General features: G+C 46.5%; 7 protein-coding genes and 1 non-coding gene across 15 annotated transcripts; 1 reads left to right on the forward strand and 7 right to left on the reverse strand.

Moving 5' to 3' along the window:
- On the reverse strand, positions 667-30,330 carry CAMKK1 (calcium/calmodulin dependent protein kinase kinase 1). 2 transcript variants are annotated; one of them, XM_018064433.1, is made up of 16 exons: positions 30,195-30,330; positions 22,078-22,479; positions 21,143-21,190; positions 20,329-20,382; positions 19,879-19,930; positions 19,494-19,627; positions 19,011-19,047; positions 18,156-18,177; positions 16,291-16,379; positions 12,227-12,426; positions 10,329-10,382; positions 9,543-9,616; positions 7,611-7,698; positions 7,280-7,408; positions 4,950-5,053; positions 667-2,714 (listed from the first exon to the last, which is right to left on the reverse strand). In XM_018064433.1, the coding sequence occupies exons 2-16, from the start codon at positions 22,435-22,437 to the stop codon at positions 2,642-2,644; spliced, it is 1,518 nt and encodes a 505-aa protein (XP_017919922.1). In that variant the 5' UTR covers positions 22,438-22,479; positions 30,195-30,330; the 3' UTR covers positions 667-2,641. The 2 variants fall into 2 exon arrangements, with proteins under 2 accessions (XP_017919922.1, XP_017919921.1); XM_018064432.1 differs by lacking the exon at positions 30,195-30,330 and adding an exon at positions 27,880-28,001.
- On the reverse strand, positions 34,691-53,459 carry P2RX1 (purinergic receptor P2X 1). Its single transcript, XM_018064431.1, has 12 exons — positions 53,038-53,459; positions 42,076-42,223; positions 41,731-41,802; positions 41,179-41,248; positions 40,855-40,951; positions 40,467-40,547; positions 40,071-40,212; positions 37,535-37,662; positions 37,007-37,097; positions 36,535-36,600; positions 36,129-36,230; positions 34,691-36,009 (listed from the first exon to the last, which is right to left on the reverse strand). Exons 1-12 carry the CDS (start codon positions 53,172-53,174, stop codon positions 35,944-35,946), a joined length of 1,200 nt encoding a protein of 399 aa, XP_017919920.1. The 5' UTR covers positions 53,175-53,459; the 3' UTR covers positions 34,691-35,943.
- On the reverse strand, positions 59,051-93,360 carry ATP2A3 (ATPase sarcoplasmic/endoplasmic reticulum Ca2+ transporting 3). Of its 4 annotated transcripts, none has more exons than XM_018064437.1 (22): positions 93,078-93,360; positions 83,291-83,308; positions 82,958-83,040; positions 81,043-81,147; positions 80,721-80,859; positions 80,383-80,463; positions 80,043-80,128; positions 77,813-78,277; positions 76,905-76,993; positions 76,630-76,732; positions 75,425-75,556; positions 74,899-75,024; positions 73,234-73,452; positions 72,732-73,067; positions 70,945-71,165; positions 69,813-70,015; positions 69,150-69,235; positions 64,458-64,591; positions 63,947-64,064; positions 63,308-63,425; positions 62,963-63,053; positions 59,051-60,438 (listed from the first exon to the last, which is right to left on the reverse strand). In XM_018064437.1, exons 1-22 carry the CDS (start codon positions 93,193-93,195, stop codon positions 60,375-60,377), a joined length of 3,135 nt encoding a protein of 1,044 aa, XP_017919926.1. In that variant the 5' UTR covers positions 93,196-93,360; the 3' UTR covers positions 59,051-60,374. The 4 variants fall into 4 exon arrangements, with proteins under 4 accessions (XP_017919926.1, XP_017919924.1, XP_017919923.1 ...); XM_018064436.1 differs by lacking the exon at positions 59,051-60,438 and adding an exon at positions 62,545-62,762 and having other exon boundaries at positions 62,950-63,053; XM_018064435.1 differs by lacking the exon at positions 62,963-63,053 and having other exon boundaries at positions 59,051-60,435.
- ZZEF1 (zinc finger ZZ-type and EF-hand domain containing 1) lies at positions 122,919-217,381 on the reverse strand. The gene is made up of 55 exons (XM_013972156.2): positions 216,889-217,381; positions 208,960-209,104; positions 205,505-205,699; positions 203,208-203,379; positions 201,686-201,885; positions 200,062-200,272; positions 198,010-198,126; positions 196,915-197,093; positions 194,816-194,914; positions 193,523-193,614; positions 192,999-193,147; positions 188,807-188,918; positions 187,102-187,317; positions 185,369-185,469; positions 184,633-184,802; positions 183,695-183,828; positions 179,244-179,314; positions 178,187-178,301; positions 175,521-175,680; positions 174,233-174,354; positions 174,003-174,125; positions 172,942-173,108; positions 172,776-172,857; positions 171,770-171,971; positions 169,953-170,101; positions 168,031-168,271; positions 165,068-165,147; positions 162,508-162,601; positions 161,057-161,525; positions 160,263-160,427; positions 159,734-159,853; positions 158,874-159,035; positions 156,934-157,063; positions 155,125-155,263; positions 153,090-153,255; positions 152,243-152,505; positions 150,955-151,124; positions 148,819-148,969; positions 147,279-147,418; positions 146,653-146,930; positions 145,685-145,859; positions 145,044-145,176; positions 142,893-143,092; positions 140,797-140,916; positions 138,940-139,131; positions 137,812-137,912; positions 136,425-136,560; positions 135,948-136,307; positions 134,930-135,073; positions 133,226-133,394; positions 132,965-133,063; positions 132,379-132,544; positions 127,800-127,953; positions 127,189-127,260; positions 122,919-125,460 (listed from the first exon to the last, which is right to left on the reverse strand). Exons 1-55 carry the CDS (start codon positions 217,240-217,242, stop codon positions 125,380-125,382), a joined length of 8,907 nt encoding a protein of 2,968 aa, XP_013827610.2. The 5' UTR covers positions 217,243-217,381; the 3' UTR covers positions 122,919-125,379.
- TRNAK-CUU lies at positions 142,259-142,331 on the reverse strand. Its single transcript has one exon. It is a non-coding gene; the product is annotated as a tRNA-Lys (tRNA).
- Positions 217,449-224,234, forward strand: LOC102188529 (neuferricin). Of its 3 annotated transcripts, XM_013972157.2 has the most exons (5): positions 217,457-217,799; positions 219,099-219,252; positions 221,421-221,561; positions 222,620-222,806; positions 223,319-224,234. In XM_013972157.2, the coding sequence occupies exons 2-5, from the start codon at positions 219,150-219,152 to the stop codon at positions 223,530-223,532; spliced, it is 645 nt and encodes a 214-aa protein (XP_013827611.1). In that variant the 5' UTR covers positions 217,457-217,799; positions 219,099-219,149; the 3' UTR covers positions 223,533-224,234. The 3 variants fall into 3 exon arrangements, with proteins under 3 accessions (XP_017919927.1, XP_013827611.1, XP_005693473.1); XM_018064438.1 differs by lacking the exon at positions 219,099-219,252 and having other exon boundaries at positions 217,449-218,069; XM_005693416.3 differs by lacking the exon at positions 219,099-219,252.
- Positions 227,940-297,956, reverse strand: ANKFY1 (ankyrin repeat and FYVE domain containing 1). Of its 2 annotated transcripts, none has more exons than XM_005693418.3 (25): positions 297,880-297,956; positions 281,948-282,140; positions 277,740-277,858; positions 268,003-268,138; positions 262,725-262,848; positions 261,474-261,623; positions 259,811-259,976; positions 254,576-254,780; positions 253,084-253,152; positions 252,677-252,876; positions 250,519-250,616; positions 246,901-247,132; positions 245,610-245,708; positions 245,219-245,372; positions 244,193-244,361; positions 243,217-243,335; positions 242,421-242,577; positions 241,306-241,506; positions 238,451-238,627; positions 236,459-236,606; positions 235,927-236,017; positions 235,498-235,622; positions 233,704-233,850; positions 232,626-232,716; positions 227,940-232,100 (listed from the first exon to the last, which is right to left on the reverse strand). In XM_005693418.3, the coding sequence occupies exons 1-25, from the start codon at positions 297,887-297,889 to the stop codon at positions 231,968-231,970; spliced, it is 3,513 nt and encodes a 1,170-aa protein (XP_005693475.1). In that variant the 5' UTR covers positions 297,890-297,956; the 3' UTR covers positions 227,940-231,967. The 2 variants fall into 2 exon arrangements, with proteins under 2 accessions (XP_005693475.1, XP_005693474.1); XM_005693417.3 differs by having other exon boundaries at positions 244,193-244,364.
- UBE2G1 (ubiquitin conjugating enzyme E2 G1) lies at positions 301,678-389,684 on the reverse strand. The gene is made up of 6 exons (XM_018064440.1): positions 389,302-389,684; positions 328,572-328,674; positions 321,309-321,406; positions 318,151-318,329; positions 315,312-315,434; positions 301,678-304,712 (listed from the first exon to the last, which is right to left on the reverse strand). The coding sequence occupies exons 1-5, from the start codon at positions 389,345-389,347 to the stop codon at positions 315,348-315,350; spliced, it is 513 nt and encodes a 170-aa protein (XP_017919929.1). The 5' UTR covers positions 389,348-389,684; the 3' UTR covers positions 301,678-304,712; positions 315,312-315,347.

The raw sequence follows: 429,507 nt of genomic DNA on the forward strand, positions 1-429,507 counted from the left end.
TGTCCTACTCTTTTCGACCCCATGGACTGTAGAGTCCATGGAATTCTCCAGGCCAGAATACTGGAGTGGGTAGCCTTTCCCTTCTCCAGGTGATCTTCCTAACCCAGGGATCGAACCCACGTCACCTGCATTGCAGATGGATTCTTTACCACCTGAGCTACAAAGGAAGCCAAAAAGCTGGTACCAGGGCCCGAGGCTAAGGGGCACCAGGAGGACACTGGCCTGTGTCACAGGGGCTCCTGTGAGAGCCCACCTGGGACTTGAGCCCCATAAGGAGTAGCACTGGCTCCCCAGGAGCAGACTTTGGCCTCCCCGGGCCTCTGTGAAACAGGCAGGATGTCCTTAGGGGCTGCCAACGGGCTCCCAAACACCCTGTTCTTTCCAAGCAGGAGCCATAGGACCCACCAAGGAGACTGAGCCACATCCTGAACTGTAACCCCTCACTCTTCAAATCAATGCTCTCGGTGCGGCATTGGCGATATCGTGGTGGGAAGGAGCTGCCTTCCCAATCACCCCTCCCTCCAGCCCTCCAGCCTCCTCCACACTCAAGAGTTCCTCCCCGTTTTCCTACTCAGACCCCTGCAGAAAAGTTAGCAAAGCCAGCTGGTGAGAAAGAGCACATCCAGATGCAGAAAATGTACATACAAGTCTGTTTTTTTTTTTTTTAACTCAAGAAAGGGCTTTTATTGATTTTAACTCACTTCCTGGGAAGTTAATTTTTAAAACACTCTTATGGAGTTTATCCATCCCTTGTGCTACATTCAGAAACAATGATGCCAACCAAAACCCTCGGCAATGGGGTGAATATGGGCCCACTAGGAAGAAGTTGGGTCAACCCCAATGAAGCTGGGCCTACCCCCAATGAAGCTGGACCCACCCCAATGAAGCTGGGCCCACCTCCAATGAAGCTGGGCCCACCCCAAAGAAGCTGGGCCCCAGTGAAGCTAAGCCCACTGTGAGCCTGCAAGGTGGTGGTGGGGTGCCCTTGAAACCCCTACCCTCCAGGTCCCAGCACACAGATGCTGAAGGAAAACATGCTGCTCTGTGAATGGTCTCTCATGAACTCCATAAAAGTGTTCTGAAGAACAGTACCAAATCATCGTTTCAGCCCTGGGTTGCAATGACTTAGTGCAAAGGAGCAGGGAGAGACATGGACCCAGTGACAACGGGCCGCATTCTGCTCAGAGCCTTAAATAAACATAGAAAGTATATTACAGATGCATGTGCCAGTGCAAGACATGCTGTGTGCAGCAGATGGGCACACACGGGCGCGTGTGCGGAGAGCGACGCACACCCACAGGCACAGAGAACACGCGGGAGGCACCGTTCCTCCAGCCCCGCCTTCTTTCCTCTCAACAGAGCACTCCTGCCACACGAACCCAGTGCAGGCGACTGAAATCCCTTGTTTGGCTCATGTATTCAGGGCAGGCATCCGAGTCCTGCTTTATTTTCCTTCAGGGGGTCAGTCTCTTGAGCATTTGGTCAGTCCAAGGCCGAGCCGCCAGCCAGGCACTGATCCCAGAGAGAAGTCAGCTCCAGCTCTGAGCAGGTAGGATGATGACTGTCGGGGTGAGGCAGTAACGAAAGGCCCACCTCTCCGTGGGCAACTGCCTGCGTGCACACCCCACCAGGGTTAGGTCTCTAGCGCAGCCTCCAACCTGGGCAGTTGGTCCTTTGGGCGCTGGAATGTGAGGGCAGCTTCTGGGGCCAGATGGGGAGGCCCTCGCGGGACTGATGATCTGATTTCTGTGACTTTACCATCTGCAAGGCCACAGGCCTGTGAGCCCAGGGCCCTCGGTCAATGTCAGCCCTGGTGTCTTTCTGCAGCCGCAGCTCTAGGGAGCCACCGCGGGACAGAGGGAGAGGCAGGGAAGAGTGACGCTCTTGGTTCAGGCCTCTCTGCTCAAAGCCTCAACTTGGCCCCTTCTGCGGAGAGGGCTGAAACACGATCCAGGACGGTCAGTCCAATCCACTTGGTGGCCAAGCAATGGTGGGCACACTGGGGACCACCCACAGCTCATTAGGCGTTCCCAAGCAGGGCTGTGCACCTGGCTCCCCACCAGATGACAAACAAAAGATAACGAAAACGGAATCTGGATTCTCCAACATTGGCCCCAGCCCCAGCGAAGCCCAGGACTACCCACCAAGGACTCAGAGCCTCCACGCCAGTGTTCTCCGCAGACACGGGCTCCGACAGCGCCCCCCTGAGGTGGGCAGCGTGAGCCCCTCCTTGAGCGTGCGGCCGCTGAGCCACGCCCACCTGGCCTCTGCAGGCTTCCGGCTCGCCTTCTTGGTTTCCTGCCTCCTGCCCCTGGGCCTTGCCAACCGGCCGGGCTGGGTTTCTAAGGCACCACGGGCACCGAGCTTCCCCAAAGGATGAGTCCCGCCAGGGAGAGCCAGGACGAAGAGAAAGGCGTTGTGGGAGCCCTTACCCACCCCCTACACCCCAGGTGACACACATTCCGATCCTGTCCCTGGACACGTGCGCGCGGAGGTCATGCAGACGGGGGAGGAGGGCCGGGAGAGGGGCCACAGTCCTCAGCCCCCTGCCGGCAGGGGCGGCTGTTGGCATGAGGGCGGTGGGCCTTTGGAGGCGCGGGATGAGCGTGCTGCCGGGCGGCCCTGGGCGCATGCGGGGGGCTCAGGACGCAGCCTCGTCTTCTTGGACGCCGGGCAGCTCTGGGCTTTTGCCTCCTTCGCCAAACCCGTCTTTCCTGTTCAGGGGACACCAGGGGCAGAGGGACCTCAGAGGTCAGAACATACATGCAGGAGGACACGCTCATACACACTCATAGGCCTTTTTATCCACATCTCTCAAATCCCCCAAGCTCATCTCAGTCTCGCCACCCTGCATTGTGGTCCCTTGCTGGTTCCCCCACCCATAGTCTCAGCCCACAACCCTCCATGGCTCCCTATTGCTTGGAAAGGAAGTCTAGACTTCCCACCCTGACTTCTGGAGCCTTGCCAGATATGGCCTGGCTCAGGCCCCATGGTCCAGAGTAGAAGGGCTTTGGTTTTGCTTTTTGTTTTTTCACAGGATAGATTCTACCCATCAGCCTTGGGATTCTGTCCCATATTCAGTAGATTCTTGTTATCATCCTGATATCACCAACCCCCCCCCGCCAACAACCCCGTGCCAGGGCCTTAAAAAAAAAAAGATTAATAAATGAGTTTTGATATCTTTAAAAAGGATCCATCCCATTTAATTCTACTATAGAGTTATCCCAAAGCATAAAGAACACAGTCAATCAAGGATAAATGTTGGGACTCTGATGGGGTAAAACCTGCTTTTCAAAACTAAACCTGTGACATGTGTACATGCTGAGCTGTTTCAGTCTTGTCCAACTCTTTGAGACCCCATGCACCATAGCCCACCAGGCTCCTCTATCCATGGGCTTATCCAGGCAAGAATACTGGAATAGGTTGCCATGTCCTTCTCCAGGGGATCTTCCCAGCCCAGGGACTGAACCTGTGTCTCCTGCAGCTCCTGCATTGCAGGCCAGATTCCTTACCACTAAGCCACTGGGGAAGCCTGTGTCACAGAGTTAGAATTTTATAGCTAGGAAGTGTTAAGCCCCATCCTCTCACAGTCCAATGAAGGAACTGACCTGTCTCCCTACTAACGTGTCCATAAAAGAACAACGGCTGCCTTGCTCGGTTGTACCCTTGGCGTTCAGCCCTGTGCCAGTCACTGACCTGGGCTGGATGCATCCTTAGCCTGTGACTGGCCTGTCCCACCACCAGGGGGCGCTGAGTCATAGGCACTTAGCTAGAGACCAGATGTCCAGGTTTGCTTCTCTGGTCTTAGTTCTGTTGGCTGTCCAGGCATAATTAGCAATAGCTTGCTCTTTCACTCTCAAAGGTGGCTCCATTTGGATGGTAGACATATGGTCCCCTACACGAAACCCAATTCCAGCATTGTGGCCTGCAGATCCAGAGGAGGCCAAGGACTCCATCTCCCAGGCCTGGCCACTTCATGGGAACAAGCAATAAGCTCAGGACAGTCAAGGCCTCTCCCAGGCACCCCACGCAACCCTCCTTTGTCAAGAGGAGGGCACAAGGTTGGTACAGGAACCTCCCTGAGGGTTAGCAACCTTTGTCAGGGAGCAGACACCAGCTCGTCCACAATGATGGGACTCAATAGTCTGAAGAGCCCACTTATAAGAGGGCGGTCTTACACAAACAAAACCAACATCTGGGCCGCTGGATGGCACAGGCGAAACTGCCCCTTCCTGGGAGGCTGAGGTACGTGGACGGTGGCTGCTGCTCACCTCCCCAGGGAGCACGCCTCCCTGCAGCCTGTGAAGGGGCTGCGGGGAGGAGGGGCTGTGCCTCCCCACATGTTCTTCAGAGAAGGCGTGCTCCCCAAGGCCCAGGACCCCTCACTGCCTTCTCCCTGAGGGTCTCTGCACTCCAGCAGGGCTCGCTGGCACCCCAAATGGACTTATTTCAGTGGAAGAAGGCGGAAGTGCTGAGGACAGGGCTCACGGAGGTTTGGGGAACTGCTTTTCAGTCCTCTCCCAGGAGGTGGTGAATGCACAGGCCTGGCTCTCAGGAGGGAGCCTGCAGCCATGGGGGCTCCTCTTTCCTGGCCCGTCGTTGTCATTGGCCAGCCTGTCCTTACTTGCTGGATAAGCGTTTACAAAGTGCTGACTGGGCGCACAGCCTCAGCAATGACCAGAGATTGCACAGGCCACTCAGAAAAGCAAGCGAACACTTGCCCCGCCTCCAAGACAAGCCAGGCTTCTACAAAGAGCCAACCTGAGGCCTGTCTGGAAACCTCAACTAGGCTGCCAGGGGCTGAGAACGCAGGTGCAGGCGGGGCCCTGCTGTGAGGCCTGGCTGAATCCCCAGGCTCGGGGCTCAGCCTGGTGATGCTCAGAGTGACAGCCACAGCCCCCACCCCACCCCAGGGAGCTCCTGGCAGGCCTCAGCCCACCAGTACTTACGACAGTAAGCTTCCTGGGGCGGACATGGATCGCTCTTCCCTCCGTGCCTGGGGCTCGAATGGGTTGCCAAAGGAACGCTTTCTCAGCATGGACTTAACCAGGATCTGGGGAGGACGCGTCAGCATGAGGAACACAGGCCCCCAGGTTCGCAGACACACAGGCAGCCTCCACTCCCCTCCTCCAGACGGGGAGGTGGCTGGGTGGCTCTGCTGAGGTTCCCTTTCCTGGGGCAGGACCAGGAGAAGCATCCCAAGCAGAGGAAAGGGCAAGAGCATGGAGGGAAGGTGGTTGAAGGTGGATTCTGGAAACGGTGAGGAGCCTGGTGCGTGGGGGACACCAAGGCCAGTAGCAGACCAGGAAGGGTCTGGAACACCAGGCGGAGGGCACAGGAAGTGCAATAAGGAAATGCCTTCTGGCTGCGCAGGAAGGATGGAGTGGAAGAGAGGCTGTCCTGGGCTGCGCAGTGGTGTGGGGGGATATCGACAGGGGACAGGCCCCTATCCCTGGCTCTGTGACTTTGTCCCTCCTCCCGCTATAAGGACAGCTCCATCTCCCCTGCCCACGTGCACACAAACTCTCACACATGTGCATAGACCCAAGGCTGCCTTCATCTCTTCCTTCCTTCTTTCTATCAGCAAGTATTATACTGAGCGCCTACATATGCCAGACACTGTTCTAGGCCCAGGGGGCACACTGAGTCAAATATTCTTGCCCTCATGGAGCTTATTGCAGAAGGCAATGGCAACCCACTCCAGTGTTCTTGCCTGGAAAATCCCAGGGACGGAGGAGCCTGGTGGGCTGCCGTCTATGGGGTCGCACAGAGTTGGACACAACTGATGCGACTTAGCAGCAGCAGCAGCAGCATGGAGCTTATATTCTAGTTGCAGAGACAGGCAATAAATAAGACAGATAAGTAGAACATACGTTCATTAGTGGCAAGGGCTCAGGTGGAAAAAATAAAACAAGGAAGGGGGATAAAGTATGACAAAGAGGATGGAATTTTTGATAAGGGGGCCGGGAAGGGTCTCGTCTCACGACAAGATGACTCTGGAATGATGACCTGGAGGGAGTGAGGAAGCGGCTCTGTGGACACTGGGGCTGGAGTGTCCCAGTCAGAGGGAAAGGATGTTCAAAGGCACTGGGGCAGCAGCTTCCATGGTGCATGTTTGGAACCAAGAGAATGAAGGGAAGAGAGGAGGTTGGCAGGGAAAGGAGGGACAGGCAGGCCATGCAGGGTCTGAGCTGAGAAGTGACCTGACCCGGTCACCAGACCACCCTGGCTGCTGAGCTGAGCATTTACTGTAGGGGGCGGGGCAAGGGTGGAATCAGGGGTACAAGCCGGGAGGCAATTCCACTGGTTCAAGAGAGAGATGATGGTAGCTAAGACCAGGGATGTGGCAGTATGGACACTATGCTGCTGCTGCTGCTAAGTCACTTCAGTCGTGTCCGGCTCTATGCGACCCCATAGACGGCAGCCCACCAGGCTCCCCCATCCCTGGGATTCTCCAGGCAAGAACACTATGGGAGCTGCTAATTCCAGGGACTCCATACAGCCCCGGAGCTCTGTGGAGTGCAGGGACCTTTAGCCTGCTGGCCCTAGCTGGGCCTGGACCCAATAGGGAGGCATGAAGTGCACAGACCAGACCCCACCCCCGGCACAGGCCCCAGCTCGCTCTCCTGACATTGTGCTCACCCTGAATCACCACGAAACCTCAGCACAGGGCAGGCCATGACTCTCAGTGTCCTCTGCACGCGCCCCCCCACCACCGAAAAAAAAAAAAACAACAGACGGCCATCAGGGACTATGTTAATAACTTCCAACTGTTAAGGTGGAAGATGTCCAGAGGAGGATGAGAAAATCTAAAACTTGACAGGAGAGCGGGGGGAGCACACAGGTGGTGTCTGCCTGACGTGCGGGGGTCCCAGGGTCACTTCTCCAAATCAAAGGCATCCGAGGCCTTTCCCCTGTCATGTCCTTGGCACCTAGTCCAGTGCCTGGAAAATAGCAGAAGTTCAATAAACCTTAGGAAGGAAGGAAGGAAATGCTTCTCCAGTCGTGGTGAATGTTGACACTCAGCAAGGGCCAGTATATTTAAATCATTCACTCTCCTCACCACGCCTCCTGGTCTCTCTGCCATGAGACTGAATAGCGTGACCTTGTCCCCGTGGGTCTGCAGTGAAGCAGTGGCCTCGGGCCCAGCAACGAGGCTGGCCAACCAGGAAGCCGTCGGTCCCGTCATAGGGCCCAGCAAGGAGCAAGTCTCAGGTGGTGCCCACACCCGCCGCCAGGCCCTCCCAGGAGTTGGCGCCTTCTGCCCCCATCCACTTACCACTGTGGTCCAGCTGGGTATGAGCCTGACCGAGTTCTTCACCTCCTCCTCCGTCACCTCCACCACGCTGCAGTGCTCCTCCTCCGAGGGAAGGGGCTCCTCCCCATTCTTGGTCACCCAGGGGTGCAACTGTGGAGGAGAGGATAGGGAGGGTCAGGGCCACCGGTGATAGACACTGGCCAGCAAAGGACCCGGGCATTCCACCAGCAGTCCCCTTGAGGGTCCAAAGGCCACAAGCCCCAAGCCAGCACATACATGCCTCCAGTGTAAGTTTCCCCAAATAGGGGAGTCAAGGCCTGCATTCTGCGGCCCAGCCCCTCTGGTTCCCAACCTTGATGTCTGGCACCCCAATTCTCGTTTCAGGGTTCTTGTCTAGCATCTTCAGGATTAAGTCCTTGAGCTCTTCGCTGACCTTTGGCCTAAAGAAGAGGAAGGAAGGAGACGAGGGAGAGACAGCTGAAGGTCCTTTCCTTCCCACCTCTCCACCCTACCCTGCTCCGGGCTTCCCTGAATTGACACATGGCTCAGTGGTAAAGAACCCGCCTGCCAATGCAGGAGATGCCAGAGACGCGGGTTCGATTCCTGAGTCAGGAAGATCCCCCGCAGTAAGAAATGGCAACCCACTCCAGTATTCCTGGAAGATTCCATGGACAGAGGAGCCCGGCGGGCTACAGTCCATGGGGTCACAAAGAGTCAGACATGACTGAGCGCCCACACACAGGGCAGAAACGCTGCTGACCCTCAGGTCTCAGAGAGCAGGACAGGAGGGACGCCCCCAAGGCACCAAGGTGGAAGGAGTTTCAGAACAAGGGTACGGATAGCCTTCTGCCCTGAGTACGACGTAAAACAGTCACCCTCGGGGCAGAGGTCACAGGCACATAAACAGGCTCCCATGGGTGTTGGACAGCCGCCCGCAGAGGGCAGAGATGATGAGGATAATGTGAGAAGAGTTGCTTTATGAGACTCCAGGGGGCCTCAGCCGCACTCACCCAACCCCCATCTTCTCCTTTCCTCCACCAGGGAGGCAGCCAGGGAGGATACTCACTGGACAGAGAAGGAAACCAAGGCCCGCATCACCCCACCTCACCCCTACCACCCCGACCTCCGCACCAAGAGTGCAGGCAGGGCTGAGGCTCGTGGGGACGGGCGCAGGGCTCTGCCCAGGCTGCAGGCTTCACTGCTACTTAAACTCTTGGCAGAAGGAACCTACTCTTAGGACTATGACCTTGGCTCCCTCTGCTGGCCTAGATTCCTAATCCCTTTTAAAACTCCTGGGCTGGGGAGGATACACAGCAGGAGGAAGGGCGAGAAGACCAGCAGTCAGAGGAAAGGGACCGAAGCCAGTGCTGTGGGGGGTGCAGCTGGCGGGTGGGGAGCCATGTGGTGGGTGAACAGGGGGTGGGACCCGGGGGTCCTTGAATGCCCGGGTCAGGGCGCGCCTATTCTTGAAGCAGGAGATAGGGTGAGATGTGCTGCGCATTATAGGGTCACTCTGCCTGACCGTGGTGGTTGGACGAGGCGGAGGACTGAACCAGGTAGGAGGTGTACTTGGCAACAGAGCCAAAAGAAATGCAAGTGGTGGACTCACCAAGGCTTGGCGCCAGACAGGAAGTTTTGGGTGAGAGAGGGTAGGAGCACAGAGGACAGCTCCCAGGTTGGTTTCTGACCTGCCTGGGGCACTCTGAGCAAAAGGGCCCTAAAATGTGAATTACTAGGGTCCACAGGCCAGCTGCCATGGTAACCAGCATCTCTATCAGAACCATGAATGAGCACAGGGGCCTCTCCAAACAGTCCCTTTGGGCTCAGAGACCTCAGTTGCAAAGGGGGAAGGCGGAAGGAGTGGCTTCAAGTCCAAGGCCCACTGAGACTCCACTTTTCCATCTGTGAAATGGGGGAGTGCACTGGCGTCATGAAGCCCCCCCCACCCTGTGTGGAGAAGGTGGAAGTTCCCCGTGGGTGCAGGGTCTACGTGGGGGTGATGTCACTGATCTCATGGAGTCCTTCAGTGAAGGAGCAGATGAACATGTAGCCTGGGGTCATCCCTGCCCCACTCCTGACTCAGAGTTCCTGTCTGTACAAGGAGATCCGACCCAGGTGTCTGCGACCCTCTCACATCTCCCCCTATCTGCTCCCAGGGAGCAGCACCCCCACCTCCAGGTCAGCAGGCTGGGGCGGGGCCCTGGAAGGACAAAAGCTCTGCTAAGACTCAGACACGCCTCCCTGGGGGTGGGCGGGGCCTGTGGTGAACAACTGGACAACTCACTCCTCAGGGAACACGACGGCCTCGGTCTTGATCTTGCGGTGCAGGGCCAGGATGTAATCGTCGATGAACGGGCACTGCGGGGGGAGAGACAAAGGATGCAGGCCCAGCACCTCAGCCTACTGGGGGCAGCTCTGGGCTCCTCCCGAGATGGGGGTTGGGGGGCCTCATCAGGGCCTGGCCCACAGGAGATGCCCAACAAACGTGGACTGAATGAACGTGTCATGGAGGGAACCTGCCAGGGTAACAGCCACTCGCAGCAAGGCCTGCACAGCCGGGGCCTAAGGTTTGGGAACGTGCTCCCTGAGATTCCGTCCTGTGGCTCAGCATGGTCCCTGCTGTGGGAACACCTCTGGACAGGGATCTCAGCCATGTCAAGGTCGGGTGTCTGGCCTAACTCGGAGCAGGTGTCAAGGACAATTTGTTAAAAGAATGAAGGACTGAGTGAATTTGCGAATGAATGAATGAATGGCACCGACGGATAGAAGGACAGGGAGCACTCAGGCCGGAGTGGTGGTGAGACCACCGTCCAGCCTCCACGGGAGGTCTGCTGACCCAGGACTCCCGCACATGAATCCATCCCCTCAAGGGGACAAAGGGACATGAGAAAAATAGAAACGCCCCTTCTCCTTCCATCATTTCTGAGCTGAGTGGGCTCTTTCAAAGTCCCTTTACTTCAGGACACAAAGGCACAGCCTACATCTATCATGCATTCTGGCTCAGCTCGCCCAACCCATGGTACCAGGGGTGTGGGCCGGCCCCAGCTCTGCCAGCCCACCCAGCACTCACCTTCCCATAGACGAAGCAGTACAGCGTGACCCCTGTGGCCCACACGTCCAAGGCCTAGAAAGAAACAGTGCACATCAGGCCCCTAAGAGGAACAGACACACCCCTTGCTCATCCAGATCCAGTGGGCCATGGGAGAGGGCAAGCTGGAGGCCTCCTTCCCCAGTCATGTATCCACTCAACAAACACCCCCAGGCCCTTGTTCTTTGCCAGGCCCTGTGCCGAGCACTGGGGACATGGGAACGGCCAGAGCAGGGCCCCTGCTCTCCAGGGTTTCCAAGTCTCCTTGGAATGGGCCCAAACCAGACGTGTTTCCAACAGAACAGTGCAAAACCCACTTCGCCTACAAGGTCACATTTGCAGTACTTATAACACTGATGCACCCCAGAATATTGAATTTATACTTGCTAAACCAGCTCTGGCTTTGAGAAGTCATCCCTCTCGCGATGATCCACCGGAGAAGCCACCATCCACCTTTCTGACACCAGAACAGCCTCTGGTCCTCAGTCACCTCCACAACCCCTCGGGGCTCCCCTGCACCCTGGATTCGAATGTGCCCTGTCTCTACAAGTTCCCGCTTCTGGAGCCCCACTTCCTCTTCTCATATCCACTTTCTCTCTTATGTAAGTGATCCTCAAATCTCTACCTACACATTCCTGCCACCGATGCCTCATCTGAATCCAATCAGGCAACACCGGACAAACGCAAACTGATGTCATTCTGCAAAATAACAGGCCTGTTCCTTCACAAATGCCAAGGCCAAGCCACTCTTCCAGATTAAAGGGCCCCAAAGAGGCAGGACAAGTGAATGCAGTAACTGACCCAGGATTGGATCCTGAACCAGAAAACGAAAAGGCATTAAAGGACGCAGGATGGGGGTAACTGATGAAATCTGAGTAAGGTCGCTTAGGTAACAGTCTTTTATTGATCATAAATGTCCTGACTTTCATAACTGTACTGAGGTTATGTAACAGAATGTCCTTGTTCTCAGAAAACATCCCTGGCAGTATTTAGCCATAAAGGGGGGATAATGTCTACATCTTCCACAAATACAGGGAGAAACAGTGAAAAGGAAATGGGATAAAATGACCTATATGGGAATGACCTAGTACGTGTATATGTATAATTGATTCACTTTGCTGCACACTTGAAACTAACACAACATTGTAAATAAATTCTACTCCGATAAAAATTAATAAAAATTTAAAAAATCTCTATTTACAGCCCTCTCTTGACCTCCATATCGACACACATGTCCAAACTCCTTTTCCATTTCCTCCATGGCAGAACCACAGGGGGGCCAGCCAGCACTCCACAGGGGGCAGCAGGATGTGTGCCCGGGGACACGCAGAATCACAGCCTCTGCTCAGAAAGCTTTGCCACTGCCTCTGTCATTTAGGACCAAGCCCAAACTCCAGACCGTCTAAACTCTGCCCAAATGCCACTGCAGCCCTCAGTTCTCTGGTATGTTCTCTGGACCCCACCTCCTGTAAATTCTTCCCATTCTTTAAGGCCTAGTTCAAATACTGCCATAGCCCAAGAAGTCAGGGGAGCCTCCGACATCCCCCTAGACAGGAGCTCTCCTGTCCTTTCACCATGACCAGAGGGCAGGGAGCTGGCCATCTGAGCTCTAACTGCTCCACATCCTAGCCCAGAACTCAGCACAGAGCAGCTAGTGGGAAATTTCTGCAGGGGGCGATTGTGCCGGAGAATGAGAAGAGACCCAAGCTGGGGTTCTTGTTGGACTCCAGGAAAAGGCAAACCTGGGGGAGAGGGCCATGTTTGGTGCTCACTCCTGAGACACGAGGACCCTGGCTCCCCCAGATTGGACATGGGATGGCATGACATGCTCTCCCACCCCTCCATCTAGACCCCAACCCAGACCAGACCCTGGGGGCCACCTTTCCACTGAAGCTCTGGCCGGAGTCAGAAATGGCCTCGGGGGCCATGAACGCTGGGGTCCCAGCCGTGCTGGACAGCCGAGCGTCGTTCCCCTCGAACTGGTTGCTGACGCCGAAGTCAGCAATCTTCACGTGCCCGTCATCACCCAGCAGCAGGTTGGACGGCTTGATGTCCCTGTGGATGATCTTCTGGTAGTGCACTGCAGAGAGAGGCAGCTCGAGCGTCGGACTGGGGCCCCTTCACCCAAAACTGCCCCCTCGGCCCTCGCCTGGCCCTGGAGGCGGCCTCAAACCCCAGGAGAGAAGCAGCTGGGACTTCCTGGCCCCTGCACACACTCGTCTCATGAGGACCTCGGAAGAGGATGTCAGGGCCCCCTGCTCAGCTGTGCAGTGAAGACACTAACTCAGGCTATTGGTAATAGAGCCAAGCCTGGACTCCTAGGAATCTTGGGACTCCAAGCCCGGTGCTCTCTCCATGGCAGTCAAGGCCCCTGCCATTGAGTGGACATCAAAGGAAACTGGGGGAAGAGGGTCTCCATAGGCCTTGCCTGGGGCCGCCCCCACCCCATGTGAGTGCTGTCTGCAGGCTCAAAGCCCATCAGAATTTTTCCATACTTTGGGACTTCCCTGGTGGCCTAGTGGCTAAGACCCTATGTTCGCAATGCAAGGAGCCCAGGTTCGATCCCTGGTCAGGGAACTAGATCCCACATGCCACGACTAAGAGTTTGTATGCTGCAACTAAAAGGTCCTGCATGCCACACGAAGACTGAGGATGCTGTGTGTCACAACTAAGACCTCGCGCAGCTAAACAAATCAATTAAACAAACAAACCTGCCTCCAGTTCCATCCCCTACCCAGCCTGTCACAGCTGCCACTGCTTCTTGGACTGAGAGTAGGCTTGTGGGATGTCCTGCAGAGCCCTCAGCCCTGGGACTCTGGGCCAATGGGGTTTTGGAGAGGGAGGGCATGCCAGGCCTTGGGACCTCCAGGATGAACATGGCTGGGATAATGGCACCTTCTCTAGTAGGCTGAGTGCCCACCCTGCTTCCTGGGTCCAGCACTGCTGGGAAAAGACAAGCAGCTCAGACTGAGATGACCAGAGATGTCCCAGCAGAGAAAAGGCACTGACTTCACCCACAGCCATGCACTTATGAGCTCGCCACTCAGCAGATACCTTCCCCTGGACCAACACATCCCGGGATGATGGAGACAAGGGAAGATGGAACAGGAAGGAGGGCAGGGGAGGGGAGAGGAGAAGGAGAGGGTGGCTGGGGGCGGGGGGCAGAAGGAGTCAGGGTCATATAATACTAACACCAGAGGGGCTTCCCTGGTGGCTCAGCGGTAAAGAATCTGACTGTCAGTGCAGGAGACACAGGTTCGATTCCTAATCCAGGAAGATCCCACATGCCGCAGTGCAACTAAGCCCGTGTGCTGCAAATATCGAGCCTGGTGCTCTAGAGCCTGGGGGCCACAGCCACTGAAGCCCACGCACCTGGAGGCCCTCGACCCACAAGAGAAGCCACCGCAATGAGAAGCCCGCACACCGCAACTACAGAGCAGCCTGCGCTCATGGCAACTAGAGAAAACCCCAGGCAGCAACCAAGACCCAGCACAGCCAGAAACAAATACATAAATAAAAGTGATTTTAGAAAAAGAATTAAAAAGAGTGTAACAACAGAACCCACGACACTACAGCACTCTCCTCCTTTGTGTCAGGTCCACATGAAGCATTTGACACACAGCCATTCGAGCATGGGGCTCAGGAGGCTCTGTATTTGACCATGGAAAGTGGGCTCAAATTCTAGCCTCTCCCAAATTGTAGCCTCTCCCTTGAATTCTCAGCTCTTTATCCAAATGGGCATCCTGAAGACATCGCAATATATATCCCAATATTTCTCGGTCACATTTTTGTTTTATGGCTGTACTATGCAGCGTGCAGGATCTTAGTCCCCGGACCAGGGATCAAATCCATGCCCCCTGCATTGGGAGCATGGAGTCTTAGCCACTGGAGCATTAGGGAAGTCCCTCAAACACATATTTAATTCAGAACTTGACCTTTCTATCTGCAATCACCATCCAACAAACAACCCTGTTCCTTGTCTAGTCCTTCCCATTTGGTTAATGGCCATACTACCAGTTGCTCAACCAAAAACCCCTCTTTCCTTCAACTCTCACATCCAGTTCATCAGCAAGTCCTACAAGGTGGACCTCTCAGGTATATTCCAGACCCGACTGCTTCTCCCACCTGCACAGCTGCGCTGGCCCCGTCTGCGAGAGTCAGGCCTGAGCCTCCCAGAGCACAAGGAGCCTCAACTCCCCCTTCTCAGGCATGGAATCACAAGGTGGGCCTTCAGCACCCCGTGTCTCCATTTGTCTGCCTGTCCAGCCCCTGGTGCTGTCCTATCCACTCCAGAAAGCCCTTCGTCGACCGTGATTAGCTAGGTCTTGATGAGGCTTTACCCAAGAGTCAGATGGGATCAGCTTGGCTTTTTTTTTTTGCAGAGAGAGGATGAGAGACAACAGGCCGAGGACAGGAAGTGGGTGGAAGCCAAGCTGGTGTAGAGTTGTGTCTGCCGCAACCACACCAGGCTGAAATGCCCTCCTCTCACACTTCAGAGCCCTTGTAGGGACTTTCTGCAAAGCTCTCTTTCTCTGTGCCTCAGTTTCTCCATATGTACAAAGACAGCATTAACATGAAGGCACTGGAGTGGCTCAAATGAGATAGACATTTGCTGCAGGTCAAACCTCAGCTGGCCCTCACCTGATCCCCTAGGGAGAGAAGATGCTTCTGATAAAGCAAGCTGAGGTTTCAGAGGGGGGATGTATCCCACTCCCCAAACCAGGCCAGGACTCTAGGTGCGTGCAGGCCCCCTTCTCCCTATGACCAGAGAGTCACCCAGTGCTGGCCACCCCAGCTCCTTCACATCTGCTCCCCACTGCCGCAGCCCTAATCCAGGACTCACCATCTGTCACTTGGGCTGCAAAACCAGCCTCCTCCCTAACCAGTTGGCCGCCTCTTGCCCTCCATCCAGCCGCCACACAGCTGCCAGACAGAGCTTTCTAAGACACAAATCCGATCACTCCTCTCCCCTGCTCAAAGCCCTCTAGGTCTCACAAGGCTGACAGGATGAAATCATGAAAGTCCTTTGCAGAGACATTCCCAGCCCTCGAGGTGTGGCTTGGTCAGTTGCTTCCAGCATCATCTTTCCCCGTCCCTGGCTCCCTGGTTAGACTCAACCAAACTGAACTCCCCCTTCTCAGATAGTACATGCCTACTCCCCTCTATGCTGCTGCCACGTGGTACACCCTCCCACCATGCCTCAAACTGGCCAGTGAACTCCTATTCATCTTTCAGAACCCTGCTCATAAGTGGTCTCCTCTAGGAAGCCTCCCTTGGTCCCTTAGTGCTCTGACAGCTGCTGTGTTTCCCCAGCCTTGGCAAGCACTGCTTAGGTTCCTGTCTCTCCCACTAGGCTGCGAGATCCTTGAGATCTCTTCTGGGTCTTTGACATCTACATGCCCCCAACTGGCATTTACTAGGTACCCATAAATGGACAAATGAATGAATAAATGAATTCCAGACAGAGGCCAAGCTAACATCACCTGAAGAGGAGGTGATGCTGAGCCTGAAGGTAATGCTCAACCTGGAGGCTGAGCTCTCCATCACCTTAGGGCGCCTTACAATAAACCTACTCTGCTACCACCCACTGGTTCCATGCCAGGACTGACTCTTCCTTGAGCAGCTGGACACAAACTCCTTCCCACAGCTCTTGATGCCCTGTGAAAGGCTAAGCGTGAGATACAGGACGAACATCCACCTATGCGGTAATAAGCAGGCTCCCAGAAGGACCTGGCGCATGCCCAGTGAAATCTGCCGCTACCCTACCTGTTCAGGACGTTTCGGCCCCGCCCACCGGCCCATTGACCCGCCCCCAGCTGAAGATGATTGGCAGACCGACACTGACTGACAGGAACGGCTCAGAGCCGCTCAGCCTGGGCTCCAGCCTTTCACGTGTGCCCCTCTCGGGTCCCCAGCCCAGGGGGGCAGGCAGCCCCTCACTCACAGTACTCAAGGCCCAGGATGATGTCCCTCAGGTAGAGGCGAGCTTGCTCCTCGGGGAAGGGCTTGTCGCAGGGTACTTCCATGACTGGCCTGTCGGGAGGGCGGGGCAGGGGAGGGGGGCTGTTTAGCTGGAATTAGGATGAGCAAAGGCAGATGGCAGGTTCCCCTTCACTGGGCCCTACAAACTCCCTGGGACCTTTCAGGAGCCCTCTAAGCTCGATGGGTCCCTGGAACACAAGATAGTAGCTTTTTCTCTCATATAAATAAAATTTGAAAATACACATAGATGCAAATATCCCTTTTCAATCATTACAATTTCAAATTATCTTTACCTTACTTCTGATTGGCTCAGTATGTCTTCTTCTAAGTGCTTAATTATCAACAATCAGACAGTTGCAAAGATTCCATTTACAGCTGTGTTTTTCAAACTATAGGTCCAGGATCAAGAAGGTCATGAACTCAATTTAGTGGGTGGCTACCGCTTTTTCTTTTTTTTCTAATAAAGTCCTATATACTAAGTATATCACATGTAATAAGGATATATACTGTTTTAGAAAACTTTGGTTTCAGTCCTGGAGAAGGTAAATGGCAACCCACTCCAGTATTCTTGCCTGGAAAATCCCACGGACGGAAGGCTACAGTCCATGGGGGTCGCAAAGAGTCGGACACGACTGAGTGACATTTACTTTTACAGATATGAATGGCAATGTAAAACCTTATTTCTTACTTGGAACAGAGTTCAAAAATGCTGAAAGCCCCTGAGTCTTAAAGGACACATTCCCTGCCTCTTCCCAGAACTGGTCTTTAGAGCCTCCCAGACAGAGAGACAAGTCACAGCCTGTATTCAAGACCTTAGTGGTTAAGGAGCCCAGTCCACCGAGCCCTGCACCCACTACTCCCTGTCTGGGGCTCTGCACATACCCTGAGAAGGGCAGACAAGGCAGACATGAGTTCAGTTCAGTTCAGTTCAGTCGCTCAGTTGTGTCCGACTCTGCAACCCCATGAATCGCAGCACGCCAGGCCTCCATGTCCATCACCATCTCCTGGAGCTCACCCAGACTCACGTCCATCAAGTCGGTGATGCCATCCAGCCATCTCATCCTGGGTCATCCCCTTCTCCTCCTGCCCCCAATCCCTCCCAGCATCAGAGTCTTTTCCAATGAGTCAACTCTTCACATGAGGTGTTCAAAGTACTGGAGCTTCAGCTTTAGCATCATTCCTTCCAAAGAAATCCCAGGGTTGATCTCCTTCAGAATGGACTGGTTGGATCTCCTTGCAGTCCAAGGGACTCTCAAGAGTCTTCTCCAACACCACAGTTCAAAAGCATCAATTCTTCGGCGCTCAGCCTTCTTCACAGTCCAAGTTAGAACCCTAGATTTCATTAGTGACTCGCTGTGTGACTTTGAGCAAGCCATTTACCCTCTCTGAACCTCAGCTTCCCTTCTTGCAAAAGGGAGTGAATGGAGTCCCAGCTACCTAGCTCACAAAACGTGTAAAGCGGAAAGAGCTCTTCTGTGATCTGAGTACAGGTGGGAGTTGAGCTTCATCTCTATACTTCTCCTTTCTTCTCTCGCACTGTCATCAAAATCCTCTTCCAGTTCTTCAAGGCCTGGCTGGAAGTCCACCCCCTCTTCCTGAGGCCTCCCTGACTATTCCAGCCTCACTGACCCCACCAGCCTTCAAAGAATCACCGTCTTCATCTCTCATTTCCCACCCATTTCCCCCACACCACCCCCTGAACCCAGACCACAGCTCCCTAAGGACAGAGCCTGGGCCTCTTTCTTTCACTAGAGTAGCTGACCCTGGATTAGGGATATGGGGAGGGAAAGGAAAACCTATCCTGCCTGAACGCGATGGGGAACTTACCCCTTTCTCAGGAGGTCAAACACTGAAAGAAAAGAGAAGAAAAGAAGAGTAGGTAAGTTGCAGCCAGGCTGAAAACACAGCTGATGCCAAGATCCCTGCCCCTTCTGGAGGGTGGGAGAGGGGGCAGGCATCCAGGCATACTTGAGGGAGAGACAGGAGAGGGGTCCCAGGGTATCAGAGAAGATAAATGGCTGAGAACGGGTCTACTATGAACTTGCCTCACTGGAACCTTAGGTGCCGAGTGAGGAGCATCATCACGAACCCCTTTAACAGGGGAAACTGAGTCTCAGAGAAGGGGCAGGTAGGAGAGGGAGTGGAGGCTAAAGCCTTGGCCTCTAACTCCTAAGCCTGTGTTTCTTCTGGCCCATTCCCTGAAAGCCTCTAAGCCCAACCCTGAATCAAGCACCAGGAACTTAAATAACAGCATCAGTATTACTATTACTAACAACAATAGCTAATGTGTCTTGCATGTAATAACTCATTTACTTCTCACATCAACCCTATTATGTAGATACCATTACTACCCCCATTTTACAGGTGAGGAAACTGAGGCATGGAGTTATCAGATAGGGCCTGGGAACACACATCACATAGCCTGCTTCTTGTATCTGCCTGATCCACTGTCTCTCCGATCAGTGGCGTGGGGGTTTGGGAACACTGGTTGACTCTACTTGGATATCCTGAGTCTGGCTCAGCAGGGCTGGGGAGAGAATCTGGGGCTTGAAAACATGTCTTTCCTCCCTGTCCCCAGGAGGTCAGTGCATTTCACAAGGCCCATCTGAAGGTCAAGTGTGTCCCTGGGGAGCCTTTGGACCCACCCGGGTAAGCTACTTTGGGATGAGCTGGGTCACTCACCCAAATAGAGATTGTCCTCAGCTGGGTCATCCAAGACCTGGTGAGAAGGAGCAGACATGAGGGTGGGACTTGGGGAGGCTTGGGATAGGGGTGCTTGCCAGCCCCAGGACCCACCGTGTGCTCTGCAACCAGCCCAGATGATGGAGCAGGGACTGTGCCAGCACAAAGCTAATGAGGCATCAGAAACCACTGGCCCTTGCCCCTGGTCCACCACACAGCACCCTGTCCCACCACATGGCACCCTGTCCCTCTCCCCTTCTGCCATGGGGCTTACTTCTTACCTCTGGAGCAGCTTGTCCCCCTCCATGAGAACCTGAGAACATTCCAGAGCAGCCTCACCTGACCCCAGAAACCTCCTGGCCAACCCTATCCCAGTTCTGGCCCTGCCCTTGGCACACCCCCCCTTGGCAAAATCCCTGGGTCTATGCCAGGTGTCCCCTGCACCAAGGGCTACTCCACAGGCCTCACCGGCTCACTACCTACCTCGATCAGCTTGACCACATTCACGTGGTCCAGCTTCTTCAGAATGGCAATCTCCTGGTACACCCGCTCCAGGGGCAGCAGCTGCTTGGCTGGGCCTCCCTGGGCAGCCTGGGACCCTCTGGGGGGAGGCCGACCTGTGACCCAGAACAGGAGTCCAGCCTGTCACAGGAGGCTGGGCCTCACCACAGCCCTGCAACCAGCCTCAAGCAAGAATCTTACAAGACCTTGGCCTTGGCCTCAACCCACCAAGCACAGTCCCACCACCAGGCCTTTGCTCACTCTCTGCCTGTCCACCCCCAGTCCTAACGAAACTAGCCTCCGAGGCCTCCTCCTCCTCCGCCCCCAGGCCAGGAGCTCCCATGCACAGGACCAGACAGATACGCACGTGGGAAGCCGTACTGCTTCAGTAACTTCTTCTTGGAAAGAACTTTCATGGCCTGAGGAGGGAGGGGCAGAGATGTCACTTACGTGGAGCCACCAGGAACTAGAACAGGCTGGTTACATGTGAACTGAGGTCCAGAAAGGCTCATGGGCACGTGGCACTGAGCGTGTGGACTGGCTGCAGTTACACTGAGTTGGGAGATGGCCATGACTGAACCTTAGGCCTTACCCCTGTTTCCCATAACAACTTTCTGGAGCTCTCCCCTCAGAGGCATCCAGCCTCTGCTTGCATATTCCCAGGGTCAAGAAGCTCATTCCCTTTGCATTCCGCTAGGGACAGGGAGATTACTCCCTTCACAGGCAGCCTTGTCCACCGTCTTGGCACAGCTTCTGCCCACCTCCAAGTCTTCCAGAGCCCAGTGTAGGCGACACCTCCCTCCTTCCCCAGACTTACATAGTGCCTGTCTTCACTTTCGTTGTAGGCCAGCCTCACCACGCCGTAGGCACCCTGCAAAGAGGCATAGGTCAGCCCCTGCTGGACAGGGCAGCCTACCCCAGGACTAGGGGGAGAGGAGAAGGGGAGCCTGAACTGCCCCTGCCCCCCATCTCCTCCCACATCCCATCTCCACCCTGGCCTCCAGTGGGCATAAATTTCAGGTAGGCAAGGAGAGGGCTCCATGCCCTGGTCACTGCCCTTGCTGGGCTCAGCACAGCTCTATGCCTTCCCCAGTCCCCTCCATCAGACTCTGGGGAGAACTTCCCCAGTGGTTCAGTGGTTAAGAATCTACCTGCCAATGCAAGGGACAAGGGTTCGATCCTTGGTCCAGGAAGATTTCACATGCCATGGGGCCACTAAGCCCATGCACCGCAACTACTGCGCCCACACTCTGGCGCCTGTGAGCCCCAGCTACTGAAGCCCGTGAGCCTAGATCCATGATCAATATCAAGAAAAGCTGCCGCAATGAGAAACCCATGCCCTGCGACAAAGAGTAGCCCCTGCTCACCGCGACTAGAGAAAGCCCATGCAGCAAGGAAGACCCAGGACAGTCAATAAATATATAAACGTATGAAACTCCAGGGAGTCAGGAATCAAGAATTATCTCCCATCCCCTGTAGAGGACAAAACTTCCCTCACATCTAGGGCAGGACCTTCTTGGCTCAGCCTCACATTCCCAGAGGAGGAGAGGGGATTGTGGAGGATCCAGACAGGCTGGCTCCGCAAACCCCCAAGACAAGCTCCCCCTGCTCTTGGCTGCCCCCAGGCCTACCTTGCCAATCTCACTCTGCAGCTTGTACTGGTTCAGCTGTACGCAGTCCTGGTGGGGAAAGGAGAGGGGCCATCAGGCAGAGCCGGATCCAGAAGCAGCACCCCACGTGCACTTCCAGGGCCCAGTCCTGGCCCAGGCCTCTCCCCGCCAGCCCTGGGCCTGGTCAACATTTCAAGTTTAGATGGGGAAGTGAGGTGGTGCCAACACCAAAAGTAATACTGAAAGCGACAAGAAGACTTGGATAACGTTTGAAAATGTGAATGGTGAACCCTGCCTATGCTTTGCTCCCTGACAAGTGGTGGAAAAATGCCCTAATTTCCACCTGGATACTGGGGGCTGGGAGACCCTGATGTAAGAAACCCACGAGCAAGTATTTCTAGAAGAAGGTGAATGAGGAGACTATGTAGATGAGAAAAATGAGGACAGGAGACCAGAGCCCTGGCTCAGGCATAGAAACCTCAGCCTCTAAAATCTGTAGATTGCTTGGTCCTTAGGTTCACTTTAGATCTAAGAGGCTAAGACAGAGCCAGTGGGAGCCCAGAGGCTGGCAGCATGCTGGCAGTTTCTGAGTCACAGCAGACTCTGTGAGGTAGGATTAAAAGTGGGGGACTCAAGCTGGGGAAGACTTGGGGGACAGGAGAACACATTGTCTATCTTCAAATCTCTAAACGGACTTCTTGGGGAATAAGGGAGGGATCTGTTTCCTAGGCTTAGACTGGGAGTGGCAATGGTGGGACTTATAGGAGGCAGCAACTGGCTCAGATGGAGCTCCCCTGGGTGGGAAGAGGCCACATAGAGAGGTAGTGAGTTCCTCAGCTCCGGGGGTATGCAAACCAACGTCTGGACAGCTGTGTGGCAGGGGTAGGAACAGCAAAGGGTCTTCACTGAGGACTGCTGAGAAGCTCATGGGCACACCCTAGCTCTGCTCCACCAACCTCTGCGTCCGAGATGGCCACGCGGTGGGACTCAATGGTGGGCCTGCGCCAGGCCCGCGGGGAGATGTGACTGGCAGGCCCTGTGGCGTAAGGCCCAGCCTGGGCCTGCAGGCAGCTCCCCACTGGCCGTTCCTGCAGGGAGAACTTCCTTGTCGAGAGGCTGGGCCGGACTGCAGGGTGTCTTGAAGGACCGCTGGGGATCACGGAGGCTGCTCTGGTCCGTGATGGAGGGTCCACACAGTTCCTGGGAGGCTCCGGGCTGCCATCCGTCTCCTCCAAGTGGGTCACATCAATGGCTGCCACTCGCTCCACCAACTCAGCCCGAGGGTCCTGGCAGCAGACCGCCGGGCCCCCCTCCATTGCCACAGTCAAGGGGGTCCTCAGTGCAGCCTTATGGGGAACCTGAGAAAAGAGGGCAGAGAAGGTTCCAGTCCTGGCCACCGAGCAAGGAGGTCAGATTCCCAGGCCCTATCCCCACCGTAGCCACAAATTGTGAGTCCCACCTCCATGCCTTTGCCCTGCTTGTTCCCTCTGCCTGGGTCGCCAGCATCCAAATGGAGGTCTCCCTCCTCACTAAAGGAATGCCAGGGGGCTTCCCTGATGGCTCAGTGGAAAAGAATCTGCCTGCCAATGCAGGAGACACGGGTTCGATTCCTGATCTGGGAGGATCCCACATACCGTGGAGCAGCTAAGCCCATGCGCCATAACTACTGAAGTTGAGCCTGAGTTCCAGAACCCAGGAACAGCAACTATTGAGCCCACATGCCGCAACTACTGAAGCTCAGGGCCCTGGAGCCCGTGCTCTACAACAAGAAAAGCCACCACAATGAGAAGCCTGCGCGCTGCCACTGGACAATAGCCGGCGCAGCAACGAAGACCCAGCACAGCCAAAAATACATACAGATTTTTTAAAAATAGGAATTCCAGGAACTCATCTGGCTCTGCTGCACACCAGCCCTCTAGACCTCAGTATTCCCATCTGTAAAACAGGCACATCAGCCTTGCTGGCTTCACAGGGAAGCAGGGAGAATTTGATATTCTGGAGTCAGAACAGACAGACATGGGCAGAACTGGAGGCCTCACGGCACTGGCAGAAACAGAACCCAGGGTCAGCTCGGGCCCCCATCCAGCAGACAGCCCAGTGACTCACAGCTCCACCCCTTGACAGCAGAGCATTCCAAGGCTGCCGACGCCGCCGCTGCGCTGCCTGAAGCCGAGCTGAGCTCCTGATGCTTCAGGTCCCCCCCTCCACCCCTGTCGCTGCTTCCAAGAAGACTTCCCTGGGGCTCCAGCCTCTCCCACCCTGGCACCTTCTCCAGGGAGGCCTCTCTAGGGCCACAGGGCAAGTCTGCCATCACTCCCTTCCCTGCCCCAGCAGAGCCTGCAGCCCAGGACAGGCTCCGTTAGAGGAGGGGGCTACTGCTCTGATGACGGTGAACAGAGACTTCACTGCACTTATTTCTCCTGGTTTTCCCTTCCAGTTTATTCATGTGGCCAAAATGTTCACCTCATCTTTTCAGGTTGAGATGCTCCCCTGGTCTTGCACCCTAGTCCTACTGCAGTCTGAGCCCCCAGCAAGGCCCCAGACCTCTCCAGCTTGAACCCCAAACCAACCTCCAGTGTCCAGTCCCAGCCCTCACATTCAACCACATCCCTGGGCTGAACTCTGACCCCAGGCTGAACCCGGATAAGCAGGCTGGGACTCCATTTCTGCCTAGGGCTGAGCACAGGCCCCACCCCACTCAGTGCCCCTCCCCCTTCCTGAGACTCAGTATCTTCTCCGGAAAAGGAAGTGAGTGGACTCCTGACCCTCTGCCCTTCCTGTCTGGTGGTAACTTGCACTGTCACCACAAAACAATTTCGAGAACATGGTCTTTATCTCACTCCTTATTCCCCCATCACCTTACTTTGACAGATGTCAAGGAGGCTGGGCTCGCTGGAGTCCACTGGCTACAGAGGAGCCTGGGCTGGGTTCCAGTCCTGCCTGCCAACCTACCCAGGGCAGCTCCTTCCCAGCTCTGAGCCTCAGTCTTCCCATCTGTACTACAGACATAGGACCTTCCCAGATTCTCAAGCCTACAACAAGACTTGGAAATGGATTGTGGGTAAGGGCATGATCCAGACCCCCTGTGTCTGACACCCAAAGTATTGAATGAGTGGTAGCCTGGTGGAGCTGATGTTGGCATGCAGAAAGGAACGGGGAAGGGAATCTAGACTGGCAACAGGAAAAGATATGGACGCTGGACCTAAAGGAGTGAGGGGAATGTGAGCATTGGGGAGGCCTCCCTGGAGGAGGTTAGAGTGGCAAAGAGACTAAAACATTGGGAAGGCTTCTCTGAAGTAGGTGAGGAAGTAAGTAGGGCTGGAGCATGATGGAGGCCTTCCTGGAGGAGATAGAATGGGATTAGAGCATCAGAAAGGCTTTAGGAACCAGATGGTTGCAAGAAGGAAGAAGCCAGGGCTAAAAGGAACCCTCCAAGCCTGGCCCACCCTGCCACCCTTCCCCCTCACTCTGTAGGTTCTTTTTCTCCAACATAAACTCCACAGATTAGGGTTCTTGTCTGCCTCGACTCCGTAAGACCACTAGCCTCTGCAGCAGTACCTGAGGCATCGTAGGAGTTCAATAAATATTTGCCATAGTGATCATTACAGTCCTGGCCTCGTTACACAGATGGGAAAGCAGAGAGGAGAGAGGGAACCCCAAGGAGCTTAAGACCCCAGCCCACAGCAGGGAAGGGATGGCAGTGCCTGGAACTCTTGTCCTCTGGTCCCCAGCAGGAACCCAGGGGCCTGAGAACAGGCAGAGGCCACAGGCTACCGAGCCCAACAAATTTGCATATGATTTTCCCTGAGACTGTCACCTTTTTTTCTCAGATGAGGAAAGTAGGGCCTCGCAAGGGACAGGGGTGGGTCTGGGGTCAAACCTCAGGTCAGGGCAGACCCTTCCTGCTCCACTTTGGGGCCCTGTTCCCTGGTTTAGGACCCAGGCTCTGAAGCCAGGCTGCCAGGCCAACGCCCCTTCCTGGCGGCGTGCCCATCCACGGGCAGGTGACTGACCGCTGTGCTGGGTTTTCCCCATCTTGCAGAATGGGATTAGCAGCAGTATCACTGCCCAGGTGGCTGGGCGGAGTAAAGGAAGGAACGCCCTTACCAGGCTCAGAACCGGACCTGCCCCTAACGGAGCCCCGTAAAACTGAGTTGTTGCACTGCTGTTGTTGTGATTGCCTGGGACACGCGGTGGCCCAGATGGAGGCGCGGGCGGCAGAGGCAGCTGTGAGGGCTGACGTCAGGCCCTCCACACTCCCTCTCGCCTGGATCAGATTCAGGTGACTAAGCACGGCTATGCAGGAGGTGCCCCGGGGAGGCCCCAGGTTCCTGCCTGTGTTCAGGCGACAGGGCCTGGCACCCTGTGTGTGAGGGTGTGTGTCAAGTGAGAGAATATGGGCGAGCAGGGCTGTCAGCTCTGGGTGACAGTGTGTGTAGGGGAGAGGGGGTTCTGCACACAGGAGCCCATCTTCCCGACAAAAATCTATGGCTGTGGTCTACATTCGGTGGTTAAGCATGTTCATGCGCATCGTGTGTCTTGAGGTCTTTGTGTGCCCGTGCCCCAGGATTGGGGGAGGGGGGTGGGCCCTGCACCCGCTGGGCGCCATGGGAACCTGATCTCAGAAAGTCAAGTTGGAACTTCCCACGTTCCCACCCAGTCACCTGTCCACCAGCCTGGGGCTGCCTGCTGGGCTGCGCTGTATGTCTTGGGCAGGACCCACCCGTCTCTGGAAGCTCACCCAGGGCGTTTCTCAAGGCCCTCCCCAAGCTGAAGCCTCTGTAGACACTGTATAGAAACTGACTCGGCGGCTAGCTAGGAGCCACATGGGCAAAAAGAAGGACAGACAGGCTGGCAGCCAGGCCCAGGGCAGAGCAAGGACTTCTACAGGCATGGGGAGCCTCCAAGGGACCAGCTTGGTCCTGTAGCTGAGAATGGCCGGGGTCAGGCCCTTCCTCATTGAGAAGCGCGACCCCCAGCTGTCCTCCCAGACTGGGGCTATGTTTCCCTGGACACATTGAAATTTTGGAGCTTCAGTATGCTCACATGTGAATAGGATGGATAGCCCCCATCCTGCCACCTCCCAGGGCTATGGGAGGAAGTGAATGAGACTATGGACATTGAAGCAGATTGTGCCTGAGTGATGTGGGGCTAGGATACGTCTGTCACCACCGAGAGAGAGAGCCTTGTTGTGCATACAAAGTGCAGCCTCAAGGACTTCCCTGGTGGTCGAGTGGTTGAGAATCCGCCTGCCAATGCAGGGACACAGGTTCAATCCCTGATCCAGGAAGATGCCACATGCCTCAAGGCAACTAAGCCTGTGACCACAACTACTGAAGCCCGCACGCCTGTGCTCTGCAACAAGAGAAGCCCATGCACACAGCTAGGGAGAGGCCGCTGCTCGCTGCAACTAGAGAAAGCTCACATGCAGCAGCCATGACTCAGTGCAGACAAAACAGAAAAAAAAAGCTACTCTTAAAAAAACAAAAAAAAACCAAGCCCACAAAGTATAGTCCCATATCTACCCCTGGCTCCAGGATGGCCTGGCACATTACCCAGCTCAGACTTCTCCTTCCAGGCTGTGTCCTTCATCCCCACCTCATTCCCAGATATCTGGCTGCTCCTAAGGGATGCAGGGGGCTTCCCAGGGGGCCCTCCTGCCTGCCAGTGCAGGAGACACAAGAGCCTTGGGTTCCATCCCTGGGTCAGGAAGATCCCTGGAGGAGGGAATGGCAATGCCCTCCAGTATTCTTCCCTGGGAAATGCCATGGACAGAGGACCCTGGCGGACTACAGTCCATGGAGTCGCAAAGAGTCGGACATGACTTAAGGGACTTAGCCCACAGCACACAGGGGATGCAAACCCTGGCTCCAGACCCCACAGGACCAGGTCTCCTCTTCAAGATCGAACCTCATCACCTTGGTCCCTCAGAGGAGGCCCAGAAGAGGACAGAGCAGGCATATCTTGCTCTCATCCACACTGGTTCAAGCAGCCCCGCCTGGGATGAATGTCTTCAGACCTCGCCCTGAATTCTGGAAGGCCGCTGGGAATCTCAGGGCCAGGCTGAGCAGGGGCCCAGCTACCATCTAGGCAAGACAAGACATGGCCCTGGTTGCCAGGGGACAAGCGAGAAGGGAAAGCTGTAAGGAGGTGGTCTGGTCCCCTGGGACCAGACATAGAAGGTGGCCTTGGTATCCCTGGGCTGCCTCACAGGAGCTGTGTTTATGCTCCTGACAAGTGTCTGGATGGCCCTGGCAACGGGTGGCCTCCTCGGCTCCCGCCTCCGCCTGGGATGACTCAGTCCCCTCGGGGGAGGCCCAGGCGTCTGCTGCCAAGTCATGCTGGAGGATGCCTGCTGTGACAACGCCCCCTCCCACCATCCCCAGGGAGGCCCCAGCCACTGAGGTGGGTTCTGTGCCTAATTCAGCCCAGCAGCCCTCAGCACATCCTCAGCGCCTCCTGCTGATGTCCTCCAGGTCCTCCCTCCTCTCTCTGCCCCTCCTCATCCTCCAAACCAGGTCCACGCCTCCAGCCCAACTCCTTCCAGCCAGCTGCCTCCTCCCCTTGGTGCTCCCCGGCAGCTCAGTTCCAATTCAGCTCAGCATTTCCCTCGAGTCTGCTCTTCCTCCTCTGTCCCCATCACAGAGATGAGTGCCACCGTCCTCCCAGTTCTCCCAGGCCAGAAGCCCGGCAGCCCTCCTTAGCACCCATTGTTTCCCTTTTGCCCATCCTTAACCCCCGAACCTTACCCCACTTACTCTCCATTCTGGCCGCAAGTCCCAAACTGCAGACTCTCGTGTGCTGCCAGCCCTTCGGACAGGCTGTGCCTTCTGCCAGGAACACACCTCCCTCTCCTTGGCTGCTGGAGGACAATTCAGACATCTCCTCCCTGATCTCCCCACAGCTGGGTGAGGTCACCAAACTTAACTCCTTAAAAAGTCCAGATCCTTCCCCACTATTTCCTCCATACCTGCCACCCACCCCCAGGCTCACACCTCAATCCCACCCCACCCCATGCTCCATACCACTTCCTAGAGGGAATATTGCTAACATACAAGTTAGTTTGGTCTCAGTTCTTCCAGACCTGGCCTCCAGAATCTTCGAATCTGAAGGGCAGAAGAGCAGGAGAACTCACTCTGAGCAGCGAGGAGACTGGGGCTCAGAGGCTGGGAAGCAGCCAGGGAGAGCAGAGCCATTCATTCACGTGAAAAAAACCTCAATTGCGCACTTGCTGTATGTGCCCGGGCACGGTGCTAGGTGCCAGGAGATAAAGCAGCAAACCAAAAAGACAAAGTCCCTGCTTCAATGAAGTTTAATTTCTAGTGGGATAAGAAGCAACAAACAAGAAAGCTGGGAATTAATAGATGGCATGTCAAGTGGTACATGCTGTGGAGAAAAAAATTACAGTTGTCTGCGGGGAATCAAGAGTGAGGCCCAGGGACTTCCCTGGTGGTCCAGTGGTTAAGAATGCACCTTGCAATGCAGGGGACATGGGTTCCATCCCTGGTCAGGGAACCAAGATCCCACATGCCGCTGAGCAACTAAGACCATGTACCACAGAGTCCATGAGCCGAAGATCCTGCAACGAAATATCCCACATGACTCAAAGATTCCATGTGTCAGAACTAAGACCCAATTCGGCTAGATAAGACGGTGATCATGCTATCTGAGGAACAGCAAGGAGGCTGATGTCCTTGGAGTGTGGTGTCCGTGTGTGAGAGGTACCTGATGGCAAGCTGAGTTCCACCTTGATGAGAAGGCGCAGTCATTCACTGTGCCTGGTCTCAGGGATGGCTTCCTGGAGGAGGCGGCATTTAAGCTCCTGATCGCTGAGTAAGAGTTTCAGAGGAGGCGATGGAAGGTCACACTGTGCATGACAGAGAGCCACTTCCTGGCTGGGACTCAGGGCTTGGCCTTGGGGGTCTTTTTGGACAGAGACCAGGAAATCTCGAAAGCCAGAGGAAGGGTCTGAGTAGGGGAGTGACTGCGTTGGATGCAATTTAAAAAAAAAGATCCCTCTGCCCTCTGTGGGGATTAGGGGTAACAGGCCAAGGAAGAGGCAGGGGTCCCCAAAGTCTGTGGGCCTAGGATACAGTCTGGCACTTGGTGGGTGCTCCATCTGTGTGCTCTAGAGGGAAAAGTGAGGGATGTGGGGGCGACCAGTGCATCCTCAAGGACACAAGCTGTTTGCTCCTGCAGACTCCCCGCCCCCATGGCGGATAGAAACCCCATATGTGCCCACCGAGACATAGTCCTGTGACCTGGGACAGAACCTTCTCTACACACTCCTGTACCCCGAAGACACAGATACACACACCACTCCCGGAGCAGGCGCACGCCCATGTCCGCGTGACCCGCCCTCACACACCACTCCATCCAGTAAATGCACCCCCCTCACACACACAGGCACACTCCTATGCCCACGTGACACACGCACACCCGCCTCCAAACACCACACACAGGTCCCCGAGCACGTGTGCACCCTCCGAGCTACCAGTTCTGCGCCTGTCAGGCCGCAGCCACCGCAGCCTCCACCTCCGCCGCCCCCCTCCGCCCCCGCCCCAGCCAGGAGGACTGCGCAGCGCAGCCGAAGCCACGAGAGCGTTGCATCTGTCCCATTCATCCTCCAGCCCCAGCTCCTGCAGGAAGACTCGGGGGAGGGCCGTGTGGGCGGAGCGCTCCGCGCAGATCCACACGTGGGTGCCCCGGTCTGGGCCCACTCCGCATAGGCACGGCCTCCCACCAAGAGCAGGGGAGGGGGTAGTGCGCTGGGTGTGGACGCGGTCCCGCAGATCAGAGCTAGGCAAGGGACGCAGACGGCGGAGCGCCCTCGGAGATGCGGTCCCGGGTCCCGGGTGCCAGCGCAGACAGATACAGGCTGCGGGAGGCACCCCAAAGACTGGGCCCCGCAGACGGAAGGGGGAGGATCCCCGCATGGACTAGGTCTGGGCTGTCTTCGCAACCTCCCAGACCATCCCTTTCCCCTACAGGCTCCGGGCAGACGATCAGGCGTTCGTCCCCCGCCTCCCGCTCCCCCGCCCTTGACGCCCCCACCCCTCAAGCCGACCCCTACCTCAGCGCCCAACGACAGTCTCCGAGGCCCTGCAGGCTGCCAGGCTCGCTCCCGCGGCGCGCACCCCGCCCCGCCCGCCTTCCCAGGGCCGAGATCACCGAGCTCAGACCCGCGGCGCCGCGGCTCCAAGGCTGCGCTCGCTCCTCCGCCAGCTGCCGCGCCCGGCGCGCGGTCATTGGTGGAACCACGCGGCCCCCCTCCGGCGTCGCCCAATCAGAGCCCAGGACTCTCGCCCGGCTCCCGAAGGGGAGGGGCCGCGGCTGGTGGTGGCTCCAGAGCGGCACCTCCCCCTGCGGCGGGACCAGCCTCGTCACGCCCCCATCGCCCGGCTCCAGGGTACCTGGAGTCGCCCGAAATCCTTCCAGGACGCGCCCCGCGCCCCTTAGCGGGGCCTGGAGGGTACGGGTGCTTCCCTACCCTTTGTCCCCCAGCCATCTCGGCCTGGCAGGGGCAAGTGCGCACCCCCCGCCCTCGGGGGCGGGGATGAGGCGCAGTGTGTATTAGGGGAGGGGCGAAGCGAGATCAGCCACTGGATGGGGCCCAGGCCTAGAGCCAGGGAGAAAGGCCTTGAATGATAGATTCTGGAGTTTAACCTTCTGCCGCGTGGGGTGTAGAGGAAAAGGGAAGCGGTTCTAACAGAATGCTGGGGTCAGAATCGAGTTCTCACTTGGGGAAGGGACCTATGAGCAGGCAACAGGAATAGCCTAGCTGGGGCAGGAGGTCTTGACCTTCGAGGTAGCCCACCTCATCCCTGGCGAGTTCATCAATTATTGGTTCAGTTACGTTCTGTACTTGTATACCCTCTGGCACCTCACTCCACCACTTGTCCAAGACGGAGCCCCATATCACACCTGCAAACCTAGCCTCTTGCGTCCCTGTCTCAATCTGGAGCCAGAAACCTGGGAGTCTGGATAGCCAACCCCTTTCCTGTTCCAACCAGTAGATCACCAAGCCCTGCCCAACTTACTTCTCAAATATTCCTGGAATCCAGCCACTTGTTTCTACCTCTCTGTCCCTCCATTATCTCAGATCACTGTCTTCTTGCACCTGAATTGCTACAGCCGCCTCCTCTTGGGACTCCCAGCCCCAAGCAACCTCATCGCCCTCCCCCACCACCCTCACCCACTTGGCTTTTCTCCACCTGGTGTGCAGAACAATATTTCAGAAACACAAGTCTAACTGGTCAGCTCCTGCTTAGGAATCTCCCATGGCTCAGCAGTACCCTGGGAATAGATCTAATCAGGCTCTCCATGACATCAGTCCTAACCACTGGCTCTACTCCTTTCAGGGCTTGATTCAATGCTCCTTCTACCAGAAACCCTTTCCTATGATCTCACTGCACAACATGGGTTAGCAACCCTCCTTAGGGACTTCCTTGGAAGTTTACCCCATCTGTTTACTTGCCTGTTCCCTTCTCTGAACTGTGATCTCCTTGAGGGCAGGACTGTGCCTGATTCATCCAGCACACAGCTTGACACATTGCATGAAAGATGTTGGCTGAATGAATAATTAATTTTATATGGCAATCAAGGGATAGGGTGTGTGGGGTTGGAGTTCAGGGAAGAGAGCTGGGCCAGTGAGACGTTTTGAGGAGTTATCAGGAAGATCCCACAGTAGAGCCATGGGAAAGGGTGAGATAACTCAGAGAAAATACACAGGGGCTGAGGACAGACAGTTTTGGGGGAAAAAAATCTCTGTAGTAGTATAGTGTTAGATGCTCAGTCATGTCCGATTCTTTGTGACCCCATGGACTGTAGCCCACAAGGTTTCTCTGTCCATGGAATTCTCCAGGCAAGAATACTGGAGTGGGTTGCCATTTCCTTCTCCAGGGGATCTTCCCAACCCAGAGATCGAACCCAGGTCTCCTGCACTGCAGGCAGATTCTTTACCATTTGAGCCACCAGGGAAGCCCAAAAATCTTTGTAGTAGGCAGAATCAGTTCTGACTTACATAACAGAAATTCCACATAAGAGCCTCAGGGTAAACAGTCCTGAGTTGGTATTGTAAGCAGATAAAGTAAGGAGTTCCAGAGAAAAAGAACCAAATGTAGCATTTTGGCATAAGAGAAGTCATTTGTGCCCTAAGCCGCTTTTGTGATCCAAGCCTGGCCACAATGCTTGTCTTTGAACAGGTCTCCGTAATGAATGAACAGGTCCCAGTAATTAATGATTGTAAAGGAACAAAAGAATGCAGGATCAAACAACTGTTGTCAGGCAAAGAAGTAGCAGCAGCAAAGATGATACATCAGTTGTAAAGACTCCCCAGTTCCGTTTCAATGGTAAAGATTAGCCTGAAGCACTTTCTTGAGCTGTTTTGCAGAATTGAAACCCCCTTCAACCACTAGATCAACCTGAGATGACCTTGAGCTTTTCTGACCCTCCTGTCAACCTCTGCCCCAGTTCTATGATGCTAAACTCCCCAAGCCTCTTCATGAATAATAAGCATGTGCCCTAAGCTTGAAACTTCCCCAGTTTTGCTGTTCCAAGAGACACTGTTACAGAGAAAGATCCCCAGTGTTCTCCCTACTGGCTACAAGTAATAAATCCTTCCTTCTCCCACTCTTGGGCTTGGTTGTGTCTTTTCAATGGACACCCACTACAAGGTGAACCTAGTTTGGGGGCAACAGTTCTGCTCCAGCTCTGCTCCACAAAGACCTCCCAGATGAGACTCTTTCTACTCACTGCTCCAGCAACCTCTGGATTTGACTCTTGTCCTCATGATTCAAGGTGATGGCTAGAGTTCCAACCATCACATCCGTATTCCAGGCAGTGAGATGGACACAAAGATAAAGAAGAGGGCAAAGGATCTACCAGCTTTCTTTTAATGAAAGTTCCCAGAAGGTGTCACATGACACTTCTACAAACATCCAATTAGCTATAACTTAGTCCCATGACCAGAGCCAGTTGCAAGAGGTGGCTGAGAAATGCAGCTTCTAGGCAGCCTCATACCCAACCAAGAACCAAAGGCTGTATCACTGTAGAAACTACATATCTGGGCACAGCTTGCTGACTCCACCATTGACAGAGAGGATAGATGGAGGGGCAGAGCACTGCTGTGTACCAGGCTCCATGCTAGGTACTTTACATATCTTAGCCCAACCTGAGTAGAGGCTATTATTATCCCTGACTCACAGAGGCGGCTTGGAGAGTTAAGCAACTTGCCCAAGGACATATAGTGGCAGAACTGCAATTCAAAACTATCTTTTCCCTATATACCAGGCTGGCTAGGAAAATCAGGGGAGGGTGGGATCTAGGAGTTGCTGAAAGGAAATCTTTCAACAAAGCAGGGCTTGGCCAACAGCGTCAGAGACTGACAGGCCAAGCAGGATATGGGCTGAAGCGTCCACTTGGATGTGGCAACAAGGGCACTGCTAGTAACCTTGGCAAGGGCATCTAGAAAGGTTGTAGGGGCTGGAGGCCAATTGTAGAGGGGGTGATGCAGAGGGAATACGTGTAGACTGGTCTTTCCAGAATGGTGTTGGCAGAGAAGGGAGGGCGGGCTGAGCAGCAGGGAAACAGAAGGGTGAGAAGGTAGCAGGGTGGAGAAGCAGGGCGAGAAGGAGGTGGAAGAGGGGAGCAGACACAGGAGTGGGAGAGAGAGGAGAGACAGCCTCTAGTGGGAGGTCTCCAGGCTGGGTGAGGTTTGGAAATCAAGAAGGAATCCTCTGCTCGCTCAGGAGGGAAGCAGACAGGAGGTGCAAAACCCGGCAGATCCAGAGAAGGAAGGGAGGGAAAAAGAGGGAAAGTTCCTGTTTTGTAAAATCCGAGACACAGCTCTTTGCTAGGGAAGAGGGCAGAAGGCCAAGGGCCTGAGGGCAAGGGGTGGGGCTAGCCTATGCCATCCAATATGGTAGCCAGTAGCCACATGTGGCAATTTAAATTAACACAAATGCAACTAAACATCCAGTTCCTTGGTTGCGTGAGCCACATTTTAAATACTGGCCACACGTGAATACTACATTGGGCAGCACAGATAGAGAACGTTCTGTCACTGGTGCTGGACAATGCTGGTCTAGACAGAGCATGGTGACGGGGGTGCCCAGAGACCCCATGTGGCCGGAAGGTCATGCCCACAGCAGGGTCCCTGGAGACCCCTTGCACACTGTCTCCATTCAAGACCTGTCTCTCCTCTTTGGGACTCCAGCACAATTCTCTCCTAGGACAGCCAGCCCCTTCCTCAGCCCAGCTTTCATGAGGCCATGCTTGGGGTCTCTGCTTGTCCCAGTGCTAGGCCTTTCGAAACCAGGGGAGGGGCATGTGGAAGACTGGGAAGAGCGCCAATGTTCAGGCTGCGACAGTGGCCCGTGGATAAAGGTGAACCAATCCCCAGTACTGCCTCTGCGGGGCTCAGGGCTTAAGGGTCAGGTCACCACCTCCACGGAGAGATCCAGGAGGACCTCAACGATCACTCAGCTCAGGCCTGAGTTTCACAGCTGGGAACGCTGAGTTTCAGAGAAGGCGGGAAAGAAAAGGCAGAGGGCAGAGGTTTGAACTCATTCACCATTCCTTTTATTATCCTCCACCCCTTGATTTCTCAGACCTTGTGTTAACAGAGCTGGGCAGGCCATGGGAGCTGGGGCTGGGTCACAGGCAGAGAGCCCAGGATTTGGCTGAGGCTCCCACCCTGACCAGAGGTAGCTGAGTAAGGATCCATCACTAAGAAGGGCCGTCCTGGCCTCACACACTTCAGGATAACACATCCCCATGGAGGTGACAAGGCGTGGACCATGAGTCTGTGCCTGGGGGTGTAGGTGTGTTCAGATGGCTGTGTTTGCAGGGCCCAAGCTGTTCAAACACACAGTGTGGATGGGAGGAGGGTGTGCATATGGGTGAGTGCACGTGTGTGTGTGTGCATGAGATACTGTGTGGCTTGTGAGCACACTACACACCTGCTCAAGGCCTGCACCTGCCGGGCAATGCTGGCTGCAGTGAAGTCTGATACCCCATCAGGAGCAGTTCTAAAACTTAGGTCCTGAAGGGTTATGCTATCCTCGGAGACTGTGACCAGCCCTGGCAGTTCTGGTTCGGGAGATCTGGGGTGTGCCCAGGAGCCGGCGCTGTTTTTGGATTTCTTTGTTTGTTTGTTTTTGGCTCGTGGCTTGTGGGATCCTAGCTCCCTAACCAGGGAATCGTGCCCTGGCCATTGGCGGTGAAAATCCTAACCACAGGACCACCAGGGAATTCCCAAGTGCCAGCACTGTTGACCAGCATCCCAGGGAGATCTGGGGCCAGTAGGAAGCAGGGCTCAAGGTTAGCCATCCAATAGAACTCTCTGCGATGCTGCAAACATCTCTTGTGGTTCAGTAGGGCAACTGCTAGCCACATGTATATTTACCAATTGTAATGTGGCTAGCTGGAGGAATTGAAGTTTTAATTTTATTCAATCCTAATTAATTTAAATTTAAATAATCCCCCGCAGTTAGTGGCGGCCACTGGGGAGAGCAGAGGTCTGGAGACAAGAGGGAGCAGGATGGATGGATGAGGGCCCAGAGGGACAGGCACAAAGCTTGGGGCCAGGAGTGGCTGAGGCTGGGGAAGGCTTCCTTGGGAGGGTTGCAGAGCTGGAGCTGGAGCCCAGAATTGTGAGCTTCCGGCAACTTGGTGTCTGCCTGGCTGAGAAGGTGGGAGAGCTCCTGGGGAGATCCTTCCACCCTGGCGGGGGGACCCCTCTGCCCTGGCTGGGACCCCACCAGCTTCCCAGGGAGCAGGGCTCCCCTCCTGCTGTGTCCAGTAGGAGCCGGGGATGGAGGTCAGGATGTCTTCATGTTCTCCTGCAGAACCAGGGTGGAGCCGGTGGCCGCGGGGTCACGCTCTCCCTGTGTGGGCATCGGGGCGGGGGTGGGGGGAGCGGTCAGCCCCCTGGAAGCCGCTGGGTCCCCGGCACAGACATGCGGGCCTGAAGCCTCTGAGGGGCCGAGCGGGGGAGTTCTCTTACCGCCCCTGGGCCCATGTCCTCCGCGTACTTGAACTTCTTCTGCTTGTAGTAGTGCCTCTTGGGCAGGATGTGGAGCAGAAGGAGGTCACAGAGAACCGTGGCCTGAGGGGGCGGGTGGAGGACAGAGCACAGGGGCCTGGGGACAGGACCCTGCACACCCCACCTCCGTCCCTGCTGACCTCGGGGCCCAGGCTGAGTCCTGTCTGGACTCAGGTCCCCTCCCACCTCTGTCCTGCCCCAGCTCTGGGCCTCGGTTTCCTCAGACAGGCTGTGGGTCTACGGAGGTGGGGTGGGCTCAGAAAGAGTGAACAATTTCGGTCAGGTTTTGGGGTGGGAGACTTGTTGCTGAGGTGTGGGAGGAGAGGGACTGACCCCAACACAACGACCGCATGGCCTCAGCACTTACCACCCCGAAGATGCCAATCCCAGAGCCGATGGTGGTCATTGTGGGAATGATGTCAAACTTCCCAGCCTAGTGGCAGGGCCCAGGGGAAAGAAGCGTTAACGGTCAGAAAGGTCTGGTGGACAAGGCCTTCCTCAGAAGCCCTAAGATCAGGCCGGGGGCAGGGAGACCTCCCCACCCTCCAGTGTTTCCTGACCCCATAGCCCACTGCCCACGGTCCTGGCTTTGCATGGGGTCGCAGCCACTGGTCAGGAGCCCTGGGTTTTGATCTTGGCTCTGCCTCCCTGGACATGCAGAGATAGAGGGGCAGTGTATTCACAGGCTGGAAAGTCCTGCCCGCAACAGCACATTATCAGATATGGAAGTGCTAAATGAGGCCCATCCAGTTTCCCATCACCTAAAACCATAGACACCCCAGAGACACCAGCAGGAACCAAGAATGTGTCTCAGGCCACCCTTCACACCAGACACTCACCTTGCCGTCCACCAGGATGTCAAAGCGAATCCCAAACACCTTGAAGAGGTGCCGGTAGTTGGTCCCATTCTCCACAAAGTGCCTGGCAAACCTTGGGGAAGGGGAGAGGTGGCAGGAATGATGGAGAAACATCTTGGGTCGGAAGTTCCCAGAGCATCAGGAATGCTGGAGCCCTTATAGGTCCATGAGGAAGCCCCATGCCCCCGAGTATTACACAGAAGGGGACTTGTTGGCAGGAGTCCAAGCCTCATTCCAGGAATGCTGTATTCAACAATCACCCTAACTCCTGAGGCTGGCAATTTCCCCAGCCAGTCCTGGCCAGGTGGGCTTCAAGGGAATGGACAGCCAGGGGTGGGGCTCAGGCCTCTAAGCTTGTGCTCCCTGCTTGGCCAACCCCAGGAGGATGGGAGTTTCCCAGGCTCCTCTGCTCCCCTCCTGGGGGTACCTGCTTGATCTCAAGGGATGAAGGGAGTAGAAAAACCCATGGGGCCCCAAGGAAGGATGCACTGGTGGGGGCCTGGCAGGTACCTGAAGTTGAAGCCTTGAGACAGTTTTTTCTCCTCATACAGCCCATGGAACTCGTAGACGGGTTTGCAGTGCCGCACATGCCAGTCCAGGTCACAGTGCCAGTCGATGGTGATGCCCACCACCCCACCCTGCCAGGGATACAGGAGCTCAAGATCCAGGGTATAGGATCAAGAAGTCCTGCCTGGTAACCGGTGCCAGCAGTCTCTTGGAGAGGGAACATTTTTGTTTAGCTGTTTGTTTGAGAAGAGACCCTGAGAAGCTGCTTGAGGGTTGAGGTCCTGTCACGCTCTCTGGCCCTAGCTCCCGCCCATCACACTCCAGTTTCTAGAATACACCAAATTCTTCCTACCTCAGGGCCTTTGCACATGCAGTCACCCCTCCCCCACCTCCCATTCCCACAAGGTTGCCTCTTTCTCATCCTTTGGTCACTTCTGAGAGGCCTCCCCTAACCACCACCCTCAGTCTCAAATACGCCCCTGTGATTCCTTCTGAAGTGTTTTCTTCTAAAACATGTTTTACTTTATAGCCATATATTTATTCTCTGTGATTATTCACCCACGACCATAAACTCCACAAGGGGTGGGACCGTCTCATTTGCACTGATTCCTGAGTCCTAGTGTGGGAGGCGAGGAAATCGCTATTGAATTAAAGAGTGAGTTTGTAGGGACTTCCCTGGTGGCTAAGAGTCTGTGCTCCCAATGCAGGGGGCCCAGGTTCGATCCCTGATCAGGGAACATGCCAGAAGTGAGAGTTCGCACGCTGCAACTAAAGAACCTGCTCGCCGCAAGGAAGATCGAAGGTCCCGTGTGACACAGTAAGACCTGGCATAGTCGGATAAATAAATAAGACATACTTTTAAAAGTAAGTTTGTAAAGACATGGGCTGGGAAGAAAGAACCTGAGAAAGGGAAGCTCCTCTGGGCAAGGCAAGAATCAGGGACAGGTGGGGCTGGGCTGAGCAAGAGGAGAGTTGTGTCAGGTCAGAGCAGGTGTGGAGCTAGGCAGGTAAGCCGGAGGCTAGATGCTTGCAGACAATGGTGATGGGTGAGAAGTTCCCAGTGAGGGTGGCAGGGAGATTTTTAGGAAAGGGGAAAACTATAACATTCAGCTTTCTGGTCCTGTGTGTTGCTAGAGTAAAACCCCTCCAGGGGTTGGCAAACTGAGGACTGAGGGTCAATTTTGTTTACCTATTGTCTGTGGTTGCCTTTGCCCTGGGTCGTCGGAATGGAGACCATGTGATCTGTGGCTCATACTTATTCTCTGGCCCTTTAAAGAAAGTTTGTCGACCCCCATACTAGTTAAAGGTATAGTGAATGAGGGCTTGCCAGGTGGCTCAGTGGTAAAGAATCTGTCTGCCAAGCAGGAGACGTGGGTTCGATCCCTGGGTCGGCAAGATCCCCTGGAGAAGGAAATGGCAACCCACTCCAGTATTCTTGCCTGGGAAATCCCATGGACAGAAGAGCCTGGCGGGCTACAGTCCATGGAGTTGCAGAAGAGTCGGACCAGACTGAGCGGCTAAACAACCACAAATGGTGAGTGAGTTGTTTTGGGCGGTGATGTCACAGAAAGGGACTGATTTCCATCTCGGAGTCCTGCAGGAGCCTGATGATGTGAATCACGGGCAAACATGTCCCTTGGATGCCTCGGGCCAGGCAGCACTGAAGTGCCATCCTGTGTGTGAACTCACTTGACCTCAGGACAACCCCGCAAGACTTGTACTTATTATCTTTCCCACTTCACAGGAGTACAAGCTCAGAAAACGCTGAAGGGAGGGAACTTGTCTGAGGTCATGTGGCTCGTTCAGGCCAGAGCCAGGATCTGAACCCAGACAGGCTGGTCTGTGCTCCTTATAAAGTTCCCCTCCTGTCGGAACCCCACGTGACTGCACATCTGAGAATTCCTCCAGAATTCCCAGTAACCCCAGGCAGGCACAGGACTTCTCAAGGGCATGGACCATGGGATTTAAGTTGCTTTTATCTAATATTTAAAAGGCAGAACTTCCCTGGTGGTTCAGTGGTTAAGAATCCCCCTGCCAATGCAGGGGACATGGGTTTGAACCCCAGTCTGGGAAGATCCCACTTGCTGTGGGACAGCTACGCCTCTGTGCTGCAACTTCTGAAGCCTTTACACCCTAGAGCCCGTGCTCTCCAACAAGAGAAGCCACCGCAGGGAGAAGTCTGCTCACTGCAACTAGAGAGTAGCCTAAGCTCGCATGCAGCAATGAAGACTCAACGCATCCAAAAATTAACTAATGAACGAAAAAGAAAAACAGCGGGCCCTCAGAAGACATCCAGGTCTCATCTGCCTACGGCCATTCATTCGGGGCACCTCCTCAGTGCCAGGTCCATGCCAGCGCCTGCCGAGGACACAGGCCTGCATCTCAGAGGCCCCAGTATTAAGGGATAGGTCTGTATATATGGTCAGCCAGAACAAGGGGCTTGGGGGGATGGGGTGGTCAACTGGGCCTGTTAACCCAGGTCAAAAAATAAGGCCCAGTGATATGGGGTCCAGGCCTCCCCACACACCAGGCACTATACCTTCTCGGCCAAGGTGCTGAAATTCTGGCCTGACTCCTGTACCACATAGCCGAGCTTGAAGACTGGACACAGAGGGTGCAAGGTCTTGTGAAAGAGGCAGGTCTTCATGTAGCGAGCATCCACCTCCTCCACCAGGTTGCGCCTGCGTAGGCAAGAAGGCAGAGCATGCCAGCTGGAAGGGCACCCACCCTGCCCAGGAGCTCAGGGGGCCCCTCCCTCCCAGGCCCCAGAGACGCTCCTCCCACAGCCCTTGGAGCTGAAGGCAGCCGCCCCACATGCAGGGGCCCAGCCGAGCTTCTGCCCCCAGAAGGAAATCAACATGAGTGCAGGGTGACAGAGGTGACAAGCGGTGGCCTCCAAGGGCCTCCTGCGTCTCTGCCCGCTTTTCCCACGAACCTGGTGACCTTGAAGCGTGGAAAGCTGATGCTGTTCTTGATGAAGAGAGTGAAGTTCTCGGCCTCTCGGAGAAGGGCAGGGCTGGAGGAGACAGCACTCACTCACCAGCCCCTCCCCAGGAATCCCTCCCCACGGGAGCTGGCCTGGGGGGCTGGGACTGTGAGAACCCACGGGATCTTCCTGGGTCACTGAGGGGTGCACGTGCTGTAATGTGGACTCCCAGGCCCCTCGATCAGGGGCCGGGGCATCTTTGGCCTGGGCGGCACAGTTGGGGTGTGGGTAGGGTTGGAAGCAGTGGGGATAGACCCTTCCCAGAGCACAGATCCAGATGCCCCTCTATCTGGGCTGGGGACCCTGCTCCCCGCTCCCGGGAAGGACAGGGCGTTACCATGGGATGTTGTCGTCCACCTCCACGGGGCACCAGCCAAAGATCTCGCAGGTCTGCACGGTGTCGTTGAAGGCCACACACTTGCCTGTGCGGATGCCTGCAGCGAGGGTGGAACCCCTGGGTGCCCACCCCAAGCTGGGGCTGCAGAGGAGACTCCCCAGGCCCCACTCCTGGGAGCCCCCAGTGATGGGGCACCCAAGAGCAGAAGCATGAAGACAGACCTTCTGGGATGGGGGAGGCCAAGGTCGGGGTGGCCGGAGGGGAAGGGGCAGGAAGGACTTCCTGGTGGAGGAAGCCTGGAGCTGCAGAAGGGAACGGCCTTACCTTGGGCCTTTCTTTCTGCCTTTCCCGGGGTGCAGCCGCTATTATTTGTGCACGTGCCCCCTTCTGGGTTCTGGGGGAGGAGAGAGCTGCTGGCCACAGGCCCCCTGGGTTGGGTCCTGAGTAGATACACAGACATCCTACCCACCCCCGCCCCCAGGGCCCTTGGGATGGTGTGGGGCAGGATCTGAGATCCCTTCAGGGTGACCCTTGCTCACAGCCTCCTTTCCCCAGTCCCCCCACCACCTGGACCCCTCTGGGCTTGTGCCCAGCTGTCTCAGGGCTGATGTCAGCCGGCAGGGATTGGGGGGGAAGGTGTTGGGGACTGGGCAGGCACTGAGGCTCAGCATCCTGCTTGACACACAGCTGGGAGGGAAGCCTCAGCTCTGCCAATGGTGGGCCATCACTCTGTGTGAATCTATGCCTGAAATTCCATCATTATGGCCCCGCAGGGAGGCTTAATCAAGCTTTCCCTCCAATACTCAAGGGGACCTCCTCTTCCACATCACTTTTTCCTGAAGGTTCAAGAAACAGGGAATGGGTAACAGTCCTCACCTCTGCACAGTGACCTTGAGCCTGCCGGGGGGTGGCGATAAAATTGGTCATGACCACGAAGGAGCTGTCCCCCTGGAAGTGAGAGGCAAGGGGAGGGCAAGACAGGGTTCCGAGCTGGGAGAAGAGCCCGGAGAACACCAGTATGGTCCCAGCCAGCCCCCAGAACCCACAGGACCCCCAGCAGCCTCTACACTCATGACATCAGAGTGGGGTGACGGCACTGGGCTGCATCTGTGCCTCATTCACAGGGAAACTGAGGCCCACAGGGAGGCAGGACAGAGCCTAACCCAGCTCTGAGACTGCACACCATGTGGGTAGGAGGTGCCCCCCGAACAGTCAGCTCACCTGTGCTGGGAAGACGTAGTCGGCCACATCCCAGACCTGGGGGCCCAGGCTTGGAAGCTGTGTCACAGCCAGACCTTTGAGTTTAACAGACACACTGCTGATGAGGCTGCTCGAGGTCTGGTAGCCCTTCTCGTAGACAAACACCCACCTGGAGGGAGATGAGGAGGGCAGAGGGGCCAGAGCTGGGCAGGGCCACTCCAGGATGGCACGAGGCTGTGGGCCACTGCCACTTCCTCCCTCCTCCAGGGAGGGGAAGTCCTTTCCCTTCCCATCCCCAAGGGCATCTCTGAGGCCACTCTACTCCTAAAGCTTGGTGTGGGGCTGGAGGCGGGTAACCTTCACCTGCCTCCCTGTGCTGGAGCTCCATCCTTCCTTTCACTAGGAAAATGCTAATTCCCAGGGAGAAGAGGCCCTGCATGTCTCTTTTGGCTTCTCTTCCAAGAGTAGGGTTTGTTGGAGGCCAAGCTTCTTGGGAGTTCATGTGGTAAAGAATCTGCCTGCAGTGCAGGAGACCTGGGTTTAATCCCTGGGTCAGGAAGATCTCCTGGAGAAGGAAATGGCAACCCACTCCAGTATTCTTGCCTGGAGAATCCCCATGGCCAGAGGAGCCTGGCGGGCCATAGTCCGCGGAGTCGCAGAGTCAGACACGACTGAGCAACTAACACTTTCACTTTTCAAGCTTCTTGGACCCGTCTTCATCCCTATCTCCTTCCTTCCTGAGTCGCTCCCACTGAGAAGCAGCAGAGCATGGTGATGGCTGAGAGCCTGACCTTTGGTGTCCAAGTCTGGGCTTGCATTTCACAGGCTCTATGATTTGGGGAAGCTATTCAATTCCTCTCTGTTTCAGTTTCCTTGTAAAATGTAAACAACAAGAGTACCAACAGTACTTGTGCTGTGAGTCAATGCCTGGAAAAGCACTTAGAATGGAAACTGACATGGGGTAAGCGCTATATGGACAGACATTGCTGCTGCTGCTAAGTCACCTCAGTCCTGTCCAACTCTGTGCGACCCCTTAGACGGCAGCCCACCAGGCTCTCCTGTTCCTGGGATTCTCCTGGCAAGAACACTGGAGTGGGTTGCCATTTCCTTCTCCAGTGCATGAAAGTGAAAAGTGAAAGTGAAGTCGCTCAGTTGTGTCCCACTCTTAGCAACCCCATGGACTGCAGCCTTCCAGGCTCCTCTGTCCATGGGATTTTCCAGGCAAGAGCACTGGAGTGGGGTGCCATTGCCTTCTCCAGACAGATAGTAGCTACTATTATCTCAGCCATGCTGGGAGCTCCTGGGGAGGGGGACTGAGTGGAAGGGAAGCCAGAGAGGGCAAATGGCCCTTTGAGGGACTTATAGCATCTGGCCCCAGGTGAGGCCCTGGTGGGAGTGGCTCAGGTTGGAGGCCTCCCAGCTTTCCTGGGAAATTCTGGCCTTCCCCTCCCAGCATCAAGAACCCCTGCTCTTGGGACTTCCCTGGTGGTCCAGTGGCTAAGACTCCACGCTCCCAATGCTAGGTGCCTGGGTTCCCTCTCTGGCCAGGGAACTAGATCCCACAAGCCGCAACTAAGACTTCTCACGCTGCAACTAAAGATCCTGCATGCTGCAGCGAACACCCAACTCAGCCACATAAATGAATATTTTCAGAAAAGAACCCCTGTTACTTTAGGTTCTTCATTTTTAATCTGGGAGGTTTTGTGGGGCCAACCTCCTTCCTGGCCCCATGGTGGGGGCACATGACCACAGCTTGCTAAGCAATGTTCCACTGCCCTTGCAATGGCAACGGGTCTAAGCATGGGCACAGAATCCCGAGGAGTTTCAGCAAGGAGGCCAGAATTTTTCTGGGAATTACTGGGAAAGAGACATCATCTCGGCTGGGTGGCTAAGCCAGGTGGTTACAAGACCAAAACTATGGTGAGTCATCTTTGTTATCTCACGGAGAGAGCAAGCCTGAGAATGAAGCCAACTTAAGAGAAAAGCCAGGCCAGGAGACGGAGAGGACTGGACTGCTGACAGTGCCGTTTGAGCACCTGGATCCTGCCATACCTGAAGCATGTTGAAAAATCTACTTCTGGACTTTCCAGTTACACGAGCTCATAAATTCTTTTCCTTTATTTAAGCCAGTTTGGGTTTGGTTTCCGCTGCTTGCAAATGAAGGTTCTGGAGAATACTCCTCTCCAGGGTGTGGTCCCCTTCCTTCAGGAAAGAATCTTGGCGATTCACTGTAAGAATGTGTGTGTGTGTGTGTGTGTGTGTGTCCATGGTACCCATCAGAGTGTGTAGTCATGTATCTCCAGGGCAAATCTGTGAGCACAACTGTGGCTGCGACTGAGTGTCGGGAGGTGTGTTTCTGCCTCTGTCACTGCTCACACTACCTTTAACCCACCTGTCCAAAGCAGAGCTCAAAATCCCTCTTCTGTCCCCCAGAACTCAGGCTCCAAGACAGGATTCTCCCGGCCTCTTATTCTCAGAGCCACTGCTGGCTCTCTGGGGGTGTCTCCCTGCTCCAGGCCCCAGGAGGGCAGCCCACCATGTCCTCCTCTCCCCTCCTAGAGTCCACTCCTCTCCTCTAAGCCCCTTCCTGGCCATCCCCCTTCCGGACCACAGCCTGGTGCTGGCCCCCAGGAACTTAAGCATGGTCACTGCTGCCCCCTGCAGGCCTCAGATGGTAACAGGCGAGGTCCAACAGAGGCTCCTACTGCTCAGCGTCCTGAGCCTGCCTCTCTGTCTCCAGCCTCACCAGGGAAGGTGGGCCGTCTGAAGTCGCTGTTGTCAGAGAAGATGGGGAGCTGCCCCATATTCTGAACTCACTGCAGGAGAGGTCACAGACCCGCCTCTTGGCAGCTCCCATTCCTGACATCTTAGCCTCATTTCTCTCTTTGCCCAAAACCAACTCCTCATGTAGAGATGGAAAAAGAGGCCAAAGGGAGTGTAAAATCAGTCCTGAATATTCATCGGAAGGACTGAGGCTGAAGCTGAAGCTCCAATACTTTGGCCACCTGATGCGAAGAACCGACTCATTGGAGAAAACCCTGATACTGGGAAAGATTGAAGGCGGGAGAAGAAGGGGACGACAGAGGATGAGATGGTTGGATGGCATCACTGACTTGATGGACATGAGTTTGAGCAAGCTCTGGGAGATGGACAGGAAAGCCTGGCATGCTGCAGTCCATGGGGTTGCAAAGAGTTGGACACGGTTGAACAACTGAACTGAACTGAAGGGAATGTCCCTTCTGTGTCTGAGACAGACCCCAGGCGTGAAGCCCCCAGCCCAGGATTCTGCCCCTTTTTCTGCAGGGCAGCCTGGCATCAACATGTCTACCGGGAGCCACACCGAGGCTGTGCCCTGGAGCCAATGTTGCCATTCCCGGCTGTGTCTGCCCCCAGGGGCTGTCAGTCCCGGGAGGCCCAAATCTGGCCTCAGTGACCTTAGTTCTGATACTAACAGAATGACAATGGTGCCGTTTGGCCCGCCCCTCCAAAGCAGTGCTCATCTGGACTGGGTCTCGTAGTCACCACCCGAGGAAGGCCACCGGGGGGGCCTGATGCCAAAGAGACCAGCATCTTCAGAAGCCCCTCTTCTTCCAGAAATTCTCTTTCCCATTCTTTCCTCCTCACCCTCTGCAACACCCTGACCTGGTCTCTCTTCTCTAACAGCCCCTTGTGGGAGAGGTCACATGGTGGAGTGGCTGAGGGTGCAGCCTCTGGAGCCGCAGAGGTCAAGGTTCAAGTACCAGCAGCGCCACTCACCAGCTGTGTGGCTTCAGGCTAAAGACTAAACCTCTTGAGCCCTGGATTTCTCAGTTAAAAAGCAAGTGAAGGCACCTGCCTCAAAGATGCTGCTGATGCAACAAATGCAGCCACTCACTGAGCCTGGGCCTCAAGAAGAGAAAGCATCTAGGTGATTGGAGGATGCCCCCGTGAGTTCTCTTTAAGGAAATCAGCACAGTGCTTGGCATGCAGTTAGCCCATAAAAAACCAATCCTATTTATTTACGGTTTCTGGTCCTCCTTCACTAATTCCTCCTTAAATGTCAATCTGCCCCCGTCCCCTGGCTTCTATTCTGGGCCCAGGCGGAACCCTGTGTGCACTGCTGCAGGCACACTTTGTCCCTGATTTTCTCTCTCCGCTTCTGCACTCTCCTCTGAGAGTCAATCCCACACATTCATTTAGTCAGTCAACAAGTATCTCTTCATCAGGCCCTGTTATGTGCCAAGGACCGCTCTAGGCATGAAAAATACAGAAGAGAACCCAACAAACCCCAATTCTGCTCTCAAAGAGCTTATCCAAATGCTGAAGCTCCAGCTGCGAGTATTCGGTGACACACACTCCTTCCCCTTGCCCTGGGCCCACCCTGCCTCCAAACCGCACAGTTGCCTCCAACTTAACTCGACCCTTTGGAAAACAGTCTGGAATTTCCTCGAAAAGTTAAATGCGGAGGAACTTCCCTGGTGGACCAGCGGTTAAGAATCTGCCTTGCAACGCAGGGAACACAGGTTCGATCCCTGGTCTGGGACTGAGATCTCACATGCCGCAGAGCAGCTAAGCCCGTGTGCCGCAACAGCTGAGTCCAGGCACCACAACCAGAGAGTCTACAAGGAAGATCTCGTGTGTGGCAACCAACACCTGAGGCAGCCCCATAAATAAACAGATAAATATTAAAAAAAGAAGTCAAACATGAAATTGCCATTGACTCAGCAACTCCACTGCTAGTGAGAGAGTCAATTTCTAGGCAGTTTGATAAGTCCGGGGTCCCTGAGAAGGAGGGAGGGGGCTGGGGTTCTTGAAGAGGAGATGGGGATCTGGAATTCTCAAGGAGGAGGAAAGGACAAACATCTTTTTTTTCTCTCTATTCCTTAGTCTTAGTCACATAAATCATTTTTTTCCTTTAAGCCTGGAACTGATGATTACACAACAAACAGCTCAGTTTCAACTCTGTACTAAAGATTATAGCTTCTCCTTCCTGAAAACCTTCTGGCTAATCCTGTTATCTTAAAATGTAAAATATGGGAGTGGGTCTAGTAAGATATTTACAGTCTTGAGACATTCTTTTGATTTATTGTAATAACTAATTTAAAAAGTATATAACTCCCTTGCTTAGAATAGCGAGGGGGACACTCTCCGTCCCCCTTCTGATGCCTATGTCAGAAGCTCTCTCTGTCCGTTTTCATACTTTAATAAAACTCTGCTACACAAAAGCTCTTGAGTGAGTAAGCCTGGTCCCTGGTCCCAAAGCTAAATCTTCTTTGGAGATCAAGAACCTGACACCGTTCACCATAAGCTACTACCGGGAACTGAATACCCAAGAAAACTGAAAACATATCCTCATAGAAACTCATACACAAATGTTCACAACATTATCCACAAGCAGAAAGTGGAAACAACTCAGATGTCCAGCAAAGTGTGGAATTTCCGTATAATGGCATATTATCCAGCCCTGAAAAGGACTGAAGAACTGACACGTTATAACCAACATGGATGAACCTTGCAAACATGATGCTAAGCAAAAGAAGCCAGACACAAAAAGGCCACACGTTGTATGATTTTATCTACATGAAATATCCCGAATAGGCAAAGTAAGGGGTAAGGAGGTGCCATGGGGAATGATTGTTAATGGTGTGAAGTTCATTTTCAGTTTAGTTCAGTCGCTCAGTCGTGTCCAACTCTTAACCCCATGAACCGCAGTACACCAGGCCTCCCTGTCCATCACCAACTCCCAGAGTCCACCCAAACCCATGTCCATCGAGTTGGTGATGCCATCCAACCATCTCATCCTCTGCCGTCCCCTTCTCCTCCTGCCCTCAATCCTTCCCAGCATCAGGGTCTTTTCAAATGAGTCAGCTCTCTGCATCAGGTGGCCAAAGTATTGGAGTTTCAGCTTAAACATCAGTCCTTCCAATGAAGTTCATTTGGGGGTAGTGCAAATATTCTGGAATTAGATAGTGCTGATGGTGGCTCAGTGGTAAAGAATCTGCCTGCCAATACAGGAGACGCAGGAGACACGGATTCGATCCCTGAGTTGGGAAGATCCTCTGGAGGAGGGCATGGCAATGCACTCCAGTATTTTTGCCTGGAAAATTCCATGGACAGAGGAGCCTGGCAGGCTACAGTCCATGGAGTCACAAAGAGTTGGACACGATTGAGCACAATGGTTACACAACTTTGTGATTATACTAAAAATCACTAACTTGCATATTTTGAAAGGATGAATGTTATGACATGGGAAATCCATCTCAAAACAAAAGTTCAACTGGGCCAAACTGAACACCTCAACTCCCCACAGAACTTGCTTCTCCCCACAGAATTTGCCATCTCAAAACAAAAGTTCAACTGGGCCAAACTGAACACCTCAACTCCCCACAGAACTTGCAGGTGTCTTCATCCTGCAGGAAAGCGCTATACCTATCCCAGCCCCCAGGCTCACAGCCTGGACGTGCAATGCTCACACCCCTCACTCTGCCTCTTGCTCATATTCTTTCATGGCATCCCTCCATCCTTCCTGTCTCCCCTTGGCTTTCACCAAAAGACCCAGAGAACTTTTTGTAGGGGGAGGGGCTGAGACACAAGAGGAGCTGGATCAGACTCCAGGGCAGCTCTGACATGGGACAGGGGGGGACAGGTCATGAGCTTGGTTGTACAGGGTGTAACCTTGGTCCACGCACTATCAAGCAGGCAGACCATCCTTGGGGAGAGCCCAGACCAGACTCCAAGCCCAGGAAGGACTGTGTTCAGAGCGGCAGCCCACACTGGGGGCTCAGGGGTTAATCAACATGCAGACAAGTCAAGCCGATGATTTGTCTTTAAATGTTTTGAATGAGTCGCCAGCCTCTAAAAACGAAGAAATGTTCCTTTCACCCATAAATTCCAGTTTCCTACCGCTCTCGAGAAGCCGGGAACTCTGGCCATGCCGGTCACGTTGGTCAGTGCCACAATGGTGGGCAGAAGAGGCTGGGGGTGGCCACCCCCAGAGCGGGGCCCGCGGGATGACGACTTGTTTGCCTTGCTCACCGCTTCTTCCTTGGCCTCACCTTCTCCTGTCATCACGGCTGCTGCATCTCAGCTGTCCTGCCTCTGACGGCCCCGCTCTACCCCAGCACCTGCCTGTCCTGGGCCTTCCCCTGTTAGACACCCTCCCATGGCCCCCCACCACATACAGAAAGAAGCCCACGCTCCTCAGCTCAGCGTTGAGAGGTCTGAGCCAGTGGCCGTGCTCGCTCCTCCCTCCCCTCTCCCTTGGCTCCCTTCATGATTCCCCAGCCTAGTCCTAGCGACTCTTTCGCTGTTCCCTCCCTGACCCAGGACCTTTGATCACACGCCCGCTCTCCTGCAGAAGCTCCTGGACTGAGGTGGGTACTCAACCAGGCTCCACCAATCAGGATACTCCCTATCCTTGGCCACAATGATTGGTTCTGAGATGAGCACATGACCCAATCCCAGCCAATAAGAGTTGGACCTGGGACTTTACTGGAACTCTGGAGGAGGAGATCAGAGTTGTGCGGCAGGGCTGCTGGTGGCCTTTTTTCTACTCTGCGGACAGAGAGTCGTCTTGAGAATGAGACCTCCGTGGAGGAAAGCAGAGCCAAGAAGAAGAGAGCCTGGCTTGTTTTTTTGGAGAACCCAATGAGACCAACCTGAATTCCTGAATTCCGTCCCATAGAATGTGCTGCTTCTGCACCCTCATCGTGGAGGATCCAGGCAGGCCTGAAGCCTGCACTGATTTTTCAGTTACACAAACCAGTCAATACCCCCAACTCTTCATTTTGATTGGGTTTCTGTCAATAGGAACCGAGAAGTTCCAGCTAATCCATCCCCAGCCTCTCTCTCTCTCCTGTCCACCCTGTACCCCACCTCTATCCCAGGGAACCTGACACAGCCCTAGATACAGAGAAGATGCTGTAGAAGTATCCTCAGATACCTCTTTCCCTGTGATAATTTGTATCTCTCCTTATCTCTGATAGGTGCACTCCAGGATCAGAGGCATGTGACTTCAAGTGCTCCATATAGGGGCACACAGAAGGCCCATGGGAAAGCCAAGAGCAAGACTGCCTGGACTATAGCCTCCTGGCCTTTGCTCAAGCCTGGTTCTATCACTATGTCACCTCCTCCAGGAAGCCTTCCCAGACTCCCCTTCCCAGATGACATTCACAAATCCCCTTGAGACCCACCTGTGTGTGCAGCCAGACCTCTCTCCTTCCCTGACCAGAGCAGGCCAGACAGGGACATGTCCCAGCATACCCCATGTATGGACCTGGGAGGTCATGAATGACAGCCCACTGCCAGCACACCTCCAGTATGGAGCGCTCATCACCTCCCAGGAGACAGCTCTAACTGCAAATTAACTCTGAATTTTAAATATTATTCCTTTATTCATTTATTTTTGTCTGCACTAGGTCTTTGTTGCTGCGTGCAGGCTTTCTCTAGTTGCAGTGAGCAGGGGCTACTCTCTAGTTGCGGTGCTGAGCTTCTCATTGCTGTGGCTTCTCTCATTGTGAAGCACAGCCTCTAGGGTGCACAGACTTCCGTAGTGGCAGATCACAGGCTCTAGAGTGCAGGCCCAGTGATTGCGGCACATGAGCTTAGTCGCCCCGAGGCATCTTCCCAGACTAGGGACTGATCCTGTGTCCCCTGCACTGGCGGGTGAATTCTTAACCACCGGCCCAACAGAGAACTCCTAACCGTCTTACCATGCTCAATCGCTCAGTCATGTCTGACTCTCCTACCTACTGTGGACTGCAGCCCCCCAGGCTCCTCTGTCCATGGAATTCTCCAGGCAAGGATACTGGGGTGGGTTGTCACGTTCTCCTCCAGGGGATCTTCCTAACACAGAGATTGAACCCGTGTCCCCTGCATTACAGGCAGGTTCTTTACTGTCTTAACCACCAGGGGAGCCTTGGGAGGTGGGAGTAATGAAAGAAAGGCCATTCCTCTTCAGGAAAGAGCAAATTATTCAGCCTTCAGGCAACATCTTTAGAGGGTTTCCCAACCCCCTGCTCCACGAAACAGTTGAGAAATCGAGACCTCAATGGCTGTGGATGCCTGGCTGAGCCGTCTGTGCAGTGATGGGAAGTGGCCAGATGAGGGAGTCAGAGACAGCAGGAGTCGCAGCCCCAGCGGGAGTTTGAGGGTCAGGTTAGGGGGTGTTTCAAAGGGACCCTGCCTTCCTCCCTCTGCTTTGTGGCTTGGGCAGGTCAGTGCCCTTCTGTGAGCATGTTTCCTTTCCAAGATATCAAGGCTGACTTTGGAGCCACACAACGGATTATGATCCTGATCCTGCCACTTTGTAGCTGTGAAAACCTGGCTAAGTCAGTGTCTGAGTCTTAGCAACCCTAAGGAGCGCACTGACTGGGGAGGGAGGGAGAGAGGTCCCCATCCCTGGAGGCATGTGTTCAGCACCGGGTGGTGCCCTGGGGCATATGCTGTAGCTGGGGGTGGGGTGGGAGGACTGTCCCCTTTCCCTCTGACAGTTTGTGACCAACACACAGAAGGAGGCATGGCGTTGCTCCCAGTGCTGACCCGGAAGCAGAAACAGGGAACCACAGGGGCCGCAAGGAGGACGTTTTCCCAGTCTCTAGGGGCGAGGGGTCGACTGGGCCCGGCTGGGCAACCCCTCTCCCAGAAGGGTCAGGAGTGTGGCTAAAGGTGAACCCATTAGAGGGGTTCGCCCTAGTGAGGTGGGAGAGGAGGAAGCTGGGGATTAGGAGGCCCTGGTTCAAACTGGGACTGGAGGCTGACTTGCTGCGTGACCTAGAAATTCCACTGCTCCCCTCTGGGTCCGTTTCCCTCACAAGTTCAGTGACACTGCAGATATCAAATTGGTTTGTGGACAGAAGGCTGAAGCTGAAAGGTCTCGGAGAGCTGGTCTGTGGCCGTGCTCTACCTGCTCGGTTCTGAGGCTTCGGGGACCGGATGGAGCTGAAGTGAGGCTGTTTTGGATGATAAGGCCTGGGGGGACCAGGACTATGTGGTCGCCATTTGGCTCCTGGTCAGCCTGCCCTGGTTTGGTCTCACGGCAAAAATGGGGATGTGGAGACCAGAAAGGCAGGGTTACTGGTGCCCCAGATCCCCCAGCAGGGGCTGAACCCCCTTCAGTGGCCCTGAGGCCTCCGGGAGCCCTCTGTGGGGTCACTATAAGTGCACCTGCCCCCTACCCTGCTCACCGCCCCCCTACCCACACACCAGGGCACTCAGGCCCAGAGACACATCCCACAGCCACACCCGATAAGCAGATGCCCAGACACATGAAGGCACATTCACCCCACGCAGAACTCTGGGTATGCCACACACGCATCCACACACACGCATGTGATCACACAAGCACCTGCTAAGACAGCCAGGAAGATGGCCTTTGTGTGGACCCCGGAACAGCAGCCCATAGGTGAGTCCCACCTACTTCTGCCCCTGCAGCCTGGGAGGGTGGGATAGGTCCCATGATGCCCAGAAAGGGGCTGTCCTCCCCAGGGCCAGAACCGACTTCCGACCTTCGTGTGACATGGCGCCTTTAAGGAACCAAGTGTTCTGAACCTGCAGGTGTCTCTGCTCAGTCTCGAGCAACCCAGGACGCCTCTAGTTCAGGCAGGCAGATGGGAGCAGGGTCTATCCCACGCTGGCTTGTAAGGTGGGGCACTGCCTCCATCCCTCAGCAGTGCATTGGGAGGTCAGAGGTGGAAGGGCTCTGTGGGAAGCCACTCGAGGGAACCGTTAGCTGTGAGTCAGTTCCTCAGAGCCCAATGGCTTAACCTCTTGTCCCCATATGACTGGGAGCAGGGCTGCCCCTCATCCCTGCGTCCCTGTCTCAGCAGCAGGTTAGCAGGTTCCCATTCCTTCTGAAGGTCACCAGAATGGTTTGTCAGGAGGGATGACAGCCACGAGAGAAAGAAGGGCTCTCTGGGGCTCATGGGAGGCATCGCAGAGCCTGGAGGACAAGCCCTGGCTGGGGGCTGGTGACGGGGGACAGCAGGGAGGGGGGTCCACACTCACCCAACGACGTAGACCAGGACCACGAGCTGGATCAGGCGGAAGACGACGCCCACCTTCTTGTTGCGCACAAGCACCATCCGGGGGGTGTCATACTCGAAGAAGAAGGCAGCCAGCTCATCCTGGATCCGCTGCGCCATGGTGGCCAGGCTGGGGGCTGAGAACCGAGCCCCTTGCAAAGCCCTGGCTCCCCAGGGGTGAGCCAGGCGTCAATACTCACAGCGTCTACGGAGGTGAAGCTTCTAGGGCTTCCCCAGCCCCTCACAAAGAGCAGGGCGGAACAGGTGGGCCCAGAGGTCAGGAGTCAGAGGTCAGTTGGCAACACTTGAGTTGGATGGGAGCGTCCTTGGGTGGTCAGAGCTGCTCTTGGCCCCTGGCAGGCGATGGACTGTGGGCCAGCCGTGCCTGTGGACAAATAAATTCCCAAAGATAGATGGGGGCGGGGCTGGAGGGGGGCCACCCAGGCCCAGCCCAATTGCCCCTCCTGACTCGGCCTGGGCGGCCCGGCTGGGCCTCCGGAAACAGAAGTTGTTGGCAGGAAACCATGGGCCACACGTCATAAGGCAAAGATAAAGCCATCAGCCCCCCATAAACCTGGCAGAAGAGAGCTGGGGGCTCAGGCCAGGGCCTGGCTGGAGTGGCCTCTGGCAGAAGACCTCCCCACACCAGGGACTCCTCCCATGTCCAAACATCCTCCCTGCCCTCCCTTGGCCCCCAGGTGGAGCATGCAGGCCCTGGGGCTCTGCAGCCAGGAGGGCAGAGAGGAAAGAGGGCTGCTTCCTGGCCGGCTCCCTGACACTTGCTGAGCCCGAGGCAGGACCCCCAACCCGACCTCCCAGACCCCCTTCCATCCATCTGCCCCTCTGGATCTGAGCCTGGCCTGTGCCTAGTCAACTTCAGCGCTGGGCTGGCATCTCCGACCTCCCACTGCTCCTGTCCTGGATTCACCTCCACTACCCTGAAACCAGCATTTATGGGTACCTGGGTGCAGGTACCCAGACAGGATAAGGGCCACATCTATTATATGTCATGGACAGGCTCCCCGAGCCGAGCTCGGAAAGCCTGATGTGAGACTGTCTCAGTGCCCACTCCCAGCTCTGCTGCCTGCTAAAGGGCCTGGCACCTTGCTTCACCTCCCTTCTTCCTCCTCTGTGAAACCGGGAGTTAGTGAGCTTTCTTCATAAGTCGAAATCCCGGGGATGGGTCCTGACAACACTGAGGACCAAGAAACTGAGGTGGCTCTTGAGCTTGGGGTGCAGCCCCTCTGCAGTCCCTGCACACACCCGCAGCCCAGGCTCTGAACACAGGGGTCCCTGGGGGCTGGGGTGGGTTGGGGCAAGTCCTGTGTGAGCTCTCAGAACACCAGAGCTGGAAGCTTCCCCGCAGCTCCGCCTCATTCTGCAGGTGAGGAAACCGGAGCTCAGAGAGGAGAAGTGAATTGCCCAAGCTCACCCTGCATGGTACAGAAAGCCCCCGCTTGAAGCAGGAAGGTCTCCCTGGCCCTCCCTCAGCCCAGGCAGGGTGTTCTCAGGGTTCCGTCAGCCCTTCCCCCTACCCTGTCCAAGCTGCCCCACCCTGAAGTCTGATAGGAGTCTTCTTCCTGGCGGGGCTGTAACTGGGAAATCACTCTGGGCCCGGAGCCAGGTCCCAGGGCTGGGAATCCCAGCCTCTTGTCTGGGTAGAGCGGCCTTCTGGACAGCAAGGGACCCCCCACCCAGAGGGTAGGCCTGCAGCTCCTTCCAGCTGGCCCCCCAACCAGGCCAATCACCCCCATTAAACAGACTTATCTTGCACAGAGCACCCACCAGTCTCAGGCTCAACTCTTGTCCAATGATGCTACCTGCAAGAGGGCCTGGCGAGTCCACTTCCTGGGCTTTTCTAGGAAAATCCAGAGATGCTGGGAGGCAGAGCTGTGGTAGCCACATCCCTTTGGCTTGATCTTGACCCCAGACAAAAGGATCTGTCCTCTTCCCAGCTGACCTCATGGCCCTTGGACTAGCAGGCCCTGGACATGAATTGCTTGCGATGGGAGGTGGGGTGCTGGATGCTGACACTGAGTCTGAACCATTTCAGGAGGGTTGCTGGGACTGGATGAGGGGGTGTGGTGGGGGAAAGGAAGGGAGCAGAGAGGAGATGAGAAAAGAAGGAGGAAAGGATGAGGGATGGAGGAAGGGAGGGAGGAAGGGAAGGAAGTCAGGCAGAAGTTCTCCCATCTGCGTCTGTGCTTTTCACACCCTCACATGTCTGCCCCCTCCTCCTCCATCTCTTTCTCCCAGAAGGAGCCAGGCTTGCTGACAGACAGATGGACCCAGGGACAAACCGGCTTGCCTGGAGCACACACATGAGCTCCTGTTACAGTCTTGGTTCTGACCCTGACCCTCAGAAAACAGGACACCCTGGAGAACGGTCTCATTTGGGGATGTTATCATAACCCCCCAAACAAAAAGAAATAAAAGAAGTTCTATTTCTTTCCCCAAATTCCTGTCCTTGCAAATAACCCTGCAGAGTAAGACAGGCAGCTGATAGAGTCAACATCCCTTCACCGGTTCTAAAATGCATCTTTCCATGGGCTGTGCTTTCCTAACCTTAGCCCCAGCTTCAGCATCCCCAGGGACAGATATCTGTGTTTGTTCTAGACATCTTGGGGCGTGAGGGAAGCCTGGAATGCTGCGGGCTTTTCTTTATAGCAGCCTTAGCTGGAGAATCACCGTTTTACAGGTAAGGCCACAGAGGCTCTGGAAGTTGAGTGCCACTGTCACACAGCGACTAGCTCCCATGTCTGCTGGTGGCCAGGAAGGAGGTTCCCCAAAGTCTGAGATCTTGGCCCAGAGCCCACCCCAAGACTCCAGCCCTTGAGAGCCGCCAGACCTGCCTTATAAGCCCAAAGGCCGAATGGCCGGCTCGGGCACTGGGCCGGGCCTTGTAGGGAGAGAAGGCATTGCTGCCAAGCGCTCGGCCCCATGACGGCCTCCCCTGCCTGGCTAAATTTAGCGGCTCTGTGAGCATGGAGGGGGCCTGTGTGCCTGTCCTGGAGGCCAGCCCAGGCCCTCAAGGGGGTCGCAAAGTCTCCAAAGAGTCTTCTTGGCCATTCAGCGTCCCAAGGTTGCAGAGGCCACACCACCGCCCGAAGAGGAGTTCAGCCGAAGCTCCCCAGACCATCTGGGCCAGCCTCAGTGTCCCAGGGACTTACCTGGTACCTCAGCCTCTCAGATACCGGCTGGAACAGGGCCCTGGGCTGGTCTGTCTGGACTGTCTGGGGGACGTGAGGGGAGAATGGGCATCCATGCGGAGGCCACAGCAGGGGTCCCCAGGCTGGCATCTCCCCACTGCCCGGACCTTGCATGGCTTCTCTGGCCTCTTCTGTCCCCAACTATGGGCCATGATCTGGCTGGAGCCCCCCTGCCTGAGTGTCCGGGGCATCACAGCCCCCTGGTTCTCCTCCATGCTTGGGGGTCATTCCCCCTTGGCCCTCAGCCTCTTCCTGCCGCTGGAACGTGGGGCGATTTGGGGCTGGCCTGGGCCCTTGCACTGCACACTTAGCAGGCACACACCCAGAGGTCCACCTCCTGCTGATGCTGAAGATGCTACACCCACAGCAGCCACATACCCACCGCCCCCTCTGGCCCCCACTCTTTCTTCTAAATCAAACTGCATTAGGGTGTAAATTTGTTGTTGTCGTTCAGTAGCTGGGTCGTGTCCGGCTCTTTGTGATCCCATGGACTGCAGCCAGACACTCCTCTGTCCATGGGATTTTCCAGGCAAGAATACTGGAGGGGATTGCCATGCCCTCCTCCAGGGAATCTTGATGGAACCCAGGTCTCCTACATTGCAGGTGGATTCTTTACCATCTGAGCTACCTTACATGCAATCACACATACCCATTTTAGTCACACAGTTTGATGAGTCTTGATAAATGCCTGCAATGCCCCCCCACCCCCACCCCAATCCATCACTCATGAACCTTCCTCCTGCCCCTTTGCTGTCAATCTTCTCCGGCTCCCAGCCGGGCTCTGTTGCTCTGTTACTAGATTTGTTTTGCCTTTTCTGGAATTTCACAGAGCTAGAATCGCTCAGTATGGGCTCCTTTTTCGTTCCGATTTCTTTTCCTCAGCACCAGGGTTTTCAGCATCATGCATTCTGTTGCATAGATGGATGCGCTGATTTTTATTGCCGGTGGGGGGGTGGTGTTGCCGTTCGACTGTATGGACACACCACAGTTTGTTTATCCTTCCCCCGTCGATGGACGTCTGGGTTGTTTTAGTTTGGGGCCACAGAGAATACAGCTGCTGTGGACCCTTGGGTTCAGGTCTTTGTGTGGACACATCTTCATTTTCTGTGTTTGCTCTTCCACTTCTCCCAACGTAGCCCGTGGGCCTCCCTCCCAGATGTGGGGTGTAGTGGAGGGGCACAGAAGCACAAAATCCTGGCCTCTGGAGGGAGCAGCAGGAAGGCCATGGCATTTTGGTGGCTGCCATCCCTGATCCAGAATGAAATAAGCCGGGGCTTTCCCCGGAATTCCCTCCCGGGCCCGCGCCCGTGAGGTAGGAAACCTCTGTTTACCTTGGCCGCCCTGTCTTGGCCCATCAGGCTCCATGCCGTGTGCTGGACAAGGCTGGACTTGGGCAGGCCTGAGGGGCAGGGGCGGAGGCAAAGCAGGCTTGGGCACGAGCCCCAGAGGCTGCCAGGAGCCCTGGAGCCCGCCTGTGTCCTGAGCAGACCCCCAGGCCCATCACAGGGCCACTCACTGCCTGTCTGTCAAGATGAAGGCCAGTTAGATGATCAAGCCAGAGTGAGCCATGCCTGGCCCATCTCGTGGAGCTGGTTGAGGACGCCCGAGATAAGGTGTGTGTAAAGGCTGTGTTCTGAGATGGACCTTGTACAAGGGGGAAACCTCCTTTTCATTCCCAGGTCCTGCGGTAAGCTGTATGCCAAACCCTGTCCCCCAAATTAAACCTGGCAGCTCCTAAGGGCAGCTACAGCCTGCTTTGGTCATGGCCAGCTTCCTGGATGCCCCATCTGTGCCTTCACAGGGTCCTCTTGCTCAGAGACCTGCATGTGTGGCTTATTGCTCTGCAGCCACTGCTAAGAAATTCTTTGAGACTTCCCTGGCGGTCCAGTGGTTAAGACTTCACCTTCCAATGAGCAAGGTGTGAGTTTGATCCCTGGTCAGGGAGCTAAGATCCACATGCCTCAGGGCCAGAAAACCAAAACATGCAAAACAGAAGCAATGATGGGGCAAACTCAACAAAGACTTTAGATACGCTCCACATCAAAAAAAGGAAGAAGAGAAATTCCTTATCTTTGAACAAGAGGCTCCACATTTCCACTCTGCACTGAGGCCCACTGGTTACGGAGCTGGTCCCACCTCTGGCCCTGCGGGCAGGGCCCGAGGCCCCTTCCCAGGGCAGTGAGTCCTCCTTTCAGAGGAGAAAACGAGGGAGGCAGGGGACCTTGGCTCTTCCCTTCCCAGAGACCCCGGTCCCAGAGGGCAGGGCCGTCTGGGCGAGTCAGGAGTTCATGACAAGCAGCCTCATGAGGCCCCTGGACAGTGTGCACCTCAGGAAGCCCTTGGGGGGATGCATTCGAGTGGGGCTGGTAAGGACCAGAGATGGATGGCACCTGAGGGAGAGACAGGACCCATGGAACAGCCGGGGCTGGGGTCCCCTCTGCAGGGAACACGGGACCCCTGATATTCAGGCTCCAGGCCCAGCCCTGCTTCCCATGGACTCCTCCCAGCCTTGTTTCCCCATGAATCACATGTAAAGGCCTTTGATCACGTGCACAAACTGTCAACCGTGGTGCACCTGCGGAGAAGGCAGTCATGTCAGAGACTTGACTCCTGAAGTCAGGGTCTCCCCTGCCTCGTCTGACGAGATCTCTGGCTGGGGGCATGAGAGCCCCAGATCTTGCTCACGGATCCTGGGGGAGGGGGACGAAGGGGTGGGAGCCCCCAAAGGAAGCATGGAGTGGGCAGAGGGGGGCCCGCTCCCCAGCAAACACAATAATGACTCTCACGGCCCCAGACACTCGACCTTTATTTTTCTACCAGACTGAAGGTCAGCAGGTGGGTACAGGCCCCTGCCCCTCCTCTCAGCCTTCCTCCCCTACAAAGACATGGAGACTCCGGGTTCTCTCACTTTCAAGAGAAGGGAGGGCAAAGGCTAGGGGGAGGGGCCGCTGAATGTTGAGCCCATCTGTCTGCAAGGCAGGCCGAAGGGGCTTCTGATTCTGGGGACCAGGATGGGACGTGGGTCTTGATTTACATGTAAAAGAATCACTCTGTACTCTCTCGAGGAGGGGCAGGGACGCAGTCATTGCTCACTGCTTCTGTGCCGAGCTAGTCTTTGCCGGAGGGGCAGGAGATGAGTGCAGAGAAACATGTGTCCCTCGAACGCTCTCTTCCCTCCACGGAGGTGATCCAGGTGCTCATGGGTCCCTCCAGCAAGGACGGAGGGAGGGAATGTGCCCTTGATAACTCGCCATTCTTAGTGACAGACACCCTTCTGGCTCATGGGGGTGCGGGGGGCAGGGGCAGAGACTAAGGCCAAGGGTCACCCGGCCATGCAGAGGTGGGGATGGCTGAGCCCTGGGCTGGGTGGCAGGGCAGTGTTCAACGACCCCAAGGAGGTCTCAGGTCTCAGGCGGCACGAGCACAGAAGGCAACTCCATCCTCTGCTTGGCAGGGCAGGCAACGCAGAGATGGCGTGTTTCGTTTGCTTGGAACAGAGAACCCTGAGTCTGCAGCTGAGGCGGGTAGGCTGGCCGTTTCCCAGGAAAGGGGGATCCCTGCTCAGCCCCCCTCCCCCACTCCTGTGTCCCTCTCTGTGAGTCTTCAACTCCCTGCATGGATAAACAACAGGCTCAAGCCCTCGTGAGTCGATTCCAAGGAAGCGGAGTGGAATGGAGGGGGCTGTCTGTCCTCGCTGTGCACGGCTGGGTCCGGATGTCACCTCTTCACCCCGGGGCTGACCAGGCCCCAGACCAGGCACTCACTAAGAGTGAGATCAGAGTGGTTCCCAGAACTCCATCAGTGTACACACGCCCGTGGGTTGCTAAGGGCATGCCCCGCCTCAAAGCAGGGGAAGCCTCAGAGTGTGAGTGTGCGTGCTTGTGGATCCGGGGAGGAGGGCTCTGGGCCAGCTCTGGCCTCTGGGCAGGCCCCTCGCGGGCTGCAGATCCTGGACTAGAGCCCGGAGACCTGAATCACAGAGCCCCCAGGCAGGCGGGAGTGGGGACGGAGACCCCAGGCCAGGCCTGGTGGTGAGCCCAGTGAGCAAGCAGGCGAGTGTGCAGGCGGGTGGGGGGTGGGGGCGGCGGAGGCGAACAAGGCTTGGGCACTGTCACTCTGAGGTACATGCTGGAGACTCCACTCTGCTCCCCGCACTCACTTCTGGCCCTTGTCTTCTGGAAGAAAACCAGAGAGCGTGTGAAGACGTAAGTGCGGGACACACATCCAGGCTGGCTCCCTCAGGCCCCTTCCGGCCTCCTTTTCTCTGGGGAGAGCCCCACTCTTCCACAGCATCTCTCAGTCGGCCCCCAGCCCTGCTCCATCCCTCTAGACATCCTCGGGGCTTCCGTCACCCGACGTATTCCATCAACACCCCCAGAGCATCCGATGTACCTTCTCTTGGTTTCTAGTTTGGTGAACCACCACCCACCAGGAGGAGGTCCGGGAACCAAGGCCACCCTGACGCCTCACCCATCTCTTGTCCTCTGCCGCCTCAAGGCTTCTCACCAACACCCTCCTGCCCCTAGCATCATGCCGCAGACTCAGCCCACCACTCCCTTCTATGGCTCCCTAACTGCCATCAGAATAAACCCCAGGCCCACCTCGCATCTTGAGCCCTCCCAGATCAGTCCATACTCAATCTCTCCAGGCCTCCTGCCCCCCTCAGCAAGGCCCACAGGCCTCCGCCTGACAGATACTCAGCCACACCTGGGCACAGCCAGGAGATGGGGCAAGGGGACACCCCTCAACCCCCCGGGGCTGACCCAGCACCCACAGTCCTCTGCAGGGCACACTCCTCATAAATCGTGGGGAAGTCACGAGCATCAGTCCTCTGCAAAACTTCCCTAAAAGGCCATCAGGCTGGCTTGGGAACATAACAGGGTCTCCCGTCTCACCCCTGCCCTGGATGCCTTTAGGAGACCCAAGGGACTGCGGCCCTTGGGACAGAGCTGTCTGGGCTGCCAGCAGGCACACTCCACCCCATCTCTTTGATGTGGGCATAGATGCCCAGCCTGCAGGCCCCACACCACTCCTGACAGCTGAGCATCACACTCACAAGCCAAGCCTCACCAGGACCACAGTCAACATCTCAGGTTATTGGTGGAGGTGGAGGCACTGCCTGGGACCAGCTCACCCTGGGCCTCAGTGTCTCCCCTCCCAGACCAGCTCTACAGGCCCCAGCAGCCTCCCTACCTCTAGCCTCGCACGCCATCTGCCCTCCATGGTGATCCCAGTTCTTCCTATGCCTCCGCCCTTCTGTGGCTTCCACTTCCCTGAGGACAATGTCCAGGGTCCTTACCTTGGTAACCGAGGCCCCTGCCCCATTCTGGCCTCACCCCTGTACCCTGCACTCTGAGCCCCAGCCCCACTAAAGAGCCCAGCTCCTTCTCTGCCAAGTTCAATCCTCCCCTTTCAAACCTCTGCTCAAACCCTACCTTATCCCCAGCCTGGCAAGGATGCTCCCTCCCCTGTCCCATCCTGCTAGGGGCCCGCTCCTTTCCCCAACCCGGCCAAATCCTCCATCATCCAGCAACCAGCACTAGAACAGTGCTTCCGGAAACAGGCTTCTCCCCTTGGCTGAGAAATATCCTCACTTGGGAGTTTTCTCAAGAAAATGTGCGGAATCTCTTGGCCAAAGAAAGTCTTGAAGACATGAAGCTGTCTAAGCTGCCCACACCCCCAGGAGGCATGACTGTGGAGGTGAGCAAGTGTGGCCAAGGTCAAGCCTTCTGGGTGGACCACCCCCCGACTCTGCGCTCCAGCCAGAGTTGGGGGTCCCGAAGATAGAATTTCAGATGACAGAGCCGGCTCCTCCTTCACCTCCCCTGGAGTGTCCAGCATGCTCAGTCGTGCCCGACTCTTTGCGACCCTATGGACTATAGCCCGCCAGGCCCCTTGGTCAATGGGACTCTCAAGTGTCTGGGGGGGCGGGCAGAAAGAACCCCGCAGCAGGCACAATGCTGTGTCCGGCTCCCCTCCCCGCACCCGTGGGCTGGAGCCTTGCTTTGGCTCCCACTCGCACCAGCTCCACTTTCCGCCTCTGGCTGAGCCCTCCTTTTCCTCCACCATGTCTGGTCACCCTGTGGACAGACCTGGGGTGGGCCAGCTTCTCCGGAGAGTGGAGGCTGACTTGTTTTGGCCTTTTGAATAAGACAAAATATTTGCAGTACCCAGGAGGGCTGGCCAGCATGGGAGATGGGGGCTGATTGATTACCTTGGCCCCTGTGGAATGCCAGACACGTGATCTATTTATAGTCCCCCACCCCCACCCCAGGCATCCCCCCCTTGGCCTGGGATACATTCCTGCCAGAGGTGGCCCTTAAGGACCCACTCAGCTGCTCCAGCACAGGCCTGGGTCATCTCTGGGCCTAATGTGGGCCAGCAGCCTGGCCACAGACCCAAGGCCTTGGCTCAAAGTCCCAGGAAGAGGGAGTTTCTCACCCCTGCTTCCTCCCTCTCTGGGCAGCTCAGAGAGTGAGAACGATCCCACCTCCCTGCCCTGGGAGGTTCAGAGCTGCCTGCTCTTTGAGCCCCTGGCAGAGGCGGGTAGAGACGGACAGCATGCCCCAGCCCACCCCTCCGCACACCGCCCCCCACCCTGCCCTTTTGCCCTCCATTCCCAAGGTAAGGCAGACCCAGAGATGGGAACTCAGAAAATGCCCCTTTCACCCACCACAAGGTGGTGCCAATGAGGCCGACCCTGTGTGGTCTGGGGTCCCAGAGGAGGCAGTCAGCGGCTGCCCAGTCTGTGTCTGGGAGGCTGTCCTGAGAGTGCCTACGTTGCGACAGGCTCAGCTCAGAGAAGTCAGAGGGGAAGACCCAGAGGAGGGCACAGCAGGCCGGGCTGGGCAGGGCTGGCAGCGAGCGAGGAGAGCGAGGTGGCCCAGCCCTGAGCGGTGCTCCCGTCAGCCGCCCAGTGAGCCCAGTGGCCCGGCCCCTGCAGTGCAAGACCCTGCCGACACCCACTGCAGACTGGGGGCAGAGGCAGGCAGGGAGGCGGGCTGGAGGCGAGCAGGTAGGGGGTGGTCTGGGGCCTCCACTCACCATCCACGTGCTTCCGGGACAGGTACTTGAGAGCCTCGTCAAGCAGGATGACAGGCAGAGATATCTGGAGCACCGCCACCCACTGGCGCCCATTCAGTGGGGTCACTTGGAAGATGAGCTGAGATGGGGGCATCTTAGTTAAAGGAAGGAGTGCCCAGAGCCCCCCACACCCACTGCTTCACACACCCCTGGCTACCGTGGACACCTCACAAGCACGTCTAAGACGTGCCCCCCATCCCGCCTCCAGATCTGTGTCCCCTCAGTCCCCTCTGCCCCTGGCGTCCTCCCCTGCGCTCCCCGCAGGACCAAGTCCTGTCCCGGTGGGAAGTGGAGGGATGCTGCACTGGCAAAGGGCATCGTCTTTCCTCCTGCCCCAGCCTTGGGGGACCTCTTTTTTCTTCTATTTTTTTCTCCTGTTCTGTTCCCCAAGTCTGGGGGGGGATGTCCTTAAGTGGGGAACACATCTGGCTGACCAGGGTCCAGCTCCGTCAGGTCATGGAGCACCATCAGACCTCTCCCCCATCACAGCCACCAGGCAGTTTCACAAAGAGGCCCCAGAAAGGCCCAGCCTCAGAGGGGAATTAGGGCCCTGTGACCCCAGGAGCCACAGGAGGGGAGCAGCGCTGGGCAGCAACTCACAGGCAGGGGCGGCACAAGCAGAATGAGGAAGTGCAGGGCCATAGACATGGCCACGGCCGCCAGCAGCCAGGGGTTCAGCCAGGGCGGCATCCGCAGCAGTGACTGGTTCTCCGACACGCTGTGGAGGGCACAGGGGGCACTCACCTCAAGCCAGGATGCGGGCAGGGCCCACTCTGGTTCCCCACCCATCACCCAAGTGAGGTGCAGGGAGGAGCTGGTCTGAGTTTGAGCATCGTCCTTTAAGATCTGGATCACTTCTGGGAATGCAGCCAGGAGGGGTGTGTGGCTATTGCCCACTCAGCCCCCAGGGGCCAGTCCTGGGGCTCGGACCCCCTTTCTCTGACCCTCAGACCTAATCCTGGTGCTTCTACTTCCTCAGACCTCAACCATGTCTCCCTTGATTGCCTGGATCCCAATTCTAGCCCCCATTGGATCTCAGAACCCTCCTCTGGACCCTTCTGACCCTCAGCCCCCGTCCCAGCCCCCGCTTCAGGCCCCCCTACCAGCCCACCTGTTCAGGGCATTGCACATCTCAATGGTCACCAGCACAGACAAGGCCATGGTCGTGGGGAAGCGTGATTCAAAGACCTCGCAGTCAATGCCAGCAAAGAGCGGGTTGTCCTCGGAGCACTTCAGGAAGTTCCTCTGGGGGCACCCAGGTGAGATGGGGTGCAGGCAGAAAGAAGAGTGGCGGGACCAGGGCATGGGAAGCCTCACCGCCCCCCTCACCCTCAGCTTACACCTGAGGATACCGTACAGCCAGTGCTGCTGTGGAGAGGACCCAGGGAGGGGTGCTCGCTCACCCAGGATGGGGACAGAGGGGCTGCACTGTGCCAGGGGGGAGGGCAAGATGTTCTGCGGTGGGGTTGTGCTGAGCAAAGGGAAGAGCAGCTGGTATGAGGCTGGGGAGGACGGCAGGGGGCCCTGGAATCAGGGGGTGAGGGCCTGAGTATCAGAGGTGCAGGGGTTGGGGGAGGCAGTGATTAAATGAAGCCACCAAATGAGCTGGGCTTCCCGGGTGGCTCAGAGAGTAAAGAATCTGCCTGCAATGCAGGAGACCCGGGTTCCATTCCTGGGTTGGGAAGATCCCCTGGAGAAGGAAATGACAACCTACTCCAGTATTCTTGCCTGGAAAATCCCATGGACAGAGGAGCCTGGCGGGCTACAGTCCATGGGGTCGCAAAGAGCCAGACACGACGGAGCGACTAACGCCAAACAAGTAAATGCATATGAAAATCGATCAGCAAAATTATACTTGAATAGAATTCACCTTCGGCTGGTAGAAGATGAGGCTGTGAGCGTGCGTGCTAAGTCGATTCAGTCATGTCCAACTCTTTGCAACGCGACCCTATGGACTGTAGGAGCCAGGCTCCTCTGTCCTTGGGATTCTCCAGGCAAGGATACTGGAGTGGGTTGCCATGCCCTCCTCCAGGGGATCTTCCTGACCCAGGGATCAAACGCAAGTCTCAGGTCTCCTGCATTGGCAGGCAGGTTCTTGACCACAAGTGCCGCCTTGAAAGCCCAGAAGATGAGGCTACTGGGGCCCCAGTCATGATTATTAAATAAGATTCCATTCACACCTCTCTTCATTTCTGCCACTGAAATTGAGCTCTACCGACCTGCCCTTCGCTCATGACAAGGCCTAACACATGCATGGTCAGGTGCAGGCTTGCTACACAGCTTCTCCACAGTGAACAAGGAGCTCTCAGGACTCAATAAGGGAGGTGGCGCTTGCCCCTGTGGCCCCAGGGGAGTTTTCTTCCTGCCCCTGAACCTTGCTCTCAGAAGCCGCTGTAACAAGATGCTGCTGAACTGAGGCCACTCGTGAGAACTTCCGTCTCATTCTCTTCCGCACCACGGGGATCGACATGGACATTCACAACCATTACACAGCTCTGTTCTCCAACATCTGGCCCCTGGAATCTCCTCTGAAACAGTGATCCTTTTAAGATTACAGTTTAGAAATGAGGGCCACGTGCTGCGAAAATAAGCCTCAAAGAGAAATCTGTAAAAGGATCGGCGGCCTGACCTCCTGCCCAGGAAATCCATCCCTCATTCCCCACATGGCATAAACGTGGGTAGAGCAACTCCGTCAGCCTGAAAGAACTGCTGGTTCTTTCCTCTCTCATGCACGATACAAAATGATAAAAGACTATGGCTTGGCTAGACTTCTCTCTTGACAAAGAGATGGAGAGGAAATTTCTCCGAAAAAAACTGAGCTCCAGTATTTGGGACAAGTGCAGTTTTATTTGGCACTGATCACAGGGCAGAGAAAATGCCCTAAACTTTGAAACCACCCAGCTGGCCAAGAGGACAAATGTTCTTTCGGGTTGCGTCGCCACCGTCAGGCCTCACCTCCAGATCTTAGCAGTAAGGACCTTCCTCAAACGTGCACGCGCAAATGCCAGGCACACACCTCCCATTCGGGCACACGTGGGGCTGCATCCCTATGCCCGTGCACAGGGGAGACGAGAATAGGATGACGTGGAGGCGTTCCAACAGATCCACATCCCGGGACTTCCCTGCTGGCACAGTGGCTAGGAGTCTGCCTGCCAGTGCAGGGGTCACAGGTTCGATCCCTGGGAGATTCCAACTGCCACAGAGCAACTAAGCCCTGCACGACTGAATTCCACGTGCCCTAGAGCCTGTGCTCTGCAAAGGAGAAGCCAAGACAATGAGAAGCCCATGCATCGCAACGAAGAGCAACGCCTGCTCCCCGCAACGAGAGAAAGCCCACGCACACCAACGAAGCCCCATCACAGCCATACAAAAACAGAAACACCCTGCCCGGCTCCGGCCTTCTGGGTTTCAGCAGAGAGCACCTGCACCGCGCCTGGGTCGTGGGCCGCAGTGTGGCCTACTGCACCGTTTGCTAGAAGGGGCTCAGGGGCTGGAACTCCTGCCTCCCAGCTTCATCGTGAGCACCCCTCCCCGGGGGGTGGCAGGCCTGTCCCTGCCTCCCAGCTTCATCGTGAGCACCCCTCCCCGGGGGGTGGCAGGCCTGTCCCTGCCTCCCAGCTTCATCGTGAGCACCCCTCCCCGGGGGGTGGCAGGCCTGTCCCTGCCTCCCAGCTTCATCGTGAGCACCCCTCCCCGGGGGGTGGCAGGCCTGTCCCTGCCTCCCAGCTTCATCATGAGCACCCCTCCCCGGGGGGTGGCAGGCCTGTTTCTTTGGGTGAGGCTACTGCTCTCCCTACTCCTTCTCTTGGCCTCCCTGGCTATTTCCCATTCGCCTTCACCTGTGAGCCTCCCTCTGGGTTTCATTAACATTTACATAGCTCTTGCCACGGGCCAAGTGTTGGTTTAGGCACTTTATACGGGGTAATCGGGTAATCGTCTGGATAGCCCCATGAGGCAGGGTCTATTACCCGGTTTATATGGGTGGAGAAGTGAACAGAGAGGTTAAGTAGCCTGTTCCAAATCACACAGCTCGTGTGTGACAGAACCAGGGTGTGAACCTGGGCACCCGGGATCCAGGATCTACTCTCCTGACTTTATTCAGCATTCCTCCGGGAATGCTAGCGGGGCTCCGGGCACCTCTCCTGAAATTCCAACACCTGCAGCTGAGAGTTCTACTTTAGGTCTAAGTCTTGACCACCTCCGAGTTCCACAGCCTCCTGCCTTTTCTCTGCGGAAGCATGGCTCACTGTACAGTGTGACCGCCCATGTCCCTGGCTCTCTCCCCCACCAGACGGGACACTCTCTGCAGATACTCTGCCATTTCAGTCACCGCCGTTGCTCTAGCAGTTTGCGCCTGGCACAGTCAGTGCCTAACAGCCGCTTCTCGCCCAAGTGGATAAATGAGAAATGGAATGACCCGAGGACAGTTGGGAAGGCGGCGCCAGGGGGACTGAGGATGGACTGGTGGTGGGTGTGGGATGTGTGTCTAGCAGGACTCCAGGGGTCTGGCGTGGTGGCCAGGGAGAAGGTGGAACTGAGATGCACATGGAAGAAGAGGGAACTGTTTGCAAAAAGGCAACTGATTTTGACTTCGGACTTGGTGAGTGCACTGGGACCATGGGATATCCCATAGGAGGTATGCAGCTGGCTGTATGGGACTGCTCAGAAGATTGACATGGGGGGAGGTCCCTGGGGATTTGGGGTTCATAGCCCAAAGGATGGTGATAGTGATGGGACAGGAGGAAGGCTGTAGCAGGACGGTCAGCACGCCCCCACTCTCCACCTGCTGCCCCCACAGGAGCTGCAGGGGCAGGTGTCTGATCCATCCGCCGAGGGCTGGGGGCCACCAGCCTTTGGGATAGGGGTCTGGGCCCAGGCTCTGCACTGCTGCCAGGAGGGGAGGCCCATGTGCTTGAGGGCTCGTGGGAGAAAGAAAGCACCCCCAGCTGCCTCCACCTAGCTGTGAACCCAGGAAAGAGCCCTCACACTGCCCCTGGTGGCGGGGAAGACTGCGTTTCCCTGACACACCCAAGACGGGGGCAGGAAGTCGGGGTCCCTCTCTTGAGCTCTTCTGTCTACCGGAAAATAGAAAGGCAAGCACACCAGAGGAAGGAAAGTCTACATCCAGGCAGCTCTCTCCTTTAAACTAGAAACCCACCTCTGGCTTGGCCAGAATTGCTGCAACGGTTCTTTCAAGCAAAGGAGATGCGTTAGCTGCTCAGACAGAGGGACAGATGGACAGACAGCAGTTGAGGTCAGGATGGAGGTGGCGTCTCCTTGCTTGCTTCCAGAGCTGGGTGAACTAAGCCAGGCCTGTGGTGTGCATCTGCCAGCCAGGGGACTTCAAGAGGTCAATGGTTTCTTTCCCCAAGAGACAGGTTGGCTATAGAAGCCTGGCAGATTCCTTCCCTCCACTATTGATCACTTCAGTCTGACCCTCTGCCAAAAGTTCCACCATTTAGGTGCTCCGATCACTGAGCCCTCAATGTTTGGGAAGTTTCCCAATAAAGGTAAGGATTCCAGGCAGTGAAGCCCTGAGGCCCTCTGTAACTGAATGACAGGGGGAGCGAGCAGCATCTTCTCTGGCTCAGGGGCTGTGCTCCTGTCTCTGGGCTTCTGGAGGCTTCTGAGCTTGTTTCCTTAAGTGGTGGGTGTCTACAGGTGTGCAGGGGTGGGGAGGGACAGCCACTGGCCTCCCGTGGGGTTCTGGATGCCCTCTATTCTGGAACTCCAACAACAACATGGGCTGTGAGTTCTACCTCTCAGATGACCCCAATGGGCTTCCTGGCCATCCCTTGCTTACCAGCTGGTAGAAGGTGACCTGCGGTCCCTCGGCATCATATAGGAACCACCAGGTGGCAGCAGCCACTGTGGCCAGGCCGACGTACACTGCGGGGAGGGCAGGAAGAAACTGGCTATAGGGGACGCCTGTGGTTTTCTGGCATCTGTTTCCCTTTCCCCATAATTTGCTCAATCTCTCTCCCTTTAGTATGCAGCACCTCCCTCAGGGTCAGCAGTGGCCCTGATGGGCAGTCAGCATCTGCTCCATCCCTGGCCACAGTGATTGGCAAGGAGATAAGCAGTGACACAACATGGGTGGAGAACAGGCCCGAGAATTTCATCCTGTTTCTACAGGAGTCCTAGGATAAGACTCTTTCTTCTGCTTTATTTGGGATTGTAATGCGGCAAGTCTGAGGGCTGGAGCTTTGGCAACCATCCTGCCATCCCAAGGGGCACCTGCTTAAGAATGAAGCTCAGGCCGAGCTAAAATATGACAATGACAGTCTGAGGGCTGGATCCAAACATGCCTGAAGCACACCTCGTCTTTTTAGTTATAAGAGTCCACATATAGTTTCTCTAGACATAAGCCCGGCTGAGTCATATTGGTCAGGAGTTTGTAAGTATAACTGATACAAGGGTCTTAGGAAACTCCAGGAACCCCTATGAAAGCTGGGGCCCCACTCACCTCCAATAGCCAGATATCGGAAGAAGAGCCAGCCACTGATGAGGGCCTCTCGAGGGTTTCGGGGTCGCTTCTCCATAATGTCCAGGTCTGGTGGGTTGAAGCCCAGGGCTGTGGCAGGCAGGCCATCTGTCACCAGGTTCACCCAGAGCAGCTGCACAGGGATCAGGGCTTCCGGCAAGCCCAGAATTGCTGTGAGGAAGATGCTGGAACCAGAGTCATGGGCTTGAGCCCTCAGCAAATGGAAGGTTCAGGGGCTACTCACACCCAGGCCCGGAAGCGCCCCCACTGTCTCTGCAGCAGCCCCGCCCCATTTTGCTAGTTCTGATGTGTGCACGAGTGAGAAGTGGGTGCATACACTCTGGTCACACTGGGATACCCCTGAACCCCCAGTCCCAGCTCTGGGGCCTGGATAGACCCGCCCTTTAGGCCTCTCCAATTGAGGACAGGAAACAAGTTCTCTTTAGGACACACACAGACACACACATGTGGACAGTGCACACCTGAGCAGATACACATTTGTTCACAGGTGTGTGCAAAAAACCTAGTGCAGGACACACAATCCCACAAAACACAAGCAAACATCTACACGCTTGCCCTGACGTGCACAGATGCAGAATTCTTACATGGCCAGGCAAACGTGCACTTGCCATTTGCCACAGGCGTCACTCACACGTGAACCTAAGTGTGTACGCGATTACATGCGAGCACAAATCCTCGGTGCTTGTACTCATGCCCAAAGATGAACAGGAAGTCACATGCACACGTGTACACACGCCTCTCACTCAGGCACACACCCTATGTGCACACACATGAACATATTACTGCCCAAAGGTGAGGTGAGTTCTCCCATCTCGCAGGACTCTGAAAGTGGGAAGAAGGTCATGGCTGGAGGGATGCCAAGGGATTTCTCCAGCACCACCCTGGGGACTAAGGTACATCAGGGGTTCTGGAGAATGATGGGGTGTCCCCATTCCTGCCCACCCTGAGGTGAGACTCTGGAAGGTCCCAGTCTTCCAGGGAAGGACATGGGTCCCATCATCCCTGCAGCCCCATCCCAGAACCAGGCATTCTCCCTGTCCTGGGGATCCACAGCTGGTCCAAAGGGCTGGGAGGACGGAACACAGGGCCTCACCAGACAACCTCGCCGACGTTGGAGGAGATGAGGTAGCGGATGAATTGCTTCATGTTGCTGTAGATGGCCCGGCCCTCCTCTACCGCAGCCACGATGGAGGCAAAGTTGTCGTCTGAGAGTACCATCTCCGCTGCTGACTTGGCCACGGCCGTGCCAGAGCCCATGGCAATGCCGATCTCTGCTTTCTTCAGGGCTGGGGCATCGTTCACCCCGTCTCCTGTCTGAGGGCCAGGTTAGGGGGTTTCACACCCGAGGAACTTCCCTGACACCTGCCTGACTCCCCTCCCTCAGCCTGTCACCAAGGTTAGGGCTTGTCCCCGAGGAAGCAGACAGCTGAATGGAACCAACGGTGAGGTCATGAGCCTAGAAATTGATCTGGGGCTGAGGCTAAGGACAGGGCAGGGAATGAAGACAAGGACAAAATTGAGAAAAAGGTCAAGTTGAAGGTCAGAGAAGATGGTGAGGTGAGGACGGGAAGGTGAGTCAACACTGAGGGCAAGGATGAAATCAAGGTGGGATGTGGGGTAGAAAATGAGACTTGGGTTAAGGACAAAGTTAAGGTCAAGTCAGGAATGAGGTGAAGGTCATGGCCCAGGTCAAGGGTCAGTTAGGGGTTGTAGTTAAGGTGAAGGTTGGAGCCCAAGGTAAAAGACAGGGTCAAGAATGGACTCATGTTCATGATAAAAAAATTAGATTAAGGGAGAGATCAAGTCCAGGCTATGGACCCTATCAGGAATGATGTCATGGTAGAAGTTAGAGTTGATGTCAAGGTCAAGATTGAAGGCCAGATCAAAGTTGAGGTCAGCATAAAGCAATAGACTGTTGGGGGGCAGTCAATGTCAGGGATCAGATCAGGGTCCAGGTGAAGACTGGAACCCATATCAAGGTTGAATTGAGTAAAGGATCAGTTTAAGGTGTTTAAGGTTGAGGTCAGGGACCAAATCAGTGTGAAGGTCAAAAATAAGGGCCAAGAACAAGTTTATAGTTGTGGTCAAGTCAAGGTTGGTGCCCAGCTCACTATCAGGTCAATGTAAAGGACTGGGATAGGCTGGAGGTCAAGATTATAAACTGAGGTCAAGAGCGGGGAGTAAGATCGAGGTTAAGAATAAGATCAGTGCTGATGAAGAGGTCAGCAATCAAGAATGAGACAGAGCAAAAACTGAGACCAAACCAAGTGTTCATCCAGAGGAGAAGGGATGAAGAGACTGGTATTACGCAGTGCAGTGCCACTGAACAATACGCGAAAAATCATGGCGCTGAATCCCTCAACAATACGGATAAACCTCAAAGAAAAAAGCCAGACACAAACAGCAAATGCTGTATGATCCCACTCATGTGAAAATCCATGAGAGGCAAAATAATCCATGATGCCAAAAAAAGAAAAAAATCAGAGCAGAGATTGCGAGCTGTGGCCTGATGAAGAAGGTGCGTAAGGGAACCTCATGGGTTGACGGTAAAGTTCCCTCTCCTGTGTGAGGGCAAAGTGCACTGATGTCTACAACTGAGTCTGAAATGCATTAAGAAAGATGGGTTAAAAGTGGGTAGATGGACAGGTATGTGATAAAGCAAATATACCTATGCTATTTATAGACTCTAGATTGCATTCACTATAAACATCATTTCAATTTCTCTTTGTGCTTGAAATTTTTTGAAATAAGATGTTGGGAAAAATACGGATGAAGCAGAGGCAGGGGTTGGCCAGTTGCTCTTTCTAAGCCCTGTGGTTAGTGCTTCCCACCATACCCCAGGCCGCCACCTCCCCCCAGGCTCCCAGCTTGTGGCCTCACCATGGCAGTGATCTCATTAAAGGACTGCAGGTTTTCCACAATGCGGGACTTGTGGGCGGGCTCCACCCGGGCAAAGCAGCGGGCCGTGCGGCAGGCATGGCGCTGCTGCTCGGGGCTGAGGTCATCAAATTCGCGGCCTGTGTAGGCCTTGCCCGCCACGTCCTCCGTGTCCTCGAAGATGCCAAGCCGGCGGCAGATGGCCACGGCCGTGCCTTTGTTGTCCCCTGTGATCATGACCACACGGATGCCTGCCTGGTGGCAGCGTGCGATGCAGGCAGCCACCTCGGGCCTCGGAGGGTCCAGCATGCCCACGCAGCCCACAAAGGTCAGGTCCGTCTGTAGGGAGGGGGCAGATGCCAGCGGGGCCTGGACCCATCCTCAACCTGCCACCTGCCCAGCGCTGCAGGCAGACACACGGGCCCGGGGCCCCAACACCCACCTCCTACTGCACACCCACCTCATATTACAGGTGGACACACAGCCTTGGGGTCCCAGCACCCACCTCGTACTGCACAAACTTGCTGCAGTCATCCAGCTGCATGTCCTCCTTCCTCGGGGGCTTGTCTCGGGTGGCCAGTGCCAAGCAGCGCAGCGTGTCCAAACCTGAGCCCCAATCCTTAACCTTGGCCAGGATCTGCTCCCTGGAGGTGGTGTCCAGGGGTACCGTGCGGCTCCCCACACGGACTGAGCTGCAGCGCTCAATCACACTCTCAGGAGCCCCCTGCAGGAGTGGGACAGGGGAGGAGACAACTCGGTCAGTCGGGACCCCTCCCCTCCCTCCTGCTTAGCTGTGAGTTGAGGCCTAGATCTCGGGCAAGTTAGGTCACCCAAGGGGACACACAATAAGGGTCGCAACAGAATCCATCTTTAAGAAGGTTGGTGCAGGAACCAAGTGGGCCCCACTGTGAGAGAGCCCAGAGGGTACGGGGGGCTGACATAGTGTGATGCAGTGTGAAGCCCCCAGCAGGACATCCCCCCACCCCGGCAATTAGCCTGCAGCTGAGAAGGCCTGACGCAGCATTTTGCGGGACAGGGTGGGAATGGCACCCTCCTGCAGACTCCCCTGCCCTGCCAGGCTGGTGCTTCCACGATTCCAATTCTGTAGGGTACTCTGCATCGGGAAGTGGGCTGAGCCCTGCTGGGGGACCAGAAACAGGGCCCAGCTGAGGGTGTAGGGGATGTGGCTCTGGAGGGTGGTCGTGGGATGCCAGGCTTCTCACTGGCCTTGGGGTGGCACCCTGGACCTCGTCCCAGGCCTGGAAAGAACCTCTGAATCCTCCACCAGTGCCTCCTCCCTCTCCCCAAAAGGTACCCCAAACACTAGGGGGGGGTTTTGTTTGTTTTTTGTGGCCGAGCCACAGGGCATGCGGGATCCTAGCTCCTCGACCAGGGATGGAACCTGGACCTCCTACAGTGAAAATGCGGCGTCTCAACCACTGGAATGTCAAGGAAGTCCCTTGATACGTATACATACATACATACATACGATATATATACACACACACATGTGTGAATATACATATATATGTGTACACATATGGTCAAACACTAGGTATCTTAAGAAGCCCAAACTCCCAATACAGAAGCTTTTTGGTTTAAAACAGGTTAAAACCCCCCACTGCAGGTTTTAAAGCAGATTTTAAAGATTTTGCTTTAATCTGACTCCTACTTCAGATTCAAAATCAGTGACAGGAAGGACTATGGACGAGAGTCTGGATGGAGCTGTTTCCTTTGCTCCTTAGGACTGTTTCCAAGACACAAAGCACCAAGTGTGGACACCAACCACTTCAACAGTCCCCATCAGAAGCAAAAGGGCTCCTGAGACAGTCTAGCCTGACCCGCTATTCAGACGGGGACCCAAGGCCCACGTGGGAGCATGGTCGCCCCGAGGTCATACGGCAAGGCTGTGCCTCTCAGATCAGACCTGGGGCCACAGGGAGGGGCAGGCCTCAGCATCTGGCCCGGGTTTTACCTGCCCAACACCGCGTCCCCCTCCCAGTTCCCCGTGGCAGGCTGACCACCCTCACTCTGGAAGCATCCCTTTGCCAAGGGTCTCCCACCTCCCCCAGTGTCCCACGGCTGCAGGCTCTGGCTGGTCAGAGGACTGGAGAGCGGGCCCCCGGGGACTCCAGGTGTGCAGAGCCCCAGGCCGGTCGGGCAGGCCCACCTTCACAAACATTTTGCTGCCCTGGGATGCCGGGCCAGGGCGGGTGGGCGTGCAGTACACTGACATGGACTTCCGGTCTCGGGAGAACTCCAGAGTGAATTCCTTCTGCATCAGCTGCTTGATGACCTGCGGGGCCCAGGCAGGTCAAGGCGTGAGGGGCAGGGCCAGCGATCCTGGCTGCTTCCTCGCCAGCTGCTCAACTCTGTGAAGAGCCTCTTGCTCCCTACACGGTGGTGAATATATTCTCCTCTAACCCCGACATTCAAGGCCTCCATCTCCCTCTCCAGCCCCAGAAATGCCCCAAAGTTGCCATTTCCTGACGAGGCTGGGTAATTTCTGACTCCAAGTCCTTGCCCACACTCAGCTGTTCCTCTCTTTTCTCCCTAGACCAGTCTTACTAGGTAGGCATCTGAGGTCCTTCCTCCTCCCAGAAGGCTCCCAGGACTTCCTTCCCCTCTCTCCCTTCTCCCGATGCCCCAGAAGCCCCAGCCACACAAACTGTGGTCAAGCCCCCCATGCTGCTCACCGCGTTGCAGGCGCCAGCTCGCTCCACCCGGGAGAGAGCCTGCAGGTCCGTGTCAAAAACATTCATCTTCTCCACCAGGCACGTCAGGGCCGTCTCCGTGGCCTCTCCCACCTTCTCATACACACCCTTGGTCTAGGGGGGCCCAGGTACAGGGAGTGAGGGTCGGGGTGGCGCCCGGTCCCACCTCCCACTCACTCCCTGACCCCTGGAGCTCCCAGGCGCTGCTGCTTTCCTCCCTCTTCTCTCCCTGAGGCCTCCTATGCCCCTGCCCCCACCACTCTTCATGGGCTCACAACAGCCAGTGCCCCCCCAGGTCACTGCCACCTCCTTCTTGAGCTCCAGGCCCATTCATGCAGTTGCTGCCTGTTGGACTTGATCCCCTCCAGACCCTCAGTCTACCTCCATCTCTCTGTATGTGCCACTCCAGTGACTGTTCCAGCCAGAATGGCAGCTAGAGGCTACCTGAGCTCCTCCCTCTTTCACCTAACCGGTCACCAAGTCCCAGGATTTTGGCTCCAAACCATCTCCAGCCCATGCCTACTCCCCTCTTCCTGAAGCCCCAGCCAGGACTCAGCGGACACTTCTCGGGCCCAGATGACCACACAGGGCTCCCTGGCCCTGGTCTTACCCAGTCTGTTCTGCCCTCCACACTGAGACCTAGGTGATCTTCTGTGAATGCAGATCTGACCAGATCACTCCCCTGCTCGAAACCCTTTGCTGTCTGTCTGCTGCCCTCAGCTGGGCATCAGACTGACTTGGTCTGGCCAAGTGCCCCCACTCAGGGACAAAGAGCCTCCCATGTGCACCATCCTCCTGCTCCAGCCACAAGGAACAGCCACAAGGAAGAGTTCACTGCCTAGATCACATTAGGTTATAGTGGCCTGTGGGCTGTTTCTGGGCTGTGCCTTTTGCTTTAAACACTTCCTAGTGATTGTCCCCTAAACCTCTTCTCCCAGGCATCCCTGGCCTTTCTACCTTTTACATTACAGTCCCCCACAGCCCAAGAGCCCCAGAGCAAGGTTCTAAAGCCAAACTGAGGAAGAAGGAGGAGCAGTGTGGAGTGGACGGGGATGGCAGTGCTCCTGGAGTGTGGCACTCCCAAGGGGCAGGGATTTCCAATCCTGGGAGCTTGGATACTCTGGGAGAAAGGTCTGTTCTGAGCGCCTGGATACTAGGGAAGTCACTGAAAGTGGGTAGGGGCCCACCTCGTTGTAGTCCAGTGCTGAATCATTGCACAGGGCACAGATGGTCGCCAGCTCCACCAGCCCATCAAACTGCCCGCAGCGCACTCGCCGCTCTCCCTGACGCCTGTGGAGCCAGAGCGGTCAGAACTGGGTTCTTGGCCCCGGCCTTGGGCGATGCCCAGTATCTTGGCTGCGCCCCCAGGAGGCCTCGCCAATGACAACTCTCAACAGTTGTCCTACGTAGCCCCGCCCACCCGTAAACCCGCCCACCTGTGCCCCTTCGCCCGAGCACTCACACTTCGCCCTCCGGGGCATACGTGGTGCCCGAGATGGTGAACTCGTGCAAACGGCAGGTACCCGCTCCGGCCTCGGCTACCACGAACATCTGGGGGGCACAGGGTGTGCTCATGTGTTTTTCAAACCCTTGTTTCAGAATCCCTAGTAGGACTGTTCAAATGAAGTCCTACTAGGGATTCTAGCAGGTCACGCAAGCTGGTGCCCACACCCCTGTGGCAGCCTGTGGTGCACTTCTGTCGGGGAATAAGGTCTCAGACACAGGGCGTGGGTTTCCAGGGTTTTTCGGGAGCAGGGGTGGGAGAGGGGGCCTGGGAGAATGGGAAACCCATAGCCTTCAGCATCACCCCACCCACTCCTCTACCCCAGAGACCTGCTGGAGTCTCAGCCAGACTCCCTGGAGCACGTGGGCAGCAGCCCAGGATCTGGGATCGAGTGCCAAGGAATGAATAATTCCTGCCTGGGCCCTTCCCAGGTCACTGGAGCTGGTGTATCGGGTGACAGGCACTGACCACAGAGTGTCACAGTGGAGCAGGATTAAAACCTGGGTCCAGGCCTGGCTTGGCTCAGATGCTCAGGCTGTACTTGACCCTCCCCTATTTCCTTTATGGTCACCTTGGCAGGGTTTGCACACCCAAACTTCAGATGAGGAAACTGAGGTTCACAGATGGCCTGCGAGGCCTGCCAGGACCCCACGTGTCCAAATGATGCATGTCCAGCCAGGCTTTGCTGCTCTGCCCCAGGAAAACCATGGGACTGGTTTTCTCCATGTCACTTAGCGCTCTGCTTCCCACCATGGGACAGCGCACATATTCTCTCCTCCATCTCTGGAGTCGGGCAGTGGCCCAGAGAGGTAGCCCAGCCTGCTGAGCAGCACACAGCAACACCCAAGCTGGCTGCAGCCACTCACCCGGCAGACCGACATCTGATTGGTGGTGAGCGTGCCCGTCTTGTCCGAGCAGATGACCGAGGTGCAGCCTAGGGTCTCCACAGAGGGCAGACTCCGCACAATGGCGTTCTTGCGGGCCATGCGCCGCGTGCCCAGTGCTAGGCAAGTAGTGATGACAGCCGGGAGGCCCTCGGGGATGGCAGCCACAGCCAGGGCCACAGCTATCTTGAAGTAGTAGACAGCACCTCGAAGCCAGGAGCCGCCATGGGCGGGATCGGCAAAGTGACCGATGTTAATGACCCACACGGCCATGCAGATCACGGAGATGGCGCGAGACAGCTGCTGCCCAAACTCATCCAGCTTCTGCTGCAAGGGCGTCCGCTCTGGCTCCACGGCAGCCATCTGACTGCGGATCTTACCCAGCTCGGTGTGCAGGCCTGTTGCCACTACCACACCCACTGCCTTGCCCGATGCAATGTTGGTGCCCTGGCCGAGGGAGGGATAAGCAAAGGGGCTGGTTGGCACCTCAGCAGGGGACCAGGACCCCTGACCCCTTCAGGCTGGGATCAGGGCTCGCTTCCCGCTCCTTGGCTTTCTCTTTCTCCCTGTCACTTAGCGCTCCCAGACAGACGCAGCTATGTAGTCTCGAGTTATGACTGTCATTGCCTGGACAGTGTCAGCTCTATGAAGGCAGGGACTTGGTTTGGTGCCACATTCCCAGTGCCAGCATGGGGTCTGGCACAGAGGCAGCAACAGCTGATATTGACAGCACAGCACAGCACCAACCCATTAAAATGAGGATCATACGCAACCAAAACAGCCACAGAGGGGTGCTGCTGTGATCTCAGGTAAACAGTTTTAAACAGCATTTACTGAAGAATTGAGAAAATCCTAGCTTAAGTATATCCATTCCCAAGGCCCCAGTAAGATCCCCAAGCCCTGATGCAAGGGCTGGCCAGCATGAGCCTCCGTGTCCTCTCCTGTAAAATGGTCCAGCAGAGGCGAGAGAAACAGCTGTTAAGGGGAGGCTCGTAACTCATCCCCTTCAGATGGGTGCCCCGTGCCAAGGCTGGAGAGGTGGGTGCTGGCAGCTTCAGTATCTCTTCTGCCCTGAGCCATGCAGCTCCTGCCCCCACATACAGGCCCCTCTGCTAAGGAAGGGCTTCCCACGTGGGACTAGTAGTAAAGAATCTGCTTGCAATGCAGAAGACCCAGGTTTGACTCCTGGATGAGACAGATCCCCTGGAAGAGGAAATGGCACCCCACTTCAGTATTCTTGCCTGGGAAATCCCATGGACAGAAGAGCCTGGCGGGCTACAGTCCAGGGGGTCGCAAAGAGTCGGACATGACTGAGTGACTAAATATGCGTGCACTGCCAGGGAAATGACCTGCAGTTATCCAGAGCGCCCTCCTTAGAAATTTCTTGTGACGGCTGCTGACGCCTGAGCATGCCCCTTGGTGTCCCCTCCCCACCCAAAGCAGCTTATCCAAGACTTCTGGTCACCTTGGCGAGGCGCTCCCCTCAAGCAGAGCTGCAGGTGAATATCACTTTCTCCCTTGCTGTTCACTTCTGGGGACACTTTATAACTTAGCACCCAGGGCCACTGCCAATTGGCTTGACTGCTCTTTGTGGCCTCTGTGCTTGGCTTCAGGCTGTTACTAGGCAGACCATGAGCATCACTGTTTAGGTCTCTCTGGGGCCACAGGGGCTGATCCCTTCCCCCAGAGCTGAACCCCATCACTCTCCCTGAGCAGACACTCTCCCTGGTGTCTTGTCTTAGGGATCAGTTTTCTTATCTGAGAAACAAATGGTTCCTGACATCCTCCACCATTCTGGCAATGCTCGTCTCTCTAGAGGATTCTGTTGAATGACTATACACAAGCTCTGCTCCTCTCCAGCTTCAAGCAGGATAAGCCTAGCAGGTAGGAGAAAACCTCTGGGGTCAGATGGCCAAGTCCACATCCCAGCTCTGCCGCTCACTGGCTATGTGACCTTGGGAAATTTACTTAACTTCTCGGTGCCTATTTCCTTGCTGGAAAATGCACACAAGTATACTTATTTCAAAGGCGATCCAAGCATAAAATAAATTAATACAGGTAAAGGTCTTAGAACAGGGCCAAGCACAGCCTCCACTAAACACAACTATTATTACTAGAAATTTTCACGTATTCTCAATGATTGTGAGGTTCTTTCCCATAGGGCTTTAACTGATTCATCTAAATGCTATTATTTTTATTATAATGCACTTACAGAAAACAGCATGTTCTTCTTGTCCTGGTTGACAGCTCTGGGGTCTGGGATGGCATCTGTGTGCTTGGTCACAGACACAGATTCACCTGGATGTAGAATCAGAAATGAGAAGCCCGGAACTTCCCTGGTGGTCCAGTGACTGAGACTCCGCACTCCCCTTTGCAGGGTGCCTGGGTTCAGTCCCTGGTCGGGGTACTAGATTCCACGTGCCACAAGCAAAGATCAAAATCACAACTAAGACCCACTGTAGACAAACACATACATACATACATACATATTTTTAAAAAGAAACAAGAAGCCCCGTGTGAAGTCCTCCCATCCCCTGGCCTCTGGGCCTCACCGGTCAGGATGGACTGGTCCACTCTCAGCGTGGTTGACTTGATGTCAATGAGACGGAGGTCAGCGGGCACTTTGTCTCCCACTGTGGAGGGAGAACGGCTTGGCTGAGTGTGGCTCTGGGCACCCCTTCCCAGGAAAGCCAGCAGGGCTCCCAGAAGCCAAGGCCAGGGCTGGCAGGCAGGGCTGAGCTGTCCCCTGGCTTACAGTCCCCTTATTCATCCGATGGGGTTCTGGCTAAAGAGCTGTAGAGGGATCCAACAGCCCCCCTCTACAACGTACAGCCAGAAAAAGAAGCGTGGGCTCATTAGCGTCTCATGATGCAAGAATACCCCGAAGCACCTGCCACTTCCACGATGTCTCCAGGGACGATGTCCCGGGCACGGATGCGTTGCACACCCTTTCGGTCCGCGCGGATCACCTTGCCCATCTCTGGCTCGTACTCCTTGAGGGCCTCGATGGCACTCTCTGCGTTGCGTTCCTGCAGAGGAAGGAAGGCTATCTATCTCCGCTGGCCCTAGCAGGCCACCCCCTTGGAAGGACACCCCTTGGGGCCTGGGATGGGTCTGCAAGCAGAAGGACCTGCAGGGTTCCAGGACCAGGTGAAGGTGACACCTAGCAGCTGGGAGGCCCCAGGATGCAGCCGCAGCCCCGAGTCTCCCACCTGCCACACGCCCACGATCGCATTGGCCACAAGGATCAGCATGATGACCAGGGGCTCCACGAAGGCTGTCGTGGTCTCCTCGCCCTCCTCAAACCAGGCCAGGACCTGTCGGGGTCAGAGCTGGTGAGCGGCAGCCACGGGCCAGGGTCCACCTGCCACTTCGGGTGTACTCTGGGTCCATCTACTCCCGACTGGGAGGAAGTACCTCTGGGGAGCCCTGGATTTGGAGAGGTCTGCTCTCAGAAGGCCTTGGCTTGGTGACTACTCCCTGCAGGTAGTGACCGCCACAGCCCACGTCCCACCCCACCCACTCTCAGGGTTGTGGGGCCACTGGTGGCTTGACTGTGGTTCTCCAAGTGTGGGGCCCAGAACAGCAGCAGCAGCTCCTGGGAACCTGTTAGAAATGCAAATTCCTGGGGTCCATCCCAGACCTGCTGAGTCAGAAACTGGGGGGGACCCCAGCAGTCTGTGTTTGAAGCCACCCAGGTGATCCTGTTACAATCTCAGGTTCATGGCCCTCTGCTCAGAGAACCATGGTCAGAGGACCAGCCAGAGCCCAGGCCTGGAGGCGGGAGACCTGGTTCGTCTGCTCCCACCTCCTGGCCCAAGTGGGTACTTGTCATCCTCTCCAGGCCTCTGTGTGTCCATCTGTTCTGAGGAGGGGGTAACAGAACCCTTTTGGCTTGGCTGTATTGGGCACCGGCCTGGATAGACTTTTCTAGGAGTCCTCAATTTCCAAAGGACAGTGAGCGGCCAGGATGGTCAGACTTAGCTGGGTGGGCCCCTGCCGGCTGGAGGGCAGGGCTGGGAGCAGGAGTCACAACCACCCTCTGGATTCCATTCCCTGCATGAGCCTTGGTCTCTGCTGCTCAGCCCCCAGTGGCCCCCTCCCCACCGCTCCACCCTGGGCCCACGGCCCTGTGGGTCCAGAAGGAGTCTAGGCTGAGGACATGGCGGGCAGCAATGGGGAGCCGCAGCCAGGAGGCAGCCGCGGGAGGCTGAGGGCTGAAGTCTCTCTGAGGAGCCATGGAAGGTATTGCATGCGCTCTCAGCCCGGGGATTCGCCCCCCCAGGGACATTCGGCAATATCCGTAGACTCGACTGTCACAACCATGGGGTGCTAATGGCATCTGGTGGGCAGAGGCCAGGGATGCTGCTGAACACTCTACAGTACACAGGATGGTCCCTGCCTCAGAGAATCGTCTGGTCCAAGAAGGCAACGGTGCTGATGCTGAGAAACCCTGCACTAAGGCAGGGAGGGGTGGGGTCAGATGTGCTTTTGTAAGCGCACAGAAAATCAGGGTGGAAGAGGGGCTGGAGGGGACAGATGAGAGCCGGGAGTTCACTGTGGGGGCTGCAAGGGTTTGGGCAAGTGCATGGGGTGGGCGAAGAATTGATGCTTTCAAACTGTGGTGCTACAGAAGACTCTTGAGAGTCGCTTGGACTGCAAGGAGGTCAAACCAGTCAATCCTAAAGGGAATCAACCCTGAATATTCACTGGAAGCTGAAGCTGAAGTAGCTTCAGCTACTATTCACAACCTCCAATATTTTGGCCACCTGATGCGAAGAGCTGACTCATTGGAAAAGACTCTGATGCTGGGAAAGATTGAGGGCAGGAGGAGAACGGGGTGACAGAGGATGAGATGGTTGGATGGCGTCACCAACTCAATGGACATGAATTTGAGCAAACTGGGAGATATTATCGAAGGACAGTGGAGCCTGGCATGCTGCAGTTCATGGGATCACGAAGAGTCAGACACAACTGAGAGACTGAACAACAAAGGGGGTGGAGAGGGGCCCAGGGATGCCCACAGCTGAGAGGACAGCCCTGTGGCTCATAGGCTGGGCCCCTGAGCACTGCCTGGACCCGCTTCCAGGCCCAGGCTGCTTGATGCCGTGGGAAAGGGCTACTTACGAAAGAGACCAGGGCGGCCAGCAGCAGGATTCGAACCAGGAGGTCCTCGAACTGTTCCAGCACGAGCTCCCACAGGGACTTCCCTGGGAACAGGAGTGCTGCATGAGGGCTGGGCTCCTGACCGACTGACCGATCGCGTCCATGCGGAGCTGCGGTGGCTTACTCCCTCCCTCCCATTTGAAGGTGAAGAACACGAGGCCCTGAGAGGCACAGATGGGCAACGCTGGGGGCTCAGCCAGGCCCCACTGCCTGGGAGGGGAGGACACCGCCTGACGGTGACTGGCCCGGCGTGTCATCTGGTGCCCTTGCAGGCTGCCCTGGCCCCAGCCTCACCTTCCTCGGTTGGGAGTTCTGCAGGATCCAGGCAGCCACAGGAGCCATGAGGAGACAAGAAATGACTGGGTTACCGAGAGGAGTCTGAGCAGTCCCCTCCCCACGGTGCCCATCAGAACCCCCACGATGGGCAGGACACACTCCCCCCAGGTCTCTGAGGTCACAGCACACGTGGTTTGTGCCCGGGTACTTTCACATCCCTCCCCCACCTGACTCTAGTGGAGAATGGCCTGCTGTGACCTGACTCACCCTGGGACAAAAACCAAGCCAGGGCCCTCCAGACCCTCCAGGCCAGTTCCACCTCCGTTGCACAGAGGGGAAACTGAGACCTGGAGGAGATGGAAACCCTGAGGTCACACAGGGAGTCGGTAGTTCTCAGGGCTCCCTGCACTGCCCTTTCTCAGATGCCCACCCGGTCCCATTCAATGTCCCCCTACCCACAATATCTCGTTCTAATTGAGATAACTGGCTCAGGCCACCTCTGACACAGGACCTTGGGGACAAGGCCCGAAGCACTGCCCACCCCACCTGGGGCTCCCTGGGCACGACCTCAGCAGGCAGCGCCCCGGGCTTCAGTTCCTGGAGGCTGCATGTCAGCTTGTCCCCTCCCAGGCGCCCCGCTCCAGCAAGCTGAGAGAGGACCCAGCCAGCCTGCCGAGGCCCAGACACACAGAACATTTTGAAGAACCATGTCTCCAAACACCACAAGGACCTGCTGTGCCTTTACAGGCTCCACTTTCACCTCCTTCAGGTCCTGAAGCACCCACGTTACAGGTGGAGCTGGCTGCCCCAGTAGCTGAGTCCGGGAATCTTCCCAGCAGCCTAAAAGGGAGGTAGGTAGGGATGCCGACCCCGTCTTGCAGGTTCAAGAACTGAGGTCCAAAGTGGATGCGTGGCTTGAACCAAGGTCACACAGCAAGCCGGGCTGTTTGTGGGTCTGTGGAAAGGGGCCCTGGAAGGGCTTCTCCCTCCTTCTGCCGATTTCAGGACCTGCCCAGGGCTGTCTGAGGGGTCTCTCAGACGGAGCCTAACTGACCCTTGTCTCCTTTTCTCCTGTGCTGTGCCCAGGACAATCCCTGGGCCAGCAACATCGGGGTCACCCGGGAGCTTGTTAGCAATGCAGAACCCAAGGCCCCACCCCAGGCTGGCTCTTCCTCCCTCCTCCTCGCTGACATGGGTCCTTGCCTCTGCCCACCTGCTTGCAGCTCAAGTACCAGCCAGCAGTTTTGCTCACGGGCACCCCTACCCTGACCACCTGTTTGGAAGGTCTGGGGTCTGCACCGGGCAGCTGTACCATGGGGAGTACTGAGCAGCCCACTGGGCTTCAGGAATCCAGGAGGAAAACATATAACCTAAAAATACACTTTCTAGCATTTTTCTCCACAGTCCTATTTTAGGCAACAGCTGACATTTGCCGTGGAAAATGTAATCTCCAGTGTCCTGCGTTGAGATTAAAATCAAACAGACTTTTTCCTTCTGATCTATTTAGCTAAAGTGAACAGGAAAGGCAGGAGGGAGGGCCAGCCCTGGTTTCTGGGCCAATTCTCCAATGGAGCAGGGTCCTTTAGAGGTCATCTCAGCTATGCCCCAGCCTCAGAGCACACGTCAGCCTGTTTCTGCCATGCTCAACCCAGGAGTTTCTTCAACCCCTCAACCTCTGCAGGTGTCTTCAGGATTCCTGACCTAAGGAAGAGTATATCTGGAAGTCTCACCCGAATCACTCCCTGTCTACCTAGCCCCTCCCTCTGCTGGTGTGTAGCCTCGAGGCCACAATATTCCTCACAGCATTTTTTCTGGATAGGGGCGAGGCCTGGGGTTGGGAAACTTGTTCCAGAACATACCAGCTCTAGTGAGTGAAGTTGCTCAGTCGTGTCCAACTCTTGTGACCCCATGCACTCTAGCCTACCAGGTTCCTCCATCCATGGAATTTTCCAGGCAAGAGTACTGGAGTGGGTTGCCATTTCCTTCTCCAGGGGATCTTCCTGACCCAGGGATCGAACCTGGGTCTCCTGCATTGCAGGCAGATGCTGTACCATCTGAGCCACCTGCGAAGCAACCACCAGCTCCAGTCCCCAGTCCCCACTGCAGACTCCCTCTACCTGCTGGTCTCACCGGGTCTCCTCCTTCTCCCCTTCCACCTGACTGTCCCCTTCTGCTGACCCACAGCCCGATCGAAGGTCCACTCTTGGTGGTCATTATCATGCTATTCCTCCAGGGCTTCTCATTCTCCCCCACTTGTGGACACACAATAGGACTGTACGTCCCATCTTCCTGTGCAAGTTGCAAAAAGAAGGATGTGTGTTAGTTTGGGCTGGAATGTAGAACTGTTGGAGAATGGCACTGTCCAGTGGAACTTCCTGCGGTGATGGAAGAGTCCTATAGCCATGCTGTCTGATACGGTAGCCACCAGCCACATGGAGCTACTGAGCACTGGGAATGTAGCTAGTGTGACTAAGAAGCTACATTTTATTTATTATTATTTTAAAATATTTAATTATTTGGCTGTGCCAGATCTTGGTTGCAGCATGTGGGATCTTCCATCTTCACTGTGGCATGTGGAATCCAGTTCCTTGACGAGGGATCAAACTTGGGCCCCCTGCGTTGGCAGCCGAGTCTTGAGCCACTGGACCGCCAGGCAAGTGCCAGTAGGTATATGTTAAATTAATTTTCATTCATTGAAACTCAAACAGCCACACAAGGCTGGCGGCTGCCCCACTGGACAGCACACTCTGGAGCTCTCTGACCCTCTGCTATAGCAACCAGGACCTGTGTGACGGTATCTGCTTTGTGAACCTGAGTCAAAGAGTCGGGAGACACGGAGCTGCATGGAGGTGTGTACATACAGTGTGAGCAAGAGATGACCTGAACTGTTTCAAGCCACTGAAATCAGGGGGTTGTAATGCAGGATAACCCGGCTGATCTTGACCAATGCCCTCTTCTCGCCAGACCTGGCCTCTACCAGGGTAGAGCAAGGCATCCCTTCCACTCCCACCCCCTGCTCCTAGGGCAGGCTCAATAAGCCACGAGGTCACTGCAGATGCCCCGCCCATCCATGCAGGAGGGCCCGTCCCTGCTCCTGGAATGCAAGTGCTTCCAGTCCTGCCTGAGCAGCTGGCTCTCGGGGGGCCTGAGCCTCATTTGGAAGATGGAGGACCACCCCCACCCTGCAGGGCTGCTGTGTGAATGAGCATTATCATCATTACTGAGTCACAGTTATTAAGCTCCGGCTGCTGCTGCTGCTGCTAAGTCACTTCAGTCGTGTCTGACTCTGTGCGACCCCACAGACGGCAGCCCACCAGGCTCCCCAGTCCCTGGGATTCTCCAGGCAAGAACACTGGAATGGGTTGCCATTTCCTTCTCCAATGCATGAGAGTGAAAAGTGAAAGTGAAGTCGCTCAGTCGTGTCCGACTCCTAGTGACCCCGTGGACTGCAGCCTATCAGGCTCCTCCGCCCATGGGATTTGCCAGGCAAGAGTAGGAGTGAGTTACCATTGCCTTCTCCATATTAAGCACCTACTATATACCAAAGAACTTCCCAGGTGGCGCTAGTGATAAAGAATCCACCTGCTAATGCCCGGGAGGCGGTGGGTTCGATCTCTGGATCAGGAAGATCCCCTGAAGAGGGAAATGGCACCCCACTCCAGTATTCCCGCCTGGGAAATTCCATGGGCAGAGGAGTCTGGCGGGCTGCAGTCCATGGGGCCACAAAGAATCGGACACGACTGAGCGACTGAACACTTTTATACCAAGCAGCATGCCACATGCCTACTTCATCTCCGGAGGTGAACGGTGGCGCGTTGTGCGCCTAACACATGAGGAGGTGCTCCGCAGGCAGGATAATCACCTCCTTGTGTGCACTACTCTCGTGATTCTCAGACAAGCCAGGAAAGAGGATATGATTATTATTCCCATTTTTCAGAGTAGAAGCGCAGAGAGGTTGAGCGCCTACCTAGTTCACGGTCACACAGCTGGGAAGTGGCAAGGAAAGGTTTTGAGCTCGGGCAGTTTGGCTCTCGAACCGGTACTCTGGGCCTCTTGCACTCACTCCTAGACTCTCCTGCCTTCCCACCGCAGCGGTCCCTGAGCCTCCCCCAGTCAAGATCACCTGAAGGATCATAATCTCCCATGTCCTGACTGTTGGGCTGGGAGTCATTGTCGGCTGGCCCTTCCAAGAAGAATGCCCCATCTGTTGATGCCATCCACCAAGCTAATGGGCCAAGACAGAAACAAGAGGTGCCGCCCCTCCCAGACCCCCGCTGGGCAAATCCGGGGGCATATGACTCCCTCCAATATTGCCTGAATTGTTCATATGGTGGCCTCTCCTGACCAAACACTGCGCTGGGTAACTGTTGCCAGACTGAATCAGCCCCTGTCCACAGATACCCGATGCAGGGCTGGCCTGTAGGGTCCTGGGATGTGATCAAAGAAACTGCAGCTTAGAGCAGAGAGTCTGGTCCAAGGACTGGAGTTCAAATCCTATTATCTCGGGAGTTCTGTGACCATGGGCAAGTCACTTTAAGGCTGGATGTGCCTCAGTTTCCCCATCTGGAAAATGAGGATAATAACAGCAACCACCTCATGAGGCTGTACAACGTGTATGAAGCCCAGTGCATGGTGAATGTTCAGTAGACCTTAGCCATGACAACAGCGAACAGAAGTTCCCGTGTCCCTAGCACCTGGGACAGCACCTGGCACACAGTAGGCACTCAATAAAACAGAATGAATGAATGACCCTACCCTGCTCACCGACCTTCCATGGGCCTACAAGATAAAGACCAACCTTCAAGACCTTCCTGGACTCACCTGTCCAGAATCACTCTCATATCTTAGATGGCCGGCCCTCCCTCCACCCGCCAAGCAAGATGCCTCCTGGTTGCCCCTAGTTTTGCCCCGCTCCAAGATTTTGCTTTCACAGTCCCTTCTGTGCAGGGTACCTCCCCATCTCATCGGAACTTCCAGGAGGGCTTCCTGGAAGAGTCCTTCTCTCGCTGGTCGTCAGTGTTACCTCCTGCTCCAGCATCCGTGTACCTCTAGGGCGGACAGGGGCTGAGTCATCCCTAGGTCCACCCAGAGCCTCACAGAATTGTTTATTCACTTGCCCCACGGTTCAGCCCTAGGGCCACAACCCAGAGCCCAGGAGGAGGGAGGTGCAAGGCCAAGACTGCCCCCAGGCTCCACTCACCACCTGCTCCCTTAATTCCCCCCTTGACTCCTTCCTCCATTGGAAACTGGTATTTCGGCTTCTGAATGTTGGTTTCAGCCAGGTTCCAGCCGGTGAGGCGTGAGGTGAGTGCTCACCAAGGTCTTCCTCAAAGGTAAATTTGCAGAGCAATTAGACTCTCATTTGCAAAGTCGGGGAGAGGCCTTGGCTGGGCAGACCCCGCCCCACGCGCCTGGCCTGACCCTGGTCTCCAGGCCCCACCTGGAGTGGTCAGTCCTGCCTGGCTGACCAGGCCCCAGAGGCGAAGTGTTGGCAAGGCAACTGTGTACCTGAGGTGCTGTGGGCAGATCCGGCCATGCCTCAGAGAACTGCTGGTACGCGGGCTTGGGGTTCTACAGGGGCAGGGCTGGTGGAGAGGGGCAGGGGGTGGGGTGCCAAGGCTGCCCAACAAAGGTGTGAGAACTAGGGTGAGCCTGAAGGCTCTTCGCACCTGTGAAGCCCCTACAGGGGATCTCAGAGCTGTGTCTCTGCCCTACAGACAACAACAGGGTCCAGGAAGTGGTTGCCTCAGCTGAGGGCAGGAGATAAGGTCACAGCCAAGTCAGCACCCGCAGGAATCTAAATCAAGACCATCCCTCCCACATGGTGGCCCTGGAGCTCCAGTACCCACTGCACAGATGGACAGGCTGAGGCCCAGGAAGCCAGGCACCTGCCCCCGTCACAGCCCCTCTCCCAGGCCCCTTAAACCGAAACACTGCCCCTTCCCCGCAGAGACCTCCTGGGACCTCGACCCCTACATCCCTGGGCTCTGGGGTAAAGGCACTTTGGGGGGTGATGGCCCAACCCAGTCCTGTCTCCTGCCAAGGCTCACGTCCAGCAGGAATGACAGGCAGCCCATCCATGGACATAAGGAGAGCCAAGGGCTCCTAAATATATATAATAAAATGCCCAATAGGATTTGCAAACAGAAAAATGGAAAGAAAGACTGTGAGAGGCCACCTTCTATCAGATTGGCATCTGATAAGGTACTATGTTGGCGAGGTGGTGGGGAAACAGGTAGGCCAACTGGTGCAACTTTATGAAGAACAGGGTAGCAATAGCTGTCAATACTGAAAACACACACTTCCTTCCACTTCTAGGAATCTGTCCTTTGGTGATTTTCACAGTGTGTGAAATGACATGAGGACAAGGATACGCCTTACATGTGTGATAAGAAAGGCTTCCCACAAACCCCAAATCCATGAGAAGCCGGAGGGAAGAAACTCTGGGATGGCCATGTGAAGAAACTCTGGAAAGCCACTAGAAAGCCCAAGATGCTCCACGTGGAGCCATCCACAAGAGTGACTGTCACAAGGAGAGGAGGCGCAAAAGGCCCTCAAAATTCACTCCCTTTCACGTAAAAAAGACCATCGGTCACAGACCCAGAGGTGTGTGCGCACTGGATATCTTGAGAAGGAGACACTAGGGCTGCCGGGAGGCGTCTGTGGGGACAGGGCTGGGGATCATTCACCCTACACCTTAGGGACTTTTTGCATGTGGTGCTGGGTGCCCATTTTTATTCAAAAAGCAAGTTGAGGGAATTCCCTGGCGGTCCAGTGGTTAGAACTCCACACTCTCACTGCCCAGGGCCTGGGTTCAATCCTTGGTCAGGGAATTAAGATGCCACAAGCCATGGTCAAAAACAAACAGAACAAAACAAAATCAGTTGAAAGTTTGTAGAAATCCCCCCACACACCCCGCCCTGGGCACCTCTGGGACCTGCCGAGAAAGGCGGGCTCACAAGAGGCCAGGAGCCTCCCACTTACTGCCCTGTTGGGGCCTCAGAGGGCACGGCTACATGCCGAGGTGCAGACAGATGGGGGGACAACTCCAGGCACACTCACTGACTGACGCCCTCCCCCTCTCTGCTCAGAGGGCGGGGAGAAGGACCCCACCCCCTCCTCTGCAGGAGAACTTGTGAATTTTAGGACTTAAGCAAATGACTTCCTGGTGGTTTCTAGCACTAACGACTTTGCAGGTGCAGAGACTCCTGGGGTGGGGGGGACACTAGTCCCTGGGGTGTCCCCCCACCCCCGCCGCCAGCTTCTGGCCCAGAGCCACACCAGGCTCCTCTCCTGCCACAATAAGGGAGGGCTCAGTGTAGGCAAACACAGATAACTCTATGGCACGGGTCCTATCACAACCTCACTGACAATGAGCAAACAGAGGCACAGAGAGGCAACCAGTTGGTCCAGGATTGCACAGCTATGACGGGGCAGAGCTAGGGCCTGAAAGCCTGACAGCCTCACTCCATAGGCCGTGTGGGGCGCCCAGGCCTCCTCCCCGGGCAGGGGCTGGGCGGGGAGGAGAGCCTGAGGCAGGAAGGGGCAACTGGCTCCCTTCTCCTCACCTCAGGACTTCCAGAGCCCTGGAATGCTTCCTGAGGAAAAAGCCCTCTAGGAGGAGCCAGGGCCGGGGCAGGGAGGGAGGGGAGAGGGGGGCAAGGGGGGGAGCTGCGGGGGAGCAGGGGGGCAGGGGGTGGAGAGCAGAAGGTTCCACTAGCTCCTGTTGAGCTGACCCAGCTCCTAGCACAGGCTCACACTCCAGGGGCCCAGAGTCTGCAGAAACTGTGACCCCCTCGAACAGGAAAAGTGAGACCCAGAGAGGGGCAGGCACCCAGGATTAGCTCCATTTACTGGGTGACCTTAGGTAAGCTGTCTAACCTCCTGGTGCCTCAGTTACTCCCTCTGTAACATGGGGATAACAGCAGTTGTTTTTAGGAAGAAAAGAAGACAAGGGGTGAAAAGTGCCAAGACCAGTGCCTGGCACATAGTAAATATTCAGTGAACATTAGCTTTTATTTTTACTACCATCAAACCACAGAGGAACTGGAGGAGCCCAAGAATAGCCGCTCCCCAACTTTTCCTACCGCCCTCCCCAAAACTCACATCCACCTCTCCGGACCTACACTCTACACCGATATCCTTATTCATCACCAGCCAGGGCACCCTAAAATCCTCTCACCTAAACCAGACAACATGGGAAAGAACTAAAGGCTCCCTCGTTCTCAGTCAGCTTCCCCCTTCAGGGAGATATGGGGGCCAGAAAGGAGAGGGTGTTGGCCAGGGTGAGGTAGGGCAACCTCTGTATGGTTCTGGAGAAGGGCTGGGCTCCAGCTTCCTTTGCAAATGAGGACTCGCAAGCGGGAGGCCACACAGAGGAGGCGGTGGAACCCTAGCTCTGCTGCCCTGACCCCCACCCCCATCCCTGAGCTGGGGGATCGGCCGGGCTTGCCCTGCACTCCTCCGGCAAGGACACCCTGTCTGCCAAGTCACTAATGGGGGATACTAAATAATATTTATCTCCCTAGTTCCTCCCACAGCTCAACTAAATATAGCAGCTAATTTTTTTGAAAAAGGACTTCTGCTCCAGAAAGATAATATTTATATAAGAGGTGGTTGTCATAAACCAATACAAAACCCAAAGCTCCCTTTCTGACAGCTCTTTGCAATTTTCAAGCCAGTCCTGGGCAGTGAGACACACGGGCCAGAGAACCTCCCCTCTGGCTGGCGGGGAGCCCTGCCAGGGTGAGTCCCCAAGATCTGAAAGGACATGGGTCCAGGCTGCACCCTGGGAATGGAGATGACATTTCTCTCCGGAGCCCTAGGGACTCCGAGCCCTAGGGGTGGACGAAGGGGGCAAAATGCTGACTGGAAGTGACCGGGGGGTGGGGGGGTAACCTCTGCATCTTCTGCCTTCCCAGGGCCACGTCTGGACAGTACAGGCACTGACCAGTGCCTCTGGGCCGGGGAAGAATCCCACACGCCACTGAACAGGAGAAAGGATGACACCTTTCCCTCCCAAACAGCAACAGCGCCCAAGGCTGCCTCCAAGACCAGAGGTGGGGCAGGCGTGGCTCCAGGTCACCCAGGAAGGAAAGGCCTCCCCAGGCAACTCCCAGTGCGAGGCCTTGAACCTGCCACCCTGCAGGGAGGTGGGTCTCCCGCCTCAGCATTTCAAAGCCCCCACCATCAACTCCCGCCAGCCACATCCGTCCGGGGTGGCAGAAAGAGGAAGACCTGGGGATGAGGGTGGGGGCACCGAAGCTGCCAGCTGACAAGCTGCACCTTCCGGGCGTTTTATTGAGCCCTCGAGGGAGACCCTCGGGGTGAGCTGGGAGGCGGGACCTCAGGGTCTCCGGCTGGTCCCCCTCCAGCTGACCTCTGTGCGCACCTGCTGGACTCCAGCGGGCTGCAGCGGCGCGGGGATTCAGCGCGGAGCGGCGATGGGGGTGGGCGAGGACCTGCGGGAGTGGACCGCGACCGGGATGGAGGTGGGAAGCCCGGAAGGGCTGCACAGGTCCCTGGGCCCGGAGGGAGATCGGGGCGGGGGAGCCAGGCGTCCGGTCTCCGAACCCGGAACCTGCACCTCCTTCCCCGGCGAAGGTGCAGCGCGGCCCCGCCGGGAGCCCCAAAAGCGTCTGCAGAGGTTTCCGGAGCCCTCGCTTCCTGCCCGCCCGCCCGCGGGGGCCGATGGCTGGGAGGGGCGAGGACCGCTCCGCGGCCGCCTTGCCGGGGTGGGTTGTGGGGAGGGCTGAGACCGCGGCGCGCGAGGTCCCCGCTGCCCCCGCCTGGCCCGCGCTCTCACCGTTAGGGCCGTAGCGCTCCCGCGCGCCTGTCACCTGCTCCGCGCTCAGGCCGCGCTCGGCCGTCACCGAGAAGCGGCGCAGCACGTCGGCGGCCGGGAGCAGGTGCGCCTCCTCCATGCCGCCCGCCCGGACGTCTGCGCCGTCGGCACAGTGGGGGCCGCCTCTCTGAGGGGCTACTGCGCGGGGCGCGGGGGACTCGGACCCCGACGCGCGCCGCGCGAGGCCATGACCGCGCTGGGACCTTCCCCGACGGCAGTGGCGGCGGCGGCCGGGGCCCCCGCCAGGATGCTGCGCCCCGGGCGCCCTCCCCGGGGCGGGGCGGCGCGGGGCCCGCCCCCGCACTCACACCCCTTCCGGCCGCCCTCGGAGCCCTCCGCCCCGCCCCCGCAGCGCCCCGGGGCGCGGAGGCTGGGCCACCCGCCCATTCTGCAGAAGGGGGAACTGAGGCCGCCCACGCGGAACGCTCAGAGCTTGGGGGAGCCGAGGGCTCGAGGTCCGGAAGGGCCTCGGCCACCGGCCACAGAGCTCCGGGGGGTGGGGGTGGGGCACAGGGCAGCGAACTGGGGAGGGCTGCTGAGCTGAGCGGTCTCTGAGCTGCCTTCTCTTGAGCCCTCTTAGGTCCTGGGGGTTGCAACATGGGAGACATCCATAGAGGAGTTTCCTACTGCCTTGCTCGAACTCTGCCAAGTGTGACCGTGGGTCCAGAGGAAACCTAAAAGCCTATGAATAAGCAAGTCTCCTCCGGAGCTGACAATGTTTTCTTCTTTTGATGTTGCAGTTCAGTTCAGTTCAGTCGCTGTCAGTCGTGCCCGACTCTTTGCGACCCCATGGACTGCAGCACGCCCGGCTTCCCTGCCCGGCTTCACCAACTCCCAGAGCTTACTCAGACTTCTGATGCTTATGCTTGCTTTATTGTTGTTCTAAAGTCCAGCGATGAGGTTATTCCTCAGACAACCTGAACCTCTAACAATGACCCAGGATAGATAAAGTAAACCAGCCTTGTTTCCTTTGACTCACACTCTCACCCCAGTAGGAAATGTAACTGCCGGAGGCCTCCCTGCAGAAGTCTGACGGTGTGGGGGGTGAAGGCCTCTGACCAAAACCCCTAGGGAGAGTGACTCTGGCCCAGGGCAGGGGAGGGTCTGGGAAACCCCCATTCCAGTGCTCCCTGAGCTCCAATCTGTCCAGGGGTACCAGGAGGAGGGGCTGTAGGTCAGGAAAGCAAACGGGGTGGGGGTGGGGTAGGAAGGCAGAAATCCCCTCACAGCGCCAAAAGGAGGAGCAGAAGAGAGCAGTCTGCTCCCACCCGTCCAGCTTGAGAGACCCAGTCCCCACCACCACCACAGCCCCCCATCATCACCACCAGATACCCCCACCATGCTGGCCTGTGCTGCCCAGATCTCTGGGATCCACCTTGGCTGTACAAGGTCAGAGATTTCAGGACTGAGCCCACTTGGTCGGTTGTTCAGACTCCAGACCCTACCTGTCTCTGCAGCCGGAAACCCTTCTGGGCTTCTGCAGCTGTCCACGCTTTCCCGAACACACAATCCGCAGCTTCCAGCCTGCCCAACCCCCTTGTTGCTGCCACCTACTCAGTGTCCCCCCTGTTCCTGATCTCTTTTTCCCAGAATGGGGCCAGGGTCCTCCTCCTCTCTCTCCCCTTTGCCTCGCCTCCTCGAATATAGAGACAATCAGTGAGGACTAGCTGGCAGCAAGGTCCAGCCCTTGGCTGCTTTTGACGGGTCACCCAGACTGTCTCCAGGGGCACCTGCTGGGGCTCAGCCTGCTGCCATTAAGGTAGGGCGATGCTGGTTTTCTGGCTGTGGCTCCGTGCAGCCTGACATTTTATTTATTTATTTGTAATATTTTAATTTACTTTTTTGGCTGTGCTGCGTCTTAGTTGTGGCTCATGGGATCTTTAGTTGCAACATTTGAATTCTTAGTTTCAGCGTATGGGATCTAGTTCCTCAACCAGTGATGGAACTCCTCTACGTTGGGAGCGTAGAATCTTAGCCCCTGGACTGCCAGGAAAGTCCCACACCTTGACATTTTACATCCCAAGTCTAATATTCCCTGTGTTTCTCCCTTTCTTCCTCCACCTCTGTGGTCCACAGAGACAGCCCTACCTGTATCTCTGAGTTGTCAGGGAAAATGTTAGCCAGGGCTCCGTGGGGACAGAGAGCCCTTCACTAAAGACCTCTCTCCCAGGGACATGAAGCCCTAGTCACAAAAGCAGCTGGAAATCCCTCCCCTCTCCCACTTACACATCCTAGGGTCTGACTCCCCTTTGTCAACTCCAGGGACCTTAACACAGGCCTCTCCCACTCCACCCCGCCCTCAGCTGTCAGTTGGTGTTTGCTGGAAGGAAGCGCCAGAAGGCTTGTCTGTTTGCTCTGGCAGCCTGGCCCATGTTCCCTTTCTCCAGCCCACCCAACCCGACCCTGCCTCTGAATCCACCCCAGGCGAGGCCAGCAGTTGCCAGCAACTCTGGCCCCCCACCTGGCAGGTTCACACACCTGTCAGCATGCCCACCCGCTCTGCTGCCCCCATGACAACTTCTGAGTACCCCTCCACAGAATCTGCCACAGACTCACACACAGTCATCTCACACCTCAGCTTCTTGCCCAGTTGCTGTGTGCCCCATTATACCCTCTGTTTTCACCTAGACAACCAGCTGGTGGCCAGGGGGACATGGGCACAGCTACACTGTCCAAAGGGCTGGTCTGTCCTCCCCACCTCCCAGCTGCCAGGTGCTGAGAGCTCCAAGCCTGGCACGCAGTCCGAGTGCTGTCTAAATCCCCCGCAGGACAGAAGAGGGCAGAGCTTACCACCTCTGTGGCAGGAGGCATGCCTGCCAAGCTCATCTGAAGCAGGGGAAGGTGGAGCATGGGGGAAAGGTAAGCCTTTGCCGCTGGATCTGGACACAGGAAGAGGCTGTTGCAGACAGAAAAAAACACCCTACGTAGAAGGTGGGAAACCTCAGTCTTATGCTAGAGACTGGCTCAGTCCCTCTGCCTGGAGGGATCATAAGGAGCTCGAGGAGGAGGATCAGGGGAGTAGATCAGAGAGGCAGGGCTAGGATGCTGAGAACCTTGATGGATCATTTAATGGCCTGACTTTTTAAGCAGTGAGGGTTCCAGGTCACATTTGCCTTTAAGAATAGTGTCCCTCCCAGAAGCTGTTAAGACGGCAGGACTAAAGGGGAGAACAGAGGCTGAAAGGACCCCACATATGTTCTGAAGAAAAAGGGGGAGGTATGGGCTTCCCAGGTGGCTCAGCGGTAACGAATCTGCCTGCCATGCTGGAGACATGGGTTCGATCCCTGAGTCGGGAAGATCTCCTGGAGAAGAGAATGGCAACTCACTTCAGGGTTCTTGCCCGGACAGAGGAGCCTGGCGGGCTACAGTCCATGGGGTCGAAAAGAGTCAGACACGACTGAGCGACTGACACTCCAAACGTCAAAAGTCAGAGTGGGCTGCGATGGATGACAGCCAGCTCCTGGTGGGTGAGAGGGTTAGCCCTGAGGTCGGGGAGGAGCAGCTGGGGGGAGGAGGCTCGGAGGGCATCTGGGGCCGCAGGAGTGTGAGGGTCCTGCGGGCCTGCCGGTGAGATGGAGTGGGCTTTCTTCTCCGGCAGCTTCCCCCTCCCTGCCGCTTCATCTGTCTCTGCCCCTGCTCAGAGAAGGCCCCACTTTCTCTCTCAAGCCTTGCAACAGCCTCCTCCCCGGCCTCCCTGCCTCCACACTTCTCTCTGTTTATCAGGATTACCTGCCTGAGCTGGTGATTTCTTGACTTCATCCCTCTGCTCAAGAACCTTCCTTTGCTCCCCATGACCCATGACTAGCAGGATAAAACCCAGACCCTTCAACTCAGAAGCCACAGCCCTTTCTTTCCCATCTGGCTCCTACACATATCCCATCAGACTGGTCTCCCCACAACTCTGCAAACCGGCCTTTCACATTCTAGCTTTAGCCCTTTGTGCAGGCTGTTCTCTGGCCTCGCGTGCTCTCCAGCTCCATTCCCTAAAGTGTTTCCCCGCTTTGGAAACTCAGTTCCTTGGCTGCCCCACCCCTGGGTATTCATGCTCTTCCCTGCATGCTTCTGGCTCTGAAGGAGGCCCCGTAGATCAAGGCTTATCTCACCATTGTGTACAAGGGGAAACTGAGGCCCAGGCAGAGGATGGGACTCAAGCAGGCACGTGAGCCACGGAATCGGAGATTTGGCTGAAACTCGCAGGCTGTGAGTCTTGTTCCTCCTGTGCGGATGGCTTTTCTCAGCTGCATTCAGCTGCTGAGCTGGGAAGAGCTCCTCCGAGGCCTAGGAGTGAGCATGGGACAGCCTGGTCAATGGGGGCTCCACTTCGAAGCTGGGAGGGTCTCGAGCTCTAGTTCAGGGGACAGGTGCCGGGCCAGAGCTTGGGAGGGTTGGAGGCAGGAGGACTGGATTCCCATTCTGTTGTTGGCCCAGCTTCTCCTCCTCACTCTCATTCTCTCCCTCCCTCCCTTCTTTTTTTTTTTTCTTCTTCCCTTCTTTCCTTCCCAAATATTTATCAAGGACCCAACATGCACCAGGAATGGTGCCAGACCCTGGGGAGAGGGTCCCTGTTCCCCTGAGTTCACCTGGAGAAGGGAGCAAGTCATTCATCCCAAATAACCACACACAGACATGCGGTGGGTTGCAGGGATGCCTTGAAGATATGGTGGGGAGGACAGGGAGATCAGAGGAGGTCTCCCAGGGGGGAGGCACGCTTCTGCTGAAATCTGAAGGAACAGGGGAGGGAAAGGTGTTTCAGGCCAAGGGAAAAAGTGAAAGCGTCTGACTCTGGGACTGTAGCCCTCCAGGCTCCTCTGTCCATGGAATTCTCCAGGCAAGAATAGTGGAATGGGCTGCCATTTCCTCCTGCAGGGGATCTTCCTGATCAGGGATCACACTCAGGTCTCCTGCATTGCAGGCAGGTTCTTTACCATCTGAGCCACCAGAGAAGCCCAAGGAAATACCATGCAAAGCTGACTTGGCCACAAGGCCTTGGAGGTGTGTGGCCATCTCGGGGCCTGAGTCCTCCTGTCTGGCACATTAGTGCCAGCAATGGAGCGGCTAGGGCAAGGGCAGAGGTCTTTAGAGAAGACAGAGGGGCTGAGGTTGCCCTGTAGCTGCCCCACTTTGGTTTGTAAATAGGTTTGACTTGAATGCAAACAGCCCTAAAGACCTGGGAACCTCACTTCCTCTTCCGGGGTTACCAGGGTCCAGCGGGCAGGTGTCCCAGGCTCCCTAAGATGCTGCTGCTGAGCACGGATTTCAGGTCCACTGTCTCAGCCCCATCCCGCCCACTTGGAGAGACCCCTTGCAGGTGGGCCAGGAAGACTGACCCCCAGCTGTACAGAGTGGGAGACCCTCTTGTCGGCTCCCTTCCCTAACCCCAAGTTCTGTTATTTTGGTCTTTGGGGCTTGGGGACCCCTGTGCAACTTCCAGATCCCCTCCCCCTCCACACCCTGAGTCCTCCTGGGCCCAGGGCCCCACCTGACCTGGAACCACCTTTCCACCCTGCACCTCCAGCCTCTCCTGTGCCCTGGGACAGGCACCCCACCCTGTCCCCTCCCCTCGGCCCTGCCCCTCAGGGGTGTCCAGCTTCCTCAGCCCCAACTCACCATCACTTCTAGCCGCCCGTGTTGTCCCACTGGGGCCACAGCTAGTTCCCTGTACCCAGTAGGAAGTGTCTTGTCTCTGGATCTTTTGCTCACTCTGTTCCCTCTGCTGGGAACACCCTGCAGTCCTCTGGGGCGCATTCCTATTAGACCTTAAGGCCAGGAAGCCACGGGGCATCCCTGAGGTCAATAAGACTCTCAGCCCTGCATGATCCCATCAGGCTCCCAGCACCTGGGCATTCACTGTCCACCCTGTGCCCCCGTGAGCCCAGACTCACCTCAGTTCCCACAGGTGTCAGAGAGGGTGTTTGAATGACCAAGTTAAGGCAGGAAAACTCTGAAGCCTCTTCCTGGGAAGGGGCCACACCTGGCCTTCAGGGACCTGGGGTGGGGGGCTTTGTCAACAGTGGGACAGAACGGGCACCCAGGGGTCTGCCACGCTGGACACCTAGGCCGTGGTATTTTGGCCTGAGGAGCCTGGCCTCCTTTTCCCGCATCTACCTCTCTGGGACCGCCCTGCACAGCGTAGGGGCTGGGGCCTTGGGTTGGGCTGCTCACAACTCAGCTTCTTGAGGCAACTTCCTGTCTTTGCCCCCTTATCTCCCCAGCCAGGCTGAGGAGAGGAAGTTGTCATCTCCCTCCCGATGGTGGACAGAGACACCCTCTGGACCTCAGGAGGGGGAGGGGACCATATCACGTGAGGGTGTGCCTGCTTCTTCCCAGCCTGCCTCCTCTTGCTGCTGCTGCTAGATTCCTCTTCCTGCACAGCCATGCAGCTGCGCTCCTGCTCAAGTACCTTGCATGGCTCCCCATGGTCTCCCCACTTAACATCGACTCCTCAGCACCTTAAACTTCCGTCGCCTTGACCTGTCTTCTCCCTGCCTGCCTCTGCTCGTGCTGCTACGTATAATAGGAAACTAGTTCTTCTTATCTTTACCTGTCTAAATCCTCCTCACTCTTTAAAGCCAGGCTCAAACGCTGCCTTCTCCAAGAAGTCCTCCTTGACCCCCCCAGGAGCTAGTGACTTGTGCTTCCTGAGTGGTCCAGTATCTGTGTGCTCCTCCCTGTTTGCCTGTATTTTTGTCTGCAGCATCCAGGTGGGGCATCCCTCCAGAACAGGAAGGAGCTGCGTCCGAATCATCACAAGGTCCTTGCAGGGAGGTACAGTGCTTGAAGGTCATTATAAAGACCTCCAGGCTGGGAATCTCCCGAGGCTGAAACTGTTTATACTCTTCATTGTATACTCATCATTGAGATAATCTCAGTGCCTGGCACCTGGTCTGGCACTTACTAGACTCTTGAAGACACTGGTTGAGTGAACAAGTTTTTAGCCAGTGGTGTAAGAGAAGAAAAGGAAATGGGGCACAAATACTGGAAAGTGACAGACTGAGTGAGTACAATCACATCCAGGAGCTGTGACATTCTCACTATGGATACATGAGAGTCAGCGCTCCCATTATATGGAAAGGGATTTAAGGCCCAGAGAGAGGCTGAAATTTGCTGACGGTTACACAGCAGGTTGGGTTCCCTCCTAGCTCTGTGTTACTTTTGCGGCTACAATGTCTGGAACAAGCACATATTGTCTCAACTAGTCTTGGGCTATGCCTAACAGCATCTTAACCTGTGAGGTAAGAAGTCCTGCATGGCAGGCCGGAGGCTTCATTCCAGTTTCCAGGCCATGCCTGACCAGTCTGCCTATGGAGCATCAGCTGGTAGTGGGTTGTAAGATGATAAAACACAAAACTCATATTTGCCTTGTAAATAGTTACACCTGACTAGGCTTCTAAGACGGAGGCACAGCTTGGAAAGGAATTTGAGACCTGGGACTCGCTCCCTGGTATAAAGAAGGGCCTTTGGCCTGGGGGTACCTGAGGGCAAGGCTTGTCTTGGTCAGCCCCTCAACCTGGAGAACCACCCTCCCTGCCTCTTGTGTGCTGAGAGCAGGGACTACTGGTTCAGCCTTGCCCAGAGGCTACCCACAGGCCTGAGGCTGGACTAGTGGGGCTGGTCAAGTCCTCAAGCAAGGCTGGGTCCTTCCAGGCTCAACCCAGGCCATGGTGGTCTGAAAAAGCACCCTCCCCTCTGGACCCAGGGTTTCTGTGCAATGCGGGTAGGACAGAACAGTGTCTGAAGTTCACAGGCTCTGTGATCAGAACTTGTTCATGTGGCCCAGCCAGGAGCAAAATCAGGACAGAGTGGCAGGAGCCCCAGGTCTGCCCTTGGCTCCCAGGCTGCAGGCAGAGGAAAAGCTCAAGTCTCAGTTTGTGGGTCCCTCACCCTACAGTCACAGGCCCCAGGTCACCCCGGGCTGCTCTCTGCCCCCTCGGGGCCTAGCTGTCCTGACTTGCCCTCCTCGGTGCTCTCTTGGGCCTCTCTTTGGCGGTGCCAGGTCTCCACCCCGGTGTTCCCTGCGTGGCGGCCAGCCCAGCTCCCTGGGGATATCCTGTCACCATGGCCCAGAGCCCAAGCACTGCCTCTTGCCAGGTCAGCCCCCGCAGTCTGGGTCCCTTCCAGGTCCCCAGGTGGGGCCCAGGAGCCCAGAGAGTTCAGGGAAGTTGGCAAAGACACCCAGATCCTCAGTGCGGCCGACCGGGAATGCTGCCCAAGACACCTGACGCCTGGGCTGTGGCCAGCCTCCGGACAGACGCACAGGCGGGGCTCCCTGCGCCACCGCTGGCCCTGTGGGTGACCTTGGCATGTCCTCTACTTCTCCGGACTCCCTCCCTGAGGCCATGACTTACAGAAGAGCCAGCCCAGGCCCCCACCTCCAACAACCGCACTCCATGGAAAATGCCCAATTTGCAAGTTGGGTTCCATTTGCCTTTAATTCCCTGGAGTCACACCCACCTTATTTGCATACTCAAATAAGCCTTGGCCCTCCTGGGTGGGTCATTCACAACCAGCTGCTGGGGTGGAGGGAAGGATGGGACCTGGGTGTGGGATCTGCCTTGGGCACCTCACAGCACCATCTGCTCTGAGGGTATGAAGTAACAAAGCCAGCCACAGGGCTGGTGTATTATTTAATCTTTAGCATCAGCTTCTTCTACCCCTTCCTTACACTTTAGAGCAGGTTCTTACCTCCTAGCGTCACAGAGCTGCACAATGAGGTAAGGGCCACATACCTGGTAGCTAGGAGAGCAGAGCTTTGAACCCAGGCCATCTGGTCTCAGAGCCCAGGCTTCTAACCACTGTGCTATTCTGCTTGTGCTGGGTCCCTAGGCAGTGCAGGGCTAGCTTCCTAACCTGGTTCTGGCTCAAAGCCCCTGCTCATGACCGCTGAGTTGTACAGCCTGGTGATGGCTCTGGGAAGGGGCCAACATGCTGTCAGCATCCTCTTCAAGGTCCCTGCAATGGCAGTCACTCTTGACTGGGGAAAGAACCCCACCCGAGAAGCCCACAGGCTTTAGTTTTTAATCTTAGCTCTGCTGTGTTACCTAGGACAAGTGACTTCACCTCTGTGAGCCGCAGTTTTCTCAGCTATTGAATGGGTAACATTGCAGTTCTCATCCCACAGGCTTTCTGAGTGCGGCACGAGCTGGTGTATGTACAGTGGCCAGCAGGGGTCTACCGGGCTGTAGATGCTCAGGGCCCGTCTTTTTCTCGTGTCCACTTCCAAGGACCCAGCCTGGTTCTACCCTCTGTTCCCCAGGACAGTCCCCCAGTTTTGATCAAACTGCCTGTGACCTGACCAGGAAGCTGGCCAAGGGCAATACCCACCCAGATCCTGGAGGCAAGACGCCAACAGGCGGTAACAAAGAATTTTCCATGGCTCCTTAGTTAATGAGGAACTGACACTCTTCGGGGCCTCAGTTAGTCTTTCATCCTCCTCTCCTTCCCTCCGATTTCCATCACTGGTGATATTTACATTGGAATGCCTCCCAGGACTTCAGGAACCCAGCATAGGCAAGTGGAAAACAATAAAAAAAAAAAAAGAGAGAGAGGTTTTTTTTTTTAAATGTAGTGTTGGCAGGTTTGCACTCTTGGTTATAAAACATATTACAAAGCAGCAAGTATCAAAACCAAATGATTTTGTGTTTAAATCAATTCAGTTGGGTTTCTGTCAATTTTCAGACACTGCTAAAATACAAAGATGGGAAAGACGTGATCCCTTCCTTTAGGAGGGTCACTGCCTGGCTGGCACATTCTTAAGTAGCAGGTACCGAAGCATATGTGGTAGTTAAGAGTACTCTCGCAGGAGGTGGACCTGGGATGAAACTGCTACTAATTACCAGTCAAGTTACTAAATGAGTCTCAATTTCATCATTTGTAAAATGTGAATAACAAGACCCACTTCAGTGGACTGTTGTGAGTTTAACTGATAAAATTTATGGCATTATTAGCTAACCCAACAAAGGTGCTTTCTTTTTGCAAACAGAGCCCTGGATAATTTCACTCCCGGTAGCACAGATTTTGCTCCAACCTGGTGCATGAATCATGAGTGATTTAAGCCAATTGCAAGCTTAAATCCTCTTTGCCAGGTAATGGCTTTCTCAAGTCCCTGACTGCTGAGGGCAGCCATATGACCCACTTATGGCCAGAGAAGTCTCAGCAGACGCCTGCAGAGGGCTTCCTGGATAAAATGCAGATGATGAAACCATTGCTTTCCCTGCTTCCTCCCTATGAAGAGTTTGGATGCCTGGAGCTGCAGCAGCTATTTTGTGGCCGTGAGGCATCCTGGTTAAGGATGAGAAACCCACTTTGAGCGTGGCCATGTGAAAGGAGTTTGGGGTTGGGAGGCATTGCTGAGCTGCACAACAGCCTGAGGTTGCCCACACCCAGATTTCTTGTTCTGAGAGGTGATTTTAAAGGCCTTTATTCGGAGCAAGTGGGAGATGAGTTATGTAAATGGTAAATGGTATAGGTCACCCCACTTGCTTTGCCACTCAGTGGGTCAGTGGGAGAGATCTGTGAATCTTCTCGGCCGAGCATCTCTCAGGACCTCAGGGTGCAGATAGCTTTGCGTTTGGGCTTCACCGGAGAAACCAAGACTGCCCCATGCCTGGCAGGAAAGCCAGCTAGCTGAAACCACCGACAAGCACCGGGATCTGGCTCCCCACCCCTTCCTGGAGGGTTTCCAGGGTAATTTCACTCAGCCTCAGGTTTGGCCTTATACACGTGAGCCGTCTGTGCATCTGAATCAGAACTGCTGCAGGAGCCTAGTACCCACCTGGATGGAACAGCTGAGGTGAAGCCAGCAAACGAGGGGCTGACCCTCTGCTAGAGGTTTCCCAGGGAGAACAAAGGGAGTGAAAGGGAGAAACACAGTTCATTTAGAACCTAAGGGGTTAAGTACAGTCTGAATTCATGAACCAAGGCTGTTCCTTACCACAGTCTGCCTGTGACCTCATGCAGGTCCTAGCCTGGACTTAGCTCAGGCTCTGGGGTGAACAGCTTGACATCTCAAAAGCTGACCCCATTTTACATTGTGTCAGTGAAGACAGTGAGGGTCTTGAGCTTGTGACTACAAGGGGCGCCCAGCCAAGGTGAATCCCATGTCTCAGTCACCAAGGCTTTCAAGCGTTTAGCTACCTGGATTGTAAATATTCTGAATTGGGTTTTGGGGGCTGCATTTTTTTTTTAAACAGGAAGCAGTGTGGTGCAGAGGTTAAAAGCGCAGACCTGCTCTCTGTGTCCGCCTGAGAAACGCGAATAATGCTAGAAGCCGCCTCGTGGGCAGGCGGCAGCACTGAGCGTGGGGCCGGCCCCGCAGCGCTGTCTTTGCAGTGCAGCTCCACCGGCGGGCAGAGGGAGGTGTTGGGCGCATAGACCAAGAAGGGGTTGATGGACCCAGTGCTCAGCCTTGGGGAGTTGTGGGCAAGGAGGCTGTGGCTCCGTCCCTCACCCTGAAAATGACAAAACAGTAGAACCTGGGACATCTGACTTGGAAAGACCTCTGAGTCCTCTTCTCACATCTTCTCTCCTCGTACAGGTCAGACTTGAAGCCCAGAGAGGCCAGGGAGTGTCCCAAGGAGAAACAGCAAGGCCACATAGAGGGAAAAGGGGTCAGAGTCCTGAAGAAACAGGGCCTGCTGTCCGCAAGAAGATTCATGGGGGCTGATGAGAATGATACATGTTTGTGTGATGACATTTGCTATCATAAATGTCAAGAGAACAGCCACAGAATGGGAACCACGGCCGAGCCACAGAACAGGAACCCTGCGGGATGGCGATGCTGGTGGCAGTGACCTCACATTCTTACTCATGGATGGCAATGCTGGGAGCTGGCACCAGCTGGACCTGTCCCACAGTGGAGGGAAAACCCGTCCCCCCAGGTGCACCCACGGCAGGCTGTGTCTGGGGAGGGCATAGACTCTCCCTTCTAGTGAAAGAACTGTAAATTATGCAGCCCGAGGTAACTCATATGCCTACTCGACTAACATAAATTAGATGGAAGACTAAAGCCCAGTCCTGTCAGGGGCCAGAGAAAACACAGGCTCTGGCAGGCTCTAGGATGTGCTCATTAAAACAGGGTCTTGGACTTCCCAGGTGGTCAAGTGGTTAAGAATCCACCTGCCAATGCAGGGGACACGGGTTCCATCCCTGGTCCGGGAAGATTCCACGTGCTGCCTGGCGATTAAGCCTGAACACCACAGCTACTGAAGCCTGGGCACCCTAGAACCCATGCTCCGTAAGAGAAGCCACTGCAATGAGAAGCCCGCGCATCGCAACAGAGAGTAGCCCCTGCTCGCCGCAGCTAGAGAAAACGCACATGCAGCAACGAAGACCCAGTGCTGCCGAAAGTAACATTAATAAATTAACTAAAAACAACAACATGATCTTCTCTTTCTGGGAAGCAAGCTAGCCCCATGCAGCCTGGACTGTACCCTTTGATCTGGTCTTTCTAACCTGAGAGTGTACGCTCTCCCTGCCTCCCCTCTCCGCCCACCACTCCCCTGTCCGCTGCCCAGGACGATGTTGAAACCGTTTCACAGCCCCAGTGCCAGGTTGTGTGTGTGTGTGTGTGCGTGTGCACACGTAAGCGTGCGTCATGCGCCCTCCTGTGTCTTCCTGAGCTGAGTCGGCTCTGGATCTTTTCCTCTGACCCAGGGCTCAGCCCAGATCTCAGGAGATTCTCATTGTGATGCCCTGATGGCAGGCCCAGGGTTGACCAGTAAGATGCCGACCCGACACCATGGGCCATGCCAGCCAGCTCAGCCCATGGGCCCAGCCTGAGGAACCAGGCCTGGACACAGGGTCCCTGGGGATGGGGGGCACTCCAGGTGCCTGGAACACCACCAGGTGCTTCAGCTGCCTCTTTGGTGAACTAGATCATCACAGAGCATCCCTGCCTGGGAACTTGCACTGCCCACCCCTCCTGGGAGAGAAGGGCCGGTCTGCCCTCTGGAAGGGAGCCCCCTGCAGGCTGCAGGGCAGGTATGTGGCTTCTCCAGAACTCAGCAGGGCTTGGACCAGCAGGTAAGTGGTTGCAGAAGCTTCTCCCAGCTGCTGGAGAAGACACCTGGCCTTCTCAGGAGCAAATTCTACTATGGTTCTGAACAGGGACAGCGGTGACCTTGCCCCAAGCTGAAAGTATGCAGCCTGCCAGTGACCGTGAATCAACCTCCGGGGCTTCCTCTATAAGAGTGCACCCCATGGGAGGGGAGGTTAAACAAGGTCCCTCCCGCCCCCAACAGAGATCAGATGAGAGGAGGAGATGTGGGGGAAGGAGGAGGGTGGAAGGGGAAGCGGAAGCTGGGGCTCCCTGAGCACAGCTGCAGGCCATCAGGCTCAAGTCTCAGCTAGCTTCCCATTTGTTGGGGGACCTTTGGCAAATCTTGCCTGTCTTCAGCCTTCCGGACTGTTTTGAGGCCTTCCCTTCTCCAAGGGAACTAGGGGCACTGGGCATGTTCACACCTCCACCCGGTCCCAGGGACAGAAATGCAGACAGGAGATCCAGCAGCTCCCCAGCCTGCCCTCAGGCCCCTCCTCTTCACTTCCCCCATTGCCTGCTCCCTCCTGAGACTTAGAGAGTGAATATGCCTGGATGCACCTGGCCTGGATGCATCTGGCCTGGGAGCTGGGAGAGCCTCATTCCACTCCGCACCTGCCATGCAAATTCTGGCAGATCCCAGCCCCTCTCTGGACCCAGTTCCCCCCTTGCACAGTGGCTGGGGTTGGGGATGTATAGGAGGGATCGGGTGTCTCTAAGGCTCTCCCCCTTCAGTTCCAGGCTGTGATGTTTCACACTGTCTGGGGCAGACATGCGTGCTCAAAGGAAACCTTGCACAGAGAATCGGTAGGAGGAATAGGGGTGGGGGCGGAGATGGGGCCGGGTGGCCTTGGAGCCTCAGTTGCCCCGCTACGGTCCCGGAGTGGACAGAGCCCTGCCCAGAGACTGGGTCCTGGGCAGTCCCTGCCCCTCTAGCTGCAGTCACCTTGCTGGCCTGGACACAATGGGGTCTGGACAGGATGGATTCCCCAGTCTTTTGTTTTTTTCTAATTTTTAAAAAATTTTTGGTCATTTATTCATTTATTTTTGGCGGTGCCATGTGGCATATGGAATCTTCATTTTCTGACCAGAGATCAAACCAGCATTGGAAGGTGGATTCTTAACCACTGGATCTCCAGGGAAGCCCCTCACCAGCCCTTTGAGTCTCACTTACTTCATGGCCTGGAGAAGCCTCTCCAGCTGCACCTTGGACCTACTCATGCCTTGGGACCAGGCACCTGCCCTGCCCTGGCCCCCCGACACCTGCACCAACTATCGCCCAGCAGGGTCTCTCCTGGTTCGCCTCTTACCCCTCTAGCCCAGCCTTCTGGATCGCCTCAGCCCTCTTAGTCTAAGTAAAGAGTGAGTGATGTAGGCCACCAGGAAGCCAGTCACATGCCTAGGATCTTCCAGAGGAAAGGAAGGGGCATCGGGAGGCTCCCAAGTCCAGCAGTCTGCACTGGACGTGGTGGACAAGTCCTGTCCCTTTCAATTTCAAGGGACACCAGCCTGACTTAAATGGGCCAAAGCACAAGTGGGAAATTTATTGGCTCGTTTCTCTGAATAGCTTAGTGGATGAGATGGCTTCAGAAATGGCTGCATTGAGGGTTCTCAAATTAATCACAGAATTTGTCTCTCTCTTCCTCTGGGTTTTCTCTGTGGTGGCTCCATTTTCAAGGGGGTTCTCTCCTCTTGGTGGTAAAATGGCTGCCAGGAGCTCACAACATCTCACTTGTGTTGTCACCCCAGAGGAAGGAGATTCTCTCTGCCAACAGTTTCACCAAAAGCCCTGATCTGAGTCTCCTATCCTGTGCTCCCATGGGACAGGGGTCCTGTGTCCATTCCTGAACCAGTGCTTGTCATGCTCCAGTTGGCTATACGGAGTCATATGCTCTGAATCAGGGAGATGGGGGGGGAGTGGGAAGGGTGGCAAGGTCCACACAAGAGCTGAAGGGGGATCCCTAAAGGACAGTCGAGATACTGAGGCTGGAGGAAGAGATGCTGAGCAGGCAGGAACATGAAAGGCCACCATGGCTGTGGGAGAATGCCAGGTCAGGGACCTCCTCCATGGACACCAGAGGGGCCGGCTCTGTGTGAGCCACTGTGATGGTCCCAGAGAGAAGGGGAGGGGGCTCCTGGCCGGCCCCAGGCTCTGCAGAGCCTCAGCAGCTGCACATTCCTTGGAGAGGAAGCATAAGGACACAGAGTGAGTGCTGAGCACAGAGCAGCCCAGAGACAAAGCCTCGTGGGTGACAGAGGTCCGAGCAGGGCTGGTGGCCTCGGCGGACAAGTCTCTCTCCTGCGAGACTCTTGAGGGACATGCTGTTTGATCCTTATTTTTTGAAACAGGATAGCTTCCTAGGAGCAAACCAACCTTATCCCGAGGTCCCAAGATGGCTCAGGGGTCCAGCCACTTCCAAAGACATGTGTTACAAGTCACACGAGGAAGCCTGATTAATAGAGCTGCTTCTAGCCTCCAGCTGATTCATCATCCACTTAAATAAAGGGATCCCTGATCAGGCCCCGAGTAAGGGAGCACAGGCGGTGTGCCATGAGTTTGACCCATCCCACCGAATCCTTCTGTTTCTAATACCGTCCGAGTGGGACTGTCTCCCAAGTGCTAATACCGCCATGTGCTAATACCTCCACATGCTAATTATCTCTCATGGGCTCACACATTCTGTGTGCCAGTCTCTTCCGGGTAGTTAGCATCTTTCTGGGGGTTGCGAAGGGCTTTATTTATTTTTTTATATTGATTTTTTAAATTTAAATTTTATCTTTTTACTTTACAATACTGTATTGGTTTTGCCATACATTGACATGCATCCACCACAGGTGTACATGAGTTCCCAGCCCTGAACCCCCCTCCCACCACCCTCCCCATATGATCTCTCTGGGTCATCCCAGTGTACCAGCCCCAGGCATCCTGTATCCTGTATCGAACTGCAAAGGGCTTTAATGAAAGTATAGAAAGCAGTACTTGGAACTACACTCAGTGTCACCTGGGTATTGACGACTCCTTGCTCTGAGCAGCCGTCAAGGTCAAAGTCTAGAAGACCAAGGATGAGGGCTGTCCCCGAAGTGTCCTCAACATCATAGCTCAGGAAGAAATTCCTGCTGTCCCTCTGCCAGCCTTTCTGGCTGGGAGAGCAGGGAGCAGAAGGGCTAGAGCCTGGGTGCTGCGCGTGCCCTGGCTCACGGGTGACCTTGGGGAATTCCTTGCGTCAGACCCCCTCGAGCCCCCTTCAGGCCCTCTGGATCTGTGCTGGCAGACTCCTGGCTCCAAGGTGAGCCTGGGCCAAGCCGCAGCCTCCCTCCTCTGGCCTCCAGCTGCCACCTCCGCCCGGCGGTTCCCATGGCGGCGGCTCCGGCGCTGTGTTTACTCTGCTCCGTGTGTGCGATTTTTCCACAACCGGCCATTGAGAACACAATGCCAGCTTCCTCCCAAGGAGGTGCTGAGAGCCCACGCCCGCAGCCAAACAGTGGATGTGAGTCCCCGCAGGGAGATGCTCTCAGACTCCCACGGCCCCCAGGCCTGGACCTCAGCTTTCTGAGAGGGGTGCAGAGAGCCCGGTTAGGTTGGGGCTCCATCCCCAGAAACCTGTGTGAAATCTGCAGCAGGTCGCCCACCCTCTGAGATGACTCCCAAGCTGTAGTGTGGGTCATGTGCTAGCCTGGTGGCCTCTGTAAGTCCCCATGAACCCACCCCCTGCACCCCCCGCATCCCCCCTGTGGAAGGTCTGCCTCGGCTCCTCCCAGAGGGGCAGCCCATGCTGGGCATCCCCAGGCACGGGGATTCCTGGCAGCAAATGCTTCCTGCCACAGCTGGCTCCCAGCCAAGTGCAGCCTGGCCATGCTCAGGTCAAAGCAATAGGCTGACCTTCGCCCTCGGCCTCCAATCCCCAACCGGGAGCAGCCCCAGGTTAAAATGCCAAGACACAGATCCTAAGTGTCACTGGGTTTGGTGCTCATAAGTGTATATACCATAATCGTAAAAAACCTAAATATGGAAATAATCAGAAAACAAGTATCCTTAAACATCTTGGGTTTCTGGCATAAGAAAGTTACACTTGGCCGGCAGCCTGTGCTGGTGTAATCTGAGCACTTTTTGCCTGACTTGACTCCCTTTATCTCCACTGAAGTTTTCCTCCTTCCACTGTTTATCCGGGCTCACAGAGGCTAAGTGACTTGCCCAAGGGCACATACTTGTTTATGGTAGGCTCAGGAGTTGAACCCTGATGATGGTCCCAGAGCCCAACTGGCGCGGCTGCCTGGAAACGATGACATCTATTGTTTTGAGGTGTGCGGGGGTGGGACCAGTTTTTTCCAGGAGCTGAGAACAGTCTGCCAGGCAGTCTTAGTGTAGCATCTTCTAAGGGTCCTTATCCTCAGGGCCGGCCAGGCTGGGTGAGTGAGGGACCTCAACCTCACCCCAACTCCAGACTCTCGGTCATTGTTGGGCTCCCCATCCTTCCCAGCCAGCCTGCCTCTGGTCCCCACACTTCAATGCCCACCCGCCTCCCCCAGCTCATTTCCTTGCCAGCTTTGTCTTCTTGTCCTATCTTTACTCATCATATTCATTTCTCCTAGTCCATCTTTCTTCATCTTCCCAGACGCAGACTATCTTGGCCTGAACTGAGTCTGGCATTTAGCAGATCTGTCCTTTCCGAAATGGTGCGACTCTGCCCTTTCTTCAAGGTTCTCAGGCAGCTTGAGAGACACCCAGCCCAGGGGTCTGTGTGGCTGGGACAACTGGATATTCACATGCAATAGACTGAAATTGGACCCTTATGTCACACCATATACAAAAATTCACTCAAAATGAATCAAACAGCTAAAAATATAAATTCCTAAAAGAAGCTGTGCACACGTGTTCAGTCGTGTCCAACTCTTGAGACCCCGCGGACTGTAGCCCGCCAGGCTCCTCTGGCCATGGGATTCTCCAGGCAAGTATATTGGAGTGGGTTGCCATAGCCTGCTCCAGGGGATCTTCCCGATGCCAGGATCGAATGCAAACGTAGGAGTAAATCTTCATAACCTTGAAATTTGTAATGATTTCTTAGAGGTGACTCTAAAAGCACGAGCAACAAAAGGCAAATAGATAAATTCTATTTCATCAAAATTAAAAGCTTTTACACAGGAGGCAGGAATATGTAATGGAGAAAAGACGGCGTCTTCAGCAAGTGGTGCTGGGAGAGCAGGACAGCCGCAGGGGAAATGATGGAGTTAGACCATGCCCTCACACCACACACAGAAGAAAACGCAGAATGGCTTAAAGACTTTGAGACGTGACACCACAGAACGCCTAGAAGAGAACATAGGCGAAATATCCTCTGACATAAATCGCAGCAATGTTTTAGGCTCCCAGGCAAAAGAAATATAAGCACAAGTAAGCAAATAGGACCCAAGCAAACCTATCAGCTTTCGCACAGCAAAGGAAACCATAAACAAAACAAAAAAGACAACCTATGGGATGGGAGAAAATATTTGCAAATGACGTGACTGACAAAGGTTTAATTTCCAAAATATTCAAAAGTTCATACAACCGGAGGTAAACAACAACAACAGAACAACCCACTCAAAGAAAAAAAGGGCAGAAGACCTAAGTAGGCATTTCTCCAAAGACATACAGATGACCAGCAGACACACGAAAAGACGCTCAACATCGCTAATTAGTAGAGGAATGAAAATCAAAATTACAGTGGGGTGTCATCTCATGCAAGTCAGAATGGACATCAGAAAGTCTACAAATGGGAATTTCCTGGTCGTCCAGCGGTTAGGACTTGGTGCTTTCACTGCTGAGGGCCTGAGGTCAGCCCCTGGTCGAGAAACGAAGATAACGCAAGCCGTGCGACGAGGCCGAAAAATAATCTACAAATAACAAATGCTGGAGAGCATGTGGAGAGATGGAACACTTACACACTGTTGGTGGGGATGTCAGTTGGTGCAATCACTATGGAAAATAGCATGGAGTGTCCTTAAAATAACTCAATATAGAGTTGTCGTATGATCCAGCAATCCCACGTCCAGAAAAGATGAAAACTCTAATTCAAAAAGATACATGCACCACAATGTTTACAGAAGCGCTATTTTTAATAGCCAAGGTATAGAGACAGCCTAAGTGTCCATCAGCAGATGAGTGGATAAAGAAGATGTCCATATATGCATACATAAGTGGAATATTACTCAACCATAAAAAGGAATGAAACAATGCCATTTGGCGCCGCATGGTGGATGGACCTAGAGATTATCATACGAAGTGAAGTGAGTCACTTTTATTGCATACAATCGCTTACACGTGAAATCTAAAAAAATAATACACATGAACTTATTTATGAAACCGAAACAGACTCACAGACATAGAAAACAAACATATTAATAGTTACCAAAGGGGAAAGGAGAGGGGATGGATAAATCAGGAGTTTGGGATTAACGGATACACACTACTATATACAAAACGGATAAATAACAAGGACCTACTATATATATATAGGGATTGAACCCAGGTCTCCTGCATTGTAGACAGACGCTTTACCGTTTGAGCCACCATGGAAGTCTCACTATATAGCACAGAGAACTATATTCAGTATCTTGTAGTAACCTATAATGGAAAAGAATCTGAAAAAGAATATATATATATATATATATATATATATAAATATATATATATAAATCGCTTTGGTATAACCTGAAACTAACACATTGTAAATTAACCATACTTCAGTATTAAAAATTAAAGACTTTAATGCATCAAAGAAACTATTAGAGTAAAAGGACAACCCATTGAATGGGAGAAAATATTTACAAATCATATATCTGATAAGAGTCTAGTTTCCAAAAGACACAGGAGAAGCAGGAAGTATCTTAATTTTACTCCAAGATTTTTTGGAGACCACATTCTTTAAATGTTAAGACATATTAGTAGAGAATGCAGAACTTACACAAAGTTCTAGCTACTGTGGGAGACCTTAAGAAATTTGGAACGTGATGTCAAGCGTATAGGGGGAATGTGAGTTCAGCTTCTTGCTCTCCTGCCGACAAGGGGCTCATGTAGGAGAGTTCACAAGATCTGCAGGGCTCTGTGGATGGAAGGATGCAGAGGACAGCCTTAGTGGGCAGACTGGGTGGGAATGCCACGGGTATGGTCAGCCACCGGGAGGAAGCCTGGACCTTACTGGACCTGTCACACCGTCGCTGGGCCTGGCACAGAACCTGGCTCACTGGAATGATGTGGGTCACATACCCAGCCCTGGATGAATCGTGGTAGCAGGGGAACAGAAGGCTCTGATTGGCCAGGTCTGGGTCCAGGCCAGGAGCAGGCATTCTGCTGGCTGAGTCACAGGGAAAGAAAAACTTTTGCGAGGACTTCCCTGGAGGTTCAGAGGTAAAGAATCCACCTGCCAATGCAGGGGACACAGGTTCGATTCCTGGCCTGGAAAGACCCCACATGCCACTGAGCAACTAGGCCCGTGTGCAGCCACTACTGAGCCTGCCCGCCTAGAGCCTGTGCCCCACAAGAGGAGCCACCGCGATGAGAAGCCCGTGCGCCGTAACAGAGTAGCCCCCGGTCTCACAGCTAGAGAAAGCCTGCGCACAGCAGCAAAGATCCAGCACAGCCATAAATAAATAGTGTTTTTTAAAAAAGTAATGCTTAAAAAAACTGCAAGAGGAGGAAAAATAGCAAGAACAAGTGTTTTACATAGTATTATATCGATGCATGTATACTTACTGGCATAAAAACGTTTACAACGTATTACTCAATGAGAAAACAAATCAGAGTGTCAACAGTGTTTTTGCCTATAGGGAAAATATCACATTTGCAGTAGAAAACATTGGTCATCTCTGGTGGTGAGATTATGGGAAATTTTATCTTTTTGCTTATCTGTATTTTGAAAAAATTTTTTTACAAAAAATGTGTAGCACTTATTAATAAAAAAGGAAAATAAAGGTTTTTTTTTTTTTTTTAAACAAACATAAAAAAACTCTGTCTATTGTGAGAGCTTGCTTTTTCAAGTTTTGTTTTTAAATTTGTCACAGGGTTTGGCTTTCTGGGCTCCAAGCTGGAATATGCGGCGGGTTTCCTGCTTGGGGAATTGTGTTTTTCCAGGTTGCCTGAGAGGCACTGGGAGTTTGGAATAAACAGGAGTTGCCCATTTCTCATGGAGCCCTGACCCTGGGCAGCGCCTACACCTGGGTCACCATGCCACCCTGGATGCTGAATCCCACCCACCAGGCCTCAAGCTTCTATATTTAATTTTACCCTTATCTGCATGAGCTGTTACTCACACAGTTAATGTTGTGAGACTTTTCCTTAAGGGTAAAAAATATTTTTCTTATATAAATGGGATTGTTGACATTATTTATAACTCATTTTTTTCATTCAGTAATATGTCTGTCTTTATGCCAGTATCCCATTATCTTGAAATTCTGTTGCTTTGCAGTAAATTTTGAAATTGAGAGTGTGATTAACATATATATATAATTGATTATATTAAATATATAAAATCAATTACATATTCAATCTATAATTAATATAATTGATTATTTACATATAATCTATTATATGTATATAATAAATTATATTACTATATATTTGTCATGAAAAATCTGAAAATGAAATTAAGAAACCAATAAAAAATCTACAGAATCAAGAATAATATAATACTTAGTAAATTTAATAAAAGGAGTGCAAAATTTATCATGTGAAAACCATGAAATGTTGAAAGAAATTAAAGATCTAAACAGACTTTAAAACATTGCATATTCATAGATCAGAAGACATTGCTATTAAGATGGCAATAGTCCCTAAACTGACTTACTTTCATGTAAGTATTATTTAATTAAATCAATTAATTTAATTGAATTTCTATGTTGATCTTATATTCTGCAACCCTCCTGAAGTCATTTGTTAGTGTTAGCAGTTTTTCAGTGAACTGTATTGGATTTTCCGTATAGAAGCCCACGTCATCTGCAGATAGGGAGAGTTTCACCTCTCTTTTCCCGTCTGCAGTCCTTTACTTTCTTGCCCTGGTTGCCTCGTCTAGAACCTCCAGGCCAGTGTTGAGCAGAAGTGGTAAGAGTGGACATCCTTGTGTTCCTCCTGATACCGAGTTGAACCCATCCAGTCTTCCACCAGGAAGTGTGATGTTAGTGGGTTTTTCATACATGCCCCTAGAAGACTTCTTCTATTCCCAGTTTGTTGAGTGTTTTAATGAAAGTGTTCAGTTCAGTTCAGTCGCTCAGTCGTGTCTGACTCTTTTCGACCCCATGGACTGCAGCACACCAGGCTTCTCTGTCCATCACAAACTCCCAGAGCTTTCTCAAACTCATGTCCATTGAGTTGGGTGATGCCATCCAACCACCTCAACCTCTGTCGTCCCCTTCTCCTCCTGCCTTCAATCTTTCCCAGCATCAGGGTCTTTTCCAAGGAGTCAGTTCTTTGTATCAGGTGGCCAAAGTATTGAACTTTCAGCTTTAGCATCAATCCTTCCAATTAATATTCAGGACTGATTTCCTTTAGGATTGACTGGTTTGATCTCCTTGCAGTCCAACGGACTCTCAAAAGTTTTCTCCAACACCACAGTTCAAAAGAAAGAGTGTTGGATTTTGTCAAATACTTTTTCTGTGTCTTTTAATGATCCTGTGTTTGTTTTTTTTTTTATTCTATTGATATGTGCTATGCTAAGTCCCTTCAGTCGTGTCCGACTCTGTGACCTCATGGACTGAAGGCTGCTAGGCTCCTCTGTCCATGGGACTGTCCAGGCAAGGATACTGGAGTGGATTGCCATGCCCTCCTCCAAGGGATCTTCCCAACTGAGGGATCAAACCTACGTCTCTTGTGTCTCCCGCCTTGGCAGGCCGGGTATTCACCACTCGCACAGCTGATATGATGTACAGCATTAACTGATCTTCAGATGTTTTCAGATGTTAAAACAGCCTTGTGTTCCTGTGATGGTTTCACTTGCTCATAGTGTATAATTCTTTTATATGGTATGGATTTGGTCTGCTAGTATTTTGTGGAGGGCTTCTGAATCTGTGTTCATCAGTGATATTAGCCTATAGTTTTGTCTTTTTTTTTTTAGCCTATAGTTTTCTTCTCTGGTGCTATCGTCACAATTTTGGTGCTGGTGATACCGGCCTCATAGAATGAGTTGGGAAGTATTCCTTCCTCTTCCATTTTTGGAATAGTTTGTGAAGAATTATTTGGTTTTAATTCTTCTTTAAATTTTGGTAGAATTCCGCAGTGAAGCCATCTGGCCCTGTGCTTTTCTTTGTAAGTAGTGTTTTGATTACTAATTCAATGTTTTGTTAAAGACTTTCTATTTCTGGAAACACCCTGGCGGTCCAGTGGTTAAGACTTGGCACTCTCATTGCCATGGGCCCAAGTTCAATCCTTGTTTGGGGAACTAAGATCCTGTAAGCCACAGCAGTACCAAAAATTTTTGTTTTTCTATTTCTTCCTAAAGGTAGTCTATATCTTTATAGGAATTTATTTGTTTCTTCCAAGTTATCTAATTGATTGGTCTACAATTGTTCAGTCTTCCTTTATAATCCATTTTACTTCTGTAAAGTTGGCAATATTGTTCTTTCTTTCATTTCTGATTCTAGTAATTTGAGGGTTCTTTTTTATTTCCATGGTCAGTTCAGCTAAAGTTTATCAATACTGTTGATCTTTTCAAAGACCTAGGGTTTGATTTTTTTTTTCTCTCTGCTTTTCTGTCTCTATTTCATTTATTTCCACTCCAGTCTTTATTCTGCTTTCTTTAGGCTTAGTTTGCGCTTATTTGACCATTGTCTTAAGGGAGAAGTTAGGTTGCAGATTTGAAATCATTCTTCTTTTAATTCAAGCTCAGAATTTCTTGTAAGTATGCTCTTTGGTGTTCTATTACCTTCATTTTTATTCAATTCATTTTCTAATTTTCCTTTTGATTTCTTCTTTGACCCATTGCTTATTTAGGACTATTTTCATATATTTATGAGTTTCCCAAATTTCTTTCAACAGAATAACTAAGAGACACATTTGTGGGATTTCCTTGATGGTCCAGTGGTTAAGACTCGTGATTCTACTGCAAAGGGTGCAGGTTTGATCCTTGATCTGGGAACTAAGATCCTGCATCCCACTTGGTGCAGAAAAAAAGAGAGAGAAATTTGTGTTCATGTTCTAAGGATACATTACCGGGTGTGAAAGTGCTGGGCTAAGGGTAAATATATTCAGCATTTGCTTAGATCTCACAGAAATGTTGCATCAGTTTGCACACCCACCAGCAATGTGGGAGAGATCAGTATAAGGTAGAATTTTCTAGTTTTCGTGAACCTCCGGGATAAAACAATTGTTTTGAATTACATTCCAATTATAAATGAGCCTGCACATTTTTCCAAGTGTTTTTGGCCAATTGTATTTCTTTCTCTGGAATTTATGTTGATGTGAAGTAGGAATCAAACTTTACTATGCAGGAGGCATGGGTTCGATCACTGGTCGGAGAACTGGGATTCCATAGGCCATGTGGAATGGCCAAAAAAAAAAAAACAAAAACCACAGGCTTTTCAGATCCGCCATCTGTGCTGGAATCGCGGCCCAGAAGACTCAGCACCATCCGCCAGACACCAGTTCCTCCCACCTGGAAGTCTACACAAGCCCCTGGATCAAATTAATCCACTAGGGGGCAGACACCAGAAGCAAGAGGAAGACCCCTGAAGCCTGCGAAAAGGAGACCACTGACACAGAAAGATTCTAGGGGAAGAGATGCAAAGTCCGGCCTAGCTAATACAGTGGCCTGAAAGAGGGCTCATTTTTAGGAATCATCCATGAGCCCCGGAAAAGAAGGCCTTCTCTTGGGCACGATCTGCATATGAACCCGGGGGCACACCTGCACTCACTGAATAACAGACCTGGGCTATTAACTGCTGTAAGGCCCTCCTGGGCGCAGAGATGTGGCTGACTGTGCTGTGGCCTAGCCAGCCTGTAAGTGCCATCTAGTGAGGTTGGCTGGCAGGGCCCCTGCAGGAACTGGACACCACCTCTGCCTATCAGTGTGGGAAGAACTGGACCTGGGAGAGACAGTGAGGACTTGGAGCAGGGGCTGGTGCAAGGTGCTTTATTTAAAACTTACTGTATTGAAGTACAGTTGATTTAAAATATTGTGTTTATTTCTACTGTATGGCAGATATATATAAATTACATATATTATATGTATTATAAGCCTATATATGTGTGTGTGTGTGTGTGTGTGTATAGGCTTCCCAGGTAGCTCAGTGATAAAGAATCCGCCTGCCAATATAGGAGACGCAGGAGACGTGGGTTCAATCCCTGGGTTGGGAAGATCCCCTGGAGGAGAAGAGGGCAACCCACTCCAGTATTCTTGCCTGGAAAATCTCATGGACAGAGGAGTCTGGTGGTCTGCTGTCCATGGGGTCACAAAGAGTCGGATGTGACTGAGCGCACACACACACACATATACACTCTTTTTCGCATTTTTCCATCATGGTTTATCAATGAACAGGATATTGAATATAGTTCCCCATGCTCTGCAGCAGGAGCTTGCTGCGGATCCATTCTATGTACAATAGTTTGCATCTGCTAACTCCAAACCCCCATCCCTCCTGGTGAAAGGTTTTTTAGACTGGGAAAGGTAGTTCCTGCCCCTTCTGAATCCCAAAGGGCACCTCCTCCCAGTGGAGATCCCCTCTGGCTGGTGACAAGAGCTAATCAGCCATCTGTGGGAGGCTTGGCTGTGCTCTGGCTTCTGCTGGTTCCGCCTTGATGAGCTGGCCAGCCCGGCCCTGGCTGTCATGGGGAGGACGGGGAGGGCCCATGTCCACACGCAGCCTGCCGGGCAAAGGGAGCACAACGCCCCCAGGCCAGCATGACAGGGTCCACCCGGAAGGGGACTCTCAGGGTCAGGAGGCAGGCTTGGGAAGGTCAACTGGCCACCCTCTCGGGAGGATCTCTCTCCATGGCCTGTCTCAGCGAGGGAGAATTTTGTCATGAAAGCTTCCTTACAAGTAACTTTTTCAAGTAACTTGCTGGTAAATTAGAAACATGTCACCCACCTCCTATTACAACTGAGTTTGCTCCACACATTTCTATCCATGTTTGCCTTGTGTAATTTCTGGTGGGATTTGGTACAGAAACCTGTTTTAATTGCAGATTACACTCTTTATCCACAGAAAATATTGATCCATAAAGTGGCATTTGGTCCAGTTTACTTTTTTTTTGTCTTGAGTTGCGCTGCCTGGAACTAAGTGACCCTGATTTGCTGTCTGCATCTGCTTCATACACTTGTGCCCATTCTTTTCCGTGTAACCTTTTTGTTTTCAGATCGGTTGTTTGGGGGTGTTTCTCTTCACTTCTGCGTGGGGGGTGTCTACACTCGCTAATGGAGGAGGGGCACACTGCCTGACCAGGCAGCTGAGCAGTCGAGCACGTGCTGGTGCGGCCCCTGGAGCGCCTGTGGGGGGTTCTCCCGGCACGTCTCCTGCCCAGGAGTCATGGACACGGTGCTGGGCCCACAGCTGCGAATTCAGGGTCTCCCAGGTAGCTTTGTAAACATGAAGTCAGATCATGGCTAGAAAACACCAGTTAACAACACAGGGAAGAGTCCCATGATGAGACAGTGACAGGCTCTCAGCACTGGGCAGGCTGGAAAGGAGAGGAGAATCTTCACTTGGTTCTTCACCTTTATCTTCGTGAAAGCCCAAGAGGGAAGCAGAACAGGGGAGGGAGAGGGAGGGTAGGGAGAGACAGACAGACTGACCTGGAATCTAGCTTTGCCCAGAGCCAGGTGCAACTCTTGGACTTTTTCAGGTTTGTTAAGTCAATAAATTCTCTTTTTAAAATTAAGTTAGTTTGGAGAGGGTTTAACTTGCAACTGAAGAAATCCCAGTAAATCCAGGGCAGTGCCTCCAAACTGAGTTTGGAACCTCACTGAGCAGGAGCAAGGCTCCGTTCAGTACCAAGAATCCCTAGAAAAGAAAAGAGTAACTTGTCAATGTTTGCAGCTTAATGCCATCCGTGGCTTGACTGGACACTGTCAGGGGTCTCTCCAATTTTATGTCAGGAATTTTTATGTATTTGCTTTTCCATATATCGTATATGATGAGACAGAATGACATTTTTTCCAACTATTGGAGCCAAATTGTTGCCTAAATTTGGGTCAGAATTTTTCAGCTCCAAAACAAACATTTTCTCTCTCTCATTCTCTCTCTCACACATACACACATGGCTGGAGGCTAGTGATTCTAGGGCTCATGCCCAGTGTAACTAAGAGGTCAGGTTTTTCCTTCTGCCCCTTGTTTTTGTCCATGGTAGCAGGGCTGCTGCCTGAGTGCCAAGCATGGTGCCCTCTCTCCACAAAGGGAACAAATAGGGGCCAGGGCAAAATCCCTTCCCCTCCCTGCAGGCTTCAGCTGAATTCTCTTCAGCCTGACTGGGTCACACAGCCACCCTGGCTGCAGGAGGGGCTGGGAAAGTGAACATTCAGCAAATAGAAATGACTTTCCTCAGGAGCCAGTGGAAGGTCCTACCTTTCTTGAGATTAAAGCATCACCAGTCATCACCTGCAACAAAATTGGATTCTGTTAGCAGGGAAGGGAAGTGGGTGAGACAAGGTCGTTGAGTGGCAGACAAGGCATCACCAGAAGGGGTGCTCAGGGCCATGTTTACGTATGGCCTCAATCTGGAGGCTGGGTTATTTATTTTTAATAGAAATTTACCATTTTAAATAAAACATAGTCTGGAGAATCTAGTATATGAAAACAAAACACTGGGGACTTAAAATTCTTGAAAATAACAGAATTTAAAGCAGGAGCTTGGGTTTTTCACCAGTGGTTTATTTAAAGCACTGATACCTAGCATGCTTCTGACTGGTTGAGTGATCTTATTCATTGAATGAATGAGCGAGCGCCTGCCGTGGTGACAGCTTGGGGGCTGGGCATTAGGAGAACTAGGCTGGTCTGGCTCTGCCACTACTTCCTGTGCAATTTCAAGATGACCTCTCAGAGCTTCTCGTTCTTTCTCAAATGAAAAGGCTCGGCTGGTTGAACTGTTTCTTTTCCGTTCTGAAAGGCTTGAGTTTGAATGGCTTTTGACCTCTGTGACCTTCTATTGTTCGTGCTTTGTCACTCTTAGTCATGTCCGACTCTTTACAACCCCATGGATTGTAGCCCGCCAGGCTCCTTTGTCCATGGGATTCTCCAGGCAAGAATACTGGAGTGGATTGCCATGCCCGCCTCCAGGGAATCTTTCCAACCCAGGGATTGAACCCAGCCAGGTCTCCCTCACTGCAGGCAGATTCTTTACCATCTGAGCCACCGGGGAAGCCCAAGAATACTGGAGAGGGCAGCCTATACCTTCTCCAGGGGGACTTCCCGCCCAGGAATTGAACCGGGGTCTCATGCATTGCAGGCGGAATATTTACCAGCTGAGCTCCCCGGGGAAGCCCTGTTGTGTGCTCATAAGCTAATCTCCTCTGCAGCCTCTCTAGCCTAGCTGAGGCTCGGACAGATTGAGCACAACACAGGCTCTCGGGGCCAACTTTAAAGACTCAACGAATAAATGTTGCTCAGGCAACACTGCCTGAGTATCAGGCCTGAATATTCACTGGAAGGACTGACGCTGAAGCTGAAACTCCAGTACTTTGGCCACCTGGTGCGAAGAACTGACTCCTTGAAAAGACCCTGATGCTGGGAAAGACTGAAGGCAGTGAAGGAGAAGGGGATGACAGGATGAGACGGTTGGATGGCATCACCAGCTCAATGGACATGAGTTTGAACAAGCTCCGGGAGTTGGTGATGGACAGGGAAGCCTGGCCTGCTGCAGTCCATGGGGTTGCAGAGTCGGACACAACTGAGCAACTGAACTGAGGCAACACTGCAGGATGTGAGAGGGCCAAGGCGTCACCAACAGGCCCTAGAGGGGGGGCTCGGGGGCTGCGAAGACCTTGGGAGCACCAGTTCTGCTGAGCCTCACGCTGATCCAGTTCTCTCTGGCCTCAGGGTTGATGAGCGTGAAGGTTGGGTCTTGGGTCCTGTCCCTGGATTCCTCAGAAGGCAGGCTGGGGGCTTTCAGGGGACGTGTCAGGTGCTTTCAGACCAAAACAGATGGGCCTGGAAGGTCGGTTAAGTCCATCCCCCACCAGTTTCTCCTCTCTAATTCACGAGACAGCCCTCAACACTAGGAAAGTGGCTGAGGAGGGGGCAGACCAGTGACCTGAAGGAGGAAGAAGCTCGAGACCCCAGGACAGACAGACCTTGGCCTGGTGTGGAGTCAGAAGCAGGTCCAGAATCAGGCAAGGAGGAAGCCAGGCCCCGGAAAGGTAGCAGCCCTGTGATCAGACCACCTCTGCCATCCTCCCCTTGGCCGGCAGCACACACGCCCTGTGAGCTGTTAAGAGGTGAAGGAAGCCCAGGATGGGTTTGGGGTGTGTGTCTGGAGAGGAGGTGACTGGGGTGAGTGTGAGTGTGTGTGTGTGTGTGTGTGTGTGTGTGTATGCACACGTGCTCAAACCTCTGAGTGACTGTGCATAGGAGGGACAGGCCCAGGGAGCAAGGTCTGAGGATAAGATCCCAGAGCACAGACCCAGGGAGGGGCAGGAGGAGCTACTGGAAGAGGGGGTGGGAGCTAAGAAACTTTCTGATTCCTTCCCACCCCAAGGCCTTGGGATTCTAGAATTCCATCAGTACGGACTTGGTAGAAACTCCAAGCATCATATTCATAAGCAAGGCAGAAGGAGGAGAAGAAAGGGAAAAGAAGAAAAGCCCACACACAAGTGTACCTTTTTATATAGAATTTGTACAATATATTTCTCTTCATTTGCATATTTTACCCACAACTTAACATCCTTTTTACAGGCTGAACTTACTCAGCTGATATAATCAAAATTCTTTCTTTCAACCAAATAAGAAAAATTCAAAATCGTAAACCCGTAAGAAAACAAATTAAAAACGATGATGAAAATAAGTCACTCCCTGTAAAGAACAGCGTCTGTCTGTACAATATACATGGTTTGGAACAGATTTCTTTATAGATTAGGCACATGTTTCCACAACATCTTCATTCCTGCCAGTCCCACCTCCCTCCAGGCAGTCCCACCTCCTAAGAAGGATCAGAGGGATGTCAGTCTAGATGGAAATCACTTTCAGAGGCTGAGGGCCCGGCTGGGGACCAGGGGCATGGGCCTGGCTCAGCAGCGCCACCCAGTGGCTGGTAGCAGAGGCGATGGGAGGCAGGGCGCTGGGCTGAGCAGGGCGCTGGCAGGAGAGCAGCAGTTGTGGGTGAAGGGAAAACCAAGGCTTACTCTATGCAAACTGAATACAGAGAGACCAGGGGCGGTGTACAGAGAGAAGCTCTGAGGAGTCTAGCGTTTTATTTACACTTTTATCTCCCTAGTGGGAGGATGGAGGGCAAAGCCAATGGCTCCTGCCATGAGGGGTATGACCCCTGCAGCTGCTGCCAGTCTGGGGGTTTAGGGGGGGCATGGTGAGGGCAAGCAGCGAGTACACCATCTCTGCATCAGTGAGCCCAAGCCTCTGGCAGAGACCTCTCCTCGCAAGCACAATGATTTCTGTGATTTTCCTCGTCACTGGGAGACAACCACCTGGGCTGGGCGATATGGAGCCTGGGGCCTTCTTTGGGGATGCCAGCAGAGCAAAAGGTGAGAATGGGTCTCTACCAAGCCAGCAGCGCTCATCTACTCAGACCCCAACTCCACGGGAGACTGGGCCAGGCCCGGGCTGTGCCCACGTCAGGGCCTTGGGCTTTAGGTTGCTAAGCCTCGGGTCCTGTTCTGTTTCTGTCTTGTGAATTCTCCCTTCCATCACAGCTCCATGTGCTTGGGGCTGGGCTGAGAATCCAATCTAGGGCTGCAGAAGGTTGCAGCACCTCCGCTTCCTGGCCCAGAAGGAAGAAGTGCCCCAGCAATAAGGAGATTCCAGGACCCGCAGCCTTGGGTTCTGCAGAGGGGGGGCTTCCGGGGCTGTGGCATGTGGATCTGCTCAACCCCACCTGGCTGTGATGAGCCTTCTGTGGGTCTGGCCCTGTATGGGGGGCGACATGCTTGGGCCCAGATCCCCGCCCTTAAGTGGCAGCTGGCTCTAAGCTTCTTCAAGTGATGAGTCCCACTGAGGCTTTGTCCATGGCCCACTTGCCAACCCAGCCTCACACTCCAAAGCATGGCTTTGGAAAGAGGACAATCATCAGCACTTCAGGGCAAGACTACCACCACAGAAAGGAAAGTGGAAAACAGCATTCATTGGAACTGATGTAGTTATTGCTAGAGACAGGTGACAGCCAGATAACCATGGAAAGTCCCAGAGGTGGACGTGATGGATTACCACGACCGTGGAGCAGAAATACAACCATGTGGTTTTTTGTTTGTTTGCCTTCTAAAATAAGATCTCCTCTGATAACACTTTTGAGTCTTTGGGTACAGACGCTGGAGAGTATTCTTCAAGATCTGCTCCTTTCACACAAACCAGTGTGTCCCTCTGAATGACCAATCTGCCGGTCTTGCCCCCCGAGGCCTCTCAAGGGAGTCAGTGTGGTTCTCTCTAAAAACATGAGGTGGAAACTGAAATATGTGTTAAAACAACAACTAAAACAACGCGGCTGAGCTGGGAGCCGTGCACAGTGGACGTGCGTGGCGGCCTGCTGGCTGTTCCCAAGGGCACTTGTTCTCACCAAGGAGTTCTCTGGGATGGCCAAGGCTACGCAGAGGCCAGCATGGCAGCAGGTCCTGTATTGAATGGTTGGGACTGGGTGGCGGCCGGGCTCTCACTGGTTTTGGTTTAGACGACCCGGTCTCAAGAAGCAAAAGCGAAAGAAGAGCTCCCGGCCAGGCTGCTGCTGAAGGTCCTGCTGAGAAATGTGAGTCCGGGCAGACTCTGTCATCCCCTGAAGGGCAAGTGCAGGCAGTTCCAGTTCAACGGAGACAGAGCCCTTCCCAGAGAGGCTGCAGCCTCTGAACAACATTCCTAAAGGCCTGCAGCTGGCGCTTTATGAATGACTTTGCATCACTCTGCTTATTCTTACATGCTATGGGACGTGCAGGTGCCTCGCTGTGACACAGGACGTTCTCGGAGACGTGGCTGCTTGGCATTCTAGTCGGGGTGGAAGAGGGGAGCTCAAGGAGAGCCGGGCACCGATGCCATGGGAATCTTCCCGAATGAGTGTAGGCATCTGCTCTAGGATCCTCGTGGACAGATTAGCGAGTTCCATGCACGCCACATCAAGGGCTAACACTCAACGTTCCAGAGGCGGGTGGCCTTGTTCGGGTAGTTGATGGCCAGGCTGATAGCAGCAATGTTCTGCAGAGCCTGTGGAGGGAGAGAGTCATTACCATGGTCAGGAACTCGTCACCTTCTGGTTCATTAAATGCTGATAGAACAAGACTGGCAGCTGAGCACTGGAGGGGTGCAGGGGAGAGGCAGATGCAGGCCAGGTGGTACCCCTCACCCGGGGGGCCACAGTCTAGAGGGAAAGAAGCAGCGATCAAGATACATGGAAACTCCACGGGCAGGCAGAGTCCTCACTGCCCTGAGAGGGGAGCAGGGGCAGCGCTGGGGCTCAGAGGACACCTCGGGGGTGGGGGAGCTGGGAAAGCTCCAGGGAGGGGGACAGCTGCCCAAAAGTGTGGACAGGGAGAAACAGCCAGTGGTGGGGCCCCAGAAGCAGCGCTGGGAGGGCAGCCGCCCTGGAGCCAGGCCAAGGTTGGTCTCCAAGCCAAGGCAGCAGGAAGAGGAGGGCGCGGATGGGGAAGAAGGGGTGGAGGCCAGGAGAAGCAGCAGAGCACTGGTCCACAGTGGACTGGCTGGGGGAAGTTAGGAGAGAATGAGGGTTAGAGACGGAACACCAGGAAAGGCAAGGGGGAGGAGTGCAAGCGATGTTAAGCTTTCGGAGTCACGACTGTCAGACATCAGGACTGTGTGCTGGGACCCCACGGGTTGCAGTGGCAGCAGCGGCAGGCAACTGACGGGAGCTGGGGCAGGGAGAGTCTTCACTTGGCCTACAGGTCTCAAGACAATTCACACAAACCCCTCTGTAGTGGACGAGGGGGTGCCCACTTTTCTAAGCTGCACACTGACCCTTTTGTGTAGGAGGATGAACCTACGGTTTGAGAAAACCTGCCAGAAAGGGAGTGCAGGGCTCTGGCTGGGAGTCCCAGCTGGATGGAGGCCTCCTCGAGACCGCGGGCACACCTCTCCCCTCCTGGAGCCTCAGCATCCCCATCTGTCCACTGTGGATGCAGACGGCATGCTCTACCATATCCAAGGACTCTGAGCCTGAGGGTCTCACCATGGAGTCTGGGGCCTAGGAGCTCCCGAGACCCTTCCAGAGGCTCTGCACTGTGAAAACCCTTCTCACAACAATACCACTGCTTTTCTCACTTTCATACTCTCGCGAGCATCGGCGGCGTGCTCCGCAGGTTACTGTGTGACGTCACAACAACCGGAAGCAGAAGCAGCTCCGCGAAGCCCGCTGTCTCCCATGAAGGCAGACAGGAAAGGGAGCTGCAGAAACGGAACCCAGCGCCGCCCTTCTCAAAAACTGTTTTGTTTTGAAACACAGTCGGTTTTCACAACTGTGGTGCTAAATATAATGAGATGATTATTTTTAAAAATAAATCGACAAATAAGTGTTTAATATTTCAACTTCTAACTTAATGTCTAAATTTATAATATACTCTCTAACAGTATATATCAATCTCTATAATGCACATAAACACAAGCTCTTGGGGATCCTCAGGAATGCAAAAGTGGAAAGGGGCCCTGAGGCCCAACAGCTGTCAGAGGAGTCTAACTCTATGGAAACTTTAGGGATTAGCCAAACTATAAATTTAAGGCACTGGTTGTTTTGGTTTCAAAGACACAAATTCTTGCTGGTGTCTCCTGACCCTAAGGTTTACCATGAACGACACTGATAAATGGGGCTCGCTGCTGTCTGTGACACCGGCAGGAAGTGGCTGACTGGGAACAGAGCTCCGTGTAAACCCGGGGTGGAGCCTGCACCGGGGCGCAGGGAGCGGGGCAGGGAGGAGGCGGTACCTGCGCGGCGCAGCGGAGAAGGTGGTCATCAGTGGTTAAGGCCAGCAGGTAGTCCTGCAGCAGGCCGAGCTCCTGCGGAGACAGCAGGGCGCAGCGGTCAGAGGCCACCTCCCGGGGATGACGCCCACCTCCCAGGGATGACGCCCACCCACGACCCAGGACCACAGGAGCCTTGGTGGGACATGGCTGCTCGCTCTGTGGGGAACTTCACCGCCCACCTTCCTTGGGTGCCTCTGAAGGAGTGGGATGGGCGGAGCCACGTGTCCGGACTCACCCGCAGCCTCCTCACTATAAACCTAGGGGATAGGCTAGCGAGCTCTGAAAGGCCCTTTCAGCTCTCCTGGTCAATGAGTCTATTGTGCTGAGGCGGGGAAGAAAGGAGGAAGAAACAGCCTGTCGGTTTGTTTTCCCAAACTCATTGCTGTCAAGGGCTGTTTCCCTCTTTGGCATCAGGCCTGAGCAAACAGACAATCTCAGGGCGGACCGGCTCCCTGAGGTGGGGCAGAAGGGAACCCGGGGCCCCAGGCCAGGCCCATCTCCCTGCGCAGTTCTGCTGGGACCCCAGTGACACCCCAGGGCTCCTGGTGGGGGGCAGAAGCACAGACCCTCACCTGGGCGCGGTTCTCGGTGACAAAGAAGAGCTCGGTGAGCGCGCGATGCAGGGGCAGTAGGATGCCGGCCTGGGTCACGTCCTCAAACAGGCTGTACTCCATCTGGGTGAAGAGCTGCCACAGGGGCTTCAACAGCGTGAGGTCACAGAGGTCGCTGTGGGAGGAGGGGTGCAGCTTCCTGGGGTCATGCCCGCAGACAGAACTGCAGCTCTGAGGCTCCTTGCCACCCTGACATCTAGTAAAGTCAGGCCAAGCCAGTCCCAATCACCACCCCCCAACACCCCCTAAACAGCCCCAAATAGTTGCCAATGGCAAATAAGAAAAGGGGCAGAATCTCAACTTCAAAGCAGAACTCTGGGGACAAGGAGACCCTCCAGCACATTCACACCAATCAACTTTGTGGATCTTTAAATATGGCTGTTAAGAACTTCCAATGACAGCAGGAAAAAACCTCCAGATAAACATTAAGTAGAAAAGGCCAAGATACGCAACATAAAATTGCAAAAAAATTTTAAAATGCATGTGTAGTATTGTGTGACCGTATTAAAAAAATCATAAATAAACACACCAAAAATCTAATCAGTGGCTGTCCCTGTCAGTTTTCTAGATTTTCTATAACGCTCATCGTTTTAAATAATCAGAAAGGAAAAAAATATCTGATTTAAAAGATAATGGCAACCATTGTTATGATCTTAAGCTCATAAAACAAGAAATATGCCTATAAAGTTGCTCAGGACAGAAATCTTTCTATATAAAGCAGAGTCCTCCTCACTAGACAGAAGCCTCTTGAGATTGCACTGATGTTTTTTACTCAGAGGAAGGTTGTACTTTAACTCCAGTTCAAAGTCCTTCCGAGGAGACACATTATGATTTCTTGGACACCATTTTATACATTTATAATCTACAATGTTGCCTTTTCTTTTTAATATATGATTTTTAAAAGACTCCTGATTATACATTTAAGTGTGATCCTGGAGCGAATCACTTTCTCCCAGAGGAATAAGACTTCATAAAGTAAACCAATAAGAAAACATGGGTTGATTTAAAGAGACGGCGTCATGGTTGAGTTTTCAGGACAGCACTGGAGCAGGAAGGAAAAGGCGCCTGCAAACTCATGCCTGCGGCAGGACTCAGGCCGTCATTCTGTAGCCACCTGGCCCCTCGGGCTGCCTTTCCCCTCTGCCCGCTCCAGTCTCGGCCCCTGGGATCAAGGGGCTGAGGGAGTGTCCTTACGGGGAGGAGGGTTGGCGATGGCCAGCACTGCAGAAATGCACCCATGATGCAGCCGGGAAGGGCCCTCCCGTCTGATGACAGGAGAGATGGGACACATGCTTCATACACATCACACCATACTCAAAAATCAACTCAAAAATGCATTAAAACCTTGGAGGTAAGACCTGAAACTGTAAAACTCCTAGAAGAAATCATAGGCTGTGGGTAAGCTCCTTGACATTGGTTTTGGCAATGATTTTTTTTTTTTGGATTTGACATCAAAATCAAAAATAAACAAGTGGGACTACATCAAACTAAAAGGGCTTCTTCACAGCAAGGAAAACAATCAACAGAGTGAAAAGGCATCCTGTGGGCCAGGAGAAAGTATTTGCAAGTCATATATCTGACAAGAAGTTAATATCCAAAATACACAAGGAACTCATTCAACTCAATAGCAAAAGAGAAAAAAGAAAAAAACAGGCAAAGGACCTAAAGAGACGTCTTTCCAAAGAAAGCATACAGATGGCCAGCAGGAGCATGACAAGGTGCTCGATATCACTAACCATCAGGGAAAATGCAAATCAAAACCACAGTGCGGAGTCACCTCCCCTGTGTTAGGATGGCTTCCATGCAAAACATGAGAGAGAACCAAAGCCAGCGAGGAGACGGAGCAAAAGGAGAGCCCTGTACACTGGTGGTGGGGATGCAAACCGGCACAGTTAGAAAAACAGCATGGAGCTCCCTCAAGAAACTCAAGGACTACCAGATGATCCAGCAATACCACCTCTGAGTATCTCCAAAATAAATGAAATCACTGTCTCAGAGAGATTATCGGTACGCCAGCGTCACTGCAGCATTATTCCTAACAGCCCCATGTCTGGAAATAATGTCTCCTGATGGATGAATGGGTAAAGAAGATGTGGTGTGTATGCACACAATGAAATATAATTGAGCTATGAGAAAGAAGGAAATCCTGTCCTCTCCAGCAACAGAGATGACCCTGGAGGGCGTTACGCCAAGTGAAGTAAGCGAGATAAAGGGAGACAAATACCGCACTGGATCGCTCTTATGTGGAATCCAAAAACAGGCAAACCTGTAGAAACAGAGTTAGAGTGGTGGTTGCCAGGGGCTGGGAACTGTGGGAAACGGGGAAAGGCTGGTAGATGCCGGGAGCCAGTGTGAGGAATCCCGCCCGTGACAAGGTCATGAGGAAGGAAGCTGACATACGCAAGGCGTGCTCAGACTTCAGGAACCCCTCTGGAAATTCCTAAGCATGTACCCCAACAAAAATCTGCCGGCTTTTGTGCTCTGCTTTTCCACTCTTCTGACATTTTCTGGAAAAAGTCAATTCAGGGCTTTAGTCTTCTGCATTTGAAAGAGTGTTTCAATCCAAAAAACCCTCTGATGGCTTTCTAGCCTGCCTGCAGGACTCTGCGAGTGTGATTGTTTGAGGCCTCCTGACCGCAGGAGGCACAGGAAGCTTAAAACATCCTAGGAATGTAGGAGCTTCCAAGGAGTCAAAATCTTTAGAATAGGACTGATTAAAAGTTTCATTTTTTGGGTCAATGCTTGCTGCCAAATTTTCATATCCTTTATTTTTAGATATAGTTGGTATATAGAAAAACAAGTAGTAGACCTGGTATTAGCAACATTAGATCTTTGAGTTAAGTACCTTTGTTATAACCCACTGCACCTTTGTTCTATAGAGATGTAACTTTAATGCTTTAAGGAGATGCAAATTAAAGAAAAACACTTCAGGGGAAACAAAATTAACATTCATTAAGGAAGAGAGCCAAAAAGTGTTAACAAGCCTCTTGGCCAGAAGATAATGTAAATCACCTGAGACCTTTTGTATACAAAATGATGTATAGAAAGAGTCTGGGCTGCGAACGCTACATAATTCTGTGTTACCCATTGATCTCCATATTTTATCAAAAGTATAAAAGGCCTTCTGAACAATAAAGGATGGGGGCCAGTTTCTCGGGCCAGCTTCTCGAACTAGTCTCTCGGCCTGGTTTCTTGGGACTCTGGCTCCCCCCGTGTCTTTCTCTCTTTCTTCTCTCCCTTTTCCTCTCTCTGCTCTTTACTTTAACTTCAGGCTGAATCTCCACCTGGGGCGCGGAGGCTCGCCAGGTCTACTTACTTGCCCCGGCTGTTAAGACCCGCACGAAAGGGAGCTTAAGGCGAGGCACCCTTAGATATTCAAGCGGGCGCCGGTGGCCCAACGTAGATGGTGCAAATTCCTTGTCTGGAATTTTATTGGCCTTCCGCGTAAACTAAGCTATTCAGCCCTCTTCCTCCACTTAATCTTCTTACTACACTATAGTTTCGTAATCTAATCTTATATTAATAAATAAACAAGTCTTTCCACGCCAACGCCTTCCACCCTTCGAATTCCCTGGATCCACTGGGGCTGGACCCCGGCAGGTAGAAACTTTTAGTTGTGAGCCGAATAAAGTCTGGGGATCTATTATACAACCTGGTGACTACAGTTGAGAATAGTGTATAACACCATAACACAGGAGAGAAAGTGGCTGAAAAGCACATTGCAGACAGAGGGTAAAATTTAAGTGTTCTCACATACCACAAAGAAGGTAAACATACGAGGTGATGGGTGTTAGCTAACTTGACTGTGGAAATCCTTTCATAATGTATTGATATATTCTATACTTTTAATACACTACAATTTAATTTATCAATTACACTTCAGTAAAGCTGGGGGGTGGGAGGAAAAACTAAACTCAGTCTAAAATTTACATGGACATACAGGGTCAAGTAGCATCTTCAAGACAATCTTGATGATAAAGAACCAGGTTGAAGGCTTTATACTGCCAAATATGTCAATTTGCTGTAAAACTATAATATATAAGACAGTGTGGTACTGGCACAAAGATAACCAAAAAGACCACTGGAACACAAGCAATCAGGGATGGATCCGTGTATACAAGGACACTTTTCTGTGACAAAGATGGCACTGGAGTGTGCGAGGGGAAAGATGGGCTTTAGAGTCAAATGGAGATCCATAAGAGAAAAAAAAACCAGTAAAAAAATGTGTGTAAGAGAAGCTTAACTCTATCCTTCAAATCATGCACTAAAATTCATTCCATGTGGATTGTTGATCTCAATATAGAAGAAAAAATAATTAAGCTTCACCTTCATGACCCCAAGGTCAAGTGAGGCAAAAATTTCCTAAACAGGACAATGAAAGCTCTGTCATAAAGGAAACAGGTGAACTGGAAGACACTAAAACCAGAAACTTCTTTTCATTAAAGACACCACTAACAGAGTGAATGGCAAGCCTCGAAGTGGGGGAGATATTTGCAATACAAATACCCAGCCAAGGAATCGAAGCCGGAGGGCAGCTTACCTGTGGGTACAGCATCGCACGATCCTTAGGAGCAGGTGGATGGCTTTCAACCGTTGATGACCAGTCTGGCGACAGGCCACACCCACCAGCCATTCCCAAATTTTGGCCAACGGGAGGTGTGGCACAACTCTTTCTTCTGACAGCATCTGCTTCAAGATCTCGAATCCTGGCAACCCCCACAAAACAGATATTTTAAAAAAGACATAAACTGCTCAAGTTTTAATAAATAGGATGAAACCACTATGATCATTTAAATTTTGCCTAAAATTATGCCTTATGGAAAAGCAACATGGGAACATTTTCAGTTCTTCCTTTTTTGCAAAATATCCTGGTGAATTCTAAGAGAACCAGCATCTTTCCTTGGTCCTGACAGGTAGCTCCTCTTTCTGGCCGTAGAGAAGTTACCACCTCCCAATTCTAGTACATTCACAAGTGATGCGTGTGGCGCTTGTGAGAAAAATTCTTTGAAGTCTCACAGAAAGGTATCTGCTTTGATTTTAGCAAAGACCAGTGACTTAACAGTACTGACACCCACAGAGTGTCCTGTGTAGGGAGAGCATGAGAATGGAGGGACCAGTGCACACACCTGTCTGGAATCGCCCCAGGTGTCCGGCCGTCACGGTGAATCTGTAGCCCCACTCGGTGTTGCTCATGTCAGAGGTGAAGCGGTAATACAGAGTGTCTCCTGGGCACACAAGAAGCACAGACAGGTCAGGACACTGCAGACAGGGAAAGGCCCGTGAGGACTTCCCCCTGAACAGATAAAGCCCAGTTCCAAATCCTTCAACAATGTCCCTTCTCAGTACTTAGCATTAAGAGTCTGTATTATCTGGTACTTCTTTACTACCTGGAAGCTCAAAATCTTTCCACTTCTGTTGAGACCCACTGAAATTGTGTCGGTCCTGCTGGAAGTCACTGCTGCTGGACATGGCTAGCTCGTCACAGCCTTCCTCTGTGTTGCACTGAGGGTCGAATTTGATTGAGAGGTAGATGGCACCAGGAATGTGAACTTTGTCCTAGGAGGGGAAACAAGGACAGGCCGTCGTCATTGGTCGCTGGACAGTTCCTGAGGGCTTCCTCATGCCATGTCCTGCAGGCAGAACTGTGCCTGAAGAAGCACTGAGTCAGGTCCTCTGCCTCCAGGAGCTCTCGGCCCGGCTGGGAGGGGAGGATGCACGCGGGCTGCCAACACGGCAGGAAGGACACTGTGCAGCCTGGGCACAGCTCGAAGGAGGGGAGGCAAGGGAGGCAAGGGCAGAAAGATGCCCCAGGGAAGGGATGCCCCGGTTGCTGGGCAGACTGAGGAGGACGGGAGAGGACTGTCAGGGAGGAAGGAATGGAGGCCGCGGCGAGACGTGAGCACGTGGGGCTGTGTTTCAGGCAAAGGAAACAGCACCGGAAAGCCTACTGTGTCTAGGGGACAGCAATGAGCTTGGGGTGTCCGAGGTAATGGGTGAGCTTTGCATGCACACATGCTAAGGAGATGGGGAGGGGTGGCGTGGCCCTGCAGAGGCTGGGAGGAACAGATGGAAAAGGAAGGCCGTGTGTGCTAAAGTGAAGTGCCGAGACTTGTTTGGACAGCAAGGGGCGCCCGGGAAGGCAGTAAGCAGGAGAAAGCCTGGATTAGGTTTGTGCTGTACCAGGATCACTGCCAGCTAGGGTGCGGCAAGGCCAGGACTTCGGCAGGCCAGCACTGGGGGAGGAGACAGGAGCAGCCAGAGGGACCCAGAGAAGGGGAGGGGTTGGGGCGGCGGAGAAGGTAAGGCGATCCCTCTGAGGTAGAATGCAGTGGCTCACTAGGTGTGTTTACAGGGCGGGGGTGGGGGAGGTGAGGGTGAGGACAGAGTCCAGGAACTGGGGGAGAAGAGGCTAAGAAGGTAGAGAGTGAGGAGGTTTATATTCTGTAAAACAAACTCTCAGCTGTCAACAAGCACATTCTAGATGAGTCTCTCTGTCACCCAACTACTCAGAACGACAGCTCCCATATTTTGAAAGGGGCTGAAGAGACACAAGCAGCACCAAGCCTATGAGGACCACTAGGCCACCCCCACTTCTGCCTCCAAAGGGGGCAAAGCCCTACCTCTCTCTGTCCAGGTACAGAGTTAAGGATAAAACAGATGAGGCCTTTCAGTTCTGGGTAATCAAACAAAGGGGAGGGAGTCCCCTAGGTGTGGCTGGGTCATCAGGGGAAGGATAGAGTGAGGATGGAACCCAGACCCACACTCAAAGTCTCTGCCAGAGACACGGAGGTCTCACTCCAACGAGCTCACTGCAGGACAGGTAATCTCTCCTCCAGCGTTGGGGGCTCTCAGGTTTTCTATCACAACAAGGTCAGGAGAAAAGAGGACTTGTTTGTACAGAATCCTGGGATTGGCTTCAGGGAGGTAGATGGCTGCTGAGACTAAGAGAGCACTTTCTAGGCCACGTCTGTCGGGTGGGGGGAAAGAACCGCAGGGGGCAGTGATGAGATTCGTGCCACTCGGCAACCCTTGTGGGTCCTGCCAGTCTCATGCCCTGACACTGGGCGAGGCTGGCTGACCCTGGCTCATACCTCAAAGTTGGTGTTGTTGTTATATGGGTGTTTCGACTCCCGCACTTGCACCTCCATTCCTGGTTCCTCCATGAACTGGCAGGCAGCCAGGGCCATGGTTCCCAGCATGTTCTCCCGGCAGCCCTGAAGCACCTTCTGCAGGATCTGGTGGGAAATAGGCAGAGAACAGGGCAAGATGATGGAGTTCAGCTGGAGACCGTGCCCAGGGCTCCTGAGCTCTGCCCTGGGTCCCCCCGATTCTAGACAGCAGGAGGTAGAAGAGATGCTTCTAGCCCTGTGAAAGTCTGCTAAGCCAGCACCACTTTGAAAGGCTCAGCTGAAGATTTGATTTTACAAACAAAAGATGGTCACCACCTGGAAACTTGAAGTATAAATTAGAGCACTGGACTGAAGAGAATGCAAAGGCTCTGTAAGATCCCATGTCTGTTGCCCAGAAGCTGGGAGCCTGGGCAAGCCTCCTGGGTTTGATTTCTTCACCAATAAAATTCTCCCTGGGTCATGATGTAACACAGGTGTAAGTGCTGGCAGAGTGTCTGACCTGGAGCAGATACACTAGAAATGATGGTTTAAAACAGAAGACATAAACCTTCCTGGAAGGTTTCCTGTATTATGGGAATAGGCTGTCACAGTCGTAACTAACCCTGTCCCCTGGACTTCATGCTGTGTGAGACCCCAGGGGACATGAGAAGAGACAGGCCAGCAAGGAGAGTTGGACTTCGAAGTCTAAAAACAAAAAAGGAGACTGCAAGGGCGAGATTCGTGAGATTGTTATTTCAAATACTCTCCGAGCATCCAGTCTGCCTGGGCCGTGAGTTTGGCTCTAGGCCAAGACTTGGGAGACTTCAACTGTGACCTGAGTCAGCTTTTGTGGGGTTCACACCTATCGAGGGGCTGAACAGCCACACAGATAACCTCACTCCAGGAAGCCTGTTCAAACCCCGCCCCCCCAGGGGTCTTGGGGAGGGGGACAGAGAGGAAGAGGGAGCGGGGTGAGTGCCCAGCCCAGGTGCCTGGTCACCTTCTCCCACTGGTGCTTGTCCTCCAGCTGCATGAACATGTCCAGAATGTAGGTCATGTGGGCTGGGCCGCTCAGCTCCAGGATGTCCTCGCTCACCGGCACGCGCCCAGGCCACTCAGCAAGCAAGGACGCCAGCACATGGCGGGCATACAGGACGGCCGTGGCCTCGTTCACGCGGAAGAGGTAGTCCCGGACGGCCCTCTTGCTCCTGCAGCTGAGCTCCTTGTGCAGCAGGGCGGCGCTCTTGCTGCGCCGCTGCTTGGCGTAGCTCTGCTGCAGCTCGCTTTCTGTGCTGGAGATGAGCTTCTGGGTCACAGGGTTCGACTCGACGGTGGCCTGCTCGCAGCGGACAGGCCTGGACTGCAAGCCCAGAGACCACTGTCACTGGGCCTGGTCATCCCACGACCGGGGTGGGGGGCGGGGGCAAGTAGACACCCTCCTTCCCAGGGGTAGGGGTCGGTGGTGGGGCCCACGTACCAGGCAGGGCAGGATGATCATGTCTGTATCTACAGCCTTGGCACTCTGCTCGTCCAGTCTCAGACTCCGGCTCGGCTGCCAACGCTGAGCCAGGGTCCGGATCCTTTCGTCTGTGGTGAGCTCGTCCCCGTCAAACCTGAAGAGAAGGAAGGAGCACAAAGCTGGGCATCTGTGTTCCAGAGAGGTGAGAGTTTAACCTTCAGTGAAACTTGCAGAAATGCTGATCAGAGTTATTTTCCTGTTACTAAGGAATTAGGTAGTATGGTCCACACTTCTGACACCAGACTCACAGTGCTAATCTACCTGAGCAGGCATGCCCGGACGCCTGCAATGGAGATGGAAACTGTCCTTTAGGATCCATTCTCCCTTTCAGAAACAAAGTCTCCTGAAGTTTTAGCAAGAAACACAATCACCCGGGTGGAGACATGGTTCCCAGTCCTCCCAACAGCTGGATACAGCAATGCAACCGGGGTCATGCCAATGGGAGGCCAGGGAGGTGATGTGTGCCACATTCAGGGCCTGCCCTCAAGCGGCTGGGTTAAGGAGGCGCTCCATTCCCTGCCTTCCCCCTTTCCTCTGGGCTGGAACTAAGAGCGGGTGTGGAGAGCCTGCCCTGATGACACAGAGGAGGACAGTGCCATGGGGACACAGGGTCACCTGCGAAGCAAACTACCCACCCACCCTGGGCTGCTGTCTACCTCTGGACTGTGGTGGGACAGGACAACAAATTTCTGAGCCCTAACTGAGGTAATCCTGCTTCATTTCACAAAGGATTTGACGTTGTAGATAAGAAATACATATGGGAAAGAAGAAATACGAAACAACAAAAGAAAATTAAATTGGAATTGGAACTAAATTAGAATAAGAAGTCAAAACCAGGATGTGGGGGAATGGAAGAGAAGATTAGATGCAGAAACATAAAATTCTCCATAAATTTAAGAGCTAGGCTCAAGAACTAGCTCTGAACTTCCTGGCCAAGATGAAGGGTATATTGTTTTAAGATACCTTTCATTGATATACCTTGAGGAAAAAACAAGAAAGTAATACATACAAGTGAAAAAAAAAAAGAATACTTTGATCAGAATGTACCAGAAGTTCCTATTCTACACTGCTTGCTCCCTGGATTGATACAGGAGAGAAACCTTGGTGTCTGTGTCAATCTCTGCATTCATAACTAGTTTACTTTAAGAGGCAGACTGCAAATATGAAGTTCTTCCTAAAGGAACACACAGTACAACTCAAAGACGAGCCATGCCACGTGGCACTTTATGAAGACCTGAAAACCAGTTCTCCAGCTGCTCCTGGCCTCTCAGATCTTGTCAGCAGGAGGTAGACAGTCCCACCCTCACTTGTTTCCTTGCTCCTTACACTCTGGCTGCATCCTTACCTCTTCTGAACCTCCAGGAAGAAAGAGTCGGTCCTCTTCATCTGCAGTTCGTATATGGCCCGGAGTATGTGCAGGGGGGCATTGAGGGCATCATGAGCCATCTGGAGGCCACGAAGAAGAAGCAGAAGAGAGAAAATTTGAAGTGTTTCAACATATTACTGATAACCTGAACTCAAAAGTGATAAAACAATCATTTTCTACAGTTACTACAAGTTATAATCTAAGAACATCACATCACTTAATTTAACAACATCACACTTCATGCATATAAGATTATAAGCTCCAAAATATGGATTATAAAATCTGCATTACTATTATAAATCCAAAGGAAAATCTCCTAGTTCTGAAGCCCATGTTTTTGGTAGTTTCCTTTTATTTGTGCCATAGTTATCTGTGATTGTGCACTGCATTTGTTAAAGATTATATAGATGAGGGGGTACAGCATGATATTTTAAAAAAGGAAGAACAAAGAAGCAAATAAAGATGATACTTAGAAAAAAGTTATACCAACAAAATGTAATGCTAGTAGTCAATAATTACTCTCCAAATGGTATTTATTCATTGCTAGCTTTCCTGCAGTAGCTGCCTTGCCCTCAAGTATGACAACTGGCACATAAATCTAAGTACTAGACTTTCTTTTGATGTTTTTGAAAAGCTGTATTTGCTTTTCTTACATCCGCCCCATAGTCTCTGTTTACTCTTAACATAGTTAGAGCCTTTGAAGTCCAAGCCTCTGCCCATTTTCACATCATTTTGAGGAAGAGTGGATTATCTAGGGAAAGTAAGGATGCACTTGAGAAATTATGAGGACAGATTGTCACTGGAGGCTTATGGATGGGCCTGACATTACATGCCAAACTTTACATATAAGTATTTGCACACGTAGTTTATGGGAGAAATGATCTAAAGTTTTTGGGTCCACAACTCCCAAACATTAAGAACTACTGTTGAAAGGGCTTTTCCCTCCTTCCAGGTCAGTTCCGTACAATATAGACTGAGTTTCCCAGAAGTGCATTCACAGGACATCGGCCTGAAGCATTTCCATGTGGAGGCTAAAACTCAGTCCAAGCCAAAGAGAATCCATTCCTGAGTCCCTTCTTCCTGCCACACCATGACCTAGGAACATACCAAGAAACATATCCTGGTGGGCTCATCCAGGCTCTCAAGAGGGTCTAGCTTTTTCTGCTCTTGGTCACCAGGGCTGCTGGCCGACCGTTCCACCTCCTCCTCCTGGTCCCCTCGCTCGTCCAGCTCCAGCTCTCCATGCTCAGCCAAAGTGTTGATCTCCTTTTTTGAGGAGTACAGCATGATGGACAAAATCTAGATAGAACAAAAATCAGGCAGGGCAGGAACCTGAGTGTTTAGTGTGTGAGAAGACCTTTAACCCTCAAAGGGTAGAAAATGTTTGACTTGACTCTTTAGGACTTCCTGGTGGTACAGTGGATAGGAATCTGCCTGCCAATGCAGGAGAGAAAGGCTCAATTCCTGGTCCGGGAAGATCCCACATGCTGCAGAGCAACTAAGCCTGTGCACCACCACTACAGAGCCCGTGCACCTCCGGCCCGTGCTCCGCAAAAAGAGAAGCCAGTGCAATGAGAAGCCTGCGCACTCAACACAGAGTAGCCCCCCTCCCACCACAACTAGAAAAGCCCGAACACAGCCACAAAGGCCCTCCACATCCGAAAAAAGTAATTTAAAAAATGTATTAATTAGTGGATATGGAAGCATGTTCAACTGCACTTATAACCAAAGACATGCTAACTAAAACTGCAAGGGACCTTTGCGTTTATTAACTTTGCCACTGACAGCGTAAATTGCTATCATCCTTTTAGAATGCATTTTGGTGAAATGTAAAGACCTATACAAATGTTCATAACCTTTGATTTTGCAACTCATCTTTTAGGAATAATGTAAAATGTGTAAAAAGTTATACTCATGATATAGTCAGTGAAGCATTTACTAACGGCAAAAACTGAAATCCAACTTTATGGATCATATGCAGCCGTTAAAAATGGCGGTTATGAAAACCACCCAACAACTTAGAAAACTGGCCATCACAAGACTTCAATTTATTTCAGTAACGTGCTCCCCTATACAATCCAAATCTATGTATGCAATAGAGATAAAGAAGGAAAAAAATCAGAAAAGGGAAATACATGAAATACTACTAGCAGGTGTGTCGGGGAGGGCGGGAATTTGGAGTTTTTCTTTCTTTTCTACTTTTCAAATTTTCTGCACACAAAAAAATGTAAATTTTTGAATGTAAAAAATTTTAATTACAAATTTTTTCTATTTTAATTTAGAATTTTTTCTATTTTTGCTCTATTTCCTAAACAGCAAGAGCGGAAATGCTCATCAGGTTATCCTTGAATATGTTTCAGCATATTTTCCCAAAACCTAATTAAATCCTCTTGTGACAACTGAGAGCTGTTTCCTGGACTTCAGGCCTCTGTGTGACTGAGAATGGTCAGCTGAGCACCTCCCATGCAGCAGCAGCCTTCCCTGCCCTGAGGCTGGCACTTGGCACAGAAATACCCCAGGGAACCACAGTAATTCCACTAAGAAAAATCTAAGGCTTATGGGGAAAAGCAATAAAATGAGTATTATCAACTGAAGTCCTACATAAAATAAACATAAGTGGAGGACAAATTTAGAAACTGATTTTAGCTCAAAGGAACTTTAAGGGGAAATAATAATTCAAGGGCAGATTTATTACCATGATATAATGGTCAACCGTGTGTTTCCACAAATTACTTCTCTTCCAATATTCTTTGGACAAACATCAAATTCATTTTCCCTGACAGGGGAGGACAGGTGTCATAATCTCGATTTCCAAAAGGGAAGACAAATGTAAGACACTGTTTTAACAACTGCACCGGATGAGAGTGCACAGGGCAGAACCAGCTGTGACTGCCTGGCTGCTCTGACTCCCAGGCCTGTAAATCTGCAGCAGGAAGCGGTAGTGGGAGTCCCCTCGTCCCTTACTTCCAGGTCCCGGAGGAGCCACGTTTTACTGAAGCCAGTCCCTTTGCTGCACTTTTTCACCAGCAGCTTCAGCAAATCCGTCTGTAGGAAGGTAGCGTGCGTCTCTTCAAAACCATGAACCTGCCAAACAGGAAAAGAATGATTCGCAATTGCCTCAGGGTGAAGAGAGTCAAGGGTCACTCAGGGAGAAGCAGGCCCCTATCGGAGCCCAGTCTCAGCTCTTGGCCCAAGCCCACCTTCTGGTGAAGATTCCAGAGTCAGCAGGAAAGATGAAACTCTGAACCTGAGTCGTAACCTAAGTCTGTCCACTTTCTAATTCATTCACTTGACAAGTATTTCTGAAGCCTCGTACATTGTACGTGCTGAGTCCTGTGCTAAGAACAGAGGTTTTATGTCCCTCTCTTGCTCTCTGCCTCCCCAAAGCTTCCCACTGTCCTGCAGACTGAAGTCTGAGTCCCTGTTCACGGCTGACAAGGCCCCTGCAGGCTCCCTGCCTGCCTCTGTGTCTCCTCTCCTCCTTAGCACTGTCCCGAAGCCCTGAAGTGCTCCTTCTGCACCTGGAGTTTGCTCTCTCCCAGCATGCAATACTCTGCCCAGACTCCTTATCTACCACCTCAGATTTCAGCTCTTCAGGAAGGCTCTTTCTGACTCCTGTGGTTTTCCTTGCAGGCTCCTTGGTGTCTCCCTCACAGTTAAGGCTGAAAGCTCCATGACAGCAGGGACCTTCTTTCTAGTTCAGCACTACGTAATCAGTTCCAACTGGCACCTGGTGCTCAACAAATATTTACGGAATCAAGGATCCAAAGGCATAAATGGTCTCTGCCCTCAGGGAGTTTACTTTCCCAAACCTTCTATAATGCAAAACCACTAATACAACAGATTGTGATAAATGCCATGAAGTCAACAAACAGCAGATGTGTGGCCTCAAGCCTAAAACTATAAATTCTCAGGGATGGGCCAGAGCCGAAATGCCACCTAGACCAGCCTCCCTGTGGTGCTTGGGTCCTTTCATGTCCTCCTTGCCAGTGCTGCCCAACTCAGAGAGCTCATAAGCCTTCCAGAGGAAATCCTTCTTCTTTGGCTAGTTCTGTTGGGAAGGTCATCCTAAAAGTGATCCCTTCCTCGCTCCCGATGCCCCTCAAGTAGTAGAAGAATCATGTTCCCCATAAGTCAAGGCTTCCCATCTCCATGTTAGTTACTGCCCAGCTCTTCAACTTGTCTGCCTTCTCTCACCCCAAATGCCAAAGTGAAGTGAAGTCTCTCAGTCGTGTCCAACTCTTTGCGACCCCATGTACTGTAGCCTACCAGGCTTCTCCATCCATGGGATCCTCCAGGCAAGAATACTGGAGTGGGTTGCCATTTCCTTCTCCAGGAGATCCCAACCCAGGGATTGAACCCGGGTCTCCCGCATTGTAGGCAGACGCGTTACCATCTGAGCCACCAGGGAAGTCAAACTAATCATCGCCCAACGTGGGGCTTGAACCCACGACCCTGAGATTAAGAGTCTCGCACTCTACCGACTGAGCTAGCCAGGCTATAGATAAATGCAAGTGAAAGTCCCTCAGTTGTGTCCAGCTCTCTGTGACCCCATGGGCTATCCAGTCCATAGAATTCTCCAAGCCAGAATACTGGAGTGGGTAGCCTTTTCCTTCTCCAGGGGATCTTCCCAACCCAGGGATCGAACCAAGGCCTCTCTCATTGCAGGCGGATTCTTTACTAGCTGAGCTACTGCTTAAAGATCCCATAAGATGTTACTCTCCTTTTTTCTCCCTATAATGAACCAGAGGGAGCTGTGGTTCAGAGGGAAGCGAGAAACTGTTGTCAATTCTTCTTCTCATCTTCCAAGGTTATGTGCCCATAAGGTAGTAGTACCTGGTTCCATGAGGCAGGACTGAAAAATTACAGAGAACCAACTACTGGGAAAATTCTGTTTCTTCCTTAATGATATCCTTGTGCAAGGCCCCAATCATTTCTAAAAATAATCAAGATCCTATGATCCTATTCATTGAAATCGATGATACTTCCTTCTAGTTAATACCCTGCAGGTGTTAGATCACAGCCAGACTGATTAGCAAATGGAAGAAACTCAACATTACCTTTAGCGTTTTATATAATCCTTTGAGGGCCAGGGACAGGACCCAAGTTGCTTCCACTGCCTCGGGACAATGGCTGTCCATGCTGGTTTGCAGAAGGTGACTGGCAATAAAGGCAAAGTGCTGAGAGTATTGGCTTAGCTGGGCCTGGGAGTCACTGCCTTCCTGTCCTCCTCCTTTCTGGACCAGTTGGTAGTCCTTCACTGAAGGATTAAGAGAAAAATCTTAAATGTAGCCAGAGAAAAGAGACACATTTTGTTTATTAATATTTTGGCTATACCGTTTATAGGATCCTAGTTCTCTGACCAGGGATTGAACCCAAGTCCACAGTAGGGAAAGCCCCAAGTCCCAACCACTGGATCGCCAGGGAATTCCCCAAGAGACACATTTTGAAGAGTAACAGAGAATTATGGCTGACTTCACAGCAAAAACTATGAAAGCCAGAAGAAAATGGATCAATATCTTTAAAATATGCTAAGAAAAAACTCTCAGCCCACAATTTTCTACCCAGAAAAATTGTCTCTCAAAGACGAAGTCAAATCACTGATTTAGACTTCCACCTTAAGAAACCAGAAAAAGAAAAAAAGAGCAAATTAAACTCAAAGCAGAAAGAAAGAAAGAAATTAATAATAGAAAGATAGAAATTAATGGAACAGCAATCAGAAATAACAGAGAAACATCAAAGAAACCAAAAGCCAGTCCTTGGAAAATATCAAATAAATTGATAAATCTCTGGCTAGGCAGTCTATGCAATGAAAAAGAAAAGACATGCTATACCCCATGCTAGGTTCAGAGAAACTAAAGATGTACATTTTATAAGACCTAAATTTGTTTCATAAGTGAATGGAGAGATGTACCATGCTCCTGAATCAAAAGACTCAGTATTGTTAAGACATCATTTCTCCCCAAATGAATCTACAGATTCAATGTTATGTCAATCAAAACCCTAGCAAGTTCTTTAATAGAAACTGATAAGCTGATCCCAAAATTTAAACAAAAAGACAAAGGAACTAGACTAGCCAAACAATTCTGAAGAATAACAACAAAGTTGGAGGACCTGATTTCTCTCTCAACACTCAGGAGAAAACTATAACACTCAAGGGCTTTCTTCTGGTGGCTCAGTGGTAAAGAACCCGCCTGCCAATGCAGGAGACTCAGATTTGATCCCTGGGTCAGGAAGATCTCCTGGAGAAGAAAATGACAACCTGCTCTAGTATTCTTGCCTGGGAAATCCTGTGGACAGAAGGAGCCTGGTGGGCTACAGTCCATGGGGGTCACAAAAGAATCAGACTAAACAACAACAGTCAAGACAATATGGCATTCAAGTAAGGAGAAATATACAATATATAGATTAATGGAACATAATAAAATCCATAAATAAACACCAAGATATATGGGTCAATTAATTTTCACAAAGTTACCAAGATGATTCAATGGAGAAAGAATAGTCTGTTCAACAAATGGTCCTAGAACAGTGAGATTCACATGTAAAAAAATAAAATAAACCTTGACTTTTACATCAAACTGTATACAAAAATAGCATAGACAGTGCCTAATACTGAAGCTAAATGATAAAGCAGATTATTTCAAGAGCAGAAGAGGGCTCATAATAATAAGACACTCCAGATCATTTGGGATTTGGCGAATTAAATCAAAAGGGCACTTTATGATATACTTTCACTGTCCTATTGATGAAGTTACTTTACATTCCTGTAGCCACCATATGTTTAAATTACCCACTAGAAAACAAATGATACTGGCAAATGGAAAAAGTAGATATTCAGAATCTAAACATCTGGCCAATCCCGAAACAAAGAGTCATAACAACATAGAAAGAGCCTTTAAAGCGATCCCAACTCAACCACATCATTTCACAGATGAGGAAAAAGAAGTTACATGTCACTTCAGTTGTGTCCAACTCTTTGCAACCCTACATGGACTGTAGCCCACAAGGCTCCTCTGTCCAAGGGTTTCTCCAGGTAAGAATACTGGAGTGGGTTGTCATGCCCTCCTCCAGGAAAAAGAAATTCAGAGAGCTATAATTTGTTTTTTTTTTAATCCATGTGCAGGGGCAAGAACAGAGATATTTTAACTGCTTATAGCGTATACAGAAAATGTGCTCTGATTCTTAGATAAAATAATTACGCTTGGGACCTGTTTTCCTCTTCCGGGTTTTGACATCGACGATCACAGCTCTGTTCTTCTCAGTAAAGTGCTTCAAGATGATCACATTATGTGGTTCATTGGCATTATCCATATACACACAGCGGGTCCCCACACAGAGGACCTAAGCACGACAGAGAAAGAAGAGGAAACTCAGCAGCACATAGAACACAGTCTCTTTTGCTCATGCCGCTGACTTCAGCAGGCAGTCAGGGTCAGGATTCTTCCCTTCTACAAGTCCAGGGTTGGCACAGGCCTGGCACGGAACTGGTTTAAGTGCTTGCTGAATGAAGCCATGTTTTCACAGTCTCCATTGTTCCAACTAGTTGAAAATTAGAAATGAGATCAAGCTGAAGGCCAAAGTGAAGAACAATCATACTTTGAAGTTCTCTGTAACTTATTAATAGGGTATTAGTTACCTATTATTCAAAGCCAACTACCGGCTAATAAAATGAGTCAAATGACTAAACTTAAAATGCAAGTTGAACAAACCATCCCAAAATCTTGAGAATATACCAGTACTGTAAAAGCAAATTATGTAAGGGAAGGAAAAACTCCGCAGGATATATGCTATAGGGACTTTGGTATGTCTGATGAAGACAGGAAGAGACCAGGCCTTCAGAGAGGTGTACCTGGGGGAAGCCAACCAGCACCAGCAGTGTGAAGATGTTGGTGTGCTTCAGCTGGAAAGGCAGCTGCTTGATGCAGTGGTCTGTGAAGGTGGCAACGACGTCTCGCCACAGAGGGGCGCTGTTGAGCGACCGCAGGATCTCCGCCATAGAACACGCCCAGTCCAAGCCCACGCGGCTGGAAGGCAAGAGCGCCCTCAGGTGGTGGTGCACAGGCTCCAAATGCAACGCACCAGCTCACCGCACTCCAAGGCAGACCCATAAACATGCCAACGAGCCATTCACTGATTAGTTTAAAAACTACCACAATGATGCTTTTCAGAAATGATGAGCGGGGGGAAAATAATCAAGATTTGTACTTATATACTCAGTCTATCGTTAAGGTTTTAAAAATCTCTATAAATGGTCACACATGTGCACTTATGCACACTCATATGCATCCACAGAAAAGAAGCTTGGAAGGAAATATATTTTAAAAAGCACCAGGGAGTTCCCTGGTGGCCTAGTGGTTAGAAGTCTGGGCTTTCACTACTGTGGCCTGGGTTCAATCCCTGGTCAGGGAACAGATCTGCAAGGGGTGGTGAGGGGCAGGGCTGGGTAGGGGGAATAAAATAGCACCAGACACACTGACAAGCTGCACGGCATTGCTTTTATAATGAAAACAGATCTATTTTGTTCAGTCTCAAAGCCTGCACCTATTACTCTCAGGAAAAAACAAACCAGAATATATATCACTAGAGAGCTGAATCAGCAGACAGAACTCAGGTGGCAACAGCTGTTCTAACGTGGGTTTTAAGCACAGCTTTAATATCAGTTGATAATGTTGCTAATAAAACTAATTCTAGTCTCACAGAAGAGCCCTAGACAATACAGGGGCAAAGACAGCACCGAAGCACACTGAAATTAATCAACAGCCAGTTCAATGACCCAAAGAAATGAACACCAAGGAGGGATAGAGTGGGGGTGGCTACCTGTCTAGACACACAGCCCCCAGGCTAAAGAGCAGGTGGGTGGTCTTCCAGCCGTCTGGCACGACTGAACTGTCCCCAGCTGCAAACAAGTTGTGTTTGGCTGAGAGGACCTTGGTCACGGCAGCATCTACCTCCGCTGGTAAAAGGCGGATGATTAACTGGCCGAGGAGACCCAGGGTGAGGTGGTAGGTTTCATTCAGGTGGCCTGCGTTTGAGATGACGACCTGGAACATGAGCGGGAGCACGTGCTCCAGGTCTATCAGGGGGACTGTGGGATCCTGTTAAGAGAGGAGAAAAATCTGTTCAATAAGACATCTAGGTAACCACACCAACCAAACACTCCATTGTCTTCATGTATTATTTATAACTGGCCTGGTGCCAGGAGAATTATGCAGTGTCTTTCACAAATGGCTTAGATACAATTGACTGTAAAATAAACATTCTCAGGCATCATCTTACAATCTTACTTCCAATTCATATTCTTATCCCAGGGATATACAGATGACCGCAATTAATATTTCAGTATATGGCTTTCTAAAAATTTTTTTTATGCATAATACTACCCTCTCATGCACTCTTTCTCCTTTTATTTTTCCTTTCTCTCTCTCTCTCGTTTTGTCTCTTACCGAGTTTAAGGGAGGTAGCATGGCTGCTAGTAATCCCAAAATCCTCTTCTGGGAGCACTCCGCAAACACCTGCTCAGGGCTTGGAATAACTGCCTTTTCCTCAATGGGCTTCTGGGAGGATGCTTCTGAATTTTCAGCATCTGAGTTGTAAAATAGCAAGCTATCAGATTTTGCCAGGTTCCATGCATGTATGAAGAGGCAGGTAAATCACTGTACCGCCCTGTGCCACTACAGCATCAAGTCGAGACTTTAAAAACCTATTACTGAACAAGTCTTACTCAAGGAAGCCTGTCCCGATCACCCTGTTTTAATGTCGAGCCTGCCCTCCCATCTCCCCAAACTCCTCTGCCCTCTCCATTCCCTGCTCTTTTGTGCTCATGGCATCTAATTACCTTTTAAAACACCATATCCTTTTTTTACTGGTTGGTTATTGTTTGACTTCCCTTCTAGATTCCCCCTCTCCGCAGTAATGTATCACAAACACCTAGAAATGTTTCCAAAGCACAGCAGCAACTCAATAAATCCCTGATGGCTAAAGCAACTGTACATGACCAGGATGCTGATTCTCAGATGGGATCAGACAAGAGTGGGTTTTGATGATCTGGACTGACATGGAGTGTCAGACCGCTTCCTGAACTTAAGTCATGATCTGCAGAGATGAGCATCAGCCCCTTCTGGGACAGGGCAGGACGCTGGGTGCTCAGCCCTGCCTCTGTCACAGAACGGGCACCAGGGAAGGACCCTGCCTCCCCAAGGAGGAGGCTGACGTTTGCTGCCAGTCTCCTCGGTCCACAGCACCTCCATCTCCTGGCTCTTCAATCGCCCTGCAACACAGCTCTGACCTCGCTGCCATTCCCAGCAGGCAGCCCAGGGCCTCCACTGCAGGGTGCAAGCACCCCTCCACTTCCCTATTTCAGGGCTCCCACTCCCTCCCTGTCCTCCCTACACACCTGCCCCACAGGCTTCTCCCTGGATTCCTTTGGGGGTTTCCTCTCTGGGGCTTTGCTCCTCTTGTCCTTTCTGCCCTGGGTGCCCCTCCCCCCAACAGATCCCAGCACTTCTGAGGTCACATGCAGGCCTTCTTTACAAGGGCTTTACGTGGACACAACCTGTTCAAGCTGGATCCCCATCACTGCTACCACCCACTCAGGCCTCTCTTCTGGACAGAAGCACATCCCACCTCAAATTACAGTTACATGTACCCCTGTCTTAAACCCTCCCAGGCTGCAGGCCTCATGAAGGCAGGAGCTATGCGTCCATTTGTCTGACCTGGTCCCTGCTTCATCCCCAGAGTCTAGCACAGTGCTTGGCACACAGAAGGCACTCAGTGAATCAGGAAATAAACAAGATAGGAAATTAGATAAACAAGATGAAGCAAAGATGACTTTCAAAGTGGTATCAGTACTATCTGAGGCAGAACTGAGAAACCATGCACCCTTGGGTGCTAATCAGTTACCAACTGTGTGTAAGAGAGAACTCAGAGATGGGTATGTATACATTTTAAGATGAAAGAGATCAAGGTAATTGTCAGAGTTTTTACCTGGAAGTCCTGTAGGTGTGCAGGCATCTGCAGGTGAGTCTGAAATTTGAGTCAGGCAGGAAGGATCCTTCCTTAATGATATACCTTCACTGGCCTTACTTCTCTGTTTGCAATCTAAAGGTCTGAATTCCTTAGGAGCATCTCTCTTCCCCTAAAAACAAATTAGAGAGTGAGTAAACTTTTATGTGAAAGAAATTTTTTTACATTCAGACAATTTAAAAAATCACTAGCCAAGGACTTCCTTGGTAGTCCAGTGGTTAAGAATCTGCCTTCCAGCGGCTTCCCTGGCAGTGCAGTGGTTAAGACTCCACACTCCCACATTCCCAGGGCAGGAGGCGTGGGTTTGATCCTTGGTCAGAGAAGCAGGATTCCACTCCCACGCAGGACAGCAAAAAAAAAAAAAAAAAAAAAGAATCTACCTTCCAAGGCAGGAGATACAGAAACTGCAATTTGCCACACAGAAGACTTAGAGAGCGAGCCAGGGGCAGGGTACCCTGCGGGCACACAGCTACTGATTGTAAGAAGACTCAAAAGGTATGGATACCTCAGGAATAAAAAGAATGCCCTGGGGGTTCCCTAGAAAAAGGCTGATTCCAATCCCTAGGCAGGGAAAGCCTAAGATAAGCCTGAAACCTCTTTTTGTATCAAAAATTAAAGAAGTGCTCAAAGAATAATCAAGACATAGCAAAAGACAAAAAAGCCAGCTGGAAGGAGCTTCCACTGGCCAAACATGGGACAACTTGAGCATCAAAATCCATTGTAAAAACTAGGATTTTAATTCACTAAATTAAAAAATTAAAGTCTATTTTGATAAAAATAAGTGAGTAAGTAGATACATAAGGAGTGCCGTGCTGATTGGTGGCACATTATAAGATGCTGGGGGCTCACAAGAAGATATGATTATTCTCAGGCTCAAAGGCGAAGGGAAGACTGCTGATTTACCCTGACCCTGCTGATGTTTTCCCTGTCCCACCACAATCTGTGGATGGGAACAATGTTGCCTGGAGAAGGGGTTTTGTGGTCAAAACAGGCTTGAGGGTTATTACGTCGCCTGTCCTTGTGCTGGCTTTCTGGCTGAATGAAGCTAATGGAATTTTCAAGCTTTTGCCATCTCTGCTTTTGTCCTCCTCTTAAAGACGACAGGATCCCAGGGAAAGATAAGCACCAACGGGGATCCTTCATGACAGAGACAGGGGACAGAAACAGCAGCAGCTCCTGAGGCAACGCCGGGGCGCTGACGGCACCGACTCAGGCTCTGAAGGCAGCGTCATGGAGGCTCTGCTCTTGCACAAAACGATCTTCAGTGTCACTGTCGCAGGTTCCATCTGGACCCAGGAAGGCTTTCCTTCCACTTCAACAAGCACAGGTAAACTCTCATAAACTACCTATGTAAACTACTTGGTAAGTACTAAGCACTTAGGATCACCTATTTGTTAACTGAATATAAAAGTGGTTTCACGTATACAGTGTTCACCACGGGCCAGGAAGGAACCAACCTCTTTAGGTGTGTAATCTTACTCAGTCCTTATAAAAACCACAGGAGGCGGGGAACAGGAGTAGTGTACACCGACAGAGCTTACCATGAATGCTGCTTTAAGCACTCTGTGCATTCACTTGCTTTTGGCTGCGCTGGGTCTCAGCTGCGGTACTGGGGGTCTCTGTTTTGGCATGTGGGCTTCTCTCGAGCTGTGGCACCGGGGCTCCAGAGCCCATGGATTCTACAGTTGTGGCGTGAGGGCTTCTCTCTAGTTGTGGTGCACAGGCTCAGCTGTCCCATGGCATGTGGGATCCTAGTTCCCCAGCCGGGGACTGAATCCGTGTCCCCTGCATTGGCGGGTGGATTCTAAACCACTGGACCACCAAAAACTCCCCTGAGGACTTAAGACATTAATTTGGTGTGTGTAATGCATGTAAATCCTCACAACAACCCTAAGGGATAGCTATTATTATTCTCCCTTCATTTTACTGATGAGAAAACTGAAGAGATGTGGTGATGTGCCCAAAGTCAGACAGAACAGGGACCCACACCCCGGCAAACTGGGTCACAAACCGGACCCTTCACGTCGCTGCTCCGCTCCCTCACGTGACATCTCTGGGATCACCTGTGACTGTGCACAAGAAAGGCCTCTTACTTACACTGCGGTGCCCAGCAGGGCCTGCGTGGGCCGGCTCCGCAGCAGCCTGCACAGCTTTCTTCTCTGGCTGCTCCTCTGACGTCTGGGTGGGCACGGTGACTGGCAGGGCCTGGTTTTCTGGAGGAGAGCCACCATCTGGCAATACACCAAGCAGAGCTAGAGCTTTAAGACCTAAACGTGGGAAGCAAAAAAGAGGATGGTTGAAAGTTTTATAAGAGGGTTATTCCCTGCAAATGCCATAAATCACTTTACTACCATATGCAAAGAGACGGCTGAGCTCTTCCACAAGCTGAACCAGAGTACTCAGTCCAGTCCTCTCCCCCCATCCCACACATCTACTCAGCTCCTGACTTCAGACACTAGAAGTTTCGATAGCAGGGGACACCTGTGCTTTATTAACAACACGGGACAAAAGATACAAGAGGACTGCCTGTTTAGAAAATCATAAACATGAAAATTTTATAGAGCCCCATACAACTAGATTTTTAAGTTCTCGCTGGCAGTTAACAAGACAGATCTGAAGGACCAGTGTCACCCACCGCTACGTCAGCCGAGTCTGACTCCCTCACGTTTACTAGAATGAGGAGTTGGTCTGTTATTCTGGAAGGAATTTAAATGTCTCAGGAATTTAACATTCACATTATTCTTCTCCTCGGCACCCCTCAGTAAAATCAAGTCATCTAGACATTTTATTAGTCAAACTAATTTCATTATAAATAGCTCTCATTTAGAACACAGTTGTGTGGAAGTGGTTCTGCACTCCAGGTTTTTTTGGTTTTTGTTTTTTTTTAAAAGGCTGAATTGCTTTGGCAAAGTTAAGTCTGGTGTATTCAAATAATTTATCCCCAGACATTAAGAGTTTTAATTATTCGTTTTTTTTCTCACCTTCACGAAATATTTTAGAGAAACTAAATGCTCCTTTAATGCCAATGTTTCTCTCAAATGCACATGCAGATTTAAAATTAAGTTCCGGGGGGACCTCCTTGTTGGTCGAGTGGTTAAGACTCTGAGTTGCCAACGAAGGGGGTGCAGGCTCAATCCCTGGTCAGGGAACTAGATCCCACATGCAGTGGGCCATTGCCAAAAGATTAAAAAAAAATCAGTGACAATATAAAAAAATTTTTTTTAATTAAATAAATAAAATTAAGTTCCACTTCATGGTGAGCATCTCTTGTGGAAAACTGGATTTTGACATCTCCACACTGAGCACTGCGTTTCACTTCTGCTGCGGCTGTTCCTCCATGAGCAGTTTAGGGCTGGTTTGGTTTCCAAGCCTAAGGAATACCTACCTTTTCCCTGGTGAGCCTTCATCAGACAGTCCCCGACGAGCTGTAGGCACCGGCTCCGCAGGGTGGCGGCGCTGCTGCGGACCTCTGGGTCCAGCTTTTCGCCGTCCACGTCCTCGGCGCTGGCCAGGTGGGCGCTATAGAGAGCCAGGGCAGCGAAGAGCAGCCAGGAGTAGTTGTGGATGTAGGGCTGGATGAGCCTCTGCCGGTCGCTGATCCGGATGGTCACCATTGGATGGGCAGTGATGCTGTGGGTAGGCAAGTGGCTGCAAAGGCAAGATATTTTTAAGGCCTGAAGGCCCTTGTGAGCATCCGAAAAGGAGAATGGGGCCTCAGGGGACCACATGCACGGTCACAGGTGGCATCAGTTACCTCTAAGGCTGTTACTGAAAATTTAAAGATAGGTATTAGCCCTCTCTTCAGAAAAATTAATGAACACAAACACTGCACAATCCACTTCAGTATTTCACAACCCCTAGAAGACTGTCCATGGAAACCAAGTGAAGTAAGACTTCCTTTTTGTGAAGCTTTCACAGGGTACGCTTATAGCATTTTGGTAATGTGAGGAAATGCCCATAATTTTTTGAGATGGATATGAAGTATGTAGGAAGGAAATGACTGAAGGTCTGGAATTTGCTTTAAAATGCTTTTTAACAAAGCAGGAGAAAAAAAGAAAACTGAAGCACACGCAGCAAAATCTTCCTAATTGCTGAGTCTGGGTAAAGGGGACATGAAGATTCATTGCACTACTCTTTTTACTTGTGGGTATGTTTTAAATTTTTTATAGGATTGTTTTTTTAAAAAGCAAGTGAGTACCAGTTTGCGGGGCTGGAGGTCACGTGAGACATACCCATAGGAGTATTTCTTGGCCGCGTAGCATCCATAGCACAGGTCAAAGTCATCACATACATTGCAGTGCATCCTCCGGCCTATGATCAAACCCTGGCAGTGGTCACACGTGAACTCCATGTTGACCATTTCGTGGTCATCTCCATGGCCCTCAGGCTTCACTCCACCTGGGGGAAGCACAGCAGCGTGAGGTGGACTCGGGGAAGGGCTCTGAGAAGGGCTGGTTTCCAAACCCAAACCAAACCCAGAAGCAGAGTTGCTCCCAACAGATCGCTCAGGATGTCAGGGACCACAGGCATCTTTCAGAGACTGGTGCATTCTGCCCAGTGTTTCTCAGCATACAAATGATACTCTTGGCACAGAAACTTCTTAGCAGTGGTACCATGGGCTGACTTCCCTTTTTCAGTGCAATGTAGAGCCTGATCAAATAGATCACCAATTCCCATTATAACCTCCATTTGGCAGCACAAGTCCTCATGACAATTTGTAAGGCATCTTCCACGAACCCTCCCCAGACATATCTAAGCATCTATTGGTGTATTCTTGTTAACAAGCACTGAGAACTTATCAGGTATTTGCTTTTACTTTTTCATTCCCAAATCATAGGTGAAAAGAGACTCCATAACCCCAGACCCACTGAGTGAGAAAGAATGTGAGTCATGAAAGAGACTGACAGCTCTGGTCTCCTTCTCACTTTGAGTCCGGTGGGTCTCCAAGCCCCATCACACACTCTGCTGAATGTTCCTCACCTCTGACCCACTTCTGACCCACGGCCAGAAACCTAGTCCAGGCACGAATCCCCTTGTCACTACTGTGATTTCCTAAAGGAAGCTCTTACATGGACAGCTTCCTCTAGCATAGCTCTGGTCATGTTGATATCCTGCTGGCAAAACCTCCCCTTCTGTTTGTAGACTCATTCAAATTCCTGAGACTGGCATCTCTGGATCCCATAACCTGGGCCCAACTTGTCTTAATCCATCACTCAGCTGTGGACATTGGTAAGTCCATCAAAACACACTGCAGAAGCTCACTCCTCTGGCCCTGGACTCGCTCAGTCTTAGGATGACACACTCTCCACTGTTAACTTTCTTTAAAGCCCGATTCACATTCTTAGGGGCTTCCCTCATAGCTCAGTTGGTAAAGAATTCGCCTGCAATACAGGAGACCCCGGTTCGATTCCTGGATGGGGAAGATTCACTGGAGACGTGATAGGCTACCCACTCCAGTATTCTTGGGCTTCCTTGTAGCTCAGCTGGTAAAGAATCCACCTACAACGTCGGAGACCTGGGTTCGATCCTTGGGTTGGGAAGATGCCCTGGAGAAGGAAAGGCTACCCACTCCAGTATTCTGGCCTGGAGAATTCCATCAACTGTATGGTCCATGCGGTTGCAAAGAGTCAGACATGACTGAGTGATTCCACTCTCACATCCCACCTCCTCCACCGGCTTTCCTTCAACAGCAGCCTTCCCTCCTTCTGAACTCTCCCAGAATAACGTGCACTGCCCGTCTGTAACTTGGCAGACACTCCTACCCTGCAATACACCTTGCATGAGCAGGTCCCTTCTCCTGCCACAGCTGCGAATGCTTCTGGGACAGGCGCTGTATTTTATGCAGCCAGGCGGTATGTACACTAACAGCACTCAGCCGCTCACTACTGTCAACCTGCTTTGTCTCAGCACCTGTGAAGTGAGAGGATTCAAGAATTTCTGAAGTTTGCTTGTGTGTATTTTACTTCTATAAACAGCCTGATTCAGAGGGCAAAATCATTTCCTGAAAACTCAACTGGATGGACATTCACTGGTGCTGAGAGTTTATCAAGTGTCTACACACAGTGAGGTGGAAGGTGGAAGCTTGTCAGGTAACAGAGCTCTGGAGTTTGTCACTCAGCTGGGGAAGTGAGGTCATATTTGCCGACAAGACAGAGAACACTGGGCAGTGTTGTCACTGTACAGTGGAAGGTTAAAAAATAACAAGATCACAGAAGATAGAAATGCTTCTTCCTCGTGGGGATGGCACACTCAGGCCGTGAAGTTTACCTAGGAAGCAAGTCTTGCAGAGATCCATGTCGCTGCACTGCAGACAACGGTAGCGATGCCAGGGGGCGATCTCATCACACCCATCACAGGAGATGTCCACATTTAACAGGTCACAATAGCGAGCAATAAACATGTGCATCTATAAGGTGAAATAAAACACAATCAACCAACAGACTTTTAATGTGGCCACTATTCATTCATCAATCCATCCTTCAACAGCTACTTAAAACACTCCAGGCATTGTACTAGGTGCTCAGATTGGGAGACTAAGGAGCTCAGTGTCTAGCTGGAAATTCCCTCAAACAGATGACAGCATACAGTATGATGTATGGACAGCCAAATTCAGAAGGCTGAGAGAGCACGTGGAGGTTTCTCAAAAAGAATTAATTACTCAGGTGAGACCTGAGGGGCAAACAGGCATCGGCTGGGTGGAGATGAAGGCGATGAGCATGTGGGATGAGAGTAATAGGAAGTTCTATGGGAGACCACAAAAGGATCAAGCCGGGGGCTTGTGCACTTGGAAATAATTCCGAATGTAGAGCACACTATGGAGCCAGGCTAACCGGATACAGTTAGAAAGGTTAAACTGCAAGAGGCTGGGATGGACGAGTAGCATGATCAGATCTGAGCATTCTGAAAGCTCCTCCGGTCACTGAGTGAGAATGGATCAGAGTGGGCAAGACTGGAGCCACAGAGACTGACCCTGACAGAGGCTGTTAGAGCAACCCCCTGACTGCTGATAAGGGCAGGACTGGGCAGAAAGTGAGACAGTGAAAGGGGGGCAGATCTGAGCAGTATTAGGAGGCACAGGTGAGGAACCTTGGGGGCTGGCTGGTTATGGGGGCCAGCGAAAGCCAAGGGTCAAGAACAACATCCAGATTTCTGGCTTGGGTACTTGGCTGGACAAGAGTCGGGTTCAGATACAGCAAACCCTGCAAGAGAAGCACTGTTTGCTGGCACTTTAGGAGAAAACTTTTCTGGGGAAAGACTAAGGGCCCCGTGTCATGAGCAAACAGTGTTATTGCAAGGTCCCTACAGGACGGTTTATCTTTACGGCCTGGAAATAAGGGACATAAATCACCGAGTCAGCATATAGCAGCAGAATACAGCAGATATGCCAAGCCACCTTAGGACTAGAGAATGGCTCCCAATAAGGTGTTAACATACAAGAGAGAAAAATCACAAAGGCCAAGGTGGTGTGTTCGATCCGAGCACCACAGAGAAGCTACATGAGCTAGGTAACTGGCACACAGTAGGCATATAAGCTAAGAAAATGCATGCATCTGAGGCAGCAGACACCTGGCGTAGTGTGGTAGTGACAGATAAAACCCCAATGTGGAGATAGACGCGGCAGGCTGGCTGAGCCTGATGACGTGTGGGAATCAGGTAGCTGATTCTGCGCACATATGCGGCTTCCATGCTCACCAGGCGACCTTCTGACTGAAACATGCCTTCCTGTGTTGCTTGCCTACAGGAAAAGTATGTACCAAGGACACCAGAGTCCAGGGCCTTCAGCAATTCTGTTTCTCACTGTAAATTATAAACTGGCACCTAATTATTTTACTTCAGCCTCATGAGCCAATTTCCTGTGAATCTAGTTCTAGGCGAGGGAGCCACTGCCTGATGTGGCCAAGCCAGGATTTAGGACCTTCGGGTTAAAAGACCAGGCTCAGCGACAGCCACTCACTAGGGTACTGACTGCCCCATGCAGCCCTCTCAGGAGAGAGCCTGCTGGCATGCCCCAATGCAGACTTTCATCTCCAAACTCCCAGCAAATCACTTCAGATTACCCTCGTTGAGAGATCTTACTTTCCTCTGCTTCTCTGGATCTTCCTGGGCTATTTTTTCATACCAGGCCTCAAACATGCCATCCTGACACTCATCCATCCATTCTGAATTCTGCTTTGCATCAGCAAGCTCATCTTCTTCACTCCATTGGCTGAAAAAAGGACATAAACAGAGAAAAGCATGCCTCTGCCAAAAATCAAGGTAAGTGCAGGTTAGCAGACTCTGTCCTACTGGTCTAGTACCCAAGACTCTTAGAGACTTCTGAGGGCAAGAGGGCAATCTGGTTTTCAAAGCTCCAGGGTTTGCCAAATGTTTGATAGATACATACCAATAAAAAAGGGAGGAGGCCTTTCCAGAGCCTACTACAATGGGTGAGGAATTGGAGCTTGAAAGGTTGTATCTCCATGGCAAAAACCCACTCAACAACAATTTGTGGTGAACCTACGATGTGCCAGGCACCAAAAAACTGGTCTGAACTGGACATGCTCAGCACACCTGAGTGGCAGCAGCATGAGAAGGGAGTCAGGAGACCCCAGGGTCTCGGCTCTCTCGCGGGCTGCTATAAGACCTGGACATGGCACTCGGCCCTGGTCCTCAGTTTCCTCATGTTTAACAAATAATCTCAGGGATTCCTCTTAGATGCAAAAGTATAGATTTTCATAATTTCAGTCAATAGCTTGTTTAGGCAACTGGAATTTTAAATACAAAAGCATATGCTCGACAGCAAATGCAAAGCATCTACCAACTGACAGAGACACATCCATTTGTTGACATATTCCAACTAACTGATTCCAGGGCTACTCACACTGAGCTTTGGGCCAGGGGCCGTGGGAACTGGTGGGGAAGGTGCAGTCCCTGCTCTCAAGACTGGCTCATGGAGCGGCAGGTGGAGCTTGAAACAAGGAGCAGACTGATAGCTTAAAGCTGACCACCCACCCCTTCCTCCTATTGCGGGTCCCCTCCCTCTGCCAAGAGTGCCCTCTGGCAGCAGGGCAATGGCTGAGGTTTGGTAAATGAGGAGATCACATATTCTATCTCCTTTTTCCTACTTCTGAGAGGGAAAATAGGTGTTGACTCAGATCTTTCATTTCCTCCTAATTCTCTCCTCTTGCTCTTCTTTCCCCTTTCTCCTCTTTCTACAGACATGTGTGATTAATGTGTAAGTGGACTTCAGTAAGGTGGAAAGACGTTCATTAGATGTGGAAAGGAGGAACTTCCCTGGCGGTCCAGTGGTTAAGAATTCGCCTTCCAAAGCAGGGGATGCAGGTTCGATCCCTGGTTGCAAAACTGAGATCCCACAACCCACAGGGCAACTAAGCCTAAGGTGAAACTAGAGAAGCCTGTACGCCACAATGACAGATCCTGCCTGCTTCAAAGGAGATCCCGTGTGCTGCAACTAAGACCTGATACAGCCAAAAAACAATTTTTTTTAAATAATAATAATATAAAAGAATAAGTGGAAAGGAAAAAAAAAACAAAAAACCTTTGTTACTATTTTTTCCCCTTATACCTTAAGTTCTTACAGTGTACAAGAGGTTATAGTGGCTGGAAATCACACACACAGAACAAAAAACTACAGCAAAGGATTCTTCAATTCAACAAGCTCTGAGGATCCACAAACAAGGAGGTTCCTCATGCTGAGTTCACAGCACCACTGCTACCAACTTATACACACCACCATGCCCCAGACACCATGCTGAACACTGAGGAGAACTCTTTCATTCTTCACAGCAATCCTATAAGGTAGATACTGTGATTACCTCCAGTTCTAAAGATGAGGAAACTGAAGTACAAAGGAGTTTAAACAGTTGTCCGAGGCCATCCAGTGAGGGCGTGGCAATGCCAGGATACCCCTCAGAGAGCCTAGCTCCAGGCCTGAGCTCTAACCCCTGTGCTACTGCTACGACCCCTGACCTCCAGGAGCGCCTGAAGAGACGGCAGACTGCAGATTGTGTCCTTACCTGATCACACTGTCATGGGCACTTATGTTTTCCTGTGACATTTTCATGAGGAGATCTGGTAACTGAATGTCAACAAAGAAGGTGAGATCACTGGGTTCCCAGCCCATGTCCAAAAGGTGCAGCAGGGCCGTCTGGATGCAGGACAGGGCAGGCAGCAAGGACCTGAAGAGGCCGTGAAGCTGAGAGTTACCAAAGCTGCCCCTCACCCATGGGGATGACAGAGACAGTGGGGTCAGAGACGGGGTATGTCCGTCAATGGAGAGCCGAAGGGAACCCCAGACTGCTGGTTTGGGTTCCTTACGATATCTTTCCAAATTTCTCAGACTCCATACAAACCCTCTTCAAAGAACACCTGAAGCAAAAGAGTTCTGAAAGCATCAAGTAGCAAGGTTTCCACCCTGCCAGGACTACCACGGGAGACATTTTACAGGAAAAGCCTGAGTAACACAACTCAGCTCTGATCAACAGCAAGATCAGGGCCAGCCACAACGAGCCCGGGTCATGCCGCTCAGGCGTAGAGAAGAGCCATTTGATTTAAGGTTTATGCCTACACCACTTACTATGGAGGAGACTCGGGGGTGGCTTTCAAGTTTTTAAAACTGAGATAATGGGTTACAGATTCTTAGATGAACCCAGACCCATCTGCTTTAAAAACCTGTATATACCATAGAGAAAAAAGGCTAGGAGAAAATATACTGATAAGTTAACATTAGCAACTAGCTCTAGATGGCAAGATTAGGGGTTATTTTTATTTTACTCTTTGTGCTTTTCTGTATTTTTAACATTAGACATGCATTTCTTTAAAAGTCAGAAAAAACGGGAATGATTTTTCTCTAGAAATCATATTAAACTCTCTATACCTGTCATTTTTGCTATTGAATCCTTTGACTGCTTTGACCAAAAACAGAACAAACTGATAGTAAGTGTCTCGAATTTCTTTGTGTAGATCTGCGCCACAGCCTTCCAGGTGTCCAAAATAACTAGAAACAGAAGACATGACCAGTCACTTAATGGCCAAAACATTTACTTAATAATCATTATTCCTTACACGAAAAGAGCGAAGAAGCAAGCTAACGAAATGGTGGAGAAACTTAAGTAAATATAACAAGTGCAGAAAGTGAGCAGACAAAACAGCAATGACTCATCTGCTTGTGTCAAGAAGGCCACCCACTAGGAGTAAAAAAACCACCCTTCCCACCACTACCAGAGTGCCTGGTACTATGTGAAGTATTCTTTACAAATGTAATCCTCTCCTCTTATCTCCATTTTCTTGACATATTTACTTGGGTGTGAAAGAAGCAGTTCAGGGCTTTCCAGGTGACTCAGTGGTAAAGAACCTGCCTGCCGAAGCAGGAGACATGGGTTCGGTCCCTCGTACTTTGGACTTACTTGGTAAACTCTTTCTGGCAGGTGAGGAGTTCCAACAGGAAAAGGATGTAAGGTGGGTGGAAGCAGTGAGGCTGCCCAAGGGACTCCGTACAACACTGGATGATCCTCAGCACCTCGAGGATGCTCCAGGCTTGGGCCTTCCTCAAGGAGAGAACCTTTACAACACTGGAGACAGAACTCAAGTCAGGAACACCCAGAACACTCGCAAGCTGGGGCAGAAAGAAAACAGACCCCCGCCCAGAGTTCTGAGGCCATATTAGTAAAAAGGAAATACTACTGTGAGGTATCTTGTTTGCTACTTTTAGTCATTACTCAGCAACATTACATATCACCTCACTGTTTGGAAGCCCAATGACTCACGTTAAACAATTAATTAATTAAAAAGGAACTCTGCCTCTGTGCTAAACAGGACTAACTTCAGACAGGAAATTAAAACATGCAACACTTCCAGAGGTGTAGGCTCACTGACAAGTAATGTTGTCAGAAAACATCAAATCCAAAATTTCTCCCAGGGTTAAAATAAGATAGATTTATTTTGGCAGCTACCAAATGTTTCTTTTTTTTAATCCAAATAGTACCTTACTGAGATATAATTTACATATAGCATAATGTACAAATCTCAAGTGAAAAAAATACCTCTTTTTTTTGTTTTAAAAAGCTTTTTTCTTGAAGATTCTAAGACAAATCTTGGTCTGTCCTCCAAGTAGTTAGTATTTGCTCATTTTTATGAATAACATGAACTTCAAGTCTTTGATGAAACTGGACACCTGCAGGTGAAAAGAGAAGGTGCTCACCTCTTGTGGGAGAGTGACTGATCTTTAATGAAGTCCATGAGGTCCTTCAGCACCGGGTACTTCTCTTTCACAGTAGGCGCCGGTCTGGCTTCCTCCATCGAGCGGAAGGAGAGCAGCCGGAGTCGCCCCCGGGTGAAGGGAGGCCGCCGGGTGGGAGTGGAAGGTGAGGAGGGCTCCTCTGCTGGGACGGAGGACACTTCCAAGGCAGGAGGGCCACTGCTGGGGGCCAGCGTGGGCTGCACGTCCGGGCCGGGGCTCCGGTCTCCCGCAGTAGGGGGAGCTGCTTCGGTGGGTGATGCTGAGGCTTGGAAATGCTCTTCCACCACAGAGCTTGTTCTCTGGCGCTTGTCCAGTGGCTGCAGGTGATCTGTGTCATCCATGGCCACCGACTTGTCACAGCTTTCTTTTGACCCTCCACCCATGGGCAAAAATGTCAATAGCAGAAGACTCTTCTGATAACACTCTTTCGCTGAATGTGAAAAAAGCAATAAGGAGAATGAAAAAAAAAAAGTCCAAATGAAACTTGTTGCCTACTTTGGAACTGAAAATAATCTACTTAAAGTCTACAATTTAGGACAGGAAATACCTCCAATAATACAGGGATGTACATGTCTACCGAGAGAAGAGAATCATATTTTCTCTCATTATACACGTCAAAATCTAACACTATCAGCACACTTAAAGTTTTACTGTGTATATTTTCACACATATTAATATAATATAGAGAGAATAGTATAAGGAATCCTCCATGTACCCCTCACCCAGATTTAACAGCTATCAATTCAAGGACAGTCTTTCCTAATACCACCACCCCTACCCCCCTGACCTGCCACAACCCCCTGGGTTATTTCCACGCAGATCCCAGGCATCACATTATTTCCTCTGCAAAATCTTCAATGTATTTCACTAAAAAGAGTTTTAAGCAACAACATTACCAAGAAATGCACACTTTTTGAAAAACATAATGAGCTGTAGCTCATAAAGTACTTGGTGCCTCCTAAGAGAGGTATTTTTAAAAAAGGCTGCATGTGGATCATACTAATGAACAACTGGGCTTCCGTGGTGGCTCAGATGGTAAGGAATCTGCCTGCAATGAAGGAGCGCCCAGTTCGATCCCTGGGTTGGGAAAAACCCCTGGAGAAGAGAATGGCGACCCATTCCAGTATTCTCACCTGGAGAATGCCATGGACAGAGGAGTCTGGTGGGCTACAGTCCATGGGGTCTCAAAGAGTTGGACACAACTGAGCAACTGATGGACACACACACTCAACAATTAACAACTGGCACTTCCCTATTTGTGACATGTTCTTGGAAAAGACCTTTAGTGCCTGTGTTACCTTCTCTAGGTAAACACAGCTTCAACTAAACTAACCCAGAAGATGGGTTGCTGGTTTCCTATGAAATGGGAACGGAAGGCCCAGAGATAGACGACAGCTGGAGCTGGCACTCACCCAGGCTCTCGGGGTTCGCCTCAGCAGCTTCTGGCCCGCGCTGATCTTCTGCCTCACTCCCCAGGTTCATCAGGGACTTCTGCTTCATCTCTAACTGGGGGAGGGTTTGAGCCACATTGTTACGTTGTCCAGACAGGGCAGGAAGAGCAGCCACAGCAAACTATTAACACTTCAAAAGCACACAGTGTTGAGATCCCAGAGAACTTTATAGCCCTATGGTGAGGACACAGGACCGAACTGCTTTCATTTGTCCTAGAAATAATCCAGAATTTGAAGCTGCTTAAAGGTCTATCTGCAAAACTACCTCCTTTTCAACTATGTGTTATATGGGAGGGATTTGTAACCACGATCCTATTCTTTAAAAAAAATTCTGGAGATGGAGGGGCCCTTACCTAAAGCTAACCTACTAATAAAGAAGTGAGGTCTTGGTTAGGACTAGCCTTTAGGACACTGTGTTTCCACTGTAAGTGGCATGGGTTTGATCCCTGGTTGGGGAACTAAGACCCCAACAAGCTGTGTGGTGTGGCCAAAAATCACACATCCAGTTTGCAACAGAGGTTGAACTAAAGCTTGATCTCTATCCTGCTCTGAAGGTGAGGCTGCCTCTAAGTGATGCTAAGACTGCTGGGCAAAGAATGGTGCTTCTGGTGCCAGCACAGGCGACGGTCACAGTGTGGGCCACAGTGCTGACAGCCCAGGAAGAAGACCAATGATGCACGGAGACCAGGGTCTTAAGAGAGAAGGCTGGCATCTTGTCCAGTCACCGGCAGTCTGTCCTGTGCTGAACCAGGAGCATAGTCTACGATATGCTTTGTCCCAGCTCCCAAACCCTTTTCACTTCGGCTGTCTGTGGGAGGGAGTTGACTTTATCAGACACAGTTTCTTTAACTGCGGGAGGAGAAGGGGGCGACAGAGGATGAGATGGTTGGATGACATCACTGACTCAATGGACATGAGTCTGAGCAAAATCCGTGAGAGAGTTAAGGACAGGGAAGCCTAGCGGGCTGCAGTCCATGGGATCGCAAAGAGTTGGACATGACTGAACGATTGAACAATTGCCTTGGTTTCTCTGTCAATACACTGTCAGTACGCTGATTCTCTTCCCACCATTCTGATGATGCTATCTTTAAGTTTCTCTTGAGAGATCCTGTTCATCCGGGTCTCCACCTATCTATCTAGTCTACACTGAGCACCAACTATGTTCTCATCATCGGGGACTTTGTCCAAGGCTGTCTGTTCCTAGAAAAATGCAAATATATATTTTAAAAACTATTACCAATGATTTGAAGTCATTCTTACCTCTGCCTTGAGATGTATATTCTTTCATATTTATTAAATTCTCCAGCTAGATATCTTAGATAACCTAGGTGTCCTCAGACTTAACATGTCCCAAACTGAACTTAGCTCCCCACTCCCAGATCCAAGACCATTCTTCCTACTCTGGTTAATACTTTTCCCACTCACCAAGTCACCCCACCAGGAAACGAGAACAGTCCTAAATTCTATCTGCCTTTTCACCATACCCATCAATCACATAGTCTAATTATCTTACCTCCCAAGTAGCAGAAGCCATCCTCATTTAATTATCACAACAAGTCTCCTGCATTCAAGCTTTTTCTTTTCTTTTTTTATTTCTTGGCCTCACAGCATGTGAGACTCTAGTCCCCCAACCAGGGATTGAACCCATGCCCCTTGCAATGGAAGCACAGAGTCTAACCCGCTGGACCACCAGGGAAGTCCCCTCCTGCTTTCAATCTTATTATTCACCCTCTACTCATTTTAAGATTGCTTTCTCAATTATTACACAATATTTAAGATGGTTGTAAATATATATAAATAATACTACCTACTCATCTCCACACCTAAGAAATAAAAAGAATTCTCCTTTACTTGTTATCATTTCCAGGCATTTGTGTAATTTTACTATGTATTTATTTACATGACAGAGAGATCTGCCTTATGTTTAAGTTTTATTTGAGGAATACCCTACCTATGCCTTCTACAGCTTGCTGTGTTTTGCTCATCATCACACTTGTGAGCGCCATCCCTGTTAATAAAGGCAGCTCTGCTTCATTTACTTTCACTGTAATATAGTACAGTATGGTAATATAATATCCCCTACGAATGGCTGTCTTGCTCTCCCAAGTTTATTGCTGTCACAAAGAATGCTGCAGAATCACTCTTCCAAAATGCAGAAGGCCCTCTCCTTTGAGAAAGCCCTCCTCTCTGCCTAAAACCATCATTGGTTGCCCAGAATCCAACGCAATGCTTTTTCTCCTCATCTACCAGGTTAGGTTCCACCAAGCAGCCTTTGGGTTACAGAAGAAGGCAAGTAAGGGGGGCTCAACTGACTCCTGTGTACTGTGACAATCTAACTTTACCAAATTATGATTTCAAGGGTCCTAAATTATTTTTTATCATTTATCCATTTGCATCACTGAACTTTAAGTTCTGAAAAACATTCCTAAAGTTATATTCTCGAGAAGAGAGCTACTTACCTTAATTCAAAGATGTGGTAGAAAAACTCAAAATATATAATAATCACAAAAGAACATCTTACCATCCATATTCGAATTCCGTCAGCCAAGGAATACACCTGTGCAAACTCCTCACTCAAGGCTGTCTTGCCCCCGCTGTTTACTGGGGAAAGGAGAGGTTACATTCAGTTAACACAACTCACCACTGCAACATTAAGCCCAAAGTCACTTCCCCATCTCTGCACAGGAAACCTCTTCCCCTGACACTTGCACATTGTCTGTGATAAGAGAGGACTCGGGGGAAAACCATCAGCAAACTACAAACACCTGTAATGGGTTCTCTATGTTACTTCAAACTAACTTTTTTTTCAAATGAGCAGCATCTGAAATGGATATACTATTAAGGTAAAATATAAAATATAGTAAAAGCAAAATAAAAATAATTAAAAGTAAGAAATAATTTTTAACATGAAAAAAAATTCAGGGTATATATTAAGTGAAAAAGGTCGGTTATGAAACAGTATATACAAAATTATATTATTTAAAAAGAGTATACAGGACTTCCCTGGTGGTGTGGTGGATAAGAATCTGTCTGCCAACTTAGGAGACATGCATTTGATCCCTGGTCTGGGAAGATTCCACATGGTGTAGAGCGACTAAGCTGGAGCCCATGCTCCAGAGCCAGTAAGCCACAACTACTGAGCCCATGTGCTGCAGCTACTGAAGACCATGAGCCCTAGAGCCTATGGCTCCACAGAAAGAAAAGCCACTGCAATGAGAAACCCTTGCACCACAACTAAGAGTAGCCCCTGACTGCCACAATTAGAGAAAGCGTGCATGAAGCAATGAAGATCCAGCACAGACAGAATAAAATAAACAAACAATTTCAAAAATAAAAGTAAGATATACAGAGCATATATAAAAACATGGTATGTACATACACGTATATATACATATAACTAAAAAGCCAGGTAGATACAAAGAAAAATGTTCTCGAAGTGGTGAAATTACAGTCGATAATTACTTTAAGCTTTTCTATACTTTGTAAGTTTCTACATGAATAGGTATAATTTTTACAATTAGAAAAAAATTTTTTAAGTTTTTTTTTTTCTGTAATAAATCCTATGAAGCCTGTCCCTTCTCTTCATCTTAAAAGCAAAGGAGGGACTTCCCTGGTGGTCCAGTGGCTAAGACTCCACGCTCCCAATGCAGGGAGCCCAGGTTTGAGCCCTGGTTGGGGAACTAGATTCCACATGCCACAACTAAGAGTTCACACGTTGCAACTGAAGATCCTGCATGCTGCAACTAAGGCCTGGCGCAGCCAAATAAATAAATATTAAAACAAATAAATAGCAAAGGATACTATATGAGAACAGGGTGACACTCTCTGTTGACCCAATGTTGATGCAATGAATTTTCTGAACACCTAGAATGCGCCAGGCTCTACATCAGGTACTGGGAATGCGATGCTGAGAAAAACAAACATGGCCCCTGCCCTCAAACAGCTTACAGTCTAGTTGAAAAATTCCCATACATTTCTAACTCAAAAAGGTGACAATTTTTTAGACAAAGATAAGCAAGTTAGCGAGACAAGGACCACTCTCAAAGCAGATCAGTCTTGAAGAATCCACAAACAGTCCCTTAGAGGCAGGGACAGAAAGGACAGGGACCAATTGTGCCTCCTTCAAAGCAACAGCGGCAGGTATTCTAGAAACAACTTGTACACGGTGAAACAGTTCTTGTTCCCACACTTGACTGTGTGTATCTCAAGAGCAGATAGGTATGAACACGATTGGAAAAAGAGCTGGGGGACCTCTCCCCCAGCCGGAAACCTTCTGTATCTCAGCTTTTTACTCACAAGGCTTTTATCCTTCCACTGACAGCTTGCACAGGTAACCAAGATTGTCAAGTTCTCTTACTACAATTTGACTATGAGAACATATACTGAATTATTTTTTCCCAAAACCATGATGATGTCAGTTCACCCCCATCCCGTAGCAGAGATAACACTCTTCTGTGTAACAGCTGTTTTCTTAAGTCACTCATGCTTCAGCATAATTTTATTTGAGCAGCTTCTTAAAGGAAATATTAAGGTTTGAGCGAGTAATTGAGATATTTTAGACCTCAGGAAATAAACTCTGCAATGTGAGACACAAAGAACTAAGCAATAAAGGTAGCAGTGCTAATAATATCCTTAGTAGTAATAATAATAATTAGAACAATAATCAATTAACTACTTACTCTAAGGAAGGAAGCATTTGTTTCTGCTAATTTCATTGGCACCATGGAAAGAACAGACATCCTGCCAAAATGCTTGGGACAGCCATACCCTGTCTTTACACTGGGTTTGAAATGTTTTTCCCCTGAAAGATTATGAGTAGGGAGAGACCCTCCCTCTTTGTGGTTCCTGTTAAGGCTCTAGTCTATACTTACTGTAAATACACAGAGATGGTATGCCTCGGGGACGTGAGGGAAAGCAATGGCAAGGAGTGTGCTACTGACAAAGGAAGCTGAGCAGGGAACATGCTACCAAGAAGCCGCAAGTCTAAAGATAAGAGTTAATACCTGCATTTTTCCTCCTTGGTTAGTATACATTCAATAATCAAAACTTCTTTGGTTTTGACTGGAATTTCTTAACATGTTAGAGCTTATCAACTCTAAACTTTACAGATAAGGATACTCGGGTGCAGAAAGGTTATCTGATTAATCTGAAGCCGCACAACTTCTAGTTTGTTAGCTGGAACTACAACCCAAGTTAAGTTTTCTTTCCATTAAACTTCTCAGCAGTCTTCCATGAGAATTCCGGATAAAGACAAATTACCTGTTGATGAGGAAACCCAAGGCTACTTGCTATATATTGCAATCTGCTGACTATAAATTGGTCACGAATCTCTTGATTGGCACAGTAGGAGTGACAAGATGAAGTCTATAGTTGTAGAAGGATGTTTATGTTCCAAAGTATTTTAAAACTTTCACTTAAGAAACGCTTTCTTAAAACTTAGCAATTGGCCTTCAGATCAAAAATATTCCCTGTAGTATAAGTTACCATATTTTTGCAGCTTCTCATATAAGTCTGGAGTGCGATACACCAGAGCAGCAAAGGTGGCGTTCACAGCTTGATCAATAGTGGAACCAGCAACTATATCTGTCTTTGGGGCCTGTTTTCTACATGCCTGTATGAATCCTTTGAAAAGTTCTGAATATGGCCCACAGAAGTTCTGGGCAGGATCTGACTGTGCAAAGTCAAGAAGAAATTGATGGCAGGGATCATCAGGGATGTTCTTAACCTGGGAACAATAAAACAAGAAAAACCATCATGTTTAACATATTCATTAAAAAAAAAAAGTTTACTGAACAACTACTAGGCCAAAGCAAAAGTATAAAACACAGTGCATACTCTCAGGAAGTTTCAGTCTATTTGGGGGAGATCAGACAGACACACGGGTTATTAAAAAAAAAAGTAAACATAAATAAAACGTTAAAAGCATTTAAACTACCACTACCATAAAGCATAGAGATTATCGAGTGCCAAATGCCTAGAAGGGACACCAATGCTGAGAATTCACAGGAGAGAGCTCCTGGCAGGTTAAAGTAATTAAGAAAAGCCTTCTGGAGGGGATGGGCTTTGGTCTGGACCCTGAAGACTGGGCAGGTTTGGCCCTGAGGAACACAACCGTTAGCAGAAGTTAAGAGCCAGTGGGGAGACTGACCTGGCCTGAAGTCTCAGCTGGGGAGTGGTGGGAACTAGAGTCAGATAGGTAAGGTGAAAGGAGACTGTAGAGAGCCTTGACTGTCACACTGAGGAGTTTAGACTTCACCCTGTGGGCAATGGGGAGCCATTAATGGTGCTTGGCAGTGGAATGACAAGATAATGCAGTGATTTAAAAAAAACAAACAAACTTGGTAGGTACCAATGTAACAATGCAAGTGCGAGATGAGGGCCTGGATAAAGATGGAGACAGAGGAGACGGAAAGAGATCTCAAGGAAGAATCCACAGGGCTTGCAGCTGACTGGAAGGAAAGGGGAGAACAAGGTGGGGATAAAGGTGATGCTAGGTCGCAGCGGCTTATGCCTGGGAGAACAATAATGCCAGTAACAGGAGCAAACAGTCTGGGGAGACAGCCTGGTTTTACACCTCTGAGTTAAAGGGAGTCAGAAAACTGAAATGGAAATACCTAACGGGAAGACAGGCATATGTGACTGGAGCCTGGGAGAACCAGGGCTGGAAACTCATTCTTTAGGTTTTTCCCACACATATGTGGTGACAGAAGAGAGGAGACAGGATAACATCTTGGTGGGTTGCAGGAAAGCAAAGAAGCCTGAATGAAGCCCATTTTTTATAGAAGAAGGAAAAAGAGAGGTCAATAAAGGAGGCCGGGGGAGTAGAGACATGTAAGAGAAGACAGTGGACTGCCATGGAACACAAGAAGAAAGGGTCTGAAGGAGCAGAGAAGTTAAGAAGAGTCCCTGGATCCAGCCACTAATTACTGAAGAACTGGGGTGGGGGAGAGTGGGAAGAAGGGAGAAAAGTAGTAGAACTGAGAGAGGGGGACAGAGAGATGAAAAAGACACAGTGGGCAAGCTTGTTTAGTTTATATTATTAAAAGCCTAAATAATGTGCTACTGTCCCATGGAGAACAAATAAGCATAGCATGCACCATCTGTTCTTAAGTGTGACTCAGCAGGCACAGGAAATAAACTCAACTCATTTAAACAAGGCCTTCAAGAGAGATTTACTGAGCACCTACTATATGACCACAGCAGAGTCTGCCAGTTGATAGTTCTGAACACCCGTTACCCTGGCCCCTGTGAGGACCCCAAATGAACAGAGGATAGTTTCTGCCCTCGAGGAGCTAATAGCTTCGTGGGGGGTGATAAGATACATACACAGATGTTTATAATTTAAAGTAACAAACATTAGTAAACATTTATCATTCCAAATACAAAGATAAGTGAAAAGTAAATACCTCCTTAATATCCTGGGGTGGGTGAGTGGGCCAGCTTGCTTCTAATCCCAACTCTGGATGTATTTGGTGCCTGAAGACAGGTTTCCACAAGGGGGAGTTTAGGACTAATGCCATTTTTGCCTGAGGTACGGCCATGTTACTGCCTAACTCTGCAAAGAGAAGAAGGCGGCTTATGAGAGTTCTATTTTTCCCTTAATATACTGAGAATCTTTGAACTGATGAAGGAAAGGCTTAAAAAAAAACAAAAAACCTGGCTATTAAGACTTGCAAGGAATTACCCACATGTAGCAGAACCTAACTGTGATCCTTCATAAACACATACCCTGGTGAACTGAAAGCATCAGGCAGTCCCAAAATGCTGCCATTCTGTATGACAGGTTCAGGTACAGATCCCTCTGAAATAACTAAGCCAGGAAGCAAACCGAAAACAGAATGAGAACCATCCCTTGGGTACAACAGGAGACCTCTTAGAAATACCATGTTCATAATTTGTAAACTTTAACTTGTAAAAGGGCTTCCCTATAGCTCAGTTGGTAAAGAATCCGCCTGCAATGCAGGAGATCCCAGTCCAATTCCTGGGTTGGGAAGATCCGCTGGAGAAGGGATAGGCTACCCATGCCACTATTCTTGGGCTTCCCCTGTGGCTCAGCTGGTAAAGATTCCATCTGCAATGCAGGAGACCGGGGTTCGGAAGATTTCCCGGGAGAAGGCAAAGGCTCCCCACTCTAGTATTCTGGCCTGGAGCATTCCATGGACTGCATAGTCCAGGGGGTTGCAAAGAGCATGACTGAGCAACTTCACTTTCACTTTCAAGCTTCTAAAAAGAATAACAGTAATAGAAAAATACCCACCATATATGTGTTTATGAATAAACAAAGAAAAAAAGACTAGGTAGAAATAGATTAAAATGTTAATAATAGCTATGTCTGGGTATTAGGATTAAAAATGCCTTTTCCCCTTAGCCTTTTTCCATTATGCAATTTTTTCCATGACATTTTACTTTAAAAAGGAGAAAAATTCAAGAAATGATACAGGAAAAAGATTACACTAGAAAGCTTCATTCTATTTGTTTCATTCATTCTTGGATGAATTTAACACATAAGTTGAAGAAATCACTTTAAAGTAAAATCCATGTTCACATATTTACACATATTCACATAAATAGTCACATAATCAGAGAATATACAATTAACTTATTCTGAATTTCTACCTTCTTGTGGGAGGGTATCAGAACTTAACAAAAAAAAATGAGGACAGTGTTGCCAAAACCAGCCCCCTCCCTGACTTGTTCTCCATAGACAGGGAAACCACTGTGGCCCTGGTGATGTGCCCCAGTGTCTGAGTCAAGCAACTAGATGAAACTGGTGTCAAGGGGACATTTTACTTTGGTTGGCTTTCAAGGAAACTGACGGAGAAGGCAATGGTATCCCACTCCAGTACTCTTGCCTGGAAAATCCCACGGACAGAGGAGCCTGGTAGGCTGCGGTCCGTGGGTTCACGATGAGTCGGAACACGACTGAGCGACTTCACTTTCACTTTTCACTTTCATGCACCGGGGAAGGAAATGGCAACCCACTCCAGTGTTCTTGCCTGGAGAATCCCAGGGACGGGGGAGCCTGGTGGGCTGCCGTCTATGGGGTCGCACAGAGTCGGGCACGACTGAAGTGGCTTAGCAGCGGCAGCAGCAAGGAAACTGAAAGGGAATTTGATCAGTCCCTTTGCTCTGCCACCACGTGGAGACATCTTACGGGACGGGGTACCACTTTGCTCTTCAGTGTGGCTGTAGCAAGGAGAGAAGGGACAGTTCGAGGACTTACGGTGCACAGACTTGAGTGCCATGCACTGGGAAGCAAGGCGTCCCATCAGCCGGGACACCAGGAGCTGTAAGTCCAGCCCCCAAGACACAGCGACATCAGGCAGGCCGTAGGCAGTGACGGTGAATTTGTAGCCCCACTCATTGTTGCTGCTGTCGGAGTGGAAGAGAAACTGCAGCCGGGGACCAGCCTTAAAGGTCACTTTCTAGAGACAAACAAAGTCATGTGGTCAAACCAATTAGAGAAGGCAGCATTTCAGTAAGAAGTGTGTTCTTCTTGACTCAAAAAAGCCTAAATTTAAAACTGGCTTATATTCTCACCATTATGTCTTATCACCCCCTCTGAAAGTACTAAAGGAGAAATGAACAACGGAGTAATGAAACAGAAAATTCACCACTGCACCTTATGAAGAAGCAAAGTTGAAAACTGCTGGTCGGTTTCCTAAATCTCAGATGCCCATCTGCCCACCACCTACTCAGCCAGAGACCATCCTGCCTGCTCCTCTGCTGCCAACCAAGACCGCTGACAGTGACGCAACACTTAACTTCCCAGCCCCAGAGACCACGTGGCCCTAACTATGAGGGGATCCTGGCTTTCACCACCATGGTTGGGGCCTTGCTGGACCGATCGGCCCTTCTTACTAAGGATAACAATTCGCCATGTACTCTGGACTATGTGATACAGACCAGGGGCAGCAAATTGTTCCTATGAAGAACCAGAGAGCAAGTTATTAGACTTTCTGGGTCATAAGTCTCTGTCTGGTGACTCAACCACTCCCCCACCATACCAATGCAGCTACAGACGAAACATAAACAAATTGCCATGGCTGTACCCCCCAAAAACATTAATCACAAAACAGGTGCTGAACTCTGATACGAACACTTCCTTTCACAAAAGTGTAATATAAGTGCTTCCCGTCAAGGACTATTATCTCTGTTACCCCTGAGGCTGGTAACAGGGGAACTGCTGCAGGAGCAGGCCCCTGTGAGTCTCTGCAAACACCGCTCACCTTGGGCCACTTGTCAGTGCCAACTTTCGTGTCATAGCGTGTCTTCCCACCTCTGGCGTCGGTAAATTCCAGATAATCATACCTGTGAAAGCACAACCTCTATCACTTTCCTTCTCTCATTTTTGATCCACTATTGCTTGGGGAGAAAAGAGCAGACGAGCTGTACCTTTTTTCAGTTTCACATCTCTCATCAAATTCCACCTCGAAATAGGTTGCCCCTGGGCTGACAAAGACAGACACTTCATGGCAGTTGTTTTCATAGTTGTGGGCAGACTCCTTGGTCCACGTATGTAACACCACAGGGCGTTCCTGCTGCCAAGTCTCGACATCCAGCTAGGCAGACAAACGAGTCAAGAGAGGAGGGTTTTTGTCACTCTACATCCATCCACACCCAGGAAGCTGGGTCCTGCATCAGCGGCTCCGATGGCAGCCTTTGACACGCCCACACAAATCACCACATGGGCTAAAACTACACCTGACGTTCTCATCTATACATATCGACCAAGATACACTATACGTTTATTCAGCAGAGTAGACATGGGGTTTCTGTTGCACTATAGTAACTCTGATTAGCTTTTATTTTTTTAATTATGACTATCTGTGAGAACTATTTCTTACAAACCAGTACTAGTGTGAATTTCCAGTGGTTTAAAGAGTTGACCTCCCTATTTGGGATGTTGGCAAACCTGAGCCTATCCTGTCTTCTCCCTCCTTTTTTCAGTCTTTGCTTTTTTTTCTTAAAAATGGGCTTTTAAATATATGCCCTTTGAATTCCCCAGAGTTGTGAGATCCAAATAAGATATTGAAAAAACTTTTGAGTCCTGTCAGGTTGAGAAAGGAAGAAAATGCTTTTAAATAACAAACCCTCTAGTTTGCCTTTCAACAACAGATTTTCCCTTCTGGATTTCAATCTGATTAATCATTTATAAGGTTTTTATATAACATCATGTGCTACACAATGATGAAAGTAATCTATGTACAGCTTCCTCGGGGTCTCCTGTCTAATGCTGACCATGCCAAATCAACTCAGACTGGCAATTATCCTTGTTGGCAAAACCAACACTGATAAAGTTGATAAACACTGAAAAAATACTGGTAAGACAGATGGAGCCCTTCTAGAGGCAACTTATTTGTGTAGACCTGTACTGAGTGGTATGTCTCATGACGCATGGGCATGGTGCTCTTGAGAGGCGCTACAAGGCATGTTCAAATGCCAGCTCGAGGTACCTTGTTCACTCCTCCATCAGGGTCACTGCAGAGCTCCTTCAGCAGCTCTGTCAGGGCACTGAACTCTCTCAAGAGCGTGCAGTGTGAAACGTCCAGTGTGCAAAAGTCCAGCAGAAAGATTACCTGAAGGAAGATGAATGACGCAGTCAGCGTCCGCCTCAGAGTCAGCCAGGGATGCAGATGACCAACCCCTCTCCCGCCTCTTACAAACAGCTGCCGTTCTGTCTTACCAGCTGGCGAGCTGCCATCGACAACACCGAGTTACATAATTTTTCTACTATGGTTTTCCCGCTATACTGTGACAAAAGGGATTCCAAAATCACTCTCATGCGTGCCAGAAACTGCCCCACATCTGCCAAAACATAAGGAGAAGAGTTAATAGTTTCTATGGTAGAAACATCACTTGCTTGGTTACCATCAAGCACAAAGCTGGAGAGGGTCACAGGAGCTGTGGAGGGACTCCATCAGGAAGACCATGAGGTCATCAGTGAAAGTGAAAGTCACTCAGTCGTGTCTGTCTCTTTGCAATCCCATGGACTATACAGTCTATGGAATTCTCTAGGCCAGAATACTGGAGTGGGTAGCCTTTTCCTACTCCAGGGGATTTTACCAAGCCAGGGATCGAACCCAGATCTCCTGCATTCCAAGCGGATTCTTTACCAGCTGAGCCACAAGGGAAGTCCATGAGACCATCAAGTGTCCTACAAGTGTTTTCCGCTGGGAGGGAAAACCACTGCAAACCTCAGTCGAAGTTTACTCTTAAAAGTGAGGGATTTTTTTTTTTTTTTTGGCCTTTGCTACTTTTCAATGGGGTGGAGGTATGATTTTTATATGAAAGTACATGGCTGACCAAGCCAGTTGTTGGTCTGCCTTTCCCTTTGTTTACAAAGGGCCTGTCTCCAGGTATACCATTCGACAGGCCAAACTTGAAGAGTTAGGACTCAATACTGCAAGCTTTTTTGACACAGCTCTGAGATTAGGTTTGATGGAACTGCTTTTTCCACATACAAATTCAAAGAACTTGTTGGGTTTCCTATAATTTTCTGGGGATTTAGGGGACATGAATCTGAAAAATTTCAGTATCAGCAAGGATCACAGAAGTGCTCACATATACCATAGATTTTGAAAGTTCAAGACTTCCTTTTTTAGATAACTTGATTAAAAGAGGGAAGACAGACTGTACTGAAGAGGATGGTACAGCACTCATCTCAGAGTGTTGTGTGACTGCAGAAGCAATGTTTGGGCTGTGAAATGACTCAGCCCTTCAATAAACACACTTGGGCACACTACCACATTCAGAAAGGAAACTCAGAGCAAAAAGACATGCTACAGAATTCTATTTTAGGGGGAAAAAAAAAAAAAAAAAAAAAAAACAACCTGAAGACAGACCTGATTTGTAATAATGAAATGAAAACCACATACACTCTACAATATGCATGAAGTACTAAGATGAGAGCACACACACAGAGCCAAACCCAAACACCTATCTGTTTTCAAGGATTCTGTACTGACACTTACATCTGTCAGTGAGGTCGCGGGCAAGATCCTTGGCTCCAGAGTCCGTGCTCTTCAGCTGCAGGTAGCACCAGGAGAGCAGGCTGCCTTGGACAGACCAGAACAGGGAGGACAGCACAGAGCCCACCTCCCTTTGAGCTCCATCAACCATCAGCAGCTCACACTGCACAAGAGGAGACAAATGGAGAGTGTTTACAAGGTCACTTGCAGAACACAGCTGGGGCGGGGCGTTCTCTAAGAGAGCAGCTGTCAGAATGAAGAGATTTAGGCAAGTGGGGAATAGTTATGAGAGAGCTTTCAACCCCAAAGTGACTGAGAAAGATGGTAGTATGAAAACTCCTCTCTTGCCCTCTGGCTTTTCAGAACCTTTACAGATGGTTTTGACTTTGTGGACCATCCCGTTCTGCCCCTTAGAAACCCTACACCCTAGTTATCTCAGCTTTCTCTCTCTCTCTCTCTTTCTCTGTTTCTCTGTCTCTCCTCCTCTCTCTCATCTTCAAAAATTCCTTTTTTCTCTGGCTCCTTCCTCTGAGCCTTCAATCAAATCTCTTACATTTTAGATGGTCATGGACACGTTGCTATATTTAAAACAGATAACCAACAAGGACCTACTATATAGCATATGGAACTTTGCTCCATGTTATATGGCAACCTGGATGAGAGGAGAGTTTAGGGGAGAATGGATGCATGCATATGTATGGCTGAGTCCTTTTGCTGTTCATGTGAAACTATTCCCACATGGTGCTAGTGGTAAAGAACCTGCCTGCCAATGCAGGACACGTATGAGACATGGGTTCGATCTCTGAGTCAGGAAGATCCCCTGCAGGAGAAAATGGCAACCCACTCCAGTATTCTTGCCTGGAGAATCCCATGGACAGAGGAGCCTGGTGGGCTCCGGTCCATATGGTCACAAAGAGTCGGACACAACTAAAGTGACTTAGCACACACGAAACTATTACAACACTGTCAATCGGCTATACACCAATCCAAACTAAAAAATAAAAAAATAAAAAAACACCCATTTTACAAAACAATTCTTTATCCCTCTATGGCTCTCTAACCATCATCTCTATTCTCCAGTTTCTCTGGAGAATCACCTAACCTCTAGAGATAAATTATTCTATCTATAAAGCACAAAATACGTTATTTTCATGTAAATGCCCCAAACTGGAAACAACCCAACTATCCCTCCAAAATAAAGTGGATAAATAAATTATAGCAGATGCATAAGGGGAATATTGTGAACCAGTGAAGGGTGGGGGAGGAGGGCGAACTATAGCACACACATCAACATGGATGAATCTCAAAAATGCTGAGTGAAAAAAAAACTTGTCCCAGAAGACTGTACACCATATGATTCCATTAAAGCCCAAACCAGGCAGAACGAGCCTGCTACGTAGGGATAACTAGAAACGAAAACAAGGGCATGATGACTATAAACTTCAAAATGGTGGTTCCCTCTGGTCAGGAAGAAAGAAGGGGAGCCACGGAAGGGCACAGCGGGTGAGAACGGACTTCAAAAATACTGGGAACATTCTGGTTCTTAAAATAGCCATTCTTTAAATTGTCCATCAACATACATTTTTTTGGTACATGTATTCCATTTGAAAGGGTTGCTCACACCTGCTGCCCTCGCCTTTCCCCTCCCTGTCATTCTACCCTTTCGGGCCCTACCACTCCCTGATACCGTTCCTCAAAGGCATTGGTCACTGCCCAGAGAAAGCCTCCCCATTCGACCTAAGTCCTGAGGGCTCTGCTGACTACTGTCCTGAAACTCTCTCCTCGCTCTGCTTCTGTCTCTCCTGAATTTCTTCCTGCCAGGCCTTCTTACTCTCCCGGCCACCCTATCTACGTAGATGCCTACAGGTGAAGAGAGGTCACCGACATTTACGGCTTCAACCAGCACTAGCTGGTTAATGACGGCAAATCTCCATTCCCAGCACTGACTCAGCTTGAGTGTTCAACGAGACTTTGTCACGTGAAGTCCTGCCAGACCAGAAACCCAATGTGCTCAAAGTCTAGCCATTATCATTCTCCTCTTCAAATTCCGGCTCCTCCCCATCTTGTCACTGGTTACACATGCTGTTCTAGCAGGAACACCCCTCCCTCTCTGCCTGGTCAGACGCTACTGGTGGGCTCATGAGGAGCTCCAGTATCACCTCCTCCAAAAAGCCTTTCTCAAGCTTTTCCCCTTCATGTTAAAAGAGAAGAAAAAAGAAAAAAGTATTTTAAAAATCATTAGCACAGAAAAGAGATCATCCTTTCAGATTTGATCAGCCTGCAGATGTGCAAAGTAATCATAAATTTTAAAAAAAGTTATAAGTGATTTCCCAGAGAATTCACACCACAAACACATGACTCTGTGCTGGGTTCACTGACTGACACCAGGGCACTGGTGGGTAAGTACCCATTCTTCTTCTTCAAAGGGAGTCTTTATGGGCACGTTTGGGTATTTATTGCTGGCCGACGGCCAAGAGGCAGGGAAGCGTCCCCTCACTTGTTCGGGGCAAATCGTCCTCTTACTTGACTTGGAGCAAAGGCAGGCGGGGAAGCTCTGTGCTCACGGGCACGGAGTTACAGTCACATCGAAAACGAGGGCTAAAGCGGAAGGAGCCATGACTGCTTCCTGTCTCCTAAAGAAGCCGAGGAAATGGAGCGGCGCTGGTTACCTCTCGAGTGGCAACAGACAGCAGGGTGTTCATGACCGCCAGCACCTCGCTGATGTCCATATCCGCCAGCTCGCCTTTCTCAGGCAACAGCAGAAGGCCGCCCGGATCCTTATCACTGGAAGGACACAAAGGAGTCATGACACCTCGTGTCAGGAAGGGGATTTTCAAGCCTTCTACCTCAAAAGAGAACCCAGCAAGTTTTCAGTGTCAGTTCTATGGCATGTGAGGGGTTTGAGTCAGAACAGGGTCAGGGTTCCAGTGGGGTCTGTGCCACTGTCCATCCACAAGTCCTTATGTAAGCACAGGCCCGTAAATCTTCGAGTCCTTAGAAAAGATGCCAGGGAATAAACATGATGAATAAATCACCCTGGCTACCAATAGGAAATACACCTAATTTCATGACTGCTAATTTGACAATCCAGGCTAAATATTCCCTGCATCTTTAAAGGCTCTTCACATGAGCCCCAGGTCCTTTCATCATTCTTGATACTTGATTCTGAAGACATCTTATAGAATTCTCTAAGCCTGGTGTCCATACAAGGCACAGTCTACCTGCAGACAGCTCAGGCTTTAATCCCCTCCCTCCTTCAAGACTTTATTCCTCCAATAATGCAATCTATAGACCCATAAGCTTCCCTGGTAGTCAAAGCAGGTAGCAGTCTCCACGTCACCGCTCCCAGCACACTGTTTGCTGAACTACCGCTCTGTGCCTCTGTAGTTGGGCGTTCACGTTGTTGGGTTTTTAGACCAAACTCCTACGGTTTCTATTCTTGTCTTCAAAAATTACGTAGAAACTGAAGTGTTCAAGGAGACTCCCAGTGAGCTCCATTCTAAATCGTCTTACAGTGACTGGGACTTGGAGCAACCTCTTGACAAGACTATCTTTCTACCACTATTTTAGTCACGTCGAAGGCCAGTGATACCTCATTCTAGAAACCTGGCTGAGTGAGGGAAGCACATGGTTATTCCAGAAGCACCTGAAAGGAAGGGAGAGCTCAGGAAGACAACGTTGTGAAGATCTGCAGTATCGGACAGTTCAGAAGAATTATAAACTCACCTAAAATACGTGCAGAGGGAGCGGAAAGTGAGCTGCATGGACTGCTTGCGTTCCTGCTCGGTGACATGCTTCTAGAAAACAAGAAACTGCACATTCAGGAAATCTGCTCCATGGATGTTCCAGAGCACTTGAGCAGAACAAAATACCATGGCCCACTGCTCCCAAACACGATGAACGCTGGGGTCGGCAGACCACCTCATGGGCCGGACTGAGACCTGGCCTAGTGCTAAGAGGGAGCAGAACTCCCTGCCTAAACAAAAGAGGGCAGGCAGGTTTACTTCTGTTCACTGCTGAAGCTGACATGCTGGAGCTTTCCTGCAGGAAAGCCTGATGCAAATGTTTAGGAAGGTGACTTCCAAAAGATGTATACTTTCATCACTGGGCATGCCATCCTGAGAAGAGGGGCCAGAGATGGAGAGCATTTTTTATGAGCTTCCTATTTTTTTTAAAAACAGGATCTAAGCTTTCTCTGTGTAGGTCCAAATAGCCAATGGTGACAGTTACAGAAATCACACCCCCTGATGAGGCTCTGGGTTACTTTGTAGAGTTTTTTTTTTTCTCTTCTCAATTCAATAAACGTATTGAACATCTACTGCTAGCAAGGCATGGTGGGGGGCGATTTCCAGAGAATTTAAGACCCAAGGCCCTGCCTGGCATTAGAGGGTGGGAGAGAGAAGATATGGTCCCAAAGGATAGCAGTTTAATTCATCTGCATGAGAAGAGAGAAAAAATACAGCCCTTAAGATAAATGGACAAAGGAAAACTTAATGAGCTTCTCTACTAACAGACAACAATGTCATTCAAAAGGTCGTGCGTCCTCTTTGTATTTCTCTGTGTGGGACTCAGGCTAGCAAAAAAAAGAAAAATTTGCTCAGTTGCCTGGTAAATGCTTCCAGCAAACAAGCAGGACAGAGACTCGCCCACAATCCAATGGATCATGTCAGCTGATGCTGTCAGCTGCTATACTCACAAAGTGAAGACTGATTCAAAAGGAACCTCATGCATATTGGTAGGAATATAACTGGTGCAGCCATTAGGGAAAACAGTAACAGCTTTTGAAAGTTCTCAAAAAATTAAAAACAGAACTACCACGTCATCCAGTAATTCCACTCCTCAGTATTTATCCAGAAAAAACAAAAACACTAATGAGAAAAGATATATGCATCCCAATATTCATTGCAGCATTGTTCACAAAAGCTGAGATATGTAACCAACCTAAGTGCCCATCAATGATCAGATAAAGAAGATGTGAAATAAACATACATTTGGGCTCCAAAATCACTGCAGATGGTGACTGCAGCCATGAAATTAAAAGACGCTTACTCCTTCAAAGAAAAGTTATGACCAACCTAGACAGCATATTGAAAAGCAGAGACATTACTTTGCCAACTAAGGTCTGTCTAGTCAAGGCTATGGTTTTTCCTGTGGTCTTGTACGGATGTGAGAGTTGGACTGTGAAGAAGGCTGAGCGCCAAAGAATTGATGCTTTTGAACTGTGGTGTTGCAGAAGACTCTTGAGAGTCCCTTGGACTGCAAGGAGATCCAACCAGTCCATTCTGAAGGAGATCAGCCCTGGGATTTCTTTGGAAGGAATGATGCTAAAGCTGAAACTCCAGTACTTTGGCCACCTCATGCGAAGAGTTGACTCATTGGAAAAGACTCTGATGCTGGGAGGGGTTGGGGGCAGGAGGGAAAGGCGACGACAGAGGATGAGATGGCTGGATGGCATCACTGACTCAATAGACACGAATTTGGGTGAACTCTGGGAGTTGGTGATGGACAGGGTGGCCTGGCGTGCTGCGATTCATGGGGTCGCAAAGAGTCGGACACGACTGAGCGACTGAACTGAACCGATACATCATGTGAACGAACGTGAAGTCGCTCAGCCGTGTCCAACTCCTTGCGAGTCCCCATGGACTGTAGCCTACCAGGTTCCTCTGTCCATGGGATTTTCCAGGCAATAGTACTGGAGTGGATTGCCATTTCCTTCTCCAAGGGATCTTCCCAACCCAGGGATCGAACCCGGGTCTCCCGCATCGTAGACAGACGCTTTACCATCTGAGCCACCAGGGAAGTCATAAAACCATAGCCTTGACTAGACGGACCTTAGTCAGCAAAGTAATGTCTCTGCTTTTCAATATGCTGTCTAGGTTGGTCATAACTTTTCTTTGAAGGAGTAAGCGTCTTTTAATTTCATGGCTGCAGTCACCATCTGCAGTGATTTTGGAGCCCAAATGTATGTATATTTCCCATCTTCTTTATCTGATCATTGATGGGCACTTAGGTTGCTTACATACATCATATATATATGTATGTATGAATATTAGCCATAAAATCTTGCATTTGTGACAACATGGATGAACCTAGAGGGTATTATGCTAAGTGACATGAGTCATACAGAGAAAGACAAATATTGTACGATTTCCCTTATATGTGGAATCTAAAAAAAACAAGTGAACAAACATAACGAGACAGAGACAAAGTTGTAGATACATAAAGCAAACCAGTGGTTCCCAGAGCTGAGAGGGGTGGAAGGAGGAAAGAAATAGATTATCGAGATTAAGACTACAGACTTCCAGCTGCAAGTTAGTCACAGGTATGAAAAGCAGTGTGGGGAATACAGTCAATAACTCAATAATATTCTCACATGGTGACAAGTCACAGACAGCATGGTGATCATTTTGAAATGTATAGAGATACTGAATCACTATGTTGTATAACAGGAAATAATGTAGTGTTGTAGGTTGATTATACTTCAAAAACAAAGACTCATAGAAAAAGAGGGTGGAGGCAGGGATGGGGAGAATTGGAAGAAAGTAGTCAAATGGTATGAACTTTCAGTCATAACACAGATAAGTACTGGGGGTGTCGAGTACAATATGACAAGTGTGATCAACACTGCTGTATGTTACATATGAAAGTGGACAAGAGAGTAAATCCTAGGAGTTCTCATCACAAGGAGAAAACTTTTTTCTATTTCCTTGATCTTATATCTATATGAGATGATAGATGTTGATTCAACTTATTGTGATAATTATTTCATGACGTACATAAGTCAAATCTTTATGTTGTAAATCTTATAAACTTATACAATGCTGTATGTCAATTATATCTCAATAAAACTGGAAGAAAAAAAAAACACCTGATCCCTCAAGCTGATATGCACGTTTTATAGACAGCTGAAAACAACCAAAGATCCTCTCTCCTCTCTGAAACCTTCCTCAACCACTTAACAGAACGCTCCTCTAAAATGCCATTGCAACTTGGGGTCAGTTCTTCCTTGCAGCAGTGTCCCCAGCTGTACTGCAGTCATTTGGCAACAGGGACCACATTTTATGCTTCTTTTACTCCCTTTTTTGTTTCTATAGGGCTTTATACATCTGACAGGGCACTTCTGTTGCATGTGCTAAGTAGCTGTTACATACAGAAATGCCTTTTTAAAATGCTGCATCTCGTTTGCTTCATCAGCTCTTCTCAGTAATTCCATTTAGTTGCTTGTCTAAACAGACTAATAATGATTGTATGTTTCATTCTTTCTGTTATTTTAAAATTTCTTTTCCTTGTCCTACAGCAGTGGCTAGGCCTTCTAATACTATATCAAGAGGAGCAGTGACAGTAAGCACTTGGCTTATAGCTCATTTTGAAAGGGATGAGTAAGTGATCCAAAGACAAGTACGTTGATTTTTGTACGTTTTAGGTACATGCCCTCCACCAGATTAGGGGTGTTTGTACAGGTTTTGTTGTTTTAGTCATCACCAGAATTAAATCCTAGTAAAGTATCTTCTGTAGCTGTCAATATGATTTTTTCCTCTCTGATTTCATTGACTCATTTTCTAATGTTAAACCATCCTTTCATTCCTAGGATAACTCCAGCTCAATCATGATTTTGGGTGAGAGGATGCAGCTGAGGATTAAAACTTAACTGTATTTTCTTTATAGATATAAACTGAAATATTAATGAATAAGTCAGGGATTTACTTTGATATAATAATGATGTGGGGAGAGGAGTATGTGAGGTATATAATGGGTGAAACAAGTTTAGCTTGAGTTTGTAACTACTAAATCTAGGCGATGAGTACATTTGAGGGGTTGGAGGGACTGATATGTATTATTTAGCCTAGTTCTATATTTAGATTTTCCCATAATAAAAAGTTAAACTGTTAAAAAGAACATTTGGTTGTAGGCATGTCATAAAGATGAAGGAGACTAAACCCTCCCCTTGTGATCCAACAGGTTCCGAAATGGAGGTTGGGATTATCTGTCATCCCCATCTTGAGTATAGTGCTATGTCCTTAGATACCTGTGTCCCACACAAAAGTTTGCATACAGCAAGAATTAAATAAACCTTTGGGAAACTGAAACTGAGAGGACATCAGAGAAAACAAAAACTACTAAGTGTCATGCCAAGATACGTCAAGAGTGGAATCTCCACTTTTAACATAAATAATTACCATCATGGTGAAGAGATGATTCCGCCGGGTAAGTCGATCAGGAAAGAAGATGGCAGCCCCATTGAGAAGGGTATTCCTAACTTCTTGTTTTAGTATTTCCATGGGCACAGAGTCTCCATCCAACCTATCCACCACTGATAAAAGTGAACAATCAGCTTTAATATAGCCCATCTATTCACTTACAATATATATATTTGCTTTAGCCCATAAACTCACTACTAGAATAAAGAAATACCTCTGCACAAACCAGGCAGTGTAAAGAAATTATTTTTTGTTTACATTTAACAAAAATAAAGACTCTATGTTCCAGTTTTCTTTTATTATTTCTGTTCTTTTGAGACACAACTTGCAAAGCCTTAAAAATAACTTCAGATAATCACGTCTTATTCTCAATCAACATTACCACTTTCCCCCTTCAATCTATCAGCCTTATCCCTGTGTCTTAGCTGAAGTAAAGGCTGAATGTTGTTGTTATTCAGTCACTAAGCCGTGTCTGACTCTTTGCGACCCCATGGACTATAGCATGCCAGACTCCTCTGTCCTCCACTATCTCTTGGAGTTTGCTCAAATTCATGTCCATTGAGTCCGTGACACTATCTAACCATCTCATTCTCCACTGGAGGAGGAAATGGAAACAACGCCAGTGTTCTTGCCTGGAGAACCCTATGAACAGTATGAAAAGGCAAAAAGACTGGAGAGTGTGATAATAATTACTCTCAGTATAACACAACTACAAGCCAGAAACCAGGAGGAAGGCACTGAGGAGGACTAAACCCTGAGCTCCAAACAATGATTCAAAGAAGACTGAGGAAGCTCATTCTCCAAAGACATAAACCTGTTACTGGGTTTGCATGGTCAAAGAAACCCCGGTTCTCTACAGCGAGAGGCCCTGCAGGCCACCAGAACAGGGTCCCAGTGAAGAGGAACCCCAATCCTACCATTGCACAGGTGCGCGTAGAGCTCCTCGGCAGCCTCCACTGGCCTAGGGCGCGGGCTTGGATCCTTGGCGTCCTCAGCGGCGGCAGGAGCATCCCCTTGCAGCACTGAGAAGCAGCTCTGGAGGAGCTGCAGAAGCAGAGTTTGGGCACAGATGCACTCTTCCCTGGGGCTACAGAAAGACAAAGACCATCAGAGAGCAAAAGGGCCAGCTGCTTTTCCCTCACAGTCCCATAGCTATCTACAAAGGACTCTCCCCACTAGGCATCAGGCTCAGTAAAAATGCCAATTGAGAGGCAGGAAGGTGGAAAGGAAAGAACAGTGTACGAGGTATGGAGTCTGAAGACACAGACCTTGTCTGACTGCCTACTCTGTGGCAAAGAAATGCATTTCTGACTCTGTTTCATCAGCAGTAAACATGAAGACACTATAATACTTGACCTGGCTTTATATTACAAGGTAATATAAAGGGCAAAATGCTTGAAAAAACACTGCCCAAATAACGTATTTTACAGAAATGTAAGATATTATTCTCAACAATAACCAAATTTCTCAAATCAGAACAAGATAAACTAGTAGGAAGTAAAAAATCCTGTGGGGTAAAAAAAACCCCAACTGTTCATTTAGAATAGCAAAACTCAAGAGTTTTCAGCTGTGTTTATATGGCTATCATCTTTATCATCTGAGCCACGAGGGAAGCTCCACATGACTATCCTCTTGTAATAGATTCTGACTTACTTTTGCTTTAATTTACTGTAAAAATTCCAGAAGATCTGCAAGTCAAGACCCGCAAAGTCCAGAAAAGATTTGTATTTTAAGCCACTTTCCTTCTGTTGTACCTAAAAAATAATAAAGACCAGAAAAAATAAAACGGAAAAATGCATTTGGAGAAATATCGTTAACAGCTCATTTACTTCTCATTATTAAGGGGTAAGGTAGCTCCTCGTGTGAAAATCCCAACATTAACTGATATGACCCTTAAGTGACAATCTGTGGACAACTATTTTCGGGTGTGAAACTATAAAATATGTGTGTGTATGTGTATACATGCATGTGTGTGTATACATGCATGTGTGTGTATATATACATGTAACACACACACACATCCCTGTGAAAGCTCCCTGACTTCACAGATACGACACCTGGGACATGAGGGAAGCTTTACTTGGTGATGACTACTGTCCAGGATCGTACTGCAGCTTGTTTTCACCCTTCCCTGAACACAGGCTGAAAGATCAATCCTACTGTAAACGCTCTTGCTATATCTAAGAGCCTCTCTCTCATCTGCTATTTTCTGCTGTGACAGAAGAGCTCCAAACACCAAACAATGCACATAGAAACGGAGTTATCAGTCTCTGAACGTGCCACGAAGCAGAACAAAGGTGAAGGGGATACACTGTGCATCCCACACACGAGAGGCTCCATCAGATTCCTGAGACATAAGCCACATTCTCCATGGTGACAGCTGCAAAAATCTTTGAGTGGGTTGTCACTGTGCTTTTATTAGTGACTGTAAAAGCTGGTATCGAAAACACAACATTCACAGCAGCATTACTGACAACAGCCAAGGTGCGGAACCAACCTAACTGTTCGTCAACGGATGAACATACCAAGAAGATCTGACGTATATATACATAGACACACACCGTGGAGTATTAGTCAGCCATAAATAGAACAAAATTTTGTAACAACATGGATGGACCTGGAGTGTATTACTCCAGTGAAGTAAGTCAGACAGAAAAAGACAAATACTGTAAGCTTTCACTTATATGTGGAATGTAAAAATGAAACAAACAAATATAATAGAACAGAAACAGATTCACAGATACATAGAACGAAACTAATTACCAGCGAGAAGAGGAGTGAGAGGAAGGGCAAAATAGGTGAAGGGGATTAAGAGGTGCAAACTATCAAGTATAACATCAATTTTAAGTTATAAGAATATAATGTATATCAGGGAATATAGCCAATGGTTTATAATAACTTTGCATGGAGTGTAACCTATAAAAATATTGAATAACTATGTTGTACACTTAAAGCTAATACTGTAAGTCAACTTTTAAAAAATCCTGTTATTATTTCAGGAGTTCAAATAAAGAGACAGAACTCACCTATACTTCAGGAGTAGTGCTAGGACTTATAGAAGACATAAATCCCATAAATGTGCTTTGGCTCCCCAGTGACCCCTGGCAACCACAGCTGGGCATCTTTAAGATCTCTGTGCAGGTCTATTCCAGGAAACCTCAAGAAGGTGATCACAGGCCACTTCGTCTTCCACTTACTGATGCCATCAATGCCCCATACCGCACTCCCCTTGAAATCCCAACATCAACACAGCAGTGACGCCTGCCATCCTCATTCAAACTGCATGGCCTCAGCAGGGCCAGGTTTCATGGGATGGTGTTCCTTCCCCCAAGCACACCATTTACTTTTCCCAAAGGAACGAGGTTTAACAACTGAGTAAACGCTACCAGGTCATGGGCGAGCTGCTGGATGAACTGAAGGGTCTTGAGGAGCAGTGTGGCCCCGCAAACACTCTCCTCCGTGCCCTTTCTGCAGTGAGCACAGACGATGCTCTGTTCAGCTTCTGCTCTCGCAGGCCGGAGGTACCCACTAATGCTCAAGCCTTGTACTCCCAAGCGCTCTGCCGACTCCTGGCGGGTGCAGAGGAACTTCACCATCAAATACTGGAAAGAACAAGAAAGACGTGATGAGAAGGACTCAGAAGCTCCAGGTACTGATGAGAGGGAGGTGAAGGTCATTCTGGGCAGGTCTCCTTGTGACTTTCATGATTAATGAGGTCTCACGACACCTAGCACTGGGGACACAAAGTGTAAGTCTAGAATCTATAGCAAACAGGAAAGAGACAATACAAATGTTGGAGTCAGGTTCTGGGAAAGATCACAATATGAAAAATGGCATTACTTCCTCTTCAAGGCAAAAATAGGATAAGACAGGATAAATTAGGGAAAGATGTCTGCTCTGTGGCTCAGCCATTTTGGTTTCTTGTTTGAAGTTTTCTCTTTTTTAAATGTGGGCCATTTTTAAAGTCTTTATTGCACTGTTATAATACTGCTTCTGTTTTTGTTTTTTTTTCTTAGCCAAGAGGCATGTGGCATCTTAGCTCCCCAACCAGGGACTGAACCCACAAACCCTGCATTGGAAGGAGAAGTCTTCACCGCTGGACCACCAGGGAAGTCCCAGCACAGTCATTCTGAGACAGAAAACAGCTATACAGTGAAAACAGTCCACGACTGCCCTAACAGATCACCTCAAAACCCTCCAATTACAGGAAACCTACACGCTGGGAGCCTAGGACACAGCCTTGTCTTCGCAAAGCTAAAGCCATTTTCAAAGCCCAACTTCTATCTTTGCTTATTGTAGTGAAAGTTCCTTTGTTGAGGATCTTTTAGAATCCACTACTCAGTTGCATAAATATTTACTGAGCAGCTACTATGTATAAACCCTAAAGACAGTTATTTCTTTTATTTGAGCTTCTTACTAAGATTTACAATGGAGGGTACAAAAAATTAAGTAGTCAGATAATCACTGTTTCTTTCACAGCTACAGGAAGACATCTCTCTTGCACTTATGCCTGGGGACTTAACTGCTCTCTCAGCCTGAGATGCCCTTCTCCACACCTCTCAGCCTGGCTGAAGACGGCAGCTTAATCAACTTTCAATACTTGGCATCACGCCAACTTTCCTGGGATGCCTTCCCTGGTGAATTCCAGACTGGGTAAATATTTTCCTCTGGGCTACAACACCCTGTATGTCTCTTTATCAGCCCAATCGCAGTGTCTCATATGTCTGTGTCTCCCACTAGACTCTGAAGCCCTTGAGGGTCATGATCATGTCTGGTTCACCTCCAGGGTACCGGTGCTGGCACAGGTCTGGCACACAATGACCACTCAATAAACACTTATAAGACAAAAGGAGGGGATGGGACTTCCTGGTGGTCCAGTGGCTAAGACTCTGTGCTCCCAATGCAGGGGCCAAAGGTTCAATCCCTAATCAGGGAACTAGATCCTACATGCCACAACTCAAAGATCCTGCATGCTGCAACTAAGACCTGGCCCAGGCAAATGAATAAATATCCAAAGAAAAAAAACAAAAACAGACAAAAGGAGGGGAGGAGAGGGGAGGTACGTGAAGGCCACAATTCACTGATGCTTACTTTGGCAACTCTGCACTGCTGCAACTTGACATCTGCTTCATCCCACTCTTCTTCCAGCTCAAACCAGCCAATGGGATCATCTTCACCAAGGATATCAGACGAGCAACCGATCCTGTAAACACAAAGGTACTCACAAAACATTCTCCTATTTCTCATCTTCTCAAGAGTCTAACAAATAAGGCACCACTTACATGGAACTTGGGCTTCCCTTGTGGCTCACCTGGTAAAGAATCTGCCTGCAGTGTGGGAGACCTGGGTTTGATCCCTGGGTTGGGAAGATCCCCTGGAGAAGGGAAAGGCTACCCACTCCAGTATTCTGGCCTGGAGAATTCCATGGACTATACAGTCCATGGGGTCACAAAGAGTTGGACATGACTGAGCAACTTTCACTTCACTTTCACTTTACATGGCATTTAACTTGTTTAGATGGCCTGTCTGTTAACAACAGGCTGGGGTGCGCCACTTGGTGCCTGAGTATACAAGGGAGGTGCTGGTAACTTCCTCCCCACTTCTCAGCTTCCTTATCTGAATAATGGGAACTATTATTAGCCCCAAATATGACCTGAGAATTCAGGAGAAAGTCTGCTTCTCTGGATAACTGGATTATCTGAAGAATGAGACCCGAAGTCAAGGTATCTAAAATGAGCTACTCAGGAATAAAGTCCTACACAACAGCTGGTATGTGTTTCTGGAAAGAGTCAAAGGAGAGGCAGGTTCAGTTTTCTTTCCCCAGGACTGGCTAAAATATCCACGACTGGCTTGAGCTTCATATTTGCAACAGCTGAAGGGTAAAAGCTGGGGAGCTTTTGGATCCTGGAGCTCCAAAAAAGGAAAACTTCAGCCTTCACAGGCCTCAGGATTTTTTCTTATTCCTTAAGAAGTCCTTACAGGAAAGCATTTCAACCTAAAAGCTGAAGAAGCACAACTGTGTACCATTTCTTTTTAAAAGCTGGATACATGAATGGTACTTCCTTTTTAGGAATAAAATATCTGAGAAGGAGAAAATGGCAGTCTTTTCAAGCAACATTCCTAAAACTTTATTTAGTCTGTGCTACAGCTAACGGGCTAGCCAACACAGGCATAATTCTGTATGGATTAAGATAAACAAACACAGGGGTTTACAACAACAGGAAGGAAAAAAACAAAGGACCCAGAATAAGCTCTGTAACAGAGAGAGAAAAAACGTTCTCTTCTGACCATGTCGTTCTAAGCATGAAACATTCATGACATAGTTAAGCCTAAAACCAGTGGTATTCCATCTAAGCCCAAAATTGTGTCAATGACTCTGATCAGTATTGAGTGTTTGAGGACTTTAATTCACTCTGGGAGTCATCAAGGAAATCTGTGAGATATAAAGAGCTGGCAGGGTGTCAGAGAGGGGTAGAAGCAACCTTGCTTACTATATCAATTCATAGGCAGGGTGGAAAAAACAAAGCTGAATATGTATAGCCCTTAAGTATGTATAGCAAGCCCAAAGCTGGTCCCAGAGCATACTGACTAACTGACGTCTGATAAAGAGGGCAGGGAAATAAAAAGGGCAAAAAGACAGACGTGTGTCTTGTTAACATTTTGATCTCCAAACTGGAGAGGGACCGATATTTTATGTAGGCCAAGTAAATGAGGATTTCAGAGTAGCTCAGACTGGAACCAGGAGCTAAAATCAGCAAGGGACTAAACCTGTGAATAAACCTGTATTTAGGTTAAAAAAAAAAATCATCCTATATAAGATGTGGAAGATCTTGTTTAACAGCAGGTTTAGGGAAAAAAGACCTATATTAATATGTGCCAAGAGTGGGACACAGCTACTTAAAAACAGTGTAATCTCTGATCATTATTTTAAAAGAAAAGCATTTTTAAAAAAGCATGTATGCATGATGGGAGAGAGATGCTTCATTTAGAGGGCTGGAATTAGGACCACTGAGTTGAGATTACAGCTACAAGATTTCAATTGAACGAGTCCTCATCACCGAGATGCAGTGAGTGCTCCATCACTAAGGACATTCCAGGGAGGCTGAAAAAGCATTTGTCAGAGATACCACCATAGGAAGCCCAGAGGAGAGAGGAAGTTTGTCTAGAACCTTGCTATTTCATGTGTGATCCATGGTCAGGGAGCACCAGAGTCGCCTGGGAGCTTGTTAGAAATGAAGGTCTCAGGCCCCACGCAGAACCATCGAATCAGAATCCACATTTGACACAATTCTCTGTGGTTCATAAGTCCATGAAAGCCCAGGAGTAGAGTACTCTGTGTTAGTCACTCAGTCGTGTCTGACTCTTTACGACCCCATGGACTTTAGCCTACCAGGCTCCTCTGTCCACGGAATTCTCCAGGCAAGTACAGTACTGGGTGACAGGAAAATCTCCAGCACCCCATTACCTATGAAATACAGGAGCAAAAAAAGCAAATCTCAGGCTCAGCTCTGTGAGTTTGCTACTAGTGCTAAGGGAGGTAACACTGCCCAGGAGGTCACCGATGCCCTCTGCAGCTAAGTCCAACAGACTTAGCTTACTGCATCTAGACTTATCTTACTAATTCCTGGGTGACCTCCAACAGGGCTGCCCACTCCCTGCCTCTCTAACCACGACTTTCCGTTGGCGTTCCTGCTGCTTCTCTGGCCACTTTTATCAGCCTTTCTCTGTTGCCCCTGAAATACTGGTGCCTCTCAGCATGTTGACCTCTCTGTGCTCTTCCCAGGACACATGCTCCTCCAGAATGATCTCTTCGAATTCATTTTAAACCATTGCTGAAATGTTTCTGCTCTCTATGCCCTCAAGACAAAGTCTCTTCCAGGCTCCTGACCTGCTTATCCAACTAGCTGTGGGACATCTCGGAGGTATCCTACAGCCTCAAAGCCAACAGGGCCAAAACTGAGCTTATCATCTTCTCACAAACCTGTACTTCCTGAAGTATGTTCTATCTCAGAAAAAGGCACTACCAATGTCCCCCCTGCCAAGGCAAAACCCAGGACTCGTTGACGCCTGTGCTTTCTCCCCTCTCCTGCTCTACATTTAGTCACTCACCAGGTCCTGCTGTTTCCCTGGCCGGCTACAGTCCATGGGGTCACAAAGAGTCGGACACAACTGAGTGACTAACATGCACACACACAGTCCTGGTGGTTCTCCCTTCCAGCATGTCTGCAGTCGGTCCACACCTCTCCATTGCTCTTGTTGCAGCTCTGGGTGATGTCACCCATACTCTGGCCCCCACGGTGACAGCAACAGCTTCACCCATTGCACCCTGCCCCCTGTTCACTCTCCTCCAGCCCTGCCTCACACAGCAGGCTCCAGAGTAGTACTTCCAAGCCACACATGTGATCTCCTCGTTCTTCCTGAAACTTCTGGATAGCACAATCCCCGACTCCCTTCCCCTGCCCCCACTGCTTTCAGGATAAAGTCTCAACTCTGAAACAGAGACAAAAGGCCTTTAATGACCTGACCCTTTCCTCTCTCCAGCGTCACCTCACCTCATTCTCTGCCTCACCGCACACCTCAACAAGGTGTGGCTCGCCAGTCCCTTGAGTAGGCCAGACTCCACCTCTGAGTTCTCAACTCTGTTCTGCTCTTTGCTCAGGACATTCTTCTTCCACTACTTCAAGGGGTTAATTAACTTTAACTCCTCCATATTCAACACTTCCTCCAGGAAGCCTTCCCTGATCAGGTCAGGTGCTCTGCCTGCGCTCCTAGAACACCTGATCCCTCCTACCCACCTTGCCTGGACAGCACAGTGACTCTGCAGGCTTTACCATCTGTCTTCTGAGCAGGCTCTATGGAGCAGAGACTGTGCCAACTTGCTCATGAGTGCAAGGCATCTTTGGTGCCTAGCAGCAGGCCGAGCAAATCATAGGTACTTAAATAATTATTTTCAATAAAAGCACAAAAACAGGAGGAAGGAAGTTGGGGCTGGGGTACACTTCCCAGGGGCTAGATAAGACTAAAGACCTCAGGCTGCCCACAACTCACATGGATATCATTACCCAGCCATTTTGAAGATCCATATACCTGGTCACGAAACAGACCAAGTAAAAGTCTATGAACAAACTAAAATGCATGTCTTCACACATGCTGCCAGAAAGCAATGGGTGTTCCTGGCTACTAAAGACAGGTTAGTAGCAACTCTTCTATAAAGAAAATACGTTACCAGTAAGAGAATGTGTATTATCTTATTAACTAGAAAGATGTTTATTCTGTTCCTTACCTGCTTTTTACAAATTGCCTGAACTCCTGAAGCTTCCATTTGTCATATTTTTCAAATCTTTTGAAGTGTTCTTCCGCATGAAATTTATCAGAAGATGAATTGTAAGCAAACACCAAGCCACACTGGGCACCAATGCCACCACGTCGAACCTGGAAACAGAGGTCTAAATAAAGAACGTTGAAGGGGCCAGAATTTTGTGGCCATTCTGTTCCCATATAATGTGGTCAAATTCAAAGAGCTTAAAGCAAAAATGAAACCAACAAAGAGAAATTTCAAATACATTAAATCCTGGAAAAGTAAGAAAGTTGCTTCCCAAGAAAGGATTCCTCACCGTTTTTGATCCTTACACTCACACCATTCACAGACTTAAAATCTATTCATCCTTGTGCCCCTGTGTCTGCTACAGGCCTGACACAGAAAAATCACTAAAATCAATGAAAAGCCAGTGACATGGACTTCTGCAATGCAACCCTATTTTTAAAACTAGTAGTAACATTTCTGAAAGAAGGCAGCAGAAGAATTACCATAATTCTGATCTGAGTAACTTGGAAGGCAGATTCAGTTCCTGTAGAAAAAATAGTACTTGCTCTGGTTTTTCCAGTCTCTGTAAGAAAACCTACAGAAAAGAAAAATTAACATTAGGATGACTGATACATCTGTAATAACCCTGAGAACTAAGACCAACAAAACCAAGGCATATCCTTTGAGGCAGAGGCATCTAGCCCACCTGGTCCTCTCATAAAAATTAGAAAAAGAATTCCTCTCTGGGCAGATGCAACCCCGCTGATCAACCACCAGGTAACAGATAATGGGCCAGGTATAACTTCGTCAGAGCACAATCTTTTCAACTATACAGGCAACCCTGCTCTGAGGCAACAATAAAGAAATTAAAAGTTGATAAAGATTGTGACTTTAATTCAAAGAGACAAAAGACTAGACAGTTAAGCATCTTTCTGAACCCTTCCTGAAGCCACGACTGAGGTTTGGCTGGGCTGTCAAGAGGCACGCAGACTGAAAGGCCGCGAGGAATCAGCTTCTCAGATGCTGTCCGGAAAGACCAAGTCTTCAAAATGGGCAAGGAAAGAATGTATGCGTTGGAAAGTGTCCTCAGTCATGTGACTCTTTATAATCCCGTGGACTGTAGCCCACCAGGCTCCTCTGTGCATGGGATTCTCCTGGCAAGAATACTGGAATGGATTACCATTTCCTCCTCCAGGGGATCTTCCCAACCCAGAGACTGAACCCACGTCTCCTGCGCTGGCAGGCAGATCCTTTACCACTGAGCCACCTGGGAAGCCTCCCCAAAGTGTTTATTTAACTTACTCTTTTGAGTTCTCTCCACCTTTCATTGTCTCTGAGCTACTTGATAATTCTATAAATTGTACAATATGACAGTAATGCAAATGATTCTTGTCCACAGAAATAAAAATTGTGTCTAAAGGAACACAGCTGATTATTCCTTATGAAGACTGACCAATTTTGCAGCTATCTGTAGATTCATGCTAGCATTCTTATTGGTCTCCATGAGTTCTTAATAAGTTCTCCTTCGACCTGCCTCTATAACATCCTAGTGGTCCCCTCCCTAAAGTATAATGTGAACATTCAAGTACTTTTAAGTTGTTACAGGTGACTGACACCTAGCAGACGGCAACACTGTAGTAAAGAAATCACACAAACGGTTCAGGAACCACTAATGCCAACTGAAGCACACCGGCAGCGAAGACCACGTCCTGAAAGTTTCAAAGACCACAGTGCGGTTCCACAGGGCCTCTAGTGGCCGTCTCCACTCACTGAAACCCCGCAGGTCCACCACTCACCGTCCCTCGTCCATGGCTCAGCAAGGAGGTTTTCAGGTCCTGACTTCTCTTCTTTTCCCTTGACATCACAGGCCTGAAGAGTCAATTGGAGAGGTTTCCCTGATCAAAGGAAAGAGAGAAAGCGAGAGAGCCTGAAGCTAGCACTATGAAAAAATGAAAACTAGAATGCTCATTAGTGGAAACAGAGAGCCTGTGGCCACCCAGATTGCTAACTAAAAACTGACCCATTTAAAAGCTAACATAGGAAGTAATATCAGATAAAAGGTGATACCACCCTTTTCCGCTCTCCTGAAAGAAACAAAGAATAAGTCATTCCAAAAGAATCACTCTAGAACAATGACCAGTCAGAAACAAGGCATATTATAAGACACAGACTAATAACACAGACTTAATACAGTCGTGTGTTAAGCAGGAGGAGAAAGGAATTCCTAAGACACTGTTTGGGAGTCAATAATTAGGTTTATTGTAACTGCATTTAAATATATAAATAATGGAAAAAAAATCATATATTAATGCATATTTTTGGAATCTAGAAAAATAATACTGATGAACCTATCTGCAGGGTAGAAATAGAGACTCAGACACAGAGAACAGTCTTGCAGACACAGCAGGGGAAGGAGAGGGTGGGACGAATTGGGAGAGTAGCCCTGACAGACACACGCTGCCCTGTGAGACAGCCAGCGGAAGGTGCTGCGCAGCACGGGCCCAGCCGGGCACCCCGTGACAGCCTGGGGGCGGGACGGTAGGGGCGGGGTGGGCAGGCTCAAGAGGGAGGGGATGTATGCTCACTTATGACTGATTCATGTTGTCACATGGCAGAAAGCCACACAACAATGTAAAGTAATTACCCTCCAACTAAAAATACATTTAAAATATATCAATAAAATAAAACATACATAAATAATGTCTTGGGGTTTGACGTCTTATTTCTTAAACTTATCTCCAGGCAAATTTTGGAAGTTTTCAAAATTATATAGATCAACTTTTACTGTAATGATCTAAAAACATTTTCTTTTGTTTTAGTAATGTAATGAAAACTCTATAACCCTATTAACCTATAAACCAAACCGGAACTAGAACATTATTAATAATGAACAGCCCCCCTGGGCGTTCCTCCCCTGTTTGGGCTTTCTGCCCAAATGACAGCTAAACTGAATCGAAAACTTTTCTGGAGAATATTTTCCAGATAGATCCCTCCCATCTGGCCATGGGTCCCAACCTCTCCAAAAAGATGATCTTCCCAAAACTGGGGAGGGGGTAACTGGATTTACATGATATCTATTGCCTGACTTAAAAAATTAAAAGTAAACTATTAGGAAATATTAAGGCAAAGGTACAAATATCATCTCTGGAGAAGGAAGTGGGAACCCACTCCAGTATTCTTGCCTGGGAAATCCCACGGACAGAGGAGCCTGGAGGGCTACAGTGTGTGGGGCTGCAAAGAGTCGTACACGACTGAGCGACTGAGCAACTGAACAACAACAAATACCACAAGGAGTGAGCACAGTGCTCTGATGGGATGGGATTCAGAGCTGTACTCTGCGGACAGAAGCTTTAGCCCCAGAGGCTAGGACGGCATGTGTCAAGTGCAGTCATCTGGGAGTAGCTGTACAGACTCCTGTGTTGAGAAGGATTAAGAAAGAAGCTCCAACCTGGATCAGTGGAAAAGGGCTAAGATGGACTGCCATTGGGCCCAGGAGGGAAAGTGGTGCCTGGCATGTATGTCTGCCCAGATATGTCATTCCAACCAGCTATCAGCTATCACCAGGATGCAGAGGGATGCATTCCAAGACAAGGGTCTTTGCACCAGGTCTGGCTTTCAAATGGCCACCAAGCCTCAGTCATTAGGTCAGTAAACCCTGGGAGTGCGGCACAGTGGACACTCACGTTTCTTTTCTGCTAATGCATCCATAAATGAACCAGTATCTCCCTCCTTCCCATCAACCCTAGTCAAAGAAGACATGTTCCTCCAGAAACCACAGTATAAGTACAATGACCCAGCCCACAAACTACTACTCAACAAGATAAGAAGATGCCAGAAGGTCCCCCAGTTGGTGATGGTTTTATGCATCTTTGTGCACCTTGCCGAGGTCACTTACCGTATTTAAGGAGCAGGTTCTGCCTGACCGATGCCATGGATGAGATGAGGGATGAGGCATCATAGTGTGTGTCCAGGTGATCAGTGACAGTACATAGAGAGCTCAGCACTTTGGCAACACTTCCTCTTGCTAGTGCAAAGGCCAGAAGAGTCAGCTCCACCTCTGGTGTAGAACGGCAGCTACAAACAAAGAGCAGAAAACATTTCACTTCTTAAAACGTGAGAAAACTCAGGTAGTTCAAACTTTGTGTAACTGATCACCAAAAGCAAAATCAACCTGCCATACGCTTCATCCATTTATCAGAAACACTTTTTCAAAATCCTTAAAAGATATCCTAAAGAAAAACTAAATCAGTCTGGAGGAATAGGAAATAAAACCCTCACCTCTGTAACCTTAATCTGTAAGTATAAAATAATGCTATCAATTTCAAGAAGTCCAACTTTATAAATCAAAAATAAATAAGCTGTTGCAATAAGCGCCTGCTATCAAGAAGTCTTGAGTAATGACCTGGCTTGCTCAGACAGCTAAGGGCTTTTTCCTTTAAGCACTGGTAATGTATTTTAGATCTACTCCATGTCACGCTTATCTAGTTTCTTAAACACATTACCCTGAAACTTTCAAAACTGTCTAGATGTCTCAGGGCCTGGTTTGTACTCTAATACAGTAACGTCCTCAGGGCTCACTGTGACAGAGCTGAGTGTCCCCCACTAACGGACTCCTCGATCAGCTACCAGGGTGTCCTTTCCCAGGTCCATGGACAACCAGGCTTGTTAGGCCTGCCCATGGAAGCAAGCAGGTGCTGGGCTGGGGATGTGAAGGAACGGAGAGGCTTTGAGTTCTGGACTGTGACACCTCTGCCCTGGCTGAATCTGAGGATTACTCCACCCCTACCCCCAATTCCTGAGGTCAGGGGACATTGCTAGTTAATGGAGGGCACCGTTATTTCACTTTCTCTTCAGTCACTAAAAAATGAAATACTGAAAAAAATTAAAAAAAAAAAAAAAAAAAGACCTGACAAGCACATATGCCCTCTATCTGCCACCAACACTGGCCCCCCATCTCCCCCTACCCCACTTATCGACCTTGAGTTCTTACCTAGTAATCCTTATGAGGAAGCTGTCCACTTCTTCCAGAACGTTGGGAGACAGGAAAGTGGAGAAATCTGTAGATCCTGGCGAGAGGGACAGCGGAGGCATGTGCTGCAGTGCCTTCCTAGGAGTGTACGGTGCACAATCAGAACAAACCCGGGCCAACGATAAATGTATTAATATAATTTTAGACCAAATAAAAATACACTGTTGGAAACTTGTTTGGATTAAACTCTTACTAAGAAACAGTGTTCCTACAGAGAACCTGGTACATAATATAAATCAGCCTTTTTCCTACAGGGGTCCCAGTGCTAAACTCTTTAATGGTATTTCTTTTCTTTTATTTTAAAGAGTTCCTTTAAGAATTTCTTGAAGAGTTAAAGAGTTTAAGAATCTCTTAAAGAGTTTTCTTTAAGAATACACATGACTCTGCTATTCAGTTTGTCACTTCAGTTGAAATTTTGGAAGTCGAGTTGTTTAACTCAGAAACACCTATTTTTAAAATTTTAGACTTGAGAACGGCATTCTGAATACTGTCTGTAGATAAAGAAGGCATCCAGTGAGAATCCACCTAACCTGTTGTGAAGACAGTATCAGGCATATAAACTTTAAATATATCCGATCTTTGACAACTTGGCATAACTCCACAAAAACAAGGTAGGAAACTCATCCTCTTCTCCTTCTTGAAAATTTAGTCCACAGAGTAGGGCTGTGCAAGGCAGGCACTCTTGTGTGCCTGCGTGGGGAGCATGGTGGCTCAGTGAGGTACTGGGGCAGGGTACTGAGAAAGAGACAGCCCGGCATGGAATGCCAGCCCTGAGAAGATAAGAAGGGAGTTCAGGCAAGGGCTGGGGAGCTGGGAGGCTGGTTACATGGAGTGGGACTCTTTAAATAAGTAAACATACTAGGGTTGATGGGAGCCAAGTTTCTCACAGTCATAGCAGGGAGCTACAAACACAGAAAGAGAGACAATCAGAATGAACGTGGTAGTACCGGCTTAGAAGTGTCAGTGTAAACTCAAGAGTTTTCAGTGTTACAGATAGAGAAACAAATGCAGGAGGCAATGTGTCTATGTATACACACGTGTCTGTTACTCATACACAGACATATATTTCCCAGCCGTGTCCACTGAGAGAAGCAACACTCCGACAGCAACTGGCTTAGTTTGTTCAGTTCTTAAACACAACTCTCCACTAAGAGTGACCACAACTCTTGAGAAAAAAGGCCAATTCTAGGACTATGGGAGGAACATTCAAAGTAAGCCTGGAATATTTTGTTGTAAGGAAGAGTTCCAAGATGAGGACATGTCAAAGGACATACAAACCAGACTGTCTGAGTTCCTATCAGCCAAATCTGGGCCAATCTGAGAAGCAATGCTGTGATGGATAACAACGCCAGGAGTGAAATAGGAATCATGAGTCACGTCAAGTAAAGTATAATGAGGAATGTGATGTTTACAGAGTCTCCAAGTACCTCCTCACAAAATATGAACTTGCACCGTCTGAAATGCAAGCACCAAGTCTTAAACACTGGACAGCCAGGCAAGTCCACCCTAACAGTTTTTTAAAAGAAAATTTCCAAAGGTGCTTTACGTTAAAAAATAGACTAGTTTGGTGTCCTTGAAAAGATTTGACTCTTGTGAAAAGAGCCTTCAACCTAGGGCTGAGGTCCAAAGACCTCCAGCTAATCCACCACTGCTTGGTCATGTACCCCAGGAAAGGTCACAGTACACTTGACTGTAAAATAGGGATAATTTTTACACATACATATTACAATGTAAGTGGGTAAAAAATATATAGAATCTGAAGGTGTTTTATCCCATGTAAATTACTATGTAAATGCAAGCAGCTGTTCCCCAGTGGGTAAGGGCTAGGAATGGCATTTGTGGCCCAGCCCCACCCTCCCCCAAGACCGAAGCTGAAGGCACAACCAGGAAACAACAGGGCACCCGAGGACTGCTGCTGACTGAGTCTTGAGGGTCAGAGGGCGCTCAATGACTTGTCCTCCAGGGCTGGAGAGAGAGCACAACGTGGCAGGCCCGGAAAGCACAGCGACTTACTGAGTGTTGCGCAGCACTGTCTGGACAAAGGCAGGATTTGTCTCCATGGAAGCTGTCACCAGAGATGTCAGGAGAGACCAATACCATATTGCAGAAGCATCTGAGACTGAGACCCCAGACTTCTTGACTCTCTGAAAGCCAACAGCCCTCAGACCGTGAATTCTAGTGTCACATCCATCACTAAGACAACGCTTTATGTTAATCTGGACATCTGTCAAGCGCAAACAACAAATTCAGTATTGGATTAACTTCTTCAGTTCAGCAAATGCTAGGCTTCCAACTAAAAGCAAAATAGTAATTCACATTTCAAAAAGAAAATGCTAAAGATATATTTTGATGGCAGAAATAAATGGTGTGTGCAATGGAGCAAGCATACAACCAATTCGTCAAAAGAGCAGTGACCAATGTAAGGAGTCAAAAGTATCACGTGCAAAATTAAGGGTGGCTTAAATCTTTACATCACAATGCTTCATAGGAATTTATGACTCTTGAAAATCAACACAAACTGTATTTTTTAAATCCTGATTAAACACATGGTAAGAAAACGTCTAGAATTTTTCCTAGAGTTCCAAAATTTAGATTTAGTTATAAAACAGCAGCTGGCTCATAGCCGTTGTGAGGATTTCTTTTTAATAATCAAGTCCAAATAGATGACATAGGCATGACTCACTTTTAAGAGCTGTCAGAATTTCTTATTTGGGTTGGAGAGGAGGAGGTGGGAAGTTAAAAAGGACACAACTTAGAGAAAAGACCACCACAGTGTAAGACAGGAAGCTGCTACTCCACAAGCTTAACTACTTCTTTGCCTAGGGGTGAGACACAAAGACTCTACCTCCCTAGGCCTCAGTTCCTCTGAGCAAAGTAAGAATACTTCTTTTGACCCAGGAAAGCATTAGGAGAAATGAGACAAAACATGAAGCATTCCGGCTCCCTGAATGAAATAAGCCTGGAAAGAAATCACAGAATTGTGATTATTTCCAAAATGCTCTGTGTGAAGCAAGGTTATAATAGTATAAAAATGGAAACAACTGAAATCTAAGAAGCAAAAGCTTCTTAAAATTAAGGCACAATCTTAACAACACTAAGTAAAGGTGTGCATGGATGTACGGTAAGACAACACATTAAAAAGTTACAAAAGAGCATGAATGACGTATCACCACTTTTGTAAAAGGATACGTAAAGATACGCATATATATGCAAACCTATTTTTAAGTTTTCTTAAAAAAATATATATATATATATATGTCTGTCTGTGTGTATCTATATACATACACAAATATAAGAAAAGGTCTGGAAGGATGATCCATACCAATGAATTCACAGTTACAATCCCTGAGTAGCGGGATTTTGAATAATTTTTGTTTGTGTCGATATTTCTAATTTTCTAATAAGAAAAAAAATTTTTTAATTTAAAAAGATTTTACTGCTTTTCTATAACTTTTCAAAACACTGAATAGATGAAATAATGACCACTTTGAGGTACATGATGAGAAGCAAATCAGATCTCCAAAGAAAAACAAACAGCCTTTCTACTTCAGAGATTTTCCTGCCAAAAAACAGGACCTTCCTTCCTCCCCTCCAGTCCTCTTAGCTAGAAGGGCAAGATGCCTCTTGGTTGACTCACAGAGCTGGCTGATGTTGGCATTTTCCAGCAGTGTCACATAGCCAGTGACATTGCTGGGAATGTGCACGTCGCGGACTTCCTGAAGATCGCCGGCCGTCCTCCCCACAGCTACGGTCACCTGCTGCGGCATGTAGCTCTGGTCAGTGGCCGCCACGGCAATGGACAGGTGCCTGAGTACGACGTCTGGCTTCATTTTTAAACTGGAAAACACGAAGAGAGAGTAGAAACGACAAATGTTTATACAGGCTGAGAACTGGCAGGGCCCACAAGTCTCACCTCCAAGATCTTGTAGGTGATATATACTCAAAGACTGACTCCCCTAAAAGCAACTAACTTGAAAAGCTGGCTACTAGTTTCAAAGTTCTTATGACCTTCCCAAGTTTCTACAATTCCTTTCAGTTCAAGATCAATCTTCTAGTTCTTTTTTCTAATGCTTGTACTTATGTGAGTATTTATTGTTGGCTGTGCTGGGCCTTTGATGCTGCCCGGGCTTTTCTCTAGTCGTGGCAAGTGGGGACTCCTCTCTAGCTGAGGTGTGCGTGGACTTCTCACTGCGGCGGCTTCTCTTGCTGTGGAGTTCAGCCTTTAGGGGTACAGGCCTCAGGAGTTGTGCCATGTGGGCTCAGGAGGCTTGGCTCTCAGGCTCTGGAGCACAGGCTCAATAGTTATGGCGCACAGACTCAGTTACTCTGAGGCATGTGGGATCTTCCCAGATCAGGCATCGAACCCATGTCTCCTGCATTGGCAGGCAGATTCCTTACCACTGAGCCACCAGGGACACCCTCTATTTCCTTTTAAGAAACCAGTACAGGCAGGAAAGTATAATATGAACATACTAATAAAATGCCTTTACCCAGTATGAAGCAAGTTCTAACTGTATCCAAAGAACTGAGTTAGCTTTGCTCATGTATAGATGGCTAAAGAGCTTATTTATCCTTTATGAGAAAACAGTAAGTATTTCTATTTCCACCAACTGAAATCAGCCCATTATCTGACGGGACAGGTGATATTTTAGACAGCCGCTTCAGAACATATAGAAACATCACGGTTGATTGTCATCAGCTCCACTTCAGGATTCTTGACCACCCATTCCCTCTTTCTCTACCAAACTGGCCAACTTGGTTGTATACACTAAATGTGCAGAAATCATCTTAAAATCACATCAGACATAAGTATCCCCTATTCCTTGTGACACTAACCTTCCTGAAAAACTAGTGAAAAAGATCTGAAGTCAGTATCATAAATACTAGTCAAATGTTAATTTTCTCCCTTAAAACACCAGTAAAGAAATTACCCATATTTATGAATATACAAACATGGTTATATAGTTTCATAATTCTTTTAACTTGATTCTTATACCATCTTCACAGATAATCACAAGAAGAAAAGAACTAGGCAGTTAAGTTAAAAACTAGTCCAAAATTTTAAAAAATGGTTTTTTTAACATAGTGACAGGGTAAGAGAAAGAAAGCAGGTAATTTACTTGGACCTTCACCCAAGAATCAGGTATTACGGCACCCACCGAATCCAGTGTGAGCGGGCACTGCCATCTGACTGCCAGTAGGACGAGGTTTCTCCATTTGTCATCTTGTCAATGTCTGCAGGGTTGGAGGATGTTTCTATATAAGCATAGCACTTTGCGACAGACTTGAGTTTATCCATCTCTGGGCTTCTAGTTAGATCTCCAGGGCTCTCTGTGAGAAAAACCAGATTTTATCACGACATCTTCTTCACAAAGCATTTTTTAAAAAGGTCATTTAAAATATCTAACAGAAATATTCCTGGCGCTTTGGCCCTAGAGAAATAAATGCTCTGTAAAAATCTCCTTCTAAATTGGACAACATGTATAAAGAAGAAATTGGCCAAGGACTGCTCCATGGGTTGGTGGTAGTACAGCATAAATCACTGATATATTTGCAAAACTAACCAAGAGATGAAAATGGTGACTTATAGTTTTAACTTCAGTTCAGTTCAGTTCACTCACTCAATTGTGTCCGACTCTTCGCGACCCCATGAACTGCAGCACACCAGGCCTCCCTGTCCATCACTAACTCCTGGAGTTCACCCAAACCCATGTCCATCAAGTCCGTGATGCCATCCAGCCATCTCATCCTCTGTCGTCCCCTTCTCCTCCTGCCCCCAATCCCTCCCAATCCCTCCCAGCATCAGAGTCTTTTCCAATGAGTCAACTCTTCACATGAGGTGGCCAAAGTATTGACGTTTCAGCTTTACCATCAGTCCTTCCAAAGAACACCCAGGACTGATCTCTTTTAGAATGGACTGGGGTTTTAACTTGCATTTCTTTAATTATGAGTGAGACTTTTTAAGCCACTTGTTTGTAAGCCGCTTCTGTTTCTGAGTATGGCTTTGTCTATCCTCATCTACTTGTTACTGGGTCACAAGTCTTATCAATTTATACATTTTGCATATATTATGTAATGTATATATATACACACATAACAAGTAATATTTACTGACTGTTTACTGTGAACCAGGCATTTTTCTACACATTTTCTATGTATTAATTCATTTGAGATGAGGAAACTAAGGCAATTAAGTAACTGCCCAAGGTCAGAGTTAGTTTTAAAAAAATACTGTCACAATGTTACAAAATATACCTTTGTTCTGTAAAATGTTATTTGTCTTTTGACTCAATGGCACCCCACTCCAGTACTCTTGCCTGGAAAATCCCATGGACGGAGAAGCCTGGTAGGCTGCAGTCCATGGGGTCACTGAGAGTTGGACATGACTCAGTGACTTCACTTTCACTTTTCACTTTCATGCATTAGAGAAGGAAATGGCAACCCACTCCAGTGTTCTTGCCTGGAGAATCCCAGGGACGGCGGAGCCTGGTGGGCTGCCGTCTCTGAGGTCGCACAGAGTCGGACACGACTGAAGCAACTTAGCAACAGCATGATATGTTTTCGCTGTACAGAACTTTAAATTTACATACAGTCTAACTTACTAATCTTTTCTTCTGTAGTTTCATGTCCTACTTAGAGAGGTTTTCCCATGTCAGGGCTTTTATAAAGTGGAACTCCTTCCTTCCAGCACTTTTTCCTACAGCTTTCTTTTTGGTTGAGCTTTTTAATCCATCTGAAATTTATTTGATTAAGTGGGGTAAGAATCTAGCTTTATTTTTTTCTCCAAATGTCTAACTAGTTCCCTAACCCAATTTGTAGGCTAGTTCACTTCCTACCCTGACTTGTAATGCTAACTAACTACATCTGGTACCATGTTCCCACATGCAACTGGGTCTATTTCTGGACTGTGAGGCCCCATGGACCTGCCAATTCGCATCATCAACTTTTGCTGTGGTCACCAGTGAGTCTGTAGTGGCTTCCCTCATTTATCCAACAACTATTCACCAAGTACCTACTGTGTGGCAAGCACAGTTCTGGGTCCCAAGGATAACGAAGCGAATAAGACCGACAAAAATGTAAGTAAATAATAATGCTACAACTTCAGGTAATGAGTGCCATTTAGACTTTTAAACCTGCAAAGGGGATTGTGACCAAAGGGGGGAAGTGGTGGTAGTGGGGGCATCAGTCAAGAGTAATGAGGAGAGGCCTGCCACATTTGAGCAGAGACTGGGTGATGAGAAAGCAGTTGGGTTAAGAATAAAGCGAGGCGGAGGGGAAGGGAAGGAAAGGGAAAGGGGAAAGGGAGAATGGCTCACATTCTTCTGCTACAAACTGGTCACTATGTTTTCAGAAATAAAAACAAGGAGGAGTGCCGGTTCATCCTGTCAATAAACACTCACTCGGAAGAAATGATCACCAGGCATCCTCAAGAACAGCCCCACCCCCGCACACATACCCTTTTCTTTTTGTACCAGCTGATCCAGAGACTCCTTCAGAACAGAGGCCCTCATGGTGCTCATGTTATTGCAGTGGTCCAACATGGGGTAGGGGATGACGGTGCTGGAGAGCCGGTTGCGATGCAGGAAGCGCAGGATCATTGCCGCATGGACATCCAGGCCCTCCTTGGACTCTGAAAATATGTCTATGAAACCTAAGCAGAAGAAGTTCATTTTTGATGTTTTTGGGAACCTACCACAATAGGTTCCACATCCCCAGCTTGGTGGCCTAGCGGAATTATCTGAATCAAAAGCAGCCATTAAGAATCCTCTCTGGTAGTTTCAGCTTTAATCATTTAAAAATGTAAAGATGTTTTTAAGAAATGAACCAGCAGTAATCTCAATTTCAAAATTAATTTCACTGTAGTTTCACCGAAATTTTAGAAGACTTAGAATAATGATAATTTCTTTCAATCCAAGCTTCCAATTTTTATAAGTTTAATTTATAAATTTAAATACTAACTAGAAATTTTTGAAGAAGTTTTGCATATTGAATATAGGCTAGGAATAATGTTTATCATGTTAGAGTGTAATGGTGTAACTGCTTTTATACTAAGCTACAGAAAATAACAAGAATGAAAATACAACTATTAACCTGACCATAATTCTTGAGTGCATTTTATAGTTTTCAAGGTCCTTCCACAGACATCACTGCAGTCAGTCCCCAAAATAAGTGGTGGGGGGGAGGGTGGGGAGGAGAAGGCACCAAAGGCTCTGGTGTCCTCCTCTTACAAGCGAGGAAATGAGGCACGCCAAGACAACACCAACGGGAGGGGCTGCAAACAGTCCCTGCGCTGCTTTCAAGCGCTTCCTCCACCATTCCAGTCTTTCCTCTGCGGGGCGGCTCCTCGGAAGTCTCCTTCATCTGTCCCTCCCTCTGGTCACTGTCCAGACTCTGGCCTCAACACCTCCATTCATACACCTACCTGGATATCCTAAGTGGCTCCCCTGGCTGCATTCTGTCTGATGTTAACCTCAGTAACCTTCTCTTTGTGACCTCATGGACTATACAGTCCATGGAATTCTCCAGGCCAGAATACTGGAGTGGGTAGCCTTTCCCTTCTCTAGGGGATCTTCCCAACCCAGGGATCGAACCCAGGTCTCCCTCACTGCAGGCAGATTCTTTACCAGCTGAGCCACAAGGGAAGAGGCAGAATGAGATGGGCCAGTTCTAGGACACAATTTCTCCTCAGTCTCATGTTTAGCTTCAAAAATTAAAGCAGTTTCCTTCTGCTCTAATAAAATCTTTTTGTTTCACACTTAAAAGCAGTTTTTCCTGCGGACTTCTGGAATCCTGCTCTTGTTATTGTAGGTTCAGCTACAATAACATGCTTTCAACTGAGGTGCACATGACCCAGACAGAAATGAAGAGAGAATAAACACGGCAGCTTTTCCTGGAGCTCAGACATGCTTATAGATCTGGGGAGGGTTTCCTTTGTTTGTTTGTTTCTCTTTCACTTCCTAATTAAAACAAAAGTACATATATTATCATTGTATTACTGGATGAACTGTCACAAGCTGAGCACACCCAAGTGAGTGGCACCTAGAGCAAGATTCCAGGAGTCTGCAGGATAGACTGCCTTTAAGTGTGAAACAAAAAGACTGTATTAGAGCAGAAGGAAACTGCTGTAATTTTTGAAGCTAACCATGAGACTGAGGAGAAACTGTGCCCTAGAAGTGGCCCATCTGGTTCGGCCTCTACACAAAACCAGGAGGCCCCGGTTTGATTTCCCAAGCCCCAGAAGTTTATGCCATCCCGCATATCTTCTCTTACAGTTCTTCTTAACGGACACCCAGGGTAATACCCAGACTTCATGTGATGACGCTGCTGGTACTGCACTGATCTGCTCCGAACAGACTGATGCTTGTAATGGGAAAACTTTTATCACATGGTGAAATAAGTAATGAATCTGGTAAATGGGCTGTCTCTTTGTTAACCATTCAGCACTCATACAAAGAGATACGAAAGGAGTACGTGTCAGTTTAGGTTAGACAGAGGGACCCAGAAAGTGGGATTCCACCAGAGAGGTGAGCTCAGCTCACCAAGTTTCAGCCTAGGATTATGATTTTAAAAAAGAAAAACTCTTTTAAGTTAAAAGACAAAATATTTCAGTAGAAAGTCCTAAGTCACAACCCTGCTAGAGAAGGTCTGGACCCCTAATTAGGGATCTGGACCCCTAGTTTTTCTAGCCTAATCCCCACCGCTCCTCAGGATCACTCAGAGCAACAACACACTGAGTGCTGGTGGATTCCCTGGTTGCCACTCCTGTCCTCTCCTCCCAAAACACCTCTTTAAGGTGTTCAAATAAAGCCCCTGATGCTACCCATATGCTGCTAATACAGAGGTGGGGGCAATACAAAATGCTAAAAGTTAGCTATGCATAATTCAAAGTGTAATTTTTACTGCCATAAGAACGGTAGAAAAATTAACATGTACAGGCCATCTATAATGCTCTATAAAAATTACATAATTCAAGACAATCTGAAGAAGAGCAGAAGTAGGCATTCTTCATTAATATACAGAAACCCTCCTTCCCTAGCTCAGTACATCCTCAGTAGGAAGCCAGAGAGGTCAATCAGAGTTACATTTATGGATCCAATGAGTCTGTTTGCCTCCTTGCTGCCCGAGATCCTCTGTGCTAAATATTATGACTCCAACTGCACAAAGCAGAAAAGCTCCTGGATAAAATGAACTGAACCAAAAGGGTGATATGCCAAGTTTAATTTTTTCCTTTCAAACTCAATTGCTTTCTCACTAGAAAAAAAACAAGAAAAGGTAATTTTATTTTGATTCTGTTTCTGAGCTCCCTAAAAAAAACCATCAGAAACTACAGACAAAGTTTTTTCATAGAGACAATGTAGAGGTACAGTTTCATTTTAAGCTATTTTTATTCTCACAAATTTCAGAGCAATGGCTTTCTAAAAATTAAAAGAACTGGATGCCTACCAAGTGCCAAACTACTAAATGTAAGGACTCAGCAGAAGTAAAAGAGAAGGTTCCCTGCCCTCATGGAGCTCATAGGATAAAAGTGAAGACAGGTATTTACAAACAAGTGAGTAATAATTAATTAACGAACAGTTAGATGTTGGAAAAAACAAAACAAAAAACAAATACACAATGCTAAGAAAGCCTACAACTGGGGCCAGGGAAAGCTTCTTGAGAGAGTGAAACAGAGAGATCCAGTAAGGAAGGTGGCCTCATGACAAAGGTTCGTAAAGAGGGGAGAACTGCTCAGCCACCGCTGTGTGGGGAACACAAGAAATGATTACACTCAACACACATTCAGATCATGAGCTTAATGAAGGCTATCAGAAAATCATGACTATTTCACAGTGCCCACAAGCTTGTCTAATTACAACCCACATCACAGCAAAGCTCATTCTTCAGCAGTCAGCCCTCAGATGAGGGCCTCACCTGGAACAAGAGAGCACGCCTGCAGCTGTCTGATGATGTGGCTCAGCTCTCCCTGAAGGTTAGCTCCACTGGAATTCTTGAGGGCCTCCAACATGTTCTCAGCATCAACCGTACCATCACCCTCAGCATCAAACTGGGCAAAGGCCTACAAGACAAGAGATGCAAGAAAATCAGGTATGGGTTCCAAATTGTGAATAACTGACACTTTTTAAGACCAGTGATTTTTGTTATTGTTGTGGGAAGAGTTCATATATATCATTCAAAGAACAAATAAGTTCGGGACAGTAACTCATGATGTTCTGTAGAACGTGTGTGGACAAGTATTGCTACCTGTAGGCACAACATCCAACATCATCATCCTGTCTGTTTCAAGAGAGTAAGCCCCCTGTCCCAAAATAATTTCAGAAGAAAGCAATCGCCACAAAAATGTTCAACTGGTTACAAAATGCAAAAAACAAAGCATTGGCTTAGGGTAGCATCTCAGGTTTAGTAGGGCTTTCTATTTTAAACTCTCTTTGGACCTGAGAGCTAACTTGGTTTATCTACTTTACAGCCCAGTTTACACTAACCTTCAACTATAATCTCACTTCACACTGTTCATGTCGGGGAACCAGGTACAGCATGGGATTTGGCTTGAATCCTGCTCTGTCACTAACTGGCCATGTGACTTCAAAAACACACTCCCTTGCCTCCATAAGCCTCAGCTTCATTTTTTTTTTTTTTTTGGCTGTGCTGTGCAGCATGTGGGATCTTAGTTCCCAGGTCAGGGATCGAACCTGTGCCTGCTGCATTGAGAGTCTTAACCATTAGACTGCCAGGAAAGTCCTTCATCCTGTTTTTCCTCTGATTAGACCCAATCAGGAAAGCTGAGTTTACTTTGGAAGTCACACACCCAAAGTAAATAAGATAGAAGAGATCAGAAGAAACAGACTGTGATGAAGACGAGACTAAAAATTGCCCTGTGAGAAAAGCCTGGAATCTCCAGTGAGGAGAAAAGATGACTGGGAGTAATAGACTCCGTTTCAAACATCTGATGGGCTATTACGGGAAGGAGCAGTTATAATTAAGGTCATCAGATGGAAGCTAGAAGGAAAAGCTCATCATAAAGACGGATGCATCTGTTGTTGGTGGGGTGTAAAGATGGATTAGGAGGCTCAGGAAGGAATGCCCAACTCATCCCTCAAAGCTTCAGTTAGCAAAAGCTGGACAAGGAGCCATCAAGAGTGTTCAAAGATGTCACACTAAACAAATGCATTTACCTCTGCTCCCTCCGGAAACTCCACTAAGACAATATTATAGAGGGAATTTTATTTTAAGTATAAGGACAAAGCAAACAGGAGATATTGCAACAGCAACAAAATTTTGGAAGCTGGGAGGCAGATGGATTTCTGGGACAACTGGATAAACTGGAATATGGACTGGCTGTTAATCAAACAGATATTAACAGGACAGTGAAGACCACTAACTGAAAAAACTAAGTTACAGAAGAGTATTAGAAAATGACCTTATGTTAGTTTAAACAAAAAGCAAATACGCACTTTCCACATTGGTACCAAACATACTTAGATTTATCAGCAGAGAGTCCCTTGGACTGCAAGGAGATCAAACCAGTCAATCCTAAAGGAAATCAACTCTGAATATTCGCTGGAAGGACTGATACTGAAGCTGCAGCTCCAATACTTTGGCCACCTGATGCGAAGAGCCGACTTATTGGAAAAGATTTTGATGCTGGGAAAGATTGAAGGCCAAAGGAGAAGGTGACAACAGATGATGATATTGTCAGACAGCATCACCGATTCTATGGACAGGAATTTGAGCAAACTCTGGCAGATGGTGAAGGACAGAGGAGCCTGGTGTGCTTCATTCCATGGAGTTGCAAAGAATCAGATACAACTGAGCAACTGAATAACAATAATAATCTGAAGAGTACATATCAAGATATTAATAGTGGTAGTATGCCAATCTACATATATTACTTTTATAGTGATAAAAGGGAAATTATAAACATTAAAACATCTGAAGCACACCCTAATATGAAGCGTAGAGCCAACGGGGGTGGAGGGAGGGAGAGCGGAAGCACAGCCTCTGTCTGCCCTGACGCCCAGGACGTGAACGCACAGCACCACTAACAGCTACATCCCAGCTCCCTCACCGTGCAGCACAGTAAGGAAACAGAAATACTTTATGATTCAAAGTCTGAGGGGATTAGCACAATGGTAACCCATTCAATGTGGAATGACAGATGGTTTGGGAAGCTCTGAATTAATATTTTAGCACTCACTAAATTTTAAGCAGTGCACAAACCATTTATTCCACATAACAGCAGGATTACTATTAACCTCCTCATTTTAAAGTTGTACATTTTACAGAGAGGTCAGAAAACTTGCCCAAAGTCATACAGCTAGTATTTGACTCCAAGGCTCCAGAGCTCATGTTCTTCACCACAACCCATTTTCCTTCCTTTGACCAGATAAGCCCTAGGGTTCCTTGCTGTCCAAGACCAAGTGCTCAAAACCTCTCTCTTATCCATCCCTTTCCTCCATCTTCTAACCCTTGCTCTCGGCACCTTGAGCCCAGGCTTACTCAACATCAGCCTTAAAGCTGAGACTCACTCTCTCTAAAGCGCAGGCAGCGCTCAAGCCCTACTCCCACCAAAACTTCTGCACTTCAAGTGCCACCTGCATCTCAAGTGCTGCCTGTTCCCAACTTCCCACACAACTCTTACCGTTTAGGGCCGGTAAAAATTCTATATGAGCAAGGCTATATGAATAAGTGACATTTTTCTATTTTTAACAGACTCTGTTGATCCGTCAATAGTTAATGGATATGATCAAAAGAATTTTCAAACAAACGAAAAATAGACAGTTCGGGTGAGAAAAAAAAACCATCAGAACAGTGCTGCTAACAGCTTCACTGAACAAATATGTAATTTCCTAACACTCAGGAAATTGTCCTTAAAAAAATGCAGAGGTTTAATCTACCACTTAGCATCTAGTTAGTCTCACAGGAGCCAATTTACTTAGCACCTATTTAACACCAGCTGACAGGGAGCCACTTATGCCTGACCTGCGCTTGGCTCTGTGCATACCGGGATGTCAGGGTGGAATCCTTGCTCTCCAAAATCCCCACGGCCTAGGAGAAGACAGATCCACAAACCAGCAGCAGCAATGTGACGAGTGTGATCATTATAGTAATAGAAGTAATAGCATAACAAGTGCAAGAGCTAATACGAAATTCCACAGTCCTAAGGTTGGTACCATCACTTTAACTAGACAGGGAAAGAGAAGTAAGGGATTTTGTTCAAAGTCACATGGTTAGGACTGGTAAATGATGGAGCTTGGATGGGAATTCTGGTATGATTTGGGACCCCACACTGTCAACCACTGTGATCTGAGCTAACAGCCACTCTGGAGGCCAGAAGCCCAGGAGTGGTAGAGGCATTTGGAGGAAATGGCCCTCAGAAAAATGAGGAGCCACTCAAATTCCTAAAGCAAGACAGTACACAATGAAGCGGTAGTCTGCAAATCAGGCAAAGGCCAAACAGAGCAGTGACCTTTCCTTCATAGTTCTCGGGGATCACGAAGCTCTCCACAAGAAGCCAATACCATCACGTCCCCCACAGCGAAGCATACAGAGCCAGGACCACCTCCAGTTCACCCAGGACGGTCCTCTCTGCACTGCCTCATCACTATCAACGGCCAGCGCTCACTGAAGACTTCCTGTGTGCTGGAGGAGCGCAGGCAGGTAGCGGGGCCTCAGTGCCTCACGCAGAGCAAGACCACACAGCGTGCTCTCAGTGTCAAAAGACCTGTCCAGGACAGGAAATAAGAGCCTCAAGGGAAGGAGTGAAAATACTACGATACAGAAGCCATCTGAATCACGCCACAGGACAGGCTTGGTCCCGACTGTCCTGACCAGGTGATGGGGCCAAGGAGGGGAAGCTTGGAGAATGCACAGAAGAAAGGTCCACACACCAGACAAGGCAAGCGTCCCATGGGGGACAGAAGTAGGTGAGGTCAGACAGGGAGACAGGCCAGCCTGCAGCCTCCACCTCATACCGAGGAATATATACCTGGCCCCTTTGGCAGTGAGGGACGCTTACAGGCTCTCAGCTGAGGGTAAGCCCGCTTCGTCTTCGTGGTGCACACACATGGCTCATACTCTGTCTTGAAAGGGCACAGAATTACATCCGCATGACTCTATTTGCATAGTTCTTGGGCTCAGAGCCATTCTAAATTAATCAATACTATGACATGATAATGCCAAGATGGTATTTTTCTCCAAATTTTCTCTAAACTCCAGCAGTGACTAAGAATCTTTTTAAGTTTTCACTAAAACTATATTTAACTGCTTCCTCAATGTCAATAAATATCTTCTTGGGAATTTTCTGGCAGTCCAGTGAGAATCTGAGCTCTCACTGCTGAGGACCCAGGTTCGATCCCTGGTTGGGGAAATAAAATCCCACAAGCCATATAGTGCAGCCGGAAAAAAAAGAAAGAAAAGGATTATCTTCCTATTAAAAGGTAATGGATTGAATATAAAATATGAAGCTGGAGAATGAGGACTGTCCAATCGGACACTGGCTCTGAGCAGGGACTGTGCTAAGACAAGAAATAAATGAATAAAAAAAAGTCCTTCCTTCAGACTTTACAACCCTACAAATTTCACAAAGCAGGCACCAAAGCTAATATGGCAAATTAATCAAATAAGACCTGTTCATCCTAAATCGCCAGCTTCAAGCCATCTGCTATCATCCTGTGCTCAGCGCTTTTTTCCTGCTCTAGAGCATATACATGACCTACTGGAAGCATATCATAGTAAGAGCACATATCTAATCTCTGAGTCAAATAAGAATTTAATTTTAACTCCAATTCGTCTTCTGCATAGGAGTCAATTAAATCCAGCTCCTTGTGAGCAAATCAAAGACTCTCTTCCCATGGGCTACACCCATCAAGAGAAGAGGTGTGTTGTAACTATAAAATGATAACATTTCAGACTTTGGTCCCCGGTATAACTTCAAGAATTTCTTTAGGACAACACCTCAAGCAAGCAAGGTCACAGGAAGGTGAAGGCAAGACAGCTAGACAGACATGGATGGCAGCAGGAGCTGAAAGAAGCAACACATACAACATGGAAATTCTCAACATTACACTAGTAAATACTATACCCCTATGAGAACCTGCTCTAAAATTTGGCACTGCCTGCTTCCTAGCCTTGTTCTCCTTCTGCTGCGAACTAGCCATGTGAGTCAAAGATGGCAAAACTGTAACCCAATATCTGTTCTCCTTTCCCTCAGTAATTTAACTACTGGTTTTTAGCTGAATATACGGCCATGGAATAAGGGATCTTTCCCAACCTCCCTTGCAATTAAGTGTGGCCATGTGACTGGGTTTGGTCAAAGGGGTTTGTGGCCCTCTCCTTCCCTTTCCAGCTGATTGTGGAAAGCAGCAGCAAAGGAGTCATGTGGGTCACTAAGTGGAAGGCGACTGTGGAAGATGACAGCACCAGATGGACAGAACCAGTCCCTGGCAACCGTGAAACTTGCATATATCAATCCTGGACTGCCTACCTGGACTTTTACATTAAAAGCTTCTTTATTGTTTAAAGCACTGATGCACTGGATTTTCTGTCCCTTGAAGCAGTTTGTAGTCCAAAGACATCATACCAGTCTTCCCGATTCTCTGTTCTGTGGACATGGGGCTTGTGCGCGTGACACCCTGTCTGAAACAGGGCTCACACCTTCTGCTCCTCGTCTGCTTTGTCTTCACATCTGAGCTGGAAAGTTACTTTCTCAGGTATGTTTTCTTTGACACCCTGGATGAGGTCAAATACTCCTGCTATTGTTTCATTATGCTTTCCCCTGAATAACTCACCACACCTATGAATTGCTGGGTTAATGTGCATCTCTTTCAGTATTACTCTTCTTTATTTTTTTAATGTAGACCATTTTTTAAAGTCTTCATTGGATTTGTTAGAATATTACTTCTATCTTGCACACCTGCTCAATTACTAAGTCCAGTCTGACTCTTTGCAACCCCAAGCAAGAATACTGGAGAGGGTGGCCATTTCCTTCTCCAGGGGATATTCCCAACCCAGGGATCCAACCAAAATGTCCTGCATCGGCGGGCAGATTCTCTACCACTGAGCCAGCTTCTGTCTTATGTTTTGGCCTTCTGGCCCCAGGTCATGTAGGATCTGAGCTCCCTGATCAGGGATTGAACCACACTCCCCTGCACTGGAAGGTGAAGTCTTAGCCACTGGACCACCAGCGAAGTCCTAAGCAGTAGATACTCTTTAAGAGTAAGTGTCTTGCTTTGTCCACTGTCATTCAAGACCCTGGCAGTCAGTATATGCCCAACAAGCATTTGCTCAGTGAAAGAAGAGATAAAGTCATTGCCCTTACGTGAATTCTGGACCACACCTCAAGGACGTCTTGGCCTTACATTACAGGACTTTTGAAGCTCTATTCCTGTCAGACACTCTCACAAGTGTAAACACTTTCCCTCCATTGTCTTTGGATCCTTCAAGATATCTGCATAGCTCTTTCTGACTGCTTCACTTTCTCACTATACGTCTAGGACTAGAGTGGAAAGTACTGGGAATTCCCTGGTGGTCCAGTGGTTAGGACTCTGTACTTTCACTGGGAAGGACCCAGGGTTTGATCCCTGGTCAGGGAACTAAGATCCCACAAACAATGCAGCCAAATAAAAAAAAGCAAATTCCTGGAGGTTGAAAAAAAAGGAGACCTTTCACTAGGTAACATGACTGACATTTTTCAAAAGCCGGATGCCTTACAGGTATTCTTAAAAGGAAAATATAAGACACACACAAACTACACTGTCTGAACTCTGGGCATGTAGAGGAAAACATTTTTAAAATATTTGAAAAGCCTCTGGTTTTAAAGTGTAACCCAGTCTCTAATGGCATTAAAATACCTTGTCTGTTTATGTACTCATCCTTCATTGACACTGAATATACTACATGGTTTACCCATTTTCACAAATTAAGTACCTTTTTGTTATAACAATGTGGACTTAATGAAAGAGGGCCTTAAGAAGCTTGTAGTGTGACATAAGACAAACAAACAAAAACCAAGAAATCTGAGTGACAGTATCAGTTTCATCAATGACTCACAGAGTGATGCGGGATCAGTTCGCTTCTTAATTCTAAAATGAAGTGTCTGGTACAGATAATCCCCAAGATCCTTTGCAAGGAAAATACTTTGTTGCCATATCAGCTGTTAATCACTTAACAAAGATGATATTGGTGATTATGCCCCAAACTATATAATCACAAGTAATCACAGGAAACCTGGTATTTTCCCACTAGTTGTAGGTTCTAGGGAGGTTTAAATGAGACTAAAATATGATCCTTCAAAGATCTAAAAACCTATGTGGGTTTTGGAAAAGCTAGTTTCTGCGAGATGGGAATGGCTTTCAGAATGTGAATTTTTCCAATATATGTTATTCTCCTCCCACATTCGTTAGGACCCCACACTGGACTCAGAAGGTGCCTCTGCAAAAACCCACTGGCCAATAAAACCGAATGGTTTTCATGGCCACTCCCTTGATCCCTGTACTACAATCCCCTTAGGCCATCCTGGAGGGCAGCTGATGCAGCGTCAGGCAACAGCACAAAGGTGTGTGCTACAGCAACATGCAAAGACATCTTATCCAGTACTTCTGAGCCAGAACGGCCCAGCCGAAGCTTTCCACAGCTCTAGTAAAGGTTAGAGAGATTGACAGTCGGCTCCCGGAGTGAACAGGCTGGAAGCTCCCACTGTGGGTCCCGGCATATTCAAGCTCCTATTTTCAGAAGCTGCCAACCCTACGGGTTCCTGCCCAGCCTCTCGAAAGCCACTGCCTACCTCTTCATGCCCTCAGTGCTGACCGCCCTGCCCCCGCCCCACAATCGCTAGTCAGTCCTGACCTCCTCGAACCGCTCGCCCGAGAAGCCGGCGCCACGAGCCTCCAGCAGCTCCCCGAACTGCTCCAGGGTGACGGACTCTTCGCCGCGGCCCAGGCGCTCTTCCAGCCAGCGCAACAGCGCGCCGTGGTGCCTGGACACCAGAGACTCGCAGGGCGGCGTGGGCCGCAGAGCAGCCGCCGCCTCTCGCAGCCGGGCCGGCTCCAGCAGCGCCGCGGCGGGCGGCAGCGCCGGGGCCGCGGGGCCCTGGCCGGGGGTCGTGCCCGAGTCCGCGGCCCAATCCTGGTGCGGGCCCCAGCCCTCGCCCCCGGAGGCTGCCGCCTCGTCTTCACTGCTGTGACTCGGAGCGTTCCCCATGAGGTCTCCGTCTCAGGCGCCCGGCTCTGCTGCCGCCGCCGCCGCCTCCCCGCCACGACCTGTCAACCTCCGACGGCACCCGGCGGGCGGGGACCGGGAAGGGACGACGGCGGCGGCTGCGGCTTCCGGCTTCCTCGCCGACAAGCGAGGACTTCTGTCGCAAAGGCGCCGTTAAGCGGATACCAAGAGCTGTCGTGAGACAGCAAGCCGGGGACAACCTGATTTCCAAGAGGGCGCTGCTGTCATTACGTCTACGTAACCCGCAGCCTCCTTTGCTACCATCTTTGTTGGGGGCGGACAACCTGCAAGCCAGAATATCCTCTCACCAGTCACTTCCTTAGTATCTCTCAACAGTCGCTATCTATGCTAGAAAAATACGAGGAAGGTTGGAGCCAAGGAGTGAGCTTTTCGCCAAAGACTTTCCCTTCCAATGCCCCATTGGCCCCTTAGTGACATGCGGACCCGGGAAAGCGCGTGTCGCGCCGGTGACGTCGCGGCCGGTTCTCCGCCATCTTAGCTGTGGACGAGAGGTGGCAACTTCGGAGGAGCCAAGAGGGGTACGGCTGCGTAAATGCCGGGGCTCGGCGGGCGTGGGCTCTGGTTGGGCCTGGCCGTGGCTGTGGCGGCGGCGGCGGCGATGGCCGTACGGCTGATGGGCTGGTGGAGTCCCCGCGCCGACTTTCGCCTTTTCATACCAGAGGAGCTGGCCCGCTATCGCGGCCGCCCAGGGGACCCGGGCCTCTATTTGGCCTTGCTCGGCCGCGTCTACGATGTGTCCCCTGGCCGGAGGCACTACGAGCCCGGGGCCCACTATAGCGGCTTCGCAGGTATTAGCAGGGCCGTTCACGCCTTTTCCTGCTACGAGGCGGGCCGGTAGCCGCCTGCGCTTCATTCATGCACGTATTCATTTATTCGTGTGTTCATTTCCTTTTTTCCTCCCCACATTTCGTCAGACCTGCGTGGGGACAGCTCATTTCGTCAGCTGCATCATCCATCTTGGTGTGTTTGACTATGGGCAACTGCCACTGGCCTCTATTCTCCCTGTCTTTCCCCACCGCTCCTCCTGACTAGGTTGGAGAAACACATCACTTGCCTCTTGTCAGTTACTCTTTACCGGCCTGCAGAAGCTCCAAGACCTGCTTTGTGCCACACTCCTCGGCTCTCAGGGCACAGAGATGAGTCGCTGCCCTCAGCGTTCCCCAGCTGATTCCAATCATTTCTTCAGTGTGTCCCAGTGAGAAGTGACTTCCTTTCCCCCATCCCAGGTTTCCCTAAAAATAGTACATTTGGTTTGCTCCTAGCACAAAAGCTTTATCTGTCTTCCTTAAAGAAGTTTATCGGGACTTTCATGGGACCCAGGTTGGACCCTTGGTCAGGAAACTATACGTCTGAATGCTACCCGCAGGGAAAGCTGACGATCCCACCTGCTGCAAGTAAGATCTGGTGCAGCCAGATAAATAGAAAGTTCATCAGGCTAGAGCACAGGGAAGGAGTCTGGCCATCTTTATAGTCCTTCAGTACTTAGAACAAAGTTGGGCATATATTAGGCCACAAAGAACATTTGTCAAATGAGGCTTATTCTAACCCTGTTTTGCAGCCAAGGAGGATTGGAGAATGTAATTTGCCTAAAGCCCTCACAACTAAGTCCTCACTAGGGCCACCCCTTTTATAGATGTCGCTTTACCGACCCAGAGGAATGACCACCTCCCAGATTAAAAGAGAAAAAGTAAATGAGGAGCAAGCCTAAGGCCAGTGACTAAGCTGATATTAAATAAGCATTGTCCATTTGTCATTATCTCTGGGGAGTTGGGAAGCTGCCTCTGGCACTTAAATACAAGGCACGTCCCTGTCTCTAGGGAGAACTTGAAAAGTAGAAGCACTAACAGAGAAGGAATTACGTGCAGTTGATGGTGCTGACAGGTCCTCAAACAGTCCAGGAGAGGGAAGGGGCTGCCCAGGGAGTGAGAAGCAGAGATGCCACTGGAACCAAGTGTTTCATTCACCTGCCAGGTGAGGACACTTTTGGATGTACTCCTGCCCCGCCCTGATGCAGCTGTCATGACTGTATGCCCATGTGAGCAAAACCTCTCCCTTTCGGGGATGAGTGTTCTTTTGCAATGTGCTCTCCTGTAGAGTGAGTTCATGTCCCATGTTATTCACCATCCATTTATTAACCACCGCCCCCTACATACTCTAGTAGGGACGCAGATACATTCCCTTATTCATTTGCTCAGTCAATATTTTTATTAAGATATTCAGACGGTATAAAATCCACCCTTTCAGACAGTAGAATTTAGTGGTTTTTAACATGGGAAGTTGGGCTTCCCTGGTAGCTGAGCTGGTAAAGAATCGGCCTGCAATGCAGGAGACCCCAGTTCGAGTCCTGGGTCAGCAAGATCCCTGGAGAAGGGATAGGCTACCAACTCCAGTATTCTTGGACCTCCCTGGTGGTTCAGACAGTAAAGAATCCACCTGCAATGTGGGAGACCTGGGTTTGATCCCTGGGTTGGGAAGATTCCCTGGAGGAGGGCATGGCAACCCACTCCAGTGTTCTTGCCTGGAGAATCCCATGGACAGAGAATCCTGGTGGGCTACAGTCCATGGAGTCACTAAGAGTTGGACAGGACTGAGCAACTAAGCACACACAACATGGGGAGCTGTGTAAATATCACCACTGTCTTATTCCAGGGCATTTTATCACCTCCCCAAAGAAACCCCATTTTTGTTAGGAGTCATTCTCCATCCCCTGTGACTACTTGGCCCCTGACAATCAGTATCTACTTACTGTCTCAAAATATTTGCCTCTTCTGGCATTTCATGTTCATGAGTCATACTTGTGACTTTTTGTGTCCGGCTTCATTCGTTGACATAACAAATTCAAGGTTCATTCATGATGTGTTGGTGTGTATCAGTACTCTATCCCTTTTTATGGCCCAGTAATATTCTGTTGTGTCGATTTTGTTGATCTGTTCATTGTTTCTTGGATATGTAGGTTCTTTCCATCTTTTGCTTATTATGAATAATGCTGTCATGAACATTATGTACAAGTTTTGTTGTGGACATGTGTCTTCAGTTCTCATGTGTATACACCTAGGAGGGGAATTGCTGAGTCTTATGGTAACTCATGTTTAACTTGTATTTTTTGGTTGTGCTGGGTCTCCATTGCCGCACGCAGGCTTTCTCTAGTTGTGGCAACTCTCCATCGTGGTGCACAGGCTTCTCACTGAGGCGGCTTCTCTTGTTGCAGGCCACAGGCTGTGGGGCACACAGGCTTCAGGAGCTCTTGGGCTCTAGAGCACAGGCTCAGTAGTTGTGGGCTTAGTTGCTCTGCGGTGTGTGGCATCTTTCCAGACCAGGGGTCAGGGAATGATCAATTTGTTTAAAATATCAGTCCAAGTGTTATACAGAAAATAGATTAGTGGAGGACAGAAATAAACACAGGGAGACCTTCTGGGCTTTACTCTAATAGCTTAGATGAGAGATGCCGGCAGCCTGGGTTTGCTTAGTGGTAGATGGAGCCAGGGAGTCTGATACAAGAGCTATTTAGGAAGACATTAGGACTCGGGAACTAACTGGAAGTGAGGGATGAAGGAGGTGTCAAGGACTGCTCTTCTGGATTGAGCAACTAGCTATTAACTGAGATAGGGAGTATTAGATTGGAGGCAGGTTTCCAGGGACTGGGGATGCCGTGTGGACATTTTGAACTTGTGATGTCTGAAAGTCCTCTAAGGAATGTTGAGCAGACAACTGGATATACAGGTCTGGAGCTCAGGATACAAATTTGGCACCTTTGGTATTGAGGTGCTACTTGAAACCACAAGAGTGGATGAGATCATCAAGGGGAGGGTGTGGATGGAGCAGAAGAGGTGAACAAGAATTGATCCCTGAGACTGGCAGAAAATGAGCTAGAGGGGCAGGAGGAAAACCAGGAGTGTAGTGTCACGGAAGCCAAGGGACTCCGCCGCATGAAATGTTGCTGAAAGTCAATGAAAGAATGCGGTACGTGCCAGAATGTGTGTCCAGGATCCAGGAGCATCTGTCACCGAGGAGGAGGGATTAGCTTTGCTTGGGGCTGGGGAATGAGGGTTTTCAGGAGATATTTCTCAGAAAATAGATTCTTGAGTTGGTATAGTGTTGGTGATTTACAAGTTAATCTACTGGAAACATCTCTCCTGCAGGCCGAGATGCATCCAGAGCATTTGTGACCGGGGACTACTCTGAAGCAGGCCTTGTAGATGATGTATCCGACCTGTCATTTTCTGAGATGCTGACACTCCAAAACTGGCTTTCATTCTATGAGAAGAATTACAAATTCATTGGTAGGTATTCTGCAGGTCATTTCCATAGATTTCATTTAGCTGTCTTGAATTTGTCACACTGCACTGCATGTGAGATATTAGTTCCCTGACCAGGGATCATACCCATGCCGCTTGCATTGGGCGCTCAGAGTCTTAGCCACAAGACCACCAGGGAAGCCCCTGGGTAAACCTCCTAGAAGTGCTTTCTGCTGCTTCTCTTGCCATATGACAGGGGCTGCTAGTGAAGGCCACCTGCCCTCTGGGACTTGGAGATAAAAGTCCCTGCATCTAAGAACGGGCACCTTCTTGGCCCTGGCCTCCTGCAGCTGCTCTTGCTGCCATTGCTTAGACCTCACAAATTCTGACAGGATTTTAAACTAAAACCAGTCCATGCAATGTGTCCGCTGAAGGACTGAGCCAGAAAAGAATGATGGACGGGGGAGAGCATGAGCTTGGGGTCAGACCTGCTTACTAGCTTCAGAGACTCCCCAGCTACTTCATCTCCCAGTCCGTCTCCCAGGACCTTGGGCACTGATTTCTCTCTCATAGCGGTGTATGAGGATTACAAAACATTGGTAAAGTGCCAGCAAAGCTCCTGATACTGAGTGAATGCTCGATGGATGACTTATTTGTTACATAAGACAAAATAATTCAATGTGGGGAAGAACTTAGCTACAAAAATATTATGCAATAAGCAATTCATTCATCAAGCATTTATTGACTACCTGCTCACCTCAAGTGCTATGAAACACTGAAAAACGAGTGACAGGTGGTTCCACTCTCAGGGAACTGATGTCTGGAAGGGGGTAAGATTTTATGTTTTCTGTCCTGGAGGTCTCTACACCCAGAACAGGGAGGCTTCTATCCGGAGTGGTGTAAGGCGTTGAGAGATGTTGGGGCAGAAGGCGCCATGAGTCCTTCCAGCCAGCTCCTGATAAACCAGCAGCCAGTCAGCCACCATAGAGCCCCAGGGGCAGAGCTCTCCTGGGGACTCAAGCTCTCCTGGGGCTTCTGCAGGAGAGGCCTCTGTCCCGCCCCCTCCCACTGCTGCGCTGACGTCAGCTTTCCTGCTGCCATAGGAAGGGTGATAGGAAGGTTCTACGGAGAGGATGGGCTCCCCACCCCAGAACTGGCCCAGGCAGAAGCCGTGATGACCAAAGGCTTGGAAGCAGACAGACAGGAGCTGATAGAGAAGCAGAGGTTCCCACCGTGCAACGCTGAGTGGAGCTTCATCAGGGGGAGCCGGTTCTGGTGTTCCCAACAGAGGTAAATGGGCTTCCCATCTGTTCCTCCCGCCTCTCCCCCCAGATCCAGCTTCTAGGTCACCTGATCTGAGTTGTTCCCTGAGGCCATAAGTTGAGAGTTAACCCAGGAGAACTTTGTCAAGACCCATGTGCCCTGGGATAGTGATTCTTAAGCCAGACAGGGCTTCTGAGATGCTCCCAGGCCAGTGAGGGTGGGGGAGCCTTTCACTGGGGTTGTCAACCAAGCAGGAAGGTGGGGCTGCCTCATGGGAAGGTAGATGGCTGGGGCCAGGGGGAGTGCAGAAAAAGGAGGACTCTGCCCTCGGAGGGGAAGCTGGAGGAAGCTGGGGTGGGGGGTTGGGGAGAGCATGACAGTTCAGGTGAACACCGCAGACCATCACCTTGGGAAAATGCCAAGATGGGAAGTGGAATGGTGTCCACTTTGCACAAGGCCTGGCTCACTGCTTCCCTCCCCTCTCCAGAGACACTCAGGAGTTAGTGCTTCTAAGAAGCCCTCTTTCCTTCTTTCCTTAGTGGAGGTGTGAGCAGAGACTGGATCGGCGTTCCCAGGAAGCTGTTTAAGCCAGGTGTCAAGCCCCACTGCGTGTGTGTGAGAACAACTGGCCCCCCGAGTGACCAGTCGCCGGAAAACCCTACGCACAGAAATCGTGGGGACCTTGACCACCCCAACTTGGGGGAGTACCCAGGCTGCCCACCCCTCTCCATCACATGCTCTGTCCCCCTCTAAGCTGTACCCTGTGTGTCCATAACCCCCAGGGAACCCTGCCTAGAGCCCTAACAAGCCGAAGGATGGCTCCTATGTGAACAAGAGGGCCTGGAAGGACTGGCCTACACTCTGCAGACGGGACTCATGCCCTCTCCGCGGGCTCACTGTCTGGTGACTTAGGCCAGTGCGTGGCAACCTGCCTGGCACTGGTCAGTCTGTTGTTGCCGCTGTTCCTTGGGTCTCTTCCTCTGGAGTTGGCAGACATTAATTAATGGGCACAGATATGACCAACTCGAAACTCACTGGACTGACACACAAAAGGACTCTGTGTTCCAACAGCTTCTTTCCCAGGGACTCCCGGGCTGCCGGATCAGCCGCTGGCCTGGCCCTGCTTGTAACGCCTACCCTGGTCAGGGATCAGGGGCTCTGGCACTCCGTCACCATCCAGAAACAAGCAGACACGTCCAGAAAGGCCAGATGAATGAGCAGTGCTAACACAGCCCTGTTCCTGTTCCCCACGTGCTATTGTGAGCCCTTTAGCAACCATTCTTAGATTTAAGACCTGTGCCCAAAGGCAAACCTGCATTGACAACCAAAAGCCACACCGAGTTAATCTGATGTGGACCCATATGGAGGTGAACCGGGACAGGCTGATTCTGGAAATGGAGAAGCTTTTGCTTGTGTAGATGCAGCAAATCCAGATCTCTCTGAACAGAGCAACAATTTATGTAGTCCTTTGTGTTTTTAATTAAAAAAAAAAAAAAACTGGCTGTGCTGGGTCTTCGCTGCAGCGTGTGGGCGCTCTTGTTGTGCACGGGCTCAGTTCTCCGTGGCACGTGGGATCTTAGTCCTCTGTCCAGGGGTCAAACTCGTGTTCCCTGCACTGAAAGGTGGATTCTTAACTGCTGGACCACCAGGGAAGCCGCAAAGCAACTATCTAAAGCAAGGATACACTTTCTTTCTTAAACACTTCAAATTAGGGGTGTGCATCTGTATGTACACACGTGCTCAGTTGTGACTGACTCTTTGTGCCTCATGGCTGTAGCCCATCAAACTCCCTTGTCCATGGAATTTTCCAGGCAAGAATACTGGAGTGGGTTGCCATTTGGGATGGTGTGCTTTCAAAGGGAGAAGTCTGCATTTTGAGCCAAAGGTGGTTTTCACAGGCCAAACACAGACACTGGGAAGCACAACATCCAAGCCTGGGCAAGGCTGCAAAAGCCAGTACCAACCGCCTGGACAGTGGGTGGTGTGTCCAGGGTCATCTGTAATCTCCCACACTGGGCCAAGTCCATGTATTACCTCCTGGATTCAAGTTAAGCAGCTGGGGGCAAGGAGTGTTCCCACTTTACAGATAAGGAAACGGACCTGGCGTGAATCCAGGTTCACAGTCCCCGTCTGCACCTTCACCTCAGCACCTCCCAATCCCCTCAGCTGTTGACCTAAACATTCTCTATCCTTCCTTTCTCTGTCTCCTCTCCTTTATCATTCATCTCATTTAATAGCTTCCCAGGTCCCCTGACTAGAAAACAGGCCGCCTCCCCTTAATCAGAGTGTATGGCTGTCCTATGGCCGCAGCTGCTCTTGACCCCTGGACCCTGCTCTGAGCTCCCTTTGCCACGCAGGATCTTCCTCACCTGCCCTTCGGGACCTCTTCCTGCCTCCCTCAAGTCTGCATTCAACAGCACACTTCCTTCCCCTCACGCCAGATTCCTCTCAAATACCGTATCTACCTATCTTCTGTCCCAGCAAAGATTTTATATTAATTTTAGGAGTAACATTGCTTTAATGATGTTTGTTTCTGACGACAAAATGAATCAACCATGTGCATACACGTACCCCCCTCCTCCCGAGGGCCACCCTTCCCACCGCCCACCCCAACAAAGCTTGACAACGCCGCACATGCTCACTGTTTCTGCTGCTCAGCCCCCATTTGCTGTGGAACACAGTCACCCGGCTTCTGCCCTCCTCTGCTCAGCAGCAGGCTCAACTCCATGCTGGCAAAGGCATTCCACATTCAATGATTACCTACTTGGGCCTGTCACATTTGAGGGCCTTCATGCAAGCGCCCCTTGGCTTTTTCCTCATTTCCCTTATTTCCCTCCAGCATTCCTTCTCGGCCTTCTGTCCTCCACACATGCTTCTCTCCAGCTTCTCTCCGGCTGTCATCTAGTTCAGGCAGCCTTCCTGATCATTTCTGCAGGCACCGCAGACTCCACAGTCCTGGCATCCAATCTTTGTCTTCTTCCTCGAGATTCTTCTGGTTCCCTTGGCTGGTCCCACCACGGCCATGTTAAAGCAGCCCCGTCACACCAAGGACTCCTCCCAACCAGCCTCCAGGTCCTGGCAGTCACACCCCCTTACCTGTTCCCAGCACTCCTCTGGCTGGAGGCCTTCCTTTCTCACCCGCTTTAACTGGACTCCCTCCAGCTGCAACCCCGCAGCCCCCCACTGCCAAGTCTTTTCCTGCTGATCAGGGCATTATTCTCCAACTAACCCTTTTCCATAGCTCCCTCATCTGTAGAGATGAGGTGCTAGCTCTTCAGCAGCACAGGAGACCCTCCTGTGGCGTGTCTCCTCTCAGCCTCCATTCTCTCTCCTACCACCTCCCACGTGCTGAGCCCTCCAGCCTTCACCTGCTGCTTTACGTGTGCAGCACCTTCAGCCAGGCTGTCCCTTCTGCCCAGAATGACACCTCTTGTGCCCAGTTTGTCTAGCTCTTGTTTCATGGTAACTCAAGTCAACCGAGAGGCCTCGCTGTCAACCCACCAGTGGACTTAGATGTGCTTTCCTCTAGGAAAATAATTCTGGGTTCACTTCTAAAGTAATGACCATCACAGTGGCCTGCAACTATGAACTTCCTGCCAACCTCTCGTGCTGGACTGCAGACTGTCTTTTGAGACGGGGACTGAACATTACTTGGCTGTGTAGCCCCACGGCTACTGTACCTAGCACATGGGAAGTGTGCTATTCGCTCTGTTTGGCAGATGAGGCAAGCATGGCCTAAAGAACTTAATAAAGGCACAAAGCAATGAAGCTGAGCCTAGAACTCAAGGCTCTGGTTCTGATTCAGTGCCATGGTCCTGGGTCCACAGTTTGGTGTGTGTCTGCCCTCCCGGAACAGGACAAACAGTAGGAGGCGAACTTGAGTGAGGACCCTGTTCCAAGTTCCACACACCCCTTGAGCACAGTGGTGCCTGAGGCATCCTGGTGACTCAGCCCCAGGTTAAAGGAGGACTAGTGTCACTGATCTCCTGAGTTATTCAGTACTTACCAAGCGCCTGTGTCCCCTGGGGTTGGGGCTGGGAGGACAGTGAGGCTCCTGCCCTCTGGGCGCTCACAGTGTGGCAGAGTGAAACCACTCCTGGGGGAGGAATGTGGGGACAGTCTGGGGGCCAGGTCCAGAGGCAGATCTTTCCAAAGACAAACTGAGAAAGAAAAGGAATGAAACGAGGCATACGAGAGCCATCCCAGCCAGGTATGGACTAATCTGATTTCCATCCTCGAAAGCACTTCTACTAGCCGGGCCCTCAGACTCCTTCAAATGGGCGGCAGACACGACTCCCCCGGCCTGCACCGGGGAGGACCTCACTGTGCACACCGCAATTAATGTACTTGCCCAGGACGGAGGACGCACCACTTATCAAAGATCACCTTCCTCAGGGCAACCCTGTGAGCCAGGAAGAACCATGGTCACTTCTATTTTATAGACACGAAAACTGAGGCACAGAAATCATGCAACTTGCCTGTTTTGTACTCAGTATTTACTGACATAATATGACCAATGTTCTCCTCAAGGATGGCTGTTAGGATTACTTGGGATTGTTTCACGAAAGCCCCTAACAGTGCCTATTAATTATGAGAAAAGCCACCAGAAAAGATTTATCAATCACTACATCTGGCCTGAACAAGGGGTGAACAAAATGGAGGTCGGGTAAAGGAAAGGAAAACACTAGCTCAAGAAAGCGCGAGGGCCAGGTGAGCTACTGGATTTGTTCGACTGTATGGGGGGGCAGGGAATGGATCACTAGACTTTAACTTGCAAACCCCTATTCTTGCCTTAGTTTTCTCTGAAACCCACAGTTTAACAGTCCTTCCTTCAGACCATAGCCAGCAGAAACCTCACCATGGATCTTCTCGAGTCGCTCCTAAATAATGGAGTCAGGGAATTTCCAGGGTCTGCAGAAGAGCTGCAGTGGGGTCAGGGGGCTGAGCCGGAGGAGCTGTGGTCACGGGTGTCACCATGAGCTGAAGTCTGGGCCAAGAGCACAGTATATCCAGGCAGCCGGTGGTTATGCCCACAACAGCTATTTTTTCACTGCTGCCAACAATGTGTTTCTGAAGAAAGTGTTGGAAATTCAAACATTCCTGGACGGTAGTTGTTAAAGAAATGTATTCACATGTCAGGAGTTTAAAAAAATTTTGTATATTTGTTTTTAATTCTTACTGGTACTTTTTGCATTAAAAGGAACTACAAATGTTATTAAGGTTTCCACTTTAAATGCACAATTTTACCTCATTTTATTTATAAGGACTTGTTACAGAAAATGCAAATATCAGTATTTGAAAAATACATTCCATTACACAAACTCCAAAGAAACAATGCTGATAAGTGCCATGGTCCTACTGATGCCCTTGCCCCACACTGACCACCACCTGGAATGGCTTGGAAGCCAAAGTGATCAACCTAAACATGTGCCTGCGGTTTCTGCCCAGGCCTCCCCCTTGGTAGAACACACAGGGATGTATGTCATGGTAACAGCCAACTCCATGCATCTGCCCAAAAAACGATGTTAAGTCATTAAGTTGAGCAGGCTGCCAACTCAAGACTCCCTAGCTACAGAACACCAACACTGTCCTTTTTAACAGGTTAGTATATTGTTTATGCCACACAAAAAAGTAACTGTATAGGGAATGATCTTTCAAAGAAAGTCTTTAAGGCATCTATGATAACTTCTGGAAATTTAGTAAGTGTTTTAGTCAAATTAGTCAGCTCTTCACTGAATTACTTCCACAAAATGAGAACGTGGCTTCCAAACCCCTTTAGGAAATTGTTTGCCCTCGGCTTCTTCCTCTCCATGGCTGGGCGTGGGGAGCTTTGGTGCCTCAGATTAGAGGGGCTGAGCTTGCCCAGTCTGTGCCAACTTCTCCTGGGGCTGGTCCTGAGGGGAGTGAGCCCAGGTCCCAGAAGCAAGCTCGTCTCACGAGCTCCAGGCGGGGCTGTCCTGGAAGCATCCCATCGACTTGCTCATGCTACTGTAACCTGGGAAGTGAGTTTGCCTTTCAGATCTAATCACTACATAGCTCAATAGGGTTTTCTCCTCCAGATTTAAAATAAAACTGAGATGGAGATCAAGGCTCTCCCCTGTCCCAAGGCTTTTGGTCCACTTCCCGCTTATGGACAAGATGAGCACAATCCCATGTAATACGACAGGTGGGAGACGTGAACAGGAGTGGCAGTGAACCCACAAGCAGGTTGAGCTCCGTGCGAGGAGCCCATTCGGCGGGAGGGGGGAGGATGCGGAAAAGGGTGGTCACAAACAACCCAGGGCTCTGAGGTAGAAGGCGAGCGGCCATGTGGACCCCTGCTCCTGGAGAGAGAGAGGCAGGTGAACTGGGCGATCTGATCCGGCCTCAACTGAATCGGCGACTGGGGTTGACAACGCACTGGCAACAAACTCCAGACAGAACACACATTCTAACATCATTCAGTGAGACTCCACTACAAAGAGAACTGGAAATTAAGAAGTCCTAAATGCAGGCACTTAAGTTTGTGGGAAGTTTCCTGTATTTGAGGATAATAGCAGGTTAGTTTTAGCCACTCTGTTTAAATGTAGCACAAGGTTTGTACCTTCATCTTTAAAAAAAAAAAAAAAGACTTAAGAATACACTGTCTCACAGCTCTGATGAGCAAGCGGCAGTTAAAAAGTTAACTTAGGGTTAACAATGTTGACTGATGCAGCAAATTACATTTTAATCAAGTTTAGTCTTCCTGTTCTACTCACCCACAATTGGCAACTTTCTGAATGAATAAAACTGAGTTTTAAGCTATGGATTAAATTGTGACAAGAACAGCCAGGCAGTTCTAGAGTCAAGTTTGATGGCTTGGAGAACACAAAGAGGATCAAGAGCATGTCAAGTACCCCCAGAGCAGCCACCATGCGAGGAACTGAGAGTGTGGCCCTCCCACCCATCAGCATGTGTCAGGGAGGGCCTAAGACTATGGAAAGGTGCTTCTTCTAGTTCTACGAGAATGCACTCTGAAGATGCTGCAGAGCTCACAAAATGTTCCCCCCAACTCGTGGAGGCTAAGTACCATCACTATCCCTGGACTCTGTGAAGGTAAACAAGCTTGACAATTTCAAACATGATTATAAGATTTTTTTAGAGTGCAATTAGAGGCAAGATTGTTACTGAGAATGGTATATTACGACAGGGGCAGGACAACCAGCCTCATCCCTCACTGAATTTCCATCCTCCTCTCTCCACCACGGATGGTGAAAGAACAGGTATAAAAGTACCGACCACCTCGATTCATACCTGAAGCATAATTACCTTACTTTTCAATGACAGAATCAAACTACCTGACTAAGGTCTACTTACTCAGGCCCTGTTCAAGCAATAGAAAATGGAAACTGAACACATGCTCCACATGGTCAGGTGTTTGCCAAGACCAGTTGTTTTTCTAGAAAAATTCGGTATGAAATAGGTCACAGACTTTGGGGGATAGGGAACTCTTGTAATTAATTTTTTTCTTTGAAACACTGTGCACAAGCTCATATTAACATAGAAAGCATATATATCTTATAAATCACAGAAATATTAAAAAAAAGTAGCACTCTGGTTTATCAGCTCATTTTACACACATATTTAGGCAACAGGATGTATAAATTCTACAGTGACATGGAGGACATACCCACTATCCAAACAAAAAAAAAAAGACTGCTGCAAAAAAATATTTAGTCCCTTTTACACATATATGCACACTTCATTAATGCAAAAAAAAAATGTAGTGGTTACTAAATGTCTGAAAAAAACAGTATATATGATTGAGATTGTTAATCTCTGAGTATAGCTGTACAACACATTGTTCATCTCAAGAGTGTTTTTTTTTTTTTTTTTTAAGCAGTGGTATAAGTTTCTCTCTAAATGTGCATTTTTAAAAAACTGGCCAAACCTTCAAAAGAAAAAAGAAGTTTAACACCTCAGGGTTAATATATATGTACTAGCAGCGACTAAGGCCTGACAGGTTCCGGGGGCTTCATTCAGCACATGAGCCTTCCAAAACGGGGTCACACACGCTTGGCCAGGGCCTTTGGCTGGTGGCTCTCACAGGGCAGATCAAGAACCTACGCAGAGCTGGGACCCAGGCATGAGGGCGCTCAGAGTAACTGGGAAGGTTTCAGCAAGAAACACTCATGTCAAGGAGATGGGACCTGCTGGTCCGAGGCTGCAGATTCCCTCTCTCCTTACTTGGCCCCGTGTGACTCTCTTGCTTCAAAGGACACTCCGAGGGAGTTTTCTGTTTAAGACTTAGTGTGAGCTGAGGTCCAGTCAAAGCTGACTGGTAGAATCACTGATGTACAGATATGTGAGGGTACTTTTGAATATGGACTTTTAAATTGGAATCACCAGTAATGCAGCTATATAAAAAGTGCAGCACAATAAAAGTGCATTTTCTCTACCACTGCCTAGCGGCAGGTAACTGAGGACTCCACAGATAGGACATGGCAAGATGAGAGAACAAGACGGCTGCTAGGAGGTGTCAAGCTGCCGGAGTGCAGCTGGACACCTCAGTACATGAATACTGGTAAAGCTTTCAGTTGTTAAGGCCACAATTTTTCAACTCTCATCTTTGAACCCTGTTTAGAAAGATTTCACCTTTTTTAAAGGGGTAGTTCACTAAAAATACAGCTTAGCTTTTCCAAAAAACAAAAAAAAAGAGTGAAAGACTTCAGGCCAAGAGGATCCTATTTACCTTTATGAAAACACTGTGCAGAGAAGTCCACAGCCACTCACCCTAGAGGAAAGCCAGCTCTTGTTGTGCAGCCAGACACCGGCTTCCTGTGGTCAGGCTCAGCCTGGGAAGTCCGCCCAGGCAGGAGACGTCATGAATGCTCTGAGATGGACACTAAGCTACTGGAAGAGAAAATGGGTTTCAAGTGTCCTTGTACATTGCTAGCAGAATGGGGTCTAATTCCTATCATATTTACCACTTAGGCTAAAAGGCCTGGTCCGACTAGTGAGACACCTAGCGACTTTGATCATGGTCTGACACACTGACAATCATACAGCATCATCTGAAATGGGATCTATCACCCTGGTCCGTAACTGTTCCAGTCTCTTGCCGCGGGAAGATGACTGCCAGCTCCTGCTCTAGGTGGGGTCAGGCTGGTGAGCAGAGCAGCTGCTGGGGAGGCGACTGAGGATGTGGTCTGGACCTTCCTGGGGGCTCACTAAGAGACACCCCCCAAAGTCAGGACATCAAAGCAAATGTTGCAAACTCGCACAGGCTTGTTCAGGTCAAACTTTATAATAGGGATCTCCTTGGTCGAGCATTTATGGCAAAGAAGACGTCCGCAGTGACGACTGTGGAGGCAAGAAAAGAGGTGTGAGAGGGGTTCTCAAGAGTAGACTGCAGCTGGGCGCGTGAGCACTGTCACGGCAGCCCCCGCAGCGGGCACGCGAGCCCGTCCTGGCGCTCTGCAGTCAGCTCTGCCCCTTGCCGGCTCACTCACACTGAGGCCTGTATGACTGACAGTCCGTGATGACAAAATTCTGCCCGTGATTAAGTTAAAGTGATCCGGAAAAAGCCTCTTGCTTTAAGGCTCAAGACAGGCTCAGCAAGAGCTAGAGAACTCTCACACTTGGGGAAGATGATGCGAGGCCTGACAGGCTGCCTAGGACGATGGACCCCAGCATCCCACAGGAAAGCCACCCGTCTGAGTGTCCACTGGCCTCCCTACGTCTCTAGATGTGGGCAGGGTCCCATGGTCAGGTTTTTCCCAGGAGAGTACCAGACCCTGGCAGGTTCATGGCTTATCATGGGGAAAGGCAGAAGCAATCTGCAGAGGCCTCCTATTTCTCTGGCGGGTGACTGGGGGTGGGTCTTACCAGTGATGTTTGCGCGTTGTGACTCCGAACTTGGCAGTACACTCGTAGCAGTTGGAGCCGTCGCACCACGGAGGCTCCTTGGACAGCATATCTGCACCACAGCACAAGACCAGTTCCTGTCAGACGCTGACTGTGTCCAGCCAGACCGGGGGCAGGGGGAGAAGGGGACTGGACAGCAAGCAAAGGGCCACATCGCAGGGGGACGTGAGGGACAAGAGGGCGACAGAGCATGCCTCCTTCCACTGTGCTTTGCAGATACCGTAATCTTTTTCACAAGTCGAAGATCTGTAGTGACCCTGCATGGAGCATGTCTATTGGTGCCATTTCCCAACAGCATTTTCTTACTTTACGGGGCTGAGTTACACTTTGGTAATTCTCACAATATTTCAAATTTTTTCATTGTTATTGTATTTGTTGTGGTAAGCTGTGGTCAGTGATCTTTGATGTTACTATTTTAATTGTTCTGGCATTTTTTTTAGCAATAAAGTAAAGCATATATAAATACACTGGTTTTTAGACAGTGCCACTGCATATGCAACAGACTACAGTATTAGGTAAATATAACTTTTACATGCACTGGGAAGCCAGAAAGCTTCGTGTTGACTTACTTCATCGCAATATTCACTTTACTGTGGTGGCTGGAAACTGACTGAGGTCTGCCTATTCTAACCATCACACAGGGGAGGAAAAGCCAGTGGGCTAAACCAAAGGCCATTATGAAGGATGGAAAGATTTGGCATCAGCTGAAGGATGAAGGGTGTGCAGACATGTAGCCAGGAGCGCTGGGGAGACCTGCCTGGAGCCAGTGGATTTCCCGTAGGATCTGGGGAAGCGGGAATCTGACGGGGCCCCAAAGCAGGACATGCTGTAAAGAGACTGCTAACAAGGACAGTCCCTAACCCTGCTCAAAGGCGCTTTGCGGGATTCACAGACAAAATCCTAAACCATGTGGTGCCTCAGAAACTACCATCTCAGATTGCACAGCAAGTCATCCTGAGATTTCAAGACCACCAGTACATCTGGGTAACAGACACTGCCAGCGTGTCTGCACTGACGGAACTGGACGCAGGCCACTCACCTAAGAGTCTAAAAAGCAGCTGCTTGGTAGCGACCTGGTAGTTGAAGATGTTGACCCCTTGGTTGTTGTTCACCCCCAGGCGGGCCCCCGAGCGGACGATGGCACGGCACAGGTTGGCATTCCCTTTCATGTATGCCAAGAGCAGCACTGGAAAACAAAACCACACACAGGGCTACTGCCCATCCAGGCCCAGCCTGGCCCTGCCAAAGGGCCAGCAGAGGATGGCCAGGGGCAGGACACAGCCCTGGAAGGACATTCGTTAGCAAAGTCCCCACGACACGCAGGGGGCCCAGAGCTCCGCAGAGGATCTGCAACATCTTGCAGCCAAGCACCAGTCATGAGCCAGGGTCTCCAGAGCGACTCTCCAGCTCTGGAGACACACTCTTGCCCATTCAGAGCTTTGCCACAAGAGAACTGAGGAGGGAGCAGATGCCATGGGAAATATGCACCACTGTCTCAGCTGCCTTCCTCCTGCACAGAAGACTCGCCACACAATGCAACAAATTCTAGACTGGTGAGGTGTGCACACGGAGAAAACCATAAACCAGTGTGGTGAGCCTGCTCCAGAAAGTTACTCGACCCCAGGGAGCCTCTCTCCTGTGCCGGCAGTGGACACCCAGGCTCTGGCCAGCCCACCCTCCTGGTCCTCCCTATGACTACAGCTACCAGCAGCTCCTTTTTGCTTACATTTCACAGATACTTTATTTAAATTCTTTAATTCTGCAAATGATTCACAAAAATTAGGTTATTATTTCAAAGGAGGAAGCAGGCATAGAGAAGTTACAAAATATACCTGGTCACCTTGCTGGAATATGATGGAGCTGGGTCTGAAACCAGGTCTGGGTAATTCAGAAGCCTGTGCGTGAAGCACCTGCCTGCTTGCTGGCTCCTGGACCACGCTGCTCGCTGGAGCAGGTGCTAGGCCAGCAGCTCACTCCCAGAGCTGACCCCGCTGAAGCTTTTAGGCTTGCCACTGCCGGCTGAAAAACATGTCCATGAATCAAGGCCAAGAATTCTTCCCAAGGTCAAGAAGCAACGACCAAATATTTGGTCCCATGCAGAGGTTTGGGCTACCTCTCGGTGACAGCACTGCTGTCAAAGGCCTTGGCGTGAACGGGGACACAGCAGCAGTGAACAGTTCAGACAGCCCTGGGCTGGGAAGAGAGAGACTTGGGTTTCATCTTTGTTTCCTTACTTGAAACGTGGGAACACACGACATGTACTGCTTACCTTACATGGTTATTGTGAGTATTCAGGAAGAAAATGAATGCAAAAGTACATCCAAAGCACTATGAAAGCTACACAAGTTAACACAGTGATTGTGGGTGGTGAGAATACTACCATGAGACAGGCCTGTTTATCAACCCCCTCAATCAAACATCAGCCTTTATCCGTAGAGAACATGCCTTCTCTGTGAATATGTACTAGGGCCCATTTCCTCCTTCTGAAGCACCTGTGAGGCAACTGTATTTCCTCTCTCTCTCGGGATCTGAAAGCTTGGGAAGGGACCTAGCTGACTAGATACAAGGCAGATGAGGCCAAAAGAAACAGGTGGGCCAGCCTGTCTGGACATGGGTATGGCTTTGGAGCACTAGATACGCTTTAGATGTGCTTGTACCTAAAGTCAGACACTGCCAACTTCCGCCTCAGGGATCTGTGGTGATACTCGCAGAGCCCAGCCAAAATGCATGGGGCTGAGTGTCCTTCAGTAATGACACGTGTGCCTGGGCTCCTGATTTTCTAGGAAGCAAGGAACACCAGTGAGACAGGACCAACAAGAGCCTCACCACGTACCTGTGTTTCCTTCTGCATCCGGTTTATCCAAAGGATACTCGGGCATGCACTCTAAGAAGAGATCAAAGATGGCTGCAGCATTCTCCTTGCCATACTGTCCCAAAATGTGCAGTGGCGACTGGCCTCTGAGAAGACAAACTGGAAAAGTTAGGTGTGTATCTGCCATAGCCATCATGCATAAAATACATGGGACTGTCTGAACTCTATGATGCTGGATAAATCTAAAGGACACAACAGTCATTAAAGTTTTCCTAAAACGTATTTTCAAAAAGAAAAGTTCCAGGGCACTAAAGGCTGGTCAAGGGCCCTAGTGACCAGTTCTGCATTGGGCACCTGGGGCTCATGTAAGATGCCCGTGACCACCAGCTCAGAGGGGTGCACCAAGGGGACATGGAGTCCTGGCCTCTGCTCTGAACCACACAAACTCACCGTAGATTAAAGGCTTCAGCATCCACGGTGCACTCTGTCAGGAGGACCCGGATGTTGTTGAGTCGGCCATGCATGACAGCAAGATGAAGAGCTGGGGAGGAAATCCTCTTACAGAGGGAGCCCAGACGCACACACAGCATCTCAACTCTTCTTGGCCTCACAGATATTCCACTGAATGGGACCCAGTCAGAGCAGCCACCATCTGCTCACAGAGCCCTCCTTTCCAGTCTTCACTGCCCCCAAGAATAAATCTAAATGCAACCTCCTAAGATTTGCTTTGTGCCTTTGCAGTTATCGAAAGGTGAGATTTAGGGTTCTAGGGTCACCATTCACATCAGGAGGCTGCCCAGGTACCTGTCAAGGAGCAGGCTGCATGCCCAGCTCAGGGCATTTCCTGTCACAGCCTGGCCCCTGTAAGAGCCAATCTCCGGGATGGGGAACAGACCCAGCGGTGCGTGCTGCCCTGCCACCCCAGAAGGAAGGGGCTGCTTGAGGCCCTTGGCACCGCACACAGGGAACGCCTGGGAATTACCATTATTTCCATTTTCATCCACAGCAGCAAAGTCCACTCCATTCTCCAAGAGGACTGAGCAGATGGTGGGAAGGTCCTGCTGGGCAGCGAGGTGGAGGGCGGTCTGGCGGTGCTTGGTTAATTCATTCACTTTGGCACCTGCAAGAAGCTGTTGAAGTTGATTACATGAGCAGCCGCTCTACCACCACTAACCAAGGTCTGGCGTAAGGGGGCAAGCCTGCCAATCTCCCGCCCTCCAGGGTTTGCCCTCCTGGCTAAGCTGGGAGCTAACTCCTAGGGAGGCTCAGGCCCACAAAATCTGTCCCAAGGGGAAAGTGGCAATTACCAAAATGTCCAAAAAGCTTCTCCTTAGGAGAAGGAAATGGCAGCCCACTCCAGTGTTCTTGCCTGGAGAATCCCAGGGACGGGGGAGCCTGGTGGGCTGCCGTCTCTGGGGTAGCACAGAGTCGGACATGACTGAAACGACTTAGCAGCAGCAGCAGCAGGACCCAAACATACTAAGACTTTGGGATATAATAAAACTACACAAAGACTGCAGTGATCTGCACTGTCCTCACGTACAGTGGACACAAGGATGTCCAAGGAGAGAGAGAGAAATGTGTACATACATACACACACACACACGCTGAAGACGTTTAAAAGCACATGCACCAAACTCAAGGCAGAGCTGGGAGTGAAAGGGAGATACTAACCGCTTTCTGTCCTTATGTGTTTTAAGTCTCTCCACGATAAAAATATACTATTTTTGTATTTTTTTTAAAGAAAGAAAGCAACACAGAGAAGTGCAGAATCAAAGGAAGAAGGCCCTTTAAATAATATATATTCATTTATCGTCCACTTTCTAACAAAGTTTCAAAGACAGCTGCTAATAGAAAAGACTACATAGTGAATAAATACTGTAGCATATATTTGAAAGTTGCTAAGAGAGTAGATTTAAAAACTCTAGGGCTTGCCAGGTGGTCCAGTAGTTAAGAATCTGCCTTTCAATGCAGGGGCCACTGGTTTGATCCCTGGTCTGGAAAAATCCCACATGCCACGAAGCAACCAAGTCCAAGAGCCACAGCTACTGAAGCCTGTGTGCCCAGAGCCTGTGCTCTGCCATAAGAGAAACCTCTGCTTATGAGAAGCCCGCGCCCCACAACGAAGAGTAGCCCCCGATCAACCGCAACTAGAGAAAGGCCCACGCGCAGCAACGAAGACCCAGCACAGCCAAAAAAAAAATACGTAAATAAATCTTTAAAACAAACCAATCCTCATCACAAGAAAAACGTTTCTGTAACTATCAATGGGGAAAGATGTTAAGAAGATTCGTGGTGATTATTTTGCAAAATATACAACTATCAAATCAATATGTTGCACAAAAGATACAACGAAACACAGTATGTTGTGTTTGGTTGCTCAGTCATGTCCGACTCCTTGCGACCCCACGGAGTGGAGCCCACCAGGCTCCTCTGTCCATTGGATTTTCCAGGGAAGAATACTGGAGTGGGTTGCCATTTTCTCCTCCAGCGGATCTTCCCAACCCAGGGACTGAACCCAGGTCTCCTACATTGCAGGCAGGTTCTTTACCATCTGAGTCACCAGGAAAGTCCAATATGTTGTATACCTGACGCTAATGTTGTCTGTCAATTCTGCCTCAAAATGTTAATAAAGACTAATGACAAAAAGAAAGAGAGCACTCCCTGGAAAGTGCCAGCTGAGAGCCTGGCATGGAGTAGGTGGACAGAGACATGATCTCGCCTCCTGATGCCCTCGCCTGCCTCTGCCGCCCACAACCTGCCTTCCCTCATGGCCTCACCTCAGCATCTGCCCCCAGGGCGCTCAGGACATGCTGCCCACAGACACACCTGCTCTCCCGAGTGTCCTGGCTGCTCCCTGAATTCCCACTGGCCTTTCCCAATTCCTGGCAAAACACCTGTGACAAGAGAGTCTCCACACACCCTACAACATGCTTTGTCCACAGCTTACAGCAGTAATGTTTCAGGGACTCACCAAGTTGCGGACAATAATCTCTGAGCCTGCCTGGACAGCGAGGTGCAAAGGGGTCAACTTGGATGCATCCTGGACTCTGGAATTGACATTAGCCTGGACGCTGATCAGAAACAGGACGCTTTCAATATCAGAGTTCTGAACTGCCACGTGCAGAAAATTCCGGCCCTTGTTATCCACCTAAGGCAACAAGTGGGAACCAAAATGTTAGTGGGTGCCCCCCGCAAGAATGCCTCCTGAGCCCCTGTGAGCTGCACTGACCACCAGAGAGGCCGCACTGCAGTCCTCCCAACCCCAACCCCCAAATTACAGACCCGCTCTGCATATTTGTCCAGAGGACTGTGTGTGCATGGCCACATCCATGTGGTCAGAAAAAGGGAGCTAAGCCAGCTGCCCCGGCATCCTCCTGCAGCAGGAGTGGACCTGGAGGGCCAAGCAAGAGACAACCTGAAGGACAGGGAGGAGGCCGGCAGAACACTGGGCTGCACGGGGAAGGGCACAGGCGATGCTGGCCATGGGCGTCTCCTGCTTCGGCCAAAACAAACACCCAGCACTCGAACACCACAGCTGCAAGGCCAGCCTGACCCGTGAGCCGCCAAATGAGCCTTCAGAAATCTCCAGCAAAGTCTCCTCTTTCAGTGAGCTACAGGACATCAACAGTATGTCTCAAACTTTGTTCCACTGATGTACAGCGGACAGCGGGTCATTCAAATCCAACCACAGAGGGTACGCCAAATACCAGGGCTGTCATGCCAGTGTGAGGGCTGGGCAAGAAGCAAGGGAGACACACATGCTACACACACAACACATTCCTTCACATCACACACACCCCCATCCACCCCCGACACACACACACACCCCCATCCTCCCCCGACACACACACACACCCCCATCCACCCCCAACACACACACACCCCCATCCACCCCCAACACACACACACACACCCATCCACCCCCGACACACACCCACACCCATCCTCCCCCGACACACACACACCCCCATCCACCACCGACACACACACACACCCCCATCCACCCCCGACACACACACACACCCATCCTCCCCCGACACACACACCCCCCCATCCACCCCCGACACACACACACACCCATCCACCCCCTGACACACACACACCCCCATCCACCCCCCGACACACACACACCCCCACCCACCCCCCGACACACACACACACCCAGCATCCTGCACATCACACACACATCCACCCATCCACCCCCCGACACACACACACCCCCATCCACCCCCCGACACACACACACACCCAGCATCCTGCACATCACACACACATCCACCCATCCACCCCCCGACACACACACACACCCAGCATCCTGCACATCACACACACATCCACCCATCCACCCCCCGACACACACACACACCCATCCACCCCCCGACACACACACACACCCATCCACCCCCGACACACACACACACCCATCCACCCGACACACACACACCCCCATCCACCCCCGACACATACACACCCATCCACCCCCGACACACACACACACCCAGCATCCTGCACATCACACACGCATCCAGCCATCCACTCCCCGACACAGACACCCACCCAGCATCCTGCACATCACACACACATCCACCCATCCACCCCCCCGAACACACACACCCATCCACCCCCAACACACACATATCCAGCATTCTTCACATCACACACACATCCACCCATCCACCCCCAGACACACACACACCCCCAACATTCTTCACATCACACACACATCCACCTATCCACCCCCGACACACACACCCACCCACCCAGCATCCTTTACATCACACACCCATCCACCCCCCTGGACACACACACCCCCAGCATCCTGCACATCACATACATATCCACCCCTCTGGACACACACATCCATCCATCCACCCCTCTCCGGACACACACACACACCCATCCACCCCCCGACACACACACACACCCAGCATCCTGCACATCACACACGCATCCAGCCATCCACTCCCCAACACAGACACCCACCCAGCATCCTGCACATCACACACACATCCACCCATCCACCCCTCGACACACATATACACTCAGCATTCTTCACATCACACCCATCCACCCCCCGACACACATCCACCCAGCGTGTATCTGCGCTGGTTTCACACTACATGGGCAGGAAAAGGTGAAAGGACTGTCTCCATTCAAGAACATTTTACCCCGTGTGAGCAAGGGCAAGGTTAACACCTACACAATCAGTCACACCGAGGCAAATGCTCAAGAAAAGGGATGCATGGAAGCCTCAAGTACAAGCCAAAGTCTTCATCCATGTTAAGACTTTTGCTCAGGTCCCCAGTCTCCATTTCACCTTCATAAACGGCTACTCAGAGATCTCAGGAGTATTCTAAGAGCTGGATGGAGAGGCACGTATCTGAGGACTGACCTGACAAACCCACGTCAGCTCCCACCTCAGACCAGTTGCCACAGTCTCCTGGCCCAATCTGCTGCTGCAGGTCCACAGCTAATCGTCTAGAATGAGGACAACTGGAACTGCTAAGCTGAATCACGGCAGCTCCTCTAAAACCCAAAAGCTCCTCCAGGTCAGTTTAAGCCTTTCTAAGATATTCATTGCTAGGGCAAGTAAAACACCAAGAAAAAGCAAAGGGTGCCCACAGTTCTGCAAGATGAGAATTCCTGTCACCGGGCCCCCTTCCTTGTACACGTGGCACCACTGGGTGGCTGACGTGCAGGATAGAGCAGACGCATTCCACCAGCGGTGACCAGGCACCTGAATGGCCAAAACTGAAGAAACACCTTTATACGGAAGAGACCTGTTTAGTTCGTGACCTGTGTTTAGCCTGGGTGTCACTTGCTCACCTGCTCGGCAGCCCCGGACTCTCGTTTCAGGATGGCCTCAGCCGCCTTGTTGTTCTTGCAGGTCATGGCGCAGGCGAAGGGGGTCAGGCCCTGCCGGTCTCGCATGTTCAGGTGGATGTTGGGGTGAGAAATCAGCAGCTGAATGATGACACCATGTTGGTTGCTGATGGCCACGTGGACAGGCGTTCTTCCTTCCGCATCCTTTGGGGACCAGGCACAGATTTCAACATCCAGGTGAAGATAAAATCCAGGAAAAATATGATATGGAAAAAGTTTTAAATCAAATTCAGTTCTGAGAATCAACACTGCCACTCTGAATCTGAAGTTATCTCTTCCAGAGGCCAAACACAGGATGACTGACAGCCACTCTACCTCCATGCTCCAGTAACCCAGGGAAACAAACACATCTGGTTTAGAGAAGCTGCAGTTAACCTCACCTTTAAGTTAAACCACTACTCATCTGCCAGATGAGTGAAGCAGCGCACACAGGCTAGAATGCTGAAAAGCATCAAGGAAGGCGACTCAGGGATGCCCCACTGAGCTACTGAACATTCTCTTAACTACAGTACTCAGCTTGGGACTAGAACAAATCCTCAGTGGCGGCCTATGACCAATGGGGACAGGGTAAGCTGACTGGACAGACCTTCTTCATTTTGTACAAAGGACAAAGACACAGAGGGAAGAAGCTTTGACCAGGAATAATTACAATTATGAAATGGGCTGTGGGGGCTTCCTGGTGACTCAGTGGTGAAGAATCTGCCTGCAGTGCAGGAGATGCAGATTCAATCCCTGGAGACCCTGGGTCGGGAAGACCCCCTGGAGAAGGAAATGGCCACCCACTCCAGTATTCTTGACTGGAAAATTCCATGGACAGAAGAGCCTGGTAGGCTACAGTCCACGGGGTTACAAAGAGTCAGACACCACTGAGAAACTAAACAACAACAAGACATCTGTATGACCCAGCAGACAGTCACCTCCTGTGTCTGTCCATTTGGCCCATTGATGGTAAAGCAGGGGCCCAGGACCAGAGACTGCAAGGTGTCCCGACATTAGAGGAGATTCCCCTGACTCTGGGGTGACCATCCCTCTACCCGGAAAAGAGAGACCCTCCATACCTGTGCATTTACATTGGCACCAAACTCCAAAAGACACTGGACCGTCTCTTCCAGCCCCCAGGAGGCTGCCAAATGCAGAGGGGTCTGCCCATCTCTGGCCTCTTCCTCTCCTTCCCCATTAGCACCAGGCTGTCTGGGACTATTCACATCGCAGCCACTGAAAGGAAGGGGAAGTGAGAGGAAGGCATGCTGACAGGCATGGAACAGCAGCCTCATCCAACCCCACAGAAAGCCTGCTGCCGCCAAGGACTGTAGTTCTTGGTCTCAAACACTGCTGTGTCCTGCTGCCATAGATTCTTCAGCAACTGGTCCTGGAGGCAACTTGGGTATCAGAACTCTTAAAAGCTTCCCAGGGGATCTGTGTGCATTTAAAGATCGAGAGTCATGGCTTGAATGCTGTCCTGCACAACCTCACTGTGCACTCTCCCACACCCCCTGCACTCTGAGGCCGCGGAGGCTGTCATGGCTCCGGCATTGGGGTGGAGCCCGGCAGAGGCCATTCGGTCTCCTCCACACCAGCCTCTTGGTCTCACTGTGTGAACGGGTCTGATCTGTCCCAAAGCAGGAAACTGGCTTAGTTTTTAGACTCTCTGATCTCGCCACACAAACTCCTTTCCTCATCAGACAGTCGAGTCCCTGGCTGCCCTGACCTGACAGAACAGTGACCCTCTCTAGCCTTCAATATGAAGGTCAAGCCAGCTACAGGCAAGTCAAGACTATAGTTGGAAAAAGAGAGAAGCGAGCCAGTTTGCAATAGTCCAAACAGGATCTGAAGGGATACCCAGGGCTCTCAGACCTGCGAATGAGAAAGCAGGCGATGGGCTCGTTGTTCTCATCGATGGCTCTGTGCAGCAGCGTCTGGAGGCAGCCACTCGGCCCTGGGCCCCAGCACGTGGCGTCACAACCGTGCCTGACCTGCAGGGAAGCACAGGTCACTCTCAAACGCAGCCTGGCAAAGCTGAACATGCTTATTACCGTCTCTCAGCCCTAAGCTACCATTACGTACATTTTTCAGATAAGATCCAGCTGATAGTTAACCGGTAATTATTTTAATCTGTACCATTCACTCATTTTACAAACACTGATTAAAATCTGCTTTGGTGCAAGCTTGTGCACTAGGTTCTGAGGGATGGATTTGAGAAACATAAGAAAGATGTGTCTGATCAGCACCTTCTAAAGCTGTGTCCTAGAAGGGACAGAAAACACAGACAAGTGCCTGCGCACACGCACACGCGCACGCGCACACACACACGCACACACACACGCACACACACACACACACACTCTTATAGCCCCCAGTAACATATACTCTGCAAAGAACTGGTAATCTCAGGAACAACTGGCTAAAACCCTCAGGTGCAAAATGTCTTAAAAATCACATTTCAAGCCCTTCAGAAAACTGAATGAGCTTTCGAGGTTATGTCTACTTTTGGGCTCTGTCTTCCGAACAAGGGGGACACCCCTGAGGTTTGAGAACTTATCACTGTGGTGATAAGCCAGCTAAGCCACCTCAGGAGAAGACCCCAGAGAAGGGGCCTCAGCTCTCATACTTTTTGGTAGTTTTCTTGATAAAGACAGCCTGAGAAAAGACATGGGCCCCCAAGAAGTTGAACCCCAAGTTTCCTGAACACGACTTTCAAAAATGCTCATTCCTGACCCAATATGCTACTTGGCAGATCTCCTGCTCGTTATGATCACAGTAGAGGTGTCAAATCCATCTCTGACGCAAATCACCCCCCATGTAAGTGGAGCGGAAGCTGAGCTTGTCTCACCAGAGTGGATGCGATGTCCTCCAGGTTATCTGCCAGGGCAAGCCACAGCGGGGGGTTCCCCTGCTCATCCGGCACAGACATGTCAGCTCCTCGGGTGCATATGGCATCCACAACGAGGGGAAGCTGATTCCTGATAGCCAGCTGGAGGGCTGTCTCCCCATCCTGAGTCCTGCTGGGACACGGACACCAAAACAAACGTGTGGAGCTGGGATCAAATGACAGAGGGTGCCCTTCTGGGCATCCTGGAGGCCAGAGTCCATTGTACCCCAAACACGCTTCACTTACACCCATCAGTATTCTTTCAGAGAAATTCAACCTGTCAATAGCATCTGTCCCTACTGCCTTTTAAAAAAAGAGTATCGCCATGCTATCCTGCTGCACCCAACTGCTCAGCACACTGAAGTCTTATAGCTGCTTCCACAGCCTCTGGATAAAACGCCACCCTGACCACCCTCTTGACAAACCACTTTCATCCATTCAGTCACTGTAGGTCAGCTGACACTGAAGATAAATTCGTTTAAAAACAAAAATGATAAAAAACTTCTACCTGTGTATTTTTGCCCTGCAAGCCTTCCCTTCTGTTTTTTTTTGTTTTTGTTTTTTGCCGCACTATGGATCTTAGCTCCCCGACCAGGGACTGAACCCAGGGCCCCTCAGTGGAAGTGTGGAGTCCTAACCACTGGACTTCTGGGAAATTCCTCCTTGAGCCTTTTGATAGCTCATTTGTTGGAATGTTCTTCATTATTAAGTGAAATCCCTACTTAAACAACTGATTTCTGGATTGTCCATTTTGGTAAGCTTTGTGCCATACTGTGCCCTGGTCTCAAAATGTTCAAGTAAGACCAAAGTACACAATTCCCTCTTTGAGTTCCCCTTCTCAACACTGTACCTGCACTTTGTGAGAATTACTGTTTCTCTTCCTTTATTTAACAAGGAACAAAAATCTTCGCTACAAGTGAGGCCATGCGTTTGAACCATGTCAATTAAATGTGACCTGGTGCAGTGGCGGATGCTGCTCCAGCCCACCTGACGTTTATGTCCGCCTGGTGCTCCAGGAGGAAGAGGGCGCTCTTGCTGTCCTGCCTCTGCATGGCCATGTGCAGCAAGGTCTGCCCATCTGACATGGTGTCATTGATGCAAGCCCCGGAGCCCAGCAGCTGTGCTGCAATCGTGTGCATGCCTGCAAGAGACAAGCCCCGATTAATGCTGGCTCAGCTTCTCCCACTTTCTCAGCCTCTTACTACAGCAAACACGCCCTCTCGACTTCGCAAGGCCAGCAGTTTTCCACATTACTATAGGCTTAACCCAAACAGAAAGGCTAGTCTACACAAACCATTAGCTCCAACCCTTCCACCTCCCTCCCTCGCACACCCACCCTCTGGCGCACGCCTGTCTGCAGCCACTGTCACTGCCTTACCAGTCCACAATGCCAGGCCCAGCACGGTCTGGTCTCGAGAATCCTTGAGACTGAAGTCCGGAATAATTTGCAAGTTGTTGGTGGCGTGAAGAGCATTAGCTACATTTTTTAAAAGGAAAAAAACACCCGATTTCACCATCCCGTGGATCATATTCAAAGTACTCAAGAGAATGCAAGCTCAGTTTCAAACTGACTGACTGATCACTTCTATACAAACAGAAGTGATAGACCTTGTTGTGGGAAGTGGAAGCCAAGATGTTTGATAATTTGGAGCAAAGCTTATGAGGAAAATGAATGGCTGTTAAGGTTAAAACACTGGATGTTCACAAAAGGAAAACAGGCTCCACTATGGAAACACACATTAATTTCTTGATTACCAAAAAGGGATCGAACAATGAACTGGCAACATTTTTTTAACACATAAGCCCTACCATCTTATACCTCCTGTGTGGGCAAAGAAGAAGGCAAAGCCTACCTCACATCCCACTTCCTTCCACAAGCACAGTGCTAAAGGATGCTGGCCTTAACAAGGATGCTGCTGCTGCTATTTAGTCGTTAAGCTGTGTCTGACTCTTTTGTGACCCCACGGACTGTAGCCCAGTGGGCTCCTCTGTCCGTGGGATTCCTCAGGCAAGAATACTGGGACGGGCTGCCACTTCCTTCTCCAGGGGATATTTTGGACCCAGGGATTGAACCCTCGTCTCCTGAAACAGGTGGTTTCTTCACCACTGAGCCACCAGGGAAGCTCCAACAAGGATGCAGGCAAGAGTAAACAAACTTCAGGGCAGGAAGGAGAAAAACTGGAAAACGACATTGAGGGAAACCAGCCTCCCACATGGCAGGGGCTTCCTTGGCCCCCCTTTCTGACTCCTCTCTCATGGTTCACTTGCCAGGGAGGCTCAGAGGTGGACGAGAGGGCTGACCGACTCGTGGAAGACCGGAGGTGAGTTCTCAGAGACAGTGCTCACAATGCGGCAAAGCTCTGCTCGACCTGCCCCTGAAGCATGTCCTGGGAAAACCCCCTGAAACAAGGGAGGGGAAGTACAAGGTTTTAACACCTTAACTCCACAGGTGAAGTGGGCAGGCCCCATTCTACAAATGTACACAGGAAAAAACTGTTGCCAGAATCAGACTATACACTTATCTGGTTGGACCTCAAAGGATTTTTCGGGTAAGAAAACTCACCAAAAGGAGAAACACCAACTGTGTCACTACTCTAACCACTGTTCGGAGGTCACAGTGATGAGTAGTGACCCCCATCTTCTGGGGACTAGGACCCCCAAATTCCCACCTTTTTGCTCCAGGATGACAGACACCACATCCGGATGATTATAGGCGATTGCCATGTGCAGGGGCGTCTGCAGGTAGATGCTGCTGTCCGCGGAGCTGGGCAGGGACACGGCCTCCTTCGGGGACGGCAGGGCCTCCTCCGTCTGCAGGTTTGGGTTGGCCCCCTGCTGCAGCAGCTCTGCAGTGAGGTTGGCCAGGCCATGCCGACAGGCTGTGTGCAGTGGGGTTTCTCCCTGAACAGAAACAAGTGGCCCTGGTCAGAGCACTTCAGACTGGGAGCCCCTTTGCAAAGGGATGAACCCAGCCTGTATGCTGTGACACAGGTCCCCAACGCCAGATGCAGCCCCGGGCTCAACCTGTTGCCGGTTCCATGACCTCTGTCCCACGTGCTCCTCAGGTCTCCTTTCCCTCCCCCATGCTGTGCCATCGTCCCAGATTCCTCCAATGTCCTCCCCAGCATCCTCCAAACGCCCTGGATCCTCATCTTCTGCATTTCCACCCTTTACTTTTCTTTTATAATTATTTTGCTAATTATAAAAATAATACATGATTGTTATTGAAGAACTATCACAGATGACCTCCAAGCATCACTAATGTGGTGCTGTCTGTCGACCACCACACTAAGCCCTGCATCTCTGACCAGTTCATATCAACTTCATCTGTAACTCTGATGAAGCAAAGACCCCCTTCTCCCACTTTAAAAATTAGAAACACTGTAAACTGGCATTACAGGTACCTGATTCAATATTCAAAAGGTACAAGAGAATACAGTGAGAAGCAGCTTCCCCCCCTGCCTAGCCCCCATCACCCAGTTATCCTCCCCTGAAGGCAGCATCACTGCCAGTTTCATATTTCTATCAAGTGACAGAATAGCCATAGGGAGACATACACACACGTATGTATGTGTATATATGCATACATGTACACGTGGAGACACACGTGCGGTTTTTCACCCAAATAAATGGAAACAACCATCAATACCCTGCTCTGCACCAGCTCCTGTTGAAGCTGCTGCTGCTGCTAAGTCACTTCAGTTGTGTCAGACTCTGTGTGACCCCATAGATGGCAGCCCACCAGGCTCTGCCGTCCCTGGGATTCTCCAGGCAAGAACACTGGAGTGTGTTGCCATTTCCTTCTCCAATGTGTGAAAGTGAAAAGTGAAAGTGAAGTCGCTCAGTCGTGTCCGACTCTTAGAGACCTCATGGACTGCAGCCTACCAGGCTCCTCTGTCCATGGGATTTTCCAGGCAAGAGTACTGGAGTGGGGTGCCACTGCCTCCTCCAGATTGAAGCTACACATACTTATTGAACAAGTCGAGTCCAAGAACTTTACTTACAAGGTTTGCTGTGAAAAATAGCAAGAACCCACCTTCTTTTTCCTAAAAAAAAAAATTCTTTTCCCAAAGGGGAAAAAAAAAAAAGTGAAGTAGCTCAGTTGTGTCCGACTCTTTGTGACCCCCATGGACTGTAGCCTACCAGGCTCCTCTGTCCATGGGATTCTCCAGGCAAGGATACTTGAGTGGGTTGCCATTTCCTTCTCCAGGGACCTTCCTGACCCAGGGATCGAACCTGGGTCTCCCGCATTGCAGGCAGATGCTTTACTGTCTGAGGCACCAGGGAAGTTGCTTCCCAAAGGGAACCACTTTGAACTCTCTGAGCTGGGTTTTGTAATTTCCTTATTTCTACCTAACGACTTTTATTTCTGCCTCTTGATTTTCTGGGTCCTAGATTTCCTGTAGGATCTCACTGGGTGACAAGGATTTGGCTCCCTCCCCCAACCAGCCCCGGGGGCTCCCCTCTCCCCATAGAGCCTCCTTCCCAGGGCAGCCCTCTGCTCCAGCCCTCTCCCCTACACAGCCTTCCTGGGTTTGCTTAGCTACCCCCATGGCTTCTACCAGGACCTACAAGTAGGAGACTCTCAAACCCAGCTCCCCAGCCCTGTGTGTATACCCAATTTTCCCACTGCTTACAGAATACTCCCACCTGAATGTTTAAAAAGGAGTTCTACAACCACAAAATGGAATTTGCCCTCCCCACAACAATTGCTCCCCTGGTCAGTTCCCTCCTTCTCTTCTCAGGTCCAACAACTCTCCAACCCTTGCCTCTGAGAGCCACAGAGGTCCCATGGACCATCACACTGCAGTTCCCACTGAGACCCATTCTGTTGGATCCAAATCCAGTATGAGAGGTTGGGATAAGCCATTGCTTATCCAGATGATTTCCTCCTGGCTCCAGCCTGGACCTCCACTCTGCCAGCCAAAGGTGAGAAGGTACAGCTGGGAGACACTGTGGGCCTACGGGAGGCTTGTCAAGTTTGAGAAGCAGCAGAGCATGTCTGTAGCTATTAGAAATGAACAGTGGGCGGAAGGGATGATACAGCAGAGAGACAGACAGAGGCAGAGACACATGATGGCAGGAACAAATCCAAGAAATCAGTCACTGGCGCCTACAGGCCATGCCATCATTCTAGATGGAGAGCAGGCCAGCCGCGGGTTTAGGAGCGGATGGATCAGTAGGTATTTAACGGTGAGAAAAAAAGGCTCTGCCCTCTCCCCTGTGCTTCCATGACACACTGGATTGTCTTCTACACCAAGCTTACCATTTACTGCCCTGCCCAGCACTGTTGACAGAAGTGCAGCTGCATGTCCTAGGGCCTGCATCATAATACTGACTCCGTTACTGACAAAGTACGTAACTTATGCTTAAGCCACTTAACCTCCCAGAGTCTCAAGGCTCTTGACTCTGAAACGAGGGATTTAAAGATGGTGTTAATGTCTCTTCAATACATGCTGCTTCTAGATCCACTGTGAGAACTGAAAGGGATAATAACCTTAAGGCTCCTGGCACAAAGTAGTTATAAAATGAACATGATCTTAAAGATGAGCACATCCTCCCTGTCTGAAAATTATAGAGTAAAAATAACTATCATGTAGTTTCTAAAGTCCCAGATGCTACACTAATAAACACTTAAATTTTTTATCTTATATTAAAGAAATAAACTTATTTCTTATCATATATTAAAGAATGATTTTTAATTATACTTCCTGAAATCAATACTAAGCTCACTTTACAGATGAGAACTGAAGCTCAGAAAGGTCAAGCAATTTGCCTGAGACCACATACAGCAGAAAGGGAAGTGGGAAATCTGGTAAAGCCAGAAACATCTGACTCAATCCACCACCCTTTGACACTGCAACATCTGCCTTAGCGTAAGACGCAGACTAAAAAAGCATGCACACAGGAAACCTTCAGTTCAGCCGCTCGGTCGTGTCCGACTCTTTGTGACCCCACGGACTGCAGCACGCCAGGTTTCCCTGTGCATCACCAACTCGCACCCATCCATTTTGCATTTGCTAAGGAAAACCTGAAAACCTTAGCAAATGCAAAATGTGATAAAAAATTAAGATGCTAACATGATAGGTTTGTGTCCATGTCTGCTAATCTATAGTAGCTGTGAAGTCCACAGTGTATTGTTTAGGACCTGACATCACAAATGCTTAAGAAGTGGTTGTGAATGAATGAACCAACCAATATTTGAAGACAAAAGCATCTGACACATGCTGGTTTTTAACAATGTCCATGTAGTCTTCTGCTTTGCCTGGCTGCCCTGTCACACTTACCCACTTGTTCCTGTGGTTGACGTGGGCACCATTGGTTGCCAGGAAAAGAGCTGCTGCCTCATTTCCTGCTTCAGCTGCTCGCTGTAGTAAGCAATTTCCTAGGAGAAAATGGGCATATTCATTCTTCTATTTGCATAAAAATTAGGTCAAGTTCACATTGCAACACACCCTGCCTTCCCCACCACCTTTCACAGCTTACCAGCCCACACCAGAAGTGGGTACCACTGAAGTCCACACAGGCCCTCTCTGTGTGTGGACCCACAGACTAAGACGAGCCTGGATGGGGAGCAAACACTTGGTCTAGAAGTCAGAAGATAGGCACTCCTTCCTGGATTTGCCACTAGCCACCGCCCAGGACCAGAGGGAAGTTACATCTCCTTACCCAGGTTGGTAAGAACATTTCTCAGCAGCAGTGCTACTGACTTCTTGGGCCAGCTAATTCTTTGCTGTGAGGAGCTGTCCTGTACACGGTGTGATGTTTAGAAGTATCCCTGGCTTCTGCCCAAGAGATACCAGTAGCCCTCTCAACCTGACTGTGACAATCAAACTGCCAACAGGTGTTGCCAAATGTTACTTAGACAGGGAGGGCTGGGAAGTCATCTCTGAGAACCCCTGGGGTAGATAACCATTCTGAAGACACTGTGAGCTGAAGTTCTATCAGAAAATGTTCCTTAAACACTCGTTTTACTCCTATAGCCTTAAATATGTTTATCCTTGGCCTAGAAATGTTTTAGGTAGCACTGCTTTCTAAATAAAAGTCTTAGGAAAAAAAATCAGTTTTTTTTTCTTCCTTTCCTCTCGAAGTGGTTTTAGTCTCAGAACACTGCTGTCTCTTCCTATTAAAATTTATGCCCTTTTTGGATAAACACGAAGTCTCATGTTCTACAGCTGCTATTTACAAGTCAAATTAAATTAAATACCAGTACTAAAAACAAGGTAAAGCAATGAGACAAAATACTGCTATGTTATTACATGTACGTGAAAACTGCAACAAGGAAAAAATAATATTTCTGAATTACTATTAATACTCAAAGTATATAATGTAAGTTGACAAAACTGGCAAGAAATGTTAACAATCTTGCCAGCAGCACAGTGTGGACAAAAATAAATGAATTAAATAAAATTCTGTGTGACAAGTAAGAAGTATGCATGAAGTATGTTACAACAGCTATCACAAAGGAAAGCCATTATTTTAACTGAAAACTGAACAGTGTTTTTTTCATGGAGCACCATTTTTACTTGAAAGAATGACAACTAATAAGCTAGGTTATTCAAAAATGAGCTATGGTTATTCAAAAATGTCTTTAAGACATTTTCTTAAAGTGAGCCTCTTTAAGAAATGTGATTCTAAATAAATGATCATTTTGAAGATCTGCACAACCCAGTAAAACAAGATTTTCCAAACCACTAAAGCATGATGTCACAAAATCATGCACGGTGAAAAGATCCATTCCAAGCACATACAGGCCATGGATTTTAATATAACAGAGTACAAGAAGTTCATGATATAGCTTCAGACTCCATACTGCAACTAATTTTAATCCTTTGATAAATTCTGTTTGCTACAGTATCAAACAAATACATCCACAATTATCTGAAAAGGCTCTCAAAATATGCCTCACTTTTCCCACTACTAAGTGTGTGATGGCATATTTTTTTTAACCAAACAGTGTAGCTCAGAAGACTGAATATAGCTGCAGGTATTAGAAACCAGGTCACTCTTCCAACTAAATTTTGTTTTGAAAGTGATTTTTCATAAAAAATGTTATATATTAACATAAAATGGTTTGTTATTAATACATATTTTAAAAATTTCTCAGTTTAAATTTCTAATATGGTAAATACCAAGGATATCCACTTAAACAAAAGCCCTTTGGGATATAATTTTTAAGAGGGAAAAAGAGTTCTGAGTCCAGAAAGACTGAATATCACTGCATTAAACAAACAGAAGTGTTTCAGCTTAACAGACGTAACTTAGGGTCTGGCTCAATTTTTTGAAGCCCAAGATAAAGACTTTTTACTACAGTTAAAATTAAATACAAAATAATTCCTGTAACAGCATTCCTCTCAGTTTCTAAAGTTTTGGTAAAAACACTGACAAGTATTTCATGGAGTCTCAGACTCGAGCATCAGCTCTTAGGGGCCTTCTGTGCTTTACCTGTTACTGTATCAGGGGCATTGGTGTTGCTGCCACGCTGAATGAGCCTGGCTGCAAAGCTGTTTTCATCAAATGAAGTCCCGTTCACCACAGGGAGGTCTTCGAAGGGGTTTACGGACTGGTCGGAAGACACAGTGATGTACTGGACGGCAAGCCATAGAGCTGTGCTGCCCTCGTGGTCTTTCAGCTCTAAATCTAACCTGAAATGAGGAAGCAATGTGAACACCAAGTACAACTGTCTTCAGACACTTTGTACTGTCAACAGTCTCATTCTGAAGGACATTTTTTAAATCTTACTTTTATTTCTTAAAATTGATAATGCTAAAAGACATTTTAAGAGCATTATCTTTCACTCACAATCCCACCCTCCCAACAGCTCTTTCATTGCTCCAGGGCTCCCTACGTACTGTTTACACTGCAGCAACTGATTGAACACGTATTCGTTCCTGGCCATGATAGACAAGTGTAAGGGAGTCCTATGGGATGAAAAAGAAGAGGTGTCACTTCTGGACATGCCCAGTTCAGGACTACTCCCAGCAGGAGGTGATTAGAATCCACAGGAAATTCCACATTTCTGCCACAGTCTTTTTCTACCCTGGTAAACCATTTTCCAAAGCCATGACCAAGCATCAAAGGATGAAAATGGATCTGATTATATGTTACAATTTATTCAGTAGCCAAGAATACAAGAATGAAAGGAAAAGACATAAAAAATACTGACTCAATGAATGTGTATATACTCATGTTTTTAAAACAGCAGTTTCTGCCATAGGTATGTCTACTTTCACCTACCTATCCTCCACAATTTTGAAAGTTTTTTTCTTCCCACACTTCTCTGTTAGACTCAAACACATTCTGAGTGGCAACAGGCAGGAACTGACTAAAATGGCATTTTATCACTTGTCACTGCTTTTATTTAGCCCTCATGTGCCCTGAGGAAGACACCACCACAGAGCACAGGGACTCCCAGGCTGGCATCTATCTCAGAGCTACAGAACATCACAGTTTATTGCAGCTGGCAGGAAAAAAATTAAGGACAATCATCAGAAGGAGAAAAAAAAAAACGATGCAATTATCTTGAGAAATGAGATAATTATGACATTATATTGAGTCCATGGAGAGCCACCTTATGTAAGTACCTTAGCCATCACACAAATCTGTTTTCCTATTCCAGCAACCTCACGGCTATCTTTTTAGAGGGTTTTTTGAAGGTATAAAATACTGCGCTGCTAGGATAAAAACTGAGTCCTCTATTGTTGGTGATTCAGGTGGCTTAACTCCCCTTCAATGCCTCCCGCACTACTGTTCCAAAGACAAGCAGCCCTTTCTCAGATTTTAAAGTATAAGGAATCCTCAATCAAATATTTCTGGGAAGGGACGAAAGGAACACAACACAACTGTCAGTGCGGAAAGGGACGTGCTGTGGAAGACAGCAAATTATGCACGTAGAAATGTCTAAAGTGGCAGTATTTACAAGAAGGTGGAACTGGGATTAATACAATTAGACCTCACAGAAATGAAACAGATTGCTTTGCGTCAGTGTACTCTTCTTAGAGGTAAGGTATCCAATTAGCTCTAAAAAAGGTATCCGATTAGCTCTAAAAAAGATGAAGGAAGAAAGTTCCCTGGAGGAGACGGACTGGATGACCACTCTGGAGATGCCAAAAACTGCTTAAAAACCCAAGGACTGTAGTTACCCAAGAGGGAAACGGCTTCCCCATGTGCCTCTGGCCTTAGTTTTCTCTCATTTGCAGAACAAATCAATGTTTGTGACTTCAATAGAATTCAGACTGAGTGATGCTGGACTAAAAACCACAAAGTCCCCATCTGCCAGTAATGTGCCAGAAAATAACACTCTGGAAACCGTGCTCAGGGCAGCCGACCTGCACCCCAGCTTACCTGCCCTTGCTGTCCTGCATGTTGGGGTTCGCGCCAGCCTGCAGGAGGGCCTCTGTGAGCTGTGCCATCTCAGACATCACAGCTGCCGAGTGTTTCTTTGAATTGTACGATGCGACAAGATGCAACGGTGTCTCCTGGGCACCCAATGTGGCAGCATTGACCAAGGCCCCATTCTTAATGAGGAAAGTGGCAGCAAAGAGATCTCCTTGAAAGGAAACAAGAGAAGAAATGGTCACAGATGACAACAGTCAGGGCGAGCTATTCTGACCAGCGCTTCCTCAAAGGTACTGGTCAGTAATGTAGACAGAGAACATCTCACCATTGCGATCATGGACTTAACATACTCGAATTCAGCCACCGACTGCCTGCTGTCATCTGTCCCAAGCCCTCGCTGCGGCACCACATTACAGTCTTAGTATACCAGGCTTCTATCCTTCAAATCCTTCTGGTCATCAGCTCTCCTAAACAGTTCCGAAGATTCCTCCCCAATGCAACTTACCTCCCTGCCTCATTCCTGACCACAGTCTGTCCCCAAGCAGTACCTGCCTGCCTTTAACCTGTTATTCTTGCAGTGGCTCTTACAAAGGCATTTATGAGAAGTTTTCTTTTGTATCTTGCAATATCATTTCATCTTCTTCGACCACACTTCTGTGCTCTGAGCACTGAGAAGGGGGTTAGGATTTCAGGAGTGGCCAACCTCTCAAGTCTATTATCTGGATTCCTGTGCTCATTTGCATCTGCATGAGTTTTATCTAGTTTTCTTAAACATGGAATTTCAAAATCAACTGGAATTTCTCACCCACTCTAATCCAAGGGACTACCTTGCTACTGGAGTGTGTAAGCTCTGGCAGTGAGGGTGGCTAGGCTACCACAGGCCCCACGTATTCTGGTAGGACCGGGTCTGATTTCCTTTCTTTTTTTATAGCTTAAAAATTTTTTTTTTGGCTGTGCTGGGTCTTCATTACTGTGTGGGCTTTCCTCCAGTTGTGGTGAGCAACGCTTGGGTTTCTCATTGCAGTGGCTTCTCTTGTTGTAAAGCATGGGCTCTCGGGCATGCAGGCTTCAGCAGTTGCAGCGCATGGGCTGAGCAGCTGCGGCTCCCAGGTTCTAGAGTTCAGGCTCAGTAGTTGCGATGTGTGGGTTTAGCCGCTCTGCAGCACACAGGATCTTTCCGGATGAGGGATCAAACTTGTGTCTCCTACACTGGCAGGTGGATTCTTTACCACGAAGCCACCAGGGAAACCCTGATTTATTTTTTTATCCATCCACTGTCTTATATGTAACAGACATCAGGGAAATGTTTGGGAGGAAAATGGATTAACAGGTTGAGGCTGTAAGGTTCCACTTTAACTGAATGGCCTCAATTCCAATCAGTTATGATCTTGGGTAACTGAAGAGCTCTCTAACCAGCCCGTTCTGAAATATTTTCATTTGTCCCTGATTCTTTTCTTGGGGAGGGCAGGGGAAAATACAATCTTTACCAGAATTGTGTGCAAAGGACCAAAGCTTAGATTTCTTTACAAAAAGATGTCGGTAGAGCTCTGAAAGCAACAGATAACATGTATATCTGGGGACTAGGCTGGTCGCCCTTTGCTGTCCATATGCACATAGACATTTTGGGGTTCTCATCTGTAATATGGACAAATCCCACAGAGATTCAGTCTAGGAGAGAATATATAAAAACTATACATCAGCAACAAAGTAAACTATCTTAGAGAAAGCCACCTACATTCTGGAAGTGGAAAGAAAATTTAGAATTATGAGGACACAGAGCCTTAAAATGACAAGCCTGATATATAACGTACTGGAGGGGAGGTGAAATATGGTTTCATTACCTGTAAGCTTGGCATATATTCCAAACTAAATAGTTAACAGACAGTAAAGCTAAAGTAAGATGCGTCAGTAAAACACTTATAATACACTATATACACAGAAGATAAACTGGGGCAAGACTGCGTACAGAAACAAGGGTACAGCATCAATGGCCGGATTCAGGTGGATGGCATAATAAATTTTTTTATATATCTTAAGACCTTTTAAAAAGAATCATAGTTTTTAGATTAGCTTTACTCTATTAATAAGAGCCAAAATTTTTTAAAAAGTTTATACATATATGAAAATGAAGTCACTCAATCGTGTCTGGCTCTTTGCTATACACTATAGCCTACCAGGCTTCTCCATTCATGGGATTTTCCAGGCAAGAGTACCGGAGTGGGTTGCCATTTCCTGCTCCAGGGGATCTTCCTGACCCAGGGGTCGAACCTGGGTCTCCCACATTGCCAGCAGACACTCTAGCCTCTGACCCACCAGCGAAGCCCTTATACATATATACATACATATAATATATGCACCCCACACAAAGAATTATTTAGGAATTATTGGAAACTGAAAATTGACACTGTTTTACATTAACAGAAAGTCAGCCCATGGATATAAAACCTACAGGAAATAGACAACTGACATCAAACAAGCAGAACGAAGGGAGGGAATAGAAAATGCCCAAAGCACCATTTATAAAGTGTTTTGACAGTAAGAAAACTTCTAACACATTTTAGAACAGTTTCCTTCAGAAAATCGTTAAGAAAAAAATTGCTTGGTGCTTAACAGTTCTGGTTACTTCATCACTTCACTCCTCAACACTGCCAAGGAAATGAGGCATTACTATAATGACCTGCCCATGTAAAAATATTCCTAACAATGCAGTTAATGTTTTAAAAAATATCCACAAGCAATTTTTCTTTCAATGAAGCTCTCTAACTGAAGTTTCATTCAGTGACCAGGCAGTAACTTTCATTAAATTAAATAATTAAATTTCATTAAATTAAACAAATCCAGTGGCTTAAAGCAATACAAATTTATTATCTTGCAGTTTTATAGGTTGAAAGCCTGGTATAGGCACCCCCCATCTAAAAGTTTTTCTTCTGTCAAAAACCAGATCCAGCTAATCAAAGGAGATAGCGTCTCTCTGGTCACATGAACATCCCCTATAGGCTGACTCACAGACTCATTCTTTTTTCTTTTTTATAACAATCTCCCTCTTTTATAGACACATTCTTGATATAAACTGATCAGTACACTTGGTTATTAGGATGATCACTGACTGTTCTGGTGAGAAATTCTAATGTGTGCCCACAACCAGACCAAAATCTCATGTATTAAAGAGCTTCACTTATATGATAATGAACTTAAAGTAAGGTTAACAGTCACATTTTAAGAATATTACTCAATTCAGTCATGTGGGCAGGTCAACAGACTGACAGCTCAAGCTGAAGAAGGAAAAGTGAAAAGAGATCCCTGCAGAAGATGAAGTTGGTGATGGCATTTCACACAGGGAAGGGATGAGCCTGCCACACGGCAGCCACTGGGTGAGCGTTACCGACTCACAGGCTCCCAACAACCAGTAAAGCGAGATAATTCTCACTTTACAGGTGAGGAAAAGGAGACTCAGGAATGCTTATGTGATTTATCCAAGAGCACAGAGTACGTGGACAAGCCAGGATTCAAACTGTGGTCCCTCAGGCTCCAACGCCAGTGCTCTGTCCTCCCCACCATGCCACACTCTGCCAACTGAGCAACAATCAAGCTTATTATGCCCACACTGCAACCCCCATGCTTGCAAGCAACTCATAAATTCAGAGAGGAAGACTGAATCATCTGAAAATAAGCATCAAAAATGCATCACCAATTCTTGGCAATTCTTGTAACCAAGCAATCATCAAAATATTTAATAACTCATCAAAGATGTTTTTTCATCACACATAAGAATTTAAGTCCCTAAGAGGAAATTCTGGTACATGATTCTGAGATTGTTTTTTTAGTAACAAGTGTATCTATTTCCAAAATAAACATCTCAGACACTGAACAGTATGGGAAAGAATAGTTCCCGATGCAGTGGAAACTTTTCCCACTGCACACACACTGAGTGCTAAGCACCCAGTGGCTTTGTGCAGTGCAGAGGGATGCTTGGGAAAAAGGCATCTGCTCTTGACACTCACATACTCTAAGGATTTCCTTCTCAAGGATGAACAAAATTTTCCTCTTCATCAGCCAGCACGCTTAACACTCTAACACATGACTTAGAGGGAGATTTATATTAAAACTTGCCCAAAAAGGGCAAAGCCACAGCTGCAACAGGACCATATTTGAAGTAACTACACCCCACCAGCTAGGAGCAACTTGTGAACAGCAAAAGCACAGCAGAGATAATAATAGAATAATAATGCACAACTGGAAGGTTAAATACACATTATTAAGATGTGGAGAAACCAGTGTGTCCTATTCTTGAGGTCCACGTGTAAACAAAATGGGGCCATGGCCAAGTACCTCAATCAAGTCATCCATCCCTCTACAGAATGAAGGCTCTGAGTCATCTGAAAGCTTTTAGGCCATATTGGAACTCTACCCCTATATGGCTTCTCACTTTCTGTCAAAAAAATGACTACTGCAGGGGCTTCCCTGGCAGTCCAGTGGTTAAGACTCCACACTGCCAATTCAAGGGATGTGAGTTTGATCCCTGGTTGGGGAACTAAGATTCCACATGCTGTGTAGCAGGGCCAAAAAAAAATACTACTGCAAAATAGAGTCAGGCAGGATCCATTTGGGACTTAAGAATTAAGGCCATGGGAAAGACTAGTACTTTTCCCCCTTTAATTCAGTAAGATGAAGATGCTTTGATTGTAATTCTGCCCCTTACATAACTTCCCACTATTAATGACAAAGTACTCAAACAGAGCTATAACTTCAAATAACTTTCCTAGAACAAAATGAAATATTATCACTTTGCTATGCTAGATGAGAAATCCAGTTTGTAAAAGTGAAAATTCTGAATCCCAGAATAGGTTTTAATATTTGTGTTCCTAGAACTTTCTTTCTCTTGCAGTAACTGATACCAGTAAAGCCTTCCTGGCACAATTTCTGAAAAAAGTAGTATACTGGATGAGCAAGTAACACATTGACTGCTTACAAGTAGATGGTGCTTTTTTCTCTAAATGCCATCTCTCTAATCTTCTGGGGGTCCTGATGGCACTCTGAAGAGCCTAACCAACAAGGCATGAGGCAGCAGGTCTTCCGTCTCTCCTCTGACCCACTGACCACAAATTCTAAGTTTGCTGCCTGCCCAGTACAGACTCAAGAGGCTTTGAGAGTCTATGGAACAGGATCAGAGAGTCTTTGAAAGTTACTTGGCTAAAAGTAAAACTGCCCACAGAGGAAAATATAAAATACATTTCTTCCTACCTCTTTGGATTCCTTTATGTAACAAGCTCCAGCCGTTCTTGTCCACCATGTCCACGTCAGCCTTGTGATTAACCAGCGTGGTGGCGATACTCTCCAGACGTCGGGAAAGGGCTAGATCTAATGCAAGGTCTCCGTTACGATCCAACTCATTCAGTTTCCCAGGGAGCTGCATAGAGAAATTCCTACATCAGCACATAGTCAGTAGAGAAGACAACTGACTCTCGGGCCTTGACTCTTCAATATCATCTCACACAATATCGGATTTTAGTCCTAAAACTTACTACAGCTTATGCTCCGAATTCAACTGAACTCACAAACTTCTCTTGGGCCTCCTCAGGGCACATGCCTTTCCGGGAGCCCAGGACTAGCAGGGATCACAGAGCAGGTGCAAACACCATGGAAGATGACACAAGAGGGACATGCAGATGATGCTGCTGGAACACAAGCGCCAGGATGGAGGGTCAGACAGCCTGATGGGGCCCAGCTCACATCTTCATGAAAGACTGTGGCTTAACTACCTAATTCCTCCTGGCAGTTTAAGGTCTCCCCCAACTCTGGACACCCAGGATAAAACACACGACACAGCCACCTGTCTAGAGCAGCCCCATCTCCCCTAAGGCAGTGCAGTGAGCAGGACCGTTTCCAAATATGTCCATGTCCTAACCCTTAGAACCCGAGACTATGTCACCTCACATAATGAAAGGCCCTCTGCAGATGTGATTAAGGTTAACGACCCCGTAATGGGAAGAGGACCCCGGACCTGCAAGGACGGCCCAATCTATCTACTCACGTGAGTCCTTAAAAGCAAAAGAGGGAAGCAGAAGAGTAGATCAGACAGATGTGACATGAGAAAGACTGGATCCGACACCTTGGCTTTCAAGAGGGAGGAAAGGGGCCCTGGGTGAAGGAACATGCTGGCCGCTGGAAGCTGAGAATGGCCCTGACTCAGCTCACAGCCAGGAAGAAAATGCGCATGCTGGTCCTGCAGTCACCAGAAACTGAATTCTGCCAACAACCCACGCAAGCAGGCTTCCCTACAGCCACCAGAAAGGAACACAGCCTGCCAACAACCGGACTTCCAACCTATGAAACCACAAGATGATAAATTTGCATTGCTCTAAGCCACTGGGTTTGTGGTAAATTTTTCAAAAATATTTATTTATTAATTTGGCTGCTCTGTGTCTCAGTTGGGGTACACAGGATCTTCAGTTGTGGCATGGAGACTCTTAGTTTGGCATGTGGGATCTAATTCCCTGATCAGAGATCAAACCCAAGCCTCACTGGGAGCAGAGAGTCTTAAGTCACTTGGCCACCAGGGAAATTCCGGTTGGTGGTAATTTCTTCTGTGTGTGTGCGTGTGTGTGTCTTTATTTATTTTTATGGTAATTTCTAACAGTGGCAAAAGAAAAACTAAAACAGGTATTAGTACCTGAAAGTTAAGTACTGCTGAAATGACTACCTAAAAGTGTGGAAAGTGTCTTTGGAAGTGGGTGACGAGCAGAGGCTGGAAGAATGTTAAGAAGTATGAGGGGAAAAGCTCAGGTGGCTTCGAACACACCACTGGTAGAAACATGTACATTAAAGACCAGGAATGGTTCAGAGGAAGTGAGAAGCATTACAGAGAAGAACAAGCGAAGTGCAGTCTGGGGAAAAGGCAGAGTACCTGTGAGTCCATTTCGATCAGATAAAGAAAGACCACGTCTTCTCTCTCCACTTTGATAGCTTTATGCAATGGGTACTCGGTCTTGGACTTGATCATTTTGTATAACAACTGAGCACTCATGCTGCTGAAGTCCTCCTTCCGTAAGTCATCCTGCGGATTAAGAAGACAGTGAAAAGCAGAGCAGAACCAACATGTGAACAATAGTGACAATGCCCATCTCTTAGGAAGCACTTGGAAAGTGTCTGGGCCTACTTTAACATTTCCCAACTCACTGAATTCTCACAAATCCCTGACGTAGGTACTGTTATTATCCCCATTCCCAGATGATGAAAGTAAAGCAAAAGGAGGCTGATTAACTGCACAGAGAGTGAACAGCTGAGCGGGGATCTGGAGCCAAGAGCCCACCCCATTTCCCGTCCCCCACCCCCACTCCCGAGCATGGATTCTTCACCACAGCACCACCCGGCCTCCAGGTAAGATGGTAAAGCATGAGCAACACTGACATCCCACGGGACACAGCCACAAGGAGCCCTCTACATGAGAGCAGACTCCTCCCCGCTTAGCCCCACAAAGACGGTAACAGAATTATTCAGAACTTCCACAAACAATTATCGGTTTCTACTGCTACAGATCTCTAAATCTCTACCTATTTTAGCAGAAAGGTTCCTGTTTCAATTCTTCAAAATCCAGTAAGATACTTTTTCTCATAGTGTTGCTGAATACCAAACAATTTACAGAAACTAGGTTATAAAACAGCACTAGCCATGATTTTCTTAAAAAAATGCAAAACAGACAACCAAGAACTGCAAAACCTCTTCTTTATGATGAAAGCTACCTAAGCAAGCAGATCTAATTTAACAATTCTCTCCAGACACCGAGAAGGCAGAGAAAGCCCGGAGGGGGCGCTGCTGAGCACACAGGCCTGCTGGCCCCACAGCAGCACTTGCTTGTGAGGCTCGGCCACGGCTCCCGCAGATGGAGGACGAGGGAGGCGTGTGTCCCTTCGTTCCAAGCCTGCTTCTTGGCCTGGGCTATCTTCTGCCCCTCAACTCCGAAACCAAAACTAGGAGGCTTTTAGAGCCAAAAAGAATCTAACAGATCATCTTCTGCAACTACTTAGCCTTCAATTTTGTTATAAAAGGAAACAAGGGGCCAGAGAGGTAACTTTCTATGGAACCAGGTCCCACACCCTGGTCTCCTGGCTTCCAGCAAAGGTGCTTTTTTCCCCATACTCCTCAGCCTCACACTCACCCAGTGACTTGCAATAATTTCTGCACAGTAGTTCATCAATGTGCTGGCATTCAGCTCCTCTGCAGTCTGATAGAAGCGAATACAGTTCCTGACGTTCACCAGAGACATCACACCCTTCTCACATCTATGAGAGAGTATCAGTGATCAACAGGATTGTTAGGATCAATATATTCATAAATGAACAAACCAAAGCAACAATCTGTGTACTGGCTGGCTATGTCCAATAACAATAAAGTGTAAGGTTTAAGCAATGCAGCTGTGAATAAACTGTAGCTGAGTTACTCTAAGTACCAGAATTTCATTATTGTATTGCTCATTCTGGTCAGAATCCAAATAATCTTTAAATAAACATGTTAAGCATAACACCCCAACTGCCTTCAAAATAACCACATGAAACTCACTGATCATACACACAGGCGATTGTAAAGTCAAACATGAAATGCATCAAATTCAGTCCTTCAGTATTTAATTGTATGGGACACACTTGCAGTTCCCGCTGGCACAACTCTATCATGCCACAAGTGTGGCTTAGAAATAGCTTCAAATATGAGGCTCCATGCCTCAAAACGAATACCTCCTTAAAAGCCTTCCCATATGGTGATCTATATGGTATGTGAATCATAACTCAATAAAGCTGACTTCAAAAAGCCCACTTTAAAAATCCATCATGTACAGAAACAACCGAGTTAAGACACAAACTACAGAACACCAAGATAGAGAAGAATTGGCTACAATGGTGTCCCACAGAGCCTGGGAACAGTAACAATAATAACAAGATTCTGAGAATCATTAATGAGAGAGCCCCAACTAGGTCAGGGAAGACAGGGCTGCACACAGGTCTCTGGTAGCACAAAGCAGGCACACACCCTAGACTACAAGATGCAGAACAGGGAAGCCCCGAGTTTCCTCTACCCTGGGATTCCCAGAAACCTTGGTGAGCCTCCACAGCACCGGGCCTGGGAGGAAGGAGGCGGTGACACAGTCCTCCCACCTCCCTTGCCTGCACATCTCCCTACAAGTCAAATTCACCTCCAAGGGCATCCAAGAGGCCTCATGTGGTCTCAGGGAATACCCCGAAACCCCACTGCTGCTTCTGTCCCACAGTGCCCACGAAAACCAAGTTCTCAGCACAAGGGAAGGTAGTGACGGACACAAAGAGAATCATCAGGTAAGTGAGAAAGACCACAGCTGAGGTCCACTGCATTTGAGGGGCCCAACTACATGGGCTCCCTGGGCCTCCCTCTCCTCCTCTGTGAAATAAGGATAACGCTCTCTTTCAGAGGTTCAGAGGATCTGCGAGTGCTTTTCAAGATAAAGGAAAATTATGTACAATCTGCACAGTCTGAGGTACATAGTAGGTATGCTTGCTTACTAGTTGAGGTCTTCCTCAAGGAAGATGCATAATTTAATAACTAATACAAAAGAGATTCAGTCCTACTATAAATGAGAATAACGGGCTAACAGATAACTCCCAACTTTAACAGGTGAGGTTTGAATACCAAGAGGACAGGGGAAGATGGGGGAAGAAAGGAGGAAAGTCACAAGACAGACCTGAGAAGGAAGAGGAACACATTTTCTAAACCTCACAGATGAGACGTCAGCCAGGAGCAAGAATAACCTTGCAGCCATTTCTCCACCTAGCAGTAAATGCACGCCCTCATTTAATTCCAAGACCTGTGCTTATGTACTCTGTGTTTCAGCAACATAGCTTGGTGTAAAGAAGCACCTCCCCCACGGCACTTTTAAATCAAACTGGCAACATATCTAAGTCAGTCACTACGATAACGAGCAAGGATGCTCTCTACTTCTGAGCCCCTGCTGCCTGCACACTAGTCTCCCCAGACTCTAGCATGCTGGCTGCAATGTCTGATTCTGAGCCTGGCTAGGAAATCAGAGCATTCCAGGAGAGATGTCCTCTTTCCGGATATGTGAAACTTTAACCACTTTTACACTGACAAATATCCTAACGTCCTAAAACATGATGTGATCTCAGGGAGTACTGACTCATCTGCAGAGCACCTCACAAAGCATTTTTATAGACAAATGCTGAGTGTGAAAATGCCATTCTCTTCCTTACTACCACCAAGAGACACTGCACCAAGACACTCGATGCTTCACGAGGACAGATGTTTTGTTACAATTGGCAAACACTTCATTTTCACTAAACTCTGGGATCCCCAAAGTGCCATTCACAATGTGGATAGCCTATAAATAGTCACTGGCATGAGTTAAACAACTGAAGGACATGTAAACATTTTTAAAAATTCAGATTCTCAGTTCACATCTTCTCTTTGAAAAGCAGCAAGGCACACTGACTTTTCTCTAAAGGGATTTTTGTTGCTGTTAATACATGTTTTTCATTTTAGAGTATAAAAAAATACAGATGCACAAAAGAGTACATCTAATTTTTAAAGTCAAGTGTATGATTAAGCGTCCCACAAACTCCTGTCCAGTTTTGTGTCATCTGTCCCTCTGAATATAAGGCAGAAAAATTACTGAAAGGATAAACAATAAAAGGTTCAGTTCAGTTCAGTTGCTCAGTCGTGTCTAACTCTTTGCGACCCCATGAATTGCAGCATGCCAGGCCTCCCTGTCCATCACCAACTCCTGGAGTTCACCCAAACCCTTGTCCATCGAGTTGGTGATGCCATCCAGCCATCTCATCCTCTGTCGTCCCCTTCTCCTCCTGCCCTCAATCCCTCCCAGCATCACAGTCTTCCAGTGAGTCAACTCTTCGCATCAGGTAGCCAAAGTATTGGAGTTTCAGCTTTACCGTCAGTCCTTCCAAAGAACACCCAGGACTGATCTCCTTTAGAATGAATTGGTTGGATCTCCTTGCAGTCCAAGGGACTCTCAAGAGTCTTCTCCAACACCACAGTTCAAAACCATCAATTCTTCGGCACTCAGCTTTCTTCACAGTCCAACTCTCACATCCATATATGACCAGTGGAAAAACCATAGCTTTGACTAGACGGACCTTTGTTGGCAAAGTAATGTCTCTGCTTTTCAATATGCTATCTAGGTTGGTCATAACTTTCCTTCCAAGGAGTAAGCATCTTTTAATTTCATGGCTGCAATCACCATTTGCACTGATTTTGGAGCCCCCCCAAAAAAAGTCTGACACTGTTTCCATTGTTTCCCCATCTATTTCCCATGAAGTGATGGGACCAGATGCCATGATCTTCGTTTTCTGAATGTTGAGCTTTAAGCCAACTTTTCCACTCTCCTCTTTCACTTTCATCAAGAGGCTTTTTAGTTCCTCTTCACTTTCTGCCATAAGGGTGGTGTCATCTGCATATCTGAGGTTAAATCACAGATGATTTACTTTTGTTATTTGTATAATTCTATACTTCCTAAATACCACACACTGAACATGTAGCTAACAATTAGGAGAACAAAAATTATTTAAACTGTCAGTTGTTAGCATACACTATTAATTATCTCTTTTTTAAGACTATTTTCCTGATAATGCTTACACCCAAAACTTCCTTTTCCCTTTTCATCAACCTGGTGACCGCATTCCCAAACCAAGATCCCTATATGATAAACATCGGCAACACCTGCTTCACATTTAACTGAATACATCCATGGGTCAGAGCCCTTTCACTTACTATTTCAAATGAGTAATTCCTTCTGCAAACAGCAGTGGGCACTCTGTGATCATTCAAAAGCCAACATTTGACTCCACGGCTGGGTCTCTTCCATCCCAGCTCTTAACAAAGTCTTGACAGATAAACCTAATACCCACATCCAATAATAAAACACTGAGCATCTGGTAATGTTGATAGTTATGAAGCCTAATCAGTTAATAAACAATAAACACTTTAATTAAAAAATCCATTACACAGATTACAGCTATCTAAACTACTCCTAACTGCAGGGCACTTTTATCAAAGCGATTCAATTTATAAGCAAGAAAATCAATCTGAGAAAGCTCAGGAAATCTGAGGGGGGGGGGTGTAGATATCAATCACATTCAATCTAATTAAAATCATGCTCTGATTTCACTCTGAGATGATTCAAAAACTCACCCAAAGAAAGACCTTTACAGTAAAGCTATCCTGGCTAACCTAATACTATATGTACCTACAAATCCTAGACCTGGTTTGGTTTTTAGGTTATTGGATTTAGGTATTAATACGGCCTCAAGCCCACATCAATCACAGATAATTAGGAGGAACCTGTGTACTGACTCATGTGGGGCACAGTGGGCTATCTCAGGGAAAACAGCCAGCCTCAATGAAAACAGAACAAGCGGCTCTAGGTAGCCAGGTCTCTCTTGACTCTGCTGCTGTGCCTACCTAGTTGCTACGTCATGTCCGACTCTTTTGCTACACATGTCCATGTGACCCCATGGACTGTAGCCCGCCAGGCTCCTCTGTCCATGGGATTTCCCAGGCAAGAATACTGGAGTGGCTTGTCATTTCCTTCTCCAGGGGATCTTCTGGACCCAAGGACCAAAACTGAGTCTCCTGCTTGGCAGGCGGATTCTTTACCGCTGAACCACCTGGGAAGCCCTCTTGATGCTGAGGGCAACACAACAGATGGAATGCTATCCCTCCGCCCACCTAGGAGCAACGCCATTCCTTCACACACACAGAACACAAAAGACCACTAAGTGATGTAAAAAGCACTCCCTCTAAAAAGCTGACTTCCAGGGGCTAATCACCAACAAAAAATAAGGGCATTTTGTCTGCTATCACCTGGTGAACACTGTTCTCACTGTGTTCTGTAGGGAGAGCAACAGAGAAAGTACAATATAAAAAACACAGCAGGCTCTCTCCTTGGAACCTAAAAAGCAGTAACAAATGAAGTGAGGTCTCAGAAACACTATGAAATTTACTGAGACAGACTCTCATGTACTAATTTAGTCATTAATGTGTTTGTAACAAGAGAATATGACCTTCTTCCATGGTCAGAAGAACTTCTTCCAAGCAGACAGAAAGTAGAAGTGAAAGGAAATGATACAGGAGGGAAATTTGAGGGGCTGGACACTGGATTATATTATTTCACATTCGGTTCATCAGTTCACACATGTATGTAATCACAGGTAGTAAATCAGTGAAAGAAGAGAGAAGACCCAAAAGCTTCAGCAAAGTTTAGCTTACAAGACAACAAAAAGCAAGGGAGACAAAATTCTCTCCCCACTATTGCCTTTAAAAGAACACCTTGCAAAAGTTATTTACATTAGCAGAAGCAGCTGTTTTCCCAGAGCTTGGCATAATTAAAGCTCAGCCACCACCATCTGAGGTGCTTGACTGTATCTGCTGTGACTTGCCTCTCCCTAAGGAGCTGTAGCTGAAACCGATTAGCTAGTTTCATCAGCTCAGTCAGGAACACATCGTCTTCTCTGAACTCCAACTCATCCGTATAGATCCAGCGAAGCATGGTCATCGTCACCTCAGGGTTAGCATCTGGTTAAAGAAAGAAAGCAGAAAAACTGAAGACAAAGCACAGGTGACACAGTCAAGGCCCTCCCGAGGACCCTGAAAAGCTAAGGCTACAGAGAGACTCGCAGTAGACCCAGCTCAAAGAAATATCACACAGCCATTAAAAAGGGTAGTTAAGCATTCTGGGTACCATCTGATTCCAGAAAAGTGTTAAAAGTTTTGCAAGGGGCAGTACATGGGGGAAATGAACCTATTAAAGATATAAGTCAAATAAGCTGGAGGAAAATATTTTAAATATATGACAAAGAGTTTACATTCTTTTTTTGGGCACCTGTACCACATCTGTACAGGCAAACATTTCACTTCACTGCACTTTGCAGGTATTGTGTTTTTTCCCCACAAATTGAAGGGTTATAGCAACCCTGTGTTACAAAATGATGGTTAGAAATTTTTAGCCACTAAGTATTTTAAAATTAAGGTATGTACATTGTTTTTTCTAGACATAGTATTAATACACACGTAACAGGCTACAATACTGTGTAAACATAACATTCATATGTACTGGGAAAGCTAAAAATTCACATGACACACTATTATGAGTTTTGCTCTTTACGGCTGTGGACTGGAATTGAACCCAAAATCTGTCCAAGGTCTGTCCATATACCACAACTCAGTTCATTCAGCCTTATGCTGGGAAGATAACTTACTCCTAACAATGAGGGCATCGCAACATCACCACCGTCAAACATCTTCTCTGTGGTGGTTTCTTTAATTTTATTTTAAAATTTTGCTTGGTTTCCTTTAATAATCCTACGCAAATTGTCCAAACCAACAAACTTGTATGATGAATAAACCCAAATCTGAACAGTTTTTAAAAAGTTTCTAAAAAATGACATTAGCAGAGATGCCCCATAACCCTCAAAATTTCAAATAAAGATTTGAATAAAAATCTTCACATAAGATTCAAGTGATCACCAAACTTTCCCACTCCTGCCTTGATTCGTCCCTTAATCTCCAAACAATAAACTGAGAGTGATCCACTCTGAGTCTCATACTAAGCAGTGGGCAGAGAACAATGAACCAGAAGGACGGTAGGTGCTTCTGTGTCAGTCAGCTCAGTCGCTCACAGTCGTGTCTGACTCTGCGACCCCAGGGACTGCAGCACACCAGGCCTCCCTGTCCATCACAACTCCCAGAGCTTACACAAATTCATGTCCATTGAGTCAGTGATGCCATCCAACCATCTCATCCTCTGTCATCCCCTTTTCCTCCTGCCTTCAATCTTTCCCAGCATGAGGGTCTTTTCCAATAAGTCAGTTCTTCGCATTAGGTGGCCAAAGTATTGGAGTTTCAGCATCAGCATCAGTCCTTCCAATGAATATTTAGGACTGATTTCCTTTAGGATGGACTGGTTGGATCTCCTTGCAGTCCAAGGGACTCTCAAGAGTCTTCTCCAACACCACAGTTCAAAAGCATCAGTTCTTCAGTGCTCAGCTTTCCTTATAGTCCAACTCTCACATCCACACATGACTACTGGAAAAACCATACCCTTGACTAGATGGACCTTTGTTGCCAAAGTAATGTCTCTGCTTTTTAATATGCTGTCTAGGTTGATCGTAGCTTTCCTTCCAAGGAGCAAGCGTCTTTTAATTTCATGGCTGCAGTCACCAACTGCAGTGATTTTGGAGCCCCCAGAAACAAAGTCAGTGTTTTCACTGTTTCCGCATCTCTTTGTCATGAAATGATGGGACGGGATGCCATGATCCTAGTTTTCTGAATGTTGAGTTTTAAGCCAACTTTTTCACTCTCCTCTTTCACTTTCATCAAGAGGCTCTTTAGTTCTTCGCTTTCTGCCGTAAGGGTGGTGTCATCTGCATATCTGAGATGACTGATATCCCCTCCCAGCAATCTTGATTTCAGCTTGTGCTTCATTCAGCCCAGCATTTCGTATGATGTATTCTGCATGTAAGTTAAATAAGCAGGGTGACAATATGCAGCCTTGAAGTACTCCTTTCCCGATTTGGAACCAGTCTGTTGTTCCATGTCCAGTTCTAACTGTTGCTTCCTGACCTGCATACAGATTTCTCAGGAGGCAGGTCAGGTGCTCTGGTATTCCCATCTCTTGAAGAATTTTCCATAGTTTGTTGTGATCCACACAGTCAAAGGCTTTGGCACAGTCAATAAAGCAGAAGTAAATGTTTTTCTGGAATTCTCTTGCTTTTTCCATGATCCAATGGATGTTGGCAATTTGATCTCTGGTTCCTCTGCCTCTTCTAAATCCAGCTTGAACATCTGGAAGTTCAGGGTACACATACTGTTGAAGCTTGGCTTGGAGAATTTTGAGCATTACTTTGCTAGTGTGTAAGAAGAGTGCAATTGTGCGGTAGTTTGAGCATTCTTTGGCATTGCCTTTCTTTGGGATTGGAACGAAAACTGACCTTTTTTCCAGTCTGTGGCCACTGCTGAATTTTCCAAATTTGCTGGCATATTGAGTGCAGCACTTTCACAGCATCATCTTCCAGGATTTGAAATAGCTCAGCTGGAATTCCATCTTCCAGTTTTGTTCATAGTGATGCTTCCTCAGGCCCACTTGACTTTGCATTCTAGGATGTCTGGCTCTAGGTGAGTGATCATACCATCATGGTTATCTGGGTCATGAGGATATTCGTTGTACAGTTCTTCTGTGTATTCTTGCCACCTTTTCTTAACATCTTCTGCTTCTGTTAGGTCCATACCATTCCTGTCCTTTACTGTGCCCATCTGTGCTTGTGTGTATCTTTTGGCAAATGATGGCAGTCTACCTGCCCCCAATCTATTAAGCAAGTGGCCATAAAAGTCAGATGACCCAATAAACCAGGAACTACTTTTAAAAGGAGTAGACTCTGAGAAGTGAAACCAGCTGGCATTCATCCTGCCTGTTGTATCTGCTTCTAGAAGCCATCACCCCTTCACCAGGCCCAGCACACACACTGGTAAAAATCCATGACTGTGAGGATGAAAAGTCACACCCAACCTTTCGACTTCACTGTGGTCCAAGATGTGTGTAGTCACGCTTTGGAGACCTTGGAATTTTCTATGTGACCTAGTCTTTTTGTTTGTGTGTTTGACTGGCTTTACATAAATGTTTTTGGAAAACATTTGCAAAGAATGGGAATAAATTCATCCTTTTGCAATCAACCAACCATTAAATGAAGCATACTGAGGAAATTAACTTTGTTACTTAAATCCCCAATCTGTGAAAACTGAGAAAGAGGACTTCTCTGGTGGCACACTGGATAGGAATCCACATGCTAAAGTAGGGGACACAGGCTTGATCCCTGGTTGCGGAACGAAGACCTCATATGCTGAGGAGCAAGTAAGCCCATTGCCACATTTTTCGTCACATAACTAAGATCCAACATAGCAAATAAATATAGTAAATCAAAACAAAACTGAGAAAGGTGTTTTGAATCTCCTACTATGACTCTGGTTTGTCTTCAAGTTTCCAACTATTTTTTATCTACCTTACATAAGTTTTTCTCTCATAAAATTTCAAAATCATTATAGGCTATACTTTCTGTTGTTGTTGTTCTGTGCCTCAGGATTTGTGGGGTCTTTGTTCTCCAACCAGGGCCCCAGCAGCAAAAGTGCCAAGGCCTAACCACTAGACCATCCCCACAGACTGCATCTTTCATCATTGAAAACATCCTCTTCGGTCAGTTTAAGGATGTACCCTTAAATACAACTTCTAGAAATAAAAATAAACCCCATATCGTACTTCTAAATAATCCCAGTGTCAAAAAAGAAGAGAGGGTCTAGTTCTGTTATGGGAGTGTGACAACCCACACTATTTTAACTGATTACAGCTACAACTGTCAACAGAGGGCCAAAAGCAACTACTAGAGGATTCTGAGACTCAACAAAACCACCTGAATTGCTCTGGGAGGCAACCCTTGAAGAAGCAATTGCACTGTATCAGTTTCTCGAGTATTTTTTTCCTCTTTATGGCTTTGCGCTGAGGGTAGATCTGTCCAGGAGGAACACGGCTGTCCTGACCATAAGGATGCCTAAAATTCCAATAAGAACACCATCTTTCTGGCCAGATGAACCAGAAGATGAAGCCTAAAGAGCACTGAAGGGTAAGGGGAGAATTCCAGAGAAAAGAGTCAGAGAAGGGCATTTCCTAATTCTGTGTACGAAGCCACACAGGCCTCAGCCTCGCCTCTGAGCCATTCATGCATGGAACAGTCCTAGCACAACTTTAAAAATCGAAGTGAGGGGGTTTCCCTGGTGGCTCAGTGGTAAAGAATCTGCCTGCCAATGCAGGAGACACAGGTTCCATCCCTGGTCCCAGAAGGTCCCACATACCGTGGAGCAACTGAGCCTGTGTGTCACAATTATTGAGCCTCTGCTCTAGAGCCTGGGAGCCACAACTACTGAGCCCACGGGCTGAAAATGCTGAAGCCCGTGCGCCCTAGAGCCCGAGCTCTGCAACGAGAGAAGACACTGCAACGGCTTCTAGAGGCTAGAAGACTAGAGCCTGGCCCCCTCACACCACAGCCAGCGAAAAGCCCACACAGCGACGAGGACCCGGGACAGCCAAAAATAGACAAATGAGACTGCCTCAAAGAAAAAGCTGGAGTGATATGTGAATCACTATCCACAGAAGGTGAAACAGAACCTGTGATTTGCACCTGAAGAGATTCAACATCTTCCAGAGAATGGCACACAGGACCAGAGTCTACAGAACATAATGGCAATGTCCAGGACCCAGTCTAAAATCATTTGTTATGGAAAAAAAACTGGAAAATATGACCATTTTTCAAGGGAAAGAACAACCAAAATATGCTAACTTCAAAATGACCCAGATATTGAACTTATCAAAGAACTGAAAACACTGAATATAACTATGCTCCAGAAGGTAAAGGAAAACACACCAGAAATTAAAAGATAAAAATGCTCAGCATATAAACTGTAAGAAAGAACAAACAGAAATTATAGAAATGAAAAATACAATACATGGAATAAAAACTTACTCAGTGGGCTCAAGAGCAGGCTCAAGTGCAAAAAGTCAGTAAACTTGAAGACAGATCAATAGAATTTATCCTATCTGAAGAATAGACCAAAAAAAAAAAAAAGGTCAGGAGGAAAAACAAACCAAAAAAAGCCTCAAACAGACCTGCTGGATAGTAACAAAGGGTCTAGTATATGTGTGACTGGAGTCTCAGAAGGAAAGAAGAGACCAAGGAAGAAAAGTATTTAAGAAATGATGGTCAGCAGCTTTCTGAATATGGTGACAGACCTAAATCTTTATAGATTCAAGATTAGAGCATCTCAAACCTCTAGCAAAACAGACCAAACCACAGTAAACAACCAGTACGAGTGAGTACGTGGTGAAGCTGGAACCCTAGTGCACTGCTGGGGAAAATGCAAAATGGTGCAGACCCTATGGAAAACAGCGGCTCAAAAATCTAAAAATAGAAATTCTATGTGACCCAGCAATTCCACTTCTGGTATACTCGAACTGAAAGCAGGATCTTGAAGAGAGATCTATTCACTGCAAAGATTATTTACAGTAGCCACTAGATAGAAGCATATATGGTTAACCAATAAGATGGGCATAAACAGTAGTTACCACAAACTGTTATCCTAAAGATAAAAGAGTTAACACTGTAAACTACCACCACATGGTAACCACTACGGAAAAATTTGCTATGATTATTATCAGAACAGACTCTTTAAACTAACACACAAGACGAATTTAGCATAACCAGAGATTAGAGGGAAAAACACAAAAGCCATGTTAGGATGGAGAAAGGGGACATGACCACAGATAAAACAGATCACCTGAAGCTCTAAGATAATCTCAGGGTGGGGGGCAGATCTCAGCTGTTGGCAGGAGGCCACAAGGCCGTCTGAGTGTCCTCATGACACAGCAGCTAACCTCTCCCAAAGTGAGCAATCCACAAGGCAGAGCAAGGAAGACGTCACAATGCCTTCTAAGATGTATCTCTGAAGTAACATGTTATTATTTACAAGCTCAGTCGGCCTGTACCTAAGAGGAGGGGAATCAGGATCCATCTGGGAAGGGAGGAATATCAGATAATTTAAACTACCATGGATATCAACAAAATACGGAAACCAAACAACCTGGAACCAAGAGTTCTCACTCTCTCTAACAGATATTGCTGAATTTCTCTTGAAAACGGGAACTACCACTGTCCCCTGAGTTTGCCTGAGCACCTTAGCGTGCCTGAGCACAGAGTCTGGGACCCTACGCTCCTTTCACAACACAGTGCGATACCCCCAGGTCCGTGTTCAGTGTGCAGTTTTCCTGACTGGACTGAAAAGGAGGGACGATGCTTTCTGGTTTTGGAACAGCTTGACAGGACCCAGAACACATTCCAGGAAAGCTGAATGACTCACCATAAACACTCATGCCAGGGAACCATAAGATCTCTGCTGGAGGAGGCATGCAAGAAACTCAAGCTTCACAACAGCTATTCTATGGCACTGGAACTGCTCAGTGTCAGCTGCTACTGCTGAAGTGACAGAGGGAGACTATAAACAAACCACTGAGCCTGAAGCAGACTGCTTTACTTCCTAAAGAAGCAAATAGCGTGCATCAAGATTTGTTGTACCGTGTCGCGCTAACGGTTATATCCTTTCTCTTCCCAGCTGATCAGTCAGTATCTTTATAAATGTATCTTTATATATAAAATAATCAAGAAATACAAAGCAAATTCATACCTTTTAAAGCTTCATATTTTGAAACAATGTGAGACTTACAGAACAGGTGTACAGTTCCCATGTACCCTCCACTGATCCTCCCCTAACATCAGCATCTAGCATAACCAGGGCACAATGATTACAACCAGGTGGTTAGGACTGATACAATACTATTAACCAATTACAGACCTTTACAAACTTTGCCAATTATCCCAATAATGTCCTTTTATGGTCCAGAATCCAATTGACGGTTCCACCTTGAATTTTATTATCATATCTCCTAAATCTCCTCCAAAATATAACAATTTCTAAGTCTTATCTTGTCTTTCATGACCTTGCCAGTAATTCTGCGGAATGTTCCTCAACCTGGGTTAATCTGATGCTTTCTCACAATTAGAATGAGGTCATGCATTTCTGGCAAGAATCTTACAGAAGCGACTGTGACTTTGTCACTGGGTCAGATCAAACACACATTTTACTTCTTTGAACAAGGTATGATTTAAGAAAATTTTCATTATGTCCAAATACTTTCTAAATACTTGGTATATAATGCCTATTGTATATTCCTCAACATGGGCTAAAATTCTTAAAACAATTAACAGAATTAAAGTTGTGCTGGGACTTCCTTGGTGGTCCAGTGGCTAAGACTCTGTGCTCCCAATGCAAGGGGCATGGTTTGGATCCCTGGTCAGGGAACCAGATCCCACATGCTACATACAACTATAGATCCTGTAGGCCACAACTAAGACCTGGTACAATAAGGTAAACAAATTAATTAATTAAGAAAATTAGGTTGTGCTTATTTTGAATTTTAAGAAATATTAATTACAAAAGAATTTCAAACGAAAATGTGAGGCTTAGGATGTCAATCTAAGAATGTAAGTATCATGCAAACAGGGATTTAACTTTATTCACTGATATATCCCTAGTACCTCGCAAAGTGCCTGCCACTGAGCATTTGTGATATTAATGGAATAATTATGAAGAAACAGAACATCAGTAGATCCATAAGATGATTTTACCAAACCCACGAGTGGGGAGAAGGTTCAACCATTTAAAACACAGCTTTTTCCCTATTTATACACTTGTTTACAAGAGCCTATTTCCAACCTCCCTCAGTTGCAGGCGGCCACGGGCAGTAATGCTTCCAGGTGTCATGTAACACACAGGCTTGTGAGGCAGTTTCAGCTGCTGTGAGTCCAACTTTAGGCAATCACACCCATGCCCATCCAGGCAACTCCACAGGGCTCAGGGCGAGACACACAAACCTGAGCAGGTCCACGGGTGCCGCCACCTCCTTGGAGCCCTTCAAGTGAAGTGAAAGTCGCTCAGCTGTGTCCAGCTCTTTGCAACCCCATGGATTATACAGTCCATGGAATTCTCCAGGTCAGAATACTGGAGTGGGTAGCCTTTCCCTTCTCCAGGGGATCTTCCCAACTCAGGGATCGAACCCAGGTCTCCCACATTGCAGGTGGATTCTTTACCAGCTAAGCCACAAGGGAAGCCCAAGAATACTGGAGTGGGTAGCCTATCCCTTCTCCAGCAGATCTTCCTGACCCAGGAATCAAACCAGGGTTTCCTGCACTGCAGGTGTATTCTTTACCAACTGAGCTATCAGGGAAGCCCTGGAACCTTTCAAAGATAAACTTTATAAAGGAAAGTAAAGATGCCATAAGTTCTACCACAGATACCTTAGTAGGTGCCTGATTTACCAAAGCCACCAAAAATTTTGGCTCTGCAGCTGCTCATTCCTCCAAGCAAACCTTACAGCAGGGATCAACCATGGCAACGAATTTTTTGAACAAAGACATAATTCAGCAGACTTTTCACACAGCCAATCACTTCTGCAAGTAACTCATATCTTAATGTGTGGGTATGCTCCTTACCATATGGTATCAGTCTTTTGATTATTATTTTCTTTAAATATGAAAGTATAACACATTTCAGAGAAGGCAATGACAACCCACTCCAGTACTCTTGCCTGGAAAATCCCATGGACGGAGGAGCCTGGTAGGCTGCAGTCCATGGGGTCACGAAGAGTCGGACATGACTGAGTGACTTCACTTTCACTTTTCACTTTCATGCATTGGAGAAGGAAATGGCAACCCACTCCACTGTTCTTGCCTGGAGAATCCCAGGGATGGCGGAGCCTGGTGGGCTGCCGTCTATGGGGTCGCACGGAGTCAGACACGACTGAAGCGACTCAGCAGCAGCAGCATAACACATTTACAGGAGACTTGTAATTCTCTTGATTAAATTTAAAATTTGCTCTTTTGTAGTAGCAGTTAGGCAAATACTAAGTGAAAATGTAATTCTGAAGTGAACTTTTGAAAATGATGTTTTTAAGTTTACTTAACCACCATATTTACCCAAATTCTACAAAATATATGTGCCACAAAAACAGTAACATTAAACAGTTTAAGCACTTAAATTCTGAAGATAGCTGGTCATCTTTTGATTGTAAAGAAAGAATATTCTTATTTTTTGCAGTAACTGTTACTTCTGAATTCAGTTCTTACAGACCAGGAAAAGTATCTTGGCAGCTAGGGTTAAACTGTAACCAGCTGAACAATAGCAGGACTTTCTCTTATTGGAAACAAATTTTTTTTCTACATATGCTCTCATATTTATAACATACTACTATATGAAAAGTTATATGGAGAGATATTATTTTATAAATTATAAGAATACTGTAGTTCCTCAAATATTTATGATCTTTTAGCCAGATATTAAACAGAAGTGTCCACAAAGTACTACCTAATGACTCACTATTTAACTAGTTTATGGTCACCACCAATTCGTGAGAGAAGCAGTCTATTTCCGCTAAGCCACAAGTATCTCAAAGTGGCACATCATAACCTTCTGTCAAGTGCTCATGTGCCGGGAGTTTTGAGTCCCCAGCCACTCAGAGGCTCACCTGACAGGTCCAACTCCTCGGTGGAAGACAAACTGGCCAGACTCCAGCTGTCACTGCGGGCCGCCAGGACAAACTTGTGGGCGTTGATGTGCCTGCTCCCAACCTTTATCTTCAAGTCACTGATGAAGAAAAATACCCACAGGTATAAAAAGAAAGACTATCATTATAACTAGGTATAGCTGGAATTCACAGCTAATCAGTATGTGAGTACTGACTGACCAACATTCATCTGTGAAAGAAAGAAAAAAAAAATCACAGCAAAATATATGTCTATGCTAGCACTGATAGGTCATATTTATAATGCATTGCCAGACATGTTTACCAGAGAAGGCAATGGCACCCCACTCCAGTACTCTTGCTTGGAAAATCCCATGGACGGAGGAGCCTGGTAGGCTGTAGTCCATGGGGTCGCTAAGAGTCGGGCATGACTGAGCGACTTCACTTCACTTTTCACTTTCATGCATTGGAGAAGGAAATGGCAACCTACTCCAGTATTCTTGCCTGGAGAATCCCAGGGACAGAGGAGCCTAGTGGGCTGCCATCTGTGGGGTCGCACAGAGTCGGACACGACTGAAGTGACTTAGCAGCAGCAGCAGACGTGTTTCCTATTTCTAACTTCTAGCTTTTAGTTCACATGGGATACTATGCTTTCAAAGACATTCCCCAATGTCACCCCCATGATGGTGCAGCCTACAAGTCACAAAGGATGACTAATATTCATATAAAGAGTAGAAGAGGTTTTATGTAGAAAAAAATCAAGATAAATCGTCAGGGAGAAATAGACTAAAAGACTAAAGACTGTGATAAGAGCTCTCAGCCTACTGTGCTATGATGCTCCACACCGTATTAATGTTTAAGCAAGGTTAATCCAAAAACTATAAAGAAATTAGCTTTGATAAAACAATCAAGAATATGAAACATGAAACCCAATATCTGGACTCCTGTTCTCATCAGAAACACTCAGACCTAGTATTGGCCATTTTTTAACTCAACCATTTATAAAGAAAAGGGGGTGAGGTATCTTTTCTTCAAACATGTTTCCATATATATGACATATCATTATGTGAAAAGAGCTTTCCAAATAGTTATTCATACTTAACTCTGAAATGTCAGATGTCAAGGTAGGAGAGCATCTGGGCAGTTAACAAACACCTAAGGATGACCCACTAGGCTGACAGAAGCATGTGCCATATGGCTAGCTGGCAGCAATCCACAGTCACCCATCGTCATCTCCTTGCTTGTATTTGTGAGGCTTTTCACTTGCATCTTTCCCTTGAAAATAACTTGTTAGGTTGGAAAGCCTTTAGAAACTAAATACATAAAAACCATTATATATGAGAAAAGGAAGAAGAAAAAAATTTTTACACAGATTAACTCATGCACTTAAAAGGAGACACAAACAAGAATATGGTTTCAATACGATGCTTGATGCAGACACATTTTGCTCCACAAAAGCAACCTCTACAGCATAATTATAATTATGTGAGCATATCGACAATTCCAGTTCTATTAAAGAACTAACCAAGCTGCAACGAATTATCTTAGATTAAAAGAATAGGGTATTTATTAATACTGTTAACACGGAACACTATTCATGAAGAACAGAATTGACATTCTATTTAAAGCAAAACATAAAACTGTCTCATATCATATCCTGTGATAACGTTTAAAAAATATAACAAAAACAAAGCACAAATAACTTTTAAACTCTGAATGTACTTACAAAGTATTACATTCTAAGAATGTAAATGAACAGTCACTGCTTACTATTTCTACCACGTATCTTGAGTTTAGCCACAAAATTATAAAAATGAATGTTTCTATAAAATTCCTACTATTATTCATGAATGTCAAGTCAAAGTTTTTTCTTTTATAGTCTAATATCCCAAAGAGATGGAGAAGGAAATGGCAACCCACTCCAGTACTGCTGCCTGGGAAATCCCATGGTCAGAGAGGAGACTGGTGAGCTACAGTCCATGAGGGTTGCAAGAGTCAGACACTAAACAACAATCCCAAAGAGAAATAAATATAAGAATTTCACTAATAATCTCTAATAGTAATTTTTAAAAATATAATTCAAAAATGGAAACTTGGGACAGGTCAAGTCTTTGAAGACTCTATGCGGAAACAATTGGGAGGCTAGCAATTTTGTAAAGTTTTTCATTCTAGTCATTTAAAGGCATTTCCTTTTAAAATGTGGATACAAGGATGTTGTCACTGGAGAGGAAGCATAAAGAGCTTGTTGCTAGAGTGTCTTAAACACTTAGACAGGAAAAATTATGTTTGATTGTAAATAACTACAAAGCAACTAACACTTTCACTTTCAACAATCATTTTTAAGTATCTTATGGGACAAAGCCTTCTCCCCTGAACTTTAGCTAAGAAGTGCACCAATTTCTTCCACATTGCTCAATTTAAAAATTTAACACTAACTCTCCAATTACTCTACTAAAATGCACATAAAAACACTATTTAAACTCTTCAACAAAACACATGTTCATGGGACAAAAGGCTTTTTTTTTTTTATCCCTTATCTTGGTAAAAGAGAATCTGCTTTAGAAATTTATATTCTACTTTCAGTTATTCCATTTCAAAAGCTCAGTCCTCTTCAAAGTCTCCATTCCCCATCTGATCACTGTTTGTAGATAACAAAGGCATTCAGCCTTCTTTTGATAAAAGGACAGGTTTTAGAAGCGGAAGAGAGACCCACTAGAACCCTGGGACCGTACCACAGCTGACCAGGTAAAAAGTTGCCAGAAGAGGAAACTGCCCAGTCTCATTCCCACTGTCTCCTAGAAGGACTACAGTGTAAGAGTGCAGTCAACTGTTATGTAATAGGGAAAGTAAATGGTGGGAATTCTAACGGGAAAGAGCCCTGGACAGTGAGAGAGCTGTGTTGGCTTCCTGGAGCCAGGGAGAACAGTTTTCACTTATCCATGGGAAAAAGAGGAGAAGGAAAAAAAAAGAGAGAGACAGTGACCTATATTTTACAAGTAGCTACATCCATTAGATTTAAAGAAAGGGCTGTCCTTTACTCAGAGTGTGTAATTCTCATTTTTCAGTATTCAGTTTTTCTTTTCTTTTAGAAATGATTAAGATGGTAGATGGCAGTTCTGGATTTTGATCTATTTTAAATGTCTTATTTCCACATTTTACTAAATCATCTATTCCATCTTGCCTCTCCGGTAGGCAAATCCTTCCCGGCACATTCATGTCCTTGTCTCTTTCCCACAACTGCAGCCATCATCCCAGGTCAGTCCTTCATCACTTCCGGCCTGATTCTGCTCTTGTTCTCTCTATAATCTCGCCTACATGATGTTACCAGGCTAATCTGCCTGAAACACCACTTTATGACATTCCTGTAAACTTGGAAACCCTGTTTCACACTTCCTAAAGGATCAAGTCCGATATCCTCACCTTGGCATCCCAATGCAACCCACCCTACCCTTCCCACCACTCTAGGGCTCCTCTGCATGGATATGTACCCTAAAATGCCCCCTCCTCTAAATCCTCCACACATTCCCATCTGTGAGTCTGTTCTCAGCCACTCCCTCTACTAGTGACATTACTGTCTTTATTAAATCCTACTCAGCCTTTAACATTTACCATAAAACTCACTTATAACAGTAGCTTAAAAATTGAGCACTTACTATATGCCAGACACTGTTTATCTAAGTGCTCAAACAGTATTTATTACTTTAATCAACACAATAACTCTAGCTTAGTTCAGTCGCTCAGTCGTGTCCAACTCTGTGTGACCCCATGGACTGCAGCACACCAGGCCTCCCTGACCATCACCAACTCCTGGAGTTTACTCATGTTCTTTGAAGTCAGTGATGCCATCCAACCATCTCATCTCAATAACCCTGAGGTAAATAGTATTCTTATCCCCATTTTACAGATTAGGAGCCTAAGGCACATCACATAGCTCCAGTTCACGTAGCCAGTAAGTGGCCAGCTGAATTGTGTGACCCCAAAGTCCACCCTCAACCATCATGCTACACTAACCAGTAGCTCCAAGATGCCTTCTTGACCAGCCCAAGAGAAGGTGACTTCTCCTCCCCTGAATCCCTGAACTTGCAAGCTAATTCCTATCTGTACCAGGGATGCAATCACCAGGACACCCATAATCTGTGCTGAAGATAAGCAGAAAACGAGAGAGAAAGCCAAAGGATTTGCTTCCCCAAACTGGCCCCATGTCAGCTCACCTATACTGCTCCTGCTCGTACAGGTCGGCCACGATCGTCAGCAGGCGGCTGATGAAGGACTCATTGCTGCTTTCTTTCTTTGCTTGTGCAGCTAGAAGAGTGCATCTCTTCTCTGTCTCTGCCAATTTCCTCTGGAGCTTGACATACTCTTGTCGGAGAAGCATCAAGTGCTTCTCCAACTTGGCCACCTCCTCTGCAAGGAAGACAAAGAATCAAGTTTACCACGCTAGGTGTAAACAGACAGCACACACTCATCCCTCATCCCACAGCCAGGATGGGATGACCAAAATGACCACAGCTGACGCTTGAACAACACGGTTTGAACTGCGTGGGTTTACTTAACACACGGATATTTTCCAGTAGTAAATACTAAACAGCAGGGGCCCCAAAGCAACTCCATCTGAGGTGGAGCTGATGTAATAATAGAAATAAAGTGCACAATAAATGTAACGCGCTTGAATCATCTGGAAACTCTCCTCCACCCCTCAGTCCATGGAGAAGCTGTTATCCTTGAAACTGGTCCCTGGTGCCAAAAAGGTTGGGGACAGCTGCGACACCATCTGCAGTTGGTTGAATCCGAAGAATCAAGGTCACGGAGGGCTCTAAGTTACATGCGGATTTTCCACTCTGCCGGAAGGTAAGGCAGAGTTCCTAGCCACTGATATCGTTCAAGGGTCAACTGTAGTCACATGATGTTCCTATTATTTCTTACTGATACTCCTACAAGACCAAGAATGGTGTTGTTCAGGGTGCCATCACAGTGCAGGGACTTCTTCTCAATTTCCCTGAAGATCAGTTTTCAAACCGCTAGTAGGAATTAGTAACTTCTACATGTCACATGCTGTTTTACAAGTTTTCTGTGAATTCTCACGGTGACCCCATGGGGCAGGTACTATTATGACTAGCCACTTTACAGAGGAGGGCACGGGGTACAGAGAAGTTAAGAATTTGTCCAAGGTCACGAAGCTGGTGAGACGTGTGGGGCTGGGACAACAGCCCAGGCATTCAGTGGCTTATCAGCCACTATCCCACACTACCTGACACCTGCCCTCCCTCGGGAAGGCTCAGGGCAGTCAACAACCATTCAGATGGAAGCAAGTCATATCCCACAGGTGCGCTGGGGCAGATCCTAAAGGTTGAAAACCACTGTTTTTGACTCATTCAACATTTACCGAGTATCTGCGAGGGGCCTGATAGTACAGTACTTAAGCAAAATCAGACATATCTTTCCTCAGAGCTTTTAGTTACTGGGGAAGTAAACGTTTGTAATTATAACAACTGCAACAACTAAATGAAAAACTACAACTCAGATCAGTACTAGAAAGAATAGAGCTCTGAGAACCTATAATGAAATTTTTTTAAAAAAGAAATTTAACTTAGGACATTAGGGAAGGCTTCTCTGAGGAAGCAAAGTCCGGAAACTTCTCTCTTACCTGCAGTTTTGGTGGGGATTCAGGCAATCATGCATAAATCATATCTGCGGAACCACAATGCTGCTGTGGTCATCCTCTGGGCCACAGAACATTCACTCCTCTGCTCCCCACCACAAAAACTCCAAATCTGGACACAGCCCTCAGGGCCATCTCCTACCTTCCTGGACAACGTCTTGAGAAAACTGAGCAACTACCAACAATCCCCACTGTACCAAAAGCGACTCCCATCTACCCCTGCCTTCTCAGAGACTGCAGCTCCCTCCCATGCAAGCTTACGCACTCCTCCTCTGCTCCAAACCCTTCACTCTCCCCAGGTCCTTTGCTTTATCATCAACCGCTCCAGCTCCAGCAACTTCAATCTCTTTCAGCGGGAACCCTCTCATCAGCACGAACAGAGGCCTAGGTCTCTATCAACAGCGAAACAAAACTCTCCTTTCACACATCTAATCACCTCTGCCCTTCCATCTCTAGCTACCACACACATTTCCTCACACACTATCACCCTGCCATTCCCTCCATCTCCACTACCCCCTTGAAGCCCCTCTCACTGATGACTTCCTAATTGCCAAATCTAAGACACTTGCCAGTGGTTCTTCTCTCAGCACAGGACACTGCTGTCCATCCTGCTTTTTCCTTCTTTCAACAACCACCGTGCCACCTTCTCTCCAATCCCGGCGCTCTGTCACTTTCACACACTTCTCTGCACATCCCTCCAAACCCTCCACCACTGATACTCCCCAGGAGGTCTACCCTTGGCCTTCTCAACTGTGCCACCTTCCAAGGCAGCTATATCAGAGCCTTGGTCTGTGGTTAAAACCAAAATCTAGCATCAGTGATCCGTAGACCCTTCTCTCTATGCAGATCTCTCTTCTTAGCTTCAAGGAAATTGCTCCTCTTTGTATGGTCCCTGTATTAATAAATGACACACCATCTATTCCAGTTATCTGCAGAAGAAATGTGGGAGTCACCTTGGATGTCTCCCACTCACTCGTATGGCTCCAACCCTCAGCCAGCTCAAAAAGAGATGCTTCCATTCAAAGAACAGGAATAAGTGGCACATGAGAGTGAAGTTATTATGCAACTATTAACGTTTTCCAAGATATATGTAACACTAAATACACACATTCAAATTATAGGTAACAGAAAAAACAAGGCTGGGAAACTAAGTATATTTTATAATTTCAATTTTATTATAAACATTCAAATATATGAGGAACAGAACGACAAATACCACAAAATATCAGGTTTGTTTTCTTCTCTGCACTTTCTTGCGCATTTCAGGTATTCTGTAACAAATGTGTTCTGCCTTCATAGTTCAGAGAAGACAGTGGCAGCCCACTCCAGTGCTCTTGCCTGGAAAACCCATGGACAGAGGAGCCTGGTAGGCTGCAGTCCATGGGGTCGCAAACAGTGGGGACATGACTGAGCGACTTCACTTTCGCTTTTCACTTTCATGCACTGGAGAAGGAAATGGCAACCCACTCCAGTATTGTTGCCTGGAGAATCCCAGAGACAGGAGCCTAGTGGGCTGCCGTCTATGGGGTCGCACAGAGTCGGACACAACTGAAGCGACTTAGCAGCAGCAGGAGTCAAAAAACTAGATATTATCTCAGGTGTAAATCAGCATTCCTGGGCAAATAAAGTAGAAGGCACTTGCAAGATGAAAATTTGCTTACAGCTGCTGATCACTGTGCTTATGAGTTATGTATCAGATGAGAATTCCTATATCTAATTTTTTTAAAAATACTGCAATTTATTTAGCCTACTAATATTTAAGCCAAATATTGCTTAAAAAAAAAACACACCCACTGGCTTAAAGAAAACAGTACTTACAATGATCCTATTGTAATATTTTTCAAATCTTAGCATTTATAACCACAAAATTCCTTTGGCAGGACTCATATCTACACTTCTACTCTGGTATGACAAATTTACAGGTCACTGGTTTTGAAGAGTTATTTATAGTTACTCAGACTAAAGAGCCAAGAAATTGCAATTATTTACCTGAAACGGAGATGCACAAAGCAGTAAGTTCATGTGATTTTATAAAATGTATACTTATTTTTCCTACAGAGAAAGATATGAAGTTGATGGCCTCTTTAAAGAAAAACTGGCACTGATTTTCTAGATGTGGTTAACAGAAAATGTTAAAGGACATATGAATTTAGGAGTAGCATCAAATTTTGTCTAAAAGTTGCTGTCACTCGGAGCAAAATGAATCTATGGAGTCATGATAATGCTTCTCTTGGGAGGAACGGCAGGAGACTGGTAACTGGGAGAGCACAGCAGGGGTGCCCTCTAGGAGGTAAGATTATTTTTTTGTTATTAACTCAGTGGTGGTTACATTTTAAATATGCACATTCAAATTATAAATAATTTTTATTTTGGTAATTCATTGGGCTCATGCTTTGAACTTCTTTGCATGTATCTTATGCATCAATTAAGTTAAAAAAAAACTGATATATACACTTGTAGTAGCTTCTGGAGTTGCAAGTGATGGGAATATAAATCCGTTTAGTAACTAGCTATGGGGACCATGGGCTCAGACCACCTCTCTCAGCTTCAGTTTCTTTATATGTAAAATAAGAGGGGGGATCTTCTACTCGGTGCTGCTGTGAAAATTAAATAAAATTACTATAACTGGCACATGCGTGCAAAATTGTCAGCATTTCCTCCACACCCCTTTTATGCTTTCCACAATTACATAATTATTGGTTAAATAATTTAAACTATTGTAACTATTTACACAACATTTTTTTGAGTCATGAAAAACAGAATGAGTTTCAAATTTTTATTGACCAAGGAATTAAGATTGATCAATTAAAATCACAGCAAATCAATAGGACATCATCAGAAAGATAAGGTGATGAACAAAAGGAAAAACAGGAATGGAAAAACACTGCTAAATAATGAACGAGCTATCAAGGCTTTAAATACTTCATCACCTCATATAACAAGTCTGCACTGACAATTCCCAAACCAAAGAGTAAAGCCTAACATGCTTTTAAAACTCGTCATTAGGGAATTCCCTTGTGGTCCTGTGGTTAGGACTCGGTACTTTCGCTGCCATGGCCTGGGTTCAATCCCTGATCAGGGAACCAAGATCCTGCAAGTCATACAACAAGGCAAAAAAACACAAAAAACCTTCATTATTATTAATTTGGAACAAGTGCAAGTTAGTTAGGCTGTATCTTAAAAAAAAAAAAAAAAAGCTCTCCAGGAGGCAACTCCTAACCTGCCACAGGAAAAAGTCAGTCAATGTCTATCACTGATCCATCTAGAAATGGCAATATTACCCCTTAGAGGTCAACAGAGAAGAGGGGAAAGTAGTCTGGGAAGTGGGTTCTGAGGGATGGCAAATTTTTATTTCTTAAGCCTTGTAATATTACTTGAGTTTTAAATCGATGTGCACTTAGGAAGCAAATATATTATTTTATACAAATTTTAAAGATTATGGAAAACAATTAAACTATGAGGGAAAGTAAATAATTTTCTAATACCCAAGTGTAAGGGTTTTTACACATCACAAAACTTTAGGAAAGGAAGGAACCTACAGACCACTTCTGGCTCAATTCCCAGACAATGAACTGAGGAGCACAAAGGGGACAGGCCCGTGACCCCTACCCACTTCCAGCCTCAGACTGCTCTTGAGGACATTACTCCCAGACTGGCTGTGTAAGAATCACATGGGCAATCTGAACTAGACAGAGAGCACCCAAATTCAGCAGAGCTGGAGCGCGATCACAGGAAATGTACAGTGCTTTTCAGATGACCCCAGGTATGGGGATGACTGGCCTGGAGAAAAAGCTCAGCCCCCAGGTCACACAAGTTAGACTGCTCTGGGAATACTACTGTTTAGATAGAAGATCAACAGTACTGCAATTTTTTGTGTGTTCATTCATCAGCTTATCCAGAGATTTGCAACTCTTAAGAAGGCAACTGTATAACCTAGCAGTTCATTGAAAATTTATAAAGTGCCAGTGTGAAAGTAAAGAAAACCATCTTGGCACACGTTTTTCACAAAGTTGCTGGGTAATGGAGAAGACAGGCAATTAAAAAAGACAAGCTGAAAACCTGAAAGCACTCTGACAAGGGATACAAACACAGCAAGACCACCTGGCCTTAAGGCAGTGCAAGGAAAGACATCTCAGACATGGCGTTTCACCCCCAAAATTTAAATAAAGCCTGTCAGTGTCTGCAGCATACTACGACCAGAAAATATAAGGGAAAGGCTTCAGTGGTTTACCTTCTCGGTCAGATTTTCCTTTTAAATTAGTATCAGTCAACAGGTTTGTGGGCTAGGTACAACACTAGGCTCCAGGAGAAAAACAAATCATTAGAAAGCAAGACCTACCCTTGCCCTCCATAAAAGTCACCGGCAAGAAGGCCTGCAAGTCACCTGCCTCTGCCCAAGTCAATTTAATGGATAACAAGAGGACACCTTATCTTGCTAGTTGAAACAGGTGGCTATAGTCACATCTTACTTGCCCAAGAGACAGCTGCTAAGTTTTCACAGGGGTTGCCTGTGGCTATGGATTGCAGATTTTTCTTCCCTGAAGCAAACTGAACCTATTAACCTTGGTTTCAACTACACCTTATTCTAGCCAACCTTTTGCTCTAGAGTCCCCAAATCCACCAACACTATAGCAACCATAAATATTCTGCATTTCCGTTTCACTTAAACTATCATTCTTATGGAAGATCAGCAGTTGCCCCTTGAAGTTTTTTAAAAAGGGCAGTTTAATTTGTACATTTTCCAAATAATATAGCACCAAAGTAGTGCGAACGGAGAAGGCAATGGCACCCCACTTCAGTACCCTTGCCTGGAAAATCCCATGGACAGAGGAGCCTGGTAGGCTGAAGTCCATTGGGTTGCTAAGAGTTGGACACGACTGAGCAACTTCACTTTCACTTTTCACTTTCATGCACTGGAGAAGGAAACAGCAACCCACTCCAGTGCTTTTGCCTGGAGAATCCCAGGGACAGGGGAGCCTGGTGGGCTGACATCTATGGGGTAGCACAGAGTCGGACACGGCTCTGTGTCTGACTTAGCAGCAGCAGCAGTGCCAAATATAGAATCTATATAAAATATAGAAGTAGTGTCTACAGGAACTCACAAACAGGAGGGACAAGAATGAAACTAACAGTCACAAAGAATCTGGATATTGATTCATGTGGGGGGTACTATGAGGACATTTGCCTTAGAGAGTAGAAAGTTACAAATTCCAACCCTTAAAGATCATAAAAGTTCTATTTCAAAAATGTTAAGGAATCTTTGTAAATTCCTCTGGATACCAGTTCAGTTCAGTCGCTCAGTCGTGTCTGACTCTTTGCGACCCCATGAATTGCAGCACGCCAGGCCTCTCTGTCCATCACCAACTCCTGGAGTTCACTCAAACTCACGTCCATCGAGTCGGTGATGCCATCCAGCCATCCTCTGTCGTCCCCCTCTCCTCCTGCCCCCAATCCCTCCAGCATCACAGTCTTTTCAATGAGTCAACTCTTCGCATGAGGTGGCCAAAGTATTGGAGTTTCAGCTTTAGCATCATTCCTTCCAAAGAAATCCCAGGACTGATCTCCTTTAGAATGGACTGGCTGGATCTCCTTGCAGTCCAAGGGACTCTCAAGAGTCTTCTCCAACACCACAGTTCAAAAGCATCAATTCTTCGGCGCTCAGCTTTCTTCACAGTCCAACTCTCATATCCATACATGACCACTGGAAAAACCATAGCTTTGCCTAGACGGACCTTTGTTGGCAAAGTAATGTCTCTGCTTTTGAATATGCTATCTAGGTTGGTCAGTTACAAACAGGTAAATCCAAAATCTACAGCAATATCCCTAGTAGCTCTCAGAATTACTGACACAAATTTCTACCTGCAGCCTTGACCCTAACACTTGTTTCAGTCAACAGTTCCCTAACAATGTGTGTGTGTGTGTGTGTGAAGTTGCTTAGTTGTGTCCGACTCCTTGTGACCCCATGGACTGCAGCCCACCTGGCTCCTCTGTCCACGGGATTCTCCAGGCAAGAATACTGGAGTGGGTTGCCATTTCCTTCTCCAGGGGATCTTCCCGACCCAGGGATTGAACCCGGGTCTCCTGCATTGTAGGCAGATGCTTTACCGTTTGAGCCACCAGGGAAGTCTGAGACATAAACTACAAAGGTTATGATCAGAGAAGAGGTGAGATAAAAGGAAGGTGTTTGGATACAGGCTCTCATTCATGAAATCACAGCTGCTCCCTGTCTTGTGTCTTTTGCAGGAGAAAACCCTGATCACAAGTGCACTATACTGCAACTGCCTCGCCGCCTCCTGATATAACAAAGCAGTACCCATGGCTGAGATAGTATTCTGTGGCATCGTGTCTGCTTGCAAATAGCAAGCAAATGTGTCCTTGAAGTACCAGCAAGCTGTAAAGCTCTTACAGGAAGACATATATAATTATCATTCTGAATAATAATGGAGAACCTACAGCTCAGTGCCGTGGTGAGGGGGCACAGGCTCTGGAGTCAGATCCCAGCCCCAGCACTTTCTAGTTGTCATTCCTCAGGCAAACGCCTCCTTCTCCACCTAGGTTAAGTATGTAAACATAAACAAGGACCTTAGAAGCACACCAGCCCTGCAGTAAGAGGTCAGTACATGTGCACTATTGTTCTGAGTCTGAGAGAGGCAACATGATTTGCCCTTAAGACAGTGCTCTCTGGAGCCTCACTCGCCTGGACTGCAACCCAGGCCCGCGCAGTGGATTTCCTAGCAGTGTGACCTTGGCAAGTCACTTCTTTCTGCGCTTCGGCTTTCACAGGTGGAAAGTAGCAATAATAACAGTATCTGAGAGTCCTGTCAAGGAGTAATTAAGATATATTAAACTATTCACAACAGTGTCTAGTTTAAAGGTTTACTAGGACAAGGAGGCCTGGCGTGCTGCGATTCATGGGGTCGCAAAGAGACGGACATGACTGAGTGACTGAGCTGAACTGAAACACTTCTTTATCAAGTGACTAATTTTCAGCTGTGGCTTCTTTTTTCTCTTTCTCCAACTTTCCCTGTGAAAAATAAGCCTAGACATTTAAATAATACATAAACCTACAGTTTCACCAGAAGAGCTATACTAAGTATCAGTGTAGAATATCAGTACTTGCATCACAATTTCATCCTTTTTTTCCCCAAATAATACCCATTTACTCTTCACCAGTGCAGTTGGAGGCCAGATATTTTGATGCGTTCTCTGGTAATTCATCACTCCTCACCTAACCAAAGATGCCTGGGACAAAAAGAAAATCTACATTCACTAGGAGTACCCTAAAAAAAGAGACCTACATCAATTGCTATACATATATATATATAATTTAATCAGCAAGTCACAGGACAGAAAAGGAACCAACAAAGATTCTTTTTTTTTTTTTTCCAACAAAGATTCTTATAAGACTCTTCCTTCTAGGTCAGGAGTTGGCAAACTTTTTCAGTGAAGGGCCAGGTAGTAAATATTTCAGGCTTCACGGTTAAAGCACATCAGTGGTTGCCAGAGGTCAGGGGAATGGGAATGTAAGGGAGTTTGAGGAAATTATTTTAAGATTATAAAAATGTTCTACATCACGATTTAAGATCTTGAGCCAACAAAGCTCATGCTCATCCCACTGTGCCATTCTACCTATTTTCAGTCTCAACGTCAGGACATCAAACAAAAAGTTATTATTAATTCACTGACTTAGGAATTGAATGTTCTTCCCATTCCCTACCTTAAATGTGACTTCTACTCCCTGCCTACTCCAATTCTAACCCACAGTGTATTCATTAAATCCTTTCAGATGAACAAAACCCTGATATTTCCTTTGTCTACATTTCTATAGTTCTTTCCAGCCCCCAATTTTCACATTGAATTAGTGTTCTTTGTGTAATTCTGTAATTACTAAATGACTTTCTCCCTACTCTGCTTTAACTATGTCCATTAGATAAAAGAAAAACGACTGTAAAACTGGTAACATCTCATTTTGAGAACTACAAAAATAATTTTGTTTTAGTCTTCTACATAACAATATTTCATTAAAGCACATATCATATTCCCAGAGAAAACTATCTTCCTTGCTGGCATCATAAGGAACATAAGGTCCTCGCAGGTAATGAATTACTACCATAACTACTTTCCTAATCGTGTCATATTACAGATGTAATTTTTCTTTCACTAGGATTACTAGCACTAACTATAGTGCTAATTCTAAGAAAACTGTTTAACAGAAAAGAAATAAGTGGATGTATTTACTGTTGAAATTCAAGTTCACAAAATACCCTAATGAAAAGAGGAAGGGAGGGAGTTCCCTAGTGGCCTAGTGGTTAGGATTCCAGCCTCACCACTGTACTGGGGTTCAACCTCTGGTCAGGGAAGTGAGATCCCGTAAGCCACAAGGCACGAGCGAGAAAGAAGAAAAGAGGAAGGGTTAGACAGCAATAGCATCTGGAGGAGAGTACAAAGGAATAGCAAGATACCTCTGCCAGTCTGTATCCTCCCAGTTCGCACACACAGACACAGACAAAAAGTTTGGACATAATAAAAACAGGGTGGTGCTAAAAGATATTTCATATTTTGACTTTTCACCCTTTAAAAAGTCTAGCAATTCTGTTACAACTCAAATGCTTTAACAAAGTCGAAAAGCCATTATTTAACAAAAGTTGATTTAAAAAAATCCTTTTACTTCATTTACAAATAACACCTACTACTGAAGACTTCTTAGTTAGGAAAGATGACCTAATTTTATGTATGTATATGTGTACATATTATATACATGCACGCACATAGTTATATTTGTTTTAAAAAATGATTTAGTAAAATCCTCTTCTATTCAATAGTGATTCAGATTGAAAAAAAACTGTTTGCGGGATATACTGATTTTCACTGAAGCTGATGCATAAATCTTGAGTTTTTAGAAGCTTCCCAGGTGATTCTAATATGCAGGGTTCTCCAGGTTGAGAACCACTAGCCCGAACTACCAGAATGACAGCAGAAAGGAAACATATGTGAGAGCTTTATAAGACCTGCAGGATTTGGTGCTGACTACAGAGTTAGAGGGACTTCCCAAGTGATGTGAGTGGTAAAGAAGCCGCCTGTCAATGCAGGAGATGAAAAGAGACGTGGGTTGGATCCCTGAGTTGGGAAGATCCCCCCGGAGGAGGGCATGGCAACCCACGCCAATATTCTTGCCTGGAGAATCCCATGGACAGAGGAGCCTGGCAGGCTATCGTCCATAGGGTCACAAAGTCAGATACAACTGAAGTGACTTAGTACACACACACACATGCACAGAGCTGGGGGAAGTCAAAAGTAGAGACATAACTTTCAAAGCAATGATTTTTCCAGTAGCCATGTATGGATGTGAGAGCTGGACCATAAAGAAGTCTGAGCGCTGAAGAACTGATGCTTTGGAACTGTGGTGTTGGAGAAGACTCGAGAGTCCCTTGGATTGGAAGATCAAGCCAGTCAATCCTAAAGGAAATCAACACTGAATATTCACTGGAAGGACTTATGCTGAAGCTCCAATACTTTGGCCACCTGATGCAAAGAACTGACTCACTGGAAAAGACCCTGATGCTGGGAAAGACTGAGGGCAGGAGAAGGGGATGGCAGAGAATGAGATGGTTGGATGGCATCACCGACTTGAGTTTGAGCAAGCTCCGGGAGTTGGTAAGGGGCTGGAACGTTGCAGTCCGGCTTGCTGCAGTCCATGGAGTTGCAAAGTCGGACACAACTGAGTGACTGAACAACAACAGGGATGATCACTAGGTTACTGACCTTCAGCGTTCAGCTGACAGTGGTACAACTCATCATCAATGCAAAGGAGAAAACTCAGTAAACTATGAAGTACAATATGAGAAACTTTGCCTGCCCCTCTTGGCTGACTGTGTGCGGCTCACTCTGTCATCCCCAGCATAGCTGCCTGCGTGTGTGTGTGCTGTGTGTTCAGTCATGCCTGATGCTTTGCAAACACCAGGGTCCTCTGTCCATGGAATTTTCCATAAAATACTTTTTTCCTGATTGTGATTCAACTGATGAGACTTGTCTACAAGTCAGTGGTGTGACTTACACATTTTTCAAAACCTCACTCTGTAGCACTGATCAGAGGTAGAGCTGGCTGCATAGGAAATATTCAACAAATACTAGCTCATTAGCTAATTTTCACACAAACACCAGTCTGACTGGAAATACTTCCAACTGCTTGCTAAGCCATAATCCTCTAAAGGTATACTGGGCATGGCGAAATCTGTCCACAACTGAGGTAAAGATATTTGTTCTCAAATCTGTTCCTTCTCTTCCTGTCAACAGCCCAGCCATTATCTGAGTCACCCAGACAAGAACCCTTGAGTCATCTTTGATTTCACCCTCTTGTCAACATGCAAACAGGTTTCAACAGCCCTATGTTTTATGCCATCTATGGTGAATGTCTCTCATATCAGTCCTCACCAATGACCCTTCTTACCAAAGGACTCGTCATCAATTACTACAGTCTCTGTTACGACCTCCCTCCCTCCCAAATCCATCCTCTACATTATAGCCTTTTTCACTCGCCTCAGACAATTCTAGTCATGTCACTACCTTGGCAGATACCTTTTAGTAGCCTTACCCCATGGCCCACAGAGTAAAACCTAAATACTTATTTAACCAATCCCTTCCTAATCTGGCCTGTCACATACTTTTCCAACCTCAGATCCTGCTATTTCTTCCACTGAGAATTGTGACCTCTTCCCAACCCATGTCCAAAAGAGGCCTATTTTCCAAAGCCCAGCCCAGAGAAGCCCAGCTTATCTCCTGCAGTACAGGCTCCCCCCAACACCCCAAACACTGCCCCCACCACTATTCTAAAACACCTCTTCCCAGCCTGAGTATCATAAGCATTTTTCACGTTCTATCCTACAATGCAATTTCTAACACACATACTCTTCATCTTCTGCTGCATTCCCTATGAAAAGGCTCTAGGTCTGGCTCTTCTTTTGTACTTCTCCCTCCACCCCCACTCCATGCTCCTCCCATCCTCCACCCTACAGTGTCTTACTTACTAGGTGGAGTTCAATAAATACCATAAGTCTCAGGCCTACGAGAGAGAGACTGTGTGGCAGGTCAAAATGTCTGGCACTGTGATAAAAGGGTTCTTGAGACACTATTTCTTTTGAGATAGAGATGATCCCCCTTTCAAAGCTGAGGAAACCGAGACTGAGAGCAATTTACTAGCTTGCCTGTGATCACAGCTTAGTAAAACTAGGATTCAAACCCATGTCCACCTGCAGAGATTGAGGTCTTAAATACTGCGCGACTGCTAAGACTAAACTGGGCTGGATGAAAAGTAGGTTAGGCAGCTCCCAGCAGCCTGATGTTAGTATCAGATAATAATATCAGAGCACATTAATACCTGGACCAGGCAGCTTACCAGACAAGAGACTAAGGATGTATCCAGACAACTTTTCATTTTTTAGATTTTATGTATTTATTCATTTTGGCCAAGGCACACAGCTTGCAGGATCTCAGTTCCTCAACAAGGGACTGAACCATGACCCTCAACAATGAAAGTGAGCAGTCCTAACCACCAGACCGCCAGGGAATCCCCAGCAACTCTTTTTGATGTCTGGTAAATGACACTCAATAATTTATCCATTCCTTCAACCACAGGCATGATTCTAAGTTGGGAGATACCGCAGTGAACAAAATAGAAAAAGTCTCTGCCCTTGTAGAGGTTCATATTCCAGCAAGGGAATTAAAAGACAAACAAAATCTAGGGACTATCTCTAAAGAGGTGAGAACTGAACAGACACCTGAGTGAATAAAAGTCGACTGGCTATATGGAGAAACTGAGGAAGACTGCTTAAGGCCAAGGGAACTGCAGGACAAAGATACTGCAGTAGAAGCATGCTAGGAATGTACGGAGAATAGCAAGGACGTTAGTGTGGCAAAAGCCTCGTGAATAAATTAAGAAATAAGACTGTTGGGACCTGAAGGTCACTGGAAGGCTTTGGAATAAGATCGCTGAGAGCCACAGAAGTGGGGAGAGCATGTGGAAGGTAGGTGTACTGGAAAGAATGAGAAAGACATGATCTGATTTATGTTTTAAAGGGAACCCTGGAAACAGTAAAAATAGGTTGTGGGGAAGCAAAATGAGGGAGAAAAAGTAAAAGCAGGAAGACCAAGTTGGAGGGACTTTTCCAGGTGATGAAGGACACTTTCATTAGCAGGATAGCTTCAGGGAAGTAGAGTGGAAATTGAAATTAATTTTAGGACTTTACTTAAATATATACAGTAAAAGCAATATCCACGGATGGATGGAAGGAAAGAAGCTTGGTTTCTACACGAGTCCCACTAAGAAGTTACTGTAGAGGTCAGTCTAGGCAGGTTGTGTTTACTATTTCTAAGTGCCATTTCCCACAGGCTCACACACTTGCATCACCAAACGAAAACCATTATCAGGGAGGTTCCCATAGAGTGTGCTTACAGAGCATCCAATTGTTACATGACATGGATTTTTTGCTATTTGCTTATATTTAAATGAGTATTTCTAAACAAGCATAGCCAGCTGGATAAATTCTGATTAAAGTACAAGCAGCATTAGACAAGTTAACACCCGGGCAAAACACTGTCCAGCTAATCTTTCCTTCCTGAACATAACAAGCACCCTCAGTTTAAAGAGGTAACTGGATTAGAATGATCCACTCAGAATCTTCCCAAAATTTGCAACACTGTTTCCAAAAAGCTTAAATCAACACAGAGAAGGAAACTGGAACACAGAAAAGACAATAAAAACTGTCAAGTCAGAACCTCCTGACTATGCCTACCTATCTGTACTCCCTTGCCAATTTAACCCTGAAAGGATGCTGTTTAAGGTGTGTTCTCCAGGAGCTGGATGTCTCTCAAGGTTACCCTAACACAAATCTCAAGGCACCTGCAGGATTACGGATCAGCGTATTCAGCTAGTAGGAGCTCCTCAAGCTAGAATCAGACTGACAGACACAGCAGGTGCTCAGGAAAACTGCTGAATGAAAAACCAGCTGCTCTCTACAACTTCAATCTCAGTAATGTACTCCCAAAACATTGATGTAAAGGCGCTGGACAACATCACCCCACCTAAAGCCTTCCTGAACCTTTCCACTCCAACTCACTGCTCTGGGCAACAAGCTCCATTTCACTGGCTGCCCACTGTGTTAAAACAATATTAAACAACACTCTGATTTATCCAAAAAACTAGCTTCAAGGGATGCCTTAGCTTTCTTTCTATTCCTCTTAATCCTCCTCTGTTTTCATACAATATTTATCTGATGTTTCCCCCACAGCGGGTATAGCTTGGCAGAAAGAGCAGACCAACAGTGGGTACTGGTCCTGGGTATCTCTAGAACTCTGGCCTCAATTCCTTTATCTGTAAAGTGCAAATGACACCCATGTCAGGCCTCCTTCACAAGGCTGTTTCCAAGTCTAATCAAATGAGAAAAGCCTGCAAACTGTCAGGTGCTGCCCAAAGAGAAGATTCAAGTAAAGATGGGTTCAGACAAAGCTTAGCTCAAAATCAATAGGCGAGGCGGGAGCACCAGCCTATTACATCCATACGCAATCATTTAGTCAAAGAAGCAGTCTTTTCCTCCAATAATGGGATGAACATGAGAAGCACATTAGCCAGGTCCGACAGCATCACTTTAGGGTCCCTGGCAGGTAACTCCCATCTCTGGGTCTTCTTTCCCCCCAGCTGTACAAGGCTTTGACAACGAAGGATTCTAATACTCCTACGTTAAGGCAGACAGAATGGGAGAGGCCAAACTGCCTTTACCTGCAGCGTCATAAAGAAAGCAGCAGAAAGCAGGTAAGGATAGGACTGAGAGGCAAAGGAGCCGAGGTCTAGTTTAGCGCATCTTTTAGGAGCAGTGTGACCTTGGCCAACTACTCTGCCTAGCAAACCCCCTCCTCCTGTCCACATCTCTAAACCTGGGGAAAGAACCCCAGCCGACCCGAATCTCTCGGGGCTGCTGGGAAGCCCAGAGCCTACAGCGCCCGCCCGTCTGGCGCGTCGGCCAGTGACAGCCCTGGCTCACTCCCACCCTCACGCCGGGAAGAGTCCCAGGCTCTTCCACAGGCAAGGGATGTACCCCTTCCGGATGCGGGACCTGCCAGGACAGCAGTTTCGATTTCCTTAGGAGAAGTGTTACTTCCCCAGCCGTCCCAGCGCCGCTGGTAATCAAAGGAGCCTCCCCGAAGGCCCTCGGGATCCCAGCAGCTGCACTCAGTCCCGGCACGCGACCTAGTGACCGGCTCCGGACCCCGCAGCGGTCCCCTGGGGTCGGGGACGCCGGGAGGGGCGTTGCCATAGGAATAGCGCTCGAGACCCCCGCCCGAGGCGCCCGGCAGGGGCTGGACAGGAAGGCTCGCGAGACCCGCTGTGCCCCTTGCGACCATGCCCGGTCGTTCCCTCTCAGGGCTGCTTGGCCCAGCCAGCAGCGCCCCCACAGCTCCGCGCCTTCCCGCGCGGTTCCACAAAATCCCTACCTTCCGCCATGTCGGGCCCGGCCCTGCCTCAGCCTCGCGAGATGTGCACCGCTCAACTGGAGCGGCGCGTAACGGAGGCCCTCAAGTCTCGCGAGAGTCATGGAGGCCAGACAGGGGGAGGAGTCGAGACGAGGTAAGAGCAGTGAATGAAAGTAGAGGGGGTAGTTGCATAGGAACTGAAATTCTGGCTCTCTGCTCCTAGTGGTTTTGAGGCTTTGGACTTATCACATCCTGACTAGGCTCTATCATGTTCCACACCCTAGGGAGGGGACTGAAAAAGATGAGCGCAGCGAGCATGGACTACCCTTTGGGAACATATGGCCGCGAGAGGGTCGAGAAAGGGGTTTTCTTTGGTTTTAGGTGTTTGTAAAGATGTGAGAGGCTGAGAAAAAACCAAAAGAGACGGAAAAGCTAATGAAGTTCCAGGTCCTTGGGGAGGCAAGATGCCCTGCAGGAATTTAGGGGAAGTGATAATCTGTAGATTTCAGGCAAGTCCCTGTTTTCTACCAAGACAGTAGAATACAAGAATGTGCTTGTGGATAGATGTGAAAGAGGGGGAAGAGATAAGGAGATTGCTTGATGCCATCAATTTTATGGTTGAAGTTCTTAGACAAGGGAACCAAAAAAGAGTGAAGAAAAAGAAGTTGGAAGGCCTGGTTTCAGGCCTTTCAGAAGACACCTGTCTGCAGAAGCAGAGAATAAGGGGGAAAGGGGGAGGATCTGAAGATAAATTTTCCGTGCTGCTTAGGTTAAGCATTACTGGATGTGAGATGGAATGGAGAAGGAATTTGGAAACAATAGTCACGGGGTTAAATGTTTGAGGAAGGAGGAGGAATTCTGGATGAGGGATACTAAGGCAATGAAAGGGGAGAGGGTATTGAAATGTGTGGGAGCAGTGGTGTGCTCAGGGAAATGGTGTCCTCGTTGTGACAAGACACTGAAGATGTGGGAGGAGGAATGGACAGGGAGGTACGTAGAGCTGCACTAAGCAAGCAGCCCTTAGACTAAGGCGGGCAGGGGAATACTTGCCAGACCCAAAAGAGGTGCCATAGCTCAGTGCTTCCATGTCAAGAATGGTGAGCCCTTGGGGCCATTAGGGTAGCCAAGCAGAGGCAGCCTCATCTGTTATCCTAAGCTGCTGCTGCCAAGTCGCGTCAGTCGTGTCCGACTCTGCGACTCCATAGACGGCAGCCCCCCAGGCTCCTCTGTCAGAGTGCCCTACAAATATATTCTAGGTCATAACCTTAAAGTGGTCAGGAAGTAATGCCATAGCTGATGGCTGGGTTTATATCATACGACTTTTTTTGCCCCTTCACCAGCACTAGCCTAGTGTCTGGCATACAGCAGGTGCTCAGAATATTTGATGAGCTGTTGCTGTGAGCTATACCAGGAGTCAGGAGAACTGAGTTCAGACTTGGCTTTGCTGCTGATTTGTAGTGTTGATCATGGGCAAATCTCTGCAAGGTCTAGGCTGCTTCATCAGATTCTCCATCGATTTGAAGAGAGAGTTTGACTAGGGGGATCGTGACCTCCTTTTAGAATCTGATGAAAACCAGGGATCCTCTGCTTTAGAGTAGTACACATGTAGGAGCAAACAAATTTTGCTTGGACTAGATGCCCACAGTCAAACAAGAACGCATCTTAAGGGATTTAATCAACTCAAGGGCTTTACTACCTTATCACAGGCCTAACTTCAAGAAACCCTCTAACAGAAGTGAAAGCACTCTTAGTGATATCTGTAATATTAATACAGCCCTGTCTCTGGGCCCTTGTCTTCTGAGTAGACTTACTGGCATAAAAACTCTGGACTTAATACATCCTGTGAAACTAAACATCTGGAGTACTCAGTGAATTACACCCTATAGGCTTGGATGGAGCTACATTAGATGTGATCTAAAATATAGACATTTTAGACCTAATTCACATCTTGCCTGATATGGAGGAACGTTGTGTGGAGTTGTCTCCGACAGGGAGCATGAAGTGCATGAATAGTTAAATGCTGCCTGCCTTAAGAGCACAGGAGAACAGACTTTCTAGGGAGGCAGTGTCATTTCACAGTAGAACGGGAGGGAGGCAATCACTAGCCTGGTAGTCCCATGATTTGGGTTCAAGTACTGGCCTCAACACATTAACTCTCTATGTGACCTTGGAAAAGCTGTTCCAAAGCTAAGAGGTAAAGCACCAAGTAAGGGAGTTCGTGAATCCCGGCCATCAAACTTACTTGCTCCAGTCTTCATAAATTACTCTGAACCTGTTTATGCCTGTGGATCCTTCTTAGAATTTGACTAGATCCCTTACAAAAAGAACATCTAGCACAAGCCTGCCACAAAGTGGAGGCTCAGTGAAGAGGAACTTGACTTCTGGTGCTCGTTAGGAATAAGGGGAAGTCACCATGCTACTACAGTTCCTTACACACACAGTACTATTATAGTTGTTCCTAATGGAGACTGGTGGTAAGGGAAAACCAAGTACCTGTCTGTGACCTTCTGTGCAGCTCCTGTGTCCAGGATGTGTCTGGTTGCCTTTTGTGAAAGCCTTTCCCATCACCTTCAGTTTATTTCACTTATGTGAATAGGATTCAAATTCCTTCTTAATCGTTTCAGTGCAGCTCAGTGGGGTGTGCAGACTCAGTGGAACAGGAAGCCTTGTCCTACCTTGGCAGCCAGGTTACACCATCTGAAACTGAGCAACCAAAAGTTCCTTATCCTGGAAATACTTAGCTGTGAGAATTGAATCCTGTTGAGGTTTGCAGTCCTCCAGAAAATGAAAAATTTTAATTTGGTGAAGTGTTACCAACTCTAGGGAGAGATGGAAAATCAACGGGTCCTTCCTCAAAGCCTAGGGCATTGCACACAGTAGGCACAGTCAAGAACTGGTTCATTTGCATTGGAAATGGCATCCAAATAAAACTTTATTGCTATGTACCTTGAATAGATCATTATGCTTAAAACTGACATTTAAAGTTTAGGAACATCATCTAGACCTTTCTATAACAGTTTTATTTCAAATATATTTTTCAGAAAAATTAAAACTGAAAAACGAGCCACCATTTTCCCCAAACTACCCTGAAGGAGGATTTTCTTCTTGTGATTAAGAGATCTGGCTCCTTGTTCTTTTCTGAAGAGGACTTTAAACCACTGGCAACTTCTATCAAGAAAGACAAACTTTCAACATCTCCAAACCCATACAAAACTATATTTAAGGATGCAGGGTAAAAAGCTGAATATTCACATCCTGAATCCTGTTGGAGTTTGCAATCCTTCAGAAAAAAATGTTAATTTGGAAAAATTAAGGGGAAAAAAGTACGCAGGTCTTGCCTCATTTGCCACTAACTTACTGATCCTGGGCAGGTATCTGGGTCAGGTTTGCCCATCTGTTTAGAGAAGGGAAGGTGGTGACTGAGATAGTGCCTCTGGGTCTCTTCCAGTTCACTCATATCTGAGTCTGGGTTCTTTACCTTTTAGCTTATTTTCATGGTTGAGCCAGTTTAGGCTACAGACAAAATCCCCAATAATGCTCTAACAGGTGCTCTTTTTATTTTACATAAGGTTCTAAATCAGCATGCATGAAATTCTGATGATGAATGGTGGCTGGCCGCATACTGGAAATTTTAAGACTATTATATGAGATTGGAAGTCAAGTGAACTTCCTACCTTCTGGTTCCTTCTTTAAATGAAGTTTTAAAAATTATTTATCAAGATTCCCCTGTGGACCCTTTGGTATCATGTGCTGTTTATACAGAAAGAATACCATAACTTACTTTGGAGACCTGCACCCTAAAACCAAAACAGCTCATGATACAGCCTCTAAGTCATCATTTATTGATTCATAGAGCACCCATCACATGATCCAGGTGCTTTACAATACAGTAAACATCACAACAGAACTCTCATATAAATACAATCAACAAATTACAGGAAAAAAAAAAAAAACTGGAATGAAGCAACATTAGGTCAAATTTCAAAGATGCTGAGAAGTGGCAGTACACAAAAGGTAATTCCACCAACTGGAGACCAGATGGGCAAAGATACACAGGCATGACAATCCCAAATGGGCAGATTTGTAGAGGGTGAATGAGCATATAAAATAAAATTTCACAACCAACAATGAAGGCCATTAAAGATACTATGACACCCAAGTGATCACAGAACTAGTCGAAAAACCTCACAAAGATATTACCTTGTAATGACAAGGAAACCAACCTCATTTGGATTTTAAGCTCACCAAAAGAGGCAAGAAAGCCACGGAAATCGTCCATCTCATTATGAGCCCATACTGAAATCGATAAGCCTTTACAAGAAATTGGAGTAAATTTAGGAAACAGCCAACAGTTCTACAATCCATAAGACTATACAGGTGGTGTTGACAGTTGGCACGTGGTCAGGGAGAAAAATCCTTTCCCTAAAGCAGAGGACTCACCTCACACAAAATGATGAGGCATTGCTGGGACAAAAGCCACCGGAATTAGTGTCACCTGAGTGTGGTTTAATATCAAATATAGAGCCATTTAGATTCACACTGTCAGATGAACGCTGGGAAAGGCACAGATGACATCTCTGACAGAGGAAGCTGAAACATCTCTGGAGGTTTGTGTTTCCATATGTAGCATGGTCAGGGCACCAGGTGGTAAAGCGCATCAAGAGGTTTGCTCATTTCTGGCTCTCCAACTCCTCAAGATCTAGCCCTAAAAAACATACGATTACACCAAAGTAACTGCAAAAAGTGGCACTTAAGAGTTTAAGAATAGTTGTCCCTGAGTTACTTGGTCCTTTGCTCCTCCCTGAAGAGTCAAATCCCAGGTTTTAACTCAAGAGATTGCTAGGAAAATTACAGCCATAAGAGAGCAAAATTCAGACTCCATCTTGCCACGAACCACCATCACGCGGGAATTTAAGAATAAAAGGGATGGCATTCAAAGTCCCAGGTAGGTATGCAGTACTGGTACTTCGGGGAAATAGTGCTGACAGAGTCTTTGAAAAAGTAAAGTCACAAGCGAAGTTCTTGGAGAAAACTGGCTGCAGTGACTCAAAACAGTTTCACATTCAGCCATCACACATTTACAGGCTTGCTTTTTGTTTTTTAATGCTTCAGAGTGAAGAAGAGGCTGAGATTTAGAAAAATCACTCTCTACTCTGACTACATCCTCAATTATTTCACTTTAAAAAGGACACACAAAGTTTTTAAAGGACTGGCTACTTGCAGGAATCCTTTCATTCTGTCAAATAATTTCTCCAAACCCCACAAAGCAGAGATGTACCAGTTCTCACTGATTCTCACAGTTAAACACCATGTCTCATCAGGTACTGTCTCAAGTTCTGCCCCTTCTATGCCAAACACTGTCCCAGTCCCAACTTCACACCAAACACAGAAACCTGGGCCCACCTTTAACACTGCACATGCTTATTTTACCACTTCCTGAAAACTTTTAGAAAACTTATAGTATGAAATATATTTATGCTCAAACAGTAAGAAAAACCCAAGTGGACTATGTCAGTGACAGAATCTGTATGTCAAACAGCAAAGCATTTATAGCCCTGTAATGCTTTGAGATTCATATAAGAATCCACAGAGAGTCCAATACATATACTGCCATGGCCGTGTGATTTTCAAGTATTAAGTTTGTTTGCATAAGGAATCAACCTGAGATTTTTCTAAACTGCACTTCTCTGACACATTATTATAACCTTCATTCAATACAATAAAAGCCAACAACTTGACAAATTATTGGAAAAAAATTATATTTTGGAAGAACTCACTACATAAGGTGACAGAATTCCAAAATCAAATTACATGAAAATATACATCGCAATTTCTTTGTACAATAGGTGAGAAAATTCTGCAGTATTAGAAGAATAGAGGCAAAGAAATATGAAGGGCTAAGGGGAAGGGTATAAGGGTAAACAGCATTTTTAATGGCAAACCCAGAAGTTAAGTAGAACGCCTGTAGCTGTGCATGCTTTATTCATCCAACCTTCACATTAGGTAACTGAGGGCAAAAATAAAACCAAATCAGAGTTTTGTGTTGTTGGGAGTAAATTTCAATCATTTAAAATCTGAATTGGGTTCAGAACTAACTCTTGTTAGTTCCTAGGGATAATGACTGAATTCAAGAGCTCTCAACGACAGAAAAATGTTATTGCTGTATCCAATCTGAGAGATGGGTGCAGGTACAATACAAAAGGGAGAAAGCACCTCGTGATGACCACTCCTCTGAAGTCATCATTAAAAATCAAGTAGTTGCTTACTGAGTACTTCGGTATTTGAACTAAATGATTTGAAAACTTTCTGGCAGACAGAAGAGATAAAAGCAAAGGGGAGTGTGGCAAAACAAAGAAGATACAAAAGTTTAGTAAGTGGAAAGAGTTTAATGAAGCCTCAATGGTTTAAAGGAAATTAAATGGAAACTTTTAATCCTAATTGCTGTTTATCTGACATGCTTTAAGGAGTCTTTTAAAACTGATAAGAAACAATGAATAGGGAAGAAAACCTGCTAAATTTTTTAGAATTTACACGATTCTTATTCCACTACGAGAAAGCATTATTTGGTACAAGGTGTATTTGTGGATGTACATGAACAGTTTATATATTATCCGGGTCATGTTGTGCTATGTACAGGTCTTTACAATTCTTCCTGAAGGTTAAAGCAGTTCATTAGAATTCAAATTGCGTAATCATCTGTAAGTTGGCACGTGTTAGGCTCTTGTCAGCACTGATACTGGCATGTTTTATTGCAGCCCAGTTCCAGCCAGTGTTTGCCAACTTGTTACAACAGAAGTCCAGCAATAGGTGGGTAGAGTGCAGGAAAAACAGTGCCATGTTTCTCAATTGGAGACCTACAAGAAAGCAAACAGCATTATGTAATGAATTTTAAAATTATAAAAGGATTAATTGGTTAGCAGTTTTTATTTGTATTCCACTTCTTGGGAAACAAATTCTTCATTTCACTTTAAGCTCACTTTTGCCCATGTCCAATATGGTAGCCACATCCAACCATTTCATTTTAAATTCAAATAATAGTTCATAAAGTTTTAAATTTAGTTTCTCAGTCACACTACCCACATATCAAGTGCTCAGTATGCCTAGTGACTACCATACTGGATACTGCAAATATAGATTATATCTACCAGTGAAGAAGGTTCTATCACACAGACTTAACTTATAGACTTCTGCAAGTTTGGTCCAAACCTATTTTATCCATCTAGCCTCCAACAAATGATCTTCTCTCACAATTAGAGTTTTCTATCGTTTTGTATCTGCTGATCCCATGTCTTCAATTAGACTAGAATAACCACAGCTAAATAAAAACACCCATCACCTTATAGAGTGCTTATTATGTGCCAAGCAGTATACAAAGTGCCTTAAAAACTCATCTCATGTAATGCGCATAATCACCATATAAAGGGTTTTCCCCCATTTTGCAGAGAAAAGAAAGACAAGGTCACAGAGCTAACAAATGGCAGTTTTCTGTTCAAAAGGTTAATAAAACATTGTTTCAGTTAAAACAAAATCCAGTGAAATGATTAAACTTTGTAGAGCTTTTATTATATGAATGTGTCCTTTGAAATATGTAAGGGGAGCACAAGAAAGGGGCAAGGGAGAAAAATGCCTATTACTGTTAGATCAGATCAAGCGCTTCAGAAACTCAGGAGTCTGTATCACCTGCCAAGCCATTGTTGGTCACAAAGAAGACTCATACATAATGACTAGGAATCCAAGGGATAGAATTTTAAACTAACAAAGAAGCCAAATGTACTTATTAGAGCCAGCATGGCAAATATTTAACTTATACCAGACATGTGAAAAGTTCAATGTGTCTTCTAAATCCCCAAATGAAGTTATCAATATTACAGTCACCCAAATTCAACCATACCAAAGCTCTGCAGTGGGCAGGAAGAAAGCTGTGGGATATCTATGGCCAAATATGTGCCTGTTTCTAGAATCTAGACTACCTCCTAAGACAGCTCCTGAGAAGTAGAATGACTGCTAAATTTCTCCCCAAAGGGCTCGTACCAACCAATGTAAATGATCCCCAGCAAAGCTCTGAATCCACCAAACCTTTCGCCAGCACCAGGTTCTATCCTTTGCACACAGATACACATATACGTACATATTTTATTAGAAAATCTAAAGGCATAGACTGACCCTCAAGAACAATTGTAATGAACAGGATTATAATTTCCAGGTTATGTTACTTAAAACATTTTTCCAAAGATTATACACCACACTCAAATTAATCCCTGGCCAGTTAACTTCTCAGGGCTGAAAAAGAACTGGGTACAGAACTTAGGCATTCAGTAATCATTCTCTTATGATATGAACAAGAAATTTCAGGGCCACAAAACAATCATTTAAAAACCATTTCCAGGTGAGGTTTTAAAGAAAAATACTCCAGAGAAGACTGACTACAGAAAGTCATTAATTACCTAATATCAGACATTCAAGCCGTTTAATAGTGAGGAACCAGCTTTAAATAGCTTTAGCTTCTTCAGCAGGAAGAGGAAAAAGTCTATTTCCTCTCCTTTGAATAAAATATATTCTAAACAGAAAAAAAGCCTTGGTACAGCAAACAGCAAGTTTGTTGTTCTTTTCTCTAGAAAGAAAAATTCTAGAAGCTAAATTTACCTAATACTCAAATAAATGGTGTTGATCTAAAATAGTCATTTTAAATATATAAGCAGATCCTATTTCTGGTTTAAAATAAATCTGTGTGGTGGTGTTAAAAATCACACTTTTTATATCAACTTTATGAAATAACTTAAGTATCTATTTTTTGCCTTAAACCTAAGTCTTAACTATTCTTGATTCCTAACCTACAAATCTGGAGATGGTTTAGCTTCAAAGTGTCTTATTCCATTTATTTCTAAAACTAGAATCATATCATTAATTTTCCATGTGGCTACACATTTTAATCTTTTAAAAGGCCTAAAAAATAAAAAGCAGACATGCATGCTGTAAAAAAACAACACACAAAAAAACACTTTTTGATGTTAAAAGACAATAATGAAAGTCATTTCTCACCTAAGTGTCCCAATAATCTCAACCATTCTTAAGTGAAAGCAGTCCATAATTTAAACTGGTTTATATCAGGGCATTACCTTTCTTCCAGAAGTTCCAGTTCATTCTACACTGCCACCAAGTGTGGTGGCACTAAACAACTCTCCCCCACCACCAACCCATCCTTCTCCCCCAAACTGAACTATTCTTATTCTTTCCCTTATGTTATCCACTTTGGACCATTCACACACATTTCCTTTCTGAAGTCTGTAATAGCTCACTCTCCTAGCTCTTCTGGTGACAACCCAGCCCACATATTTCTGTCCTCAGCATCTGAAGGATGCTGTCCTTGGCCCTAGTAAGTACTGCTCTCTGTACCAAATGAATGGACATCTCTACTCTGGAGACTTCTAATCTCACTCACAGCCCTACGTTTAACCTCCATCCTAACCATTCAGTATTAGCCATGTGCTGACTTAAAGCCATGCTCTATTACTCCCACTAAAGCTCTCCATGTGGTTTGACATTTCTGTGCCTGGTCTAACTGGCCAGGTGAACAGTTCTTTATTGGCCTGGATACTATCTATGGTACTCTAGAGAACCCCTTCTTTCCCAACAGAACAGTGCCTTTGGAAATATTCATTAACAAGAAATGAAATGACCTCAGGGTGTGCTGTTCTTGGTGTTACCTCTCATTCCAAGATATAAATCTTAAACCTTAATAACATGCAACTGTTAAAAGGGAAGCAGATATATATTACTAACATTTGATATTAATAAAATATCGAAAGACAACTGGAAAGCACAGAGTGGACACTATGCATACACGTGTGTTATAGACACAGACAAATAAAATCACACTTGTATGTACATGGGTGGTGGTGGTGGGGGAGATTAGATTTCTGAGAGATTAAACTGGTTACTTCTGAGAACTGGTGCGCTGAGATGGGAAAGAGGTATACTTTTCCTTACATACAGCTGCAGCTCTAAAGGTAGCAGTCAGATTCAGAGGAAACCAAGCGACAGCCATGATATTTATGGGTATGAGAAGATGTTTCTAGAAGGGAGATCAATAGTCAATTCAGTTCAAATGCTACAGAAATTAAAAAACCGAAAACCTTTCCTAGAGGTCCAATGGTTAAGACTCCACGCTTCCACTGCAGGGGACACAGGTTCATTCCTGGTTGGGGAACTAAACCCCTCATGCCACAGCCAAAAAACAAACAACAACAAAAATATGCTCATCAAAACTGAAATTAAGCCTTTGAATGTGGCAAACAGGTAGCCCCTGGTCTCCTTACTACTTTAGTATTCTATGGAGAAGGAAGATAAGCACAACATGCTGGAAGACGGACAGTTAAGAAAAACACAAGGCAAAGTCCTTTTGTTTCCCAGGTCCCTCTCTTCCTCCCTAAAGTACTACTGCAAAATTTAAGAATTTTATGTATTTCTTCTGGTCCTTTCTTTATAAAAAACTTTCATTCTGTCAGATAGCTACAACAGAATGGTGGGTTTTACTTTATAATATATATAAATGGTATCATTCTTTTTTCTTTTTATCACATTGCTTCTCCTATTCAAGACTCTGTTAACTATGTGATTACATATAACTAAGTCTACATTATGTATTTTCATTGATTAACAATATTATAACTGATTAACTGATTAATTCTGATGGGCCTTTTAAAAATTACACACAGTACTATAAGCAGTATCTTTGTATCATGTCTCTCTGTATACATGTGCTAGAGTTTCTCTTAACCTATACACCTAAATTGCAGGATAGGTGTTTTCAAATTGACTAGATACTACCAAATCACTCTCCAGTGTTGACAGAACAGCCTCACTTATGCCAGGAGTTCAAGTATATGCCATTTCCTGAAATCCTCACCAACACATGGGATTCTTGGACCTTTTGATTTTGACAACCTGATGAATTTGATGTCATCCCCTGCAACTTTGTATTTCTGCTTATAAATGCAGCTGAATTACTTGTGGCATGCATAACAACTATCAGCTTTCTTTATGCTTCTATTATCTATTTATATCATTTTCCTTTGTGCTGATACTCTAATTGATTTTCAAAATTTTGTTGTAGACAGTAGATAGAAATCCTAAATATTAGATTACAGAAATATTTTCCCAGTTTGCCACTTATTTTTCTTTTGTCTTGTCATAATATTTAAGTTTTGGGTTTTGATGTAGCCAAATTTATCATTTTTCCCTTTTATGGGTATTATTTGTGCCTAATAAATCCTTCTCCACTTTGATATTCTCCTGTATTTTGTTTTAGTAGTTTTGTTTTTCATATCTGTCTTAAGTTTTAAAACTTATTGGAGATAGCTTAGCCTCCTCCCTTTCTCAGTCAGCAAGACCACTACGGATCACCTGTATCAGTGGCCGTGAGATGGGTGTGTCCTAAAGCCCACTAAGGAGAGTTTTCACTTTTCTTCATAATGTTACTGTAGCAAAGGAGATAAGAAAGGCTCAGCATTTCAGGAGCCTTAATTTTTAAGGAGATATGGGTGAGATGTGGAGGCCAATCCTTAAATGATCCGAAGATGAAACCCATCAAGGGTGTGGTCCTACTGAGATAACCACATACTGTGAATGTGGTCTCAAATAAGCAGGGGAGAAAAGACAGCTGCTTAGGACAAACAGAAGCCATATACAGATCCATATGTACTTCTACTTGTGAGCAATGGCTCTAGATTCACATGTACACACATGCAACTAGGTAAAGCAGTGAGTCTTCTGTCCTGCTGTCTTGGGTACAGTTCACTTCAGCTCAATTGCTCAGTTGTGTCTGACTCTTTGCGACCCTGTGGAATGCAGCACACCAGACTTCCCTGTCCATCACCAACTCCTGGAGTTTACTCGAACTCATGTCCATTGAGTCGGTGATGCCATGCAACCATCTCATCCTCTGTCGCCCCCTTCTCCTCCCACCTTTAATCTTTCCCAGCATCGGTCTTTTCAAATGAGTCAGTTCTTTGCGTCAGGTGGCCGAAGTATTGGAGTTTCAGCTTCAGCATCAGTCCTTACTCTCAAGAATCTTCTCCAACACCATGGTTCAAAACCATCAGTTCTTTGGCACTCAGTTTTCTTTATAGTCCAACTCTCACATCCATACATGACCACTGGAAAAACCATAGATTTAACCAGATGGACCTTTGTTGCCAAAGTAATGTCTCTGCTTTTTAATATGCTATCTAGGTTGGTCATAACTTTTCCTCCAAGGAGCAAGAGTCTTTTAATTTCATGGCTGCAGTCACCATCTGCAGTGATTTTGGAGCCCCAAAAAATAAAGTCTGTCATTGTTTCCCCATCTCTTTGCCATGAAGTGATGGGACCAGATGCCATGATCCTAGTTTTCTGAATGTTGAGTTTTAAGCCAACTTTTTCATTCTCTTCTTTCACTTTCATCAAGAGGCTCTTTAGTTCTTCTTCGTTTTCTGCCATAAGTGTGGTGTCATCTGCATATCTGAGGTTATTGATATTCCTCCCGGCAATCTTGATTCCAGCTTGTGCTTCATCCAGTCCATCATTTCTCATGATGTACTCTGCATATAAGTTAAATAAGCAGGGTGACAATAGACAGCCTTGACGTACTCCTTTCCCGATTCGGAACCAGACTGTTGTTCCATGTCCAGTTCTAACTGTTGCTTCTTGACCTGCATACAGATTTCTCAGGAGGCAGGTCAGGTGGTCTGGTATTCCCATTTCTTTAAGAATTTTCCACAGTTTGTTGTGATCCACACAGTCAAAGGCTTTGGCATAGTCAATAAGGCAGAAGTAAATGTTTTTCTAAAACTCTCTTGCCTTTTCAACGATCCAATGGATGTTGGCAATTTGATTTCTGGTTCTTCTGCCTCTTCTAAATCCAGCTTGAACATCTAGAAATTCACGGTTCACATACTGTTGAAGCCTCACTTGGAGAATTTTGAGCATCACTTTGCTAACGTGTAAATGAGTGCAATTGTGCAGTAGTTTGAACATTCTTTGGGACTGGAATGAAAATTGACCTTTTCCAGTCCTGTGGCCACTGCTGAATTTTCCAAATTTGCTGGCATATTGAGTGCAACACTTTTACAGCACCATCTTTTAGGATTTGAAATAGCTCAACTGGAATTCCATCACCTCCACTGGCTTTGTTCATAGTAATGCCTCCTCAGGCCCACTTGACTTTGCATTCCAAGATGTCTAGCTCTAGGTCAGTGATCACACCATCATGGTTATCTGGATCATGAAGATCTTTTTTGTATAGTTCTTCTGTGTATTCTTGCCACCTCTTCTTAATATCTTCTGCTTCTGTTAGGTCCATACCATTTCTGTCCTTTATTGTGCCCATCTCTGCATGAAATATTCCCTCGGTATCTCTAGTTTTCTTGAAGAGATCTCTAGTCTTTCCCATTCTATTGTTTTCCTCTTATTTCTTTGCACTGATCACTTAGGAAGGCTTTCTTATCTCTCCTTGCTATTCTTTAGAACTCTCCATTCAAATGGGTGTATCTTTCCTTTTCTCCTTTGCTTTTCACTTCTCTTCTTTTCACAGCTATTTTTAAGGCCTCCTCAGACAACCATTTTGCCTTTTTGTATTTCTTTTCTTGGGGATGGTCTTGATCACTGCCTCCTGTACAATGTCACGAACCTCCGTCCATATTTCTTCAGGCACTCTATCAGATCTAATCCCTTGAATCTATTTGTCACTTCCACTGTGTAAAGGTAAGGGATTTGATTTAGGTCATACCTGAATGGTCTAGTGGTTTTCCCTACCTTCTTCAATTTAAGTCTGAATTTGGCAATAAGGAGTTCATGATCTGAGCCACAGTCAGCTCCTGGTCTTGTTTTTGCTGACTGTATAGAGTTCTCCATCTTTGGATGCAAAGAATATAATCAATCTGATTTTGGTACTGACCATCTGTCTGGTGATGTCCATGTGTAGTCTTCTCTTGTGCTGTTGGAAGAGGGTGTTTGCTATGACCAGTGCGTTCTCTTGGCAAAACTCTATTAGCCTTTGTCCTGCTTCATTCTGTACTCCAGGGTCAAATTTGCCTGTTACTCCAGGTATTTCTTGACTTCCTACTTTTGCATTCCAGTCCCCTATAACGAAAAGAACATCTTTTGGGGGTGTTAGTTCTAGAAGGTCTTATAGGTCTTCATAGAACCGTTCAACTTCAGCTTCTTCAGCATTACTGTCTTGGGTTACACAGTGCCTTGTGTCCTAGTCAGGTTGCCTAGGAAATAGATTCTGAGACAGGTGTTTGTGTAAGGTTTACTGCGAAGTGCTTTGAAGAGCAACAGTGAGGGAAACAGGTCTAAGCAGATCTAGCGCAGCTCAAATACAGGCGTCAGTCAATCCCACACTGGAATGGCCTTTCAGATAATCCCCAAATTCAGAAAAAAACCCAAGTCTTTGTACCAACCCATTCTTTCTCCAAACCAAACAGTCCATGGATGCAAGTGGCTTCTGAAGAAAGGGACGAACTTGGGCAAGTGATCTCTTACCTCCTATAAAGCAAGTCAGCTATGAGTTATCAACAGGCAACATTCCCAACAGGCTGGAGTATGATTATTTCCCTCTGGACAGGCAGTAACATCCACCACACCCAGAGCTTATCGTCTCTTACCATCTTATTTATTCCCTGGTGAAGCCAACCAATATATTGTGAGCTGACCTATGAAGAGGCCCATGTGACAAAACTTAGGAAGAACCCAGTCAACAGCCTGTGAAAAACAGAAACCTGCCGACAACCACATGACTGAACTTGGAAGCAGATCCACCCACAGCTGAACCCTGAGATAGATGGCTGCAGTGCCAGCCAGCACCTTGACTGCAGCATCATGACGAACCCAGAGCCAGAAGATTTGACATGGATCCCTGGCCTGTGCAAAGCATGAGATAACAGATGTTGTTTTAGGTCACTGAATGGGGTAATTTGTAAAATATCAAGGAAATTAATACAGTCCCTCTACCCTTGATTGGAGAAGACAATGGCACCCCACTCCAGTACTCTTGCCTGGAAAATCCCATGGACGGAGGAGCCTGGTAGGCTGCAGTCCATGGGGTCGCCAAGAGTCGGACACGACTGAGTGACTTCCCTTTCACTTTTCACTTTCTTGCATTGGAGAAGGAAATGGCAACCCATTCCAGTATTCTTGGTTGGAGAATGCCAGGGACAGGGGAGCCTGGTGGGCTGCCGTCTATGGGGTCGCACAGAGTCGGACACAACTGAAGCGACTTAGCAGCAGCTACCCTTGATACAGAACCAAAAGAGAGAATCCTTTTGCCTGGTGGTACAGAATGTGGCCATGTAGCTAATCTATGGGAGAGGGAAGATTTTGTTTCTCCCTTTGTCCCCTTACTTCATCCTACAATAATAACCTTTTGGTGGCAGGGAAGAATCTAAGACACAGAAAGTAAAATCCACACAGGAAAAAATTAAAATTCCACTGCATTACAATTAAGCACCTCTGTTCACCCAAAGATACTATAAAGAAAGTAAACTGACAAGGATAGAAATCAATAACCCAACTGAAAAATAGGAAAGACCAAAAAAAGCACTTCACAGAGGAAGTATCAATGGTCAAACACATTATAGTATGCAACTGCACTGGCAACTAGGGCAACACACATCAAGTCTATAATGACATCTCATTTGACACTAGATCAAAAACTTTGGGAAAGGACCTCCCTGCTGGCCCAGTGGTTAAGAATCTGCCTTCCAATTCAAGGAACGCAGGTCTGACCCCTGGTTACAGGAAGATCCCACATGCTGCAGGGCAACTAAGCCTGCACACTACAACTAGGTAAAGCCCATCCATCGCAGCGAAGACCCAAAAGAAAAAACTTTGGGAAAACAAACAAGACTTTCCAGAAGTCTGATAATACCAAATGTTAAAGAGAATATGGAGCAAATAGAACCCTTGTCCTTGCCAATATATAAATATAAATATAAATAGGGTTAGATAGATCCAATATTTTTAAAAACAATGTGGCATTATCTAGTCAAAGTGATGTGTATACACCTTTAACTTAATTCCACCCGTAGGTATACCCCCAAGAGAAACTATTTTAGTACATCTACAAGAAACAAGGATAGCTACATTCTCTGTAATAGAGAAAACAAAGCAAAACAGGGAAATTCCCTGGTGGTCAGTGTATTCACTGCCCTAGGCCCAGGATGAATCCCTGATTGGGGAAGTGAGATCCTAGGAATCAGGCAGTACAGCCAAAAACAAGAAACAGCCTCCCCCAAATAAAAACAAAACAAAAACAGAAACAAGAATAAGCAAAAACAACAATAACAAAAAACAAAAACCCCACTCTAGAGAAATAATGAAATGAGAACCAAGAGTAAATTTATCTAATGAAATAGTGAACATGGAATATAACTGTATATAACAAAGGACAATTTCAACAATATAATGTTGAGCAACAAAGTCACAAAAGAACATGATCAAAAAAAGACATTATAATTCCACATATATTCAGCTCAAAAACATGCAATATGTTGTTTAGGAATAAAAATTGATGAAATTGTGAAGAAAAACAATGGCAAACATACAATTGGGAATATGAAAAAAGTATTGGTAGAGGAGGGGAATGTAGGAGATGTAACAGTTAATAATAAAGCTCTTTTTCTTAAAATAGGTGGCCAGTACAAAGATATAGCATGTACTCTGACTTTTTTAGATGCTACGTTTCATAAGTAGGTTTTATCACCTCAATATTTAATTTAAAGCAAGAAAAACCAAAGAACTTAAATATCACACATTTGGTCAATTCATCAACACCGTGTCTTCTTCTAAGCCAGATGGGTGCCTACTATCTTTGGCTCCTTGATAGACTTAAAGCAGACTTGTGGACAGATGGTATACAAGAAAAGGAAAAATTTTCCTACTGGCCCTGTAAGTAATGAGCAAGGAGATAAAGATCAGTTAAAACAAGAAAGGTAGGTATTTAGTGGTCTTATCAATATATTACAATCTATGGTCTTTCTTTTTTAAAAAAACCAGGAAAAACTTAAGTCAATCTTTACCACATATAGCACAGTATGAGAAAATGTAAGAAATTTCAATGCCTAGTTTAGTCAAAGATGGCAGACCAAAAGGTAAAACAAAGAAAATGTAGCAAAAACAAAAGAAAAAACAAAAAAGCCCTCTCTAATGAGAAATTTTACCAACAGTGAACTACTACCATACTAAATCAGTTTAACACGGAATATCTAGTTAAAAACAGCTGGATTTACTGAAGGAAAAAGCAAGCAGATGACACTAATCTGCTGAGAAACAGCAGATTACTGGATACTACCACTGAAAAATGAAGCCAATGAAAACAAGCAATTCAAATACCCAAAATCACACATTTTCTAAAAACACTTATGTCATGTATAAAAAAGGCAAAAGAGTAGGACGATTTTTTTAAATGAACTTACCCTGAAATAAGTGAAGTTACAGCTGTTGAATAAATGTCACTCAAAAGCAGTCTCTTGGCTTTTTCTTACACAGCGGGCAACTTTCCTTTTGAATTCTCCATTTCTGTCTTCTCTCCATTCTTTCTGAAAGTACAAAAGTAATAGCAAGTGATTTTATGCAAACTCCTCTTACAATCTCAAATACCTACTTTAATTTTGAATGTAATGCTTTGGCAATGTGAACACGTTTAAAATGTTAAACAGTTGATAAGGTAGAAAACACTTTTGCAAGGCACTCTGCCAGGATACATACAAATTACTTCTATAGGCAAAGTCTCTTTGAAAACGGAAAGGGCCATAAAAAGCTTTAGCAATTTTGTATTACACTGAAAAGAAAGCTACAACTTACAAATAAGATATCCAGGCTATCTGAACGATCACTGACTCTACTGGAAGCAACCAGAAAATAAAGTACGCAGAACTGTGCCTCCTCTGTCAAGTAGATGGGTGTAATGCATCATAGCGAGATGATGCTGAGTAGTGTTTCCAGTGGGGGAGGGGCCAGGACATGACAGTAACAAAAACACTACGACTGCCAGGCACATGGAAATGGAACACAAAACAGCACCAGCATCCTTTCACATGAGAATAGAGCTGATTTTTACTTAGCATGTGAGCAGCAGGGAATTCGCACTCAAATGCCCGGCCTATTTTTTTTCTCCTGTATCGTCCATGTAGGGACAGCAAAGACTGCAGAAACCTTCAACACTTGTTCCTGCAGAGGAAGAGATCTGAACAATTTTCTCCCTCAAAGCAAGGCACCCCAGTAAGCCAATCATTATAGTAAATTATGAGGTAAACTATAATGTGAAAATGCAGAGAGATTTGTAGATATTTGATGAAGTCTTTGCGAATAAAATGTTATTGTCTCTAATTACCTCATCATCATTTCTAAGACATTTTAAGAAAGAGCAATTCCAGTAAAGAGGGGAGGTCAATACCAAGGAGAAAAAAAATCGCCTAAAAAGCACACTTAGCAGAGGGAATTAAGACTGAGAGCAAGGGAGATCAGGTAGAAAAGTATTAAAAAGATCATACTGGAATTATTATTATTTGAGTGCACCATGCAGCATGTGGGATCCTAGTTCTAGAACCTGTGCTCCCTGCATTGGGAGCGTGAAATCTTAACCACTGGGGCCATTAGGGAAGTCCCTGCAATTACTTTTGTAAGATATAAATCCTCACTACCAAAGAAAATGGCAGTGAAGTCATCTAATAATGGGGGGAAATTTTCCCTGGAAGACGAAAAGTAGATGAAAGAACAATGAAACATGCAGCCGAGCAGAGAAAGCAGTAGCCCAGGGAAGTCTCAGTGGGACCCAGCAAAGAGAACCCCAAAGTTAAAGCTTGGAAACGGCAGCTTGAAGTCAGTAAAAAGTGGGTTTGAAAACTGAATGACAGGAAGTTTGGCCTTTCCTTCTACACACACCCCAAATTTTAATGCCTTCCTAAAGTAGTAATGATGATATATAGATTTTATAAAAATATCTGAAGACCACTAGAATTAGAGCTCTAGGTATGGGTATTTGGTATGGAAAGTAATTACTTCTTCATTTTGGCATTTGACACCTCTCTTCCTCCAACTCTTACTTTTTTTGTTTCACTCTTAGTTTAATATCTGGCTTATCACTCACACACTGCTGAGGAGAACCAATTCTGCACACACACACTCCTTATGTTGTCTGGACTGATACTTGACTAAGCATAAAGTTAGAATGATTTTCTGTCAGTGTTTACTTCAATTCAATTACTAAATTCAAAAATTCAAAGCCAGAGATTTGAAAGGCGGTTATATTGCTCCTTGGCCTTTTGGCTAAGATCAAATGAAAGGTGGTTATATATGTAGTATTTTTCTACAAGTAAGATTTTTACCCCCTAGTTTTTAGGTAGATCTGAATTAATAAGAGGAAAAAAAAGGTGAATTTAACCTGCTGGCTTTCACATACCCTAACAAAGTTTCCAAGAATTAGAACAAAAGGATTTTTAAAGAGGAATAGATGACTGAGGAACTAGGACTATTCTAGATTAAAAAAAAGACTAATAAAACATGAATACAGGACTTTCCTAGTGGTTAAGACCCCAAGCTTCCACTGCAGGGCTACAAGTTCAATCCCTGATCAGGGAACTAAGATTCCATATGCCACATGGTACAGGCAAAAAAAAAAACAACATAATTTTTTTAAAAGGAAAAGAAGGAAGATTGAAAAATAAAATAAAAAGAGTAATATAAAATGAGAAACGTATAATAAAATGATAGGAAACACCATCCTTTAAAAAACAAAAAACTAGGTATAAATAAATAAATAAAACATGAATACAAAATAAAATAAGTTCCTAAATTCTGGATTCTCTCTCGCCCCCTCTCTTTGTTCTTAGGAGATACATGCTGAAGTATTTAAATATAAAGATCTGTAAAGCCTTCTCCGTTTAGCAAATAATGACAATAACGTTAATAGTAACAACAATGCTGCAAAATCTCCACAATTGTGAATCTATGTGTAGGGTATTGGGTAATCCAACATTTTGTAGGTCTGAAAGTTTTAAAAATAAATGCTTGCAAATAATATGGACCTAATAGCGACTAGATATTAAGTATAATAATAGTTTTACAATTATGTAGGATAGCATCCCTATTCTTAAAAGGTACAACTTCTGGCAGTAAAATAATATTTATGAGAAAAATAAATGAAAATAAACAGATATGTCAATAAATATCTACAAACACATACATATAAAAGTATATAGTTTTAATCAAGCTTAATTAAAGGGGAGAGCAGATGTGTCCATGTGACCACCTTACCGCAGCATCAACATTAGCAGGTGAGTCTCCATTGGGGTCTGCCAGCATAGAAATGACACTAATCATGATGGTTTCCACGGTGTGAATAGGCAGCCAGCGTTCCTCTGGCTTTTCATAACCATATTTATCTTCTCCAGGTTCGTGAAGAATAGAAATGCATACATCACCATTTTTATCAACTGCAAAATTAGAGAGTAAGATTACAGTTTCAAATACTTTAAAAAATTGGCTATACATAAAATACATATTATTTGATATGATCCTGATTCCCATGGTATTTGTGTAAGATTCAGTACCACTGTTCCACTGAATAGACACAGAAGTTAATTGCCAAAATGGAACATGTTAACCTTTTAGGAAGGCCAGAGATTTTACCAAATAGGATCCACCTGACAAACCCAAAAGAAATGTAAGCTATCTTTTTTATTTCTGAAAAATTTCAAGTTAATATGTAGATGGTACCTAGCATTTACATGTAATAAACATAATGAAATAAATGGTACCTATTGAATCTGTTCATTTATACCAAGTATATGGTCCAAACACCAGAACTGAGTTTCTGTTATGATTTCCTAGTTTCCCTAGCAACTTACTGATTGAAATTGTTGACAGTCAAAGGTCTAAGACTTTCCTAAGAAAAAAAATGAAAAATAACATCATAAAATACTTTTTAAATCACACAAAGGCAAAATTATATTTTCAGGGAAAAAACACACACAAATCCACAAAGTGAAGTGTCCAACTCTTTGCGACCCCATGGACTGTAGCCTGCCAGGCTCCTCTACCCATGCGATTTTCCAGGCAAGAGTACTGGAGTGGGTTGCCATTTCCTTCTCCTAAAAGACCATGTTATATTGCCAGTGAAAACTCATCAGCATACATTCATTAGGTCTCTAATCTATAAACCTATTTTAAAATCCAAGCCATAAATTAATTATTAATCAAAAGGGGGAACTGGAGTCCTATATTCCACTAACTTCTTTACATTACACAACCAAATCTGCAAATCCTACAAAAACGAATAACAATACTTATGTTCATTTCTGACTTCCTACCTAAAGTCCAACAAATTTATGATAGATATAATGTTATAGCGTATTTTTCATCCCTGGGGAAACAGCATTAAAGCTTGTATGCATTGTGGCTCTACGACTAATGCTTTCTGAATGCATGCTGTATACCAGCCACCCACACTTGACACAGGGAGTTTAGCAGTGAGTGCAGCATTTAAGACCCATGCCTTCAGTGCACTATACATGAGCTATTCTGCAATTAATGCTCCTTATCCCAACTCACCTACAGCTTCTAATATAATCTGTTAACTAAAATGAAATGACTAGACCAAGAAGCAAGAATAACAACAGTAAAACTTGTAACAAAACTATGAAGTTGAACAGAAAATAATAATATAGTGTTAAGATATTTTCCTCACTTACCACATAATATAAGTTTTTCCTTGAGAAAAGGAACTCATATGTTTTTGAGAACATTTAATATCAAATGTTTGTACAAAATTCTATCAGAGAGAATCGATTTAAGATCCATTTTCCTTTTATAGAAATTGTTATAATTTAGCATCTTTAAAATTTTAACATCATGTCATTTCATTTTAAACATACAGAAAACATTTTAAACCTCTTAGAACGAGGCTTTTATGCTTAATAGCTATTACCTATTAAAATAGTATCTTTTTTAAAGGCAAGATAACAGAGTGAAATAATTGATCTGATAATTGAGTGAAAAGGCCAGTGCTATCATTCCTCTTAATAATTAGAGTCCATGTATTGCTTTCATATATATATGCTCTCATGTAACTCACAAAGAAACTAAGGCTCCAAGAGGCTTTACCAACAGTAACATAGGCTAATTCATGCAAAAGACAGCATTCAGAAACTTTTTGTTACATTTTCCTTTCAAACAGGTGCAAAAAAAATTGACTATTACACACTGAATAATTCAAGAGAAGGCAGGGGAAACTGCCAAGAGCCTAGGAAGAAAGGAACCATATGTTCAAGCAACAAGGGGCAGATGTGGTCGACTCATGCGTCCATACATTGTGCAGGACTATCACTAATGTGTTCTACCAGAAAGAAATTCTTTTTTTCCCTTCATACTGGTGCAAAAAATAACTATGTCTTCTGTGATCACTGCTACCTAAGATGTGATGAAATATGGTGGCCTCCTTGATTCCATAGTTTTCCATTCATCAGTTCTAGTCTCTTCTAAGACTCAGCTGTTTTTCAGGTCACTGAGTTCTATTACATTTCCTTGTAATAAAGCCTCGGTTTATTCATGCATCCATTACTCTCACTGATTTTTGCTTAAACTAATATGGAAGGGTTTCTCCTCCTTGCAACACAATGTCTGGGTTATGAGAAGTAGAATGCAGACTGGTGTAATAGTCTAAAAAGACAACACTGATTACAAAATACTTACAGTCAAAATACTTAGGAAAGAAATTCTTGCAAGCTCAATCATACAAAACAAGGCCAAAAGTTCAGGGAGACTGTGTATAAACATAGTTTATCTAGACCTACCTTTGGCTCACAAAGTGAATTTTAAATGGTTGTACAACTTTGGGTAAAAAAGTCAATGTCACCATTTTATGCACAGCACTGTTAGATACTTTCCAAAGATCTAAACACGCACAGTTTATCTCATTTGACCCTATCAATCATCTTATGCCATAAGTAAGACATTCCTTTTTCTTATGAAGAATATACATAAATAGTTAAAAGTGTCCATAGTCTAGGAGCTAAGATGAGAAAATAAAAATTAAAAATCCAAGTTTAACTACTTCTGTGTTCTCTGTAATAGCCAATGAAGCACATCATACCTTGGAAATAATCTCCTCAATTTTAAGACCTCTATTAATGCTGAGTATCACCCATGAACTCATGAACATCTCAGCTGTGAACTGCATAGCTGAGAACTAAGTAAATACACAAACTTTTTCCATTTGATCCATTACTCTTCTTTTAGAAGGAATCTAATCCAAGACCATGTATATACCAAACACAATGAACCTAGTATAAAAATTCCAACACAATTTCACTGAAAACTACATCTTACTTATTGACCTTGAAAACTTCAGTGACAGGCTTGCAAAACTTCAGTGTCACACTTGCAAATGTAAAAGTAAAACTAGATAAACTTACCATTTGGATGCCAGATTTCTGTAATGAATTTCATTTTAGGAGGCCGAAGGGGATAATCTTTGGGGAAAGTGAGATGAGCTTTAAAAACACCACCTTCACTGGAAAAACAAAAACAAGTTCTTGCCTATAAGTTCCTGCTTATAAGTAAGATAATTATTAAAACAAACATAAAACAAGGATGCTTTAAAAAAAAAAAAAAGGATGCTAGTGCTAACATTATAAACGAAATAGATAATCTGGATTTCAAGCAGTTTACTTACTTAAATACCAAGTTTAATAAACTGTCATACCTACCACCTTATTAAACTCTCAAAAAACAGTAAAATGAAAGAAACAGCGTTAAAAAGGCACCCAGATGAGATCTCGCTACTGTTGTGCTACACACATCTTTTTATTGCTTCCCACTGCACTTAAAACTCAAATGTTTAACATGGCCTATCAGGGTCAAGTTGTCAGTTTCTCTATATTGATCTCAACTTGTCACTCTTCTCTCCCATCCCAGTCATTCCTCTTTCTGTTCTTTAAACACAAGCTTTTTCTCATCTGAGAGCTTATGCATTTTCTTTATTGCCTCTCTGGAAACAGTTGTGCTGACCTCCAACCATCCATCCATCCATTTATTCATCTTATCATTTAACAAGTATTTATTCAGTCTTTATGTGCCAGACCCTGGGAGTTTAGCAGTGAACAAAGCATAGTCTCTCAAGTAGTTTATATTCTGGTGTGTTTCAAAGTAGTGCTGCGCAACAGAACTTTCTGCAACTGGAGACGGTCTATAGTTAAACGTTCTCCAACATGGTAGCCACCAACTACTTGTAATATGGCTAGAGAACTTTTTGGGCAACCCAATACAACTGATGAACTGAATTTTTAATCTTGTTTAATTCTAATAGCCACAAGTGACTAGTGACTGCTGGGCTTAGGAACTGTTTCTAAATAACGGTCAAAACAACACAAGTCAATGTTGCAGAAAACCAATGGAAAAAGTCAGCCTTATGGGGCAAAAATGACAAAGTTCCTGACTAGTGACCTTGGTACCGCTGTTTCCTCTGCTTCAAAGGCGCTTCTCCCTTTGTTATATTCAGAACTCAGCCAAAATGTTGCCTCTGAGAAATATTTTACTTGGCTACCAATCCTAACTAGCCCCCGTGTCCCTCGATCATGTGGACTTCTTTTCCATTTCTTTACTGCAAAAGAAATTCACACCTCTGATTCTTTTATTATAAGATAAATACCCCATAGAGCAGGCTCAGATGCAGGGTCATCTGACTGTGTTTGTTTCAGATCAGTAATAATAGAATTCTAAGCTCATTAAATGGTTTTCATTCATTAAACAAACATTATCTACCTAGAGAAGGCACTGCTGTACGTAAAAGGATATGACAGAGAACAAGACATTAGAGATCGCTGATTTACAGCACTTACCATTCCAGGGTCAGAGGAAAATATCAAGTAAAGTATCAGTAATAAATACTGGAATGAAATGAGCAATCTATTGTTACATTTCTGAAAAGCATCTACAGAAAGAGCCCATTTGTCTTTAAGAAGAAAAAGTGAGGGTATGTTTGTATAGAAACAGAAAGTGTCTGGAAGCATGACACCAATACACAACAATGGTTAACTCTGACGCACGGGGTAATGAGATTTTTTACTTTCTGCTTTGTACATTTTGCTGTCACTTGAAGTTCTAACCAAAGCAAGTATGTATTCTCATTACTTTTCTCTGATCATAAAAGCAAGATGGCAGGACGGTGTTAAAGAAAGGTAGATCATTAGCACCAAGTACTTCTGAATTCTTAGGAAAGGCCACGGGGCTCCAAGTAAGCAACATGTTTCTCTTTATGCTTACATACATGCTTCTTTCTATGAAGTGTATGAAGTATACAGAGAGTCATAATGTAAAATATTTCTGATTATGGGTTGTGGTTTAAAAAAAAATCACTTCAAAAGCCACAAATACAAAAACTAGGCAAGAATCCATGTAAAAGAACATCAGAACAGCTACCACAAAAAACTTTAAAAACTGCTATATAATTACAGATATATCATATGACATATATGATTACTAGCATGATGTTCTAGGCCAGTTCAAGTTTCTTCTGTTAGACTTCCCTTACTGTCTTTGTATTAAATGTATAAAAATCTTACAAGGATAAGAGCCTATCGTTCTACTTTGTCAGACCCTATCAGCCATATTCACTCTCTTTAAATGATATACCACATGTTGCCATCAACATCGTTCCTTTATATATTCCTTTTCACATCTGTCTTCTGTTTATTCATTTTTACCTGTCACAATTTATCTATTACCTTCATAAAATATTTGATGGCTTCCAATGTTTTTACTACTACAAACATTAGAACACTGAACATTCTGAACACTTTCTAGGCACAAGGTTTTACCCTAGAAATGAAACAAGACGAAGTTTAAATAACTGTTAAAAGTCACACAGATAATAACAGTAGTAGACTCAGGGAAGTAAACAAAGATATTGTCCAAAACTCACATTCTTAAGCACCAAATGATAAACGATACGGTACTGCCATTGATCAATCAATTTCTAAGTCACATGGGCACCAGGTTCATTCCTTCCGAAAGTTCATTACAAAATACATAGCTTGTGCAGCTAAGTTTTAAACAGACTGTATAAGAATTTTGTTACTGTAAAAGAATATTAATCTGAGAATTTGGTTAGTCAACTCTTTGTTTTCTATATCATCAAGATAAGGCAATAACAAGCTACATATAATCTTACAAGATTCTACAAATTGTTCACACCATTGCAGAGGTAGGAAACAATATAAAACATACTTCTTGAGCACACCAGCCAGGACTGATGAAAAGAGATGCAGCAAGAGTTACCCGCCATTTACTAATGCAAATTTATAAAATTTATAATTCACAGTGAAGCCCATATCTCCTAAAGTTTCTTTCAAAACCTACTGCTGCTCCTACCTGATATTATTCTTTCCGTGGATATGGGCAGCTAGTCACACTACTTGATAATCATTAGTCTGAAAATAGCAGGTTGTCACACCAGTTTCAGATTATTTTTCATAGAGAGAAAACCTCAAGAATATTTTTAATATCTCCAAAAACATTAATTAATGGCAAGTGTTAGTTGCTCAGTTTGTGCCCGACTCTTTGTGACCCCATGGACTGTAGCCCACCAGGTTCCTCTGTCCATGGAATTTTCCAGACAAGAATACTGGAGTGGGTTTGCCATTTCCTTCACCAGGGGATCTTCCTGACCCAGGGATCGAACCCAGGTCTCTTATATTGTGGGCAGACTCTTTACTGTCTGAGCCAATGGCAAGAGCAGCAATAAAAAGTTAATACTGTGTAAAGATAAATGTAACAGCTAAATTAATACTCAAAGCAACTATCAATAAAGGAATGCCTGAATATACCAGTTATTGACACATGGATTGTAAGGAGTGTGGGGCGCCCTCTGGTGGCTAAATGAGGGTTAATGACACCACCATGAACTACACTAGTTTTTAAAGAATTTTAGTACACCAATCATTCTATTATTACAGAAATGACCTAATTAATTACTAAGTGATGGATCAATCACTTAGGTTTGCTCACATTAACTACTTTCAATACTATAACGCCTCCTCCCATTACCAGCCTCTCTATTTCTCCTCTTACTTACACTTAAGATCTGTGTCTCATTTCAAGCAACACTCATCCGACAACCACAAGAAGGCCTCTACCCTCTTCACTCCACTGAACACCAGTAATTTCCTTACTGTTAAATCAACAAACAGCGTTAAATACCTGATTCTTGGTGGCATTTTAGAAAGATTCCTTCTATAAAACCTTTTGTAAGATGTCTGGCTAACTTCCTCTGCTTTTCTCAGGGCCCTGTCCTAGGCACATGTGTGCCATCCCCTGAGCAAGGCTGTTGATCTCCCTACTTCAGTCCATTTCTTACACTATGCATGCACGCACGCTTCGTTGCTCAGTTGTGTCTGACTCTTTGAGACCCCATGGAGTGTAGCCCACCAGGCACCTCTGTCCCTGGGGATTCTCCAAGCAAGAATACTAGAGTGTGTTGCCATGCCCTCCTCCAGGGTGTTTTCCCAACCCAGGGATGGAACCCCATTCCCGCACTGCAGGCAGATCCTTTACCATCTGAGCCATCAGGGAAGCCCAAGAATACTGGAGTGGGTAGCCTATTCCTTCTCCAGGGGATCTTCCTGACTCAGGAATCAAACCAAGGTCTCCTGCATTGCAGGTGATTCTTTACCAAGCTGAGCTATCAAGAAAGCCCCTTCTTACACTATAGACCACCCCCTCCAATTTTTTAAAACAATAGTTTAAAACATTTTACTACAGAAATAAAATACAAGTAAGCTGAAGGAAAATAAAATTTATAATTCCAAAGTTATGATACTTAGAATCTGATGCATATTCTAAAATATAAACCTGACAACTCTTGATGTAAAACTCCCCAATGGTTATGCTTTGTCCTCAGGACAAAAGAAAAATCCTAACTCCCCTGGTGGACTGCCGTCTAAGGGGTTGCACAGAGTCGGACAAGACTGAAGCAACTTAGCACCAGCAGCAGTAACAGTGTTTACAAACATTTTCTAGCCCTCAACTCTCTAGCCAACCTCATTTTTTGAAATTCCTTATAGTCGTTTTGCTCAGTTGCCATCCCCTTGTTCTGTCCCTTATTTTCCAGGCCTATGTACACAAACATTTCTTTCTCCCTATGAAATGCTCAATCCCCAGCTTCCCTTCCACTTATCCCCATCTCCTACTTATCCCCATCTCCTAACCCCACTGCTACTGCCAGAGTATCTGTCTAGTTAATTCTTACTCTAGCTATTGACAATCCAAAATCTCTTCAATCCCAGAATAATTAAACCAAATGTGGCAATCTCATTCATCTTGCCAGTTACCAGGTAAGGAATGATGAAGCAACTTGATTGCAACAAATGAGACAAGAGTCTGCTGGAGAGCTTCCAGAAAAAAGGCTTTTCTACACTGGAATACATAAAAAATTACTTTTCCTACTTTTTTGACTTTAGCTCACTTAGACTTTTTTTTTTATTTTAATTGGAGGCTCTATTCTTATTTCTATATAAGAAATACATAAAACCCAAGCAGAAACTACTTTCACTTCTTCCTTTTCAGCATACTCTGAAATGCTCAAAACTGTTGTAACCATTTTACTATCTCTGTCAAGAAAACAAATTTCCTTATTTTCTAAGACAGCTAAAATCAGATTTCTTTTGCTTATACTGGAAGCCTACTAATACAGTAACTAACTCTTCAGTTCTCACTTTAGACATCTCCTCCTCTGGGAAAAATTCCCCAACACACTGAAAACCTGCCACAAGCCCAGTAAGTTCTCACCATATCCCAATGCCTCCCTCCATCATGGCTGTCCCCAAGTGTATTAAATAACTACGCAATGAGCAGCTTTGCCAACTAAATTGTAACCGCTTTGGAGCAGCACCTATTAACTGATTTAAGCCATGTTCGTAGCATCTAACATAAGAGTGCTCAAAAACATTAGGAAACAAAATGAATGAGTAGTGTAAATGCCTACAATGCTTTATTTTTGAAACAATTCTAAATGGGAAGTTGCTAAAAGGGTTGGCCAACACTCAATAAATCTTAAACCCACTTCCTGCAGGCTTTATAAAGAATTTCATAACTTCCAGCATGTGAGTTTTAGAAAAGGTCATTCATAAAAAGGAATCATATCCAGGTAAATTTGGATGATAATTATAAGGTCTGTCAATGGCATTAAGGCTTCATTGTTCACAGGATGTTCAAAGTATATTTGGCACTGAGGTTAAACTGTAGCCTGGGTGCAGTCAGTGCTCTCATCAGTAAGGGACAGTGAGGAAGTGGCAGCCTGTCAGCAACTCCAGAGGAGCTGCCACAAAGGTTTCCGTTATCCACGCCTCAGATAGACAGTCAGCACTTTTAAAATGTATATGAAAGGCCAGAAACAGGCTTTCATTGGTAGGAAGGATGGCCTGTTAATTAGTACAATGAGTATTAAAGTGTCTTTCTTTCGTGAAGCTGAAGGAACACAACATGTATATGGACCAGCTAGTAACATTTAGAGATGCTTGCCACCATCTCATGAAAAAAGTACAAAAATTATGTGAGGTCCTTAGAGATGGGAGGTCAAACCTGGATGCCTCACTCATTTTCTACTCAGACATTAGTTTAGAAGAATTTCTCTTGTTATCACACACCAACTTTAAGATTAACAAGATTCTGTCACTGGAATGTTGCTGTGTCTTCCTTGAATAAACCTTCATGCAATGGGTTTTGATTTAGAAACCCAGAACAGAACCTCCTCAGGCTCAGAAGCCAGGCACAAGTATGATTTTGTGTACAAAACTTGGTAAGAAATAATATTAAGGTTGTGGGGGAAGACCTCTAGGATAGCTTTCATTGACTACTGTTATCTACCAAACTATCACTGTAGAGTGAGTAGATTGAGTTATCTTAGCTTACAGCAATTACCAATGCAAATGTACCATTGGGAAATAAATCAGCAAAAATTTTGATCAGCAATAGTTGTGACAAAACCTAAATCATTTTTTTTCAGACCTTAGAAAACCTCCCAATCAATACTACAGCTCAACTGTGTATGTCATATACCAGTTTGCTCTGGTATAGAACTAGCTCTGAATTTTCTCTTCCATCAGGTTGGGCAGGTGCAGAGGGGCAGCAAAGGAGTTACCATTCAGAACATCTAAAATAAAACTATTTCACTGTCAAAAAAAAATAGTCTTATGTATCCAAATTCTTGCTGCTTAGTACCATCAAGGACCAAGGTTGAGTGACCAAGAATAGTTCCCAAGAAAGACCCTGCTATCCCTCAGTTGCATGGCTTTGAGAAGGTTGCTGCATTTTTTCCCAACACCTCAACTTCTATAAAAAGCATGCAACTTGTACTAGTCATTGACATCAGACAGTCATGATCCATCTTACAGAACATTAAATATTAGTAAGTTTAAGTTGACCTGCAAACACATGGAACAGAAAATCAGACTGTGTGTGGTCTCTGAATCTAAAAATGTACTACACATATAAGAAATCCATCTTTTCTTTGCTCTTTGATAACACCACACTCTGTTGTCTATCTTTGTATCAGTTAATAATGATTAATTAAAAGTGAGTAACAATCATTCTTGTAAACTGGGAAACTTCAGTTTGTCAAAATAGTTAATATTTCAATTATTAAAAGAGTTCCACTTGGATGTCAGTTCCATTATACTTACTAAAGTGTATCTGGAGGACCAATAATAAGGACTTCCCATCGGTAGAGATCATTGTCATCTATTAAACCTGCTGAAAAGCCTTCCACTGGATTTTTGTTGAGCTCTGTGGAAAAAGAATAGTTTTATAAAAAAATTTAAGTACAAAATCTTCACCCAACATTCATTACAGAACATTAAAAATTCTAAACTATTAAATGAATACACCTGGACCCATTAGCAAAATGCTACCTGATGTCAAAACCTTTCCATTTCTATAACACAAGGAAGCAATGGGTAAAGCAAGCTATCCAGAAGATTAACTTCTACCTCCCTTTTACATCTACCCTGGTTTCCAGAAAGGTTCCTACCATTCTAAGGAGCTCTCTGGTGGCATACAGGTATAGTGGGTCAGAGAGCTTATTAAAATGCAGTTGGCAGACTCATCCCTCAGAGATTCTGGTTCAGAGGAAAATCAAACCAGTGTTTCTGATAATTCTTATGGTATGGTCTTTAGGGTCTTTGGCCTTTCCGAAATACCAATAGAGTGCCTGGTACCTTTTCACTGGAACTCGCTATATAACCAATTTTAATTTATACTAGTAATTATGTATCTGCATGACTAAGTGCTCTGCATTCTTGGGGATACACGTCTACAGCTGGTGTCCATGTGTGGCCCAACAGACTCTTTGAGCACACAGAGAAGACAGACTCCATCTGTCCTGCCTCTTGCATGTCGAACCTTTCGCTGGTCACAGTTTCCAGCATTCAGGAATGGCTTAAGAATAATAGCTGGAGGACAGAGACAACACTAGCAACATGAGATTTTCCTCTTCCAGAGAGAGTGCTCTAGCATGGATAGAGAATGATGGGGGCTGGGGATAGGAACAAAGGCAAAGAACTAGTGAGGTGGGGGGATGCAGGCCATGAGGGCCCCTGAGAGGGGCAGGTGAGAAAGAGGGCAGAGTCTGAACAGTTCCTGGAGACACAGGGCTTAATAAAGTAATGACCCATCGATGGTGGGCATCATGTTAGGATTTTTAAGAAAGCTTTAACAAGATATAATTGACATTCAGTAAATTGTAGGCATTTAAATTATATAATTTCTTACACACTGATATATGTACACAGCTGTGAAGCCATCACCACTGTCACGATTAAGTGTGTATGTGTTGTGTATAAATACATGAATCACCAACAAGAGGTGCTAGTTGGCTCAAACTGAAGAGAGAGGACAAAGCGCACAGGAGAGCAGCTGAGAGAAGCTGCTGGGCAGCCGAACAGGGCTGTAATCCTCACATAAATCCTGCCATCGTCCTCAAGGAGCTTGGTCCCATGGTAAGCAAGTGCAACACAACTCAGAGTGCTATAAAAAACTGAACAAAGCGTGTTATTAACTGAGAAGAAAATATTTAATTTTTTGAGGAATCAGAGGTGTTTATTTCAACAACTAAGATTTAACACCTCAGCATGCCAGTGAAACCCAGAGAGAGCCAGAAGTGAAAGTTTATTTACACTTAAACATGAATGACTTCTTTTCTCAAAATCTGAGGGAAGTTCTTTTTTTTAATTTCTAAGTCTAATATTTTTGCCTAACTGGCAAAGCAGACTTTTATAAATAGTTTTAAATCAGTACCGTGTTGCAAAATATAAGAAATGCAGTTTTACTTTTAAACAGCCATTTAAGACATTCTTTAAATACTGAAAATGCAAAGAAGCTGTATTTCAATCTGGTTATTTTATTTGTGAATGCAAACATTCACTGAGTGTCAATATGCTGCAGACATTCTGGAAAAGATCTGCAAGTCCCAGTTTTACTGTCAACTGAGGGGCGAGCAGAGCATCGACAATCACAATCTGCACCGGCAATTTCTACACTGAGTTATCTCATTTCTAACCTTTCTCTGGACAAACACTAGTATATTACTCAGACCATTTTCTCCAACAATAGCTGTAAGAGTCTTGCAGAGATTTTATAATTTATCCAGAAATCACCTAGTTATTGAATCTTGCATTAGAAGTCCAGTGGAATTTTATAAACATAGGTGGTTAAATTCTTAAATAAGCATATATGGTCAAAACTACCTTTGAAAACGTCCTTATCTGTAAAGTATATTATTGCTTCTCGTTATATATTTCATCAATACACAAGTTCTATAAAAGTCTTCTACATGTTCTTTGCATTCTTCTCTTCTACAGGAGTGACTGTGTCTACTGCTTGTTTCATTAAGTAATACAAGTAATGCTGAAAGATACCCACCCATCTCGGTTTTGTCATGGTTTCTGCCCCTTGCATGGCTCCTCATAGCCTAGATCCATGGGCATTTAACAGATTTAATCTACCTATAGAGGCCAGCCATTATCATACTTTTCATGAATACTTCCTTCAAGGTCCAATTCAAGTACCATATTCCTCCTCCATGAGGCCTTCCCTAAGTAATTTACCAAATAATCTTGTCTTCTGCTAAATTCCTATTAATCCTACTTTTAGTCTGTAGTGCATCCCCTGGCACTTGACTATTAACTCCTGATTCTCACAGAAGGAAAAAGACGATTACAGTGTGTATTAAATGGCCCAACATCAGTACAGGAATTTGGAGGGGCACAAAGAAGAGCACAATATAATCAAAAAGAGACAAAAGGGCTTCTAAAAAGAGAAGAGATATCTGAAATACGACGAAGGATTTGGGTGGAGTAACAGCAAGGCTTAGACAGAAGAATACATACTATACATACTACAAAAATCTGAAATATGGAGATCAGCATGGCGGCAGAGGGCTGCAACACACCACATAGCTGAAGCTAGACAGAATGTCAGAAGGAGGACAGCAAAGGGCCTTTACAAGCCTTGTGAGTTTAGATTCTACCCAGAGAGCAACTTTTGTTTGCGTTTTATTTTGCTTTCTTTTTAAAACAAAGAGGTCATCTCATGAAATTTACATTTTCAAAAACCAATCTCTCAGAACGTGAAAAGTACGTGATAGATTAAGGCCATGTGATGACAAAGAAGCCAAAAAAGGAAAGGAGGCTATTAAAGTAATCCTGGAAAGTGTATCTTCAGTATATAGTAGTGGGAATAATGATGGAAAACACGGATACGAAGGAGGTAGAATCAACCAAACAAGATTGGTGATATAGGGAGTTTAAAAAGTCAATAACAATACATAACTCCTCAAAAAGTTTATAACCATAGTTACCACATAAGCCAGTAATTACACTTCTAGGTATATCCCCAAGAAAAATGAAAACATTTATTCACAAAGGAATTTATTCTCAAATGTTTTATACTGCAGCATAGTCAAAAAGTAGAATCCAAATGTCCATCAATGAATGAATAAACAAAATATATATACATACAATGGAATATAATTGAGCCATAAGAAAAGGAATTAGGTGCTGATACACGCTACAACTAGCTACAACTTTGATTGTGGTATGTTGGTTCTCAATGAACTTCAAGAACATCAAGCTAAGAGAAAGAAATCAGACACATAAGGCCACATACCCTATGATTCCTTTCATATCTACAAATCCAGAGACAGAAAGCAAAATGGGGGGTGGGGTGGGTGGCGAGTGCAGTTACTGAATGAGTCTGGGCGTTTTGCGGGGTGATGAAAGCGTTCTGAAACTGAAGAGAGTAAGAGTGGCTGCATGACACTGTGAATCCCACTGAACTGTACACTTTAAAATGGCTTCATGTTATCTGAGTTTCAGCACAATTGTTTAAAATGACAAATAGAGGTTTCTATGCAGAGAAACTGAGTAGGAGTGTATTCTTTTTCTGAAATGGGAATTATAATAAAGACGTGCTGAATTTAGAGGGAGGGAAAGAAATGATAGGTTTGGTTTTGTATACCTATGGGACATAAATACATTGTTTCCAAAAGAAATTTCAGCTAGAGACCTGGGGGTTATCATAATATTGCTGATAACTGATGCCATAATACTGATGGTATCACCCAAGGATGAGCCTAAGTGTGAACTGTGGAATCTAACTGAAGGAATTCTAGAAAATACCAATATCAGGGGGATTTAAAAAGAAACAGCTACAAATATGACAGAAGTAGGAAGAAAACCAGGAAAAAGCTAGATCAAAGAGCCAAATAAGGTGCATTCCAAGGAGAAAGTTGCCAATAAATACACACTGTTTAGGAAAGAGGAGGCCTAAATTCAGTCTACTGCATTCAATTCAAAGAATGGCAAGGCTGCCCTGGGCATAGGTAGTTTCAGTGTAATTGTAAAGCCATGCAGACAACACTCAATTGACAAAAAGAAGGTGAAGTAAAAAATGCAGGTTGAAATTTTCTCTAGAAGTTTGTGATGAAAAGTGTAGTAGCCATAGGTAGATGAAATTCCAGTGAAATTCCATTTTAAAATCCCCTTTTTAAAATGGGAAAGGCCAAGGAAAGATGTTTAAACAGGCTACTACATTTAAATGCTAACAGAGATACCTCAAACTGTATTTGAATACAAATACAAATAAATAATAAAGTCGGCTGAAAAAAAAAGATGCAGATTTATTTTTAACATACTTTTAGTTGGAGGTGGCATTCCTAAGCAGAACACAAAACCCAACAGTCAGAACATACTACACAAGGTACTTTAAATTCACTAGAGCAATTAAGTTTAAATACAAATGAGAGACTGGGAGAGAATATTTACAGCACAATAGGTAAAAGTCTAATATCCCTAATACAAATAGATTTCCTGTTAATCAAAAGAAAGGGGAAACATGCAAAGGGTAAAAATACAATGAGGGGAAATGGAAATTGCTAACATACACAAAAATCTATCCTGCTTAAGACAAATATTTAAACCAAGAAGTGCATATGCCTGAGTTTCTACTTAGATTCCTAAGACATTACAGAGAAGTTTTGAATGTGAAAAAGATAATGATACTTTTTTTCTGGATGCTACCTGGACATGAGTAAAGCTGGAAACAGCTAGAAAGAGCTCTCTTTTTCTCATATCACAAATGCTCAGACAAAATTTTAAAGTTCTAAAGCAGGCAAAACTAATCAGTAACATTAGAAATCAGGACAACAGTCACCTTTTCTTCTTTTTCTTTCAATGGGGAATGAGTGGTATATGGAAAGAAGAAAGAAGATTCTGGGATGCTAGTAATGGCGTGCTGTACATAATATTTATGCATTTTTCTTTGTGTATATTATACTTCAATTTCTAAAACTCAGTAAATCCCAAAGTATTGCTGATTGCTAAATGAGAGTTATGTATGCATGCTGTGAATCTGGAAATCACTGAGGGCCAAAATGGTTTACAAACCGTGAATTAAAAATGAAATCAAGGACAAAGTAATGTCCTTGAAAATAATGATTTAGATAGGTATAAGTAGTGGAAAATAAAGCATGAGCAGGCTTGCTATGATATAATCATTATTCAAGAATAAGACTAAAAGAGAAAAAGGAAAACACATGAAAGGTAAAAACTCTTCAATCCTGAATTTGAATCAGAAGTATCCATATGAACTCACGATAAAGCTTTAAAAATGCAGAGCTCTGTCCACTAAAAAAGTCAAGAAAAATGACCAACTTTGCAGCAATGAGTGTCCCTAGTGCCCAGAATACAGTCTGCATATATGAGCTACACTTAAATGGAGCAGGACTCTTCAGAAAAATGGGTGATTCCAGGTCCGGGGCAGGAAGTGTTCCAGGCTCAACTTTCATATCAGATAAAAAGGAAGCTATCAAGTAATACTATGGTCATGTTAAAAGGACTCAAATTGACTGATCCCAGTATAGGATGCTAATACACCATTTTGTTATTTTGAAAACCACTTTTTTCCCTTAAAAAAAAACCACACACAAGATTTATTCTTCCTTTTCTCTACAAATAGCATTGTCAGGAAATCAAACAGTAACTACTGTTTGATCAAATGAGGTATCTCTCCCTACAGAGATAGTCCAGTTAAAAAATGAAAACTTACTGAAACCTTGCCATTTTGTTATTTTAACCTAGGCATTTTAGAAAGGACAAGCAGACATTAACATGCCTCCTGATAAATAAGCCACCACTTATGAAGCAATCTCACCTGACTCACAAACCAGAACCCCTAGACACAATTACCAATTTATAGAAAACACAGAGAAATATGTTTAAGAATATTCCCAAGATACAATTAGCAAAATCTATACTTTGGGAAATTCTAAAAGGCAAGGTCTAGAATCCTCAGTAAGTATACTGCAAGAAGCAACAGGAGAGAGGACTGAACTCAGACTTTTAAAACTGTATGACGCATGCACAGATTTAGAGGCTACTACATCTAACACTATTAAACTGTGTTAATTTTTCCAAGTGTGGTCATGCCGCATGGTTTTTTACTCCCTCTTTTTTAGGAGGTACAGAAATCTTTAGCATTACTGAAACATTTACAGACAAATGATGATGGCATTTGGGTTGTGCTTCAAAATCACAAGGGAGTGGGCAGAGACAGATAAAACAAGACTGGTTGTGACCAAGTAACTGCTGAGTCTAGGTAAGCACATGCAGGTTCACTGTACAGTCAGTCTACTTTGGTGTTATTATATTCTTAAATTTTTTTCTCCATAAAAGTTTTTTTTCAAATGCTAAACAGTTTCAATGTAGTCTAAAATAATGGTTTACAATATTCTGTCAACCATGTGAAAATAAACCTTCACTGAGCTTTATCAAAAATACAAGGTATCTCAGGATAACAACATTCAAAGGCCCAAGTACATGTCATTCTATACTTGGCTATTAAGAAAAAATAACCTACTTTAATCGTAAATACACTTTGCCAAGACCAATAGTTGACTAAGTTAAGTTACAAAGCCAAACATATTTATAGCGTAGCAATGACGTTCCTTTGTGTCTTGATGGGTGTGGTCTTCTGCTCCTGGGAATGTGCATTTCTGTCAAGGTTATTTATCTAACACACAGCTGGTTGTAAGGTGCATTTCTGTAAAGTGACTATTTTTACACTGGCTTCCGTTCAAACTGTTGAAGTCTCAGATAGAACCTTTTATCCAGACACTACCTAATTACTCCTAAGTACTGAGATGGTTTGTCAAAATAATTTTGACCTCATTATCAGATGAATAAATTGCCACATTACTTTAAAACACACATATCGCCAGAAAGCTAGTTACCAGAATTAACTGGGAAAATATCCCTGGTCTTGCAAACTTCCATTAAGTAATCAATACTGAAAAAAGTAACAACCAAAGGTTTGCTCATATTTCCTTTAAAGATTTTATAAATGCATCAATTAAATCAACTTAACAGATTTCTGGTAAACTTTAAAAGTTTGCTTAAAATTAGAATTTTTTTCTTTACACCATGTCCTAGGCTAGGGCTAGATAAGGCAAGCTGATTTCCTAATCAAAAACATTTTCAGCCTAGATGAATTTCTTTTACTGTGCCTCAAGCACATAAGGAATATGGAGCAGATGAGCAGGAGAGCCCAGACATCCTACCTTGCAAATATTCGGCAATATGCTTCTGAAAGGATTTGCTGGGTAGAATTCCGGACCACACTCCTAAAATAGCACTTCGGGAAGTTCTGCTACCTGCAATGTTTCACCTTGCTTACATCCTCTTCAAACACTTATTATCTAAGGGCTCTTCAACAGTAGGCCCTAAATATGGCATTGCTTGTGCTTAAATACAGCAGCTGTCTCATATGTCCCTGCCAAGATTTACTATGGCAGGAATTCCCCACAGGGCATAAATTGTTAGGCCCTGACACTACAACTATAGTCTATTGTTTTATATACACTTCTCATTTATTTTTTAGAAATAAGCTGATAAAGACACGATGCAGAGGTGAGAGGAGAGGCATGTGAATTTCATCTCACAAGAGAAAACACAGGCCACAGTTTGGGCACAGAGCATGGTATTATGTCAGTAACACCTGGGTTTGAATGCCAACTCTCTCACTATCCTTAGCATCTTAAACACATCATGACTCTTTTTTGAGTGTCCTTTTGCTCATCAGTAAAGTACAGTAAATCCCATGGCAGTGCTGCAGGACAGAGGAGCAATACTGCAAGACTGTCCCCCTTAGAGTACAATAAATGTCAAGTGTCTGTTTTTCTCCTTTAAAATTGCTCATTAGACTATAGGCTATAAAATGAATATAGTGTTCTTCAGAATCTCAAGAACAAGCCATGCCTTAAGTACTTCTTTTGGGAAATACTACCTACCCCTGAATATCACACACAACTACTTGTTTTGCCGTTGCTTGTTCTGTACCAGTTTACTCTGTACACCATACCACTGGGACATACAAACAAGTGAAGGAATACCTGACACGCGAGGAGCATAAGATCTTACTGAGAACTTTCCAAATCGGCATTAAACAAAAGGAATTCCAATCCATGGGGCAGGCCCACAGCTCAGATCCCAAGGAGAAAGCAGATACGCGAAAATGAACAAAAGCAAGCAACAAGGAGAAAGGTCCTAACAGAATTCTAGTTCCTTAAACCTGGTACCACTCCTGCCCTCTTCTATTAATTAAGCATCAAATTTCCTGTTTTGTCTAAACTTCAGTTCAGTTGCTCAGTCGTGTCTGACTCTTTGCGACCCCATGGACTGCAACATGCCAGGCTTCCCTGTCCATCACCAACTGCCAGAGCTTGCTCAAACTCACATCCATCAAGTCGGGTGATGCCATCCAACCATCTCATCCTCTGTCGTCCCCTTCTCCTCCTGCCTTCAATCTTTCCCAGCATCAGGGTCTTTTCCAGTGAGTCAGTTCTTTGCATCAGGTGGCCAAAGCATTGCAGCTTCAGCTTCAGCATCAGTCCTTCCAATGAATATTCAGGACTGACTCCCTTTAGGATTGAATGGCTGGATCTCCTCATAGTCCAACGGATTCAAGTCTTCTCCAAAACCACAGTTCAAAAGCATCAATTCTTCTGCGCTCAGCTTTCTTTATGTCTAAACTTACTTTATGTCTAAAACACTGTCTAAACTTATCCTAGTTCAATTCCTCTTGCTAAGAGTACCCTTTTCTCTATTCAGAGAGTCATATTTTTAAACTTACATCCCAGTTGGTCTCTAGGCAGTTTCGCCTCTAATACTTTCTGTATAGCAGTAGTTCCTAGCTTTCCTTTACTCTCAAACCACATTACACAGAGGCTACAACATTCTCAGCAGGGCTGGTAGGGTATGACCGCCCCAGGAGGTAGAGGAATGGGGTAATCTGTTCACTCTGCCACCAGCTGAGGGTGAGAACCATTAACTACTTCACTCCATGCTGATTTCCTTAAGTACTACTCAAAGTAAATTAAGGTTTCTAACAGTTCCTATCACCTTATCTGTGTGTTTTGTGTAAAACTAGGTAAACTGCTCTGCTCCTTATATCAATACATGGGATGTGTATATATGTATTGTTTCTTCCCTCATCCTGGCTCATCAATAAGTCAATGGGTTATACTAAAAGGGACTCAAAACTATTTAGAGGTTTGTGGAATTTTCTTCTCTCAGCTTCAGAACCCTTTCAGGAATTCTTTCTGGCAGTAAAAAACATGTTTGTAGTAACACAGATCAATCATATGTATAATAATATCTTAGTTTTTTTTTTAGTCAAATGTAACCAACTTAATTAAAAATTTATGCCACACAGTACAGAAAATGAGGTATCATTTTATACCTTAGTCACTCAAGTATACTATGAACATTAGACAGTTTCTGCACTCTTCATTCATTTATAATACTGCCATAAAACATTTCTGTACTGTCCTGTACATCTGTGGAAGTACTACCTAGAATCTAAGCTCCTGTAAGTCGAATTGTGAGTCAAAGGAACATACATATCATCCACCAAAAGTCAATTTATATTTCCAGAAACGCTATAGGTATATATTTCTCTACAACCTTGGATATTATCCTTTTCCTGTTGACAACTCCCTACATGCATTACCTACTTGTATTCTTTGCCTTTTTTTTTTTTTTACATTAAGTGATTCAGCCTTTTTCTTATTGATTTTGGTGAGCTTTATAAGCATTATGGCTGTCATACTGCCATTTTTGCTTTAAAATGTTCTTGATTTGTGTTACCTCTTTAAATCCTCATTTAAGAATAAGTTCAAGGAGTGCAAGTTTTTTTAAAAAGTCAATCTTTTTCATAGCTCTTTGGTTTGTCTTGCTTAGAAAAAAGCCTCCCTCCCTCAAGCCCAGACTAAAATAATATTCTCGATAAGCTTTACTTCCTCATGTGTAAAGTGAGGATACCACTGTCTACACTTCGCAGGTCTGTCTGAGGAACATATTCATGCACACGGTGCGCTTGGCACTGGGTAAGCCAGCACTCAGAAACTATCCCGATCCTTTTATAATTCATGTAAACATAAACACATCAATCATTTTCCCCTCCACCTATCCCCAGTATGATAAACCAGTTGTTCCAAGGCATTTTATTAAATAATCCACTTTTCCCCCAAGAGTTAAAAGCCACCCATTGGTAGATCTTGGACTTTAAGGTCACTGAAATCTAAATTCACTGCTTCTTTCCACTATGGCACTGAATTCTGACTTTGGTTTCATATTTGTATATAACAGCATTTCCTTATAAAGTGTTTGACTCACCTTAAATCTACCAAGAAAAGAAAAGCACCCAAATTGATAGTTCCATTTTTTTATTTGTTATACACATAGATAAATTTCTAAATTGGCTACAGAGCACAAAGAAAGAAAGCATCCCAATATTAAAAATTAAACTCCCTACATTTCTCCAAATTTTCTATAATACTGATTTTTATGATTGGGAAAGCTTGTTTTAGGTAAAGAGAAAAATAAGAGTTTATTGGCAACGAGCCTTTTCTTTAATAAAAGTTAACTTTGCCTACACGCTCACAAAAGTATTTCAAAGTCTCCAGTAGTTTGTGAATGGCAGGGGGTAAAGAATCTGGCTGCAAGGCAGAAGGCACAGGAGATTTGGGGTTGATCCCTGCATCATAAAGATCCCCTAGAGAAGCAAATGGTAATCCAATCTGGTACTCTTACCTGAGAAATCCCATGGACAGAAGAGCCTGCTGGGCTACAGTCCACGGGGTCACAAAGAGTCAGACACGACTGAGCGAGCTTATGATAGAAACTTAAAAAACAAAAATTAAATAAAACTCAGATAAAGTGACTGAGAGACAGTAAAACAGACTATTTCTAACTGCATGAAGAACACATCCCTAAAACAATACAAGGAAAAAATGGACTCAGTCAGAAAAAGAAAAAAAAAAAAAAACAGACTTAAACCCAGAAAATGAAAAAGAAAGAAGCACCAAGACTAGAAGCAGATGGCCACTGACCATCTAGATGGAAAGTTTAAGTAGTTATTACAGCAATCTAAGCAAAGAGCTGGCCTCTAAGGAACAGAAAATGCTTCCCATGCTAACTAACGGTCTGACTTAACTGCATCCCAATGGCTTAGAGAAATGAGAGGCACTGGCATATGCCATCTGATGAAGGTTAGAAAAATATGCTGATTGAACTATGTGGTGTCCCCTTGCCATCTCATTTCCAGGATAAACTCTAAACACAAAGTTACAAGACTGTGTGATATTTCAGGGCCAAATGCACCTGATACTTACAACAGTCAAACTATCATCATTTACTTAAATAAGAAGTTAATGATTCATTATACAAATCTTATTATATGCTAGCATACAAAAGTCAAAAATTCTCTTGCTGTGTCCTCAATTCTGTCACATTTAAAATAAAAAATCTACATATTAGTGTATTATCAACCTGAATGATTGATAGCTTAGTCAAATGTAGTTTTTAATTATGAAAATTCATATCCATCTTGTGCTTACTTGTACTCTAAGCAGAAAATCCTTTCATAGTTTTCCTCATAAATGAGGAACAGGCAAGCACAGGAAGTATGAAGTCCTAACCACTGGACCAGTGTCCTAACCTGGTTTGTTTTTAAGGGTAAAGGACAGAAGCCAAATTTTTTCAAATGCATTTTCAACATATATTATTAGTGATCCACAATCATGGGACTGTTTCTTCCCTAATGTATTAGGAGACAGTGGCACCTACGGCATCTGTAACTGGGACTGGTCCAGAGTATCTCTGTGTGCTGTCAGATTTTGGTATTGGACACAGGCTCAAAATGAATCAGAAAGCTTTACAATTTTTACAATAGCGTAACTAAAATAAAGAGGGATATGTACCAGAATAAACAGATTGCTAGATCATGCTAGAGAAAAGGAAGCTCTTTGGGAATTTATAGAATTATCCATAAGAGGAGAGGGGAATAAATCTAAGACTTATATCATATTTATATATAATGTAAATATTACCAAAATAACTTAGTTTAACAAAAAAAAAATTTTTTTTTTTTTTTTTTGGTTGGACTAAGCAAGACATGAATCACTGAAGTCATAGAAGGGGACTTCCCTGGCAGTACAATGGTTAAAGACTCCACAATTCCACTACAGAGGGTGTGGGTTTGATCCCTGGTCAGTGAACTAAGATACCACATGTAGCATGGTGTGCCCCACCAAAAAGAAATCATAAAAATAAGAACAACAGCTTTGTCTACATAGAAATGTAGCTACTTGAATGATGGGGAAATTACTAACATATGACCAAGCTTTAATTTGCCTTTAGTGCACATAAGTAGATTTATATTATGGACACAAAAACAGCAATGCACAAAGTAAAAACTGGAATTGTTAACATAAATGTAAGACGTTCTAACTCACAGATGCATATTAAAACAGCGTGATTTCCAATTCTTCTATTTCCTCTAAGTAGGCCCAATCCCCCGGCCCATATTCTTGCCATAGGGGGAAAAAAAAATCTAAACAGCAGGCTATTCCAGTTCCATTCCAAGCCTTCTTCCAGAAAGGAGAATAACAGGTGTGATTATGTGGAAGCAGCAGTGATAAATTGCTATTAATTCACTTTCTGGTATATCTCACCATCACGCCTCAAACACCTCCTCAAACCTTTATCTAAGATGTGCTCTTTGTAACCCCACGGACTATAGCCCACCAGGTTCCTCTGTCCATGGGATTTTCCAGACAGAATACTGGAGCAGGTTGCCATTTCCTACTTCAAGGGATCTTCCCAACTCTGGGATCAAACCCACATCTCTTGCACCTCCTGCACTGGCAAGCGGATTCTTTACCACTGTGCCTCTTAGGAAGCCCCCAGATCCTCCTATAAACCTTACCAAATCAGGAATGTAAATTAACCTTTTCATCTGTGCTCCCTAGTATTTTTCTATTAGTGAATTTGCCCCAATTTAGATATGAATTCTGTTTGTCCTTATAGCTCAACTGTAATTTAAGGGGTTCAAAGGGAGCCATTTATTTGTGGGAGGGAAGAAACAAAAACTTCTAAAAAGAAAGCTAAAGCATATGAACCCTGAATATAAACCATGTAGTTTTAAATAAGAACCATACTAAACATATTTAATAATTGTTAGGTACTTATCATTACAGTTTGCCAAAATGACATTTAAATCTAGGCTATCCAACTGGATACACAACCACACTTGACTTTGATTATGTAAAGAGCTTGGTGTTCTGACAGTAGTGATTAGTGTTCCAACCAGATCAACTTACTCTGTTTCAAAATAGCTTCAATTCTTATTACATTATGACTCAGCTTTAATAGGCACTGCTTTCTAGCTACATTACTCTTAATCCCATTCCCTCTTAATCCTGGACAAAACAAACTACAAATTTAGTATTTTCAGATTTAGACACTCAAAGATTCCCTACTCTCCCTACACCACCAGGCTCTAGGAAATCCTGTCCGCCTGTGTCCCCAGGGCTCCAATTCCCTACGTACACACCCTCAATGCAGTATTCTTCCTAGTACACCCTGAGAAACACGGTTCTGTTTTCTGACTTCAGCTGACAGAATCACTTGATTGGCCATGCTCAGTTTAATTGTTTTTAAAACTATATACAACTATTTCTTCACCGAGGTAGTAGCTACACCTTGCTTTATAACAACCCTTTAAACCATGCATGTTTTATATTGCATCACACACAAAATACACTGTTCTACAGATGTGACTATACAGTTTAAGAATAAAAAAGACAAACATTAGAAGCAGATTGAGAACTTTTACATTTCAAAGAGAGAAACCTTTGAACAACTGAATCTTTTCCTTGAACAATCTTAAAGAAGAACAAAGTTGGAGGATTCCTATTTTCTAATTTCAAAACTTATACAAAGCTGTCATAATCAAAACAGTGCAGTGCTGGCATAAAAACACAAAGAGATCAACAGAATAAAATATGAGCTCAGAAAAAAAGAACCCTTGCATACATAGTCAAATGATTTTTGCCAAGGGTGTCAAGATCCTTGTCAGTGCAGAAAGGGCAGTCTTTCCAACCAATGGTGTTGGGGAAAACTGGATATCCACATGCAGAAAAATGAAACTGGACTCTTTCCACACACTAGATGCAAAAATTAATTCAAAATGAATCAAAGACCTAAAGCTAAAACTCTAAAATTCTCAGGAGAAAACACAGAGGGAAATCTTCATGACATTAGATTTGGCAACAAAATTACTTGGATAGTAAAGCCAAAAGGAGAGGGAACACCAACATGTAGTATATACATACACTGGAGTATCAGCCTTAAAAAAAAGTTCTGAAAATATGCTATAATACAGATGAACCTGGAAAAGATCAAGGTTTCTGGAGTAGTCAAACTCATAGAGACAGAAAGTACAATGGTGGTTACTAGCGGCTAGTGGAAGGCCAAGAATGGGTTAAACTGTTTGGTGGGCACAGAGTTTTTTCAATTGGAGATGATGAAAAGGTTTTGGAAACAGTGGGGATGGTAACTAAATGGTGTGCATAAACTCAATGCCACTGAACTATACACTTAAAAATGGTTTTAATGGTCAATTTTATGTTATGCGTATTTTATCACAACACAAAAAAGTCCAAATATACAAATGAGATCAATGTGGAACACCTCAAATAGAAATCAATCATCCTCTTAACCACTTTGTGTGACAGATCCCTATGTACAGATTGAGGATACCATTGTTCTTAAAATCACTCTCACACCCTGGAAGTGATCCACATTCAAGGAAGGAACTATTAACAACCAATCATGGAACCCAAATTTTCTTAATACAGTATTCAGGAGCCACTCCAGCCAAAAAAACACAAGATGAAAGACATCTGCTATCCTTGTCTTAATATGTGACCTTTGGAAACAAACCTGCCCTTCTTTTCCTTTGTGTGAACCCCTTCTCCCTTGTTTTCTGTGGAGCTTCTCCTAAATGAAGGGCCACTTCAGTCTGTGTGAGGTTCAAGTAAGCCAAAACCCTCATTCTCACTGTTAACAACATATATATGAAAAACAACTCCAAATGGATCACCAAATAGACTTCGTAGGTTTGTGAGGGATATCAAATTGCAAGTCATCATTTTTATGGAGTGGGAACTTGAGGCCTAGACTAGAAAAGTAACGACTAGTTTGGTTCTCCCAACTGAGAACTAGAACAGGAAGATAAACTAGTCTCCATTTAAATTTAAAAAAAAATAGAAATACTTTTCACAAATTATTTAAATAAATATACACATTGCAACTATTTTACGTTCTTCAAAATACTGATATACTGATTTTTTGTCTTTTTTTGGGCAAAGCACTTTAGTACCTTACACATATCGAAAAGCTCTCATGAGCATAATAAATGCCAAGAGAATTAACAAATATTTAGCTAACAAGAGTACAGTAAAGCTAAAGATTGTGATCTGAATTCAATGCCTTGCACCCAGACTACTGGAGAGAGGGGAAGAGGATGAAACAAGATAAAAGGATGCTTCTTTGCTTCCAGTTTCATTCCTCTACATCACTGGCTCCCCGCCTACCCCCCCCCCCGCCACCTCCTGCTACAGTTATCTGCTTGAAGTAAAGAATCTGTGAGACAACTCTGAAACCACTAATATATTTACTCAAATTTATACAGGGAATCTAAGCACCTACGTGAAAAAGTAGAATTTAACTAAATTTTTTCAAAACATAGTCTAAACAAAAAATTATGTGACTGCCACTGGGTGGGCTGTGAAAGTGAAAGTGAAGATCGCTCAGTCATGTCCAACTCTTTATGACCTCATGGACTATACAGTCCATGGAATTCTCCATGCCGGAATACTGGAGTGGGTAGCAGTTCCCTTCTGAGGGGATCTTCCCAACCCAGGGATCAAACCCAGGTCTCCCACAGAGCTCTAGTGCCACATTAAAAATGAAAGTGAAGTAAAATGAAAAATATTTATATTACTAAGTACAGTAACACATGATTATGATGAAATATATTTAAAAGGTTGGAAGAAAAAATACAAAAAACCGTAAGTAATAGCTTTTGGGTGAAAAGAGACTGACATTTTCTCTCTCTCCCCAATTAATCCACTGCTCATGAATAGGAATTTCTATAGCTTAAAGATTCATGAAAATTCAAGGCATTTTTATAATGATTAAGGATTTCAATAATCCCAGAAAATAGAGATTCCTTCAAAAATAACACTGATCTATCTTCTGTAGTCAATTCATAAACCAATCTTTCTTTTCCTAATATAACTTTTACTATGAAGTCTGGTCCACTGCCATTTAGGCTTTTTTACGGGCTTTTTTACAAAAAAAATTTTGTTTTATAAAATGTTACAATGCTACTTATAAATAGCTTAAAAAGTCAGTAAAGTTCTTTCTGTCTAAAATGAAATTAATTTTTCCCCAAAAAGGACTAAACTATTGCCAGCATAAGTTCCTAATGGAATTATGCCAAACAGTGACAAATTCCCTGGTAACATTCCATGACTCACTAAAAGAAAGCTTAAGCATTATGCCCTTTGTGGAAAGACTAGTTTAGCCAGATTACCCAAGCACAGAATTACTAGTACTAATAACATCTCATATATATGCTGTCCTTTGATGGACAGATTTAATAATTTAACATTTTATAGCACAAGGCAACTGATCCTATTTAGAAGCAGCAACAATTCGAAATCTAAATCATGATAGATTTTTCTCAATACAAGCTGAAGGCCAAGTGTTTCTCATCAACTGTTTTCAAAAGCTTCTCCCCCCCAACCCCACCCATTTCAGAGCTATCTTCAAATTTTCCAGTTTTATCTGATTTTAGGAACAGGAAATATTCTAAGTGTCAAAGAAAACACAAAGAAAGCCTAATTAATTGAACAACTGAAAAAGAGCACCATGAAAATTTACAAAGGCATTGGCAATTCCCCAGTGGTCCAGTGGTCAGGACTCCACACTTTTCTCTTCCAGGGCCTGGGTTCAACCCCTGGTTGGGGAGCTAAGATCCTGCAAGCCACTCAGTGTGGTCAAAAAAAGAAAGACAAACAACTACTCTTACAAACCTTTAAAACAAGCCTCTCCTTCTCTCCACACATACAATTCAAAACTGTCAAGAAGCATTCGATTTTATTGGAAGTTTTTAAAATAAAAATATTCTCTTTACCTAGCAGAATCAAGCCTTTTTTAGAAGTCTCTAATAGTAAGAACGTAACAAAAAATGGAATTTAAATACAGTGATAGTGGGACTATTACCTTCTAGGTGATATATGCTAAGAACCTCAAAAAGATACAAACTTCCAGTTACAAGATAAATTAAGTACCGGGGGTGTAATGTACAACACAATGCCTACAGCTAACACTGCTGTATGGTATAGTTCTGAAAGTTGCTGAAACAGTAAATCCTAAAAGTTCTCATCACAAGGGGAAAAAAAACTGGAGTAACTGTTTAACATGATGAATGTTAACTATTTTTACTGTAGTAAGCATTTCACAATACAGTAAGTCATTAGGCTATATACCTTAAACTTACACAGCACTGTATATCTATTCCATCCCAACAAAACAGAAAAAAAAGAACCCCCAAAAATGTTTATCTTCTTTGATTCAGCAATGACTGCATCTATATATTTATCCTAAGAGAAATAATAAAAAGATTATGTATAAACATTTTTTCATAGGGAAAATCCACAGCAGCATTAGCTATAATTTAAATAATTTGTAATACAACAACAACCTAAAGTCAAAAATTCGGGGAATCCTATGGTATTTACATATGAAAGAATGCTAAATATCAATTTTAAATACTTTGAAAAAGTATTTCCCCACATAGCAAAATATTTATAATTTGTTTTTGAAAGATAAAATATTGTTAAGTATATCTCTTAAAAACACATACACTACGTGTATTTTAAAAAATGAGGCCAAAAAATTTGACCTAAACCTCTACCTCTAATCTAGTTTCCAGCTCAAGGTGCCAGCGTGATCAAGTGTTTATCCTTTCTCCTTCACTTAACTGAATAAACTTCTCTAAAGAAATTTTAAAATAACCTTTTGTTTAGTTTTATAGTAAAAAATACACTTTTTAAAGATATTTTTAAAAATACCTAGGTGGATTGCCCATGGTTCTGAAAAGATGGAGAACGGATGGAGGAATGTGAACTGATTAGGCACAGTGGAGGGAGACGAGCAGAATACTCACAGAGGGGGAGCAGCGGCCGAGGAAGGCTAATCTTCTGGGCAGAACCCCAGAGAGGCACCAGTTCTGTGACCGTCGTACGAGGAAGGTCAGTAGTGAGAAGTGGGACTGAAAACATCTGTCATAGCAAGAAGTCAACAGAGAATGTCTAAAGTTGATAAACCAAAAAATAAACACTATAAGCATATTATTTAGAACATGGAGCGAAGCCCCAGGAAATCTGAACCAAAAAAGTTTCTTTCAAAGTAGTTGCCTCTGGGGAAGTGGGGCTCTTCATTATTAGGCCTTTGGTATCACTGATATTTGATTACTTGATTTTTTAAGCTAAGTGTGGATAGAGTATTGATTTTAAGTTTTCATCCTTTCCCACTTTATACTTTGTTCATTTTCCTTTAATATGCAACACCCTACTTCTACTTCCTTCCCACCAAGGCAGAGGCTGCGTCTCATTTAGCAGTGTTTTTCAGCTATAAGTTACACAGTCATGAAACAGATCTAGTGGGACATAAATAACATTTCTTTTTCCTAATAAAAAGGGAAAATAAAATAGGGATATTATTGATGACGCTTTCAGTTCAGTTATAAATGTTTACTTTAGAGCGTTTACCAGGGTACTGTGAGGTGTCTCCTTCTTGTTGTCTATTCTCAACCCAGCATCCACAGGGTCCTGCTGAACTGTGAATTCTGATCATGTCACAACTCCAACGGCTTTGAGTTCTGGCTCAGGCTAATGAACAGCCTGCATAACGGCCTAAAAGGTCCTTTAGAATTATTCAACTTTCTGCCTTCATTTGGCTAACTGCTCTCCTTGTCTTCCTCGACATTCAAGTCTGTCTCTATTTCAGGGCCTTTGTGTTTGCTGTAGCCTCTGGACAATTCCCATCCTCAGCTAATTCAATTACTCAAACGTCACCCTAGTTTAAATTATACTCCCCACACTCTTATGCTGTATTCCCTATTTTATCCCCTTGTTCCTTATTATATTATTATCCCCTTATATTCTTCATACTTCCTACTTTATTCCATTTTACTTCTCCCAGAGCATACAACTTTCTCTTAAATTTATCTCCCCCACTGCCACAAGAATGCATGCTCTAAAAGAACATGGATTCTTATCTGTTTACTGCAGTAGTCCAGCACCTGTTACAGCTCCTGGCATGTAGCAGATCCTCTGTAAATTTGAATGAACAGATTAGCTAAAACATATGTATCATCTTATGAAGATACCACACTATTGGCAATCAAGCACAACAGTCTGGAACCTTTAAGATGTTCTGATAATTTCAATTGTAAGGATAAGCTATGATTTAGATTCTGAAGTGGAGAAGGCAATGGCACCCCACTCCAGTACTCTTGCCTGGAAAATCTCATGGACAGAGGAGCCTGGTAGGCTGCAGTCCATGGGATCGCTAGAGTCGAACATGACTGAGCGACTTCTTTCACTTTTCACTTTCATGCATTGCAGAAGGAAATGGCAACCCACTCCAGTGTTCTTGCCTAGAGAATCCCAGGGACGGGGGTGCCTGGAGGGCTGCTGTCTATGGGGTCGCACAGAGTTGGACACAACTGAAGCGACTTAGCAGCAGCAGCAGCAGCAGCAGCAGCAGACTCTGAAGTAGTAAAGTCATTCACAATACTGAGTATGTTGCTGGCATACTGAGTCATACTGACTGTGCAAGTCCGCTGAAATAATTTAAATAACCTTTGTTAACATCAACAGTAACAATAAAAATGCTGGTATCTCAGCTGTGATTTTTTTAAAAAAGGGTTGGGGGAGAACCTACTCTCTAAACAACAAAGACACTTGAAAGTGAGCAAGTCTTGTACATTTTCTTAATGAGTCACAGGGAAGGTCTCATGCTCGAGTAATCACAATTTGCATATGTTCCCAATTTTCACCGTTTCGTTCAACCCCAAATGGAGACCAAGGGGACACTGTTGATCACCTTCATTTCTTCAGAATAAAAGAAAGAGCAAGTTAGCATTCCCGCAACACTCACGTAGCAGGTCTTCACTGTGGCACATACGGATGACAGAGCCTGTCACTCATGATTTTCTTTTCCAGTGAATTTTTTTCTAGTCTACATTACAACTCACTGACTGAAGAAAAAAATCTTCAACAGATTTTCAATGATTAATAAGAAAAATCCTCGAACACTTTTCCCTCACACTCACAAAAGCACACATGGTAAAACAGATTTCTACTGAGTACAAAAGAAGCTTATCCAACTGCAAAAAGAAACGTCTTTGAGCCTGCAAATGAATAACGCTCTTTCCATATTTCATGCCACTAATAAAGCTCATTTAACAGCATGTCTTGATAAAACAATTTCACTAATCACTTGTTTTTTGTGTTGAGAATAAATTTTTATATTAGCTGCTTTGCAACTGGTTTTACCCATCCATCTTCTCAAAAAACAAGGTGGTTTTACTTGCTTTTACCACAAGAAGTAAAGGCTTTATTAAAGAGGGAAATAAACGAGACAAGTTGCAAGGGTAGCTCACAGACATAAATAAATAAAACTGAATAAAGTACACAAGCCACTGACACAATGAAAACTCCGTCGTATAAAGGACCTATATTGATAAAAACAAATTTATGAAATGAAAGACAATCTCAAGAAAATTTCCTAGAACACAGCAGAAGAGAACAAAGGAAGCATTTAGAAAAATAATACAAAAGGCAGGAAAATACAAAAGACAGGAAAATACCAAAGACAGGAAATGAAGGTGCACAATGATAAAACTGATGTCCTTTGAGGAAAGAAAAATAAAAATGAAAGCATATTACAAAATATATAAGAAAATATTCCTGAGTCACAGATTGAAATGGCTTACCATAAACAGGAAAAAGTAATAGAGAATCACACCAAGACCAAGATATATCCTGATGAAGTTACTGAACTTCAAGGATAAAGAAAGAATTCTACCAATACCCAGGCAGAAGTAGGTCACCTACAAAGGGGGAAAAAAAAGTCAGGCTGGCCCCAGACTTCTCTAGAGTAACCCGAGATGCCAGAAGATAATGGAGTAATGTCTACTGGGTATTAAGGGGAAGGTAACATAGCTCAAAAATTCTATAATCAGCCAAAATATAACTTCATTTGTGAAAGCCACCAACCTTTTTAAACATACAAGAATCCTGAGAATAGAGCATTTAAACAACCATTCCTCAAACAGAAATATCGATTTGATAAACATAATAGATTTAAGTATATTAAAGCTACAGCTTTATAATAGACACAGAACTATAAACTACCATATTTCATCTATCCTAAGATGTATTTTATTTTTTCACATTTTACAATATCTGAAATCAGCATGCATATTACAATCAATGTCATGTCAGTTTCTTTGACAGAGTTTAACCATGTTAATGGTTGTCTAAATAAGGCATCCTACAATCAACGGTACCTCAAACATAATAAAATACAGTATATAACTGCCAAAATGAGAAAAGGAAAGAAAAGAAGCCATGTAGTTTAAGGAAGAAAAAAGAAAACTCAACAAAAAGATAGGCAATGAACAGTATCAAAGAAGCAAAACGAAACATACAACATTAATGTGAATGACTAAAAGCATCTCAGATTGGGTCTTAAAAAACTAACCTTTCTTTATCCAACTACATGATACAAATCTAAACCAAGAACTTGGAGAGGTTAACAGTAAAGGTTAGACAGAAGTATACCAAAAGTATAAACACTCATCAACTGGGTTCAAAGCAGAACATTAAGGTAGCAAAAATGGTCACTTTTCAGAATGCTCAAGATTACAATCTATAAAGAAGATATAAAACTATATACACCAAACCTCCTCTCTCTCGTTCCCAACATCATATACACATATATATGGATATATAGTAGAAGGCAATCACCATTTCAGTTCTTAAAAATCAAACAGATTAAATGGGTGAACATATACTGTGATCAAATTCCTATGTAACAGTTTATAAAAACTGATCGTCTAATTAGGCCATAACATGTAAAATTTTACCAAAGTAGAAACAACAGAGACCATGAAATCTGAAATGAAACAAATGGTCAAGTCTCTTCCACTAAGGGGAGGAGACTTGACCACTTACGTACTATCTCTCCCTAAACTACTCCATTCAAAGATGGATATTAAAATTAATACAGATTATCTAATAAACAACAATTATAAAAACTACCTATATTAAAAAAAACCTTTGATACACACAGCTATACTCAAGAGGAAGATCCACAGACTAAATAAATCCTATCAACCGGTGAATAATTAAAATTAAATAATAAGCATTCAACTCAAGGTTTGAAAATAAATAGAACTTAAAAAAAAAAGAACAGAGAGAGGGAAAGGAGGAGGGTAACTGGGAGTTTGGGAGTTAGTAGATGAAACCAGTTTAGTATAGAATGGATGAATAACAGGGTCCTACTGTATAGAACCCTAGTGGCTCAGTGGTAAAGAATCTGCTTGCAATGCAGGAGACCTGGGTTCGATCTCTAGGTGGGGAAGATCCGCTGGGAAAGGGAATGGCAACCCACTTCAGTATTCTTGCCTGGGAAATCCCATGGAGCCTGGTGGGCTACAGTCCATGCTGTTGCAAAGAGTGGGACACGACTGAGCTAATAACACTGTATATATAGCACAGGCAACTATATACACAATGTTATGGGATCAATTGGCTTCCCTGGTGGCTCAGATGGTAAAGCGCCTGCCTGCAGTGCGGGAGACCTGGGTTCAATCCCTGAGTTGGGAAGATCCCCTGGAGAAGGAAATGGCAACCCACTCCAGTACTCTTGCCTGGAAAATTCCATGGACTGAGGAGCCTGGTAGGCTACAGTCCTGCTACTAGGTCACTTCAGTTGTGTCCAACTCTGTGCAACCCCATTGGCGGCAGCCCACCAGGCTCTGCTGTCCCTGGGATTCTCCAGGTAAGAATACTGGAGTGGGTTGCCATTTCCTTCTCCAATGCATGAAAGTGAAAAGTGAAAGTGAAGTCGCTCAGTCGTGCCCGACTCTTAGTGACCCTATGGACTAGAGCCTACCAGGCTCCTCCGTCTATGGGATTTTAGTACTGGAGTGGGGTGCCATTGCCTTCTCCAGGCTACAGTCCATGGGGTGGCAAAGAGTCAGACACGACTGCCATTATGGGATAAATCATAATGGAAAAGAACATAAACAAAAACGTCTGTGTGTGTGTGTAACTGAGTCACTTTGCTGTACAGCAGAAAGTACTGTATTTCAATTATACTTCAATTTTAAAAAGCAGAATAAAGTAATCAAAGAAATTTATAAGTTACTCAATTAGAAAACAGAAGCTAGTAAGTTTAACTCTAAAACCTAGGAACTGCATTTTGAAGGGGAGAAAAATTCCAAACAAACTATTCAGTTCAGTTTAGTCGCTCAGTTGTGTCCGACTCCTTGCGATCCCATGAATTGCAGCACGCCAGGCCTCCCTGTTCATTACCAACTCCCAGAGTTCACTCAAACCATTAGCTAAGACTAAAGAAACAAATATATAAAATTAAAAACCGAAAAAGAAGGAATAAAATGATAGAGGAAACCAAAATAAGCCTCCAGTAAATTTTTAAGTTACTATATGTTAAAATCTAGATAAAATAAATGGTTTTCTTGGAAAATACAAATTGTCAACTGGAATCAAGTAGAATTAGAAAGTAAATACCTCACTAACCTCCGAAGAACTGAGTAAGTTATCTCTCCAGCCATTCTACCAGTACTAGACATGTTCACTGTAAAAATTTGAAAGGTAATTTCTTTATTAAAGTATATCCAGAAACTCCGGGAGTTGGTGACGGACAGGGAGGCCTGGCATGCTGCAGTCCATGGGGTCGCAAAGAGTTAGACACGACTGAACGACTGAACTGAACTGATCCAGAAATGAAAGTTTTCTACATTTCATGGAGCCAGTTGTGCACAGACAGCACAAAGGATACTCTAACAAAAATTCTGAACAGCGAACACTAACATAGTATTTACTATATCCTAAACATTGGTCTCTGATGGGCAATTACATAAATCAACTCATTTACTCTCAAAGCAACCTGATGAGCTGGAGAACCAAATATTTAACAGCAGATCCAGAACAGTCACTAACCCATCAGAAGCATGCCAGACCTCGGCTATGTAGGATCCTCCTAGAGCCCCTCTTTTTTGGCACACAGTACCCTGTTAGTTGGCTAGATCACAGGCAGGAAGGGTAACAGCCACAGAAGGGAGCAAGTAGTTTAGACACCTGTGCATCCATCACATTAGCACTAGTGCCTAATGAGTGATTATCATGACCTGCCTATGAGCTGAGAATTATTTGTTATCTCCACTTTACAGTTGAGGAAACAGACCCAGAGAAGTTAGATAAAAGAGAGGCTAGGGCACTTAACTTCTATGCTATACACCCTTTCTAAAATAAAATACTAGTAAATACAAGAAGCAAGTTAGAACCCTGTGTGGAACAACTGACTGGTTCAAGATTGAGAAAAGATTATAACAGGGCTGTCGGCTGTCACTCTGTTTAACCTATATGCTGAGCACATCATGAGAAATACTGGGCTGGGTAAGTTACAAGCTAAAATCAAGATAGGTGGGAGAAACGTCTACAACCTCAGATATGCAGATGATACACCCGAATGACAGAAAGCAAAGAGGAACTAGAGGGCCTTTTGATGAGGGTGAATGAGTAGAAAGAACTGGCTTAAGACTAAATATTAAAAAACTAAGATCATGGCATCGGCGCCCCTCCCCATTACTGCATGCCAAACAGAAAGGGAAAACAAGGTGGAAGTAGTGACAGATTTCCTCTTCTTGGGCTCCAAAATCACTGCGGATGGTGACCGCAGCCACAAAATCAGGAGACAACTGCCTCTTGGCAGGAAAGCTATGACAAACCTAGACAGCGTGTTAAAAAGCAGAGACATTACTCTGCCGACGAAAGTCTGTATAGTCAAGGCTATGGTCTTCCCAGTGGTCACATCTCCCAGTGGTTTTGAGACCTGGACCATAAAGAAGGCAGAGCACCAAAGAACTGCTGCCTTCGAACTGCAGTGCTGGAGAAGGCTCCTGAAAGTCAGCAAGGAGCTCAAACCAGTCAATCTTAAAGGAGATCAACCCTGAATATTCACTAGAAGACTGATGATGAAGCTGAAGTTCCAGTATTTTGGTCATCTGATGCAAACAGACAACTCATTGGAAAAAGTCCCCAACGCTGGTAAAGATTGAGGGCAGGAGGAGAAGAGGGTGTCAGAGGATGAGATGGCTGGACGGCATCACTGATGTAATGAACATGAACTTAGGCAAACTCTGGGAGACAATGAGGAACAGAATGTGCTGCAGTCCATGGGGTCATAAAGAGTCGGACACAACTGGGTGACAAAACAACAAAACAAATACAATCCAACAATAAGCTTAAAAGGTGTGTCACTCTTCCTCAAATGCCACAGAGGCTCAATCTTTGCGCTAACATCACATTGAGACCAAGCGAGAAAGGGTATTCATTTTTATTGTTGACATTTTTTCATAAAATGACAATACAGAGACTTCCCTGGCAGTCCACTGGTGAAGACTTGGTGCTTCCACTGCAGAGGGTACAAGTTCAATCCCTGGTCAAGGAACTAAGATCCTGCATGCCTCCAGGCAAGGCCAAGAAAGTTTTTTTAAAAAGTGCCATATACACTCCCGATTAAAAGGAAAGAGAATCTCAATAAAATAGAGGTGGATATAGAACCAATATTTTGAAGAAAGACATACCATATAATACACATGAAGCTGTATATTATGATAAGGATTTTACATACACACATAATACATTAAGCCCATAAGGCAAAAAGTATTCTCACTGAAGTCTAGTAACAAAACAAGGACGCTTGCCATGACAGCTATCATGAACACAATTGAAGATGAGTAATCATAAAATTCATTTTAAAAAATCACTAATTTTCTTTGAGGAAAGAAGAATAAAAATGAAAGCATATAACATTTATAGTTTTAAAAACTATTATTAATAAATAATAGTAAAACATTTAACAAAGTTTTAGAAAAAATAAGCAATGTATTCAGGTTTAAAAACATATTTAAAGAGGAGATATGAATATGATTATTGTATAGCTAGGAAAACTAACAAAACCAAATGAAAAACTAAACAAAGAGGGCAATTACAAAATTAAACAAATAACAGCTTTCTTATACATGTATAAATATAAACTAATTTTAAAAAGTAGAAAAATAATCCAGTACCCATAAGCAACTCAAGTCTAACAGAAAAATGTCGAGCTAGTCTTAATAAATAAAATGCCCACTGAAAGCTGGGATTACATGGGAAGCCAGATTTTTGTTCTTGTCCAACCACCCTTAATCAATCTATAAATTCAATGCAATGCACTCAATCAAAACTGCAAAGTACTGAAGGGCAGGATGAGGGATAGTGGTGAGTAAAACCTGACAAAATGATTCTAGAGCAGAAAGATGCCAGTGTTTTTTCACTTAATATCAAAATACCAGCATTAATATTTGCATTTTAAACTGCTCAGAACTTTTAACAAGTTTGTAGAATTTGTAAAAATAATCATCTCAATGCAAAAGTGCAATATCAAGAAAATGTACTTTCATTAAAATATATGTTAAATATACAATCCACTATTAACTGATAAAATCAAAATAAGCTATTGAAAACTAAAACACTAAAATTTTACTTAAAATACACACAAAAAGAAAAATATTTTAAGTTTGAGCTAAAAAAATACAGCTACAGAATCATCTGAATTGTAGAAAAATGTTTCTAGTTGCTAAAACTATTCTAACTACAATTTTGAATAATCCCATCTCTTATTCAGAAAGGCTGAGAGCTGCAGTTTTGTGTCAGAGTGAGCCTGCTACAATAAGAGTCAGATCATTTCTGCTGAAAACCCTTCTCAGCTCTCCACCTCACTTAGAACAGAAAGGCCCATGTCCTTAAAATGGCCCACATCCTCCCCTTTAGCTGTCTGATGCATCTCCTACTTTCCTTCCCACTGCTCACCTTAATCTGCCAACATCAACAAGTCTATCATCCCATTAACATAAGTTTCAGAAAGAGATAACATAGAAAACACAAAGGAGGCTCATTTGTTTTTAAGAAACCTAAGAAATGCTATTCCAAGAAAATTTGACTTTATCTGTTTTGTTGCAATTTTTAACAAAACTAATTTTAATTTTAAAAACTAAGAACATAAATTGGCCACGGTATTTTTCTCACTGCTTACAGTTTTTTTCTTCACTTCTATATTCCTATGCTTTTCAAGCATACTCTTTCATAATTAAAAAAAGTAACTTCTTTAAATGGTTACCATAGCTTTCTGCTTCACCCTTCTCAATCCTTTTCCACTTCCTACCCACCTCACTCACAAACTTCCAAAGGATTCAACGGTGGATTAAAAGAAAGAAGAGGGGGGGAAAAAAACTGTTCTGAGACATTTACTTGGATTTAATTTTAACCTGAACTATTTATAGGACTACTCCTTCCTACCCAACACACTACCAACTCTTTCCTATCATCATTATATGTTCTGTTATCTAAAATATTCTCATCAACATTTTTATCTTCCATTTTCAAGAGCCATTACCCAATGCTACTTTCCCCATGAACTCTTTTTAACTGAAGGTACCCTCTTCCTCTTATAAAAACCTACAGCACAATAACTTTTTCTTATGGTATATTACTTCCTTGATATGGTTTTGTTGACTACAGGGTCCATGTCTAAATATTTATATCTTAGAATATTGTCCAATGTTGAACATTCAGTTAGCAAATGATAGATACTCAAAGCATAATTTTATGTTTTTATATATTATAATTTTATAAATACAAAAATAATTTAGGTGCAAAGGTGTTTCTAACAGTAAATTTTAAATTCTTACCAATTACTGGCCCTTGATTTAAATCTTTAACTTCCTCTAACTTCCTCTCTCTAATTTCCAACTTTGCCAGATTAGCTAAAAGCCTTCTAAAAGTCTTTACATTCTAGGTCTTGTCTTTTCAAATCTATGTATCGTAGTTTTATTACTTGCTACACAACAACCTGGTCAGAATCTGGGGTTTATATGCCAAGATCTGTTTCTCCATCAGAGAAACCCTGCCTCTAAAAGAAGCTCTGGGTTCACTGATCAGACTTCCTTATCTCCTTTTTTAACCTTTTACCCCCCATATCACTCTAAAATGATACTGATGTACTTGTCTGTTTTAAGCATACTCTGTCTCATTTTCAAAATATTAACATAACTAAAGCCAGGAGAGAGGCTGAGTAGATTTCCCAAGCATCTCCAGGATCAGTTCTCCCTCTAATATTCCTAGATTAACTACCCCAGCTTTAGGATCAGTCCTAAAATTGTGACTACAATTTATATAAATATATATTATTTCTCTGTTAACTTCTAACCAAAATATAAAAAGGATTTTTTTTCTATTCAACAATTTTGATAAAGGGACTTTTACCCACATACTAAAGAAAGCTTGTACCACTTTCAAAACTATAACATAAAATTACGTTTCTGATTAGAACTATGAAAATTCTGTCTTTCTGGGATGTGCTTTAAATTAATATTCTGTGTGAGTAGCACCTCTAGTGGCCAGCATCTTTGCAAAGAAACGATAGCATAACCAGAAATTATTGAACTGATCCATCTAGCTCAAATGAACAGCCAGAATTTCCAGAATTAGGGTTTGCACCTAACCCCAACAGTTAGGGGTTTGGAACTTCCCTAAGTTAGGGTTTGGAACTCTAAGCACCCTAAAAGTGCTGCCCAGTTTGGAAGCCTTAGCTACCCATGGGCAGCCAGCTCATCAGAGTAATACAAGAGAAGGTGGAGTAATGAGTCCATGGGAAGATATTCAGGAAGAGGATGGTTTTGTATACAGTGTGGAAAATTTTAGTACTTATCTCATAGGATAAGTACTAACCCCAACCCAACTTCCAGAGTTAGGGTTTGCACTGAACCCCAACATTTTTGCACCTAAATTATTTTTGTATTTATAAAATTATAAAGTATAAAAACATAAAATTATGCTTTGAGCATCCATCATTTGCTGACTGAATGTTCAACACTGGACAACAATATTCTAAGATATAAAATAAATATTTAGAGATGGACCCTGTAGACATGGTCCCTCTTAAACACAAGAGATTTAAATTAACTGGTCAAGTAAATAACCCTGTGACTTTATAAACAAATATTACAACCGTAACAATTTCATACACTAGTTTACAGTTACCTGTACAAGTGATGATAAATAGTCAACAATTATCGAGGGCTTTGCTATGTTTTATAGTCATCCCTTTACAAGTATTAACCTACTGAATACTCACAAAAATTGTATGAGATAAGTACTAAAATTTTCCCCACTGTATACAAATCCACCCTCTTCCCAGAGTATCTTCCATGGACTCATTACTCCACCGTCTCTGGTGTTACTCTGATGAGCTAGTTGCCCATCCTCCTAGCTAAGGCTTCCAAACTGGGCAGTAATTAGATCCCATCTAATTTCCTCAACTCAGACATTGCTGAAGAAATTCCTAACCTCTCCTGTGTCATCAGTTCTTCCCTCTCTACTGAATTCAATCCCATCAACATTCATGCAATCATTTCCAAGCTTTACAAACACACACAAAAAGCCCACACTTGCTCCAGTTACTGTCCCATTTCTCTGCTCCCCCAGTTTAGGAACACAACTTTTAGGCGTTATCTGCATTCCTGGTCCCCAGTTCCTCCCCTTCGATTCGCTCAAGTTCACACCAGTTTGGCTTTTGCCCCACCACTGGCACTGAAACCGTCCTTTGCAAAGTCTCCACTCACCTCTACTAGTCATTTATCAAGCCTTGTCTCACCTGATCTCCTACTTGACACAGCTGATCTTCCTCCTTCCTAAAATTTCTTAACTTGGCTTATAAGGCCACCATATTTTGGTTTTCCACTTACCTCTCTGACCACTCTCCCTCACTCTCCTTCCCTAGTTTCTGATAATTTCTCTGACTTTTTAGTGCTGGTGTGCCCCAAGATTTGGTCCTTAATCCCCTTCTCTTACTGACCCCATCCAGTCTCATGGTTTATACACAATCTATACACTAACAGTTCCCCAGTTTATGTGTCTAAGCCATATATTTCACTGAAAGTGAAAGTCGCTCAGTTGTGTCTGACTCTTTGCGACCCCATGGACTACAGGCCAGAATACTAGAGCGGGTAACCTTTCCCTTTTCCGAGGGATCTTCCCAACCCTGGGATTGAACCCAGGTATCCTGCATTGCAGGAGGATTCTCTACCAGCTGAGCCACACTCTTCACTGAATTCCTGATCGTATATGAGAAACTGTCTATATGACTTCTTTCAGTTCAGTTCAGTTCAGTTCAGTCGCTCAGTTGTGTCCAACTCTCTGCGACCCCATGACCTGCAGCACGCCAGGTCTCCCTGTCCATCACCAACTCCCGAAGTTCATCCAAACTCACGTCCATCGAGTCAGTGATGCCATCCAGCCATCTCATCCTCTGTCGTCCCCTTCTCCTCCTGACCCCAATCCCTCCCAGCATCAGAGTCTTTTCCAATGAGTCAACTCTTCCCATGAGGTGGCCAAAGTACTGGAGTTTCAGCTTTAGCATCATTCCTTCCAAAGAACACCCAGGACTGATCTCCTTTAGAATGGACTGGTTGGATCTCCTTGCAGTCCAAGGGATTCTCAAGAGTCTTCTCCAACACCACAGTTCAAAAGCATCAATTCTTCGGCACTCAGCTTTCTTCACAGTCCAACTTTCACATCCATACATGACCACAGGAGAAACCATAGCCTTGACTAGACGGACCTTTGTTGGCAAAGTAATGTCCCTGCTTTTGAATATGCTGTCTAGGTTGGTCATAACTTCCCTTCCAAGGAGTAAGCGTCTTCTAATTTCATGGCTGCAGTCACCACCTGTAGTGATTTAATGTCAAACTGCGCTTGTGCTTCCTCAGTCATGTTTAACTCTTTGTGACCCCACAGACTGCAGCCTGCCAGGCTCCTCTGTCCATGGGATTCTCCAGGCAAGACTACCTGCAGTGGGCACCATGCCCTCCTCCACCTGAGTCTCTTTTGGCTCCTGCATTTACAGACAGACTCTTTTACCTCTGAGCCACCTGGGAAACCCATCTTGTCAAATGAAATTTAAACCTTCCAAATCAGCTAAGAAAAGAAACAAACAAAAAGCAATGAAGAAAACAATCCAGCACAGTCAAGAATGGACAAAAAAGAGACGAAGAGAGACAGAGTACAGAGGGAGGAGCAAGAAAGATTATATGGGCAGAAAGGAAAAGAAGGTGGGAAAGTAAATTCAAATATATCAAGTTATTACTATAAATTTAAATGGTTTAAACTTAATTCTAAGATACAAACTCATTAAATTTTTTAAATTAGACATTCTACATTCTAGTTCTATGCCTAAAATGGCACAAAAGATTGTATGTAAATATGGAAACAATTTAAATATTCATCAATAAAGATGTCAATTGTCATTCATATGCAGAAATACTCTACAGTAGTTAAATTAGGTCTATAAGTATTAAGATAGACTAAAAGTTATATTAAATTAAAAAGCGACTTCTAAAAGATACTGATAATTTGAAATATGTAGTATAAATTTATATATTTGTAGTATCTTAAAACTCACAAAATACTAAGTAAAATTTTATTTATACATGCATATAGTTATAAAAACACAGACACATATTAATTTCAAAAAAAGATTAGCTCAAGAGGAGAAGAGAAAGTACAGAATGGAACTGAGGCGTGATTTTTGTAAATTACTACAAGTTTTACTTAAAAATATCAGAAGCAAATACAACAAAAGTTATTATTTGCTATTTTAGAATGTGGGTACATTACCGCTTGCCACAGTAGTTTTCTGGTATATTCAAACTAATTCATAATTTTACAATAGGAAAGGAGAAATAGGTAAGTAAACATGTTATTAGATAAACAAATACCTATTTTTGAAAATCAGCAGGGAAATAAACCACCTTAATAAGATATAATTATGAAAATATTAAAATATATGGCAAAAAGTGAGTTATTAAACACTAGGAAAACTAATTGTAACAAAAATATTGTCACATGTTTGTCACATTAGTTTTAGGTGTATTAGAAAAGTTAAATGCAAAATAGGATTTAAAAAATAAACAAATAATATTTTTAAAATTTTCTGGGTCAAAAATAAAGCAACTTTCAGTCAATATAGGTCATCTTACTCCCCTAACCCTAAGTTTTACTTTTGCACTTCAGGCAGACCAGCAGCTTAACCCTCACGAATCATTCAGGGAAACCAAAGCACGTGCTGCTCATACGTTCTATTAAAGGTGAACCTGGCTTAAAATTGGGGTACAAACTAGTACAGATTTTATGATGGGCTGAGGTTCTCTGAAGGAACGATAAAGGAACCCCAATCAAAATCGGTACATTCAGAACTGAGCCCCTAGTAATCCCTCCATCTTGTCCTGCAGTCTTTTCCACTGCAGTTAATAACAACTCCATTCTTTCAGCAGCTAGGCTAAAAACTGAAGTCATCCTGGATACACTCACTCTCTCTCTCTCTCTCTCTCTCTCACACACACACACACACACACACACACAACTGAAGTCATCCTGGATACACACACTCTCTCTCTCTCTCTCTCACACACACACCACTCCACCTAAAGTCTAGCTCATCATAAATCCTGACCACTCTATTTAGCAAATACATCCCCAAACTCAACAATTTATCATCTCCATTGCCACCATCCTGGTCCAAGGGAATGTCCTATCTCTTCTGATTTATTGCTCAAGTCTCATAGACTTTCTGTCCTTGTCTCCCTGCAGTCTATATAGTAAGCATCACAAGTCAAGTGTGATCCTGTTAAAATGTATATCCAATCATGTAAACTCTTATGCTGAAAACCTTGTAATGGTCTGTCTCAGCATAAAAGCCAAAGTCCTTACCTATAAAGACCGTACTGCCAACACCATCTTGCTGTCTGCTGACAAACCAGGCCACTCCTCCCACCTCAGAGCCTCACTGCCTAGGAAGCCTGGCCTCCAAGACACCAGTGCTCCACCCTCAACTTTCCATCTTCTTTCCCCATTTTATTTCCTCTTCAGGGTACTTATCATTTAACACACCACATTTTAACTTAATTATCCAGTTGATTATCTGTCTTCCCATACTAAATGTTAAACTCTGTGCCAGCAAGATTTTTATGTTCTGTTCTTTAAAGTACTATAATGCTTAAAAAAAGCAGGCACTCAAATATTTGCTAAATGACTAGAGAATTAAATTTAGACATTAAATTTGATATGTCAGCACTTTGAGTTGAACGTGCTATGTGAGGTAGCTTTCACATGATTCAGCCACTTAAAAGTGATAAAACTTTAAAACAAGGCCAAGTCCTCTTTGCCTATATAAGAGAGTAAGAGATTTCACTATACTCTTCTTCAACCTTTTTTTCAAGAAGGGGAAAAAAGCACATATTACTGGCAAATTTCTCTTTCATTTCAACAGATTTAAACTCTAGAGACTAAACCTCTAGGGATGTCTCTGGAAAAAAATAGCAATGACTATCAGCCAAAAGAAAAAACTGAGGCAAACAAATATGCCGGTGCTCCTGCTGGTTTCTAAAACAGTGCTATGTCCTTCATTTACTGAAGGCAGAGCCAAGGTTATCCTCGATAGTAAAGCATGTTAATGAGGAATAACAGTAGTCAGAGAGTACCTAGTTATTGCTATTAACACTGAGCACACAACACCACAGTCTATATTTCAAATAATCTCCAAACAAGAAGCCCAATCAATAACCAAGCAGCTTCACTGGCAGGGCCCGAGTTCGATCCCTGGTAGGGAAACTAAGGATCCCACAAGCTGTGCAGCATGCTCCCTGCAGATCTTTTCAAACCAAGCCCCAAGCAGATTCAAAGTCTTGAAAACATATAAATGTTGCCCAATTTGAATTTTAACAGACCACTTCACTTTCAGTTTATAATGAAAATGAAGATTAAATTTGATTTGCAAGACTTCTTTCAAATTCAATAGCACTGGCTTATTTCCAACAGTGTAAATATTTCATATGTATTACTTTCATTGATCACTTTTAAAAAGTTTAAAAACTAAACATAGAGAAAATTTAAAAAAGAAAATAAAGCTTCAATAATACTATAAAAAAATACTTCTGGAAATTACTTATCAGACATAAAGCTAGCCATTGAATTTATTATTGAATTATCTTTATTCACAGTACCAAGAGACATACAGTACAGAACTGCTTTTATCGAAAAAAATCTCAATAAATGTTTACTGACTTACTAAGACTTGTTTACTGGTCTAATAGTCACCTATTACACAATTCTCATCTTACAAGAGAAGATCTCTTGTTGATCTTCAGAGCATGAAATCAGAGACAGCTTCAGTACGCAGATCCACAAGTAAAAATAGAACAAATTCCACAGCCTCAAATTGAGAAGAGGGAGGAAGAACACAGCCATCCCTATTTAAGTAAACAACCTATGGCTCTATTCAAAATCATAAAATAGATATTTCCCATAATTTGAAATAGAAGTATTGAATAATTCAAGACAGCACTTTTCAAACTATTTTCACATTATGATTACTAATAGGATGCTCATATATGCTACTGAGGTTTCAATAATACAGTATTCAGAACTTCTTTATAACTTACCACTTTATTCTCTTTATAAAAATGTGTATAAAATACAAGTATCATTTACTGCCATAACTGTGAAGACTAATTTTAATTCTCATCTTAGGTGTCTTTTCTACCCACTGAAAAGTCTTTAGGTGTAAATTATTCTTTACACTAATCCAATAAACATCAAATATTAATGCAAGTCAACAGTATGAACATTACATCCAGACCTCAACTGATATAATCCTAAATATATGGATTAGACAGCCAACAAACTCAGTTTTCATGGTCCTTCAAAGTAGGTAAGATACTGTGAAAGTGAAGTCGCTCAGTTGTGTCCGACTCTCTGCGACCCCATGGACTGCAGCCGGCCAGGTTCCTCTGTCCATGGGATTTTCCAGCTAAGAATACTGGAGTGGGCTGCCATTTCGTCTCATCTTAACTCATACTTTAAATAAGAATTTAGAAAGGAGGAACAGAGAGAAAACGAAGAAAGATGCCTGAGGAAAAGATACTAAAGAGGAAGAAATACAACTGTAGGAATTTGAGAAAAGGACTACTTAGCTCTTCTAAAGTTGATTTTAACCTTCTAGCAATTCCCTAACATCCCGACCAAAGATTTAAACTTAGCAGCTACTTGAACAATGCCATCCATTCAAGCTATATTTTCTGAATGCCTACTATATGTCAAGCAAAGTACTATTATGTGCTGGTAATATAATGCAGTAGTCATTAACGCTGTTGTCAAATACTTCTGGTTCTCTTCCCATGCAGGCATACAATTAACATACATTTCTTGGCCCCCTTGTGGTTGAGAAGCCCCGTGTCTAGAACTGGTTGGTCAATGACTTCTAACTGAAGTGCCTCCATTCACTTCTGGCCAGAGCATTTAACTGCCAATTGAACAAAACATCCAGAAAACCACTACCTCTCTGGCAATATTTGAGATGGTGGCTGCACTACTACTGAGTAATCTCAACAAGCAGAGACCTCTGTCAACCTGAGCCAATAAGGAATACACATTTGTGTTTGAAGCCATTGCGATTTTCAAGTCTGTTTTTTTAACCACAGCATAACCTAATTTATTGACTAACACAGAGAGTGATCAATAGACGTCTTTTTCTTTCAAGCTACTTATCACTAAGCTAGGTCTCCCTAACTTCACCCTGAAAAAGCTTTTTTTTTTAAAGACAAATACAATTATCTATTATTTTAGCAAATTTTTCTGCCCAACTATGGAAAACTAAGTCCTTATTTTATCAATGAACCTAATGGTTATTCAATTCCTTTGATTCCTACAAACTTAATAAATATATTGATGTCTTCATTTAAGTGATTATTTTTTGGAACTGGATCAATTAAGTTCAAGAACCCTGATGCAAACTAGTAGACTGTCCATCGTGGTTCTTGTGAACCAATCAAACATCACTACAGGTATAACTGTTCAACTATACAAGCATCCAGTCTTCCATATGGTTACCATGGTTGTCAGTAGCTTAACAGAATCACTACAAAAAATTAAACATGACTGAGGAGAGAAGGACAGGAATAGGGATTAAGAAATAGGATCCTAATAGCAGACTGACATTTAATAATCATACATGGAGGCAAAAGCAAACGTGTACATAACAATCATCGTCAAGTACAAAGTGCTTTAAGGACAAAGAAAATACTAAGTGGAGAAGGTCAAAGTTCACTAAAAATACATCAGACCCTACTTGAGACACATGCTCAATGCCAACAAGCCAGTGCAACTGATTACAGCAAGGGACATGGATTTCTAAAAAACAAAAATATCTGGTCCTTTACCTTAAAAGATGAGTTTATTTTACTAAGCAAAGATGGGGAAAAGATGGGAACACCCCCAAATAAAATATATGTTTGTTACACAGAGAAACAAACAGGACAGAAAAAACATTTTTCCAAAGGGAAGTTGCTAAATCAGAATGTTTAGGGTTTGTTCTTAATATCCTGTCTTGCCCTCAAGTGCTTTACAAAGAAACATAGAACACAAAAATACATAAATTAGAAATAGATGAGAAAAAGGGAAACAATGTAGGAACATTAAGTGAAATCAGAAATAAGAGTAATATAAAAAATGCATTAAAAATACATATCACAGTCCTCTTCATTCACAAGGTTAATAGCTTACAATTTCAGCTCCAAGCTAATAGATGCTTAGTTTTCGATGAATGACTAGTTCAATTAATTCAAGATTTCTAGCAACTGATATGAAAAAAGAAATATAATCAGATGGTCACACAACTAATTACCACTAAGGTTGAAAAAATTATTTTTCTGATTAAATAGAATTATGTGCACTGCTAACAAAAAATGCACTTACTCCTAAAGGGCTGCTTAAAAAGGACAGTCTTCTAGAACATCTTCACAACTCTCAATGAATTCCACAGGGTTGCTGCTGACAGCATTATCTCCACGGGTGGCGACAGGAGTGGTCTCTCCCCAGCCCAGCTCAATAAAGACAGACACCTCTGTGGAGAGTAGGTGTGCAGCAGGGTAGGTGTTGAGGACAATCTAAGGGCATCCATAACACTGATATTAATTTCACTGCAGGAGGAGAGGACAAAGGGAGATCAGCAGACAAGTGGTTTCAAACCTCAGAATCTAAATTAAGAGACAGATCTTCCTCTCCCTCCACTAAATGTACAATTTTGAATATAAAATTTCAGAGGATTCCAGACAACGCTATCCATTTAAGAACTCCCTGCACTTCCCTGGCAGTCCAGTGGTTAAGACTCCTCCCATCCAGTGTTGAGAAGGGGAGGGTGATGGAGTAAGTAAAGTTAAATAAATAAGTAAAAATTTTCAAAAAACACTCTAAACACCCCCTCTATAAACAGGGAGTGGGTTTTTTGGGTTTTTTAATAAAAATAAAAAGAAAGAGACTAACTGCAGAGACTTTAGTCAATCCTCAAAAACTGTAATTTAATCTTATTTATTGTAACTGAACATGGTAGCAGCAAATTTCTGACTATACTCACTAACCAAGTATCAACAGTGCAGATATGTATGCTCCATGTGACCCACAGAGCAAAAACACCGACAGTAGAACACACATCTTCTAAGGAGCCTTAACGAGCTCTTATTACTAAAGAGAAGATACTCCAACGGATACTTACAATGGCTTAACCGGCTTCACTGACGCAAGGCAGCACCACCCCTAGCCATTCTGGACCTCTTTTTGTTTACTCAATTGTCCTGGCCTTTTCAAACATCTGGCTAGTTCCTATAACCATCCTTTAGTCTTAGCTTGGATAGTACTTCCTCAGCAATGCTCCTCCCAACTCCTACTATATGAGCCAGTATATCACAGCAATTACTAATTTAACTATCTTCCGTGCTAAACAAATGAACTTCGTTCAAGAAACAATTTTTACAGTGTCTCCCAAGCCCAATAATATTTAAAGTCAGCATTCAAATACTTACCTGAAGAACAAGACTACCTCTGATAAAAAGTAAATTAGCATCGCAGCACTGTTTATAATAGCCAGGACATGGAAACAACCTAGATGTCCATCAGCAGATGAATGGATAAGAAAGCTGTGGTACATATACACAATGGAGTATTACTTAGCCATTAAAAAGAATACATTTGAATCAGTTCTGATGAGATGCATGAAACTGGAGCCGATTATACAGAGCGATGTAAGCCAGAAAGAAAAACACCAATACAGTATACTAACACATATATATGGAATTTAGAAAGATGGCAATGATGACCTGTAGGCAAGACAGCAAAAAAGACACAGATGTGTATAGCGGACTTTTGGACTCAGAGGGAGAGGGAGAGGGTGGGATGATTTGGGAGAATGGCATTGAAACATGTATACTATCATGTAAGAATCGAATAGCCAGTCTATATCTGATGCAGGATACAGCATGCTTGGGGCTGGTGCACGGGGATGACCCAGAGAGATGTTATGGGGAGGGAGGTGGGAGGGGGGTTCATGTTTGGGAACGCATGTACACCCGTGGTGGATTCATGTCAATGTATGGCAAAACCAATACAGTATTGTAAAGTAAAATAAAGTAAAAATTAAAATTAAAAAAAAAAGTAAATTAGGCCTAGAAGTTTTTCGATATCCTTTCTTATACACAAACGAGCAAATTCCTATCCCTTATAGTATGGCTCAGCTAACTAGCTAACAACGCTGTCAAGATACCACCTTGAACATTTCAAAACAAGTAACAAAGCATTCACAGAATGTCTGGTTTTGAGGAGTACTTTCTGCTGTATTCCCCCAAATTAAACTATTTATAAAAATTTGCACCCAGGGACTGAAAGAAGCAACTTATAATTAAATGGCAGGGCCACTGTTAGTTATTTAAAACACTCTTTAGATAATATAACCATATCATCAAGATAATACTGCCTTCCCAATCTCTACAGAGAAAAAGTTTCTATACAGCTCATTCATAAGTGGAATTAGATCATGAAGGAACCATTAAGAAGACTGACCAGACCATTCCATCTTTTTACTCCAGTGTTAATTATTACCTGGCCCATAAAGAAACAGTCTCCAAGGACCCTAAGAACAAGCCATATGGTAAATAGAAACATTATCAGTCAAGGTTTAGGGTGCAGAAAACAGAAAATATATTTGGTGCTTTAAGGAGAAGGAGCTTAATGAGAACTTTGGTGCTTACAAAATTATTGAAATGGCTAACAGAGTTTGAGTTAGAGAAAAACTTCCAGCATGACAACCATGGAAATGCAGAACTGATCTAACAGCAGCCCTGGAGCTAAGAATTCAAGAACAGAGGACCACAACAGTGATCAGATTCAGAAGCATGAATCAAAGAGAAACCACTGTGCTGATTCTATGCAACACTGTACTGCAAATCATGGCCAGCATAAGCAAAAAAAGTGTTTTAAAAGCATAAAGACTAAGAAGTAAAATGGTATTTATGTGAAGATTACAGCTGTCTATTTAAAAACTCCTAAGGAAAATATAAAAAGGCTACTAGATCTAGTAATTCAGCAAGGCTGCACAGTTCAAGGTCAAAATACAAAAAAAGAGTCAGCTGTTAAATGTCCATCAACGGAGGAATGGATAAAGATGTGGTACTTATGTGTGATGGAATATTACTCAGCCAAAAAAAAGAGAAATGCTGCCATTTGCCACAACATGATGGACCTAGAGACTGTCACTCTAAGTGAAGTAAGACAGAGACAAATACATGATATCACTTATATGTGGAATCTTTTTTAAAAAATGATACAAACAAACTTATTTACAAAACAAATAGTCACACATGTAGAAAACAAACTTATAGTTACGGGCTGGGGGGGTTGCGGATAAACTAGGAGACTGGGATTGACATATGAACACTACTATGTACAAAACAGATGGCTAATAAGGAACTACGGTATATAGCACAGGGTACTCAACTCTATACTCTGTAATGGCCTATATGGGAAAAGAATCTAAAAGAGAGTGGTTGTATGTGTAACGGATTCACTTTGCTGTACACCTGAAACTACAACATTTTAAATCAACTACATTTCAATAAAAATTTTTTAAAACGAAAAAGAAAAAATATCAATTGTATTCCTACAGGAAATACTTAGGGATACACTTAACAAAGCTGCAAAATCTATACAGCAAAAAAGACAAACTTGCTAAAACTTTAAAAGACTCTAAATAAATGGAGAAATATACTATGTTCATGGAAGACTTCATATTGTTAAAATGTCAATTCTCTTCAAAATCACAGTAAGTTTTTCTGTAGAAATTGTCAAACTGACTTGAAAAGACCTTTAAAAGACTAATTTTTAAAGGAAAACAAAGTTAGAAGATTTACAATATATGATTTTAGGGCTTACTACACAGCAATAATCAAACTGTGATTCTAGCATAAGGACAGACACATATTTCAATGGGGAAGAAATGGCAACCCATTCTAATATTCTTGCCCGGGAAATCCCACGGACAAAGGGGCCTGGAGGGCTATACTCCATGGGGTCACAAAGAGTCAGATACAACTTAAGAGACTAAACAACAACTGAATACATAGTCTCCAAAGACCTACAACAGGTTAGTCAACAGATTTTCAACAAAAGTTCCAAGGTAATTCAATAGGAAAAGTTTCGTGTTTTTAACAAATGATGCTGAAACATATGCTACAACACAGATCAGTTTAAAAATATTATGCCAAGTGAAAAAAGCCATAACAAAAGAACCCACATCTTATTATCTCATTTACATGAAATGCCTAGAAAAGGCAAGTTTAGGGGGACTGAAAGTAGATTAGTAGTCGCCTGGATGTGGGGCTGGCAAAGGGGAGTGTCTCCAAATGGGCGTAAGGTTTCTTGCTGAGGTGAGAGAAACGCTCTAAAATTACACTGTGAGGATGGCTGCACAACTCTAAACATACTGATTGTACACTTAAAATGAACAGATTTTATGGTATGCAAATTAAGCCTCAATAAATCTGTCATAGAAAATAGACTTTCACTGGGAAAGTGGAGCAGAGACTAACCTCTTGTAAATTAAAAACACAATTGCCAAATGAAAATTAAAATGGCCAGTCTAAACAAAACAGGCATGGTTGAAGACCAAGTCACTCATGTGGAAAAAAAAAGTGCAGGACATCTTTTCCATGATATAGTAACCAAAAACAGAAAATGGGCAATGGCAATAAGGAGACAAAGAGGAGTGAACACCTGACGAGCATGTGTGGAGCAAAGCAGCTCGAAACACAACACAGGGGAACGTGGACGAGGACAAAAGAAGACAAGAAGGAAGTTTCAGAACGAAATACAGACCTAAGCCTTCAGCCTAAAAGAGCCCATTGAGAGCCTAAAACAATGAATGGAAAACATTTGCACTTAAGAGACACATACAGGTAAAATTTTAGAACTCCAAGTATGAAGAATATCCTTTAGAACTTCCAAAATTTATCTACACAGCAACATACTTAGACTGACATAAGCCATTCTTCTTCACTGTCTTCTCATAAGGAATTCTGGATACTACAATGAAACAACGTCATCAAAGTTCCACGGGGAAAAAATTTTCAACTCAAGAATTCAATTCCCAGAAAACCTATCAAATGTGAGAACAAAATAAAAGCACTTTTCAATACGCAAGGACTTAAAATTCACCTCCCATACACTATGAATTTAAGAAATACTAGAAATAGGACAACATGGGTTATGAGAAAACAATAATTGCATATGAGCCAGAATAACTAAGTGAAAAGTGAAGGAAGTAAGACTTTGATACTTAAAGATTCTCCATTAACAAAGTTTCAATGACTGGAACTACAGCACCTGTTAGGTACAAAAACATATTTGGTATTATAATGAATACACTGACAAATTATATAAATGCTGTTTTCTAGTTCTTCTTTAAGACTAGATAAAACATTATTTCAGTTATAAAAAAAGAATATAAATGCTATAAAACTTGAGAATATAAAAACAATTAAAAGCTGCATGGAGGGGACGGAAACCACTGAACAGTAAGTGAACTAATTTCTTTAACTTTCATAGCAAGAACTCCTATGTAAAGTGAAAGTGAAAGTCGCTCAGTCGTGTCCAGCTCTTTCCGACCCCATGGACTATAGAGTCCATGGAATTCTCCAGGCCAGAATACTGGAGTGGGTAGCCTTTCCCTTTTCCAGGAGATTTTCCCAACCCAGGGATCGAACCCAGGTCTCCCGCATTGCAGGTGGATTCTTTGCCAGCTGAGCCACAGGGGAAGCCCTTATGTAAGGTAGATAAATCATTAACAAAACCAGCCATTAGAAGAGCTACATATATAAAACAAAAATCAGGAAAGGGAATTAGAGTTTAAAGTCTACATCTTTCTTTTCAATGGATTATTTATTCAAGGATCTTGGTGGGGGGGGTGTCTCAATTATTTATTTTGGGGCCAGGCCAGCACATGTGGGATCTTAGTTCCTCCACCAAGAATCGAACCAGAGCCCCCTGCATTGGAAGTGCAGAGTCTTAACCACTGGACCACCAGGGAAGTCTTCATCTTTCATAGTGAGAAGTGAGTCATGAATTAAGAGGTATCCTATAAACTATCGTGGTAACCAGAAGCATGAACTACAAATTTCCTTTGGAGGAGGAAAAGCAGGGAGGTGAATGGATGGGAGACTTACTTTTCATTTTATTCTCTCTGGTAGAACTTATATTTTTGTCATGAATATGCAATATTTTTATAATTTAAAGAAGCATTTTAATAAAAATTGAATTTTGTTTTGGCCATGGAATGGCATACTGTATTTGAAAAGAACAAGTTTCTACGTACCAATACATAAAGATCAAGAACAACACATTAGGATAGTATCATGTTTAAAACAAAATGTGTGATACGGCCACGGTGGAAGACAATTTAGCAGTGTTTTATCAAGTTAAACAGTCTTACCATACAATTAGCAATTGTATCCTAGGTATTTATTCAAGGTGGTTGAACTGTGTATTAATGTTCACAGCAGCTTTATTCACAATCACTAAAAATCAGAAACATCAGTATGAACCTAGGGGTAACTTAATACATATATAGATAGACATACAGAAACAGGATAGATATGTATGTACCTAAGTTAGTTAAATACACCTATCTGTGTATGTGTGTGTATTTCTGTCCTATAAGGTAATGAAGTCCAGTAGCTACGAGCACTTTCAATGCTCAGATCTTGGTTTCTGGATACTATCCATGGAGAAACAGCTAACTTGAAGGCTGGGGCAGAGAAAATATAAGATAGGCCTGACACATCCTATAGTCATCAGAAAACAAGGAAGTGCTTAAAAACTAAAAGGCTGAGTGCATGTCAAAAGAACATAGAAGCAAACCTGAAAGAATTCCCAATGACCAAAGCTGCAACAATTTAGGGACCACATTAATGACAGAAGGAATAAAATACATATATGATGACTAACTTATGTCAACATTCTTGGGCCATGGTACTCAGATTATGTGGTCAAACTTACTCCAGATTGTTTCTGTGAAGGTGATTTTTTTAAATGAGATTACAATTCAAGGCTGTGCTGGTCAGGTTTCTCCGCTGCAGAGTTACTGTTTTTCCTGATAGCTCAGTTGGTAAAGAATCCGCCTGCAATGCAGGAGAACCAGGTTCGATCCCTGGGTTGGGAAGATACCCTGGAGAAGGGAAAGGCTATCCACTCTAGTATTCTGGTACTCAGATTATGTGGTCAAACTTACTCCAGATATCTCTGTGAAGGTGTTTATTTCTTTAAATGAGATTACAATTTAAATCAGCAGACTTTCAGTGAAGCAGATTACCCTCCATAATGTGACTGGGCCTCATCCACTCAGCTGAAGGCCATAATTCTTAAAAAGACTGACCTCCCCCCAGAGAAATTCTGCCAGCACTCTGCCTTAGGACTTGCACTACAACGCAGACTTACCTCCAGGCTTCCAAGCAGCCCTGCAGAATTTGGACTAGCCAGTTCCTACAATCACATGACACAGATATATCTGTGTATCCTCCTCCTGGTTCCACTTCCCTGCAGAGCCCTGCCTAACACATATTTTAACCCCCAATTATAAAATATATAAACCCATGCTAAGTAAATGATTGAATTAACAAATAAATGGGAGGAGTAACAAATCTCCCTTACAGATGAATTCGAAATAATGTAAGTAGATAGGGGCCCCTTCAGGAAGTGAGGCCTAGTCCTTCCTTCCCACATGAGTGGGGACTGAAATTTATAAGTGAGTAGCAAAGATAAGATAGGCAAAGAGAAAAACAGTAACTTTGCAGTGGAAAAACCTGGTCAACACAGCCTAAAACAAAGGGTCAAGGTTCCCATCGCCAGTGCTGTGGTGTGGTTAGGACGGGCATGTGATGAGAAGGGCACTTTACCTCTGCGGTATTCTTTTTGAAAACACCAGTCTAGACAACTCCAATTTGAGGAACATCCTACAAAATACCTGACTGGTATTCCCCAAAATTGTAAAAGACACAGAAAACAAGGAAACTGAGAAACTCTCCAAGAACAGACAAGACTTAGGACAACTAAATGCAATGTGGTTACCTTGGATGGGAAACTAGAACAGGAAAATGTATATCAGGTAAAAACTATGGAAATCTGAGGCTTCCCTGGTGGTCCAGTGGGTGAGACTCCATGCTTCCACTGCCAGGGACATCCCCAGGTTCGGTCCCTGGTCAGGGAATTAAGATTCCCACATGCCATATGGCACAGCCCAAAATAACTATGGAAATTTGAATGAAGAGGGAGTTCAGTTAATAATAATCTATCAATACTGGTTCATTAATTGTGACAAATCACACTAATGTAATGTGTTAATAATAGGGAAATCTGGGTACAGGGTATATAGGAACTCTATTTTTAGAATTTTTCTATAAATCTAAAACTCTTCTAAAATTATATTTATTGCAGGGGTGGCAGGGGGAAGGCCTATCACAATGGCACTGCTTCCCCCAAGAGCCACACCGTGCGCCTTAGGCCCTGAAGAGGGCAGCAGGAAGCACAGCACCCTCACCCGTGCCACGAATGCACCCACAAGAGTTAAATATAAACCAAACTGGATAACGACGGTTTTGTTCTTTTTCCACCAAGCAAATGCTAAGGGTAGAAACTGCAGCAAAGGTATAATCCTAAGGGAGAGATGTAAAACCAACCAGAAGAGACACTGAAAACATACAGTGTTTCCCTGGGGAATTACCACACCACAGATGTGCATAGCAGTTTGAATAAAGAAGTGAGCACAGCCCGAAGTCCTAGACGGCTAGTGATGACAATATAAACTATCCTACGCATTGCTAAACACGAAAAATAAATATTATCGTAACAGGTAAAAGAGTATTAAGGAAAGTCTCAGAGTAACAACTCTCCTGACATGAGCCATGAATAGATATTTTAGTCTTAGAATCCTACAGCCTAGAAGTTGAGAAAGGCAATCTCAAAATATCAAGTGAGGCCATGAGCAATATTAGTTCTCCTTCCAAAAGTCACAAAGTTTTCAAAGTTTAAACATGCCATTGTATCAAAACCAGTAGTCTTGGTAATAAGATGACCTGAGTTTAAAATCTGAGTTTAAAATTTCTGTCATTTACTTGCTAAATAAATTTGGAAAAAAGAACTCCTTGATCTTTAAGATTTCTTAGAGAATCAGTATGTAAAAGGAACTTTAACAAACTCTACTTTGAAGAGCATGATTTTCACTAAAATCCTTAATATTAAAGGTTCTTCTCTCAGAATTTCAATTTACCAAAAAAAGCAAAATGCAATGAAAAGAATCAAATGTTAAGAGGCTGCAAAGGGGTGGTTGATCTTTGTATCACATTTTATCTTTTCCAAATCTATAATGAATAGGTTCGTTTCATTCATTAGAAAAGTTACATTTTAAAACATTTGTTGTTGTTGTTCAGTCACTTAAGTCCTGTCCAGCTCTTTGCAGCTGCACGGACTGTAGCCCGCCAGGCTCCTCTATCCTGGGATCTCCCAGGCAAGAATACTGGAGTGGGTTGCGATGCCCTCCTCCAGGGGATCTTTCTGACCCAGGGTTTGAACCCCGGTCTCCTGCCTTTCAGGCTCCTTTACCCCTGAGTCACCAGGGAAGCCCCATTTAGTCAAAGCTATACTTTAAACAAGTGAAGGTGGAGATGTAAGAAGGGTAAGAATGTCTATACAAATGTGATGAAGTATATATATTCTAATGATCAACCAGTATTTGTTTATAAAAGTCTACACTCTATTCTAATTATCAATCAGTATTTGTTTATAAAAGTCTACGCTCTACTCTAATTATCAAACAGTATTTGTTGATAAAAGTCGACACTCTCCACTAGACAGGGAAGCCAGGAATTGTATCACGAATCTTTGGATCCTTAGGGCCTGGCATACAGAAGGAACTAAATGTTTACTTTATGGAAGTTTCTAATTGTCTCACTTTCTACCTTAAAAGGTTCAGTTCACACGTGCTAAAGTAATGGGGCGGGGAGGCAGGTGGGGGGGGTGGAGGTGGATCTAGTGCAGTAATTTTAATCCATCCAATAAATATTTATTGGTTGCTTGCTGTTTCACTCTTCCAGGCATCTGCGATGTCAGCTAATAAAAATAAAAATCATTGTCTTTATGGACAGACTGTAGTCTGGTATCACTCTCTACTCTGCCCAAAGCAGCGCTAAAGTGTGGGCCATTAACTGGTGCCAATGTACCAAACTTACTGGTCCGTGACCGTCAGCCAGAGCAAGCATTTAGAAACTCAGACAGCAATATGATTGTCATTTTATCTGATGAACCTAATATTATAAAGTACTGACTAGAATCTATCTTTATTTCATTTTTCTAATAATTTGTTTATTGTATTTTAAAGAATCATTATATAATGAACTGGAAAATGTATTAAACCTGGTCGTTCACCACAGATAAGGAGAAGCATTGGTCCAATACACTTTGAACACATCATTTCTCCCCTCCTTGGTAAAAGTCTATGCTTTTCAGTATCTTTATGATCTTCCACAAATGAAACCAACCTTTCCAAATGCTGTTTTCCTACTAGTTCGGTTCATCATATACTCCAACCGCAGTGAATTGTTTTCAGCGCAAGACTTCTACCTGGCTTGCGCTTCTCTCTCAGCCTTAAATACTTCTTAAGTTTACGTGATCAAATTTTACATATCCTTTACAAGTCAAGCACAAATGCCACCAACTCCCTCAAAGCCCTCTAGGTAGAAGCAAACATTCCCTGACTTCCTCTAGCACAGTGTTCTAAAGCAGCCCTCTGATGGAATTTTCTATAGACTATGAGTTTCTGGAATACAAGAATAATTTATTCATTTGGCATCACTATATAACACACAAAACGGTCATCAAATTTGCTGAATGAATGATGTAAGAGACAGCATTACATGTGCAGAAGTCTCACTCAAGAGATCAGAAAATCCTCTAAAATTATACCCAAAACTGTGTGTGCCTTTTCTAAGGGAAGCTCTAACGCTTACTAGATTCTCAAAGGAGTATAAGAAGCCCCAAATGTTAAAGAAACCACTGGTAAGGAAAGGGTTTCAATTTCATTAGCAGATCTATTTCTGCCAGCCAGCTCCATCAGGGTTAGCTCCAGGGAATACCGGACATAATAAAAACCTCAATTGTGCTCAGTTGTTCAGTTGCCACTCTGTGGACTGAAGCCTGCCGGGCTCCTCTGTCCATGCACTTCTCCAGGCAAGAATACTGAAGTGGGGTTGCCATTCCCTCCTTCAGGGGAGCTTCCCGACGGAGGGATTAAACCTGCGTCTCCTGCATAGCAAGTGGAATCTTTACCTCTGAGCCACCAGGGAAGCCCCGAACCTCAATTTCCTTATCTCAGAAAGTGATGTTTACTCCAAAGATTTGCCATAAGAACTGAATTTGACCACATATGGAAAGTCCTAAGATCATGAAGAGTGACTTGTTTCCTTTCTGTCCTCCTTCCACTTTTATATACTCGTGAAGTAAGCAAGCAGACAGGTTCTATACAAAATTTCTTAAATTACAAATTACTGCCATCCCTCGAAAGCTGTGTCCAGACTCTTTTCTTGGAAATCTTCAATAGGGTTATCAATTCAGTTCAGTCGCTCAGTCATGTCCAGCTCTTTGCGACCCCATGGACTTCAGCACACCAGGCCTCCCTGTCCATCACCAACTCCCAGAGTATACCCAAACTCGTGCCCATTGAGTCAGTGATGTCATTCAGCCATCTCATCCTCTGTTATCCCTTTCTCCTCCAACCTTCAATCTTTCTCAGCATCAGGGTCTTTTCTAATAAATCAGTTGTTCGCATCAGGTGGCCAAAGTATTGGAGTTTCAGCTTCAACATCAGTCCTTCCAATGAATATTCAGGACTGATTTCCTTTAGGACTGACTGGTTAGATCTCCTTGCAGTCTAAGGGACTCTCAAGAGTCTTCTCCAATACCACAGTTCAAGACCATCAATTCTTCTGTGCTCAGCTTTCTTCACAGTCCAACTTTTCCAATCATACATGACTACTGGAAAAACCACAGCTTTGACTAGACGGACCTTTGTTGACAAAGTAATGTCTCTACTTTTTAATATGCTATCTAGGTTAGTCATAGCTTTTCTTTCAAAGAGCAAGCGTCTTTTAATTTCATGGCTGCAGTCACCATCTGTAGTGATTCTGACTACAAGAAAATAAAAATTTGACTACAAGAAAATAAAAGTTTGTCAGTTTCCCCATCTCTTTGCCATGAAGTGATGGGACCGGATGCCATGATCTTCGTTGAGTTTGTTGAGTTCGTTGAGAATGTTGAGTTTTAAAGCCAACTTTTTCACTCTCCTCTTTCACTTTCATCAAGAGGCTCTTTAGTTCCTCTTCCCTTTTTGCCATAAGGTTGGTATCATCTGCATATCTGAAGTTATTCATATTTCTCCCGGCAATCCTGATTCCAGTTTGTGCTTCATCCAGCCCGGCATTTCCAAACACCTATTTGTTTTAAGTCTCTCAACATTAGATTTCTGTCATGCCAAGTAGTTCTAATAACTAATTTTTCTATACTGATAAATGCCAAGAATTTTTAAATATTTAAGTTAATACTCTTAAAGAAGTGAAATCTTGATTCTGCTATATCCAAAATATAGCTCTTTCCCTATGATTTCCCAACTTCACTGTACCCTCCCATATTAATACTCCTTCCTCATCTTTCTCCTCCTTCCACTTGTGTTTATGTACTTATACAGCATTATATTGAAGAAATGAGGGAAAACGACTAGACCATTCAGATATGACCTAAATCAAATCCCTTATGATTATACAGTGGAAGTGAGAAATGGACTTAAGGGTCTAGATCTGATAGACAGAGTGCCTGATCAACTATGGATGGAGGTTCGTGACATTATACAGGAGACAGGGAGCAAGACCATCCCCAAGAAAAGTAAATGCAAAAAAGCAAAGTGGCTGTCTGAGGAGGCCTTACAAATAGCTGTGAAAAGAAGAAAAGTGAAAAGCAAAGGAGAAAAGGAAAGATATACCCATTTGAGTGCAGAGATCCAAAGAATAGCAAGGAGAGATAAGAAAGCCTTCCTAGGTGATCAGGGCAAAGAAATAGAGGAAAATAATAGAATGGGAAAGACTAGAGATCTCCTCAATAAAATTAGAGATACCAAGGGAATATTTCATGCAAAGATGGGCTCAATAAAGGACAGAAATGGTATGGACCTAACAGAAGCAGAAGATATTAAAAAGAGGGGGGAAGAATATACAGAAGAACTGTACAAAAAAGATGTTTATGATCCAGATAATCACGATGGTGTGATCACTCACCCACAGCCAGACATCCTGGAATGTGAAGTCAAATGGGCCTTAGGAAGCATCACTATGAACAAAGCTAGTGGAGGTGATGGAATTCCAGTTATTTCAAATCCTAAAAGATAATGCTGTTAAAGTGTTGCACTCAATATGCCAGCAAATTTGGAAAACTCAGCAGTGGCCACAGGACTGGAAAAGGTCAGTTTTCACTCCAATTCCTAAGAAAGGCAACGCCAGAGAATGTTCAAACTACTGCACAACTGCACTCATCTCACATGCTAGCAACTGCTGCTAAGTCACTTCAGTTGTGTCTGACTCTGTGCGACCCCACAGACGGCAGCCCACCAGGCTCCACCACCTTTGGAATTCTCCAGGCAAGAACACTGGAGTGAGTCGCCATTTCCTTCTTCAATGCATGAAAGTGAAAAGCGCAAGTGAAGTTGCTCAGTCGTGTCCGACTCTTAGCAACCCTACCAGACTGCAGCCTACCAAGCTCCTCCGTCCATGGGATTTTCCAGGCAAGAGTACTGGAGTGGGTTGCCATTGCCTTCTCCACATGCTAGCAAACTAATGCTCAAAATTCTCCAAGCCAAGCTTCAAAGGTACGTGAACCATGAACTTCCAGATGTTCAAGCTGGATTTAGAAAAGGCAGAGGAGCCAGAGATCAAATTGCCAACATCCACTGGATCATCAAAAAAGCTAGAGAGTTCAATGAAAGCATCTATTTCTGCTTTATTGACTATGTCAAAGTCTTTGTGTGGATCATAATAAACTGTGGAAAATTCTGAAAGAAAGGAGAATACCAGTCCACCTGACCTGCCTCTTGAGAAATCTGTATGCAGGTCAAGAAGCAACAGTTAGAAGTGGACATGGAACAACAGACTGGTTCCAAATAGGAAAAGGAGTACGTCAAGGCTGTATATTGTCACCCTGCTTATTTAACTTATATGCAGAGTACATTGTGAGAAATGCTGGGCTGGATGAAACACAAGCTGGAATCAAGATTGCTGGGAGAAATATCAATAACCTCAGATATGCAGATGACACCACCCTTATGGCAGAAAGTGAAGAACTAAAGAGCCTCTTGATGAAAGTGAAAGAGGAGAGTGAGAAAGTTGGCTTTAAAACTCAACATTCAGAAAACGAAGATCATGGCATCCAGTCCCATCACTTCATGGCAAAGAGATGGGGAAACAATGGAAACAAGTGAGACTTTCATTTTCTTATGCTCCAAAATCACTGCAGATGGTGACTCCAGCCATGAAATTAAAAGACGCTTACTCCTTGGAAGGAAAGTTATGACCAACCTAGATAGCATATTAAAAAGCAGAGACATTACTTTGTCAACAAAGGTCCGTCTAGTCAAAGCTATGGTTTCTCCAGTAGTCATGTATGGATGTGAGAGCTGGACTAGAAAGAAAGCTGAGCACTGAAGAATTGATGCTTTTGAACTATGGTATTGGATAAGACTCTTGAGAGTCGCTTGGACTGCAAGGAGATCCAACCAGTCCATCCTAAAGGAAATCAGTCCAGGGTGTTCACTGGGAGGACTGATGCTGAAGGTGAAACTCCAATACTTTGGCCACCTGATGCGAAGAACTGACTCATTGGAAAAGACCTTGATGCTGAGAAAGATTGAGGGCAGGAGGAGAAAGGGACAACAGAGGATGAGATGGTTGGATGGCATCACCGACTCAATGGACCTGAGTTTGGGTATGCTCTGGGAGTTGGTGATGGACAGAGGCCTGGCGTGCTGCAGCCCATGGGGTCGCAAAGGGTAGGACACGACTGAGGGACTGAACTGAACTGACAGCATTATAATTTTGTTTACATGTCCATCAATGCCTATTAAATGTAGCACCTCAAGGCAAGAATACCAGGTCAATTATCTTTCGCATTCCGTGTTTCTCAATGCAACTAAACAGAAGTGCTCAATAAATGAGCTTTTATAGTGATCCTTTCTCCCATTTTCCAAACAATAGTACAAGAAGTTTAAACAAAGATTATTTAAAATTAAGGTGGAATTTCTACCTCAAACTACAGATTTCATTCAATTGCAGCTTCCTATTCCTTGAAAGTGTTAATATGGCAACTATGTTGCTACATTTCTAAGTATGATGTGAAAGTCTCAGTCCTGTCAGGACTCTTTGTGACCCCACGGAGTCCAGGCCAGAATACCAGGGGTGGGGGGGGGTAGCCTTTCCCTTCTCCAGGAGAACCTTCCCAACCCTGGGAATCCAACCCCAGGTCTCCCAGATCGCAGGTGGCACTGCAGGCACACTGCAGGCTTATCTAAGTATGATAGTAAGTTTATTAATAAACAGGACTTCTTTACATGAAAAAAGACCGATAAAAATGCTCTGGTTACAAGTGGCTTTTTAAAATTTTTTATTTTGATATACAGTTGTATAGGACAATGGAAAAATAGAACAGAGAGATTGCTGTGAATCTAAAACTGCTCCAAAGGGAATTCCCTGGCTGTCCAGTGGTTAGGACTCAGCGTTTTCACTGCCAGAGTCCAGGTTCAATCCCTGGTCAGGGAACTAAGATTTCACAAGCTTCGCGGCATGGCCAAGAAATGAAATTAACTTAAAAAATAAAATAAAAAATAAAACTGTTCTAAAAGTTAAGTTTATTTTTAAAAAACAGAACTATCACATGAACTAGCAAACCCACTTCCAGCTATATATTCAAAAGAATTGAAAGCAGGGTTCTGAAGAGATATCTCACACCCATGTACATGGCAGCAATAATCACAGGAGATGAAAGCAACCCAAATCCACCTACAGATGAGTGGATTAACAAAATGCAGTATACGTACATACAAGGGAGTATTATTTAGAGTCAAAAGGATGGAAATCCTGCCATACACTACAACATACCCTACACTAACAAGCCAGTCACAAAAAGACAAACATTATATGAATTTACTCATATGAATCAAATGCAGAGAAACTGTAAACATAAAACGGTGGTTAGCAGCGGCTGGGATCAAAGTGGAAAGGGAGATTTGCTTACTGAATTTCAGTTTTTCAAAATGAAAGAGTTATGGAGGGTTTTTTTTTTTTCACAACACTGAATAAACTTAACACTACTGAACCATACACTGGAAAATGGCTGACTGTCAATTTTATATTTTTTACATCAAAAAAAGAATTTTATATAAATGGAATCACAGAATATGCAACCTTTTGAGATTAGCTTTTTTTCATTCAGCATAATTCCCTTGAGATCAACAAAGTTGTTTTGTGTATCAACAGTTATTTCTGAGTAGTATATTCCACAGTACGGATGTACCACGGCTTATTCACCCACTGAAGGACATCTGCGTTGCTTCCAGTTATTGCTAATAACGCTACTATGAACATTTGCAGGTAAGTTTTTATGAGGATATCCGTTTCCATTTCTCTGAAATAAATGCCCAAGTGTGTACTTGATGGGTTGTATGGTAAGTGTATATTTAGTCTTACAAGAAACTGCAAACTGTTTCCATAGCGGCAGTACCATTTTACATCCCCACCAGCAACATGTGAGAGATGAAGTTTTTCTGCTTCTCTTGTCCAGCATGTGGTGTTAACTTGTTTTAATTTAGCTGTTCTAAATAGGTATGTGGTGATACCTCAGTGGTTTCAATTTACATTTCCCTGGTATTTAATGATGTTGAACATCTTTTTATTTGCTTATTTACCAGCTGAAATGTCTGTACATGTCTTTTGCCCATTTTCTAAACAGACTGTTCATTTTCTTTTACAGTTGAGTTTTGAAGAGGTCTATATTTTCTAGAACAATCCTCTGTCAGATAGTCTGTAATTTTGTTCTTCCAGTCTGCAGTCTGCTTTTTCTTTTGTGTTTCACAAACAGAAGTTTTTTTATTTTGACGATGTCCAGTTTACCAATACTCCCTTGTATAGATCATGCTTTTGGTGCCATGTCTACCTTGTCTAGAATTACTTTGTCTTGAAACATAAACTCTTAGTTAAAATACATCTTATATAAGAATAGAAAATTGATAATATAATTAAAAGCATAAACACATTTAATAAAAGGTAAACATTTCTACTTACAAAAATTGACTTCAAAAATTTTCTAGGACTTAACATCATAAAGAGAAGTACACATCTCTACTGCAACAGCAATAAATTACAGAATTTTTCCTAGCAGTTTCTCTGAGGGCCAAACTCTATCAAGGGAACAGCACTGATTAAAAAAAAAAAAAAATGACTTAGGAAATTCCCTGGCTGTCCAGTGGCCAGGATCTGCACGTTCATTGCCAAGGACACAGGTTCAATCCCTGGTCAGGGAACTAAGATTCTACAAGCATGACACAGCTAGAAAAACAAAATCTGATTTACCTGAATTAGTCTAATAGTATCTTGAACTAGTGCAAAAAAAATTGTAATGCTATATTTTAACATATATATATATACACACACACATATAAATACATACACACACACACAGAGAAAGAGAGAGATAACATCTTATTTCCTAAAGATGCACTTTATTCTTATCCCCTCATTTATCTGTTCATACCAAAAATTCATGTTCATTACCAAAATTTGCAAAATATTTGCTTTTTCTTATTTGTAATTTTCTGTAGTTGAAATGCCTTCAACCAGATATAACCATGTCCGCTTGGCCAGAATGGTTCCATAAGCATTTATTAATATTATGCTTTCTTCTCTGAAAAGTTATTTCCTACAAACCAGTGAAAGTTGCTGTTCAACAGATTTTTGGAGGTCAACTAGTGTTTTAAATTCTAACAAAAATACTTCTCAGTAATCTAGAAATGAAAATTTCTTCATCCTAAATTGAAGTCAGTTCATTAAACAAAAGAATGCTTAGCATTTTATTTGCTTGAAGCAAAAGCATAGCCTGCTACAATTTACAATAAACTAGTATCCCTGCTCAATAAAATCTGCACTAAAGTAAACAAGATCAAATAACCCAAAGATTGAAAATCTTGATACCTGCAAACACGCTTCATCTGAAAAGTCAAAAAGCAACAATAATATTGAAGTAGTGAAAGGATTTTTATATTTTCCATACTCGGTATCACTCTATTAATACTTAAGGCATGTTTGGGACTTCCCTATAGCTCAGATGATAAGAAATCTGCCTGCAATGCAGGAGACGGGGGTTCTAACCCTGGATCAGGAAGATTCCCTGGAGAAGGAAACTGCAACCCACTCCAGGATTCTTGCCTGGAGAATTCCACAGAGAGAGGACCCTGGCGGGCTACAGTCCATGGGGTTGCAAAGAGTCGGAAACAACTAAGCGACTAACATACACAACATCACCATTATATACACACATATCACCAAATATACAGTATATTAACTTATATAAACTATATAATAAAACCATATACTTTAGTACTACTTTACAGTAACTACAGATTATACTAATAAACTAATATGTACAAATTATAGGTAAACAAATGTTTACCTCAACATTTTGATGTATTCAGTAGTACTTGAGAAAGTGAGATCAACTGTTACACAATATATAGAAAGTATGTTTCATTCTAAATTTAAAATTAAGCTACCATTTATTTTAAACTACCAATACTTATAAAACACTAAATTGCATTATATATCAAAAATATTCACTGAGCAACAGAAGTTATAACTTAAAATATTTACTCCTTAATGTCAAGAATTAAAGATTATCCTTCCAGCTTTACTGAGATAGAATTGACACATAACACTGTATGTAAGATATACACATAATGACTTAATATATGTATATATTTTGAAGGACGATTCTGTAACATAACATTAGATGCTCAATTCCTGGATGCTCCCCCTTGGCTACAGGGATTATAAGTCATCTAACATCCCTTCTTCAACCACAATGTTTGTTTGGTTTATACTTTTTTTCTGACAGCATATAGTAGCTGCATTGTATCTGGAACAGTGTAATGATTTCTGGAATTAAAAATTCCCCAAACTCTATTAAAATAAATAGTAATTTGATGCAATATAAGGCTTACTTTTAGGCTTTTCTTCCATTTCTAAATATGTGAGTTTACAACCATTAAGAATATTAATATTGTGCTCATCACCTTAGATTCTTCTACCACTAGGGTGGTCCCTTTCAATAATCAATACTCTATTTTTTCTTGTTTAAGATTACTAATGAAATTTTATGTCACAGTGCCAATACATTCTAGAAAGGCCAATAAGAAATATTAAATCTAATTCCTCCTTTTAAACACCATTCTTTCAATATCCTATGAACACCACGGTAACGAAACACAGCACCCCACAAAAACTAGGAACAGGACTACTTGCAGAAGGCCCTCCAGAGGGATGACAAAATAGCTTAGGGAAACTGTTGAAGTGTGGGGTTCAGAACACAGTTTCACAGTCAACAAAAAAAAACTGCTTTAAAGACTTGGCTTTGTTGGGCCCCATCTGGACATGTAGACTAAGATTCTGTGGAGGTAAAGCCAGGAATCTGTATTTTTAACATACTCCCATGTGATTTTGTTGCACATTAAGTCTGAGAAACACATATAATTCATCACAACCTACTTACATGGGTAGCCAAGGAGATACGGGAATGTTCCAGATTACTTTAAAATATACAATCAAACTTTCTACGATAAAAGGAGTTCAATTTATTTATTGTTACTGCATAAAGAGATTCTTCTTCCCAGTTTTGGAATGACAGGTACCTATGAGAAAGCAACTACTGAAAATCTATGTTGTCAATGTTAAAAAACCTCAAGTGATCTTAAAAAATAAGATTCTCTTGTTCTTTATAAATGCTTGTCATAAAGTAAAAGTTAGTATGGTTACAGTAGGGAATAAGACCAATTCATTTTCCCCAAGTTAACTGCTAACAGCAAAAAGCTTAGTGCTGCTTTCAACCTATGACATTCTGCAGAATGCTGCTCCTAAACTAATAATGGCTAAAACATCCTTTTATGATTACCTTAAGAATATCATTTAGATTGTAGAGTGCATTATTTTGTGCGTATAAAACCGTATTTCACAGTTATATTAAATTGCTGCTCCCTGGAAGACAACGCTGCAAATTAAAAATAAAGCCTCTAACAGGAAGGTCCTGAATATGAATAGAGCAGCACCACTTACTGCCTGTGTGACCTTGGATAAGTAATTTAAACTCTCTTAGCCTCAATTTCCTTATTAGGAGGATTAAATGAGATATATACATAAAGCTCTCAGCACAATTCCAGGTACATACTAGTCCTCAGTAAACATTAGCCCATATAAACACACAAGACCCCATGGTGTGCTGCAATCCATGGGGTCACAGTTGGACACGACTGAGCGACTGAACTGAACCGAAACACACAAGAAACTATCAATGATGGTTGCTTCTGGGAAAAAAAAAAAGTAGGCTAGGTCAAGGGTGGAAAGATGATACCTTTTCTATACTCTTTGTATTTTTAACCAGTGCTTATACCTTTTTGAAAATTTTAAATCATCTCTTTCGCTGCGGGATTTCTTAGTATTTAGCATTATGCACTGCAAAAGCTGAACTGTGACTGCTGAATTTGCAAAGCAGTAAGTCATAGTCTAATAATACCCACAAAGAAATACAACCTATCTGATTTCATGAATCTATTTCTTACTTGCTTCACAACGGCCATTCTGGTCTTAACCGAAACACCTTAAACCCGAGGTTTTTCGACCTCGGATGACTTTGTCCCTCGGGGGACATCTGGCAAGAGACATTCCTGGTTGTCACAACTGAGAAGGTATACTACTGGCATCTGGTGGGTAGCGGCCAAGAACACTGCTAAACATTCTATTACATAGTATATAGGCCTGCACCACAGCAACTGCAACCCAAGGAACCATTCCACTTCACTCTCAAAGTAACCGGGTTCTTCATTACAATAACCAACAAAACAAAACACACCCACAAAATAAATTCTCCCCTCAAGTAATGAAGTAAAATCCTAAGGACTGGCAGACTAGGGGCTTAGTAAACTAACCACTGTTGGCCACTGTTGTAAGTTTCCAAAATTCTACCACCTAGAACGGCTTAGGTTTGAGTGTCTACTCAGTTCAATACATTACAAGATTTTTAAAGCATTTATTATTAAGTCTTCCAAAAGTTCACTCTAAATGATTTTAAGAGATTACAGTTTACCATTTTTCCTGTTTTCAAATGATATCTGAAGAACCAAAAAGCTCAAACAATGTACAACTAAAGCCTAAACAGGGCTTTTATTTCAGTATGTAGTTATCAAGTCTTTCCAATAAACTTGATATTTTCACATTTCCCTTAATGCACTGGCCTTGGCCTACTTCATACATTCTGAGTATGTTAATTAATATCCTTCAAAAACTTAAGAAAATATTAACAACAGTCCTTGTTTCTGAACTAGAAGGCAAGAAAAGTAATCTGCAGCTAAGCAATTTTATAATAAGGCATGAAAGATTACAAACTAAATCATTCTGTCCTCCACCTTAAAGCATAAACAAAAAGTCATCCATTAAGAAAGCATTTTGGAAAATGTCTTTATAATCAATATTTGGGATTAATCTTTAAGAGTGCAAAACTGAACCAACTGGCTATCAAAATTTAGAGTCTGTTTACAAGTAGGTTGGAAAGAATTTTGAAATACTGCTACTGCTAACAGTTATTAGTCATACTTTACTTTCATAGCAACTGCTTCTTTTACACCTTTAAATATATATATACACACACACACACCTTTCCCATTATGTAAGAGTTGAGTACTGTTTTAATACTTTTAATACTGTTTAATAGTTCACCACATAATTTAAAACTTATTCTGATTAAGGAATTCTTAGGGAGACAAAAGAACATCTTAATTCCTTCCACCAAAACAAACCAAAAAAAAAAAAAAAATACACAGAACAGTAAGCTGTGTTTGCAACTACAAGATACAATAAAGTTGTTATTCATTCAGTGCTTGTCCAATACATTATTTGCGATGGACACAGAGATCACCAGAACTTCTCTATTCACTCCAGATCACTCCCCCTGACCATCCAGAACTTTAGTATGTGTCCAAACCTGCTTGCTCATGGTCTAATAATAAACCTAATTATACAACCTGTAACAGTCCCTGACAACCTTTTCCTTAAGTCACAAAGGTGATTTAACCAGCACCTCAAACTCTTTGTAAACCTATTGCAAAAACAGATGTCCATTCCAGCCCTCTAGGTTCTGCCGAGGGCTCAGGGCCTCTGGTGGTAGAGCTGAGAGGTGAAGATCCGGCAGAATCGAGAAGGACAGCCGCCGGGCGTTGGGCAGCAGAAGGTAACTGCTGGTTCATTTCTCTTTAAATCTGGCAGCACGTGGGGAGGCATTGTGAAGCCACCAACCCGCCTCCCCCTCTTCCACTCCGCACACGTACGTCTCCAGTGCGCATGCTCCGCTCACACAGTCCTAGCAGAGTCGGAGCCAACCCCCTAAAAAGTCAACCTGGAAGCCGCAAACGGCCGGAGGCCGGGACAATGGGGGAGGGGGGACGCAGGCACCTCTGGGGAGGCAGACCCGGCCGCCGCCCCAAGCCAGAGCCCGCGGGCCGCAGCCCCGGGGCCCCGCAGGCCTGCACAGGAGCCGGAATCGCTCGGAGCACAAAGCCCCGAGCTGGCCAGCGAGCGGCTCTCGGCTCGGCCCGCTCCTACCCTCCCCCAGCCGGGCGGCGCAGCCGGAGCCCGTGCCAGGCGGAGGCAGGCGAGGCGGCGTCCCGCGCCCCGCCGGGCTCTCAGACCCCGTGCGCCAGCAACCAGGCCGCAGAGGCCGGCGCTTTTGTTGTCCGCCACAACTACGCGGACCCGGCGCTGCCTGGGCAGAAGTTTGGCGCGCCTCACCTACCCGCCCCGCGGCCAGTTCCTCTCGCCCACCCTGCCCACGGCTGCCCGCCCGCGGCTCGGACAGCCGAGCCTGCGACGCGCAGCCAGCAGGGCCCAGATGTTCTACCTGCCTCGGGAGGTCCAGCGGTCTCGGGCGCACCTGAGCCCGGACCCGCCCCTCCAGGGAGGGTCCGCCGGGACAGGGTACCCACAGCCCCTCCCCCGCAACGTCCCACCGAACAGTGGGGGAGGGGACAGGCTCCTCTCCCTCCCTGGGGGTGCCAGGCCCCGTCCGGGGGCCGAGGCTGGGGCGCGCCCCCGCCCCCAACACCCTCGGAAAGCCGGGGAAGAAGTGATGGGCCCGGCCCGAACCGGCGCCCGGGCTCCCCACTCTCGCAGGCCCGCGCCCGATCTCGCCGGAGCCTGCCGCTCCCCTCAACCGTCCGGCCCGCCAGCCCGGGAGCGCCCGGGAGGAGGGGAGAAGCGGGCAGCTGCTCGCCGCGATCGCGGCCCGGCCCGCCGCCCAGCCGCCCGCTCGCTCACCTGCCAGCTGTCTTCGCAGTAGCAGTGCCGACTGCAGCTCCGTCATCCTCCCCGCCAAGGGCCCGGGCTGGCGCCGGGGCTTCCGAAGGACTGGGCACAGGCTCCGGAGCTGCTGGAGCTGGGTGTGCTGAGGAACCCGGGCCCCCAAGACGGGAGCGCCGAAGCCGAGGGAGGCTGGGCTGTGGCGGCGGTAGCGGCGCCTCGCTGCCGGTGCGAGTCCGCTCGCTTCAGCTTTCCTCACAGTGCCTCACGCCCGGAAGGGGAGGGTACCCGTGCCGCCGCGGCGCGCACTGGGACTTCGCTCGCCCGCTTCCCTCCTTCAACCCGCCCGTCGGCCCCACCGGTGCCTTCCCCCGCCACAGCCTCACAGCGCGCAGGGCCGCTCCGCGCAGGCGCGCTGGGGCTGCCAACTTCGGAAGCAGCCCGCTCGCTAGCCCAACCCTTCTGCCTACTGCTCCGCCTCCGGAGGCGGAACCCCGCCCCCTACGCGCAGTGGCCTCTGTCGCCGCCATCTTGGGAAGGTCGCCGCCCGGCCAAGTGCCTGGCTCCGGCGGCAGACGCCCCGCGGACGCCATGACAGAGAGGTCGCGGAGGGTCAAGACACCGCCTCCGAGTCGAAGCAGGTGGTCAGCAGGGAGCGAAGGGGCCAAGAGAAGTGAGAGATGCCTAGTTGCTGGCGAGCGCCCAACAGCACACAGGGTGTGCGAATTAGTCATTGTTAAAGCCGAACTTAGTACTGGTGTGCCCCATTTTAAGCACACCCCCAAAATAGACTTCATATATGCTGGTAATTCACTTTACAGAAAGATACACAAAAAGATTCTTCAAGTAAAATGCTCTGTATCTCATAGTACAAAATGTTTAAACATCTTTAATAATCTCTATGTGTAAAGTGAGTTGAGATTAGCAAAATCTGATATACACTACAGAATGTCCAGAAAGGCATCTATTATGTAAAGTCAAAGTGTGGGATCTAAAGTTTGGAAAAAAATCACTCAACCTCCTCTTACCCTTATTGCCACAGCCCTCTGCCTTGCATAACACAGTCTCAATAAACAGACAAAGCAGAAGGAAAAAACGATACCCAATGGCACTCAAATTTGTATTTGTTCCTTCAACAAATATTTATTAAAGCCGCATTAACCTTATACCTGAACTGTATGGCTCTGTTCCTCGCCTCAAATGGCTTACAGTCTCTGAGCTCCAGGTAAGGTAGCCAGAGAAGGAGCAGGTTCTAATACAGTTTATTGACTCAAAAAATTACTGAAAAAAAAACTGTGCTCACTCTCCCCGCAAGAACAAGAATTAAAAAGAGCAAATAAACAATCTGAATAAAAACATAAATCGACCGTTTAATAAAAAGTAGTAAGTTTGGACTCCTCTGGGAAACAACTCCAAGAAGCTAACCCAGATTTTGTGAAGCCTAACATTTACCCCATTTGAAGGACTTTCTTTAAGGGAAAACAGTTTTAAATAGGGTTGGAATATGACTGTCTATTTAGAATGAGAAGATAAACCACAAATAGCTGTAGTCTTAGAGAATTGTTCCCTTTCTCTGAGATCTCTTCAGGCAGGTTATCAGAAATTCTGCTTGGCTGCAGCATGGTTTCTTCTCTCACCTACAACAAATTCCAGCCCTGCCAGCGACTCTATAAAGATTCTTTAGCTTTACCTGGAAAGAAAAACAAAAAAATCCATTTCTGACACTAACCCACCTTTCTGGACCAAGAAAATCTTTCTTTTTTAAGTAAATTTTCACTTTTATCAAAAAAGCAAATATACAGTTCATGATCAGTGTATTAAGGATTATTGTGAAAAGCAAACATGGAGGGGAGGGGAATTAAACAAAAAACATATTTCTCACATAGTTCCTTCCTCATTCCTAATCTTGCTTACCACAGGCAATCCTTTTTAACTCTTTTAGTAGTTTCTTCTGGTAGTTACCTTCTTTTATTCTAAATGATAGAATGCTTTTTCTTGACTTATTCATTTTAGACCTAATATATTTCTTCTTATTGTAACTGATGAGAATTTAATTGACATGCTACTTTCCATCTTTTACTCTTTTAAATCACTTAATTATATTTATTTATATCAATACATGATTTTTACACTATTGTAATTTCTTAAATGTTGAATGTGGATACATGCTAAGTCACTTCAGTCATGTCCAATGCTTTGTGACCCTATGAACTATAGCCCACCAGGCTCCTCTATCCATGGGATTCTCCAGGCAAGAACGCTGCAATGGGTTGCCATTTCCTTCTCCAGGGGATTTTCCCAACCCAGAGATCGAACCTGTCTCTCTGATGTCTCCTGTACTGGCAGGTATGTTCTTTACCACTAGTGCCGCCTGGGAAGCCCAAATGTTGAATAGGAGAGCCAAATACTATAACAGATTGTATTTATTCCTTACACAGATTTTTTTTTTTCTTTTGAGGACTAGCATTTCAAATTATATTGTTTTCTGGCAGTATCTTGATTATAATCCTTCCCTGCCCATTGCCATCCCAGTGCTATTGCACCAATTATCCTGCCAAGCCCCTTTTCTCAGAAATTTCCCTCCTAAAAGTCTCTATATTATCCTCTAACCTAGGCTGGTTGCTTTAGGCTGTGCTTGCTACACAGAATTCTTCTTAGGGCTCCCCCACGGCTGCTCTCCTTGGGTGCTGAATCTACAGCATCCTGGATCAAATGTAATTCTTTTTTGTTTACTCCCTTCTTTTGCTGGAGAATATTATCACATAACTTCTGATGAGTACACATGAGGCAGATTTTCAACTATTATAACAATGTTTGAAAAATGCCATTATTTTAAACAGCTATAATTAAGTGCCAGTTTAGCTGGGTATAGAATTTTGTCTAAAATCAAATACATTTTCTTCAAAAATGTGAAAGCATTGGTCCATTGTCTTTTAGCATCCAGTGTTGCTATTGATTCTTACTCTATTGTCACTGACCTTTTCTTTTCCTTCTCTGGATAGTCTTAGGATTTTTGTCATTGTTATTTTTGGTATTTTAACATGTGTTCATAGGTCTATAGGGTGTTTTCTTTTTTAATTCACTGTGTTCACAGTGAGCTTTGTGGTGATAGAATGGTTGTTTTCATACAGAGATAAGCTTAGAATAATGAGATAGTCTGCATTTTCCTGGTATATAAAAATTATTTTTAAAAGCAATCAAGCTTTTTAAAGGAAAATTTATGTTTTGTTTTGTTTTTGTTGGCTGCTTGGAATTTATTGTCCACTTGGTGCAAGGCACAAGGTTATGGGATGTGAAGAAGGCTCTCGTGTGACTTGGAGAGTAAAGGGTAAGGTCTCTCAACTTCCTTTTTGGTGTTTTGCTGTTTTGATATTTAAAACTGAACTGCTTACATTGGCTGCAACCTGCTTAGTCTTGGGGAGAGGAGGGGAGGGGAGGAGAGGGAATAGGGAGGTATCTGATGAACCTAGCGTCTTGGAAGGAAGCCTGGCAGCTGGTGATGGTTACTCAGGATGGGGGCCTGCAGTTCGTTTTGCCAGGCTGGCCAGCAGGCTGCTGCTTCCCCATGGCTTACAGAGCCAGGTCACAGGTGATCATGCTGGTGGAGGCCTGGGCAGACTCTGAGTGCTCTGGGGACTCCTACACCATGGCCATAAACGGGAGATGGACTTCCTGAAAAAGAGGCTTGCCCACCAGTGTCCTGGGTGTGCCTTGGGGGGACCCTGGTGGTGGGGGAAGACCATGTGGTGGGGTATGGCTTCTGCAGGAGCTGTTACTGGAAGTGCAGCTAAGCTGGTGCTGGTAGTAATCATGAGGGGGATGACTACCTTGCCCTAGCTTGCGGGCTAGTGGAAGCCTTGGTGGTAACCCCTCATGGGCTTCGCTATCACGGACAGCAGGACCTGGGACACTAGGAGACATAGCCCATCTACCTAGGAGAAAGTGGGTGGCTGCTCCACGAAGCAGATGTGCAGGGTTGTTTTTAAATATTTATTTATTTAGCCTGAGCTGGGTCTTCCTTGCTGCTCAGGACTTTCTCTAGTTATGGCATGTTGGCTTCTCATCGTGGTGGCTTCTCTTGTGGATTGTGGGCTCTATGGCACACAGGCTCAGAAGTTGTGGCACATGGGTTTAGTTACCCCACAGCATGTGGAATCTTCCCGGACCAGGGATCAAACCAGTGTCCCCTGCATTGGCGGGTGAATTCTTAACCATTGGACCACCAGGGAAGTCCAAAAAAGCAGTTAATTTTTATATGTTGATTCTACGACTTTACTAAACTCTAAATTAATAATTTATGTATAGGTGATTTTGTTTTTATACATAAATAATATATGTCCAAATATTGGCATTTCTATTTCTTCCTTTTGATGCCTCGTTTCTCTTTTTGCCTCACAGTGCTGGCTAGGATCTCCATCACAGTTGCATAGTTCTTTTTTGTTTGTTTTCAGGTTGTAGATTTTCTGTGGACTCTTTTAGAAGGTAAAGGAAGTTCTCTTCTAGTCCTTACTTATTGAGATTTATTTTTACAATAATTCCCAAATTTGTATCTTCGGTCTAGATCTTTCACCAGTTTATGTCAGCACATCCAACTGTCTAACTCTGTGTTCGTTGATTTAACAAATGTTTTACTGAGCTCACTTACTGTGAGCTAGCGTTGATTCTAAGACCTAGGGCCCGGGAGTAAACTAGACAGGCCAAGTCCCTGCCCACATGGATGAACATCCAGTGGGACAGGACAGTCAGTTAGAAAGGTTAAACAGATATTAAGCAAATCATTATTGGGTTATGATAAGTGCTTCCTGGGTGGTGCTAGTGGTAAAGAACCCACCTGCCAATGCAGGACACATAAAAGGCAAGATTTGATTTTTGGATCAGAAAGATCCCCTGAAGGAGGACATGGCAACCCACTCCAGCATTCTTGCCTGGAGTGCCCCATGGACGGAGGAGCCTGGTGGGCTCTGGTGCACAGGGTCATAAAGAGTCAGACACGACTGAAGTGACTTAGCACTCAGGCACGCACATGATGGAAGGAAAAGGATGAGGAAAAGGGTTTATTTTTGATAAGGTAGTCAGGGAGTCCTCTCTCAAGAGACTATACTTGAGCTGAGTTCTGAATTACAGGTAGGAGATCCCATTTGAAGATTCTGGGCAAGAGATTCCAGGCTGAGGAAAAGCTACTGCTAAGATCCTACGGGGAGAAAGAGCTCGGCTTGTACAGAGACTAGAAAGAGGGTCAGCACACATGAAGTGGCTCTACAGGAGCCTGATAAGAAGGGTGCTAAGAGCAGGCTGGAAAGTCAGACGGGGGTTATCATATCGGAAGCCTTGTTGACCACAGGAAACAGTATGGATTTTAGTTTAGTTACAGTGGAAGCCTTGAAATGGGGGCAGTCAGATTTATATTGTTTAAAGCTCCCTTTGGTGCTTACAGAAAAGAGAAGACTTTGCCAGAAGGTCAGTCAGAAAGAAGGCTATTACAGAAGATGAAGCAAAAGACAGTGGTAACTTAAACCAGAATGGGGGCAAGGAAGGAAAAGCAGGCATGGGGAGGAGAGATTGGGAATGAAGTTGAGATACATTTTGGAAGTAAAATGCAAAGGGCTTGATGGTGGATGTCGGTGAAGGGGAAACATGACTCCTAAGTTTATGGAATAACTGGCTTGATTTCAAATGGCGGAAGAGAACAACAGGTTTGGCAGGGGTTATCAAGGGATCTATTTTGGATGAGTTATATTTTAGCTCTTTATTAGACATCCAAGTAGAGATGGAAAATTAGCATATGAATGCATAAGACTGGAGCTCAGAGGAGAGGCCAAAGCTATACATTTGGAGAGATCAGGCTTCCTACAGAGAGAATAAACTGAAATTTACTCATTTATTTATTTTTGGCTGTGCAATGCAGCTTGCAGGATCTTAGTTCCCCAACCAGGGCTAGAACCTGGGTCACAAAAGTGAAAGCCCAGAATCCTAACCACTAGGCCTAACCATGAGGGGATTCCTCAGAATTTGTATTTTTTTAAGCATACAAATGAGTCCAGAATTACTCAGACATTTAGAGGTCGGGCTGAGGAGGAGGAGCCAGCAATGGAGGGTCAGAAAAATTGCACACAAAGGAGGAAAACCAGTGTGTGGTGTTACAAAAGCCAAAAGAGGAGCAAATGTTCCCAGGAGGAAGGAATGGTCAATTGCCACATGCTACTGAGAGACAGAGAAAGATGAGGACTGAAAAGGATGCCCTGAATTGTGTTTTTGGGTTTTTTTGGATTGATACAACTGGCATTTATTAGAAATTCACTATGTACGAAATAACTGAAGAACTACTTTGATGCATCTGCTCACAGATTCTGTACATTGACCCTATTGTTTCCATTTGAAAGATAAGGAAACTGAGGCTTAGATTCAGTGGACTACTCAAGTGTCAAATCCTCTTAAACCATTAGTGGTAGAACTGGGATTCAGACCCCAGTCTGTCTGTTGCCAAAGCCTGAGTTATTACCCATTGGAGTGCACAGCCTTCCCTCACGGCAGGTGTAAGAGGCTGCAGTTTGTCTCCTTAATGTACTAAGTTACTTAACAACTCATTCAGGAATGACCCTACCACCAGTTTCACATTTCACTACCTGAAAGAGTTTAGTAACACTGCACACCTGGATGTTTGTGCATTTTGCCTTCTATAACTTTTAGAAAAATGTTCAATGAAGCAATTGCCAGTATTAACCTGCAGTTGGTCTCAGTATTACTACTACTCCATTCAGAAAAATCTCTATATAATCTATGCTTTTAGAATTTTTTATTGAGGTAAATTGACACATTAGTTTCAAATATAACAGCATGATGATTCCATGTTTGTATACCCTGAGATCACCACAGTAAGTCTAGTTACCATCCATCACCATACATAATTAATAAAAGAATTTTTTTCTTACAATGAGAACTTTGAAGATGTACTGTCTTAGCAACTTTCAAGTATTCAATGCAGTATTACTAACTATAGTCACCATGATGTATATTTCATCCCTGTGACTTGTTGTATAACAAGTTGACTCCTTTCGCATTCTCCACCACCACTCCCACAACCATGCACTGAATTTTGAAACTGGGAAACTGTTTTTGACCTTGATAGGAGGATTCTGATGGAGCAATTTTGACAGCAGACAGACCAAAGTGGGTTGAAAGCTGATTGCAAGATGGAAAAATAGAGATCTCAGTGTAAAGTGCTTATTTGAGGTTTGTGGTCATGAACAGAAAATGGAACCAGTAGGTCCAGCTCAGTAATTTTTTTTTCTGGCAGTGCTCAGTTGCTCAGGTGCAGTCATGAAAAACTCTGATAGTTGGGGTACATTTAGGGTTGGTGGCTAGCCTGTCAAGTAAATGGAGGTTGAGATGGAGACCAGCAAGTCTGTTGAGGGTGTATGAAGAGAGTGCCTTTAGTAATGAACTCTTTTCTAAGCTGAGCAGAGAAGGAAGTGAAAATGGGTGGGAGCTGATAGATAGTGAAAAAGTGATACAGATAATGGGGTCTTGATGAGTTTGAAGAGTTGTGTGGTATAGACACTAAACCAAAGGGCCTGGAAGGATAGGAAATGGTGGTCAGAGTAGGTCGTTTGAAATTTAGAATTCAGTTGAGATATAGTTATGGGTGGTGAGTTGGTCTCCTGTGAACCTGAGAGAGGCTGGCTGGTGGAGAAGGGAAGGGAGGAAGTCAGGGGGGTAACAGGCAGACGTACTGGATAGTTCATCCACATGGGTAATTAAGTCCCCAAGGACAAGAGTTGGAGTAGGATGAAGGGAAAGTCTGTGACCAGGAGACAGTCACTGATGAATGGGTCCAAGGATAACAGCGATAGAGTAGTAAGTGGTACAGCAGAGATGGCATTAACCTCAAAGAGCTCGGGACTGGGGACTTCCCTTGGGGTCCAGAGGCTAAGACTCCAAATTACCAAGGCAGGGGGACCAGGTTCAATCTCTAGTAAGGGATCTAGATCCCATATGTCACAACTAAGAGTTCACGTGCCGCAGCTTAAGATCCCCTAGTGCCACAACAAACATCGAAGATCCCGCATGCCAGAACTAAGACCCAATGTAGCCAAATAAATAAATGAATGAAAACAAATCTTTTTTTCGCTTTTTATTTTGTATTGGGGTACAGCCGATTAACAGTGCTGTGACGTTTCAGGTGAACAGTGAAGGGACTCAGCCATACATATACATGTATCCATTCTCCCACATAAAAATAATTTAAAAAAAGAGCTCGGGTTTGGGAAGGTAAAGGATAAGAAAGGTTAGGAAGCAGCAGTGAGGAACCAGGAAACTGTGCTAAGCCTGCTGGCCCTGAGGGCCGTGCAATGTGAGAGGAGACAGCCTTCCCTTGAGAAGGCTAAGGAACCTGAGTCCTTAGAAGATCGCTGGGTTCAGACAAGGCCAGGAGGTGTAGAAGCATCCTATGAGCTCCTCAAACTACCCTGACCATAGCTCACTGCTGGGTCTTCCCTGGGGGTCCGGTGGTTAGGACTCTGAACTTTCACTGCAAGGGCACAAGTTCAATCCCAGGTCAGGAAACTAAGATTCCACAAGCCTTGGCACAGCCAAAAAAAGGCAAAAACAGAGTACAGAAAGTACTCACCCTCTGGATGGGGTTGGAGGACATATATGAGGAGTAAGGGATTAGCATATACACACTACTACATATAAAATAGAGAAAGGGACCTACTGAACCACACAGAGAACTATAATTCAATATCTTATAATAACTTAGAATTGAATCTGAAAAAAAGTATATTTTATATGTATAAATGAATCACTTTTTTGTACACCAGAACCTAATGCACCATTGTAAATCAATTTTTTTAAATGGCTAGTTAAAAAAAAAAGAACTCATCTTCTTCCCAACCTGTTCCAACATAACTGAAAGTACCCCATCATCTGTGTTCCCTCTTTTCCACCCCCTTGGATACTCCTTAACCCAGACCTGGATAACTGCTACAACCTCTGTAAGGGTCTCCTGGCCACTGGTCTTGACCTTCCCTCCCTTCATCTATTTTCTGCAGCCACAGCAAAATGTTCAAAATGCAAATCTGCTATTGTCCCAATCCTACCTACAACTCTTCAGTGACCTCTCAACGATCGTAGGATGAAGCCCAAGCTCCCCAGTATGATTTAATTGTACTTTCCAGTCTAGTCTTCGTGGCCTCTCCACGTTTCCCCTAATTCTCATCCTGTACCTCTCCCTGACACTCTCTGTTCCCAGCACACTACATTTCTTTTCCTTCCTCTAAAACGCCAAGAGTTTTTTGTTTTACACCTCTGGGTCTTTCCACTTGCTGCTCCAATGGCCCAGGACACACTTCCCTGCTGTGTACTTGGCAAGCTCCTATTAATTCATCTTTCAGGTCCTTGAAGGGAGCAATTTCCTCCAGAAAACCTTTTTCAATCTTAAAATTAATCTTACTTTTATGTTTCCTATTTTTAGTATGTATTACTTATCCCACCCTAACATTTACAATGCAGTATTTCCATTTTTATTTTCTTTTCAATTGCCTGTGAGCTTTGGGATAGCAGGACTCTATTTTACTTCTCTGTTCTCAGAATTTAATATAATGATGCTCTGCAGTAGGCACTCAACAAATATCTGCTGAATAAATGAGTCAATCCTATTAAATTAATAACCGGATAATCTTTCAAGGCTAGTGTAGGCCGTGTTTTTGAATTTGGGTTTGTGTACCTGGCAGAGGGTGGTAACACCATGATGTGCCAAGGTGTTCTTGAAGCCTCAGAACAAGTCTCTTTTCGATTGTCAATTTCACCAACTTGTCTGATATTTAAAAGTTAAAAATACTTATACTAGATACTTTATATCTAGTTAAAAAGATTAGACCAGAAAGTACAATTAAATCATACTTAAAATAAAAGAAAGCATATAACTTTAAATGCTTATATTAGGAAAGAAGAAAGACTGAGAACATAATAAGGTAAGCATTTATTGTAAAAAGTTAGAAATAAAATAGCAAAATAAATGCAAAGAATGGTACTGGGCCAACTGGATATCCACATACAAGAGAATGATGTTGGATCCCTACCTCACACCTTATGCAAAACTCAAAATGGATCTAATTATAAGTATAAGAACTAAAGCTATAAAGCTCTTACAAGAAAAAATAATCATAAATCTTTGTGACCTTGGATTAAGCAATAATTTCTTAGATAAGCCACCAAAAGCACATGCAACAAGAGAAAAAAATAGATAAATTGGACATCATCAAAATTTTAAATGTGTATGCTTTAAAGGACATTGTTGAGAAAATGAAAAGAAAACCCTCCAAAAAGGAGAAAAGTTTTACAAATCATGTATCTGATATAGGATATCCATCCGTAATATGTACAAAACTTGTACAGCTCAATAATAAAAAGACAACCCAATTTTAAAATGAACACAGGATCTGAATGGACATTTCCCCGAAGTAGATATACTAATGGCCAATAGCACATGAAAAGATATCAGTATCATTAGGCATAAGGGAAATGCTTCCAAAACCACAGTGAGTTATTACCTCACAAACACTAGAATGGACAGAATCAAAAAGACAGATGATAGGGACTTCCTTGGTGGTGCAATGGATAAGAATCCACCTGCTAATGCAGTGGCCCTGAGTTCAACCCCTGGTCTGGGAAGATTCCACATGCCTTGGAGGAATTAAGCCTGGGCACCACAACTACTGAGCCCAAGCTCTAGAGCCTGCAAGCTGCAACTACTGAGCCCACATGCTGCAACTGATGGAAGCCTTCGCACCTAGAGCCTGTCCTCTGCAATGAGAAGCTCACGAGGTGCCGCTAGAGTAAGCCAGCACACAGCAATGAAGATTGGCAGGGGTGGGGGGTGGGGGTGGAGGGTGGGGGGTGGGGGGTGGGGGTGGAGGGTGGGGGGTGGGGGTGGGGATTTGCCCTCTTTAAAAAAATTTTTTTTAAGATAGATAATAAAAGTGTTTTGGGAGGATATGAGGAAATTGGAAACTTCACAAGTGTTTCGTGAAAGTGTAAAATGGTGCACCACTGTGGAAAACAGTGTCACTGTAGAAGATAGTTTCTCCAAAAGCTAAATATAGAATACTATGCTGCTGCTGCTGCTGCTGCTGCTACTAAGTCACTTCAGTCTTGTCCAACTCTGCGCAACCCCATAGACAGCAGCCCACCAGGCTCCCCCGTCCCTGGGATTCTCCAGGCAAGAACACTGGAGTGGGTTGCCATTTCCTTCTCCAATGCATGAAAGTGAAAAGTGAAAGTGAAGTTGCTCAGTCATGTCCGACTCTTGGCGACCCCATGGACTGCAGCCCACCAGGCTCCTCCATCCATGGGATTTTCCAGACAAGAGTACTGGAGTGGGGTGCCATTATGATACAGCAATTCCAATTCAGTAGAATTGTAAGCAGTTTCACACAAAAACTTGTACACAAATGTTTGTAGCATTTTATTCATAAAAGCAAAAAAGTGGAAATAACTCAAATCTCCATCAACAAATGAAGAAATAATCAAATATGATAGATCCATACAATGGAAAATTATTCAGCCATAAAAAGAGATGATATACTGTTACAACATGGATGAACCTTGAAAACATTATTCCAACTGAAAGAAGCTAGACACTAAACGCCACATATTATATGATTCTGAAAGTGAAAAGTGAAAGTTGCTCCATCATGTCCGACTCTTTGTGACCCCATGGACTATACGATCCATGGAATTCTCCAGGCCAGAATACTGGAGTGGGTAGATTTTCCCTTCTCCAAGGGGTCTTCCCAACCCAGGGATCAAACCCAGGTCTCTCGAATTGCAGGAGGATTCTTTACCAGCTGAGCCACAAAGGAAGCCCAAGAATACTGGAGTGGGTAGCCTATCCCAGGGGATCTTCCCAACCCAGGAATCGAACTGGAGTCTCCTGCATTGCAAGCGTATTCTTTCCCAACTGAGCTATCAGGGAAGCATTATATGATTCTATTTATATAAAATGCCTAGAATAGGGGGACTTACCTGTTGGTCCAGTGGTTAAAACTCTGTAGAAACAGAAAGTAAATAAGCTGTCGTCTAGGGATTGGGTTGGAGGGAGGGGAATGGAGAAGAACATACGATGGGTACAGAATTCTTTTTGGAGTGATGAAAATGTTCTAAAATTAATTGTGGTGATGGTTGTACAACTTTGTGAATATACTAACAACCATTAATATAGGTGATTTGCATGACATACAAATTATATCTTAATAAACCTGTTATTGGGCTTCCCAGGTGGCTCAGTGATATAGAATCTGCTTGCCAATACAGGAGATGCTGGTTCAATCCTTGGGTTGAGAAGATCCCTTGGAGAAGGGAATGGCAACCTACTCCAGTATTCTTGCTTGGGAAATCCCATGGACAGAGGAGTCTGGCGGCCTACAGTCCATGGGGTTGCAAAGAGTCAGCCATGACTTAGTGACTAAACAACAACAGCAACAAATCTGTCATAAAAAATAATACTTATACCCAAAGAAATAAGAAAATAATAAGAGCAAGAGCACAAGATTGAGAATATAAACAATAAACAGAAAGTCCCTGGTGGTCCAGTGCTTAAGACCCCACACTTCCAATGGAGAGGAAGAAGGTTTGATCCCTGGCTGGAGAACTGAGATCCCATGCACTGTTGGGTGCAGCCAAAATATAAATAAATAAACTTAAAAAAAATATATTTGCAGATACTGAAAAGTGCTGTTGAGAAAATAAAATAGGCTATCCGGAGAGGCTGATGGGAAAGATTTCTTTAGCTAAGGTGGTCAGGGAAGGCTTCTTTGAGGTGGTGACATTTGAATTGAGACTTGAATGGTGAAAAGGAGGCAGCCATGTATTATTGACTTGGGAAGAGTGATCCAGGCTGAGGTGACAGCAAGTGAGAAGACCCTGAGGCTGGTATGAGAACATAAGGAAGGCTTGTGGGGCTGGGGTGAATGGTGTGAGGGAAGAGGTTGACAGGCTGTGATGTCAGAGGTCCTAGGCTTCCTGGACCAAGGGAAGGAGTCCATCTTATTCTATTTGCAGTGGGAAGTCATTACAGCATTTGAAGGAGTTTCTCCTCTTTCAAGATATTTAATTATGAAAGAGAAAAGAAGTGGGGCAACAGCTCAGAGGAGGGACATGAATGCCTAGCCCAGAAGAAGACAATGACTTAGTCTTAAATTTTATTAATATTAATGTTCCCTATAGGATGAGATGGCTGGATGGCATCACCGACTCGAAGGACATGAGTGTGAGTGAACTCCGGGAGTTGGTGATGGACAGGGAGGCCTGGCGTGCTGCAATTCATGGGGTTGCAAAGAGTCGGACACAACTGAGTGACTGAACTGAACTGAACTGATGAATGCCCAGCCCAGAAGAACACAATTACTTAGTCTTAAGTTTTATTAATGCTTCCTCCTCACACCTTACCCTCCCTGCTGTTCTCACAGGTTTGAGTTCCTTTTTAGATCACGGTGGAGTAATAGTAAGTGCCTACAACTCCCCTTAAATGATAATTATCTTCTTCAGCCTTTGGTGCCTCAGTTCTGCCACCTGAAAAATGGGATGGGACCCACATGCCTCCTGAAGGTATTGAGTATGAGGCCTTTGGGTCCCTCAGAGGAAATGATTGCCAGGACTCCAAACTTCCTGCAGACTCCAGAGAAGCTCACCCATCCTCAGTGCTTGCTGGGTGCCTCACAGCAACCCTGAGAGTCCCATCAGAGCTGAGAGGGGAAGGGACCTGCCCAAGGTCCCACGAGAGGCAGAGATCCATCCAGAGACAGAACCCAGACCTCAGTTCTCATTTCCTGTTGTCCTTGAAAAGCACACAGTGGCCAGAAACAGTGGACTTGAGACACAGAATCTGCTAAGATCTAGTTCCCCTGAAAATCTGACCTCTCCTCACCTGACCTGGGTATTAAGGACTCCAGGAAGTCCTCATCTGTCCCAGGTATCACCCACCTCTGAGCCCTGATCCCTTCACCGGTCCTGGGTGTTTGCCAACCTCTGCAACAAAGAAGTTGCTGTTGATCTCAACAAGCATGTTGATAATGGAGCAGTGGGAAGATGAGCCAGACGACAGTGTGAGAGGACTGACCCTGAGTGACTTTTCCAAGAAATATGACCATCAAGGAAGGAATCATAAGATAGAAGGCACTGCGAAACAGCAGAGTCAAAGGAGAAGTTCTTGCCATTGGATTTGGGTTGCGGTTGTCTTTTAGGATGAGGGAATTGAGAATAAGCTGGAATGTTGACAATAAGGAGTCAGTGAAAAGGATAATAGGGGACTTCCCTGGTCATCCAGTGGTTAGGATTCCAAGCTTCCACTGCAGCAGGGCATAGATTCGATCCCTGGCCAGGGAACTATTAATAAAATCCTGCATGCCATGTAGTGCAGCCAAAAGAAAAAAAAAAAAAGAATGATGATAAAGTTTCAAAAGTACAAGAGTCAGAAATTGAGGAGTTGTGCCCCACAGCACAGGTGGAGACGTAAACTCGCAACAAGAGGGGAAGTACTTCTCTATTTGTAACTAGAGGGAGGGAAGAAGGGACTAACGTGGATGAAGGTGAGTCTGAGGGGGAAGGAGGCAGGAAACCACAGGGGAGGCAGGAGGGCATGGGGACAAGAGGTGTGGAGGTTTAAGAGATAGCCATTGTGGAGAGCAGTGGAGAATTGACTAGGGAAACGGGAAATGGCCAGGCAATTTTGAGGGCCCATTTATAGTAGCACCAACCTGCTCAGATATGTGCCTTTGTTCAGCAGTGTCCATTTGTTCAGATGTAGACCCAGAGAAGATGGGGAGGTGGAACAATGTAGGGTTGCTATGAGCCAAAGACAAGTGCAAGAAAGTTGAAAACATTGGTGAAAGGGTTGAAGTGATGAACCAGAGACTCCTGGTATTGAACAAAATAAACAAACCTGCTATACTCAGAGCGATCTGTTTTATTGGCACCATTCTTGCAGGTTGATGGGCGCTCTCAGACAACATTCTTCAGGGGCTTTTTGGCCATGGTTTGAGGCTTGTGGGATCTGACTTCCCAAACCAAGGATTGAACTCACAACCTCTGCAGTGCAAAGTGCAGAGTCCTAACCACTGGACCACCAGGGAATTCTCTCAGACAAGGTTCTTTAAATGTATGTGCATATCCCATGATGAGGAACTTTATAACCCGGTGATCCACACACTGCCAAAACTGTAGCAGAGCAGTGACTGGCGCCTCTAGTGGACTCTGTCACATGTGTACCTCCCCCAGTGTCTTTTGAACCTATTTCTCACATGCTGGTAATTTCCCGCCTCCCAAAGGTAGTTGCCAAGACTTGCCTGTCAAACCTCATTTGCAGCCAGGGCTTGAAAGTGTGACTTGATCGCCAATCAGATGCACCTGCATAAACCTTTCAGTGTCACAAGGAAGGTGGCACTGGCCTTGAAGAATCCCTTCTGCCTCCCAGGATGTTCAGGGTAGGGGTCCCAGCATTAGTGAGGATGCTCAGAAACTGCTAAGCGAGTAAATGTGCAGGTGTCCAGTGCTCGTGTGCCCTGCCTCCTTGCTAGAGCAGCCCAGCTGCGTGACTGGCATATTATTCCTAGCTCTAGAGAAGTGCTGTCCAATAGAGATTTAGAGTAAGCCACATAGGCAATTTTAAGTTGTTTAAAAAAAACACTAAAAAAAAGTTTAAAGGTGAGGTCATCTTATCATTATATATATATATATCTGGCCATTCTGTGCAGCATACAGGATCTTAGTTTCCTGACTAGGGATCGAACCAATGCCTCCTGTGTTGGAAGCATGGAGTCTTAACCACTGGACCACCAGGGAAGTCCCGAGACCATCGTATCAGTGTATTTTAATATATCAATATATTTTATATATCAATATTTGGCCTCACCTGATGCAAAGAGCCGACTCATTGAAACAGACCCTGAGACTGGGAAAGATTGAAGGCAAAAGGGAGAAGGGGGCGGCAGAGGATGAGGCATTAGACAGCATTACCAACTCAATGGACATGAATTTGAGCAAACTTTGAGCAAACTTTGAGGAGCCTAGCATGTTACAGTCCGTGGGGTTGCAGAGTCGGACGTGACTTAGTGACTAAACAACCAATATTTTATTTAACCCAATATATTCAAAATGTTATCATTTTAACATGTGTTCAGTATAAGGAAATATTTCCTTCTCCAGGGGATCTTCCCGACCCAGGAATCGAACCCAGGTCTCCCGCATTGCAGGCAGACGCCTTACCGTCTGAGCCACCAGGGAAGCCCTTTTTTTTCAGTATAAGGAAATATACTTTACACCATTTTTTATACTAAGTCTTTGAAATTCACTCTGTGTTTAACACTTAAAGCACATAACTCAGACTAGTCAGTGACTACTGTCCTATCAGCAGATGTAGTGCAGACCTACAGCCTCCCAGCCTGGCTATTTGGTCATCCTCTACATTACCCAAGCTTCCAAACAACCTTCAATAAACATCTGAAGAAATGCTATTGCTACTGTCCATAACTAAAGATCATTTGGAGAAACCAACCACAACTGAGAAAAATGCACACAGAGAACTTTCTGTCTAGCACAGAGAACCCTATTCAATGCTCTGTGGTGACCTAAATGGGAAGGAAATCTAAAAAAGAGTGGATATATGTATACGTATTATTGATTCACTTTGCTATACAGCAGAAACTAACACAACATTGTAAAGCAACTATAGTCCAAGAAAAATTCATTAAAAAAGAAGGCACACAATATTGTAAATCAGCTATGAAGTGAAAGTGTCCGACTTTCGGACTTTCGTGTCCGACTCTTTGCAACCCCATGGACTACATAGTCCATGGAATTGTCCAGATCCAGAATACTGGAGTGGGTAGCCTTTCCTTTCTCCAGGGGATCTTCCCAACCCAGGAATCAACCCGGGGTCTCCTGCATACCTCAAAAAAAAAAAAAGAAGAAGAAGAAGAATGAAAACTCTGTGAGCACAAGGACATCATCTTTCTTATTGACCACATAACCCTGAGGCCTGGAACAATGCCTGGTTCTCACTATTTAAATATTGGTTGCATGAATAAATGAAAGAATGACCAAATGAAAAAAAATGTTCTTCCCTCAATAAATCTCCCAATATAAATTTTTGACCAAGGCTACCTTTGCCTGGCAGTTGCTGTATCACTTTAGGGCTTTGTCATGATCAGCACCAACTCCAGGATAGCACATGTGACTTTTAAAGGTGTCCTTGGTACTGTGGGTGACATGGGCAGGACAACATAACTTCCTAAAAGTCAGACTCTGTGAAATGACCAAAGCCAATGGCTCATAAGGGGCTTGGGTTCCAACCCTGAAGCAGGTGAGCGTGAATAAAGTAATCATATTGCAAGAATAGGACCCTCTGGCCTGGGACATTTCAGGGTCCATGGCTCAGTGGCATCAAATACCACTTCCCCAGGTTACTTGATGTGCTGTGAGCAGTAACCTTTCATAGATGTTTGAACTAAGAAAATCATTCAGGGACTCTCCTGGTAGTCCAGTGGCTAAGACTCCATGCTCCCAATGCAGGGGGCCCAGGTTCAATCCCTGGTCGGGGAACTAGATCCTACATGCCACAGCTAAGACCCAGCATAGCCAAATAAATATTTTTACACATCAACTCTGACTCTTGGAGACTTCTGCAGAAGCCCAAGAAGCAACGGTGCTCCTCCTGGCTTCTGTGTTGACAGCCAAGGTTGCCTCATCCTCCCAGCATAGGATGTCCCTCCTAGGACTACCTGATTTTTTAGTGATTGCCCAGTCCTGACCCATAAAAGCAGTACTTGGGCTGAAATTGCCCTTGTCTCCCTTTCCCCAAAGTGCAGTGCTGGGACCAAAGGCTGGCTCTGAACTACTGACACCCTTACTCCCTGCCTGCCAATTTTCCAATTTTCTCATCTAATAAAAGAGGAATACAACCTCATAGGATTACTGTGAAGACTATATGAGAAAATGTAGGTAAAAGCTTAGCATGGTGCTTGGCATGCCGTGGATGCTCAAAAACTCCATTCTAGCTTTGTCCTTCAAGGCCTAACACTAATGTTGCCTCTGTATTAACTTTCTGTAGTACCTCATCCCCAGCTGGACAGAGTCCACCCTCCTCTGGAATCTCAGGGCCTTTTGCTTGTTGATGAAAGTGGCTCTCTCTTTCACACACACACACACACATACTCACACACAAAGGAAACACAGTTTGATGACTAGGAAGAGCCTGTGAGTTGTTTCTCAGTTGTTCAAAGTCTGAGGACTGTGACTGCTGAAGTTAACATTTCTAGTCAACGAGGTCTATTTTTAAAAAGCTGTTTATTTCAGGGGGATCAAAGGAGACTGATGGATGATGACACTGTTATACTCCTGACAGTTAAAAATGCACTAATTCACTCCCTCAGTCACCCCACTTGTTTTTCACACATCCATTTGGCCGATGTGTGCACGTGAGAAAGTCTGGAGCTGAAAGGCGGTCTTCCTACCCTCCACGAAGACATAAATCTTGCCCTTAAAACCGTATCACTCACAAGGAAAATCAAAGGCATTTATCCTGATGCTTTAAAGATTCTGCTTCCGTTCTGAGATAGAATTATACTTTGGTTCTTCAGTAGGGGCTGACCTTGAATGGCTGTGTCCCCCATGGCTCTGGACAGCGCATGCTGATTTGCACAAGGGCAAGTGCAAACCATTTATCTTTGACAAAGGCCCATAAACTTACTCAGTGTGTTGAAATACCACCACCGCCTCCCCTCCCCCAGAAAGCATAACAATACCTGGTCACTTTGTTTCCCTATACTTAGGCCATGTGTATGTTGGCATAATTAGATGATCAAAATGCTAACAGGAATTCTTCCAAAGGAACTGCGGCTGATGCTACAACTACAACGTCCCACTGAGATTGCCAAGGTGGGGCACTGTGGATGCCACCGTCTACATCTCTCTGTGGGAAGATCTCTTCCCCTGCCTGGAGTCTCTACCCAAATGGCGGCCAAAGGTCTGGGAGGTCTAACACACCTTTCCACTTGTTCTCAATGGGCAACTGATCTGATCGGAGCTGATATTTACTCCAGCTCATTACTCCTTGGGGGGAAATGGGGTGTTCTGCACTGACCCCTGAAGGTCCCCTGCAGAATCGGGCACTGTTACCCACAGAGGTCAGCTACCTGACTGCTTTTTGCCAGCTTCCTCCCTTTCCTTGCTTCAGCTGCCTTCTGTAGGTGTTCCTGGGGTCACCTGCCAAAGAAACCCTCTTGCGTTCAAATCTTTGTCTCAGGATCTGCTTCCGGAAGAATCCAAACTAAGGCAGGGGCGTGTTGACAAGTATCAACAAATGTCCTTGGAAATCCAACTGATACTTGTTATCGGAGGCAGTCCCTCACTTACCTCATAAAATAATTTAGCTTTGTGGCAATCTCAGAAGAGGTTTGTTTGGTTTTGGCTGCACCGTGGAGCCAGTGAGACCTTAGTTCCCTGCCCAGTGATCGAACCCTGGACCCTGAGCAGTGAAAAGCTCAGAATCCTAACCACTGGACCCACAAGGAACTCCCTCAAAGAGTTTTTCACTCGCTCATCATGTACCTCGTGGGAGGAAAGGGGGCTGCAGGGCAAACTTGGTGCATGCTTCACAGCACCTTTCACTTAGTTTTAACTTTTTTAGGCTGAGACAGAGTGTGACGCCTAAGGGGTGGTGGTGGTGAGGAGCAGGTACAACCTGGCAGGCCAGCAATGCCATTCTTCACACCATGAAGTTCATTGTTTCTTGGTTTATAGCTTCTTACCAAGGAAAATCTCAAACATATACAAAAGTAGAGAGAACAGAATAATGAACCCCTGTGTGTTTGTCATCAGATTGGACAACTACCAACTCACAGCCAACACGTCCCTACGTGCATGTTGAGTCATATCCGACTCTGCCACCCCATGGATTACAGCCCACCAGACTCCTCAGGCCATGGAATTCTCCAGGCCAGAATACTGGAGTGGGTTGCCATTTCCTCCTCCATGGGATCTTCCCGACCCAAGGAGTGAACTCAAGTCTCCTTGGGTTAGCAGGCAGATTCTTTACCATTGAGCCAGCTGGGAAGCCGTACTCTATCCCCGATTATTTTAAAATAAAACCCACAGGGAGAGAATTCCCTGACAGTCCAGTGGTTACGACTCCTCACTTTCACTACCCAGGGCCCGGGTTCAACCCCTGGTTAGGAAACTGTATGTGTTTAGTCGCTCAGTCATGTCCGACTCTCTGTGACCCTATGGACTGTAGCCACCAGGCTCCTCTGTCCATGGGATTTTCTGAGCAAGAATACTGGAATGGTTGCCATTTCCTTCTCCACTGGTTAGGGAATGAAGAACCCCAAAAGCCATGTTACTGGCCAAAAAAAAAGTAAAAGCCATTTATATGATTTCACTTGTAATGTTCAATATCTCTATGTAGTTTTCAATACCTGTAATATATCAGGACTTTTTCTAAAAAGCATGAGCATGATATCACTGTCGTACCTAAAAAATGAGTAGTTCCTTAATATCATCAAATATTCAGTGTTCAACTTTTCCCAACTGTCTCATCATTATGTTATTATTAGTATTTACAGTTTTCATTATTACTATTATTACTTAAAACTACTTATAAGTTTACAGTTTGTTTGAATTATAATCTAAAAAATGTTCATACTGGGGACTTCCCTAGCAGTCCAACGGTTAAGTCCTATGTTTCCAATGCAGGAGGCATGGGTTTGATCCCTGGTGAGGGAACTAAGATCCCATGTGCATGGCCAAAAACATAAATAAACGAATAAAATAGCCTGTTCCCAAGTTCTCATTAAAAAAAAAAAAGTCCCTATTTTTGATTAGTTCTGTCTCAAGTCTTTCTTTTCTTTTGAGGGGAGGGGGTTCAATTTTGTTCTATTGTTGTTGTCCTGTTCTGGTTCAGTAGCCCAGTCGTGTCCGACTCTTTGCCACCCCATGGACTGCAGCACACCAGGTCTCCCTGTCCCTCATCATCTCCTGGAGTTCGCCCAAGTTCATGTTCATTGCATCAGTGATGCCGTCCAGCCCTCTCATCCTCTGACACCCTCTCCTTCTGCTCTCAATCTTTCCCAGCATCAGGGACTTTTCCAATGAGTCGTCTGTTCGCATCAGATGACCAAAATACTGGAACTTCAGCTTCATCATCAGTCTTCCAGTGAATAATCAGGGTTGATCTCCTTTAAGAATGACTGGTTTGATCTCCTTGCTGTCCAAGGGACTTGCAGAAGACTTCTCCGGCACCATAGTTTGAAGACATCAATTCTTTGGCATTCTGTCCTCTTTACAGTCCAAGACTCTTACATATGTAGTATTAGGGACTTCCATCAAGAGGCACAGCTAACTGGTTTTTCTTTGTTTCCTAGATTCTATCTTGATTTAAAACAAAACAAAACAAAACAAAAACTTACGATGTTTATAGTATCATGGGACAAACAGAACTGTTACTTATGTGGGTGATTCCCCAGGTTCTTCTGCAGTGTGGACCAGCCTGTCCCTGAAAGTTGCAGTATTTTCCTTCAGGGATGCTGAGATATGGCTAGGGGTCCAAAGAAGAGCGATGTCTTCCTGTGAGAAGGCCAGTGAGGGTGGGGCAGAAGCTTTCCTCATTCCTTTTACCTACCCTGCCTCAAGCTATGGACTCTGGAAGACCTTGTTTGAATCCTCTGGGAAGGCTCAGCTGGGTAACCATGGATCAGTTCAGTTCAGTCACTCAGTCGTGTCCGACTCTTTGAGATCCCATGAACTGCAACACACCAGGCCTCCCTGTCCATCACCAACTCCAGAGTTCACTCAAACTCACGTCCACTGAGTCGATGATGCCATCCAGCCATCTCATCCTCTGTTATCCCCTTCTCCTCCTGCCACCAAATCCCTCCCAGCATCAGAGTCTTTTCCAATGAGTCAACTCTTCCCATGAGGTGGCCAAAGTACTGGAGTTTCAGCTTCAGCATCAGTCCTTCCAATGAGCACCCAGGACTGATCTCCTTTAGGATGGACTAGTTGGACCTCCTTGCAGTCGAAGGGACTCTCAAGAGTCTTCTGCAACACCACAGTTCAAAAGCATCAATTCTTCGGCGCTCAGCTCTCTTCACAGTCTAACTCTCACATCCATACGTGACTACTGGAAAAACCATAGCCTTGACCAGACGGACCTTTGTTGGCAAAGTAACGTCTCTGCTTTTGAATATACTATCTAGGTTGGTCATAACTTTCCTTCCAAGGAGTAAGCGTCTTTTAATTTCATGGCTGCAATCACCATGTGCAGTGATTTTGGAGCCAAAAACAATGAAGTCTGCCACTGTTTCTACTGTTTCCCCATCTATTTCTCATGAAGTGATAGGACCAGATGCCATGATCTTCGTTTTCTGAATGTTGAGCTTTAAGCCAACTTTTTCACTCTCCTCTTTCACTTTCATCAAGATGCTTTTTAGTTCCTCTTCACTTTCTGCCGTAAGGATGGTGTCATCTGCATATCTGAGGTTATTGATATTTCGTTATAATCTCTCCCAAATAGTACTTATAGTGAACCATTTTTTTTATGTTGTGGTCACCCAGTATCTTTTTGAAAACCTCTCCTATGCATGCCAAAACAATTTCCCATTAGGAAAATATAAGGTGAAAGGCTCTCCTATTTAGCCTCCTGTGTAGTTAGGGCACAGGAATGTGGTCCAGGATTGCCCAATCAGATGCAGCTGACTCTGATTCAGAAGAGAGCTGTATGGGGAAGAGGATGCTGCAGGGAGCGGCAGAGACACAGAGCTTTTGTGGGGCAATGTGAATGCCCTCAGTAGACCTCCTTCCTCCCTTGTGTAGGTGAAAATGCCCAGGGGAGGCAAAAAGCATGTGATTTGCTGGTAACAGTCCTGGGGTAAAACTGACATATTGTTCCTGGCTTGTAGCCTCCAAGCTTAGTTCTCTATCCTGCTCAGATACTGTGTGAGCTATTTACATGTGTATCTTTAAAAACATTCCTTTGCTGCTTAAATCAGTTAGAGTATATTTTGTTATTTGTAGCTAAGTCCCTTGACAATTGTGGCGATTCCATCATATTGGTAAAGGTGGTGTCTAGTACTCAGAAGGGATCAGTCAAACTTGAAGCCTCTGGCATTCCAGGTAAATGACATCAGGCATTTTATTATGTTTGTGCTACCTAAGTTGGTTTTTCTGTTCTTCATGCTTAAAAGTATCTAGATTGATTTCTATATGCACCTTCAATGCTTGATTGGACCTAGATATGCTCAACCCACGTTCACTCATTAAGACCTTTTAAAAAATTGAGAACTATGGAAACACACTTTACCATATGTAAAATAGATGGCCAGTGGGAATTTGCCGTGTGACACAGGGAGCTCAGCTCTACTCTGTGACAACCTAGAGGGGTGGGATGAGGTAGGAGACGGGAAGGAGGTTCACGAGAGAGGGGACATATGTATACTTGCGGCTGGTTCATGTTGATGAATAGCAGAAATCAGCACAATACTAAAATATCTTCCAATAAAATTTTTTAAATTAGAACACAATGGACACATAAGAAACTGTGCATATTCAAAGTATAAAATAATTTGGGTTTCAACACATGTAAACATTACCTTAATAAAGGTAATAAATCTACCCATCATACCTAAAAGTTTCCTCATGCCCTTATTACTGTTATTTTGGCTGCGTTGTGGAATATGCAGGGTATTAGTTCCTGGACCAAGACCAAGGATCAAAGCCATGCTGCCTGCATTGGGAGCAAGGAGTTTTAACCACCATACTGCCAGGGAAGTCCCATGCCCTTTTGTAATCTCTCCCTCTTTCTCTCTACCTTCGCCCCAGGTAAACACTGATCCCCTTTCTGTCACTTTCTAGAATTTTACATAAATGAAATCAAACAGAATATATTCTTTTTGGTCTTCCTTCTCTCAACATAATTATTTTGAAGCTCATCTATGTTGTGTGACTCAATCGTTTGCTCCTTTTAACAGCTAAGTAACATTCTATTGTATGGATAGACCATATTCGTTTATCCATTCTAATGGTCGATATTTGTGTTGTTTCCAGTTTGGGGTTATTACCAGAAAAACTCCTACAAACATTTGTGTTAAAGTCTTTGTGTGGATATGTTTTCATTCTTGGGTAAGAATCGAAGGACACAATGGCTGGGTTGTACAATTGGTATTTAAAAAAAAACAAATTTTTTTTTAAAATTTATTTGGCTGCAATGTGTCGCTTGTATGATCTTGTTTCCTGACTAGGGATAGAACTGCGGCCCCGGGCAGTAAAAGCTCAGAATCCTAACCACTGATGGTAGCAGCTTTCAGAGTCAAGTCCCATGAAGAGGATCATCTGCCTTGTTTCCAGAAGCCTCAGCCTCTTGCTCGCTCACTTCAGACCCTTGGCTTCTAGGGGTACATACAGGAGGAATGTAAGACAAAGCCTTTCTGGAATGTACAAGACAGCTGCTTCTTTAACCCTGTCCACCCAGCACCTGCCTTGGAACCACCTGGGGGCATCTGGTAACAAGCAGCTTCCTAGGCCCAAGCCCCGCTTCTTGCAGCTGGACTACAAGGCCCTGAGAAGGAGAGTGACTTCATTACTGGGCTAGGGCTGAGCTAGAACAGAAAACCCAAGATGGATGAGAGAGAGAGAATCAGGGCCAGGAAAATGTCCAGCCTCAGCTCCTCTGACTCCCATGTAGTTTTCCTTTGGCTCTCATCATTAAGATCATTAAAAAAAAAAGGCCAGGAAACTCCCTGCTTGTCCAGTGGCTAAGACTCCGTGCCCCTAGTGCAGGAGATCTGGGTTCCATCCCTGATCAGGGAACTAGACAATTCCACAATTAAGACAATGCCACGATTAAGAGCTTGCATGCTGCAACAAAGACTGAAGATCCCACGGGCCGACACTGCCAAATAAATAAATACTTCCTTTTTTTTTTTTTTTTTTGTAAAGAGAGAGAGAGAGAAAAGGCCAGTGCTGAGCCCAGCAGGAAGCTTTGGAGGGAGGTGGCTGCCTGCTAACTGGGGCTCCGAGTGTGCTCTGAAGGCTCAGATTGCCAGCTCTCACCTCCCAGGGAGGCTCAACATAGCAGACATCTCAGGTCTCCCAGCCTCAGGCACAGACATCTTCTGTTAGAGGAGGAGGCTAGACTGGGGGAAGGAGCTGGGTGTGTCAAGCTCCAGCATATATGAGAGCTGCCTCCTTTGAATGGGCACAGGGAGGTGGGGAGGAGCATGCAGGCAGGCTAAGCTAAGCAGAGCCTGATCTGCCTAGATCAGGGCCGGAGGGAGGCCAGGACCTCAGTTAATAAATAGGGAGGTAGGCGCCTTCCCTCTGCCCCATAGAACTTGTTCTACTGCTATCTCTAGCTCCTTCTCTGGGCCAGCTCCTCCCTGAGGGCCTCAGGGATAGAGGCAGGTGGGCAGAGGTGATGGGAGAAGCAGACAGGTTATGGGAGGGAAGAAGCTGCCAAGCCCTAGGGAACTGATTTGCAGGAGAGACAGGTGTCCCCAATGCAGGCAGATACAACTTTCCCATGACCACTTGCTCCAAAGCCACAGGAGTGATCCTGGTCATCAGCTGATGGCAGTGCCTCCTACTTTTATTGTTGTTGTTGTTTAGTTGCTAAGTCATGTCCAGCTGTTTGTAACCCCAATGACTGCAGCATGCCCAACTTCCCTGTCCTCCACTATCTCCCGGACTTTGCTCATTCATTAATGCCATTTTATACCATCCCTTCCCCAGCCCATCAAAGGTCATCTTATGGCCACTACATCGGTACTGGTTTGGTTGGTTAGCTGTAAGATTAAGAAATAGTGCAGGAACCTGGTCTCAAACTTTCATTGTTGTTGTTCATTTGGTAAGTCATGTCTGATTCTTTGCGACCTCACGGACCTGCAGCACACCAGGCTCCTCTGGCCTCCACTATCTCCTGGAGTTTGCTCAAATTCATGTCCATTGAGTTGGTGAAGCTATCCAACCATCTCATCCCCTGTCACCCCCTTTTCCTCCTGCCCTTAATCTTCCCCAGCATTAGGGTCTTTTCCAATGGGTCGCCTCGTCAAATCACGTAGTCAAAGTACTGCAGCTTCAGCTTCAGCATCAGTCCTTCCAATGAATATTCAGGGTTGATTTCTTTTAGGGTTGACTGGTTTGATCTCCTTGTAGTCCCCAAGACTGCCACTGTATAGATGGAAAACTGAGGTCTGGAAGGGGCAGGGCCACGCAATATGCTTATCACCATCTCTCATGGAGCACTAGGGCAGAGAAATCCTCTAGTTTTAGGGAATTTCCTCGGGGTCCAGTGGTTAGGACTCTGCACATCCACTGCTGAGTTTTGATCCCTGGTTATAGAACTAAGATCCTGCAAGCTTTGAGGCATGGCCAAATAAAAAAATAAACATATTTTTAAAAGGTCCCCTACACTTAAAATTATTTTATACACACACATATATTATATACATATGAAATATACATACATGATAGTTTGCTGGATTTGATAATATTTCACAAAATTCAAAGGGCACACACCAAAAAGTCTTCCTCCCATTTTTATTCTCCCAGCATCCCACTCCAGGACACTGTTGTTGACTGTTTCCTTCCAAAGACACTCTATACTTATGAAACATTTACATTTTTAAAAAAACCATAAGCTTTAAATGCTGTATTCACTGTTATGCACTTTGCACATGATAAATCTTAATTAGGATCACTTAATTTTAGTACTTAGCTGCCTCATTCTTTTAAATAGAACATAATATTTAATTGTATTGCTGAAGCAGAACTTATTAACTACCCTCCTATTTAGGTTCCAAATGGAAACTATGAAACCTATAGTTCAATGAATATCCTGGTGCATATTATACACACGTTAGGGCACCTATGGTGTTACTGTTCAGTTGCTCAGTCATATCCAATTCTTTTGCGACCTCATGGACTGTAGCCTGCCAGGCTCCTCTGTCTCTGGGATTTTCCAAGTAAGAATATTGGAGTGAATTGCCATTTCCTCCTCCAGGGGATCGTCCCAATTCAGGGGTTGAACCCGCACTGTCTTCTGCATTGACAACAGGTTCTTTACCATTGATCCACTGGGAAAACCCTGGGGCACCTGTATACCTGCAGGGTAAATTTCTGAAAGTGGAATTGCTAGGATGAAGAGTTTGTATATATAATTTTTTGACAGGTATTACCAGTTGGGCCTTTAAAGAGACTGTGCCAATTAACTCTCAGACTTTGTTTTCAGACATCTTGACCTCGACAGGCATGAGCTCCCTTTTGTTGGGTTTCTGTTTTTGCTCATCTGATAGGTGAAAAATGGTATCTTATAGTTTTAATTTACGTTTCTTATGTTATGAATGGGGGCTTCTCCAGTGGCTCAGATGGTAAAGAATCTGCCTGCAATACAGGAGACCAGGGTTCAATCTCTGGGTTGGAAGATCCCCTGGAGAAGGAAATGGCAACCCCCTCCAGTATTCCTGCCTAGAGAATCCCACGGACAGAGGAGCCTGACAGGCTACAGCAGTCTGTGGGGTCACAAAGAGTCGGACACGACAGAGCAACTGAGCACATTTTAAGAACGAGGTTAAGCATCTAAGAAATGCAGAGGGCAGTTTGTAAGTGGAGTGGGGTCTAGTCCTTATCCCAGGCTGAGCCACCACCGTGTGTCCCCCTTCCTCACCTCGGTTGATGAGAACTGGCTGGGCCAGAATCCTCCCTAGAGCTTCTTCCCCGCCTCCCCTCCTGGGATGAGTAAGTTTCTCCTGGGTGACTGACTGGAAGAGGCATGTTTTATTCAGGCACCCTGGTTTGTCCTTCTCTTGGTCCCTGAGGGTTGGGCCTTGGCCTCTGATGCAAAACAGGATTAGCAGCAGAGAAGCGGCAAGCTGAGACCTGCTTTTATGGGGAATGGAGCTGGGGTAGATGGGTAGATGGGGAGGAGGCTGCCGCAGTTCAGGTGAGCTCCGATGAGCCTGAGCTAAGCAGTGGGGCTTGGGGAGGATCCAAGGGACTGACTAGGTGAGGTGGAGGAGGGAGAGGCAGACAGGTGATGCGGGCGGAGTCAGGATGGAGGAGGAGTAGCCAGTTGATGCTTCCCAGTGGGATGGACAAAGGAGAGGAGAAAATGTTTGTCAGATAGAAGTCCTCCATAGGAATGGAGTGGTCATGTGTCCAGTTGAGGGTTGGTTAATTCAGCCAGTCTGGTCACAGCAGGTTAAACCAGCTCTGGGGCGTGTCCTTGCTCCCAGCTTTCTGCAGCGACACAGTCCTGGTTTCCTGGAAGATAATTAACACTGAGCAAGCTTTACTCCTGATTTACCACCTCAGTCTAGCTGCTTCTGTGATATCTCTGCCGTCCCTCTGGTGTAGGGAATGCAGGGTTGGGAAGTGGGTTGTTGGTCTGGTGGCCAGCCCCCAGCCAGAGCTAGAGGAGGAGCAGGTAAACTGGAAACGGGGGAGAAGAGGAGAGACACGGGGGTCCACCAAGCCCAGCCCCCATCCAGGCTGCTGGTGTGTTTGCTGCTGGTCTGAGAGCAGAAGGTGAACCAGGCCTGGAGGCCACTACTACTCTTTTTAGGACTGTGTTCTAGATCTTTCTACTTCAGCCCATATTTCTTTCAAAGGCTCTCACCCCATCTTCTCCAGAGTTCTGTCTCAGACAAAAACTCTCCGGTAGCAGCAAGAGAATCAATCTATTACCAGTACCTTAGTCCCTCTTTTAGGGTTTGCAGGTAAATTTGGGTTTCAGATAAGGAATACCTTTTTTTTGTCTAAGTATATCCCCAATATTGTACAGGACATATTTATATACTTAAAAAACAAAAGTCTCTTATTTGAAGTTCTACTTTAACTGGGCATCCTATTTTTAAAATATGCTAACTCAGGCCACCCTGCCAGCCCTCTCCCAGCGGGTGGAGACAGCCAGCATGCCTGACCTGTCACTGACCCAGGGCCTTTAGAGTGCAGGCACCAGGGGCTTTACTTTCATTCCCTTGGCACATGGTCACACGACAACACTCTGAGGAGGGGGTTCAGTCCACCCTGGGTAAGAAAACTGAAGCTCGGTGATGTGAAGTGACTTGTCTAAGGTCAGGGGGAAAGGCACGCGCAGAGGAAGAGTCCCAGCCCCCACCGGGTAACTCCAAGTTCAAGTTCTCTGCTCACCCGTCTCAAACCACTGTCTCCCCGAGCAGGAAAGCAAGAGTGGGTTTCCACTCCGCAAGTCACAGGGACGAAAAAACACCCACGCGGCCGAGGCTTCCAGGCACGGGAACCGCCAAGATTTGGTGCAAGAAAATTCAAAGCGATTTCGAAACCGAGCGCCTCATAGTAATAAGAATACCAACCCCGGTCACATGCATAGCTCTCGGCAGTTGACAAAGGGTGTCCCCGAGAGTCGATCAGAATAATAGAGAAAGCAGATGATGGGAGAGGGACCGCCTGCAGGACCCCACGGCGGGCTCGGGGACTCTTCCGGAATTCAAGCCGGGAGTGGGGCGGAGGGAAAGGCGGGGAGAGGGGGGAGGACGGGAAGTGGGAGGAGGGGGCGTGCAGCCTCTCCGCAGACTTCCTGGAACCTGGGGGGTTAGACGCCTGGACCCCTCGCCCCCTCGCCCCCTCGCCCAGGCTCTGGATGCGGATCTGGGCGGTACTCAGAGTCCGGCGATGCCCTAGGGGGCCTGAACCTGTGGGGATGATCACTTCTGGACTTCTCCTGCTGGGCTGTGTCCCGGTCTGTGGTCGGAGCCAGCGGCTGAGGTGACAGGTCATATTTCCATGGGAGGGGACTGGGAGCCTGGCCTGAAAGGTGGGTCACGGACGGTAGGTCAGGAAAGCCTTGCTGGGAGGGTTGGAAACCCCGCGCGGGGTGGGTGGGGGTGGGTGGGGGGTTAGGTGGGTGGATAGAGGTTGGGGAAAATCTGGTAAAAACGAGACTTCTGTAAATTAGACCTTATTTTCCCCTTGACTCAGGATCTTTACTGATCTTACTCAAGTTCTTACTTGGCAGTTACCAGAGAGGCTGCTAGATGCTTGAGTTTTGAATAGTTTTTTTTTTTTTTTTTAATGAGCCCTGTGCTGCTGGTGGGGGAAGGGCTTAGGGTTGGGGTGGGGTTAGAAGTGAGGGGTGAGCTTTAGGCTCCCTAGGGGCTTAAGGAACGCCAGGAGCCTTCATGACGCTTTCCCAAAAGCTAGAAATGAGGAACGGAAGGGGAGGAAAGGGAAGGGAACGGAAGGGGAAGGTGCTCCCTGAAAACTGAGTTCATCCCTTGATGGGTGTCTCAACCAGGCAGAAGGATCAGAAGGAAGGGTTTAGTACCCGCAGCAAGCAAGGAAAACAGGGGGCATCTCCTCCAAGGCAGTGTCTCCCCAACAGCAAAACTGGGGACGTTTTAACCTAAGGTCAGTTCAGTTGCTCAGTCGTGTCTGACTCTTTGCAACCCCATGGACTGCAGGCTCCCCTGTCCATCATCAACTTCCAGAGCTTGCTCAAACTCCTGTTGGTGATGCCCTTAACCTAAAGGTACACGCATATTCATGAGGGGGCTTGAGCAGAGGAGCATTCAGCCTAGAATTGGGGCCAAGGGTGACAGAGTCCACGCTGAAAGTGATTGAATTCAGAAGGGTCAATGTCATCGTTCTATCTTCCAAATGGATGGGGGCCTTGGTTCCTGCAGGACTCAAAAATATATTATTATGTATATCCCCTGAGGAACCAGGACCCTGCCCCAAGGGTGTATTATGGGGCATAAACAAGTGCAGCCTGCCTTGTTTCTGGCTTCCCTGGTGGCTCAGATGGTAAAGAATCCACCTGCAATGCAGGAGACCCAGGTTCAGTCCCTGGGTTGGGAAGATCCTCTGGAGAAAGAATGGCTACCCACTCCAGTATTCTTGCCTGGAGAATTCCATGGACACTGGAGGCTGGCGGGTTACAGTCTTCGGCGTCACAAAGAGTTGGACACGTCTTAGCAACTAAATAACAACAGCGTCAGGAAAGTCATTCCTGGTTCTCTTTCTCCAGGGACCCCCTAAGCTATCTGCTTACAGAGGGAGAAAGAAAAGAAACAGAGAAAGGAGAAGAAAAGAGACAGAGAGAAGAAGGAAGGATGGAAGGAAGGAAGACAGGTGATTGTGGATATAATCTTCCCCTCAATTTCTGTTTTGATTACTTTTTTTCCTAATTTTCTCCTCTAAGCAGCTGTGTTCAAAGTGTAGTCATGTTAAGCTGTTGAGAGGGTAGGAGAAGGTACACTGATTTGACGCCCCCGCCCCAAATTAAAAGGAACTTCCCAGGTGGCTCAGTAGGTAAAGAATCCGCCTGTAATGCAAGAGACACAGGAGACGTGAGTTCGATCCCCCGGGTAGGGAAGATCCCCTGGAGAAGGGCATGGCAACCCACTCCAGTGTTCTTGCCTGGAGAATCCTGGGACAGAGGAGCCTGATGGGCTACCGTCCATGGGATCGCAAAGAGTTGGACACAACTGAAGTGACTGAACACTCAATCACTTCACTCCCAAGTTAAAAATTTATTTCAAATCTGCTGCAAAGGGAGATACTTTGACAAAAAATCCAGTGAAAAGATTCCCTCTGGGTAAAACATCCAGTATGACAAAAACTGTAGAGAATCATCATCGCAAGCTGACTTTAAAAGTCTGGGTAAGTGACCTTAGCCTGTTTCCCAGATGGAAGATAGTTATGTACATAGATCTAACTTCCAGAGAAGGGCTTCATCTCAATAACATCTACTCAAGTATTTTTTTCCAGGAATGCTAATGACCAAGGGATCCAGGCAGTGTGAGGTCATCCTCAGGCCCAGGCAGGCCCCAGTCCTTGGGTCTCATCTGTAAAAGGTGGCCTGGAGGACGTGGGACAACCGGCCAGTGCTGTGTGCTGGGGAGTGGCCCTTGGGACAGCCTCACTGGGAAGCCTTAGGGGAATTTCTGCTGATCTCTACATAGTAGCCCACTCTGAACCTGGACAACTGGGCTCCTCAGCACATCACCATGTCCAAGGGAATGGGGTACCTAGGTCCATCAAATGATGCGGCATGTGGGACTTCCCTGGAGGTCCAGTGGTGAAGACTCCAAGACTCCACTGCAGGGAGCACAGGTGTGATCCCTGATTGGGAAACTAAGATCCCACATGCCCAGAGGCATGGCCAAAAAGAAATAAAAATGAGAGTTGATGCAAAACAGTGCATAATAAACAAACTAACAAACAAAAGATGCAGGCGGCACTTGGTCCCATCAAAGTGAGAATTATCTCTATTCATATACCAATAGTGACTCTCCAAGAAGCATTGGTAGGGTTGGATTTGGTGACTTCCGAGGGACTTAAGATGTGAGTGACTGCCGTTTTATTCTATTATTGTTATTTTCTTTTTTGGCCATACTACATGGCTTGTGGGATCTTATGCCCTGACCAGGGATGGAACCCTTACCCCCTACACTAGGATCTCAGAGTCTTAACCTCTGGGCCACCAGGGAAGTCCCTGAGTGAATGCCCTGTTAACATCCATTGTAGATGATATATGGAATTCTGAAAGTAAACCCCAAGGGAGAAGATTCAAGGCCTAAGCACCCATGGGGTTGTGCATGCCCTGTGGATACACACGCACACTCACACATGCACATAGGTTGCAAATAATCCTCTAGGAAAACCCTGACCAGCCCAGCGATGGATGGGTGTAGTGAGCTGGGCAGTAAGATGGCGGGGGGAGAGGGGAGGAGAAAGATGGGAGAGGGGAGAGGAGTCCTGGGGGCAGTGTGGGTGGAGAGGCTGGGCTGCATTTGGGGACCTCAGGTGGCGCAGCAGTCCCGGTTGCCTTTCTGGGAACTCAGTTTCTCCCTGGCCAGCTAGAATCAAGCCTCTCCCTGGGGCTCTGCCCACCAGCAAAGTGTGCAAAGTGTGGAGCCAAGAAAATGGCATTTATTTTGAGTGATGGAGTCAGTTGGTAGTTGGCGGACACTGGTCCCTTGGGTTGATTTAGACACGTGTCCATCTCCTGCCCCCACAAGCCTCTGCAGTGGTGCCAGGGCTGCCTGCAGGCAGATAAGTGAAGGCGCTTCCACTGGTCTGCGGCACCCGCTTCCTGAATCGCTGGCCCTGTCCCTTGTACTCCACCCCCTCCTAACCCGCGTCCTGCTGACAGTCTGCATCCCCCACCCCCACGTCTTCCTGCTCACCGTCCTCCTTGACCATGATTCCCACTCACCTGAGGATTCGGCTGTATGCCATGAGCTGTCGTCTCCTAGAAGCCCCAGAAGCTGGTTTCCATGTTTGTCTGGGGCCGTGTCCCTGTGCCCATGGGGACAGGGGTTCAGAATTGCTGAGGCAGACAGAAGCCACGTGCAGTAAACAGCTTAGGTCATAATCAGCACATGGGTACTTTTTTAAAGCATCATATTTACAAAAGCACCACTTACTGGTTCCTGTTCTGGTTCAACTTCAGGAATAGCTCCCAGTTACACAGGCATGTTCACCCACATACAGACACATGTGAGTGTGCATAGGCCCATGTGGGCACGTGTAGACTTGTGCAGGCACTAACGGTACACATAAATACTCACAGGTGCATCTGTTGTCTCCAGCAGCTCACTGGGCAAGCGCTCTTTCAGCTCTATCTCTGTACCGCTCCCTGAAGGGCAGAGACTGCCAAGCCCAGCTGAAGAAGGAAAAGGCAGGGCATGAAGGGTCTGCACCCCCACTGAGAAGGCACAGCCTTCAGTAGCAGTTCTCATCCACCTTTGGGCAGACTTTTCCAGGAGGGAGCAGGTAGGGTAATGGCCTGGAGTTGGCTCTTCTGGGCTCACAAGAGACTGTGTATTTGGTGATGTTGCAATTTTAGCGAGTTTTTAGCTGAGATGGGAGTATTTACACTGTGGCAACAGGCAGATGCTCCAAGTCCCCCTCCCCATTCAGTGGGTTGCTAAACATTTCCCCAGAACACGACTGGAACGGGAACAGAATGACCTTATTTCCCACATTCCCGTGTAACCTATTAGCATGACCTACTGTGCCCGTCACAGGCAGAAGTGCTGGTAGGCAAGGGGTGAATGTGGAGAACAGATATTTCTACACATGTGGATGGGCTGGGTTAAGTGGAACAGGGACCCCACCCTCCAGCCCATGATGCACCTAAGTACCCAACAGCTGTGATTGTACCCTTTCCCTGGAAACCCTTTCCTTCTCTATCACAATCTGACCTTCAAGGTGCAGCTGGATCCTGCTCGCTCTGGGATGGTTCCTGGATGCCCTGCAAGTCGTAGGGATGGTGTCTGGAGTCCAGCCAGGACCCCGACTCTGCTGCTTACCAGCTCTGTGGCTTTGGGGTACTTAACCATGCAGAACCTTGATCCCTTTCTCTATAAAATGGGAGTAATGGAGGGGGAGATAAATTAGGAGTTTGGGGTTAACATGTACACTGTGCTGCTGCTGCTGCTAAGTTGCCCCAGCCGCGTCCGACTCCGTGCGACCCCATAGACGGCAGCCCACTAGGCTCCTGTGTCCCTGGGATTCTCCAGGCAAGAATACTGGAGTAGGTTGCCATTTCTTTCTCCAATGCATGAAAGTGAAAAGTGAAAGTGAAGTCGCTCAATTGTGCCCGACTCTTAGCGACCCCATGGGCTGCAGCCTACCAGGCTCCTCCGTCCATGGGATTTTCCAGGCAAGAGTACTGGAGTGGGGTGGCATTGCCTTCTCCGAACATGTACACTCTACTATATATAAAATAGACATGAAAGACATACTGTATGGCACAGGGAACTATACTCAGTATCTTGTAATAACCTATAATGGAAAGTGTTACTCGCTCAGTGACTAACACTGACTCTTTGCGACCCCATGGACTGTAGCCCACCAGGCTCCTCTGTCCATGGAATTCTCCAGGCAAGAATCCTGGAGTGGGTAACCATTCCCTTCTGCAGGGGATCTTCCCTACCCAGGGATTGAACCTGGGTCTCCTGCATTGCAGGTGGATTCATTACCGTCTGAACTACCATGGAAAAGAATCTGAAAAAGGATATATATATATAGAGAGAGAGAGAGACTTCCCAGGTGGTGCAAGTGGTAAAGAACCCTTCTGCCAATGCTGGAGATGTAAGAGATATGGGTTCGATCCCTGGGTGGGGAAGATCCCCTGGAGGAGGGCATGGCAACCCACTCAAGTATCCTTGCCTAGAGAATTCCATGGACAGAGGAGGCTGGTGGGCTACAGTCCACAGGGTCACAAAGAGTCAGACACAACTGAAGCAACTTAGCTTGCAGGCATGCATATATATACATATATTTATGTATAACTGAAAAAGTGTTGCTGTATACTTAAAAAAACAAGTTAACTGTACTTCAATTAAAAAAAAAACTTTCAAAAAAACCCAAAAAACTTCTGGGACTTCCCTGGCAGTCCAGTGGTTAGGACTCAAGCTTTCATTGCTGAGGACACAGGTTCAGTCCCCAGTTGGGGAACTAAGATCCTGCCAGCCACATGGCTTGGCCATTAAGAAAAAAAAAAAACCTTCCAAAAAAATAGGAGTAATGATGTTTATGCCAACACAGCGTGAGCATTGAGCAAGGCCACCTGTGGGACACACATGGCTCAGGGCTGGCACAGAACTAACATTTGATAAATGGCTGTTCCTTTTCCCTCCTCCCGTCCAGTCCATGGCAGCTTGCAGACACCTCTGATTAGCCTCAGTCACGATTATTGTAAATGCACCAACTCACCCAGATTGGCTGTCAGATTGCATTATAAGAAGAGCCCAGATTCATGCTGTTTACAGAGAGAAACATCTAAAGCAAGGAAACGGAAGGTTGAAAGTAAATAGAAAATACTAACCAAAAGAAAGCTGGTGTGTCTCTGCAAATATCAAACAATTATTTAAGACAAAAAATGTTTATGAAGGGGGAGAATGGATACATGTATATGTAGGGCTGAGTCCCTTTGCTGTTCACCTGAAACTGTCCCAATATTGTTAATCGTCTATAGCCCAATAAAAGTGAAAAGTTAAAATAAATATTTATGGGGAAAAATAAGAATATCTACATCATAATTCTAGGAGTAACCTACTAAGATGAAACAAGTCACCTTAAGACATATAAAGCAAATATCAAGAACATGACAACCCGTGGGAGAATGGGAAAAAAGTTTTGCAAATCATGTAGCTGATAAGGGAGTTGTATCTAGAAATTATAAAGGACTTTTAAAACATAACAATAAAAAGACACTGAGGGAATTCACTGGAGGTGTAGTGGTCAGGACTCTGCACTTTTACTGCCTTGCGTGGGGGTTTGATGCCTGGCTGGGGAACTAACACCCCACAAGCCACATGGCCAAAAATAAAGCAGAAAACAAAAGAACAATAAGAAGACAACCCAGTTTAAAAATGGGCAAAGGATTTGAGTAGACGTTTCTCTGAAGAAGATATGCAAATGACCAGTAACCACACTAAAAGACGTTCAACATCATTAGTCATGAAGGGAGTACCAATCAAACCCCCAGTAAATAAGATACAACTTCACACTCACTAGAATGAATGGCTAGAATAAAAAAGGCAGATTACAAATGTTTACAAGGATGTGGGGAAATCAGAATCCTCGAATGTTGTTGGTGGAAATGTAGAATGTTATGCTTACTCCTTGAAAGGAAAGTTATGACCAGCCTAGATAGCATATTCAAAAGCAGAGACATTACTTTGCCAACAAAGGTCCGTCTAGTCAAGGCTATAGTTTTTCCAGTGGTCATGTATGGATGTGAAATTTGGACTGTGAAGAAAGCTGAGCACTAAAGAATTGATGCTTTTGGACTGTGGTGTTGGAGAAGACTCTTGAGAGTCCCTTGGACTGCAAGGAGATCCAACCAGTCCATTCTAAAGGAGATCAGCCCTGGGTGTTCTTTGGAAGGACTGATGCTAAAGCTGAAACTCCAGTACTTTGGCCACCTCATGGGAAGAGTTGACTCATTGGAAAAGACTCTGATGCTGGGAGGGATTGGGGTCAGGAGGAGAAGGGGATGACAGAGGATGAGATGGCTGGATGGCATCACCGACTCGATGGACGTGAGTTTGAGTGAACTCCGGGAGTTGGTGATGGACAGGGAGGCCTGGCGTGCTGCAATTCATGGGGCCGCAAAGAGTCGGACACGACTGAGCGACTGAACTGGTCTGAACTGAACAGTCACTGTGGGAAACATTCTGTCATTTCCTCAAACTTAAATATGGAGTTGCCATTTGATCTAGCAATTCTGCTTCTAGATATATACCCAATATATTGAAAACATAGATTCACACAAAAACTTAATGCTCATAGCAGCATTACTCACAACCAAAAAGTGGAAACAACCCGAATGTCAACCCAACTGATGAATGGATAAACAAGTGGCAGGGGGATCCCTACACTGGAATATTACTCAGCTGTAAAAAGGAATGAAGTAGCGATCCAGGCAAGGACATGGATGAATCTTGAGAACATTATGCTTAGTGAACAAAGCCAGATACGAAAGGCCACATGTATGCTTCCACTCGTATGAAATGTCCAGAACAGGCAAATCCATAGAGACAGAGAGTAGACTGGTGGTTACCAGGTCTGGGGCAAGGGGCAGAAGAGGGAAGTTGGGGGGAATGCAGAGTGACTACTCATGGGTACAGGGTTTCTTTTCATGCTGATAAAATGTCATTTATTTATTTATTTTTGGCTGCCCCGTGCAGGATCTCAGTTCCCTGACCAGGAATAGAACCTGGGCCATAGCAGCAAAGCCCCAGAATCTAACCACTAGGCCACAAGGGAACTCTCTGAAGAAATGTTTTTATTTTTGATATTTATTTCTATTTGGCTGCACTGGATCTAGTAAAGATACCACTGGGCATGTGGTATCTTTAGTTGTGGCATGTGGAATCTTGTTCCTGACCAGGGATCAAACCTGGGCCCCCTGCATTGGGAGTGCTGAGTCTTAGCCACTGGGCTACCACGGAAGTCCCTGAGGAAATGTTTTAAATTTGTTTCCTCCCACGCCAATTCTGCAGCAGTGGAAGTGTTTGACCTAGTACCTGGACAATGAGTTTATACCCAATGGACAGATTGGAAGACAGAGTCCGGCCCCAGGGCATTTGCCTGGCTGGCCTCTAGTAGGTGTGTGTTGACTCCCAAGTGTTCTTGGAGACCTTAATGGTGAGCTGATGGTTTAGCCCTCTGGTGCAGCCTTGAAAGGGCTGTGCCATGGAATCACTTCTTAGCAACGCTGTCTTTAGCGACACCTGGTGGTCACTGACCATCATAGCTCTGATTTGCCTTAAGGGCTATTGGTCCTTAGAGACAGAGCTTATTCAGTCACATACTTTTTTTGTGGAGAAAGCTCAGAAAATAGCACTGTCCTGCCTTAAGTCACACAGCAATTCATTCCTTTCTTTATTAAAATGTGAATGAGCACGGTTTGAGTGTCAGGTGCTGGTGATGACAGAGGGGGAAGAAAGAAAAAACAATCAGTGATAGGAACCATGTAGAGCATTAAACTGAAGCTGGGACAGAAAGTGATTGGATGACTTTTTTTTAGTTGAAGTATAGAGATTTACATTGCTGTGTTAATTACTGCTATACAGCAAAGTGTTTCAGTTACACACACACACACACACACACACACACACACATATATATACATACTTTTAAAAAATGTTCTTTTCCATTATGGTTTATCATAGGATATTAAATACAGTTCTCTGTGCTATAAAGTAGGACCTTGTTGTTTATCCACTTTATATATAAAAGCTTCCATCTGCTAACCTGAACCTTCCTCTGCATCCTTCCCACAGCCTCTCACCCTTGCAGTCTATTCTCTATGTCCATGATTCTGTTTCATAAATAGGTTCATTTGGTCTTATTTTATTTTTTGGGTGTGTTGCAAAGCACTTGGGATCTAGTTCCCTGACCAGGGATAAAACCCTCATAGTCTGCATTGGAAGCATGGAGTCTTAACCCTTGTCATACTTTATTTTCTACATATAAGTGGTATCATGTGGTATTTGTCTTTTTCTGATTTACCTTGCTGCTGCTGCTGCTAAGTCGCTTCAGTCGTGTCCAACTCTGTGCGACCCTATGGACGGCAGCCCACCAGGCTCCCCCGTCCCTGGGATTCTCCAGGCAAGAATACTGGAGTGGGTTGCCATTTCCTTCTCCAATGCATGAAAGTGAAAAGTGAAAGTGAAGTCGCTCAGTCGAGTCCGACTCTCAGCGACCCCATGGACTACAGGCCACCAGGCCCCTCTGTCCATGGGATCTTCCAGGCAAGAGTACTGGAGTGGGGTGCCATCGCCTTCTCCGCTGATTTACTTTACTTTGTATGATCATCTCTAGTTGCATTCATGTTGCTGCAAATGGCTTTGTCTTTTTTTGTGGCTGAGTTGTATTCCATTGTATATATGAGCCACATGTTTATCCATTCATCTGCTGATGGACATTTAGGTTGGTTCCGTGTCTTGCTGAATTATATGGTAATTCTGGGCTTCCAGGTGGCCTGGTGGTAAAGAATTAGCCTGCCAATGTAGGAGATGCAAGAGACTAGGGTTCAATTCGGAGAAGGCAATGGCACCCCACTCCAGTACTCTTGCCTGGAAAATCCCATGGATAGAGGAGCCTGGTGGGCTGCAGTCCATGGGGTCGCTAAGAGTCGGACACGACTGAGCGACTTCACTTTCACTTTTCACTTTCCTGCATTGGAGAAGGAAATGGCAACCTACTCCAGTGTTCTTGCCTGGAGAATCCCAGGGACGGGGGAGCCTGGTGGGCTGCTGTCTATGGGGTCGCACAGAGTCGGACACGACTGAAGGGACTTAGCAGCAGCAGCAGCAGGGTTCAATTCCTGGATTGGGAAGACCCCCTGCAGTAGGTAATGGCAACCAACTCCAGTATTCTTGTCTGGAAAATTCCATAGACAGAAGGGCCTGGCAGGCTACAGTCCATGGAGTCACAAAGAGACACGACTGAGCACACACACACGATAGTTCTATTTTTAGTTTTCTGAGGAACCTACATACCGTTTTGGTTTTTTTTTTAACAATGGCTGCTCCAACTTGCATTCCCACCAACAGTGTAGGAGGATTCCCTCTTCTCCACATTGAGTGACATTTTTGTTTTTCAAAAATTTATTTATTATCTAGTTTGGCTGTGCTGGGTCTTAGTTGTGGCTTGTGGGATCTTCGTGGCAGCCTGCAT

Source organism: Capra hircus, chromosome 19 (assembly GCF_001704415.2).
Source record: "Capra hircus breed San Clemente chromosome 19, ASM170441v1, whole genome shotgun sequence".
NCBI classification, from domain to species: Eukaryota; Metazoa; Chordata; class Mammalia; order Artiodactyla; family Bovidae; genus Capra; species Capra hircus.

What these genes read in the sequence shown, in the direction of transcription:
- UBE2G1 (XM_018064440.1), bottom strand. Translation starts at nt 389,347, where the DNA reads ATGACGGAGCTGCAGTCGGCACTGCTACTGCGAAGACAGCTGGCAG. An exon ending in ACTGCGAAGACAGCTGGCAG is followed by an intron (nt 328,675 to 389,301) that starts GTGAGCGAGCGG and finishes CTTTTTCCACAG; the next exon opens with AGCTCAACAAAAATCCAGTG. An exon ending in GGTCCTCCAGATACACTTTA is followed by an intron (nt 321,407 to 328,571) that starts GTAAGTATAATG and finishes TTGTTTTTCCAG; the next exon opens with TGAAGGTGGTGTTTTTAAAG.
- ZZEF1 (XM_013972156.2), bottom strand. Translation starts at nt 217,242, where the DNA reads ATGGGGAACGCTCCGAGTCACAGCAGTGAAGACGAGGCGGCAGCCTCC. An exon ending in AGCAGCTCGCCCATGACCTG is followed by an intron (nt 185,470 to 187,101) that starts GTAGCGTTTACT and finishes ATTATTTTTTAG; the next exon opens with GTACAACAGAAGGAAAGTGG. An exon ending in GCCCTGCTGGGCACCGCAGT is followed by an intron (nt 148,970 to 150,954) that starts GTAAGTAAGAGG and finishes ATTTGTTTTTAG; the next exon opens with GGGAAGAGAGATGCTCCTAA.
- ATP2A3 (XM_018064436.1), bottom strand. Translation starts at nt 93,195, where the DNA reads ATGGAGGAGGCGCACCTGCTCCCGGCCGCCGACGTGCTGCGCCGCTTC. An exon ending in TATGCCCCGGAGGGCGAAGT is followed by an intron (nt 76,733 to 76,904) that starts GTGAGTGCTCGG and finishes CTGGCTCCACAG; the next exon opens with GCGTCAGGGAGAGCGGCGAG. An exon ending in CAGCACTGGACTACAACGAG is followed by an intron (nt 75,557 to 76,629) that starts GTGGGCCCCTAC and finishes GGGCCCCCCTAG; the next exon opens with ACCAAGGGTGTGTATGAGAA.
- ANKFY1 (XM_005693417.3), bottom strand. An exon ending in ATGCAGGACAGCAAGGGCAG is followed by an intron (nt 253,153 to 254,575) that starts GTAAGCTGGGGT and finishes TTCATCCCATAG; the next exon opens with GACTCCCTTACACTTGTCTA. An exon ending in GCTGCTTTTTAGACTCTTAG is followed by an intron (nt 232,717 to 233,703) that starts GTGAGTGGCCTG and finishes GCTGTGGTGCAG; the next exon opens with ATATGCTGTCCAAGGAGCCT.
- CAMKK1 (XM_018064433.1), bottom strand. Translation starts at nt 22,437, where the DNA reads ATGGAGGGGGGCCCGGCGGTCTGCTGCCAGGACCCTCGGGCTGAGTTG. An exon ending in TGCAGAGTGAGATTGGCAAG is followed by an intron (nt 20,383 to 21,142) that starts GTAGGCCTGGGG and finishes GCCTCTTTGCAG; the next exon opens with GGTGCCTACGGCGTGGTGAG. An exon ending in AAAGTGAAGACAGGCACTAT is followed by an intron (nt 19,931 to 20,328) that starts GTAAGTCTGGGG and finishes CTCCCTCCTCAG; the next exon opens with GCCATGAAAGTTCTTTCCAA.
- LOC102188529 (XM_018064438.1), top strand. Translation starts at nt 217,814, where the DNA reads ATGCCGGGGCTCGGCGGGCGTGGGCTCTGGTTGGGCCTGGCCGTGGCT. An exon ending in CCACTATAGCGGCTTCGCAG is followed by an intron (nt 218,070 to 221,420) that starts GTATTAGCAGGG and finishes TCTCTCCTGCAG; the next exon opens with GCCGAGATGCATCCAGAGCA. An exon ending in TTCTGGTGTTCCCAACAGAG is followed by an intron (nt 222,807 to 223,318) that starts GTAAATGGGCTT and finishes TTCTTTCCTTAG; the next exon opens with TGGAGGTGTGAGCAGAGACT.
- P2RX1 (XM_018064431.1), bottom strand. Translation starts at nt 53,174, where the DNA reads ATGGCGCAGCGGATCCAGGATGAGCTGGCTGCCTTCTTCTTCGAGTAT. An exon ending in ACTACGTCTTCCCAGCACAG is followed by an intron (nt 41,803 to 42,075) that starts GTGAGCTGACTG and finishes TCTCACTTCCAG; the next exon opens with GGGGACAGCTCCTTCGTGGT. An exon ending in CCACGCTTCAAGGTCACCAG is followed by an intron (nt 40,213 to 40,466) that starts GTTCGTGGGAAA and finishes TTGCCTACGCAG; the next exon opens with GCGCAACCTGGTGGAGGAGG.